At 36.5% G+C, this 459,570-nt stretch overlaps 8 protein-coding genes across 24 annotated transcripts; 4 read left to right on the top strand and 4 right to left on the bottom strand.

Moving 5' to 3' along the window:
• The first annotated feature begins 1,700 nt into the window (after positions 1-1,700).
• Positions 1,701-14,943, top strand: LOC117406096 (uncharacterized). Its single transcript, XM_034009892.3, has 9 exons — positions 1,701-1,860; positions 2,087-2,275; positions 8,853-8,951; positions 9,500-9,736; positions 10,197-10,448; positions 11,859-12,077; positions 12,457-12,723; positions 13,422-13,658; positions 13,999-14,943. Exons 1-9 carry the CDS (start codon positions 1,755-1,757, stop codon positions 14,208-14,210), a joined length of 1,818 nt encoding a protein of 605 aa, XP_033865783.3. The 5' UTR covers positions 1,701-1,754; the 3' UTR covers positions 14,211-14,943.
• A 152-nt stretch (positions 14,944-15,095) lies between these two features.
• On the bottom strand, positions 15,096-49,901 carry LOC117406089 (calcitonin gene-related peptide type 1 receptor-like). Of its 4 annotated transcripts, none has more exons than XM_034009866.3 (16): positions 48,214-49,901; positions 37,645-37,724; positions 37,192-37,261; positions 34,774-34,873; positions 31,849-31,999; positions 29,142-29,186; positions 28,637-28,747; positions 26,332-26,444; positions 25,646-25,737; positions 25,191-25,317; positions 22,479-22,632; positions 21,916-21,976; positions 21,601-21,667; positions 20,705-20,923; positions 20,127-20,168; positions 15,096-18,110 (listed from the first exon to the last, which is right to left on the bottom strand). In XM_034009866.3, exons 4-16 carry the CDS (start codon positions 34,828-34,830, stop codon positions 17,889-17,891), a joined length of 1,461 nt encoding a protein of 486 aa, XP_033865757.1. In that variant the 5' UTR covers positions 34,831-34,873; positions 37,192-37,261; positions 37,645-37,724; positions 48,214-49,901; the 3' UTR covers positions 15,096-17,888. The 4 variants fall into 4 exon arrangements, with proteins under 4 accessions (XP_033865757.1, XP_058888167.1, XP_033865746.1 ...); XM_059032184.1 differs by having other exon boundaries at positions 37,505-37,724; XM_034009855.3 differs by lacking the exons at positions 37,192-37,261; positions 37,645-37,724.
• Positions 49,902-50,040: 139 nt separating this feature from the next.
• On the bottom strand, positions 50,041-79,973 carry LOC117403550 (tissue factor pathway inhibitor-like). 2 transcript variants are annotated; one of them, XM_034005746.3, is made up of 6 exons: positions 79,739-79,972; positions 61,315-61,515; positions 57,980-58,156; positions 56,984-57,070; positions 53,296-53,475; positions 50,041-51,288 (listed from the first exon to the last, which is right to left on the bottom strand). In XM_034005746.3, exons 1-6 carry the CDS (start codon positions 79,839-79,841, stop codon positions 51,209-51,211), a joined length of 828 nt encoding a protein of 275 aa, XP_033861637.2. In that variant the 5' UTR covers positions 79,842-79,972; the 3' UTR covers positions 50,041-51,208. The 2 variants fall into 2 exon arrangements, with proteins under 2 accessions (XP_033861637.2, XP_033861627.1); XM_034005736.3 differs by lacking the exon at positions 50,041-51,288 and adding an exon at positions 51,311-52,891 and having other exon boundaries at positions 79,739-79,973.
• A 44,952-nt stretch (positions 79,974-124,925) lies between these two features.
• Positions 124,926-250,760, top strand: gulp1a (GULP PTB domain containing engulfment adaptor 1a). Of its 8 annotated transcripts, none has more exons than XM_059032187.1 (14): positions 124,926-125,054; positions 180,433-180,507; positions 201,446-201,527; positions 209,099-209,160; positions 211,915-211,986; positions 222,554-222,652; positions 234,605-234,742; positions 238,322-238,438; positions 239,810-239,896; positions 243,601-243,822; positions 244,542-244,680; positions 245,142-245,236; positions 246,602-246,612; positions 250,174-250,760. In XM_059032187.1, exons 3-14 carry the CDS (start codon positions 201,500-201,502, stop codon positions 250,193-250,195), a joined length of 1,092 nt encoding a protein of 363 aa, XP_058888170.1. In that variant the 5' UTR covers positions 124,926-125,054; positions 180,433-180,507; positions 201,446-201,499; the 3' UTR covers positions 250,196-250,760. The 8 variants fall into 8 exon arrangements, with proteins under 8 accessions (XP_058888170.1, XP_033858976.3, XP_058888169.1 ...); XM_059032186.1 differs by lacking the exon at positions 246,602-246,612 and adding an exon at positions 129,093-129,180 and having other exon boundaries at positions 124,929-125,054; XM_034003050.3 differs by lacking the exon at positions 246,602-246,612 and having other exon boundaries at positions 124,929-125,054.
• Positions 250,761-285,158: 34,398 nt separating this feature from the next.
• LOC117403677 (collagen alpha-1(III) chain-like) lies at positions 285,159-329,190 on the top strand. 2 transcript variants are annotated; one of them, XM_034005969.3, is made up of 51 exons: positions 285,159-285,370; positions 298,974-299,185; positions 300,253-300,300; positions 300,823-300,930; positions 301,018-301,095; positions 301,190-301,234; positions 302,128-302,181; positions 302,457-302,510; positions 302,950-303,003; positions 304,079-304,132; positions 304,292-304,345; positions 305,076-305,120; positions 305,435-305,488; positions 305,876-305,920; positions 306,364-306,417; positions 306,600-306,698; positions 306,781-306,825; positions 307,865-307,963; positions 308,294-308,347; positions 308,456-308,563; positions 310,816-310,869; positions 311,019-311,117; positions 311,257-311,310; positions 311,509-311,607; positions 312,087-312,140; positions 312,229-312,282; positions 312,839-312,892; positions 313,280-313,333; positions 313,885-313,929; positions 314,251-314,349; positions 317,625-317,732; positions 318,073-318,126; positions 318,547-318,600; positions 318,821-318,874; positions 319,339-319,392; positions 320,166-320,273; positions 320,522-320,575; positions 320,848-320,901; positions 321,163-321,324; positions 321,583-321,690; positions 321,958-322,065; positions 323,275-323,328; positions 323,486-323,593; positions 323,937-323,990; positions 324,090-324,197; positions 326,228-326,281; positions 326,658-326,765; positions 326,911-327,196; positions 327,500-327,687; positions 327,914-328,156; positions 328,248-329,190. In XM_034005969.3, the coding sequence occupies exons 1-51, from the start codon at positions 285,289-285,291 to the stop codon at positions 328,392-328,394; spliced, it is 4,380 nt and encodes a 1,459-aa protein (XP_033861860.3). In that variant the 5' UTR covers positions 285,159-285,288; the 3' UTR covers positions 328,395-329,190. The 2 variants fall into 2 exon arrangements, with proteins under 2 accessions (XP_033861860.3, XP_058888173.1); XM_059032190.1 differs by lacking the exons at positions 301,018-301,095; positions 301,190-301,234; positions 302,128-302,181; ... (5 more) ...; positions 305,435-305,488; positions 305,876-305,920 and having other exon boundaries at positions 285,160-285,370; positions 300,823-300,885.
• A 3,148-nt stretch (positions 329,191-332,338) lies between these two features.
• On the bottom strand, positions 332,339-385,656 carry LOC117403673 (collagen alpha-2(V) chain). Its single transcript, XM_034005955.3, has 54 exons — positions 385,424-385,656; positions 367,749-367,991; positions 366,122-366,135; positions 365,362-365,394; positions 364,690-364,722; positions 363,391-363,444; positions 360,676-360,771; positions 358,376-358,459; positions 358,220-358,264; positions 357,862-357,915; positions 357,480-357,533; positions 356,044-356,097; positions 355,801-355,854; positions 355,426-355,479; positions 355,260-355,304; positions 354,606-354,659; positions 353,674-353,718; positions 352,264-352,317; positions 350,121-350,219; positions 349,972-350,016; positions 349,625-349,723; positions 349,071-349,124; positions 348,746-348,853; positions 348,442-348,495; positions 348,108-348,206; positions 347,736-347,789; positions 347,517-347,615; positions 347,264-347,317; positions 347,127-347,180; positions 346,755-346,808; positions 346,053-346,106; positions 345,908-345,952; positions 345,654-345,752; positions 345,408-345,515; positions 345,252-345,305; positions 344,721-344,774; positions 344,585-344,638; positions 343,447-343,500; positions 343,112-343,219; positions 342,965-343,018; positions 342,600-342,653; positions 342,094-342,255; positions 341,603-341,710; positions 341,092-341,199; positions 340,824-340,877; positions 340,624-340,731; positions 340,463-340,516; positions 339,433-339,540; positions 339,278-339,331; positions 339,013-339,120; positions 338,390-338,696; positions 337,733-337,923; positions 334,702-334,944; positions 332,339-334,376 (listed from the first exon to the last, which is right to left on the bottom strand). The coding sequence occupies exons 1-54, from the start codon at positions 385,506-385,508 to the stop codon at positions 334,230-334,232; spliced, it is 4,518 nt and encodes a 1,505-aa protein (XP_033861846.1). The 5' UTR covers positions 385,509-385,656; the 3' UTR covers positions 332,339-334,229.
• Positions 385,657-437,252: 51,596 nt separating this feature from the next.
• fkbp7 (FKBP prolyl isomerase 7) lies at positions 437,253-443,151 on the bottom strand. Of its 2 annotated transcripts, XR_004544634.3 has the most exons (5): positions 442,884-443,151; positions 442,165-442,316; positions 440,512-440,639; positions 437,868-437,985; positions 437,554-437,679 (listed from the first exon to the last, which is right to left on the bottom strand). XR_004544634.3 is itself a non-coding variant. In XM_034006990.3 (4 exons), the coding sequence occupies exons 1-4, from the start codon at positions 443,087-443,089 to the stop codon at positions 437,518-437,520; spliced, it is 648 nt and encodes a 215-aa protein (XP_033862881.2). In that variant the 5' UTR covers positions 443,090-443,150; the 3' UTR covers positions 437,253-437,517. The 2 variants fall into 2 exon arrangements, 1 of the variants encoding a protein (XP_033862881.2); XM_034006990.3 differs by lacking the exon at positions 437,868-437,985 and having other exon boundaries at positions 437,253-437,679; positions 442,884-443,150.
• A 457-nt stretch (positions 443,152-443,608) lies between these two features.
• On the top strand, positions 443,609-452,174 carry LOC117403998 (pleckstrin homology domain-containing family A member 3-like). 4 transcript variants are annotated; one of them, XM_034006601.3, is made up of 8 exons: positions 443,610-443,962; positions 444,593-444,709; positions 445,031-445,186; positions 446,753-446,889; positions 448,102-448,266; positions 448,963-449,006; positions 449,224-449,330; positions 450,556-452,174. In XM_034006601.3, exons 1-8 carry the CDS (start codon positions 443,923-443,925, stop codon positions 450,675-450,677), a joined length of 888 nt encoding a protein of 295 aa, XP_033862492.3. In that variant the 5' UTR covers positions 443,610-443,922; the 3' UTR covers positions 450,678-452,174. The 4 variants fall into 4 exon arrangements, with proteins under 4 accessions (XP_033862501.3, XP_033862492.3, XP_033862481.3 ...); XM_034006590.3 differs by having other exon boundaries at positions 443,611-443,962; positions 448,102-448,272; XM_034006610.3 differs by lacking the exon at positions 445,031-445,186 and having other exon boundaries at positions 443,609-443,962; positions 448,102-448,272.
• Positions 452,175-459,570: the final 7,396 nt, after the last annotated feature.

Below are 459,570 nucleotides of genomic sequence, written 5' to 3' on the forward strand. Positions count from 1 at the left end.
GTCAAATGTTGATATGTTTGAGAAAAGCTGTGTAAACAGATATCAATACTTTAAAAAAAAAAAAACAGCTAGTCTGTCTATATTTTTAGCCCCTGGTGTAACAGATATTTTTTAAACAATAACTGCAGGGTGCATTGTGAAGAGTGCATGATGATAGAGGCTGCTGTCACTAATGACCCAGGCATTCATTTATCCAAACTGTACCATGTTGGGTTATAGCAGGATAACAGGATTTAGAATCCTAATGGAAGTAAATGGCAGGGAGATTACACTTCATGTAGTTACTGGATTGCGAGAAGCCTGAGGACAGTGAATGGAGGAAAAAACTATTTAGGGAAACCTCTGGGGATCCTAGACCACGGCTGTGTCCCATCCTGGCATTTTAAATCCTGTTTTTATTTCATGCATGTCCAGCAGCTGGAATCCTCTTATCAATTGATCTTCAGATCCTGAAAAGCTAAACATGGCTCGGGTGCAATTAGGCCGTTCTCACTTCTATGATACAATTACTGTCTTTTTTAAATACATTTCCATTCTAACAAATAATAATAATAATAATACTACATGTAAACTGTGTTGAAAAGTTCATCCATAACTAACACACACTCAATAGTGCTGAATTAAGAAATACTAAAAGGAACTACAATTTAATGACTTCTAGTCAAAACTTTTGTAGTTGCATTTGAGTTTCATTTAGTATTACTATGTTGAAAAGTTACAAAGTTTCGGCTTACGCCATCTTCATGTAGCATAGATGAAAAAAAAAATATATATATTTTAGTATGTACTGTACATTTATAAAATATCTTTGCATTACCTCCATAGTGTCCACTTCATACACCCTAAGTATCTTTAGACCACTGACCTGTGCTGACCAGAGCTCATGGATTTTTTTTGCCATTTGAGAATTTAAACAAAACGGTCTTTGATGCTAGGGAGATGTTCAAATCAATAGGGAACTGACAGGGAGAGAAGGAATTAGCTGCAAATCTACCTCCCGACCAGGAAGGGCGCTAGGTAAAGTTAGTGGTACACCTTCACAGGGACGGGCCGCCTCGATGGTAGGACGGAACCGGAAGTCGGCCATCTTGGTGAAAGGGCGCAACTGTAGGACTGCTAAACAACTCCATGGTAATCAGCTGTGGTGTGAACGGCGACTGGAGAGAGCGGGTGCCATGCTGATCACGGGGAGGAGTTTGGCAGTACAAAGGGGACGCAGGTACGTTTTTGTATTGCAGGCGTGTAGAAACCTGGGAGCTGCAGCCACAGAGCCAGCACAAGAACCCGGAGCACCACTACCGTGCACAGCACTTTCACCCAAATAATTTTTTTCGTACACTGCGGATTATTGAACTGTTGTTTATTATTTTGAAAACCTTTTGTTTGGGACTGGAAACCCGTTATTTTAACCCTCTTACCATTGCTGTGTTTTAATAACCATTTTATTGTAACTATACCTCTTGCTTGGACCTGCACTCATTCCCACACCACTCACATCCTGACAGGAACTCAAGTACAAATATCAGTTATTGACTTCAAAACACTTACATTTCAAGGGAGCTATAGATCATTGGCCCCTTGCGTTCTATATGATCATTAACATGTGTGTCTACAGATCTATCAGACTGGCCTTGGTATTGTTCAATAGTTTTGTTTGCCAATAGTTAAACATTTAACTTGCATGTGCGCAAAAAGACCTATTCTTCTGTATAGGGGATCTCTGCTGCTATTGAAACCTCATTTTGTTACAGTGGATGTTTTTTGAAGCCGTCCAAACCATGAGATTCATATTTGTTACTGCAGCCTTTCTTTTGCAGACAGCTTTCTCCCTTCCAGCTCCATGGCAGGTGCTCACTTCAGGTATTTACATTTTATGGAATGTATTTTTTATGGTGGCATATGTTTGAAAGCTTCTCTGAGACCTGTGAATAGATATTCATTTAGTTGGCTCACTGGGAGTGGGATATGCCCCCATTTCAAGGCATGTTTATAAATCAGAGTGTATGTCACTGTTTACCTGTTACTATGTTAACAATCATTGAATGTTTCCAATAACATTGCATTTCTGCATTTCTTCTCTTTCCAGATTGTGTTAAGTTCCCTAGCCCAACCAATGGACTTGCATATTGCCGTACTGACTATTGTGTTGTTCGTTGCAATGATGGTTTTCAGTTTGAAAAGCTGCCTGCAGATGGATATTTCTGTCACCCCCATGGTGTCTGGTCTTCTGTTCCCCCTGGAAAAAGTGTCCCTTGGCCCAACTGTACTCAGAAAGGTAAATTTGGGTCTGTTTTTCAGAGTGCGTGAGTAAATAATGCTTCTGTTAAAAGTTCTCACCCCCAGATAGAAAGATGATGACTTTTTGTTTTTTTCTTTTCTACAAAATAGATATATCTTATCATAAAATAATAGCACCCCAATATAGTTTAAATTAACTGAAAATAAACAACACACACAAAGTATTCAGTTTTTTTTTTAATATGCACTGTTAACCCATCTACAGTCTCTGTGAATCACTTTCATTATTACTGAATACATCGGATTTTAGAAATGTTCATGATACAAATTGTATTTTGAATGCATTAAAGATAAGTTCAAATATGTTTCTTATATCTTCTGGAGAAAGCACCCCAGTAAAGTTTTATTACTATAGATTATGATAAATATGGAATTGGGAGAAAACACGATAGAAACTGACTGAATCAATTGACCTAATATTTAAATAATTGTCACTGAAAACAATTATACTAAGCCAAGCACAAATATACGGTTAGATGACTGTGTTTGAAAAATAATTCACAAGAAAGAGAAGATTTCTATGCAGCTATTACAGAAAGTTTTAAACTCTTTGAAATAGGATATCATAAATAAGTTATCCTGAGAGTGACAGAAAATTGATTGAACTAGTGACACTAGTTTGATGTACCAGTTCTGCTATTTTAGAGTCATTTGCTGTTTGACTCAAACACTCCTCCCAGACACAGACGTTGCAACACATTCTCTCCAAGATCCTAGTTACACACAAGAGACCAAAGGTTACTCTGAATCAATGGTACTGTACATACATTCACCCAAAAAAGTTCATTCCAACAAACCATCCCTGTACAGCATTTTTCCCTACTCTGGTAGTGCTGGACTGATTAACAAAACATCAAGCTGTTCTTTTACATTGCTTTAACTTGCTGTAATCTCTGTAATTGAGTAAAAACATACATACATATATATATATATATATATATATATATATATATATACATTAAAACTACATTTGTTGTGTATGGTGAAATAATCTACTGCAACAGAGCATTCTGATTGGCTAGACATTGTGACATGTAAAGTAAATACAGTAAATCATATATCACATAGGAGAAATTAATCACTGTTACCGGATTTGACAAAATTACAGTACATACGTCTTGTGTAAAGTTGGCATCCTGTGTATAGAACATATGGCATAGTTATAGGTGAAAAAAGAAACACTTTCTTATGCTTAGTAGTACAGTAGTTCCTCAGTACAATCATACTTTTTGTTCTTTAAAATAAGTTAATACATTGTGTGTAGGATATCTCTTTATATAACAGAAGGCATTCCACATCTCTTACACAATAAGACACCCTACACATCACATATTAACTTACAGTATATTTTAGATACAGCGTATTCTGATGTGCAATGCCAGTTAAACAAATTATGGCTCTAGTTATCATATCTCATCTAATCTGTTTTAAGATTTTGAGACACTAGGAAAAAAAAATGCTTCTACAAAAATTGAAAACTTTCTTAGGAGCATTTGTTTCATCTTAAAAGTTGGCTTCTCTCCTAAAGCTACTTGACAACTATCTACCAGTCTTTGTAATTGTTTTGAATATCCAGAGACCCTCCCTGTCTCTCATTTCCTTTGGTATCACAGACTGAGGCAATTAGATAGGAAAGCGTACAAGTTGGCGCCATACCATCCTGTGTGTTTCTCTGGCTCAGTTTTCAGAACTCTGGGTCATACTCTCAGTAAACATACTTTGACCCTTTCTCATTACACTCTTTTCTGTTACTGGCTGTTGCTTAGGTTGTGTAGCTGCTAATGATGTCTACAGCATTTGCAGTTTCTGTGTTTTGTAAATAAACATTTTAGCTCACCCATCAAGTATACATCTGGTTAGTAAACTTCTGGGACAATTCTAAGTGGGGTTGTCAAATACTGTTTTTCAGTGGACATGAGTCATTTGGGGTCTGCCTGTGTATGTCTGCTTTCTGTATGTGACACCTATAAACGTCAAGTAATTCACCGTATCACAACATCACCGCGAGTCCATGACCGTGCAGACATCACCGCGCCGGCCATCACAGCGACTGCCCATAACAGCGCTACGACATCACCGCGACGGACATTACAGCGCCAACCATTACAATGACTGCCCATAACAGAGCTACGATATCACCGCGATGGACATTACATTGACTGCCCATAACAGCGCTACGACATCACCGCGACGGACATTACAGCGCCAACCATTACAATGACTGCCCATAACAGAGCTACGACATCACCACGACGGACATTACAGCGACTGCCCATAACAGCGCTACAACATCACCGCGACTGCCCATTACAGCTACTGCCCATAACAGCGCTACGATATCACCGCGACGGACATTACAGTGACTGCCCATAACAGCGCTACGACATCACTGCGACGGACATTACAGTGACTGCCCATAACAGCGCTACGACATCACTGCAATGGACATTACAGCGACTGCCCATAACAGCGCTACGACATCACAGCAACTGACTTTACAGCGACTGCCCATAACAGCGCTACGACATCACTGTGGTGGACATTACAGCGACTGCCCATAACAGCGCTACGACATCACTGCGACGGACATTACAGTGACTGCCCATAACAGCACTACTATTTTGGCACCAAAACTGCCTTTGGTGTGGTTCTTTTGTCTGCCACCGCCACAATATGTAGAAAAGTTAATTTGCCCGTTTGGCAGGGCAGCTATAAATGTAATCCTGTAAGCTGCTAGAGAATACATTTATACAGTATGTGTGTGATTATACAGTGGTCGTCCAAAGTTTACAAACCCTAATTTAAGTGTAACACCCGAAAATGAATGTTGAATAAATTTATATAGTACATTCCTATAAACACCCCTATTTATTTATGGTAAATATAGATGGTACATTCCTAAGATCCCCCTATTCTTCTGTTTTCTAATATACAAAAAAAGTTCCAAAACAAAACAAAAGAAACTGTCAGTTCATTGAATTTGTGTTTCCTTCCACATTATTTTATACTGTGATTTACTGAATGTCTACTCACACTAAATGTTCCTAATGCATTTCCATCTTGTGAAATGGCACTAATAGGCTCCTATCTATTTGCCTCAAGGCATTATTCATTTTAAAAGTATATTTTTATTACAGACAGTCCCGTTACAAGAAAATTATTTAAATCAATGTACTTCATTTTTTTACAAATAAGTACATCAGAATACGGATAAACTGGAAGACAGATAATTTCCTATATTATAATACCATGATTTTTACAAAAGGAAACAGATTGTTCGTACAATATTAAATGGCATATACTTGTATTTAGTGCTATTTATCACACACTCTCAATGCTGAATCTTTTGTCCATACAGTATGTCACTCTTGTCGGTTTTAGCCTAACATAGACACGTTCTTATCTGTAGAGCTAGGAAGATAGATCTGCTGCTTTCACAGTAGCGTAGGTGCTAACTGTTACAAGACCCAGTTGTTTAAATGAAAGGGTTAACTACATGGCACAAAGTTGTTGCAGCAGATGTTGATATTGGTATTGCTTGTTTGTTGTGTTTTGTGCAGTTGTTTTTAGTTATTCCAAAAATATTTCAAAATAAAATTACATTTTTGCAGCAGAACAGTACAGGTGAAAAAAGAAGCCCAGAATGATTAATAACAGATCTATTTTGTTCATAAAAAGCATAGAACTAGTAAGGATTAACAACCATTCACTGAGCATTTTTGCTTTGTCTATTTTTGTTCCCAGTTTCTGTTTTACTCTGCCTTAGGCATAGAGAATGAACTATTATTGCAGAGCTTGCTGCAATGACATCAATGGGCCTATGATTAGTCTTCATCTCACACAGTCATCTAAAGCACTGGTGTAGCATAACATGTCAACTGGTATTAAATCATCTCACCTACCAAGGCCTGTTTTTACAGTTATTGTATCTTACTTTTATTTTCTTGGATGATGTCATCCAAGTTGACAGACACCCAGGGGTGAAAGGTTAACAACGCCTCTGTATTGCCTTGCTTTGGTGTCTAAAACATTTACATTTTTCACTTTTTATATATTATTTTGTAGATAACAAACACTTTAATTAAATAGCAAGAGTTGTCCTGGCTGAACCCTTGTGACGTCTAACTTAAAAAAAAAAAAAAAAAACATTCAGCAAGATTTGAAAAAGGGCAGTGACAGGCCTTTTCAAAATGACTGCTGCAGCAATTTCTGCTTTGCCTTTTATAATCAGCGCTCACATCTTTTTTTGTGTTTTATCAGTTCTTTTCGGTTTAAAGCTGGTTGGCTTTAACTTTAGTAAGATTTCTGAACATGTTTTGTTCTGAGCTGTAAATCATGAAACAAAGGAAAACATTAACATGCAATTTAAAAATGGAAGAGGAAAACGGAATAGATAGACAGCTAGATTAGAACTCTGGGGACAGTATAACAACGGAGAAAGGAATATTGCAGGATATGTACAATATAACTGGTTGTAACCTTAGGAGGGTTGAGCAGGATGGACAATAATAATATAAATCTTCTACCTGACAGATGTATTAGGTGCTGTTAGTGCAAACGTTGGTAGGCTGAATTAGTCATTTGCCACTGGCAAATGGAGCGGAAGTCTAAAGTCGCAATATTATTAGTATAAACAGAAGATACAGCAGTGGAGTAAAAAAAAATGTGGGTTGCCATGGCAAAGTAAAGCATTTGGAAATGGCTTTGATATTCCACTCCATGATCATAAAAAAAACACTTGAAAATATGGAGTTGCTACACAGCCTTTATATCAGGCTTTTGTTTATGCAAATGTGTACTAAGTATGAGGAAGTAACAATAATATTTTTGTTTCCGTTTTATAGTGTGTATAATTTCACACTGTATTATGTTTTCATACATTAACATATAATTTAAGTAAATTGTGAATATGTATGAATTACTGATACTATGTGTTATCCAATAGATGCATATGATTTTTGCATCTTGCTCACCAGGGCCAGAAACATTAAGATTAAGCAAAATAAGACCCCCAGTGTCTGCTAGTTTTTAAACAGTTGCAGTTCAAGTTACTTATCAAATGCTATAGCTAACTTGAAATATGCAACTGTTCAAGAGCTGAAAACAAGTAAAAAGGTCTAATTAAGCAAATTATCAGTTCAATTAAGGGTTTAGTTAAGTTGGAATGAAAACCAGCAGCCACAGGGGGTCCCCAGGACTGAGTTTGAGAAGCCCTGCTGTAGTAGATTAATTTGTGAAAAGGATGGCTAAAGCAATTAGTGGGTATAAAGGAAATGCTCCTTTATCTGTTCTGTGTATGGAGCTAAAAGTTTCCATTGTTTTGCAGATAGGCTGATAATAGCAGTATTTTAAATGGTAACTGAAAAACACAGCCACCGGTTATTTGTTTTCCTGAGCATTCAAGTGAAGTGAATACTGTAACCAGTTGTACTTAGGGTTTGTAATGTGTTCGTCCCCACCCCCCACACATTACAAATGGGCTATGACTCTCTCTCCATTGTCATGAGAATGTGACATTGAACGTACATATCATGTGACATTGAACGCACATATCATGCACATTCCTCATGCTAGAAGAAATGCGCAACCAAAAGGCTACAACTTAAAAGGGTGGGTAAATCACCTTCTCACGTTAAAAAGCAGTGCACATTGACCAAAAACCTGTAAGCTGTACCTTATGTTCAGGAGACTATGTTGTTTGTATGTAGTACAGTCGGCGCGGCTTTATCGGGACGCCTTGGGAGAAGTAAAAATATCTCAAAGTAGCTGTCACACTGTTTTTGTTTCTAAATGAAAGGAAAAATAATGAAATCACATTATGATTAAATGTTACATACATAATGTAAAATACGAGTCATTTTTTTATTTTTTATTCCTAAACAAAATGAATCGCTGTTTTTTTTTTATTTCTACATGAAATGAAAAGGAATGGAATCTTATCACAAGTCGAGGCACCTACAATGTTGACAAGCCAACTTTCTTTGTAACAGCAGCCTGAGAAACCACAGGAGACTCCTCCTTCTTCAAGAGTTCAACGTGATTTACTCACTGCACTGTGCTATGCAAACCGTCTCCCAGAGTTGTATCCCATTTAAGCATAAATCCCGATTATCAGTATCCCAATCAGGCAGCGCCAACTGTACTGATATTATTGTGTTCATATCTTGGCAAGCGTAAAGAGACCAGAACTGTTTTGGGGTCAAAATAATCACATTTGTGTGACTGTCAATTGTCTGTGGGTTTCATATACAGGTGATTTTGTTTTAAATTGACACTGTGGTGCCCAGTATGTTAACTTGCACTGTGAATGTGTTCAGTTCAAACATTCTGAAGTACAGTTCAGTGCAGTATATTGATACACCATAAAAAAATAAAAAAAACATAAATATTTAGCTCCAATGTACTTATCAGACACCTACATACACTTTTTTGTTAATACCAGAAACAGATTTGGAAAAAGGTTAAGGTGAAATATTCTGAATGAAGGGAAAATAATTTATTTTCAATAATTTGTTTTCAAGATTTATTTATTTGTAACCTCTTTGTGCCTTCAGATGATGGCAAACAAATGTCTGACGTATACACTGCTCACGCTGTTGGACCTGGGACTGGTAAAGTAAAACTCAAACAGTCAAGGAAACCCAAACTGCCAGGTTATTTGATTATGATTCTTTTTTTTCCAATAATCAACATTATGTAACATTTTATGGAAATACGTGACCTTTTTAAAAGTCTCTTCTTGATTTATTTTAATTCCTCAGTTGTACAGTATGTAATGTGATACTATAGCCTAGGAAAAGCTGCTCTCATTATGATAATGGAGCAGAAAGTTAGATACATCATGTATTACTGCACTATATCAGATAATTGGTCTTACACTACAAATGTAGATCCTCTATCTTTTTCAGAATGCTTGTCCTATTCCGCTGTTATGTGGAAGCAAGACTGGTATTTGAAAATAGTAATATTCTGCAGATTGAGTACGATTGCCAGCAATCAACGAGATGAGTTTTCAGAGATGATCTGCTTCCTATTTTTATAACTTTTTTTGATACTGTCTGTAGATCTTGATTTTAATATGTCACCACTTTAAATGAAATCCCTTTTAAAAAGCAACTGTTTGTAAATTGTAATTTGAATTCAATGCTTGCAATACAATTTGTGACATGCCATTTTAACTGTACTCAGTTGAACTCCACAGATACTGTACCTCCTTCTATTAAAAACTGCCCTCAGGATATCAGCAAAATAAGTGACACAGATCCTGTCCAGGCCACCTGGGATGAGCCAGATATCAGTGACAACAGTGGCGTGTTTATTTCCATTGCTTCTATATCTAGCGGCTCTCTTTTCCGCTATGGGACTCATAATGTCCAGTATACAGCAAATGATGAGGCAGGAAATGAAGCATCCTGTCAATTTAAAGTTATCATTCAAAGTAAGTACTAGTGCAGAAGTTGAATAATACAATACTGTTCTTCACATTTTTAATACCATCATTAAGGTTAGAAAGTATAATGAAATCTTAGTGCTGTCACAATATACACAATCCGTTCAATATCACATTTTAAACATCCCTGTGAGGGAGGCTAATATGAATTTCCAGTTCTGCCAAACTGTCCTTTATCCATAATGTTGTGCTTGGATTTCATCTGCTGGATCCACATGATAATGAGATCCATTTTTCAAAAGTATGTCATAAGAAAATAACTATTTCATTAATACAAAGTAATTGATAAAAAAAACTGCATTGAAAGATGCAACATTTCAGCTTCTGTTGTCTTCAAGAAGCTTAGATGGAATTAAGTTTATAGTAGGTATGCAAACTCCTAAATGCTCTTGTGTTGGTATCAGAATTTTTTAAAGAGGAATGTTGTTTTGTTCTCAATTATTTGCAGAACCAGATCCTTTGTGTACAGTTGCACCACCATCAGATGGGGCCTTGGCATGTGGTACATTGCATTACCCAGATACTGGAAACAAAGAGAAGACTTGGCAATTTTGTATACCACTTTGCATAAAGGGCACTGATTTCCATAGAAGACCAGGGCTGATATCGTTCTGCAGGTCCTCACAATCCACAAGCAGTTGGTTTCATCTTGATCAGTCCTGGCAAACAGTAAATTCTCAAATGCCACAAAGCTGCATTGGTGAGTAAGGCTGCCATGTTTTACATTTTGCTGTGAATGTGTAAACTATCTGCTGTCAACTAAACTGCAATGTTTAAACGATGGCTGGGGCCTTTAATAAAAAGTAAATATTGTTAGATCAATTAAAAAATAAAATTACAAAGAAGTACGCTCTTCCAGTAAGATGAAAAATAAGTTATTTGCACACTCATGACTAATAAAACTCATGACTAAAAAGAATAATTCTACAAAACTACTGGTAATTTACTTCAACAAACTTACAATAAAAATGACTGCACACACAACCCAGAGATAAATGAAACAGACTTATCAAATGTTATTGTAAGTATCAATCAACCAGGAGGCTGTGTTGTCTAGTGGTTAAAGAAAAGGGCTTGTAACCAAGAGGTCCCAGGTTCAAATCCCACCTCAGCCACTGACTCATTGTGTGACTCTGAGTAAGTCACTTAACCTCCTTGTGCTCTGTCTTTCGGGTGAGACGTAGTAGTAAGTGACTCTGCAGCTGATGCATAGTTCACACACCCTAGTCTCTGTAAGTCGCCTTGGATAAAGGATTCTGCTAAATAAACAAATAATAATAATTTGTTGTTAATAATTATTTCTGCATGTTCCAGATATGGTCTATATAGACAACTCTGGGTCTGGCAGGGCAAAGCAGTTTCCAGAATTTCTGCTTTCCACTTTGGGCTTGTTACCCCCAGCTGGCGATGCATACTCCCAGAATTAATATGCAGACTATAGTGACGGAGTAATCGTGTAGTTTAGTTTTTTAACACAGTTTGCATTGTTTAGTGCCAAATCTTATTATTACAATCTCTTATTCAGTAAAGTTGCCCTCTCTATGCTTTTGAACACTTTGAGCCATTGTCTCATCTCGGAAATACACCGGCATCAGTTGGGTATAGTCTGAGTTGTGATTAATTTCCTGTTTAGATTCATTTAAATATATTAATTTCCGTAGCCTTGTGATATTAGTAATTTCCCTGCATCTCTTTTGAATTTCACAGATTTGCAAATATATGCAAGATATTCACAGTGCAAGCAGAGTTGCATAAAAGTTGCATAAATTCGCAAAAATCTTTCAGTATTTGGCCGATAGTTACTTGGGTTAATGATTTCAAAGATCCACGGTTGTTCGCATTGGAACAAAAATCTGTTTTTAACTTTGATAAAGCTCTGTTGGTTCCCTCAAAGTACAAGTAACATAGCTATAACATAGGGGACAGTGAGAACATGTACATGGATAAACAGTGTTACAGTCACCAGTATTATCATTCCAAAGCCATTTATAGTCACTAAAGTAATGATTAAATGTATAACACATCCTGTAATTGTGTGTGATTAAGCTGTGTTTATATGTAGTTGGTTGAACACATTTTAATAACAGATCCTCTAATTCTCTCTTGTTAGTCAGACGGCGTGCAGGATCCAGACGAGGGGACGACCTTCAGTTCTACGAAGGGGACTGCAATGAGATGCCTGTGCACAGCCAAATCTTGTTCCGCATGGGGCAGATGTTGGCAAAAGATCCATTTGTTCTTTCCCAGTGTGCACTAAAGCCAGAGACGTGTGAGAAGTATTGGGTATCAGATTCCACTGTCCACTGTGGGCCAGGAGACAACCAAAAAGGTACTTCAGATAGCTTAGCTTAAATATTGCTGCATTTGTAACGATTCTGCTAGTCCATGTATGATTTTACAAGTGTCACCCTAATGAGCAGGTTAGATATTGAGCCAGTATTCCTGTAATTGACATGTGCCAGCTGAGTCCGATTACAGTTATTGTGTACTGCCAACATAAACTGAATAAAAGGATAAATTTAGACTAGTGAAAACAGGTGGTGTTATGATCAACACAGGTGGATTCTGAGTAAAACTGGTTCAGTTTTCATCTGATCCATGCCTACAGTACAGCAAGTATATTGCTTAGCAATGTCAACCCTTCTATTTGTGTTTTCTCATTCAATCTAGTTGTGAAGATGAAATCTTATTCTATATTTTTGTTTTAGACACAGAGCCTCCAGTAGTCATATCCTGCCCTCAGAACATAGAACTTGAAACCCAGAGAGGAAACCCATACTGGAACAACCTACCTGAGGTGTCCTGGAAAGAGCCTGTCTTTGAAGACAATTCCAGGGAACCACTTAAGATCACAAAGGAGGGATCTTCTGTGAACAGTGGAGATAAACTGGCATATGGTCAGTACTCGGTGGTGTACACTGCCACAGATTCTTCAGGAAACACAGCAAAATGCTCCTTCCAAATCACAGTAAAACGTGAGTCATTATAATGTGATATTGTACCACATTTTACATTTTGTGCTACTCCTACACTTTTGGACTCTACCTACGTTGTCAGAGCATCACTTGTTATTATATGCAATTTTTTTTTTTAATGTTTGCACGTGCATTACTGTACCTGTATCAACAAAGTTGTAATTTTGTTAAGGAACTGTCATTATCCCCTTTAAAGAATCAGGAAGATTAATTCTGTCACAGAACAGTACCATATGGCTTCCTGGATTAAGAAGAAGCTGGTTTTATTAGACAGGGAAGCCAATGAAAAGTCCTTGAAGATCCCTTGACATCCTGATTGTGCAGCAAGAGCAAGGGAAAGGTCTTTCCTCCCTGACTTAGTATTGGGTCACAGCACAGACCAAGAATAGAGTGAAGAAACGTACTTGAAAATGGTTTGGAGCTTGGCTTTGGGCACACCTTGCTATGAATGTATAAAATAATACTTATGGACTGTAAGTGTCCTATTATTAATGTCAACCAGGTTCTCTCCCTAGCTAGCCTTTCGAAGCATGCGTTTTATACAGTACTGTACATATATTTAACACGGCATATTGACACATGGCTTTTTTCCCAAAAATATCAATAGATTTGGTTCAGACTTTATACGGTCTTCTTTGGCGTGACAACCTTGGCATTACGACAGCAACACTAACACAATTTCACTTAATTTTTTTTAGCAATGGCTTGTACAATGGAACTGCCAGAGTATGGAGCAATTGTGTGTGGCTACCCGACAGTAGAAGGAATGGATCTTCTAACTATTGACTGTATTGTATTGTGCAGAAGTAAACATCAGTTTAACAGGAACCCTTACCCAATCTATGCATGTTCAGAGGAGGGGTTGTGGTGGACGTTAACTAGTACCTTTGATCCAATTGGTCCGCACTTACCAAGCTTGAACTACACTTGCAGAGGTAAGATAAAAAATATAGAACAATAATCATGATATATTTTTTTTTATTTCAATCAAAAAGGGGAATTCACTGCATTACACTGATAAAACCTTAGTGTTCAGTATTAATGAAGCCTTATTTGGCCTTGTTATTTAGGTAAATATTGAAATTTTGTGTAAACATTTATTGGATTTCATGTTATCTGAAAACAATGCATATAAAATGAGTGGGCCTGGAGGATGTCTTTTAATATCTGTCTTTTAGGAGTTAAATGCAGTCATAATTCAATGTTATTCATAGTGTTTTGTTTCTTTAACATCAAAATAGTAATACGTTAAACACCCTCTTTGAATAATTTCAGAGTCAGATGTACATACAAAACCGAAACCTGCTGATGAGAATTTTTACTTTGACGGGGATTGTCATGACAGAGAAGTCCAAGAAGTTCTCATGGGCCATCTAGAGTATTTTCAAAGAAGGACCTCTGCATATCAATACTGTCAACTCAACCGAGACAGTTGTAGAAAATGGAAAGGCTACCGCAATGTGACAGTGTTTTGTGGAGGCCATTAAAACTGCTGTAAATCACTGCACTGTACGTTAGTTCACAGAATATCAAAAATCCTTTGTTTCCTACAAAAAAAGTGTGTGCTTACTGCTCAAGAATATATATATAATGAATCTTTCCAGTCTGCAGCAAAACTGAATTTTAATAGAGAAACATTACTTTAAGTTTTTTTTTTGTTTTTTGGGGGGGATGTAACTGAGCATGGCCTTCCCTGACTGATTAAAGCACAGATCTAGAAAATAAGACAATGTATTGTGTCATTTCTCAATTCAAATGTTAATAATGTAGATGTCTTATAAAGGTCTATTACTTTGAGTGTAACAATACTATTTTTTGGCACACTCAATAAAGAGTTGGAACGTGATGCGTTGTTGCTTGTTAGGGCTCTTACAGTTATGCAATGTATTATTACGATAGAGGCACAGTAAACGTTGTACTGTATGTTAGAACACAAGCCTGAGATCTTGTTGATTAAAGTTGAAGTTTTGTCAATGCATGATAAAGCATTTTATAAACTAATGAAATATATTATATGGTTATGTTTTTAGAGGTACATGATGCAATCTCTTTGGATGCTTTTCTTGATCATTTTATTTTTCTATTTAATTGGCCATCTATTTTCTTTGCTCAGACACTTTTTGGTTTGCTCATTCTTGCTGGTTTTCTGATTCTTTTATCATTGCATAACCATCAACAGCAGAGGCATGGTAAATCTCTGTTTCTATACATTAACTGGCTTCTGTAATCATTATCCAACTGCAACCATTTTCTAACTCTTGAATGACAGGGTTCCTAAAATGTTTCAGACACACATATGCATATCATGCATATTGGTATGGTACAGTGTAAAAACAAGTAACAACCAAATAAAACATTCTTCATCAAATCAGTAATGTGCTTTCACCAGTAATACTTTATCACTATAGCTTCACTTGTTATACATTGAGACACCATTAGATAAATATGCTTCTGTATATAACACTCCACAATAGCTAGATAATACTCACGAATAATGGCAGCAAAGCCCACATTAGTAAAAAACTAATTGAACTACAGGTATATGTTGACATCTGGAGAAAAGACACACAAATTACATTCATACATTAGATAACAGCCCTAAAGAGTCAGGATCCTTCTAATGTTGCACATTTAACTTCATTACCATAAACCTCATTAGGTTCTTACCACAAATGCTATAAAATTAAGATTTAGGTTTTATTTGGGTTTCATAATTAAAAAATGTATGGCTTTTCATTTCATAGCTTTCCGAGTCAATATGATCTCATTATTTTCATTGAACACCATCATACTTTATCAGCCTGGTTGTGGATACTGTCTCAACAGGTCATTTAATGCATCTTGGCCAAAAGAAGAATCCTTTCTCATAAACACAGTTAAATTAAAACACAACAGGAAAGTATCAGTTCTCCATTCTTACTATCATAAATACAATGCTAATACATTTACCAGTTTATATGTGTGTGTGTGTGTGTGACACTGTATATTCCAGCATTAGGACATGATAGAACATGAATGCTTCAACGAAGACATATATATTTTTAAATGAATTAAAAAAAAACAACTATATATATATATATGCCTGACAAATTAAACAACTAAAACACAGTTAGGGTATATTCCTAACCCCTGAGGAAATGTAAGAAGATCATTCTCCTACACAACATAATTTAACTTTAAAGCAGTGATACAGTGAAATGGAAAATTGAGTATTATATACATGTTGAGTGTCAAGTTACTTGCTTTGTAGACTGTAGTGGCCAATTTGTCAAAGATCTGAGTGCCCACGGAAATGAACCAATCATTCCTGACTACATAACTGTTAAGCCAGTAAATACCTTGAAACTACTATCTATTATAAGACCACAGGAATATGTAACTCAGCTCAGATGCCCATACAATTTGCTTTGGCTTTTTTTCAGACACCTAATAACTCTTGTTATTGTTTGTTATTAAAGGATCCATACTCATTTTTTGCTGAGAAGCAATGCTTCATCCCTGTGTATCTATAATGAAATGAAAATCATCTGTGTTAAACTTTGTGGTGGAACAGACACACTAATTCTACTTTATAAAATGTAATATTCTTCTTATAAGGAAATCAAGTTTGAAGTACTGTGCTTTACAGCATGTGATATTAATTTGTGGCATACTTCCATTATGCCAATCATTCAAGTCTAAAGTAAGTACAAGTTGATTTGACAGTTTAAACATTAAACCAGATAAGGGTCTTTTCTTCTTAGTTTTTTTTGCGGTAATCATTATATTTCTTATGGTAACTACAATGCTGTTGTGTACAGCAATATTTCAAATAACAGCATAATAAATTTAAACTAGAAGGGTTAGTAGAAAGACAATCCAACCCTATTTTGAGGGGCAAAGGAAAATTTTCTAAAATTAATAAAACAAATGTGATTGTATAATACCAACAAGAAACAACAATAGTTGCAGGTCGGAACAATAAATATATTTTCTTAGTAGTTCCTTGCTAGTTTTAGTTTAGTTTGATATGGTTACAATACAAATTTGTCTTTGCATTTTGCAATCAAGAGTGTATCTGTTATTGTGCATGTATGGCAATGCATTTTCGAATGCCACATAATCTGATGTCAGATAAGTTATCAGCAGTAAATTACTAGATCTTTCCTCAGTAGGTAGTTTATATATTAGCCTAATAGGTTGCATAACCTTCCCATTTTGAATACTGACAATTGATTATATGAATAAGCATATCTCAGTGACCTTCACCACGTATCTAATATATTGAATCAAACTAAGAATTTTACAATAGTTATTATTTTTTTGGTTGTTTTTAGTTTTATACATAATATATATCGATATACAACACAACTATTTTCAAAAATATATATAAAGATTGTTATTACAAATGAGAAGAACATTATCTATTCTTGGAAAGCCCTTGCTGCCAATAAAATCTTGTCTTAAGAAAATTCCAAGATAAACCATGATAACGGACAGTTGCCATGGCATCCGTTTGAAAAAAAATAAAAAATACACATCAAATAATAATAATAAAAATAATACTGGTACTGATGACATCTTGGGCTGTTTAAGTGCACAAGCACAGATTCAATCTGACTACAGGTAGTTTCATGGAATGGTTCTGCAGTCATTCCTTGTCATTTTCTTCACTATGCCATTGTGGAGTTCATTACATACAACTCTTCTTTTTGTCATTTCAAGGTCAAAACTCATGACAACCAAAGTAATATTTTGGCACAAAGCACTTCACATAGGCTTACTCAAGATTTTGGCACACAATTAATGCTCTTAAATATCAACAGACTATTTAAATTAGGAATGACTGTCTGTAAAACACTTCACCCACCTCAATGCCTTGTAAGATGAGAGGCACATTTTGCATTAAGACAGAACAACATTTACACGTCCTTGCACTCTATATTCTATATATAAATCATTGTGCCAGTTCATCAGGGACCTGTCCAACAGTCCCTTTAAAATACTAAGGGCCAATCTTATCTACACGGTAGAAAGTAATGGGACATATTGAGTTATAAATATAAATATAATCAGGTATAAAGGGAGGAGTCCCAGGTTGTTTCCTGGGTCATCTAGGGGACCAACGACTCTGAACTCCAGTCTCCAACAATTGTAACTGCGATAGTCAATGGCTGCCTCCCGGCTCAGGCGTAGGTATTTTCCGATTTTAAAGCGATGGTATCGATGTCATGGGATCCTTTTCCGTTCAGGTGCTCTGAATGGCAGTCATTGCTGTACATGCTGCCATGGACATCAGTGATCGAGGACACTGTATAGGAGGCAGACCGCAGGGTGTCTGTGTGGGAGAAGCTGTTTCCAAACTGGATGCGGTACTGATTCCAGTGTCTCCTCAGTACAGCTTGCACCTAAAAACAATGAGCACCAGCATGTCAGCATGACTTAGTTAGGTAATAGAACATTAGAGGACATTGCTGTCTGGTGGTTGACCTTGTCAGGATGGTAAGAGACTGTGCTATAGATGAAGGCGCTATCGTTCAGACAAGGTCAACTACCATGGTGATACCTGATAATTTAGGTTTTATAACTGGCAAACAGTGCCTTTTTATTATTATTTTAAACATTTGAAATTCACAATTTTATTTATCTTTTCAATGTGTTGCTTTCTATCCATTTATTTAAAGCTAGGCATTCTATCTGAAAGCTGTGTGGTATTGCCCTGCAATGGGAGGATAATAGTTTTCAGATATTTAATAGTTTTGGTTTTGTACATACATGCTACACATTTTCATATTGTTAAGTAAGTTTGTATCTACTACATACGTTTGTATCTACTACACAAGTAGTGTTCCGCGTTCCCGGTTTATTCCGAATTTTACCGAAAAATTACAGGATTTTATTTTAACTGGACATCGGTTTTTACTGATTTATACATGATTTTTGTCTACTATTCAATATTTTCCCTTTACTATTTTCTAGGAAATACACAGTATTTTGACTAAAATGCTGTTTTATTTTGACTCTGACATTGTAATAAGCAGCCTGAAGTAAGGATTATAAGCTTAACAAACTAACGTGTGTATATAGACATTACACCAGCTGCAGCCACCAGATAACAGAGCCAAGTACAGAAACTTCCAGAAAGTTCGTTTTAGACAGCCCCTGCGGCAGAAGCAGCACCAATCACTAAGTGACAAATGGACTCACACACCTATGCAGCAAACTTTAACCAATAAGCGGTACTATTTGTGCAATCATAATGAAGTATAAGTAATGTTGCAAACTGTTGTTCTGAGAGCTTGCCTTGTGAAATTCCACTTGTGTAATCTCCTGGGCTCGTGATTAAAGCCTTTCCTTACTACAAAGACAACGGACTGGTGTGAATTTATTTCCCCTACATCACAGCCCTACACTGAATCCTGGGATACAGCAGACGTTTAGACGTCAGAGGATCAAATAACGTTCAAACGTGGTTCTCTGACACTTCACAAACACATTATCACCTGATTATGTTAGCCAATCAAAGTCTGATTATTGTGGCAATTGCTGGGCGTAGTAACTACTAGCTTGATCAAAAACTAAATTGAAATACTTACACAAAAATATAATCTTTTTAGTGTATGAGGAATGGAGAGAAAACGTAAATCACTTTATGAATATTCAAAAGAAAAATGTCCAGTGTGATTTTTGACGCGTATCATTTTTCTTTTCTTTTAATGATTCCAAGGTAAATAAACCTGGCTTGTTTCGTGCTGATGTCACGTTCATACCTTCTGTAGGTACTGTTTCCGTAAGCACAGCGATTGCCTAAACGTTTGCAAAGTACCACTTAACTTGGGAAAATGTGGCCTCGACTTGCACATATTTTGCTTCACCATACATGCCACGGACATTAAACTTAATCAGAAACCAGAACTGCTACACATCATATTCCATATGTAAAGTGTGTATACAATTTTTACCCCGATTTTTACCGATGTTTCAATTAAAAACTTTTTTATTTTTTATTTTATTTTTACCGATTTTATCCCTATTTTAATATATGTAAAATAAACTCTGAAAAATTCCCTGATTTTTTTTTTTAAAGATAAAAACCGAAAATGCGGAACACTATACATAAGTAAGTAGTAACTCACTGCATGATTGTCACCATACCAGTATCCTAATATGCAATTTGTGCAAGAATTCTTTTTTTTCCGACTTTCCATTATGTTGCTATTGCTGATAAGGGTTTCTTTTTCTAATACGCTGATTGTAGAATGGTATCCCAATGGTATTTTTTGTTTTTAACTTTACTGCACAATCTACATGGGGACAGTCATATTTATGTTAATCTGTGAACTAAATTGAATTGTTCCTACTCATTACAATGCATAGAGTTTGCAGAATATTAAAAGTCATCTGATAAAGGTGGTTAATCTTACCTCGCCATTAAAAAAGCAGAAAATTGTAGCCACTAGCAGGCCCTAAAAAAATGAAAGAACGTAATTAATTGTCAGATAAGATGAGACATTGATGATAACAGTTTGTCCTTAAAAATTATAAAAGTTTCAGATCTAAAACCTTATTTCCACACACCTACAGTAGCTCTGCCACTTTTGGCCTACAAACTGTTTTGTGCTGATTCAACTCTAGTTCTGGGTGGCAAGCTCTCTGGTGCAGATTCAGTTTCAGTTCCGTGCTACACGATCTCTTGTGTTGATTTCATTCCAATTCCTGTCACCTACAGCGGAAATTCTGACACAGCTTTTTTATACTCTTGTCCGTATAACTCTTTACATTCTGTATGCAGATGAAAGAGACATTTAAAAAAAACTGGTGCTCTATAACTATTATCTCTAGAAAACTAAAGGTACACATGCTTATACTCAGCCATTTTTACAGTTCCAAGTGTTGCTGAGCAACAATTCATCTGCTTTACAATATGCTTAGTTTACAAATTAGATAATTAAGCATATTAAAAGACCATTCACTATTCACTCCGCAATATTTCATGCTTTACCTGATAATGCATAAGGATATTCATCACATAATCATACAACTCTTCTGCAACGCGACCCTGTGGTTTCCATGGAAACAAAACAAACTGAATCCCGAGCAGCGGCACAAGAATAAGAGTGGCTCTCACAGCCTTCATATAGAGACTGGATTCAGCCTGATGTGTGACTTTCAACTTGGTGATAAGAACACGAACAATGTTGAGCAGGAAAAACAGATTCACCTGAAATAAAAAAATAAAATAAAATGAAATAACATTCTGATGACCAGATAGGGTGGACACTGCTGGCTAGTGCCTTTGTCATTGCACTGACTTTATTCAAGCCTTTTGTTTCCTTAATATATCTCATGTCTTAAACAATTCTTACATATTGACTGTGCTAATGTAGTTTCCAACAATGCACCACAGTATCGACAGTACCTAAATTGGCCATCTTGCAAAAAGCAGATAAATATGTGTAACAAACTAGGATGAACAAAAAACTAGGATGGTACAAAAATCAAGTAATTAGTCATTTATATGAGAACAAGATACTGACATTAAAGACACCTTTAATGAGATCAAATACCCAAAATACCAGATAGTTTCTTACCTACTGGCACCTGATGTTGCTATAAATGTACAATTTGTATCTAATTATGATTTATGGGCTGGGTCTACTGTATCTTTCATTAATGTTGCAAAGGAATGTAAATAACTATTTTTTTTCTGTGACAATAGTACTGAATAATGGTTAATAATTTAATATAACAATACAGCATATTAACCTGGACTTGGCTTCTAATTAACAAAGTGGGGTTGTCCCAGTAAAAAGCCAACCATGCTGTTACTTACAACTTCAGCAGTGCATGGTGTTACTGTTAGTGTAAGTATTCCTCACACGCTAATTAGGAGCTTACCAGTAGAGCAGTACAGATGGGCCCATGGATAATGTACAGCAGATGTGTTTCAGAACTGATCCAGCAACTGCAGTTTTAAAAAAATATATTTCTTTCAGGAAACACTCATGACATTTCCCAATATTTTATCTGGGGATGATTTGGTGAGTGGGTACAGTATTTATTTCAATGAATGCTTCAGACAATGACAGTTAGACACTTTAAGAAGTAAGAAATTGCATGTAGAGTAGAAATATTCTGCTGATATAGAACATGCCATTCTATAGCCCCTTTTTCAGCAGATTAAAGATTAGTAATGGTAATTAATCAACTTACTTATCGTTATAATATAAACTGCGGGCTATTGCATGAATAGAGGCAGGTATCAGTGGAAAGCCTGAAAATTAAGAAATTTATTTCAATTACACAAAATGAATGGGTGGTCCTAAAAGTATATGCTATAACATTGGCTTATAATTGCATTTAAATGTATACACTTTAAAGATAGTTTGAAACATCAGTAGCTCAAAGGCACAATACTGTACGTTGCTTTGTTTAAAGTATGTATTCAATCTAGAAAATAAATTGTTCATCTTTTTTGTGCACGTGCTAGGATTTTATAGTAATACTAATCAAAACTTAGAACTTACCATGGCCAACCAACACATTTAATATGATACATTTTCAAGTACAGTATGCAAATATTTATTGACCAAATGTAACACTATTCAACTGAAGGGGAGAACATCTCTATGTGTGTGTGAGTCTCTAAAAGTAAGAAAACAGGTTTAGTCCTAATTCAGTATTTAAAAGGTGGTGGTATTCAGATCTTCAGAACGGTTTATCTATTGAATAGCACACCCTTTCTCAAGTGTGTGCATTGAATCAGTGTATCTTACCCCATCCAAGGAGATAATACCACATCAAGTGCTGTTTCTCTGCAAACACTGCCACTACAATGAGTGTATGGAGATATATCCCTTCACAAAGCATCCAAAAGTAGTTGCAGCCCATCAAGTAGAGGTGAATAAATTGGGATACTTTACAGCTGACCTTAATAGAAAACAACATTTCAAAGTGATCTTAGCAGCTACTGTAATTGAGTTGACTGATTAATGATGTTGGTAAGAAGCTTGAAAGTTACAGTCCTAGTCGGATTATGTTACACCTTGTTTAATTATCCCTAAACAACAGACAAACAAACAAACAAACAAACAAACAAACAACAACAACAAAAATGTATAAAAGATGTAGCTATATAGAAAATACAAAATAAAATTCTGTACTAATATTCATTTATGTAATTCAATTTGAAATGATGGTCCCAAATATATTGTATTCGAGATTAATAAAATAATGTTACCAGTAGAAAACTAAGAACTTCATATTTTGTTGCTGGGCGGAGCAGTTCAATTGTTATTTTTGTAATACTTTTTTATCTGCAAAAAACTACTTAATACCTCTTTGAAAATTTGCCATTGCCTTTGCTTCAAAATGGAGTCAATAGGCCCACTGGTGCCCGCAGCCGTACGTACTTTACTCACGGTGTGTACCTTTGGTTTGCAAAATGTTGTCTTCATAAGTGTGGACATGTATCTTGTGGGATCAGTTGAAGTGAAACAGACATTTTAAGCTGTTCAGAATCGAACTGTTTATTTAGTGGTAGTAATGAGCAAATGGAAGCAGCTTGAAAAACAGCAAAAATCTCTCTTCTTGATGATCCAGAATGTCAGAGGGGGAAAAAATCAGTAAAAGCACCGAACCGTCTGTTTCTGAGAAATACGTTGGCGGCATCGAATGTTAGTACAGTACTACTGCATGATCTGAATTCTGCTGCTCTTCCAGGATTGAGCATGGGAAGTGCACATTTAAAGTTTAATTTGTATTTGAATTTTTATCAGTGTCTTAAATTCAAATTAATAATACATTTTCCTAATCATTAACACATAATTATTATATATTATTATAAGTGGTAGCCGTTTACAGCCCTAAATTATATTATAGTCTTATGTACAGCTGTAAGATTATAAGGTTTATTATGTACAGGTAATGTGGGCATCTTAACTGACTTCTCCATAGCACACAAACTGTCAGTTTAATGAAAATGACGACCAAATTTCAAAATGAAAGTTCAATTTACTATGGTAACCAAACAGACTTCACAAAAACCAAAGAAAGTTTAGTGGCAAAACAAAAGCATTAAAAAAAACAAGGGAAGGGAAACGGTCATATGTGCTACTTGTTCAAGCTATTGTAAATGGCTATTGTAACTAATTTTAACAAATAAAGTACACCAAAATGTGCAATAAAATCAACTCTACAGTCATGACTGTGTGACGTTGCCATGCGAACACAGCGTGAAACAGCAAAAGAACGTCCTTTGGTCAGCGCGACTTTAAGGGCAGGGTCAATCGCTTTCTCACGATAAAAATAGCTGTAAAAACCCATGTAAACCGGAGCAGGAATCATGCTTCTGTCTCTCACGAAATTTCAGCAGTCAAGATCCCATTTAACTGGCGGAATCTCATGTTATTCCTCAGTAAAGCTGCACCAAAACAACCAACACACACACACACACACACACACACACACACACACACACACACACACACACACACACAGACAAGAAGGAACACAACGCAAAAGATGCTGCAAATGTAAACCTCTTGTATAGCCTATTATTAATGTTTGTATAAATGCATGTTGTTAAGCACAACTAACCAAACATTTAGCCTTATTATTATTATTATTATTATTATTATTATTAGTAGTAGTAGTAGTAGTAGTAGTAATAATAGTAGTCATATTTTCTTTCTATAATTCTTTTAAGATGTCCCAGGAAAAACAGAGCTCCACCTCTTCTTCCACCGCACAGAACTGGAATGAATTGTTAGCATCAATTGACATATTGTGCAATAAGTAATGGATATAGTTAACAAACATAAATGTACCGTATCGCTTTAGATAAAGACTTTTGTTTGAATGTTTATAATATTACAAGACAGCCACGTTTCATTATAATATGTGTGTGTTAAGCGGATTCTGCGCCTAGCACTTCTACCGCAGCTGCAGACCAGCAGTCACTGGCTTCTCGGAGCAGAGGCAGGGTATAGGGACCGGCAGACGTGTACAGGAACATTAGGATGCTCAGCCTGGTACTCCGCCTATAGAACTGCCAGTGCATGAAGCTGCTCAGGAGCCTCGTATGTATTTTTACATATCCCCCTGTTCTCAATCTTATATTCATATAGGCCTAAAGATCATACCGTTTTTTATTGTATTGTAGTGTAACCTCCTGTGTTGCCACATTTTGCACATACATGTATAGACTACATTAATTAAATACAACTTTTAGATGTTACTCATATCTATTTTTTAAGTAGTAAAGATATATTGGCTGAAACGCTTTCCAGCATGGTGATGCAGTCGTTATGGGCATGAGAAGGCATGTTGGTGTGGTTCAGTTGTGCGTACCATATAAAAGATTTCTGGGGGCGCTCTTGCATAGGCTAACCTGAAAGTTTTTATGTTTATATTTAATTTTAGCAAGCTTGAGTCTAGTTAGATGAATGAAAGCCAAAAAAAAGCATTTCAGTCTCAGGCTTACTTACTGGATTTCTTGCAACCAGCGGCTGGTTGTTTGCCACTGCTGTCAACCAAATGATGGTGATGATGGAATTCGAAACAAATGAGAAGAACAGATTTTTATGCAGAGTTATCCTTTGGCAACTCAAACTCCTATTAACACAAAAGAACGGAAATTAGGTTAGTAATTTTAAATATGTTATCCACCAACCTTGAAAAAGAACAAGCTGTTGAAATGTGTATCCAACTTTTTAGATGGCCAGTTTAGATCTTACATTTTCAAAACAGACACAAGCTCTGCAGTTACAGTTTGTTAGATTGTCTGTGACAGGGGAAGCCGTGTCTCCCTTTAATTTAAGGTCTGATATGGTAACTTTTTGTTTGTTTATTGTTGGCCAACAATACAATTGTGCAGAAACACTGGAACGCATCTTTGAGACAATTTCAGCATTTGAAATGTCATTATTATTATTACACTTACTTAAAATAAAAGAATATCCCCAGAGAAATAAGTAACGAGGCTATTGATAATCCATGTCCAATTATTGTCAGGTAATATTGATTCAGCGCCGTCTGCAACAGAATAATAACACAGAAATAAGCATATCATAAACAAGTTAAGAAAAATAGTCAGTATCTGTATTAACCTGTTAGCAAAAAAGTGTAAGAACATAACAAATATTGAGAATTAAAAGACATGTTTGCTAGCACATTATTTCTCTAAGGAATGTCCCATAGGGCAGCAGTGTGGAATAGTGGTTAGGGCTCTGGACTCTTGACCGGAAGGTCGTGGGTTCAATCCCTGGTAGGGGACACTGCTGCTGCACCCTTGAGCAAGGTACTTTACCTAGATTGTTCCAGTAAAAACCCAACTGTATAAATGGGTAATTGTATGTAAAAATAATGTGATATCTTGTAACAATTGTAAGTTGCCCTGGATAAGGGCGTCTGCTAAGAAATAAATAATAATAATAATAGTTTTACTGCAGGGTTGGGTTATTGCCCCCATTTTAACATAACTAAATACAATTTAAAAAAAACAGTTGAAAGAGCTGCACCATAGAGTAGGTTTACTTGTGAGTGGCAGTATTAAGATCCACCACAAAATACCAAAAGGCCTGGTTCTTTATCCAGCTTAAATGATCTCTTAAAAACTGACAGACAAACCTTCACTTTCTGGGGTGTGTGGGCAGTACATCTTGTGTAGTTTGTCCATGTCCTATTGCTCTCTGGATGTGAAAACCAGTTTCCATTTTCATCACAGATCTTTGTTACTTTTTCTAAAATTGAAAAGAAATATTCAATTTATTTATATGAGTATGACTACTAGGTTAATAACCGTGTTCCTGCAGACATCTAAATATAGACTCAATAACTGACAACAGCAACTGTGGTGCTATTAGGAGTGCAGGGTTCCTTGAACAGTATCCTTATACCACACAGTGTATAAGTGTCAGTGACATACATATGTACACCAAGGATATTGATTACACATTACAGGTGTTACAATACTAGCATAAACAAGTGTACTGTGTACAACACCATCGTATAATTAATGCACAGTTTCATCAAAGTCAGACAACTTGCATAAAAAAATAGATCACTGTGAATTCACAATCTGATTTCTTGAAAGGACTTCCTGTAATATCCCTACACATTTTAATTAGGGCAAGAAATACCTATGATGTCAATAGCTCAGCCAATCGGACATCAGTTCCGTGAAACCGATTACCTAAACTGTAATATCTTCTGTTTAAATAGTTCCCGAACCTAATCTTATGAATTAAGAAAATATTTATAATACACATAATAGTAAAAGATGACAGCACCTTCTAACCCAAACGTGAACCCTGTTTTTGTGTCATGTAACAATGAATGAAAAGGCAACCCAACCATAAAAGCCTTTATTTGTAGATATACTCCTGGTGTGGCAAGTGTTCCCTGAGTCTTTTTCAATGGACAAAACCATAACCTGCGTCTGTCATTGGAGATATTCCTGGTATATGCTAGTATTTAATGTAGTTTTTAGTTCTCTATCATGATTTACAGTAATCGCTTGGAGGTACTATATTGTAGGTGTCTTAAAAACACATCATAAAAGATATTTAAATTCTCCATTGAAATTTACAGTAGGCAACTCATATCATAGCTTTACATTAAATGAGTTACTGGGATGCCTGAATTGAATCAGAAGAGCAACTGAATAATTGCCCTGAACTAAGAACCTTCAGCATTATAAGCACATTAATATTAACTTCACTATTAGACCTACGATTAAGATTATTGACAAAACCTAGATACATAAGTCATTAAGTATGGTTATCCAATGTTTAATTTGCATCAGTTTATATCAGTAAGACAGTATGGCAAATACAGTATACTATAGTAATGTAGCTTTATTTTTAGAAATTAATATTAGGCCTGGTCCTTATTTTATTTGAGATTTAAAGCATGTATTTGATACAGTGTGTTGTATTAGTGAACTGAGGAACATACAAGTGTGCATTTATGATTGAACATGGCTTTGAAAGGTCAGTACATTAACCCACTGTGCCCTCCACCATCAAACTATTAGTCTGTGCATTTAAATACTTGTTAAACTCTCTTTGACCATTCTGCCATTCTAGACTGCCAGATTAAGTGCTCATTCTTTTTTCTGTAAATAATTCTCAAGCTACATCTTAAACCCCCTCAGTCTGTTTCAGTTCCTGAAGCAACTAATGTTTTTTGTTTTCTTATAATATAATTTATTTAATGCTTGACAAGAACTGTCCCAAAGGCATTAGCTCTGCCTCTACTGATATCAAAATGTACACTGCCTGTGTCATGAAGTAACAGGAACAAATATTATGGATTGATGGTATGGCATTGTGGCAATGCGCTGTGTGCATGTGTGTGTTATGTGTTGTATGTTGCGTGTGTTAATGTTGGTGTATAGAGATTGGTACACGGGATATAAACGGGTCTGTGTTTCACGTGTGATTTAAATTGTATATTTGTATTTAGGCACGGGATTGCACATCACTGCACGTGCATTTAAAGTATAGTATGTGAGCACGGGGTTGCACAGAATTAATTCACGTGCTGGGATTCAAGTGAATAATTAATTAGTAATTGAATCCCAGCACAACTTTATATATAGATGCACATTTCTTTCACTCGGGGTTGGGTGTTCGAGAGTGGAGAATGGGAGAGAGAAAGAGGAGTTAAAATAAATAAGAACGTAAATATAAGTGTTGTACTCACCGTGTTTGTTTGTCTCTCCGTGCACCGTTTGTTAAGTGTTAGTGCGTTTTGTTTGTCTGTTTTATTTTGGTGTAAAGTGCCGTGTCCTGTTTTGAGTTCTGTTTAAACCTTTACTTTGTTAATAAACGCTGAGTGCTACCATTTGCACTCAGCTTCTCATCACCACCGTCTGTCAGTGTATTCCTTTCTGGTCTGACGCCACCCATAAACCATTAAACTAAAGTACCTGAAGGGTCAAAGTCTTGGAAATAGTCAGGACAACGCTGTACTGATGTCATTCCTGCTGGAGTGTCATCCCAGCAAAGCCATCCATCCCACGTCCTGTTACACAAAGGACCTGTAGGGGGTGCAGGAAAAAAATTATGAATTGGAAAAATGAATTACATTTGGCCTTCGACACTGTTACCTATCTAGTAGTCTATGGTCAAACTCATGTTAAACACAACCTTCATATAAAGACCACTCTAATGAATTATCTTAACACAAAGACCCAATTTTATATGATGGTTTATAAGCAGCCTCTGGTGGCTCTTGACAATAATTAAGACTAAAAATAGACAAGTTCACGGACTGGTCACGGCTAAGATTTGAACTTATAAAAAAGAGATTTATTGATATAATATATTGTAATATTTAACATGTGTTCTAAATAAGTATCTAATTAATGTATTTAACATGTTTTTCTTTTTTAACAGTACCTTTTCAAACAACCATAACAGGAATATGCTCACCTTTTAATTTTAAGAGATATTCCTTGTCCGATGTAATAAAATAATCTGAAATTACATTTTTATAATAAATGTTCTGTTTATAAATTGAGAATTTTACAACAATATCCTTTTTCGTTAATGTCTATTTAAAACAGTTGTGATTTTTGTATTACAAGATGTATGTTACAAGTTCACTTTTGATGCGACATCTGTCATCCCTGATCACACTGTTAAATAATTAGGATCGTTCGGCATCTACACTGTTGACAGGTACTGTTAAGCACCGCAGGTCAATGACCGCAAGAGCTGCAAATCAGGGTTATCATGCTTCTCCAAAACTGTAAATCGTCCTTCCTTTCCTTTTTGCATTATCAAGGGTATGAAGAGGTATATTTTCTGCACAAAAGGCTTTGGTTAATTTGAAAAGTTTGTTTCTCCTTTAAAGCTCCCCCCGCTTTTGTGAAATTGTTTGGGATATTGCTCTGCTAGTTGCATTGAACTTAATTTCACCACTTTACTTTTTATAGTTCTGTGTAAGTATTCACCTTTATTTGACGTTTGCTAACTGCTTTAACTTTGCACTGAAACCAATACAAAATATGTACTGCTCACTTCCTATTCCATGCTGACTGGAAACAAATGGCAAAATTCAGGGGTTCCCTGGACCATCGTGATATCATCGTATGATTCGTATCCTTAACAATAATACAGCTGCTAAGAACCGCACATTCAAAATCATAACACATGTAACATACTGATGTTACAATTTTACAATCACATATTCCACATCATATACAAAGTAGTAGAGTGTGCAGAAAAATAAACTAAAAGCAACTACTGGACACAAAAAAAGAAAGGAAAATATGTCAGCAATTTCAGAGACATCACTTCTCCAGCTACAGACCCGTACAACTTTGCCCGGGCTAGAAAATGTTGGTCGCTTTAAATCAGCTCTCAAGACCCACCTGTTCTCTCTTGCTTTCCATGCTCTTTAAGCCTGATATCTGCTATTAGCTGCAGTGTTGCTGCTACTATTTCATGTATTATGCTACTATCATGCATTATGCACTTTTCACTGTATTTAATGTATTCTGCATTTTTTTTTGCTGTATAGCATGTATTATGCATTTCTCTGTATTTAAAGTATTATGGATTTTCTTGTTACTGCATCTTGTAAAGCGCTTTGTGATGGTGGTCCACTATGAAAGACGCTATATAAAATAAAGATTGATTGATTGATTGATTGATTATGTATTACTGAAAACACTAAATTCTCACACAGCATGCATTTGAGATTTAATAAATAGTATGATTTTTAACTTTCATAACGTGGAGGCCCAGCAGTGTCAAAAAGGATAGCCTACAGAGCTTAATTCCTGTTCTTTCCTGTTGAGCAACATTTTAAAGCTGTTATTTGCAGCTGTTTCTAAGGGTGGGTGGGAGGAGGGCTTGGATACAAATAAAAGAAAATCCTTTTGATACAAATTATGTCAAAAAGGGAGGATCACAGGATATTACCACTGAATTTAAACACTGAATGTCAGTCTCCATCAGATATAATCATGTTTAGCATTTGAAGCATAATACATATTTTAATGTAAATGAATAGTTCTGTGACTTAATGAATTCAACATTATTAGAACCTCAAGATTTGTAATTGAGCATCATGTAAGTTTGGCTCTGTTAAAAGTCTTTTTTGGCATAGGGCAGCAGTGTGGAGTAGTGGTTAGGGCTCTGGCCTCGTGACCTGAGGGTTGTGGGTTCAATTCCAGGTGGGGGACACTGCTGCTGTACCCTTAAGCAAGGTACTTTACCTAGATTGCTCCAGTAAATGTGATATCTTATAACAATTGTAAGTTGCCCTGGATAAGGGCATCTGCTAAGAAATTAATAAGACTAAACAAATATTTGACAATTTCCCAAGATTTTAAATAACAATGTTTTGATTGCATATGCACAATACATACAAACTACAGAAGCAATGGGGTGCTCTAATAAATTTGCACACGACTGTATTTTCAGCAGTATCACAGTTTCTGTCCATGTTTTGTTTTATAGTTCTACTACATCACCTATTTTACTTCATTAGTATTCTTGCAGGTTTGAAAATAGTAGAGTGGACAGAAAGCCAAACATGTGATTTACCACCTGACACAAAAGGCAAAGTGTGTACAGTATACATATTCTAAGCTAGTAAGCAGTCTTATGATATAATTATACTTTGAAAAGGCAATAAATGAGAAAATAAATTGCCATATAGGCAGAGTTAAGCCAGAAATGGTGAAAACAACAATAAATTGCATCTTTAAATAATAATGACTTTGCAATTCTGTCAATGAAATTATTAATTTAAAGTGTCAAGTGAAAAAAAATACACTCATAGACAAGTACAGGGATTGTGGGAAAAACAACCCTTGCCATATTTATAAATGGGCTGTCATATCCCTAATTATTTTTTGGGGAAATATTTCTTGTTCTGTAATATATCCTTTTGCTACCATACAGTGGGTACCAATGTGAACGCTATATTATTATGCAATACAAAAGGTGCAGCGGTAAAACCAGTGCAGTATTCGACTTCTATATTACATGATAAAGAGTGTTTCATAGTTATGAATTAGGGCTCTCCAACAAGCTACACAACATACAGCTATACATTATTCCATACATACATACACTAAATACATACTTTCATGTACACATAGATAGTATAACAATATGAAATTACCTTTTTTGTTATAATCTGTGTCTTTCATAATTTTCTGGTAACATTCAAACTGCGCTGTCACTATTTTATTTCTGGTGACCCCAAGCTCACTGTAGACATGCTGCGGGGAATGTTGAGTTTCGTTAGCATCAGGGTGGGCGAAAACAAATAGCTGGAAATAAAAAAAAAAAGATGGAATTATTACTTTGAGAAAAAAATACTATAAATATGCAATGTAATGCAGGGTGAGTCGGGCTGGGGACCCACAGGAAGTGCTGCATTGGTTCAGGGTAAGGGAGGAATACTAGTTCTATACTAGTAGTGATACTAGTTCAACTCTTCACCAGACCTGTCAACTCTCCCTTATTTGCCAGGACTCTAATATGTTTTTTGACATGGCTCCTGGACAACTCCCAGGGACAGATTTTCTCATTTTACCAAAAACTCTACTGTTAAACCCCTTCATCAGGAAACCCTTATTTTCTGCAAAAGTCATGTACGGTCTGTGGTTACTGCAATCCCAGTCTGTACCTAGCAGGGTTTAGGACCCTGGGGACCCCTGTGGCAGGCATGCATTCAGAAGTTGACCACCTATGATGGCTGCACATGCGATAAGCCCTCCTCATCCAGTAAAAAATCCTAAAATATTGATCCAAATTTGAAGCTTCTTAGACCACAACATATTCTCACATAATCCTAAGCAACATAGGAAAAAGGCATACTTTCTGTAAACTTCTGTAAACCAAAAGTGATCTTTCGTTGCCAAAGGAAAAACAGAGAGTAAGAATGTTACATATGCAGAGACCTTTACATGTTGTGACTAGTTCAGCAAATCTGCAGTAGACATGTTCCCTGACTCACACATAGCAAAGTATTCTGCAGGAAAGTCTAAAAGTCACACAAATAGTGAAAGATAAGCGTTTCTATTACAATTGGATATCAACATTGCTTTAGAAATTCAGATTGATTGATAATATGTGTTTATATACAGCAATAGTGTGTTCATTTAAAGTAGAAAATAGTTGACAATGAAATGTTACTGACACTGGTATTATTGATCCACCACATAAGTGCAGTGTAACAATGTTACAACACCAAGTTGTGTATTTATTTATTTTCTTATTTTTTTATGACAGACTTATTGAATTTTTTTTCTTGTTATAAAGTAGGTGCCATAGCTCGTCCTTTGATGATGAGGTCAATGTGCAGTACCAGACTCAGCCTTTAGGTTTGTTGTGTGATTTGAAAGTAACAACGGCAACTGTGTATGCTTTACTGTTGTGCAAAATCAACTACAATACACCTGTTCACTGTATTGGCTGCTGCCAAATCAGCCACCTACAAGTACAGTACAATAAGAACCACAGGGGCCAAGAGGGATTTTGATTGTGAAGCATGTCACGGTTGTTTTTCTGTTTAATATTGTTCTTTTTTTAAAAGCAATTAGAAGGAAGTAATAAAGTGGAATAGCTGTATGCCTTTGTCTTATGTATGTATTTACTTCAATTTAGGCCACTAAAATTTAAGTTTACAAAAGCTCCCTTATTTTAAAAACTCAGTGTTGACAGGTATGCATCACACTTCACTGACCCCTACTGGTCAGGTGCCCGAAGAGCCCGTGAATTGCCTCCAAGGCCCAGTCACTTAAAAAAAGGCAATTGGCTTGACAGCAGCATCTGAGATCGCCTGCTGAGCGATAAGTGATTTGCATTAAAGAGGTGACATTCGAACTGGGTAGAAAAATCATGTGTAAAACCTATAAAACAAAGAATATATATATATATATATATATATATATATATACATATATATATATATATATATATTATATATATATATATATATATATATATATATATATATATATATATATATATATATATATATATATATATATATATGGGCTCTTGAGTGGTTGCAAATGCATTTTTTGACTGTGACAGTATGCTACATAGAAATCTACCCGCTTGGTATTTTTTTTGATTTGACAAGAAAAGAGATATGTATCTTAGTCAATATAATATGTGAACAAATACAAAAACAAAAGTCATCCAATGTTCAGTCAACCAGATGTCAGTCACTCATAAATAACAATAAAAAAGAAAAGCATAGAACATTGGCTGTAAATCATTATGAATAAACTTTGGCAGATTTACATTACCTCAGACACTGAAATATTCCCCAACGCAGCTTGAACAGTTCATTAGAAAACAGAAGAGATTACTATCTGGAAACTGGTAGGCATATCGAATTAGCTTATCTAAATATCTCTAAATGCTGGATTGAGTTCTGATGAATTCGGCGAGAGCTTGCAATTTACTTTCCATATGTTTAGTTCCGCATTCATTTAAATACATTTTCAATGTTGGCACAAACTAATGACATCGATTTTAAACTAAGAAGCATTCACTAAGGGGCTATATCCGAACATTGAAAGCAGTTTCTTCTTAACAGTCCATAAAGGGAAACCCTTAAGAGAAATGTTGCATTCCGAACAAAAATGCTGATTTCCTTTTTAAATTTGTTCTTTTGCTTTGGTGCTGATAAGATCTTATTTATTTATTTTGTTTATCAACTCAATTCATAGCCAATTGATTAACTATTCAGATCATTTTCCTGCATTTACATAGATCCTCCTCTGCATTTTATGAAGCCATGACATTAAATAATTCCACAGTTATCCTAGTTTTTTTTTTATTTATTTATTTTTTGGTACTTTTTATAAACAGCTAAAACATTCCAGAACCATAATTATAATGTACTCCTAGAATTAGTTGTACTTGATCTAGTACACATTGAAAAAATAATTGCACACAGATGTCACCTGCATGGTCAATGTCAAACAACTGTGAAATATATAATGCTGTACATGTAGTGGTGCATTCTGTAATAGATAACAGTTCCAGACACACAGATAAATATATTGAAATTCAGTGAAAATCTTACCTTAGCAACAGAACTAAGTAACAAAAGAGAAGGCACCCAGTGTTTCTCCATCTTCATAATTGACACAGGACTGAAGCAGCAATGCAGAACTCTTATCAGACTGAAACAACAAAAGTATACAAAACAGGTATGAATTTCTCTGGAATTTTGAATTTCACATTCAAAAAACATTTTTTCATGGCACTGTTTCAAACATCATCCCACAGTGCTATAGTCTATAGTCTGGATATCAGGTTGAGCCACATAATGAAAATGTGTTAGGTAAATATGCTTTCATAATGCCACGGAAATGAACACAAACTAGGAGGCTTGTGTGTGAAATATCCGGCAGCTTCTTATAGTGCTGATTAATGTTTCTACAGTACTGTAGCTGTGAGCATTAAAAAATGCACGCGCAAACCAAGTAATCAACCTTGAGCATCAACACAACACAGAAACAATGATTTACTTGATTTATTTTTTTATTTTTTTACAAATTAAAAAATGTAATAACCCATACAGAAATATATTTTTTATATATATAATAAGAAATGTATGATACTTATATTTTACCAATATCATTCTTGTATTAAATAGTATATATTAAAAGTAGATTATCAAGATATTTTATCCATTTTTCATACACCAAAATTGGCCCCTTTTCTAGATACAAAAAATATATATGGTAAATGTATGTTTTGTGTATTTAAAATATATAATTGTGTATATATGTTAAATATATCATTAATGCTTTTAAAATATAAAAGTATATATTATATATATATATATATATATATGAGAAAATATATTGGTGGATATTCTGTATCCACCGATTTCATTTTTTTTGTATCGGGTGTTTTATTGGGTTTTATCGGTTAAAACCGAAAATCAGAAGCCCTATCTATATGACAAATATAGAACTAGTTAATTTTAGTGATTATTAACTATATATATATATATATATATATATATATATATATATATATATATATATATATATATATATATTATAACAATATATTGTAAAATATATTTTAGTCAGTTAAAATACATTAGTAATGTATAAAAAATATATTTAAAATATCTGGTGCATTTGGAATATATTTTAAATATAATTCAATCTATGAGCCATATATTTATTATTTTATATGTTGAAAAATATGGTAAGGTTATAAATATATTATTCATATATTTAACATGTTTGCCATTCATAATAAATATATATAAAATATATTTTCTTTCCGTATGGGAATAAATATATATTTTTGTTAGAATTGGTCGGCTATGCATATGAATGTTAAAATCAAATCTGGAGAAAAAAAAATACATAAAAATGAACAGTGCCCCAACTGCAGCAAGGTATCAAAATGTGTGCTGCTTTTTTTGTTACATTTGTTAAAGTGGAGAGGTCTTCTACGGCCACACATCCCAACAGGCAAAGTATGAATAATTAATCTAGGAACATTAACCTCAGCAAACATGAAAAATAATTTCCTTGCTTGTCTACAGCAGACTTAACAAAGAGTGAGCATTACTACAGACTATATAAAGTCACTCATTTAAATTACGGGATCACAGCCCCTCACCCACTCCAAACAAAGACAAAAAACAAACAAACAACTATTTAATAAAGCCAGAGGCTATTACTGATGCCCAAAGCTGATTAATGCATTTTGTAAATATGGAAATATTTGGATGAGCTAACATTATAATATGTTGCCAGTCGACAGATTTAAAAACAGAATAATATTTGTTGGGGAGGTATGGACAATTAGTTTTTCTTTAGTATTACTTAGTTTTTATTTATTTATTAGGAGACATTTAAACAGGGTAGATCCACTGAGATTCAACTTGTTTTCCAGGGCTGTCCTGCCCCTGTTTATAGCATATTGGGGATTAAGCAATGCTTTTGAGAATCAACTAGTAAATACAAATACAGAAATAATAATTTTGTGTTTTAATGTATGAGTTTAGCTACAATTAAAATCCAAATTAGAAGTGCAATAGACAGAAGAACTGAGAAACACAAGCTCCTCAAGGTTGCGTATTAACCACTGCTGCTACAGATTGTGATCCCTGTAGGTAATATGAGGGTACAGCTTTAAAACTGCTTGTGTGAATGAGCCTGGTATGTTTGAACAGTGGAACAGCACACTCCCTTTGGGCTGTGCAATGTCTTTGTTTTTTTTTTGTTTTTTTGTCAAGCTACCTCTTTTACATTACAAGTAATTACAAGTATAAAGACCACGTATAACAAATATACACAATTTACTATAAAATATTAAGTTATTAATTTGCTGATCATGACAGAGACACATTTAAACCTAGCCTATTTACACCTGTGTTATAGTTTTGCATATAATTCTACACGGTAGGACTGTTCAGCCTATGTTCACTGAACTTGTAGGTAAGAAGTGGTGATTTCATAACTTTACTTACAGGTGTCCTTTTTTCTAAATGTTAGGTAAAGTCCGTGCTCCTCAGCTGTTATTTCCCCAGCAGTCATTACCTGGAATAGTTATTCATGACATTGAATAAATAATTGTGCAGCTGGCTGTGTTCTCATTACCTACTGTACACTTGCTATTTGAAACATGACTCTTGAACCATCTATTTATAGTTTAACAGGTATTCCCAGCATAAGAAATATTTCTTTTTTTTTTTTAGGAAGAAAAAACACTGATTGCAACTGTCTGTTGTGTGCTGAAAAGAATATCTCAGCGAAGCAACACAGGGTATTCAGGCTACATACCATAATTGTGCTCACAGTATCCACTCAGCTCTCTGCCTCTTGGAAAACTGTAACCCCAGTCTGGATTTCTTTGAATAGTTTATTGGTGCTCAAGCTGATTTAAAGCACTCAAAAGGGTTAATGTTCAGTAACTCTCTCACCATTGAGGCCCGCAGGGTGTGCTCTGGAGAGATATACAGTGTTGGTAATCACTTTTTTAAGTTGGGGGAGCTGCCCAGAACTAGGGGGGAATATAAACAAAACGGTTGTCAACAGACTGCATTCCAAGATGACCACCCCACAAAGTTTAAATCACAAACACACCACAGATTAATAATAAATGCATGTGCAGCATGCCATTGTTCATTAACATTTTCAGCATGTTACAAAAAACAAAAATATTCTGTATTTGGGGACTTAGATATGGAATGTGTGCTATAGCTGTGTGTGCATGATATCAATATTGTGCTAGCTTACCAAGTCTATTGTCTTTGCAGTGTGCATTGTAAACATCCTACGAGAGTCACAGGATGTTTGCTTTCTGCTCTTTTATTGTTCCCTTGCGGAACATTTTTTGGTGTAATATTTTGGATCTTTAAAAAATCTGTATAGGAATGCAATCTGCGTCAGTTAGCACATTTGATTAAATGATCAATAACTGTTTGAGTCACAGGAAGTAAGTTTGTTTCTGAAGCATATAGCAAAGATATTCAGTAAAGGATATTTAATCTGTAATTAAAAATAATGAGAACAAATTACAAGAGCTATTGTGAAGGTGTAGTTGGTGTAAACAATATTTATTTGACATTACATAGAGAAAGTGTGTTTAGTGTAAAATAACAGGGGGGGGGGAGGCAAAGTTGTGTCAACATTTAACATTGTCCCAGATAGCGTCATGAATGAGAAAAAACAGGCAGTAATTGGGCCAGTTTACAACGAGATAGTGTGCTGCGCTTTGTCAACATTGTTCTTATTCTTAAAATAAATTATACAGCAATGCAAGTATTTTTAAAGCACGGCACTGGATTATAACAAACTCGAAAAAAGTAATGTATTGCATTGATTTTTATGTATAACATTGCCTACCAGAATGTATCTAATACTGTAGTGTACCACCTTAAAATTATTTTCTGACGATCCACTGTGAAAAAGACAACGATGAGTTTATACAGCAGCTATGCAAACCCGAAAACACACAGCCCAGCCCTACACATGGGCCTAAATCTGAAAACGCACAGCACAGCCCTACACATGAGCCTAAACCTGAAAACACAAAGCACAGCCCAACCTGAAAATGCTCAGCACAGCCCTACACAAGAGCTTAAATCTGAAACCACACAGCCCAGCCCTACACATGAGCCTAAATCTGAAAACGCACAGCAACAGCCCAACCTGAAAATGCATAGCACAGCCCTACACAAGAGCTTAACAAGCTGTGACAAACATATCTGACATTTCCCTGTGACTCATCATGATGTCAATAATATCACATTATTACAGAAATAATAGAATTCAGTGTCATTCTGTGTTGTCAATCTAATCACTAGACAACGATGAACTATCAATCAAAAACCAAGGTCTGTGGGGGAGGGGCAACTGCCCCCCTGCCCTATAGCAAATTACCCTCCTGTGTATGACTAATCCAAAAGCACCGAAATGCTAAAAAAAAAAAAAAAAAAAAAAAAAGAAATACTACTACTGATAAAAAAGACTGAGAAACAAAGTCTTTTATTTTTATGGCTGTGCTCAAAGGTTCGAAGATTCATTCGCTAGCCAGGAATTCAAAGGTAGTTTAACCCTTTGAAGATTCGTCAGGCGGCATTTACGCACTATATATTTTTTTCTTTTTTTAATTTTTAATTTGTATAATGCATATTACTAAAACAAAAAATGTATTAAAATCCACTAAAATACAAGAACTCTATATGGCGCCACTGCCATACATTAGAGCAGGGTATATTATGCCAAAGCACTTCAGTGCTTTGGCATAATAGTATTATTATTATTTGTTTTATGAGTAGTAGTAGTATTAAAATAGTAAAATGTCACTGTGTCTAATAACCTGCCTAAATCAGCTGCAGTTCTTTTAGTTGGCTGCAGTAAGGTGCTACCGCAATGCAACCTTACTGTATATATCACAAGCAGCATCAGTTACATGTACATAAACAATGTGCATTTTTATTTTTATTTAAATTATAAAAACCTGATTACTGTTCTATATAATGTATTGTTAAGCTACATGTGGATGTTCTATTCTATTTATATGGATTACCTGTAAAATAATAGGATTTTCAATCAAATATAAACTAGTAGCTATGGTGACATCACCAGTAAATTATGCAAATTTGTGCCATCGATGGTTTGAAACTTCCTTCGGTAATGTGTTCTAAACTCTTGAAGGTCAAAATGTACCCTTCGTTACAGCCCTATTTTACTCTTAAAAACAAAACATTTTCCAGTACATATTGGGCAGCAGTGTGGAGTAGTGGTTAGGGCTCTGGACTCTTGACTGGTGGGTCATGGGTTCAATCCCAGGTGGGGGGACACTGCTGCTGTACCCTTGAGCAAGGTACTTTACCTAGATTGCTCCAGTAAAAGCTCAACTGTATAAATGGGTAACTGTATGTAAAAATAATGTGATATTTTGTAACAATTGTAAGTTGCCCTGGATAAGGGCGTCTGCTAAGAAATAAATAATAATAATAACATATTCCCTTGCTGCAGCTACAGCTGTAAAGGAAAATGAATGCTATTGGCTTCATAAAATAGTACATCAACATGATGTATAGCCAGCCACATGTGCGACTGAACCCAGCTGGGAGATTTTTCTTTGGTTCATAAAACCTGTGTGGACAAGACCAGATTGGATGATTAGTTTAATCAAGTTTAACACCACTTTCACGAAATCTCACCAAGATAGCACAATTCAGGCAAAAATTCAGGCAAAATACTCAATGAGACTCCCCTGAGTAAAGGGGCAGTCTTCTATTCAGAGGATGAATACAATCTATCATTTTAATTAATGGAATATTATTACCAATGAAAATAAAAATCAGAGACACTTTTTTAATGAATAGTTTTACGTAAATGGTTGGAACATTGATTCAAGGTGGCTGAAGCATTGATACAGAAATTAAAGCAAGAAAAACTCCAACTAAGCAATTCAAATACATTATAAAGCATTTTTGGGATAGGGAGATCAATATTTATTGACTGATACAGTATTCAAAGTACAGAGTATAGTCATGTGTTTCATGTCTCTAACTTATGTTACAGTACCAAAAGTTGCAACCAGTTGTCTTTAACATGTCCACCATTCTGGTTGCTTTACACGGAGTACTTAATGTCCAGCTTATGTATCTTTCAGTCCCTCTTTGTATCCATGACCTCCGGATATAACACAGTAACCTTGTTTGTAAGTTAAGGATTTTTTTGCTCAATAAGAGGTTAACAACAGCTTGTATTCTGTCTGGATTGATATTGGCGCTATCAGCATGGATGTAGATTAAACTTCCGGTGCTTGTTTAAGGCCCTTGTGCGTAGCTGAGAGACACTGTAAGATTAAAACCAAGGATTTTATGTAATCCTGAAAAGCATACTGAAACCCAGGCCACCTACCTCAAACCAGTACGGTCAAGGGAAAACTATGACAGGTGGAAGCACTAAGCTTTAGTGAACAGATGTTATCACTGGACTCATGTGCTTGTTTTTTCCTGTTGTAAAAGAATGGTTTCAAATCAGGGCCAGTATTCACTCAAAATAAAGCCTTCTTATCTCACAATTTGCAGGCGTTTTTCTTTTTTGTGTCTATTTCTACTATTATTTTGGTATCTTTTAGCAGCTAAATACAAGAAAAAATCACCCTTTCACACAGGCAAAGGGATCATGACAGTCAACAGATCATTCTCATGGCTACAGAAACTTCACTTCAACAATTTTTATTTTCTTCTTTTGACACCCTGCAACGCAAATGCATTGTACTGCATACTGCATATAATTTAAAACAACTATGAAGGTTTTGATAGGGGCACCTTTAATATTTTAAACAACCTTATTTAATTTACAAATATGTATTAATTATTAGTTAAACCATCTCAATTACTGTACATCATAAATATCTGACGATGATAAAATGTCACTACAGAATTGTACACACAACTTATTTCAGAAAACAGATACCTTCTGCCTGGAGACGCATTCTTTTTAAGATTAGCAAATGACAAAAATGCAGAATTAGCAAGAACCACTGAGCTCTATGGAACGTGGGTAGTACTAGCAACATTTTTTATAGTTCCATGGAGATTCTAGTAGTATGATCTTCTGCTATATCTGTCTCTATCATATTGTGTGGTTGTGTTTTAACTACTAACATCCTATTAAACAATTATTGAAAAATTAAACAAATTATACAAAACAAAAGCAGTCATCACTAGTGACTACTGGGCTGATTTTTTCTGTCATCACTTGTGACTACTGGGCTGATTTTTTCTTTGTCACTGTCAAAAAACATTTGTAATTGGCAAGAGTGATGAGTGACGGCAAAAACACTAACCGCATTACAATAGAATATAGAATTTATTTTTAATATAGCCCTTCATAAACAAATTAACCACACAAGAGACATCAAATTTTTTTCCCCATAAGGCATGTGTTTAAATGAAATATGTATATACGCTATATTATTGATGTATGCATTCTTGGTATAAACAAGATATCTCATTAAAGGCCATGACATACAGCATTTTCTAAGTTATTGCCATATCTGCACATGACAGAAATACTGTGTGTCATGGCTTTTCATGACTTATCTCACACAAGCACACCTTTTTATAGCTGCGTCACATCATTTAAGCCAAGTCCTAAGTGACGCAAAGTTAAGTATGTGCAAGTAATGGAGCGATCATTCTGCACAGGCACATCTGGTCTGCATATGTAATCAGGAGCATCTCAGAGGTCAATGAGATGCTTGCCCTTACCAGTTTGCACATGCGCATTTTTCGAGATGCACTGCCTGTTTATAGGACAGAACTACCGCAGAGTCAGAGTGACAGTAAATAAAACAGTATATTACAATCATTTTAAAAATAAGGGTCTCTTTGCTGTGCTCAGAATTCACATTGTTATGAATAACTGCTGTCACAAATTATTCTTGAAATTCAGGCGACCTGTGTGTTAACCTAACCCATCACAAGGCAGAACTAGATGGGCAATACAGGGGACTGGTCATCATTACCTCAATTCTGAAACTCATGAGCTAGTGCTATTGAACCACTGGATGATCCATCTACTAGATATACATAACTAAATACATGTATATTAGTTGGATATGCAGGGTGATAACATTACCAATGCATAACAGGCTTTGACCTAAAATGTAAAGGCTTGACTATGATCAGACATGACACACATACACTGGCCTCATTGGGTGTTGACTATAATATTTCCAAGTCTGCCTTTTTATTAAATGTCCAAACAACCTCTGACTGTCACATGTAATATGCTTTGAGCATTCTACACAATTCCATACAATTCTTTTTGTTGAGTCTTGTGGAACTTTGAATGTTGCTCATTTACAGTGCTAATCTGTAGAATTCTACTAGACACTTGGTGTCAGCCTGGTCTTTTCTGCTTTTTGTTTTCATACACACATGTATATAGTCATACTCCTTTTAGTCAAAGGGTGAGACTTATTTATAAGGAGTTTAAACAAACATTCTCATCTTGTCTGGTATCGACTGCAATGAAAATGTTGTTTCCCATGAGATACTATGATAAAATGTGTACTTCACTGAAGAAGGCAGAAAGCCAAACTCATAAGGCAAAGAAAAAAAAAGAAGGTGGCAAATTGTGAAATAAGTTACTATGGTTAGCTGCATTTACATCTGTGAATACCAACACTATTAGTCCAGATTTTGAAGGGTGATATTTTTCACAAATGCATGAATATTATGTGAAGGACAGAGTCAGTTCAAATGTACCTTGACCACCTGACACCAATTGCAATTGGCTAAACAACAGCAAAAATACTAGGAGCTTGTGTTTAATGGCAAAGAGAGTGTAATTAAAACCTTTAGTTTATACTATTAAATTGACTTAAATTACTTCCACTTGCTACGTATATGACACTGTTAGGTTAAATTACATATATTGCAGTTAACAGCATAATAGGTCAATATGTTGCATATCATTCAGGAGACTGTCCTGAACAGATCTGTGTGGAATTTTGGTTTTATTTACCTTAAAATATTTATTAGTGCTGAAAAGCAATTGATTTGTGTTTGGGTAAAGATGACATCATCAGACCAGCAGTTTAGTGATCAAATATCTCAGGCTACTGATAGCTTATGCTATCTTTGAAAACCAGGAAATATGAAAATCATATACCTGCCAAATCCCATGAACCTTGAGATGAAAATGATCATATTTGCTGTAATTATTATATATTATCTGCTTTATTTCTTGGAAATGGTTCAATGGTGATGATTTTATATGATTCAATCAAGTCTGTGAGATGCAAAAACAATTGCTTTGGTGGAAATAAATGATCAGCTCATATAAAACTTTATGGGAACTAAAAGAGAAACCTTAGCAGTACTGGATGAGATCCCTTTTTGGTTTAATAGATACATTGCAATACAACCTAGATTCAAAATAAGACTCCAGCCTAGTTTTTGTGTGGTTCTACTGGGGTCTTTTCTTCAATTGATTCTTGCTAATGGCGTTTTCTAAAAATGTTAAGAACCAAAATTAATGAGAAAATGTTTGAAGCATTAAGTCATGAGTAAAAGAATACAGGCATAACAAGACTGTGATTATTACATTATGCTCTGACCTTACTTAATGAGAGTCCTAACACCATTTGGTTGATTGAAAATACTACTGTTCACATTTTTAAATGTGTTAAAGATGTTATGTGTCTTTTATATCCATCCTGCCCATCTTGTACAAGAACACAAACATGATAACTTTCTTGCCAGCCGTGGGTGTGGTTAGAGAGATGTATACAATCCTAGCGACCTCTACTCCCAAAATACCACGACACACGATTCTCAACACTCTTTGTCAGGAAACAACTGTCTGCCAGTGACAGTATGTTTTAAACACATCAGGCTGCAACTTCCTATGTACAGGGATACACCCCTTGGCTCTCTCTTTATAAAGCACGAAAGCAGTTATAAGGGAGTAGGACTATTGCTTCCTCAAAGTGCCATGTACAGCATGCACTTAAAGAAGAACACATATTGCAGGTTCCATAAACTGTGCCACCTGACTGCATTTTTAAAATGAGGAAACACTACACTGCAATTAGAAAAAAACACTTTTAAACTGTAAACTCTAAACTTGTTCACATCCTATTTATCAACTGATTAAAACCGAGATAAGCAGCGACCAAGAACCAAGATAAACGCATCAGCGTGTGTAGGCAGACCGTGTATTGAGAGTGTTTGAAAACAGACACAGTATTTTTGTGTCTGGACTGGATAAACATGCCTTATGGGAATAAAGCAGCTGATAGCCAGGAGCACATTAGATGACAATGAGGGGGTGGTGAGTGTGTGTGGTTCTCTATGTCAATAACATGGTTTCAACGAATTTAAATAAGAACTTCTGCAATTAAAGTAAGTTAGTTTTATTCAGCTACCTGTTATGAATTTAACGTAACTGGTCTCAACAAATACAGTTGTGGTCAACATCTGATTTCTAAATCTAAATGGTCTCATATGACAACAAATTTGCCTGCAATTTGCACACAGTCAAGCTAATTGTCTTACAACAAAACTAAGATTAGTTTATATTTACAGCTGTAAAGCTCACCAATAGTGTTTTTGTGTATTAGCAGAGTAGTGGTCAGGGCTCTGGATTCTTGACCAGAGGGTTGTGGGTTCAAGCCCAGGTGGGGGACACTGCTGCTGTACCATTCAGCAAGGTACTTTACCTAGATTGCTCCAGTAAAAAAAAAAAAACTGTATAAATGGGTAATTGTATGTAAAAATAATGTGATAAATTGTAAGTCGCCCTGGATAAGGGCGTCTGCTAAGAAATAAATATTAATTACATCATTTGCCCGAGGGTCTCACTGACAAGACAACAGCAGTGCTTCTGATCGCACACCGAGATACACAGCCATTTACTGTAATCACTCAAAGGCCAAGCTTGAATATATTTTGACTTAGAGGGCAGATGGAAGATGACAGTGAGGCAGAAGGTTCTAAATTGTAATAATAAAGTTATGTATTAATACTACTACTACTACTACTACTAATAATAATAATAATAATAATAATAATAATAATAATAAATGACAAACATTTTGACTATTCTTTTGAAATGTCTTCAATGTCATGAAAAAAGAAAAAAAAAAAAAACAGCATACGCTAATTTGTCTTAATAGGACCATGAAGAGATTTGTACACCGAACCAGGACCGGACCACAACACTGACGGCATTGAGAAAGACTAATAGTCAAAACATTGTCATTGAATTTTACAGTTTTCTTTTAGTATCACTACTAAGGGTTTTATAGTTGTGGATTCAATATTTACGAAGTTGCCAAACAACAGCTAGCCCTTTATTTTGTGTTTTCTATTTCAAACATTTTCAATAAGGGCTCGTAACCTATGGTCTAAGACCAAATCCAGGTGCTCCCTGAAAAATGACCGATACTCAACACATAACACAACACATCAACAGACAAGTAAATGCAACAAGTACCAGTACTGCTGTAGTGTATAGTACAAACATGTATACACAGCTGGGGGGAAATCATTCAACACATCGAAAAAGGTTTGAGAACCAATGGCTTTTTAAGTAACAGCTTTATTACAAAACCCAAAATAGGATAACATCCAAGTTTCAATAAATTGCACTGTTAAAAAACAAAGGTCTGTGTCCTTTTGATGTTAATGATTTTATTTTATTTTATATTTATACATTTTCATTTTCTAAAACCACTATGTGGCTTTGGTGGTATTGTTTTTATTATTTCAGCTGGTTCTCCTAAATTAAATTGCAAATTAAGCTAATGCATAGCTAACGATTTGAAATTATTCTCAATCGTGTTAAAAGAGAAAGAAATGACAGGCCTTTCCTTGAAAACATAATTCTGTTTTGGTAACATGACATGATTACTGTTATCTTATTAAGGTTTTTTTTTTTTTTTTTTTTTTTAAGTTGCTGGCAAGCATCACATCCTGCAGAAATAGCAGCTTGCATCCTTTCCATTGTGTTTCTCCAAGAAGGCAATATTTCATAGAACATAATACATTAAGATGAGCAGAATGTTATTTACACCTTTAGGAAACATTGACTTCATCATTTTGAAAAGAAAATCTATACAAAACAATGGCTGATATATATATATATATATATATATATATATATATATATATATATATATATATATATATATATATATATATATATATATTAGATAGATAGATATATTGAATAATACTATAAAATCATTAGTGCAGTTATTACAATATATAAAATACAACCTTCCCAGGACACTGTTTTCTTCACTAATTTCAATTAGCCTACATTTCCTCGCTGTTTTATTTACAATATGCACATTCCAAATTTTCCTGAATAAATCAATTTTGGCAAAATATGGCTATTTGGTTTGGAGAAAAAAAATGCTAGATATTACATCTATGTATAGATATTCCCTTATTGTCAACAGCATATTTTTTTTCTTTACCACAACAGAAGTACCGTACATTTTCCAGGAGGTAATCATTCATACTGTTAAATGATTAGCTTTCTTGACCTGAATGCTGTATTTCTTCCTTGCTATTGGGTTTAGTGTCTTTATGGTTAATATTCAGCTTTCTTAATTAGAAAACCCCACGCACTGTATTGAACAATAATTGGACTTTCGTTGACCCTGTGATCCCAAAGCAATAATAAAGACAATTCAAATAAAAACATACAATATTTTCAAACCACACACTGAGATAATGCATATTTTCTTCACTTTGCATAAATCGTGGACGTTCTAGTAAATACACAACTTAAGAATAATAACTGGTTTGCTGTGGCTTTATGAATAAATGTTTTATTTTTTTATATATATTTTTTTTACTTGGAGTAGGCGAAGTCAAGTTACGTGTGGACATGATACAAATGACGGCAATGCCTTCTGAAGGGTTTCTTATCGCTCTTTAAAATAGATTGAAGGTTGCGTGTTTTGGGAATCTATAAATACCGGTAACAAGTTTTACATATAGAACACTAGGTTTCTATAGAGATCATTATTTTTCTTTTTACGTTAAAATGTAAACTTTTTTTTTTTTTTAATCTATATTAAAATTAAAACGACATGCCCAATAATACATACTTACTGCTTAATATCCAAGTAGCTAATGTATCTGTAGTTACAAAATGTCAACATAATTATAAACTGATTTGCTATTATACATTCCCTAGGCTATAATAACATCGTGTCCACACAATAAGCTCTAAACCACTCATCTGCACCTATTGAATCTGCCCATATGCGCGATACAACATCACAACTTTTTAGATACAGAAAAGTATGTGAATCTGATCGCAATAGAATAGGAAAAAAAAAAAAGTTTACGCAAACCTGAGACCTCTGTTATTTTTATGCCGTGGTCTAATTGTGCTGGCTCACAATACTTCATGCGGAGCATTGTGCTGCATATGCATCTCCTCATTTTCACAAAGGTTGTAAAAAGTAGTAAAAAAACAAGTAGACTACTACTTACCAGAAAGGTGTTAGAAAGAATCCAAGTAGCAATGTTTGCTGACTTTAATTGTCTGAAGTTCAATTCAATCTCCCTTTTCCCAATGGGTTGGTTGTTTTGCTGTATAAGAAATGCAAGCTGATCCTCGTCTCTGGGAGTAATCCAGTCTTTGGAGTGCTGATATTACAATCTTGCGAATGCAAGCCGACTGGTTTGAAATGTGAGTTGATTTGGAACTGCTGTCAGGCTGTAAGCGACAGTGGCTTCCTGTTACATCACACGTTACCCCGCCTGCACTTGACGATAAATTATAGCCTACCTACCTAGTTTAATAAGTAAACAAACTGTGTAATAATTAAGCTTGGGAATTAAATTTGGATGACACATCAGTGAGCATATTGCCTACTTTGCTATCCACGCATCTATATCGCTGATGGTATTTTAATCTTCACAGCTAAATTCTGCCGTGCGAAATCACTGGAAAAAATACATCAGTAGCTTCAAAGTAATTGTAGAATAAAAAGACACAATATTTTCATTGCAAATTCTGGGGACTCACAAGCACAGTAAATGTTTGACAGATACATTCCCCAACCAGTATGCTACAGTATTTAGCACGCCAAATCATTTTAGAATAGCTTTATTGTAAAGGGCATATTAATGTGAACTTCAAACATTTGCTTGTGTAAAGGCAGAATCTACAGTATTGTATTTTATAATGTCTATAGAAAAATGCTGACTATTGTACCAGAATCTACAGAGGTATTTTAGAAAGCATTTGAATGCAGCACAGTGCAGTGCTTAGGGCTGCAGAACTTGTGATAGATCACAGGTAGACTTGCTCTGCCAGGGGTTATGCAAGGTTTACGTATAAAGAAGTCCTTTGATGAAAACTTCACAGAAAGCAAACTCAGACTGCGCCTCTGAATTTCTTTCTACTCAAAAACAATATTTAATGAAATGCTGCCCTCTTGTGCCATTGCAGGAAAATGCAACACAAGGAGCTGTACTGTCCTTCATGTTGACCTTGTGCACCCCATTCACAATTAATCTTTAGGTCATGTACTATTTAAAGAATGCTTTACAGTTTGTATTTTATTCATAAGTTACATCTTTGTTAACATAACCCAGTGTCCCTTAACAGTTAAATAATTAGAAAGTTGTTATTTTGAGGCACGTGTTAAATCAGCACACTGCACTTTCTTGCGCATGCCTAAACAAATTGTGCAAAGATAGCAGGGAAATGACCATTTTTTAATGTCATTTAATCATATTTTTCCACCATTAAAAATAGTATGCAAATATTTATCATATGCAATACATTGGGTCTTGTAAATTTGTATACTTGTGCAACTTTGCAGTGACTTCTCATTTTGTCTTGTTCGTCGTGAATTGTTTTTCTTTCAAATGAAATTGATTGTCTGTTTTCAGTTAAAGTTTCCAAAAAATAAATGTATAATTAACTTTAGCATTCGCTTAAAATGTTCCTACAAACCTTATGACTATAGCAATTGATTGCACCTGTACCACAATCTGACAGCGTACCACTTTCTGACATTACACAGGTCAACTTTTGGTATGCATACCACATTCTGGCACTGTTATGTATTTATTGCAAGCCCTCCATAAAGTAATGCTAATATCCACTTAAGCCAAGACTTTCTAATATTTCAATTAATCATCTTTAAATTATTATAATATAGTACATCATTATTCTCCAGCAAAAGACCAATCAGTCATCCTGTCCTTTTCATAACTTTATGGCTAATGTTCTAGGATATATTGGTAATGAGCTACAAAATACGTACAATTAGACCGCTATTAACAATTGGCAACACTGACAACTAATGCGGTTAAATCAACTTTTATTTTTATTTTTATTACTGTTAAAAAATAAAATAAAAATAAGTCAAATAAAAAAAGGTCAATTCACAGCCCCTATTACTGGATTTCTGTCCAAGGTGCACGTATTCAGTACAGGCTTTGTACCACAGTAAGAAACCCTCAACACAAGAATGACCTAATTATCAGATTTGATATTCAAAATCCATTGTGGTAAATTGTGTGTTATTTATTATGCAAGTGCATAGTTATCTGTGGTATATCCCCAAATCAATGTAGATCTCCCCAACAAGTTGGTGTTGAGAATGGTTAAAAAAAAAAAAACTCCTTCCATTGCCATTTATGCTAAACATAACACAGCAGATACTTTGCAGACTGTGCCCTACCAATCCCAAGACCCGGACTTCCAAGGCCAATAGAGAGCTTCACCCCCGGCTCCGAGAGCCACTCCCGAGGAGTAGAGGCAGCGTGGTTGGGCTACGAGCCTGGGAACAAACTGCTCTCTAGACTGGGAGGAGACTGGCACAGGTGAAAAAAAAATAGTGAGCAGAGGAAATGAGAACCTGAGAGAGTTACGGATATTTTGGCTGGAGGTCCCCTAGCGGTAGAACCTTTCTTCAGAGAGGGCGAGGCTGGCATGGCCAGGCCTCTAAAGGGTTCGAAGTGAGCTTCCATTTCCCCCAGAGGGAGACCGCTGCAGAGGTGGAGCAGCACAGTGGAGGAGGAAGGGAGGATGGAGGAAACGAAAAAGCAAGACTGAGAATATGGGCTTAACATGGGGTTTAAATGTGGAGACCGACATATTTTGGCGTGACGGAACAGTGGGGGAGGAGCCCTCGCTCCTGCCCATTAAACCACACATAAAGGTTATAATAATAACCAGCACAGATTTAAGATGTACATAAAAAAAAATGTCATGCTTAGAACAAAACAGTAGGTCTGTCAGAGTTCAACATATAAATCATCTAATTACACAATATATAAAAAATGAACGACAGAGGCTCATAGAATAAAAATTAAAAAAAACACAAATCTACAATCCTGTTGGTGTCTGGTTAATCAAGGTATGCTAAATGGTATAACAACCTCAAAAGACAACAGGTAGTGTAAATTAAACAAGTGGAAAAATGATTCAGAGCAATGATTCTGTTTAAGTACAGTAGATACCAAATGATTAGGAAGCTTTGATTAAGATTCCTCTGTTTTTCTTCTTTATTCCACGTTTCTTTGGCTTTGTTGATTCCTTCTTATCACCTAAAAGAGAAATATGCAATGCATTAGCAACATCCTGGGGTAGTTTAAATTGTTATACTAGGTTGTTTCCTGGCATTTCACATACAGACAAATATAGAAATATACTGTACGGTAGACTGTCACGACAGCACAATCTTCTCTATAGTCATGTGATGTAAAGTTACTTAAAATACTGCTAACCAGGGTTATAAAATAAATGCTATTAGCACTAGAAATAATGACTGGTTTCCCTTCAAGATCTTTTGTCTCTCTGTTTTTGTAATTCAATTCCTAATATTTCACAGACAATGTTTGTTTTTGCTTCCTGCTACCTAATCACTTCATGCTTTGCAGTTGAAGGTAATTCACATGGTCAAGGGTCAAATTGTTTTAACAGAAACATTCAATCTTAATATAAATGTGCTCCTTGATGTATATCGAAACTGTAGATGGTTCCAAAATGGAATTGTAGGTGAATCTATAAACCTCAGTTACTAAATAATATTTGTTTTGTTTAGTTTTTGTTAGCTGTAAAGCACCCAATCACAATTGTAGGAATTTTCAAGTGCATACTATTGACAGCAACAGTCACGTGTGGCCCCCTACAGTCAATCATACTGGTGCTTATGTCACTGCAAACAACACAAGCAGACAGAATACAAAGGTAACAGTGGCAGCCGTATTTCCTTGTGGTGTGTAGGGTTACAATTCACAGCTTTCAGTTATATCAATAGTTATCAGGAATTAGGGAGCATTTTTCACCAAGACTATTGACATGAAACATCAGAGTAATACCCCTTCTCCAGTGGCACATCCGACCCGTGAGGGCTCGGTATGGTACGGGTACGGGTGGTTCTCCACTGGCTATTTGTCGAGTTGATCGAGAACCATACTGTGAAGCTCTGGCCTCACAAGACATCTGAATCCAGCTGCGAGCCGAGCCGAGCCGAGCCATTGGCGGGGTTAAGGATTTTCATCATTACGTTGCATCAGTCAGTAACTCCAGATAGAAAAACAACAAACATGGCGGGCAGCGAGTGTAATGAGAGAAATGTATGCCTTGGGACGCTGAGGAAGTGCAGGCTCTAGTTTCTTTGTGGGCAGATAGAAGTCTTCAGGAAGATCTGGAGTCGTGTGTCAGAAATGAGAAGGTTTATGCCCGCATTTCTGACAATTTGAAGCAAATGGACATAAACCGCAGGTACGGTACACTTAACTCACACACGTAAACACAAAATTCTACCAAATTTCTCACCCTTGACCTTTATTATATTAATATAAAAGAAAAAAAAAATGCGGAAAATAAAATAATTCTAAAAAAATAGTCATATGCATTTACAAAATATAGCGATACAAGATACAGCTGTACCGTTGGTCTATTAATTTTTAACACCATTTGTTTGCGCATCTTTTGGCAAGCTGAGTTAATAACAATAATTAATAACATCTGTCTTTCGTTACATGTGACATCAGTAGCACGGCTCGGCTCTGCAGTGGAAAAACAACCCAGACTCCCCTTAACCGCAGCGCGAGGGCTTGGTACATCCTTGGCGCCGCTCGGTTGTACGGTGGAAAAGAGGCATAAGACTGTTCACAGTGACGCTGGACTGGAATACCAGCAGAGCTGCAGATTAAAGTGGCAACATTATTGATGCAGTCACCGCCAGAAACACAAACAGGCAACTTCCACAACATCAAGTGATCGGTTTGTAAACCTGACTCCCATCAGTGTTGGTCCATCTGCCACTGGGACTTACGCATTTTGAAAATCGCCCCATTTGGAGATGAATGATATTAAAGCAGTTTGAACCGTGACTGACACTGAGTGGCTATCATTTTATTCTGGGGTATGTCTAAGATATATATGTTTTCATCCTATGATGAATTTAATATAGGGAAATGGCAAAAGTAATATTAGGGTGTATAGAGAACAATAGTTTATTTGCAATAGCTAAATCAGGTAAATCAGCTAAAAACAAATTGTATACATTGAGCATTTTCTATTAAGATAAACACTTTTCTTCACACCTTTCATGCATGTTCTTCTGCAGTCTTTCTTGGAGATAAAGTTGTTGTTATTGCCACCACATCCACTGTAGACAAACTGCTGACATTTCTCCTGGGTAGAATTATAGAAGTATCTCTTCACAGAAGCCGCACACGAACCTTCCTCTGCAGGAGTCAGGCAGAAGTCTGGCACGTTTAGAGCTGCAAATCACAAATGAGTAGTTAACTTCAAAAAAGTGTTATATAAATTATAATATCAGTCAAGTACAGTTAAATTTATTAACACATGAACGCTTTTGAACAAAGTTAAATGGGCTGTTTTATTACTTAAAGACTGCATGCCAGATAATGTTGGGGGGGGGGGGGGGGGGGGGGGGGAATGTGTTCTTCACAGTGATCAACCACAGATCAACTTGTTGGTCAACCAATGAAGCAAAGGCCAGACTCCAACCCTCCACAGTCGCTGAAAATGTCATGCTTAACCTTGCTGCACTCTGCTCCAGTGCAACTGCTGTACGTCTCTCTAGTTAATGAGCCAAGAACGAACCAACAATACAGTGGGTGCCCCCCAAAGTCACACAATGTTTTTTTTTTTTTTTAGCTCCAGTGAGGTTTCCAGCAAACGCCTGAGTTGCATTAGTAGACTGAAGCCATAATCTTTCCACTAAAGGACGAGTATACAGTAAGTACAGCCTTTTTTGGCATGAGGCTAGCTTAAAAACTAAATATATTGAAAAACTCTTAACATGGCCTGCATATAAACAAAATAATGTTATCCTTGTTTATAGCTCTTTTATGTAGCATTGTAATTGAAAGTTGACTAGAATACCTGGCTTTAACATTAGTTATTTGGGGGAAACAGCATAACTTCTCCTCCGATCCATGAACAGATGACAAAAATGTCTGTTCAAACAGTACAATGTTTTTCCCCCCCCCATACATGTTAAATTTCAGGTTGCCTAGCTATTTTTCAAGTACAGTGCAACAGAAAAAAAGAACAGAAACTTTAAGCTAGTCATAGGCCGCCATAAAAAAAAGCCTCATTGGCACTCATTTATATTCTGCTCCACCTCAATTAACCAGACAGGTTTATCCATTGTAGCCTATTTCAAGTCTGCTGGATGAGTTATTCATACATATATCATCATTACATTTTTGCCCCTCAAACAAACATATTACATTACAAGACCACAAGGTGGCAATAGAGCCTCATGTAACAGCTGTGTCAAAAAAATAAACTCTTTGCAATTTAATACAAAAGATGTCAGCTTAATATATACAGTTTTACAACCATGCTGTAATACATTGAAGGGAATAAATATTTTATTAGACTCCACTTTTATTAAATGATGTCAGAGGTATACTGCACACATATCTTAATGAAGGAAGACTTCTGTCAAGAACCTCCTTGAAATTGATACAGTACAACGTAGCATATCCAACCCCTTGCGGACTGGGGTATAAGCGGATATGTGAAAAATTCAGACTTGCGAACATCTATAAAAAAATATATATATATTTACACATCCATAAATAGGTTAGTGAACAAAAACAACACTCAAACTGCTTTAAACACAGAAATTATTTGCTTTAAAAGTAAGCAAATGTAAACGAGATTAATTAGGCTACAATACACAGTGTTGCTATGCGGCTATAAGCCATCTCCAAGCAAAGCTTTTTTGTTTAAAAAAAAAAAAAAAAATACAAAACAGTAAATGTACAGTAACCTGCAACTGATGGCTTCTTTCTTAACTCTAGAAGTCCCTGCCTCCCTGGTTCTGCTTTCTTAATAGCTCTGTCAAGGTACTTTGCACTCTTTCTTGATATTGCCAACAGCTGATAAGCAGCTTGGTTTGAATATGGCTTCGGCTATTTTAAACAAACGGCTGGTAAGCATTGCGTTCCTGAAGCTTGCTTTATTTAATTAAAATGCATTTGAAACTCTACAACACACTGCCAATACCTGCAAGCGTGCGCTCCATCATATAAACACACTGCACAAAAAAAAAGCTTTATCGACTGGTGTATTGAAACGTCACTGTTACACACAGCTGGCTGACACACGCACACAGCCCGCCTCTCAAAGAGGAACGCACCAAAAGGCTGATTGCTATAATGCTTTCTTTCTGTTTCCATCACATTTATTGCCAATACCATTACTCTTGTATCCTACTTGTAATATTTATTTATTTATTTATTTATTTATTTATTTAGCGAGGCGGTTAATTGATCAGGGCGGTTGGATATGCAACGTTGAACTGTACACTATCTATTTTGTTAATATGTTTGCATTTCATTCTCTCGCATTATATATATATATTTATTTATATATATACAGTGCCTGCAAAAGTATTCAGACCCCTGACCAATTCTCTCATATTACTGAATTACAAATGGTACATTGAAATTTCGTTCTGTTTGATATTTTATTTTAAAACACTGAAACTCAAAATCAATTATTGTAAGGTGACATTGGTTTTATGTTGGGAAATATTTTTAAGAAAAATAAAAAACTGAAATATCTTGCTTGCATAAGTATTCAACCCCTGTGCTGTGGAAGGCATTCCGTTGTGTCACCTCTAGTAGAATTGACTATGTATATGCCTTAACAAATGGAAGCACAAATCATTCCACAATAATGACCAGTATTTGGCCTAACAAAGGATGAATACCATGCGCTTCTAGATCTATACAGTGGAAAGAAGATGGCTTACAAAAAAACATTTCTGCTGAAATGTACCACATTGGATGAGTAACGTTATTCACAGAGTAAAACACAGTGAGTGGGATAAATGCAGTGTCAAGGGACCGAGGGAAATGTTATTGTGTTTGTCATTTATTCATTTTATGTAAGCATGTTTCTTAGGGAATACAAACAATAAATAGAATCCCAGCCAATCATACTAAGCCCAACAGGGCACTGGTTAAATGTATACATAAATGATCTTTCATGGAACAAAGGAAAAGAATTTGAATCTATACTAGAAAATAAAAATGAATTTTCAAACTGAAGGAAACAGCAACCTTGACTACCCTATTCATTTGCTTATCCAGCTTATTTGATTTAGTTCCGATTCCCAAATTGGTATTTCGCAATCTTGTATTGAGTCATATCCTGGTGAAATAACCTGTTAATAAATACATTCTATTTGAGTAGCTTTTACTAATCATTTATACAACGCAATGCCTCAACACCATACTTGGTGTAATTGTAAAAGATTCTGCAAAGCTCAATTCAATTTAATTTGCTGTAGATCTTGCTATTTCCCAATTTTAATACATACTGTGTGTGAGACAAGAGCTGAAATGCATGTATACTAAATCCTAACATCTCTTGCTTCATTTCAACTCCCGCTGCCACCAGCAGCCTCCGGGGAAAGCAACTGCTTGACATATCATCCCAGCCTGGTTGTATGTATAGTTATTGTCAGACCTCTGTATTTGACCTGATAAGCTCTGGACTCATCCAGTCAACCCTGATATCTATGAACTATCCTTGGTATTCATTAATTTGTGGCAGTCAGTTTACCATTTTTCTGCCTTAACTAATCAATGTTCAGAGAGAGGAACTAAACCTTCTGATCTTAATCTCTGCTAATCATCCTGGTCCCAAATGTGATTCTGCAGCCAAATACCTTGAGGATGTAGTATTCAGATGCAGTTTTATAAATGGCTGGAAAGAGGTCAATAGAATATATAGCAGACTTACTACTAGTCTGAGGCACCTTTGGCTTTTCACCATCTTGAAGTTCCATGACATTGTTTTTTTTAGTAGGTTCAGCTTGTACCCCGATGGCTGGAAAAGAATAGGGAATATTTTCTCTTAGAGACACATTTTAAAACATGTTTAACAAAAACAACATTATACTTATATTCCGCCTTTACAAATTTACAATCTTAAGGCAATGTCTTTTTAAAGCACTAATTAAAAAACAAAAAAAACAAAACAAAAAAAAACTTGAGACAGGGCCATCCACAAAATGAATCAAGTTTTTTCCCCTGCAATTGGCCATGGAAGCACAGTATTCTCCTCCTGTTCCTCCCCCCCCCCCCCCAAAAAAAAGAGTGAGGAAAATTAGGAAGAAAAAAATAAATAAATCATCCCCAGGGGCATAATGTAAGGGGAATGGCATGTCATATTGAATGGTTTGTAAACACGTGAATAGGTATGAACTGTAAAGATCTCAAAGTGTATGATCTATATCATTCACATGGCAAGATATGTCTAATTTTCACTGACTACCTGATAGAATCTAATAAAACAGCAATAAAGACATGTTATTAACATGCATCATTGTTATGGCACTGAAATGGTTCATTCTTACAGGACAACACCAGTAAAAGAACAAAAAAAAAACAGAACAATAAGGTCTCAAACCCAAGACAAAGTCAGCTGATCTGAAAATAGTACCAATATTAGGTAAGAGGTCAATGTTAGGGCCACCAACATGTTTTGCATGCATGGTTTATATAACCCTGCAAACATTACTACCTCAAACTGTTTCTGAAATATGAAGTTTGGACCCTGTGGCCTTGCAAAATGACTCTTGAATGATACCCACATTCAAACCTGATCTAGAGAATCCACAAATAGTGTTGTGTACTCAGTAGAGAGTCAACAGATGATGTCTTTTTTAAGGTTTAAACAAACATTCATTATCATCTGCTTTTGTATACTGGAAATGTATAATAAACAAAGCTTTACATTTATGGTGGCAGATATCCTGACACTGTTTTAATGTCAGGAAGTTATTGGCATTTCCAAGGCATCCACCATACATGAACGGCTCACACTTCTGAGAAATGGTACTGAAGAAATACCGGATGATTATTGACCGACATGGGCCTGGGTCCTCCTCCAATTGGCATGGGTCTTTACCACCTGGAAAAAGAAGAAGTGTGAAAATGAGTGGTATCCTCGTGATATACAGTACTACAGAGTGAATATTGTTCTTTCTGGAATATTTATGGTTGAAACTTCAATGTTAAAGGCTAGTTTGGTGCAGGGCCACACAGCAGTGCATTTACTGAGGCAACTCTTCCTGGGCAAATGTAGCTATTTAGGCCTGCAGCTGATATCATCCCTGCCACTCCCTGCACTCCGGTGATAAAACCTGCATCACAACAATAGATACAAAAGATTAAAAATCAGGCTTTCTACATATCCACAGATGTTTGATTCCAACAATCTGTCTATGTGGACACACAAAACAAATCAACGCTTAAAAGATTCCTACATCAAAAGTTTCCAGTCTTGTGGGTTATGTATTTTCTCTCAGGTGTACTCTAACCCTTTGCGGTCGTATGTTGGACCATGTCCAACATTGCAAAATTCCCTTTCCGGCAATGTCCAACATCTTCAAAAAGGCATCATTCACAAGTCCGATGTAGTGTTTTTTGTGAAAAAAGCTGAGAGAAGCTTCTAATGGCCGAGAGAAGCCAGGAAAAAAAACTGGAGGCGGATCTGAGCAATACGCATAGTACCTTCACCAAAGACATAAAACAACCAAGAAGGCTCCTTCCGCATCCAGCACTCAAAGAAAATTGCAGACATTTGCCAAGCTTTTTGAGATGTTATAGGAATAATGACTTGGAGTGAGCAGGAGGTGAATTGATCAGTATTTACATCTCAGAAGAGGTATGTGATAAATACAGCAAACAAGGGATGGGGCAGGGCTGGAGATGCGGTGCTGAGTGTCATGTTGATATGCAGTGCCTTTTAAACCTGTTTTACTGTGAATAAAATGTCATTATTCAATTTAAACAGTGCATGCTGTGTAATGTTATTTTGTATATAAAATAAATTGGACCCGATGAGTCTGACACTGCAAAATAAATGGACCGCAAGGGTTAATCCACCTTTGCTTACCCTACGTGGCTGACGCAAGCCAAACACACTTTTAACCAGCAGTAACTCATTTATAGCAGGAGGTCCTGATTCAGTAACAGCAAGGGAAACAGTCTCATGATCTTGGTGCTCTACATAAAAACCTATTGTAATAAAATGACAGGACTGTTATTGTATGGGAAGAGAAAAAAAAAAAGACGTCAGGGCAAACATCATTTGAGGCAAACAGCTAAAAAAGAAAATAATGCTTTAGGACGGAAGACAAAATCTGATATACAGTATGTCACACATTATTATTATTATTATTATTTATTATTATTATGGCTGTTAGTTTAATCCTATTATATGCCTGATTCAATGTATTTTATATATCATTTTCCATAAATAACATTTACTGTAAACGTTTAAGATTGTTACACTGCAAAATACCTGTGTTTTTTGCTATGCATCTAGAGTAACTATGAAATGCAAGAGCTCTTCAGGGAAACAACAGTAAACACAAGAGGGTTTTGTGCCAATACAATACTGACAGATAATGCTTAAACCAGATGGCAAGATTGATTCTTAAGCAACATGTACAGTACAGGGCTTAATGCACTCCCAGGATGCGGACAGTGTGCCAACAAACCTAATGTCCTGCCATATCTTCACTCAGTGACACAGAAAAACTTATTTATGGATCCGATTTATTAAAATATTGTGTGTTAAGTGCTGGATCCATCATCAAGGCAGGCCCTTCGAAAATGCTTCCTCAACCAATGTGTATCTCTTAAGAATAAAAAGATGCCCATGAAAATGACCTCAATCAAGAAACAATGTGATGATTTTTGTGAAGCAGTGATTTTCAAGTATTCTTTTACTCCTCAATTCTACCCAAAATGAGTAAATACAGCAGATTCCCTGTCATCTATAATCTACAGTACAGTATAAAAGCTGTTGCAAGATCTGACAGACTATGACAGATTTGCAAATGATGTTTCACAAGGATGTTTCATAAGTCAGAAAAGTCAAATCAGTGCTGTCCTGAATACATATGGTGCCCCTAAACTCAATTGTTAAGCTTCAAATTGTATGTCCTATCATTGCATCACAAAGCAGTACACTGTACATGTGTATTTATACATTTGCTTTTACCTAAATTAAAATCTCTGACATCAAAGTGGCAAAATGCCAGAAACAAAGTGCTCTCAAGAGCAAGTTCAGTGACCCCCTTTTCTCCGTTTTATGTGCTTTGACCTCAACCTCTCTAACTCTACAATTGCTACACTTCACACATTCTCAAGTTTGTGTCTTGTTTCTTGGTTGAGATTTTGGCAACTGGTGCCAGTTTCTGCCGAGTACTGCAGTAATCCTTTAATGAGACCCAACTCAGAAATTGACCTGTTTTATACAGATGACCAACTTCAAAAGGATATCGAGACATTTATTCTGAAAAATAATTAGACGAGAAGCCCCCACTGAAACGAAAGATGCTTCGACAGTATGTGTAATTTCACCGAGAGTGGTCTCTTGTGCAGATAAACAAGTACCAGGGTAATTTTACTCTGGAAATATTTCTGCAAATGTATGTAATTGGTATAATGCCTGGCCACTATTAGATCTTAGAACATGTATACCTGGTTGAATGTTCTCCTGATATACCCTTGGGTAATCGATTACTCTGGAAGGTCAAACAAAAGCCATAGTTTACTAAAGCATTGTTGCAGATCAAGACAAATCGTCAATGCTGCACTTGCACCCATTCACCGTTGTGTGCAAATGGTTTGAGGCTCATGGACGAAGACTTCAGGGATCTTCCGATCCCGATCTCAATCCAATGGTCATGTTTGGGATGTTTACGTCTCTGCACTTATTGCTTAAAATATTAATGACTAAATGCATTAAAATCCCTCACCACATTGCTGAGTCTTTGTTATATCATGTCAAGGCTGTGATAAAGGCAAAACCTGATATCTGGTTATTTTAAAAGTGGCCTGGCAATGTACTGTATGTAACAGTCAAACTGTTAGACTGGATTAAAAAGGAAAAATGACTAGCACTGGTCATACATTATAACATTTGTAGTCATTTGGCCAAGACCCTGAAGTTTGGTTAAATACCTGGCTTGAGAGTGACTGTAACTTTTGACAAAATATTTAAATGCGAAAAAAATCAACCTTTTCCCAACCCAAATAAATACAAATTCCACTTACGTTCTACTAAACACATTTCTTCACAATCAGCCAAAGTATTAAACTTGTTTTCATTGCCCTGACACCCTCCGTAATCAAAAGGCTCACACTTCTGAGTGTCAATGTCAAAGTAAAACCTGGGTTGGATTGATTTGCATGGACCTTCATCCATCTTCAGTGCACAGAAATGATGGTGAATTCTCAGTGCAGGCAGCACTCCATCTGTATGGGGAAAAAGCCAGAAGTTACAATTGTACTGTGCAGGGAATTCATAAAATTTCATTTTTTTAAATGTAATTTAAGTTTTAAGCGGAAGCTCACTGGGAGGAATAAGCTCTTTTTTCAAAAACACTTGAACTCTCAAACCTCCAGACTACATACCTCTTTACAGAAGTTCTCAGGACATGATTGCCTGAGATGGGCTGCCAACACAGATAGGGCACAGAAAACAAATTGCATCCTGCCATATTATTATTATTATTATTATTTATTTTTTAGCAGACGCCCTTATCCAGGGCGACTTACAATTGTTACAAGTTATCACATTATTTTTTACATACAAGTACCCATTTATACAGTTGGGTTTTTACTGGAGCAATCTAGGTAAAGTACCTTGCTCAAGGGTACAGCAGCAGTGTCCCTCAGCTGGGATTGAACCCACGACCCTTCCGGTCAAGAGTCCAGAGCCCTAACCACTACTCCACACTGCTGCCCTACAAATATCTGCCATATCACTGATAAACATCTCTTCTTCATGCACACTCAACATGAGTTTTCAATAATCTACAGCTAGCTGACACTAGATGTAAAGCAAAACTACAGGTCTTCAACTGCAAAAGATTTCTCTCCTGCTCCGAGGTGCATTTACCATGTAGACTGTCTACCTTAACCACTTCAACTCCAGATGTAAAAATGAAACCACTTCCCAGGTACCAGATTTTGAAAATAATAATAATAATAATAATAACAATGTTTTCAAACCTGTAATTGCTATAACATATGACCTAAACTGTGTTTTTCATTAACCCGTTATACTACTGCTGTGTACTACATACCCATATTCAAGAGAGATTTCTTTTTTTGAACAATGAAAACAAAAACGCTGCTAATAAAAATAATAATCAGTAAACAGAAATTATCAAATAAAAATCAAACATCAAAACGTGTGCCATTATCGACTTGCTCTGTGCCATTTTTTTAAATGTTCAATACAACAGAACCTGGGGTTGCCTTAGCAACCACTGCACATTTTTCTTGTGTCTTTTGTTTTAATTTTTGTAGCAGACCCTGCAGCTTTGTTGCAGTCTCTGCTTCCCTTGTGTTGGAGGGATAGTTACAGATGCGTGTACACAGCTACTTTGCGCAAGCATTGTGATGGATCTGGCTGCCGCATTGTCTGTACCCAGTGCTTTGTTTTGATAGTATTTCATCACAGCACTGCCATTTCAAACCAAACAGCTTCCCATTTGCAGCTGACTTATCTATAAAGTAGCTGACATCCTCGTTTGATACAAATGTCACCTGACCCTCCCCTGACTTTCATTGCACATTCCACAGTACTACCACTGCCTTAAGAGAATGAAACCTGAAACGCTAGACTGAGAAACCGATCATACAATTGAATGGGAATCTTGACGTACGCAGGTATGGCATGGTACTGTAAGTGGGTTTTCATTTGACGTACGTGCGTACGTCATGGTGTTGAAGTGGTTAAGTGATGTATGCACGGAGGGAATGGTTATGATACTGCTAAAGCCGGCTTTGACTGTTTTTACCATGACTGTAAATCAGTGTACAACATTCCATCAGGTTTCTAATTCTTAGTATAGAAAATCCAAACAAGTAACGAAAAAGTCAACATTAAGGATCCACCTCTGTTGTTGTACAATACAGTATCAACTTGGGAAGCTATGAGAAATCTCAACAGGAAATTCAATATGAACATTAACACAAAACAGAGTGATGCAACTTAAGGTGTGCGGTTTCCTCATTGAGAAAGGCGCTGTGTTTGAAGAAAAAGGTGCAGCACAAACAAGATATCATACAAAGCCTCCTACCGTAAAATTTGCTTATGAATATTACATCGTGAATAGTATCTTACTCATCAGGATTAGTCAGAATTTGGAGGGACAAAGCAACAACTTTGACTCATGGCCTGAGGGGGCCCAAAATCATGATTGCGACAGAAAGTACCTTTTACTTTTACTGACTCAGTCATTTGAAAAGGGTATAAAGCAAGCCTAAATTAATGCTGCCGGATTCAATTGGTTCCTATTGGAACATCTATATTGATATACTGCAAGAAGCACTGAACACTATTGTTACAACATTTTACAATGTGATACAATAGCTAATCACAGCAGCACCATTCTGTAGAACATGTATTTTTGTTGGAGAGCTCCAATTATAATTGATGTGGTCTCTGGAGGTAGGTACCAGTTACTTCTAATTTTAAAATAACCTCCAAATACAGTTCTCTCAAGTATGATACAAGAGCTTTAAGGAGGCACATCGGTCTCATTTTGTGGTGCTGAGCGCTTATGTTACCGTTTCCTGTATGTCAGGACTGCCCAGTCCCTGACCACATTCCGGCGCCTCCTTAAGACTCACCTCTTCAAACAGCACCTGTAGAACTCCTCTGTTTTAATCCTGTACTTCAGAAAACTGTAATCTGCCAAGTGTTTAACCTGTAGTATTTTGTATTTAATCATATCCTTATGTAACTATCACTATTTAATCATATCCTGATGTAACTATCACTATTATCTGCTGTATTATTGAATTGTAGTTTGTCACACTTGAACAAAAGTTATTGTATTTCTTGCTCTTATTGTATTGCTTGTACTGTAACACTTGAAATGTATTTGCTTACGATTGTAAGTCGCCCTGGATAAGGGCGTCTGCTAATAAATAAATAATAATAATAATAATAATAATAATAATAATAATAATAATAATAATAATGTCTATGTTTTCAATTTAAATTATATACTGCGTGTTACTGTAGATACATGTACATATATTTTACAGCTCTAGTTCAACATTCTTGTCTAGTTATGAGAAGAACATTGATTGTATTTTGAAAATGAATGTTTGTGAGCTGGCATCCCCAAGGACTGCCTAAATAATGGCTTTGTAAGTTTGCAGGTCATTTGGTACCAGCCACTAGTATGAAAATTCCCAAATAAAATTACAAAACATTGTTATCCAGTACACAGTTCAAAGTGGAGTCATTCCTCGCCCCTTGGCGAGTCAAGGGAGACCATCACCTAAGGTCTGACTTTTCCCAGTTCTAGCGATAGGAAAACCACTGTATTTCCTGACTGAGTTCAGTTTAAAGTACAGTAATCCGTCGCGTATCCGCCCGTCACATATCCGCCATGATCAATCGCTTCAGCAACATTAGTTTATTATTGAACAGAGAAGATTAGTTCAGAGATTGTAGATCCACCAGAGTTTTTGTACACTGTGTTGTATGTGCTCCGTGCGCAACCATTGCTGGAAGTGTCACGTGAGCTGTTCAGTGTGTTGACTTGATATGTAAATAAATCCTGTTCTCCCGTGGGGGGCGTATCAACTTCAACTTCCGTCTCGCTCTCCTGCCTGTCACCCAGCAGCGAGCGCACGCATCCACACGGCAGACGGCTACTCTGTCACAAGCATTAATACCCTGCATCTTTCTAAACAAGGGATTTAGGGGAGTTCCCTTATAAAAGCGAAGTCTCAAAATAATAATTGTGTGAATATAATGTACCGCCATCCCTTTTCTTTGAAGCGCCAGCAATAAAGTCACTGACAAGGTGAGTGTTTTTTATTTATTAACCACAAACAACTTTAGCTGGCTTCCAATCTCACACTGTAGGCAGGTACTGTTTCTCACTCAAAAAACTGTCACACACTTTAACGGCTCCTCCTCCACCATTCACACACATAGCCGTGCAATCTGACTAACCCCATTCACTCCCGGCTGCGCACACACACTCGCATGCATACCAGTTTAACAATACACACAACGCGTACAACACATAACCACAGCAGCGGGTCTTCTGAGCCCCCAGTTGTCCGGGTTGCTACAATAATAATTGTTACAGCTGTGTATAATGGTATTTAAAACAGGATTCATTTATCCGCCTTTTTACATATCCGCCCTTACTCTGGTCCCACAGCAGGAGGATATGCAACGGATTACTGTATTATAGAAGCCCCTGCAATGTTTACAAGAAACTCATTACTTTGCCTTTGCTGTATCCCATGATGTCTATATTGCAGCAAGTTGTGTTTTTCAACATATCCCTGACAGATTATGTTTTTTTTATTCACACATCATAGGTAAATAAGCTAGGGAATAACTTGTGTTCAGATCCAATAGATATAATAGAGGTCTATTAACTATGATGGTAATTCACATGCATAAAAAAGTATTGGGATACTGGAGTGACACATGTAGATCTGTAGAACACACTGTGCATCTCTGGCTGTTGCATAAATTACATAGGAACAAAGAAGGTAATGGACCAAGTTATGGAGTGGATACAACATCCCATTTTTCATCACAGTTTTACAAAACAAAACTATAATTGAATTGCTCCCACCTCTAACTGAGTTGCTCATTGTCTTTGTGTATTTTATGTGCTTTGCATAGCAATGATGTAGGAACCTGGATTGAACAACTGACTTCTTGAACTTTAACCTGCCATTGGAAAGTAATGCATTTCACCACCGAGTCTGACAACTGAAAACGCATCCTAATACTTTTCTGTTAAATCTCTCAACTCCAGGCGGTCTTGGTGATGTCTGATTGTGTAGCTTATATTAAATCCTGGATGAGCCGCACCATTGCTAACTCAATGTTAACCAGACTGCAGAAATCCTCACAAGGCCAGGGCTCAATCTCACATGACCACACTGCTATGCTACTGCTCTCAGCGGCTGCACAATTTCTCTAATGCCAGTCATGAAGAATCTCAGGGTCCTACTGGACTGAATAATGCAGAGCAGGCTTGTTCAATTTCGACAGCAACATATCACTTACATATCCTCTACTACCAGCAACATATCACTTACTTATCTGAATTTGATTACATTAATGATTTTTTCTATAATGCCTTGCTGGCTGGCCACCTGTCGACTGGGCTGCAGTTCTGAGGCATCACCAAATATTAACAAACTGCTTGACGCTATATAGATATACATTATATTGTATGTGAGGCATGTACGCTTGTTCTATTATAGAGGGTTGAAAAAAAAAAAAAAAAAAAAACACACTTCTGCATTGAGCCATCATATCAGAGGTTTAACTTTATGAGGGGAGCCTATTTTGGCAAGTTACCAACAATATCATTACAAACTCATAAATTTAGCGCTGTAGCAAAGGGCACATTTTGACCTTCGAAGGTTCGGAACACATTACCGAAGGAAGGTTCGAACCTTGAATAGTACTCATTTGTTTAATTTACTGGTGACATCAACATAGCGACTAGTTTATATTGGATTGAAAATCCTATTGCTTTAAAAGATAATCCAGATTAACATGTTGTATAAAAATACCTTATATAGATCAGTAATCATTTTTTTATAATTTAAATATACACGTTGTTTATGTACACAACATAATGGATGCTGCTTGCGATACTTATACATATACAGTAGTGTTGGACGATAATTGATAACAGAAAATTGTATTATCGGCTGCAAATTATCACAATGATCATGAATATCGGCTGAATAAATAAAACACAACATTTCCTACAACGTGTCTTGTTATTGCCAACTTGTTTACAAAATAAAAAAAATAATTTCAAAAAATGCTTTCCAGTTCTCAGCTGTGTAGAAGTTTCACAAACACAGATGGTATGTTACTGTAACCCCCGGTTGGGATCTTCATATACAGCTCTTGCTCATTTATTTTTGAACCCAAAAACTAGGGTTGCAACCTTTATAAAATAATGATTAATTAATACTTTATTAGCAACTTTTTTTTGCAAAATGCAGGGTACCCCGATATATCTCTATAACACTTATTCCCCTGGTCCCACCCTAGTCTGTTGAAAATAAATGCAAATTTTCTCCAAACGTAACATAGCTCGTCAAAATACTTCAAACATCTTTTTGCAAACTGTAGAAAACGAGGTTTATCTGTTTTTTGTCTTTTTTCTGAAACCCGTTTCTTGGACATATTTAATGTTTCATAGTTATTCTACCATAACACTTCTCTTACGTCTTGTACACTAGGTATTCAGTACATATTTTATTGAAGCAATGTTGCCGCTATAGGTACTCAGTGCTTTGGTATTATCCCTTGCTCCAGTGCACGGTGGCGGTGTCACTGACAAAGAGGTGCTACGTATAACAATCTGGTAGTGGATTTTAATACAATTTAAGTAATAGGCATTATACAAATCAAGAGATCACATTTTGCAGTGACATTTAATGTGTGATTTAGTATTCACACGCTGTCAAACGGTTTCTTGACGAACCTTCGAGGGTTCAGAACTACCTTCAAATTCCTGGCAAGCAAACAGACCTTCAAAACTTTGAACACAGCCCTACTTACATTATCCTCGAACCTAATTATTACCCTAAATGTATAATTATGTACCAAGCCTTGCAATTTACCACATGGTGGTTGAGGAGGATTTCTAACGAGGAAAATGCTAAACATCAACTTCAAAACAGCCCATTAAACCAGTGGTTAAAGATATTTCATTGTTTTCAAATATTTACCCACTGAAGTAAAATATTCAAATATTTCAATTAGTTGATGAAATTAAATCTAATTGAAATAGAGCCGTTTCCAAAAGATGAGCTTTAGAATGCAGGATAATTAGGCTGCTGTATGTTACAGTTACATATTTATGAAGTATTACTTCAATGTATTTCAACTACTGTACTCACATTTAAATTTTTCAAAAAATAATTGCTTTCCACAAAGCATATTTAAATATTTGCAACTAGTTACTTTCTGCAATCTGTATTTAATTATTTTCAATTTGTATTTAATTATTTTCAAATAGTTACTTTCTACAATATGTATGTAATTACTTTCAAATAATAGTTAGTTTTCACAAACCATATTTATAATTATATTTATCCCAGGTCTGATTTTATATATATATATATATATATATATATATATATATATATATATATATATATATATATATATATTATATATATATTATATATATATATATATATATATATATATATATATATATATATATATATATATATATATATATATATATATATATATTGAGTCACAATTTTAAATCAACTGTCCCACCAACCAAATTCATATGCTGCCTACAGACTATAATCTGTCAGGTATCAATTTAGAGCATGTAACATAAAACTATCTTCTTTCTCTTCCAGTGGATTCACACAAACTGGATTTACCGGAGGAAAATGTTGTATTTGCTATTTCTGCTAATAACTACCCTCACTGTCCTGGTTGTAAACACTCATATGATCCAATAAAAAAAAGGTTTAATGCCATCATATGATCCAATAAAAAAAATGTTTAATGCCATCAGAAGGGAACCAATTCTCTGCCTGGGTTATACTACAAAAAGTGGTATTGTAGTTCAACAATGATCTTTCTTGTACTCACAGGCTTTAGTATGGCTGGCCAATAGTAGGTTATGTGAAGGGGAGAAATCACAGAGCAAGCCTAAAGCTTGACAACAGCAAAGAAGTTGACTGAACAACACAGCCGTTTCTGTTACCAACACCAGTAAACGATGGATTGACTGGGTATTTATCTCTCTTTTTTTTTTTTTTTTTTAAACATATACAATTTCAAATGTAAAGGTTTCCTGTTTTTAACTGCTGGCTTGCTTCTTCACATTTTCGCTGGTGCTCTACAGGGAAAAAAAGATGATGGTTGTCAAACTTACCCCATATTGTAATTCACTGGGAAAGTATCACACCCCAAGTAATGCAAGCAGTTTATTAAGTAAACATAATGCACCAAATAGCTCTTTTGAGCAACAAGAAACATACAATGCTGTACATTTCCCTGTATATTGTGATGTGAATAACTTGATATCTCCCTGGGAATGGAGCACCTCATTTCCTCTGGGTGAACGGAACTGAAACTATGCAGCACATTGTTTCTGTATTTCATGTCTGATTTACCTTCTCTTTCTAAATTGTACTCCCTTTGCTTCGGGGCACGACAGCCAAACACAAATTAAGCTGAAATATGCCTTATAGTGTTTTATCCATTACCTTTTTGCAAGCTTAATTTGTCAAAATATGTGACATAAGGACCGTCTCATGCTTTCAACACATTTATCTAGAAGAAAAAGCATCTAAAATGAGTCTATTAAAATCTAGATTGTAATGGAATAAAAGAGTGTAACCTGTTTGAATAAATACAACAACAACACTGTTTAAAAGCATAGATTCTGTGGTGAACTAAATGCGTACTAGGAAACTAACCACTAACTGTTTGCAATAGGTTACATCCACTTTAGCCATATGTATCGTAGCCACTGAATTTATTCAGACACTGTTTGTGGGTGTCTTCATCTTTCATACAGGTTAGCATTTATAAGCCCCTGCTGGAAGGGAATAAAATGATCAAATAATGTCAGCCCTGAAACCTACTGCTTTATTTAGTTAACTTCTAAAGAGGCATTCACACCGGACACGGTGCAGGAGTGCCGCGCCGCAATAGCAATTGTTTACAATGAAGGAAGTCACGCACAGCGCAGAGGGAAGCAGTGCCGCAGAGTGACACGCAGAACATAAAATATTTTACACTACCAGCAGCCAATCAGGGGAAAGTAGGAGGCTCCTTTGCGAGGAAGAAATAAAAAATAAGTAAAAAAATAAAATGAAGGAAAAGCAGGGGTTTCTGATTTCTGATTTTCCAGAGTTGTATAATACAACATTAAGTAGGTTTGAAATCTGCCTTCATCAAACCGGAGCTCCTTTATCAGCCGATGATATTCACCGTACCTTTTTTCTTTTCTTGAGGATGTCATGGACCCACAGCGATCTTACATTTTTTCTCTTTCTCCAGTAGAGCAGGGCGATTGCAATTCTCTTTTTTTTTTGTTTGCTGTTCATTGATCCAGGTATTGTGTTGTCAGATGCACAGTACCACTGATTGTTGCTGCTTTTACAGTTCCCCCCCAAAGGTTTGATATGATGGCATGGCATGTGATTTAATCATGTGTGTATACGATAATGCTCAATAATATCAGTGTATAATGATGCCTTTGAAACTCACACTCTTTGCCTATACCCAGCAAACCAGACAAAACTCACAAAGAAAGAAATGAAATTTCTCAATTTTTAAAAGCAACATGTTTTTATTTTATTTTAAACAACACAATTGCCTGACATTTGGGGTAATTGTGGAAGGATTATGATGGTGTGTGGAGGGGTGGTTAAAATTAGGTTTTATAAAAACAATTATAATGTTTCGCTCCTCATTACTTTTTAATAAGCTTTGTGTCTTCGGTATAAAAAGTTTTCCCTTCCTGCTGACATTTACTGTTTGTTGCTTGGCAACCAAAAGTTACTGTACATGCAGCCGTGACATAACCACAGACAGCCCACTGACTTTCCCCTACCGCGTTCGGTGTGAACAGTGGTCTGCGACGACTGCAGAGCTGTGAGCAAGGAGGCGGCACGCGCGCCGCGTCTGGTGTAAACGCCCCTTTACTCAATTCATATGTAATACAAATGCTGTTCAGAAAAGTATTTCTAGTCAGCTTATGGATGCAGAGAAATTCTGTTTAACAGCCATTTGGAGGTTGGAAAAAAACATTTGATGGTATTGAAATTGACAGTAACACTGTTAAGCTTTACATATATACAGTCATACAGATAAAGTCATTTCCGGCATGGAAAGACTTCCTTTGCAGAGTGTACAGTAGTTTACTAAACAATTAAACATCCTGCTAAATGAAAATGCACAAACCCAGAAAGTGTCATTTACCTAACAGTCAGCAGTGATTTACAATGCGGACTCTGAATAAAATGTATGCAAAACAAACAATTGGGAGCACTTAAAGAATTGGTATTAGCAAGTTGAACATTTTTAGGACAACACCTTTAATCATCAAGATCTAGCACGAAATATTTTTCAGAAAGCTCAATAAAACAGTGAGGCTGTAAAAATAAGTGTTATTTTTAGAACAGTAACCTTTCTGATGATTGATTTTGTTCTTCGCTACTACGTACACCTATTCCACTTCATCACATGCAATTTCTTAATCTAACAGGCATAGTCCTGATCTAGTTTACATATAGATTTGTTTTTAGTAAGTCAGGGCTGGACTGTATGTTATTGCAAAAGATCCGGCAGTTCATGCCATTTGATATCGACAGGTATAAACAGTATACCTCGGAGTGACCCAGAATAACTTGTGTTTACAAGGAGGGTTAAACAGTTAAAGTAGTTGACTCTGACAGTTCTGTAAAACATATTCAGTACTAATAAGCACCCTGAATGAAATTGGCAGAAGACGATAATCGTTTTGGGAATGCGACGTGAACAGAACGAAGGCTTGTTCTTGGCCAGTTTTATAAGATTATTTTTTTATTTGAGGATTAAAATGAAAGAGCAGTTAGCTGTGTCTGAATTGTGAGAGGATTATACATTAAAAAGATTAATTAATTTTTAGGAAGACTTTCAGTAAATGCTATTAAACTGTAAAGGTAACTAAGCAACATTCTGTTTTTAAATGCTTTTCCTGTTTAAATTGACATTCTGAAATGTAACTGCGGTGAATTAACTAAAAAACAGATCAATCAAATCATTCTGTTTCAAATGTGATATTCAGTAGTACAACTGAATCGTACTGAAATCCGGATAATCAAGAATGTTCTGTTAATAAAATAAATCAAGGGTGACTCTTGTTCTTGCCTTGGTATTTCTCCATGTGGCTTTGTAATGGTTTACTTCAATAAACTGTGGTGAAAGCACAGCAAAAAGTGTTAAGTGCAGAATGCAAGATAAAACTGTATAGTGTACTGTAAAAAAAAAAACCCAAAAAAACACAAGTCAACTATGGTCAAGCAACATGCAGAGTACTCAATAAGCAGGGTACTGTATATTTAGAAGGGTAAAAATGGGATGGCCAGCCCCATTTTAATGATCTAAAATGACAGATCTAAATTAGTGAACCAAAGTAGTGAATGAATAAGATCACAGTGACTGAATAGTCACTGAATAGTCTCTTGTATTTTGTATGTCACAGGTCATGCATTTCCCTATATTATAAACTTCAGTGATAAAAACACACTTTATCCCAGTGTTGTACCCATTGATCAAAGGCATTTAAAAACAAATCTTCAGTTGGTGCTGTGAACAGTATGTTTAAAGCTGGTAAAGTGATGCATGTGAACAATAGGTGTACCAGTGTAGTGATTACTGTAACATGGATTATATGGAAGTGTAATAGGGGTTCTGGTTTGGGGGTTTTATTGTGTACACTTTCCAGGGAAAAATAAAATCAAGTTAAACATTTATTTGTTCACATTCACACAGAGAATATTAGAATGTAGTTTTATTGTATCATACTCTTTTTAAAAAAAAACACACATTAGAAATCTGAATTGTACTTTTATTAATTGTATACTACTTTATACACTTAATTAAATGGAAATGGCATGAGTTGCTATAATTATGAGCATCTATCTGACTTATGGTTAAAAAAACATTTCTGAAAAGACCTGTGATTAATAACTCCATTTGACAAAAAAAATAAAATAAAAAATACTCAGTTTACATCCATGTTTCAGTCCACTATACATTATCATCCCAGGTACCTATTTTATGCTCATGCCCCCCCCTCTTCCTCCCCCACCGCTGATCTCTCTATCTCTATACGAGTTGAATCCACCATCGTCTCTCCCTCCTCATCCACCAAGAACCTCGGTATCACCCTTGACCCCTCCCTCGCCTACTCTCAGCACATCTCTACTCTGGCACGGCACTGTTGCATCTTCCTCAGCAACATACGCAGAATTTGCCCCTTCCTTACCGACTACTCCAGTCAGCTCCTAGTTCAGGCCCTGGAAATGTCCTTGACTACTGCAACTCCCTCCTGGCCGGCCTTCCTGCCTCTGCCAAAACTCATCGAAAAACTCTGCTGCTTTGCTGTATTATGATATTTTGTGATAACTTGTAATGTGATATTTTATGACGCGATACTTTTTAATGCGATATTCTGTAACAATTGTAAGGGCGCCCTGGATAAGGGCGTCTGCTAAGAAATAAATAATAGTAATAAGTCAAATCCCTTGTTCTTGCCATGAACTCTCATTTACTGTACATTACAGTTTTTCAAATATCAACTAGTATACAGCTATGGCCAAAAGCCAAAATTCGACTTTATGAAGCAAAAATATTTAATTCTATAGGGTGATGCAAAACTTTTGGTCATAGCTGTACAATTAACCTATTCTTGTCATAGCCACTTCTCAAGTTTAAAAGTACATATCCCTATCGGTCATATTTTTTTAATTGTGGGAAGTAGCCCAACACAAGCCACAGCCAAAACATCAGGCGAACGAAGTCTACGCTTATGAGGAAACGCAAGTGTTTTCTGAAATCCAGTGTCATGGTTTACAAACTTTCATACTCTGCTCTTGAATATAGCCTAGTCCATTTTTGACCCCCCTCCTGTATAAAGTGAAAGTTGATGAAAATGTATTTTTGACATATTACTCTACTCAAATTCAATACACTACACTACTCACAGAAATGATTCAATTTTCTGACACACTAAGCCATATCTGTAGAGTTCTAGTTAGGAGCATCGCTTGTCCTCTTTGCAGACTTCCTCTCCTGATTCAGCTGTCACTGTAAGTGCCAGTAACTAGTCCAGAACTACATTCCTAATTAACTACAACCAATATAGAAGGCACAGTGAGTATAATCCATTATATCAAGGAAAAAGCACATTCTAGGATGTTCTGCCTGTGAGTAAAAATCCAGTGATAAATTGTGTGTTTATATGCTACACAATGATTGCCTACAAGATACATTAATACCATGAACAAACTTGTTCAGCAAGGAATCTCAGTTATACCAGCAAAAAGAGTGGAAAAAAAAGAGTTGTGCCCTGAAACCAACCAAAGTAAATGTACAGTACATACAATTATCATAATTGACTTGTTTGAACCATCAAGTAGTTCTACATTTCTTTTGTATAATTCAACATTGCCTTTTTCATAATTCCCACCCTCGGGTTTCAATGACAGCCTTGCATAACATACAAGAGACATGAAAGAAACCTCAAGAATGTACTGTGGTTAGATAGAGTTCCATATACTATGTTCGTAATGGTCCTTATCACCTTGAAACATATAGCTTTGCCACGATATAAGCTTCAAATATCTGCAGGTAATTATAATGGCATCTACAAAAACAAGGCGGCCTGTCTATCGGAAATCGGCAAGAGAAAACATTTTTGTGCTATACAGTATACAATGCACTAGGGCTGTGTTCGAAGGTTTGTTAGATAGCCAGAAATTCAAAGGTAGTTTTAAACCTTTGAAGTTTCGTTGGGTGGCACTCGCACTGTGTGCACTTTTTTTTTTTCTCTGTTAACAGAAACCGTTTGACAATGTGTGAATACCAGAAATCACACATTAAATGTCACTCACATGCAAAAAACTTTGGATTTGTATAATCCACATTAGATAAATAAAAGTGGTTGTATTAAAATCCACTACCAAATCGTGTATGGAGCAAGGTATAGTATCCAAAGAACTGGGAGGGTACCTATAGTGATTCAGTAAAATATGTACTGAATACCTAGTGTACAAGACAGTGTAAGAGAAGTGCTATGGTAGAATATGTTTGAAACATACAAAATATATGACAACACTAATAATTTCAATCTTGCAGAGGCAGGAAGCAAGGAAAGTGTAGCTGTCTGTCACCACTGCACATTCTTCTGCCCTCTCACCAACTGAGTTGATATTGTCTAAACATGAGGAGAAATTACTATTGGCAGTTGGTCCCAAAAAAGACAACTGCATTTTCATTTTGTAAAATTATCAATAGTTCCAACATTGGCTTATCAGTTTTATAAATGCCATTCATACTTTGACCTTTTTCCTGGAAAGAATGTGTGTGGTTTTTTTAAATGTTAAATGTCAGTTTAAAGTTCACTTAAAAATAGTTTTGGAAAATGCCCAGACTCATTACTCCTGTCCAGTTCTCACTTAAATGGAAGATTAAAAGAATACATTTTATTTTTGTTTTGTCAATACAATGGTACATTTTACTTTCCAGATCAGCTGACTACCCTTTATACATGTCATAGGGCTACTTCTGAGTGCTACCTTTGTATGGCATTTAGTACCAGTAATTGTATGATATTTGTGCACAAGATAACACTTTTAACTGATATGCAAGTGAAGTTACTAAGTATTTAAAATACATCTGTAATGCATTTAGACAATCAACTGAATGTAGTAATGGAAAATATCAGTTATTTTAGATACTTATTTATTGGTGGTTTGTCGGTTTTCCGGTTTAAAAAGGTATCTTACTACATACAAAATATTCACCTTAATAAAGATAGGAGTTCCATAGAAGATCCCAGCCTTAGAGCCGCTGCATTTCCATTATGTCTACACACCTTCAATTTAACATGATTTTACTAGTAGTCAAGTGTTTGACCATGTATGTCAAAAAGGATGTCACAGATGTCAAATGGGGTACAGATGGGTCAGGACCCAAGTCTTGAAGGGGTTCAGATTAACTTGAGGTCTATATGCCGGTGAACTCTAAACAACATGTGAAATGTTACCAGTTTTCCATTGCATGTGCAAGATCATCCAGGATGGGAGTAATCCACAGCTGTACAACCAAGTTTAGCAAAAGTGCTGGAAACCTTCTGCATGTTGTCACACTGTACTGACAAGTATGTAACACAATGAATCGAAGCATGTCATTTCCTAGCACAATCTTGTAAGTGACCCGCACCGAATGACTAATAATGTGCATCTGGCATATTCCATTGGCAACCAGCAAGGGAAACAAGCCAAACTGATGGTATTGGACTGTTAAAAAAAAAAATGCATCGCATAAGTGCTGATCACATTAATTAGGAATGCCATCAGGATTTCTTGCTTTTACAATCTATTCCTGATGTTTTTCTCCTTCTTTCGTTAAGATAGACTGCCAACCAACCCAGTTACTATGAATTACACTATGTAACAATTTTTGTTCCTGGGTAGTAAGTGTTATTTCCTAATTGCTTATGCTTCAAAAGTATAGGAAATGGCTATTATTCCCCACAAACTTTGCTTTTGTGACTAGGACAGTGATATTTTGAAATTTACCTATTTCCAATGAGAAAACGGGCGAATTTGTGTCTTTTCGTTCACATAAAGTCAGAAAAACAACAACATATGAATCCAAATTAACATGTATTTATACTAAAGTAATACAAAAATGACTACAAAAGATTTAGAAGCGAGTAGTTTTTCGAGATTTACGATTATACTGTAAATCACTTTCACGAATCAGCCCCCAAATGTAGTCTCCCATCATGTTCTCGTTATACTGTCTTTGGTAGCGGCGTTCAAAGTCCAGTATATCCTGGTGGAAGCGCTCGCCTTGCTCCTCCGAGTACGCTCCCATGTTCTCCTTGAATTTATCAAGATGAGCATCAAGGATATGGACTTTGAGGGACATCCTACAGCCCATTGTGCCGTAGTTCTTCACCAGAGTCTCAACCAGCTCCACATAGTTTTCGGCCTTGTGATTGCCCAGGAGCCCCGAACCACTGCGACAAAGCTGTTCCAAGCCGCTTTCTCCTTACTAGTGAGCTTCTTGGGGAATTCATTGCACTCCAGGATCTTCTTTATCTGTGGTCCGACGAAGACACCGGCTTTGACCTTTGCCTCAGACAGCTTAGGGAAGAAGTCTTGAAGGTACTTGAAGGCTGCCGACTCCTTATCTAGAGCTCTGACAAATTGTTTCATAAGGCCCAATTTGATGTGCAGTGGTGGCATCAGCACCTTCCGGGGGTCCACCAGTGGCTCCCACTTGACGTTGTTCCTCCCCACAGAGAACAGTCCCGCCTGTGGTAGTGCGCCTTGGTGTCTCTGCTGTCCCAAAGGCAAAGATAGCAGGGAAACTTGGTAAAACCGCCTTGGAGACCCATCAGGAATGCCACCATTTTGAAGTCTCCTATGACCTTGATGCCATCTCAGAAAAATGCAGATATGTATCCACTTAGGCAGCTGGAACTAAACTGAACTGGTGGGCTTAAGGACCCTGTATTTATACTACTATTTATATTACTGGAAAGTTCTAGAAAGTTCTAGAAGTTACTCCAAGTTTACTCAGCACTGAATCTATCTGGAATGTTCTGGAAAATAGGTAAATTTCAAAATATCACTGCCCTGGTCACAAAAGCTAAGTTTGTGGGGAATAATAGCCATTTTCTATACTTTTGAGGCATAAGCAATTAGGAAATAACACTTACTACCCAGGAAACAAAAAAAAAAAAAAATTGTTACACGGTGTTACCATTTCAGCTGCACAAAAGAGCTAAAATCTGCATTGAACAGGATTAAATTCAATGACTCCATGTTCTAAATAACAGTAGCTGTCACAAAGGCAATGCAATCACAAAAAAACACATTTAAACTTGGGTATTATACAGATTCCAACTACAATCCCTGTACAGCCAACATGCACTGCCAAGGTTCCATTCTTTAAATATTTAAATAAATAGGTCAGTTGTTACAAACACCTTTCTAATTTAAAAGACCTTTACTTAAAAAAAAGAACTACAAAGTCTCAGTGTCTCATATAACTTATCTTGTATCCACAGTTGCCTCTTGGTAAGCAGGGAACAGGAGTAGAGCAGAATTTACTGCAGGCTGTAGCTACTTACATTAATTAGTTTCAAAAATTAAACTGGTAGCAAGTTTCGCTGTGGAAATGATCATTTCAAATCTAAGAACTGAATTTCAGCAGATAAATTGTTCTCTGGCACACATGGGTGTCTTGAACTGAGATTCTCCATCACTCTAATAAACTTATTAAATCCTGATTGAGCCAGACTGATGGCAAGCTGAGAAGTTTGAATGTAGAACACCAATATGAATATATTAAAACAGTATTTACTTGAGGTATTTATTCTTGTTTTATTATTTTTTGGTCTATTATTTGGTCTTCCTATTCATAGAGTAGGCCTTCTGGAAATATTTTGGAAGAACCTTCCAAGCACACCAGAAAATATATTTCAGTCTTAAAATCAATACTTGGTTTTACACAAACATATCTGTGAGCTCAAACTGAGTTCAAATGGTACAATTTTTTAAAAATAGTTTAAACTAGGGATTAAGATCAGAGAGTTAACTTAAATATTCTTCTGGTCAAAGCCAGTATATTATGCAGCGTGTTACTATATGTTACAAAAATGTGTTTGAAATTATGCCCAACAACCCGATATTAAAATACACCTGTTGTAATTCTAGTTACTGTAATAGAAGTGGATCATAGCCATATTATAGTGCACACCTATTTGGCCAGTTAATAAGGACGTCATGGCATGTCCATATGGAACGGTGTTGGGATGCCACCTAGATGACTACTGGCAACAATGGTTACCTTTAGAGTTTAAAAAAATAAAAATACTGATACTGTAAGTGTAGCTTACAAATACAAAAATACAATTATACGCGTTTCTACTAGTCTAAACGTTTGTGATTTAACTTAATTTTTGTATTTCTTAATTCAGGATATTGAATGTTTATGAATGAAAGTGTAGCTTCTACGTGAATAGTGGCAGTGGTATAGTTGACTGTTTCCACGCCACGTGTAATTCATGTTTCTAGAATTAATTTACATTTTCCGCTATTATTATTATTTATTTATTTATTTATTTATTTATTTATTTATTTCTTAACAGACGCCCTTATCCAGGGCGATTTACAGTCGTAAACAAAAATACATTTCAAGAATCACAGTACAACTAATAATACAAGTAAGAGCAAGGTAAATACAATGACTTTGGTTCTACCAAGTACAAGTATGACAAAATACGATTCAATAACGGAGCAGATAACAGTGTCAGTGATAGTTACATCAGGATATAATTAAATACAAAATACTACAGATTAAATAACACTTGACAGATTACAGTACTCTAAAGTACAGGATTAAATGCAGTAAAATAGGGGGCAGATAAGAGCAAGTGAACCGCATTTAAGGAAGAGTGATAAGTGTCCAGGGGGATTTTTGTTTTATTATTGAAACGTATCTTTTTACTCAATAATCCCTCCAGTGATGGCTCAAGTTATGCATATATTCCACTGGTTTCAGTTAAGTGTATTTAACCACTATAATAAAGGTAGAAACGGGCAAAAATACATCTGTAAATCATCAATCTTGTCAGAAAAAGTTTCTATACATTTTTTTTTCATGAAAAAAAAATGATAGATTTCTTACCTGTTATAAACAGTTCAGCATCGGAGTCACACGTACATTTATACGAAATACAAAGTAAAACCAGTATTTCCCACAAAAGAAACACGACCGTCCTGGATCCCATTGTGACCTAATAGTATAAAAAAACACTCAACTGCCAGACGAAGGCTTAAAACTTTCTGGTAAGTAATTTAGCTTTTTCATCCCTTCTGTGGAAAAAGCTCCACGCACTTCCGGCTGATTAGAACGTATTGACATACTCCCACTCATGTGAGCCAGCGCTTAAAAAAAAAAACACATTTTAAAACAGTAAACTAAATCTTAGCTACAGTATATTTTGTGAAACGCGTCCTAGTATTATCAACAATAACATTCCCTATTAAACCCTTATACCCCACAGTGATTGTTTTAAACAGAAAAATAATGTCATGTCATGTCATGTCCTGTTTGACACGAAGATGACCAGTGTTTCCATGAAAATGTATAAGGTATTCTATTTAATAATGTTGTTATAAAAGTATTCAAATACCTTATTGACAAACAACAAACAAAAACATCAGCAACAAAAAAAAGAAGACAGCTAGACAGTAAAACCTTTTTTTAAAATGTATTAATTAATTATAACCCATTAATGTAAGAATATCCACTATTTTCAGGATTTTTGTAGTGCTCTTTATCGATGATTATATCATCATTCTTTCTCATACTGCATTGCCCCCCAAAAGAAACTACTTTTCTGGAGTTTTCATGATTTGAAGTATCCCAATAGCAATCTCAATGATATACAACTAAATACATCAAACTGCAACAAGAGGGGTAAGTATGCACAGAATACTTGTAGTATTTGGTGTTTTTAAGGGCTGGTTTATCCATGTTGATTGGTTAAAACCTAAAACCAGAAACTTTTCCAAATCAGTCACTTAACTATGTTACACTGGCCATGCACCGCATCACCTTGAACAACATCTTTACATGTGTTTATTAACGCTTCCTTAAACTTAGACAAAAAGGGCTTGAGAAAATGTACCGCATTTCTCAAAACATATGTTGTTAATTACATCTCTCACTAAGTGCAGTGCTATCTATGTTTATGCTAGCAGGGATGATAAGCATTATGATGACAAGGTTCATTTTCCGTGACTGATTTAATTAAGTGTGTTTACTAATAGCAAGTGTCTGTTACCAACATGATACTCCTGCAAACAAAATGCATCTCAGCGGGCTATTTTTTATCCAGTATAAATATTTCTAACAAAAATCTATGGAAAGTTCTGTTTTGCATTACCCATTTCACAAGTATATGGAAATGCATTTTGTGAGGTCTATTAAGGATCAGCAGTTCTTTTCTTCAGATTCAGTCCATGCTCTTGACCTGCATTAGGCATGTCATTTGAAGAGCAACCAGTCTGAGTATAAACTTATGCTTATGCAGCAATACCAGCATAGCACTTTACACAAAAGGTAACAAAAAATGTAATTGTATTTTTAATCTGCTTTTTTTTATATATATCAGGTTTAAATCTCAGGCTACTATTACATTTAATGTTAATCAAAATGACCCAGACTAAAATGTGGTGCTTGCATGAGAAATTCATTATTTATTTTTATTGTTGTTTCTTACTAGTTTTTTCTTACTAGTTTTATACCATTAAATTAATCGTATTCCTTTCCAAAAATGTGGGCAAAAAACAGCAGTGTGGAGTAGTGGTTAAGGCTCTGGACTCTTGACCGGAGGGTCGTGGGTTCAATCCCAGGTAGGGGACACTGCTGCTGTACCCTTCAGCAAGGTACTTTATCAAGATTGCTCCAATAAAAAAACCCAACTATATAAATGGGTAATTGTATGTAAAAAATAATGTCTAAAAAATAATGTAATTGTAGGTAAAAATAATGTGATATCTTGTAACAATTGTAAGTCACCCTGGATAAGGGCATCTGCTAAGAAATAGATAATAATAATATGGGGGTTGAGAATATTCTTGTAAAATTACTGAAATTACCGACATAAAAAGCAATACAATGTTCCTACCAAATGGTCAGGACAAATTAGTGTCCTCACAACAACATATTCATGGCATGAGGATTATAAATTATCTTGCTCTCACATATTCTTGGAGTTTACAGATAATTAAAAACTAGTAATTTTCAAATGTTGTTACAGAAAATATTTATGAAACATCATTAAGGTTGTTATCCTTTTTTTTTTTATCTTTCAAGGTTTATAAAAACCTCATACTTTTTATTATGTGTTTGGTTGTGGATTACAGAAGATATTAAATTTGTTTGTGTTGTGCAAAAAGTTAAATACTAACTCATAAATACTTTAGGAGCTTTCAAATTACAGAGTAGCCAACATAGCCAAGCCAAGCACATAGTGTCAAAACTCAACCCTAGTGACTTTCTGAATGTTTCATGCTGGCAGGCAAATACATACCCCAAACTTAGTCTACGTTGGTGAATAATTAAAGCAATGAAAGCACACATTAGTAGCTGTGATATGGTGTTACAAATCAAATGAGTGAGGTTTAATGGGAACTGACTATCATACTTTTGCAAGTTTGATTGCCAGAGGCATTTGGGGTCCTAGCCATCAGTTAGGTCTGAATATTTTAAATTACTATGAAGCATTTCTGCGTAGCCTATGCAAAATATAATCTCAAATGTGTAGACTCATACATGCCAACAGTCCCTATATGGTCAGGACAGTCCCGATATCCTAGCAAATGTCCCGAGTCCCGATGCATAGGAAGAAAGTCCTGATATTTACCCATAGAAAAAAAATATATATATATTCTGCACAGTAAAGTTAGTGAAAACCACATGCTGTGCTCTTCGTGCGGCTGACACACCTGCTCATAACAAACTCATACAAAGGTAAGAACGCTTCATTGTGTCTATTTTTACTGTCCTGATGGTCGTGTCGTGTTGAGTCGGGGGGGATGCGTCTATATTATATGATAACAAGTGTTTTTTACGTGTGCCCCCCTCCCGCTAAAAAGTTTCCAAATGTTGGCAAGTATGTAGACTGTTTGAAGAAGATACATGCATTGATGGTGATAATACTAATAAAAACATCTTTTCACTTCTTTATCTTCAGGGCAGTGGTGAAGGGATCACAGATAAAATACTTATAGTGGCAAGTCACAGCTGCCAGAATCCATCAGCTGATATAAAATATTCAGAATTCAAATAATATCCTCCAGAATACAGTGCAACTTTTAACAAGGAAATCTAATTTACAGCAAGTTCTTGGTACTATACTTAGTTTGTAGCTTGTTTCCTACAAGCAGTGTTTTAATACTGTACTGTATAGTGTGCCTGTGTGCATTCTGTACATTGTGAACCATATTGCTTATGAAGGCAGGTGTGCTATGTCCTTCCTTAGCAACAGATTTACAGTATAGCAATAAGAAGACTTGGAGTCCTCTTGTTTTTGTTGTTCTAATGTTATACTATGCAGTCTGAAATCTTTATCATCAGGTTATTTATTTACTTATTAATCTTTTTGTAGATAAGTCAATTGCAGTAGAACTGCATGAATGAAATGCAGTTGTTTATTTCACACCTCCTAATGCTGTGGGTGTTCTTTATTCAGTTATAGGTATTTCATTGTTTTCATTTTTGTGCCTTACTGTATGAAAAATTAAGTCATTTACCTCCTACCAGTGTTAATGTTTTTGAGTTGACTTTTAGTATTGTATTTGGAACATCAGGAAGATAGTGTGTGCTTATTTAATTGTTTACCTGATAATACCACCAGAGGAATGAGCAAAGTAAGGGAACATTCTTTTTTTTCTCTACAACAGTACACATGATATTATAGAAACATATCAAATAGGCCAGTATTGTAATTCAATAAATTACTCATTATAGAATCTTTTTTGCTTAGTGCTGTTGGAAATATTTTTTTCAATTTGTTCAACAACACCATGACCATACAGGAGATGCCAGTTGACGATGTTAATGTTAAACAATTTGTGTGAAACAGATAAAAGATTTATGAACTGCAATACAATAATAAGATCTTCGTTTTAAATAGACATTCCATAAAAACTCTTAGGAGTAAGTCTTTATTACATTTGTAGAAACTGAAATTGACTTAAACTTCACCAGGGAATACAATCATCTCTGCTTTTAAGATTACATGCTTTTACCTGCCTAGAGATTACTTGGCATGTTGCCATTTATTGACACTTCAAAAAGCAGATGGGGGCACAAGCCTATTAGCAGGAATACACAAATAAACCTTTCCCAAAGAAAGAAAAACTAAATCAATCTGTAAGTGAAAGATTTAAATGTTTAAAAGAACAATAATGGCACTGTTTATGGGTTTATAATTTTTAAAAGTATGAAGTATTTTACATAAGCAAAGTAATGGCAACTAGGTCAATACAGAACAATGGTTTTCCGATATAGACTGGGATTTATCCACCAGGAGGTTTGCCTCCAAACAATACAGACATGATGTGTGCCAAGTATGTGATAAAAAAACAGCCACTAGACAGGGAGGATCTTGAGCTGTTAAAACGGCTGGGTTGTTTCCTTACACTTCCAGGAATGATAAAGAGTGAATCATAGTAAAAGTAGGTTACTGATAAGTGTACTGTATATCTACATAGTGTGATTCAGTGTACTCCACAGTTTAATTGATAGAATTGATATGATGGAAACCTCGAACTGTGTGACTAAGGTACTCATTAACAGCTGAGTTCATTAGAGTGCAGGGAGACAGTAAGTAAATCCAGTATTGCAACACTTATACTAAACAGGTATCTTGGTAAAGCAATTTATTGGATGCACAGCACTGAGCTGATCTGCATTGTTTACAAATTATTAAACACATCTCTCTCCTCTCATCTGACATTCTAGCATATATTAAAACACACTGCTGGTTTTCAGTAGACAGAGAATTTGGTTTAGAGAACATTTATTTACCTCAATATCCAAGACTGCTCTGCCACCCAATATGCTAATCTGCCTACCTTTATCTGTGAGAACCATATTATTATTATTATTATTTATTTCTTAGCAGACGCCCTTATCCAGGGCGACTTACAATCGTAAGCAAAAACATTTCAAGCGTTACAATACAAGTAATACAATAAGAGCAAGAAATACAATAAAACAAGTAAAGTACAAGTTTGACAAACCACAATTCAATATGCCCCAGAAACCGATAAAGGGACTTCAAACAACATATTGTTTTACTTTGACTGCTCCTTGCCCCTTAGAGAATATCTGTCATTATGCCTGTTCATTTTACAAAATGACTCCTACTCCTGTTATGTCCCAGTGAGGGGGCTTGTAGCAGTGAATCCTGGCTTTGCCTATCGTTTTTATCTCCAGGTGCTCTGTGTTCCTTATCTACTCTGTGGTGAAATCAGGCATGAAAGTTTTATATTGCTTAATGTTTTTTTTTTGTTTGTTTGTTTTTTAAACCACTATTTCTTTAGAAGTTTTAAAGTACAAGTAGCACTGGTAAAGATTTTTTTTCATAGTTAGTTACTTGCTCATTGTGAGGTCATCTGTTAGTAGAAAGTGCAATGAGTCACATGATCATGGGGGAGCATATCTGAAGAAGAACTTCCATGGACCCCTGTCCATATGCTCATCATCAAAAGAGCTGCTAGGCTTCCTTCATGGAGGAATCTCTAATCTTGTGCTACAGTCACATTACCCACATTATTATGGTTGGAAATTCTTGGCTTGTGTCAGCTTTTGCATTTGAGAGGGAGAACATGGACAGATTTATCAAATTAGCTAGCACATTCATTGGTGAAACTTGAAAAACTGTGTTTCAAGAATTAAGATTCAGAGACATTTTTAATATACTCACAACACTTGCTTATAATGCTGTTAATGATTATTAATAATACGATATTTGAAAGCTGTCATTTATGTCACTTTCATTAAATGTCAAAGTCTTTATTACATTTATCAGGTAGCTGTTTGTTTGATTGTTTCTATACTTAAACAAGGTGTATTTGAGATCAGTTCAACTATTTTTAAAAATGTTTTTTGATATTTTTTTTTCTTCAGCATGTTTTTTGTTAAGATATTATTAATCCATACATTTGTCAAACATAAAAATGACCTTGAAATTATTAGTTGTGCTTTTATCGTTATTCCTTCTTCAAGAGATCACATGACAGAACACAGAGACATTGAACCTGTGATTCTTAATAACTTCTGGGAGCTAACATAGCTCCCAAGGAGATTCATATTATAAAAAACTAAATTAACAACAATATGAATTGATTTGCCTTTTGCAAGAACTCTAACACCAAGAAGCCATTGTAAACTGCTGGCTTGCTTATGCTAGCTTTCTCATTAACAAATCACATAACTAAGCTTCAGTACTGTAAACAAAAAAACTAAACAAAACCAAAAAACTGTATGTTTTGGGAAAGCACATGTTTGATACATTTACAGTATTTATTTTCTGATGGTAAATGTGATTTACATCATTTATCCAATTTATATGCATATACTGTTGTCAAGGTGAAAGAGGAGAATAGTACAATAGACCATTACTTCATCTCCCACTTACATTATCAACTGAAAAATATAGCTTTTGACATAATGCAATTTTCATCTTGAAAGGAAATTCTAAGAGGAAATTCATAAGAGAACTTAGACAAGTGAATGGGCTGGTACTGTTATTGCCAATAAGTCTTCTTCTCACACATACGATTTAATCTGTAAATATGTTAATATTTTGGTACTGTATTTTAAGGAAGTACTGTATATCATTCATGATTGTTCCCAGTGTTTCGTAACCTGTACTTGTTAATGTATTCACTGTGGTGCTTGCTTAACAATTCTAAATTAAACATAGCTATTGGCAGCTGTTCATTTCAGTACAGTTTGATAAGACTAATCTTATCTCTTAAGGTATCAAATACCTTTCATCTGTTACAGGTAATTCCAATGTGTAATTGAATAACTGGTCCTATCTTTCTACACCTACTGAGTGAGCACTTCTCTAAGTCCTGGCTGCACATTAATTGCTGTGTAGAAAAGGTAACCAGACCATGATTAATATTCAATTAAAACAAATAATTTTACTAATGAGTGGTCCCCTTGTATCAATTCCAAATGCATTAATTATTGTTTATAATTGGACTTCCAAGTGTTGTGACTATACCAAGTGAAGAGTGTTGTACTATGATTACAAATATTATGCATGCTGGAAAGGGATTCCCAGATGGGAAGTAAAGTGTGTCAGTAGTGCACAGTAACTGAATGCTATAATTTTACAGACAGCCATCCATGTAGCAACAGTACAAATCCAACCCAAAACATGTACATGTAGCCTCAGCCACGCAGTTATACTGCTGCAGTAAATAGGGGATTATACTATTAATATAACATATATAATGGATCCCTAACTGGACTGTTTTATAATCAAATGTATTATGATTTATACTTTGAATACCACACAGCCATGAGAAGTGTCCTGTATAAGATAAATATGTCAATATTCTTAATGTATTTTTCTTATCTTGTTAAACAAATAAGTTATAGGTAATAAAAAAATGCCTGCAGGGTACAACAATATAGGGCAACTGTTTTTCAGCAGTGTGATAGTTGTCTTACATCATCTTGTGGGCAACTCTTACAGCCAAATTTGCATAACCTAAATGTAGGAATAAAGCATACTTCAGCTAAATGTGTGATAAATACTGGAAATTGTATTGCTTGAGTGCAGGAATTGGAAGTCATGTTTCAAGACAGCAGGTAGAAAATGGTATTTATCAACATCACTTGAACTGTGGGGATAAAAGATTATTTGCTAAAAATGTTTCTGGACAATTTTCATTTGATCAGCTATTATCTGTTAGCTTTGCTGTTTGGCAGGATGGTAAATGCTTCTAAGGTTTGCCTCAAATGGACATCAAGTAAAGAAGTTATATGCAACAACCAACTTCACCTAAGCACACAATGCATGTTTCCATCCTTCAAGTAGTCCTGTCCACATCATCTTTCAGCTTATGAACCATGAACAGAAATGTCTCTGTATTGATTCCTAATGTCCTCTGAAGCTGTTCAACTGTGAAGCCAGATAAACTGAAGCAGGTTATTAAAGGAGGAGAAGGCCATCTGTCTCTTTGTACAGGTCTGTTGTTGCAGATCTCTCTGCACTGAATTATTTTGCCTCCAAAAAATAGCTAATGCCAGGTGTTACATTAACGGGTGTACTGCAACTGTAAAGTGATCCCTCAAGGTCATATCTGTGAAATACAGAACAGCAAATCCCCCTCAATAAATCGCAAAAACAGCTGAAAGTAATGTGGCTGTTAATGCAACTTATGTGTGTTATATACTGTGCAGGTTTCCTATCCACTTAGACACTAAAATCAACCAATCTCAGTAATGGATATGTCTAGTGTGACATGCAGATGTACGCACTAAGTTTCATGACAGTTGGATATGTTGTATATGGAGATATCTGTGACGTGTGACATACAGTACCTACATATGGCCGCCTCCATTAAATCCCTAGAGAGCTACTACATCAATACACTTTGTGGAAGGTACTGGAGTTTACTCAATTCATGTAAATGGTTGCAGGTCTAAATACCACCATTGTTTAAATCATTAAAGAAGGAGGCTTTGAGAAAACTAACATCTTTAACTGTGTGGAGGTCTCCTAAGTGTATTTTTGAAAGGTTATGCAAGTCCTAACCTAATATATAAACAATTGCTACTTTTAGAGCAACGAAATAGGCCATGCTATCGTTAATGTTAGTAACATACATCTCGTGTCAGTATGAAAAAATATTCCATCACCATGATATTACTGAACACAGTATGCATAATAGAATCTCATAACAAATCTCAATGCTAGGTTAAAGATGAAACTCTTATTAATAGAACTATACATCATTTTAGATTTTACTTTGATCTTTATTAGTTACACCTAATCCCCAAGTCTCTAGAATATGACTAATTTAGCTGAGGTGTGACTAATTAAGCTGATAGTAAAGTGGCTTACACTACTATGCAATAGAAGTCTTTTCTTTTACCCTGCACAAACATGTTATGAGATGCTAGTCATCAATATTGAAAATATGGAGTAACATTTTATAAGGGGTGGTGGGGAGGGTGGTCATACAAGAACATACTGCACAAGAGGGGATGTATTATTATTTGTTTATTTAGCAGACACCTTTATCCAAGGCGACTTACAGAGACTCGGGTTTGTGAACTATGCATCAGCTGCAGAGTCCCTTACAATTACGTCTCACCCGAAAGACGGAGCACAAGGAGGTTAAGTGACTTGCTCAGGGTCACACAATGAGTCAGTGGCTGAGCCGGGATTTGAACCGGGGACCTTCTGGTTACAAGTCCTTTTCATTAACCAATGGACCACACAGCCTCCTATCTAGTACCCTGGTTTATTTATTCAAAACAATACACCAACCAGTATTTTATGGGTTCTTTTTTTATGATAGTCCTCTCACACAATTTCTTTCTGATACCAAATGAAGATATAACAACATTTCCCCTTAGAAGTTTTCTGCTTATTGAGCACTGGTTTAATCCAGGTGGACCGTTCTAGATAAAACAGAAATAAATTGAAATGTGGAAACATACATAATTCTTGCTTGTGGTAAAGACATTACATTCAAACATATTTGACTGTGTGGGCTCTGGCTGTGAATGTTATTATTTTTCCCTGAGGTTTATAGACAGTTATTTGGGTATTCATTTGGTGACATTTTTGACACAAAGTATTGCTTAATCTTCTGCAACATGTTGTTCTGAGATAGAAATTAACACTGATTTTTTTAGAGGGAAGTAGTAAATACAAAAGGACTGAGTTTTCTTGAATGTTTCTTCTGTATTTGTTTATAACTGTTTCAGTAAAATTGATTTTAATGCAAGTGTTCACCAATCCAGCCATAATGGAAATTTTATTTCTGTATTTATAAGTTGAAGTCAAAGGTATCTATGCAGGGGCGGAGCTAGCTTTTCATGTCAGGGGGGGCCAGTCTTACTCTAGGGGCCCATTGTTCAAGTAGTTGTCTTATAGTTTACTGGTTTCGTGATTGTATATCGAAGCAGATGTAACAGAAGTGCTGAATTACTGTATAGCGGAATGCTGATGTGCATAAAGTAGACTTTTAAGACCTTAAAAGCGCTAAAATAAAAGTCAATAAACTTTCAAAAGCTGTAAAGAATACCATTTATGTAAACAGTGAAGGGTTTATTGATGAAAAATACAAGGGCACTGAAAAGAAATTGGTTTTCCTTACATTTCAGATAGACTTTACATTCCAACTCCCCTGCTGGGACAATTAAAATACGGTATTCAAACTGTCTTTGACTTTATGTCAGACACCCTGCAATGCACACATTTTCATGAACATGAGAGGAAAAGGAACACATTAATGGCAATATTATATCAGAAGGCTCTCTGTACAAACATATTTTTAATTTTAGTGAAATAATATATATATATATATATATATATATATATATATATATATATATATATATATATATATATATAATAAAATGCTGTTATCGAACAATAACAATAATACTACAAATATATAGTATATATACTAATATCAGGGTTTATGTAGTTGTAAAAATACAAATTAAGAATGTACTGTTTTAGTAGCAGAAGTTTATTTATTTATTTATTTATTTATTTGCATTGTACTGCTAATATTATTTTTGTTTTTAGGGATGGAGTAGCTGCCTTGAGATTTATTTTATTTGTAATACATTATAAAATGACACTTTAAAAAAGAAAAGCTAGCCAAAGAGAAATGGTGGCTTTTAAAACGATCAAAATACTGTTATTGTTATGAAATAATAATAATAATAATAATAATAATAATAATAATAATAATAATAATAATATTCTAGCTAGATAACGGTATTAACTGCTTTAAAAAAGAAAAAAGCTTTTGTTGCTTTCATGACAAATAAAAAAAAATCAGGTTGACAGGGCTGGTATTATTTAGGAGTTAATGATATATTTGAAATAATACATTATAAAACTAAAGTAAGGTTTAACCTCAACCACCGTGTTGTTTCCTTGTGCTGAGGGGTGAAGGGGTAACGGATTTGCGAGGTGTGTTAGATGGGTTACAATCGCTTAATTGTTGCATAGTATAGAACCCTATGGCAGCTGGGGGATATACAGTATTACTATATTACTATTACTATGTGTCGTCAGGAGCAAGTGGTGTAGTGAATAAAAGGAATGTCCAGGCAGTACTTCTCCCAATAATAATCTGTGTTTTAATTAAAACAACACAAAAAGAATCCGCCCCTCTACCAGCAATGGTATTGGGGGGTACACGGCGGGCTTGCAAAACCAAAATAAAGCAATAATAATGGACTCTGTCCGTCCCACGAAAGTGTGCGTTCTCGGGTCCTGGGAATCGTGGAGCCAGTGAATGTGGTGCTGTGCAGGGACGTGCTCTCGTAACTGCTGGTTCTGTGGCAACAGCTCCGCGGTGCTCACTCCTTCTCTGCAACACAAAACACACACAAACCAAAAGCAATAATAAACAGTACAGGCTCTGGCCATCTGTTTGTACACGTCAGCACAAGGCGGAGTACTGACTTAGCTGCTTCCCCTTTGTACCCACAAACTCCTCCCAGCAATCAACCCGTCGCCATGGTTTCTCCAATAGAGGGCTGTCCTGCAGCTGATTGTAATAGAGTCTTTCCAGGTACATGCAACTACGCACTCCCTCTAATATGGTCACCTTCCGGTTTCCATCTACCATCAAGGTGGTCCATCTAGAGAGCAGCATACCACCGTCCTTACACAGCGTCCTTTCTGGTCGGGAGGGAGATTTACAACATTGATCCTTTCTCTCTATCACACTATGTATATATTTTCCTATACTTCCCCACACTTTAGGGAAATACAAACTGAAATCATTGACTGCCTCTTGACTTTAATTAGAGATCAGTTATCATAGTTTAACCTTTATAGTGTTGCACATGCAGTCTTTTTCAATTATAAACAATTTTAGCTTAACTGAAACATGTTTTCATGTTTTGCCGTTTTCTTGTTTCCCAATTCCGAGAAACCTGCCTCCTGCTGGGTTTCAAAAGTGGTACTTAAAAATAATACTGAAAAAGTACTGAAAGTTATTTCAAGATAGGAAACAGCACACAGGGCCGGACAAGGAACCAGAAAAGACCCCCCCCCCCCCCCCGAGTGACTGACCCCGGTTATTCAAATAACCACTCCATTGTTTTAACGTCAATATCAAACCTGCAATACATTTATGAAACAATTAGCTATAATGACTAGGCATTACACAGCGCCATCTGGTGACTTAAACACACAACTTTTAATACCTGTATTAAAATGTTACTGTACTTAAAGTTTCCTAACCACCTCTGTTCTAAGTAAACCTTACATCGCAGAGTAATTAGATCAGACTTACCTTAAATTAATCTTCAAGATTTCATCTGTTCAAAGTCTCTAATAATGTCAGTAAAATCCAGTTTTGATGGCAAGGCTGTTTAGGCGATCCTGGTTCATGGTGGCTCTCAGTTCATTCTTAATGAGTCCCATGCGCGAGAATGATCTTTCTCCAGAACAGTTAGTGCACATTAAGGAAAGGTAAATGCGCTGAGCAGGGGTGACATTTCGAAACGTGGAAATCACTTGAGAATTCAGGATAAGTTGAAGGTGGTCAAACGTTGTTCTCTTGTCCTTGCCAAAAACAAATTTAGTAAACTGGAGCATTTCTGATGGGAAATATTCGTCTAGGTTTGTATGAGTGTAGCAGCTTTGTTTTTGATGATATGATCACAGATATCATCCAGAAATGTTTTCAGATTCAAGTAACTCAACTACCACTGACAGTTTGATGTTGTGTGCTTGAATGGATTTACTAGTTTTGTTGAATTTCTCCAGAATGTTATTCCACAAGTCTGTGGGTTAAAGCAAAAGGCAGACTGAAGTTACCTTGATCGTTAATTGGCGATGTGGGCAGACTGGGTCCGACTGCTTGTTCTGTACTACTTTCTAATTCTTCAGGCTCATTATTTGGAACAGTAGCGCCGCCAAAACTCTCGTTGACCAGTTGTTCAGGTTCATTTGTTGTTGTCGTTACTTCATTTTTATAGGATTTAAAACCGAAATTTGATAGTCTGGGAATGTTTTCCAGCAGGCATTTTTCACTAGCTTACCTTTTGTTTGTTTTTTTCGTTTCGCTGCACTGTTAAGTTTTTCAATTTTTTCTGTATTAGTGTCTCTCTCACACTCTCTCTCTCTCCTTCCTCCAGCTTGCGCATGACCAGTAAGAGACGCAAGTGTTTAGCTAGCGCGATCACAGGGCAAGTGGATTAGATTTTAAGCTGTAAAATAGCAATTTTTATTTATGTATTTATTTTAACCAGGGCCGTGGGCCCCCTCGGCAGCTCAGGGCCCTGGACAAATATCCCAGTTGCCCCCCCCTTAAATCCGGCCATGACAGCACAGCAATCCAATATATTTTAAAGGTATTGCTATCACTATCATATTGGCTCTTGAACCACATGTAATCTTCTGCCTACCAAGGATTTTTAACTCAACCTGCTATGGCTCTGTGATACAGTACGCAATTGTGTAAATAGAGCCGTTGCTCTTGACCTAGTCATCACATTATGTATGGTAAATGCAAAACAGTTTAAGGCTGTGTGGTCCAGTGGTTAAAGAAAAGGGCTTGTAACCTGGAGGTCCCTGGTTCAAATCCTGGTTCACTCACTGACTCACTGTGTGACCTTGAGCAAGTCACTTAACCTCCTTGTGCTCCGTCTTTCGGATGAGACGTTGTTGCAAGTGACTCTGCAGCTGATGCATAGTTCACACACCCTAAGTCGCCTTGGATAAAGGCCTCTGCTAAATAAACAAATAATAATAATTCACAATCAAATTGTTAAGGTTACAGAATGATGACTCCATGAGCCTTTCTGGAGACTCACACTGTAAATTTCTTGATGACATTAGAGGGAGGTAATCATGAAGGAACAGCTACGCATGCATCATTTTTATGACATTGTTTTTTTAGTTTTTTTTTTTTTGTCATCCCCTATACTGTATTTCTATCTGTTTTAACTTGTTGACCACTTTAGGAAACTTTGACCACATGAATTACTGTGTGATTCATCCCACAGGTCAAGAAAACCGATTTAGATTCGCCCCTGTCAGTACAAACTAAATAAAATACAGCCGTCTCGATGCAAGTCCCAAGGTCCTCTTTTTTGGAAATAGTGATTTCATGCCAGCAGTTGGATCAAAGATTAGACAAAATAATAATTCATGTTGCAAAACCCTGTTCCTTTTCCACGGTGCATGGAAATAATAGGAACAAAAACAACATCACTGTGTAAAAAGACATTTTTGAAGCTGATGGTTGGGTGAGATTGTATCATTCATGTTTGTACAGTCTTGCTACAAGCATGTTTACAGCTTTGCACACATATACTTTATCATTAATTCTAATGCTTATCTATAAAAGCCCCATCATCCTTATGAAGTAATTTTGACTTTCCAGGAGTCAGGTTTGCCCTCTTCAGAACATGAGAATGTATAATAGATAAAAATCTCAGAGATTAATTTGCTTTCATGACCATTTTTCATTATGTCATTATTTCTATATTACCTTTAATTATGCCCTTTACTAAGTACCAGTATAAAAATTAGTTTTTCCATAGTTAATTCATCTTTCTAATTGTCCACCTGTTCTTTTGTAATTTTTAAATATTATAATTTCATTCAAACTTAACCCCATTTTTGTTCAATTTGAAAGTAACCATAAATGTAACTGGATAACCAAACAATGTTTTGAATACATAAAGACGATATTGGTTCAGGTAGCCTTTTATTTTCCTGATAATAAATCATCATGTCAAATCAACCAATAACCATTAAGGGTATGTAAGACTCCAGTACATTTTATCCAGTGTACAGATGTCACCTTATGTACAGAACTTAGGAAGTAAAAAAAAAAAAAAAACACTTTTTATGTTTAATAGTAATTCCTGGCTACAATATCAGTTTATTTGATTTATAATAAGTTAATATGTTGGGTGCAAGGTGTCTATTAATATAAGTGACATCACACAGTTTGAGTAGAACCCACACCCTCCCAAACTGCACAAGATGACTGACATCTGTTAAAAGAGATACAGCTTTTTGGTGTCTGACCCATAAAAAGGAGCGTCAATCGCTCTTTAAAAGTTTGATTGATATGCAGACTTGATTCAGTCAGTGTCTGGGGATTATAGCTCAAGGCTAAAAAAAAAGCCCAATTTTCACTGGCGCCAAAGCACAGGAAAATAGAAAAAATAATGCAGCATTTATTAATCCTATAACGTGGCAGATGTTTAGTTCCCCCAAATATTTTGGATTTCAAGATTTATAACATTTTAGCAAAGTTGTACAAGGCAATTTAGATTTGTTGAATGCATAATAAGTTAAATTACTCATCGGTGGAGGATTTTAACGTTGAATGTCGCCTGAGCGTTTAATTATTAAGAATACTCTGTTCCTTATCCACCAGCTCTAGCAGCTTCTTAACATTTTCTGCCAGTTAGTTGTTTCAGGATTATGAGTCCTATGATGAGGGCAGGAATATTTTACCCATCATATTATCAAAGGGCATCATGGTTTGGAAAACAGAGATTGGTATAGTACATGTATATAGCTAATATAGTTGATCCTGAATCCGAATCTCCCTGTTATGAATACATGTGAAATGCCTAACTTTTTTGCTTCCCACAACCTCTTTGTCTCTGTTCAGATATAATAAGTGATGGCTGTCTAGGAGGCAAAAATAATTTAAAAATTAAATATAATTTAAGTTGCCACACAAATCACCCAGCCACATTAATTCTAAGCTGCCTCTTCAACATTTATATTAATATTCTGTGAGCTCACAGTTACACTGTATCTCAAGATCAGCATTACTGATCGAAACAACCACCTCCATTCCTGCCAACCATCCACGAAGCTGAATAAGATGAACTAGTGCCTGTATTCATGTATATTCTAATTGCTGATATGTCAGTCTTAAACAAGATTGTCTAGTAAATACTAGATTAGTTCAACAAAAGTAAAATCCACAGTTCTGGAGCTCTTGTTTCTTCCTACTTTGAAAGTCATTATGGACACATATGATTTATCATCATCAGACAGGCAGTCCTTGCAATAACAGCTGGCACTAGAAGTTCAAACATACAACGAAAAATAAAAGAACGAACAGTCAAAACAAACTCAAATCCTGAAAACATTTCATTGTGACCTTGTTTTACTGTTTTCCCTATGATGTTTATAACACTGCTACTGTATATTGTGACCTTTATCAAAAGAATAACATATAATCAAATTATCTGTGTAAGAAGTTGACAAAATCATGTATACTTTTTGTAAATTGGTTAATTACCATACAGGGAAGGAGGACAGGACAGACATACAGACATGTGGATGGATAGATGGATGCGATCAATGAATAAGGATCCCAAATATTCTCATAGTGGTTTAGCCTTTAAATATAATGTAATGTATTAATCTACTGAGACAGTGAGACCTTGGGATCCTGGGTACATTTCTTCTTTTCTATTAATATCACATATTGTGCCTCAATGTACAAATGATTGCCTACTGCATTTGAAAGCTAAACCTCTTCCAATTGTGGGATTTTATCAAAGCCATTGCATAACACAATAATTGCCTTGGAGGCATTAATGGTGAAATTGCTTGAAATTATGATTCTCAGAAGGTTTCACCTAACATGTGTATTAACTTATACAATTATATATGCATGAGAGAAGAGACTAGTATGCTGATTTTGGCCGATATAAAGAAACATGTTTTCCAAAATATGTTTATTTAATTATTATTTTAAAACTTTCACTCTCACGATTAACTAGAGAAATGCTGTTTTTTCATATTCAATAGGATCCCTGAGGACAACCAGCATTTCACCAGTGACAAATATATACATATATCCATACCACAACAAAACAAAAACAATATAAAAATACAAAGAATGTATGACCCTGACTTAATTTTGCATATTTAAGTCAACTGTGTGACTTTAACAAGCACAAAAATTGCACAACCTTTGAAAATGCAAAGTGAGTATTTGGGTTCACCAATGGGCGCTGTACTTGACAAAGTAATAGAAAGCCATGTCTGTCTGCTTTGCAATTGGAGCCTGACTCTTTTGACATACCAGACAGCACATTCACCTCTGACCTTAGAGTCTCTCAATCATAATCTTTTCCACTTTTCTTTTACAGTGCTTTGTAAGAATAGGTGGTAAAGTAGTTTGGTGATGAAATAAATATACAGATGCCAGATGGGATGCATATTTAAAATGTAAAGTATAGAAGGGGGAGGATCTATTTTCTTATGATGGATGAGGAAATTACATTCCAGAATACATCTGAATAGATGCAAGTATGAAACAGCATGTCTGTGCAGAGCCAGAGATCTGCCAAAGTCATTTGGTACACCTGATCCCCATAGCCAATAACTGGCAACAGCAGCAGATTTACAAATTGCTGTCTAAGGTATAAGGCAGGCTGTGTTCCTGTATGGTATAGAATACCTAATTTAGAATTTACTTTGGCAATAACATCATCAATATGAATAAGCTTAAGCTCTGAGTCAAGCAAAACACTTAAGTACTGTACTTAACCAGCACAATGTAATGTTATTGTATGTCTGTCACAGATGATCATTATGCACTAATCTTTTCCTGTAGATCAGGATACTTTTTTTTAGTGGATGGGACAAACAAGGGCAAAGATTACTTTTTCAAATGGCCACTATTCATAGATATATTGATAATAGTATTACACTTGCATTTAGGGAAACTTTAAAAGTAAAACAATTGAAAATTAAATGTTATCCAATTTGATATCTTATTCTGTTTGATAGTGTTAACTTGTTCACTTTTTAAAAAAAATTATAAAACAAAATGGAGGTTTGCTTCAAAGGATTTATTTTTAATGGCCATGCTTTGGTTTCTGCAACTTATCAATATTGTATTGTTTTCTTATTCTTGAGCATTTCTGCTATGAAGAAGGCTGCTAAGTGAACGATTGATTGAATGAATTCGAGATCTTGTCTGCCTCCTCACAGTTTCCTGTCAATAGAGATGTTAAATTCTTATTGGATAACAATTGTTTTACCTAAGTTAAATTCCCTGAACTGAACATTGCTTTAAATATACTGAAGATAAACTTTCTTCGGTTCTAAACTGTATGTTAAGATGTGAAAACAAGATGGGTTTCCTTGGTAACATTTATGCAGGTATTGATATATATATATATATATATATATATATATATATATATATATATATATATATATATATATATTTTAAACTATGTCATTCATCTTTAACTGCAACCTATTTAATAACCTGCAATTTACAAAAAAAAAAAAAAGAAAATGTGACGGCTATAGTGTATGAAATTAAGAAGTAATAGTCAATTTCTTACTTTTGTTTTTATACAGGATTGTACAGAGAAGATTCCACATATAGTAATAGCATGTGTTATTTATTCTGCCAGTTGCAATTAAATATGTAAAGATCTTTTTTGATGTCTGTTGCAGTAGCAAGCGAGCCCTCCAGGGTTCCGATACATTTCGAACTAATTTGTATTCATATCTTCTGTGTGTGTTTGCATATCATTATTTTTTTATAGGGTTGTTCCCTTCAGTCTTTTTACTAAGTAAACTCAGAACAGTGTCACATTTGTCCAGTTCACTAGGATTCTCCCAGCCTATGTTTAGTTGGATTTACTGGCTCCCCATTAAAAGCTGCAGCTATTCATGTGTATAATACTACTGTATGCCTTGCTGAAGCTCACAGGGAAGTATATACAATTTCCCACACCGAGGACAGGTTTACAGGACGTGAAAGTGGGCTTCTATTAGGTTGCTGGCTTCTCCAATGTGATGGGTGCTATTGATTTACACTCACGCACTGTCACCCCGATCCATATAGCCTGCTCTCCAGGGTGACAATGCTGACAAGGAAGAGAATTGAGAATTTAAATATCAATCAATATTTCTCGAAAAGGCAAAACATGAATTTGATTGTATATGCATTAAAGGAAAACGGAATAAGGTATAAGGTAAATGCAGTTTCACTTCATGTTGCCTCTGCCTGTTCCCTGCTGAGTGCTGTGTCTGTTGATCGCTCATTTTCGGCCAAGGTAAGCCACCTCCCCCTTTCACAATAAGCTGCTGGGGCTTTTTATATGAAAGTGGTCACGTGTAGTCTCGGACATTATCGTGCGCATTCAATTATCGCTCACACTAAATTTAATGCGCGTGCTATGGCATGTAATTGAGCCAAATAGTGTGCGCATAAATGAATGTGGTCTCAGTTAGTAAATGGGGCAGTACATTTAGATTTATCGCAAACGTTAGGCTCACTACTTTACGTGTGCGCTAACTCTAAATTTAGTGCCCTTTAGTAAATGAGGCCCAATAGATAATATAAGGTATTTGCCGCAATGGGGTAGTTGGCCATTACAGCCACTAGAGGGAACCTTAGATCTCTGAACCCTTATTACATAAAAATGGAGGAGATTGTAGTAGTGCATTGGTAAAGCTTTGTAGTAAACCACGATCAATTAAAAGTCTAAGCATGGCAGAAGAATTATAAACTGTTAAATTACTGTGCGATTTTTTGCTCTGTTCATAAAGTAATATTGAAAGAAAGGAAACTACAATCTCAAATTATGTATTTTTAATTTTTTTTTTTTTTTTTTACTAATGTCTGTACGTTACTTGTAAAATGTGAAAATGCACTTCACACATTTATTTTTAAAATTGGTTCAGCTAAACTGGGACAAACTACATTGAAAAAGTCATATCAGTGAAATACTGGTCTACGTCATTAGAATGTTTTTTTTTGGTTTGTTTTTTTAGATTTAAAGATTTAGTATGGTATTTCATGTTTTGGCTTAACCAGTGCTGTATAATTTCTATTATAGGTCACGTAGGTCCACCTGGCTTAGCTTTATGCTATCCAGGATCATTTAATACTGGGATGCTATAGGGTCTAGTAATTACAGAAAAGAACTAAAGGGGATGCTGGTATTGATTCCCTTATGAGTAACTGACTCCCAGTGTGACGTTGAGCAGGAATAGGCTGCTTCACTGTATGCCGATCGTAGCAAGGCTATCAGGAAATACTTTCTGTTTTGTTCTATTGGTTTTTCTAATCCTGGTATGATTGTAATGGGACGACTTCTTCTGGTCTCCTGTATTTATTCAGTTTATTCACATTGCATGGCGAGCGAGCAATTTAATTTAATTATACAACCGGGGAATTGACTGCCTCTTACCCCTACATGGATGCCAAGTTGGTATATCCTACCTACTCTGTACAAAATTGGTATACTGTATACTGTGTTAAAAGTCATAAAGGCTTTACTTTTTTTTAACCTCAGCACAGCTCAGCCTCCACTGAATGAAACTTACACTCAACCTGTAAGTCCTTTTAAAGGGCCTATCTATCATTGCGATGAAATTGACACGGAATAGTACTTTGAAAATAGCTGTGTACATTTCTAAATAATGATAATACCTGATCATATCCAGAAAACCCATCTCCCTTGCTGCTAAAAACAACCCTCAATAATGTCACTGGGGTTTATTTCCTCATATACTTAACCGAGACACTGACTCTTCTCATGTTTAAAGCATGTCTATTGTGATGGTGAATTAAGGACAGAATGCTGCAGCTAAATGTACTGCTACCGTTACAAAGTTAATGGCACCAAGTTATTCAAATATTTTATATCCCATATGTTGTAATTGCTTCTTGATTTAAACCTAGTACCTAAATGGCATTTGTGAATCATTACAACTTAAGACATGTTTGACTCAATCCAAAACACTGAATGACTTTAATTAATCCCAGTTATTGATTTCCAATATCCAAGTTATTTTATTCACCCAGAGGGACAGTAAATCAAAGACCGTTGGAACCACTGCAGTGGATGCTGATATACCCTTTGTTGAAACGGTTTCCATTTATGTGACAGGCAATACAAAATGTGCTTTATAAAAATGGAAATACGTTTACACCAGTCATGATTTGTAAGAAAATGTTTAGCACAATGCCAAACATTAAAACAGAGGAATGCCCTGTGGGCTTCAAAAGAAATTATCCAGTATTTATTAAAACAAAATATATGGATGCAGAAAAATTTCTTGCAGCTAAATTGTGATAATACTGAGGTGATATTAATTGGCTTCTCAAAACAGCTTTGCAAAGCCAATAGTGTCAGTTTATCCATTGATGGTGTGGAAATAAATGCTACTGCTATAGCAAAAAATCTTGGTATAATTTCGACTCTGCATTAAAAACATCACAAACATTTCATTCTTCCATTTGTGTAATATTGCATGTTTAAGACCGTCTCTGGCCATCTCAGATTCAGAGAAGCTGGTTCACATTTTTATTTCCACACGCATTGATTATTGTAATGGTCTGTTGGCTGGGGTGTCTGAAGGGGTCCTTCAGAGACTCCAGCTGGTACAGAATTCAGCAGCTCAGGTTTTAACTAGAACTGCTGGATCTGAGCATATAACCCCAGTCCTGGCCTCCCTCTATTGGCTGCCAGTGAGGTTCTGGTCGATTTTAAGATTTTACTTCTTACCTACATGACACTTAATGATTTGGCTCCCAAAAATCTAAAAGACCATATGTTTAGGTCCCCTCTCGCGCCCTGCGATCAGCTGATCTAAAGCTGATCTTCTCGTCGTTCCTAAAGCTAGGCTGCGGTCAACGTGTGACCGGGCTTTCTCTTGTTATGCCCCGGGCCTATGGAACTCACTGCCACTCAGTGTAAGGGAGGCCCCTTCTCTTGATGTTTTTAAATTTAAATCTCGCCTGAAGAAGTACTTTTATACTAAAGCTTTTTAATTTTTTTTTTTTTTATTGTATTGGTGTTGATTTTATTTTTGTTTTCCTGGGTTTGTTGTATTTTTATTGTTGTACAGTGCCTTGAGATCTCTTGAAAGGCACTTCATAAATTCAATACATTATTATTATTATTATTATTATTATTATTATTATTATTATTATTATAATAATTTAGGAAACAACCAGTATAAAGTACATGGTACCTAGAAATATGGACTGGAGCTATTCAACTTGAAAGATGAATGTCTTCTATTGAACATACTGAAAAAGATAATGGCACACTAAGAAAAACAACTACATGCAACCGTGTAGTTTATAGATGTGGTTGGATTTACAGTGTTAATGTTTGTCTAAAGTACTGTTTGTGCCTTTATTTTCTTGTTAGCAAATTTTGTAAATTGACATTAATGAAAACTATACCCCAGTTTTAGTGTCATGCGGGTGTTATCTCGATTTCCTAGTCATGAAAGTTCAATGCATTATAATTGCAACATTAATACAACAGACTACACCACATCAATCAATCAATCAATCTTTATTTTATATAGCACCTTTCATAGTGGACCACCATCACAAAGTGCTTTACAAGATGCAGTAACAACAAGAAAATCCATAATACTTTAAATACAGAGAAATGCATAATACATGATATACACACACACAAAAAAGGCATAATATATTAAATACATGGAGGTGCACCTTGTGAAAATCGAATTCAGCCCTAATGAAACATATGTTTCACGACTTAATCTCTTTTTCTTTTAATTAGCTATTATATCAGTTAAAGTAGCAGAGTGTTCAACTGGATGATCAACTTACATACCTAAACTACTGCTGGTAATAACAGTTTTTATACACACAACCCACCTGAATAAACCAACTATAGTGCAAATAATACAATTCATTGAACATACTGTATTTCCATAAGATGTAAAGTACATCATACTTAATTGTGATCTTATAGTTCTTTGGGGAGCTATAAACTTCAGTGGTTGCAGATCAATGAATGGAACGCTCGTGAAAATGTCGCAAAAAACGGTCTCAGTATTTTACCGTGAAAGTCTCAATAGTCCAGTTTACATGTGTGATTATTTCACGTGAATGGACAATACACGTGAAACTTGGCAGGGAAAGCTTGTGAAAGTATCCCAAAAAACGGTCTCAGTATTTTACCGTGAAAGTCTCCATTTCTTGTGAGATTCCAGGAAAAGCATGTGAAATTAACGCCCACTTACACAGGTAAACACGAGTTTCTTGTGAAAATGTTAATTAGCTCGTTCAAGTCGTTTCCTAAAATAAAAGTCACATGGGAGTGCATAAGTTACCATGGTCCAAAGATGGCAGCAGGGAAGTTAACGTTTTGTTTATTATTATTATTATTTATTAGCAGACGCTCTTATCCAGGGCGACTTACAATTGTTACAAGATATCACATTATTTTTACATACAATTACCCATTTATACAGTTGGGTTTTAACTGGAGCAATCTTGGTAAAGTACCTTGCTCAAGGGTACAGCAGCAGCAGTGTCCCCCACCTGGGATTGAACCCACAACCCTCCTGTCAAGAGTCCAGAGCCCTAACCACTACTCCACACTGCTGCCCGTTTGCAATATTTCCTTTATCAGATTGATGTTGCAGATAGCCCCACTTTTTTCTCTGTCTTCCCTAGAACTGCATAATGCTAATCATACATGGATCTAAATGTGTTTGTAAAGTATCATACAGATTGTATTTACCAAGTTTCTGTTTAAAACTATTACTAAAAATGTTTGATAAACTGCATCATGGGTTTGTGAATTCAGGTGGTTACAGCTGCTGTACAGTACTTCAAAATACACTTTCCAAACATCTGTCAAAATGACTTTATTGTAAAGTACTACTAAGTACTATGTTAAAATGTGTATAAGTATACTCCCATGCAATTTCTCTTAGTTATGACAGTCTGATCAAAACTCGTGTCCACCCTCCACTTACGTTTGTTGGAGCGATGAAGAGACTTGGGTGTTAATATCCATAAGGGAAGAGGATATGATGAGGCAGCTTGATACAATGCACAACACGAACATTGTTTAACCCACTCCCAAAATAAAATATGGTGTGGAATTTTCGCGTCTTATTTCTTGCTAATCAACAATAGTCAATATTCCAATTCTTTATTTAGCAGAAGCAGTCATACAAGTACATTGCAAATGAGGATTCTATATTTGGTATAAAGAGATACAAAATAAGCCAATGAAACAAAAATGTGATACAAAATAAAAGTACACTGTTGGGTTACAAAAATAAAGATAGCTGTGCATCTCTAATAGCAGGACCCTCTTCATATCGCTGTTGTGCAATTCTTGCTGGAGGCTGAGGTAGCTGTTCCTCTGCTTGGCTGAGCACCTCCTTACGGTCCTGGCACAGATTGTGCAGGATACAGCAGGCAGTAATAATTTGGGGAACAAACTTGTGGTTGACAGTACACTTCAGTAGTATCCGCCACCTCCCTTTCAATAGCCCAAGCGCCTATAAAACCAGCTCTCGGATTTGGGGCAGTTTATTATTAATAAAGATATAACCCCCCCCCCCCCCACACACACACACACACACACACGATGACACGTGGATCCTTCATTTGCATATCGTTCTGGGAAAAGTAGGCGTTCCAAAGGAAATGAGAGGCTTTACATGGAAACAGAAAAAGGCACCATGTACACATTTATTTCACGAGACACAAAACGCGACCTAATGTTATGGAGAAACGAAGACATGTAGATAAAGGAAAAAAAAAATCATTTTTTTTTTAATTAAGAAACATAGCAGAAGAAATATGGATTATAAGTAGAAATCATTAATAATTAATATCCCCTGAAATCTTTGTAGGCATGACATTTTTAATAATAAACCTCTGACAAGAATACTCTGTCTACCGTTCTGCACATCTTATCACATGACTTATGAGATGCATAATAATTATTGATTTAGACTGCTATGAGATGTAATACTCCCCTTGGGGAATGTACTGTACTTAATTCTTAAATATGCCAACATGATTCACTTTACAATTATGAGAGCGCCAGTAAAGGGCATGACCCTAAACAATGTATGTTAGTCCAGCCTTTCCTTGTGTTGTGTATCAGGACTCATTACTACTTCGAATTAATGCAGCCAAGTTCCAACGTATTTTCCATGTAGCACATAATTCATTCAGGACATGATGAATACAATCAGGTCCATTGTAAAGGCTATATAACTGTATTTATAGCTTCGTCTACGCACGCACGCACGCACCCCCCTGACACTCCCAGCTATATATATATATATATATATATATATATATATATATATATATATATAAAAAAAACCTAGACACATATACTGTAGTGTGTACTGTAATTCTTGATATCTTGATATGTATTTTTTGTATACAATTGTAAGTTGCCCTGGGTAAGGGCGTCTGCTAAGAAATAAATAATAATAATAATAATAATAATAATGTGAGCACATTACATTTCCTGACTGAGCTTTAAATGGATTCTATTTCAATTCAGTAAATACATTACAAACAAAGCTATGCAAATGTGAAATGTTTGCAATGTATCTTGTCAGGTATTGATTTTATATAAAGCTATAGTTGACAGAGTTCAAGATTTATCCCAGGGGCAATATAAACATAATTTATCTATGCATAATATTTCTGCATTATGTTTGTAATTATGAAGTCCAGCATACATTGGCTGTGTACGTTACATTATGCTGGTTTAACCTATTAATATTGTAATGCAGAACTTATTTATTTATTTTTTTTAAAGCAGCGGACACAGGCAATCTTCCATTTTGTTCTAAAGCATTATTGTTTGTTAACATTAATTACATTATCATTGGTTTAAAGACAGTGTAAAAAAGTAGCCACCAGATCAAGTTCATTGTAATTTCTCCCACAGCAAAATACAGTGAATAATATAATGCATTTTTGCTACTGTGCATCTGACAGAGATTGGGACAGAGAGTTCTGGTAGTCCATAAAACACAGAGACAAGAATTGTCCTGGTTGTAAACCTGTAAGCATAGGCCACCTAGGTTTCTGCAGCTTCCAGGAAATACAAGGACAATGTTTTATTTAAATAATTTGATAACATGTATCTAAGATTGCTGTGTCTGTATTTATTTAAAAGGAATGTTGAGTACTCTCACTGAGTTTTGTGCTTCGCCATTTTGCGTGTTTCTGTTTGGAGCTGTCACAAACCTTATTTAGCAAAGCTAATTAGTGCTATCCCAAAAGCAAGAGTGTGAACCAGTTGAAAATCTGATTAACAATTTATTTCTTTCTTTCTTTTTAATTAATTAGTTTGATTCATTTGAACATATCAATGCTGGAAGGTGTTTTTGTTTTTCATTTTTTTTAAACTCATCCCTGGTGTTCTGAAAGCAATTATAATTCTTAAATGCACCAGTTACACAGGTTTAATTAATTCAAAGTTTTAATACAGCCTTTTTAGTTTTTTGGCTGATACTCATTGGTTACCATGTGGCTTGCTTAGTAAAAGCACTGCTGGATGATAATGGGTAATGATACCATTCATTATAGGGCCAACCAACACTGAACCAAGCACTGGTTTGGAGGAGGATCTGGTTAATTGAAAGTGGAGGCTGAGCCAAGCTTTTTCACTCTTCATAATCTTTATCATGTTGGAATATTCAATAGTCTTTTTAAAATGTAATTTATAACTTAAATTAAATAATGACTTCAAAGCTGGATGAGAGATTGCCGGCTCATTTAGATTTCAATGTATATTTTATCAAAACTCCATTAAGAAACTGAAACATTTATAAATACTGGATGTACTTTACATGTATAATATATAACACCGTGTAACAATTTTTTATTTTTTTTGGTTCCTGGGTAGTAAGTGTTATTTCCTAATTGCTTATGCCTCAAAAGTATAGAAAATGGCTATTATTCCCCACAAACTTTGCTTTTGTGACCAGGGCAGTGATATTTTGAAATTTACCTATTTCCAATGAGAAAACGGGCGAATTTGTCTTTTCGTTCACATAAAGTCAGAAATTAACATGTATTTATACTAAAGTAATACAAAAATGACTACAAAAGATTTAGAAGTGAGTAGTTTTTCGAGATTTACGATTATACTGTAAATCACTTTTACGAATCAGCCCCCAAATGTAGCCTCCCATCATGTTCTCGTTATACTGTCCTTCATTGACAGCTCATCCAGGAGCCTCAAAGCTGTACTGCTCCATAATGGTAACAAGTACCCGTCTCTTCCCCTGGCACACTCGGTGCACCTCAAAAAGGATTACAACAGCATCAAGACCTTGCTGGACGCCTTGAAGTATGATGAGTACGGCTGGGACCCCCGGAAGGTGCTAATGCCACCACTGCACAACAAATTGGGCCTTATGAAACAATTTGTCAGAGCTCTAGATAAGGAGTCGGCAGCCTTCAAGTACCTTCAAGACTTCTTCCCTAAGCTGTCTGAGGCAAAGGTCAAAGCCGGTGTCTTTGTCGGACCACAGATAAAGAAGATCCTGGAGTGCAATGAATTCCCCAACTAGTAAGGAGAAAGCGGCTTGGAACAGCTTTGTCGCAGTGGTTCGGGGCTTCCTGGGCAATCACAAGGCCGAAAACTATGTGGAGCTGGTTGAGACTCTGGTGAAGAACTACGGCACAATGGGCTGTAGGATGTCCCTCAAAGTCCATATCCTTGATGCTCATCTTGATAAATTCAAGGAGAACATGGGAGCGTACTTGGAGGAGCAAGGCGAGCGCTTCCACCAGGATATACTGGACTTTGAATGCCGCTACCAAGGACAGTATAACGAGAACATGATGGGAGACTACATTTGGGGGCTGATTCGTGAAAGTGATTTACAGTATAATCGTAAATCTCGAAAAACTACTCACTTCTAAATCTTTTGTAGTCAATTTTGTATTACTTTAGTATAAATACATGTTAATCTGGATTCATATGTTGTTTTTTTCTGACTTTATGTGAACGAAAAGACACAAATTCACCTGTTTTCTCATTGGAAATAGGTAAATTTCAAAATATCACTGTCCTGGTCACAAAAGCAAAGTTTGTGGGGAATAATAGCCATTTTCTATACTTTTGAGGCATAAGCAATTAGGAAATAACACTTACTACCCAGGAACAAAAATTGTGTTTCATAGTGTAATCATTAAAGTGCACTAGTACCTTTTACAGTATGTATGATTGTGTAAGTTATATAGTATATTCAGTTAAACCGAGGTGTTATTTAGATCTGTTGCTGTTTAGTTCAATTTAGTCAAATTTCTCTTAGTTGCAGGAGTCACATTCACATGAATTGATCCCAAGCATTTTCCATAATTACTCCCCCAGCTTCCATCATAACGTTCAGATGTACCAGTTTATGAGAATTTAATACATAAATATTGTGGTTGTAATAAAAACTGTGGATTATTGAATTAGCTGAGGGGCATATCAGTTTGCCAGCCAATGGGTTGCACCTTATCCCGATTTTTCTTGCACAGCAGGTGGTTCCTGTACACATGTTTTATGAGTGTCCAGCACTAAAAGCTAGATTCTGGACCAAGGTTATTTTTTTGTATCCATTGCTTTAGGTTTGTGCTTCTTAAAAAAATAAAATAAAATAAAACATATGCTGTACTTATACATTATATTGTGTCATACAACACTGCCTCTTACATGACCATGTCTGACACAACTCTGGAACTCTAACACGCCTCTCAGATGATTTAGTCTTGGCCTTTTATTTCCTGACTGTGGGGCACTTCACTTTTGGTTTTGGTAAGGAATTCTGAAGTTAGGTTATTTGGGCATGTTCACATGTTCTGTGGCATAATTTCAGAGTTTTTACTCCAGTCTTTAATAAACTCATTTTAGGATTGTAGTTAATCACTTGGTAATTAACTATAATTTAACGATTTAGTCATTCAAGTCATTTGTTTCTCATTAAATAACAACAGAATTGCATTTTCTCCTTAATTAATTAGAAATATTGGAAATATTTTCCTTTTTTCATTAACTAACCCCCATCCAACAAAAATGTTCACGCTTTATTGGTTTTCAATTTGTTAATGAGCAGCTTAGCCTGCAACTTGGATTAGATGCACGTTGTTGCAACTGCACACCAGATTCAGTAACATTGTATGTGGTATTTAATTGATGTGCAATTTTCCATTTAGTGAAATTCAGTTGCATGTTAATAGACAGTGTGTGTATTCACCATAAGATTTCCAATGCAATTTTGTGCTCATACTACCTATGTATGTTTAGTATGTTTATGAAGACTTACATTGGTAGTTTCACACTCAAACAGATAATAACTTTTGAAATAATACTGCTATCTTGTCATTTTCATATGGTTACATTTCCCTAATGCGTATCTAAAGTCATTGTATTTTATCTTGCTCTTAATTGTATTAATACTTGTACTGTGATTCTTCAAATGTATTTTTGTTTACGAGTGTAAGTCGCCCTGGATAAGGACGTCTGCTAAGAAATAAATAATAATAATAATAATATTGACGGTTCATTATGTAACTGAACTCCAGTAAATGGCTAATGGCATATCAATTAAATACTTATATATCAGTTATCCTGCATACTCTCCTCTCTTATAAAGTACACCATTTTCTTACCCTTTTTCTTATTTATTTATTTGAATAATGTTTAACCAGAATAATGAATCCCTAACCCTGCACGTCTCATTTTGTGGCTGATCCCAGAACCTGGTGTTCTGGTGTGCCTTTGCTGTTGTGTTTGCTCAGTGCAGTGGGATTCCTAAACCAAACATAAGGAGCATGTGAATTCAATACACCCTGAATGAATGATGTGAAACCATCAAAAATGCAAAGAATTTATATTCCTGAAAAGAAGCTACTTGTGCATTCGTGGCAACAACATTGCTGAATATGATTTTGTGGCATAATTAAAAGAGCATGTCAAGTTGTATTAAATAAGTAAGGTTTCTGGTTTGTGACTTGTCATAGACAAATGTCATTACACCACTGTTCAAATATTTAATAGGTAAGCTGAGCTTGCCAGTTTAATTTTAAAGGTTCACCAGTGATTTTTGTGGATCCATAAAGATGACACCAACTTTTAAAATGGTTTAGGTGCAACATATAATTTAATAAAATGTTTCACTTAAAAGAGTGACAATTGACAGTTTGAAATCAATTATCTTGCATTAGCTACATCATCATTATTATGTTATGCTGAAGATCGATTAATATATACATAAAAAAACAAAGCTAAACAAAACAAATCTGACTACATTATAGGAAGGGATTACCGGTACTTTACAAATGGACATTTCCTGAAAGGATTTCATACCACTGTTTTGGGGAAAAAATATATATGTATCAAACTGCACTTAGTATAGGAGTATTAAAACTTGACAATTCTACCCTGCAGCATTATCAATTGGGCTCACATGTCATACCATTTGTTCATTTGGTCTCATTGTAACAATTTTCTAAAGTATAAACAGATTTTTTGTAGAAACATTTTTCAACACTCATTGCTTTTGAAATGATCATATTTTAAATTATTTTTTTTATAAAGGGACCTGTGAAGCAGTGGAACAGTACTATATATTATTAGTCAGCCTGTACTTATCTCTTGACACACACATGATTGGATTATGCTGAGAATTACTTTTATCTGCCTCTCTGGAAAACACTGTCTAAGAACAGTATCTTTCTTCACCAGCTAAGATAATGTATATTTATATTCATGTCTGTAATGTATCTATAGCCAAGTTGTCTAAACCAAGAGTAAGACATTAGGGGTACTTTCCTTATAACACAGAACATTGTCTCTTTTCAGCAAATACATTTAGTAATTACAAGCACATACTCACATTATTCTTAATACCAGTTGCATTTTGCAAGCAAGTTTGTACTGCTGACTCATCTTGCAACTGCTTTTTGTAAAGGGGATTCACTTGTGATTCGTGACAATGCTGCAGCTTTTATTTGGATGGCAGCCCTATGTATTTCTAAAATGAATGCATTTTAAAAATATCTTCTATCCTGCCAACATTCATTCCATGCATCTGTGCATATGCTGAGCAATTCTAGTTTCCCTCCTAATAGCATCAGGGCTGAATTCTTGTGATGCACATATACAAATAGAGACACAGCTGTTTAAATACTATAACATATACCTGCTCCAGAGCCTTTTGTCGCTAAGAAAAAAATTCCATAAATCTTACCTGTTTTGCACTGCCATAATCTACAAAAATACTTTTCTCTTCTTTACAGTTCCTGGGATCCTTACCTGAATAAAATTTTACATTGAGCTGGACAATACTGATGAAACTCTCACAGATCAAAAATAAGCCACAGTAATTAGCATAATTAAAATACACTAAGCTTATGAAACAAATGGAGTGTATTCAGATGTTATTGCTTCATTATGTTACAGACTTCAGAGATACATATAATTATTCAAATAAAATTATTGAATGCTTCAAATAAAAGCAGATTAAACAAATACTGTTCAGTGGCTATTTTAATTCAATCAGAGCTGAGAGACCAAAGATCAGCAAAATAATTGTACTTTAACCTAATGCTACAATAAATAAAATTTAAAAAATTATTGAAAAGGTTGCTCTGTGCACATTTTAATCAATAAAAAGATACTGTAAAGAGTATCTCTACAAAATGAACATATAAAGGTATGTACCATGTTCTTTGTGCTTTATGTATGTTTCCACAATGCTTCAACTGAACCTTGCAATGCTTTTTCATTGGTATGCCGCAGTATACATTTATAAAAGTCACATTTGGTCAATATGTTCAGAGTACAAGGCTAATGTTGCTCACTCTGCAGCTATTAGTAATGTAATTCCTCATTCTATCCCAGTCACCTGCAACAAGTCTTCGGGTGGTTGCTGAAGGAGCAACTTTAGTCTCTAAAGAGATTGTAGTACCAGCCCCTTGAGTATTGGTCTCAGACAGCCGCCAGGACAAGTATAGGACCCAGGAGATCCTGGAGCAGCATTGTCTTCCGCTGAGACACTAAAGACAGCCTGGTCAGAGGATACCGTCATTGAAACTGATGAAGTATATGTTGAAGGAAGTGGTTTGCTGACCATTATTTGTATGAATTGCACGTCATCTTGAAGTACTGTATTCATATTATAAAATAGCTAGTGTACTTGTATACAGAGGGTCCTTGTTATCCTGTAATATTCGCACAGTGCCTGCAAGGTTGCAAATATTTATATAAAATAAAAGGTTTTAACTGATTAAAGCCAAATTCAATTACTGCTCCACTGCACCAGACTCATTTGGTGAGCTCAGGGACTGGTTTAGTTTTCCTGACAGTAAAAAACACACTTGCTTCTTAGAATATCACTGAAACACCATTCCAGTTTATCACCCTGAAGAAACTAAAAAAATGGTTTGATCGTCAGCACTGTCATTGAAAGAAAAAAAAAAACATATGCATTCAAACCAAACAATAATAATAATAGTTTTGTATGGTTAAATAGTATTATACAGCATATATAATTGGTACATTTTAAAAGTTGTTACTGAATAACATTATAATAATTCGATTTTAATCCTAGGGTAAATTATAAGAATTGGAAACACTGTTTGTTTTTATGCATAAACCAAAAATTGCTCCGATAATCCAAAAAAAAAAAAAAAAGAAAATGCATTATATTCGTTTTGTTATTGATATAATTCTTACAATTTTTCATACTATTCCCATTCCCATTTGCTACCATTGCCTTGTAGCCATTTCATTGCCACTGAAGATCATTAAATTGGTACTTGTGGCAGGGCTGAGGCCTACCCCTGTAAATAGTGTGTATTGGTGATGTGACAGCACTCAAAACTCTGGAAAAGTTCAACATTTTCCTTCTGACGTTTAGGGACAGTAAAACTTTGCAGTGCTATGGAAACAACCAGTATGTCTGATCTTTGAAAGTTTAAACACAATTTGAAGATGTGCCTCTTGGCATGTTTGGGGGAATATCACTCATACAGTATCACAGTGTCATCTTTTGCTAATACAGGCTCTAAAAGTATTTCTGTGTTTAGATTTGAAACCAGAACAATTGTATTATCCCTGGCAATAGTCAACTTCATTCACAATGATGCGTCTACAGATGTAGCCTTCTACTGTATTCCGCACAAGTAGATTATGTATTTTAGCTCTAACCCCTTCCAAATGGTAGTTTTTGTTTTGGGCCTGCTTTTGTTGAACCTATACAACTAAATGTCAAGGATGGAACATGGATGGCTGCATATTTTTGGTGACTTTTTAAAGGTAAAATAACCAATGTTTTTGTGTGGTGTTCTGGTGCAGATTGGTGCATTGAATATGTTTTGGCTTCTCCTCTTCACAACAGATTGTCTCTTGGCAACTGCCAGAATCCTCTGAGGGGATTACTCTCCCACAGAAAATAACTAATTTAGGATTTTGGTTTGCTGCTCAACTTGAAGGGAACTTAAGTTCAGAAGCACTTTCTTCTGGTGGAGCATGTTTGTAGTTGTTGGGTGGAAATTACTTCAGAAAATATTATGAGACATACCTCTGAGGGGGTCTTATATTGTAGACATATGGACATAAATTATATAATGTTCATATTCAATATAATTCAATGTAAATATATCTGCAAATGGGAAACTTACACAAGTCAATTGAAATTAAAACAATGGCTAAATTTACAACTGAAATAGAGGTAGCATGCACTATTATTCCTGGGGGGAAAAAATCCATTGACCAATCATTTTTTATTCTGACAAAGGTTTACAACAAACATCTAAGTGCCGCGGCAGTGGGTGTCATTTTATTGTAATTAAGGAGGGACCACGCTAATGTTTCAGATATTAGCATGAACCTGAGTTGACAGTATTCAGAGTTGTATGTTTTGAAATTTCTGAGAATGTACTTTTGAAAATCGTGAAGAAGCACTAATATAGCTCTGTGCCCTGTGCCTGGTTGGCTATTTTTTTTCTTTTGATACCGAGTTTCATTGGCCCTTGCTTTATTTGTTTTGATGTAGTGCGATGTTTTGATGCATTTCTTATCTGCAATTGTCTCAGTAAGATGACGATTCTTAAAATTTGTCCCTTGAATTTGACGCATTTTGACCAATGGAACAATGTTAATCGTATCAAACTGGCACTGACCTACCCCCTCCTGGCATTCCACATGTGGAATCGAGCATTTCCAAAATCTAAAAACTATAGTATGATGATGGTATGATAACATCAAAATTCAAGAAAAATAACGTTCCATCGTGGGTCGTTGTAAACAGAGGCAATGCGTCTATCTAACATACAATGCTCATTATATACTAAATTGTGTGTTAATAATAATTTTATCCAACATACTCAGACTTTTGCTTTAAAGATGAACATATTCTATCATGCAACTGTAAGTCTTTGTCTTCATAACTTATCAACGGCCAGGACAACAAACTGCGATGTGCAGCACCACAATTGGATTGCTGCTGACATGTTCCAGTCAAACAGCATCAGTGTTTCTTCTGAGATGCAATGAAAAACACTATTACAGAGATTTATATAGGTGAATCGAGGTCTTGTTACATTACTGTACATCAAATCATTTCTACAAAATGTTATGAGAAAATTGAATACATTCTCAGAATCAGCAGATGATTTAATTGGTACATGTCAGTACAATGTGAATGTGTGCTACATGGCAGGTCTATTTACACTAGATCTTTTCCAATTACCTTTATCTTGTTTCAGATGCACAAGAAGTAAGTGATATATGTAGATATTGGAATTAATATTATTCAACACCAGATGTAAAGTTTGCTTAAGACATGACCTTCAGGTTGAACATAGCCATGCTAAAACCTTATATATTGGAGTGAGACTTAATTACGACAGTGTGATTTAGTAACATGAAGCTGCAGCTATTTCAATTTCTGTAGTGTTTTTATATATTATATCTGCATATTCCAAATGGAAGTTAAGAAGGGGTAGCACTGATAATACTGCTAATAAGATTTTGAAGCCTTGCTTAGCATTCATTTCATCCTGTGTGTAGGTGTGTAAGCTATTGCTGAGTTACATAAAATAGTTTTCTTCTAGAAAAGGTTTAATAAGGTTTCTAACAGAGTACCAACAGACATCTGGTTCTGTTACCAGGTAATTGGATCACTCTGTAGAGCCTGGCTGCCCCCATCTATGTTTAACAAAGCAGAGCGGGGTTTTGAAACAAGAATGTGTTTGACTTTATCTTTACATTTAAACACATGCACCGGGAGGGTTTCTGTATGTTGCTAATCATATGGGCGCATACAATATGACAGGTGTGCGGAACACACACACAGGAGAAAATGCTGTATAAGAGTGGATAACAATACATAGGAATTGAGGGGGGAGGGGAGGGGGGGTGAACTTAAAATAGACACAGTTGAATTGTATGTTGAATTGTCTGGAATCTAATAACCACTATTTATTTGTATTTTCTTTAAATGTTTCACACATTAAAAATGCCTTTTCTCCACTGTTAGTGAAAACAAAAAAGGACACTTTGGACATACATTATGGAGTCAATGAGCAATGTATTGAACCAATTATTAAGGCATTGGTAATGATGTTGTTTATTATGGTAAACAACTTTAGCAATCATGACATTTTGGAACCATTTTAAATAATACCTTGTTTTTTTTGGTAAGTCAAATGAAGAACCCCACACTCAAGATTATTTCTCCATTATTATTTTTTTGCTAACATATTGGCAGTGTATACAAATGGCGGATACAAACAAGAATTGTAAGTCACAACAAACCACTGTCAGCTTCCAAACAGACCTCAACAACTAAGGACTATAATGGTTGGCCTGGATGACAGAACTATACAACTACGTATGGTGTGGGCTATAAAACATTATTGGTTAAGTCACAAACCCACAAGTAATGCTAATTCTGAGGCAAACAGGCTTGTCCTAATGCAGCCCTAAGCATACCCTATGGAGTTCTAACTCTCAGGAGCTTGAGGGTGAAACGTTGTAAACTTGAGAGCTGGAGAGAGTTCTATTGTATCATCAGCTATTTTTATTCAGCAAGGTTCTTTTCTTCTTTTCCTAGTCAACCATTAAGACCAATAATTACTGTTCAGAAAAAAAACTGTAAATGTGTTTAAAATAACTTAATTATAATTATTTATTTCTTAGCCGACGCCCTTATCCAGGGTGACTTATAATTGTTACAAGATATCACATTATTTTTACATACAATTACCTATTTATACAGTTGGGTTTTTACTGAGCAATCTAGGTAAAGTACCTTGCTCAAAGGTACAGTAGCAGTGTCCCCACCTGGGATTGAACCCACGACCCTCTGGTCATGAGTCTAGAGCCCTAACCACTACTCCACACTGCTGCCCTGTACAAGACGGTACAAAACATATAAAAAATAATTAATAAAAAATAGCCATTTTAAGTCAGTGCCCCATCCAGACTGCACCTACTTTCTCAACTAGAACTTTTCCACTTTGCAGTTTTCCCCTTTAATTATTGCAGGAAGCAAAATTCAGTTCAAATACATTATTTGAAATTGCGAGCAAAGACTGCTAAATTACTAGGTTACATGTACGTTGCTCAGTGGTATCTAAGAAGTTGTAGACTAAGGTTCTGAATTTTTTAGCAGCAATTTGTTACTTGTATGTAGGTTTAAGTTAGAATGCTCCATAAAATGTATGCTAATAAGAGATTATCAAACAGGAGGAGGTATTTTGCCTAGTGTTATGATAGCAGTGCGAAAAAGTTCAGAAAGGCATCCTCTGAAAGTGACAAATATACCTGCGTGACTGGATAGGATATTTTACTTAAGTTATCAAGCAAATACTTATTTAGCTGGAGCCGGTAAAGCTTGGTTTAATAAAATAATTAAAAACAAAAGCGTCACTGAGTTTACGATGAGTGCTGCAAGCAGTATAAACTCATTAAAACACAGTAAGCAGATTTATTCTAGGCCATTGCTGAATGACAGAAAAATAATTATAAAAATCAAGCAATATGCCAATAGTTATTATACTGTTAATTTTAAGTACATGCACTGCAGAATTATAATGGTGTTCATTAGAATCAAGCCATTTACATGTTTGAATGATTTGTTATATTGGGGCAGTGTGGATAAATATTAGAAATAAGACACTGCCTTTTAATAAGACATAAATACATCCATATTATAGTTTCAATTTGGTATTAAGAGAATTGCATATTATAAAATCTAATATTTAATTGCATAAGATTATACTGCAAATGCATGTATGCACACCCCCAGAGTCAGACGGTCAATTCTGCCTAAATACATACTCTATAGTTCAGGTAGTAGTTTCCGGCTGGATCGCAAGGTTACCCATGGCCAGTTGGGGGTGTTTCTACAATTATGGAGGAGCTAAATTAATACCAGTCGTTTGTGGGAGGGTGTAATCCCACTGATTGTCAAGAAGTGTCTAAACTAGCAAAATGCATTTCAAACCTGTTTAGTAACACCGTGTAACAAATTTTTTAATTTTTTTTGGTTCCTGGGTAGTAAGTGTTATTTCCTAATTGCTTATGCCTCAAAAGTATAGAAAATGGCTATTATTCCCCACAAACTTTGCTTTTGTGACCAGGACAGTGATATTTTGAAATTTACCTATTTCCAATGAGAAAACGGGCGAATTTGTGTCTTTTCGTTCACATAAAGTCCGAAAAAAACAACATATGAATCCAAATTAACATGTATTTATACTAAAGTAATACAAAAATGACTACAAAAGATTTAGAAGTGAGTAGTTTTTCGAGATTTACGATTATACTGTAAATCACTTTCACGAATCAGCCCCCAAACGTAGTCTCCCATCATGTTCTCGTTATACTGTTTTTCATTGACAGCTCATCCAGGAGCCTCAAAGCCGTGCTGCTCCATAATGGTAACAAGTACCCGTCTCTTCCCCTGGCTCACTCGGTGCACCTCAAAGAGGATTACAACAGCATCAAGACCTTGCTGGACGCCTTGAAGTATGATGAGTACGGCTGGGACCCCCGGAAGGTGCTGATGCCACCACTGCACATCAAATTGGGCCTTATGAAACAGTTTGTCAGAGCTCTAGATAAGGAGTCGGCAGCCTTCAAGTACCTTCAAGACTTCTTCCCTAAGCTGTCTGAGGCAAAGGTCAAAGCCGGTGTCTTCGTCGGACCACAGATAAAGAAGATCCTGGAGTGCAATGAATTCCCCAAGAAGCTCACTAGTAAGGAGAAAGCGGCTTGAAACAGCTTTGTCGCAGTGGTTCGGGGCTTCCTGGGCAATCACAAGGCCAAAAACTATGTGGAGCTGGTTGAGACTCTTGTGAAGAACTACGGCACAATGGGCTGTAGGATGTCCCTCAAAGTCCATATCCTTGATGCTCATCTTGATAAATTCAAGGAGAACATGGGAGCGTACTCGGAGGAGCAAGGCGAGCGCTTCCACCAGGATATACTGGACTTTGAACGCCGCTACCAAGGACAGTATAACGAGAACATGATGGGAGACTACATTTGGGGGCTGATTCGTGAAAGTGATTTACAGTATAATCGTAAATCTCGAAAAACTACTCACTTCTAAATCTTTTGTAGTCATTTTTGTATTACTTTAGTATAAATACATGTTAATCTGGATTCATATGTTGTTTTTTTCTGACTTTATGTGAACAAAAAGACACAAATTCGCCCGTTTTCTCATTGGAAATAGGTAAATTTCAAAATATCACTGTCCTGGTCACAAAAGCAAAGTTTGTGGGGAATAATAGCCATTTTCTATACTTTTGAGACATAAGCAATTAGGAAATAACACTTACTACCCAGGAACAAAAATTGTGTTACATAATCAATTATTTTTTGAACATCATTTTTTCTATTTCGCATGTGCACATTGTTTGATCTCCTTAGGTACTTATAAGATACATGATACTCCCAAAATGTCACCACCGAGCTGTGCATTGCAAACACTGTAATGTACTTGCAGGCCAGCTCAAACAGTGGGGAAATGATCACCTCAAACTTCAGTTTAGCTTTGTATCACAGACATTACAGGAACAACTATCCAGAGAAATAGTACATTCTCATGACCATAAAATGGAGTCCACTGTCAAAGAAATAATACTACAGGTCTGTTTCTCCTGATGAGCTAGATGACCCAATCCACAGAGACATCAGTTACACTAACATTGCTTCTTTAGAAAATACGTATTTCTTGATACTGCGGCTCATACAAATGGCATGATAAATAAACATGTCCATTGCTGTTTCTGTGAAATAGACAGTTAGTGTTTGTTTCATTTATACTTGAATTAATTTATATACCATACGTTGCACTTATATCATTATCGGCTGGCTTTAGGTGAGTCCTAGGGGTAATCAGGGAAATTACTTATAATCAATTACTCATATGGCCTATAGGGGCATGATGGGGAAAAGTCATCACTAGTAGACAGGCTCATTATATAAATATTATACAGGCTGCTGTCATTTTCAGACCATTATCCATACAGTATGATCATAATATATATATATATATATATATATATATATATATATATATATATATATATATATATATATATACACAATAATATTAGCTGCCTATTTGTTTCATAGAGAGACTGTGATGATATTATTATGCAGGTCTTTACTGTAGATGAAATATATCTAATCTGCTCCTAGTTCCTTATTTATGAGCATAAAAACAGTGCCTTTGAAAGTAATGCATCACATTTATATCAAGGGTTGAGAGCAATGTGAGATTTAGCATCTTTTGCAGAATTTGCAGCATGAAATCAAAGGTTGAGCTCTGTTCATACTAGTGGCCTATTGTCATCTTGCGAGATGTGCTCTATGAAGCATATCTGACTACAGAAAGATGATGAAAGGATAATACCCTTGTGGTAGCATTCTTAACTTAGTAAGCAACAATACAAGTTGATGGTCTCCTAATACAACATCAACAACAACAACAAAAAATAAATAAAAAAGAAAAACTCAAGCCAAAAAGGGGAGTAAACCTCTGTATTTATTTATGTTATTATTAAACATCACCAAATGTAATAATAATACAAAATAATAATAAAATGAAAAGGGACAGTGATTTGTTAGGTTTAGAATGACAGATACTGTCAAAATAGACACTTTCAACTGTTGGATCAACTTGCTTCTATATAAAATATCATACAGTAGGTGAGGCCAACAGAAGGGAAAGGTTATATGGTTTGTTTCTGGGATCAGGAGCTGGGAACTCAAACACAGGTAGAGACGTTTATAGCTAGAACAACATAATAGTGAGTGCAAACAAACAAAATGCAAAGCAAAGGCAAATAAAACGCAATTACAATTAGGGAAGAGTGAACTTTATTTCAACAAAACAAAATGTTCCCAGCAAAATAATATGTATTTGTTTAAACAACAGAGCATTTTGGTAATGATTATCAACCAATCAATTAATCAATCAATCAATCAATCAATCTCAGCGTGTAGGCTTTGATGAGTCTGGCCTCACCCACACCCAACTGTATGTCATTGCCACGTCCTTTAAAGCAAAAATCATGTGTGTCATGTATTGCTTGTCAGACATCCTTGAAAAGGGTCGTTGTCTCAGTTACTGATAGTTATGTTTCATGTATTGGTTGTCAGACATCCTTGAAAAGGGTTGTTGTCTCAGTTACTGATAGTCATGGTTTCATCACACAAGAAAATATTGTAAAAAATATGAGGATATTTAGTAAATAGTCTCTCTCTCTCTCTCTCTCTCTCTCTCTCTCTCTCTCTCTCTCTATATATATATATATATATATATATATATATATATATATATATATACTGTATATATAGCACTGAATTGGTTCCATGTCTCTTTTCGTATCGTTTACTGTTTTTCATTAAGCTATGCAACTAACAAAAATACCCTGTTTTAATGAACTATTGATAGGCATCCTTGGGAAAGTAAATAGCTTAAAATTACCTAACTATGTGTTATGTCCCTCTGTATACAGTATATATTTGCCATTGTTCTGAGCAGTTACAGTATGTGTAACTTTATGATGTTCCTAAAATGCTTTGTATTGGCAGAACTAGTGACTGAAGTTTTACCTATTGGGAGGACTTTAGTCCCAGTATATAAATCAAGAACACAAACCTGTCAGCTAATGATTTATTTAAAATAATGTTGATTGTAATTACAATGCTTAAGGCATTTGAAGCAGAAACATTTATTTGCTTGGCTTCTTCTAGTTTTCCTTACAAATTGTAATCTAAGTTATTGAATAACTCGTTCTTTACCCACTAACAATCTTGTCTTTGAGAAATACATCTTCAAATGAAGAATGGGAACAGCTGTTGCTAAACAAACTCCTACTGTGGGGTTTCCTCAGCCTGAGGTATCAGATGTACAATATAAATATTAACATTCCCTTTTCAAAGACGCAGTTACCAAGATAGAGCAAATGTTATAAAGTCAACAAACCTCTTTATACTGGTAAATGGGTTTTCTATCAATCTGCTGTATGTATGAAAATTTTTTTTGTTTGCACGCCAGTTTTTCCACAATGAAGTCCAATTGCTTTCAGGGATTTTATGCCTTCATATGCTGTTGAAGGATTTTCTACAGGCAAAACCTTATGGTTGATAAACAGTCATTAGGCTTTGAGTCCACCACGTTAACCAGGATGCTGAGCACTAGAATAAGCTTGTATAATGTTGAAGGAGAAAGTGGAATATGATTCAGATGGCTATAAGATCGATAGCCCTGGAGGGACTAACTCAAGGGGTTTGATTTTCCAGAGTGGGCATATTACCCACATCTTTATTTTACTGTAGAGTGGGCAACTTGACAGTCCAGTGTTTCAGTTCTAGTTTAAGGTATCCAGCAGTACATACATTTTTAAAACAATCTAAATATATTACAACGGAGGTGCAAAAATGTATCTCTAGCATAGAAACAAAATCAACTACTAGGTGGGATGCAAGTGAGACAAATGTGAAACCTGTCCTATCGTTTACATTCTGGTTAACTCCAATAACAATATTAATAACAGGCATGGAACTGCTGGAACATGATACTTGTCACTGGTGAACTAGATGAACTGTCCCATTGGAGCAGTACTGCAAAGGGATTCAACAGTCATTAATCACAGAGCAGAACATCATTTATCAGCACTCTAGTGCTACACCTTCTGAGCTTTATGAGACCCTGATACTGAATGATGTTGAACACTAAGACCCTTTATCAGAGTGATACTATCTGTGTGTGTGTGTGTGTGTGTGTGTGTGTGTGTGTGTGCGTGGGTGCGTGTTTGTTTAGTGTTTTTTTTTACTTTATTGTTTTGTTGTAAATTATTTAAAAAAAAAAAATGTTTTAAATGTTTGTTATGAACGCATAAATCAGGCCATCATAAAAATAATCTGTTTGAAGTTTTTGACCATTTCTAATTGTAATAAGAGTACAGAATAATGTCAAAGGAGTGTTTTTATTTAATTTTTTAGTAAAAACAGTCAACATTGGTGGAGTTTCCATGTGTGTTTTGTTTTAGCTTGAAACATTTCTCGAGAAAAATGTCTTGTGTAAAATGCTTTTTTGGGTTCCCTTTCAATTCGAAGATGACCACCAACACCATACTTTCGGGATATGCCTGCTTGTCAGATATTCACTGAGCATTTTATATCAAAGCTGCCGGTAGCCCCCTCCGTGGAGTGATGTCCTTGGTCCCGCCTCACCGAGGAAATAAATAGTCACTGCGCAGAGACAGCATCTTCTTTTGCCTTCTCATGACCAGGTAGGTAAGAAGTATAACCTTTTTTCCAGTTTGACTCTTTAAGAGCTCTCTCTCTCTCTCTCTCTCTCTCTCTCTCTCTCTCTCTCTCTCTCTCTCTCTCTCTCTCTCTCTCTCTCATTCTTCTGCAGTTCCCTTGCAATTTTATTGCTGGAAGTCGGCTTGCCACTTCCCTGGAATCAGAAACTCAGCAACTGAAGACTGACTTTAACGTTACACAGCTGCGTTTTGTTTAAAAATAATAATAAATAAATAAATATAATTTCAACAGCCTACATCATCTGGTGAGTGTAGTCTGCTTTTACTAACCTTGCAGCTTGCTGCATGTATTTCTATCTTTTCCTCTGCTTTTTGCAGCTGTTTGAAAGTAAATATTAAGGGAAGGGAAAAGTTATCCTCCAGCGAGACCCAGCTCTGCTGCTTGCTACTGTTGAACCGAGGACTCTGGGCTACCTCGGCATGCCCACTCGCTGTGCGTGGCCTAGTGCCCCTACAGGTTTAATGTTGAGCAGATTCGAACCACTCACCCAAAAAGTGGTGTGTAGGTCCAAAAATATATAATAATATAATAAAAAGAAAAAATAGTCTCTCTCTCTCTTCTGTCTTTTTTTCTCCCATCTGTAAGCTGTGCCACCCCGCTGCAAGCGATGCGCTACACCGGTTGTGTGAGTGCATGCAATCGAGACGATATCTGGGACTGCTTCACCCCTCTGTAAGCTATGTGCTGCACCGGTTGTGTATTGCACGTGATACAGACGACATCAGGGAGTGCTCCACTCCACTGTAAGCTTCGCGCTGCACTGGTTGTGTGACTGCACTGCAACTGTCCGTAGGCTACGTTCCACATCGTTGCAAGCTACACGCTGTTCCTCGTTGTGTGACTGCAAGCAGCCCAGACAAAGACACACAGCTCAGTACCTTGGTGCTTAAGCCCTCAGTAACTGGTGCTCTGTGCTTCGGCGCCCCAGTGTTTTTTTGTCAATTACACGAATAAATGAGATTTACCCTATCCCTCTCTTTGGCTGTTTTTTTTCAGCCACAAACCTAATCTACATGAGTAATTCTCCCAAACGTGCACGCGCATTGCCATTTCACTTGTAAATTGCCCCGCATGGAAACCCCATGATTGTAGATTGGTCTGTTAGACATGACAGGTTTACACTCCATTGTCGATAGATGGTCCATATGAGAAAAATGGACAGATATGAGAAAAACAAACAGACAAACAAACTGTATGTTTTTTGTTCTGTTTGGAATCTCTAATCCCAGATTTAAATGGTGGAAACCAAACCTGTTTTTGTAACTAGCTGGTCTCACTCCATATATACCCTTGCGCTTAATTTAAACCTCTTCTCAAGTACTACAAATCAGGTGCGTACCTCACAGGAACTAATAAACTGTTAGCATTTTGAATGTCGGCACTCATGACAACTTATTTTTGATTCGTAATTCATTGATTACTGAGGTTAAAAGTAAAAACGAACATGTTTGTTTTTACTTTCAACCTCCATAATCAGCTGGTTGAAATGGGATATCAATACCATATGTGAGTTGTTTAGCTTTTGTTCATGAAATCAGGCCAGTGCTGAATCTAATGTCTGAAAAGTACTTGAATGCTTGTGTGCAAGTAACCTCTCACTAATGGTTGCCTGTTCTCTTCCAGCCGGAAAATCAGTTTAAGGCTAAATGAGTCTGTGATGTTTATGTAGTTGAAAAACTCTGGTGGTGAATCAATTCAGTTCAAAGTAGATCAAGAAGAGCCTGATTACTCATTATTTGGCATCTGGTTTTTAGTATTGCGTACCTCTATCTACACTGGCTGCAGAACACGTGGATTTTCCACCAGTGGATGCACAGATTGCATACTTCACAAAGGTGTAAAAAGGGTAGCCTTATGTTCCTAATTTGCACATGCTTGTGGGGTTCCATTAAGGTACTACAGTAGCTGGAGCTGTCACTTTCTTTTAAAGTGCTCCCTAGCCAAGATCACCCCAGGCAACTCACTGTGAACAGGATTCATGACCTCCAAGGGGAGATGCTTTCAATAGGTGAGATACAGGGGACCAAGTTGGAGCTGTTTAATTAATGCATTTATTTATTTATTTTCATTTCAGTATGCAAAACTCAAACAACATTGTGAACAAAAAATGAACAGGACATTTATTCTTCATTTTACACCAAATGCGGGTACCGTATCTTAACAAAAATAATACATTTAAGTAAATTAAGTAACTGGTTATCACCCTTCTCCTGCCTACTAACTCTATTAAGTAACAGGTTGCATAGGAATAAGATGCATATATATATATATATATATATATATATATATATATATATATATATATATATATATATATATATATATATATACCATCTTCATCATATTCCAATTTGGATATATATTTTCTCGATCAAGTTAACTTGTCGTACTGTGTCTTTAAGTCAGCAGCTGTCTGGCAATTCCTGTGGAATAGCGGCGCCTGACCTGTGCAGGGTGACGTCATTAAACTTTTCCAGCATCTGTGGTGATGGGGGGAGGATTGTGAGCGCGCTTCGAAACGAGAGCGAGCAGCGTTAGGAAGAAACAGGCAACTGCTGCATTCCTTCTGGTAAGTGTGCGGTTTATTCCCTGTGTATTTCTTGCTTGCAAAGTAAATCAGAAGAACGACGATGGCTGCAAGGAACAGTCGCATGGCACTAGTTTAGTTTAGTTTAGTTTTTGCACATCTGAATTGGAAAACTACAAAACAAATACAGTATTTATTTACAGTTTTAGAAAAAAAAGTTTCGTCTGCTGCTGGTTTTTAATGTGAAGTGTGTATCAGAGCCCTTGCTGTGTTATTTAGTTGACTGCAGTGTCGTGTGAGTACAAATAATCCTTTCTTGCAGACGAGATCCGTTCAACCCTTGTTTGCCCTATTTAGTGACAGTTTATTGTAGAGGTGTATTGGTAAAACGGTGGCACCTCCTGCCAGCACTTTACATGGGAATTGATGGAATTCGAAAGCGAGCAGTGTAGCGTACAGAGAAAGTTCGAGGAATCGACGTGAACTCGTCAGAAACACTCAAACCACTATACCAGGGTTTTGATGACCGATGATTTAACATTTGAAGTTAAATCATCTCGTGCAAGTCCTTCAAGCACGTCTCTTGATTTTTATAACTGAAAAAAGAACAGTAACACATTGTAAATGAGGAAACTATTGTATTTTTCGACATTGTCTGTTTGAGTTAGTTTAATGCTTTATTGTCACCGTTTTAGTTGTGCTTTTAAAAGTATAACGTTCACAGCATCATACATAATAATATAAATCTGCTTTAATGAGACAATTGCAGCTGCATTCTCGTCATTCAAATACTATTTGCATTACCAAAATAGTACTGGACTCGTGCTGTGGCATTACATTTGCAATGTGTATCGCCTACTGCAACAATGCATTTATGATGCCTTTATGTTGTGACAACGTCTGCGTGCTAAACAAATAAATCCCAATGTAGCAAATTCTGCTTTTCCTAATTCATTGTCTTTTTGCGCATTCCGAATAAAAACAACATGCAATTATTTGACACAATTAGTTTATTGTTTTTCTTTTAAACTTTGTTAGCTTAACATATTTAGCAAAGAAACTGCATGCTGGTAATGCAAATTAAATCAATAATTTGATCAATATTGTTTGTTTGCTTTGTACAACTGTAGCAAGACCCTAATTATAATAATTTAGTCTACATTAGCTGAATACTACCTTAATTGCTGCCATTAGATTCAGCATTAGAGGGTGTCTGTGACAATGTCAAGCAGTGGTGTTCCATTTACAAGAGAATGGGATAATATTTACTATACTTTACTGTACAATTTACACACTTTTCATAGGTGTTCCTATTTTCAAATCACAAATATAATTTTGAAATAATTGATGTCACCCTCTCATGAATACCCTTTGCTTTTGTTTGGGTTTCCTTGTCAATAAAGCATCCCTGTGAGGGGTGTTTGCTTTAGTGAAGTCGCTAATCTCTCATAAACCATTTCAGATACTAACTTAATTCTGTGATTTCCTCGGTCAAGTTTGATAACTTATTGTACAAGAAAAAATAACCTTTACATGTCGGTAATTTAATAAAGCTGCCACCGCTGCAGTATCAAAATCTCAGTGTCAGACACCATCATATTTAAATATGCTGCTGACCTTGACATTGACCTCTTACCTGTTATGGCTGACATAGTTAGGTCATACATAGAGATTTGGCTCACACTAATTTGGGCAAAGTGTAATACACTGCCCGATGTGAATATCGCATCAGGCATTGTCTGTTAACTGGTCTATTAATTACAGCTGACGAATTTTAGTCTGCTTTTATATTTGTTGCCCTTGGATATAATGAGATCCTTATAGGATTAGATTGTGTAAATTACAGACTATTATAGAGTAGTCTTAAGGAAGACATGGACATACAACAGACAAAAATTACTTAACCAATGTATGCTGAATTATTTCTTCTGCTTCTTCTTCACAGATATTCCTGCTACTAATAGTCAGGAAGCTCAACATGTAAGTCTGTTGTAAATAGTGATGCAATCGATACCCTAATTTCGTATTCGATTATCGTATAGACATTTATCAATGACAATCGATGCATTGATGTTTTATTTTTCAAAATAAAGAACAGGCATTAGTTTTTTTAACAGAAGATCCAAAAACTAAAAACACTGTTGTGCATAATAGTTAAACAAAAAGGCACAACTTGTATTCAGATTAGAACATTTCCGATTATAAAAAAAGAAATACAAAGGACTTGAGTTTAACAACTTAAAAGAATATGTGTACGTCCGCATCACATCTCCCTGTAACTTTGTAGTAATAATACAAAATACTATATTTTAACACAAGTAATTTCTATCTGAATGATGGGTGTTCATTACTGTTAGCATTTTATGATCAAAAGCAAAACATTTGAATTAATCTCACAAATCCTGACTAATTTAATTATCTTACTAAATTCAGCTTCTTTTTATATAATTTTGCCATATAATCCAAACATAACATGATTTGAAACAAAAGAAGGCAAAGGATTTAGTAGATTTAAAAAACTAAACAAAAACAAACGTGTTGTCTTCATTTTTAAGTCAAGAAAACATGAATACAATAGGCCTACTTCTGATTTGGCTTGTCCAGCACGAATGTAGATGCTTAAAGAGTGTATCCGTACTAGCACTAAAAGATGCGCACTCTCACACACTCAAGGTTTTGATGCTAACCGGCAACAAGAAACTTCAAACTGGGTTGCATTGATTAATTGTTGCACCCCTAGTTGTAAACCATACGTTCTTGGTTTTAAATACAGTGATAAAGCATTAAAATTTAAAGGTGAACTTTGAGGCCAGTTTGCACGCTGTGTTGTTATGAATCATAAACAGAAAACTGTCCGATAACTCGTTTATTGGTCTTTGTTGAAATATTAACCTTCCTGAAAAATATTACATTTAATGCGGCCTGAGGACGTACTAAAACTGGGTCATTCAGGGCTTAACTTGATATAGAAATTATATAAATGGAAACATGGTGGGTGTATAGCCCTTGGCTTACTATTACTAATTTTATGAGCAATTTGCATCACAGGTGTTTCTGCTGTAGACTGTTACAGAATTACAGCTTGCAGGGATGCCCAGTTTAGTACTGTACTGCTCTGTTGATTGCACAGACCATGCATTTCAGCACAAAACACAGTATATAACATTGTCACTACTTCAATAAAAACAGGTTGTTTTAGACCACAGAAATGAACGGGACAGGATGAAACCATATGGTGACCATATGGCACCGTGTTCAGACAGTTCAGGCTTTTCAGCTCACAACCCAATTAATTCTGGCATGTTTTACCAGTCTCCGGTACCATTCTTTCCTTTAAGAGAAGCAGACTACGCATACCACGCTTGCACGGTCTATTTTTTATTTTTTTTAGATTCTAAGGTGAAACACCATCTTTTGACAAACTGTTGCCAAAAAGTGTTTCTTTTTATAAACCTTCATAAATAACCATCTTACAAAAAGAGACCACCATTCTGACTGAATTCAATTGGTTAGTCCATTGATTTAATCTTCATTTATACAGCAACTTGTAACATTATCTTATGCCCAAAGAGCAGACTAGACTTGGAAACACATTTTTAAGAATGTGCCTCAAGCTGGGCTTTCCACAGATATTTGAACAAAACCGTTAATCATGCTTTAAAAAGAGATAATACAGTCGAAGCCCAATTCAAATGTAGCCTCTGGTTCAGTAACATAACAAAATAACTTGGGCATTTGGTACAATCGCAAATGGGTAAAACTGACAATTTCTGACATCAATTTATGACATCAATGTATGGAGTATCAGTAATTTGTTGGGGTTGCTACATGATTCTCTGCAAGTCAAGTCTTCAAATCAGTTGTATTTTGATCAAGGAATTGAAGTTTACATTGCACAATTAAAATGTAGCTTCAAACAGTAAAGGAAATACTATTTGAGTATAGCAGAAAGACTTCCAATATTAACTCCAGCTGTGGCAGACAGTAGTGCCACAGTATAGCAAAAATTACTGGGTCTCAAGCAACTATCAAACAAAGAAAGAAGTTGTCAATTACACATCCCTCTGATATTCTTTCCAGTGTTTCAAGTTGACGTGGTTTGAGTTTCTTGATGACAGATTGAGTTCCATTGCCTGTGTATCCTGTCTGCTTGTGGTGTTTGAATGAGGTGAGCACCAATATGATTCAGCCTAATGTATGCACTTGGACGGTGAGTTCCTCTCAACAGAACTAGATGTTCATATTATACCTTGTTTCTGTAGAGTGTACAAAACTGTACCCTGCTTCAACCTAGAATTAATATCCTGTCACATGACAGACTAGCGGCTACAATAAGGTTGTGGTGTGAATAGCCTGGTCTTTTATGTTTAATAAAATGTGGTTTATATTATGCAAATAATGTAATGGGGGATGATTGGTCTAGTAAAAAAAACTTAGCTGGAGTTTTATCTTGTAATCATTGAGGAATCTCTCCAGATTTAGTTAGACATTGCAGACAGTGTTATGGCAGGTGTTTTCATCCACACACACAGCCATAATCCATTATGAAGCAGCAGCTACCATCAGTATGACTTTGATTTTTAAATACATGTAGAAGGACAAGAGACAATGCCTCTTGTCAATGCCTTTAGGTACAGACATTATTTAGTGTGACTGAGTTTATAACTGTTGGGAATCATCTAGTTCCTGAAGGCATTATGTTCATCAGTTTTAATGGCCTGTGAAACACTGCTAAACATCAAAAAAGTTGCTAAATTTCCTATTAAAAAAGAAGTCGCTGGATTGTTCAGTTGGCTGATAATGTAGTGATTCTGAAAGCAGATATACAGTACAAAACCATATTCAAAGTAATAGTATAAAATTATATGGCTATACTGTTAAGGTCACATATATCAAAACAAAATGCCTCAAAACATCAAACCTGCACATCCCAGTGGTACTTCAATCAAAATGAAACATAAGTCAAAAATGAAACCTGTCTCTGTTTTCTGGTGAGTAATTCCAGGTTCGGAGACACATTTTTCGATTTTATATGGCACCAGACCAATCATTTATGAGTTTTAATTACATTATTTATTTATTTATTTATTTATTTATTTGGTCTATTTTCACAGCATGTGCTCATTGTACCTTGCTTTTTTAAAATCATTTTTGTGTTTCAAATGAGGATTTCTGTATAATCACATTTCACAATTGAACTCAAACATTGTGCTTGCAATATTTGAAATATTAATTATTCCCTGAGGAATTCTCTCTGAGGCATTATAATAAGTATGCAGTTATTTAATACATTGTTTTATTGTTGTTTTTTACTTCCTATTTTTTATTCAAATTATTCCTTAGTTTGCCAAATCAGGTGAAACCCATGGACACAATTATGGGATTAAGAATGTATTCTATGTGGTGTGAATGATGGATAATGCACGGGTTTCAGAGAAGAACATTAGACTAATTGCAGGTCTCAAGTTATGACAATAGGTTAAGGTGTTAAGGATGTGCTTTTGGTACATTTTTATGAACGTTTAAATGCTATGCAGGTGTCAGCATTTAAATCATATCTACATACACACACACACTCTTTATATTACATTCTGATGTGAACTGACGGCCCTGGTTAGTATTTTCTAAGCAAAGAAACCCTAAATAAGCAAATAATGTTTTAACATCGCAAAGACTTAACTACAAAGTAAAAAAAAAAAAAAAAAATGAAAGAAAACACATACACACCAAAGTAGATACTGAAATTAGGGCTGTCACTCAATTCAAATTTTTGATAGGTTAATTTATGGGCATTAGTTGATTAACCAGTATATTTATCTGTGCACATTTTTAATAAAGGTAACAATCTTATAGCGGCTGTCCTGCATGTAATACTAAAAAATCAATAGAATCTAAAAAAAAAAAAAAAAAGGCGCAATGGGTATTTGATCATTTTAATTCTCAAAATTAACTAGTATATGTATTCACAGGGATGTAAGGGCTAAATAAATGTCAATCGCCATCTAGAGTGTTCTGTTATGGATGTTTTCTTTTTACTGCCATTAGGTACTACATCCACAGTCATTTCTGAACGTTTTCATTTCAAATGGCGAAGCATTGAACTTCTGTTTTTGTGGTATGGCAATTTTGTTTGGAATAATTATTTACATTCCACGTTTTATTGTCCAGTTCTTCAAAAAAACTTTACAGTTGTCCAGTTCTTCAAAAAAACCTCTGCCCACTCCACTGAAACCGCCCTCCTGTCTGTCACCAACTCACTTAAGTGTGCCCGAGCTGCCTCTCTCTCCTCTGTCCTAATTCTCCTCGACCTCTCTGCTGCCTTTGACACTGTTGATCATTCTATTCTACTATCATCTCTTGCTGACCTGGGGATCTCTGGCACTGCTCTGGCCTGGTTCTCCTCCTACCTCTCCAACCGCACTTACCAGGTAACCTGGCGTGGAGCAACCTCCACACCTCACCCTCTCTTAACTGGGGTCCCCCAAGGCAGTCTTGGGTCCTCTCCTGTTCTCTCTCTACACCCGCTCCCTGGGCCCCCTCATCGCATCCTATGGTTTCTCATACCATTTCTATGCTGATGATGCTCAGATTTTCCTCTCCTTCCCCACCTCTGACTCCACCATCTCCTCCCGTATCTCTACCTGTCTGTCTGCTATTTCCTCCTGGATGCACTCGCATCACCTCAAACTCAACCTCTCTAAATCTGTCCTCCTTTTCTTTCCCTCCTCCTCCCCCTCCTCTGATCTCTCTATCTCTGTTCCTCTGGAATCTACCACACTCTCTCCCTCTTCCTCAGCTAAGAACCTTGGAGTCACCCTGGACCCCTGCCTCTCTTATTCCCAGCACATCTCCACTCTGATTCTTCCTGAGCAACATCCGAAGAATCCGACCCTTCCTCACCAACTATGCTACCCAGCTCCTGGTCCAGGCCCTGGTACTCTCCCGCCTAGACTACTGCAATTCCCTCCTGGCTGGCCTCCCTGCGTCCGCCACCCGTCCGCTCCAGCTCATCTAGAACTCTGCTGCCCGCCTGGCATTCTCTCTGCCTCGCTTCGCCCACGCTACTCCACTACTCCGCTCGCTCCACTGGCTCCCGATCACCGCTCGCATCCAGTTCAAGACTCTTGTACTAGCCTACAGATGCCTTGACCAGACTGCACCCAGCTACCTCCTGACCCTCATCTCCCCCTACACCCCCACTCGACCTCTCCGCTCTGCCTGCACTAGGAGACTAGCTCTACCTCCGCTACGCTCCCCTGCCTCCAGAGCCCGCTCCTCCACCCTTGCTCCGCAGTGGTGGAATGACCTTCCTACAGATGTCAGGACTGCCCAGTCCCTGACCACATTCCGGCGCCTCCTTAAGACTCACCTCTTCAAAGAGCACCTGTAGAACTCCTCTGTTTGTATCCTGGGACACTATCACCCTTCATTTAAATGTGCTTTATTTTGCTCTTATCTGCCCCCTATTTTACTGCATTTAATCCTGTACTTCAGAATACTGTAATCTGCCAAGTGTTTAACCTGTAGTACTTTGTATTTAATCATATCCTGATGTAACTATCACTATTTAATCATATCCTGATGTCACTATCACTATTATCTGCTGTATTATTGAATTGTGGTTTGTCACACTTGTACTTTGCTTGAACAAAAGTTATTGTATTTCTTGCTCTTATTGTATTACTTGTATTGTAACACTTGAAATGTATTTGCTTACGATTGTAAGTCGCCCTGGATAAGGGCGTCTGCTAAGAAATAAATAATAATAAATAATAATAATAATAAATGTGTCTTTGCCTCGTTCCTTTGTTTAGAGATGCCATTTTATTAAAAATATATAACAAACGTCAGAAAAAACGCTTGGCATTAACTTTCATACCCCCGTGGACTGGATAGAGCCTACTAGAGCATGAACACAGAGTTCACCAATGAAGAGCTAGATCGACTGAGAATAAAACCCGCCCCAGTGTCAATCTTTCTGTTGCACCAATTAGAAAAACTACTTGGAGGCAATTGCCAAACCCCTTCTTTTTTATAATATCCGCCCTTACTGTGGCACCACAGCAGTCGGATAAGCGACAGACTACTATATATGATGATAAATTACTAACATGAATACATTATAAAATATGCATTTGGTGAAATTTGTCATGTGACCGGTAATACGTCTAGCATATTATTCAACGTTTAACCACTTCTGTAGAGTTTAAACGTTTTAAAATTCCCATCCCTATAAGGTATCCACACCTATTTAGCCTATAAGATAGAATGGTTTGAGCAAATGTGAAACTTTTTTTCAATCCTAAAATTAGTCAACAAAGACATACTTTTTAGGGAACTGGACCAGAGTATATATTGGATGCTGAGTGAAGACAGATTCAGACAGATCACAGAAAGCACATTTTATGTAATGGGTTGCCAAGTCTTGTATACTGGTGATTTTATTGGGATCATCTAAGAGTTGTCTAGATTCTTGTCTGGGATCTATTAGCTATTAGAAACCATACCTTGTTTTTCAGTTTCAGTGTTACAGGTTAAATATGTTCTGTATTGCCCTTTTGTTTAGTCAGTTATGAATGTAAACTCCATTTTAAGTAAAACTTTGTCATTCATTTCCCTGTTGCCATAAATATTAACCATTCTGCAGGTACTGTATATCAATCATTTTGTAAACATTTTGTTGTGGTTTTATTTCAGTTTGTAAAATATTAGTTGGAAATATGTTTATCATAATCAAAAATCATTTGTTGAAAAATGTTTTTAGTTGCTCGTTGTGGTCATTGGGTCAACATGGGCCAGATTTACTAAGCTTTTGCTCCAATAGGAATTATTTTCACCATTTAAGAAATACATTGGGTTTTTCTGAAGGATACTGTAGACTTCAAATGTTGAATTGGAAGTCAAATATCAATTCCTAATTCATTAATGTTATACTTTTAACTGTGGGCTGCTTTTGTACAGACCAGTAATATCTCGATAGTTGTCGTCTACTCACATTTTATCTTGAATACAAATACTGTAATCCTGATTTTTTGCACCTGGTAAATTTCTATGACATTCTATTAGGTTGATACGTTGCAAGGGGTTAATCAAATCTGGTACTTTTTGCATATTGCTTTACCCCCAGATAGCAACAATAAGATTCAAACCTGGGATGTGCATCAACAAAAGTATTCTAACATTGAACTGTAGCTTCATTATTCCTGATCTTCTGCAGTGATATTGTGCATTTCTATCTGTCTTTTTGATTAGATTGACTTCCACACAGCGAGCATAATTAAATCAGTCTCAAAAGTTGCTTGATGCTCTTCTACAGAAGAGCAATCTTTTGTCTTCTACATATGATATTTTAATATGAATGTGATACCAGTGATTGATTCTAGTCCGGCTTCCCAAAATTGGAAATAGTTTGTCTACATTGGTTGCATACTTAAGCTATATTTTATATTTTTTGCCAGTAGTGTTTTCTGTTCTTATTTCATCCTTTTAATATTCACTGGTTCAACCCAGTACCACAAGGGCAGGGTAATCCTGTAGTGCTCAGCAGTATAAAGGTTATTACCTGTTGATGATAAAACAAGGGGATTTAGGCCAAGCACAAGGAGTATTAACTTAGGGAAAGCAGACATCAGCAGTAGTTTCATTAACCTGGGGTTATTTAACAAGTGCTTTAGAAAAACAAAGCCAACCTTGAATTATGTTTTTCCTGATGAATATGAATGTAATACTACGATTTTCGCAACATTTATTTAACATAAATAACTGGCAGGGTTAATAAATTAATTTTCATATGAAGACAAAAATTTGTATTCATTCTACTCTATTTCTTAAAGACCTTGGTAGCCAAAGAACTTGATGGGCATAAATTGAGGTCTGGCTGTAATTCAATGAAACTGCAACTGATTTACGTGACACCTCCTGGATATAAACAAACCTGGGATTCATTATTTTTTTTTTATATATATAGACAATGTCACAGAATCGTTTTTGCCGAATCTTGAGATGTTTGCATTTTGATTTGAGAGAAATTAGAAGCATTTGTTCTGGCAATGAGGGCAACAGGGTTTGCCCACAACAATGTAGGTGCTGCTGTTTCCCATAGAAGCACTATGCTGCAGGGTCACTCAATAGAAAAGGTAACGTTATTATTATTATTATTATTATTATTATTATTATTATTATTATTATGCTCCTCCATAGCATTCATGCTGCTGCCAGTCATCGCAATCAGTAAATATAGGCTTTTACTATAAATTGTATATCGGTTAATATGTTTGCTCGTGTATTAGTCGACATCCTCCCAACTTCAGGATTGTGTTTTGGGTTTTAAATTTCTTGACTTATACTCGAGAAAATACTTTAGTTTAGTTTGGTAATTAGGCCATTGTGTGTTTTTTAAAACCACCATGTGGAACTTGTAATTTTTACAGGTTGTTACAATTATAGTTTGATATACACCTGGAAAGCACAGGTGTGTTTCAAAATTGCAGTTTAGAAAACATTTTTATTATTATTATTATTTGTTTATTTACCAGACGCCTTTATCCAAGGCGACTTACAGAGACTAGGGTGTGTGAACTATGCATCAGCTGCAGAGTCACTTACAATTATGTCTCACCCGAAAGACAGAGCACAAGGAGGTTAAGTGACTTGCTCAGGGTCACACAATGAGTCAGTGGCTGAGGTGGGATTTGAACCAGGTACCAAACAAACCACTGGACCACACAGCCTCCTTTTTAGGGACAGTTGGTGCATATGGTATAGTTGTTTAAAGGTTAATGGAACTCCTAAAAATGCTGTGGTGTGAGTCTTCTCCTGAAAGATAAAGTGGGCATAAATAAATAAATAATGTCCTGTTATAAATATTTTGTCAGTCTGTCAGTTGTGTTAATAAGTGATAGAAAAGCTACCTCTCAATCTAAAAGGCTTAAGTTGTGTATTATCTGTCCTATAAGAAAATAAATCAAATCATCTAAAAGACGATAAAAAAATGGTTTATTCAGGTTAACGTGTACTGTAAATCTGAAAAATGTTATTGAAGCTGGTAATGTATTTATCTATATCTGTTTATGTATCTGTCTTGAATTTGCTTTAAGATATTGATCGAGCTTCAGAATTGAAGATGATATTGTTGAAACACTTTCTTGTCAGCATCTTTAATTTGTATTCTGGAGCAAACATCACGTAAAAGAAAAGGCCTCTATAAATTGTAATGAAATTCAAAATGAAAGTGATAATGAAAACCCCATAATCTCGGAAAAAGATACAGTCTAGCAAGCGGATATAAGTCTAAATCAACATGGACTCTTTCTGACCTAACTTTATGGGCTATACTGCTATTTGATAAATCCATGCTTTCTGATAATATGTTAATTTAATATCCAAGAGATAAATCTGTTTGTCTATTTGGAATGTGTGTTATTAGTGACCTCCACAAAACACAAAAATTGGCTTCATTCTTGAATATAATTACTTTTAGGGCCCTTTTAAAACAGCAAGGAACCAAATGTACTTGCTCTACCAGGGAGTTCAGATTAAAGTCACTGCCTTTTAGGATATGCCTAATTAGGCTGTTAAACAGATTATTACAGTTGTAGTAGTATAAAGTATAGGTAACAAAAAAATGAATGTGTGAGACTGACAGGTTGGATCAATTTGGTGGGGATGTACTGTACATGCACGTGCAATTTTACTATCATGTATGTGGATTCATTTTTTAGTTAATATTTCTCCGTAAAAATAGACTGGACCTGGCACAAGACTACAGTACTACTGCAATGTCAAAAGTACTGGGGAACGTATTCAGTGGCAGGGGACTGATGACTGGTGCATTGTTAATTGATCTCTACAAGACTCATGACACCATTGACCTTGGTATTCCATGTGTTAGGCTGAGAGCATTGGGCCTTAGGGACAGAGTACAACTCTGTGTCTGAAAACACTGCATATTTTAAAGGTAGCAGCTCCCCTTTTCCCTGGGCTTGATTCTTATAAATTTAGCTCCCAAGCTTCTATTTTTGACCCCTTACTGCACCTCTCCTCTTGATCTATCAAAGTTCTTGTATCTGTGTTAAACTGAAAAAAATAAGATTTACCTATAACCTGAAAATAGCTAAAAAAAAAATAAAATAAAATAAATGTACCGGAAAAATGAATTTTCTAACATTTAAATAATTGACGACTAACCTTTTGTTTGTCTATAACCATAACTGCTTGCCCAAATTTGATGAAAGTTTGCATGGATATTTTGTTTCAAGATTTAATTATTTTTTTTTTTTTTGTATATGTAGATACTGTTTTCATGGTTCAGGTATAGAAGGTTTAGAAGTCTGGGTTTTGGTGCAAACACACATTTATTAGTATCTGTTCTACTTGCTGTGGATGTGGTTCATGGTGTCCTACTTTTGCATAGTGGTAAGTGCCTCATCATGTGATTTTATATCCTTTGAGGGGGATTTGCATGTTACTAACATACCTTGTTTTTCAAAATAATGCAGATGTATTACACATGAGCTCTGGTAATAACGAGAAGGATAATGATGCTGGTTCTATTCCTTTAATGTTTGAATTAATTTGAAATGTGAACTGTCAGTAGGTTTATTATGATGTTTGGTAGTTGGTATACACGTTTTCTAATGGGTATGGCTGTAATATTTAACTTATGTTCCCCTGTCATCTAGAATGAATTATGGGGGTTTGTATCGATTTGAGAGCAATATTAAACACATAATGAACTGCTAATTTGTTAAAACCCCAGAGGATTATTTCTTTGCTTGTGTCAGTAACTTTGTGTTTCAGAGATGAAAGATGCCTTGCAATACAAAAAGAATAACAAATAATTTTACAGGCAAAGAATAATACCTTATACATTTCACTATTTTAGCAAAAGTATAAAGCTGACTGCATTAGGCCTACAGTATGTGTTGCGTTTTTTTTTTTTTTTTTTTAAATTAATATTTTAAACAAATTTATTTTATACTCCACTGAGACGGGGCATCACAGCTTGTCAACTAACTGCACACAAACAGAAAAATACACTACACCTTGATCTACATGAAGTCTAGAAGAATTGCAGATTGTAAAACAACTATTTGAAAGATATTTTTATAACCAGAATTTTAAATCATCTTGGTGTGTATTTAATGATCTTAACAGTGCCAGACGGTCTAACCCTGCTCTTTAGTTTAACCCTATATTGATGCTGTTGGTGTTTCCTCCTACAGTATAGGCTACCTGATACATTGCCACTTAATACATTAATACATGTAATACAAATACAGTAAAATAAAGTTGGCAAAAAGCAGGTTTAGTAATTTTAGAGCAGCAGTATTTAGATGCTTAAATAGTGTGATAGAAATAATGTAATATATGGTTACATTTTTAATTACATTAAGGTTCAAGTACTTGGAATATGCAGTGGATTGGGGGGAATGCTGTTGGACAGAAATGTTGATGAAATGTCCTGTCCATTACCTTACAGTATCCTCATCTGACAGCCACTACACAAAATAAAACGTTAAATAAAATGGTGCCATGTTATGTGATTTCAGCACTGCTCTAATTTGTACAGAAGCCTTCAAACTGTGCTTTATACTTTTTATTAGCACTCTAAACAGAGTGTGGGGGAGTTTTATTAAAAAGAAATGCAACTTTCATTAAAAGCACAGACAAAAAGGATTTTCAATTAGCATGCATAACCTGGGATTGCATTTTATGACACATTTACAAAACTTTATTCATTCACTGTAATAACCATCCCCTAATCAAACATGGTAGAGCCTGACAGTAGATCACAGCATGTGCGTATAAGATTCATATGGTAAATGTTTCAGCTAGATTGGCTACAAATAATATGTTGACACATAAATAATCCAACATGCTTTACAGTGAATGACTGATGTACAGTACTTTTTCTTTAAGCAGACCAAGTGGCTGTTTGCTGATTGCATGGAGTCACTAGGGCTCAGACTGGAACATTGACCAAGTAATGTAGCATTCACAGGAGCTGTGCGAAAGAATGATAACGCATCACCTGGGAATGCTGCATCCATTTACACCGTGCTTAGTGTTTCTTATAAACTGAGCAAACAGGTCTTGTCAATTTTTAAGGATTTATCTCATGTTTACATTCATTGTCATCAGATTAGCAAGCATTTGTTACTGAAGAACATTGATAGCTATTCATCTGCCTGCAATATGTGACATGTGTGTAAAGCAGCTCAAAATTTGTTTGGGTAAAGAACAGTGTAATTTTACTATTAATAGGTTTTTAGCTCAAGCTCTGTGTTGATACAGAATGGGAAATTACAGCTAAAAACACTGCTGTGAGCTGGCAGATGCTCCTCTTCCCTACTGTCGGACAGATTTTAAGCAGCAGGGAACAGATTGAAAATAAGCTAAGCGTGCAAAACTACTCTATGTACTGGAACTGTATATTGCAGTTGTTTAAGGTGGTGGTCAGTATTTCGTTTTGAAAAACAAATACTTGTACCTGCGCTGATTTGAGATATATTGGGATTCCAAATCTGTTCTCCTGCAATAACCGGACACTGGATATTTTGATAAAAAAAACAAAACACAGATGTTACAAAGACAAACTGTGATGTCAAAAACACAACATACAACATGTCTATAGACCAGGGGTGGCCAACTGTGGTCCTGGAGAGCTGCAGGGTCTTCTGGTTTGCATTCCACCCGAATTCTCAATTACTTAATTGAGCCAATTGTTTTCTTAATGTTTCTAGGTTCTTATCCGTTGATGATTTAAAGATACCCAGAAAACATGCAGAATTGTGGCTCTTCAGGACCAGGGTTGGCCACCCCTGCTACAGACACAAGAAAAATGAAAGCTTTCAGAGACAAAATCCAATACTGTAATTGGTTCGTTGTCAATGTAAAAGGTATTTTTAACCTTGGATTTTAAGTCACTGTTATCACCTGCTGGCATGTAACAGTGTTTAATAAAGATAATTGCTAAAAGACGACCTGCATAATTGCAAGCTTTGATTTATAGAACCAAAACTTTGCCAGAAACAGCAGGGACGATGTGTTTTTAAGGAGTAGCTTCAAATATTACTTATGTGCTTTAAAAAAAAAAAATCATAACTATTTTATGGCGTTTGCAATCTTTTTCAGTGTTTCTGTATCCTGTTTCAAAATTAAGTTATATTTTTTCTCTACCTTATATATGAAGTCCAACTTCCACTGCCTCAAAGTGGCAGGAGGGTGACAATGGGTTCTCAAGACGAAGTGTAGCGGGATCCCCTGACTCTGGCAGGTTCAACCATGCTGTGAAAGCTTGAAATCTTTACAGTTTTTTTATTTTCATATCCTACTGTATTTTGTTGATCTTTTGAAGTGATTACACAGTCAGTACTGGTATGTCACTGTCAAAGCCACTTTGATTAAACAAAATATGCACCTTAAAAAAAGAGTGACATTTTCAAATGTCTTTTAGGATATTTGAGCACCATGATGGTCTCCGTAAGAGAGATGCTTTTGTTTGGCTCTCCATTGAGCTGTTATTTCTTTGTTTTGAAGTGTATATAACACAGTAGATGAATGAATTGGCTGAAATAGATTCTTAGTCCAAGTTCAAAAGCAACTAGAGCTGTTGTTATATTTTGATGGTAGTTGAAAGGCCCCATTTAATTAAGTGACAGTTAAACTTTTAAACCAAAAAACCTAACTCACTGTCTGAACTGCTATCATACAAATATATTCACATCTGTATAGAATAACTCCATCAGATGCTTGTTTTCCAAAAAGCTGTTGATTAATGGTTTAGAAAACAATGGCAAGGTAAGGTTTCATGGCACCACTGTTCATCTACAGTAATTAGATCAAAGCCCTTGTGTAGTATTGCCTAAACATCTCCTGAAGCAAATTTACAGTAACTTTCTGGGTGAGAATAGTGGCAGAAGCTTTGCATTACAGAAGTGTTTAAAACAGCCGCAGGTTTTGTTGGTTGCATTTGTTTGAGGATATTTCTGCATTGGTAATGTACCTGTCTCTGTTGGTCTTCTTATCCTGATGTGAGTGATGCAGAAGTCTTACATTATTTAGTCAGAATTTTGTTCCATTCCATTCACTATTCTTTGATATCCTTACTATATAGCCTTCATCCGTCAGACCCTTCATACTGTCATTGTAAATAGATCTTGAGTGATTTCCAATCCTTTCTGTACCCATGGCCTGCGGTCATCTGCTCTCATCCTCGTCTAACCCACAAATAATTATAATAACTAGATATGTCTTGCTGCTTTCACTCACAAGACCTCGTAAGATTTTATTTTTTTGTTTTATCCTGTGCTGGACTATCAGCAGGGATACTGACAGTGAAGATCCCATAGGTGGTTTCAATGGATACAATTATCTAGCCTAATTTCCAAGAATTAAGACAGACACAATGCTTCATTAGATTATAAATGTAACAGTTGTCTCAAGACTTGTTAGACATTCCTAATATTACACAGTAAAATCCAGCCTTTGCTGTACCTCCTATGTTCGTGTGTTATTTTTTAAAATGTTGGTGTATTGTCTACATTACTGCTGACAGTCTGGTGGGAAGCCAGCACTGATGCTGCTTCACCTCCTGGAATGCTTAATCTAGTTTATGCCGTAAGCAGATACAAATTGGATTTGACATGTGCATCAGTACTGAAGCACCGAGCTGACTTTTTGGAAACGTTTTAGTAAGTATAAATTCTTTCTCAGATTCTTAAACAACTTTTCTATGTCCGTGTACATCAATGACATGGCAGTCTTCTCCGTCCAGAGGGATAAAATTTGAACTGTTTCATAACAAATCAATTGCTCAGCTGTATTTAAGGTGAACTGTTCAGTTAGCCAGTGCAGAAAACTATACTTCATATTCTTTTTTTTTTATATTGATTACAAGGACTGGTTAGCTTAAACAGCAGAACTATAGTGATCATAATCGTGTATCATAGTCATCATGTCCACAGCTAAAGTAAAAAGTTCTTACAGGATCTTCTAAATAAAATGAATTATTCCTACTTGCATGTTTAGCAGTAATACATTTGAACTAATTTGTTTCTTTTGAGATTTACATCTGGAGCTATGCTTTTTGGCAACTGATTTCCATGACAAATGCAGATGAGCATGATCATTTTCTTTAACTTCATCATGTTCATAATCTGTGTGCTCTTTCAGATTCCTGCCAAGCTGTTGTCATCCAGTTCAGCTTTCTGAATCCCAGTGATGCCACAGGGGCAAGCAGCATTAGTGAAGTGTCTACAAACAGCATCAGAAACATTCCCATTGCAGGGAATTCTCCAATCAAATCTATTAAAGTAATGAAATGAAAAATTAAGCAGTTGGCTCATGATATGAGAAGAACCAGAAAGATAACGGATAATTAAATGCCATTGCCCAAAGCTTTTTTTTACATTTTTTTTTTACATTTTTTTAATAAGTGAAACAAGGCAATTTTAAAACTCAACAGATAAATACTCCTTTCATGTCTTATTGAGTAAATATATTTACATTGTTTAAAAACACAGGTTGTTTTTGGCCTTCCTTATTTCCTTGTTCCTTTATGAGTTCACCTTAAATTTGTGATATTTTGCTCTCTGATTTTGTAGTCACATCACCATCTGATCAGTTAATAGGTGAATAACTACGCGGTGATCTGATTCAAGCATTCAAAATCCTAAAAGGTATAGACAGTGCCGACCCAGGGGACTTTTTCTACCTGAAAAAAGAAAAAAGGACCACGGGTCACAAATGGAGATTAGATAAAGGGGCATTCAGAACAGAAAACTGAATTTTTTACACAGAGAATTGTGAGGGTCTGGAACCAACTCCCCAGTAATGTTGTTGAAGCTGACACCCTGGGATCCTTCAAGAAGCTGCTTGATGAGATTCTGGGATCAATAAGCTACTAACAACCAAACGAGCAAGATGGGCCGAATGGCCTCCTCTCGTTTGTAAACTTTCTTATGTAATAATACAATATTACTTTTACTTTGTGAGGTAATCCACGAGGGGTGATCTACTGTGAGTAAGCATTCATTTTACTGAACATACAGTAAATGGGAATATTACGTTGTCGTCTTCATACTTCGTCTTTTTTATACCCATTATTATTATTTTTGCACAAACCTGTTTTCTGCATAACGTAGCTTATACAAGCACTTTTGTTTTGGTCTTAATTTTTAAATAATTAAACACCTCTTTTTTTAAATGTATATCTAATGCTTTGTTAGTCACATTTACCTTCTAGCACAAAAAAAGATTGGCTAAGCTCTTTTGGTAGGACAAGGGAGGACATATTGAAAGGTCAACCGTATGTTAATTACGGGCGGTCTTGCAATTAATCCTACTTTCTGAAGCTGTTGCGCCTTGCTGTGTGCCTAATTCTCTCATTTTGGATGGTTAATTATAAAAATATTAACACTTATTACCAAATAATATGCTATTTGCCAGCACTAATTGTCTTGTTACCAACAATAATTCATAAGGACAGTCGTTTTTGGGAGATGTTTTTTCCTTACCACTACCTTCTGAAATTATCACTGCAAAAGAAAAAAAATTGAGAGAAATACTAATTCCAAAACTCAGTTGTGAAGATTGATGTCATTGCTGGAAGGCACAAATGTGTCTTAAATTGCTTGCATAAAAAAAAGGCATCTGAGATGTAGTTATTACATTAGAGATGCTCAATTGAAGTAAAAGTGATTCATGCAGCTTCACTGTGTTAAACACAGTAGTGTTTTATTACAGAACTGAGTCATTACTGGCTGAGTTGGGCAAAACTGACCCTAAAAAGTCTGCTGGATTTGATGGTATTGATCCATCTTTTTTTACATTTGCCGCTCATCTGATAGTATCACCTTTGACTCATTTATTTAATCTTTCCTTCATAACAGCGGAAATTCCTGTAGGCTGGAAGTCCACCCTTGTCGCGCCTCTCTTTTAAAGGTGGTGATTTGACAGACCCTAACTGTTATAGGCCTATGTCGGTTTTACCATGTATTTCTAAGGTCATGGAAATACTTGTGAATGAGCACTTAAGTCTTTTTTTAGATAGCAATAATATTCTATCCGATATTCAGTCTGGTTTTTGTTCTGGGCATGGTTGTGTTACAGCAGTTTTAAAAGTTTTAGATGATATCATAATGGGTCTTGATAAAAAATTATAGCTGTGCAGCTATTTTTATTGATTTATCTAAGGCTTTTGATACTGTAGATCACTCATGTCTCTTGAATAAATTGTGTGATATTGGTTTTGATATTAATTCGCTTGCATGGTTTCAAAATTATTTTCAAAGTAAAGCTTGGTGTGTAAAATCTGATAGATTTGTTTCACAATTCCGCACAGTTACTAAAGGTGTTCCTCAAGGTTCTATATTGGGCCTTACCCTTTTTTTCAATTTATATTAATAATGTTGCTTAGGTAATAGGCAAATCTCATATTCATCTATATGCAGATGACACAATTTTGTATTCAGTTGGTCCTACGCTGCCATTAGTAATATTTGATTTGCAACTTAGCTTTGATAAAATTCAACAGGCCTTCTATGACTTGCGTGTGAACATTGATAAAACTAAACTTATGCATTTTAATAGAAAATATACGACAGGTTCTCTTAATAGTGTTTGCAAAATTTTTACTTCTGGTAAGATTGAATTAGAGCAAGTAGCAGTTTATAAATATTTAGGTATTTGGCTGGGCTGTGCTTTGTCTTTTAAAACCCATATTGTTAAAGTTAAATCTAGAATTGTTTTTCTCTTTCACAATAAATTATGTTTTACATGTTCTGCTAGGTCTACTCTAGTCCAGATGTCTGTTCTTCCAGTACTGGATTATGGTGATGTCTATAAAATGGCCTCGAAAGCTGCTTTGGGGAAGCTTGATGCTTTATACCATTCTGCTATAAGATTTATAACTGCTGCTTCTTTATCTTGCTCATCTCTGTAATCTTTGTTATGGTTGAATGGCCTTCATTGCACACTAAGCGAATGGCTCATTCGCTTGGCTTAGTTTATAGAACCCTGATTGGGAAAACCCCACTACATCTGCACAACCTATTACAGTTCTCTACTTCAGTTTACAATTTAAGATCAGATGCATTTATTAGACTGGTTCTTCCCAGAGTGTCCATTGTTTTTGGGTGTAATTAATTTCAGTTTGTGGCTGCTTATGACTGGAATTAATTTAAAATCAAAGGATGTTTTTAATCTGAATCTGAATTTGCTATTGTCTGATGCATGTGTATGTACTTGTTAATGTGTTATTTATTTATTTTTTCTATGGTGTATTTGTTTGTTTTGTGCTGCTGTGATGTTTGCCTCTTGACCAGATTGTCGTTGTAAATGAGAATTTGTTCTCAATCTTCTTATCTGGTAAAATAAAGGTTAAATTAAATGAAGTGTTTTCAGCAGACTGTATTTGATTACTGGTGTTAAACCTTCCTCCTAGCTTGAATGTGTGAAATCTGCCCATGTACAAGTTTGATAACATCACATCTAATATGGCTATTTGTGTTCAGGTACACACAATAAACCAGGGTTAGGGCTAGGGGTTAGGGTTAGGGTTAAAAATGAAATGGGATATAGCCCTCCTCCAACCACTACAAGTGAAGATGGATTTTTGAAACTGGGTGGTTTACCTGATCTGAGATCATTCATGTGACTCCATTTTTCAGAATGCTATATCCCATTTCATTTTTTTTTTTTCAAAATAATTTCTCTATTGTTTAAGACAAACAGTAAACCTTAGTACATGGCAGAAACATATTCTGACATGTGTAATGATCACATTTTTACACTCTGGTTCACTGCTGCCATACTTGCCATTCCAGTCTTATTTCAAGAGCCTGTCATTATAGTGTAGAACACTGTGACTGTGTTCAAAACTCCATGGCCACCTGGCATGTCATTATCTACAGTTCTCCAAGTGAAAAATGAATTCTATATGTTGCATGCAAAAGTAACGCAGAAGGAATAGGGTATAATTCAGTCATGGTATTGTTATGGTATGCGATTTTCATCCAATGCCTTGAATACAAAAAAGCTAATATATTCCATTGAACACATTATAGTAGAGTCTTGCTAATCTGAACTAGATGGTACCATGCCCTTTACGAATTAGTGACTTGGAGTCCTGGTCATAATAGCTAATAAACCTTTGAAGGGGGGGAAAGCATACAGACACATATAAACAGTGCTGTAAATGTTTTATTTAATACATTTTTTTAACGTTACTTTCAAATGACGACCTGTACTAATACATAGTATTTCAAATCAGTTTCTACAGCTGCAGCCTTCTTGCATTTCATTATGACGGCATGGTTCAGGATATGGACCAGTTCAGGCTATCAGGGTTCGGATCAACAGAAGTCTACTGTATTGGAGTGTCACAGGATGGCTTGGGTGGTGACGTCAGACACGGAACAAACACACACAGCACTGCGAGTGAAATGAAAGAAAGCGCTGACAAATAAAAGGTTTGAACAAAAACTGACACAAAATGGCGCGGTGGCCAAAACAGACAGACAAACACAGTGGATGAACACTATTATTATTTATTTCTTAGCAGAAGCCCTTATCCAGGGCGACTTACAATTGTTACAAGATATCACATTATACATTATTTTATAGATATCACATTATTTTTACATACAATTACCCATTTATACAGTTGGGTTTTTACTGGAGCAATCTAGGTAAAGTACCTTGCTCAAGGGTACAACAGCAGTGTCCCCCACTGGGGATTGAACCCACAACCCTCTGGTCAAGAGTCCAGAGCCCTAACCACTACTCCACACTGCTGCCCATGTAACACTAAACAAGGACTCGCACGAGTAGCATTTGTTATTGTTTTTATCTTATTTTCTCTCGTCTCTCTCCCGTTCTCCGGTCACGAACACACAACCCCGAGTGAGTGAGTCAACTATTTATACGGCTGTGCTGGGATTCAATTACTAATTAATTATTCACTTGAAACCCAGCACGTGAGCTCATTTGTGCATTCTCTGTGCTCACATATTAATACACATTTTATCTGCACGTGAAGTGATTGTGCAATCCTCGTGCCTAAATACAAATATATTTTAACAACACTTGTGCTAAATATCCCACATTATATCCCATGCACCAATATACAGACGTGCTCAAATTTGTTGGTACCCCTCCACAAAAAATGAAGAATGCACAATTTTCTCTGAAATAACTTGAAACTGACAAAAGTAATTGGCATCCACCATTGTTTATTCCATATTTAATAGAAATCAGACTTTGCTTTTGATTTTTTATTCAACATAATATTGTAAATAATAAAACAAATGAAAATGGCATGGACAAAAATGATGGGACCGCTAACCTAATATTTTGTTGCACAACCTTTAGAGGCAATCACTGCAATCAAACGTTTTCTGTAGCTCTCAGTGAGACTTCTGCACCTGTTAACAGGTAGTTTGGCCCACTCTTCCTGAGCAAACTGCTCTAGCTGTCTCAGGTTTGATGGGTGCCTTCTCCAGACTGCAAGTTTCAGCTCTTTCCATAGATGTTCGATAGGATTCAGATCAGGACTCATAGAAGGCCACTTCAGAATAGTCCAATCTTTTGTTCTTATCCATTCTTGGGTGCTTTTAGCTGTGTGTTTTGGGTCATTATCCTGTTGGAGGACCCATGACCTGCGACTGAGACAGAGCTTTCTGACGCTGGGCAGTACATTTCGCTCCAGAATGCCTAGATAGTCTTGATTTCATTGTGCCCTGCACAGATTCAAGGCACCCTGTGCCAGGCGCAGCAAAGCAGCCCCAAAACATAACCGAGCCTCCTCCATGTTTCACTGTAGGTATGGTGTTCTTTTCTTTGAAAGCTTCATTTTTTCGTCTGTGAACATAGAGCTGATGTGACTTGCCAAAAAGCTCCAGTTTTGACTCATCTGTCCAAAGGACATTCTCCCAGAAGGATTGTGGCTTGTCAATATGCATTTTAGCAAATTCCAGTCTGGCTTTTTTATGTTTTTCTGTCAAAAGTGGAGTCCTCCTGGGTCTTCTTCCATGGAGCCCACTTTCGCTCAAAAAGCGACGGATGGTGCGATCAGAAACTGACGTACCTTCACCTTGGAGTTCAGCTTGTATCTCTTTGGCAGTTATCCTTGGTTCTTTTTCTACCATTCGCACTATCCTTCTGTTCACTCTGGGGTTGATTTTCCTCTTGCGGCCGCGCCCAGGGAGGTTGGCTACAGTTCCATGGACCTTAAACTTCTTAATAATATTTGCAACTGTTGTCACAGGAACATCAAGCTGCTTGGAGATGGTCTTGTAGCCTTTACCTTCCATGCGTGTCTATTATTTTCTTTGTGATCTCCTCAGACAACTCTCTCCTTTGCTTTCTCTGGTCCATGTTCAGTGTGGTGCACACAATGATACCAAACAGCACAGTGACTACTTTTCTCCATTTAAATAGGCTGAATGACTGATTACAAGATTGGAGACATGTGTGATACTAATTAAAGAAACTAATTAGTTTGAAATATCACTATAATCCTATTATTTATGATCTTTTCTAAGGGGTACCAACAAATGTGTCCAGGCCATTTTAGAATATCTTTGTAGAATAAGCAATAATTCATCTCTTTTCACAGCTTCTTTGCTTTATTCTATGACATACCAAAGGCATGCAAGTATACATGATAAAATAGCTTTTAATTTCATCACTTTTCAGGAGGAATGAAGCATTATTTCAATGAGCTGTAAGGGTACCAACAAATTTGAGCATGCCTGTATATACACCAACATTAACATCACACGCAACAGATAACACATGATACACACATGGGCAGGACACACTGCCACATGGAGATATCAAGAATTGAAATGGGCTTGTAAATCCCAAAACTAAGCAAACATTCCACAGATGCAATGATAGTTAGGTTGGAAGAGACACAAATGAGCGAAGTGTAAGATGTGAAAGGTGGTCATATTTAACTAGGATTTTGTAGCTGTGGAATTTGAGGAGAGGGAACATGATTTTAAAATTTCCTTTAGACTTTTCAAGGGTTTATTTTTTCTCGTGTGTACAGTAGTCAAGACAGAAGTAATAGAGGCAGAGTTATATGCCCTATTACCTCGATCAATAAGGAAAAATGGGAAGTAGAAAAAAATGATTAATGGAATGTTTTGCCAAACAAGAATTGTGACTTTTAGATGGGCCTATTTATTTATGCACAAGTCCAGACTGTAACAAATGTACTAGTTGAAATGCAGTCCATTGATCTCCATTGGATTGTATAAAATTGCTGTATAGTATTTTGCTGGAGGCTAACAGTATTCCAGTTTGCTTGCTTGACTAATTTCAGCCTATACAATCTATTTTCTTTGTTTAACACCTTGTCTTGTCGATTTCAGTAAATGCTTCACAAAAAAAACACACCAAGAAGAAACTTCATCAGCTGCTAATGGCTAACATTCTGAAACCTGTCATCTCATACATAAGTAAATTGACAGTAGGTGTGTTAAGTAAGTGAGCAACTCAGAGCAGCTCAGTGAAAGAGCCCACTTGACAGCATGCTCAGTTCCACTCCTCCTGAGCAGCTTGGAGCCCTGCAGAGCAGGTTTCATCAGTGACCTGAGAGAGGGGTAAAATTCTTACTTTCAATACCCACAATCTTGTGTGTGTGTGTGTCTCTTTTGTTTTGATTTTAATCCTAGTCCTTGTCATTTTTATATGACAATTGCTTAGTATGAGACAGTCCATTGTTGTCCACACAGAGAACATGTGCTATATATCAGTTTCACTAGATTGAGCCTTATAAATGTATTTTAATATCTTCATATTCCAATCTGAAGTATAAAATATAAGCTTCAAGAGATGAAAACCAGTGACAATATTACTAGCTCTAATACGTGGCATGAAAAGGTTTTGGTTATCACTTCTTGAGGTTTATGTCCATGCATCTTTTATGAGCTCAGTCTAATCTCAACTGGTCATAATGGTCCAGCATGGTTTTTGGACGAAGGAATCTGTAACTGCTCCTGTAGCTAATGTGGGTGTTAAACCTCTGAAATAATAGACCAGTTATTTAATCTAAGGTTTAGTTAGGCATCCTTGTTACTGATTGGACAAAGACTCAGGCAGCACAATCAAGAGTCATGTTAAAGTGCTTCAGATGAGTTAAGGTTGTTTAAATCCATTATTTTTCTGGGAATAAAAGTGGTAATTGCTTACCCTAGGCAGTGTATGAAGATGAATTAAAAAAAAAAAAAAAAAAAATGAGAAAGTGTTTTTTGGAGAATAGGGACCTCTTTTTGGAACACTAGCAAATAATTGCATTCCACAGATTTAGATACCAAGGCAATTGAACCCTAAATTACATAGTCATTATAAACTTTTGCTAAAATAATATCTTGAAAAAAGCTGACAATTTAGGTCATGAACAACACACTGTGTAACTGCTTACTAATTAAACATAAGAAATAACTTTAATCCGATGTTATAGTGCCAACAAGGGTATTATGTAATTACAAAAATCTTGTCTCATCCATATTAAGGATATACTTGGTTTAGCTAAAACATTCTGATATCAATGGTCAAAGGACAGTTACATTCATTTTTATGGCCTGAATGTTTGTGGTATTCAAGGTTAAATGGCTGTTGACAGAGGGCATTGCAAGAAGTGAAATTAAAGCTTTTAATACCCCCCAAACAAATTAATTAAAGTGCGATTTGTTACCTGCTTATTGCCAGCAAAACACCAATTCATTGTTTTCTGTTGCCGCTAGTTTTTAGAGTAGGAGGTATTTTTAAAGCATGTCATGTGAAAAAATCCAAGACTAGCAAGTAATGGCAGTGCATTTCCCTTGCATATGTCAGTGGTTAAATGCATCTTTAATTGTCTAGAAAATGCTTTTGTAATACTGTTTCTATATTGTATACAGTCCCTATATGCAACTATACCTTAATTGAGCTTACTTACATTATATTGCCTTGGAAACCTCCAAGGGAAACCGTGTGCTAGAAGTTTGATGTTGGTGCTCCTTAAAGGAGTGTTAATCAGGGTTTTAAATTCACTTTCTTACCTTTTTTTTTCACTTGCAGCATTATCAACAGCCGCCCTTTTTTATGCTGAAGATCTTTTTTATTTTCTTGTTTTATATACTTCATTTTGGGATATATCTCCTTGGCAAAAGGTCAATGAAAATCCATACTACAACTTAAAGGTCTAAATAGTCCCTTCTGGTACTTTATCGACATTCCTGACTTTAAATACAGGCTTCCTCCAAGGCATTTGCTCAATTTCTATAGTAGCCGTCTGTTAGCTATAACTTATATTCTGCCAATAAATGGGTCACAAGCTGTGCTGCAATTAATTTGAGCTAAGTTTATTTATACTCGGCAACAAAAAAAAAAAAAAGACTAATTGAAAAAAAGTATGTAAAGCAATTCCTACCATGCCCCCTCCATTATTACACTGTTAAGCTTTTGTGTTTGTGAAATAGGTTTCTCTGGTCTTCTACTGTAAATCAGTTTTGCATTTTGTAACCTGTCTCTTGACAGAAGATACACATCTTTCAATATATGTAATATATAGAGAATAATGCATGGGGTAGTGTGTAATATGATAATGTAATGCCCACCCCGAGGAGGGACATTCAAATTCTCAGTTATCACACAATAACCGATGCAGTATTTGTATAATTTTTTTCCCGGCTGAGAAGTGAGCGAGAGATGAATGCAACTACGGTTGGAATTCCTTTCAGTTTGACAGCTCGCGCTGGGGTCGTGCGCTGTTGCTGGTGTTAATGAGCGCGTGTTTCTCGTATCAACCAGCTGTGCAATACGGGAACTATCAACTGGATGAGCCCATTGAAAAAATGATATGCCATGGCCTAGCTAAAAATATTGTTTATTTTGTTTTTTTTATTCCTTATTTCTTGAGTTTAAATTGAGGACTATGTTGTGTCCTTCCTCAGTCTGCAGTGATCCATTGTCAGTGTCTTACTATTGGTTGTGTGACCGAAGGAACTTTCATTTAATTGGTTCATTGTTTCCTGGAGGTAGGGACTGTCTATGGGTAAGGTGTCTATTTGAAGCTCCGTTGCATAAATACATGCATTTTCTTGGTCTAGTTGCTCCTCCTCCCTGCGATTTGTTCCGTGTGCTGTCTGCTTTCGGAGCTGTATTATTTGCTTCCTGTTTCTTGTTCATTGGTTTGGTGTTATTCTCAAATTGACTCTGTTACGGACTTAAAATGTTTGAAGTGATTGATAAATCTTTGTAAACGTTTCACTTTTCATGCGGTGGCATTTTATTCTCACACATATTGTGTGTATAAGTGTGTTTATATATATATATATATATATATACAGTGCCTTGCAAAAGTATTCGACCCCTGACCAATTCTCTCATATTACTGAATTACAAATGGTACATTGAAATTTCGTTTTGTTTGATATTTTATTTTAAAACACTGAAACTCAAAATCAATTATTGTAAGGTGACATTGGTTTTATGTTGGGAAATATTTTTAAGAAAAATAAAAAACTGAAATATCTTGCTTGCATAAGTATTCAACACCCACACATTAATATTTGGTAGAGCCACCTTGCGCTGCAATACCAGCTTTAAGTCTTTTGGGGTAAGCATGTACCAGCTTTGCACACAGTGTCGGAGTGATGGCCCATTCTTCTTGGCAGATTTGCTCCAGGTTGTTCAGGTTGGTTGGACGACGCTTGTGGACCGCAATTTTCAAATAGTGCCACAGATTCTCAGTGGGATTGAGATCAGGACTTTGACTGGGCCACTGTAGGACATTCACCTTTTTGTTCTTGAGCCACTCCAATGTTGCTTTGGCCTTGTGCTTGGGATCATTGTCCTGCTGAAAGGTGAATTTCCTCCCAAGCTTCAGTTTTTTAGCAGACTGAAGCAGGTTCTCTTGCAGTATTTCCCTGTATTTTGCTCCATCCATTCTTCCTTCAATTTTAACAAGATGCCCAGTCCCTGCTGATGAGAAGCATCCCCACAGCATGATGCTGCCACCACCATACTTCACTGTAGGGATGGTGTGTCTTGAGGCATGGGCAGTGTTAGGTTTGCGCCACACATAGCGCTTTGAGTATTGGCCAAAAAGCTCTATCTTGGTCTCATCTGACCACAAAACCTTTTCCCACATCGCAGCTGGGTCACTCTCATGCTTTCTGGCAAACTCCAGACGTGCTTTCAGATGGTACTTTTTGAGTAACGGCTTCTTTCTTGCCACCCTCCCATACAGGCCAGTGTTATGCAGAGCTCTTGATATGGTTGACTGGTGCACCATTACTCCACTCCCAGCCACTGAACTCTGTAGCTCCTTCAAAGTGATTGTTGGCCTCTCTGTGGCTTCTCTCACAAGTCTCCTTCTTGTTTGACCGCTGAGTTTTGAGGGACGGCCTTTTCTTGGCAGTGCCTGGGTGGTGTGATGCAGCTTCCACTTCCTGATTATTGATCCAACTGTGCTCACTGGGATATCCAAACACTTGGATATTATTTTGTACCCTTTCCCTAATCTATGCATTTGTATTACTTTATCTCTAACTTCTGTAGAATGCTCTTTGGTCTTCATTTTCCTTCAGATTCACAGCCTGACCAATGATCCTTCAACAGTGGGGTTTTTATCCAGAAAATGTGACAGCAACTTTAATGGTTCACAGGTGGAGGCCAATGGTAAGGTAATTGTTTCCTCGTTAGGGCAATTTCTTTCATCAGTGTAAATTGGGGGCTTCCACAGCACAGGGGTTGAATACTTATGCAAGCAAGATATTTCAGTTTTTTTATTTTTCTTAAAAATATTTCCCAACATAAAACCAATGTCACCTTACAATAATTGATTTTGAGTTTCAGTGTTTTAAAATAAAATATCAAAGAGAATGAAATTTCAATGTACCATTTGTAATTCAGTAATATGAGAGAATTGGTCAGGGGTCGAATACTTTTGCAAGGCACTGTGTGTGTATATATATATATATATATATATATATATATATATATATATATATATATATATATATAAAGAAAGAAATCTTGAGAGTTGGAGGTCGGGAACTTTGGATGTTAGATTTTTTTTTTAAGGTCTGTTGCTTAAATTATTTTAGTTCCCATTATGTCCAAACAGATCAATCAATAATATGAATATGCTTTAGCTGTTACCAGGCATCTCTGGTGTCCTAATTTCATAATAATTGTGGTGCTTGGTGCCATTGAAAATAACTTGAACAGTAACACATACTAAATATATTGTCCATTTACATAAAAACAAATAATAATAATAATAATAATAATTGGTTTATACGGGGAAAAATGTGCATTCTTATAGGAGGCTATCATGCATTTGCATCGTCAATGTCTCCCCATATAAAGACTAGAAGAGTTTGTTTTAACGCGTCCCCATATGAGGTTGCCATTCATGACTTTAAGCTATAATTAATATTTCACAATTTCCCCCTGTAATGTGGTTCGAGTTTGTAGTGAGCACAGTCAAGGCTCTTGAATACATTCAATTTAAAAAAAAGTACTTTTATTGAGTTAATGGGCTCATGATTTGCCTAAGTTGGATTTCTAGACATACACGATTCTTGTCATTTTGCATTCCTTTATTTTTTTAATGTGGCTCAAGTGTAGGTTCTGCCTGCGAATGACGGTTAAATCACTGGCTTTGACCAAGGAGTACAGAATAAACCTTCTCATATTTCATCATTATGTTCAAGAGTATGATTTAGAATATTTATTTATTTTTATTTAAACATACAGTACCTGCAATTGTAGCCCACATGGATTAGCTTTGCAGCTTGATATAGAATACATCTTAATTTAAACATTTTAGATACCATTTTGTAGGCTGCTTTCTACAGTGGCAGTGCTCATTTTTTGAGACATGTAGTCAAACTGATCAGGTGTGATACATGCATTATTTGCTTACACATGGATAATCTGGTTGTTTGGTCATGTCCTGTTATCCTACAGAATGCTAAACCTCCGCTAGTTAATGGTAATAATATACCTACAGGAGGTTAAAGGTTCCAATTATTGCCTAACAGAAAAGGTACATCTGTATTCAGTAGGACATCAAACCCCATTAGTGGTGTTTGTAATTGAGCTTGTGTCCTATACATTCCATTATTGCTTCTGACAGTTGTCAGTGGTCCATGTCTTCAGCTTCTTACCGTACAGTTTTGTCTGAAATTAGTGCATGCCACAGACTTAGACCACAGAGCATGACCATTGCAAATTTATGTTCGAAGACCTTTGATTTTTTCAGTCAGCTGACATGTTTCTGTGACAAGAATTGGGGTTTTGTTTTTAGATCCTGTGTAGTTTGCACATGTTGTATAATTCTAGGTTCTGGATACTGCATAAAGACCTTTAGTAAGTCGGTGGCAGTGATAGATGGGTTAGGAAAATGTGTGATTTTCTGACCTTTAGTAACATTATTCCGTAGAACACATTTAAGTCTGAAGAATGTTAATGTGTCAGAAAGCTATTGAAAAATGATCTACAATGTTCGATCTTTTGCCAAACAAACCAAAACAATCTTAAATAAAACTTCAGACCTTTTAGAAACATGTTATACGTAGCTTTTTTTCCACCCTACTCATTATTAATGAGGTCAGTGTTTGTGCATTATGTCAACACATGTTACATGCTGGCACAGGCTCAGCAAGAGGAGCACTTTGGTGTACACGTGTAAGGGGAAATATCCAGGTAGGATACCCTTTTATGCTGCTGAATTTTTTCCAGTTGTACAATTCTAGCTCAGTTCTTGTTGTTGGTATTTATTTAGAAAATAGCCTTCATTTTGTGATAGTGTCTATGTGTGCAAAATCAGCATGATATCAGATATCTTTGTTTTTTAATATAGTACAAGCTTTAAAAGGTTAACATGTTTACCTTTCTGCATGAAAGCTCTTTTCTTACTAATTCGTATTGCTTTTTTGTTTGTCACATTATTAACCTGAATCTGTAGGTCAGTTTCCTGTGCTGCAATCATTTTGTGTGAGAGTGTGAACGTGTGGGTGGCATTGCGTAGGTGTAGGGGTGATGCAGGTGCTCCAGACAACGACATACACAAAGTTCATGGTTCAAGTTCTTTTTATTTCTTTCGTGGTCAGCTTGACCGTTTTTAAATAATAATGCTGGCTCTACCCAACTATGGGCATTGCCATTTGCCAGCATATAAACCAAGGGGTTGCAGTCCCAAAATAATAACACCGTGTAACAAATTTTTTTTTTTTTTTTGGTTCCTGGGTAGTAAGTGTTATTTCCTAATTGCTTATGCCTCAAAAGTATAGAAAATGGCTATTATTCCCCACAAACTTTGCTTTTGTGACCAGGACAGTGATATTTTGAAATTTACCTATTTCCAATGAGAAAACGGGTGAATTTGTGTCTTTTCGTTCACACAAAGTCAGAAAAAAACAACATATGAATCCAAATTAACATGTATTTATACTAAAGTAATACAAAAATGACTACAAAAGATTTAGAAGTGAGTAGTTTTTCGAGATTTACGATTATACTGTAAATCACTTTCACGAATCAGCCCCCAAATGTAGTCTCCCATCATGTTCTCGTTATACTGTCTTTGGTGCGGCGTTCAAAGTCCAGTATATCCTGGTGGAAGCGCTCGCCTTGCTCCTCCGAGTACGCTCCCATGTTCTCCTTGAATTTATCAAGATGAGCATCAAGGATATGGACTTTGAGGGACATCCTACAGCCCATTGTGCCGTAGTTCTTCACCAGAGTCTCAACCAGCTCCACATAGTTTTCGGCCTTGTGATTGCCGAGGAAGCCCCGAACCACTGCGACAAAGCTGTTCCAAGCCGCTTTCTCCTTACTAGTGAGCTTCTTGGGGAATTCATTGCACTCCAGGATCTTCTTTATCTGTGGTCCGACGAAGACACCGGCTTTGACCTTTGCCTCAGACAGCTTAGGGAAGAAGTCTTGAAGGTACTTGAAGGCTGCCGACTCCTTATCTAGAGCTCTGACAAATTGTTTCATAAGGCCCAATTTGATGTGCAGTGGTGGCATCAGCACCTTCCGGGGGTCCACCAGTGGCTCCCACTTGACGTTGTTCCTCCCCACAGAGAACTCGGTCCGCTGTGGCCAGTCCTGCCTGTGGTAGTGCGCCTTGGTGTCCCTGCTGTCCCAAAGGCAAAGATAGCAGGGAAACTTGGTAAAACCGCCTTGGAGACCCATCAGGAATGCCACCATTTTGAAGTCTCCTATGACCTTGATGCCATCTCAGAAAAATGCAGATATGTATCCACTTAGGCAGCTGGAACTAAACTGAACTGGTGGGCTTAAGGCCCCTGTATTTATACTACTATTTATATTACTGGAAAGTTCTAGAAAGTTCTAGAAGTTACTCCAAGTTTACTCAGCACTGAATCTATCTGGAATGTTCTGGAAAATAGGTAAATTTCAAAATATCACTGTCCTGGTCACAAAAGCAAAGTTTGTGGGGAATAATAGCCATTTTCTATACTTTTGAGGCATAAGCAATTAGGAAATAACACTTACTACCCAGGAACAAAAATTGTGTTACATAGTGTAATACAAAACACAGACACACAACACAGATACAGACACGTCTCAGGACAGTGAGTGCTCTGGGTGCAGGTGCAGTGATTTAGACAGTGGTGCTTGTTTGTACACAGGTGCAGTGATTTAGACAGTGGTGCTTGTTTGTACACAGGTGCAGTGATTTAGACAGTGGTGCTTGTTTGTACACAGGTGCAGTGATTTAGACAGTGGTGCTTGTTTGTACACAGGTGCTGTGCAGTCCGGGTTTATTGCTGGCTTGAAGCGGCAGCTCAAGGATTCGTATTAGCCTTCTGGCAAAGACAAATATTCACAGTTACAAAATCCTTCCCTCACGATTCACAAATTGATCACTTCCTTTCTCAGTCCTAGTGGTAACCACATCAAAAGGAACAGATTGCTGGGGCCACTTCCCCTAAATACCCTCTGTCATGCCCTCTTTCGGTGGCGCAGCCAATCACGTCTTCCGCATTAAGGCAATGACTTACGGGGCGCTCTGCTCCGATTTATACACTGCCCTCACAGATAGGGAGGGAGATTGTTGATTAGGATTCATTCGCTCTCTGTCACCAGAGAGCTTTAAGAGTTTGGGTCGTCATAGGAAGCTGCTTTTATAGTTGATCACTGTAGCAGTTAGGAGCTTGGAATGCATGTTTGTGTGCAGGTGTTCTGGAGTAAATTCCAAATCCTTTAATTGATTTTCTGGTTTAGAGACCCCCCAATGAAGACACCTGTCCTGTTTCAGTACTTGCAGTATTATGCCATGTTGGTATACTGTATGATCTTGCCATCAAGCAGATGATGTGTTAATTTGAGCAAATGACTGCAGGTTTGAGCCGTTATTCAATATTTACTAGACATTGTGAACCATTCAATCCATTAAAGCTGACCAGTCTTTAGATGTTCACATTCATTATTCAGATGGGGTTGCTGAAATAAAAGAAAAAAGAATACGTGGATTTAAGAATTAATCTTCACAATACCAGCATTAAGGTATTCACAGGATATTTGTTATTAAATGTGGGTAAGCAGTTAAAAGCTTGATGTCCAATCATTTCTTTATGCCCATTAATCTATTTTATTCCAGTTTTTGGAAAATATGTGCTATGCAATTAACTCCTTTTAGCACTGTAAAAGTTTATTTGGTAAATAGTTCTTAGCATTTACCATAAGTATTCCTAAAATAATTATGTAAATGAGTCTCCATGTTCTAATCACATTCCTCCTCTGTGTCTCAGTCGGAAGAGACAGGATGCTTGTTGCTCTTGCTGTGACAGCCCTTGGTGCTCCTGCAGCTGTGTGCCTCTGTGCAAACCTTCTGTTTTCCTTGTAGCTGAAACATTTGCAACCCTGAGGATGTAGTTTATTGGCTCGTCTGTAGACGTTCCATCTGGCCAACCAGTCATCTTCATGTTATTACCATCTGGTTGTGGTAACTGTTGCATTGGTGCTCTCCTCCAACAGCATTCTTGATAATTGCCCCTCTGGACACACAGTGATGGACAGTAATCATTACAATACATCACAAAAATACTCTTACAGTATAAAGCACTATAATGCTGAGGCAATCCAGGCCTCTTCACAATAGAATAGTGAGACACTTCAGAGCTGATGATTATAATTGATTCAAGTGTGTGGGCATTCCTCATATTCATTGGAATTGAGGATTAGAGCTGAAAGAAACTTTCCCCAGTGGTGTCTAGTAATTGTTGTGTTTTTGATGTGCCTTGTTTGGCAGTTTTTTTGCTTTCATCAGTTTTACACAGTTATAATGATACTTGACTTTTCATGCACTTGAAAAGGTAGACTACCCAGTCACAAATATGCCACTCTGGCTTTGGTCATACTGGACACAAACCTTGCAGTACATTTTCTTATTTTCTGATGTTTTTATTTTTTCCTCAAATTAAGGGTGGGAAATGTGGGCTGTGTCTTAAATTCAAAGGAATACGGTATTTTGAGCATGGTGCAGTTTGTTTTAAACAGGTATTGTATCTTGTGTATTAATCTGTATATCCTTTTGTCACACTACAGTTTCACATACATACTAACATTTTTACATGTGCATACGTTGGATGTAGGTCATGTTGAGATTACCTTGTCGTGGTAGCTCATTTTTTTTATTGACAGTCGTGGCGAGGATATACATTATGTTACTGACGGTGTCTAGAATAGTTGATGAAATGCAGCATTTCTACAGTGGTGGTGACAAATCCCGTAAATATAATAATAATAATAATAATAATAATAATAATAATAATAATAATAATAATAATAATAATAATAAAATATGGTCTAGTGGTTAAAGAAAAGGGCTTGAAACCAGGAGGTCCCCTGTTCAAATCCCACCTCAGCCACTGACTCATTGTGTGACCCTGAGCAAGTCACTTAATCTCCTTGTGCTCCGTCTTTTAGATGAGACGTAATCTTAGACAGGTCTTCCATTGATACTGTACCTAAGTTACAAACAATAAGTGCTTTAATGCATAGCTACAGGCTGGTAACAAAAATGAAAAGGATTATTTTATACCATTGATCTTAAAAAGCTATCCAAGAAAATGATCTGTGAGTTGAACAAAGGCGTCTTCTTATTCTACACTGCAGGCTATTGATGGAAGTGAACATGAATGTATTTCACATTTTAATGTGATAGAATTAATAGAATTTTCAAATAAAAAGGTATTACTTTAAATCTATCAACCTATAAATGGCCAACCTATAAATCTACTGAAAAGTAGCCTATAACAAAACAAACATACTGCAGTGCATATATATCTCTGATACAAAAACACATTGGAAATGTGAAAAAAACAGCAAGTTATCAAAAGTGCCTGAAAAACACAGGTAAAGTTAGAAGAAACAATTGGGGCAACCTTGGTCCGCATCGGTTTTACAGTTCTGCCTATTTGCTTTGTGCTGGGCAAGGTGGCCCCAATGGTTTCTTGAAACTTGGCTTGTGTTTTTGATATCTCCACTTTAAATGGCTGGACACAATAAGTGTGTTCCCTAGTATATTTCCATGTTGACAAAACAAGTTAATTGTCATTAAAATCGGATGTCCTGTAATATACATATGCGTGGATTAAAACTCTGTGCGATGCTTGCGATTGCGTGAAAATATCAATAAACCGTTCAATATAAATGATACAGACGTCAAAATAAATGCGTTCCCTAGTATATTTCCATGTTGACAAAACAAGTTAAATGACACCAGAGTTTAATGACCTATGAAGGACATTTTTACCTTACTTTGGCAACTATTTCTCTTACTGTATGACAGGTATTGACTTGTTTTTTTACATTTCACCTAAGAGTGTTGGGAACTACAAATTAAAAGTGAAATGGTGCTTTTGGCTGATTTACTTTTGCTGCGCCAATACCCTGAAAAAACATAAACTATTCTTGCTGTATAGAGAGTCTGGCAGTTCTTGCGCTTCGCTGATAACTACCGTTCCTCTCAATATATTGTGATCCAGCGCACAGTCCTGCTGACAGGGCGTGCTCATGGTGGGCTGAAACCAGGCATGCAAGACCCGAGAGATACCACTGGGGAAACTGCTGGCAGCTCTGGAGCCAGTTTGCCATGAGCAGGGGGAGATAATTGAACAATGGGCTACAGGTGCTGATAGGCAGGATTGGTTAACTGAAAAACATTACTTAACTGGTTGCCTAAATTGGCCAGCACGTGTGGCACATGTAGCTAGCAATTATCTCCTCCAGCTGCACCCCATAAAAGTGCTAGGCAGGCCAGACTTGGAAACCGGATTCTTTTGTGTTGTAATTTTGTAGTTGCTGGAGTGCAACGCTGTTTTGGATTACGGCTTTGGGGAACAGGATTTTTGTGAAAATATGTGGTGTGTTTTTTTTTTTTTTTTAATCTGTGGTGCAAGCCGATTTTTAAAAATAAAATTAATAAATAAGAAAAGAAAACCCCATTTAAACTGAACTGTTCTCAACTGCAATTGTCTGTGCCTACCTTCGACTAGCTTACAATTTATTTTTTATATATGTTTGTTTTGTTATAGGCTATTTTTTATTTTTATTTTTTTTATTTTTTTTATCAAGCTAGAAAATGATACCTTATTTCAGGACGTGAGTCATTGGTCTGAAATATCAAGGCCAGTTTCATAATGATTCCAGCATATACTGTACATTTCTTTTTAAGAATGTTCATTGTACAGGATTTGAACTACAGTATGACAACCATTCTACTCTCTTGTACTAATAGTACATGTTATTTTTTTGTGGGATAAATTTTTTTCAAAGGATAATCGTTGACTTTTTAAGCAGTGATCAAGGTTGTGGTGATTTCTTCTCTGGCCAATGCCTACAAATTAAGTACAGAGAATTGTTTGCAGCAGAAAGCCGATGTTTTTTATTTTGACATACTGGATATACCGGTATTTGCCTGTGAGAATATTATGCTTCCCTTCTGGAGTATAAAGCTTCTTAGATTGCTTCAGGTAAAAAAAAAAAAAAAAGAGAAAGTGAATTCTGTAAAGCATGTTTAATGTGATGTGGATAACCCAGGATTTTTTCTCTCTCCTTTTTAAATAGAGTTATATGCCGCATCTTTTTTAAAGGGCAAAAGACTAATGGAAGTCTAGCGTCTGGTGGTTGAGTGAGTGTGCTGCAATGCGGGATCGTGGCCATTCGTTTTCAAAACTTAGGAAAGGCCTAATCTTGACATTTTGTTATCTTCTCCTGAACCTGGAGATTATATGCAGCTTTTGGGTTAGAAGTGAAATAACACGATTACAAGTTACTACTATCTTATCTGAACAGGAGTTGGCGGGATTATCCAGGTATACTTATATAAAGCAAGAATCTTTTGCTCCTTTTACACAGTTTATATAACAAGTACCATTTAAATAACAAAGTGTGTGTGTGTGTGTGTGTGTGTGTGTGTGTGTGTATGTGTGTGTGTATATATATATATATATATATATATATATATATATATATATATATATATATATATCTATATATATATCTAGATATCTATAGGTGGATAGATAGATAGATAGATAGATAGATGCAGGTCTTTATCCATTATTTTTCTATTGAGAGTTTCCTGTGACAAACTGTGTGATTTCACTGCCCTTGAAGTTGCCAAAAATATAAAAACGCATACAGTTCCCTTAAGTACTGACATCACGTATTAATTGCTGATTTATAGCAGAGTTTTACCAGTGTTAATTAAATGTTATCAGCAGATGCTTATATTGTGTACATCCAGTTTGAGATATGATCCGAGTAGGACCAGTACATGGAATTAAAAAGTGTGTGTTGGTCTCGTGGGTATCTGCGTACTATCAAGTAAGATGAATTGAACAGAGAGTGGCATAGCTACACAGCTGCAATCTCTTCTTTTGATTAGATAAATTCCAATCAGATCTGTGGCCCTTGCACAGCATGGAGACTGCTTATAAAAGATATTCTAGTCAGTAGTGATGCTGGCTGTCTTTCTTTGTTAATCTTATTGGATATTACAGCAACATTTGACAGCTTAGATAATGTAATCTTTTTTGGCTGGCGCTTTTGGGTTACATCCTGGCATCTCTTCATGTCAGTTCAGGGTACCTCAGGGTTTTGATCTATATGCTGCCCTTGGATGTCATTCTTCAGCATAAAGTTGGGTTTTCATATGAATTCAGATGACACAAAACTGTTTTTCATTTAAACCCACTGATCCTCCGGCTCTGCTGAACTGTCCAGATGTTGGATGTTTAGTAATTTTATACAATTAAATGTTGGAAAGACGGAGGGTATTTTGATGTGTTACTCAAGGTGTGTTGACAGCAGACACTGAGTAATGGTGTTAAGAGACTCAGCGTCTTTATTAATGCAGAACTTAGTTTTGATCCACATATTCATTTTGTTTGTAATACTGCATATTCTACCTTTTGTAATATTGCCTGGCTGCTCCCTCATTAGTATTCTGCTGGAGCAGAAACCCTTGTGCATGCATGTATCACTTAAAGAATTGACTATTGCAATTCTTTATTTACCAGTCTACTGAAAAAAGGCACATTTACAGATTTGTGTTATTTCACACCCTAAAAAGCAACAACACAACCATGGCTTCACTAGAATTGCACTGGTTCCCTGTGTCACCAGAGAATATAGATAGTGAGTAGAAGATCTTACCTCTTCCCCCCCTTTTTTTTAATTTTTTTAAAAAAGATTGCACAAAACTTTTAGCGACTTTTGTAGGCTGAAGGAGACTCTGCTAAATGTGTAACTTGTTTTCCTAATCCTAAAAAAAAAATTTCAACTGGCTTGTAGAACTGAACATTTTACTGCTAAATACCTTATCATGAATAAAACAGCCATGAAGATTATGTAACATTTATAAAGTAGTTTTAAGCCTCAGTTAGATGCTTGAAATCATGCAATATGACTTTAAAAGCCATTTTCCATATTCACAAGTACTTTGTCTTGTTAACGTATAATTCCAGTGTTTGTAAAAAAAAAAAAAAAGTACCCCCCCCCCCCCCCCCCAATTTGACATAATGTATACAGCAAAATAACAATTTTTAAGTAGCCTCACTTACTAGGTTTCTTGGGCATGTATTATTTACACTTGTGGCTGTCCTTGAATTGAATCATTTGTTTATCTACACAGTAAGCACTCATAAATTGGTATGGTATGGTCTGAGAAGAATGGAATCATATTTCAGCCTCAATTTCTGCCCCACAGTCGCCTGAACGCAAAAATGTTTGAATTTGTTATAAATATACAGTACAGAGAGAATTTGTACTTGCCACAAATGTATACAGATATTTTTGTTGCATGGAAGGACCAATTTCTTCTTGAAAAATGTTGTTGAACACCAGCAAAAATCAACATGTTCCATTACAGAAACTACAGCCTCCATTGCCAAACACAGTAGTCTCTAACTAAGAAAGGGGCCTCTGATTTGCTAGCTGCCATGTTGCTTGTGGGTCTCGGCTATAGTGGCAAGATTTTTCAATAGCGTGTTACAGAAAGGAAAAAAAATGTAATGTTTCCTGAAAACAACACTTGGCAATATAGAGTTAAGAGCCTGAAGATTCTGCATATGTCACATTTAAGTTTTTAATTCACATACAAAAAACACAGTGGTTAATCTGGTGTTAAAAATAATAAGAATAATAATAAGAAAACCTGCCTATTTTATGAAAAGCATACAAAGAAGGAAGGCAATGTGCCAGAGAACAAATGGAAAAGGACTGTCTGATTTGATGAAGCACTACTATGTGTTGCCATCCGCATCAAAAGGGCTGACGCTGTAACTGTGAAACTCAACAAATTGTTTTGTTAACTGTTTTTTGTTTGTTCCTACTTTAACACAGAAGTCACTAATCAATGCAAGCCAATGTTTGTTAAAAGAGCGAATAGTCCGAGGCATTACATTTGTTATATTTCTGGCTTATTGCATGCTGTTTAGGATCCTCCAACTTGTGGTTGCTATAAAGCTAAATACGCATTTTAGTGTTTTTATTTTACTTTGTAACCCTTAAACGCATTCTAACACAGGAGTTTGAAAACAAATGGTAAATAGACTTTGCTGTTCCATGGAAATTAGGAGTAGTGATCGCAATTTGTGGACTACTTTTTCAGCATGCATTTCATCATGATAGCTTGATTTAAGATTGTAGGTTAGTTAGACCTACTGGGGTTTGGATTAGCAAGTCTGATGTAAATAATTATGGTAGTCCAAACATTGTTTTATAAATGATGCATGAACGTAATTGTGACCTTTACTCTCTTCTGTTTCTGCAGAAGCTCAACCTTGTTAAAAGTTCATGTTGTATCTCCAGTTGATTTAACATTTTACAATTTTAAGAGCAAGAACAAAAATACATACTTTTTGCAAATATGTTGAGTGGTTCTGGGTTCTGTTAGTCCTGTTTTTTCTCTATCTAACTTTAGCTGCTTGCTCTTTAAAAAAGCTGTAATTGTTTCAGAACAAATACCGTTTACAGTGTATAAAGTACAACACCACCTAAGTTTGTTCACATTCAGATAGTACAAGTGGTGACTGCCAACAACTGGATTTTGTGCACTTCTGGCAGAAGCGACAAAACTAAAGAAGGCACCTGTGAATGTCACTGAACTGTTGCATATTTAGCTAGCCATGATCATGATTCAATTTGTTACCTAAAATCATTACACATTAATTGTATCAGTCTGGGTTGAGAGTGAATTCTTAAAATAAAAAATAAATCTCTGCCAACATATCGGCCACCCCATCTGTGAAGACAAACGGGTTCATTTTCATCTGTTCATCGGACCATTTTGTTTTTTGCAACTACCATTTTAATAGGGTACTTTGTATCTTTTTATTTTTTTTTCTAGATGCACTCTGCGGTGACTCACTTACCACCTTGTTTTACTGAAACTGATAAAGACAATGTAAAGTAAAAATTGACAGACTCTCCGAGCTGTTTTTGTATCTTTCTCGTAAATGAAGTGGATCTTGGATTAGCTGTCATTTGCTGCTGGTCATCCAGTCACCTGGTACACACTGCTAAAAAACAAAACAAAAAGGTGCACTACTTTGATCAGGTTACAGTGCCTTGGTCCACAAAACAGCAGACTCAAAACAAGAATGTTGACTTATGAAGTTACAGGAAGATTTTTTGAATTGGAGGAAAACATTTTATTGATGTGCTTACTTGTGTGCCATGGAGGCCTGGTTTACTAAAACAAATGTCTCTGTTGGCTTTTATGTAGTTCAGAGTTAGTGTAATTTTATACTGCTGGCATATCAGCAGTACAGGTAGAGACACCAGTAAAATTACCTTGTAAGTGAGACAGAGTGGTGTACATGTAGGCATGCTGATGTGGTTGATTTAAACAAAATCCAGTATCTTAATGAATAATGTAGCAAGATTTAGTTTGCTCCTTCACAACATCTTTAGCTTAGTTACTTACAACATACAAAGTAGCAAAATAATGGTGTGTGTGTGGTGTTTTTTTTTTTATTATTATTTTTTAAAACATGTTTACCTTGTACATTTTTAACTGGAAATAAATTGTGTTCTTAACAGTTTATAAACACAAATTGTCGTTTTTATGCAGTTGGTAATGATACAGAACATTTCACAGGGTATTCTTTAAAAATAATAATACAAACAGATTTGTAAGTGTAAGGTCAGTCTTTAAATTTCATTCATATAGTGCCTTAAGAATAATAATCCAAAATTCAAATACTGTAAGTGTTAGCATAGAAATAAACACATTTAAGCATACATCATACAGATTGCAATTAAAGTCATGTTGCAGTGCAGTAGAAATCAGGAAGGCTCTGGCAGAGGAAACCATGTGCTGGGATTATTATTATTTAGTGTGGACACTTGAACTGTGACCAAACCAGACTTTAAAATAAAATGTAGTTCCCTTCTCATGAATCTAGCTGGTGTCAAGCCCCTAACTGCAACTATGTGGAGATCAAATGTTTTTTGAACGGTCATTATACCCTGGGGCGATCGGCTATTTTCAAACCAGCTCCTTTGAACTTGTTTAGCACAGCTTTCTAGATGTTGTCTGGTGGTTTTGCTGTGGTTTGGGGTTACGAATGTATAATGCATGTTTTAAAAGGTCATTTTCCAGTAGGATTCTTGGAAGATGAAACAAACAGCTATTCATGGCAGCTACCCAGATCTCATTACCTATGTTTACACAAACTGAAAACATGAGGGGGAGGTACCATAAATAAAAAAGGCATAGGGGGACAAGGGAAGCATAATTCAGGTAAGGTGAATGCAAATTCCCCTTTTAAGATGAATAAAACTGTAACAAACTAGGCTGGGTAGATTGCCTGTATTTTAATTGTGTGAGCAGTTTACATGACCATGAGTTTTGTGCTTTGTCGGCTGTTGCTTTCCAGGGAGCAGGCTGCTAAGCTGTCACACCTGTAATGAGCACTCCATCTTTATTAAGAGATCTGCCACTATTTTTCCAGCTGTTGCTGCTTTTTTCCTGAACATTTTGCACCCATGTCTTCCTAAATTATCTAGCGGGAATCATTTTGGTGATTTTACAGTGATTATCTAACTGTATATTATTCAAATGGAAATACCAGACTTGGTGCATTATAGTGTTGCTTTTCCTTTTTTTATTTATTTATTTAGTCCTTGGTATTAAATTGACATGTAATTTAGTATGTGTTTTAATATTTATTAGTATTATTATTATTTATTTCTTAGCAGACGCCCTTATCCAGGGCGACTTACAATTGTTACAAGATATCACATTATTTTTACATACAATTACATTATTTTTTACACATTATTTTTACATACAATTACCCATGTATGCAGTTGGGTTTTTACTGGAGCAATCTAGGTAAAGTACCTTGCTCAAGGGTACAGCAGCAGTGTCCCCACTTGGGATTGAACCCACGACCCTCCGGTCCAGAGTCCAGAGCCCTAACCACTACTCCACACTGCTAATATGTATTGCTTGTGATAATTTCTACTATTTGGACAATTTATAAACCTTTTGCATTTCACCGCAATATTGTATTGCCTAAGAACATACAATTTAGTGAACATTGAGTGTTGTTCTAAGCTGAATGGCCTGTTTTGGGTTTTTTAGTCCGATAGTGGTTTTCTCTTCTATATTGATTTACTTGGTTGCCGATCCACCTATTGTGTATGACATGTAGCCTTTTGAAATCTTAATTTTACTTGTTTAAGTGCAACAAGGTAGATGTTCACAATTCATACTGTAAATCTTGAGGAGGGAAAAAAATGGACATTCAAAGCATAATCTGGTTGCATTTTAAATAAATAAACCTATTCTGTAAATAGTGAATATTTTGAACTTTAAATGAGTACCCTGGGGGACTGATTCTTTCAATGCTATTCTATAAGAAATCATTTAACCTCACAATCTGGTAATCCATGACTTTCACCTCTTTGACCTAAGTTTAAATGCAGCCAAAGGCAATTTCACGGTGTAATTTGTTGACACCCTAGTGGTAGCTGAAGCTTAATTCGATGGTCTGTGATGCAAAAACATCAAACTGTTGGCTGTTTTCTCTACCTATGATGCTGACGCTGTAGTGAAGATGCCCTGCAGAGATTTAGTAGCTATTCTAGCTATAATGGTGGATTTCCCACCTCCTGGTATCGTTCACCATTCCATAAATGTGCTGTCTTGTTGGGCAGTAAGCCTTGGGCTTTGTTTCAGCTTCATGATAATATCCTTGTGCCCACATGTACCCTAAGGGCAATATATAGCATGACTCCTGGGTTTAGTTTGGAAGGAAATTCAATCTACACGCTTGTGAAGGACACTGAACTCGGACTTCAGTGCAATAATCTCCAAATCAGAATACATACAAATGTATGATTTGGAGTTCTCGGGAAGTTGATTTTCCAGGTGCTTTTCTAAGCTACACATAATTGCTGCATCTCCTAGTGAATTCTCCCCCGATTCATACAGGCAACAGGAAGCCTTTTGGATATGACATTTTGTTGGCCTTGCAATATAAATTATGAGTTTACTATCTGAGCACACCCTGTCGATTTCATACTACATGAGTAATACCAATTAATGTGTGTTCTGTTCTGTTTTATAATGTTTCATCAATCACAATTTTGCAAACTTTCTCAGTGATGTAACTTCACGCTGGGCAAAATAGCCTTATCTGCTACCCACGTTCTCTGTAGATGATAGTTAATTTGATGTGCTGTATTTGATCATCTTTCATCGCCTACTGCTAAATGCCTGCAATTATGTGCACTCATTACTGATTTTATATATATATATATATATATATATATATATATATAATTTTTTTTTTAATTCTGAATAACACAAAACTTCCAAAATACTGCACTGCTCCTTCAATGTTGGAATACAATTGAATACATACTGCATATTATTCATGTAGAAAATATATACTGTTAACTGTACACATTCTCAAAGATACTGCATTAATACCTATTTCGTATTTGAAATAATTTGTCTGAAAAGGAAAAGCATACTATGTCCTCATATGTATCCTCGTATATGTACATTTTACTGTTTATCCAGTTGTGATGAAACTTAATTAGGACATTCCTTTTCACAAGTTATTGTAAGTTTCAAAATCTGCAGGTTTTTTTTTTTTTTTTTTAAAGCCTGCATATATCACACTAATTTTTCTAAGTATTTTTATATACAGTATCAGGGTTCTCCCTGGAATTCTCCCAGGGTTCTCCCGGGAATTCTGTACAGCCGGGCAGCAGAACATTATAGCCGGTAGCCCTTTTAACAGAAAAATAAACTTGCCTTACCTTAAATATATAATACGACAAAGAATTTGAATAATGTGTTGTCTTTCGTTGACTATATCTGGTTGCTCTTTTTGATGTTCTACATTTTTTATTACTGTTTTTTATTATGGTAAATTACCATGCTTATTTAGGCACTGCGATTTGACTGAGGAAAGATACAATAGGTTTATTGGAGTTCACACACACACACAAAAAAAAAAACATTTTCACTTCCTTTTTAGCGTAATTATTGAGTTTATTGCTTCATTTAAATTGTTTTCTTTATGTTAAGTTTTCAGGGCACTTTGTTAATGCACGTCTATTTTTGTTTTTCGCTGTTCTACATTTTATTAATGTGAAGTTCATTTTAACCTTTTTTTTATTATTATTATTATTTATTTCTTAGCAGACGCCCTTATCCAGGGCGACTTACAATCGTAAGCAAAAACATTTCAAGCGTTACAATACAAGTAATACAATAAGAGCAAGAAATACAATAACTTTTGTTCAAGTAAAGTACAAGTTTGACAAACCACAATTCAATTATACAGCAGGTAATAGTGATAGTTACATCAGGATATGATTAAATAGTGATAGTTACATCAGGATGTGATTAAATACAAAGTTCTACAGGTTAAAAACTTGGCAGATTACAGTATTCTGAAGTACAGGATTAAATGCAGTAAAATAGGGGCTGATAAGAGCAAAATAAAGCACATTTACATGAAGGGTGATAGTGTCCCAGGATACAAACAGAGGAGTTCTACAGGTGCTCTTTGAAGAGGTGAGTCTTAAGGAGGCGCCGGAATGTGGTCAGGGACTGGGCAGTCCTGACATCTGTAGGAAGGTCATTCCACCACTGCGGAGCAAGGGTGGAGAAGGAGCGGGCTTTGGAGGCAGGGGAGCGTAGCGGTGGTAGAGCCAGTCTTCTAGTGCAGGCGGAGCGGAGAGGTCGAGTGGGGGTGTAGGGAGAGATGAGGGTCTGGAGGTAGCTGGGTGCAGACTGGTCAAGGCATCTGTAGGCTAGTACAAGAGTCTTGAACTGGATGCGAGCGGTGATCGGGAGCCAGTGGAGCGAGCGGAGTAGTGGAGTAGCGTGGGCGAAGCGAGGCAGAGAGAACACCAGGCGGGCAGCAGAGTTCTGGATGAGCTGGAGCGGACGGGTGGCGGATGCAGGGAGGCCAGCCAGGAGGGAGTTGCAGTAGTCTAGGCGGGAGAGCACCAGGGCCTGGACCAGGAGCTGGGTAGCATAGTTGGTGAGGAAGGGTCGGATTCTTCGGATGTTGCTCAGGAAGAATCGGCAAGTGCGTGCCAGAGTGGTGCTGGGAATAAGAGAGGCTCACACACGTTTGGTCACCATCATAACTGTTGCATGAAACCGTAGTGTAATAATCCAGCACCAATGCACACAGCATTTGTATATCAGCTGACAAGTGTTCAGCTCATGTCGCATACAGCCTGTATACATGAACCCTCAATATCTCGCACAATCACCTGGGTACATATTTTTACGATATCACAACAAAAGGTATATGTTTTTTTTTGGTGCATATGTATAACTATTATGTACTATATATCACCTTACAGTACAATAATACCACAAAAAATGGACTGAATGATAATACCCGAAAATAATCTCAATATTTTTAATAGACGGCGCAAATATAGTATTAGGTGGTGGATTGTGCCGATCGCCGGTATAGTTTGAAAATTCTGCATTCATTGTCACTAATTTTGTTTTGAAAATATATATTTTTTTAGCAGTCATTTTAATGTTTTAGCCTCTCGAAGTGCTTAACACACAAAACCCGCCCCTTCAACTCTCTGGTTGGTTAAATGTTGTGTCAAGACGTAACACAGCTGTCATGTGGTTCCAAGATTTTTTTTTTCACCCTGCAACGCACAACTGATCTAGTCTGCTAGAAGCACAATCAATCCTTACTGTTAAAGGCACAGTAGCATCTGCAAGTCGGGCGGATCAGGTTTTTTCAGCCGGGCGGCGTCAGCCACTTTGCCGGGCGGTCTGCCTGGCTGAAAAGGCCTGGGGAGAACCCTGCAGTATACACAAGTTCTTGAGAACAGGAGATATATGGAGTAACCTGTCTGTCTGTGCATATTTTGCTCAACATCTGTCTGTGGTAAATCAGAAGTGTTTTGAAATTATTTTGGAATCACAGCGAATGAAAATAATAAACATGTGACTGGATCCGTTGCTTGTGAATGACAGCCAGAAAATTGGTACATCATCTCTGCGAAAGCACAGGTGTAGCTCCCTTTCAACTGGTGGCACAATAGGATTAGACAGGTATTTTATAGTAAAATAAGTATATATAGTTAATATGTTACAATGTTAAAATATATCCAGACCACTAGAGAAAGCTACCAGGCTGTATAGCCTATTGTGTAAACTCAATCTGTGGAGAATGGTAGAGATATCTGTGTGTTAATGCGAGTATGAGAGTCAGTTGATACAGGCAGTAGGTAAAGGACAAACACTTGCGGGTTTGGGTCGGGTTGCGGGTAAGAAGTCTGTGCTGCAGCAGGTTGCGGGTTCGGAAAGGGTCTTGTAGTAGTGGGTCCGGGTTGGAAGAGGGTCGTAAAAATTGGACCTGCGCAGGATCTCTGCAGTCAGGTAACCACTGACCAGCAGCCACAGTGGAGGTGGAAAGGAGGGACAGTTGCAGATCCTGCCAGACTGTGTGCCAAATCGCATACGACATGGTAGTCTCATGACTTTTACTTATTCTTTTTAGTTTTCCAAAAGCATTATTTTAGATTATTTTATTTGAACTGACTGTTTAAGCTAAGGAATAATCTTACATTTTTTTATGAATTCCTCTGTCATTAAGGTGCTTGGTTTCTGGCAATACATCACAGACCATAACAGATGGTACAGTATGTAGACCAGCCAGAAATATTCAGTTCTTTTAAGTTAAATGTTGCAGGATGGCTGAAACATTTTTCTATTTTTTTTTTATTTATTTTTTTAGGGCAGGTAAAACTGTTCATGTTCCATGGCCTAATTATTTGATCTGTCTGTTTCAACAACCACATTGCTCAACTCCTCTTCAGCCAGTTTAGTACAATAAGTATGCAATAATGCCTGACAGGCCGTCCATATACGTCAAACATACGGACGCCTCCGGGCATTGTGAGGCACGAGACGAAGTCCGTATATTCAATCCGTAACTGTAAAAGCAAGATGGCTACCGTCCAATACGTTTAAATTCTGTGAGGCAGCGCAGTGATTTAGAATATGTGACAAGGCTCCAACTGTCCTTATCCATCCAATATATAGACAGCTGGAACCTTGCTTGTAGGGATGGGAAGTTTAAATGTATAAACTCTAAAGAAGTGGTAAAACGTTTAATAATATGCTAGACGTATAACCGCTCACGTGACAAATGTCACCAAACGCATTTATTTTCATGTATTAATTTTAGTAATTTATTCTCAGTACTCTGTCGTGTATCAGACTGCTCTAGTGCCACAGGATATTATAAAAAAGGAAGGGGTTTGGCAATTGCCTCCAAGTAGCTTTTCTGATTGGTGCAACAGAAAGATTGACACTGGGACAGGTTTTATTCTCGGTTGATCTGGCGCTTCATTGGTGCACTGTGTGTGTTTTATGCCTTTAGTAGGCGTGTGACAAGTGTTTTTTCTGAGTTTGTTCTATATTTAAAATCTCTAAACAAAGGAAGCCACGTTTGGAAGTATTTTGAAGAACCGGACAAGAATTTCCAACTTTTTTTCAATTGTAAGCACAACTCGCTTTCGCTTTCCTGTAGCCATTTTGCAATAGCGCTGTATGGTGGGTGATGTTCATGTCCTTTTTAATTTTTTTTTTTTTGGGGCAAAGTTACTTCTATTAAAAAAAATACAAAATATGTTATTTGCTTATTTAGGGTTTCTTTGCTTAGAAAATACTAACCAGGGCTGTCAGTATCAGAATGTAATATAAAGTGTGTGTGTGTGTGTGTGTGTGTGTGTGTGTGTGTGTGTGTGTGTGGATGGATATGGTTTAAACCCTGGCATTGCAAAGTGTTTAAACATTCATAAAAAATTTACCAAAAGCACATCCCTACTTGCTTGACCAATCACATTGCTTGTTTCACATTCCATTGCCAGCCCTGGATTATAAGATTTTATATATTTTTTTCAATTATTATTTATTTCTTAGCAGACGCCCTTATCCAGGGCGACTTACAATTGTTACAAGATATCACATTATACATTATTTCACATTATTTTAATTTTTTTTTTACATACAACTACCCATTTATACAATTGTTTTTTTTTTTACTGGAGCAATCTAGGTAAAGTACCTTGCTCAAGGGTACAACAGCAGTGTCCCCCACTGGGGATTGAACCCACAACCCTCTGGTCAAGAGTCCAGAGCCCTAACCACTACTCCACACTGTAATTATATGGTTACACACAAGGAGGGGTGTAGGATGTCAAAGAAATTAAATATTGAGAATCTGAGGACATGTTTACTGCAAAAAAAAAGGTTTGCCTGGATGAAAGTAATGATACAGCAGATGCTTTTGATACTGTATTTGGAACAGTTGTTTGGAGTGCAGTTCCCCAGCATTTCATTTGGTTTACACAATGTGAAGTGCTCGGAGCATCTGGATTATAAAGATTACAAAAATATTCAAAAGCAATTGGATACCGGGAACATTGAATTACTCAAATCTTCCAAGAAGGATAACCACATGACCTGACTATGAATACATTTATTTTGGATGCACTGCATACAGATAAATGCATTTTCCTCAGCTTGACCAAACCAGTATTTTTTTTTTTATTTTGGGTTTGTAAGCTCCTGACCTTGTTTTTCAGCATAGATATGTCAAACATGAGAGGATTAGAGAACAGCATTGTGTACATTTTATTTATTAAGTGACTAAAAACATGTGAAACTCAACACCTGCTCATAAAGGTTGCTTGCTTCACTTTGCATAATGCTGAAACCACACTCTCTGTGTTAGCTCAGTTAGGAGTAAGCAATGTCTTCCTTTTCATGTTCATGAGGTCTTTGTCTTGTGGCAGTTCATTGACCATAGAACATTAGTATTTGTATTAGTAATTTGTGTTATTAGGAAGAAAACCACACAAATAAACTGGTGCTTACCATACACAAGTCCTGGTCTGGTGTTTGCCATTTTTGAAAGATCAAAGTTGTGGAAAAATTCAAGAGAATGCTTGAAGATGAGCAAACCCACAGGATATGTAAATTTTTGGCTGTAAAAGAAGGGAAATGAATCAATCTGCATTCCTTAAGGAGGATAATGTGCTTTTTTTTCTACACTGTATATTTTTAGCTTATGTATCTGCATGGTTTTGCAGAGATATTATTATTATTTGTTTATTTAGCAGACGCCTTTATCCTTACAGAGACTAAGGTGTGTGAACTATGCATCAGCTGCAGAGTCACTTACAATTACGTCTCACCCGAAAGACGGAGCACCAGGAGGTTAAGTGACTTACTCAGGGTCACACAATGAGTCAGTGGCTGAAGTGGGATTTGAACCAGGGATCTTCTGGTTACAAGCCCTTTTCTTTAACCACTGGACCACACAGCCTCCTAATAACAACAACATAATTCAATTGAGATGAATAACGGTTGATGAAGTGGTAGAGTTTTAAATCCTGTTTGTATTCACCATAGCCAAGTGAAAGTACACTTTGAAATATGTAGAAAAACACCCATTAAGAGGTTAGGGTAAAATGTGCTTTTTCCTTCATAAATGACCTTCAGTATCATGAGTGTGCAGAATTGTTAGAATGCTTGGCAGATTAGTGGACTGATTCAGAGTTATTATTTTTATATAAAAATAAAAAAATAAAAAAAATTCTAAATATTCAATCATGAAAAAGTTTTAAAATGAATGCAGCATTTTATACAAGGGTACTGCAGCAAGTATGAATTTTAATAATGTAATTCGATGGGTTGGTATAAATTTGAATATTTTCAAATGTAATTTTCTCTGAAGAAAAAAAAATAACATTCTGCATTTTTAGGTGATTTGGTGTAACAGGTACATTTCATGACCTGAGTAATTTTATAACCACATCTCTTTGCCTCTGATTTTTAGCATAATAAAAATGTCACTAAAGAGAATGGATTTCAAATCTTAAGTGCTATACTGCTGTGTTCATTGAATATTGTGACAAAAATAGAAAGACAATAGGCCACATGACTAAGCTTTTGCTCCTGACACAAGCTTGTTAAATAAGTAGAGCATGGCGAAAGTGTATTTTTAACTCAACTAGGAGTACAGTTTATAATGTTGCTAAGTGATGCTGAGCACCGTAGGTTAAATTATTATTTTATAATTACCATATGTGTTGCAGTACCCTGCAGTGTTTGCAAGATATTAATTATATTACTGTATCAGTGCAATGTTTTCTTTTAAACATGATCCCTATTGTTTTGGTATTTTATTCACACATCATAAATCACAATGGGGATTCTTTGCTCAATGTTTATCTGGAGAAAGAAAAGAAAGTGTAGTGTATCCTAATACAATGCAAGAATGTTAATTTTTTGTTTCCCAGAACACCCTACTCATTTGAATTAGAGCACCAGCTTTGGTGTTGATCTGGATACACTACCTTTCTTAGAGAAATTCTCTTTCTCCTGGCAAATGCTGGCAGTAATTAATCAGTAGGCTACCTTCAGGTGGATCTTGAACCTGTTCTCTCTCTCCCTTACTGAGGTCTCTGACTGCTACTGCTGCTTTCTAGGAGTCTATGACTGAATATTTCAAGGTTGAGAGATTACATATCAGATGTGTGATGAACATCCATAAGTAGAGCAAACGTTTCATTTCCTGTTATGAAGCACACAGCCATTTGATAACCTCCTCATATGTGATCTGAACCTCTTTTTCAATGTTCAGAAGCATAAGAGCCTCAAGATGGTCATCCCTCAACACAGAGCACAGTATGGTTTTAATCAATTTTGGAATGAAGAAGCTGTGTTTACAAGAAACGTGGGTGAATGATAAAGTTAAAAGAAGTTTCAGTGCACAGACTAAAGATCCATAACTTGCAGAATGGGTTGCAAACGAGTGTGCAGCAACATATGTACATGAAATGCATTTTCCACATTGCCTTTCTGATGTTAATTAAGTTGAGACTTTGAAGTAGTAGTGACAGGCAAAAACCTAAGCAATCGTTCCTTCACAGCAGTGTCCTTTACATATCGAACACACATTGATAGCTGATCAGTAACTCCAACATCCTGTGATGAATCTACCATTAGGCTGTCGTAACCAGCTTTTATTTCTCCAGCAATTGACCCCTGAATAATCTGACAGATAATATTCAGTTTATTGTTAAATGTGGTCTTGGACAGGAATGTCACAAGTGATCCTCGACCTGATCCAACTTTTCCATGCATGGATTTCTTGCGGTTTTTGCTGGCAGCTGCTTATCTAGCAATGGGTCAAATGTTGACCATGAAAGAAGCAGTCCAAGAAATTACCATGGTTTGTTTCTGAATCTTCAAGTGTGTAAGCCTCTTCTCCACGATGGGCTCTGTACCCTATAACTTGTCTTCCAATGTACAAAATTGCTTCAATGATTCTGCTCAGAAAAAGTCTTCTTTCTTTTACTTGCCATTGATGTAGGTCTGCTAATTTTTTTATTAATTTTACTTTCTATGTTTTTCTCATTTTTAGCAGCCAGATATCCAGCAACAGCTCTTGAATGGCAACCTGAAATTTCATGCTTTTCTAAAACGTGAAACGTGAAACGGAAAAATGTCAATTTTTCCACAATTGAAGCATACTTCTGGGGTGGAACAAACAGACGTGATAGAAAATAACTACTTTTTGCTTCTCTGGCTTCACTGACCATGTCAATTTCAGTATCGCTGTCAATTGCAACACATGACCTGAGCTTTCTCTTCCCTTTCGAATTGTACATCACACGCGTCAGGAGCAGACTCAACAGCTACTGCATCTGTGCAGCTTGTATCTAGCATGGTTTGCACTAGAGTGATCTCATAAATGATCTCATCAGTGGAAGCACTGTTTAGGTCAGGAGTGTAAGCAGGGTTATTACCTACAAGCTGGCAGCAGAGACCTATTTTATTAGGAGGAGAAAGTGAGGAAGATGGCAAATCCTAAATATGTTGAAGATTGAGTAAGATTACAAAAAGAAAGCTTCCTTTGTTTAGTATCTTCCCCTGACTTCAGCATTTTTTTCTTTGTGCATCACTTAGTTTAAATAGTCTACATTTGCTAGATTGCACCAAATAAATTAATGGAGAGGGGGTGAAAGATTTCTTATCTTAAATTTTTTTTAAAATTTTAGTCTAAAAGGTGCATGGAGCTGGCATGCTATGGTTGTGACAATGAACAAAATAAGTTTGGTTCATTTCAAGAAAAAATAATACTTAAGGCAATGTGCTGTCTTGTTTAATAGAAAGATCACATGAAGTGAAGAAAGGACCCTTGGGACAGCTGTCTTTATTTATGCCAAATTTGAACAATTTTTAAAAAATGATCTGACAGACATGGATACTGGGACAAAGATTAGAGGTCATTTTTATTACATTGCAAACAATTATTTTGAAAAACTGAAGCGATACTAATGAATGATTGCTGTTTTACTTTAAGTAAATATACATGTCTTCCTTTTTTTAAAATAATAAACATTTTTTAACACTCTGAAATTTTTGTTTTTTGCTCCAGACAAAGGGTTTTCTAGTATAAGGAAAACTCTTAAGTTAAAATTAAAAGAGAAAAAACATCTGTACTATGCTTAGCACACTTAAATTTATAATTAAAACACAATGTTCAGCAGAAAGAATGATTTTTATAAAAATAATTGATACTTAAAGTTGCAAGAGCTGTTTTGTCCCAATTCTCAAGAATCCGTGATATATAAAATAATAATTATAAATAAAAACTCCAGTACAGCCTTCAATACATTCTAACTGATTTCATGATGTTTATAATTAAGCCTCACCTCCGTTTTCATAATGTAAAACATCGATAAGCCTATACTAAAAGAATGTATCGATAAGCCTATACTAAAAAGACCTTAAAGAAACAACTTTGCAGCAAAACTATTTAATCCTTATTCAACTTAAACAGGCCTATGAAACAAATAATAATAATAGTAATAATTCCAGTACGACCTTCAATATATTCTCAATTATTTAATGTTTATAATTAAACCTTAGAACTATAACCACAAAGTATATAACGCTAGGGGCAGTTTTCAGTTTCACTAGAGCAATACAGAAGATTTAAAATTGGTTATTAAACCTTACATTATAATTTTGACTACTGGCATTAATTGTTAGTGTAAAAATGAACTTTAATTACATTTAGCAACAGCACTGGTGTTCCCCCACTTTGCAACTCAGTAAACTAGCGTCGCCATTTTTCTCTAAACCTCACACGTACGGCACTCAGTCAAGCCGCGTGAGGAGCGTGCATATTTTCTATGCGTTACGGGAGTGTTCATCATAATTATGGATACAATTTTGTCGCAGTGAATTTTAGTACTTTTCACAGGCGAATTGCGGAAAAAAGCCAAGAATTCACGGAAAGGCCATCAAATAATGTAGGTTTAGCACACATGACCCAGCAAAAAGTCCACGTTAGGCCAGCAATGGCCCAACACAGGCTGAAAGATTAGCCCATAACTGGCCAATATTTCAGCCCGTGGGGCCATATACTAAGATGTCAATCATGATGGTTGTCTGTTATGATTGGTGGAGTGGCCAGGAAAAGGCGGGTAACAAAAATAGCTTACAAAAATAATTGTGAAAAATATCTGTAACGCAATTATATAGTACTGGGCAAAAGTTTTAGGCAGGTGTGAAAAAATGCTGTAAAGTAAGAATGCTTTCAAAAATAGACCTGTTAATAGTTTATATTTATCAATTAACAAAATGCAAAGTGAGTGAACAGAAATAAAATCTACATCAAATCCATATTTGGTGTGACCACCCTTTGCCATCAAAACAGCATCAAAATAGAATGCTTTCCTTGAACTTCTAGTTAAACAAAATAATGAAGAAAATATAAACATACAAACTAACTTAAAACAGAATTCAGGATGATTGCTGAGCATTGAATTATGTTGCTGGGTAACACAGTATGGTGAAAGAGCCCTTTGGTGGGCACAAACCAAATGCTTCCATGAATGTTTCTTTGTTAGACAGAGCACTCTGATTATGTTAACAGGATTAGGATGGGGTTGTGTGGGTGAGGGACTCCCTGATAATAATAAAAAAAAGTAATTCATACATTTTTGAATAATTCATTTTTTTTATTAAGCTAATCATCTTCCCTATTTTCAGGGATCCAGGTAAAACATTGTTGAAGCTTTTATTTATTTATTTATTTATTTTTATATAAATGATATGCTCAACTATTCAATGTAGGGCAGACCCTAAACCAGATCTCCCTGTGCCTTGCAAATTGCTGGAATACGTTGCAGTCTTGGAAGAAGGGGGGAGTAGCGGGAGGGACTGATGTGCAAATTTATTTAAAATAAAAATAGAAAATAGCTTGCTAGTACTCTATTTTGGCTTTGTAATAATCCTTAGATGCGAATAACATAATGTTCATCATCTTGTCCACAGATGCCGTGGTTTTAAAATTATTTGGTGGAAGACACCTGGAGTCCTTCCACTGACCAGAATTCCACTTGCACCCAGGTAGGTAGAAATTCCTGCCTGATTTAGTAGTTTAAGTGAAAGAAAATGATACAGTTCCTAACGAAGTCAGTTTTTTGAGTAAATGGCATTAAAATAAGGTAGTGTAATTTTTGACTTATTAATGGTGAGGTTGAATATTGATGTATTTCAGGTATTGTTCCTCTTCTGCTTTTTGGGTGATTCCCATTAAACCCATGCAGTCTAATGTCAGCATCCTGGTTACCCACCTGGCCAAGATGGCAAGCCCTATGAGATGTCTTGGTTGTGTGAAATAAAATTTCGATCTTCCACAAAACTGAATCACTTGATTGTCAGAGAAGGGCTCAACCTCCATTGGCCTAGCTCTTTCTCTCAATAATTTTCTATGTCCACAGAGAGCTCGCTCCATACATCAAAACAAATGGAGAAACTTAGCATACATAGTTCTTACAAGAAGCCAAATTGCATAACCTCATGCTATCAGAGTATACGTTGTTTAATTATAATCAGTTATAAATGTAGCAAGAACTTTCAGCCACACCCTAACTTATTTTGAACTTTTATACCTCTCACTCTGACAGCAATCTTTTCAGAGGATCATTATTATTGCCGCTTCTGTCTTCACAACGATAATACTCTTAACCGACATGTGCAACCTGATAATGTGTCTTTTTTGCATATCTAGGCTGAAACCGAAAGTAAAATGTCAAAGTCAAAACTTGAGCAAAAAAAAAACAACATATTTGTTACACCAGCTTTGTTCAGTATAGCTACCCCATCAGCTAAACAAACCCCAAAACAAAACACTTCCATATAGAAGAATGGCTCAAGAGTTAGGGGCTTCATTTTGCCTAAATTACAGCAGAGAAGGGGTTTCATGGGACTTATTGGCCCCTGGTAACAGTGCATTGGCGTGAAGGAGTGTGGTATTACAAAATAAATGCATATGAAACATTAACATTCTTCTAAGGTTAATTACATCACCATGTAATAAAACAGTGCTTTATAAAAGGTCATTGCAGATAGTGTAATTGCGTGAACCATCAATTGATTGATTGCTTTTAAGAATTCTTAAATGTTATGTTTTGCAGCGCATAACAAATATATATCTTAATTGCATGCAGGCTTTCCCCTAAACTGGCTTGTTTACTTGATAATCATACTAGTTTAACTGAGATCTACACATCATTTCATAGCTAGTGTACTATTAGTTTATATAAAAGCCTCATTTTAAGGGTACATTTTCCTAATTGCATATTGCATAAGTGCTAAATCTTGATCTTTACCATGGGACTAGCAACTTTATAGAATCAAGCAATGGACGCAGTGTTGCAAAATACTGACCAGTCATTATGTAGCCTACACAATGAAACCTCCATAATATAATGATTCCATAAATATTCCCTTTTTGTGCACTAGAATTCCAGTTCTAGAATTTGATAGAAATATATACAGACGTGCTCAAATTTGTTGGTACCCCTCCACAAAAAACGAAGAATGCACAATTTTCTCTGAAATAACTTGAAACTGACAAAAGTAATTGGCATCCACCATTGTTTATTCCATATTTAATAGAAATCAGACTTTGCTTTTGATTTTTTATTCAACATAATATTGTAAATAATAAAACAAATGAAAATGGCATGGACAAAAATGATGGGACCGCTAACCTAATATTTTGTTGCACAACCTTTAGAGGCAATCACTGCAATCAAACGTTTTCTGTCAAAAGTGGAGTCCTCCTGGGTCTTCTTCCATGGAGCCCACTTTCGCTCAAAAAGTGACGGATGGTGCGCTCAGAAACTGACGTACCTTCACCTTGGATTTCAGCTTGTATCTCTTTGGCAGTTATCCTTGGTTCTTTTTCTACCATTCGCACTATCCTTCTGTTCAATCTGGGGTCGATTTTCCTCTTGCGGCCGCGCCCAGGGAGGTTGGCTACAGTTCCATGGACCTTAAACTTCTTAATAATATTTGCAACTGTTGTCACAGGAACATCAGGCTGCTTGGAGATGGTCTTGTAGCCTTTACCTTTACCATGCTTGTTTATTATTTTCTTTCTAATCTCCTCAGACAACTCTCTCCTTTGCTTTCTCTGGTCCATGTTCAGTATGGTGCACACAATGATACCAAACAGCACAGTGACTACTTTTCTCCATTTAAATAGGCTGAATGACTGATTACAAGATTGGAGACATGTGTGATACTAATTAAAGAAACTAATTAGTTTGAAATATCACTATAATCCAATTATTTATGATCTTTTCTAAGGGGTACCAACAAATGTGTCCAGGCCATTTTAGAATATCTTTGTAGAATAAGCAATAATTCATCTCTTTTCACAGCTTCTTTGCTTTATTCTGTGACATACCAAAGGCATGCAAGTATACATGATAAAATAACTTTTAATTTCATCACTTTTCAGGAGGAATGAAGCATTATTTCAATGAGTTGTAAGGGTACCAACAAATTTGAGCACGTCTGTATATCATGGCAAATGGCATAGCATGTGATAGCCACATGAGGAATAATGTTTCAGTCCTTTCCATTACTGCCTGTTGGAAGTTTTTACTACCTAGGTTCATTCAGTTGCATCATAAATGTGTCTGGGTTCAAACAGGATTGGTCACTCTGAATGACTGAAGGCCTTTGAGTCTTCTGACATTTTCTTCCCTGTTTTATTAAGTATGTTATTGATTTGATTACAAACTAGTTACTGAGGCACTTTGCCAGTAGCAGGGCGGCTATGTTATGTTTTGACCTCCAGAGCACATTTCCCAACAGACATAGGCGTTCACACATTTTTCCTTTACTAGCATGTATATATATATATATATATATATATATATATATATATATATATATATATATATATATATATATTATACCGTCACATTAATTAACCAATATATCATACATAATGTTGTGTAACACCAAAACAGAATGAAATAAGTTAGGCAGCATGATGAGAGTTCCATTTGCCACTTTTAAAATTATTAGCATATATATTTTATTGTACAGTCAGCATTCACATATGCAACCCTATAAAATGTTGACTTCAGTGACGGTTGAACGAGTGTGACACATCTGATTATTTCATCTGATTTGACGTGTACGTAGGTGAGCACGTTGTAACCTGCCCCCTCCCACCCAAACAACCCCCTACCACACACACACACACGCACACACACACACACACACACACACACACACATATATTTCGTATGGAAAGAAAAAATTTGACTTGAGTTTGAGGAACTGTCCAGGGATACGTTGATTCTTCCACTGAAATTTGTTAGTGCATGATTTTGAGGACTAACACGGCAGTAAAAGACAAAAACTTGTCAGTTTTTTCAGGGAACACAAAAAAGATACAATGTCAAAAATACATCGCTGAAAGGGCTGTGTTTTAAAATAAGTAGGCCTCCATGTAGATGTACTGTAGTTGGTTTTGTTGGAACAGTACTATATTTTCAAGAAGTAGTATTTTAATTCAGAAAGATAGGATTCTGAAAATTATCACTTGCCAAAAGAGGCGACACGTGGACTGTAATACAGCACATACTTTTAAATCCGCTATGTATTGTAGCAGTATGTAAAATTCACCGTTAATGACCCAACAGCACAATTAAATCAAAATGTTGCCCATGCACAGAACTGCTTAAAACGTAAAATGCAATTTAGCAAAAGATTAAAAAAAAAAAAAAAAAAAAAAAACACGTTTCCAGAATTAATAATATCCAAAGTCAGTATTCAAAATTGCGTAATGTAGTGCTCGATAAGGCCCTAATGTCACAGTTCATAAAAAAAAAAAAAAAATAAGAAAAAAAAAAAATCACAGTATCTAAAACTGTTTAATGATGAACCTTTACATTACCGTGCCTTGTCTCATTCGTTTTGTTTTTGGAAGAAGCGCTGTGTAACAGAGAAAAGAGAAAAATGCAGGCTGTGACGGTTAAGCAAGTCAATTGCAACACTGAAGAGATAGGCTTTGTAACAGAAAACTGGTGACAGTCAGAGATCGTGTGTGACGGGAAAGTGCATTCATTTCTTTTATATGTGTGTATATATATATATATATATATATATATATATATAAAATGGGGGTTGATTTTATTCTTAATACAAGGACGGTAAAACGCGACTGACATGTATCTGGGTAACGGATATCCGAGTGCTGACTGTACTTTAGTGTACATTATGACATTTCTCTTGCAATGACTTGAACCCCAAGTATTCATATAGCAGTTACTTTGCTGAGCATTGAATTATGTTGCTGGGTAACAAAGTATTGGTAAAGGCCTTGTTACAGCAGCAACTCAGACCCCTGTGCTGTATAATAGTTAGCCCTGGGCCACTATGGACAGTGTTTTATAAACATTTTTAATGTGAATGATCTTGAAAGTGTGATTTTTATAGTGATTTGATTTTTGAATATGTGACTCACCTTAGATTTGAGAACTATTTTTAATTCCCTGGATAGTGAAGGAACATTTTGGACCTTTTCATATAACTAGGTAATATTATTAGTTACATAAAAACTGGAACTTTAAGAAATTAAAGTATTTTACCATACTTGGCGCCTCTCTGAGTACATTTCTTAGAGGACTGTATTTACTATGCCCTGCTTGCAGCACTAGCAGATTGTACAAAAGTACTGTTTCACTTGATTTGGTGATTATCAGATAATCCCTGTGTATTTGTATTCAGGAGTGTGAATGGTATTCATCTATATGTGTAACTTGAAACACTTCAGATTCATTGATGATGTAATTTAAACATGACCTTTTTCATTTCACAAATACTGTGTTGCAGATGTCACACAGTTTTATGGCATCTATATTATAAATGACAGTGCAGTTTTTATCTCGGTTAATATCCAAACTGGTCCATTTGTAATTCAAAAGCAGGCAGTTTGTTTTTTTGCTAACGTTACTTCCTTCTCTTATCATCAGTAATCTGCTGCCAGTGAAATCGTTTTTTTTCTGAAGATGGAATTAGTACTTGCCCCCATTCTTTGCAGCCTTATTGATCGCAATCAAAATAATTGTGTATTTCCTGTTGTGATTTGGAAACCTGAACCAATGAAACTGAAGCCATTCAATAATTTTATCATCTTTTTTTTTTTTTTAAACTGGACTGAAATATTTTTGTTCTTGTACCTATTTGAATTCCTATTGAACTATGGCATTGATTTATTTGAAACTTATTTCAAAAACACATATAAAAGCAAACTCAGTGTAAGGTGATAATTATAATACAACAAGAAACACCTTCATAAGCAAAAGAGAAACTGTGGATGACGTTTTAAGTAGTGCTGAAAATGCTGACTGGTTGTTTATAGCTTTCCTGCAGATCTATGGAGTGATGTTATGTTTATCAAGTAATTCTTTTTTAAATAGGCAAACTTGAACTGCGTTGAGCTCCATGTGGCTGGATCATTCTGTTCTGCCAGTGAACTGTTATGTAATCTGTTGTTAATGCTCAATCGTGTGTTGAGTAAATGGCTTCAAAGCCTGACAGTTTAAAAAAAGAAATTCCAAATACATTTTTTGATTTTGCAGGCTACATCAGAGGATACTGCAAAAAAGGCTCGACCAACTATGTAATTCTCCTAACATGTAAAACATATACAAAAAAGCTGTTTGAGATTTTCCAGTTGAGCAGTAATGTTTTGTTTCTAACCCTTTAAATTGGTTCTTCTGTAGGTTTTTTCACTGAAATGTTTTTCTTTTTTCCCCTAAATAATGTGTTTATATGTTTGATTTGAAATAGTCTGTCACTGTTCAGTAAATAGTATGCTATGTGAAGTATTTTAGTCAGTTTGTAAACGTGTAGTACATTTTATGATTTACAGGATAAACGTTTGGTACTACTTTTGGTGCTATGAAGCTCATTTTAAAAAGTTCTGAAACTTTGATTCTGTATAAATCGCATGTTTGCTGCAGCACAAACATTTGCGGACCAAGTCCTAGTTCTTAACAGTTTAAGGTTTAGTTTGAAGCACGGCTGTTCATTTTCTCCAAGGGGCTCTTCAAGTTACCTGATGTGAATGACTGTATAGAGAAAGAATTTGATTGCCGATGCTCTATTATTGCCAAACAAAACAAGAAAGCCCTGTAAAAACATCTAAATAATAACGATTGCCAATTCCCCAACTCGGATCATGCCTGGCAAGATGAACTAAAATCTGTCGGAACCAGTAAAGCACAAAACAACAAGCTTCTCCACTTTTAAAATCTATACCAACATTTAACTGTACTGTTCCTGATACAATCCTCACTATTGCCGACTGTGCAGGCAATTCATTCTAATATTTTAAGTCCAATCAGTAAGTTATCTCTAAATTCCTTTCTGTTCATGTTTGATGTTTCTGAAGTGCCTTTATTTTTACGATTTAGTTAGAAGGCTAACAGAGCTGTCATAATGTCCATATATAAAAAAAGTAGAACTAACAAAAAACTCTTTCCCACAATTACTCCTTTAGGTTATTATTTAGGTTAATATGAGTTGATGGTAGTATTATTATTATTATTATTATTATTATTATTATTATTATTATTATTATTATTATTTATTTATTTATTTATTTATTTATTTATTTCTTTATTTATTTCTTAGCAGACGCCCTTATCCAGGGCGACTTACAATCGTAAGCAAATACATTTCAAGTGTTACAGTACAAGTAATACAATAAGAGCAAGATAAATACAATGACTTGGTTCAAGTAAGTACAAGTGTGACAAAATACAATTCAATAATACAGCAGATAACAGTGACAGTGATAGTTACATCAAGATATGATTAAATTACATCAAGATATGATTAAATAAATGGTATGTAATGCCCTTTTGAATGTGGGAAGAGATTTTGATGTTCGGGACTCATACTGGTATCACTTTTGGGGTTAAAACAAATGCTTACTAGATACACTGCAGATGCATACAAAGGTTCACAATTTTATAAAACAATCTGTTGTCTATACAACAATCTGTTCATTTAGGATTTTACTTTAGAGGAATTTTTTTTTTTAATTTAACTTATTTCCTTAACCAGCCTGACATCAATATGTCTCTAAAGCATGTTGAAAAACTGCTCACAACAACCCTGACCTGTGCTGCTGGCCATTGCTTTCAAAAGGGCATGCCGAGAGGAAAAATACAGTTTGTAGACTATAATCATTGCCTAAAACATCTGTCTACTTGATTTGGTTTCTTGTTTTACCTCGGTCTTACACTCTGCAGTGTGTTATCAGGACAGAATAGCACTGTGCATTGCAATTAATAGATAGCACCGTGCCCCTGTATGCCAGCTGATAAAGAGAACATTTTTACATAGGTAGAAGTGCAATCATTTTAGATTACTGTGACTTCATGTATATCAGCACTGAACAGTCAATGAGAAGCTCAATGGAAGGGGTAGATAACAAATGTTCTGGTTTAATTGGTGGTTTGAAATGGTACATTGCATTAAAAGCCACTTCTTGACCTATTGAATTACTTGGCTTTTTCTACCAGTAAATGCATCCCCAGCATCATACTTTAAGACAACTTTTTTGCTTGCATGGCCTTAGTGTTTTGCTTTAGAAATATTAATGAGGTAGATTAACGATTTATTTTCTTTCTTTTATTTTTTATTATAATTGCTAATTGTGATTTTCATTTTTTAGCAGTTGTTTTACTAGTTGTTTTTTCTCCTTTTTAGGCTAAGAATATTTGAGGCTATCTTGTAATGGTAAGAATGTGTGCCTCACTAGTGCTGAAATACTAAAATTCAATGACAACTATTTTTCAATGTCTTCCAAACGATTTTAATAATGTTTCATTGGCATAATGCATTTTAAAGTAATGTGTTGCTTGTACTACCATTATGTGATGTTGTGATGGACAGTGTCTAACTGCACTGCAGACATCTGTGGCTCTCATGTGTGCACTTGCTCTTGTGTAAAGTTCCTGCTGGCTGGAAATGGCTGCTTTTAGATCAACATTTAATTAGTTGGTGATATGGAACAGCTGGAGTATAATAAAGTTGGATACATTTACCCAGATAAATTGGTTACAAATTTGACATTATAGGGATGGTGATCATATAGTGGTCAGAAATTAGGGGATTTAAAAAAAAAAAAAGCAAAACATAGCATTCTGTCTTTCAAAACCAGATATCCCCTTTTTGATGCTGATTTGCAAATCCAGGGTACAGTGCAGCACAGTATTTACTTAGCCATTGCCGGTCTGACCTTTTAGTCTACATAGCCGGCATCGTGATGGAACTGTAAAAATCTCTGGAGTCTTTCACATGGAAGAGAACAAGATAGCATGATAAGAAACCTAGAGATTATGTTCTCAGTGAGATTAGAAAATTCAGCAAAAAAATTCTACTCTGGTGATTTAGTCGAACAAAGCCTACTTTAACTTTCCTTTGATACTTGCAGGTGAAGTGTGGGCCTTAAATAGACCTATGGAGCTTCAAAAATATAAATAAATGGGTTTGTGAACTGTACTCAGAGGAGTTAGCAAACCACTATTGTGAGATGTACTTTATACGATTGATACAACAGACTTGGGGAACTTAACATTTGATTCAAGAAGTGTGGATACACTGTCTCTAAACTGCCAAAAAATAAAATCAATTTGGAGTTTGATCACGAAAATGCACAGATGAAATGTTTTTAGTCATATAAAGTAGAGTATAACACTATGACTGAAGTAGCCAGTAGCCTTGAAAACAATTTCTATTTAAAGTTTATATATATATATATATATATATATATATATATATATATATATATATATATATATATATAAGGCCACTACCCCCAGGTAGAGCAGCTGAGAGAGGACTCAGTCAACCAGGTCTCGACCACTGGCAAGTGAGATTTACAGTAGTGAATTCAGTAGACAGTTTTGCCCAGAACGTATATGCTATAAGCTGTGACAAATAACTGTCAGTTGTATAGGGTACAACACAGTGCAATAATTGTGGTATCTTAACTGAATGAATGTGGAAAGTATGTCTGAGAGCTCATTGAAAAGTTTGTAGGGTTGCTTTCTTAGTGCTCAGTTGGAAGGGGAGGGGGGAGTACAGTATATAGAAACCAAGAAGCAGAGAAGATTATGCAGGAAGCACTGTGAAAATTACTGTACCACCTAGTCCCAAAGGTCTTAATTGCATGAAAAAGATGAACCACATGTTGGAAAGCATTGAAAAGAGCATCTGTTTATACTGTAACATTTTGTTTCTAAATAATATAGATAGTTTCTTACAGTTTTTCCCTAAATTCCTATCAAAATGTAACACGTAGTCCTTCGTAAGGTCTTTGCAGCAATAGAAGAGGCCCAGAACAGTGCCGGGTTACAGAAGTACATAATACCACAGGACTGCCAGTATCCACTGTTTGAAATGTAAGCAGTTAATCAGATGTAAAAAATGCAAAATAGCAAGAATTACAGTATTCTGAATAATGTACGAGTTACTCTTCAATCTTAATTTAAATTCCCTTTTATTGCAATTCATATTAAATACATTTTATAATTCTAATTTTTGGTGGAAAATAAATGGAACAGCGTATTACATGTTTTCCATACTTTCTGCTTTTTTCTGTAATGTTAGACTTTGCAATGATACAAAAATTAATCAATTTTTCTTAATACACACAAATGTACTTAAATACTTCCATTGATAAAGAATTTACAGACCCAGACGGGGATAGGTGTAGGATTACTGAACAGTTCCTAAGGAGCTAGCAAGCCCATGATGCATTTTACCACAATACTGTATATATCCCCATCTGTCCCACAGCTGAAAACTATTAGGCACAGCAACAACTTCCTCTCCTCACAATTCCATTCTATTTGAAAGCAAGTAAGTAGGTTTCCACTATTTTCTCTTTGTGTCTGTCTTTCTCTCGTTAACTAAAACGGTCATTGCTTATTTTTCTGAAAGTTGTTAATGAATGTAATGAACTTTAAAAAAAAAAAAAAAAAAAGTTCTAATGAATGCTGTCTGTTTGGATTAGCATTGTTTGACAGATTGAAAGTATGTGCTTGTTTTAACAGAACAGTCTGATCCTGCTAAGGAATGCTATGCGGCTTGCTAATAAACATGTTGTTGTTTTGTGATGTCTCCCAACGTGCAGAACTTTTTACACAACATACCAAAAGATTTTAGAGAAATAAAACACTGTTTCAGCAACAAAGAAGCATTGTACCGTATGCACCGTTCGGTTCAGACTGCGGTGTATTTTTGTAGAATGTCAAATACGCAATATCTTGGCACATATGGTTTGAATTAGTGAACACAGGAGAGGTTTTTAAAAAGTGTGATGTTTTCTTTCAAATTCTTAACTGCGAAAGAACTGACTTTTCATAATATTTGGGAGGACTGAAGCATCTGGTTAACTGGATACTTGCTGAAGATACAAAGGGAGTTTTCTGTTTTCAATCTCTGGTTATAAGGTAGAGGTTCTTTCTCATTCTTGATTGCAAAATATATAATTTGGGCTGTTAAATGTATCTGTCTGTCTGCCTGTCTATCTATCTGTATAACTAAGTACAGGTTATGTTAATATAAGAAACTATAATTTATGGATGACTGGTTGCATATTCACTGACAAAAACAAAACAAAAACTTAAATAGGAGATTACTGCAATAAATATGTCACAGGTACTAATATTAAAGGGATTGACTGTACTCGGAAGCTATTCTAGCCAGTAACTTACTTACTTATCTGCATCTTTGGGAGAAGGCAATACTATTCAGCATTTATGTGAAGCAATTGACTTCCATTGGGAATCCATAGGCAATGATTAAAAAATTCTGTCCCCATCTTAATTTTATATATAGTTAACACAAAGCACAGTGGAGCAAACAAACAAATACCGTGCTCCCATGTTATTTCACATTTGATATACTAAGAATTTGGTTATGTTTAGGACATACCGAGAATAAGCTGCACATGTACTGTACTGTACTGTACTATACCTTATTGGGTAACGCTATGAGATAGTATGTATGTATGTATGTATGTATGTATGTATGTATGTAACGTGTATTTAATTTTGTGGACTTTCTTTTTGCTATTATTCTCATGTCATGCTGCGCTTGCTCAGCATCGGGTCGGGTGATTCGGGTCCCAGTATCCTGCTCTCTGTAGTCTTGTCACAGCCGCGTTCTTGTGGTCCAGCCCCAGCCTCATGCTGCTTTTGCTCTGCATGACTCGTCTATCACTTTGGAGTGACATCACAGCAACCCGCAAATTATACAGCCCAAGTCATGCTGCGTGAGAATAGCATGCCAGCCTAAGCATGCGTACTGGTTTGACGTTAACAACCTTGACGTTGCACGTTTTTTAATTTTTTTATAGATTGGCCGGTGGCTGTGTCATTACAGGAAACGGAATGCATTATCGGAGAGCTGTTAATTCACCCGAAGAGATTTCCAAGAGAAAAGTTAAATTATTAGGCATGGATGGCCAACTCCAGCACTGCCTGGCCTGAGTAAAAATTACATCCGGCATTTTCAGGAGAGTTCGTATATGAAGACAACATGGCTGACAGGATGTGGGAAGCAAAATAAGTTGTTTTGTTGGCCATGCATCTTATTTGGAAGTGATAATGTGTGGAATTCAAAAGGTTACAGTGATTTGAATAATTTGCATACAAGTCTACAGAAGTGAGAGCTCTCAGAAGCACATTAGGTGCTGGCTCAATTTGAAAGGCTTTGGTAACACTTGTATTGAACAGCAACTTTACGAGCAAAGGCGTACAGCTATTTTACAGTAGAATGAAAGGGTCAGAAATAGGGATGTACTGCACAGACTTATTGATATAGTAATATACTTGGGAAGCCAAGAACTACCATTTCGGCACACCAAGGGAATTATGTTGCGTTGGCCATCTGCTTAGCAAGTACGATGACAGATTAGCAAGCCACATAGAAAATTCTACAGTTTTCTCGGGCATGTCAAACAGAATTCAAAATGACCTGATTGATGCAGTTAGTAATGTAATATTGGCTGGAATTAAGAAGGAATTGAATGAAGCCAAGTTTGTTGCAGTGCTCCTGGATGAAACCACAGACATATCCAATGCATCCTAACTGTCAACAGTGTGGAGATATGTGACATCAGATGATATGGTAGAGGAGCGATTTATCGGCTTCACGGATGTCAGTGCAGATCGTTCGGCAACTGTGCTGTCAGAACACGTCTTTGCTTGTGTCGAGGAGATGGACTGTGCAAACAAATTAGTGGCACAGACATGCGACGGTGCAGCGGTGGTGGCTGGTGAGCTGCACGGTTTGCAGGCCAAAGTTAAAGCTAAAGCTTAATTTTCATGCGCCATTTTCATTCATTGCTGTGCACATATCTTAGTCCTTAGTCTAGTCCTTTCGCAAGCTTGCTCAAGTATCAAAGATTGTAAAATATTATTTTCGACATTGAATGATCTTGCGTCTTTCTTCTCCGTATCATCTAAGCAAAGGCACTGGATGATGTTGTACAGAAACGATTTCCCAGGGCTGCTCCAACCCGATTGAACTATACATCACGTCTTGTGAACACTGCTAACCAGTGCCACTATTCACTGACTGAACTATTTGAACAGATAATTGAAAACCCCTTAGACTTGGATCAGAATGCAATTCTATCAGCCAGAGGCTTCCAGCACAGCTTTGATGACCCTAAATTCCAGTTTCTGCTTGATGTTTTTGGTGATATATTCGCACATACAGATGTGTTGTTTAATATCCTGCAATCAAAGGCTCTAGACATTGGATACTGCGTAAATGAAATGAAGAAAGCAACTGAGCTATTACAGAATAAAAGAGGAGACAAGGAGAAATACTATTAAATGATTGAGGAATCCACTGTAATCCCTGCCAAGAGAAGTAGACAAAACTGCAGTAAAAAGAGGAGTATAAAAGATCATATGTTCAGGTGTTGGACACAATAGTATTGCAAACGCAGTGTAGATTTTCATCACTGGAAAAACGTAAGTTCCTGGAGCTACTAAACTTCAGTAAATTTGACCAGTACAGAAATGCCTTTCCAGAAGAAGCGTTAACTTTCCTAAAATAAACATACCGTACGCCTGCATAATGAGCTTGCTGTGATGTATTCATCGCAAGATTTCATAAAGAAAAGTGTTGCAGAGCTACTAGTATACATGCTGCGGAGGTGGCATCCTATGCGTACAGACCTAGATGTTGACAGTGTGTGTTTATATGATCTTTTTTGTTTTTTTTATTTGGGGTCCAAGGGCCAGGTTTGTTATAGCTGAAGGTTTGTTTATAATGAAGGGCGTTGTAGCGAGGGTGTACTGTATTTCAAGCTTTTTTTCATGTACAAGTCAGATCCAAAATAATGACTTTTAGGCCAAAAAAAAGAGATCCCCAGGGCACACCAATGTTATCACCTCCAACAGACCAGATCATTACTTCCAGCGTCTAGACGTTTAAAGCCTGTTGGTGGATTCTTAGATTGACTTTTGTTTGAGCAGCTGTGACAAAACAAATAGTTTCCATTCAGAGAACTATGAAGCCTAGGTTTGAAAGCAACATTGACCCATTTGACTCCCTGAGACCATCACTTTCAAATCAAAAACAAAATGTCTCATTTTTTCAGTCACTCGACAACACAATACAAAAATGTTCATTAATGATCAACAAAATAAGAATACGTTATCTCAGAGAAACTGGAGAGGAACGGGGCATTAAAACAAGGTAAAGGCAATCATCCAAATAAAGTTCAACTAACGGATAACGACAGCAATGAAACACTACGATTTAAAAAAAAAAAAAAACTGGGCGGGCGTGAACCCGGGACCTCTCGCACTAAAGCATAGCGCCGATACCGCTGTACAAAAGAGCCGGCTCCTTTGCAAGGAGCGTATATCAGGCTCATGTCCCTGTGTGTGATTATGTGATTGTCACCTACCAGCCCTGCTGCTGCCTACCTCCATGCACGCTACAATATATATATATATATATATATATATATATATATATATATATATATATATATAATATATATATATATATATATATAATTTGACCTAGCGTTCGTGGTGTCCGGTTTTTATTCACCACAGGAGGATGTCCCAGTAAATCACAAGCCCCAACAATCACAAGCCCCGACCATATACCACCAACGATCATTCAGTTTTCTGTTTATACCACAAGTATATATTTCAAATAAGTAGCTGTAAAATGTGGACATTTCTTTATGAAATCAATTAATTCAGGGATTATTTTACCTGGCAGACCTTTGCTTTCATTGTCAACAGACTATGCTTTGACACTGATTAATTTTGAACCCTGTCTATGGCCTCTTCGCAATCGTCCTTAGATAGAACCTTGAGCAGTGTGTGTGTGTGTATATATATATATATATATATATATATATATATATATACACAGTGTATATATATATAGTTAAGGGCAAAGTCCAAAGTCGGCCAATTATGTCAATGACCGGGCACTGTTGTCGGGACCCAAAAACAACGACGAATGACAGCATTGGCCGATTTTGTCGGTCAATGTAGTCATAAAGATCTAAATAACAACATTGACTGGCCAATGACGACATTGCCCGGTACTAGGTGGTCAATGTTGAAACAATTGTAAACACAACTACTAAAATATACTGGATGTAAAAAAAAAACCAAAAACGTGTATATCTTAGAATACTTTGTTGCTTTATTCAGTCTTTAAAATAACCAACTATACAGATTTAAATTAACAACAATGCATATGCCATTTTTAGAAACTATTGACTATCAAGTTATAATAAACAGCTCTATAAATCAAATACATTCACAACTATTATTTCTAAGTAAGAGAAGAACAGAGATACAATATACACCTCACTGAAAATAGAACTGCTTAATAGCAAATATGAAACGAGAAAGGTATATCAACCTCGAAAGATTTACTTACACAATATTTGCAAATGTTCTAATGAAAAGAACAAGAAAAGTAACAAAAACATGTATGTGCTTTGAAACACAAAACCAGTAAAACGGTAATAGACTACTAGGAGATAAGTCAATTGGGGAAATTATTATTATTATTATTATTATTATTATTATTATTATTATTATTATTATTATTATTATTATTATTTAATGAGTCCTTCAGCGGGATGGAAAAAGCAGTGCTGTAAACAAGGTGTAATAAACAAGTTGTCTTTCAAGAAAAGTTCTGGAGGGTGATGACAGAATTGAATGTTAATTCCAAGATGTTCCAAAGTGCCTAATTTGAAAATGAATTTGCGTTATTTTTGCTTCCTGGCTGCATTTGTCCTATAGCAGTGATTTATCCTACAAATTGTGATGTCTTCTGTAGTGTGGTCATTTGTGTTAATGTCTGGTGGATTTAAATAATGAGATATGAATTAGGTTAACATTACTCTTCTCTTCTAATGTAATAAAGTCATTATACATGCTCTAGAGTCTAGATCAAGTATATATATATATTTTTAAACACTATGATAATTTAATTCCTAGTCACAAGACATTGAAGGGACAGTAATGATTTAAAGCTGTCAGAATAAATATAAAACACCAAATGAAAAAAATGTACAATGTCAATGTCAACATTGGACCAAAGGGAAGAAATCAAAACAGTTTCATTAGTGACACGATGATAGGCATTTCAGCTGGGATTTAAGAGGTTATCACAGATACTTATGCCTGTATTCCTAGGGTGCTGAACCAAAAAAATATATGGCGATGGTAATGAGTTTTCACTGATTTGAATAGGGAGGTAAGAATTTGATCAGATGTTTTTTATTATAGTTTGTAAATTCAGTCTTCAATTTTAGCACCTTCAAAATACTTCATTTCTAGTGAACGTGAAAACATTTGTGGTAGTGAAATTGCTCTGCTCCGCAAGTATTTGTTCAGTTTCAATCTAAGCAATATGCAGAGTGGCAGCCTGGGCCTCTATAAAATAGAAACAATGACTGCTGTCACTGTTGATTTAGGTTTGCATATCTCTTTTGCAAGCAGACTATACAAAATTTATGTAGACGTCAGACAAAAAAAAAACCTTGGAGAGCTTCCCTGCGCTCTCTAAATTTGGGAAGGTGTATGTCATACTTCTTTAAAGGTTACCCACGCACCTTTTGTAAATTTTAAATATTTGTTTCAGAGGTTTTACTATTTTGGTGAAATAAAATCTGTTATGAGAAATGTGAGGAAATTGTCACATGAAGTATGAAACATGAAGCATTATCATCATCCAGTGTTTTATTTTATTTTATTTTATTTTATTTTATTTTATTTTGGGGGGGTGGAGGTGTATTGTGGTTATTAATATTCAGAATACTGTGAAACTTGCATATTTGATTTGCTGGAATCATTATTTTTCCTTAAATGGCATACAATACTTAATTTAATGTTGCACTGTTGTCATCCAAGGATGCATACAGCTCCTTCCTGGAATTATGTGTATTGCTTGTTTCAGGGCTCTATGGGCCTCATTTACAAAAGAGCTCTAAACTTTATGGTGCACGATAATTACAATTACTGTGCACGTTAATGATTTCCATATTTACTATTGCAATTTTATTAATTACCATGCAAAATAGTGGGGCATATTATGGTGCACACTAATTTTATTGTGCCATACTATGGTAATTAGAATGGTAATGCATGATAATGTATTTAAATGATGTACCCCACTCTGAATAATGAGATGAGCTTTATTCACACCGTATTTGCTAAAGGGCGATAATTGTATTGTGCTCATTAAAGCTGGCAATAATTAATTTGTTTGGACACCAGGCTTTAACCACTGATAGTAGCGTTATTTAAATCTCATTTTCTGGCCTGAAAACTAGTGATGTGCAGTTTGATTCTTTTTACTGACTCGGATTTGTTTGATGCATTCAGTATATTCATATATATATATATATATATATATATATATATATATATATATATATATATATATATATATATATATATATGTAGTATATAATTGAATGTAGGCCAATATACTACATGACACAAAACTAGAAGCAGCTTTCCTAGAACACTGACAAAGCTCAATCATAAATGTAATATATATAGGACATCTCAAACAGTAAAAAAATTTTTAAAAAATCAGTATATAATGCTAAGTCTCAGTATTTAATTTATATTTGAAAATATAACATTTTTAACTGCACTGAAAAATAAAAGATACTGCAAGCTTCGAAAATGCGAAATAGGAAACAGTACCACTTTTTAAATGTACCTTTTAATAACTTCTGTCAGGACACTTAATAACAATGCTCATTACGTGTTCTAGTTCTGCAACTTTTCCACATAATGCCTATTGATGCAGAATCCAGTATAAGAAAATGGGTACTTCTGCATTTCTTTCTTTAATTTTTTCCAGCACTCTGCTAACCAATCCACTCTTTGCTCAGTCATGGTGCACCCTCTGTTGTAATCCCACCAGTTAGTTTCTTCCAAGGTAATTCTGCACTTTCCATGGCTTCTTGAAGTTAAAGTCCTTTCCTTTCGTTGAGAGTCCATAGCTTCTTCATTTCCAGTAAACTCAAAATACGTTGCTTTGTGCAGCGTGTCATAGTGATGTTGTATGGTGTAATCTTTCATAACTGCAACCGTTGCACTGCAAATCAGACATGTTGCCTTGCCATCAAAGTTATACAGTGAAAAAATAATCATCTGGTTAATGATTTTGGAATCTTCTGTGTTCCGCTTCCACCTTTTCTCTTCCGTGACATCTCCAATTAATTTTTTGCTGCTGATTTAAAATTTGACACAAAGTTAAATAAATAGTTTAAACAAGCCTTTTTTTTGCTATCCTAATCAAAATTGTGGGTGTGTGGAAACGAATCCTGTGTGCTATTTGATTGGCTAGTTTACTACCTCTGTGAGCTGTGATTGGCTTAATGGGAATGTCACTCATACAATGCAGACTGCACATGTTGAATATGCATGTTATATTAAAGAGGCGGGTTGTTTTAAAAAAGAATTCCAAAACGATAAGCACATCAATGCAATTTTATAAACTAATAGGCGGGCCGCCAAGTATTGCCCCGCAAGACATATGTTTGACACCCCTGCTTTTAGAGTTAACTATTTATTTTAAGCTATGTCATTCAGCTTTAACTGCAACCTATTTCATAAACTGCAATTTACACACACAAAAAAGCCCTGCTAAAGCTCATGTGGAATTATATTAAATTGCCCACACAGAGGACAGGTTTGCTCTGCGGGGTGACAATGCCGACAAGGAAGAAAATTGAGGCTCATCAATCAATATTTCTTGAGTAAGCAGAACAAAAAGAAATACGCCATTGCACAACATTATTTTTATTGTATATGCATTAAAGGAGAAAGCAAGTGTTTTTTTTTCACATCACACAAGGAATACATTTTAAAACTAAAAGGTAAGCAGTGCAGTTTCACTTTACTTTTGTCTCTGCCTGTCCCCTGCTGAGTGCTGTGTCTGTTTTGGTCGCTCATTTTCTGTCGGTGTAAGCCACCTTCACATAAAGCTACTGACTAAAAGATATGCCTGGACTGCAGGGTGTTTGATATCATGGTGGTCACTGGTAAGTCTCTGACATTATCGTGCACATTAAATTATCGCTCACAATACATGTAGAGTGCATGGTATGATATGTAAATTAGCCAAACACTGCACGTAAGATAATGCATTCTCTGTTAGTAAATAGGGCACTAAATTTAGATTTATCGTGCATGTTAGGCTAACTACTTTACGTGTGTGCTAACTCCAAATTTAGTGCCCTTTCATAAATGAGGCCCTATATCTAATAGTTAGTTAAATATGCTGTTCAAGCCAAATATTGTTCTTTTAAAAAAATAAATATATCAAACATAGCAAAAGTCTGTGCTCACCCATTAGGGTTCTATATAACACTAATCTTTTGTTTATTGGTTACCTCCTTTGTGGAAGATGTACTGCCAAAACTGTTGAAGTGGATACAGTACTATTGCTTTTGTGTTTTTGTCCTGAACTTCAGTAAGCTGGTTTATACTTAATAATATCTTAGCTGAAGCCCTTTGTTAGCCAAAAGAAAAATAAAATGCAAGTTTACTTATATTGATTCTGTGGAGTCTTTACTGTGCAGTGTGCACTGTATTCATAATAAGAATGCTGTGAAGCAACCCATACTTGAAATCAGTATTGATTTCCCTGGGCTCTTCAGAGTCCAGAGATGCTCATTTGACCAGCGTTTCTTAGCGATACCATCATTTCCAGTGATATTTACCTTCCATCAACCCTTTTATGCATGACTTTTTTTTTGTTTTTGATTATTCTTTTTGTATAAGACCTCCATTCGATGAGTTAAGAAGCAAGCAACAAGATATTTTTTGAAAAATAACTCTCCCTTTCCCAGAAATCCCATTGTAAAGCTCCGTCCCATGTATGGGACGCTATGCACTAGCTCCAAGCATGGTTTTCTTCATAGAAACCTGCAATTTCTAATAGAAAGCAGTTCATTTGATTTTGCTTTAAAAAGTACTGTAACGTTTCTGGTGCAAGGACAAATCAGTGAACTGTTATGTTTAATGTTTTTTTAGGTCAAGGATTCCAAACGTGGTGTAATTTGTTTTACTTCTGACAGTCACATGACCTGAAAATGGACCGTTTTTACCTGACATCAATTCATTGCGGTGGAATATGTATGGTGGTAGTCTAGATTAATCCATAGCTACCTTTTAGAATTTGATACAGTGGTCACATGACCTAGAAGTGATCCTAAATGTGTGTAAAACTACTTGAAATAAGTACAAAAAGCACACACTGATGAGATAGTAATTAGTTTATTCAAATCATGCTGTGAAACCATTAACTACTTCAAGAGGATTACAATCTCAAATGTAAAAAAACCATCATCATAGTAAGATAAAACCTACATTTTAAAAGTACTATAACATTTCAGTTATTGGTCAATGGGCCATTGGTTAAGTTGTTCCTGAATTTCTGAACTATTTGGAACATTCTGAGCTTCCAGGATCATAAAGTCCAAGTATTTATCTGTGTGTCCCTCTCATCAACAAGATAATTCTGGCCATCATCTCTTATGCTGTTTTGATTCTTTTTTGCAATACTTTGAGAGGATTCAAATCTGAAATGTCAAACATTTTACAAACATTATAAAATAAAAAATTCATTTTAAAAGTACTGAAAAATATCTGGTATTGGTCAATGGGCATTGCTTAAATTGTTCTGATTTTCTGAACTATTTGGAACATTCCGAGCTTCCAGGATCCTAATGTTCACGTATTTATCTACTCAAAGTGGAAAACACTGAAGCAACTTTTGGGATGCAACCCAACATCGCATTTCATGCAAATTAACTTGGTTTTCAGTCCACACAAGAGGTCCACCAATTACAAGGAAAAACTCAAGCAGACAAAGTGGCTGTTCCTAGCCTGTACATTGCCATGCACTGAACTGCAACATCTAGCAGGAAAGCAAACCGTGGCCCCCACCACTTATTTGATCTGATGATGTTCCAGTAGTTGTCGATGTTTTGATCCATTCTGTCTGTTCCTCCCATAGCGTGGTTGTACTGTGAGATAAGCTGAGGTTGTTTTTTGTCACATGTTGCTTTTTTGCTGCTGACCATCTCCAAACTTGCTTCAGAGGCTTAACACCATAAGCTGTGCTGGCACGGGTCATTCCATCGCACAACAGACTTGTGATCTTGTGTGACCCCACGATGTCTCTTATGACAGAGAATGCCTACTTTTAGTAAAATTAAATAAATAATGTCATAAATAACTTAATAGCATTTTTTTGTGCAGGCATTGTTTTCAAACTATTTCATAACCTTTTTGGAGCTGGATTAATTATGCAGAATATAGATGAAAAGCACCTTGGAACATGGAGTATTATGAAATGTTTCAGTTTTTTTTTTTGCAATGGCAAAGTTTAAAATTCTTTAAGCCCATGATTTATTTTCATACTTTAGGTGGAACTACTGCAGATCAAAGAAGCTTGCAACACAGACATACACTTTTCCAACATGAATCGTGCTTTTAGCTGGAAAAAAGGTAAGCATTTAGCTGCTCATTTTTTGTTCTCTGACAAATCAATAGATCTTTTGAGGCATACCAAAACTATCAAGACTTTAACTCATTAGTCAATAATGTATTCTGATCAGATTCTTGCTTGGCTGATTTTTCTATACTGTTTCCCCACAGCATGACACACTTCTACCACCTGTCTCCCATTAAGCTTCTATATAAATGAATACACTCCTGATGCTATAAGCAGAGAAGTCTTAGGGGAGCTTTGAAGGCACTAATGGAAAGCACTACTAATAGTTATGTTGACTTCCCTGTTTTGCTCTTGGCTGTCTTTCTGAACTTATAGATGGTAATTACCTAAGGCAGGGCTGTTTTGTGTGCAAGGTATAATATTAGTCACACTTTAAGCAATGACTTGCTATTTTGCTTGTATGAGCAGAACATGGTTTAAAGTTTTCACCATGGATTGATAATTTTAGTATTCTAATAAATAGATGCACTTATTTTTTATTGTAAAGAACAGTACACAGAAAATAAACAAGCATGCATTTTTTAAATATATATTTTTTTATTTGGGAGAACACATGCTTACCATCTCCCCTATAAAGAATCATCTCTGGGCCTCTCTACAATATGTGCTCTGATAATGCTTTAAACTTCAGTTCAGTTTAGGACTGTTGGCTTTAGTAGCAGAGTTAAATAGTTGTATACTGTATCTGTTATACCTATGATCTCTGTATCTGTGTCTTGTAATGTTAAACAGTGGCTTCATAATAATGGTCGTTCTTCTGCATGGAATTATCATTGCCTAATTCTAAAGCTATTGCTTGCACAAGCAAATGTATACACACAACTGGCTGTTTTGTCCAACATTAACTGCATCAAAGCTTTTGTGGTGACACTGAGCTATCCTCTAATAATAGCATTAAACACTTTCATTGATGAACAAAGGTCCTGCAAACCCACAAACAGAGAATATAGAAGCTTAGAGACCAGCCGTTATATTATGTTCTAATTTGAATGTGATTAATGAAGGTAATGTTAATAAACTCACATGCAGCTGGGAGATAATGCAAAGTAGTAGCCCTGCAGATTAATTATATCTGCAAAGCCCCAAAGGAAGACCATTGTGGCTGCTTTTCAGAAGTTATTCTGCTGCAATTTTACTGTAGCAAAAACAACAGCAAACATGTAGTATTTTGGAAATGTCACATTAAACCACACAGTGCCCAAGAAAAAGGTGGATTTGTATATTCTGTTCCGTTTTAAAATTAGGACTTGAAAGCAAATGTAAATTATATTTAATTGCTGTAGTTGAATACAAGATTTTTGGTCTTTATTATTTGTAGAAGAAACTCCTGTAAAAAGTGTGTTCAATCAGTTCCATTCTAGTCAAAGAAAGTGCAGTTACCTGTATAAATCTTCCCATACTATTGGACTATATGGGTAGAAAAAAAAAAAAAGTATTTTCCTCTATTTTTCTTGATTTAAGAAACAGTTGCCTTGTTCCTTAGATTTGTTTTGCTTTTCTGTCTGAAAGCATAGGTCATTGAGAGTATCATATATTCTGGGTATATATGGAACTACCTGTCTGTATGTTTCATCATACTAGCTGTAGTTTACATTTTCAGCAGTGGCAGGGGATGTATGTCACTGATACTACTTGTTGTCACTCTTTAACAAACATTTCAGTGATATATTTTTGAAAGACAAGATTTATAATTGCCTCTGGATGTCGAGCATCAGTTGGAATTACTGTTTTGATTCATGTAGAAGTGGTTATCTGTATTGAAGAATGCATGAATAGGTAGAACATGTCTTGCCAGGTGAGGCTCCATGCACATGCTGAAAAGCCCAAGGCATACAGTAGCAAGAGAAGAGGGCTTTTCTGACTTAATGTAACACATGACTGTTAAAGAAAAGACTAAGATCGTTACCATGAGGCCTTCAGACTAGGCTTTGGATTATAGTATGTTATCAGTGGGCACCGACATTGATGTTGTACGAGTATCCGAAGCCTGTTGGCTAAACTGATTTGATCCCAGCGTAGGTGCTATCAAAATGAATGTTCAACAATAGGGAGTTTACTTTTCCACTATTTTTGTTATCTAATCTTTTGACTTAAGTATTTCACATTGCCGGTAAAAATAAAAATAAATAATTACTTGTGATGTCCTAAAATAATACTTTGGGTCTTTGGCTATGTCCATATGTGAGTGCAACAAGATTGAACTCAAATAAGTAATTGTATTACTGTGGAAAATGCAGGTAACTTGATGTTTTTTTATTATTATTATTTTATTTTTTTATTGCCTGACCTAAAGGTTATTAGAGTTCATATCTCCTGTCATTTGATGTTTTGTTTCTTCGCTTCTCAGGGCCAACTTCATCGTCATCTTTATACACAGCTTTCTTGTATACCTCTGTGGCAATGAGGAATTGCTTGCAACTCCACTCATACAGCTTCACTTAACAACACATTTCTTCAGCTTCCAAACCATTTAATGAACAAACACATAAGCAAACACTGCTGACAGCATCCACTTTACATCTATATGAAACCCTATTTAGAAAGTTTTGTATACAGCCCCCAGGTGGTCTTTTTAAATGTCTTACTTGTACAAACAGGCAGAACATATTCTCAGGGAAGTGTTTGTATACTGTAATGGGCAATGAAGCTTTAATAGTCTTGGCTAGTTTCGCAAACCCTGACTAAACTTGGTCTGCCTTACCAATGTAGTACTAACGAGATAGAGAATATGATACTAGCTGTTTTAAGGATCATCAGAGTGGGCTATATGTGCATACAAACTTATTAAAATCCAGATTTATTTACTTGCTTTTGCTTCTGAAAATGAAATGTAATTTATCATATTTGATCGTTTCCCTGGCTGAAATGTGTAGCGATATTACTGATATATATTCTGGACACATTCATTTGTAGGAACTGACTGTCTGCATTGCTTGAAATTAAATATGCCAGGTTTTATTTATTATTATTATTTATTTTCTTTCTTTATGAAGCAGATAATATTCTTCCTTAATGTTGATATATGATTAGGTTGCACATTTATTATACTGCTGTACACGGGAACATCATCGGCATATCATTGCCAACATTTGCATGTATAAGAAACATGTTTAATTAAAATGATGTGTTTTACAAATTGTCTACAGCAGCGTTCTTCAATTGGCGGCCCGTGGGCCAAATCCGGCCCGCGAGAGCCTTCAGTCTGGCCTGTTGGATGTCAGCTGCAGTGCTGCCAACTGGGCGATTTTTCCACAAAATCTGGCTGTTTTTAATTACGTTTTATGGGAAAATCACTTTTATTTATGGGGTGTTAATGTGAAACAGCTAAATAGGCTTTTGTCTGTACTTTTTTTTTTAAACACAGAATGTAGAATGCTAAAACGAGAGCACAACATTTTAACATTTTAATAAATGTTAATACAATTACGAATAGTGTTTGTAATAAAGTATGTCCTTCATTTATTCTTTTTTAAATTAGATGAATTGCTTATTAAAATGTTGCACCCTTGTTAGCATACAGTTTCTTCATTCTGCATGCACCAAAACACAAACATTAAACCAATTGTACTAGTAAATGGCTAGCAGGGATCAATCGAATTATTATAGGGGATGAAAAACTGATTGATGTGCTTTCATTACTTAACTTACATTCTTGTTGCGCAGTCAATGAACTTAGATGTCCATTTTAAATTGCTACAGTGATAGACACAAAAAGAACCCATGACATCTTTACTTGTACTTCCAAAAAGCCTTTGACAAAGTGCCACATGAGAGACTAATCCTTAAATTGCAATCCATGGGAATTCAAAGAAGTACATGCAAGTGGATTCCTAACCTGGTTAAAACATAGGAAGCAGAGAGTACAGTACTTGTAAGAGAGGAAACCTCTACTTATATCAGAGGATAATTAGCAAGCTTATCAGATTTGCAGATGACGAAGCTTGGGGAAGCGGGCGACATGCTTTCACCCCCCAGGAAATCCCAAAATATTTGGACTACATACAGAACTGGGCAGAAAGGTGGCAAATTTTATATTGAATATGTCAACACATGTAAAGTGTCACATGCCAGTCACAACAATATATGATCCAGTTAACCAAATGGTGTTGTAATAGACTCATCACTGTCAGCAACCAGCCAGTGCTGGGAAGCAATCCAGTTTATGATGAGGTTGTTTTCTGGATGGGTAAGACTGCATTTAGAATACTGCCCAGTTCTGGTCACCACTGTCCAATGAAGAGCAGCTAGACTTATCCCAAGTCTTAAAGGAATGAACTGTGAAGATAGGCTGAAAGAACCAAATCTATTTAACCTAGAACATGAAGAATTAGGGAGGACATAATCGAAGGCTTTAAAATGTTAAAAGGAGTTCACATAGTTAGCCCTAACCAATACTTAAGTGCAATACAGAAACCAGGACCACAGGACAGAGTCGGAAATTAAGTGAAGATACAGAGGTCTTCTTCACACAGAGAGTGGTGAGCGTATGGAATGGGTTGCCTAGTCATGTTGTTGAGGCAGAATCACTTGGATCCTTTAAGACCCAATTTGAAGTTTTCACATCAGTCAGCTACAAGTAACTGGACAAACTTTAATGGGCCAATGGCCTCCTCTTTGTACATTTTCTCATGTTCTTATGGTCTACAGGGTAAAGATTCAAGATGTTCCAGCAGTGTTGGAGCAAATAGCAGCCCAGGCATCAGGGTCTCTTAAACTGACATGATTCTATTTTTTTATTTATTATTATTATTATTATTATTTGAAAAATGGCCCTGTTTGGAGATACGACATGGAAAATAAATTTGAATTACAGTGATGTAAGCACTAATATAATTTGCTTTATGTGGGAGCACATGACAAATGCTGCCTTTTGTATGTACCTATTGTGACTCGTGAATCACACCCCATCAAACGACTCAGCAGAACTTTCAAAGGTTTGATTATATTAAACCTTGGATTGTTTAAATAGATTAAGATTATAGAATCCAATAGAAGAGAATAATCCTTGGATAACCACTGCATATAACCAATATTAATTATGTACTGTTCCAACAGACACATTGCACATTCCTTAACAAATATAACATGTGGTATTATATTGGAATGGTAACTAATTTACAATCAATCACTGAATATAATAAACAGAGAAGAGGGTGGGGGTGGGGTGGGTGTTAATTGATGAATTAGTATTCTGTAAGAATATGACCTTTTTGATACTACATTCATCATGATGAATACCACTTTATTATACTGGTATTAGCGTTTTTTCAAATGTCACCATAGTTTTCTGTAGTCCTGGCCTGCAAGTGAAAATTGAACTGCGTCTATAAATCAGCATCCTGCACTGATACAAAGACAAACTCATGCAGTCCTCCAGAGACAGTAGCACATGTTGTGCATTCATCGAAGCATTGACAGCTTTTTGAATGTTTTCCGAAGATTAATAGAGTGCAGATCTTTTTTTTCATATTACATCTTGTTCCCTAATTATTCCAAGCTGTTTAGGTATGCTAGTTTATTTGTATCTGTACTGAAACAGATTAATCATTGCAGAACAACTAGAGGTGGGGTATTTATCGTCCACTTAAAGTACCTCGTTCTGACCTCACTAAAATCTATGAATTTAAATTGATAACAGTCCCATTTTCAAATAGATTCAAAATACTTTTAAAAAGCAATCCATCAGGTACAGAGATGGCCCACCAATTACATTTTAAACCTAATGCAGAATGACTTGTTGGGTCAGTTGTTCTTCATTTTATACCAGAGAGCAGGTTTATCTAATGGTGAGGTTTTTGGCTTGGAACCACTTGTAAAATATGCATATGCATTTATATTAGATGCTGTGCTACATGCTGTGAACCTACTTTTTCATTCCAGCGTTATACAAATGGAGATTCGATAAAGGGGCATTCAGAACAGAAAATAGGAGGCACTTTTTTACACAGAGAATTGTGAGGGTCTGGAACCAACTCCCCAGTAATGTTGCTGAAGCTGACACCCTGGGATCCTTCAAGAAGCTGCTTGATGAGATTCTGGGATCAATAAGCAACTAACAGCCAAACAAGCAAGATGGGCCGAATGGCCTCCTCTTGTTTGTAAACTTTCTTATGTTCTTATGAAACATGTAAATTTTTTCCCCTACCCCAGCTCAAATAAATGCAGCACATAATAAAGAAACACATACAAAACAGTTACTTGAATAAACAAAAAATAATTTAATAAACTTGATAAAATGTATTTAAAAGAACACAATTGCATGCTGGAGCGTACTGGTATTTTACTGTAAACTTTATGGAACCCAAACAAAAAAAGAATACCGTAGGTACACAGCATATATATATATATATTATATATGAATTGGCAAGAAAAGTGATGCATTTTAGTTCTAATGCAGGAGCTGTACGATTAAGTTTCTTAAATGCATTTCTGTTTTGGTTGTATGCATGGTATTTGGCTAATAAGAGGTGCTGCAGAATCCTGACACAGACAGGAAGTTCGGAGAGTGGGGGGTGTGGTGTTTTGAAGTGTCAATGGGGAGCATAAGCTAGTGTAGCTCTCGCTGTAGCGTTGCTGCTTAGGGGATAGCCACAGGATCCTCATCTTCCTCACTGAAGCCCTGTCTGGACCAGGAGACCGTGATTAGTTGTCTTGCTGTTTGAAGAGAAGGAAACAGACCGTATATTAGAGTTCAGCCCTGCGACTCTTAGAAACTGCTGTAAGAAAAGAAAGGGAAAATAAACCTACCTCCTCGGTGTTGAATTGACATTTCTCTCTTGTTGTTTCCCTCTCCATGCTACACTGGTATGTGGCCTCACCTAGTCAAACAGATCTGATCTGCGAGATCAACAGCTTTCAGTTTAAAGTTGTAGGACTTCTTCGCAATCCTGATCAAGTTGTATCTGCAGAAATAAACTTCAATATACGCCTCCCTCAAATAGGCCTATCGTAAAAAAAAAAAAAAAGCGCCTTTTGAAAACCATAGTACTTCTAATTACCTCCACCCTTGAATAAACGCTGCAGCTGTTTTTAGCAGTTTATATATAGAACAACAATACGTTTTGCTGAAGTGTCAAGTTTCTTAGATTTATCAGTGCCAAAATATTTGTTCACTGTTATAAACTCAATAGAGTTGAACACCTGTTTCTTATGGAGAACTGTTCACCATTCTACACACATACATTCTATAGTATTTATCTCCCTGAAGGGACAGCAATCCGACAATTGCATCTGCATTTTCTGAATCTAAACAGTAGTATGTTGTAAGCAAGAAGACAAGTGTTAGGTATACTTCACATGAAATAAGCTGATCATAAACTGGGACATGTTTTCTGAAATCCTTTTCTTCTGAACTTAAGGTGGAGGTTCCTGAAACTGGCCAGAAATAGAAATAACTTGTTGGGATGAAGTTCTTTTGGTTCTTCAATTGTTTTGTTCAGGGTGATGTTTGATCAAAAGAGCTAAGGAAATAAATTAATAATAATGTTTTGTTTTTTTTTCCTGTGGAATTTATAAATAAGGTCTAAAAATATATTAAATCTAAGCAAACATTTATTTATTCCAGATAAAACGTGGATGCATACTCCCGAAGCTTTGGCAAAACTCTATATATCCTACAATGCAAAGGTATGTATTATCAAGCAACACCACAGCCAGGTCAGGACACACGTCACATCCTGAGCTGGACATTTGACCACCAAGATACTTTAGAATGTCTTCTGCCTGCTTCCCAGTGGACGATGTTCACCCTTCAGGAAATAGTGACGCATCCTTGTTGCCGTCCAGACCTAGTTCACAGGATTTTAGACCTACGTTATGTATGCTGCTGTAATTGGTGGTCAAGTATTCAATACCTGGCTGAGGGGGGATCCGAACCATTTCAAGCTGCAGGCTTCCAGGCTCTTGCACACTAATGGGAGAGCGACCATTGTATATTCATACATACTGTATGTATTCTATTTTCAGGCATAACACATTTTTCCATCAATCATTTTAAAACCTGTCCCATTTATTGGTTTGTTTGGTGTCAAATTGCTTCTTTTTATTGATCACAGCTGGACTGTAGGAAGAATAGCATTGACGAAAGCATTTGAAATATGACTGTATTGTTTGTTTGTTTGTTTTTACTTTTAACTATTTTAGTCTCCTGTCAACTCTGTGTTATGCTTGGTTTGTTCCAGTGTTGTCTTGTCTTGTTTGTAGTTGCTCCAATGCTTAATTACCAGCCATTTGTTTAGTTGGCAACAGGGAATTTACAATAGCCAACTCTTGAGGACCACGGCCAATCCACCAAGCAAAAAATAAGATCCCACTGTTCCTTGTACCTTAATCATAATGCATCCTGCAACATCAGGAGGGAGCAGACTAGCATACAGTAGCATTACAGTACATTTGAATTGTTCTACCATCTGCAGCTGCCGTTATGCACATTTGCTAGTTTCTGAAGTGGTGGCAGAGTTATATTCAAGAATTGTTAAAATTGTGGCGTTCCAGTAATTCGAAAGCATCAGTCTGGTATGCTGCAGAATAATACACAGAGTAGAAAAAAGTAGCCACCTCTATTCTGTTGCAAAAAATGATTGGCGGCTTACTACTTTACTCTCATTTTTTAAATGTAGATTAATAACACTTTTTTTTACATCTGTTTTGACCATCTTAGAATGCCCTAATTGACTTCCTGCTATGACATTTCAGTTCTTTACTTCTATGATATATGGTTACTTTTTGTTATCGATTTATATAACACTCCACTCTGTTGCATTGCATAGACCCACTAAAGAAATTTAAAAGAAGAGCAACGCATGTCAAAAATTCAGCAAAACATTATAGTGAAGGTGTTGTGAAGAGGCACTTTCAGTTTTAAAAATGTTCTAGAGGTTCAGTGGATCAGAAGACAGTGGCTTATTACTGTCAAACTGAGTTCAAGTAGGCCAGAAATATGTCTTGTCAAAGTTTCTTTTTATGATGTTGACATCCCCAGTCTCAATGTGCATCAAATCCACATGCACATGGAAAGTAATTGGTGAATTACTTTTGGAATTTGATGCATAGTTGTAGACCTCTTCCCAACCCTAACCACAATACTGTGAATGCAGTCACACGCTCCCACCAATAGGTCGGATGGTTATATGAACATCTTTATTTGGTGAATCCTTTTGGCATCCTCGATTTACTCTTAAATGATAACTAGCAAAACTGCATGTATACCCAAAGGAGTAAATGTTCTCAATGTATTGAATTCTCTGGTCTCTTACCATTTTTTTTTTTTTTTTCAAAGGAGATGCCTGATTAAGTAGAGGAATGGCACTTCAGCTGTAGGGACAGTATTGCAGTCATTTGCCATCTGTCTTTGTTTTTTTACTGACATTTTTTTAGAGGAAGTAAGTTTGTTGTGATAATTATTTTCTGTCACTTTCCCTCTGCAGTTGCTGTTTTGAAAACACTCTGCTAATGATGGCAAGGTTTTGGGTGACTGCATCCTTCTGCTGCAGTGGAATAGTCAAATCCTGCAATCCTTTTATTCTGCTAAAGTATATATTGATAACACTATTTTGGATACTTTGCAATCAAATCTTTTTGGTTTGAAAGAAATTAACTCCTCTAGATGCAACAAACACATAGACAGATTAGTGTTTGAAGAATACTTATATACTGTACACAGTAACACAACGGTGATGACGTTCAATAATTAATGCAGCTTTATTATGATGAAACTAAAAAATAAACATTAGGTATCACTCTTAGCAACACGGACTATGTAGCAGACTTTCACTTCCTTGTTTTCTGCAGCTAGTGTCTTAAGTGACTGGGAGATTTCCTGTGACAGACTGTGCACAAAAGATAGATGTTTTGAAGGCTTTCTGGTTAACATATGAAACAAGAAGCAGGTTAATGATGCCATCTGTTGGATATTTGTTGTAACGTAAATGTCTGCTGTGATCATTTTTGCTCAGAGTTCATAACATTTTCATGCTAAACAGTTCTGGAGAAGTTATATTGTGTGCACCTTTTAGCTGATTTCTGATATCATTTTCAGCTTTATTGTTTTGTTTGTAAATCCTTCATTATATTATAATTTTTCTGATAAATACAATATGTAATAACATTGTTTTTCCCCGGTGAGGATGAAATCTACTGAGAAGGGGATATTGTGGAGTATGTACTGCTATATGTCACACATCACACACATCAATTTTTTTTCCATATATCTGGAGAACCACTTCTCCAATTGTCATGAACTCTCGTATTACCATGGTTTATTGTTTACTGAAAATATCAGATTCTGGAGATATATGGGGTGTCTGTCTGTCCTTACATCATTTGCATCTGTATGCTTATATCTGGAGATAATAAATTGTTATCTTTTAAATGTCTTTGCAGTTTCTTGGAAATGTAGAAGTTGACCAACCAAAAGGTACAGAAATCGTGAGGGATGCTGTTCGAAAATTAAAGGTACATTTTATTTTTATCTGTAATTTGATTTAAATCCAGGACTCAGGCACCATTTAAGGGAGCAAAGATGGTGCTCTTTGCGTAGAACAGTTCACAAAAGAACTACTGTGTACTGTAAGGAAGGGCCTCCTTAAAACACAATTTAAATGAACCATCTGTATATGAAAGTTGTTGTAGATAGAGCTAACAAAATAATTCCAGTAAAGCTTAAATCATTTTATTGCCAACTTTTCTTAAGTCCATTTTTCAATGGCAAAGACGCATCCATTTATTTACTATTGGTAACTTCCTACATTTACCTCATAGAATAGGTAAATGTGGGAATACTGAAATAAACCATTTTTCTGTTCACTAACAATTACAAAAAAATTCCTATCAAATACAAGTTTAGCATAATGTGTTCATCTTTCATATAGGACTGCTGCCAAGGCTGCCCTAAGAAACAGACAAAACACATTTCAAAACGTTGACTCTACCCATCTTCTGGATCAAATATCCAGAAAAAATAACAAATATTAGGACCATTCTGTTTGATGCATAGCTTTGCTTGTAAAAAGCAAACAGCCCTGCACTGTGAAGAACCTAAAACACTGACTTAGAATACCCAGTCAGTGACCTTTTGTAAGCATTGGTTGTGTGTTACTGTGCGTAATATAGTTAGAACCAAATAATCATGTCTAGAATGTCAAACAGTTACAAAAAAATCTGGCTGGATACTTCACAGGAAACCAGAAACCATTCATTGCCAGAAACAGCAATGTTAGATTTCATTTTGTAGGAAAATATTTTCCATGTGGTCCTAGTGTAAGATCCCAGATGTATATTTTCTATTTCTAGAATTCACCTTACAGGACATAGCAGAGGACGGCCGTCACAAGGAAAGCAGATGTTTTATTTAAAAAAAACAAAAAACTGTTGAACGATGGTAATACAAAAAGTGTGTAATTCAATACTTTTCCCTTTATGTTAGTGCACATTTTGTCAGTAGATGGTGCTAAAACCTCTTAAATCCATAGCATTTGTATTTTGTATACTTATTCTTCTGCATTTCATGGCAGGTGCAGCAATACAATCAGTACATTATCAGGTATATGTATTTAAAACACATACTATTTGCCGGTAAAATGGGAAACAAAAAAGGAATGTTCAGAACATTTAACAGCTGATATCTGCAATTTTAACCATCTTTCTGAGGTATAGTGAAGGTACACATTTTATTATTGCCTAATATCAGTTCCACAGAAGTATTCTATTGTTTTTTCACATATACATTTTACTTCTTACATGTTACAAAATATTCCATCAGAAATGCCATTTCCCTTACATTATACCCTCGGGATGTTTTGTTTTTTGTTCATAAAAAAAATATCTATTTGTAGATTGGTGAGGGAAATGCAAAACTTAGTAAAATTAAAGGGCAGTCAAAACATCAAATATGTTTTACTGTATTCAGTCAAAGTAAGTGTTAACTCAGACATGCCAGTTATAAATAAAATGTAGCATAAATTACTTTGCTAGTACTGTATACTAATAGTAGTAATATTATTATTATTATTATTATTATTATTATTATTATTATTATTATTATTATTATTATTATTTTTTGTTAGGATTATTATTTTTTTTTTCTGCCAAAACATGCTCAAAAACTCACGAAATTTGGTACACTGGTAGATGCCTATGGATGATAGTTGGTGATATTCAGCAAATTTGCACAAGTTGCATGGTTCGGCAGCCATATTGGATTTTGAGGAATTTGTTAAAACACCTATGTATCGGAAACCGCTTTCTGCAGAGTTCTGAAAATTGCTATACATGTTGAGAGATAGTCCATGATTAACTGTTGTTAATATGAAGCTGATTGGTTATGTGGTTTGGCAACCACATTGATTAATGACATAAAATTACCATAAAAATATAAAATCATCAAAATTCAAACATCTTCTCTGAAACCGCTTATCCGATTGAAACAAAAATTGGAATAAAACATCTCAGTATGGTCATCTGTTACGCTTGTTCAAGGGAAGTTGCTACTGTGAAAATCATGACGTCCACGCTGCATGACATCATCAATATACGCAACTGGCAATAAAACAGCGTATAACTTCTTATCGGCTGCACCAAAACGCACAAAATTTGACACGTGAATGGGTATATTGTACTGATACGGCATCTGTTTTTTTTTTAAATTTTATTTCATCACTACATTCATAGATATATTTAAGACTAAACTGATAAAACCACAATCGCAAATCCTCAATAGGTGGCAACGAATCAGCCAGTGTATTTAAAAGATGTATGGTTTTTTTTTTGGTTTTTTTTTTCACTTATCACAATATACATGATTAACCAAGGTGTGCAATATAACTAGCTTATGTGTAATATACATGATTTAGTGTGTAATATAACTGGGCTACTATTGATGTGCAATAATTACTATTTATGTGCAAACTATAATGAGTTTATCAAGTGTGCAATATGATGTTTTTGATTCAGCCGGATATTATGTTTGTTGGGCCAGATGGTTAACTATTGAGTGCTATAATATAACTTTGGATGTGATTTATTATGAAATAATTTGTTCTGTATTTGAGCCAATTCTCCAAAAGGTCTATTACCTGCAGAGCACAATAAATGCTCAATTTGTACTGTCTCTCTGGGTTCTGTTCCAGCTTCTTCTCTCCTCTGTCCTGTTTATAATTCCTCTGCATAGGATTCGAGTGGTGTTACTCATGAATCGTGCACATGTTATGTCCTAGTAGCGGTTTGCTGACAATTACATATGGTGAATTGTGTATTTGCCAGGCACCCCTGATAGCCAATTGTTACACTATTAACACTTTCTATTGCTTTAAAAAGAATGCATATTAAATGATAGTGGCATTAAAATATACAAAAAACAATACATTTTATATTGCAAAATTAAGAATAGGGCACCACACGCTCTCACACACACACACACGCACACAAACTCAAACAAAGAGCGATCTAGAATTTAGAACAATGTTAGCCTCTTATATGCATTATTTTAAAAGTCTATATGACTGCATACTATTTAGAATTGTGTGTGCATCCAAATAAAATTTAAATTGCCTACCAACCAATAATTCCAATATGTGTGCCAAAATTGACAGTTAGCACAGTTGTGATAACTCTTCATTTATTATAACCAATGTGCTTAAATTTCACGATAACTGCTTGGAAGCCGTAAAGTTGCTCGCAACTCTAGTTATTATTATTATTATTATTATTATTATTATTATTATTATTATTATTATTATTAATAATATTATACTGGGTTCATAGGAACTTCTTACAATTCTACAGATCAGTTTTACTTTTTGTTTTTTGTTTTTATGAGTACAGTAATTCCTGCTGGTCATGCTTCAATTCATTTAACATTTCAGTTGCACACAGTAATGACTCAGGGTGTGGGCTTGACTCTGCAGTGTGGGAACGTCTGTGGTAAATTGTTGGAAAAGGGTGAATAACCGCAGATGTACTAAATGTTTGTGGATTTACAGTAAGCTAGGGAAGACATCCAGCTGGCTGTTATTAGGCAATTTGGCATCTCTGTTGCGTCAGCTAAGAAATTATTAATAATAATAATAATAATAATAATAATAATAATAATATAATTTACTGTAAATGTGGCAAGTGATTTTACCTAGTGTCTTAGTGTCTCGTGAGTAGGTTTGTATTAATGGTTTGTACTAATATTTATTAGTGAAGACTGCGTGATGGAACTGAAACTCTCCTCCAAATACTGGGCTAGCAAGAGTACCATCTGATATTGAGGCTGGAATACATTTCCAAGCACAGCCATACCACAAATGTAATAGGCATTTTAAAAGATAAAAAGCTAACGTATTACCTAGCTCAAATATGTTATTATGGAGGCTAGCAAATCCTAATTTATTGCAAATTCCTAACAGAACTACAGTACACAGGATGAAGTATGTTTGTTAAGGGACTAAATACCAAACAAATGAAACCTTTCACTGGTCTGTTCCCATAACATGTGAGGCTTGAGCAGATGTTTAATGTTGGGTCAAATTCTGGACAGCATGTATGCTAATCAGATGTTTTTATTCAGACAATGTTGAAGTGTGTGTGTGGTTTTCTGATGTATTTATTTCTTTTTTATGTTTGTTTGTTTAACTGGATGCCCCTGAAGCACAATAATGTGGGTTAACTAATTTGCATTTGAAAATAATAATAAAAGAAAATGCTTATATTCTTCCAGAGATGAAGGTTATCGCTGCCTGTAGAGCAATGCAGTTCTTGGTCATGTGCACACAGAAATGCAAGGAAGTAGCAAAGTTTATTAAAGCTCATTTATAATTGAGAACTGGATTATAAACACTGGCAAGATATGAAGTGTTTATGTGGAACAGCTTTTTGATGATGTGTTTGTCATAACTTTGAGCAGTCTATTTGGATTAGTTACAGAATGCTGATATTTAGCCAGAACCCTTTTAAACCTCCCTTATATGGCTGAAACAGAGATGTTTCTGTTGGAAAGTTTCAGTAGTATGTTTCGAAGCTTATGATTTATATTCTTAAAACACCATTAGGTAATGTCTTCTATTCAGCAGATTTTTTTTTTCATTTTATATATATATATATATATATATATATATATATATATATATACAGACGTGCTCAAATTTGTTGGTACCCCTCCACAAAAAACGAAGAATGCACAATTTTCTCTGAAATAACTTGAAACTGACAAAAATAATTGGCATCCACTATTGTTTATTCCATATTTAATAGAAATCAGACTTTGCTTTTGATTTTTTATTCAACATAATATTGTAAATAAGAAAACAAATGAAAATGGCATGGACAAAAATGATGGAACCGCTAACCTAATATTTTGTTGCACAACCTTTAGAGGCAATCACTGCAATCAGACGTTTTCTGTAGCTCTCAATGAGACTTCTGCACCTGGTAACAGGTAGTTTGGCCCACTCTTCCTGAGCAAACTGCTCCAGCTGTCTCAGGTTTGATGGGTGCCTTCTCCAGACTGCAAGTTTCAGCTCTTTCCATAGATGTTCGATAGGATTCAGATCAGGACTCATAGAAGGCCACTTCAGAATAGTCCAATGTTTTGTTCTTATCCATTCTTGGGTGCTTTTAGCTGTGTGTTTTGGGTCATTATCCTGTTGGAGGACCCATGACCTGCGACTGAGACAGAGCTTTCTGACACTGGGCAGTACGTTTCGCTCCAGAATGCCTTGATAGTCTTGAGATTTCATTGTGCCCTGCACAGACTCAAGGCACCCTGTGCCAGGCGCAGCAAAGCAGCCCCAAAACATAACCGAGCCTCCTCCATGTTTCACTGTAGGTATGGTGTTCTTTTCTTTGAAAGCTTAATTTTTTCATCTGTGAACATAGAGCTGATGTGACTTGCCAAAAAGCTCCAGTTTTGACTCATCTGTCCAAAGGACATTCTCCCAGAAGGATTGTGGCTTTTCAATATGCATTTTAGCAAATTCCAGTCTGGCTTTTTTATGTTTTTCTGTCAAAAGTGGAGTCCTCCTGGGACTTCTTCCATGGAGCCCACTTTCGCTCAAAAAGCGACGGATGGTGCGATCAGAAACTGACGTACCTTCACCTTGGATTTCAGCTTGTATCTCTTTGGCAGTTTATCCTTGGTTCTTTTTCTACCATTTGCACTATCCTTCTGTTCACTCTGGGGTCGATTTTCCTCTTGCGGCCGCGCCCAGGGAGGTTGGCTACAGTTCCATGGACCTTAAACTTCTTAATAATATTTGCAGCTGTTGTCACAGGAACATCAAGCTGCTTGGAGATGGTCTTGTAGCCTTTACCTTTACCATGCTCGTCTATTATTTTCTTTCTGATCTCCTCAGACAACTCTCTCCTTTGCTTTCTCTGGTCCATGTTCAGTGTGGTGCACACAATGGTACCAAACAGCACAGTGACTACTTTTCTCCATTTAAATAGGCTGAATGACTGATTACAAGATTGGAGACATGTGTGATACTAATTAAAGAAACTAATTAGTTTGAAATATCGCTATAATCCAATTCTTTATTATCATTTCTAAGGGGTACCAACAAATGTGTCCAGGCCATTTTAGAATATATTTGTAGAATAAGCAATAATTCATCTCTTTTCACAGCTTCTTTGCTTTATTCTGTGACATACCAAAGGCATGCAAGTATACATGATAAAATAGCTTTTAATTTCATCACTTTTCAGGAGGAATGAAGCATTATTTCAATGAGCTGTAAGGGTACCAACAAATTTGAGCACGTCTGTATATATGTGTGTGTGTGTGTGTGTATATATGTGTATATATAACTGTATTATTTTATTTTTTAAATAACCGTAATGCTGACTAAAATGGCCTTTATATCATTAGAAGGTATGCTGGCCTCACTTTCACTTTAAATAGAGTTCATATTTGCACACTTTCTATTATTTACATTGTAAATCATAGATTCCAGACAGGGTTAAGGCTGATCTACATCCTTGGATTGCTTCTCTGTGTTATTTCAGACACTAGAATCGACTATTAACTTGTTTCCTGATCCTCTCATACTTTCACCCAATAAAGTTACAAAACTGTAAATAGGTAACTAAGACTTTTAATTCTGAGGCTTGAATTAAGTATTACTTTTTTTTTCAGGTTTTTTTTTTGTTTTTTTTTCATTTTGATATGTTTATTTGGTGTTCCGAAAACAAATTGCACTAATGGCAATTTTTTTTTGTTTTAACAATTTCAAATTCATGAAATCATCATACATTCAAAATGAAATATTAATGAAATGTTGTAAAACATGATTGTATTGAATACCATTGTAACTGACCCGTTGTAAATGTATTTATAGTGTTTTATTAGTCCATTTATAAAAATTGTCTGCATCCTGATTGGCTAGTTAAAAGACTAAAACCGGTGGTTCAGATCGCATTTCATTCCAATCAGGAAAATCAGTTTCAAAGTAAAAATGAGACATTTTATAAACTCAGTAACACAGAAGGCGTGGGTACTATTGATGAAACCCATGTACCTGAGGCATATGTAGAGATGTGGCGAGTATGAAAATGCAGATTGCATATTTCAAAATGTAATAGTCGTGATTGACAGAGATGCCAACTGCTACGATTTGGCCGTAGCAGCTATTATTTTGGAGGTTCTGCTATGGCGCTACGTTGAAGAGGTATAATCCTACGATTTTCATTAAATAAATAAATGACGGATACTCCCTGAACGTTTACGAAATATTATTTCAGTACCGTGTGTGTTTCATTTTTTTAATGAATTAATGGTTCTTAAATAATACTGTAGTTCACTGACGGTTTTTATTGTGGTATTTTAACTGACATACTAAAAGTTCTGAGCCAGGTTGCTTAGTAACCAGTTTAGGAGTCCTTCAGAAACAGCTGCCAAATGTCGCCATGCTATAATTTTTTCAATGCCTGTCAGGTCTTTGACCCAAATCAAGGAAAGTATGTCAGCATAACGGAGAGGTGTGTTTGAGGCCAGTCTGCTGTTTGAATACAACTGTGTAGCACAGTGTGAATATCGTGCTTGCTATGAAATTGTCAGTGAAATGAAATGCAACGTTTACCAGTTCTGGAAAAACATGGAAACAAGTATTATTATTATTATTATTATTATTATTATTAGTTTATTTAGCAGATGCCTTTATCCAAGGTGACTTACAGAGACTAGGGTGTGTGAACTATGCATCAGCTGCAGAGTCACTTACAATTACGTCTCACCCGAAAGACGGAACACAAGGATGTTAAGTGACTTGCTCAGGGTTACACAATGAGTCAGTGGCTGAGGTGGGATTTGAACCGGGGACCTCCTAGTTACAAGCCCTTTTCTTTAACCACTGGACCACACAGTCTCCGAAATGCCAAAGCTTGCTGTAAAATCATTTTCTACATACAACAGTTTACTTCGGAATGACCGGTGTTATTCTGTTCCCCCATGGAAATCAGTTTCCCCTGCCAGTAATTTACTGTGTTTAGTTGGAGGGGGGGGGGATTGTCTTATAATCAGGCGAATATAGACTAACCCTCACCCTTAACCTTAGAAAAAAGTGTTCACCTCAGGATTCGGCCAAAGCAAACCTTGGCGAGTGCGGAACACAAATCGCCAAACCACCTGCTTACATGTAGTACAATAAGCAGAGGAAACTGATTTCCACGGGGCACTGAATTCAACGTAACACCGGTGCTCCAGAAAGGCATCAAATGTACAATGTGTTGTATCAAAATAATATGTAAACAAACAAACCAAAACATAAAATAACTGCAAACTGTACCACAGCAGAAGCAACAGATGCACACAGAGGCAACTTCAAACGTTATTTTTTAAAGGTATGTAAAACCTACAGTTTTTTTTTGTTTGCTGTCCTGAAGAAACCCCACCAAAACGAACATTTTTGTTTTATAGTTATATATGCTGAGAAATGTCAAGTACAAATTCAACCGGTCTACAAAAATATATAAAAAAATAATAATTTACTTTACCTTATGCCGGTAGATATTGCATCCGTTATGATCAGCTGCTGCATCGTAGCCAAAAAATTGCCAAACATCACTTTTTTGCTGACCTGTCGCAATTCTGCCACCACGACGCCACTGCTTCTCTGCTGGTGCACCTTCATCATCATCATCATCTTGGCCTTCCTCCTCCTCCCCAACAACAGTCTTGTTCCAAGTTTCTTCAGTATTTTCTCCCATTGCTATTCAATCATTTACTTTGTCTGATCTCTAGTGTGTTTTATAATTGTTGATGTACAGTACTACAGTAATTACTAGTTCTCAGCAATCTAGCTCGTATCCGGTGCCGCTACATGTCATTTTCTTATTGGCTCTTTAGATCTCGTTTATTATTACCTCTGCTACTAATTTTGTCAGATTTATCTTTTGATTTTTCACTCTATTCTGTCTGTGTATTCTGGTTGCTCAATACAACTTTTTGTCCAAAACACAGATACGCAAGCTATGAGCAATGAAAAAATATTGTGTATTTGTATGGAATTTTGGAAAAACAATGCATATGTAATTGTGCGTATGCGTATACTGACCACATCTATCTATGAGGAGTAGGTGGTATCCTTGAAAGCCACGCCTTCTCATGTGTTAATGCTTATCAAAAATGATTAATGTCTTATTTTTAGGGTAACCCCTGTGACATACATGGACTATTAAGTAAATATGCCATTAATGTTAATATTAAGGCAAAACAACACCATTATGTTATACCACATCAGAGAAAGACTTAATGCACAATTAAAATAAAACATTTAAATGAGGAATGCAACGGTTATGATTTTCCAAAACCGAAACCAATATTTGCATAAAATTCCAAACCGAGCGATACAGACAAAAGAGAAAACCAAACCAAAACCACATTTTTTGTCCAGTGGAAATGCATGAGCCATTTCAGCACTAAGCTGCCGGCATTTTCAGAAGTCCATTGTAAACATAGACATGGTTCAGATTAACATACTTTAGTAATTTTAATATGATAACATAAATCAAATGTTATGACAAGACTTCATGCTTTGTCTCTGTGTTCAGATGTCTAGTGCTGTTTTCATGTGCACCCATCATGTGTACCCTAACTTAAACCTTTTGTTAAATAATGCATCCTTAGAAGTGAAAGCTGAAGCTTGAAGTTTGAGTTTTAAAAATATATATATATTAAAAAGTTAAGTCTGTCACTTCTGTTAAATTACTCTGTTTAGACCTAATAAAAATGATACTAAACTGACCAAAACAGCCAAATGCTAATGTATTAAAAGAAAAGAAAATGTTAGTTGAGTTCCCAAACCATTGTGAAACTGGAATGAACAGTGAACCAGGCAAAACGAAAGGGATGCTTAGAACAAACATCTGGAAGCTGCTTTAAGTGAAATGCTTCTGTGAGCAGGTCAGTTTATTTTTTTATAAAGGTAGCTTCATTTCCTGGGCATGTATTGAAATGTGTTTAGTTTGTCTGATTTCTTTTGCTGCATTCTATCAGCGTATTGATTTATTTCAAGTGTAGGGACCTTACCAATAGTCATATGTATGTACAGTATATCACATGAGCTGCATTTCTACTCAGATGTGATTTGCCACTAACAACCAACCAGGAAAATAATAAATACAAAAATGTAATGTCTATTAATATTGTATTCTTTCTACATTGAGTCTAATGGTTTAATACTGTCGTGCATTTGCTTTAGCTATCATTTAACTGAGGCGAGGGTGAAATACATCCACACAACAACAGAGTACTTGCAATGATGAACCGATGTTTATTATTAGACAGGATGGCAAAATGACAGTACCTTACAGCAGGCAGGAACGTCTTGCTCTAGCTCTGGTGCAGAACGGGTGCGTGTCCATGTCCGAACCGTAAGCCTAGAAGCAATCAACTAACTGTAACTAACATCAGCATTCTCTGTTCTACTATCATACTGTTTCCGGTCAATAACTAAACCTGCGATTGGATAACAGGCAGGAAGGACTGATACCAGTTCCAACACAATTTATTTATTTATTTATTTATTTATTTATTTTGTTCTAGTTTGCAAGACATATAAAGAAATCTGAAGGACAGAAAACGCCTAAAGTGGAATTACAAATCTCGATCTATGGTGTGAAAATTCTAGATCCCAAAACGAAAGTAAGTAGAATTTCAATGTAAGTATTTCTTGTAATGTATGATAATTACCTGCAAGTTTGAATTGTATCTTTTAAATGTAGCTTCCCTTGGCGTTTCAGGGATAAGAGAATATGCTTACACTGCAGTGTATGATTCCCATAGTTGTTTTGTTAGATGTTGTGTCACCTGTTAGCACGTGGAGCAGTATTTTAACAATAAACCTTTTTAATTATTTTTTTTTTTTGATTGAATGTCTAAGGCGGCAAATGTAGCTGTCATCAGGAAATCCGGTAGGTGAAATCACTGCAAAGTAATTTATGCAGAAGAAGCAACATGTTTGCTATAATTTGCAGTAGGTTTGAGATGCAAATACCATACACTAAAACAGCAACCATGGTATATGTAAAAAGAAACAGAAAACATTACATTCTTCACAGGTAGCTTGGAAGAAAGCATGTCACCCACAGTGCTTAATTGAAATATGTGCAAACCACTATAATTAATAATCACACTCTGCCTTACTTCCTTTAGGGAAATAACCATTAATACCAACCTGGCAGCCTTCACAAGTAAATTATTAGGCAGAGTTTCAACATCTTGTATTTGATTAGTGACCATCTGTTCTAGTAAGATGTAGTCAGTTGAAACCTTGTCATACAGAACATTACTAGAACCATAGTAAATCACCTTTTGAATAGCACATACAAATCTGTGATCTGTATTGTTATTGTCAATAAAAAAATATATAAAATAAACTATGGAGCAATTTGTTTAATCTTAATTTTAGTGCAATGCACTAAAATACATTTCTAAGATTTCTGTCATGGCTCATAAGAGATTAGACTCTCCTGTCATATGCCTCATTAGAGGTTCAATAAAGCAAGTGCAGCCACTGTCCAGCAGGGGGAGCCAATTAACAGTTTACAAGAAACACGTTGCGTTATCTTTGTGGTATCCATTGTTGTCCACATCGTAGCAATTTTTTTTCAACATATTTCCAGTAGATTGTATTTTTTTATTTACATATTAGGCAATTAAAATATTTTTTTCAACGTTTATTATTTCAGCATTCACCGGGAGAAAGATATTTTTCTTCTAAATATCCCAGTGTATCCATTTCATGCTCCCTCCTGCAACAATGCTGGTGCTCTGGTTGATGAGGTTGTTGCAGGAGGGAGCATGATCTGGATACACTGCGATCCTGAGAAGACATTTTTTTTTTCTCCTGGCAAACGCTCCCGGGTAAATCTTGAGAAATGTATTGTCCGATTTGATTTTTGACTGATGATGGGTGAATGTACATTGTACATTTTGCAGGGTGTTCTGTAACACCTTTAAGACCTAATTGTACTTATATTTTTGTAAAAAAAATTCTGCTCAAATTCATTGTCCGTAGTTGTTTTTATGGCAGTATTCTATTTGTATGATTTTGTATTTTAATTTTACCAAAAGCAGGTCACATGATAAGTAGTGGCAGAATCAAGCAGGGTTTTCCACACCCATTATGTTCAATATGGCCACATTTGTCGCAAGGAGGGCTTCCATCCTTTATATATTTGTATTTATTGAGTTTGACTAACAGTCGTCCCAGAGGACACAGGAAATACACACAAATCACAAACATACAGTATATCCATTTCAATCCATTTAAATTGTCATAAGAGTTCATTACAAGTACAAGGTTGCTGTACTGTAATATGTATTTCAGTTGGTTTCTGAAATCATTTAAGACTCTTTTGCATCTTTAACATTGGTGAGCAATCTGTTCCAATTACACATTATGCCCTTCTGTATCGCAATGCCCTTTATTTCTTCTGCGTGCATAGCCACTTTCAACAGAAAAAGCTGAAAAGTATGTTGGTAATTTGCATCGGTCAGACATTTATACTTGGGATAGTAAAAACCAACTTTTCATGACATCTACTTTATCTGTTGTATATGCTGGTTTCATCTGGAAACTTTTTTTGATCTGCTGCTTTATTCTGTATACTGTTAGTGTTTCTTTAAACACATTACAAACATATTCATAAAGATGTATTCTGAGATAGCACTTTAATGTATGGTCTCTGAATGTACTTTTAAGAGACTTACTGATTCTTGTTCTATTAAATATATCTTTACCAGACATCCCAATCATTTTGTTTGAATATTGAAGCTTGACACAACATGACAGGGCCCAACATTTGTGTTCACAGGTTCAAGGGGTGTATTTCTATCGCCCCCCCAAAAAAGACTTATGTAAACACACGGCTTAAAACATTTCTTTTGACTAAGCCTTCCATGATTTGTTTGAATATTGCTACTCAATGCAGCTGTACTTGCTGTTACATTGCCAGGTACCAGAGCCCATTCACTATTTCCCACCCTGTGCTGCAAATTTTCTCTTGATAAGAGTTGAATGATTAAAGATTGAGAATGCTATCTTTATCTTGGCAGCTTTTTGCTTTTGGGTCTGTCTGTACCATTGACCGAAAGAGTTGGATTCAAGTTCACAATAATCTCGAATACCTTATAGTAGTGAGTGCCTTTGTTGGTGCCTTCAAAAACAACAAAGCTTATGTGATACATTTTTGCAAATGACCAGTGCTTAGAAAGTGTTATTGGTAATGTTAAAGCTGAACTAAGTAAAGGGAGCAGTGACAGTTTAATTGTATAGCACTCTCTTGTAAATTTCTCTTGTCTAGCCTCGCGCATATATGGAATATCAAGCATTTCCTGCAATTCCAGATGTTCCCCCCCAATAGAATCCTTAAAATAGATTCTGAAATGCCAATCTCATGGTTTTATAAAATCTTATAGTCTTGGTTTGTCCTTTGACAAAGGAGATAAGGGAATATTTAGATAAAAGAAAAAAAAAAACACTTGTTAATGGTACTGCACATTCGAGAATACACATGAATACACATGTAGAATACAGGGAGCTTTAAAAAGCCTAAACGGCTTGAACAATGTGATTACTGGTCAAGAAAGCAACATCGGATCTGTGTTTATTAAGTTGCCCTTCATGAATGATCTCCCGGTGTGAAAACTATCAACCATCTTCATCCAGATACTTCTTTGATGTTTTTTATGCAAGGTAGACACTTATAGTAGTACAATTTGCTTTTCTAAGAGCTTGGATATATTTGATATATTTACTGATATAGTCTAGGTGGGTTGACGAGTTATTAGGGAATCAGAATCTGGGGGTATATGGAGGCACCCTGTTTGTCTGCCTGTCTCTCTATCGATTACACTAAGGTTTTGCATACCTAGAGAAGCACTTATTCAATTGAGATGGAACTTGGTCTGGACATACATCAGAATGTATGTGTCCAGCTCACTGTACAGTATGTGAAACTTACAGTGGATATAGGTCCTGCTTATCTACTTTTTCATAGTACCGATAGCTCCCATGCCTGGAGATAAATGTTGCTTAGGTCATTCAGGAATTGTGCTATGGGGTTGTGGTGGGGTGCCCCGCTCTTGTGCGTATGTTTGTGTTTTATGTTGTATGTGGTGTGTTATTGTTTACATATGGTGTCAGAGAAGTGGGAAACAGCACCTTTAATACGCAGGCCAGGAACAGTACTGTGTGTGTTTTTGGGAGGAAGAAAGGAGAAAATGGGGAGAAGGAGCCGAAGGGGAAAGCAGAGGAACGGCCAGTCCCAAAGCCTGAAGGAGGAAGCGCAGTTTTGGTGCCTAGCCTGTACCAAACCCAGGCACACCACCATGCGCTGCCCCTTCCATGCGCCCCTTCAGGCACCCACTCAAAAGAGGGATAGGGGAAGCAGGGAGGTGAACCCTTGGACCCGGCCGTGGGACCCCATCCAGTGGGTACTAGAGGAGTACTCCACTGCGGAGTGGAAGAATGAGGAGTGGTGCACCTACTGCTGTCTCTATGGGCATGAGGAGGAAAGCTGCCCAGAGGTTGACGGGGACACAAACGAGGAAGGGGATGAGCCCAAAGGCCCGTTGGGTCCAACCTCCAGTGCCACCTGTGCTACACCCCGCAATACCCCGCACCCCTGCCAACTATATAGCAGAAGAGCCACAGGGAAGCCTACCTCAGAGTAATCAAAATCTCGAGTTGGTGCCCTGCCTGCAGAGAGTGTAGGCACTTCCCGATCAACTGCCCCCTCCAGGAGGAGGGAGGAGGAGGAACTACAACCAAAGTGCCCCGCACTGAGGTCAGTATTGCCACTGCCTCCACCACCAGGGGGAAACTACCCATTGCTCCCACCTCCACCGCCAGAGGGAGAAGAGCTGCTCCCACCTCCACAGGGAGTAGGCACATCTACGCCAGAACCCAGGAGAGTTCTGCTCGCTATCGCCCGAGGAGGCCTGTTTGCTGTCGCCTGGGGGTTGTTTGCTGCTGACCCCCAGGGATTTGCTGTGGCCTTTGGTGGAATATGCCACACCACTGTCAGCATTGCTGCTGACAGCATGGCCACTGTTAGCATTGCCATTCTCAGCATTGCCAAGAGCAGCATTTCTGCCACCAGGATTTCCCTGAATGCACTGACAGCATTGCCACTGGCAATATTGCTGCCCGGGGACCCTTTAATACCTACGTTTCTGACCCAGGAAGATTATTATTATTATTATTATTATTTATTTCTTAGCAGACGCCCTTATCCAGGGCGACTTACAATCGTAAGCAAAAACATTTCAAGCGTTACAATACAAGTAATACAATAAGAGCAAGAAATACAATAACTTTTGTTCAAGTAAAGTACAAGTTTGACAAACCACAATTCAATAATACAGCAGGTAATAGTGATAGTTACATCAGGATATGATTAAATACAAAGTACTACAGGTTAAAAACTTGGCAGATTACAGTATTCTGAAGTACAGGATTAAATGCAGTAAAATAGGGGCTGATAAGAGCAAAATAAAGCACATTTACATGAAGGGTGATAGTGTCCCAGGATACAAACAGAGGAGTTCTACAGGTGCTCTTTGAAGAGGTGAGTCTTAAGGAGGCGCCGGAATGTGGTCAGGGACTGGGCAGTCCTGACATCTGTAGGAAGGTCATTCCACCACTGCGGAGCAAGGGTGGAGAAGGAGCGGGCTTTGGAGGCAGGGGAGCGTAGCGGTGGTAGAGCTAGTCTTCTAGTGCAGGCGGAGCGGAGAGGTCGAGTGGGGGTGTAGGGAGAGATGAGGGTCTGGAGGTAGCTGGGTGCAGACTGGTCAAGGCATCTGTAGGCTAGTACAAGAGTCTTGAACTGGATGCGAGCGGTGATCGGGAGCCAGTGGAGCGAGTGGAGTAGTGGAGTAGCGTGGGCGAAGCGAGGCAGAGAGAACACCAGGCGGGCAGCAGAGTTCTGGATGAGCTGGAGCGGACGGGTGGCGGACGCAGGGAGGCCAGCCAGGAGGGAGTTGCAGTAGTCTAGGCGGGAGAGTACCAGGGCCTGGACCAGGAGCTGGGTAGCATAGTTGGTGAGGAAGGGTCGGATTCTTCGGATGTTGCTCAGGAAGAATCGGCAAGTGCGTGCCAGAGTGGAGATGTGCTGGGAATAAGAGAGGCAGGGGTCCAGGGTGACTCCAAGGTTCTTAGCTGAGGAAGAGGGAGAGAGTGTGGTAGATTCCAGAGGAACAGAGATAGAGAGATCAGAGGAGGGGGAGGAGGAGGGAAAGAAAAGGAGGTCAGATTTAGAGAGGTTGAGTTTGAGGTGATGCGAGTGCATCCAGGAGGAAATAGCAGACAGACAGGTAGAGATACGGGAGGAGATGGTGGAGTCAGAGGTGGGGAAGGAGAGGAAAATCTGAGCATCATCAGCATAGAACTGGTATGAGAAACCATAGGATGCGATGAGGGGGCCCAGGGAGCGGGTGTAGAGAGAGAACAGGAGAGGACCCAAGACTGACCCTTGGGGGACTCCAGTTAAGAGAGGGTGAGGTGTGGAGGTTGCTCCACGCCAGGTTACCTGGTAAGTGCGGTTGGAGAGGTAGGAGGAGAACCAGGCCAGAGCAGTGCCAGAGATCCCCAGGTCAGCAAGAGATGATAGTAGAATAGAGTGATCAACAGTGTCAAAGGCAGCAGAGAGGTCGAGGAGAATTAGGACAGAGGAGAGAGAGGCAGCTCGGGCACATTTAAGTGAGTTGGTGACAGACAGGAGGGCGGTTTCAGTGGAGTGAGCAGAGCGGAAGCCAGATTGGAGAGGGTCAAGCAGAGAGTGGTTGGACAGGAAAGCAGAGAGCTGGCGGTGTACAGTCCGCTCGAGGGTTTTGGAGAGGAAGGGTAGGAGGGAGACAGGACGGTAGCTCTGGAGGGAGGTGGGGTCGAGGGTAGGTTTTTTGAGGAGGGGAGTGATCGAGGCTTTTTTGAAGGCAGAGGGGAAGATACCAGAAAGTAGAGAGGTGTTGAGGAGGGAGGAGATGAAGGGGAGTAGAGCAGGAGCAGCAGCTTGAAAGAGGTGAGTGGGGAGGGGGTCCAAGGCACACGTGGTGGGTTTGTGACCCTGGAGTAGGGAGGAGAGGTCAGAGTCTGAGAGGGGCAAGAAGGTGAAGAAGGAGGGTGAGTTAGTAGGGGTTGCAGTGGGTGTAGGAGTTGGAGCGGGAGGGGGTGCGGGGGAGGGAGAGGTGTTAAAGAGTTTGCGGATATCTGAAATTTTAGAAGAGAAGAAGGAGGCAAAGTCATCAGGGGAGATAGAGGAGGGAGGAGGAGGGGGGAAGGGTTTAGGAGGGAGGAGAAGGTAGAGAATAGTTTACGTGGGTTGTTAGTGGAGGCTTGGATTACAGATTGGAAATAAGCACAGTTAGCAGAGGAGAGAGTAGAGGAGAAGGAGGAGAGGAGAGTGCGGTAAAGGTCTAGGGCAGCAGGGAGTTTGGTTCTCTTCCATTTCTTTTCAGCAGATCGCAGTGTGATTCTTGCCGAGCGGAGCGCAGAGGAGAGCCAGGGATGGGGAGGGGAGGGGCGAGCAGGACGAGAGGTGAGGGGACAGAGGGAGTCGAGGGAGGAGGTGAGTGAGGAGAAGAGGGTGGAGGTAGCAGAGTCTACGGAGAGTTGTGAGAAGGAGTCGATAGGAGGGAGGTGAGAGAGAGCAGTGGAGGCAAGGACAGAGGGGGAGAGAGAGCGGAGGTTACGGCGAGAGGTGACAGTGGGGGTAGGAGGAGCAGGGAGAGGGGGGAGAGACAGAGAAAAAGAGATGAAATAGTGATCAGAGAGGTCCAGGGGGGTGACAGAGAGGGTGGAGGGGCAGCAGGCCCTGGAGAAGGTGAGGTCCAGTTGACGGCCAGCTTTGTGGGTAGGAGGGGACGGAGAGAGACAGAAGTCGAAGGAGTGCAGGAGAGGGAGGAATCCAGCAGAGTGGCTGGGGTTGGAGAGATGGATGTTGAAGTCACCCAAAAGGACAGTCGGGGTAGACAGGGAGGGGAGGGAGGAGAGTAGATAGTCGAGTTCATCCAGAAAGTGAGTGAGAGGCCCAGGGGGGCGGTAAAGAACAATGAGCAGGAGTTGACAGGGAAAGGTTAGTTGGACTGCATGAAATTCAAAGGTACTGACAGAGAGTGAGATGAGATCGGAGGGGACAGAAAAGAGTAAGGAGGGAGAGAGGAGAAGACCCGTCCCACCTCCCCGTCCAGTGAGGCGCGGGGTATGGGACAGGACGTAGAGAGAGGACAGGGCAGCAGGAGTAACAGTGTTATCAGGGGACAGCCAGGTTTCAGTGAGAGCAAGGAAATCCAGCGAGAGGTGGGAGGCAAAGGCAGATATGAAATCAGCTTTGTTAGCAGAAGAGTGACAGTTCCAGAGTGCACCAGAGAGTGTGCGGGAGGGGGGGAGAGGCAGAGAAATGAGGTTAGAGGGGTTGGAGGAGCAGCAGCGGAGGGAGGGCAGAGGACGAGGACGGGAGGACAGAACAGGGATGTGAGAGACAGTCATAGCAGGACAAAAGGCACAGTAGGAGCAGTAGGGTGGAGGGTACAGACCTGACTAGTAGATAGCTTCTTCTAGAGCCCCGGTAGGTTTGGATCTATTGGAACAGCGTCTCAGCGCAGGCCTCCCCTCGCTAGACTCCCACAGCTAGACTCCCGGCTCTTTTGTTGAGGCTCTTCTGTTGGCTGGCGCTTCTGGCTGGCGCTAAAATAGGCTGCTTAATATATAAAAAACAACTGCGTGGAAACCAATCAGATAGCAAAACAACTTCTATTCAATTAAACCACTCACCTGGTACTAATCACACACCAACTCAGCTAATTCAAACACCACCTTACAGAGTTACCAAATGTAGTGAATTAAAGATTACTTGAAGCAGGAGCTAGCCTATCTGCCTCAGTCCCTGGTTCCTGTAGACTGACCACTATTATATGCACACCCTTAAATGGGTTCCACCTCACTTTGCAAGGGGACTGGCACAACTGCTAACTGCTCTATTGACAATACTTTTACACACTTCAAAGGGGATCACACCACTACAGGAGGCTGTGTGGAGACCAATCCAAATGCAAACCACCCTCCCTGAGAAATTACAAATTGCAAATCACCTTAATATTCAAATAACCACACTACCTGGTTTAAAATCACATACACACACTCCTCCCTAAATTGAAACACCAACTAATAAAAATAATACTTAAATAGTTAATTAAAAAATTAGTAGGAGCAGGACCAATTACCTATCTTGCCTCAGACTCTGGTTACCTGTAGACTCCCACAGCTAGACTCCCGGCTCTTTTGTTGAGGCTCTTCTGTTGGCTGGCGCTAAAATAGGCTGCTTAATATATAAAAAACAACTGCGTGGAAACCAATCAGATAGCAAAACAACTTCTATTCAATTAAACCACTCACCTGGTACTAATCACACACCAACTCAGCTACTCAGCAACTCAAGACTTTGGGGATTTTAAGGGGGGAGGTGGCCTTTAAGGCCATATGTAATCGAGTAGTGGTTAGGGCTCTGGACTCTTGACCTGAGGGTTGTGGGTTCAATCCCAGGTGCGGACACTGCTTCTGTACCCTTGAGCAAGGTACTTTACCTAGATTGCTTCAGTAAAAACCCAACTGTATAAATGGGTAATTGTATGTAAAAATAATGTGATCAATTGTAAGTCGCCCTGGATAAGGGCGTCTGCTAAGAAATAAATAATAATATGTGCTGTGCATAAGGGGGGGAGATATGTGGCGGGGTGCCCCCCCCCCCGTGCGTATTTTTGTGTTTTATATTGTATGTGGTGTGTTATTGTTGGTGTGTGTGTATATGTATGGGTGCATGGGATATAATGTGGGATATGTATCACGAGTGATGTAAACTGTATTTGTATTTAGGCATGGGGATTGTACAATCACGTCACATACAGATGAGCATGGGGATGGCACAAATTAGTTCACATGCTGGGATTCAAGTGAATGATTAATTAGCAATTGAATTCCGGCACAATACAGTTGCACTAATCACTCACTCGGGGTTAGGTGTTAAGAGTGAACGTGAGAGAGGAGGGGAAAGAAGAAAAACAACAATTGCTACTTGTGCTAAACAGTTCATCATGATGCTTGTTTTGAGGATTGTCCACTGTTTTAGTCTGTCTGTTTATTTTGGCCAACATGCCGTTTTGTTTGTTCTCTGTTTTGTTTTGTGTTTTAAATCGTTTTATTTATAATAAACCGGCACAACATCTCAGTTCACTCAACACTATGTGTCCTGTCTAGTTCCTGGCCTGACGTCACCACCAGCCAGCCTTTTCACAGCGGTTTTGAAACCAGCCTCTAATAACAAGTCTGTAAACTCAGTAAGTGGCGAGATCGGAATTCTACTTGTAAAGAAGAAAGCACTAGTTCACGAAAACCCCGGTGATGTTTGGTACAGCATGGCAATTAAAGAAAACATATTTGATCAAAGTCTGTTCTCTTTTTCGTAGTCAGTAAAGATGTAGAACACAATTGACCTTCATGAGTTACAGTCTGTGTTACTGCAATTCCTTTTGAAAGCAGAAAGTGTTCTGCAGCTTGTGGTTAAACTGAACAGTGACCAGCTCTGATGCAATTTCCTTTGGCCGCAAATTCTATTTCTCTCAAACTCTACCAAAATGCTGGTAATGCTGAAAAAAAAACCCCAACAATGCCGAAGTTTTGGAAAATAAACATTGGCTATGTTTTCATTTAAATAAGCTCATTTGACCTCACCAACACAAATTTAAACATTGTTGTTGCATGTATTATGTTTTCTGTAATACAATACGTTCAACAAAAAAAATATTGTATCTGATGGTAAAATGTTTTTTTTTTTTTTTTTTTTTATTATAAATGTGTCATAGCAAGTATAATAATATAGATCTGTATCAGAGATACTCCCTTTTCTTAAGCAGTATTGTTCTGTATGTTGTGAATTGTTCCTGCAGCTTAAAATGTTTTTGCATAGCACTGAAGACCATTGTAACAGTTGGCCATTTTAAAAACAGATAATGATACAGATGCATTCCCAGTCCTTTAGAGGTGGGGTTTTACACCCCAGAATGATCATTTCGTCTTGTATGGTGGGAGAGACTTTCTCAACAGACCAAATTTAAAAATACCCCTTGAGAGGGTGTTATCTTACAATTGATGCTTATGGAGAAGTTCAGCACCACATGGTGCAGTACCTGGTTCATTATGGAGAACAGGATGCGTGCAAATGTTTTTGAGATGAGGTCTTACATACTGATAACGGAGTCCAAGTGTACCTTCTTACTATAGCTATCCCTGTTCCTCAGGAAGTCATATTGATGCCTGCTTCATGGGGACTTGTGGTTATATGCAAGAGCATCCATGTTCTTGCCAAGTTCTTGATCGTTTTCCACTAGTGTCTCTGATTGTAGCTTGCCAAGAGCAAAGACATGGCATGAATTTAATAGCATGCAAACACTGCTTCTAATCTGTGAGTTACTGTTGTTGTGGCTTCATTACTAGCAGGCTTTCTAATGCAGTGCCCCGGACACACAAACAAGCCACTTCATTAAGGGGTAATGAAATGTCCACCAAGCACGAAGATCCTTCCTCCATGGTAGCTGAACGTGTAATCCAGTTTATTTTTTCGAAACAATCCCACTTTACTGTCTGCAATTGAGCTCAAGGCTTTGGAGATCAGAACATTTTCGTTTTATTGAGTGCCCCCCCCCCAAAATAAATAAATAAATAAATAAATAAATGTAGATAGTTAGCTAGCTAATCCTTTGCTATAGCCTTAAAAACACGGGCATTCTCCAAGCACTAAATATTATTATTATTATTATTTATTTCTTAGCAGACGCCCTTATCCAGGGCGACTTACAATCGTAAGCAAATACATTTCATAAGCAAATTATGAGCAAACGTAAGCAAATACATTAAATATCAATGTTGCCAACAGAGGCAATAAAAAGTGTTCCATAGTCTACACCTCTACAGCAATATCTCCAAAGCCTTTTCCATACTTCAGGAGCTACGCAACTGAATAAAGAACAACATCCCAAAACAAATCCGTAAAGTACTGTTAACTGCAGTAAGTTTAGTCTGATAGTGTAAGCTTATGTCTCCAGGTGGACAAGTTTTAAAGGGAATAACAGAAGACTTGCAAACCCCACCTGGCTATTCAGAACCAGGATGAGCTGACAGTGTCCCCGAGAGTGCTACATTGTTAAATAAATCTCAAGACACAAATCCGTAATATATATACAAATTATATATTATAATTACCTCATAGTAGCACATGTTTTAAATAAAATTAGTGTTGTCTGACATCCCCAGGCTATTAAATTGAATAAACTTTCATTACCACACACTATGTATTCAAGTAATTGTATTCTTTGAATTATTAAAATGCATGTCTAAAATTGTATTCCTTTTACTCTCTAGTGAAGGTCTCAAGGGAGTTGTCTTCTGTCTAGACTAAATTAAAACTATGCATTACTCTCTTGGGGAATTCTTGATGCCAGGCATAACTTTTAATAAGCTAGAGAGCCTTTGCCAGTATCCTGTATTAGTATGTTTATATAAATGAACTTCTTTTATATATATATATATTTTTATTTCCCCAGGAAGTGCAGCACAATTGCCAGTTGCATCGGATATCATTCTGTGCAGATGATAAGACGGACAAGAGAATATTCACATTTATTTGCAAAGATGCAGAATCTAATAAACATCTATGTTTTGTATTCGACAGTGAAAAATGTGTAAGTACTTATTTGTTTAAAAAAGGCTGAATATTTTTCAAATTATAACATCATTACTTCTTTATCCTTTTTAAATCCTTCGACAAATTCCACTGATCGACCCAGAATCCATTTCAACATTATTATTATTATTATTATTATTATTATTATTATTATTAGTTGGTCATTTAGTAGATGTTTTTATCTAAAGCGACCTTACAGAGACTAGGGAGTAAACCTATGATTCAACAGCTGCTGCAGAGCAATATCATGAGGTTTCCATGCTTGTTGTTTTTTTTTTTTGTTGTTTTTTTTTTAGGTCGAGACATTTGCTCGAGAAATGTCTTGTATAAAATGCTTTTTTGGGTTTTTGTCGCTCAGTTTATTTTACTCTAGTAAACCAGGCTTTTCACCTGACGTCATGCAAATGAATGGGAAAGGTGGGAGTTGATATATAAATTAACTATGCGTAAAGTACTCGTGCTGTTTTTGAAGATTACTAGTGAAATTTTATGAAAATGTGGTTTCCAAGCGCAGAAAACTGGTACACGAGTGAATCTAAGGTGCTGTAATAAAGCGAAATGCCTCGTGCCTGGTTGGTTAATAATGTGTTTTACTGTCATGTCGTTAGTAGTGTATACTGTTTATCTTATGACTCATTAATTAAAAACTCGGAAGTATAAAATGAAACTGACCCAACAGGTGTTGCAGATCACCATGGCTGAAAACCGGCAGAGACATTATATATATATATATATATATATATATATATATATATATATATATATATATATATATATATATATATATATATATATATATTTCCCTTTCATTCAGGCAATACAGCATATAGGGGATAAGATGATGCTGCATATACTACCCTGGCTTAGAAACCCTACCTGTCTGGACAACTGACAGCTGCTGAGGAAGCATTCAACACCACGCTTGGGCAAATACGGGTAGTGGGCACTTGAAAGGGAGGTGGCGGACACTGATGAAACGGACTGAAGTGCAGCATTAGTTCGTTCCTAAAATTGCCGCTGCTTGCTGTATCCTGCACAAACTCTTGTCAACAATAAAATGAGGTGTTCAGGAATCAGTGGCTGCCTGTGAGACAGATGGTGAAGGTTACCAGTGTTGTCAAGTCTCACAAGAAAAAAAGCATCACTGCCTTTCAAAACAAGCCCAAAACAAGCAAACCCATGTTAGAGTATGGGTGTTTATGCAAATTCCAACCCGTGACTCTCAAAAAACAAGCCCAATCCCGCATTGGGTGTGAGACACACATTAGCATGCTATCTCACACTTACATGCATGCAGTACAAAGATTTAAAATATTTTACTCAGGTGCTGCAAGAGACAACAATACAGATCTGGGGTCTCAAGCACGGGGCTTAGCGCTTGGAAAGCTGCTTTCCAAGCTTGTGTACTGTAGTAATCATGGAGACTACATGCCCGAGAGAGGAGCAACTGTTCAGCCAATTGTATTGCCGTGTAGGTGCTGGCATTTAGCGTTTTAACCAATTGACACTAAGCAATACTGTGCAAGGGTGGGCGTTCATGTTTTCAACCTATCAGTGATCGTATATGCACCAAGCACTGCGAGAGACGGTGTTTACTGTACTTGATGCTTTCGCTAACTGTGATGCCATATGGCAAACTTTTAAAAGTAAATCTCTAACTTATAGAACGCCACATTTAAAACAATAGCACATGTGCATAAACTCTAGGTCGGACTACGCAGCATAAACTCCGGGTGAGATTTTGTGCAAACAGCTGATTTGCAGAAAACAGTTACAACACTAATTTGAAGAAAGTATAATAATGCATTTTTCATTTATTCCACACCTCATTAATGCAGTGGTTTCATTTGCATGGTAGTTTCTATACTGTCATTTATAAATTCTGTGACGTGAATAGAAAATACATTTTAAATGAAGCTGCGTATTTGTCCCAGTGCTAAACAAAACAATTGCGTTGCATGTTCGGTTTTGCCAAGATCGTAATATTGCTACTGCATCATAAAGAATATACAGCTGCATAAGGTAAGGATTATACCTTTCTACCACAGAATATGTTCTTAAAAATCGCGTGAAGGAAGTGGCTTATGAACAGTAAGTACACAAGTTTCTTGTGTATATTGAAGTTAAAGCTGCCAATTGTCCTGAAAAAATATAAGTCAAATTCTGTTTTCACGTATCATGAGCCTGCAAACTGTACCGTATTACTGAGAGTTAAATATTAATTAATTTAGCCGATTTGAAATGTGTCATATGCAATATTAAGCAGTGTACATTTTAAAACAAACTGTTACGTGCTGGTTGGATTGAAAAACGTAGACTATTGGATGTCACCAAGGACCAAAGATGAGATTCCCTGTCTTAAGCAATGACCTATCACACTGCCTGGAAAGTCTCACTCACTTGCCTTGAATCTCACTCTTTGGAACTGTAAATCTCACTGTTTAGGACAGCTAACCCTTGGCATCTCTGGCGTTGTCTTTGGACATAGCTGGGATCAAATAAAGGACAGGAATTAATTCAGTTAGACATTTAAGCAGCTCACTTGCTCTTCATGTTTAACTTTAGCATAGTTTTTACAGCAAGGGTATTCTCAAACAGCTGCTTTAATACTATAACAAGGGCATAACGCAGCTCATGGTAAGTGGTTTTATACAGAACTGTAAACCCACAAGAGATATAAAACATGACAGACCAGACACAGCAAAAAACAATAATAAAAAAGCTGCCTGCATTATCATTAAGGTGAACTACACCACTGCTAACCATAAAATCGCCCCTCAGCCACTACTTTCTGCTGTCTTGGAATCCACAGTAACAACTGACCTGCTCCCTTGCAATATTTACAGTTAAGGATAAATAGGCTCATTAACATTTACACGTGAAGTGCGTGTTTCCATGTGAAACTTGGCGTGGATTTTCCCATGTGTTTTGTCATTTTACATGAGTAAATGAGATTTATCTTATCCCTCTGTTTGGCCACAAACCCTGATTTACACGAGTAATTCTCCCAAACTTGCACGCGCATCGCCATTTCACGTGTAAATTGACCCGCATGGAAACCCCATATATGATACCAGTGTTGTTGTTGTGTTTCTCCTGATTTTATTTACAAGGAATTCTGAAACTTTGTTTTAGTTATAGTTTTTACTTGCAACCGATACATTTTGAAGTCTGGCCCCTAATGCATGCAATTCATTTAGGAATGTAACACATCCACCTTATCACTGTAATACTGGATATATGTATGAAAAAAAAAAGATTTCAGAATCAGATTAATTTATAATTAATTCGATAATTTGATTGATTATATTGAAAACCATTATTTTCTTTTTTACTAATCTAAAGATCACTTAAAGAATTAAAAATGCATATTGCTACCATTTACAGACAAACGTTTGTTAGAAATAGTACAGACAATAATGTATTTCATTTAGAAATTTTGGCTTTTAAGGATAGATGGTAAACCCAATATGCTACTGTACAAATTAAAATATTCCAATCTTTAGTAGTTAAATGTACACAATGTGTAAGCAGTACCCCAGAAATGTGATTTACATGGTTCTTTTCTCTGTATAAGGCTGAAGAGATTACTCTAACGATTGGCCAAGCATTTGACTTGGCTTACAAGAAGTTTCTGGAATCTGGAGGAAAAGATGTGGAAACAAGAAAACAAATAGGAAGCCTTCAGAAAAGAGTAAGCTATATACGTAAGGTAGAACAATACCAGTACGTGTTTTGAAATTGCATTTAATATTTCTGCAGAGTATATCAGACCAGTATAATTTTTTGTGTGTTTTAATCCTGGAAGAAAAAAACTTATTCCTCCTCAGGTGGTCTTAGAAGGCAATGCTGCACTTTGCTGAAGATGTTGTCTACCTTGAATTAGTTTATTTAAGTGTAACTTAAGTACAGTACAACATTGCATATCCGACCCCCTGTGGACTGGGGCGTAGGCGGATATGTGAAAAAGTCGGATTTGAGAAAATCTATAGAATATGACATTTACACATCCATAAATAGGTTAGTGAACAAAAACAACATGCAAACTGCTTTAAATACAGGGAAATTATTTGCTTTAAAAGTAAGCAAACGTAATTGAGATTAATTAGGCTACAATACGCAGTGTTGCTATGCAGTTTACTATAAGCCATCTCCACGCAAAGCTTTAAAAAAATAAATAAAAATACAAAACAAACAGTAAATGTACAGTAACCTGCAACTGATGGCTTCTTTCTTAACTCTAGAAGTCCTTGCCTCCCTGGTTCTGCTTTCTTAATACTTCTGTCACGGTACTTTGCACTCTTTCTTGATATTGCCAACAGCCGATAAGAAGCTTGGTTTAAATATTACTTCGGCTATTTTAAACTAATGGCTGGGAAGCTTGCTTTGTTTAATTCAAATGCATTTAAAAGCTACAACAACACGCTGCCTATATCTGCAAATGTGTGCTCCATCAGATAAATACATTGCACATAGAGTAAAACAAAGATTTCTCAACTGGTGTATTGAAACATCACTGCTACATACAGCTGACTGACACACGCACACAGCCCAAAGGGGAACGCACCAAAAGGCTGATTGCTATAAAGCTTTCTTTCTGTTTCCATCACGGACGCTACACTTGCTGTTAATTACTCTCGTAGCCTAATTGTAATATTAATTAATTAATTAATTAAGTTATTTATTTATTTATTTAGCGAGGCGGTTAATTGATCCGGGTGGTTATGTGACGGTCTGATCCAGATTTGTAGTTATATATGCAAATCAAGAGAAAACTGATCCACAATAAAATTGATGACATTAAAACCCAATTAAAAACGAATTCTAGTTTGTCTTAATTTGAAAAGTAATCTTCCTTGCAAATTTTAGCTGTTACCACATTTACATTATTATGTATTTGGAACTGATACAGCCTTAATATTTCTGTATGCTTTAATAAGCTCTGTTTCTTTACTTCAGTGTTAAGTATGCGTTATATGAAAGTTGAAGGACTACCAATATACTAATTTTAAAGCGCTATCTCACAGTTTTCAACTGGCAGTAAACATATTTAATTTCTCCACAGATTCAAGAATTGGAAACTGAAAATACAGAGCTAAAAAAGCAAGTGCAAGATATGCAGGAACAATTAATGCTCACTCAAGTATGCCCGGTAAGTTTTAAAAAAATAAAAAGAACAGAGAAAATGCATTCAAATGAGTTCTACTGGCTTTAGATTTATCAATTATTTGTACATGTGGTAAGCATAAAATATGCTTTCAATGGTTATTCACCGTTTGTGTTATCTTCTTGCTTTACATTTATCGACATTCAGTCATCCAATATTTGATTTCAGAGGTTGATTAAATATTTCATTTGCATTTTGCATTTAACTTTTTGTCTGTTCAAAAATGTAACTTAGCAACAATATTCTCCCCAAATATTGTATTGATTTTATATGAATTATCAAGATTGGAAGTTAAAATAACATGTTAAAATGCACAAACAAAGGTTCAAGAGCTGTAATACAAAGATTTCCCAAATGCATGAAGGAGAAGATATAAATAAATGAGGAGTTAATCATGTCTGCAACCAACAATGAAAAATAAAAAAGATAAATAAAAAAGATGAATCCAACAGTACTCCTACAGTCTGCAAATGAATTATTGGACAAATACAAGAAGCCAACCATGGCAAACCAAGCATAAAGCCTAAATATATTCACTTACAAGCTGATGGCTTCTGTACTATAGTGTACATCAGCAGTGTATTCCACTGTGTTTCTTGCAATATAATCTTTACAGGTGGTCTGAATAGAATGTGTGGAACATCGTTAATGATTTACATTCAACTCCTATTCTTTGACCGCTGATTCAATGTCTGGTGTGTGTATATATATATATATATATATATATATATATATATATATATATATATATATATATATATATATATATATATATATATATATATATATATATAAATAAAACATGTATACATTGTCTTTCAATTGCTATTGATTCAGCTATGGGAGCCTTGTGGCTTTTGACCATTAATCTAATTTACTAGCTGGTGATCGTTCACTTTGTTGCACTGGTTAAAAGCTTGACAAGTCTACACTGGGCCTTGCCACCAGAGTTGTAGCTTGGAAACACTGTAAACGAAAAACAAACCTGTTGGACAAGAATAGCAATTTTTTTTTTAATTGTTAACCACTTCAACTCCAGATGTAAAAATGAAACCCCTTCCCAGGTATCAGATTTTGAAAATAATAATAATAATGTTTTCAAACCTGTATTTGCTATAAAATGTTAACATATGATGAATAAAACACAAATAAATGACCTAAACTGTGTTTTTCATTAACCCTTCACGATAATAACAATAATAATCGGTAAACAGTAATTATCAAATAAAAATTAAAATCAAAACTTGTTCCATTATCAACTTGCTGTGTGCCATTTATTGAAATTCCTCTTCATCATCGGTGAGTTGGTAAGTCAGCATCGCTGTCGCTGGTATCGAAATCCTCCGAACCAACTTCACTCCCATTGCTCATTATAGAAAGACCACGTACGTTGCCATGTTCATCTTTCACTAAAAACTATATAAACTACAACTAAACAAGTAAAACTAATAATAAAACAAAAAATAATTATTTCAAACTATATATAGCTTCCCGCAAAATATATCAGTGTCTTCTAAACGCCCACAGCTAGATTGGAATCGCTACATGACACGCAATTGGATACAAATGTCACCTGACCCTCTCCCGACTTTCATTGCACATTCCACAGTACTAGCACTGCCTTAGAGAATGAAACCTGAAACGCTAGACTGAGAAACCGATCACAGAATAGAATGGGAAACTTGACGTACGCAGGTACGGCATGGTACTGTAAGAGGGTTTTCATTTGACGTACGTGTGTACGTCATGGTGTTGAAGTATGGAAAATAAATATGGAAGTCCATGGCTTAAGTAGAATATAGGATGACACCCACATCTGTATCACAGTGGTTTTAGGTTCTTAAGCAGCAATGTCAATAGTAAGTGAAGAAATAATATTTAATAGCAGTTTGAAAGCTGAATAGAAGTAGTTTTGGTTCTTAAAGCATTACGACATACGTGATTGGAAGACATCCAGGAGGCTGTGTGGTCCAGTGGTTAAAGAAAAGGGCTTGTAACCAGGAGGTCCCCGGTTCAAATCCCTCCTCAGCCACTGACTCGTGTGACAAAGCAGCTGATCCATAGTTCACACACCCTAGTCTCTGTAAGTCGCCTTGGATAAAGGCGTCTGCTAAATAAACAAATAATAATAATAACATCCAGGCCTGGATTTCTAGAGGAGAAGATGGCCTAAGACCACACCTTGTCAAACTCGGGAATCAGAAAAAAAAGGGTTTGGCATTTAGAAAATGAACCAAACAAAAAAACAAACTCAAAGGCAACAAGGTTACGTAAATGAATGTTATGTTATGTTGTGACTGTGATGTTATGTGATGACATGTTAGTGTACAATGTTGCGAGTCTGCTATTGGAAGAAGAACATTAGTAATACTGGTTCTGTGAGTCTAACTTGAAAATTTTGTACATTTTATGGTACAATGCATCTCATATTCCAGAGGTACTGTATGAATTTGTTTTAAAAATCTGCAGATATAGAACACTATATGTGGCTCTCCCATATGACTTGCTATTAAAATCAGTGTGCTATTTGAGTACGTTTTTGGGAGTGTATTTATATTATTTGTTTTATAACTGGATTAGGGTCCTAAAAAAGGGTTGGTCTATTGCTGCAACAAACAAAACCTTTAGATAGCTGTATGATATATCTGAGCAGTTTTGGTCGCTTATATTTTTTTAAAAATTAAAATGTGGGTTTCTGCTTAGAATAGTGCTACAGGCTTAGCTACACAGAAAGCTAGTAAAGTGATATGTTTAAATGCAAGTGAACACATCCATACTTTTAAAAGCATCGTTTGGAGAGGTTAATTGCAATGAGTGACTGGGGTTGAATTTTTGACTAAGCGACAAAGGATGTCAAGTATGTTTGGAGCCATGGCGATGGACACAATTTTTGTTGCTTCAGATATTTTTCTCAAATAAATGTGACGTTTCATTTTTCAAAGATGCCTCCCCCCCACACACACACACATTTTGACAAAAGAAATGCATGCACAGCAGGAAAAAAACGCTTGTATAGCACACACTGTTTAGCTGCGGTTGTACTCTGCGTATACTTTTACTTCATGAGATGTTTGTACGAAACAAAAGTGCATTCCTGAAAACCATTGCCACCCATCCTCCCGGCTACACACTCACCCCCCGGACCTTGGCCCCTGCACTTTTAGAAAGGCAACAGCGCCGGTAAGGAAGAGGTAACTAAGTTGTGGTTGCTTTATTTTGGTTACCAAATAGCATCCTTTTCAACACCAGTTATATTAATTCAGATGTTCATTTTGTTGACGCTAACCATATGGAAAAGTCCCAGGGGAAATAAATAAAACAATAGAGACAAGAGGGCAAAGTTATTATTTTGTAGTTTTCTGGTATTATTGAAGTACTGCTGACAAGAAGAAAACCACTAAACTGAATATAACAGTTGTGGTCATTTCAAACCTATTAAGTTTTATGTTTAAAATGAAAACTACTTTGTGGATATTTTTGTGGATTTAATTTTTCCAAATGCCAAATTTTGAATATGATAATTTTAGGAGACACTATTAATATTTTTCCTATCAATAAATAGAAATCACCGAATACCTGGAATGAATTACTTGTTAAAATGATGTACTTCCTTTTCAGAAATGTGTATACAGTATCTGTTTGTTTGTTTTAACACCTCAGAATTTCCTCTTTCTGTGGTTTCTTCACAGTTGCTGCATATACATTCTGCTAACCAACAACATGTGCTTGAAAGACCTTCGTCTCTCTTCTGGTGTCATAATATGATGTCCGCTTCTTATTTAGAAAATTCCATTACACTTACTCCAATGAGCTCTCCTGAATCCAACTTATCCACTGGGCTACTAACTCCACCTCCCTCTAAAAGCACTCTACTAAAAGCTGTCAATGGATACAGTATTCCGAGGCCTCGTGTAATCCTGCAGTCCAGTAACTCTTGTCTGTGCTATTTGTCTGCCATACGCACAGTTATTATGCACTTGTGTATCCAGCACCCATTTGGCACAAAAACTTTGAAACTGAGGATGTCAGCTTGTGTCATCCAACCTATATTAATAAATTGATGCTGCCACATGCAATGCAAATGGTATAAATGTGTATGTCAGAGTTGGGGTCCGTTCCATTTTTCCAATTGCATTTCCAATCCCAGTTCCCTTTTATAAAATTCCAATTCCTATTCTGTTTTACGGCATAGTCTTTACTGAGGTTTATGCCGTAGGCTTTATCAGGTTACCTGACAAGTACATTAAGTTGTATACCGCATTTGTTTGCTCAACAAAGCCTTTGTTGTAAAATGATTGGAATAGGAATTTGAATTGATTAAAAGGGAATTGGGATTAGAAATGGAATTGGAATTGAAAAAAATGGAATTGACCCCAACTCTGCTGTTTATCTACAATTTTGTATGTGCTTCTTGATAAAGATATACAAATATAAAAATTAAACATAATGGTGGATAATAATTGTGTGGCTTGTTTGTTATCTTGCTCTGCCTGCTTTTGGTTTACTTGCATGTCTATTCATGAGTTTGTGAAGGCATGTGCTTATTGTTTGTTGTGGGCATTTAAAACCTACATGTTTCTTAGTTCAAGTAATCTAATTTTACATCTATGAAACAAATGTCTGATTGCAGGCAGGCAGCGTGACCATTCAGTCTCCATCTACAGACATCTTTGACATGGTTCCATTTTCACCAGCCTCGCCTGTATCACCAGTACCAGCGAGTAATGGTACGCAGCCACCTGCTCTCCCTAGAAGATCTAATGAAACCAGTAAGTTCTGTGGTGCTTACTGTCATTTGGTTATTTACACTAATGATCATACATGATTAACATTCACTTAATGTACCTGTTGAAAAAATGTGCAAGTAAAATAATAATTACTTGTCAGCAGGAAACTGATAAATTATGTTTGACTTTCCTGGAGGTTGGGCACAATTTTATTTTTTCATTTTCACCATGGAGTTGATTTGACCACAAGTGCACCCTGCAGGGCTACATCTGTTTTTTTTACAGCACTGGGAATCATCTGGATAACACCAACCACTTATCCGTAGTTATCCCAAGGACTACATCTTAAGTAGCTGCTTCATGAAATCCAGCTGTGGCGTCTCCCGGCAGGTTATAATGCAAGTTGATCAAATCGATTCTTGAGTGGATCTCATAGTCTCAAAAAAAAAACGAATTGTAAAATAGCTTTAATCACCCTTTTTATTATTTCTGTTGTCTTTTAGAAAAAGATCTTTTTGGCGCTGAACCGTTTGACCCCTTTATCTGTGGGGAAGCAGACTTTCCACCAGACATCCAGTCCAAGCTGGATGAAATGCAGGTGACTACTTGTTTGTCTGTAATATAAACTGTTTCCATTCATATATAAATGCTTGTCTTACCAGCAGCAGACAGAGTCCAAATCTTTAAAGAAATGAAACACATGCTAAGACAGGCCTATTTTTCCTCTATCTACTGTAAGAAAATAGGAAAGACTAACGACCATATTGCATTCCTCTGGTAATATATCTTGTTTTAATAATGTTTTACAAGACACTCGGAGAAGGGTTTTTATTCTACTTACCATTGGTCTACTGAATATGATTATGGTGCTTTCAATGCTGGAAAACAGAATGAGTTTATGAAAGATATTGAGACTGACAGTTTGTCAAAAATCCCATTTCAGCAAGCAATTAATTGCTGTCAGTTCTGCTGGCTATGAAAGTGCCATCCTTCCGTAACAGTCAGAATAGCACACTGAATCAGAACTGTTACCTTAGGCGCCTTTTATTCAGGGCTTGAGAGTATTTTAAATGCCCCAAATACTGTAATAAGTATTTGTTTTGAGACGATGTGGATTTATCATTGAAACAATGTACCCTGTTAATTCTTCATTCAGGTTAAAAGACTTTTCCACTTTTAATTTGCTCTTTGCGTCTGATCATTAAACCCTGCCTGATTGAGTGGGCAGAGGTAAGCAAAGCTAAGGGTACAGCAGCAGTGTCCCGCACATGGGATTGAACCCACGACACTCCGGTCAAGAGTCCAGAGCCCTAACCACCAGTGTTTAGTGATCCAAGCCCCCAACCACTAGTGGTTAGTGATTCAGAAAAACTTACAGGGCTAAATCACTACAGGTTTTACAAATTCACAATAACTGGGTCTTTACAGTATTGTGGGCATTAAAATAATACACCAATAAATGTAAACCCTATCTACATTGTGTAAGAAAATATATAGTTGAACTACCAAATGGAGAGGGATGATGAGCAGCATATACTGTACTGGTACTGGTTGGTTGAATTGCTTTAAGTCTTTTCTGTATTATCCAGGTTTCACCACATCTTGGTTAAAGCTACACTATGTTAATATTTTATGTGAAGTGAGATTCACACTGCCCACAAAGCCATTTTAAGTTGGAGGGCACGGTATAATTAAGTTGTTAAGGGTGATCCAGATGAATTGTGTTGGCACATAAACAAGGCTTTTTGAAATAGTTTATTGGGAATGGAAATGTTTCAAAACATTTTTATATTTGCTTTTACATTGAATACTGTTCAGCCACATTTACAGAGTGTTGCATTTATAGAAGCAGTGTGTGTTTTAAAAAAAAATGGAGTTTTAGGAAACATTTTGCTTCTTGCATCATTCCTACATGCCTGTTTCTAATCATTCTTTCATCTTTTTTTCCTTCTTTGCCTGGCAGCGTCAAAGATGGTTTGTACATTATTTACGTTGGTTAGAACAATTCATTTAGAAAAATATCTAAGCTTTTTCTCATTTATAATGAATATAACTTTTTTTCTTTTCTTCTGGCACTGTTTCAGTGCATGGATGTGTTTTGTTTGTTTGCACGTAATAACCTGCATCTAAAGCATAGATTCTCATCTCATGAATTGTGGTTCAGTAAATGTAAATATTAACCAATAAGTCCCCCTTATATTGACGTCACTTTTACAAGAGAGACCAGTATAAATTCATAAAACACAATCATTTGCACCGCAACAGATTTGTTTGTACATGTCTTTTTGTTCCTTTAGTACAATTACACTGCTACAGTATATTACCTGTGAAATCTTCAGTGTTTAATGATTAAGTATTCAGAGACAATACAGAATTTACCTTGTTAGTCTTATACAAGGCATATCCATTTTTTCTTTCTCCAGCGTTTCATTGTTTGACTTGAGCTTCAAAGCCTTAAATCTTTGTGTCCAATGACACAATTTGCAGCCAGGTAGTTTGTCTCAACAGCCAACCAACTTTGTTGGGGAGGGGGGAGGGGGCCGGCGGGGCACTTTTTGTGTAGTAAAAAACAATCTAAAGTATAGGAAAACGTCAAACTGGTGGAAAAGAATTGCTCGGTCGTCATGTCTCTTGACAATTTATGCTGACCTAATGTGAAGGAAACACCCATTCAGGAGGTAACTGCCCCTAGGGGTTGGAGAACATTATCCTAAAGCCAAAGGCATATAAGACCTGGGAATTTATACTGTACCAATTTCAGTCTTGTCAAGGAATGTTTGCTTTAAACATCATTATTACACACTTTATTAATTTTAAATTATATTATTCTCCCTCTGGTGTACATTGTTTAGAAATGAGAAATTACATACACAAAATACAGGAATACAGAAGACAATTACGTTTACTGTGTCAGCATTTAGGACTTTACTGACCTAGGGGATTTTATTGAACGTACCAGTTAAATATGTATACATTTTTAAAAAATGTATGTGCAAAAACATCTTGTGAAAGGGATTTAAATGGCAAATGTCAAAATATACTGACCACAAATGTTTTTTTTTTTTGTTTTTTTTTTAGCATTTTAGAGCACTGGGGAATAACACTGAATTGCTCCAACACCTAGTCTTGGTTATCCCAGTAAAAATAAGAGGTTGATGGAATCCAGGTGAATCCCCTGGTACTGTAATAACACATAAAAAAATCCACCTGTGGCTTATCTCAGCTGGGTATATGTTGGTCAGATCAACCCCTTAGTCTATGTAAAGTTACAGTTTTTACTATGTGCCATAATAGTTTAAGAGTAACTGTAGCAGGGCTGAGATCTGTGCTGACTCTGCTGGCGTGTTCACAGTGCTGCAGGAAGAGGGCAGCAGTCGTCCAACAACCGCCTGTCAGTCATGGCCGTGACACGGGGAGGTGGGAGAGGGGGTGTGTGGACTTTCCCTCTCTCTGAATGGCTGGGAGGCGGGTCTTGGGGTGATTGTTGGCCCTATAAGATAATGCTCTACTGTTTCCTCAGGTCTGCCAGATCAGACCCTACGGACGGACAGAGCGGGGCTGGAAGAGAGCCACGCGCGACTTAAAAAAAAGAAAAGACAACGCCGAAAGAAAGAATAAGTGTAGCGGGGAAAATAAATGGGCAGACCCCAGAATTGTATAGGGTATTGAGGGAACAGGGTGAGTGTAGGACGGAGTCCCGGGCCATGCGGCTAGCGACGGTTGGGGTTTGTTTTGGCTGCTGAGTGCAGTACCTTTATTTTGTAGCTTTTTGGTATTTGTTTTTGTTTTCTTTTTGCCTTCTGTTTTCATATGATTTATTGCAATGGCGTGTGCGCTATAGGTGAGCACTGAGACACCTTTACCATCGTTGGTAGCAACGGTGTCTCAGTGCCACCTTGTGGCGAGAAATAAATAGTGCACCCAAGGGGTGTTTAGAAACCCAGCTTTCTGTCTCCGGTGTCAGTGATTTCCCCCACCCTTCCACAGTAACAAATACAGAGTTTTTAATGTGTGTGTGGGTGTTTTTGTTTTTAATTGTAGGATTTTAACTTTTGTTACTACAAGCTTCACAGTATGACATTGCCGATTACTGATGCATGATGCATTACTGATTTCTTAGAATCTGGCTTTTTTACTTTAAGGATTGTGCAAAATATATCAGGCTTACGAGTTTGAGTAAAAGCAGACATGTGGAATGTTTACAGCTGTCAGCTGTGACTAATGCTACAATGTCTATGATTCTTTAGCATGCATTACCACAGAGGGGTCATTTTAAAGTTTGCCCATGTTCTGCAAGTATACAAGAAATGTTTATGATACACCAAGACATTTTCTAGTAGACTTATTTCAATGAAGTTATAGTTTAAGAAAGGACTGAAAGGCCAAGTGTAATAAATTTACTGGAATACAATCAGGGCATAGGCAATTGGGAAAAAAAACACTGTATACAAGCTCAGAATATTACCACATGGAAGATGCTATGAATACATGATGGAGAATACCCGCAAATGAAGCGACCAGACAATCTGGAAAGCCGGTGTCACAGGATATGCTAAGGTCTGATGAGAGGCCAGAAGAAAGTAAATCTTCTGATTGAAAAGAAATAAAGTTTTGATACATGAGAGTTAAAGTTATGAGGCAAGAAGCAGCATGCGATAAAATATTACTGTAGCTGAAATGAACAGTGTTTTACATGTTGTGTATTCGCATCTTAAACATCCGTACAAATTAAACACATGCTACAGCCCATAATTCTATTTGATTCCTGAGGTATACAGTATGCCCCCCTCGCCATTCATTTATTTTTTAAATTTTTTTAATAATTTAGTCGTTGCCAATTATTTTTTATTGTTTTCTCCCCAATTTGACATGGCCAATTATTTTTAGGCTCAGCTCACCGCTACCACCCCTGCGCTGACTCGGGAGGGCGAAACGAACACACGCTGTCCTCCGAAGCGTGTGCCGTCAGCCGACCGCTTTTTTTCACACTGCAGACTCACCATGCAGCCACCCAAGAGCTACAGCGTCGGAGGACAACACAGCTCTCGGGCAGCTTACAGGCAAGCCCGCAGGCGCCCGGCCTAGACTACAGGGGTCGCTGGTGTACGGTGAGCCGAGGACACTCTGGCTGACCTAACCCTCCCTCCACCCAGGCGGCGCACGGCCAATTGAGCGCCGCCCCCTAGAAGCTCCTGTCCTCGGACGGCAAAGGAATAGCCTGGACTCGAACTTGCGACGTCCAGACTATAGGGCACATCCTGCACTCCACGTGGAGCGCCTTTACTGGATGCGCCACTCTGGAGCCCCTCGCCATTCATTTATTGTAACAGTAATACATGACAATTGTTAAATGCTCACAGGTTTCCCCACCCTGAGAGAACCATTTATTGTTTCAACCTACAGAGCAACGTTTTGGCTCAAAACTCTTTCCCCTGGCAGCATCATTAAAACATTTGGCAGTTGTGCAGATTGAGAAATTAACCAGGTGTTTTTTTTTTAAAATTTATGTTAACTTATTTCTTCCTTGTTTTGCAGGAGGGGTTCAAAATGGGACTAACACTAGAAGGCACTGTGTTTTCTCTTGACCCCCTAGACAGTCGCTGCTGATGCCAAGTAGACATTTTTGTTATATTCATCTTTCAAAATGTTTTATTTTTTTGTAAGTGCCAAATTTGATCTAGAGTTTAGATGCAAGGATGTGCATCTTTAAATAAAATAATCTGTGTCAAACACTACACCTTCAAATGTGTACTGTAACAGTATCTCACAAAATGTTTTATTGTAATCACTGCTTTCAAGGATTGAGCAAGCTGTACATTTGTTGCTCACAGTATAGGTCATCTCTGTAATTAATTTAATAGGGAGGATATGCTGGTTTCTTACTCAGACTGTACAGTCATTGTGAGTATTGTTCCACCATAAACAGGACTAGTCTGACCAAACTCCGCTTTAATTATGTATAGTACATGCCTTATGATAACAAAAGGAACTTGGCAGTCAACAGGTTACTTTACTTACTTTACCTGTACTATCTTTCTGTTGCCATATGTTCAGCTTGCTCCTAATCATCATATTTACAAAACCTTAAGGATTTTTTTTTTTAAGGAATGTTTTTTTTTTGGGGGGGGGGGGGGGGGGTGATTTTTTGAGTTTATTTACATTCTCCTAGATTAAATGGTAGTATGAATGATGAGAATAAACTTCAAATTGTTTTGCAGTGAATTGCAAACTCAATTAGATTAATCATAAAATAATCTTTAAATCTTTTGTTTCTGTAAGGATGTAGGTTGGTTTGATTGTATGTTGGCGGGGGGCTGGGGGGGCGTTGTATTACTGAAGGTTTTCCACATTAAGGTTTTGATGAACTGTAAATGTCTGTTTGCTTTTTTACTTTTCATATTACATTTGGTCTGAGTACCTTCTCACACCATCTGGTGTGAGAAATATCTTATGCATACAAAAAGTGCGCTCATCCTTTTGTAGAATATTGTGCCAAAGTCAGAACAAGAATCCTTAATTGTCATCACTCCATAGTATAGTTTGGTATATACTGCTGTATAAAAAGCAGTTTTCAATTTTATTTTCAAATAGCATTTTTCGAACTTGTCAACTGCTCAATATCCAAAAGAAAAAAGAAAAAAAAAGTACTTTCAAATAATTTAAAAAAAACAGTTGTCACTGCAACCCATAGTGGTACCCTAAAGAAAACCAGATCAGGTTTTATATGACTATACACTTTGACTTGGGTACTGATCATGTTTAATTCTAAACTCATTCTTTGGCCTTGCATGAACTGGAATTCAGTTTAATATTTGTGCATTTACAGTAAAGACTTGGTGCACTAATTTGTATTTCTTTAATACCACCATTGTTAACTAGGCATTATTTTAGGAATTCTGACTGGATTGAGGTAATCTGAATGTTTCTGTCTAAAGTAATGATAATTTCTGCCTATAAAAGCAAAATTGATATATGATGGCAGTATCAGACCATATGTTAATGGAAAAGAGGAACTGAATAGTGCACTTGGATAAAACTACACTAATCTGGACCTTAGACCCAGACTCAAATACAAGGTTTGTGCTGACCACAGTCAAGTTCTTAAGAATCCCAAATAGTATGTGACCTCTAATATTGCCACCAGAAAGCTTAGTTAAATGCTCAATAGAAACCGGAGGCAATTACAACATTTTAGCATCTGTTATTGAATGTACCTTATGTTACCAGTATGTATTTTTAACACTGAATTGGCACAAATCCAGGCTTTATTCACATCACGAAAATTAATTGGCAAAACTATTAGTTGACCAGGCCAGAAATGCTTATAAAATAGATTTACTAAAACCCAGTTAAATAACAATTGTTAAAGTAATCCAAACATGATGTTTCTTGATGGACATGCAGTTAAAATAAATGAAATAAAAAAAACAACATTGACTATTCAGTTTTTACCATTATAATTCTGTTCAACATCTGAACATACAGTACAACGTGTCAATTTGTCTTAAAGGGTTTGTGCACTTGTAGTCAAATGCTTGTATGCTTTTGTAGTATTAATGTTTTTAAGCATATATGTAAGTTCAGTATTACAGTCTTCCGTTATTGTATTTTACAAAACACGCTTACTTTAATATAATTTACAAATTATCACAGTTTATGTAGAACTGTGTATGTAGTTAAAAAAAAAACAAATCATAGTTATCCACAATTTGTTTTATCTTTTATAACAAAGGCTGTTTTAGTGGCCAAAAAGAAGTTGATTTTCTAAAAAGAAGCTCTGTATTTTTTATTGTATTTTGCAAATTCATTCAAATTGAAAGGAACAATCTGATCACAAATGAACTCACCGATGTGCTGAAATTAAGTATGGTTAACTGCACAGTTTTCTTAAAACATTAAACGTTACCAATTATTTTTATATGTCAATGGATTTGTGAATTGTAATGCTATTGCTATGAACAGAACACACACTTTGAAAAGTTGATGTAAGTCCATGTGAGCTCCAGAGTGGCAAGCACACAGTTCAATATATGTATTCCTTTGTAATAATCTGAAGTGTGTGAATTACATTTTGCCTATATTAAATCATTTTGTGAAAAAAAATGCAATGGCTTGAAAATGTTCTTTTTTTTAGTATGCAATGTCTGGGTGAGTACATAGACATTTCTGGTATTTAGGGGTCAATTTGATTAACCTATGCTCCGTCTGGTAAGCAACAACAGCATCGTACAACACTTGGGGATCCCTGGATTTCCTCAACCTCTTATCTATGGTTCCCTTTCAAGTACGAAATGTTACCATTCCCAAATGAGCATTTACCTCCTAAAGACACAAAACCTGAATAAGATATAACAAAGCTGCTCAGCCAACCCTGTGATGCAGTCATGCCCGCCCCCGAGGGTACAAAATACTGTGCGGACAGATCTCAGCGCCATTTTTTATTCCCTATTTGTTACTTATTCTGCTATAAACAATCAGTAATGGTTACATTTCTATTTCAGGGTTATGATAATAACCTAATGTTATCCTAATTTACCCCTAAACATTGATGGAATCCAGGGGGACACTACAGTGCTGTAAAATGGTGTGTGTGTATATATATATATATATATATATATATATATATATACTGATTCACAAAAGAAATGGAACACACTCAGGTCTAATGGATTTAATCAAATATTTTAAACATAGATATCAAACAAAATCACAGAAAATGTGAACAAAAATATCAAAGAATCATGATACGTTTTCAGTATGAAACGTGACACATTGTCAAAACGAAAATATTACAAAGTTATTATTGGGTATGACCTCCCTGAGCATTAACACAATCCTGGCAGCGTTGACGCATAGACCCGATCAGACTCTGGATAGACTGCTGTGGGATGTTCCGCCACTTTTCCTGTGCAGCCAGCTGGTGAAGGTTGGCTGGTCACGGTTGTCTCCAGTGGATGGCACTGGCAATTTGGTCCCACAGATGTTCTATTGGACTCAGGTCAGGAGAAAAAGCTGACCATGGCAAGACCTCAACATTGTTTTCTTGAAGTCGTGCAATTGTAATCCTAGCACTCTGTGGTCTTGCATTGTCCTGCTGGAAAATCGACACTTCTGGATTGGCTTGCAGGAAAGGAAAAACTGTTGCTTTAAGAACTTTGTCAATGTATCGCTGAGCAGTAAGGTTGCCCTCAATCTGCACCAAAGGTGTTCTTGTGTTAAAGGAGATTCCTCCTGACATCACACTTCCACTGCTCCACCGGTTGGCTTGAACAACACAACAGTCAGCATAACACTCACTACGACGCCTCCACACACGTTGTCTTCCGTCAGGTCTGTCAAGGGCAAAACGGCATTCATCGATGAATAAAACACTCCACCACTCTCTGCCGCCACATCAGGTGTTCTCTGGCCTACAGAAGAGGGCAATTTTGTCTCTCAGCTGTCAACATGTCACCCCTGAATGGTCTCTGAGCATGCAAATCATTTTTATGCAGACGGCGAGCTACAGTCATTCTGCTGATGCGCGGGTTATTTCTTCCTGGAATTTCTCGTGCTGTAGCCACAGCAGTCTGAAAACGATTAAGCAGATGGATCAGTCGGATGTGACGGCCCTGGGCTGGTGTGGTGACCCTCTGCATTCCATGACGTGGCCTGTCCCTTACAGAGCCGGTTTCCTGGTTTCTCTGGACTAGTCTGCTGATTGCTGAAGCAGAATATCTCATTCTCCGGGCAACTGCTCTCACAGACAGGCCGCCTTCAAATCAGGCCGATAGCAACCAGGCGATCTTCATTACTCAAGCGGGGCATGGTCCTATCTTTAGCTGTTCTTGCATTAACTAAAATCATGTCTTTTTGAATAGCTATTTGTACAGATTCTTAATCAACTCATTTTGGCAATTTTAACTCAACTCAAATACCAAACACTGACAAACACTGAGCACCTGGCGTTTTTATGAAATCACATGACTTGAGCGCAGCATTTTGTTATCCCAAGGAACAGTACTACTCAAACAATCAACAAACTTATATACTCACTATTTAAAATGCAAATAACATTATGTATGTGCCCAATGAGCTATTGATGTAAAAATTTAGAAACTGTTGTGTTTTCATTGTGCATCATATATATATATACACACATATACATACAGTGCCTTGCAAAAGTATTCAGACCCCTGACCAATTCTCTCATATTACTGAATTACAAATGGTACATTGAAATTTTGTTCTGTTTGATATTTTATTTTAAAACACTGAAACTCAAAATCAATTATTGTAAGGTGACATTGGTTTTATGTTGGGAAATATTTAAGAAAAATAAAAAACTGAAATATCTTGCTTGCATAAGTATTCAACCCCTGTGCTGTGGAAGCCCCCAATTTACACTGATGAAAGACATTGCCCTAACGAGGACACAATTACCTTACCATTGGCCTCCACCTGTGAACCATTAAAGTTGCTGTCACATTTTCTGGATAAAAACCCCACTGTTGAAGGATCATTGGTCAGGCTGTGAATCTGAAGGAAAATGAAGACCAAAGAGCATTCTACAGAAGTTGGAGATAAAGTAATACAAATGCATAGATTAAGGAAAGGGTACAAAATAATCCATAGTAACAAGTGTTTGGATATCCCAGTGAGCACAGTTGGATCAATAATCAGGAAGTGGAAGCTGCATCACACCACCCAGGCACTGCCAAGAAAAGGCCGTCCCTCAAAACCCAGCGCTCAAACAAGAAGGAGACTTGTGAGAGAAACCACAGAGAGGCCAACAATCACTTTGAAGGAGCTACAGAGTTCAGTGGCTGGGAGTGGAGTAATGGTGCACCAGTCAACCATATCAAGAGCTTTGCATAACACTGGCCTGTATGGGAGGGTGGCAAGAAAGAAGCTGTTACTCAAAAAGTACCATCTGAAAGCACGTCTGGAGTTTGACAGAAAGCATGAGAGTGTCCCAGCTGCGATATGGGAAAAGGTTTTGAGGTCAGATGAGACCAAGATAGAGCTTTTGGCCAAAACTCAAAAGCGCTATGTGTGGCGCAAACCTAACGCTGCCCATGCCTCAAGACACACCATCCCTACAGTGAAGTATGGTGGTGGCAGCATCATGCTGTGGGGATGCTTCTCATCAGCAGAGACTGGGCATCTTGTTAAAATTGAAGGAAGAATGGATGGAGCAAAATACAGGGAAATACTGCAAGAGAACCTGCTTCAGTCTGCTAAAAAACTGAAGCTTTGGAGGAAATTCACCTTTCAGCAAGACAATGATCCCAAGCACAAGGCCAAAGCAACATTGGAGTGGCTCAAGAACAAAAAGGTGAATGTCCTACAGTGGCCCAGTCAAAGTCCTGATCTCAATCCCATTGAGAATCTGTGGCACTATTTGAAAACTGCGGTCCACAAGCGTCGTCCAACCAACCTGAACAACCTGGAGCAAATCTGCCAAGAAGAATGGGCCAAAATCACTACGACACTGTGTGCAAAGCTGGTACATACTTACCCCAAAAGACTTAAAGCTGTTATTGCAGCGAAATACACACACACACAGTTGTAGTCAAAAGTTTACATACCGCAATGGAAATGTATAAATGTGTACAGTATACATAGTAGTGTTGTTCAACATAGTGCTATTTTTTTTAACACTTTTTTATTTTCCATTTCAATACAGTTGCAGGCCCTAGTCGAAACAATGTAATTACTGTACATACTGTTTTCTTTTTACTTGACTTATTTGCTCTGTGTCTTAAATACGTAAGGGCCATTTATTTTTGGCGTTTATTTTGAGGAATTCAAAAAAATACCATAATAAATCACTCTCATGTATTAATTTTTTCCCCATTGAAACAACAGCTGAAACACAGCTGTTGGTTTGGGTGGGAGGAAAAATGAAGACTAGATTTCAGTAATATCTAACATTGATGATATCTGTATCAAAGTGCATTCAGTATTCTCATAAAACCAATTAAAATATAATGCTGATTAAAATGACATGATCAAAACTGAAAACATTTCTCTTTCAGAGGAGACCTTCCAACATTTAAATCTAAGTCTAAATCTTGTTTAAAGTTACAGATTGCAGCTACAAAGTTACAACGTTTGTCACCCATTAGTAAACGTGTTATTATTGTGAATAACTTGTTATTGATGTTGTATTTCTTAGTACTTTGTTTATAGTTAAACTTGTTCAGACTGTAAAGGCTGTGTATGTCTATAGATAAGTGTCAACCAAGCACTACCATATTGTCAGAGTATAACACACACCATTGTATATATTTTAGGAGCATGTATGTGTGTTATGTAAATTTGCTCATAATGCATGAACTGTGCAATATATTAGTTATAGTATTTGCCATTGTATTTTGTTAGGGTAGCATACAACATGTCCATGGTACATATGTCTGTGCATTATACACAGGATGCACATTATATTTAGAATATTATCGTAGATAGGTATTTTGCACTGTAGCACCAATTTCTCAGCAATTGTGTATATGTTACTGAATCTGATTTGATACGAATTCAAAAGTACTAACAAACTAATACCTTGGCAACACTTCAAATCAAGCATGAGCCGGTCCACTTGAAATGAAACAACCGTGGCAACCATTTCAAATTTAGCATAAATCTACACATATTTACTAGTGTCAACATCTATCAACCCTTACATTAAACTTAATGTAGTGTGGATACAAATTTAATTTCTCAGCATGAAACAGAAATGGGAAAGTGTCAAAAAGCCAGGGTCAAGGAAGAAAAAATAAGATTTACAACACTTACATAGCACTGTCTAGAGTACTGACTTTGCAGAAAGAAAAATTGCTACAGTATGTTTTGCCAAATATGTTAATCCAAACTGAAATAATTCCTAATGCAGTAATCTAACAATTCTAAAATATAAAGACCACTTTTCTGCTACACGTGTAGCAAAACTAAACAAAACCTGTATACCTAACAAAAAACAGCAACAGTGCACACCACCTATTATATTTGCATTTGCAATCATAGCATGTCAAAAATAAAAACCTGCTGTAATGAAAGGTATTATTCCGACCATATGAAGTGAAATCAAAGAAAATAAATTCAGATTTGATGTAGAACATCCAAGCATTATCCAGCCTGGTGGACCTAAATAAAATGTGTTGAAAATGAATGCATTTTGGAAGCAAGCAGTCTGTTGAGTGCACTTATTATTCAGTGGTGTGCAGTAAAATCTACAAATGTAGAGGGAATTTAAATTCATTCCAGAACAAAAAAGTGGGAAGCATGGAAACTTGAATGAGATTGCACTCAGCCTTATTCAAGTGCCACTTGTTTAATTGGCTAGAATATGAATAAAGATGCAAAAGTATACTGGATGAGAATAAAGCATAAAACTGAGAGTTTTGTACCATAATAGAGTGTTTTGTTTGGAGAGGCAGATTTGCCTATACTGGCTACAGTTCAGTGTGCTTAAAGTACATAGAGTAACTTTATTTTTTACAGTCTACAGAGAAATATTAGTTGTAAAAGCAAACCTGGTTTTAAAAGAAACCTGGCACTTGTCTACTGTTGATAATGTACTTAATACTGGGTAGAAAGATTGGGTGCATTCTCACAAGGGCCAGTGCTATGGGCTTGCTCCTCCCTGCTGGAATGTAATCATTTATAGTAGGCTTGTTAAACCTTAGCGAACAACAAAAGACTAATAACACCATGTTGGGAGGATTGCTTCTCATATCCTTAACTCTTTGATCATCCTAATCCCTTCATGTTTAATAAGTATACCACAGTACTGGACAAGAACTGAACACCACTTTAAAGGTGAGGTTTATTATCATATAATTAGGCTTGCTACTTTTCGATTTTAATCGGTAAAGCTTGTTAAACATCGAATTCCCCAAAAATATGAGTTTGACTAAAATAAATTTATATAGGATCAACGTCTGTAAAACCACTCGCTATTTTATTCTTACCAAAAATAATAATTTAGAAATGATCTCTAGTCTGTGTAGTTTTTATACTTGCTGTCTGTCCCATCTCTTCCGCTCTGAATGGCTAGGGGTGGTCAACTCAGTGGTCCATTAATAGGCTAGTGTAGTTTCACAGTCAGTCATTTCATCCTGTTCTGACAGAGCTTGTTGTATGCTATAAAAGTCTGTGTACATGTAATACATTTTATTAATATTAAACAAAAATATAAAAATTGAATAGTAGCAAGCCTACATATAATAATGTACAACATACTGTTCAATACATGTAGACAATTGACCACAGCAACAGTAACATGCATAAGTCCAAGGTCAGTTATACACCACTAACGCAAAGAATTGTATGCTATTATAAACAAACAAAACATATTGTGTGCAGTATGATGACTTTTTAATTTTAATTGGTTAATTTAATTCTAAAGTCATGTTAGATTTAGAGGGCATTTACCATGGGATGATGCTATTAGAAACTGGTAAATGGTGGCCTTACTTTTATTTTAAACATATACATCTGTAATTTGCAGGTTTATTTACCATTTTTAATGTTTTGCTTTCTGTCCATTTTGTTTTTTTAAAGCAAGATGTTCTATCAGAAGGTGCCATCTTCCACCACTGCGTGTTGGCGCCTTGCAATGTAGCTACGTGATTGGTGCATGAAAATCACGAGGTTCCTTTTTTTTCATTTGGAATGACAAAAATCATGTTAGTGTTGTACATAAAGAAGTGTCAGTATTTTTGCAACTTTCTAACATTGTCATGACTACTTTGAATGAGTATTTTGTGTACTGTATTTTGAGAAGTGTTTTTATATTGCTTCTCAACAACCAATCTAAATCTACCCAAAAAGGGTTTGGAGAGCCACCAGTTCTGCGCTGACGTCACGGTGAGGTAGGAAAGACCACACCGGCCTTGTTTCTTGGAATTGACTGTTACAGGATGTCTTAAAAGGTGACCTGCAGACAAGTAATATGTGATGGCCTTAAAAAGTAGTGGGGGTTCAGAAAAATATAGCATTAAATGCCCCCACATGCTGCTACAACTGTTCAAATAACATACCTGTAATTATTGTTTTCATTATTAACATCCTGACAACTTTCTACACTTAAGTTTAAAGTCTGTTTCAAGGCTCTTTTCAAAATGGCCACTCTAGTGCACTGGTAGTGTAAGGATTATTGCCCACATTGTCAAACAATTAACACACAGCACTAATGACCAGTGAAGTGGAACAGAAAAGCCAGAGCACTTGATATGTTGGATTTTGTTTGTAATCGCTCTTCCTGCAGTGAAGAAGAGGACATCTCAAAAGCCCAGTGCACTAGAGCAGCCATTTTGAAAACACTTTAAGCAGATATTTTCATTATTCATTTGAGAAACATTTTGGTGGTTTGGGAAAAAAGGAAGTAACCTGTTCACTTTTGAGGAAATGGGTATTAGAGCAATTCGGATTGCTATGATTAGGGTGACCAGTGGCCGACTTTATCACAAAGCCCAGCATGTATTGGGTTTTTCTTACAATTAATTATTCAATCCAGAGTTTTACTCATCAGATTACAAGGATCCAATATCATATATTTGGCTACAAGAATACAAATAACAATGAATACAGGAGGTTCACAGCAAGAGTGAGGCCAATATTTTCTTATCTAACTAATCATACACATAATTAATCAAAGCTTTTGTATATATTTCTGGACTTAAGAGTTGAATTTAAGTTTTACTAGTATAAACAATGCATTGAAAAGGGACATTTAGTTAGGATATGGGATCCAGATGCTATGTCTGGACTGTTTGTTAAATTGCTAGTAAATGTAGGTCATGCTATCTCCCTTTCTAAAATCATATCCTTAATTTGGTTGATAATGCTGGTGTATAGTCATTGGTACACGGGATATAAACGGGTCTGTGTTTCACGTGTGAGTTAAAATTGTATATTTGTATTTAGGCATGGGGATGGCACATCACATCACGTGCAAGTAAAAAGTAATAATATGTGAGCACGGGGTTGCACGTAATGAATTCACGTGCTGGGATTCAAGTGAATAATTAATTAGTAATTGAATCCCAGCACAACAGTATATATAGAGACACGTAGCTCTCACTCAGGGTTGGATGTTCGAGAGTGGAGAACGGGAGAGAGAAAGAAGGAGAAAGAAAAACGTAAACGTAAAGTGTTTGTTCTCACCGTGTTTGTTTGTCTCCGTGCACCGTTTGTTAAGTGTTAGTTCATTTTGTTCGTCTATTTATTTTGGCCTCAAGTGCCGTGTCATGTTTTTGTGTTTAAAACCTTTTATTTTCTGTTCTGTTTATTAAATGCTGAGCGAAAGCATTCGCTCAGCTCCACCAAACTCCAAGTCTCTGTCTGTTTATTTCCTGCTTCTGGTCTGACGCCACCCACTCCGGCCGTCTTTGTGACATGCCTATTTACCTATTTACCAACGCAATTGCTTCAGAATACACAAGTCTTTCAGGTTCCTAAAATGTCAAATGACTAACTCACTATATTATGGCTCTCTGTAATTTACTTTGAGAAATCAAAGAGAAAATAAAACAGTCGCACCATTCCTGATTTTTAAACCACATAAATAAAAGGAACCACAAAAATAAACAGGTCACAAAAGGAACCACAACAATAAAACAATTGGGTATTTATATTTTAATCTTGTACTAAAACAAACAGGATTGTATGTTTAGTGAAGATTGTCTTATCAACATCATATAGATAGATATACACTGCTGTGTAAAAGTCTTAGACATGTTGCATTTTTCTACTCTGATGGATAATGAGCATCAACAATTTACTCAAAGCATCCATTAGTGTTTTCTACTATTATACAACCTTGACTTACATAAAGCTGAAAAAACATGAGTGAAATAGCTCACATCACTCGATTTTCAAGGTGTGGTATCCAAAGCATAATCAACAAGTACAGAGAAACATCATCTGTAATTGACAAACCCAGGACTGGAAGACCCAAAAAGCTGTCTCTACAAGGATGAGCAGTACTTGAAGATAATATCCTTAAGGAATAGAAAAAAGACAAGCCAGCAGTCCATCTGAAAAAAATAAAATAAGTGCATGTCACAGATGGCTTGAGTGGTGTGTGTGGGTGGTGATGTCAGGTGCAGTAAGCAGCAGTAAAACACAGATACAGGGTGAAACTGAGGTGCTATGGCTGAAAACAGCACACAGCACTTGAGGCCAAAATAGACAAACAAAATGGACTAACACTAAAGAAACAGCGAGTAAAAAACAAACCAGTATTGTACTAGTCCTTCGAGCACGAAATTGCAATTGTTATTAATTATTTTTTTAAATTTACTTCTCTCTCCCATTCTCTACTCACCGAACACCAAACCCCGAATGAGTGCTTTGTGTCTCTATATATACAGTTGTGCCGGGATTCAATTATTAATTAATTATTCACTTGAATCCCAGCACGTAAACTAATTTGTGCAATCCCTGTGCTCACATACTATTACATACTTTATCTGCACGTGAAGTGATTGTGCAATCCCTGTGCCTAAATACAACTATATATTTTAAATCAATTGTGCTACACAGACCCATTTATATCCCGTGCACCAATACATATACACCAACATGTGTATGTATGCCGCTTATTAGCAAACTCTCGGTTCCCAGCAAAAAGTTATTAACCAAACATTGCTATTAAGTGAAAAGCCACACTCAAGTGTATGCACTGTAAAACAAGAACATTTCGCAAGCAAGAAATGTTTGCTAATTTTGCGTTTATTAAAAATACGCAAAATTAATGTGCCGTGAAATATATTATTCATACATGTGCCGTACATGAAAAGAAAAACAAGCCCAAACATTTATTGCAGCAAAAATGTACCTTGAAGGCCATTAGCGAAATTAAGTTGCCGCAAAAAATCCTGTTTTACAGTATATTGAAAAACTATGTATCTAGTTCTTAAAAAAAACAAACACGAAAAACACCAAATATCAGAACTGTTTAATACTAAACGGATGTGTAAAACAAAAAAGTATGCACAGTACTGTATTGTACACATAGTACTACAACGTACTATCAATATCCTTAAAAACAGTAAAACTTGATATACAGGACTTGCATTTAATACAGAAGCATAATTTTAAAAGAAGTAGTTGTCCAATGTTGTTTGTTTTTTATGATTTGCCACCTCCAGCTGTAAATCTCTCAATTTTGTGTGCAGCTTCAAAGCCAATTTCAAAGCCATGATTCTGGCATACCCTGTGGAAAGTGTCCACAGCACACAACTGTTCTTGAAGTGAAGGTTCTTCAGGTTCGCTGTCTGATACAGTATTCTCTTCTGGTTCTTCCACCTGGCGGTGCTTGTCAGCTCTGACCTCCTCCAAAAGTTCCTCATCAGTGAGCTCACCTGCCATCTCCTCTTGACTGTCAAACTCTACTATGGTGTCAGCATATATATATATATATATATATATATATATATATATATATATATATATATATATATATATATAGGGTAATTATAAAGTAAGTTTATCACATCAATTATATAGTGTGTTGATGTGGTAAACTTACTTTCTAATCACCGTGTATATAGGCAATTTCCCTTAGGATTACTTTTAATTTTATTTCGTACTGCATGATTGTTGTACATTGTAACAAAGAGATGTCTGATTCAACTCTGGAAAGGGCCGAATTCAGACAAATTGAGCGTTTCAAAATAACATCATGAGCTGCTGTGCTTCAGAGCCTCCCCCACTCGCATGCCAGGGAATAAGAGACAACCAGTCTGGGTGTGGAGGCAAAAACAGGATGAAATCCATCTCTCAGGTCAGATGGTATCTTCTTGAGTGAATATACATAAGAGATAGCAAACTGGCTCTAACTCAGCCAAGAGGAACAAAGAGCACTGTTTGATCTCACAGAGAATGGAGAGAATGGGAACCTGTTAACTCAAAGCTCTTCTGAAAATATGATTTTTATATATAGGAAATCTGTGGGAATTGCAGGGTTCAGCATTCAAGCTAGAACACAGATGTATGAGAGGGACATGGACTGCTGAAGGATAGAGCTGATGCATGAATGAATGTTATGAATGAAGTTACAAGGTTTGATTAGAATGGCTGCATTCAGGTGGCGCTGACAGAACTACAAAGTTTTAGATTCAGAGTACAGCCTTGCTGTACAGTTTAAAAAAAAAAAAAAACAACTTCTCATTGTTTTTTTCGACAATGAGAAGGAATACCACAGATAACAATGGTCCTTTTATATAGGATTCTGAAAGAATACATTTTTAGAAAACAATGTGATATTAGGCCTACCTGGAACATTGTGTTTTATAAGTTTGTATGTCACTCATGCTTAATGGCAAATTGTTTTAAGGTAAATACAAATCAATACATTAATTTGTTTACCATTGAAAAAACTTTTCTATTTAGGCATAATATGCTTTCACTCATCGAGCTGTTAACATTTTTTATTGTGCTCCTATTACATTGAGCTGATTAATCTCTTCTGAGCAGGAAAGAAAGAGCAGCCTAGTCTTGTATTATAAGTACTGTAATTGTTTCCTGTATCAAACTACAAGTCAATTTGGCATTTTGCCTCTCCAGGCCATACAAAAACCTTAAAGGTGTTTCCTGAGAAAAGCAATGGAGGCTTATTTTCTTGGCAAGAAGAGGGAAACATTTCACCAAAAATCACATTGGGATCATGTGACAGAGAGAGAATGAATTCAAACTGTAAATCTCCCTCCCGACCAAAAAAGGCGCTGGGTAAGGTTGATCGTATGCTTCCTCCTAGATGGACTGCCTTGACGGTAGGTGGAAACCGGAAGGTGACCATATTAGGGGGAGCGCGTAGTTGCATGTACCTGGAAGGATTTCATTGCAATCAGCTGCGGGGCGGGCCCCTATTGGAGAAACCATGGCAACGGGTTGTTTGCAAGGAGGAGGTTCTGGGTACAAAGGGGAAGCAGCTACGTTAGTACGGCCCCCTTGCGCTGATGACGGTCCCCAGCCGGAGCCTGTGTCTCTGTTATTGTTTTGTTTTGTCTCTGACAGAGGAGGAGTCGGGAGCTGCAGCCGCGGAGCCAGCACTAAAGACCCGGAGCACGTCCATCACAGCACAACACAGCACAGCACAGCACCAGCACTCTCCATGACCCCGGAGAAAGAGCACAGTTTCGTGCACGGAGGATTGTGGTCACAGGAGTGTTATTATTATTTGTTTCAGGACTGTAAACCTGCCGTGTTCCCCCCGATGCCATTGCTGGCAGAGGGGTGGTTTATTATTATTATTATTATTATTATTATTATTATTATTATTATTTGTGTTTTTCTAAAATAAACACAGACTTTTTGAGAGAACTCTGGTCTGGACTTTCACTTGTGTTTTACACCACTCACATCCTGTTCACAGATCATTAATCCCAAGTGCTCACTCTCCAAATTTGGATTAACCAGAAACGCCCACATGATAATTTCATGTTGAATGTGTGTCAGGGAATACCCGATGGAATCATTAAGAGTATGGGGAGGGGGCAATACTTGTCTAAACTATATTCATTGGTTCTCCATTCTCTCATTATTGGTAGATAAAGAATTCTAATTTTCTAAGCTATTTCCTAAAACTAAAATCACTATCAGTAACTTGCATGTCTTTACTGATATAATACGGCTATCAAAACATTATTAAATACAGGTCATCCAACTCAGCCAGTTACAGTTTATTAAAGTTATTGATTATGATCTTTTTAACATTCCTAACAGAACAACTACCCCTACCAACACCAATAGAAAAGAATAAAACACACAAATCAAGTACAAATTGTTTTTGGCCCTGCCGGTTCTGATATTTGGTTTAAAATAATGCACTAGACATACAACAAAACCTTGCGAGAGGGAACCAAAAATGCTATATGCTTCCACTGCAATATACACATCAACAGATCTTCCACGTACAAATGGTAATCGAACAAACAGATTTGCACTACAACCGTATGTATATTCCTCTAAAAACACCAGATATTTGAAGCGATATGCAATCCCCTCGCAAAATGCGTGCCTTGCAAAAATTAGTGCTTTTGCACAAAAAAATGTTATTTTCCAACACGGCACAAAACAGTTGCACGAAGTTGGAAATTAGCAGGTTTTTTTTTTTTTTAACTTTTTTTTTCTTTTTAAAAAAAAAAAAAAAAAATGTAGTCGTTGCCAATTAGTTTTTATTATTTTCTCCCCAATTTGAAATGCCCAATTATTTTTAGGCTCAGCTCACCGCTACCACCCCTGCGCTGACTCGGGAGGGGCGAAGATGAACACACGCTGTCCTCCGAAGCATGTGCCATCAGCTGCCCGCTTCTTTACACTCTGCAGACTCACCGTGCAGCCGCCTCAGAGCTACAGCGTCGGAGGACAACGCAGCTCTGGGCAGCTTACAGGCAAGCCCGCAGGCGCCCGGCCAGACTACAGGGGTCGCTAGTGCGCGGTGAGCCGAGGACACCCTGGCAGACCTAACCCTCCCTCCCCCCGGATGACGCTCAGCCAATTAAGCGCTGCCCCCTGGGAGCTCCCATCCACGGTCGGCTGTGGAATAGCCTGGACTCGAACCGGCGAAGTCTACACTGAAATGTAACCTGCACATGGAATGCAGAATCAAAGCTCAACACACAATCGGTAGCATTGGCACCCCCGAAGTTGCATGCCCGCCCCCACAAATATATAAATAAGCTACTAAATGGAGAAATGAAACAAAGGACCACAGGATAGTGTAGGCTATTAAACATAACAAAAAAATATATTGTAGCAACTTGCTAACTGGATAAGTGTCAACATGGAGACAAAATCTATGTAGCATCAAACTCCACTCTTTGTTTTACAGAAACGCACCTGTCAGCTGGTGTTCTGAGTAGCTTTACAGGAAGTGTGGGCTGTAAAACAAACCCACAATGCTGAAAACACCACTCTATTCGGAAGCCCTGAAGACGGGAATCTCAGCATGGAGCCAGCCAAGAACGCTGCCTGTGGATGCAGCCTGCACACGTCCCTTACTCATACTCCTACTGAAAGCTCCATCCAACTGCCCCCCACTCACCACACCTGTATAGGATAGTCAATAGCATGGAATGCAGATCGCGGGTGTCAAAGTATGCTTCTGATATCAATGAGAAATAAATAATACTTAAAAAAAAAAAAAAAAGTAAGCTGTGTCCTTATATCTGAGTGTGGAATTACCGTGTGAGTGGCATGAAAAAGAAAGGGAGCCTTTGGAGAATGCAACTACATGGATATTTTATGGATTGAGCCTTTGGGCACTGCTGGCCTTTGTCAGCAGCATGTTTCTGATGATAGGGCACTTAGCTAAACGCATGTAATGGAAACATTCCGTGCATTGCATGCCTGTCACAAAACATTTTCATTCAAATTTGGCCATCAGAGCAAGCTTAAGCATATGAAATTTGCTCACATGCATACATTTGTATCTAATGTGTATCATTATGTCACAAAGACGGCCAGAATGGGTGGCGTCAGACCAGAAACAGGAACACAAACGACAGAGAGATGGGGTTTTGGTGAGGCTGAACGCGTGATCGCGTTCAGCATTTAATAAACAGAACAGAAAATAAAAGGTTGGAACAGACAAAAACACTGGACACGGCACTATATGCCAAAATAAAAGGACAAACAAAACGAACTAAACAGTGCACAGACACAAACACGGTGAGTGAAAACACTATTTACTTTATATTTACGTTCTTCCGTTCTTATTATTTAGTTTCTCCTTCTCCACACTCGTTCTCCACTCACCGAACACCTAACCCTGACTGCCTAAAAATGTGCCTATTTATACTATTGTGCTGGGATTCAATTACTAATTAATTATTCACTTGAATCCCAGCACGTGAATTAATTCTGTGCAACCCCGTGCTCACATATTACATTTAACCAGCACGTGAAGTGATTTGTGCTCTCCTCGTGCCTAAATACAAATCTACACTTTTTAAATATACGTGAAACACAGACCCGTTTATATCCCGTGTACCAATGACTATACACCAACATTAACACACGCACGCAACATACAAATGCACACAGGGACGGGGCACATTGCCACATATACCCCCCCTTGTGCGCAGCACACATGGCCTCAACGGCCACCTCCCCCCTTAAAAATCCAGCAGTCCAGGACAAAGTCTCGGGCTGGGAAGGGAGGCTTCAGTGGGCCCATGGCTGGAAATGCTGTCAGCTCCCCTGCCGGTAGTGGCACGGCTGACAGCATGCTGGTCCCGTCCTGCAGCGAAAAAGCTGCGGGGGCAGGTGGTCCCCCGACCTCCCCCTTCTTCGTAGCCGGCAGCTCCCTCCTGTGGGGCTCCGGCCACAAGAACTCCTGCAGCGAAACTGCTGCTGGGGAAAGTGGTCTCCAGACCTCGTCCCCCTTCTTCGTGGCCGGCAGCTCCCCTTTCTGGGGCTCCGGCCACCGTACTCCCTGTGGAGGTACGGGCAGCAGAGGCAGCTCCTGCTCCTCTGCTCCGGGCGGTGGCGGAAGCAGAGGCAGCTCCAGCTCCTCTGCTCCTGGCGGTGGTGGAGGCAGAGGCAGCTCCAGCTCCTCTGCTCCTGGCGGTGGTGGAGGCAGAGGCAGCTCCAGCTCCTCTGCTCCTGGTGGTGGTGGAGGCAGAGGCAGCTCCAGCTCCTCTGCTCCTTGCGGTGGTGGTGGCGGAGGCAGAGGCAGCTCCTGCTCCTCTGCTCCTGGAGGTGGTGGAGGCAGAGGCAGCTCCTGCTCCTCTGCTCCTGGAGGTGGTGGAGGTAGAGGCAGCTCCAGCTCCTCTGCTCCTGGCGGTGCTGGCTCCCTCTGCTGTGGCGGCTGGGCATGTGCACGCCGTGCTGCCTTCAGCAGCATAGCGAGAGGCTGCTGGGGGACACCAGCATCCTGCCCTTCTCCCCCCCAAAAATTTTCAGGGGGTTGAGCCTGTAACTCCTCCCCTTCTGGCTCTTGGGGCTGAACCAGCAGGCATTTTCCCTCTGCTGGTGGCTTGGGTCCCAGGGCTGTGGAAGCCCCGACTTGCCTCCCTTTGGGCTGTGGACGCACCGACTCCTCCCTTTTGGGCGGTGGACGCCCCGACTCCTCCCTGTTGGGCTGTGGACGCCCCGACTCCTCCCTGTTGGGCTGTGGACGCCCCGACTCCTCCCTGTTGGGCTGTGGACGCCCCGACTCCTCCCTGTTGGGCTGTGGACGTTCGGGCTCCCCCCACTCAGGCGTAGGACGTTCGGGCTCCTCCCACTCAGGCGTAGGACGTTCGGGCTCCTCCCACTTAGGCGTAGGACGTTCGGGCTCCTCCCACTCAGGCGTAGGACGTTCGGGCTCCTCCCACTCAGGCGTAGGACGTTCGGGCTCCTTCCGCTTGGGCTCCTCCCATTTGGGCTGTGGATGCTCAAGCTCCTCCCATTTGGGCTGTGGAGGCAAAACCAGCAGGCATTCACCCTCTGCTGGTGGAGATGGGGACAGCAGGTACTCACCCTCTGCTGGTGGAGATGGGGACAGCAGGTACTCACCCTCTGCTGGTGGAGATGGGGACAGCAGGTACTCACCCTCGGCTGGTGGAGATGGGGACAGCAGGTACTCCTCTGCTGGTGGTCCTGCTACCTGGGCTGCTGTTCCATTTATGGTTGCCTCCAGGTAGCTGAGGACAAACTCCACACCTTCCTCCAAGGTGTTTGGGGTGTGTTCCTCCTGATAGGCCTCCCATCTCTCACTGTCCATCATCCACAGGGCCTGGACGACTATGGGCAGAGACTGGGCCTCCAGCCCAGCATTCTCCAGCATCCAGTCCCGCACTTTAATTGTAATTTGGCAATAATTGTAAACTAACCATTATTATTATTATTTAGCAGACGCCTTTATCCAAGGCGACTTACAGAGACTAGGGTGTGTGAACTATGCATCAGCTGCAGAGTCACTTACAACTACATCTCACCCGAAAGACGGAGCACAAGAAGGTTAAGTGACTTGCTCACGGTCACACAATGAGTCAATGAGTGAGCCGGGATTTGAACCGGAGACCTTCCTTGTCACAAGCCCTTTTCTTTAACCACTGGACCACACAGCCTCAGCCTCCTATATCATCTTAGCTCTATTGAGTTAATGTGTGCAGACAAACTTTGGAATTTCACCATGTTAGTCTCAATACCGGCATTGTGTGTTATATATATATATATATATATATATATATATATACTACTAAAACGCATTTAATAATGAACCCTTTCTTCAGGGCAGAACTATTTTTTCTTTGCAATAATAATATTAGTAAAACCACATGTTTTTGTTTTCTTATGATTCCAGGTAATTAGCTTAGTTATAATGTTATACATTCCTTAATATAAAATAGAATACAGAGCACTAATGATCACATATGATAATTAACATATTGGTCCTAAGTGCCAACAGCTTTACATCTATCCCAATAAAATCAGCAGGAAACGCATTGCTTGTGCCAGTGTACCTCATTATAAAGTAGTTGCAAAGTAAGTGGTGGTTATCAGCCAAATAAACAGCTCAGATAGTAGATGCATAACACAAACACATAGAATGTTTTTTTTTTGTTTGTTTGTTTTTTAATAATTTAGTCGTTGCCAATTATTTTTATTATTTTCTCCCAATTTGGAATGGCCAATTATTTTAAGTTCAGCTCACCGCTACCACCCCTGCGCTGACTCAGGAGGGTGAAGACGAACACACGCTGTCCTCCGGAAGCATGTGCCGTCAGCCGACCGCTTTTTTTCACACTGCGGACTCACCATGCAGCCACCCAGAGTTACAGCATCGGAGGACAACGCAGCCCTGGGCAGCTTACAGGCAAGCCCGCAAGCACCTAGCCAGACAACAGGGGTCGCTGGTGCGCGGTGAGCCGAGGACACCCTGGCAACCTAACCCTCCCTACCCCCGGCCATTATTTTCCTCATGCCAGATTAAGATGAAGATCAAACCAGACCTTGTGTACCAATCCTGCTACAAATCTAGGTTGGTAATGCTGGGGTTGTGCTTGGCCTTGTCTTTACCAGCTTTTCTGAAAGTTTTCACGACTGACAGGAAGACATTATTGTTGGTCTTAGCCTGCTGTCAGAGATGTTACAACTTTTACTGTTAGAAATCTATTTATTCCAGCTCTCAGTGTTAAAAAAATTGGAGGCTGAAATATACTGGTTGCCATTTGAACTTCTTGCACTGGCAAGTTTTTCTGGACTTATTACACTGAAATGAATGTCCATATTTTTTTTTCTTTAAGTACATTATCAATATGTGTTGTTTTTTGTGTTTTTCATCTTTGTTTTCTTCTGCTGTATTTAAATTTAGCTGTGCCTCATTTAATCTTATGTATGTCTACTGTTGACAGTTGCTGTAGCATTTTTTTCAGGTGCACTGTCTTCACTGGGAAAGTTGGTGCTGTACCAGTTTCCTGGAGTTTCCTCTCCAAATGTATTAGAAAATGGGCGGAATGTCACTCATTATGGGAAGTGGTTTTATAACTAATAAATAAAATGGCAATTTCTGATAGAATTTATAATGTGGTGCGTATTAGTATGAGAGCTGTGCGTATACGCTATTGTTCCAGCACAGTCATTTGATGCTGTTCAACCAATCAGATGTTGCTGTTTCCCCAAGTCATTTATATATATATATATATATATATATATATATATATATATATATATATATATATATATATATATTGTAGCACAACAGCAGGGGTGGGTTTACAAATCCTCCCTGCCAAACACATGCAAACGTGTATGTTAATTGTTTTATTATTTGTTAATTGTTTTCAGCTGGCAATTATTGTAAATTGAAGTTAGCTGACCGATATAAAAAAGGCAGAAGTCAGTCTACTCAAGGCTGCTGAGTAAAAGGACACAGGAAGTTGTACACTGTGTCCGCACAGTCCATGTGTGAGTACTGTGTTTGTACTATTGCTATTGTTGAATACTTTTTGTTTTTGTTACTGTGCTTGTTTAAGCTGGACACACTATCAAGCGGTCTCTCCACACAGCTGCTTCCTTTAAATACCCTGCACCTGGCTCTAATTTACAATGATCACCTGGTGCAGGTGATAATTAATAATAAAACAATTAACAAATATAATTAAACAATAAAACAAAACAATTAAACAAACCAATGTGCATTTACACTTTTTTTTTTTTTTTTAACACCCTCTCTGCTGTGTTATAATATATATATATATATATAGACTCCCTAACCCAGCTTCCTCATTAAAATGTCATTTTTTAATATGTAAGTATTGGATACTAATCTGTGTATGTTTTAATCAAGTATGTAAAAATTGAAAACTTGTAAAAAGATTTTCTAGGTGAAATAGCAATGTTTTTGTGAGCCGCCAGAAAAGAACATGAACTTCAGCAGATAATTAAAGTTAAGACCTGTTAGAACGAGGGCATGGGAACATTATAACATTAGAGACTTTTCTGTGTTTAGTTTAGTTTAGAAAAAACAGTAAATAAGATGGTCTGCTAGAAATACAAAAATAATAGAGAGAAGTGTAATATTTGAGATGTTTAAGATGTACTTTAACAGAGAGTAAAGGTATTCCATGATAGTGCTGTTCTAAGAATGTGGAATCTGCTATCAGCAACAACCTTTTGTAAAATACCTGTTGCATTTATTTAGTTTTAAATAAAATATTTTTCAAGAAATTACTGAACCTTCCTTTGCATCATTACATTAAGCTGCATTCTTGTATGATAACATTATTCTAGTACATAGCATATTTATTGTTTTCATGCGATGAAAGTGAAAGAAAAGAAATGTGTTAAGCCTAACGTTTTTATTTTATTAAGAACAGTGTGTCATCTGCTTCTTATGCTTTGGGCCTGGATTTAAAAATGTGTAGATAATTTTATTTGACATGTAAGGCAGGACATTGCCAATAACAAAGTAGTAGTCAAAACTGTCTGTGATGGAATTAACTATAAAGAACATCTTTGAAAGTCAGGATGGATGACATAAACACTGGCCACTCTTCATGTTTATTATCTTGAGTATTTTTTAGAAAAATAAATATGCTCTTATCTTTATTGTTAAATGTGGTGTGTTGCCAAGTAAGTGTTCAGTAGGATACTGTTAGTGTTAACAATAAACATTTGTCAGGATGAAATGAATTAACAAACTGTTTGTGTTGAGGTTTTTTTTTCTGTTTAACAATTCCACTGGTTACAGATGGTAAACAGCTCTATAGCACAGCAGCACCAGTCCAATTTACCTAACACTTTATCACATGTCCAAAGTAACTATCAACTGACATCTATTGATAACATTTGGTTGTTCTTTTGGATATTCTTTTGTGATGTCAGTGAATAAACTTTGTGTTGGACAAAACTTCTAGTGCAAAAGAGGTGTCAACACATTTCTGTTTCACACAGGCTTGATCCCAGCAACTGGACAAGGGTGTCTAGCCTGGACTATGTGCAGTCACACAACCAGGGCAGGGCATAGCCTACAGCGGAGTCAAGCACCTTCTACAGGCAGAGTGCATTAAGGCACTGCGTGCACCTAGTGTAGTGAGGGCGCTATGTGCACCAGGTTAGTAGACACCGAGTGCACCGAGCATCGTGTGCACATATGCCTATGTAGTAATGGCTTTCTGCATGAGATATTAATTATGTTATTCATTATACGTTTTGCATTATGTGTATGTGTGTCTTTTATAGTTAAGTTGTTTTTAATCATTATGTTTAAATTGTGTGTGAATGTGTTTTTATAGTTGTTTTAATGTGCTTACTAATTCAATTGCTTTAACATGCTTTTATATTAAGTTTCTATACAGTATCGTGTAAGTTTCAAGTTCTTTAATTTCCCATTGGAAAAACCAGCTACGTGCAGTTTTGCAACGACTAACACGACTCAAAGTCACAGATGGGGGAAGGTACATTAAAAGACAAAATGGATGCGCCCTGCTCAATGTAGCACATGGTGGACCATAAGGGCAGAGAGCACCGCTCCCTTTCCCACAGAGGAAGTATAAGGTGGTAGGCTCTCTGCATGTGATGAGAGAGAGACTACCTCAATTATTGGACAGAAACCATTGAAGGGAAGTCAACAATTGTTTACAAAGGTATAAATATCAAACATTGTAAAGTTGTGTCAGTCTTTTCATCTCTTTTGAATTGACTCCATGGATATCCATGCTTTCCGATACAAACATATGCACTGAGCTGTACTGAGGCCTTGTCCAAAGTCAGTTTGAATCTCGTTCCTATATGATTGTATTGGAGGTATACTTTTCTTCTGTATAAAATGTTTTTGAATCAAAAACCATTTGTCAGCTTAATTTTTTCACTACACCTAAAAAAAAAAGTTAGCCCTGCCTACGCCAGGTTTCAAGATGAAAAATGCTAGTTTCTGTTTTATAACTACCTATGCTTAATATTAAAATGCTTTGATTGTGAATTTGTTACGTTTTTGTTGTTGTGGTTTTGTTTTATTATTGCTATCTTACGTATTGGGCACTATTATATTAAATCCCGCTAATAATTGTTGGTCATAGCTTACTGTGGATCACAGAGCCCTGAAATCCACCAAAATGGATTGCAGTGTTTGGTGCATTGGCCACCACTGTTTTAAAAGGATATCTAAGAACAACAGTTGATTTCATCAGACAAAAAACTCTTATGTTTTTTTTTGTCATAAAAATAAAGTTAAACTTTACTTTTGCAAGAGATTTCTGACTAAAGTGTCTAAATGTATTGTATATGTATACTTTTTTATTATTAAACATAAATGGTCTGCAAATAATCATACAAACTAGTAAGTTACCAGTATATTATATTAACTTTTATTAAGTTTTTTTTTTTATATGTTTTAAGCATTTACAAACAAAACTGTGAATGTATCTTAATAGTGATCATGTTTGAGGAGTGTAGATTGACACCTACAGTGCTACAACCTTGAAGCTTTGGTATATACAGTGCTGCTGAGCCATTTTATTCTAACGCACAGGCATTATTACTTAAACAAATTAAGGCTGTATCTCTTTGAGCTATTGTGATAGGGCAGCTGATGGAAAGGCAAATCCGGGAAACACAGGAAGGAGAGAAGCAAGTCAATTGTTTTGTACATGAATTGTTTGCTAACACAAAATTTAAAACAGATTTGCGCTCTACAAATATTTAAGTGGGAGATGCAGCTTCCTCTGAAACAAGTACAGGTGTAGGTACAGCAATGGTATAGGGGAAGCACAACCCGACAGGTTGCAGTCCCAAATAATAATAAACAAGGAGGCTGTGTGGTCCAGTGGTTAAAGAAAAGGGCTTGTAACCAGGAGGTCCCCGGTTCAAATCCCACCTCAGCCACTGACTCATTGTGTGACCCTGAGCAAGTCACTTAACCTCTTTGTGCTCTGTCTTTTGGGTGAGACGTAATTGTAAGTGACTCTGCAGCTGATGCATAGTTCACACAGCCTAGTCTCTGTAAGTCGCCTTGGATAAAGGCGTCTGCTAAATAAACAAATAATACTCCTGTACTACAATCTTCTGTGCACGAAACTGTGCTGTTGTTGTCTGTGTCCTTTTTCGTGGGTGGTGCTTGGCTGTGCTGTTCTGTGCTGTGCAGTGGAAATGGTGAGTCAGGGTTAGTGCTGCCTCCATGGCTGCAGCTCCGTTCTCCATCCTACTCCTCTGCAACCGGCTGCTTAGTGACGAACACTCAGCATAAGTGGGCCGTACCTGCGTAGGTGCATCCCCTTTGTACTACCCTAGGGCTATATAAAGGATAGGACAGTCAATCCCATGATGCAGTTTGGTACTCAATTACAGGCGCCATTTGTGGAGCCCACTCAGTACTGAATACATTGCGGCGATGCTGTGTTGCAGCGCCAGGATATACTGGTATTTTTTTAATAACAATACAAAATATTGTTCATATAAAGTGACTTAATATTATTTATGTGGATTAATGCTTGATTACGTCAAGAAACATTTTGCCAGGGCAAGCGCAAATACGTTAAACGCATTGCAAGTGCACTGTTAAAGTGCTCTATGGGCTCCACTGTTTACTAACTCTGCCCACTTGTAACATCATTTTCCTACCCTTCTTTATATAGTCCTAGGTACTACCCAACTGCTCCCTGCAATCAGTTCGGCGCCTCGGTGTAACCAATTGCTGCTTGGCCCGCAGCTGATAGCATGTGAGTTGTTTTGCGTACTGACAGCAACGCACGTTTTGGGATGCCAGAGAGAAGTGCATTACAGTCATCAATTCTTTAAGAAACAAAGGCTTGTGTTAGTCTCTCGGCATCAGATAAGGAGATAATAAGTCCCAGTTTGGCTATGTTTCTCAAGTAATAGAAGGGTACTTTAGAAACTTCCCTAATATGAGACTCAAATAATAAATCAGGATCAAAGATAACCCCCAAATTTTGTATTTCATTTTTAGGATTTGATAAGACTGCTAGGGTCAAACTCATGCAATCCTACATTTTTTAGTTGCTCATGGGAGCCTACAAACATAACCTCTGTTTTATCTGAATTCAACATTAGGAAGTTTTGAGACATCCAGCACTTGATATCAGCAAAGCAAGCAGCAAGTAACACCCTGACAGAAGTATCACCAGGTTTTAAAGACAAATACAGCTGGGTGTCATCCGCATAGCAGTGGAAGTTCACACCATGTTTTCTAACGATATCACCCAGTGGTAAAATATATAATGAAATAGCAATGGATCCACAATAAAGCCTTGTGGAACACCGCAATCAACTTCGGGCAATGCTGATTTTTCCTCCCCAATAGAGACAAATTGATACCTATCAGACCAGGATAAGACAAGGCCAGACAGTCCCACTAAGTATTTGAGCCGATTTAATAAGATGGAGTGATCTACTGTGTCAAAAGCAGCACTTAGATCAAGAAGAATTAGAACTGATGGAAAGCCCGAGTCAGAGCTTATTAGTAGGTGATTTATAACTTTGACAAGGGCTGTCTCTGTACTATGTGCAGCACGAAATCCAGACTGAAATTTCTCAGATACACCATTAAGTTAAAAAACTTTGTACTTGAAATGCAACAACCCTCTTTAAAACCTTGTCTAAGAATGGAAGATTGGAGATGTGCATTTAATTATTAATGAGTTTAGGATCCAAGTTTTGTTTCTTGAGCATTGGCTTTACCATAGCTACCTTAAGTGCTGAGGGAACAATACCAGAAGAAAGATAACTATTTATAATTTTTTTAATGTGGGTAATAATAACTCCAAGAGTTTTTTTAAATAATTTTGTAGGAATGGGGTCAAGAGAACATGTAGTAGTTATCATGTGCTGAATCAGAGCTGTCAGCTCTTGAAGGGTAATCAAAGAAAAGACCTCCATAGTAGCCTTAGAGGCACTGATAGGTAATACTGTTCAACAAGCCTCCTTAATAGAATATGTTTGTGCAATCCGATTTCTAATGTGTAGTATTTTATTTTAAAAGTGATTTAAGAAGTCATTACAGCTAGGAATAAAACCAGTATCAAGGATGGAACTATTTGGAGGATTAATTAATGTATCAATTGTAGCAAAAATAAATCTAGGATTATTTTTTATTAGTTTCAATTATGTTAGAGTAATAAGTTGATCTTAAATTATGTTACTTACAACAATCTTAAATGCTGTATCTGAACCAATGTAGAATCTGTCTGCCCAGACTTTATTATTATTATTATTATTATTATTATTATTATTATGTATTTCTTAGCAGACACCCTTATCCAGGGCGACTTACAGTTGTTTCAAGATATCATGTTATTTTTACATACAATTACCCATTTATACTGTTGGGTTTTTACTGGAGCAATCTAGGTAAAGTACCTTGCTCAAGGGTACAGCAGCAGTGTCCCCAACCTGGGATTGAACCCACAACCCTCCGGTCAAGTGTCCAAAGCTCTAACCGCTACTCCACACTGCTGCCCTGAAACAATCTTATGGAAATGTTGTTTTCAGAGACCTTTTTCCCAGCAGGTTGGACTGAGGTGGATATGAGGCTTGGTCTAGAAATCAGGACAACTTGGCATCAGTCTCTGTGACCATGATTAAAAAAAAAACAAAAAAAAAAAAAAAAAAAACTGACAGGTTCCTGTAAACTGTACTTTCATATATGTATTCCTATATATTGCACATTGAAATAATAATAAGAAAAAATGATATGTCACATCTTGTTTCTCGCAGAATTCTGTGATTAATAGTTTGGACTGACTTGGAAACAACAAGGCAGTTTGTATTCACTCAGACTCATGAACTTCAGTAATGTGCTTCAAAAATGCCTCCCAACTTCCTTTATTTACAACATCACTTTTGGCATAAAATATTACTTGATAAGAAGCAAGTACAATAATTGCCTTCCCATAGGATTTATGTTCCTCTAAATGGAATGTTACTGTTCTTGCTGGAATTAAACTACTTCTGCAATAAGTAAATCTGTCTTCAAATAAATGATCTTGTCAACATACTTGCTTTCCAACAGTTAGTGTAAGTTTGTACATTTCTTAAAATGTCATGATGCTATTAAGCCTTTTTTTTTAGTGATAATAGTCCCTTTTACCTTGATCATAATCTGCCAGATAAAAGGTATAATCTACTCCAGATCATCCATAAAATATTCCAGACCTTGTCTTGACACCCTTGGTTTTACATTCCCGCCCACTTTATCCCAATTCCATCACTGATTTCACCACGTTTAATGATCTTAACAGGAATAGCGCTGCCCTAAAACCCACTACTGGGAACCTCTTTCCACCATGTTCATATTTGGTTCCCAGAGAGAAACACCTACACAATTATTGTAATATGATTTATTTTCTTTCATTCCAAGAATTTATTTGCTTTTAATTTTTTTTGTAATAGTTGCTTTACGCAACTCTCCACACGTTGTATGATAACACTCTCAGTCAAGCACAGTGGAGTTTTTTTGGGAACCCATCAAATGTGATAAGATGATTAAAATTGCAAGGGGGGAAAAAGCAAGACTGCCAACCAGGTTATTCAATTCTGAATTAATCTCCAGCAGGGTGTATTAAAAAAACAATGGATTGGACCGCAAGAATCAACACTGCCTAACCCTGGTTTAGCAAGAACCTGTAGAAAAATGTACATTAGTTGTTTGGCATTAGATTAATTGATATAAAGCAATTATACTTGATATACCAATACACCTTTTGAAGGAGTGGAACTTGTCATGCTTTATCTAGATGTTTCAAACTTTGGAGTGGTAACTGTATCTATTTTATTATTTATCATTTTTGTTTATTTAGCAGACACCTTTATCCAAGGCGACTTACAGAGACTAGGGTGGGTGAACTATGCATCAGCTGCAGAGTCACTTACAATTACGTCTCACCCAAAAGACGGAGCACAAGGAGGTTAAGTGACTTGCTCAGATTCACACAATGAGTGAGTGGCGGAGGTGGGATTTGAACCAGGGACCTCCTGGCTACAAGCCCTTTTCTTTAACCACTGGACCACACACATTACTGCTTTCCAGAGTTCATGAAGTTAAATGCAAAACCCAACTGTAGGAAACTAAGAAGTAGACAACCCTTCCAGCTAGTGTCGCCTTCAGTGAACCACAAGCTTAAACTTAAGCACATTGGCGTGTTCGATACAATTATTGGATTTGAAAATATAAATACATCCGATCCTCTACTGGCTGAGATAAGGGGTTTGTGCTGTGTTAGTTGTGTGAACAGTTTCTCAAGTCATAAGACATTTATTCTTGTATAACTTACTATCACAGAGATTTTAAATATATGATATAAAAAATAAATAAATACAAATTAGAATCAACCTAGACATTCTCAACATTCCATGATATTTTTGTGATGTTTCAGTATTTTAGTACCACGCTAAAACTGACAAACTGAATTCCAATATTCCCCAGCTGTTGTTTGTGGTTCATATGTACTTCCAGCTGCTAGAAAGATTGATTTAACTTGGGTTCTGTCACTCTATCTAAGAACATTTACTTATGGATATCTTTTTCTAGGTAACATTTTAACACAGGTCTGATTGTAACCCTCTCCGTTTCTCTGATTTAGCAAAGGAAATTAGGTCATTTGAAGATGAATATGTGTGTTAATTTTTCTAGCATAAACTGGTATTTAGAACTAAAACTTAACAGTAACTTAGGTCATCAGAAAAATTGCCTCTTTCCTGAAATTGTTATTCTTGCAGTTCTGCAATGGTGAGTGGTACTTAAACAACAACAAATTACAGTGAATCCAGAAATAACATACAACAATATTCCTCTGTAAATCATGGATGTAAAAAATAAAATAATAAAGCAGGTTATGGATTTGTTCACCAAGAAAGCTACAGGAACATGTGCAGCTCCAGGAGTATCTGAGTAACTGAACACATCTACCACACTTCTGTGCAGGAACTGATTTTCCATTTAGGTAAATTAGTTACAACAATTGCTCAAGATGCTCCAGTAGTATCTTTTGTTTAAATGTTTCCTTAACCTAATCATATGAATTGTTAATTTAACTACCTGTTTCTCTTCTCTAAATTTAAAGTGCATGATTAGTCGTGAGGGGAAATGATTTATAGCGGCTCAAAGAGCACCATTTACTTTGAAGGGGGAAAGAATGATAGGAAAGCAAGTCTCAGTCTCTCAGTCGGGAACCTTGGTGAATGAAGGCTGGTCTTGATGACCCCCGAGACCTGGAAAACATAAAATGTTAGTCCCCTACTCACTGGAGAGCCGCGGCGGGGACTTGGGTGTGGATGCAAACCCAAAGGGGGAAAAGGATAGATGACAATCTCAGCAGGGCAGAATGGACTCGCAATTGTGCCCTTCAAAAAGAACAGATATAGAGAGAGACCCCAACGTTTAGGTTGGCATTAGCTTTAGGGGTACCCTGAATAGGAAATATATATGGTTAGTATACAGTTATATAAAATAAGACAGGTAACGATAGATTGAATAAAAGCATTATAGAGCATGAGCTGCTACAGGACAGAATTACTTATGGCCGGGGGTCCCACTGGCTAGAGAGCCTGGAGCTGATAATGGCGGATGCCACAGGAGGCTAGAAGAAGTGTGATCACTACCCTCCCTCCCCCCAAAAGTTGGCCCCCCAGCCCCCCGCTAGAATGCCTGCACCCTGACGACATTCTAGGATGAAACACAAACAAGACATAGCAGAATAACTTTAAACAACCTAAAGGAAAGCCATCCACACAGTGGGGAGGAAAAAACACCTTTCTTTTTTCTTTCTTTAGGTGGAAACCTCTGGTGCCCCCACTCCGGGCAAGGGATTGTTGGGCAGCGACAATGTCTGAGGGAACTGTTCGAATATATGATTCGACTGCTGACGATGTCCAGCGACCTAGAGATTTTAAAGTATGCTGGTTAACGCCTGCTCTTGCAGCGGAAGTTGCCGCTCCGATTTTGAAGGAGTATGGAGTGAAGAATTGCTGTGGCAGGCCTTTAGCTGGGAGGAGAACCAATTTCTTGTAATGATGGTCTTTGCACAGTCAGAGAACAGAGGGTCAGATTGACTGGGGTTCTTGAGTGCTAGGAGTTTTGCTAGAGAGCTGTAGGGACTAAAGGAGAGTTAATCTGAAACAGTTGAATACAGTGACCAGAGCAATGTTGATCTGTTTTTTGATGATCTCAGGAATAGCATGAAGTGTTGATCGTGCACTAGAGGTCCTCTAGCTCGAACTCTTGATGATGGGAAGTTGAAGGGGGACGATACCGTCAATTCATCGCATTTTAGGAATCCGAAGAATGCTGTTATGCAGATAACTTCCATCACTATGTCGTCCGAAAGATTACAGCATCCTCGTCAAAGGATGGAGACCACTTTGAAAAGTATGTCCGTCGTGATTGGCAACCTGTTGGGAGATACAGGAGGGAGGGATTTCTCCATTCCTCGGAGGTTCAGACGGACAGTAGGCAAGGAGAGGAGGGTGGGCACTGGGATGCACTGAAGATGGTAGTGGTGCTGAATTCCAGACAGATAGGAATGAATAGAGGAAGGAGAAAGTTGATTATTGTCTCGGAGGTGAACAATCAATGTCAGGATCCCAGTGTGGTTGAACTGCATCGAGATTTGCTATTGAGCACAGAATTGAAAGTACGCATTCCATGCAGTACGATATGATGAATTGGTAGCAGGAGCCAGGGCTGTAGACATATAATCCTGGGTGGATTGTAGCAGTCTAGAAAGAGATTAATTGGTAGAACAGAGGAGGTTGCAGCTGGTGAGGGGCTGTGGCTAGCATGAGATGGTGGAATTTGGAGACCCTCAATGATTTGACGTCTGAGTTGGGGTGATACGGAGTGGCGTCTGATGGCTGTAGTGGGCTGAGCTGCAGCGGAAGCTGAGGCTAGATTGTACTGAGGAGCCTCAGCCTCAGCTGGCTGGAGAAAGCTTGAAGTGCTGGGGACAGGAGGGGCTTCCGCTGCAACGGGCTGCATCTCTAGAGCATCAAGCCTGGCGTTGATGGTAGACAGTTAATCCACCAGAGGCTGTAGGAAGCCCTTGATGTCGGCAAATATCTCTTCATGAATACTGGCGGCCCTGGTGGATGCAGCCACTGATACTGGTGAAATGTTGCCACGGGTCTCTGTAGCAGACTGCTGGTCTGGATCCTGACTTGCAGAAGTTGCTGCTCCACTTGGACGCCTAGATGAGTGGGACCAGGCAGCTGGAGGAGGGGTGGGGGAAGACCGGTTCGGCAAACATGACTTCGCAGAACATGAGGAACATCGCGCTGCTGTCTGATCTAGCTGGAATTGCCATCCCTGTTGTTCAGAGATTTGGGTTTCACAACTCCAGTCATTCTCCTAATAGTGGAACTCCTTAACTCATAATTAAGACAGATTTCCAGGCTTGTTCCAGTCTCGTCTCTCACCATGCATTAATGCTGTAGTATTTGAGAGTGGACATATGAATAAATTGCTGAGGAATTTAAGCGCCCCATATTTTGATTAAATGGGGATTAGCGTTAGCCTTGACTGCAGAAATGCTGCCACGATCTGCGTGTTGGAGGAAAGCTGGAGCATTGCAAGCTCTGGAGGAGTGTAGTTGCAGATTTAAACAGCAAACTAAAGCAGCTTTTGTATGCTGCAATAGTGAGCAAATCTGAAGAGGGAGCCAAGATCTGCTGTAGTGAGGAGCGATTAACAGTAGAGGGTGGGATCTGCTGAACAGTGTAGAGATCTGAGGAAGTAAATGATGGAGTGCTGTCAATAGTGTGTAGTGGCCTGCTGTAGAGAGCAGAGATCTGTAATAGTGAACGGTGGACTGCCATTGGTAGTGTGCAGTGGTCTGCTGTAGAGAGCAGAGATCTGCTGAATGCGGTGGATATTGATCTTTGAGTGTTAAGGTAGTTCAGATGGAGCCAGAGATGGGGCTGCCTTTGGGCAGAGATGAAGAATGCATAGATCTGAGGCCGCTGCAGAACCTGAGAGGATGAAGAATGCATTGCTCTGAGGCTGCAGTCTATGAGTGTATTGTCTATTGCAGAGTAGGATGACACTGAAACATTGATAATCGTAGGACATGGTTTCCGTATCTGACTGGTGACTCATGTTGATGAAATGATGACTTTGAAAGTTGAATAAAGTGCCTTGATGAAGTTGGTTGGTTTGGAGCAGCTGAGCCAGATGAGGGGACAGGAAGAGGTTGCAGGATTGGATGCCTGATTCAGAGAAGCTGGAAGTTAATGTGACGGTAGATTCTGAGCATCTCATTACCAGGTCCTCGAAGGGGATTTATCCTTTTATACTTCAAACAAATATGTTACAAAGTTGCAAAAACTGGGCGAACTGTATTTGAAAGTGTATCCATTAATATATTCATATTTATAAATATTTACAGTTGCAGGCTAGCTGCTTTATACATTTTTAATGTAACAACAAGCTTGCTCCTAATTAGTCGGTTAAAGATAACTAAAACCTAGTCAACCAGAGCCTTGCAGCAGCAACCTTTCTATTATTATTATCAGCTATGTTGATTCACCAAACTGTTATTAAATTCCCCGCACCAATGAGCACCAAGTGATGTCACTTTTGACTCAGTGATGCAGAGCACCGATGAATTTAACAACGCACCCAGAATGAATTGAAAAGAATGTCAGTTGATATAGGTAGGCAAAAGATTGAGGCAGGAGGGGAACTCCTAAGAATCCCTCAGAGTGACAACAAACTGCAGGAATGGATAGAAAAGTTTGGAGTGTGCGAGCTCGCAACGATAGGAAACCAGCTTAATATATATATATGGAACTTTGGTGTTATACTGCCATCTAGAGGCTGTGATTGGAATTAAAACCATTAACTTGAGTGAACCAGGGTAGAATATATTTGGTTATTGTGATTAAAATCCTTGTCTATGTATAACAATATTTGCAAATAGAGAAGCTGAATGATGAGATGAATCACCGGAGCAGGTAGGAAAATAATTCATAATATCTTGGCAGCGCTGTACAGAGAAGTGACCTGCAATGAAAGAAGCGAGGCAACAAAGTTTAGATATTAGCGAAGACGTTAAAACTGAAGCACGAATGTCGGCATCTGAGCGTTTACTACAGCGAAAACAAGACTGTCGGCCAGTCCTTGTAATACAAGCTCTCTGCTGTCAGCAGGCAGGGAGCAGCTCTCTTCCCACAACGGGGCTGGAACGCAGTCTTCCAAATCGGAGAGGAGATCTGCGATCGGCGATTCCATTTCCAGGCAAACAACAAAAAGGGGGTAATCTGAAAGAATGGTCCTGAATCCGTTAGCAAGGGAGATCTGAAGAGAGAGAGACGTCAGCCAGAAACAGGTAAGAATAATCCGAGAAGGTGTAGTTGATAAACAAAATGGTCAAACCAGGTACGAAAATAGTACAAGCCAACTCAAAAGACAACGTCTAGATAAAATGGGCGTGTTTTATAGTAAGTAGGCAGTAGGTTACGTGAAAGGTCAATGAGATCGGGTTACAGTGGTCTGGTTACGGTGCTGCATGGGAACATGTCATGTGCTGATAGAGATTACAGATTACAGTGAAACTCACAAATGTACCCCGAAATTCAACCACGCTAAAAATGGAGGGCCCAGGACGCTATCCCCTCTGTGCCATTTGTAAGCTTACAGTAAGAATGAAACAGCTACCTAAAGCTTAAAGGCATGACTCCGACAGCTTAGTGACATTCACTTTGCAATGGATAATTTACATGATTGCACTTCAAAATTAAGTTCATTTTACCCTTTTTGGAACAATTATTGCATCTTATGTGAAAGAGTGATGGCTGATTAAAAAAAAAAAAATCAGTATTTTGTAAGTTTTATTCCTCAAATAAATGTGATAGCTTCAACCCTTTTACTGGGTGGGCGTGCAGCTGTGATAATTAAGACATATTTTTGTTCATTGACACTTCACAGCAATACGGGACCCAGATGCAGCATGTAAACATTTTAGAAAGATGTTGTCCTTGCCCTTTAAACTTAATTTATATTAATCATTGTGCTTGCCTGTGAGTGCAACTCTTGGATTTCAGTAAGGGGGCTGGATAACGGGATATGCCAAACTTTTTTCCCCCCCTATTTAAGGCTGCAGGAAGGGAAAAGGGGGCTGCTGTGTTTTGTGTTTGGCTTGGTACTGATAGAGGGACCTCTTGATGGTGTTACAATAAACCAAACCTTTACCTGAGCACACAGAGTCTTGTGTCTAACTTGTAGACATGATGAGCTGTGTGCAACTTGTGATCTTGTCCATCCTTGTAACTCTGCAAACGCCACTGGTACTGGCACAACAACAGAAGGGTAAGTAAATCCAAATTTTACTAATTGAAATATGAACAGTCAGAGTAGTTAATAATAAACATTATTTCTTCAGCTTTGAAAAGGAATACCTTTGAATTCAAGTCAGCACATTTATATAAAAGTGTAAAAGTACTTGTAAAAGGGCTTGAAATAAACATTGTTTTTACCTTGCTACATTTTTTTCCACCTTGCAAGATGTTTTGTGTGTTGGAGCACCAACATGTAACTGTCTTTATCTACACTGTACATAAAGCAACAGACAGATGATACTGGCAGCAGTGTGGAGTAGTGTCCAGTAAAACCCCAACTGTATAAATGGGTAATTGTATGTAAAAATAATGTGTAAAAAATAATGTAATTGTATGTAAAAATAATGTGATATCTTCTAACAATTGTAAGTCGGCCCTGGATAGGGGCGTCTGCTAAGAAATAAATAATAATTCTTCTCTCAAATCCCATTATGTGAGGAATATGATGTCAAATTACTACCATCTCTATAAAGAGACTTGTAACTCTAAAATTGATTTTGCAGTACTGATACCATATAGCATGAAAATAATATATTAAACTTGTTATGTTTTACTTTGTTTTTAGATGTTCCCTCTTTTTGTTGTATAGATAAATGTTTAATTAACAGTATTAATTAACTGAATCAATAATAATGAAACACATCAGTCTTTACTAAAGGTGCTTTTTGTGAGCAGCAGGAGATTTATAATGAAGTTTTTATGATGCAGTTTATACATCTTTACATTTATTTATGTATGTATTTATTATAAGGACCATTACTAGTCTTGTGTAGTCCCTTATTTACTCCATAACACCCTCTGTTGTTGAAGCAGCCCCAAAGGAGTAGGCACAGGATTTTTTAAATTTTATTGACACAATACTTTGAAAATGGACGCCAGTTTTTATGCTTCGAATATGTTTTTTTTTTTTTTTTTTAAATAATAATAATAAGATTCAATTACCAGTTAATGTCAATCAGGTCACACATTAAACTTGATACATTGAAAAATGAATATCATGTTGAGTGTACAAATGTGAAGTTTTATTTCTGTTTCCCCCAAACCTCTCCTCCTTTTTCGTGTACATCTACTGCCCATCTACTGGCAACTGTGAGTTAGTAAATGAGCGCACTCGATGCAAAATCACAGAAATAATAGCTGCACACCCCTAGTTTTTACTGTATGTTAAGCTGAGTTGTCCATCATCACAAAAATATGTTTTTAATTTCTTTAAAAAAGAAGCTACAATTCAAAGGGGTTTTCAACAGTTAATGTTGTCTGATAATGAATGTCCTGTGAAGGCACTAGGCAATCTTTTTGTTAGCAGAATTCTGCTTTCATCCTCTGTAACCCAAAAGCTGCCACTAGCGTGTTAAAAAGTGTTCCAAAATTGTAATAATTGTTACAGTTTAATATTATTATTTGTTTATTTAGCAGACGCTTTTATCCAAGGCGACTTACAGAGACTCGGGTGTGTGAACTATGCATCAGCTGCAGAGTCACTTACAATTACGTCTCACCCGAAAGACGGAGCACAAGGAGGTTAAGTGACTTGCTCAGGGTCACACAATGAGTCAGTGGCTGAACTGGGATTTTAACCGGGGACCTTCTGGTTACAAGCCCTTTTCTGGACCACACAGCCTCCAATATGGTATATTTTTCCATAGTCCATCCGATCGTGCTGATTGTCCAGATTGTTTGTCATGGCTGGATGCCAAACTGGTCTGCTAAAAACAAATCAAGATTTCATTGTCATTACATGTGCAAGTTAAAAATGTGAAATGTATAGATTTGACTTGACAGAGCACCATACTGTGCAGTTTTCAAAAAATAACCGGTACATGCAAATGGAGTAAACTGAAATGTTGATCGCTAATGCTTTCTAAGATAATATAATGCATACATTCTCTAACTAAATGAAAGAATGATAGCTCAGACAGGTAACTTTAAAGTCTGTTGCAAAGGTCTTTTCAAAATGGCCGCTCTAGTGCACTGATAGTGTAAGGATTGTTGCCCACATTGTCAAACAGGTAACACAGCAATAACGATCCATGATGTGGCAGGGAAAAAAGAAGCCAGAGAACTTGTGTTTTTTTTTTCTTCGCAATGTCACCAGCTTTTTTAAATTATAATATGACCAGCTTAACAAGCCTGAGTTCTTACCTGTAGATGTGTGTGAATGATTAGTTCTATTTGAAGCACGGAATCACTTGCAATCTGGAGGTCCTCAAAAACACGCTTGGCTCAATGTGTCTCAGGGAGGTTAGCAGCCCTCTGGCTCATTGATGGAATAATTACTGGTACACAACAAAGATTCAGGACATAACCTCTATATATGGTAAAATCTATCCCAAGATTAATTTTACATACAGTACACCTGTAACACGTTACAAATACTTTCAAATTGGGGTTCATTTGTCTACACAATCATTGTAACTGTACAAAGTGCTAACTACCAGTAACAACATAATGTGTATTTTTAATCTACTCGTTCAACAATTTCTCATAAATATATAATATTTTGGAACACTGACCAAGACTGATAAAATGAATTTAATCTCATAAAACTTTTTTTTTTAATGTTGTCAGTGTGTTTCTTATTAGAAGGTTGCAATTTGCCCTAAAGCATTTAGGAAATACCACTAAAAACCACATATGTATTGTATTTTGGCTAATGAAACTGGCTAAATATATACACTACCGGTCAAAAGTTTTAGAACACCTCCATTTTTCCAGTTTTTATTGAAATTCAGGCAGTTTAATGTCTCAATGTACTCTGAAATTAAAGCATAGAACAAATAAACAATTGGAGATAAAAAAGAAATCATGGAATCATTTTGTTTAACAAAATTTAATCTAAATTTTTGACTCATCAAAGTAGCCACCTTTTGCAGATATAACAGCCGAACACACTCGTGGCATTCTTTCTACAATGGAAATCAAATATTGTTCGGAAAGTTCTTCCCAACACTGTTGCAGAAGTTCCCACAAATGTGTTGCACTTGTAGGTTGCTTTGCTTTCACCCTTCTGTCCAGTTCATCCCAAACCAGCTCGATGGGGTTTAAGTCTGGAGACTGTGCTGGCCATTCCATGATTTGAAGCCTACCGTCTTGTTCTTTTCTTCTAAGGTAGTTCTGACATAGCCTGGAGGTATGTTTTGGGTCATTATCTTGCTGTAGGATGAACCCCTGACCAACTAGGTGTATACCAGAGGGTATTGCATGGCGCTACAAAATGCTGTGGTAGCAGTTTTGGTTCAGGGTGCCACTCACTCTGTGCAAGTCGCCGACTCTGGATCCAGCAAAAGAGCCCCAGACCATCACGCTTCCTCCTCCATGTTTGACAGTTGGTGTCACACACCGAGGAACCATCCTTTCGCCTACTCGACGGCGTACAAAAACCCTGCGTGATGAACCGAAGATTTCAAATTTTGATTCATCGGTCCATAAGACCTTCTTCCAGTCTTCAGTGGTCCACTGGCAGTGCTTCATGGCCCAGGCAAGCCTCTTTTTCTTATTTTGCCATCTTAGCAATGGCTTTCTTACTGCCACTCGACCTGTCAAACCTGCAGCTCGAAGTCTTCTCTTCACAGTTGAAACTGAGACTTGCTTACTTCGACCAGTGTTAAGCTGTGCTTGAAGCTGTTGTCCTGTGAGCCGCCTATCATGCAAGCTGTTGACTCTCAGAAACTTGTCTTCTGATTCTGTTGTGGCTTTGGGTCTGCCAGACCTCTTCCTGTCAGAGTTTCCTCCAGTTTCCAAGTGCCTTTTGATGGTGTAGGAAACTGTACTCACTTTCTTTGCAATTTCTCTAAAGGAAAGACCTACACTTTTAAGGGTTATAATGGTCTGTCTGTCTTCCTTTGTTAATTGCCTTTTTCTCGCCATTATGAGAGCAATATACTACTTCCTGCAGTACAATACTGTCCAAATAATGCTTAAGAGGGTGTAGTAACACAGTCTGTTCCAACACTGCTTTTATACAGACAGAGGGTTTGTAAGTAATCAACAAAAGTTGGGACACCTGTAGGAATTGTTAGCATCAACTTTCAAGGCTTAATTTACTTCCATTGCTGCAGAAAAGCTGTAAGTTGTTAACCCATTACTTGTTCCCTGAAAAAGGCCTTTTTGTATAACTCTGAAATGTACATTATTTTTCAGTTTTTGGTAACATAAACTTTTTTTTTTTAACCTCTGGCAGTTTACCGCTTACCTTTGTACAATTTCAGGTTATTCACTGGACTTGAACTGCTTAAATTTCAATAAAAACTGGAAAAATGGGGGTGTTCTAAAACTTTTGACCGGTAGTATATATATATATATATATATATATATATATATATATATATATATATATATATATAGAGAGAGAGAGAGAGAGAGAGAGAGAGAGAGAGAGAGAGAGAGAGAGAGAGAAAGAATATATATATATATATATATATATATATATATATATATATATATATATATAACAGAAGTATTTTCTGAAAATTAATCTTGTCTTTATTGGTCAGCTATTAAAATAATTAACCAAAGAAAACAAAACTGCTTTTAACAAGAACCACTAACTAATGAAAAAAAAAAAAAGTTGGTGGGAATTCTAAACAAGGCTATTTTTCTCCACATTTTTTCATAAATAGATGAGTAATTCTGTGGAAAATGAAACAGCTTTCTCTATTACAGTATGATGTGTGAATAAACATGCAGTTACTTCACGTAATAATAATCCACGTGTCTCTCTGGGCATGTAATGGTGGACACTCTGCATATTCCATGTCAGAGTTGCTATGGAAAACTTTATATAAGCACTCAGCAAACAGTTTATTATCCACACATTAAGGAAACCCTTTCAGACATTCAGCCTTTCTGACATCACTGCAAGGAGGACCGTATGTGGGGGAAGCTTTGATTTATTGCCAAGGAGTGAACTACAAACATTCAAATGGTTTCCATAAAGTAGAGTGGGGAATTCCTGTGAACTGAGATACAGGAGCAAATGTAAATTTTAGAGGAAACGTTTAACACTAAAAAAAAAAAAATATATATATATATATATATATATATATATATATATATATATATATATATTAGTAAGAACCTACTTTTCACATGCTTGTCTTCTTCATTTGCATAGCTCCTGGGTAAATGTTTTATTCATAAATGAAAGAATGATAGCTCAGACAGGTAACCAATTTAAACTCGTAATAACTTCCTATGACACAGACACACTATTTCTTCTTGACCACAACACTGATAGTAAATTAGCAGTCAAAAGAACATTGTTAATATTTGAGTCTACAATTTATTAGATAAACTCTGAAATAGAAATACCACTGATGAAGATCCATCTTTATACTGTGTTTTCGATTATAATATCAAATATCACTGTAGCTGTAACATCTGGTTATATGTTCTTGTTTATACAAAGTTGCCAACCATTTAAATGCCCATGGAATTTTTTCTATTGTACTTGTTGGCCTCCTTGAAAAAAAAAAAAGAAAAAGAAAAATAAGGACTTTTGTTGTCACTGAGACACAGATGTAACCCACCCATTCTCAATGAGAAGAGCTAGACTTCCTGAATGTTTTGACTTTGGCTGGGAATGCAGGACATCCCACAGCTGTTCTGATCAGGTGTCCACCTCATAGTTACTGACTCAACCTTAGAGACCAGGGCATGATTTCACATGGAATGAATAAACATCAAGCAGAGTGGGTGAATAGGGTTATTGCCACCTCTAAATGTTTAAATTAAGGCAAAAACAACTCAAAATACCAAAACTAGCATTGTTTGTAACATATCTGTTACTAATAGAGCACTAATGTTACCTTAGCTAAAGCAGGCCAAGATTAGAATGAACCAGGGTCTATGATACCTGACGATTATCTTACAAACAATCCAAATCCTAATGGGATGCTATAACTCCCAATAGCCAGTAGTTGCAGTTATTATTATTATTATTATTTGTTTATTTAGCAGACGCCTTTATCCAAGGCGACTTACAGAGACTAGGGTGTGTGAACTATGCATCAGCTGCAGAGTCACTTACAACTACATCTCACCCCAAAGACGGAGCACAGGGAGGTGAAGTGACTTGCTCAGGATCACACAATGAGTCAGTGGCTGAGGTGGGATTTGAACCAGGGACCTCCTGGTTACAAGCCCCTTTCTTTCACTGGACCACACAGTAGTAATGAAGTAATGTACTTAGTTACCTAAGTACATTACTTCAGGGCTGCCCAACTAATGGCTCCAGAACTATATATGGCTCATTGAATCTGTCTTGATTAAAAAGTGAAGTTTTCCATTAAGGCTTTTTATGGGTTCAAAAAGAATACATGGACAACTAGTTGTCTTTGGTAGAAGGTACAGAACCAGCAATACTGACATATTCATTAAACTGAAGCAATGTTCAGTTTCTTTGCTACAATTTAGTTGATTAAACCTATTCATAGTTAGTCTGAAATGTTTCCATTTTATTCAATTTGTGTTTGTAAGCCCAAAGGTCGTCATCATGCATATTTTAACCAGAAAGGTTGGGCAGCTCTGCCTAACAAAATGGTATCGAAATCATTGGCTTTGTTTTACCCACAACCTTTTTTATTATTGTATTGCAATTTGATATATGTCCATTTGTTTACAACAGGGTTTTCAAAATAAGCCAACGACCAGCGCGATCCACCGCCTAAAATGATATTTGTGCTGACTACTTTTATTAAAAAATATTAAGATTATGTTTGGGTAATATCATTCAGTTTTGTTTGTCCTATTAATAATAGCTATACATGTGCACCAAAAAAAGAGTATTCCTTTTATTATGATATCGTAAAAACATGTACCTGTACGTTGTCGTAATGGGGGTTCAAGTATAGAGGCTGTACGCATCTTCTTTAGCAACCACAACTATCCCAGATTAAATGGATTAATTTTCATTGTTTACCGTCAAGAGTTTAAGGATGATTTAATTGCACAGAAGATTCCCTTATTTGATGATGAGCTGATAATATCTCTTCAGCCAAAGAAGCAGGGAGTCAGCTATTACAGCAAAAAATATGTTTATTTCTCAATCTGACCATTTTCAGGTGACAGCAGAATGCATAAAAATAATTGGGACTGTTATTTGGAAGTGTACTGCTGAAAAAAATAAACATTTAGAGAATTAAAAATGAAATGTACTGCAGCTTACTTTATTGCAGTAAAAGTTCTTGCTGTGGTGTATTTAATGCCATAAATAGCAGAGCGAACTCGCTGCAATTTAAACTTTTTACAGAAAAATAAACGGTAAGATGTAATCATAAGAGCTATCTGTTTCATGCTGTCAGATCAGGACTTGACTAACGCTGAGTATGGGAGCTGCAGCATGCTATTTCTCATATTACAACTGTACACAATTAAAGGTGCGGTCACCAATTCCATACACATTTTCTTTTATTGCAAGGGCTTTGATGCTCCAAACGTCAATTTATCTTGCTGATCTTGCCTTGCTGTGAGCAGTGCTGAAATAACGCTCTGTCATTGCACTATAAGCAGACCACTACTAGACTTTAGCACATGCTAAAACCATGCAAAAATGCGCCAGAATACACCATTGGAAGGGGGGCCATTCCCCTCCCATACTCTCCCCCCTCTGCGCTATGTGCCTTAATTAGATCAATGCCCCAACTACCTTGTAAGTTCCACGTACGCGTTGATGCTGGGTTTCCTTGCAGTGAAAGGAAATTATTTCATTATGTCTGGATACTACAGCTGGCTGGACTTTATTCATGGAAAACAGATCCTATCTATACCTAAAATTAGCCAGGAAGATCTGACCATTTTAAAAACCTAAAAGATCAAAAATGTATTGTGACAAAAACTAATTTACATCTAGTTCTAATCTGAGTAACTGAATGTGCCATGTCAATTCCCTGATACAAATGAAGTTTTAGTTTGATATGTATTACATGCACAACGGAGCATTAGGACTATTAACAGCAGTTGTTTGGCCTCAAATTCTCTTTGCATCAGTTAATCTGAGTGCTCTTCTGACGCTCCCAAGCATGGCTGTAAATAGCTATAAGGACACTGAGGTTGTGTCCACGGTTATTTTTATGCATCATAAATGCTGATGTTCATGTAAAAATTCTGGTAAAGTACAAGACTCCTTCATTTTCTTTGTTGGTCTGCCATGTAACATAGATTTGAAGATTGAATAGTTAATCCAAGCAGTTATATAAATACTGCCAGCTATAGCTTGAAACTTAAGTTTGATCTTGGTAGAATGTCAGCTCTGGTTATGGTCTTGCTCTCTTGGCATATAGCCAACGATATGCTTCCAGAGTAGAAAAACCAAGCTTGGTGCCTGAGAAGTGATGTTCTTCCTCTGTGAAGTGGTAAAAATTACTAACTAGAGCACAGTAATCTGTCAGTTATACCTCAACCCACCTAACACATATAAGACAGCTAATCAGTTTGAGCGCACATTATGTCAATGTCGTTTTAAATAAAATACAACATGTTTAACAGTGTTTTAAATAAATAAAACATGTTTAATGAAGTCGATTTAAAAAGAGACTTCTATGCAACATAGTTGTCTTTGTGGTATGCATTTCTTATCACATAACTTTATATGGCCCTTATTACAATTTATGTTCAAGATTTTTTTTTTTGTAGGTTGCATGTTTTACCAGGAATGTTGATGAAGTGCTGCCAGTAAAAATAAATACATAAAAACAAAATAAATCAGCAGTTTATAAATCAGATGAAGGGCTTGAAGAATTGCTGACCTCATACATGAACATAATTTGGCAAGGTAGTTGAGTTTTCCTTTATATAGTATGATCTGAAAACACAAGGTCTGAATATTTCTAATTCAAATAGGGAGGTAATAAATAGGTGTGTGGGGTGGGTGGATTACAGGAATGATGCTATATCCATTTAAACCAAAGTGTCTTGGATGGATACAGTACCATTTTCATAGCACAAATGCCAGTCGGATGATACAAATTTGAGATCTCACAAGCATGGCCATAACTAGCTATGAGGACACCGAGGTGTTGTTTTTTTGTGTCATCAATGCTGATGCTCATGTACAAATTCTGGTAAAGTACAAAAGTCTCCTTCCTTTTCTCTGTTGGTCTGCCATGTAACGTAGATTTGGAGATTGAATAGTAAATACCAAGCAGTCATATAAATACTGCCAGTTATAGCTTGAAACCTAAGTTTGACCTCGGTAGAATGCCAGCACTGGTTAGGACACTGCTCTCTGCAAGATTCTAGTTTTAAGAATTTTGTAAGGTAATAGTGCCCTCTTCTGGTATACGAGCCAAATTGCATGCAACACTTCAAATGGCTGTTTGATTGTATGAATAAGGTTTGGAATACTTGAGAGGTTTATTATGGATTCATTATAGGAAACACTTTAAAAAAGCAGATTAGCTGTACCTCCCCTCTGCTCCCCCGCTTCCAGAGCCCGCTCCTTCTCCACCCTTGCACCTCAGTGGTGGAACGACCTACCCACGGATATCAGGACCGTTCATTCCCTGACCTCCTTCTGGTGCCTCCTCAAGACACACCTCACAACTCGACTATACTGGACTATATGGCACCCAATTGTACCAGTACTTGCATCAGCTTGTACTTGCACTGATCTCCTCCATACACTGTCGTATTCCACTACTGCTCTTAATTATAACTACTTCCTCTATCTTGTATTTGATTTTACTCTTATAGGTATCTGTATTCACTTTTTTTGTAATTGCTCTTTGAAAACATTCTCATCCATTTATCGTACTTACTACATGTTCTTACTGGACTTGACTTGTATAAGCAAAGTTAACTGCTCTTAGTTGAACTCGCTCTTAAATGTAATTATTTACTATATTCTTTATTTTGCTCTTATTTTAATGTGATCTTATTTGCTACTGATTTTTATTGTACTTTATAACTGCTCTAATCTGTAATATGATATTCTGTAATGTGATAGTTGTAAGTCACCCTGGATAAGGGCATCTGCTAAGAAAATAATAATAATAATAATAATAATAATAATAATAATAATAATAATAATAATAATAATAATAATAATAATCAAGAGATTTTACATGGTAAAATACATTTAAAAAATATAAGTTACAAGACATTTCAACATTTAAAATTGAAACATTCTCTCTTTACTTATTTATCATTAAACTACAATTTTAGAGAATTATTTATAACCCGTTTGCACTACGCACTACATGACTTTGTCTATGCCAGACAGAATGAGCCTTATTGGCTGGGTTTTTTATTGTTGTACTCAAAGGCATAGTCTGCCCTATTGTGTTCAACTGAAAAAATGAAAGTTGGCATCATCAGCATTATTCTATTTGTTTACATAATGTATAAGAAGAGAAATAATAAAAGCAAAAAGGAGATATGGAGCAATCAACCACGAGTTGAAAAGAACTGGGACTAACCTGGATATACCCAAATACAAAGAAAGGGTCATACTTCCAGCAAGCATATTGGCAAAGAAAATCATTTTGTGACCCTGGAAAGTGGCAAAAACTCTCTGTTGCAGAATGGTGGAATCATCTGACAGAAGTGAGATGATTACAAAAATAGGATATGGTAGCAGTGACAAATCTAGTCTTTTTACAGAAACAATGGAGTATATAAACATCGATTACCCATTATTAGATTTATGATTTAGCCATATGAACTCCCAGGGGTTGATACACAGGGCCCTATTTATCAAATATGTGCGCATCTGCAATCGCTAGGCAAATATGACAGCGTTAGCAAACCGCAGCGATAGCGTACGAAAACGTGATTTAGAAGTCGGGTTTCACGTGTGGGCTAACACACATCAAATTGCGAATCGTGCGCCCAATGGGAGGAGTAAGGTTACAACCAATATGGATTCAACATTCCCTTTAAGAGCACCTCTGCGACAGCTAACGGAGGTTATTTTGTAGTGGTGGGCAGTTCGATTCTTATTAGTGACTCGATTCATTTGACTCAGTTCAGTTTGGTGAATCGATTCATTTCGTCCATTTGATTCACTGATTCAATGACACAAAACCAATCAATGTAGACGACATTAAGATTGTTTACGTAGGTTTATTTGAACCAGAAAGAACGAGTCGTTCACGAACTGCACATCACAAAAACTAGGGAGAATCTATATTTGTTTGACTGGGTTCATAAATATTAAATTAAAAATAGTTTGACAAAAAAATAATAATATACATTTAGAATCCTGGAGATAACATAACAGTTTGAACCATTAGCATTGTTTAGCCATCAGTATTAATCTAATTTAATTTAATCTTTAAAATAATAATAATAATAATAATAATAATAATAATAATAATAATAATAATAATAATAATAATAATAATAATAATAATAATGATGATGATGATAATAATAATAGTCAATTGCATTTCTTACGTGTGTTTTTTTTTCTATACATTTGGAATCACCCATTGTTTTTTACAACAACAAAGAGAGGCTTGAACGAGTGGTATTTTTGGAACTAATCCGTGGTATTTATTCAGCACATAGCAAAACGCTGTTTGCCCAATTTGATTGACAGATCAATCACTCCTTACCATACACCGTCTGGATCATGGCTATATAGCTATGGTCTGGAGGATGTAACTGACGCCATTTTGGCTCACACCGAGTTCTTATGCAGTAAGTAAGCAGGAATTTGGATCCAACATGGCACATACGGTCTTCAGTTTCATAACACTCAACGAGCTGAGAGACAACCCGGTTTCTTTGTTACAACAAACAAATCAGCCAGACTCGAGAGGTAAGGAATCATTTCATGAGTTTTGATAGGCTGTTGACTCGACTCCTGTGCGCCACGCAGCTTGTTCATAGGGTGAATCAAAGGAACCGATTCAATGGGGACTCTGATCCGATTCCCATCGTTCACCTAAGTGAGTCGTTCAAAAAGAACGATTCGTTCGCGAACTGCACATCACTAGTATTTTGAAACCAAAAGTAAGAAGGAAGACAAAAGCGCAAACATTTGTAAAATATCCAGCAGCCCAAGTGAAGAGGATGACCAAGATCCTCAAGCAAGGCTACACATTTGTTTTAGCAACCTGGAGTGGGAGAGTGAATACGAAATTAAAAAAGTGATCTATAAGCAAAATTAAGTTACAAATGTACTAACGGTACGCATTTGCATCTTAAACAACAACTTTTGTTTTTTATTGGTCCACATGTGTACGTGCGTACCAGTTATGTGAACCCCTATCTAAAAGGCATTGTCTGACATGCCTGGCACTTGCTGCATCAGCAACCTCCAACACTGGGGCTTCAAGTTCAGCATTTGCTTCCCTCAAACCCTGTAATCTTTCATCTGTAAGTTCAACATCCATTACGGAGAGCTGTGTTATTAAAACACAAGAAGCCAGGATGATATTGCTAACCTGAGCAGTGTACTGTAGTGTTCTCCCAGAGACATCCAAACATCGGAATCACATTTTGAGGATTCCAAATGTTCACAGAATTATAGTACGAGCACATTTAAAGATACGGTTATACCTCTGTTCGACGGGTCGTGGGGTTGAGCAGAGGTATCAGTAGCCACCGCTTCAGTGGATACCCATTGTCTCCAATTAACTAGCCTTTGAGACTGGCATCCCATTGAAACACAGCTGCCATCTGCAAATTAGCGTGGATAAACAAGTCATGTGTGGAGCAACGATAGTTTGCATACACATGTGTGATGTAGTTGTTGGCATCACAGATGACACACTACTTGCACGTTGACAGAATGGGTCCCCTTACGATTTACGTAGAGGTGCCTATTCTGTGTTGGTGAGCATACCTTAGTGCCTACAGACAAACAGTGTGCTCTCCGCATGTCTCCTTCCAGGTCAGCCTGAAGCAGTTGGCAGATGTCAGTGATTGTTTGACTGTTGAGGTGAAATTGTTGCATACATTGTGTGTCAGACAGGCTTAGAAAAGACAGATGACTTCTAAATATTTGGGGACGTCTCCTCCTCCTCTTTTTGTCTGGCCATGTAGAAAGTATTATTATTATTATTATTATTATTATTATTATTATTATTATTATTATTATTATTATTTATTTCTTAGCAGACGATCTTATCCAGGGAGACAGGGAGACAATTGTTACAAAATCACAGCGATATATATATATATATATATATATATATATATATATATATATATATATATATATATATATATATATATATATACAGTATGTATCTGTATATACTGTATATATCTCTAAATGCTGTGTACATGACGCTCATAAATGAATTTATGATGACAGACCCTTATTGTGGCCACTAGGTGGTGATACAGTAACCATTATTCTAGAAAATTAATGACTGCACTTGTGAGAACTTTCTCATCAAAACATTTTGCTTATTTTTAACAAGTAGACAATCATACATTCAGTGATAAAATGCTAAATAAGGGGTTGATAAAGAACCAATTGATTTTATGATTTATCAAATTCTACCCTGGCTATCACATCTTTTAAATGTACCTTTTTATTTATCTCCGGCCAGTGCTTTTACTGAACAAGTCAAGCCCTCGCAGAAATCGAATGCTCTACATGTGTCTGTTTGCATCCACAGTTGTTTTGGGTACATGTACATATGACGGGCAGGAGTATGCTGACCGAGATGTCTGGAAACCTGAAGTCTGCCAGATTTGTGTGTGTGACTCTGGGTCAGTCCTGTGTGATGATATAGTATGTGATGAAGAAATGGGCGATTGTCTAAACCCTGAAATCCCCTTTGGAGAATGCTGTCCAATTTGTCCTACACCCCCAAGCCCAACTGAAGCGGTAAGTAAATTGAACTTGCATGGGTTTAATCACGCCCTGGGTAAAATTCAATTCATCAGAATGTCCCATATAGACACCATGACTTTTGCAACTGTTTCTCGTGAAACTTTTGTGTATTTTGTGTAGTATTGTATAAGAAAAAAAATGTTACATTTGCTGCCGTGACCATTGTGACAAAAATGTGCTTACAACAAGGACATGCAGCTTTAAGATTTTATGTTCCAAATATGTCATATACAGTATGACGTGAAAGTGTTTTTTAAATCTCACCATTGTTTAGAGAACAATACAGTAATAGTAATGGAACAGCCAGCACTCCAGATTCGTTGCATAAAGGGTGTTTTATGCATTGACAATAATATGAATTGTGGCTGCATAACGAATACGTATAGCAATTTTGCTGTACAGCTTGACTTTGCGTGTTATCAAGCTTCTTGTACCTGTACTTCGCTGGTTCCCGGCGTCTTAATGGACACTTGTGAATATACTGCTTGCGATAGCTAGAGAAATGATGGGGCAGCTTGTAGCCTGTCTCGGAATTGCCAGAAACACATTGCTGTTAAAATGTAAGACTGTAGTTAATGCATACAACATACATTAGCATTAACATGTGTACAGTATTTATTTAAAGTACCCATGACTTTAAGGCAATGTTGCATTTTACTGACCCAAAATACATTTTACTAACAGACAGCATGATTTTCAAAAGGTGCAAAGTTAGAACTTGGTGGTAAAATTATATTTAAAGCCTGATTAATGGAACCACATCACTTGATTTATATTTTTATTCAACAAGTGAATACATGACTCATTTAATCTAAACCCTTTGAAAGCCATATACTATGTAGTGACCCAAATCAGATTTTAGAAATCACTTTGCTACCTAGTTCTTATTTTGCCCCTTTTGAAAATCATGCTGATAGTGTCTAAATTGGAGAGTGAGTTACTCAGTGACCCAAAACCTTATGTGGAGTGCTGACAACAGCTACATATATAACAGTACTTGTAATTTTGAAATGCTTATGTATAATAATAATTTGAAATACTTTTCTATTTTCTTTTAAAAGCTGCCACCAAATGGTGGGATTGTTAAAAAGGGAGAAAAGGGAGACCGGGTAAGGAATATATATTTACAACTGTTATATATAAAACAAACCCCTTTCCCAGCGGTTGATGTGGGTGTTAAATACAGGATGACTCCAACTTTTATTAAAGTGTATGAAGTGAACTACATTATGAAGATGAATCAATCATGCTTTATTAACACACAATTCAGACCAGCACAATAAACAAGATCCCGTTTGCAACAAAAGAAACAGGAACCACCAAACACATAAACATTCAAGACCACACAGGTCTCTAAATCAGAACTACAGTAAGTAACTGTTTTCTTGTCATATTTTGATAAATAAAACTCAGATATTCAGGGACCTTTAAATTATGGAATACAAAATACTTTAGAAAAAGAGACTGGAAATCTAAATTCATCCATCTCTAAATTAATGGGTGATTTGTTGTCTACTTGTGTAGTTCTTCTATGGGAGACAGCCAGTAGTCTAAAACATTCCTACTGAGAATCTGTGTTTGGGGATTCTAAGACAATATGATTACGCACTTCATTGTTGTTTTTTGTATAGGGTTTACCTGGCATTCCTGGAAAGAATGGTCAGCCAGGACTTCCTGGTCCTCCTGGATCACCTGGATTTTGTCCAGATTGCAGGGATCCCAACACCATTGGGGGGGGGGTGAGTATTGTTATTATTACTTTTATGGCTTCCAATCAGTTGAATAGGTATATATAATGTTTTTGTTTTTTTTATTTATTTTTCTAGCACACCCTCCGTCCAGTGTATGATGTTAAATCTGATGGAAAGTCTGTTGTCGGTATTCATGGCCTACCGGGACCACGTGTAAGATATGTCTTGTTACATACAAGAAAATAATTGATTTTATTTTCCTTTTTCATTTTTTATTTCATGATTTCAAATTTCTTGTCAATTCTAGGGTCCTCCGGGTCCAGCTGGCCAAAATGGTAAACCTGGTGCCCCTGTAAGTACTGGATACAATATCTCTATAGTTGTCCTTTACACTTACTCCATAAGTAAGTAAGCAAGCTTCATAACACACATTCAAATCATAGAAGTCATCAGCACTTAGGAAAGCAACAGGAATCCGTAGAGTAAATTGGATTCCATTGAAGCGTATCTCTTTCAGGGATTGAAGCGTATCTCTTTCAGGGATTGAAGTGTATCTTTCAGGGACTGAAGCGTATCTCTTTCAGGGACTGAAGCGTATCTCTTTCAGGGATTGAAGTGTATCTTTCAGGGACTGAAGCGTATCTCTTTCAAGGATTGAAGTGTATCTTTCAGGGACTGAAGCGTATCTCTTTCAGGGATTGAAGTGTATCTTTCAGGGACTGAAGCGTATCTCTTTCAAGGATTGAAGTGTATCTTTCAGGGATTGAAGTGTATCTTTCAGGGATTGAAGCATATCTCTTTCAGGCGTTGAAGCATATCTCTTTCAGGCGTTGAAGCATATCTCTTTCAGGCGTTGAAGCATATCTCTTTCAGGCGTTGAAGCGTATCTCTTTCAAGGATTAAAGCACATCTCTTTCAGGGATTGAAGCGTATGCCTTTCAGGGATTGAAGCATATATCTTTCAGGGATTGAAGTGTATCTCTTTCAAGGATTGAATAATTAGTATGCTAATGACTTTAGTTCACCAAATTGCATAGCAGCAATTAACATCCCTGTTGAAACCTCAAAGATACACAAAAACAATAAAACATTGACAAATGGAGCAACATCTGGGGTGAATCGGAAACAAATGTCCCCAGAAAATAGGGACCAAGGGTGGCTATTATAAACTGGTATCAAGCCAAGCTTCTGTGTTAGAAAAAAAAACATCTTGTAGATTAACTTTCCTTTCTTGTGCCAATACAGGGTTCACATGGGTATCCAGGACCTCCTGGTGAGGCTGGACAGCAAGGAGCGAGTGTAAGTACTTGTGTTTATCGGTTTGTGTTTCATACACACCACAGAAGTGTAATTGCCATTTTTTCTAGATTTAGTAATGTCTGTCTGTTCCTAGTGTTACAAATTGTTTGATGTAAATACATTTAATCAAATGGTGTTTGTAATTTTGGCAGCGGGCTAAACAGTATTGTCCTTTAACACAGGCCTGAATTAAATCGAAGTGTATGGGACTTTGTGTGTAATTAAGTGATTTTAAAAATGTAAAATGTATTGTTGTAAATGTATTGTTTTTGTAGGGACCACCTGGTCCTCCAGGACCCGTAGGCTCAATGGGCCCTTCTGGAAAAGATGTAAGTACACAAACTTGTTACTCATGAAAAAAAGAAACCGTAATATAAAAATACACACTCTTATCTAGATTCAGGCATCACTTAAACTATAACAGTGTGTTAGTGCTGTTAGAACTTCTCTGTACTGGATGAGACATAATAATTCATAGCATGTTTAAGTTCTAAAAGCAGTTGTAGAATAATTTAACCCCATAAACAGAGTGACATGCAGACACATATCTTGTATACATATCTGAACAGCAGAGCCTGTACATTAAGTAACAACAATAATACCAGCTGTTAATGATCTGATAGACGACACTCAATAGTGCTGACTGTAATTATAACTTTCGTCTAATTTTATTTTTATTTTGTGTGCTCTCTTATTTGTGGGTATTTAGCACTCCTTACTGAAACTATCATACATTAAACTACTGTATTGCCTTTATCTTCTCATTAGGGTGAACCCGGCAGGCCTGGCAGACATGGTGATCGGGGACCCGCAGGATTGCCGGTAATATGACTGTGAAAAACATGACTTCTGAACTCAGGTTATACATTCTAACCTGTCTAAATGACTAAAAGGGTCGGTTTGATCAACCTATACTTTATGAACAGCGGCGGGATAATCCACAGCTGGATCTTGTAAGATCGCATCAACCTCCTGTGTTAGAGGGTTACCCATGGCCACGGATTGGTGGTTGATCCAATCTAGGGAGATATGTCAGTGCTTTAACAGTGATAAAGACCAGTATGCACAATTCTATATAAATCCATGCTGCTTGTAGTATTCTACAAAACCTGTTTCTTCGTGTTTGTTTAGTTGTAACAGAATATTATAACAAGCACAGGTGCACAACAATGTACTGTATCATAACCAGGGATCCTAGTTTTCCTGCAATAAAAAATTCTCAGATAAAAAAATCAATTAAAAAAATCTGCGTTATTTCGCAATTTTATAAAAAAAAAAAAAAGACTATAATTGAGTATCCCCCCCGTCACATTATAAGATACGCAAACAGCACTATTGAATAACAGTTAACACAGTAAGTATGTATTGGTACACTTTTAAATTCTAAGGAAGTTACAAGCTCACCAGAGTGCCATCAATCAATAATATAAACAAACTTACCATTTTACTTTAAAGATTACAAATACTTCTGTGTAGTAATAGTAAAAATAAAAAAATAGTATTCATATTAGTTTAGCTCCAAGTTAGTCTTTGTCATCTGGTTCACAATTACCAAACTCATTAATCCAATCTTTATGGGTGATTTCTATAGTTTTCGGCACTGGATACTGAAGTAAACTGCAGCTACGTTTCAGCATGAATGTGACAGTGTGCCTTGTTCAACCTTGATCTCTGTACACCAGAACCAGTTTTATGAAGAGCAAGTATGTTTGCCAGAATTTAAAGAAAAATTGTCTGTGTTGATGATTATATTTATATATGATAAGTGTATTGATTTGGTTATCAAACAAACAAAAAAGACCTTGGATGATGGGACTCTAACTTGGAATTCACTATTGGATCAACAGGTGTTGTGGCATATAAATACTGTAACATCAAGCTGTTTTTGTTTTTCTAGGGTATGATGGGACCTACTGGATTGCCTGGCATCCCTGGCATGAAGGGTCACAGAGTAAGTAAAATGTCTTTGTTTATTATATACTTAGGACTACTGAATTGATCTTACACAGTGCCAGATCATGATTTCAATCTTTTGAATTAGGACCTTGTTTGGATATTTACAAATCTTACAGTAACATCTGAGTAACATTATCTGTGTTGCTTCTTCTAGGGTTTTGATGGACGTGATGGGAGTAAAGGTGATTCTGGTGCTGCTGGAGCAAAGGTATATTGAGTGTATTGATTGGCCTTAACACTCATTCTGCTAATGTTTTCTCTCTTAGTGCTGCTAAAAAGGAACTTTGAACATCTGTCAATTTGTTTTCACATCAACACAACACTGTTTATATACAGTGCACACACTGTATACTGTGCTCAGAAGTATCTACACTATAGGTCCAAACTGAAAACAAGGATTCTTTGGTGGCCAAAGTGAAAACAGCACAGGTGGATGAGTTGGTTTAGTGACATAAAAGCATCATTTGGTCACTTTTGGTTCACCCTATTTCCCTTACTCACTTTCTCTCCTGGTACTCCCTTCCCCCTAGTCTTTATAGCTGTCCCTTATCACAAAAAAAGGTCATTTTTGTATTGGTTTTCAGAATGATACAACTATTCAAAAGCTGCTGACATAAGGTACTTGCATCCTATTCACACTAAGTAATGTGTGATCATTAGGTTTTGAAAATGCGATTATGAATGAAGGGTGTGAATCACGTGGTTTCAATGCAAGCTCATAGCACATTATTTAGGTAGTGTGAATTGGGTATGATGAAGGATTTAACAAATAATTGCTAAGTGAAATTAAGTGATAATTGGCAAAGCAGTGCTAATGAGTATTCTTCTTGAATGTAGTTTTAATAATGTTAAGGAAACACACAGGACAAATGTGTATATTTATGATTAATATGATACCAATAGTATCACATGACAATGTCCTTCTTTAATATTTAAAGGGGGAAGCTGGCATCCCAGGGGATAATGGGCAACCAGGACCAGCGGTAAGTGTTAAATTAAGTTATTTATCTTTACTTTTACCTGGATATAACATTTTTTAAGCACTCAGAGAGTTTGTTACTCACACTTGATACTATGTATATGTTGAAACAATATACCAGTAAGTCGATTATTATAAGCTGTTGACGAAAATGGATGGTATACATTATTGTACAGTACATATTATATTATCACAGTACTATTGTACTACCGCTATACATAAGCAGCCCTTGGTATGAATACTTTACTGCTAGGATGATGTGGTTAATATTATCTATATTGTGTTTTTTAATTGTATTCTAAAACTCTTTGTCTATAGGGTCATCGAGGATCTCCTGGAGAGAGGGGACGCAATGGACTGCAAGGACCTGCAGTAAGTAATATATTAGCCATCTTTTCAACAGCAAGTAACTATATTGCTGAAGAAAACAAATAATAATACTATTAATATTAATACAATAATGAACTCGTTTTAAAGTGTTATTTATAAACATATTTAACAGTATATGGGTTTACCAAAGACCTGTTTACTCTCGTAAACATTGTCTTTCCTAGGCTGTGATGTGATAATGGCCTGTCGTTTTTACAGGAATGCTTCTTCCTAAACCTCTTCATAGCACGGCATTGTTGAAAAAGTTAAAACCTTTGTTAAAGTGACATTAATTATATAAAGAAAACAAGTTTAATTTACACTGTGGGATGTTTTTGAGCAACAAGAACTTCTGGTATTGAAAGAGCTTTCATTCATGTTTGTTTATAGGGTTCTCGTGGAAATGATGGAGCTCCTGGATCTCCTGGATCACCAGTAAATATGTTAATTAAACTCGAAGACTCTGTGTTTACTGTCTTGTAAAAACAAAATATTGTGTACATGTGGATAGTTTAAGGAGAATGTCATAGTCTCACAGAATATGATCTCTGGGAATGTATTAATACCTTTAACAGTATAAATGCAGTGTAATGTCCAAAACAATGTCATTTTTACCAATACATTATACTAGATCATATAGATAGAATATAAAAAATGCAGCACATAAATACTACACTATAAAACAGAAGAAACCTTTTTACATAATTTTGTATCATTTGATCATGTCCTAGATTTCCAAGCATTGAAAATACAGTAGCAATCAAAAATGACATTGAATAAAGTGCCTATGGCTTTCATTTATATGGGGCGTAACCCTAATTAATTTTATTTAGTTTTTTATGTCGTATAACATATACTTTTTATTTGACTTTATTTAGGGTGCCCCTGGTCCCCCTGGTACCGCTGGATTCCCTGGTGGGCCAGGTCCTAAGGTATGTAAATGCAAGACCCCTTCATATTTGTATTACACTAGAGACACATATTTGTGTTTACATATTCTAACAATGATAAACAATGTGGGATAATGGCAATAGATCACTCGTGTGTTAATACTGGTAAGTGCAGTGAGTTTTTCTATCTATTATTTTGCTTTTTCTTATAACTTGCCCTGCAGGGTGAAAGTGGCTCCCCTGGTACTCGTGGCAATGACGGTACCCCTGGAGCAAGAGGCGAGCCTGGGCCACAAGGCCATTCTGGTGCTGCAGGGTCTCCTGTAAGTAAATGGCTCTGTTATTACAATGTATATAAAACAGGAATTGGCGCTGTGTTATTAACTCTCCAATTCTGTTTACCAGGGGAGTCCTGGCAAGGATGGCTCAGCTGGTCCAAAAGGCGGAATTGTAAGTATCTTTTTTTTTACTTTGAAATGTGACCTAAGTATCCTTTTTTGACACTTATTTTAAATACTAAATATAAATGTAGAATAATGTATTATGAATGGTTAAGGGCCTCTTTTATATCATATTACTTTACTTCATCTTTGTGAAGATGATATAGAAGGTAATGTAAAAAATATTCATACACTTTGAGAGGTTTAAATAAAATTCCATCAAGGTTCTTGCATGACGAGTTTAAAAAAACATAGTTTCTTACAGCAAGGGTAGGCAACCCTGGTACTGGAGTGCCACAATCCTGCAGGTTTTGTAGGTATCTCTTAACCGTCAATTGCTAAATACCTGGAACACATGGAAATTCTAACCAATTAAGCCAATCATTAAATCAATTAATTTATTAAGGGGCTTGGGTAAAACAAAAAACAGTCTTACAGTATAGAGTGCTTCCCATTCTTATTCTCTCCGCTTCTGCATCAAAGTGCTGCATTGCTGCTTGAAATGTAAACTTTATATGTTTTTATTCCAGCAAATTGCACTAGAAGTTGCACTAAAGCTAATGGGGGGAGATATTTCATTGGGAAAAATGAGAATTTCATTTTCATGAAGACAGTAAAACTGACTATTTTAAGGGATGTTAAATAATCTATTTTAATGAGTTACCTGATTCTGTTTAGCCAGCTATATAGCTTGGTTCCACAAAATGGTTACCATTGGCTTAGAGCCACAGGAGGTGTAAAACAGTAGGCCTACAGTAGCGTTTCACTGACTTGTTATAATGGGGTTGTGGATAAACAATATTTGACCGTTTTTATTTGAATTATGTAAACAATGTTAAAACTGTTTTTTTTTGTTTAAAAAAAAAAAAAAAGATAAACCAAGTATTATGGAAAACATTGGCAAAACATATTTTTAAGGTTAAAATTGTTTAATTTTAATTAATGTAAAATACATTTCTGTATCCCACGACAGTACTGAGGAAGTTGGGGATGAAATCCATTGTATATTAAGAAAATTATATTATTTGTTTTTCTTGAAATCATTTTAGGGTCCAGCTGGTATGCCTGGAGCTCCTGGGATGCCCGGAGGATCTGGCCAACCTGGTCCACCTGGCTCAAACGGCGCACCTGGACTAAAAGGACCCGCGGTACGACTATGTTCCTTGTGTTAAACTTCACTGTAGTTCTTTAGGAAGTGTTACCTGTGATCTGGTACCCAGTCTGTTTTTTAGCATGACCACATGTACTTCAACTCTAGTGGCATCATACATTGTAGTCTTCTACCTATAACTGGTACTGAGAAAATTGTACTAAATACAATGTTTTACATGAATGTGAGAGTTTCCCATGCTATTGTCATGGCATTTTTTAGTGCTAAATTTCAACCTGAGAAACTGAATTTTCATGCAATATGTAAACCTCACCAATGTGTTCCACAAATGTCCTAATCATGTCATATTTATTTATTATTTGTATAGGGTGAACCCGGCAAAGCTGGTGGAAAAGGAGAAACAGGTCCTAGGGGAGAAGCAGTATGTTTCTAAACATTTTTTAAATATATTTTTTGAAAAGGTGTGCATCCATCCTTTTAACCATTTGTTGAGCTGAGACCCATATAACAGACATATTCTTTTTCCTAGGGTATCGCTGGTGCTCCAGGTCCTGCTGGACCACCTGGATTAGATGGCTCGAAAGGTCAACCTGGTGAGCCAGGTGCAAATGGCCTTCCTGGTTCTCCTGGAGAGAGAGTAAGATGCCTCACTTTGTTTATTTAATTTACATAAAAACAAACGCAACTGTATTGTTTCGTAAAACTATGCAGTATTTAGACTAGAAACAATGTTTGTTTGTTTTTTTGGCTGGAGCTAATGCTTTGTTTCCATCCACAAACTCGAACCAGTTTTCATTAAACTAGTGGTAGTAGTGGGGAACAGTTTATGTAACGGATGTTGTCTGATATCCCTCAGGAAAATGCACAAATAATTTTTCTAGCTAGATTATTCTATTCGCATGCCTTTTTCAACTTTTTGCCACTATCTTCTTTTCTTTTGGAATTGGAATTGGAATACTGTGTGAATGTACCTGACGTTTATACATAAGCTTCAAGTTCAAGTTTGTGGACGTTGTTTATCACTTTGATAGAAGCTGTGATCTGGACTACAGAACCGGTGTAGTGTTAGAAAGTGGTACATCATCAATGTTTAGGGCTGTATTAGAAGGTTCAAAGGTTCGTTCGCTAGCCAGGAATTCAAAGATTGTTTTAAACCTTCGAAGGTTCGTCAGACGCCATTCACGCACTGTGTTGTTTTTTTTTTCTGTTAACAAAACGTTTGACAATGTGTGAATACTATAAATCATACATTAAATGTCACTCAAATGCAAAATTCGATATTTTAATTTGTATAATGCATATTACTTTAACAAAAGTTGCTGTATTAAAATCCAACCAAATCATAGCAACTCTATATGGCGCCGCTGCCGTGTATGGAGCAGGGTATATGCCAAACCACTGGGAAGTACCTATAGCAGTTGTAGTGTTTCAGTAAAATATGCACTGAATACCTAGTGTACAAGACAAGTGCTATGGTAGAATATACGCTAACACTAATAATTCTGGGGATTTTTTTTGTTAAATGCCCAGGCGACCAAAAAGTTGAATGCAAACTGTGCAAGCGACTGTTGATGTATCATGTATCATGTAAATAAACAACATGTATTTTTATTTTTATTTAAATTATAAAAAAACATGATTACTGTTCTATATAATGTATTTTGAAACTACATATGAATGTTTTATTAATAGGATTTTCAATCAAATATAAACCGGCTCTTTTGTACAGCGGTATCAGTGCTATGCTTTAGTGCGGGTTCCGGGTTCGTGCCCGCCTTCCGTCTGTGTGTGGATTGCCTCGCCCTGTGTGATGCGCCTGCCTGCGTTAACCGAGATCGCTACATTGGTGTCAGTAGTGGGGTGCAGGTACCCTGGCACACACTTGTTGGACTGTAGCCTGGTGAGCAAGTCCGAGGCGGCAGGGGAGAGTATAACGTGCATGGGGGAAAGCAGTAGCAGGGCTGGTAGGTGACGTAATCACTCACAAAGACATAAGCCCGATATACGCTTCTTGCAAAGGAGCTGGCTCTTTTGTACAGCGGTATCGGTGCTATGCTTTAGTGCGAGAGGTTTCGCGCCCGCCCTCCATCTGTGTGTGGATTGCCTCGCCCTGTGTGATGCGCCTGCCTGCGTTAACCGAGATCGCTACAATACATTACACACAGGTCCCTAACAAGAAGCTTTAAAAGGGTGATTATAATTTATATGATTTTCATTCATTTTTCTTTTCAGTAAACTCAAAATTATGTTCTATTGTTTTCAGTGCACACAAATAAATTATATTCCAGAGATACAGGGAGCTCAGCAAAATCAAATTTACGTATTTTTCAAGAATGGAGTTTTAGAAATTTATTTCTACAGTGCTTAAAAAACTTAGAACATAGTTTATAGTAGTAAAGATAAAGGCTTCTTAAAAGCCAAATAATTGCTTACTTGTTCACCATGCTGACATTATTTATTCCTTATAAAAATGAATGCAAAAGAAAAAAAAAAAAACTTGGTCTGCGATGGTTGCAGTTGGATTTGTGTGGGGGTGTCTTTACGCTACAACCTATCTTGCTTCTAAATTTCTTGTTCTTACTATGATTGGCTGCAAAGACAACAATGATAACCAGTGATTGGAAAATGTTTTGTTGGGTGGGATTTTATTGTGCAGTGTCTTAGTACCTGTAATATTACATGCGTAATAGAAAATATCCGAGTCACGGAGCCTGGATGTTCGAGTCTAGTCCAAGTCTTTTGCAGTCGTGACTCGAGTCTGATTTAAACAAAAAAAAGTTTCCTCTGATAGTTTAGTCCATCATCTTATCTCTGTTTACTTGTTTATATATTTATTTAATCATTTAATAATTGGATCATGTATTTATTTATGTATTTTCCTGTTGCTAGGGTAATCCTGGTTTCCATGGTCCAGCTGGAGCCAATGGTCTTCCAGGTGATAAGGTAAATTATAACTTTATTTATTTATGCTTTTTTTTTTTTTTTGCAAGTCGCCAGGTTCTAGATAAGGAATTTGTCTTATACATTATTAATTATTAACAAATGCCAAGCTGGCAACAGAACATCTAATAATGTATTCCTTCATTGCTCAGGGTCCTGTAGGAGAGCGTGGTCCAGCAGGGCCTGCTGGCCAGAGGGGAAGCCCTGGTGAACCTGGAAGTAATGGCACCCCTGGCCCTTCCGGAATGAGAGTATGTATGGATTCAAATTCAAGTTACATTAGATGCGGATAGTACAGCCAAACCTATATTCAAATCAAATGCAAATACAAAATATGTCTTTGTTATCACTTTGTCATTATTCATAAATACATGATGTCTTTTTTGTTAGGGGTTGACAGGAAGTCCTGGTAGTCCTGGTTCTAATGGCAGTCCTGGACCACAAGTAAGCTGACACCAACCATTTTATACACCAACCCTTTTTTTCTGTTATTGTGAAATGTACACATTCTCTTATGAAAAGGGTTTTGCCCTTTAACTGATTCTAAAAGAACTGAATTGCTACTGTAATTATCCGTCCCCTGTAATGCTGTTTTCTAAATGCTCTCTTCACTCTAAACTGACCACTGTGTTTTAATGACAGGGTCCTCCTGGCGAATCTGGGCAAAGCGGTCCCCCTGGCAACACAGGACCTAGAGGTTCACCTGGTGTGATGGGTTTCCCTGGTCCTAAGGGTAATGAAGTGAGTACATTGTATATGTTATTTGTTTTGCACATTTACTGAGTGTTATTTTTAGTAGATTATCCTGATAAGACAAAAATCCCTAGATTGTTTAAGTCTGAGAAAGAGTTTTAATTTTCCAATATAAACAGAAGAAGAAATATGTAATCTGAAAAATAATCAGTATTTAAAAGCTGGCAATTCCCTGTATTATTTTCACAAGTAAAATGTACTCTTAGATATCTGGACTCTTTATATCTGTTTATATGCATAGACTTTTAGTGTTACCATTTCTAATCACAATTTGTAACTGTTAATGGTATAATTAATAACATAATGTTATATGACAACTTATAATAAACAAAAGTGCTAGGTGTTATTTGTGAAAACTCTAGAAGTATGAAGTGTAATTTAATTTTCAGAGATTATTTATGTGTCGGGTTTGCTGTTTTGTCTATTTTGTAATGATGTGAAACGTCCAATGTGTGTTTCGTTGTCAGGGTGCTTCTGGTAAGAATGGTGACACAGGCCCCCCAGGTGGACGTGGACCAGCAGTGAGTACATCTCTTACTGGGTGTAATAACTTCTATTTGTGTGTGTGTTTTTAAACTTAGTATACATTCTACTTGTGTCGTCTAAAAGGGTGAAAATGGAAAAAATGGTGAACGTGGTCCCCAAGGTCCACCTGGCAGTGCTGTAAGTGTAAATTCAAACTATTTACATTTTAAAATAATTCTTTAATAACCCACTCAATCCTTTGTGGTGTTTTATGTGATTTGTGTAAAATGTTTTAATAAATACAAGTACATTTTGATTAATAGATGAAGTTACTATTTAATTTCACTACTCAATATATTTTTGGAGTATATAGCTATGTTGTTTTTTTATCACAGTGTACTTATGCATTGTAAAATTTAGTGTACATAATAGAATCTACTTTTGAGGAGGGCAGAACTTAGTTCAATATGTACCTGTTAACAGCAAATGTAGTCATATGTACATCTAAACTTTTTAATACCCTTATCCAAACAAATACACTTACGTGGGAATGTGCTATCAAGAATTCATGCTTTATAAAACAGCATGGATATAAGTAGTTACACTGTAGTTTGTATGTCACTAACTGTGTAATTACAATCAAATGTCAATATAATTACTATATATTTCTATTTTCCTAATACCATGAATCCTGATAGTTATTAAGTGAAATGAGGATCACCACTAAACATTACTGAATTTTGATTCTGTTCAGGGACCCCCTGGTGAAAGAGGAGCACAAGGGCCTTCAGGCCCTCCTGGCTTCCAGGTATGATAATACTGTGTATTTACTGTATACTATATATTGTATCTTGTCATGATTATGAAAAAAAAAAAAGGTTTTATATAAATTATATTAAATTATAAATTAGTGTTTGGGCAAACATTAAGAGTAAGTAGCGGGGTAATATAAGTAAATCTCTGTAATATAACTTAAATGTTTCAGGATTGATACAGTATAAAAAGTTACCAGCTGCATTATATTCCTTCAGTAAGACAAAGCATCAATTCTTTCAAATGAATATAATAATTAACTTGTTGCCTGTATTGTTTTTAAAACATGTTAATAATTAATGTACTGTAGCATTGTATATCTGTGGAGTGGAACAAGTGTTAATTTTAATATCCCCCCCCCCCCACCCCCCCCAATCATTAGGGTCTTTCTGGTGCCCCTGGCCCACCAGGAGAGAATGGCAAACCTGGTGAAGCGGTAAGTTTATCTTGATCAAAAAACAGCCCTCATACAGTATGTTATGTATACAGATACTTGTTTTTAAAAGACACCTTCATTGAGCCAGTCTATTAGAGAAAACCTTGACCTTAATTGACCACAATTCACAGTAATAACTCATCAGTTCTGGAAAGAAGGAATACCAATGTGATTCATGAATTCAGAAGAAACTTATATTGCCTCAATATATATCATACAAATAAAATGTTGGAAAAGAAAAAAAGATTGTTCGGCCCATGCAACAACAATCAACATCTGCCCGGAAAAAAGTACTGCATTATTTCACATACCGGTACAGTAAGTTTGTATTACTGAATGCCGCATTCACATACCATGTATCTGTTATAGCAGTACAGTATATATATATATATATATATATATATATATATATATATATATATATATATATAATGTAAGGGTTTGTGTGTCATTCATTTGGAATGTTATTATAAGATGTGCATTCCACTGGACACGAGTACCGTGCATTATGCCTGATAGTAATATGGTTGTGTGTGTGTGTGTAATTGTAGGGACCCAGTGGTGAAAATGGTGTTCCTGGGGGCCCGGGTGCAAAGGTAAGATTGTAACTGTTTTTTATTTTGTATGGAAGAATACAGATGAGCATTCATTCATGATACAAGTACAGTATAAACACTGAGGTCCAATGTCGTTTGTAACAATTTGTATATCTAACCTAATTTACAGTAATGCTCTGACATGGGTAATTATTTTGTTGAATTAAACTGTCAGCTGTTTACCCAAAATGTATGTTTGTGTGTCTGTGTGTATTTATTTATTTATTTATTTATTTATTTATTTATTTATGTTATTCTTGCTTAATACTGCATTCATATAAAACTTGTCTCTATACTGTCAATCATGCTTTGTCATTTTAGGGGGAAACTGGTGTTCCAGGACAGCGTGGTGCACCAGGCTTGCCAGGTCCACAGGGAGCAAGAGGCAACCCAGGCCCAGCTGGTCAAGATGGAGGCAAGGTGTGTGAACCGTATTAGCATTACCTGTTGAAAGTCTCAATATTTTTGGAAGCAGGTGTTTGGATCTGTGGCCATCCTTTAGAGATATATTCATTGTAATTTAAAAACATGATACAAAAAGAGAGGAGAATTTTCTAAAGCATCTAATATTTGCACCTTGTGCACTTAAGCCTAGGACACACATGAGTGACGCGGCACCGCTTGTGGGGCAATACCGCTTTGCTTGGTGGACACACATCAACGTTTTTGAAGCGGCGATAAAAAAAAGAGACAGCCCACCACCTCCCAGCACTGTACAACAACCCCAAAAATGTATCTCATTCTTGAACTTTTACTGCTTGAACCCAGAGTGAACGACCCTGTCCATCTCCAGAAATTTTTATCAAGATGTCAGAATGTTATAAGTTCCCATATCGGAATGCTACTCAGAAATATTTCCCTTTTATTTACCTAAGGATATGTATGTAAAATATGATATTTATTTTGGGATACAATGTGAAAGCCTTTTCTACAAAGAAACAGCTATTATATATCCAGCATTGCACTTAACAAGACTAGACTGTGGTACTCCTATACAATGTAGTTATACATTGTATAGGAGGTGCTATTATTAACATACTTGCCAACATTTGGAAACTGTTTAGCTGGACACCCGCCCCCTGGGGGGAGGGGGGTGGGTGGGTGGGGGTTGCCGCTCCCCACTAGCGGTGCCGTGCTGCACATGTGTATCCTAGGCTTTAGGCGTCTGTTGGCTTCTATTTGTTTTAATGTATGGAGGGGAAGGGTAGACCTCATTAACATTTTTACATGTGTATGTACATGTCTAAAATTAGCAGTTTAGATGTCAAAAGTTACTCCTGCTTCAAGTCAGTGTAACTAACACCCAATTCAATAAAACACGAATAGTTGCCTCCAACTCCCCCAAGTAGGCATAATTGTAAATTTATTACTAGAAGTGGTTGCCATATGAGCTGCTCGAAGAAGAGCTAGAAGTAGAAGAGCTAGGTCTTATAGTGAAAGGATCTACCATCACCGGCTGATATTTCTGAGTTTACCAGAAGATGAAATCGTCAGACGTTTTCGTCTCAATAAGCAAGCAATTTCAGAGGATGATCGGGTTCATCTGTGACATAAGTCAGTCTTCCATCTCCAAAATAGTGACCAAGGTCACTGATGCCTTAGTCAGGAGACAGGTAAATATATCCGTTTTCCTGCAATACCACAGCAACTACACAAAATGAAGCAACGATTTTATGACATGCACAATTTCCAAACATCGTGGGTAGTGTAGATTGCATACATATTGCATTATGTGCCCCAACCAAACGGTAATGCTTATATAAATCGTAAACATTTCCATTTAATTAATGTTCAGGAGGTGTGTGATGCAAATCTACAGATCACAGACATCGTTGCAAAATATCCAGGATCATGCCCCTTTTTTTTTTTTTTTATAAATATTATATCAATGCGTCAATTGACTTAGGATTTCATTCAGAATGTGTGGTGATGATATTGTTTACATTGGAGAACAATAGATTAAAGTTATGGATTAAAAACAATTATATTTGTGTTGGTAAATAAACTCCTATCCTTTTAATACCAATATCCCTCCAAATTAGCAATAATATTATACTATACTGATAAAAAAGTTGAGATATTTAAAACGAAAAAGTCTTATTTTTTGTTATTAAAGTCTAAATAAAATATATAAATGGTGTATAGCAGACCTTCTAGTCTCAGTAACTCATAGCCTACACATTCAGCCTAGGTTCAGGCCATTTTCATTCACTAGAAATAAAACCTGACAGAACCAGAAAGTCGCGCAAGTCTAAATAATGTATTGACACATCAGCAAGGTTCAATCATCATTCAAGTTACAATTGTAGTGGTCATGTAATGCTTAGTATGTATGAGACTCCAAATACACAGTTCCTATCACACATAAAACTGAACCTAGCTGTATAGTGTTGCAATCCTATCAGGCGATAACATAGAAACCCTGGCCAGCATAGCGGAGCCTTAGCTACAGGTTTGATTTATTTCATTGTCCAGCAACTAAGCAATTCTAACCCTGATCTTTATATGCTCTTTGCAATGTAAACAAACTGGACCATATATTGCGGTTTCCCCTTTCATGTGTAGCAGGAGGGGAGATCTCGCTTTGATATTTAAAATGTCTCTCTGCCTGGGTCCTCTCCCCACCCAATGACTTATGTTGTTTTGTCTAAACTCGATTTTAGTTTGCCCTTTTGTTATGTCTGAGGTGAAGGCTTCTATCTTTAGTACTAAGAGAGGCGCACTCATAAAACAGGGATATCACAATTGCCCTGCAGAGACACCTCAAGTTTGTAACAGCAGTTAGCTGTATATGATTTAATATTCATTTGAGCAAATGTGTGTTTTATAACGTGTATGCAACTTAAATTTATCAATGTATAGCGCAAATGCAACTTATAAATTACACTCACGGCACGATCTTTCTGTCAATGTGGGGTTTTTGACTTTTTGATGGTTTCTTTATATATCCCTGTGTTCTAAAATCGGTAACAGGTGCATATGTCTAGACATCTATATTTAGACAAATGCATCACTTCCTGTCCATTTGCATATGTTATAATACTCTGGAGTCTAAATCCAATTGTAACCTTATGGAGGGTTTTAGACATGTGTGTACTCAAGTAGCACACTTGCACATCCAGAAACATCAACTTACAATAGTCACTGTTGAACATCGTGACTCTAATAAGCCTGTTTAAGAAAACGTGTAATTCTAGATGTCTGACAAATTTAGTCACCTTTGAAAATATACCACATTAAGATGGGTATTATAAACTTTTGCCTTTTTTTTGTTTATAATCAGTTATAACGGATATAGTCTGTCTGCAAGTCTGTTTGGCTTTCTATGTCTGTCAGTCTGTCTGTCTTTTATATGTCTGTCTTACCATGTGTATGGGGCTGCTTTGCTTTTGTGATACAGTTATTATACACTTGCGATTTTTTTATTTTTTTTTGCTATTGTTTATAATCACTTACCTAAGCTTAAGTGTTACTACAATTTTGTGTCATGTAAAAATGCTTCTTATAAAGCATTAGTTAAAAGTTTTATAAGCCTGTATTGCTGTAGTTGTGTTATCATTAATAATAGGTTGTTGTTGTTTTTAACAATCTTTATCACACAGTCATAAATGTAAAACAATTGATTATAACAAATCCTTAAGCTAGTGTTGAGTAGAATCAGTAGATTACATTTTCAATGTTTTCTTTCTTTTTAGGGTCCTGCAGGCCCCCCTGGCCTTCCTGGCGGTGTTGGCCCTAGTGGTTTACAAGGAATGCCCGGTGAGAGAGGCGGTACAGGAAACCCTGGACCCAAAGGTGAAAAGGTATGCAGTGGTTCATTTATTCAAGGGATACATTTTTAAAAAGAGATGTCCTTTACCTGGACCCTGTTTTTCTAGTAAGTGGACCCCTTCTAAATATTACCCAAAGTATGTTTCTGTAAGACATAGGAACAGTAACACATTTTTACTTCTATCCTATTACTATTTTAAGACCAGGGGTGAAATTCCAATAAAGCCTGGACAAATGTAATTCTCAATTAAGTCAATAGCCTTAAAACATGTAGTCAAATTATTTTTTGCCTGTATATATTTAAACTCTATAGGTACAGTATATTGTGTTTGTTTGTCCTCTCTTCTCATTTGTATATCATCCAAATAACAGGGAGAACCTGGAAAACTGGGCCCCGATGGTATCCCTGGAAAGGATGGGTCGAGAGTAAGTGTTAAACTTTTTTATTTTAAAACATCCATGAGTAAAACACCCATGCTGGTTCAATTAGCCGAGTGTAACAAGTTTACTTTCCACAAATGTACCTGATGGATTCTATAGATAGATCATTTTTAAACTTGAATACACTGTGAATGCACCTGTATGCATAGAGAACAGATAAGAAGTGAAGTGGTCATGTATTGTTGGAGTATTGAAGGTTTTTATAGTGGAATAAGTGAGCTGATCCAATAGCAGTTAAAATCTTAAAATTGACTAACCCAATGTTATGTTTTTAAGAATACACCATGTACTGCAAATGTGTGAAATTAATGAAAAATACATTTGTTCAAGGTAGAATAGCAATACATGCAGTACATGCAATACCATATATTGTTTAATATGCTTCTTTTGTTATGTTTGTAACAGGGTCCAATTGGTGCTATTGGCCCTCCTGGTCCAACTGGTGCTGGGGGTGACAAGGTAGGAATAACAATGAGATATGCCATGTAAGAAAAAAGATACAAAGTTATTAACCTTAAAACTGTTAATAACAGATATCATTTTGGAAACCTATAGAAAACAAATTGTAGTCAACTTTCCGTTAGTAACTCTTTTTTTTCATTTAAGCATTTTTTTTCAGACAACAAGCCTAGAGTCCATTGATTTCATGTACGATGTGTGTTTGTTTTTTTAATCACAGGGTGAAGCTGGCCCTGCTGGTGGTCCTGGCCGTGTTGGTGCTCGTGGTAGTCCTGTAAGTCGTAAACCCATTTCACTTTAAGGTCAAAGAGCAGTACTACTGTCATAACTCCTCAGGGAACTGTCTAAAAAAGGGTCAGTAGAGACAGGTTTATATCAAGATTATTTAACATGTAAATATATTGCATGTATATACACTATGTATAACATGCGTGACTAAGCAGTCTTGGGTTATGTCCCTGGTGTAATGTGCAACTTTTGTATAACACAGGCGCCTGTATGCTACCCTACTGTATCAATCACCATAATATGCATATAGGATTGTGGCATGTAGTAGGCTATAAGGTAATAATGGAACTCCCTATTCAATAAACCCTGAGACCAGATGTCAAGGACATTATTTAAAAAAGGACAGGTTAGCAATGGGACAGGTTCTGATCAAATACGGTACACGGGTGTAATGGACACCTTGTATAGAACCATTGTTCATTTTGTATTGATCTATTTATTTTTCTGTAGGGAGAGCGAGGAGAAACAGGTCCACATGGTCCTGCCGGTTTCCCAGGAGCACCTGTAAGTGCACATTTTATTAAGTTAATTTCATTGTAACAGTGTTAAATCATTTCGATAAAGGGATTCCCTTACTATTTGACTTTCAGAATGCAGCTGAATGTCCTACTTAGTTATTTATTGAAAGGCACTATTATATACATAGCAATATTTTGGGTAACAATAACATATAGAGCAATCCAAACTAAAAGATTGGGTTTCTGATAATGATTTGGTTACTTAAGCAATCATATTGGAAGTGGAAGAGATTTCGGTAAGCTTCTTTTTAAATTGCAGTACAGGTAATTACATTGTAGGGACTAAGTAAGTTATATGTATTACTATTGTACTAACATGTAATAGTTTTTAAGTAACACAACATGATATATACGTATGTAGTACTTAATGTGCATTAGTATATGACCTAGAACTAATTTCATCAATGTTACTGTAATACATTTTGTTGTTTACATAGTTATTTGTGTGTAATGTGTAATTTATGTTACTTAAAATTAAGCATTACCACAAATTCTGTTTAAAATAGGCCACTCCCCTTCCTGAAATTGTGATTAATAATACATGTTTTAGTTCCACTAATAACAATTGATTTACAAATGAACTACCACAGAACTTCCCACAATCTTCTGTCAATACTGTACATGTTGAATTCAAATGAAGGAAAATTTAATTCATGATCTCTAATACTGTAGTACATCCAACTCTAAGTACATCCAATGTTTTTGGATTAATCATGATAGTTTTGCCCTTGTCCATAAACTGATCTTCTTTCAAAACAGGGTCAGCTTGGTGAACCTGGTAGCAAAGGAGAGAGAGGCCCAAGAGGTGAAAGGGGAGAGCATGGTGCCCCGGGAGGGTCAGGTCCACCTGGTGCCCCTGGCCCAGTGGTAAGCTGATGCATGTGTTTGGTTTTTCTCAGTTATTTCTACATAAATTACTCTGAAATCCTACATGTCTCTTCTGTAGCTGGACATACTATTTCTAGTACACATATGATTTTTACTGTTGTAGCTATTCTTTAAATTACTGCATATGGTACATTAAACATGTTAGCATCGAGGCAATAATAACCAGTTTTAGTTTGACATGAAAATACCCTGCTGTAGTGTCATGACTATGTTTTTGACCTTTTTAGGGTCTGCCTGGTCCTTCTGGAGAAAAAGGAGGCAGTGGTCCGCCTGGTCCACCTGTGAGTATTTTCAAGTTGTTTGCATGGTCTGCTTTTAAAGACTTTAATGTCCATTAAGTCAGTGAGACCAGCAGATACAATTAGTAAGCGTGCCTTCTCCAAATTTAGTTCTGTTAAATCTTATGCATTTCTAGTTTAAAGGATAACAAACTATGAATTTGATTGGTGTTTCATATGTTCATTATATATATATATATATATATATATATATATATATATATATATATATATAAAGTGATTTGTACAATTAAAGAATAATCTTTCCTTCATAGGGAGCATCTGGTTTCCCTGGTGAACGTGGTCAACCTGGTCCCCCTGGGGTAAATGTAAGTAATACATAAACAGTTGAATTGTATATTGTAACATGGTATTACTATTTCCTTAAATGAAGTGGTAGTACTTATCTTAATTACACTGTTATTACACAGATTGATGTGTATGTTACTACAGGCATTCACTATGTAGTTAGTAATTAGATGCATTTATGTCAAGTGTGGTGAGGTTGGATTTAAATAAAGTTTCATGACAGAGGAAATGACGACAATACCAACCCATACTCTTTTATAAATGTATTGTTTTATTTGCAGGGTAATTCAGGCCCCACTGGCCCACCAGGTGCTGTTGGTAAAACTGGTCCCCCTGGTGCTCCTGGTAACAGTGGCCCCTCTGGCAGTCCTGGTAGCCCTGGACCTAAAGGTGAAGCCGGCCCTCCTGGAGAGAGAGGTGCCCAGGGAATGGAAGGAAAGCAAGTAAGCAACAGCATCTTCCTTTATCAGTTTTCTTGAAGTCCAGGTCACACTTTGAAAATATACTGTATACAGTACATATAAGTAGGATATGTCATCTCTGGTATATCTTAACACACATGTTCTTCAAACTAAACTTGAGGTGTTTTTTTTTTTTTATTTGGTCATCAATCTTTACATGGGGTGAATGTGTTCTACATACATTATGGTATTTATTTCTGAAGGATCATGAGATAACATATTTTCTTCTTTTCCTCACAGGGTGGTCCGGGTCCAGTTGGAGTATCTGGTTCAAATGGTCAGAGAGGTTTGGTGGGATTGCCTGGTACAATGGGAAGGCCAGGTGCTGTAGGAGTTCGAGGCCCTCCAGTAAGTGCTCTTCATTAAAAAGACAACTGAGAAACTGTTGAGAAACCTGTTGAACAGGTATGATGGAGAGATGGGTGGATACTGTAGATTTCCTGCTCCGTATCAGTTACTGTAGTCTACCATTTTATTGCACTCCATGCTTACCCTTTGGATGAAAATACCATATGCAGTATTATCATGGAGGTATTTGTGTATTTTTCATTCACAATTTTTATGGATATTTTGTTTGTTCTTGAAAAAGACTAAAGCGATGTGTTTTTGTTACAGGGAGAGGAAGGAAAACCTGGCCCTGCTGGGAATCCTGGTGAGCGAGGTCCACCCGGGCCACCAGGTCCTTCAGGTATGAGTGGCCTTCCAGGAGAATCTGGTAAAGATGTAAGTATTATTATTTAAAGCACTGATCCAGAAGTGGATTATTCATTGTATAATCATGTAAAGTTAAATGTGTCAGCATTCCAAAATGTTCCTTAAAAATCATTTTTGCATTAAAATCTCATCGCAAACAAACAAACAAACAAACAAGCAAACAAAAAAACCAACAATGGCGCTGAGTTATTCCTGTTTTAATGTCTTAATCAAATTAAAACCATTACATAGAACCATCTGTGGGTTTAGCTTCACTACAGCAGGTTTATTAGCAAAGCAATTTGTGACAAAAAGAAAAAAATATCATAAACTCAAAACTTTCTTTACCTATGTAAATATCACTTATCTTCTGTGAATACCACGTTAACACATAGAATATTATGGGTAATGTGGCAATGTGTCCCGCCCCTGTGTGCATTTCTGTGTTATATGTTGCGTGTGGTGTGTTAATGTTGGTGTTTAGAGATGGCTGCACAGGATTTTAATGGGTGTGTGCAGCACGAGTTATTTAAAATGTATAATTGTATTTAGGCACGAGGATTGCACATCACTTCACATGCATTTAAAATATTTAATATGTGAGCACGAGGTTGCACATAATTAATTCACGTGCTGGGATTCAAGTGAATAATTAATTAGTAATTGAATCCCGGCACAACAGTATATATAGATGCACGTTTCATTCACTCGGGGTTGGGTGTTCGGTGAGTAGTGAACGGGAGAGAGAGGAGGAGAAATATAAAAGATTAACAATTGCTATCGCGTGCTGGAAGGACCAGCACGATACTTGTTTGTTTATTTTTACTGACCGTGTTTTAATAAACCCTGTGTCTGTGTGTCTTGTGTGTCTATCCGTCCACCGTTTGTTAAGTGTTAGTACGTTTTGTTTGTCTATTTATTTTGGCATAAAGTGCCGTGTCCTGTCTTCTGTTTTTTCTGTTCAAAACCTTTTGTTTGTTTATTAAACGCACTGAGCACAACCATTGCGTCTCAGTTACACACAGTACATCTGTCTCTGTGATTCTTTCTGGTCTGAAGTCCTCCCTGCAGATAGCCTGTCACAGTAATTAAAAAAAAAAAAAACTATAAGGCTTAAAGGATCATTTATATGCTATCTATTCTTTTTTAGCATTGCAAGATATTTTTGAACTTATACTGTAAGTAGTGAGCTTCTTTTGTTCAATGATCTTAACATATTTCTTTGTTGTCCATATGTAGGGCAGCCCTGGTGCAGATGGCTCACCCGGGCGAGATGGCATTCCAGGTCCTAAGGTAACACAGCTACTGTATTATCAACCATGTTAACAGCTACCATTATCATTGCCTTTAAGGTTTAAGCTTTTGTTTTCTACTCATTGCATTATATGGGTATGCATGGGTATGGTTTAAACTGGACAAGTGGAAACAAATACAAACCTTATTTTCACAGGGAGATCGAGGTGCAGATGGTAATTCAGGAACTAATGGTGCTCCAGGACATCCAGGGCCTCCAGGCCAACCTGGCCAGGCTGGGAAGAACGGTGAACGAGGAGAAATGGTCTGTGGACTCTTATAGATAAGACTATATAAGGCTTCAGTGTGACTGCTTAGAAAATTCTAATACATAATAATGATAACAAGCTATACAGTGGTCATGTGAATTTTACCAAAAGCAAATAAATATTTGTTTTAAAACCAATATTAGCAATATAAAGAAACAACCTCAAGAGTTAGCACCATCTGATCAGATTGTTTTTGCTTTGCAATACACCATTGTGCACCAGATATGATAAAGGGTAAAGGGTAAAGGGTACAGGTAAATAGGGTGTGCAACATGACATCATGGCTTTCTTATCTTTTCCTTGGCTCTATAATAATGAATATCTATTATCTTCTTGTAGGGAGCAACTGGTCCAGCTGGACCATCTGGTCCTGCGGGACCTGCTGGCCGTCCAGTAAGTTATCCAAGACACACCTTATGAGAATGCAGAAATTACTTTTGTGAAGGGCTTGTGAACCCTTGTCTTATTGTGCATCATCCTATCTATTATCAGGGCACACCGGGTTCTCGTGGAGACAAGGGTGAGGCTGGCTCAGCTGGTGAGAGAGGCATCAAAGGTCATCGGGGGTTCCCTGGTTCTCCAGGAATGCCAGGGCCATCTGTAAGTATTTCATCCTTAACTTTAAGACTTTAAAACACTTTATTATAGTTTTGTTTTTAGTACCTCCAATAAGTCTGCACAGTTAATAAAGCTACAGAGCAGTCTTAAACAGCAACATATTTTCTATCTCTGACTGTCAGAATTGTCACTGTTGCACATTAATGAAATGCTCTATTCTATTGGGTCGTCTTTTTTTTTTTCAAGAGGCAAAATTACAACTTGATCAGAAGCTGACATTTTAATCATGGAGCTAACAATTGCTTTTCTGCAATGATAAAACAAATAGAAGCATATATGGAAGATATAAAAAAATTCTGGTGGTTCAAAAAGGGGTGTGCCGATTCATCAATTCACGCGGTGAACCGTGATTTAAATAAAGTAATTTTGTCATAAACATAAACACAAGCATACATTAATTCGTGGCTACACCGATAATTTTAGATTATTTATTAGCATGTACTCTAGCAGCCTCACCTACCAATCACTGTGTTCAGGGTGTTTTTGTCAAGTCCGTCGTCAGTGGAGCGAAACTGAAGCTGTGTGGAGAAGGTTATTAATGTTGATAATCTCATCAGGGCGAAGGCGAAATTTGACCTGCTCTGCCCGGTTTAAAATCCAGTGTGGACTCGCCTCATGTTCTTGATAGGAGTCACGCTGTGTGTAAAATGTGTAAGGCTTGAATTTGCAGAGCTCCAAACTGGGACTAAAATGGTTGCAAATGCGACGCACTGGCTAGACGCACTGGCACCTGTAACACAAAAATGCTGCATCTCTCTTAAAAGCATGTGTCAATATTTATGAATGCGCTATGATTTTGGTCTGTATGATGGGAAATAAACTGTTTTAATAAACTGTGTGGGAAGGACGGTAAGAAATACACTAATAATAATAATAATAACAATTTCATTGAATACAAATGCTTGTAAGCGCAGATAGATGCTGGATTAACACCAGCAGAATACAGTAACCCCAGTTCAACAGTTGCGACGGTGACCAAATGTGTTCGAGTTTTGTGTAAACATTTAGTATTTAATATCGTAAATAGCAGAACCAACTCAGTGCAATTGAAACTTATTTTTACTGAAAAATAAACTGAAACATGTAATCATAAGAGCTGTCTGTGTTACATGCTGTCAGATCAGGACTTCACTGACACTGCGCATGGGAGCTGCAGCATGCTACAACTGTACACAATTAGAGGTGCCGTCATCAATTCTAGACACAGCACTTGCAAAATATTTAAAATATAAACATGCTGAGATTAACCACTCAGCAGAATGTGGCAACAAACAAGTGAGTACAGGCATTAAGTTTCTGTTTTAGTATCACTTTAGTGTCTTAACAAGTTGTTGTATTTTAAGCAGTTGAATATGGTAGCAAATAACTTGTTCCTGGTGGCACCCAGCAATTGAATTTGGCAGCCAATTTTATTTTTTGGCCTGGAGCCATTGGCTGCTAAGGCAAAAACTTTGTCTGGAGCCCTGATTTGTAATTTTGTTTTAAAGAAATGTATTTGAAAGAATAAACAGGTAAAAAAAGCAAAACAGGCCGTGAAGCTTATTTGACCAAAAGTGCTTTACCAGTGTTATTGCAAACACATGCATAAGCAAATGAGACAATAGTGTGATTTTAATGTTTCATACTTAATTTACTGTATCATGATAGGTAGTGTATAATGACCCTCATATCATGTATCATATCGTGAAGACACTGCCAATACCCAGCCCTAGTAGTTAAAGTACTGCAGCAGATAATGAAGTACTGTAGGACTCCAAAACCAGGGAGGCAGCACTTCACACCAAATCTGGAATAGGGTTGAGAGACAGGGTCTGGATAGATAAAGTGATCACTTGGTGATGAAATAAGGCATTCCTTTTTGTCCACACATGTCATAATCATTTGTACAAACTGGTGTTCTAAAAGACACACACATATTGTTAAGGTGCATTGAGAGTTGCTGTTTAGGCCATTTCGATTCAGGTATTTTTAAAGGTACATGAATAATGATCTTGTTCCATCTTTTTTCCCAGGGTAATAACGGAGAGCCTGGTTCTCCTGGAAGCCCTGGTTCTATCGGTTCAATTGTAAGTACAAATTCAATTACATTAAAAAGTGTTATTTCTTTAACACAAGTTTTGAATGTTTATTTACACGTGATATCTCTGTTAAGATAATCTAAAAAGATACAGCAGTTGTTTAGCATTTGCACAGCAATTTCCTTTAACAACCCAAAAGCTAATTCTGCTCTTTTCACCACACACATCTCTTAAAGGAGCATATCGTACCCTCCATCCAGGTTCCTGTTTCTCTCCAGTTGGGTCACTCACAATTATGTCACTGACATAAAATAAATCCAAGAAATGTTTTAGTATCTGTCATTAAATCTTGTCAATTAGTTCCTACTGTGTTTTTTCCTTATGAAATGCAGCATACTTACACATGATTTGTTATCACCTTTAGGGGCCTTCTGGTCCTCCTGGTCCTCCTGGGAAAGATGGTAAAAGTGGCTACCCTGGACACATTGGCCCACCTGGTCCACGTGGCCAAAGAGGAGAAAGTGGTGCTGAGGTAAGAGATTAGTTGCAAGTACTGCTTCATTGCCTCTTAGTATGGGACCATTGTATTGCCATTACACTTAAGGTCATTTGATGAGGGCAGTAAGGTGAAGAAGAAGAGTATTTCTCATTGTCCAGTTTTTTTTTTTTAATAACAGGGATCATCTGGTCCTAGTGGGCCTCATGGTCTCCCTGGCCTTCCTGGTCCCCCCGGTCCTTGCTGTGGTGGGCCTGAAAGACCAAGTCCGGAAAAAGGGCAAATTTGGAACCCATATTTTGTTGGAGATCAGGCTGCTGAAGGAATTGGTAGTGCAGCTGAGATTGTCGCCACACTGAAATCGATCAACATCCAGATTGAGAACATCCTGACTCCAGATGGATCAAAGAAGAACCCTGCTTATAGCTGCAGAGATCTGAAATTCTGCCACCCTGAATTTAAGAGTGGTATGAATTAGATATTAAATAATGAATTTATTGTTTGATATTGAGATGTGTTTATATTCTCATAATCATGTGATCATATTAGTTAAGATATGGGTTTACATGATTTATTTATGATCCCCTCCATTCCCAGAGAAAAGTATTCAATATTTGGGGTCATTGTTTGTTTGTTTATTTTTTCTTTCTTTTTATTATTTGTAAAATCTGAAACTAATCTCAATGGCAGTAAAGTTAAAACCGATTTAAACCTGTGTAAAAGAGTATGCATGTTTTTTTTAATCCCACTTTGTTTTTCTGTCTCTACAGGAGAATACTGGATTGATCCTAACCAAGGTTGCAAGGTGGATGCTATCAAAGTATATTGTAATATGGAAACTGGCGAGACCTGTGTAAATGCTAACCCTAGCGAAGTCCCACGCAAAAATTGGTGGACCAGCAGTGTACAATCGAAGAAGCATGTTTGGTTTGGAGATTCCATGAATGGTGGATTTCAGGTAATTGCATAGAAATATAAAAAGAAATACAGTATAATGGATGTGTGGAAGTATTTCAAACAGTTTTGATCAGCATATGTTATATTTTCAAAGTTAAATATACATGGCTAATATTGAAATTTTTTTAGATGTTTTGGAATATTAGTAATGCTATAGCATTACTAATATTTCAAACTAATGTTAGATAAACTTACAGGGTTTACTTTATTTTGTTTTTGCTTGGCAGTTCAGCTATGGTGGTTCTGACCTCCCAGAAGGCATTGCTGAGGTTCAGATGGCATTCCTTCGCATTCTCTCCACCTCAGCCACCCAAGAAATTACTTACCATTGTAAGAACAGCATTGCATATATGGATGCCGAGTCTGCTAATGTAAAGAAGGCTCTGAAGCTTTTAAGTTTTGCTGATGCTGAAATAAAAGCAGAAGGCAGCAGGAGTACTACATACAGCGTCTTGGAAGATGGTTGCAGTGTGAGTATAGGAAGCTTTTTGATTTACCAGTATTTTCTTTATTTACTTTTTACCATTATGTTTTTTTTTGTTTTTTTTTGTTTTTTTTTAGAGACACACTGGTGAATGGAGCAAGACTGTCTTCAAGTACAAATCACGCAAAACAATTCATCTTCCTATCGTGGATATTGCACCTATGGATATTGGCAGCCCAGATCAAGAATTTGGAGTAGATATTGGTCCTGTTTGCTTCTTGTAAATTCATTATGAAACTTTCACCAGAACATTAAAACACCATCAGTTCTATTTTAACTCGTTGTTGACATCCAGTCCAGTGCGCATATTAGCAACTGCTATTTATTTTGTAATTTGCAACAAAAAAAATAACATGGATGTGTGATGTGAAAGGCCTGTCACTTTTATCAAAATACATATACTTCAGCTACATTAAATATGGAGAACATCTCTGTGGTGCTTTGTCAATATGTAATGACAAAGGAGTGTCATATCATCAGATCTATCAAGTTTTATAAAGCACTGATTAACTACAGCATCAAACTTAGCCAAGTTTTCTTACCAAGATGAAGTTCATAGGCATAACAAGAACATTCCCTTCTACAACTACCTCGTCATGGATAGAAACTGGGAAAAGCCTGATGATCTGAAACTAAACCATGTCACAATAACATGTGTAATTACATCTCTTATATACTTTCCTTCTCTGTTTATAAACAGTGCTTCCATAAGATGTTCCTTCCACAGCTGGTTAAGACCACTAAAATGGGGCAGTGTAAAAATGTGATGGTGCTAAAATATTTTCACGTTTGAGTCTGCATGACAATTATGAGCTAAAAGTAAAATAAGACAACATTGTCTTTGTGTAATTGACCTGCACTGGGAGTCATCATCATATTTCTATGCTTTTGCATTTCACACTGTAAGATTTATGATATTATTATGTTATTTGATAGCTTTAATGTTTTTCTACGCAAGGCTATTGGCATTTTCTATCAGATTCCCACACATAATAATAATAATAAAAAAAAACAGAAATATCTTTTGTGTCCTCAAGTTTGTGCAACAAAAGTATGAAAGCATTGATTTTGTAATTATGGTCCTTCTGTGACAATACAATACAATACAATAACTTTTTTTTTTTTTTTACCCCTATGCATTATTTATATAAAATCATTAAAACATGTACTATTAAGAACACTTTACAAATGCTTTACAAATGTCAACAGCACTATGAACTGCAAAAAAGTATCTTAGGGAATCATTATTTTAGTTGATATAGTGAACCATGCTGTAGATCTTACTGTATTCCAACCAATTGGCACATGCACCAAATCTGTTTGCCAGGTTATAGGGCTCCCATTTCGTGGTTGTGGATCTTCAGCAGACACTGTTTTAGTCCTGTTTACCCAAGCAGATGCGGAAATGTTTTCATGAAGTAAAAAAAAAAAAAAATAGATTATCTCACTACAAAGCAATTTCAGTCTCTCATGGGCCTAAAATAATCCTACTTCCTTACTTTTCCCCTGAATCTAAAGTCCCACCCCTTTGATCATGCCCATGCCAGCTTGGGAAACCACCATTCCTAAATAACCCTCAAATGTGTTCCTCATGATTACCCCCCCCCCCCCCCCCCCCACCTCTCTAATTACATGCAGATATATGGTATACCTCTTATATAATCTTTTATATAAATATTATTAACCATCATTGTTGGTAGAACAGCATTAATTAGATTTGCCACTGTTTAGAATAGACCCCATTTGGTTTTCTGTTCTTTCTCCTTGTTATTTTGTTCCCTAGCACTTGTTACTTTAACATTTAAATTTCTTATTGTTGAAAAGGCAAAAAAGAAATGTTGATATTATTGTATTGTATTATTTTATTTATGGATGTACTAGATTATTTAGAAAAACAGACACATTACCAAATACAGTCTTGGAATTAACTTTGACTACAGTATGTGAAGAAAAATGAATACTAATGGATACTGCAGGATGGATAATGCTATAGTCACTTTTAGGAACACCATCTACATTTATTTAGTCAGATTACTTTCTTGGCACAACTGGTTTCTTCTTGTGTTGTACAGTTGTAATACTTTTTTTCATAACTGAAACATCAAGGTCAAAATGTAAATATATATATTTTTTATTATTTGTTTATTTTTTTAAATTTAGTCGTCGCCAATGGTTTCTTTACCCTAGTTTTCTCCCCAATTTGCAATGCCCAATTGTTATTTGTATCCCGTTTCATCGCTGCAACCCCCTGGCGACTCGGGGAAACGGAGGCTGGAACATGCGTCCTCCGAAACGTGTTCCTGCAAATCCATCATTTTTCGCACTGGACTATAGGCCACTAGACCTATAGTGCCAGAGCACAATACAGATCTGATGGCTCCGCTGCAGAACCGCAGACGCCCTATCGGCCACAGGGGTCGCTGGTGCATGGTGAACCATGGATTCCCCTGCCAACCTAAGCCCTCCCTTCCCGGGTGGCGCTTGGCCAATTGTGTGCTGCCCCTTAGGAACCCCCGGTCACTGTCGGCAGTGACATAGCCTGGATTCAAACCTGCGATCTCCAGGCTATAGGGCGCATCCTGCATGCCACACAGAGCACCTTTACTGGATGCGCAACTCGGGAGCCCCAAGGTCAAAATGTATTTATAACAGCCATTTTGGTGTGCCATTTAAACTTAGACATCAATAATGAAATAACTGTTTTAAATATAAAACTGTCGTATTTAAAACTGTCGTATATCTGTGTGTTTAAACGCTGCATATAACAACCTGTAACACATGTTACTATATACTAGTAGTCTCTCTAACACTATTCACACTACATTTTTACTGTGTGATCAACACTTTTTTGGAAATTGTGTTGGGAAGTGTGTGGATAATGTATAACTCCTCACTTAGGCTTCAACTTTTTATATTCCCATCTCAATCATTGCAAATTAAAGTAAAGACATAACAGATTTTATTTTAAAGCCTTGGTTTTAAATCAGTATGAACCACTGATTTCATCAAGCATATCAAACCCAATCCCTGTTCATGCTGACAATGACTACCTGTGAAAGATTCAAAGACTGAACTCAACTGCAGGAGCAGCACAATTACTTTTGGAGGGTTGAAACACATATTTCCCTTTGTTCTGTAAGTCTTCAAAGGCAGTTTGTTTTTTCAATTTTGTCACACCATTTCGTACCCTCACAGATAATTTGAGGCCTGTGTCCTTAGTGTTGTTTTGTTACACCCAGAATAGTTACAGGTCGCATCAACAACTCAATTAAAGTTGAAAGTATAAGCTCCATACTGATGTGGTTTGTTTTCCTCATGTAATTACCAAACATGTAGACAAGTTCTGAGCCTAATATGTTAACTGTAATGCACCAATGTTGTACATACATCATGTAAATACCTATGTCTGGTTGATTTTATATTTTAGGCTATGATGTTCCTGCAATAATTTGTCTTTTTATACATTTTGCAAATTCAAATCTGACTGGCATTTTGGTGGTGTCAAAACAGCACTTCTAATGGAAGAAAATGTATTTTGTAGTTTTTATTTTAGGTCCACTTAAGACATCTGAAAGGGTTGCTTGCAAAAAGTCACAAGAGATGTAATATTCTGACATAAGCTGGCAGACTAAAAGGGTGACGCTATTTTCACCTTTAGAAAAGAAAACATGTGCTGTATGTAATAAGTCATAATAGTAACTGGAATGTATTGGTGTGCATATTCTGCTCTCCGTTGAAGCCTTGTATATACAGTATACTGTATATAAACCTGCAGATGTTGGTTTCTGTGGTTGATTCCCTGGAGCCAGTATCACAGCCGTTGTGTGTGCTGATGCGCTGGGGAGGCAAAATACGCTGATCCCTGGAGCCAGCATTAGATCTACATCATCAGATGGAAAGAAAAGCAAATGGATGGAGATGCAGATGGATCATTTAAGTTTACTGTAAAGCTACGTCTTAGTTGGTGCTTACCTAGGCAAGAGCATGAAGTTTTAACATCTACTCTCATGTAATGGAAATTATAGATAGATAGATAGATAGATATAACCTGGTAAGTATTATATATAAATGGCATTCACGTACTAAAGAGGATCAGCCATAATTCAGCAATTGGTATACAGAGAACATTGTTACTAAAACAAGTAAGGTAAGTACATTAAAATAAGTATTGAAGGAAAGCCAGCAGTTTAATTTCATTTCTAAACAGTTCCAAATATAAGCATGATAGCATTCACTCACTGTTTAAAGAAATTGATAAAATAATACACAAATATCTGCACATTTATAACAGGTACCATTAAAAGCTTGAGAGACAAGAACATACTGTACAGTGACAGATAATACATGACACTGCAGAAGCACTGGGAACATGCAGAAACTGGACAGTTTATTTGCGTTCAAAGGGATGACATTTTTTTTTCTGTCAAGTAAACCTTGGTTTAGTTTTATTTAAAACTCCATTGATAACAATATAATTACATAGAACATGTGAACTAATGTTGGACTACCTAATGCTAACTGGGATCTGTAAAGCTGTGAATTAAAATAGATTTTTGCTTTGACAAAGAAGTGACAGTAAACATTATGAAGCCCACATCCTCATCAGCTTAAAATGTGCTGTTTTAAGAAAATATAAATTACATTTACTTAAGTATCCAATTTCTGTAAAAAAAAAAATATATATATATATATATATATATATATATATATATATATATATATATATATATATACTTTTTTTTTTTTTTTTACAGAAATTGGATACTTAAGTAAATATATATATATATATATAGTCAAGTGTCTGCATGAGTTTGACAATAAAGAAATCACTGACATTAGAAAGCATTGTTTAAATGCAAAGCTTAGCAAAATACACGAACAAGACAATGTTCTTGGCTTTCCTTTTGGAATCGCCCAGATTTTATTGGAAAAAAGGAAGTAAAGCCAAAATATTGGAAAGACTTTTCTACCCATCACTGTCAGAAAAAGAATAATAAAAAACAACTGGTAGCCTTTTGATTTGCTACTTCATCAGCAGCTGAAAGAACAAATATGTATTAGCACCATCAAACTCTGCCTTTTTTCAATGCTGAGATAGCTACACTCAGATGCCTTTCAAAATGCAGCACCAAAATGTTTAAAAAGAGACAACAATGCATCCCAGTTTTTCGAGATGAGGTAGCTTACACTAAGGAATTACTTGTTCAAACTATTCATTATCTTTGAACTAAAGTGATAGCAAGTCAGTATGGAACAGGTCATATTTGGCTACAGATTTAAGCTTCATAAACTCTGGTTCACTACGCAGCACCACTGATCTGAAAGGAATATTAAGAAGTTCTTGTTATTGTAGCCTTTGTTAAATGTTGATACTAAAAATATTCAGAACTTGAAAGGCAGTTTAATAAGCTAGTTGGTTTTAAGTGAAAGTACAGTATGATAGTAACTCATTTCTTCCTTAGAGTGGTTATTAAGGGGGAGGCTGACGCAGGTATCAGCACTTCATAAGAACACAAATGATTCTGTGTTTATATATATATATATATATATATATATATATATATATATATATATATATATATATATATATATATATACATATTAGCTGTTTCACAAGTTTTTATTTGAATATAAAGTTTTGTGAAAGTGCCATTATGTGATAGCATTCTGGCTTACCATAATTATTTTCAAACACCCTGACAGAAACTTTTTAACTTTTAATTTACTAAATTGTTAGAAAATCCTAGAAATTACAAGTTTGCAGTTCTATCATGCTTCAACATGTTCCTTTTATATGCATCCACAAAACCTCATTCACAACAATAATTGGCTTTATAGTTTACCAATGGAATAATGAGCCATTGAAACACCAAGACCTCTATTGTATGCTACACTAAAAATCTACTTAGAAATCTTGTAACACAAAAAGGTTCAAAAGGCACAATAAATATTTAGTAAGGAGACCAGAATGTTCCACGGTACTGTATGTACAGTGCTGATCAAATCAGCCATTAGTTCAAGAGTCTCAGGAATAACTTCAATGTATCCATGTCCTTTTTTTACAAGAAGCAAACTGGCCCAATGTCGATACCAAATTCTTGATTCGCTCCACCAATGTCCACTGGAGCAATATCTGCAATGGGAAGACGAGCTGTTTTCTGTGTTCTGTATTCGAAGACTGTCTTACCCCAGTTGCCATTGGCTTTCTGGAAAAGAAAAATAAACAAATATTAACCAGTTAACAAGATTTTAACAGAAACCAAAATACTTTGCATTTTGTACTTTTAAACCACCACCTTTGCTCTTTGACATTTATGACATACTGTAATGTGTGTGTGTATATATATATATATATATATATATATATATATATATATATATATATATATTCCCAGAACAATCAGTATTCAGATTAAACATTCCACTCATGTATGCATATTTGGAATTTAACAGTATTTTAAACTTTTCTGAATGGGAAACTCCACTACTATTATTCACAGTATTTATGATCACAAAAGTCATTAAACTTACGGTGCAGCTATCCTCAAGGACATTGTATCTGAACCGACTGTTTCCTTCTGCTTTAAGATCAAGGTCGTTGGCACCTTTAAGGACAATAGCTTTCTTCAGATTGCCATTTTTTTCATCCATGTAACCCACACTGTTTTTGCAATGGTATGTGATATTCTGTGAGGCTTCCTTTGACAGCAGACGCAAAAACGTCATTTGGACAGTGACAGTGTTTGACGACTGGTCGTTGCTGCTGTAGCTGAACTGAAAGAACATATTAAACACAACATTATAATCTTGCAGAATAAAGTGCATTACATTTCACTTTCATTCATAACTATTAAACACTCAATAGTGCTACATTTGGAATCGTTTGAAATTCATTTCATTATTTCAATATTTCACTTTCACATGGTGTGCACTAAATCAAGCATTAAGGACTGTCAATGGATGTGGAATAATAGGGTTAAATGGTTTAAAGGCTGCACGTTAAGTATTTTCCAATATGGGCGACATGCAAGGAAATGACCTACTCTATATCAAATGTATTATAATTAGGGCTTCTGATTTTCGATTTTAAGCGCTAAAAACCGATAAAACACAAACAAAAATGAAATCGGTGTATAGCCAATAAACACCGGAAAACACTAAAAAACACTGGAAATGGTTACTCGAGTCATGCTGACTTCAGCCCTTTCCCATTTAAAAAAAAAACCTGCTACTACTACTATTACTACTACAAAAAACGGCGTTTCCCAGTGCAGCTAGGCAATGTCCCTCCTTCCTGACTTGTATCTATCACACTAAGCGTCAAAGCATCAGCGTACAGCGTCACATTGTTTCTTTAGAATACTGTACGGAGGCTTTCACAGAGGCCACTTAACGTAAAACAGACAGCGTCTGAAATAGACTGTTCCTATTACCCTGTGCTCGTCTACTGTAAATGTACTTATTTAACCTATATATATATATATATATATATATATATATATATATATATATATATATATATATATATACAGTGCCTTGCGAAAGTATTCGGCCCCCTTGAACTTTGCGACCTTTTGCCACATTTCAGGCTTCAAACATAAAGATATGAAACTGTAATTTTTTGTGAAGAATCAACAACAAGTGGGACACAATCATGAAGTGGAACGAAATTTACTGGATATTTCAAACTTTTTTAACAAATAAAAAACTGAAAAATTGGGCGTGCAAAATTATTCAGCCCCTTTACTTTCAGTGCAGCAAACTCTCTCCAGAAGTTCAGTGAGGATCTCTGAATGATCCAATGTTGACCTAAATGACTAATGATGATAAATAGAATCCACCTGTGTGTAATCAAGTCTCCGTATAAATGCACCTGCACTGTGATAGTCTCAGAGGTCCGTTTAAAGCGCAGAGAGCATCATGAAGAACAAGGAACACACCAGGCAGGTCCGAGATACTGTTGTGGAGAAGTTTAAAGCCGGATTTGGATACAAAAAGATTTCCCAAGCTTTAAACATCCCAAGGTGCACTGTGCAAGCGATAATATTGAAATGGAAGGAGTATCAGACCACTGCAAATCTACCAAGACCTGGCCGTCCCTCTAAACTTTCAGCTCATACAAGGAGAAGACTGATCAGAGATGCAGCCAAGAGGCCCATGATCACTCTGGATGAACTGCAGAGATCTACAGCTGAGGTGGGAGACTCTGTCCATAGGACAACAATCAGTCGTATACTGCACAAATCTGGCCTTTATGGAAGAGTGGCAAGAAGAAAGCCATTTCTTAAAGATATCCATAAAAAGTGTCGTTTACAGTTTGCCACAAGCCACCTGGGAGACACACCAAACATGTGGAAGAAGGTGCTCTGGTCAGATGAAACCAAAATCGAACTTTTTGGCAACAATGCAAAACGTTATGTTTGGCGTAAAAGCAACACAGCTCATCACCCTGAACACACCATCCCCACTGTCAAACATGGTGGTGGCAGCATCATGGTTTGGGCCTGCTTTTCTTCAGCAGGGACATGGAAGATGGTTAAAATTGATGGGAAGATGGATGGAGCCAAATACAGGACCATTCTGGAAGAAAACCTGATGGAGTCTGCAAAAGACCTGAGACTGGGACGGAGATTTGTCTTCCAACAAGACAATGATCCAAAACATAAAGCAAAATCTACAATGGAATGGTTCACAAATAAACATATCCAGGTGTTAGAATGGCCAAGTCAAAGTCCAGACCTGAATCCAATCGAGAATCTGTGGAAAGAACTGAAAACTGCTGTTCACAAATGCTCTCCATCCAACCTCACTGAGCTCGAGCTGTTTTGCAAGGAGGAATGGGCAAAAATTTCAGTCTCTCGATGTGCAAAACTGATAGAGACATACCCCAAGTGACTTACAGCTGTAATCGCAGCAAAAGGTGGCGCTACAAAGTATTAACTTAAGGGGGCTGAATAATTTTGCACGCCCAATTTTTCAGTTTTTTATTTGTTAAAAAAGTTTGAAATATCCAATAAATTTCGTTCCACTTCATGATTGTGTCCCACTTGTTGTTGATTCTTCACAAAAAATTACAGTTTCATATCTTTATGTTTGAAGCCTGAAATGTGGCAAAAGGTCGCAAAGTTCAAGGGGGCCGAATACTTTCGCAAGGCACTGTATATATATAGCTTTTTTGCATTTTAGCTGTCTCTGATTTACCTCATTCGCTGACATACATAGCTACATGTAAATGCTGCATGCATACACAACCAAACAATTTACAGATACTCGAAGATTTGTATTTTCAGTGCATGACATACTGCTTTTTTAAAGGAAATAAAGAAAGCGCCTAATCGAAAGTGTTTTTACATCCATTTCTAAGACTTTTTTCAAATTCACGATTTTCACGATTGCAGTGACCACCGTGACAAAATCGTAGCCTTAATTATAATGTATTAAAAGTTTTATTTTCCCCTCATTAAGAAAAAACACACAAATATAATGAATAACACACCAATATAATTAAAATGCTTTATAATATTCAAGTAAGTGCTGGTATAGTTGTTCATATTTTACTTACAAGTGTCCCGCCGTTCATGTCTGCCCCAAACCATTTTGGCTTGAAGTTAGTGGGATTCCTTGTACTCCACCATGTTTTACGTGGGATGCTGGATGGGTTTGCAGAAATACAAGTCTCTCCAGTTTCCATATTGCAATACACTTTCACTGCATCTTCAGCACAACCCTGGTTGGGATCAATCCAGTATTCACCTGTAAGAGAATTGCACTTCAAAATGACACGCTAATTTAAGTAAGTAGCGGGGTTCCGGAAAATATACTATGATACACGTGTTGATCCAACTGTTTAAATAATGTACCTGTATTTTTTCTTTTCATTGTTAACATCGTGACAACTTTTTACACTTATACCTTTAAAGTCTGTTTCAAAACTTTTTTCAAAATGGCTGCTCTAGGGCACTGATAGTGTAAGGATTATTGCCAACATTATCAAACAGGTAACACAGCAATAACGATCCATAATGTGGTAAGGAAAAGAAAAGAAACCACACTTGTTATGTTTTTTTTTTTAAATCACTCTTCCTGCATTGATTTAGAGGACAGCTCTGAAACCCCAATGCACTAGAGCACCCATTTTGAAAAGTAGGTGGGCTGTTTCTATAATTGATCTCAAGCAGTATTTAATTTGTGTTTCCTAATCACATACCACTGTACATACCACTTTTTTTTAATGGGTAGCACGATTTCAGATCATCACATGTCCTGGCTGGGTGTTTTTTGGTTCCATCAGGGCTGCGTATGTTTTCTATCTGGCTACCAAGTGCTTTCAGGGTAGCTTGGACACCTGGGTCAGCAGTTAGAATATCTGATTTATTGCTGTTTGGAACTGCTTCATCTTCATTGAATTCTGGAGGTGGTGGTGGGCCAACGTCATAATCTTGGTGACCATAGAAATCATCCACAGCAGCAGTTGGAGGACCAGGAGCACCAGGAGGACCAGGGGGGCCAGGTTCTCCATTAGGACCCTTTTAATAAGGCATATAAGCATTATTACATACTATTTGAACCATTGGCACTAAAAATCAATGCAATGGAACTGTCAATGTTGTAAATATTTTAGTTATTTATTCTTTGAATAAAGCATAAAATTACTTCACCAAGTAAGCCTGCATTGAGGCATGAGGTAGTAACTTGGCAACATATTTTTTACAGCTACTTTTTTTGTTGGCACCCCGAATCTTTTAATAAAACCATTTTCATGTCTAATTAGCATAACTGTGGTGGACACCATAGGCTATTAATTAGGCTAATCCATCCACAATTTCATGACAATGAATTTACTTCAGGTCCGACTTCACCAGAGAGTCCTCGTGTGCCTGGAGGTCCCATTGGACCAGGCTGTCCGATATATCCTTCTTTGCCTTGAGGGCCCACTGGTCCTGGTGAACCCTGAAATAATTATCATCATGTTAGAGGTACCTCCAATTCACATACATATTTACAACATAAAAATATATTCCACATATATAGATAGATAGATAGATAGATAAATAAATAAATAAATAAATAAATAAATAAATGCTTAAATAAGCCAATGAATACTTACTCTCTGACCATAGGGTCCAACAATACCAACGCTTCCTTGCTCACCAGTAGTACCCTAAACACAAAAAAGTCAACATTAGTATAATGTAAGTGACATTAGTATTATGTAAGTGACTGTGGCAGCCAGTCAGAATGCAGGAAAGTATTTCTACTTACGGGAGGACCAGGCAAGCCTTGTAATCCTGTAAAGCCTCTGTGACCCTTCTGGCCTCTTTCTCCTTGATCTCCATGGTCTCCTTTGTCACCCCTGGGGCCTTGAGGACCCTTTAAGGAAATACATAAATAAGAGTATTTTACATGGTTCATTATAGTGCCATTGTCCTAAAATGGATTATCAATGCTCCTTTTGGCAAGTTGCAGTTAAAATACATTTATATTCCCGCTATAGGCACAGTGAGTTGTTTTGGGTTATGTTCAAAGAATAACATTGGCTGTTGATGGATATACAATATTCTATAAAGAACCACTCATGAAAAGCAAAGCATTTAACTGCTCTGGTGTGTTTATCCTAGGCTTTCAGACATTTTTGTTGGCGGTGTGCAAGCCTCAAAAAGTACTTCTTTGCAGGGGCTCCCTAGTGGTACATCCGGTAAAGGCACTCCACGTGGAGTGCAGGATGCGCCCTATAGCCTGGAGGCTGCTGGTTCGAGTCCAGGCCATTCCACTGCTGACCATGGATGAGAGTTCCCAGGGGGCGGTGCACAATTGGACGAGAGCCACCCCGGCCGGCTAGGTCGGACAGGGTGTCCTCGGCTCACCACGCACCAGCGACCCCTGTAGGCCTGCCTGTAAGTTTCCCAGAGCTGCGTCGCCCTCTGACACTGTAGCTCTTAGGTGGCTGCATGGTGGGCCTGCACAGTGAAAAGAAGTGGACGGCTGATGGCACACTTTTTGGAGGACGCATGTGTCCATCTTTGTCCCTCCTGAGTCAGCGCAGGGGTGGCAGCGGTGAGCCGGGTTGAAATAAAAACAATAATTGGGCTTATCAAATTAGGCAAAAAATAAGAAAAAATAATTGCCGATTCCAAATTTAAAAAAAAATAAATAATAATTCTATTTTGCGAACTTTGAACTTCAAACCAGGAAAAGTTTGCCAAAGTTGTAACAGATGCGACCCAGTTTGACCCTACTATTATTAATTCAATGTAACATTATGTACTTGTAAAAAAAGAAGACATTAACTTACAGGTAATCCTCGTTTTCCAGCTAGACCAGAAGGACCCAGTGGCCCACGTGAGCCCTGAATAAAACACACAAACACAAGGACTTAGGACTGGAGCAAAGCATGTGCAATGTAATAAACTAGATGCATCATAACAGTTAAAAAATAATTGAAGAGACACTCACAGGGTCACCTCTTCTTCCTGGCTCACCAGTAGGGCCAACAGGTCCTAGGGAACCAGGAGCCCCTGAAGCACCTGGCAGACCTGCAGGACCTAACTCCCCACGATCCCCCTGTAGGGGGAAAAACACCTCAGTCTCATCAAAGGGGTGTCAATACTATTATAAAAGGAGACATATATTGTTAGAAAGGATTCATAGCTTACCCTTTCACCTAGGACGCCATCACGACCTGGAGGGCCATCTGATCCAGCATGTCCCTGTAAATATAGCAAACAGTGAATGACATTTATTATTACACTTATTGAGCAATGTTGGCTTACTAGTGCATTTAACCTTATATTGTATTGGGTTGCAAAATCAATGTATATGTGTACATGTGTGTGAAGTGGCAGGTAAACAAGAATCATAAATAATTTGCTTAATATGAACATGAATATACTGTAGACTAGGTGTGGTAAACTGATAGCTTACATCTGGACCTGGATCTCCAACAGGACCTTTGGAACCTGGTTGGCCGACAGGACCCGGGGGACCTTTGTCACCTGAGGTACCAGATGTACCTTGTTTTCCTGGAGTACCCTTTGAGAGAAGAAAATATATCAAACAGATAAATGTATAGTAAAATGAAAAAAAATATACAAAAATTAAAAAAGCTATCCATTATTGCACTGTAGCTTCAGGGATAGCAATACGAATCCAATCGAGATAGATACAGTTCAGAAGCTCTACTAGTGTGTCTACTGAAGTTCCAAGTACATTCTGGAATCATTCTGCTGTGCACATTGTGGACTTCTGGAGTTTTCCCAATACCTTTAAGTTCAATCGTTATATTTAAAATTGAAGTTTCTATGGTGGACTGACACAGCAGGTAATACCTTTTACAAGTTTGCCACAGCGATGAGTGTGATACCATTTTAAAAGTGAGCAAGATAATGTATTGGTATTTTAAAAAAAAAGACAAAATAGATTAAATTGTACATACAGGTGCCCCTGGAAGACCAGGCATTCCTCTTTCACCTCGCTGACCTGGCAAACCAACAATCCCTCTTTGTCCCGTTGTTCCTGAAGGACCTGGAGGGCCATCAGGACCCTAGTGATGAATAAAGAAACAACACTGGTATGTTCTGGTATGTTGCAAATACAAACTTATCTAGACACCTTTTGGTTTATCAGGACACATTATGCAAAGTAGTTGTTTAATTTTGTGTTTCTCTACATTTAATTACATTCTTTGTGGCCAGTAGTGGACTCTCTCTTTGTCTTTATTTTGGTGTGCCTTTTATTCTTCTATTTAATATCTTCTATATGTTGAAAGGGCTCAGTACTAAATCAATATTAATGATGATGTTAATCATTTGAACACAATTCAGGCCTATGTAATAACAACAATAATAACAATATCAATAATAGATACAGCTGTGGTTCACAGCACAGATAGATGCTGAATCATAGATAAACAAAATGATTGCTTACAGTTGGGCCATCTTCTCCAGAGTCCCCTTTGTCTCCTGGACTTCCAGAAGGGCCTGCAGCCCCACGCTCTCCTTGGCGTCCAGGTGGACCAGTATCACCTCTCAGACCTGCAGGACCTTCCTTTCCAGGAGAACCGAGAGGTCCAGGCTGACCGACAGGACCCTGTACAGGTGATTCAAATGACAATTGAGTCAATTTGCTTTATATAAGCTTTCTTTTAATATAACTCAATGTACTAGTGTCTTGTAATTCACTTCTTAACCGCATATCCCCCCATTTTGTCCCCTAACGAAGATCCATCGCCATTTCATGTCAATCTTTTGAGAAAATAAGAAACATGTTATACTGTGCATGCATCTAACTTGCAAACAACTTTCATTTTTTCAAACAAATTAAAATGCCATTCTTCATGATGAAAGCTTTTGTTTTTGAATAATTCTATCAACAGAAGTTGTTATTTTGAGTAGTTACTAACACACTTAACTTTGTAATGTTGAATCACTTACAGTTAAACCAGGTGGGCCAACTCTGCCAGCCGATCCAGGGAAACCAGTTGCACCCTGTATATGACAAAACACACAATGCTGTATCATAGATGTGACAGTACTAATTCCAATAAGGAGAAACACTGTATACACTGTAAACACTGGTAAATAACATTACAAATCAATAGGGCAGGTTTTGTCACACTACCCCCACAAACACATTTGAGTTCTGATTGTTATTCAGACCTTGTAGAAAACGGTTTGGTAAGACAAAGTAATCTCTGTGGTTTAACCATTAGCAAAGTAACATCAAAATACACCCTCATGTATTTGCCCTGAACATTTAAAGTACTGTTTTTTTTTTTAAATTATAGCACTGTACTTACCGGTGGGCCTTGAGTACCACGACCACCCTTTAGTCCAGCCACCCCAGGAGGACCCTACAAAGAAACATTGATTAATAATATAGGAATAGTATTATGTGATCTTCTAATCTTTTTCTTACTGTATTTGCTATTGTCCATGATACTTACCCCTGGTCCATGGGATCCAGACAATCCTTGGGGGCCTGGAGATCCAGCATCGCCCTTTTGTCCAGGCTCACCAGGTTCACCTTTAACACCAGGCTGACCATCAGGACCCTGAAATACATCAACAAGAGGAAGTGTGGGTTATTTTATTATAACCCAATAGTTTCAAAGGTAGTGAATAATAGGCCTTTACCATTTGTAAGTCATGAAGTGTCAATAGTATTTTTACCACTTATTACCACTGCAACACTACTTTTACTATTGAAAATACTTATTTTTTAGGATTCAATGGTTATAGCTAAAATTAATTTAAAAAATAATAATAATTAAAAACTTACAGGTGGACCAGCAAATCCAACAGGGCCACTAGGACCAGGTTCACCACGAGCTCCCTAGAAAATGAAAACTGAATTAAACATTTGGCCTGTATATTTATTTATAGATGACATGACAATTCACATACATAACTATTCACGTACTGTCCACAGGTAAAATAAGGAAAACTAAGATGCTGAAATAGGTAAAGCAAATCAGTAAAATACAACGTGTAAAACTGATTTTTACATACTTTTTGTGAAATATATCCTTCCAAAATTGTCACCAATAAGATAAATATATATATATACTGTATATATATATATATACGACTATATATATATGACTGACTGAGGCAGTTCACTGGTATTTAGAAAGGATTACGACAACTGTAACACATTTTTATTATGGCAGCCTTATATGTTTATTTTGCCCATATTTCAGTCTTTAGAAATTGTAGCTCATATTAAGGCTGATGTTTGGCAACCTGCAAAAGCTACAATGAACACAGATACCATTAACATAATAAAATATTCAGAATTCATGACAGGATTTAATGAAACTGTTAAGGTGATAATAATACATTAACAGTGTGTTATGCCCACCATTAATTATCAACAATTCACACACTGAAGTGCAAAAGAACTGTAAATTAACTTTAATGATGAACTGATATAGAATTGTGATGAACAATCATGATCCATTAACATTCATCATATTTAATCTTGCATGGGTGATAAAATACTAGTTAAAAATGTCAAATTGTAAAACACATGTTGGCATTTTGGCATTCCTTGGCTAAAAATTATTTAAACGTGCATGTTAATGGACATGAATTATAATTTCTAAGAGATTAATTTGTATGAGTTGCATTCATCTGAATGGGCAGTTTTTCACAAGTAAAAAAGCACTGTTTGATAACTATTTATAATAACAATGACAGTAATATTGTCCTTGTTAGTGATTAAGTCATGTTAGGTTTGGCTTTAAATTGAAATGAAAGCATTATCATTGGGTTATTCTCTAGACTAATTAAATGAATGAATGATTGATTGAATGAATATGGAATAACCAGGGTAACCGACTGTACAGATCCCAAAGTGTTGCTTACATATGCATAAGTCTTTGGTTGCCCTTACACAATAATACAGATTTACTTACGGGACTTGCTCGGGCTCCATCAGGACCAGGTGGACCACGAGGGCCAGGTTCACCCTAAGACAACATAAATTTTTCCATTAGATAAATTGACTTTTTATGGTTTAAAATCTTTGGCCACAAAAAGTAACCTACTCACTTTCTCACCAGAGGGACCATTTGATCCAGGTGGCCCAATTGGACCTGGAAGACCCTGTAAGAACATCATAACATGTAATCAAACATTACACAATTATTAAAAGGTTATACTGCAAGTTGGCATGCTTCAAGCGAAGGCCCTTGTATGTGCTACTTGGACAAAACCTTTCTAGACTCTATAAGACTATATGCTGTTTTAGTGTGATTATGAATTTTATAGGATAGCTGTGTGGTGGATATGCAACATATCTCTGTTAGGTGATATTTTTAAAAAGTGATGTGTACCACAAGTGATTCTGTACCATACAGAAGGTGTGTGTGAGTCAAAGTGTTATAACACAGAGGTGTCCATGACTATAGCATCATCTTAGCCACATGTATCAGTCATTCATGTTTTCATGCATGAAGTCAATTGGACCTTTGCTGTTGTTGTGGACATTGCTTTACTAAAGAAACGGACGTTCAGTGGGCTATGTCTTGTTCTCTGTATTATCACCAACTGGTGAACAGATATTTACTTTCAGATACTTACTCTAGCACCATCGTTACCAGGAGTACCTTCTGATCCCTTTTCACCTAGAGAACCCTTAAGACATACAGGCAAATGTTAAAAACTGCATGAGAGAGCCATTTCAAAATGTGTATATAGATTTTTTTTTAATGAACTAGGTAATGCACTTATACATACTCTTTCACCCTTTGGGCCATTAGGGCCTGAGATGCCCCTCTCTCCTGGCATTCCTTGCAGACCTGGTGGTCCAAGATCACCAACAGCTCCAGTAGGCCCTGGGTTACCCTAGGTAACACAAATAAAGTATATATTGTAATTGGTCAAATTAATTCTGTTTTAACTCCTGCAAGATCTATTGTTATAAGATCTATTTTGCTGTGGCATGAAATGGCCTGCTCTATGGGAATGGGATACTTTGGTTACCTTTGGACCATCAGGACCTGGAGCTCCTGGAATACCTTTAGGACCCTGAAGACCATGAGCTCCCAATTCACCTCGTTCACCTGGAGTTCCACGCTCTCCCTGTGGAAAGTATAAATATAAAGCAAACCTGTTAATGTAATGCAAGTTTACCATAATCACTGCATACTGTGCTCTCCCCTCTAAGCCAGAGAAGTGGATAACGCAGTAGATATTCTTCACTTCAACATGAAGACATAATGAATGGAATGACTCACCCTTGGGCCTATTTGACCGAAAGCACCAGCCTCTCCAGGAATACCCTATAAATCAGAAATGGAAATAGAAGTGAATACATACTATTTAAAAGTACTTAAAAGTTAAATTATTTCCAAACCACCGTTCCAAGACAGCTCCACATACCAGATCACCTGGCTTTCCGGACTCCCCAGGTGGACCTGGTGGACCAGGTAAACCCTGTAAAAAATAAACACAATTCAATAGCAGTTAACTTGCAATAAATGTTCATACTTAAGACCCATAAATTACCGTCAATAATCAAATTATGTTATCAAATGCTATGGTGGCTAACAAGGGAAAACAAGGGATTACATTTTTTAAGTAATTAAAAGATTGTTTATGATACATGTATTAATAAATAATTATAATATATCCTTAAACTACCTAATACTGTAAAGTACAAATAACATTTTATAATGGCTAGGGAGAAATGAATTTGCTATTAATCTGTAGAAAAAATATTTTAACTTTGCACAGGACTTTAAACAGCACAGCTGGTTTCTTTACAAACTCTACATGTGTGACAGGGAACCAGTTTTAACTTTAAAGTATAGTAGTATTAGAGAGAGAGACATTTAAAAAATCAAAAGGTTTTCCCTTGGATGTACACAAAAGGTTTAAATGATTAAGAAATAATGCATTTAGGGATGTTTCGGACAGAAGCCCTTTTTCAGCTGTGTAGAAGGTTAAGAATGAAAAGTAAACAATATGCAGTAAACTTGTTTTTAAAAGAACACGTTTACTGCACTGCGTTTACTTCTCTTTCTACAAAGCTGAAGAAGGACAGCTTGATACATTTCTTTGTTTGATTTGTTGTTTTTTTACCTGAAAACCTGTTAGACCAGGAGGTCCTTGCTCTCCTCTGTCTCCTGCTACCCCCTTTGCAAATACAGAGAAAAAACATAATTAGAAAATACAGTTGAACTGCCTTTAAATGTAGCTCAAACTGTAGTTCTCAGTACATATATTCACTTTACATATACATGGTCACTGTAATGATAATTGCTGACTGAAAGAGTGATACTAGAAACAAAGCAATTCTGTCTTGCCAAGTGCAGTATTTGCACATTGTATTTCTTTTTTTTAACATGTCAATGCTATAAAACTAGCATCAAAACAGTAAAGAACAGGAGTGCAAAAGAATATTACTATCAACACATGTTACATGTTTAAACTGTAAAAATTAAATATGCTTACATGTGGACCTGCTGGACCTGCAGGGCCAACTTCACCGTCTTTGCCAGGTGGACCCTAAAATACACAGGCATTATTAAAAGACCACTCCTCGTGTGCAGCATTTAGAATATTTTTTAAGATCTGTTGTTAATACTTACCCTTTGTCCTGGTGCACCCGGAGAACCCAGCTCACCAGTCTTTCCTGGGTCACCCTATCAACAATGGTAAAGTATTAGTCATCATTATAAAATGGATTATACACTATTATGGAGTCTCTGTGACATTCTTTTTTTTTTTTTTTAAAAGATGTGAAGTGAATGCTGGTCTTTTTCTTGTAACAAATAATCAATATCCAGTAAAGTCAAGTTGCTTTCCAAATACAAATACAAATAAATCTAAATTAGTTCTTACATTAAAACCCTTTGGGCCTGGTAATCCCATGACACCTGGAAGGCCTCTTGTACCCAATGATCCTGCTTGTCCTGGTCTCCCATCTTCTCCAGATGCACCCTGAAAAAAAAAAAGATTGTGATGATTTCAAATATACAGTATATTTCTACACACAAGTTCATTTTAAAATAAACCTGTGCTATTTATTATCAACAAATGAAAATCAATGCCTCTGCTTACCACTGGCCCAGGCTTTCCTTCAGCACCCTGAACTCCAGGAGTTCCAGTAAGTCCCTGAAATAGGCCAACAGGTTATATATGTTAAGAATTCAAAAAGAATAGACAAGTGGGCTTGCAACCAGAATTCTAGAATGGCATGACAACTGCAATATAAGGGTTTAAATTAAGATGTATTAAGATTAGATTAAGATGTGCTTAAGATATTTTAATGCTTTATCTCGAAATTTGATTAATGAATGGGGTTGATCAAAAATGACCTTTCAGAGATTGAGTTTGATCTTGAATTGGTTTAAGATTAGAATTACAATGTGCGACCATTCCTAGTACTGTTTCAGACTCATGGCATTTGACATAGGGCTAAAACCAGCTTACCGTTGCCCCAGGAAGCCCAGGTTCACCTGTGCGGCCAGGATCTCCTACAGAGCCTTTAGGACCAGAGGTACCTGTTATGCCACGATCTCCTTGTGCACCCTAGAATAAAAAAGAAGTTGAAATACTAAAGATATTGACAGATTCAATACTGTATACTGAAACTGTATATATTTTCCAAATACCAGACTGCCACATAACATGGTCAATTCAAAGATATTCCCACTGATTCAATTAACTGAATGAAACCACAGACCAGAAGAACGACTGTGAAATGATAAGTTCATTCATAGACATGTGTCAGTCTCAGCCTGAGGTTGCTATCTAGCAGTTTTACCTTCGGACCAGGTAATCCATCAGCACCAGGGAAACCTCTATTACCTGGAGCACCCTGCAAAGAAGAAAAACTGCATTACAAATTAAAAGCAGATTTTAAACAAGACTATTTTTATGCTGTATAATACTACATGCTGTCTGCTTACAACATCCCCTTACATAAAACCCCCAAGTTCTACGGATTGAATCTAAGGAACAGATATTGTAATATGCTTAGTGTGGACTTTGGGGATCTCACAACCTCCACTAAAGTTATATTTTGTAATCTGTTGCATTTAAGATGTTAAAGAGCACACTTTACTTACTCTTTCACCAGCTGGACCTTGAGGGCCAACAGATCCTGAGTCTCCACGGAGCCCTCTCTTTCCTTCTTCACCTTGGGGACCAATTACACCTTGAGCCCCAGGTGGACCCTATTTTGATATAATTTTGGAAATGGTTAAATAACAATACCATAATCCAGTTGACAAAGCATGCAACAGAATGTTTGAGTTTAACAATAAATAAGAAATGACATTAGACCTGAAACGTTATATAGTTTTGAACTTGAAGGCCAGTGTACACTAACCAAGAAAAAATATCAATTGTAGCTTGCTGCTGATATATAGACGTGTGTTTTGAGATAGTTACCGGTTCCCCTTTAGGCCCTGCTTCTCCTTTGAATCCTGGTACTCCAATGTCTCCCTAACATTAAGAAAAGAACATTGATAAAGTACAGTACATGGCTTTTATGAAGTACAAAGTGAAAAACGTAAACTCAAAATGACAAATTAGTTTTTTGAATGAACATTATCAATTAGTTTGGCTGTCCTCAGCAAGCTTGACATCAAACTGACCTGAATCTTTTAATATTTGCCCAGTTCAATTACAACAGTACAAAAAATATGTTATGACTATGACTAATTGCTTATTTGGGTACTCAAAAACAAGTAAAACCTTTTTAAATTGTGGTTAGGTACATACTGTGAAAAGCACAAAGTGCATTTTGTTAAGTAAAGTTCACATTAAGGTAAGATAGATGTCATTGAAAAATGCAAATGTGACTTTTTTTATAAAACAACATGGATCAGTCCTATGCACCATGGCATCCAGAGCAATATACCTAGTATACTGCATACTATGTATTTCAATACTGAATATGTACATTTATAACAAACAGAAAGAGGGAAAATAAGAATACATACTGGTTGACCTTTGATGCCCGGTGGTCCGCTACTCCCCTCAGGTCCAGGTGATCCTAGGGGACCAGGAGGGCCATGTGGACCTGAGACACCCACGCTCCCCTAGATCAGTAATAAAATACATTAATAATAATAATTCCCCCTATCTACCAGAAAAAACAACATGTATAACCTATTTATATTCACTTTCCAGTGAACTGTGGCTGTGTTTTATTTTCTGTGTGCGTACATTAAACCAATCTACCACACTTTCATTAGCATTATACTGCTATAAAGATGGACTAATGAACCCTTTATACATTAATACCTCACATATTTTTTAATACATATTTGCTTGTTTCTTTTCTTACCACTGGACCTTTAGTACCAGGGCCAGCATCTGTCCCAGCAGGACCCTAAAAGTAGAGCAAAAGTATTTTGTAAATACAAAAGGTAGCCAAAATTAAATGAGAAATTAAAGCAGTTTTCATGAAAAAAAAAAAAAAACATAAACACATACTGGTAGACCAGTAGTTCCAACGTTGCCTTGACGTCCTGTTTCACCCCGCTGGCCTTGAGGCCCTACAGGTCCACGGACTCCAGTAGCCCCAGCTTCACCCTATAGAAAAATGGGACACAAATATTGTCAAGCTTTCAAACAGATAACATTCTAATAAAATAGTTACCACATAGTCTGTATTCCATCAGGAAGTGCTGGCGTTAAAAAAATGTTAAAATTGTGTTTTGGTTGTCACAGTTTTAACCGAAAAGCTCATCAAATCTAGAGACACTGGCCTGGATTTATGCAGTTTCTTTATTAAATGGTGTTTAAAAAGCAATGTATTTATGTTTAAAATGAAATGTCACGTAGTAGTAAAAACTTTAAATATGAAACAGGTGTACTGCAAAAAGTGAGGTTCTAGCATCATTTTTTTGCCTTACTAAATTAAGTTAGGCCTTCCTATTGAGCACAGTGTAAAATAGGGCTTGATGAAACTGAAACTGGATCTACAAAAGTGTTCTTGTTCCCCTAGATATTTATGAATGAAAACATATCCTGTATAGCAGAGGATTTCCATTCAACTTAGCATACAGTTGGGATGTGGAATGAACTATGGAATGCATTATTTGAGCTCTGCATACAATGTTTTCTTTTTATCCATTACTTTTTCTATTTCCCTGTTGGTAATGCTTTAAACACACACAAAAAACTGTATTATATGTTTAGAATAAATAATACCCATAATTAGATGGAAACTATGTTAGCTGTAACTCACTGCTTTGCAATGTAGCCATTGACCAAAGTGCAAAACCAACCTTTGTTAATCTTTTTGATGGCTCCGTTTGATTGCCAATTACATAAGAACATAAGAACATAAGAAAGTTTACAAACGAGAGGAGGCCATTCAGCCCATCTTGCTCGTTTGGTTGTTAGTAGCTTATTGATCCCAGAATCTCATCAAGCAGCTTCTTGAAGGATCCCAGGGTGTCAGCTTCAACAACACTACTGGGGAGTTGGTTCCAGACCCTCACAATTCTCTGTGTAAAAAAGTGCCTCCTATTTTCTGTTCTGAATGCCCCTTTATCTAATCTCCATTTGTGACCCCTGGTCCTTGTTTCTTTTTTCAGGTCAAAAAAGTCCCCTGGGTCGACATTGTCTATACCTTTTAGGATTTTGAATGTTTGAATCAGATCGCCGCGTAGTCTTCTTTGTTCAAGACTGAATAGATTCAATTATTTTAGCCTGTCTGCATATGACATGCCTTTTAAACCCGGGATAATTCTGGTTGCTCTTCTTTGCACTCTTTCTAGAGCAGCAATATCCTTTTTGTAACGAGGTGACCAGAACTGAACACAATATTCTAGGTGAGGTCTTACTAATGCATTGTAAAGTTTTAACATTAGTTCCCTTGATTTAAATTCAACACTTCTCACAATATATCCGAGCATCTTGTTGGCCTTTTTTTATAGCTTCCCCACATTGTCTAGATGAAGACATTTCTGAGTCAACATAAACTCCTAGGTCTTTTTCATAGTTCCCTTCTTCAATTTCACTATCTCCCATATGATATTTATAATGCACATTTTTTTTGCCTGCATGCAATACTTTACACTTTTCTCTATTAAATGTCATTTGCCATATGTCTGCCCAGTTCTGAATGCTGTCTAGATCATTTTGAATGACCTTTGCTGCTGTAACAGTGTTTGCCACTCCTCCTATTTTTGTGTCGTCTGCAAATTTAACAAGTTTGCTTACTATACCAGAATCTAAATCATTAATGTAGATTAGGAATAGCAGAGGACCTAATACTGATCCCTGTGGTACACCACTGGTTACCTCGCTCCATTTTGAGGTTTTTCCTCTAATCAGTACTTTCTGTTTTCTACATTGTTGTATCTAAATTGTGTTCCTTCACAGAGCATTGCGGCGGCAGGGTACAGAGGGACCTAAAACAGGACAAACACTTCCTAATGTGTTCTTTTACTAACAACACAGTATTTTTTTATTTTGTTTATTTATTTTGTCATCAGATCAGCATCTATGACTAATACATACAATCAGGAAGTGGCAGTAAGAGCATATTATGTTTCAAACAAAGACAACCAAGCCTAGCAAAAATGACCAATGTATAATAATTAGTATAGGGAAGATGTTTTTTTACCTTTGTTCCTGGAGGACCTGGGAAACCTGGGGGGCCACTTATACCAATAGACCCCTGAAAGGACAGGCATGTTGTCAGAACATTTAGCAATGCCTACATGTTTGAACTAGAAATCAACATTGTATGCACACACCTAAAAGAGGTGCTTGTTTACCAGAATTATGCAGAAAACAAAGTGCAGTAGTATATATTTATCACTCAGGATATAAAAAGCAAAAACCTTTCTGCACTCACAAATACCAGAGTATATTTAAATAATATAAACATGTTCTTTCCATATATCATCCAGAACTCCGCTGCCTCATCCAGAACTCCGCTGCCCGCCTGGTGTTCTCTCTGCCTCGCTTCTCCCATGCAACTCCACTACTCCGCTCACTCCACTGGCTCCCGATCACCGCTCGCATCCAGTTCAAGACTCTTGTACTAGCCTACAGATGCCTTGACCAGACTGCACCCAGCTACCTCCAGACCCTCATCTCTCCCTACACCCCCACTCGACCTCTCCGCTCCGCCTGCACTAGAAGACTGGCTCTACCTCCTCTATGCTCCCCTGCCTCCAGAGCCCACTCCTTCTCCACCCTCGCTCCACAGTGGTGGAATGACCTTCCTACAGATGTCAGGACTGACCAGTCCCTCTTCAGACAGCACCTGTAGAACTCCTATGTTTTTCCCCTGGGACACTTATCACCCTTCCTTAAATGTGCTTTACTTGCTCTTATCTGCCCCCTATTTTAATGCATTTAATCCTGTACTTCAGAGTACTGTAATCTGCCAAGTGTTTAATCTGTAGTATTTTGTATTTAATTATATCCTGATGTAACTATCACTGACACTGTTATCTGCTGTATTATTGAATAGTATTTTGTCACACTTGTACTTGCTTGAACCAAAGTCATTGTATTTATCTTGCTGTTAATTGTATTATTACTTGTACTGTGATACTTGAAATGTATTTGCTTACGATTGTAAGTCGCCCTGGATAAGGGCGTCTGCTAAGAAATAAATAAATAAATAAATAAATAAATAAATAAATTAATTAATAATAATAATAATAATAATAATAATAATAATAATAATAATAATAATAATAATAATAATAATAATAATATAAGGCTTTAGTTTAAAACACTTTTCTCACAATTTCAATTCAATTCAATCCAAACCTTTATTTAACCAGGTAAAGACATTGAGAACAAGTTCTCATTTAAAACAACAACAAACATGTTAGACTTGTAATACTAATTATAGATTATAAATATATTCTTACACAAGCAAAATGCTAAATCAAAATTAATGACCATAAAAGATGTTCTTTCAGAGAGAAAGTCCTGTCACCCCCTTCCCCTTCAGACTTCTTCGGTGGATTAAGTCTCTATATATTTTAAAAGATCAAAATATAAGTGTTCTTACCATGGGACCTGTTTTACCAACGTTTCCTTGAGAACCACGTCTACCCTGAACAAAAGATAAATACATTAATAAAAATAACTACTTGCTTTTTAAAAAATATATATAAACCCATGTTTTGAACGTAATACAATATTTTATATTTGTACAGTCCTACTATCAAAATAGTTCTGGTCATTGTATGCTTAGACCTACCTTTGTTACTTGTATTACATGTTTAAAATCACACTATGTTTGTAGTAGAATCTTTATAATTACACTGAATAACACCAGCAGTTACAAACACAAACATTTATGTGTATATAGTACGATAACTACATTGCAAATACACCTAATGTAGTACAATGAATATATAAACGCATCTTCGGCTGCGTATATGCGCTTTGTTATGTAGGCCACATCCCCACGTGTTTTTGCAGGGAGGAATTTAAGCCCCCCCCCCCCCCCCCCCCTACACACACACACCCACACCCACACCCATTCACTGGCAGGGCTTACACCCTGCCACCCTGCCACGGTCCGAAATGAGACAATTACATTTTCCTATTACAGTAATCCCATAGGCAATTTTTGTAATTTTGTTAACATACAGCACAGGTGCAGTTAAAGGTAATTGAGATGTTGTGTTCAGACTTATTCACTCGTTATGTTTACAGTGAGTATTTAGCAGGTAAAGCACTGGGTTTCAGTATAGAACAATACAATCAGAACTGTATCACAGAAACTCTCAAGAGACCAAATAAGAACTAAAAGTCCAAATAAGAACTAATATCTAAGATGGTCGATCTTGACAATGGCCTCAATTGTGTACCACAGAACAGTCACAGATTCAGGCATGTCCATAGCTTTCAACTGCTATAAATGCTTGAAGAATTGTAAAATTGATTATATGGATTTTATCAGTTTTTAAGGCAAAAAAGAAACCGCATTCTTACTGTGGCTCCTGATGGTCCAAACCGTCCTCTCTCTCCTGGAATTCCTCTTGGACCCTAAACAGTATAAAATAATAAGAAATCCAGCTTGAGAATGATCTGACATACAACTGTATCAAATCAAAAGAGCAAACATTTGTTTTCCATGTAACACTGTGTACAAAATGTACACATTTTACATAAATAATACGATTTTATTGCAATGCAAATAAGATTTTATTGCAAATTTAAAATCAACAATAAAAACAGTTTGAATGAGTAGAATATGAAAATGAATGTGGTCATGCTTTATGTGGGCAGGGTCGGTTGGAAGTGGACATGGTCACATGGAAAGCACACTGGGCCAAAACAAGAGATCATTTAAAACGTGTACTATTGGTCAGAAACACATTTTTTGTCCCTGCCCACTTTCAATGAGACCAAGTCCGCTAATGATTTGACATGCCTATTTTTGATTTGGCCTTGTTTTTGAATCCACCACACCCTTAAAAATAGTATTACTACAGTACAATGACATTTATGAGTTCATTTAATTTCTTTCTTTCCTTCATTTTTTACACTACTGCTGCCTATGCCAAAAACAACGAGTTAAAGTAATATGACTAAGGTGTGGCATATATAGTACCATTTCTGTAATATTGTAAATTGTATACATACCTCTGGACCTACTGGACCCATTTGACCAGTTGGACCAGATTCACCCTAAACAATAAGAAAAATATGGTTTAAGCCTGGACAATGCATTTGGGTATAGTGATTGCATATCTTATCTTAAAATGCAGTTCTAAATATAAAATGATGTCAAGTGAAATGAAAACAGTACCTTTGACCCAACAGCTCCACGCTCCCCTTTTGGGCCAATTCCCCCAGGATGTCCCTGTAAAATACAAAACATTGCGTGATTAGTTGTATGTAAATCATTTTTACAGGCATGTTAGAACAACACTTGTGAACAAAATCATATAGTAAATTATATTATATGTATATGATCTGATTACAGAGGACAGGGAGAAGTATTGATACATAATCTAAATAAACCAGTCACCTATTAAAAGATATCCAAAACACGTTCTTAACTTTGCTTGGATAGGGATATGCTGTATATGTTCGAGTGCAGTAAAATTATGTTAGTAGCATTCAGGTTGCTTGGTTTATACAAAGTTCAGATCTATATTGATTGGAAAATATTGATACTTACCCTGTGCCCCTTTATACCTGCAAGACCAGGTGCCCCGGGGAAACCTCTTCCACCCTAAAACAGAAATGTTGCATGAATATAAAGTGGTCTGTTGGGCATGTATCTACAGTACAATTGTAATATTACAAGTAGATAAGCTCTTTTATTATGTTGATGCACTCGTGAACATATGTTACACATGTTATAGTAAGTTAACCAAAAATAAAAGAACAGCAGCAACAATAGGGCTTAATTCAACTTTACCGCAGATCCAGGAAACCCAGTTTCTCCTGGCTGACCAGACTTCCCAGGTTCACCCTGAAATACAGATGACATCATGGAAATTATGCATTATGAGAACTCCTTGGCAAGATTTGTTTTTGAAATCAAATACGTTGTTAATAACAATGGAAATACTTTTATAGATTGTTTGCAGCTTAAGTTGGACACATCACTGTATCACATCACATAACGGGTACATAATGACTGTTACTGTTTAGGAGAGCATATTGGCAGATAACAATGTACAATTACATGTAATATATATATATATACACACACAGTAGTCCGTCACGTATCGGACTTCAGGGGGACCAGAGTAGGATGACCACCCATCCCTAATTGGACTGGACGAAATTTGTCCCGGATTCCTAGACACAGTGCAATCTTACAGTTTAGTGCCACAGTCAAACCAGGGGAAACAATTAAAAAGGTGGTCATCCTAGACCAGAGTAAGGGTGGATATGTAAAAGGTTGGATAAACGGATCATGTTTTAAATACCATTCACAGATGTAACATTTACTATATTGACACAATTATTGATTTGAGATTCAATTTTTAGTAGGACCTCCCTAAATATCTTGTTTAATAAAATACAGGGTATTAATGCTTGTGACATAGTAGCCATTTGCCGTGTGGGTGTGTGCATTCGGTGCTGAGTGACAGGCAGGAGATTGAGACAGAGGTTGAAGTTGGTACGCCCCCGCTGGTGAACAGGATCTCACTTAACAGCTTAACAGCTCATGTGACCAGCAATGGTAGCGCACGTAGCGCATACAACACAGCATACAAAAACCTTAGTAGGATCTCTGAACTAATCTTCTCTGTTCAATAATAAGGTTCTTGATCGTGACGGATAAACGGTTAGGGCTGATATGTGACAGACGGATACACGATGGATACTATATATATATATGATTTTGCTTTATATGAATATAAAGACATACTAAATGATAAGCAGAACACTGCAATGACTGAGAAAAGTGAACTTAAACTTTAGCGACTTATACTGTATATGCTGTCTGCTGTAGTACACATACGTATTTGCCTTTTATTCTTTATTTTGTGTATTCGAATACACGAAAAAGTTGACGCCTGTGTATTCGAATAGGAAACTATTTGAAATTCCCATCCCTAATATATATATATATATATATATATATATATATATATATATATATATATATATATATATATATATATATTAAACATTATAACCACTTTATAATATTAACTTTTATTCCATGTTTATTACTGTAAAATATATTATAACAAATGTATACATGGTTTATAATCCGACCTCTGATAGATTATAAACGCTCTATAAACGTGTTATAACACATTTTTTGTACAAGTAACTGCCGCCTCCCCACATCAACATGCTGCACTTCTATCTGGCCTGGTTCCACCATCTACTTACATCTTCACCTGGTTTTCCAGGTGGACCCTCAGGACCCCTTAGACCAACTGGACCCTAAAGCATAAAAAAGGTTACATGAAATGATGTCTAGCTTATCTTCAAAATAAAAATCTGAATTAGGTTTTCAATGTAGTTGTATGATGATTATTTAAACATGTAACTAGTATTTGTCAGGTACAGTATCCTCATTTTAAAATACATCTCCTGGAAGTAAAATTAAGCTTCATTGCATTTTCTTTTAGTACTTCAGTTGTCAGTGAGACCTAGTTTCAAAGATTATCTTTAAATTTGTTCTCAGTTTCACAAAAAATAACATTAATTGAAACTAGAGTAAAACTTATTAACAGAGACATTCATTAAAAACCAAAAATATAAAAAATACCATTGATCCTGGATCTCCAATTTCTCCTGGTGCACCCTGTAGACCTGGAGGACCCTAAAAAGGCAAGAGAAATATCACATTACCTGCAAATGCTTTGTAACAAAAAAAAATATTGAACTCCATAATGAACAAAAAGTTGCATATAGACAACAATAATATAAACGCCAAATTAAAGGTATCAGTACCTTGAACAAAGTAGGTTACTCTGTCCTATATTCACTGCACAAACATAGTGAAACAAACAAATGAAAACCGTCCTTGTGATTTCCAAAATATACCATTGATTCACTCAGCTAATTATAGATGGCCCACCTGAATGTTTCACATTTTAAATTTAGTAGAATAATGTAACACTTACGGGTTGGCCTGTAACCCCTGGAGGCCCCCTTGCTCCTGCTGGACCCTAAAACAAAGAGGAACGTACATTTTTATCTATGATGGTATATGAATGATGAGTATAAGCAATAACATACTGAAAAATAAACTAATAATGTTGTTTCTTTGTTCTTATTACCATTGATCCAGGTACCATTCCGAGCTGGCCACTGACTCCTGATTTCTCATCGGCTCCTCCCATCATTTGAGGTGAAAATTGGTTCTAAACAATAAATTACATTAATGTAACATACATTTTTGTTTCAATAAAATCAAATAAAAATGTAAAAATAAAAAAGCATTTGAAATGTAAATAGTCATACAGAGAATTCCATGGTTGATGACATTGGGGAGTTTCCATGTGTGGTTATTTGTGTGCACATTTGGGGGAACAATTTGAGAGGATCAGGTTTGTGGCCAAAAATAACAGCCACAGAGAGGGATAAGGTAAATTTCTTAACTTGTGAGCATGACGTAAACAAAAGGAAATCCACACCCATTTTCATATGGAAACCCGCATTTCACGTGAAAACGTCCACTGCTCCAAATCCAGACAGCCTTGGGAACACACTTGGAAGGTGTCTGGCACAGATCCCTATAATCCTACGTTTCTACTGGTTTTCAGCCATGGTGGTCTGCAATAACTGGGTTGGACAGTTTCATTATACCTCCGGGTTAATTATTTTCTTTTTTCTTTAATTAATAAGCCGTGTGATAAATTAGTTGAAATATTATTCACAACTAACAATATGCCACCCCACCAATGGACATTTGAAAAACTATTTGGACAAGAGCAGTAAAACACATTATTAAACAACCAGGCATGAGGCATTTACAAATCACAGCTTTATTACATGAGCTTAATACTGTGCTTTAGAGTTTCACTCAAACAAGATGTCATCTGACAACCATGGATTTCCAGGTGAGATTCTCTCGTGTACCTGTTCTCTGTGCCTGGAAACCACATTTTCCCAAGCTGTCTGCAAAAACAGCATGAGAACTCTATGCATGGCTAATCTACATATCGACCTCCTCCTTTCACCTTCATTTACATGACATCAGGTGAAAAGAGGGTCTTCTTGACTAAAATAAACTGAGCCAATGGAAACCCAAAATGTGTAGTGTCAGGAAAGTCAGTTTTCTAACGTGTCCTTATGAGGGTTAAATGTACCTAGTTTGTAAAATTGTAGATTTATGAAAGCAGAAGTCATTTGGCCGTGACATTTTAAGAGTTTGCATACACAGTACTGCTTTGGGATGCACATTATTGGACATGCCTGATTTCACTTAAAGAGTAAGTAGCTTCCACATTCCATTATTGTGACAATGACTATGTTTACAACAAAAATAGAGGTACAGTAGCACGCTATGATGGTACCAATATCAATCCTGAAAAAAAAACACTTGAAATGAGTGTAAAACAAACTTGGGCATCATTTTATAGTCATTTAGGAGGAGCTGCGCTAACATTTTGCATAGCACACATTATAAGAACAGTACAATTAAATAAACCTGCACTGCTTTAAAAATGTGTTTACAACAACTTCATAGAACTTTAAAATTAGATTATAGAAACTTTCCTTTTTTACTTATTGTGTGCAATCATGGTGATCTGGGTTTACAACTGATGTACCTGAAGCATTCTACTAGTCACTTTTACTTTTTGTCTGTCCTTTTGAGGATGGTTAAATGTATTTGTTAAACTTTTCCCATAAGGTAGCACAAAACAGAACTTAACCAAAACAAAACAAAACAAAACAAAACAAAACAAAACAAGACAAAAATGTTTAGAGAAAGCTTATCACTACTATAACTCTTTTTTTTAATTAAAATATTTTCCAACTGTCGGATTTAATACTATAATATTAGAGACTGTAGTAAAAGGTTTATTGATTAAGCTACACAGAGTGATCTGCTTGCTAAAGGGATTTCAGTCTTTTTATCAGCGACAGTCTGGAGGTGTGTATATGTTGACTATACATATTGTATTTATAATGTAGTTTTATAAATAAATATATCACTGTACACAGGGAAAACTGTTCTGAAATGGCAGCTTTTTAAAAACATTTTGAAAATAGATTTCCAGCTCATTTCAGAAAATCAGGAAAGATGATGATTCTTCGATTTGTGCCAGGAAAAGTATGCATTTTGACCTAAAGTACAATGTTAATGGAGCCACAGTAACACTGGCCTACCACCCAGATGTACCATGGTGCAAATGTACATTTCCAAAATATTACTGTACACATGGTAAAATGATTGTTTGAGGACACAAATCGATGTAACCATAGCCAGTTTGACCGTTTTCTTCTTTTACACTATGATTTGGATATTTTAGATGTCAAAAATAGTACAAATTGTTCCATGGACTGTAACACACATACCTGCTTCAGTTTAAGTCATTATATTAGGATAACATGAAGCACAGCAGATACGTACCCCGCCATGGTGTGTGGGGTGGCCAGGGGGGCCAGGTTCTCCAGGCTGCCCAGGAACACCAGGCTCACCATCATAGCCAGGGGTACCTCGAGGACCCTAAAGAAGTCATTTTAATTTGAAATGATATTACTGAGAGTAAAGTAACAGGTTCAATAACTGATAATTTTTTTAAGTAATGAAGCCAAACCAATAGAATCACTGCCAAAAGTGTCAATAATGTTTACTGCTGTGTGTATTGTACTGTCTATCTAATTACCATAAGCCATTAAGTAAGAACTAATCCTATAAAGGGTTATGTTTTCTTATTGGTTTAGAATTGTCTTGTATCATGTAATGCATGGTATAATGGGGTTTTCATAATAGTTTATGTATAAAAAAGAAAGTATTCTCAATTATTTTTTTACTTGGCTATATTTTGTAACTTCTTATTTTGGTTACCAGTTAACATGTTATGGTATGTGATGGTGGGGGCTGTCGGAAAAAATAAAGTGCAATAAAAAAAGGACAAAACAGCCTGTGGTAGACAAACATATTGTAGACCTAGAGGCACTATTGTATCAATGGGTATTAACTGCTCAGATAGTATACAAATGGTACAATGCAGCATGTTCCACAGGGCCACTCAACACCCCTAGAGGGATGGAATTCTTCAGTTCACCTGTGACGTTTTTTTTCCACAGAACTCAACCAAGACTTTATAGACTCATTTAATAAGACCACCATCATGAAACGTAACACATATCTATTCAAGCATATGTTTTTTATTAATAGATCAGGAGCCCCCCACGCTGAGGGTAAATGTTGGTTTAGCCATTATCTAGCCATTGAATATCATCATATTTAATGAATGATTTTGAAACAATCTGAGGATATCCATTATAAGGTCCATTAGATGAGCAGTTGTCAAATTGTTGGCATTAATACAGTTACATGTAAATATTACCCAAAGTATAATGAAGTCCTTAGTTTACTAGCACTGCATTACTCTGTAAGTCCTTAGTTTACTAGCACTGCATTACTTTGTAATGTGTTTCTTTCTACAACATATTTGTGTGGTTACATGTCTGTATTTGATTTGCATTTACACATATTTAATGTATCTGATTGGAAACTTTTCTTCGAATAACTTTATTATCTTTTTGCACTTTTAATCGTTCAGCCAACACGGTTCCATGACAACTTGTGTTTATAATGCCACTGTTGATCACTCTATTCTACTATCATCTCTTGCTGACCTGGGGATCTCTGGCACTGCTCTGGCCTGGTTCTCCTCCTACCTCTCCAACCGCACTTACCAGGTAACCTGGCGTGGAGCAACCTCCACACCTCACCCTCTCTTGACTGGAGTCCCCCAAGGGTCAGTCTTGGGTCCTCTCCTGTTCTCTCTCTACACCCGCTCCCTGGGCCCCCTCATCGCATCCTATGGTTTCTCATACCATTTCTATGCTGATGATGCTCAGATTTTCCTCTCTTTCCCCACCTCTGACTCCACCATCTCCTCCCGTATCTCTACCTGTCTGTCTGCTATTTCCTCCTGGATGCACTCGCATCACCTCAAACTCAACCTCTCTAAATCTGACCTCCTTTTCTTTCCCTCCTCCTCCCCCTCCTCTGATCTCTCTATCTCTGTTCCTCTGGAATCTACCACACTCTCTCCCTCTTCCTCAGCTAAAAACCTTGGAGTCACCCTGGACCCCTGCCTCTCTTATTCCCAGCACATCTCCACTCTGGCACGCACTTGCAGATTCTTCCTGAGCAACATCCGAAGAATCCGACCCTTCCTCACCAACTATGCTACCCAGCTCCTGGTCCAGGCCCTGGTACTCTCCCGCCTAGACTACTGCAACTCCCTCCTGGCTGGCCTCCCTGCGTCTGCCACCCGTCCGCTCCAGCTCATCCAGAACTCTGCTGCTCGCCTGGTGTTCTCTCTACCTCGCTTCGCCCACGCTACTCCACTACTCCGCTCGCTCCACTGGCTCCCGATCACCGCTCGCATCCAGTTCAAGACTCTTGTACTAGCCTACAGATGCCTTGATCAGACTGCACCCAGCTACCTCCAGACCCTCATCTCTCCCTACACCCCCACTCGACCTCTCCGCTCCGCCTGCACTAGAAGACTGGCTCTACCTCCGCTACGCTCCCCTGCCTCCCGAGCCCGCTCCTTCTCCACCCTTGCTCCGCAGTGGTGGAACGACCTTCCTACAGATGTCAGGACTGCCCAGTCCCTGACCACATTCCGGCGCCTCCTTAAGACTCACCTCTTCAAACAGCACCTGTAGAACTCCTCTGTTGTATCCTGGGACACTATCACCCTTCATTTAAATATGCTTTATTTTGCTCTTATCTGCCCCCTATTTTACTGCATTTAATCCTGTACCTCAGAATATTGTAATCTCCCAAGTGTTTAATCTGTAGTATTTTGTACTTAATCATATCCTGATGTAACTATCACTACTTAATCATATCCTGATGTAACTTTCACTATTATCTGCTGTATTATTGAATTGTGGTTTGTCACACTTGAGAATTATTGTATTTCTTGTTCTTATTGTATGACTTATATTGTAACACTTGAATGTATTTGTATTTGCTTGCGATTGTAAGTCGCCCTGGATAAGGGCGTCTGCTAAGAAATAAATAATAAGAAATAAATAATAAAAGGATAAGCTGTACTGTGGCCTAAGAAATAAATCAATGTGACACTCTGAAGCATACCGGCCTTCCTTTGTATCCTCGTTCACCTCGCGGTCCCTGTGAACCCGGTGGGCCCTAAGAGAAAAAATGAATACATTGATGTAAAAAATAATATTACAATTCAATATATTTTAAACAATACATGGTACTACTATGACTACGACTACTACTACTACGACTACTAATCCAACTGTGCATAACAAAGCTGTAATTCTATCAGGGGTTTCTCGTGATTTATACAGGCGTATATTATTTGTTATAATACATGCTGACATAACAGGCAGTGTTTATTTTTAACAACTGAAGGATAAGTGTTGAGAGTAACATTGCATTTTGGCTGAGGTCATTTCTTACAAAATTTATGTTGCTTCTTGTTTTTCTGGTGGTACAGTTTGTTTACAAATTAGGTTAGCTATTTTATCATCAATTATCCATCCATTATCAATAACCGCTTCATCCTATAGAGGGTCACGGTGAGCCAGAGCCTAACCTGGCAGACACAGGGCACAAGGCCAACACACACAGCAATTTAGAGAGACCAATCAACCTAACCAGGATGTCTTTGGACAGTGGGAGGAAACTGGAGTGCCCAGTGAAAACAGAGAGAACATGCAAACTCCACACAGACAGACCCCCGAGCCAGGAATCGAACCCAGGACTCTGGAGCTGTGAGGCAGCAGCGCTAAGCACCGCGCCACCGTGCCACCTATACCAATTATTATTATTCACATCCCCTCATATTAAACTGTATGGTTTTCTGTTGACAAGTGAAATCGCTTCAATTGTGATATTGGATTTGAATGAAAGAGTTTATGGCCCATATTTGATTTGGTTTTATTGTTTATATGTTTAAAGTTAGCCCCTGGTTAGAGTTACCAAAAAAATAATGGATGTGATACTTCTTTAGAGAGAAAGGGACTGTAGTTATATATCTGGCCACCAGGTGGCATGTGTTCACTTGTCATCTTTTTTTAAACAAGAAACTAAACTCAAAGCATTTGGCAAATAGGTGGCGTTGTGGACTAATTTACAATCACATCAAGCGTAAACGAGAAGGAGAATTATCTTATTTTGACTTTCCTATTACAGTGTACATCATTGTTTTCTTATCAGCTGCTATCAGTGGAGACTAGGATTAATATTATTAATTCGTAAGCCTCCATTTTGTATTACAGAACTATTAGATTTGCTTTATCTTTTAGCCAGTTAAAAAGAAGTTCAAATCACTATACAGTACTGTATATAGGTTCATGCCTGTATTAAACAATTATTCAGATTACTACAAATTCCATACAGAATATACTGTAAAATAATGCTTACCATTGGGCCTGGGCGACCTCTTATACCTGTTACCTGTGTGTGAAATAAAATATCAAAACATAAATAACGTATACAATATTCTAATATTTGTGTGTTCAAATCTATTACCCCAAAATACATTTATTTGTCCTTACACTTCCATGCCAATTAATTCTACACTGTATACATTTACAGAGGAAAGTTTAAACATATACATGCTTTAGTTAAGTTTACTTCTACTAATGGCTGGTTTCCTAAACCCCATTTAGCACTAATCTTGGACTAGCTTACCTGAGACAACATTAGGGAGTCAAAGAGAGAGTATTCAATAGTTAACTCTGAGATATTTGAACACTAAACTAATTCAGTGCTTTATTCCTCTCTTTACTGAATAATGTACTGCTTTCTTATTGTGGGCTGTTGTTTTACAAATGCAGTTTAACTGCACACGTTCAACATTCATTTGATCAGAGCAGGAGTTTAAATACCAGGAGCCACCTTCTCCTTACCTTCACACACTTTTTTTTGTTGTTTTTTTTTTTACTATCATGAGTCTAGCCTGGGGGCGCTCTCTCCCTTACCATATTAAAGCCTTGTGTTAAAACAACATTACTGTATGCGTTTAAACATATTTCTAAACAAGGAAGCTCAACCATTAAACAAGCCTAAACTGTTATTTAACAATATACTTACATAAGGGACTTGTCCAGGTTCTCCTTTCTGGCCCTGGACAGGAAAAAAAAAATATATATATATACAATCTCATCTTTTTCATCACCAGTAATTAGAGATTATAGATGGTATTCACTTCATTTTAATAATTTTGCTATGAACAGGAACCATTTTTTAAAATTCATTAACTGAAAAAAAAAAACCATTCCAGAAATGTGATGAGTTCTGCTTTTAGTCCCACTTTTTCCCCCTGAAACTGCTTTTACAGAACTTTGTTTTACTGGTAAGGACACTGCATGAGAGCCTCCATTTTATTTCCCCATACTGGAAAGTAGAGTATGGTGTGTGTATGCCCTTCTGGGCAGTTATGCAGATGGTGTGTAAATAGATGAGTGGAGACTTCGTAAAACTAGAGCATATAAATGTACTGTAGATTAAATGCAGGTCATTATGCTGTTGCTGCAACTAATACAAATTCCGCAGAATCGATATATACAGAAATGCTAATGAAAATGTGTCAAGGGAATGAGCAAAGGCACATTTTCTGAAAAAAAGTTATCTTTTTTGACAGGTAGGAAGTAGCTGCCCAGACCAACGATTTACCTGTCAGAGCTGCAAAGACAGAAGTTGTTTTTTGCTAGTTTTATACTTTTGAAATAGTTTTATTCTTTTCAAAAATTGGACTCATTGCTCAATAGCTTAATTTTTTTTAAATTTATTTGTATTTATTTACAGAATAATATGCACCCCCATATTATAATGTCCATGAGTATATGCTTACCTTATATCCTCTACCTATGGAACAAAAGACAAAAAAAGTTGAATCAGATAAGTTATGGAATTCTATTTTATAACAGTGAAAGTAATACCAGTAGAAGCAGAACAGACCTCACAAACCTGGAATACGCAGGTGGTAAAAGGGTAAAAGGCATTTAGATGAGTTACTGTAATATCAGTAGAAATGGAAAAGACCCAGACTATATTTTCTTTGTTTTTTGTGGATTATCATTGCTTAACAAAAACTTTGTGGCATCTATATCATCTTTGAGAATAGCACATCCTCAGCCGTGGTTTGTGTTTTGCAATACCCCAGGTTGGTTACTGTGCTGTTCCCCTGTTTTATTTTCCTTTACTCTTAATTTTTATGAGCTTGATTTCCAAACATGTATGGTCCTGTCAATGAAATACATATAGAAATTGACAGGGAGACATGAAAAACGTGTTGCACATTTAAGAAAGAAGCAACAGAACGAACCCTGATTGACCACAATGAGACAGTAAGACCCTTGGCCTTAAATCTAAACTACCTCAGCCATTCTTTTTTTAGAACTGTATTTTGATTTTGTTCAACAAGTCAGTTAACTTGCAGTTTTAGCCTTAACATTTGTTCAGCTGCTGTGCTGTTTGGCCTCTTTATCAAAAGATTTGCGCACCACAAAATAACAGAGTCAAAATTCAGAAATATGAAAGACCTTAGAAATATGAAAGACCTATCATTTTAAAATGGAAATTTTAAGTAAAATCAACAAAATATTATTTCCTTCGCTGTCATCAAACACACAATATTATACAAAAAAAGAAAAAGGAAAGAAACCACAGACACCAGCTGTCTGGCATTTACTTTAGAAAGTAATATTAGAATGATTCAAACTCAGTAGCATTGGTGTATATTCCCAATCTCGCTATTGATCAGTTAGAACCTGGATTTACAAGCAAAATAAGCAACTAAGGAATCTGAATTTCAGATCGCTCACATAATGCCATTATAAAATACTTGTTCATGAAAGCAATATGCAGAAAAGACAAATGTCTGAAATGTGAGCCTATGTACAGTAAAATCCCCACATGAAGCATGCATTATCATGACACACAGCAAACACTCTCCAGAAATCACATTCCAAATAGTGTTGGAGATGGCAGTCCCACCATAGTACCGTAATGCATTCTTCATAATGACAGATCTCTTTCCTGTGCTGGCAATGTGCTTATAGTTAGTGGAATGGGCAGTGGAATCATTCTAATAGCAGATATCATGAGGAGCTTCTTCATACATAATCACATAGCTAACACAGGTAAATAACGAATACTTTATACTAATAACATTATTACTGGGAAATAATAAATTACAGTGCATATACCGATATTAGTGTTGACTTCCTTGAAGTAATATAGAGTAAATATAAAAATTTAAACAAGATCAAGTTTTGTTTTAGGCTGTTTTAAAGACACAAAAAACATTGAGTGAGTATCAGTATTTTTCCAGCATTATTCCAAACATACATTTTTTTGATAAAATTAGCAAGGTATTGCAGGGACTACCAGCAACAATAAGCTCATGTTTAGCACCACGGCACTTTCTTATTTAAAAGATACACTGAAAGAATGAAGGTTTGGAAGAGTATATTTACCAGCGCTGCCTTCGTTGCCACCACGGCCATCACCACGGCCATCACCACCCTCTCCATCTTGACATACTGGACAACATTCTCCAAAAGGTATTACCGGTTTTTCACAGTTCAGTATCTCCTCACATTGAATCTCATCACAGAGAATTGTTCCACTGTCACAAACACAGATTTGGCATGGCTGTGGTTTCCATATATCTCTATTTGTGTAGGTCTGACCATCCTGTGAACAACCCACTTCATCTCCTGTAAAACAAACAGAAAAAAGGAGGTTATGATGAGAATTGCTGTTGCTCTTGAAGACACCTTGGCACAGTTATTTATTGTAATAAAGACATGTAAATATATACATAGTATAGCAAATGTCATTCAAACTACACAATATACACAATGGATTCACAGTACGTGACATTACATTAATTTGCATATTACTAAACTTAACTTAAATGTCACTCATTTTCATTGTGTTTAAATAGTATAATTGTTAATATAGTCCTCAGGATTATGAAACAACATTTAACATGACTATTACAGACTAATCCAACATAAATTACAGTATAAATTTATAAAACAGCAGTTGTCTTACACAGTTTTATATCAATACCAAGACAGAAGGTTAAGTAAGGCCTGCAGTACTAAAATATACATTTAAATTAAATTCAATTTATGAAATAACTGCATATTTACTTGGAGCATAACATAACAAAAAGTACATTTTCTTCAATCAAATTCTTACTGAAAAAAGTAGGATCATGTATGTTAAACCAAATCGTTTAAGTTTATTTTGTTTTCCTAACATGGCTTGCATAAGTGTAGCAATATTTTATTTCAGTATTTTTTCACTAATACTGTATAGAATTCCCTTCCCTTAAAAGACAACTGCCTACAGTCCCTTTCAATTATTGTTCATTTTCTCTGTTTAGTTCAAGGTGGCAGCACGGCCCCTATTGGGTTAATTTATGATACATTCCACATATTTGTATTAAATACTACACATTAATTAATTACAAACTGGTATGATGATTTGGAGTAATACTATGCTGAACCAGTAGAGGACACGATTAATAGCCATACAAATGTCCACCAGATGTTTCCCTTTGTAGGAGCTTTGCACTATAAAACATATTTAAGCTCTTTCAGACAGTCTAACAAGTAAACACACTTGAAAAACTTCCGCTTTAGTCAAACATTCAGTGTTGTATGTGCAACATAGTTCTTTAATTTGTTTTTCTTTAATTTAAGGAACAAAACATACTGGTATTGATTTGTTTTAACACAAAACAATTTAACAAGCCTGCTGGCAGAGGCTTAGTTAACTTCTGGCCAACTGTTACTCTGCTCCAAAGCCATCTAAAAAAGGAAAAGGAATGTAATATGAATCATTATTTTTCAGCTAATGAAAATTATAGACATGAAGACCTCTGGGAACATGATAAAATGGCATTGTACCATGATTCGTTCATTCAGCCATTTCGCCAGTGCAGTACTAAACTGCCAATACTTGTTAAGGCCAAAAATTGTCACCTGGAAAATAAATTTTATTTTTCAAACTTAATAGAAAACCAATAAAACATTTTAAAGCAGTTAAAGTCCAGAAACAATACACATAATAATTTGGATCTGAAACTAACATTAAACCCTGTTTTATTCTATGGATATTGTAAGTTAACAGCTAGAAACTATGTGTAGCACAACACAATATAATTATTAGACATTTATAATAGAAATAGAAATAGAAAAAAAAGGCCTAGTGACATCTGCACAAGAGACCTAAGCAGTCATCTTCTATGAAGATCCGAGTACTGTGGGTTTATATTAGAGTTATCAGGAAAATCAGGGCACGCTACTCTCAGATCCCAATTCCTCTACAGTGCACGGCATGATAAACTTGTTATTCAAGTCAAGTCTTGTTTTCAGTCTGAACTTGTTTTGTTCGTGATTTTGTTGTTTCAGTATTTTGGGATGTACTGGAAATTATAAGATGATGATGGGATGATCTAATTATTAGAAAAATATGATAGCCCCTGGTGATATTGTGTTTTAATATGTTGCATGAAAATGATAAAATAGAAAGCAGTCTTGTCCATACAAGTTATATGAAGAATAAATTACAGCAACCTGCGTCTAAGGAATAATAAAGTTCAGCCCTTACAGGTTAAGATGGAATGATTTAAAATAGGTGTTTTAATTGATTAACGATTAACACCGTGTAACAATTTTTTTTTTTTTTTTTTTGGTTCCTGGGTAGTAAGTGTTATTTCTTAATTGCTTATGCCTCAAAAGTATAGAAAATGGCTATTATTCCCCACAAACTTTGTTTTTGTGACCAGGACAGTGATATTTTGAAATGTACCTATTTCCAATGAGAAAACGGGCGAATTTGTGTCTTTTCGTTCACATAAAGTCAGAAAAAAACAACATATGAATCCAAATTAACATGTATTTATACTAAAGTAATACAAAAATGACTACAAAAGATTTAGAAGTGAGTAGTTTTTCGAGATTTGCGATTATACTGTAAATCACTTTCACAAATCAGCCCCCAAATGTAGTCTCCCATCATGTTCTCGTTATACTGTCCTTGGTAGCGGTGTTCAAAGTCCAGTATATCCTGGATGAAAGTGTGCAAGTCGCAGATCAGAGGAAGCGTCACCAACCTTTTTCCAGCTTATTCACCCATCAAGATGGGCTCTGCTTCTGCCACAATGTGACCAGTCTGTTCGAGGCAATCGGAATCGCCTGTAACCAGAATGAGTGGCGCCTCTTCATTGACAGCTCATCCAGGAGCCTCAAAGCCGTGCTGCTCCATAATGGTAACAAGTACCCGTCTCTTCCCCTGGCTCACTCGGTGCACCTCAAAGAGGATTACAACAGCATCAAGACCTTGCTGGACGCCTTGAAGTATGATGAGTACGGCTGGGAGGTCATAGGAGACTTCAAAATGGTGGCATTCCTGATGGGTCTCCAAGGTGGTTTTACCAAGTTTCCCTGCTATCTTTGCCTTTGGGACAGCAGGGACACCAAGGCGCACTACCACAGGCGGGACTAGCCACAGCGGACCGAGTTCTCTGTGGGGAGGAACAACGTCAAGTGGGAGCCACTGGTGGACCCCCGGAAGGTGCTGATGCCACCACTGCACATCAAATTGGGCCTTATGAAACAATCTGTCAGAGCTCTAGATAAGGAGTCGGCAGCCTTCAAGTACCTTCAAGACTTCTTCCCTAAGCTGTCTGAGGCAAAGGTCAAAGCCGGTGTCTTCGTCGGACCACAGATAAAGAAGATCCTAGAGTGCAATGAATTCCCCAAGAAGCTCACTAGTAAGGAGAAAGCGGCTTGGAACAGCTTTGTCGCAGTGGTTCGGGGCTTCCTGGGCAATCACAAGGCCGAAAACTATGTGGAGCTGGTTGAGACTCTTGTGAAGAACTACAGAACAATGGGCTGTAGGATGTCCCTCAAAGTCCATATCCTTGATGCTCATCTTGATAAATTCAAGGAGAACATGGGAGCATACTCGGAGGAGCAAGGCGAGCGCTTCTACCAGGATATACTGGACTTTGAACGCCGCTACCAAGGACAGTATAATGAGAACATGATGGGAGACTACATTTGGGGGCTGATTCGTGAAAGTGATTTACAGTATAATCGTAAAGCTCGAAAAACTACTCACTTCTAAATCTTTTGTAGTCATGTTTGTATTACTTTAGTATAAATACATGTTAATTTGGATTCATATGTTGTTTTTTTTCTGACTTTATGTGAATGAAAAGACACAAATTCACCTGTTTTCTCATTGGAAATAGGTCAATTTCAAAATATCACTGTCCTGGTCACAAAAGCAAAGTTTGTGGGGAATAATAGCCATTTTCTATACTTTTGAGGCATAAGCAATTAGGAAATAACACTTACTACCCAAGAACAAAAATTGTGTTACATAGTGTAATCGATTAATCACACCTGTGGACTTTGATCGATTACAAAATAATTGGTCAATTAATCTTGTCTACCTGAAAGACTTGTGATTGTCTTTCAATACAATTTCATATCACTAGCAAACAGCACAGTTTTGGACGTCACTGGAAAAAAAGTAACTTATTACTTGCTACTCATTTCATGAAAAAAAAACGTATATAATGTCCTTACTTACTACTGAATAAAAACTAAGCCTCTTCTCCATCTTGTCCTATTAAACTTCAAAATATGCGGTGGTAGACACGTGCCCTGTGTTTTTGAAGTGTATCATCAAAGTTTGCATGTAGGGATACACATTTTTTTGTTCCTAGTGCCTAGCCTTATTCAAATACAACTCTCAGAAAGACTGATTTGAATGCCCCGAATAGAGATCGCGTCATCGGTTCTGAGACACCGACATTACAGCAGTCGGGGTTAAAAAAGAAAAGACCACTAATGTAGGTGTACAACAGAGAAAAGGTAACGAGACTAACTTGTTTCTTTTTAGTGGAAAGTAACTGTAACATTATTATTCCGATTAAAAAGCGAATGTGTTATATGAACTCGTTATTGACAAAAGTAATATTTTTACAGTAACGCGTTACTTAAGATGTGATCGGATCGTAGATCAGATAATTAATCCATCAATAGAAAATGTCACGATTAAAACTCTAATTTAAACCCGAAAACTGAATGATTTTTTCAGCTTTTTTGTGTTGTTGTTTTTTTAGCCTAGTTTATCCTTAATAACACACTGAAAAATAGAAGCAAAGTGTAATTTATTTTATCGGTTGTTATAAAAGCCAGCCTGGAAACACAGTGTTAATATTTCTTTGCTCATTTTTACATTACATAAATGCAGCTATTGTTTATCACATTGTGATAGCTGTACCGGGATATAAAATATAGTACCTCAGTTTAATGCCACACAACTTGCAAGTGTTCTCTTTCCAAATACAGATATCAAGGGCGGGCATCTGAACCCTTGCTGTCTGGGTTTATAGCCAATTGGTTCCAGCCAGTTTCAGCAGTAATATATAAAGTATTCATATATAAATTTCAAAATGTATAAATCAGTGTAATAATATGCACTAGGGTAGTTATATTTTGATTGACTGCAGTGTAAAACAAGTCCTGTGTTCAGAAAACCCTTTGGTCTTGGCTTTAAAACTGTGCTAACTTCTGAATCCAAAAAACAGTTGGATAACTAAACTTGATTAAATTTGAAAATCTTTAAAGGAAGAATATGGTATTTGTAATCCCAGATTTACCAAAAAAAAGTAATCCATAAATTACAAAGAGATCAATATGAGAACTTAAATGGTATTAAAAGCCCAGTGAATTTGTTTGACTTGGCTAGCTTATGAAATTATGGCAAATGGAAGGTGAGGGACAATGACACTGTTGCAATTAGGTGCCGTGCCAGCAGGCGGTGTAAGTGCTTCTTCTTTGGTTCTGTGAGCCCACCTGAATCCTGAATTGAAAAACCTCAATCCCTAATATTTTGTTCTGGGCCTCTGTAAAGCAGAATTGTGGTGGTTTGTGGACTAATGCACAGTGGGGGTTGAAGCTGAGACCAGCAAACTCATTACACTGAACCAAATTATATGCAGGTTTTAAATTTGCTAGCTGCTGTGAAAGTTTTTGCATTACAAAAACACGTGCCCTAAGAAAAGAAAAAAAAAGGTACTGTGTGTGCACGTGGCAATTCTCTTAGCCAACACCCATATAAACAGACATTACACTTGAAACATTCACTGCTTAACATATTCTCTTGATAGACATCATGTTTTCATTTATTTTACCATTTGGAATAATTTCCACAAAACAGCTGTGTAGATATATTGGCTTCTAAAACCAGCAGACAAGAATAATGGACATATCAAGTGCCAGCTCACCAATTGGGTCTTTTTTTCCTGCCCATGCAAAACTAAAAAGGAAATTAAAATGTAAACTCGCATAATAACTGTACCAAATAAATTGGTTTAAAAATAATCACATATACAACAGCGAGGACGCACTCTTAGTTCTATACATTACATTTTGGGCAGTGGATTTATTCCATGTAATGGAAGATTGGGCTCCTATGCTGCCATTCTGATGCTGATTTCACTAGATTTTACCTGAGAGTTATGAACTTCCTCTCTCGGGATAATGTAAGCATGTGCTGAATTACCTAACACAATAACAGCATGTGCAGCACTTCAAAAACCATTTCCTGGACCAGACCAAATATATATTATAGTTTATATATATATATATATATATATATATATATATATATATATATATATATATATATATATATATATATATACGGTATACAAGAGAATAAAAAAATGTTTTCCTTTTTAAACTCACTGGTACAGTACAGAAACAATTGAAAATAGTGTGTGAGATAAAGCATGAAAAAGTGTTAAGTGAACATCTTCAAACATCCATACTGAAATGTATAAATTCATAATGTATATAGAAATACTAAAACAAACTTAAATAATTTTGGTATTTATAAATTCAACACTATTTAGTGTTTACTAGTTCTGGATAACAATGTATTGCTGCTAGTCCTCTTTAAGCAGCCAGGCCAATCTCAGTGCAAGAATCCCTATACAATTTAAAGATTGTCTGACCTTTGACACACTCAGCCATTAATCACCAATGAAGAGCTGTACTGTAGGCATGCATATACTAATGGCAGTTACTATGACCCCTGGAGTAAAAGGGGATATGTGAGGTCTTGAAGTTGAACAACACAGTGTCCTTGTATGAATTTCAAAGTTAAGTTGGGAAGCCTGTGATTAGTCCTGGCCTTTTTCTTTTACAGAATCAAGTGCTGCTTCGATATTACCTACTTCACATTTTAGCCAATATACAGTATATTCTTCAAAAGCCAAGGCACTTTTATCAGCTGAGAAGCTTACTGGTTTTGGGTGGGGAAGGAAGTCTGGAAAGTTAAATGCATAACTAACTGATTACATGTTCTGGTTACATTCTCTGTTTCCATGGTGACTTACTGTGGATTGTACAAACTCTTCACAGTTATAGAATATTGTAGAGTCATTTTAAAATGTTAAATAAAATAAACAAGTGTCATCACTAATCTGCACCTAATGAGAGGAAGTACATATCTGTATAAACATGACAGTATAGTAGTTTTACTTAAAAAAAAACAAAAAAAAAAAAAACACACTTTGTAATACATATTTTTTATGTAGATTGTTTTGTATAGTTGACAATCCTGAGACAGTATTTCAAACTAAACAGTAAGGTTATGTCCTACAGTAATTTGGGCACATTTTTTGCATGGATTTCAAAATAGTATTCACAATACAATACACATTGCAAGTGGATTCATTGTGATCCCACAGAAAATATAAACAGCTGACCTAGTCCCCAGAAAGTCATTTTTAAAGAGAATGTAGCTATTGCTCACTTCATTCATGTGTGGGAAATGAGGTAGTAGAATGCAGCAGGCTCTGTTTCATGTTGTCTTTTAAAATTACATTAATGGCCACAAGAGGGCTCACTCATGAGAACACAGATCGCAGAACACTGCATACAATGCACAGTATGTTTTAGGAGACTAGATACCATTCAGGGTTACTAGAAAGCTTCTATGAACATATATTTTTTAAATCCCATTTAATCCCATTTTCTTAACTAGTTTTTGTAGTTTTTTCATTGACAATTAATCACTGCAGAGCATGTTACCAAATCTTCTTTTTCTGCGTGGGAATGTCGTCTGTATACATTACAACAGCTATGTTTATACATGTGTACAATGTTTAGAACACAACATGAGCTATGAGGAGAGAAAGAATGCCACATAGTCCCTACGGAAAAGAGGAACAAAAACACACTATGTTGACCCAAGCAGACAACCCACATTAATTGAAAGCACCTCGCAAAAAGTCTTTCGTCAATCACAAAGAAACGGTCAAAGGTCCCCAGACTGCAATTACCAAAGAGCATATCCTATGGGTTGGCCTGACAGTGAGTGGTTGTGGGTTCACATACGACAACCCAGCATGATATACAAATATGGGATGACCTTGAGATCATATTTCAAAAGGCTTTGGAGTAGTGTCGAGCAGACACACATTTCTGGGAATTTTTTATAAACTACATGTGGCTGGTTTTTTTTTTTGTAATATAGCTCTACTAATATATAGCTGGCAGCTGGCTCTTAGAGCTAGAATATATATATATATATATATATATATATATATATATATATATATATATATAATTTGAAGTGTATGCTTTAGTATTCCAAATACAAACTGAGTAAAATAAAAAGGTTTCCTAATACAGACATAAACAGAGAAACAAGCAGGGTTTCAGTAACACTTACAGGACATTTTCAAAGGGTTCCTGCTTGATATAGATTCCTCAAAGCAATTGCAAGCAAATGTTGTAGCTGCCTGCTGAAAGGAAAAGGTAACAGATAAAAGACAGCAGCATCCGCTTTCCCCAAGATAACTTAGATAACAAGGATGAACCACAACATCCACTCAGACTAAATACTTTGACTAACGTGTCAAGTGTTTCATATGCATTTGTTTCTTTAAAAAAAGACCACATTCCTGCTTCCTCCCTTGACAATTTGATCCCTGTGAGCTCCTGTGCCATACACCAGCAATATACAGTACATACGCTTTTTATCAGGTCTTTTATTCCATAGTTTAGATATCATTCGTTTGTTTTTTTTAAACCTGTCACCTGAGGAGCTTCAGTCTGTTTACAGTTCAATCATGGGACATACCTTTAAAAGGGTCTGTTGCTACAGTTTAGTTCAATGAAGCATTTTTTTAAGGTGCTATGTTTAGCTGAGTGGTTTTCAGAAGTATAAGATTTGTCCAGTCCATTTAAACTGTCAGTTAGTTTTCTGAAGAGAACAAAAAAAGTTGTCGAAGCTTGCAACTTATTTCTCTAAAAGAGCAATGAAAAGTAAGTGTTCTTTAGTGCACAGGAAACTAAAAGGAAAAGTAACAAATTAGGTATTTAAGTATTTAGTTTTTTTTAAACCATTTCAAAAGAGAGAATGCAGTTCCTTCAAGTTTTTAATGATCAATGACTGTGATCTGAACTTTTCCATTTACTTTTGAGAAGATATTTGCCGTTTCACATTGGTTTTGACTAAGCCTTAGTTGGTTTTTAGTTGAAATTTAAAACATACATCCGAATTTAAAGTGATAGATAAACTCTAATTGAGGTTAGAGGCAGGAAACAGTCGTAAATTACAAAAGCATAGAATGTTTACGAGGGATTTGCCACCAATCTTCTCTGTCTGGTGTCTGCAGGCACCCAAAAGGCATGTTGTATTGTATTAATTTTGTAATGTATTGTTTAATCTGTAGTATTTTGTATTTAATCATATCCTGGTGTAACTATCACTGACACTGTTATCTGCTGTATTATTGAATTGTATTTTGTCACACTTGTACTTGCTTGAACCAAAGTCATTGTATTTATCTTGCTCTTAATTGTATTATTACTTGTACTGTGATACTTGAAATGTATTTGCTTATGACTGTATGTCGCCCTGGATGTCTTATCTACACCCTTGGCACAGAGTTGAGTTATTCATCTTTGATGAGCTCTTACTTCCATACGAGACCTGAAGGTCATGAGTTCAGATTGGTACCTCATCTTGTTTATTGCAATGAGGGACTACAATGAGGGCAATGAGGAGGTTATACGATGCTCCCCTGCCTCATATTTTTTGTTCACCAGGATGAACACATTGCATAGATTTTTTATTGTATTCTTTGTATTTTAGCAGGTGGCACCGGGATGCTCCGTAGGATGAGGCTGTGCTAGTAGCTCAGTTTCTAAATGCACAAATTGCAACACCAAAAAAAGGTCCCTTGGTGTTGTATTGCCATGACTTGCCAATTTGCAAAGGAAGAAAACAGTTAAATGTTTCCCTTCCAAAACCACTGCTGGGGAATGGACTAAAGAAAAAGTATACTTCAAAAAATAAATACTAATCTTTTTGTTTAGACTTGGATCATACAGGGCCACTTAGCAAATTCAGAATGTATGTTCAGTCACCCCACTAAGCTCTACCCCAAGGCCTTAGTCTATAAACTATGAAAACGGCTTTGATAAAAGTATTTTCAAGAAATGTGTCTCACTTATTTAGTTAATCTACACAAAAACAAAACTTTTTACAAATGAACCTCTAGAAAAAAAATAAAAATAAATGAAGAGTGGCTTCTGAAAGCCAATAAGAGAGTTTTTGTATCTTTCTTTACAAAACCTGATACCTGAAACAATGCTAAACTTCCAAAGAGGTACTCAATGTGCACATGCTTTTCTCTGTGAAGGTCCCGCTTGTTAACCATACCACTCCTTTTGGTGTTTGTTCAAACAAATGTTGGCACCAATGGAATTTATTTTGACAGATTTGTCAACTCGGCATGTAGACACCTAGGTATTTAGTTCCAACGTGAGAAACGAGTGTCAGGTCCCACAGGAATCAACGGACAAAACACTACTTAAAATCCAGCAGAGAACACTAATAGTTTCAAGATTTTCACCACTGAGGTTTACTTTGGAAAAGCAAAAACCCTTTACCCCCATAGTTTTTGATACAAGTTCAAACCAAAAAATTGAAAACCTTAAATAGTATTGATAAAGAGTTGCTTTTGTTAAAGCTTAAAGTTGTATACAAATCACAAACACGTATATGTTTCTTAAGCCTTATTAACATATTTGACTCTGTAAATACAGAAATATTAGAGAACAAATACTAAACACAGTGTGGATTTTGTCTCTTAGTTCCATTGAATATGTTCCATTGAACATGTATCCCCTAATTAGCTTTTTCAGCTAAAACAGAGTTTGAAAAAAAAACAAAACACTGTTACTGAACTTTTTACAATTATTTGCTAAAACTGCTTTTAATATTAAATTCAATTTTATTTTCCTTTATATCAAAAATAAAGGCAGTATCATATTTGCAAAATGTAAATTATAGAAATATTTCCTATAATTACATCTTAAATACTAAGTTTAATTCAGACTTTGCACAGTACATTTTTTCTGTATAATTGCAACTCAAGGCTGACAAATTATAGGGCTAAACAGTTTGAGGCCCTGTTCCCTAGCAATAAAAATGCAAAGCACTGCTAAACGTTGTGCTTCAACTCATAACTCAAGGGACTTTCAGTAAAATACAAAGTAATTATAGAATACAGTTGGCTTAAATGACTCATGGAGAAATTGTCTGTGTTTCCAAAGTTTCAGTTTGGAGGTGAAGGGGGATGGGGGAGAAGGACATTGCTCAGTAGCTGGCAGTGATTAACAACAGAACGTTTTCATAGCTGTAGGATACGTTGCCAAATTAGTTCTGCAATCCAATGAGGCTGCCCAATATGGGCCCAATTGCACTAGCGCAAATTTGGGTTCTGCCACAATTATTACTGCATTTGATCCGCTAATCTGTATTTCTTAATAAAGCAATGTAATGATGTCTGCAGAATTAGGCCCTGCATATGTTTAATAAAACAATTAACAGTGAAGCCTGAACAGCAGCAGCCATGTTTGTACCCAGGATACATTAAACACACATTGTGTCTTTCCCCTTTGTTCTTAGACATAAAATAAACCCAGAGCATCTACCAAGGTTTGGCAGACCTCGTTCCCCTTTAATAAATGTAAATGTATGTAAAATAAGCTTAACCTTTAAAATACAGTTTTAAAATACAGATGAGCAGGGTATCAGCATTGATTTCACAACCATCTACTTAAGGAAATCCATAGGACAGTAACAACCCTTATATATGTATAAAACACATTAGAAATCACCTTTCTTCCATGTGTACTGTTTAGATTTGACAGAGCTATTTCTTGTTTTATCAATGTTCTCAAATATAAATGGAAATAATTTATAAACCATACTTAATGGCTGCATTCTATTACCAATTAACATTGCCAACGGCTGAAACAAGAACAATTCCCTGATCTGAATGCTGATTGAGAGGATAGAGGAATAACCAGTGCAGTTCTTAAAGTGGAGGTCGGAATCCCTGTAGCTCCCAAAACATCCACATTGGACACATTCTTTCTTTTTAAATACCAGCTCAGTTAATTGCAGCGAAACTCGTTGTGCTGCGAAAGTTGATCGAATTAAGAATAATAACAACATGGAATCATGGATTTCCTGTTTATACTGTACAAATCTACATATACAGTAGATGTATTTTTACTATACATTTGTTATGACTTTTTGGACAGGGTGGTCATGGCTGACCTGAGTCACTTCAAAGGTGGTCCCAACAAGAAAGGGTTTGATAACCGCTGATGTTAAAGCATGTAGACTTTTACTACAATTGCAGTTCTTGAACATTACAGATAGAATAAGCAGAGTGTACAAAATTCAAGAATTGTCACACCAACGTATCATCCATGTTATTTGGTTTCCAGTATTCTAGTGCTCCTCTTTTTCATTAAATCTATGAAACTTATTTTTGTTGAGCTGAGCGTGGTTAATAGCAATATGGCCTCTACGAAAGACCATTAAGGCATGCTTCCTCATAGGGGTTTGACGTAATCAACGTGAAACTAAAGGTAAGAAATTGAGACATTTGAGTATCAGTTTCACGTTCTAAACCTGTGCAAGCTTCCCTGCTAACAATAGTGTTAAATGTATTCTACCTTTAAAGATCAATTTTATTAACCATGTATTAAAAACCGACCAGTCATATTTGTAAGAAATTCTGTTAAGATATCTTTCGCCCAAACTACACAAAATATACAATAAGAGACACAATATGCACAATGTATTACCTTAGTGTAGATCAAGAATAAAAAATAAAGGGTAAGAAGAAGTAATAAACAGTGAAATATTTATGAGATTTGTAAACAAAAACTGATTGGGACAAAATACACAACATGATTTTCGATGTGGTCACATGGTACAAGATAGCACTCGCTGCTACAGTATGGTTGCAAATGTGTTATAATTATGTATGAGATCCTCATTACCTCAAAATTGGTGGATCATATTAATTTAAATAGGTGTTGCTAAACTTAAAAGTGGAGGTGTTCAGAACACAGGGACATAAAAAACAGCAACATAATTTGACCATTTTGCTTGATGCTTAAATGAATGTGCATACTGGTATGTTATATCAGTTAAAAGACTAAACAGAGTGCTTATCACTGCCTCTGCAGTAGCCCCTTCCAGAGGTCAGTGGCCTCTTTGGAGGTTTAGCTAAAGCTTGATCAGCACTTTTACAAGTTTGAAGCTTGAGCAAAATCCATCCAAGTAATGTCCCCAACCATATTCATTCTTCTAGAATCAGGTCTCAAAACACCAAATACTTATTTTCCAATATTAACTATGGCATACAATACTATTAATAAATAGATCTGTTCTTTCTCGTGCATAGTTTTATCCAGGAGGTATCAACAAATCATATACAGTATATGGCCATTTATCTTCACATTTGGTCAGGAACTTGTACAGTATAACCCTCCAAATCAATAACGCTTCACTATAAAATATGATATTCAAAATCCTGCTCCTTTGACCATGAGTTATCATTTTCCATGTTCTTTGTGCTGGCCATACTTGCACACGATATCTCTAACATCAGCCATATACTTCCTCACTTCTCAGTTTGCCAAAATGTGTTTTCATATTTTACAACTGCTGCCAAAACAACTATTTAAACATCTGGAACTCATCCCCCTCCACATATGCTGACTGCAATAATTTGCATTAAAGTAGTTCCCATGGAGAGCCTTAAGATGTGTATGTATGTCTTAGAAACCGATCAACAGAAAATGTACTTCACAATCACAATCCATCACATACATAGTCAGTTTCTGATGTAAAGTACTACAAGCTCATATGCTGTAAACCCCAGAAGGATCTTATTTATTCTGATGATTCTTAACATATGACAAAATCTTGTCTGCTCTGAGCTGGTTTTTTACAATCTTGTATTTTCTTCTTAATTGGTAAAAAGAACACATATGTTTTCAGGAAGGAATGCTGCTCACAGATCTATATTTTCAGCAGATGTGGTTGATTCTTCTCTTTTATTAAAGGGGCAAGTCGCTGTTAAATAGAACATTTCATTTTAAACAGGTAACAATTACTGCAGTTATTGCAAACTGCAGTTAACTATAAACAATTGGTCTTGCTTGGAAACTTTGGAAATCAACTTTTCAAATAACTTTTGTCCTCAGAATCTCTAAAATGATCTGAAAGGAAATTTTGTCTGGTCTGTATCACCACTGCCTGATCATTCTTTTCCCAATAGTGCATCTGTTCAATTTAAAAAAGAAAACTGAAATTGTTTTCTTTTTAATGTATCTTGAATATGATCTTACCACCAGAGTAGCCAAACAGGACCAGCATTTGTTTCTTTTTGTGAGAAGTTACCATTATACAGTTATCGTGCATGTTTCACTTTATTTGCCACCACATATTTCTATTGTTTAGAGCTTTTAAAAGTATTGTAGCACTATGGTAAGAATATAACAAAGTGTAGTAAAACCTAGATCAGCATGGCAAAGTATTCTTGTAAATGCACAGTATATTTCTGGTGAAAGCATATGGTGAAACATTCTTGTGAAAATGGATGATATTCGATAAGAAACTGTAAGAGTTATTTTTATTTATTCTATGTTTTAAAAACAAAAAACATAGTTATTCATTGGTTAATTTAATTGAATACATTTCTAAACTTGGACTGAATTGTCTGCGCTGCATCCAAGACAAAAACTAAATGGAGGCCTTTAAGCTTTTGCAACACCCATCATTAAAGTTATAAAAGTGATTTGCGTGGGACCATGTCAAGCGGGCATGTGCACATATGACTTGAATTTAACTTGATATAAATGATGTAGCGCCTAACAATTGCTTAAAATATGTTCCTCATCATCAAATGAGTTCTACTGCGACAGAAACATTCCCAATTACTTATGTACCTTAAAATGTCTATAACATTTCAAAAAGCATTTACTGCATCTTAATAGCATCCATTTACATATTACGTTTCTGTTAAAGAAAACAGTAATCAGCATTGAACAAAGTAACAGAAATGACTGCTGTTTGCAATTATTCATTGTATAAATCTTCTAAAGTAACAGCAATAAAACTATGTATGTGTTTTCCAAATAAGAATCAAAATCTAATTAGCTTTCCAACTAGCTCAAGCTGCACTAAAAAAAAAAGACCCCAGAGTAAGTTAGGTAGTGCAACTCAAGCAACAAATGTTAGCCCCTTGTGTCTGGTAAAATCTTGAAACATTTTTTTTTTTTTTAGTCATGGGTGTGTCTGGATTTCCTCCTGGCAATGCTTTTGCCAAATCAGCAACTTGTTTATTTCACCACAAACCCCAAGCTTTTTATATATCTTAAAAAACTAGAAACTACGCATTCTCCCCTGCCAAAAGGAGCTAAGTACTAAAAACAATCGGACAAGGTGAAGACAGAGACAACATGTGGTCACATTGAAACAGAACAATACAATTATTTGTCCAATAAGTATGACTTATTACCATGGAAAACCACAACAACAATTCAGTAGTGTAACAAGTTGCTCCACAAGCACATTACCAATAGGTTATATTATAAATGGTTTAAAATAGCTTAACTTTTGGGATGTGGCTTTTCCTTTTAATACTTTAAAAGTATTTTAGAAAAAATATAAAATTCCTAACACACAATTTCTAACATTGAAATGTGTTCCTGCATATGTCACTCTTACAGAAGTGACTATTTAGATTTTTTTAATGGTCTTAAAATGGACATCCCTTCCCCTCACCATCAAGATGGCTGCACATTCAGAGTAAAGATCAAAAAATCTTTGCCACTTAGCTCTGTCAGTATACATTGATGTGTTTGACAAATATTTGTCATTTGCAGTATGTTATTCATTTTTTAAACACTGGTTATGTACTGTAGCGCCAATGGCTTTATAAACGTGGTCATATATACCAATAACCAGATAAAGAGATGTTTCCTCATTCCACTGAAAGTAGAGTGAACTTCAAAACTGCTGGGAATTACAAAACAAAATACCTTCAAGCATATAAAACACATGCTTTAAAAACAGACGACTCTTGAATATGTTCCAGTCTTGGTTCACAGACCTTACACGTCCAATAGAGAATGCATACAAACTAATCAGTAATGACATTCCTTTGTGCTGTTTTTTTCCCTTGTAGCTATCTGCCCCTCTTGGCTTCAGATATATACGATTTTACTGTTTGGCACCTTAAGTGGTTCTACCAATGCAGAAGTAGTAGGTTGGACTCCATATACAACTTTGTCTGTATTCCTTTATAAATAATACACTCTGTATTATAATGTAAGGACTTTCTTAAATTTGAATCCATATTAAATCTATTGTGTTGTCTATTGTGTTGCAGTGTACAGTCCTACAATGTAACACAAAAAAAAGCAGTTATTTAACCACTAGAGGGCTTTTTCTTGCCTGAGTCTCAGAGAACCACACCACAAACCACAAAAAAATCTTTCATTCAGTACCTTAGGATCCAATAAGTGAGACACATAACAACATTGAAATGTTATCTCTTAACTGTTTCAAGTCACTATATATATATATATATATATATATATATATATATATATATATATATATATATATATATATATACATACATTCTGACTTGCTGCTCGGCGCTTCCTTATAGTTTCCCGATGAAATTATGACTTATCATATTAGGAGGCCAACATCACAGGTTAATGTATGACATCATTGCACTATTTGTAAAGTATTCCGTCATGTGCATTTTCCTATGCTTGCTAAATGTTTCCAGCTCACTTCAGTTTTTTTTTTAACCGCCACATATATTTTTTCTTCCGTACCTCCCCACATCTGCATAACATTAATGTATTAGCTGTCTATCAAGGCCACGTTAGGTCCTGTACTGTCCTGTACAGGGTGTACAGCTGTTCCCTTTGAATAAACCAGAATAACAAAATAGAAGGGTGAATTACATGAGATGACCAAAGAAAAGAACATCTTTTTAGGAGTAAAGCTGTAGTAGTCCACAATGTTTTACTTGAAGTTATCAGAAATGCCATATCCAAATACAATTGAAAAATAAAATAAATGTATATTTCCTGGCTGACAACATCTTTTACTAACAGTGCCAGGATCAAGGGCTTTAAAAATATATAAATAAAATAGCATTCCTGTCCATCTCTGAGGTCAGCCATTGTAACCTTTTGTAAACTAAGAAGAGCTCACAATTGAAGAACGATTGAACAGCAGTCCTCAGGTGCTAGAAAACTTTGACCAAACAGTATTCAGAACTGTTCAAGCTACAACAAACATTACATGTTACATTAGTCCTGTCATCATAAAGTACATTACATCTGTTAGGCATACTTTGAAACAAGACCAAACAAAGGGGGGGGGGGCGGGGGGGGGGGGGGGGGGGGGACGACTGCTCCCATGTTGCATGTTTTACTCCCCAAACAATCTTTAAATGTTATTTACAAATTGTTCTCATTAAAATGGCATTTAGGAAGCAATGGTGAAGCAGTCATTAACAATGCAAAACCATACAGTGTGTACATTTGTTTTTTTTATTATTATTATAGCCAACTTAAAAGCATCCAAAATATAAGATACATTAAAGTCATGCAAACATGTCTAAGTTAAAAAAAGCCTATACATTGATGCTGAAAATATCATTATAATAAATGATAAAAAAAAAAAAAAAGATTCAACTTACCACTTCCTTGACATTTCACAACTAAAACGTGAACCACAAAAACAGCAAAAAATAGAAAAGTCCTGGATTTCATAAAGTTCACCATGTCTACATTTAAGACATGAAATTGTCAGTGTGCAGTTGAGAAAAAAAAAGAAGACAAAATGAAGGTTATTACAGCACCATCAAGTCAGTGTGTGTGTTCCCTTTCCTTCAGCACCAGCCCCAGCACAAACTCTGCAAGCACGTTTTTAGGAGTTACAGCTTTAAATAAGAAGAATGCTGACAGCCCTAATTTTCCTCCCCCTTTGTGCAACCAGAGGCTCATAATCATCCACTCACAGGCCAGTGTGTGTAACCATGTAAACAAGAGACTCCATTTTAGTTACTTTACATGCATTACCTTTAAAACAAATTCAACATTAAAGCAAACATTTTCAAAAATTGTTTAGAGTGAGTTACTGGAGTGTTTAGAGTGTTGTTGCTTTGTTTGTATGGGAGTGACACTGGTGTTCCAGGACCAAGTCTTAAAACCTAAAAAGGTCTATAAAAACAGATTTACGAGTCACCTAAGAATGATCAAATCTAAGAAGGACTGGAAAGAAACTGGGTTTGTCTCATATATCTAAAGAGGTGTACTATATACACCCCTTTTATTACTTTCCAAAGAATTTGTATAAATGTGGCATCTTTACAGTTCCTAGGCTATGTTCCCCCAGAAATGTGGAGCTGTGGATAACAAAGCAAAAAGGAAACCAACAGATTGTGTTCCGTTCACTGAGACTATTATACCATGTCTTTGCACTAACCCGACTGGCCCGGTTTCCCACATGAGCAGTGCTTCCAGTCAGAGAGAGCTGTGACTTTGCTCCGTAATTCCGCTCATTAATTCTTGTTACTGTTATCTAAACATCTTTGTGGTTTTTGAATTTTTGTATTTTGCACTGCAGTAGGATTACATATTTTTTTATTGTGCTCCTTGAGAAATTAGTACATTCAGACCTCATCTGACACGGCAAAGAATATAAACACATATGGCTAATGGTATCTCTACAGAAGAATTCAGAAGTGTGAGTTCAATACAATACACAAACACACTAATATTAGTGTACAAATTAAAACAGAAGGAACCTCATTATATGATACTACAGGCTGCAGTACTACCAGCTATGTGCATGAAGCTGAAATCCAGAGCTAACCCAATAACCTGAACCAAACCAAAAGTCATGCAAATGTACATTTAAAAACTTTAATTCCTCTCTGTTACCTGTGTACAGATATTTTATTAAACTGAATGTGTCATCTGAAGCCATAATGCATATAGAAAATACCTACCTATATTCCAGGAATCATGGTTTAAGGGTAGAATTTGCTCAAATTACAGTTCATGGCCTGGGCAGGATAATGTGAACAGATGATAGCAATTTCACTTCTAGATCACATACCACTTGCATTATGACACAGTATGATACTGCTTTCTGTTTCTGTCTGTGTATTTATTATGTGGTAGTACGTAGATGGAGATCAGCTCCATTTAATACATTATAAATCAATATAAATCGTGTTTCTGTGCACACAAGATATTGCTTGCTCATCTACTAAAGGAGGTCCCAGCATTATTACAGTACATTTATATATTTTTTTTAGTGTAGCTTTTGTGAAAACCATCCCACTGCCAATTAAGTGTTCTACATTAGCTGTGAAAATAGGTTTTGAATAAAATACACTATTCTAACATGGAAATATATCTTGTTTGTAATGTACACAATTAGCAGGACAGCAGCCCCAGTATCTGTAGAATTGATATACCAGTATATTATACAACTACATCACAGACTCCGAATTTATACCAGCTCTCATTCAACATCTGCATAATTTAATGAGAACATAAAACAGTCAAACAGGACCTCTATGTCAAATTCAACATTTTTAAGATGGTTAATAGATCAGTAGATGACATGCTCTAGTCTAAATACCGTTTTTGGCGCTTGCATAATAAGAATTAGCACCAACAACACATATACTTTGACTATAACATTGCAATTGCTTTATGAAGAACAATAGATTAACAATGGAGTTAATATGTGTTTACTTTCCATCAGTTTGTTAGGGAACACTGGAAGCTGGCTAGAGAAAAGAAAATTTGCAGTGATGTGTAATTAATCAGAGCTGAACATTATATGGCCATTGTAACAGGACGTGTCTTTCCTTGACTTTCAGCAAGGTAACCTTTGACCTTTGTCATGTTTACATGAGTGAGCTCTCTGTGACCCCTTAAACTGTTGATCAGTTTACTGTGCAGTTAATGTACAGAAAAAGTCTGTACCAAAAAGCTTTCATGGAGAAGATCCATTTACAGGAAGAGTCTATACATGATGGGTTGAGTCAGCCACATGTGGATGGAATAGAGTACAACAAAACTCTTCACAGCCTTAAATTCCACAAATGTACAATATACTGGCCCATGGTAGAGAGCATGGAGAATAGCATTCTTTTTTTAGTGACAGAGAGGATCATTTTCCTTAATAGGGGGTAATGGATAAGAGGTATAGAAGTCTATGTTATAAACAGTGGAAATATTTATGAAAAAATAAGGACTTTTTTAAATCATGTTTTGTTCATCCACGAACATACTTTTTTGCAATACTGGTTTCAGTTTAGATAATCAAAACTGGCCCACACAGTAACAATAGATGTATTAAACATAAAATAATTAAATACAAATGTTAATTACAACCACCACGGATTCATGAAAAACCCAACAGCAATACAAAGTCACGCTTTATGATGTTGTGACACATGGTTTTCTCAACACATGATTTGCCAGGTGGCCAGTGAAATTGGAGCCCCTCTATAAAACTGAAGCCCTAGATAACCAGTTTTAACTTTTGCCATTTGGCTTATTTTTATCTCCATTCTTCAAGGCTAAGGCTGCTAGAATAGACTGAAGCTAGTTTTACTACATGATGTTCGTAAAACATAAATTAAATGTAAATGGATGTCTTCAAAACCAACGTAACACATACTACATCCAGACTAGCTTTGTAGTCATTCATGTACAGTTATCAGTATCCATTCTGTACTGCTTTTCAACACAGTATTTTTTGCTTTTCAGTAAATATGGGGGATTTACTATCCAAATAGTCTGACATTGGGTAACACCCTGTAATAAGCCGGTTTACCAGTCAAGGATCTAATGTAATTTCCCTACAAAACCCTGATAAGGTATCGGATTTGGCTCAAGACATCCAGGACTTTAGTTTAGATTACGGAGAAAGTCTGCAAATGTTTCTCAGTCTCGTTCATAGATCAAACACATATGGGAAGAGAATAATTCTAAATTTGAAAGACAGGCAAGGGATCAATAAGAAAGGTTATTAGATAGAATGAAAATAGTACACGACTCCTTTCCCAGCTTGTCTTGTTAAATCTTATGTACGTATTTCTTCCCTGAACACCTCCGGGAATGTTACTTATCTGCTTTCGGAATTCCTTTTAATCAGCCTAACAATTTAAGAAAAAACAAATTCTGTGCTGTGTCTAACAGTATTATTTACCAATCAGGAAACAGACGTACTGCATGTTCAAAAGCTTAATAAAAGAAAAGTATTTTGTATAATCTAATCTTGGAAGCTTTCAGATAGATATGTTCCAGTCTGTTGTTCAAGTGTATACTGGAGATCCAGATTACACACTAAAGAGGGTGTTTTCAACATAAATACGCTGTATATCAGTTCTATATGTTAGGGATACATTTTAAATTTTAAAAAAAATATGCGCAATAGTCAAATGGAAGATTTTTAATATACAGTAACTGGCAACTACAATGCTTAACTGTTTGATTCTACAACATTCTTTGGTGATATTAGAGTAAGGGAAATAACATTTCATTAAAGAACTGTTTAGTAAGCTAAAAGTAAAATTAGTAAGAAATAATGGTTGGGAGACCCAAGAATGTTGCTTACATATCCATAGGAGCTGCCTTTTACCACACTGGCTTGGCTCCAGCTGGTTTCTAACCATCTCTTATCTCCTTTATTTAATGTATTTATTTATCTATTCTTTGGGATTTGAGCTATTTGCTGGTGGGCATTTATGGACAGATTTGTCCTCATGGCTTTTCATGAAACAGTTCAGCAAAAGGTTGTTGAATTGTATCCCCTGAAGAGACGGATATGTTTACCCTGCTTTCATTTAATCCTGTTAGACTAGTAAGGCCTGAAGCCACATTTATCCTGGGTCTGTGAGTTTACCACAGGAAAGCTAAAATTAAACCTCCTCACTACAATTATCTCGATACTTCAAGGAGTGGCACTGGTTTTGAATCTCCCTAAGGTTTTATGTGATCTGTAATCATACAGGTAAAAGAACAACATACATAAATTATGTTACATATGGTTCATACATTAGATTCAATAATGGACTTTATTCCCCAAACTTTGAGGAATGTTTTAAGTAATGTTTTGTTGGTAAAAGTCTATTTTGATTAATTGTATAAAGTCAGTGTAACAGGGTACACCCCGCTCCTGTGTGTATTTTATTTATTTTGTATTATTTAGTATTATTATTATTTAAAATGTATTGTTTAGTGCGTAAAAACACATTGTTTTATTGTTAATTATTTGACAGCATAGATGGGGTTAAAATTCCCCATCCATGCTAAACCTGTACAGAATGTGACCATCTCCAGATTGCTTAATGTATTACTAATCTGGAGACGGTCACATGTATAAAACCCGGCAGCTTTGGCTCAGTGGCGGAACAACAGACGAGAGACATGAGTCGTGAGTGAAAGGAAATACTATTGAAAACAATTGTTTAACCGTTTTGTTTAATAAATCTACGCACCAGTGCTTCATACCCTGTAGAACTGTCTGTGTCAATCTCCTGCTGGTCTGACGTCACCCACATGCCATCCGGGTGACAGTTAGCAAGTGATAAAACCTTATTTAGTTTGTTTAGAGACGGTTTTGAGTGTATCCTCAGTACTGTTTAATCTTTAAAAACAGTCCTTAAAAACACTCCTTGAAGATTCCTTAAAGTTTTGTGAATAGGGTCCAAACTATGGAATAATATTAATGAGATCAATATTTCCATGCAAAGTTATAAATACACTGGCAAAATCAGCTGTGATTTAGTAAGTAAAATTTTAAAAAAAGCAAAACCGTCTTCTGTCATTTATGTTGTTTATAAAGTAATTGCAGTAAAACATGGCATTAAAGTTGCTATTTATTTGTTAAGGTTCATTACGACGGTAGGCACCATAAAGTGTGACAGAATGGGACTTTACGACAGGATGTAGAACAAAAAATGTTTATGTAAGCTAGCAGGCACGTGTAATGGAGTCTTACTAAATAAACAGTTAAGCTCATCTGGACAAACGTACCTGAGTTTATTTCAGTTATTTGGACTTATTGACAAACACAACAAAAATATCACTTAATGTTACTGTATATTGTAGAAAAAATAAGCGTTCATAGAACACAGCAAAATATATATATTGACAGACAAAAAGCAAGAAAACAACCTTGTTTGAGATATCTAATAATGTAAAATCATGTTCATTTGACTTGGTAATGAAAGAAAACAGCTGTGCCCAATGTTCCTAAGCTGCAAAAAGGATCAGGTGATTTACTTTCCAACATGCTGGGTGTACAGATCCAGTGGGATCGAAAATGCAGATGTCTTCTTGAAGCCCTCCCTGCAAATGACGTGGCCTCAAGCCAATCAAAACCATAATCGCCAGTTTTATTTCAGCTCATGGGAGGGAAACTGAAGAACTTTACATCCCTGGTTCTAGGGCCTGCCAAGGATTTGTTCATTGGAGATAGTGGCCAGATGCAAGCTACTAGCAGTCAGTTCAAACCAGTGTTATTGTATCGAACTCGTGGTATAGTAACGAGAGCTTTAGTAGCAAGTGAATTTCAAATGAAATGTGTTAATTAAATCAATCCGTTAATGCTTTGAAATTGAGTCGATGAGGTTGTTAATGAACGCATTTCTCGTTAAAAATATAGATTGTCGCAGGTAATCTACATCACTTCCTGTCTCAACAACTAGATAAGGGGAACTTGTTAATCTAAATGCATGTTAACGAGATCAAGAGAAAATAATGGAAGCATAATTTGCTGTTATGGAAACTACTAGCGTACAGGGATGCGGCTCTCCCACCAGTGAGCAGCAGCCAATATGGGAATATCTATGTTGTGTATAATTTGTAAACTTCATTTAAAATTTTGTATTTTGTCATGCAGAATGTACATTTATTTAGATCACGTCACATATAAAACTTAAGATTATCTGGCGTGTGGGTAAAAATTGAATGGAGCGGATAAAAAAAATGTATATATACATAAAAATGAAACCCCACTAGTCATTTACCCTCTTTCGGTGGGATATTTGTAAATCAACATAATTTCAGAAATCACATTAGGATGATTATGTAATAACGAAATAGGCATAACTACCGCTTGAAAATGCCAAAATCAATGCTACATGCCGATTTCTTGATTAACACTGGCGTTATCATTTACGACCTTTTGGAAATCCTGCCCAATGACTCGTCTCTGAATCACCTCCCATTCTCAGCTAACCAACATTTTGCTATTTAAGTGAGAAGCAAAAGTGAATGATTTATTTGTGTTGGATACTAGACTATTCTAGACCATAACATTTATTGAAAATAATCAAAACAAACATATATGTAGGTATACATATATGTATATAGGAGGCTGTGTGGCCCAGTGGTTAAAGAAAAGGGCTTAAAACCAGGAGATCCCCGTTTCAAATCCCACCTCAGCCACTGACTCATAGTGTGACCCTGAGCAAGTCCTCTTGTGCTTCGTCTTTTGGGTGAGACGTAGTTGTAAGTGACTCTGCAGCTGATGCATAGTTCACACACCCTAGTCTCTGTAAGTCACCTTGGATAAAGGCATCTGCTAAATAAACAAATAATAATATATATGGACATGTTTTTATTTACAGGGAGCTTTTTTATTTTTTTATTTTATTTTGACAGTGGCCTAATACTGTTGGTAGTGATATATTGCTAATATAAAGTTACCAATAGCATCTACGGCTTGTAAAATATGACACCTCAAATGAACCATACAGGCAATGTTTCAGAAATATGCTTAATTTGATTACTGTGCTTGGCTAGGCACATTTCTTATAGCAGAATTGTAAACAGTGGTTAAATGGGAATTACAGAGTGTGTTTAAAAAAAGAGGGATAGAGGTAAGGAATTTTCTACCTGGAACTTTGCCGGTGACTTTTCAAGTAGGAACTAGCTCTCTAACACACCCATGGAAGGGATGAAATGTAGATGGTAAAAAGTGGGTAGATAGTGTTGTTTGTTTATTGAGAACAGTGGAGGTAAAACAGTAATTCATTTGGTCTTATCATATATTATAATTGTTTAGTATACAGTAACTTTGTAAATGAAGAGAACAAAACTCATTTGAATCAATAGTGTGTTTAATTAGGATCACATTATTAGAGGGCTGAGAAATGATAGGGTTTGGTTGCAATTTTTGATTCAGTTAAAATGGTATCAATCCTGAAGCAAAAAATGTAATAAAAATACAATTTTTTAATATTGAACTTTGAGTTAAATTGCGGGATCGGCATCCTTCATGTTTCTTCGACGACTCCATGGTAACCTACAATTTGACATTATCTCATGGACAGTGATTATTCTCATCTGTACCACAAATAGCCACTGTTCAATGCAAAGAGTTCATGCAGGTCACGTCATGCTCATGTCAACTTTCTCTTGATATGATATTGATTGGGTACAATTCTCATGAAGCAAGCAGCATGCATGATATTTTCTGCTGACATTCCTAAGGCTTGATTTATAAAGAGCCTGTGTTACACAATGGGACAGCCCTCCCGCCCACCTCTTAAGTTACAATAGGGGTGAATGTAGCCAGACACAATACATGCAGTATACAGGTTTGCAGCCTGAACAATGTGCACTAGAAATAAAAGCTTTATTTTTGTTCAGTTGAAGAAAAAAAACATTGTAGAAATAATTTTGCATTTAGAAACTTCAACATACTGTGTGGTTTATGTCAAACACATTGGACTGCACAAAAACATTGATAAGTGTTCATTGAAAGAGTGACATACAATATGCACATTAAATTGAATTGTAATTCAACATAGTTGGGGTAACTCGCTACTTAAGTAACACGTTACTGTAATAATATTATTTTGGTCAATAACGAGGTGATATAACGAGTTTGATTTTTAATGGAAGTAATAATATTACAGTTACTTTCTGCAAGAGGAAACTAGTTAGTCTCGTTCTCTGTTGTACACCTACATTAGTGGTCTTTTCTTTTTTAACCCCGATACGCCAGACTGCTCTAATGTCGGTGTCTCAGCACCGATGACGCAATCTCTCTTCCGGGAATTTTTCAGTGGATTTAGACAAACTCTTTCCAGCAACTGAATCTTCCACTTTTTGCAATGAATAAAGAGTCACCAGAACTAATACACACTTACAACTGTAGTATGGCTTTGTGAACAGAGGTCGCTCATTGATCTCCAGACCTCTAATGTTGCCCTGATGTCTCTAATGTTGCCCTGAGACATCAGGGCAACATTAATCTGAATAAGTCTTTCTTCACAGTTTTTTTTCTGGTATGGACATTTTCACACAAGATGCAAGCCCAGAAATAGATGGGCAGATATTCAAACAGTACTGTACCTAAAACACCATTGGCTGGTTTCACAGACCCAGATTACAGTAACACTGGTCTACCTAAAGTTATTTCAGGTGTGGTAATCCAATATTAGTACTAATCAAGAACTGTAAAACCAGACGTTAATCAAAGAGTATGTTTAGTGCCACTTGATCGTATTTAAGGATTATTAGCACAGTAAAAAAAAAACAGTTGCTTGCAATAAATTATTTTCCGTTTGACATCTTCTGGCTTGCCTGTGAAATAAGAGTTGCAGCAAAAGGGACAAAAGGAAAATTGCTGTTGCAGCCATTCTTAACATATAAGATATGCATTCATGAATGCAATGCTGTGTTAATACACAATGCAAGTCAATGGGAAATTTGTTTCGCCCTCAGTAGAGGCACTTTTATAAATGTTGTCTCGAAAGGCACAATATACAGTACCTTGGATCACATGAAAAATATATCTAGATAATACCTTAAAACTGCTGCAGCAAAGCAAGGTCAATGTTAACCCTGAACTACATAACAAATGGAAATTATTCACTTACAAAGCCTAGATCTCCAAGGGAACGGCTGCCAAATACTGCTATAACAGTGCTGCAAGCCAGGAATCACACAACTAAGAGAAAGTTATGCTGTAAGATTGCTCCATGACCATTTTCTAACCAATCACATTTGGCACTTGGAGCTCTATTAAACTATTTGAATCCAAATAGGTGAATACATTTTATATTAATCTTTATTTTCAGATTCACACATGTATCAGTTTAATCCTTGAAAACCACACCAATATGTTCTTTTTTTCCCCTTTCAGCCAAACCCCTTTCCAAACAGATATTGCTTGCCATGAAGTATCAGAAAAAATGTTAAATTAAGTTTAGATTACAGTGGAGGATCTTGATAACCCTCCAAAATGATCAGTCTTAATGTGAAAGTATGTCATTTTGTACTAGCAGGTAACTTACAGGAGGCTGGATCAGGGACCAAGTTTATCACAACCAAAGTACATTTGAGAAATATCAGACAAACAGAAGATTAAAGTTTTAAACTGTATGTCAGTGACTACACTAAATTCTTTTCAAGTGAGATGAATGCATTTCAACTTAAGTTTCAAGAAGTAAAATGCTATATATACGATTAATGTTCCACACATTTTCCACAAATTTGTTTTCTTGTTAAAGAGCAAAATGGTATGGGTTTAACTAAAGTATTCCTTTTGTTACAGCATTCTTGCAACCACCAAAATTTGCATCAGCAACAGTCACAAAAATGAAGTATGAACCAGCCTAACATATTTGGAGTTTAGACATGACTCTGAGAGCATGGGACTATTATATGCAGCTGAGATCTAAGCATTGCATACTCATGGTGTTCACATTTAGTTATGTGCCACCTGTGGCATCTGTTACACCATGGGAGTTACTAGATTGTTAAAATCAGTTTGGGCTTCTCCTTGTGCTAACTTGACACATGGTTGATGTAGTTCCTCTATAATTGTTGCACTATTCATACTTTTTAATGATGCTGTTAAAATCCTAAGTTTCAATTTGAAGAAGCCTGCTGAGAAATGTATTGGGCATAACAATTGCATACATTATAATCAAATGAAAGAACATTTTTTATTTTGTCTAAATAGTGAAGGATTTTTCTGGATTACTACGAATATATTGTGTAAAATAATTATATATACCCTATTTTTTCTTTACATGCTTATACTTTCTCTGTTTAAAAGACAACCAGGATGTGGATCTGTTTCCAGTTATTGATTTAGGATAGTTGGTTAAACTACTCCTAAACTCTCAAAGGGATTGTAATAAACTCAGCTATTTCCATGTGTCTTACAAAATCCCATCCATCTCTCTGCCACTTTGCCTCTGAACCTCAACAAAACTCCCTCCCACCAAGTGCAGTTTATTTCCCAGTTCTACATACATTTTCCAAACCCTGTCTCCCACAGAAGTGAATGATGTTTCCTCTTGTGAAAGACATCAAAGGTGTCTATATTTTAAGAAACTGTACATCTGACACAGTGAAAACATAATTTTAGGTAGCTTTAATTCAACAAGGAAGGAGTGGAGATCTGAGGCTTAGGGATTGGACAGCACTGGTAGTTTGTTGACTAGTTTATTTACTAATGGAGCTGAATAAAAATATGCAGTTTGATACTTTGACTGTTTTCCCCCTTAGCACTCTGGAATAATACAAATACAATCAGCTTTTAATACAATTCTGTTGCTGTTTTTGTTTTAAATTCATAAACAGGAATATATACTGATGCACAAAAGAAATGCAACACTCAGGTCTAATGGATTTAATCAAATATTTTAAACATAGATATCAAACAAAATCTCAGAAAATGTGAACAAAAATACAGATCAAAGAATCATGATAAGTTTTCAAAATGAAAACATTACAAAGCTAATATCGGGTATGAGCATTAACACAGCATTGATGCATAGACCTGATCAGCCTCTGCATAGACTGCTGTGGGATGTTCTGCCACTCTTTTTGTGCAGCTGCAGCCAGCTGGCAAAGGTTGGCTGGTCACGGTTGTTTCCTGTGGATGGCACTTGCAATTTGGCCCCACAGATGTTCTATTGGACTCAGGTCAGGAGAAAAAGCAGGCCACGGCAAGACCTCGACATTTTTTTCTTGATGTCGTGCAATTGTAATCCTAGCACTGTGTGGTCTTGCATTGTCCTGCTGGAAAATCGACACTTCTGGATTGGCTTGCAGGAAAGGAAAAACTGTTGCCTCAAGGACTTAGTCAATGTATTGCTGAGAAGTAAGGTTGCCCTCAACTGCATCAAAGGCGTTCTTCCTCCCCACATCATCACACTTCCACTGCCCCGCCGGTTGGCTTGAACAACGCAACAGTTAGCATAACACTCACCACGACATCTCCACAAACGTTGTCTTCCGTCAGGTCTTTGAAGGGCAAAACGGCATTTATCGGTGAATAAAACACTCCACCACTCTCTCTGCTGCCACCTCAGATGTTTTCTGGCCCACAGAAGACAGTGATGTTGTCTCTCAGCTGTCAACATCTTACCCCTGAATGGCCTCCGAGCATGCAAATCATTTTCATGCAGCTACATTCATTCTGCTGCTGAGCGGGTTATTTCTTCCTGGAATTTCTCGTGCTGTAGCCACTGCAGTCTGAAAACGATTACGCAGATGGATCAGTCGGATGTGATGGTCCTGGGCTGGTGTGGTGACCCTCTGCCTTTCAGGACGTGGCGTGTCCCTCACAGAGCTGAGGGACAACTCCGGGCAACTTCTCTCACAGACAGGCTGCCTTCAATCATGCCGATAGCAACCAGGTGATCTTCATTACTCAAGTGGGGCATGGTCGCATCTTTCGCTCTTGTTGCGTTAATTAAAATCATGTCTTTTCGAATGGCTATTTATACAGATTCTTAATCAACTCATTTTGGCAATTTCAACTCAACTCAAATACCAAACACTGAGCACCTGGTGTTTTTATGAAATCACATGTCTTGAGCTCAGTATTTTGTTATCCCAAGGAACAATACTACTCAAACAAAAATCTGCTCACTATTTATAATGTAAATAACATTATGTGCTTAATGAGCTATTGATGTAAAACTTAGACTGTTGCGTTTTCATTGTGCATCAGTATATGCAACCCCCCCCCCCCCAAAAAAAAAAAGAAAATACTAAACACGCAGGTAGACTGAACTGGGCTTGAAACCTGAAAGCATATGTAGAAGACAATAAACCTAGTTATTATTCCTCATCACCATTATGCCACAGGTCAGATTATGGTGATAATAAAGATGGTGATGTTGTTGTGGTAATAATCACTTGTATGAAAAATGTACCTTTTCTGCTTTGCTGTATCTCCAATGTTACAACTTTCCAGATTACACAATACTTTCACAATGAAAAGTGACAGATGATGAAATATTACTGCCAGATTTTATGACCCTGGGGTAGGCATTTCCATGTTGGAAATGTAAGAGCCATGTTATTTTAAAGCTATGAAACAGCCCACAAGGAAAAGGTAAAGAACATACTGTTATCAATGAATTATTTGAAATACTGTCGTTTCTGTCATTTTAACTTCCACTCATTGTCCAGTGAAAGCCTGTATAGATTGTGCATGATAACTTATCCAATTACTGGCACCCTAAGGATTAACACTAACCTGGGCAGGCCCACATAACAATTCAATGGAGAGCAATAGATCAGTTGAAAAAGTATATATGATAATATATTGATAACTATTAATAACTTCAGTAACTTCAGATATTTTAGGGAAACACTTGATTTGAAAGGTAAGAAGGACCAGGGCCTAACAAGAAGATAGTCCTTCATTCCTGCACAAGGCAGACAGACGACAATATTTATAATGGATATTAATCAAAGACCAAAGGAATCATTTTAAAGATAATACTTTTTATTCTGTGAACTCCAAACTGGCAAAATGTCTATGAAGGTTTTGAATTTCCTTTAAAGTATTATCTACAGGTGTTACACATAGATCCAGGAAAGGGAGATGGACTCACTCCAAAAAAAAAAAATAATAATAATAATTAAATCCTCAACTTTTATGGCAAAAATAATGTGTCTTTTGAATTACTGTACTTGTTTTATTCCTTTTGAGATTTGTAATAGTTTCCAAGGCTTGTATATACCGATATATACTGAGCATTAAAAGAAACTTATCAGTTATATTTGAGCATCAAAAGAAACATTTCACTTATATTTGAGCATCAAAAGAAACATCACTTGTATTTGGATACAATTCACTAGATGCGATAGAAAAATGACAAACTCTGTCTTATAGCAGGTGCAGTGACTTTTTATTGTACTGATTAACAATTTACATCACGAAGATGCTGCAAAATGATTTGTCGATCTTGGGCAGGTGTTGTGACTCTTGGTCTCCCAGTTCGTGGCCTGTCATTGACAGAGTGTGTCTGGTTATACCGTCTCGCCAGGTTTGAAATTGCTGGCTGTGAGCACCCAAGACGGCGAGCCACAGTACACTGCCCTAGTCCAGCCTCCAACATGCCAATTGCACGAAGCCGCTGCTCTCGACAGACGTGGCATATTGTTTTTTTTTTCTGTGATTTTCTTTATTACTTTTATTCAAGCTTGCAATTCAACAGCTGAAATCACTCCATATCCAGTGTCCAATCTACTTTCTCGCTAATTAGGTGATTAAGTGCATATGCTTCAGTCATAGTCACTCAAGCGTGTCATGGTCAAGGATGAATGATCAAGTGATTAAAAAGAAACCAAAAATATTTTGTCAATGTCCATCATTTATATATGCAGTATATAATTGTTTTTTTTCGAAAATAAATGCGTTATAATAGTGATAAGTTTCTTTTGATATATATATATATATATATATATATATATATATATATATAAAAAATAAATAATAGTGAAGAGGGGCAGAGTCCAACATGGACTTCATAAACAGAAGCAAAACACCTTAAGTATTTCCAGAACTGGTTCATGTCTAGCCTAACTCATTAAAGGTTTGCTGTATTTCTATTCTTTCTCATCAGACATATGTCTATAGAACAGGAAACTACTAGACTAATCATCAGGGAAAAACTTAAGTAAATATAACCACCAAGTAGGAGGGGACAAATAGTTGTGGCATTACACTACTTTTTCAAATACAGCATTTCAAATTGGTTTTACATGGCTAAGGGGAAAAAATTTACACCAGTGGAAACTGTTAGGAAAGACTGGATCAGTAAGCTCTGTGACTCATTGCAGAGCTATCTGGAGGGGGGATGGAGGTCTCCTTATTTAATGCTGGAAGGAGAGATTTGTTTACTTTCCAGCCATTTCACAGCAGAGGCTCAGCAGAGGGGAGGCAATAAGGAACATAGTTTATGTCATCTCCAGCAACAGATATGTTGCTGGAGATGACACACATATGCACTTTAACCCTGCACTTAACCCAATCTGTAGTATCTTGTATTTCACCTGTACTCGTATCGAACCCTGATGTAACTATCAACACTGTTATCTGCTCTTGAACTGCCCCGATATCAAATCGTACTGTGTTTTGTATTTGCTTTTATTAGGACTGAAGTCATTGTATTTTGTATCTTGCTCTTAATTGTACTGTAATTCTTGATATATATATATATATATATATATATATATATATATATATATATATATTGTATACAACTGTAAGTCACCCTGGGTAAGGACATCTGCTAAGAAATAAATAATAATAATAATATGTATAAGCACATTTGACAAAAAGAAAGCAGCAAAAAGAAAACAGTGATAAAGAAGAAAAAGAAAATGGTACAGTGCAAATAACACAGTGCTTTTCATCACATTAAGCCTTGTATGTGACCCTGATCATTGCATATCTCATTTATTTTTTGGCTTTCTACCAGTTTGATCTATATCAGTTGTTTAAAATGTAGTCAATGTTCATTCTAAGAAGGAAGAGAAACCTATGTTTTTTAATGGGCAATAAAGTTTACATTTTTAAAGTTATGTACATTGTAAAATGCTCAAGAACATATATCAATCATATGACAAGTTAGTGTTTGGCCTCTATGAATGCTGTCAGAGGCATGTCCTATCAGGCTGTGCCCCCATCCGTCGAACAGATTTCCTAAATTATTACATCCTCTCCATACAGTCGCAAGAAGAAAAGCAAACTCTGCTGTAGCAAGGCAAAAGCCCAGGTTTGAACAGCTTGTCTCCGTTAGTCTTGTGTAATCAAGACCCCTTACTAGAGTCAATGATCTTTGCCATTTTCATAGGATCACTAAATACAAATGCTTTTTGAATACTTATTGATAACAGTACTTTACATTCAACATTATGTTAGTTTGTTCTCCTTTCCTAGTGTTAATCTTAATGATCACACAATGTGGATGTCTTTATTGTCCCTGTAGATGGGAGCTGACAGTGAATAACCATAGAAAACAGTGCAAATTAGGAAACTGTGACTATTGCTTTGGTTAAGGAATAAAACCAAATCTTAACACAGACGTCTGACTCGTTCACCACAAGAGCTTACAGGAATGTATTAGACTACATGGAGTAGCTCAAAATATTTCTGTGATTTCAGATGCTGCTGGTCGTTTCATGTTTTATTAAAAATATGTTATTCAGATACAATGTTCCACACAGTATATACTGTACATTAAACATATATCTATACATTCATGAGGACACATTTTGCATACAGTATAATTTATTAATTTACATTTGCATGTAAATTACATTTACATTTGCATGCATTTTGGATAGACATGTACAGCTATGGTCAAACGTTTTGCATCAGCTAGAATTTTAGGATTGAGACATAATTTAAAAGAAAAAAATTATAAAAAAAATTAATTTAGATTTCGAAATTTCACATTTTTTAATTTTTGTCAGTTTTTCATTAAGTATATAGAAAACTACAAAGTGGTATGTAATCCAATATGCTAATGTAACATTACTCAACAGGTTTAATTTGACTTTATGAAGCAAAATTAGTTAATTATATGGGTTTTAAAAGTGATGCAAATGGATTAGGTAACATGTTAAGACTCCTGGTTATACCAGTGTACCATCTGTTAAAATGTATTATACACCCTGTAATAAAGTATAGTGAAAAAGAACTTACATGTATTCACAGTACGTGTGATGATACTGGAATTGTACCCACCACAGGACCTACATCAAGATGACCCAGACAAACAACTCAGAACAAACATTGTTATTTGTTGTTTGTTTTATACTGCTGCAATTCTTTTAAATCCTTGCAAACATTTTGCTTAATTCTTGTATGTATTTATTTATTTAACCAGGAGATTTACCCAATGAGACCAATGCCTCATGTATGGGGGTTCTGGAAAACAATAAGAAAGTACAAACAACACAATAAAAACGAGTAAAGCTTGCAGAGAAGTGAGGGCTGGCTGTAGAGAAGCCATGGGCAGGGGGCAGGATAGCTGCCCTCCCCCATTAGACGAAGCAAAAAAAAAAACAGGTGGATGCTAGGGAGGAGGAGGCAAACTCTGGCACACAGCGGGGATGTAGTGGATTAAGGTAAAATATGAACCCTTTCCTTGCTGATCATTGGACGTATTGTTTATCGAGGGACAAATAAGAAAGTAGCTGTATACAGTACACATACGTGAATTGATCTAAGGTTATAAAGTGAGTTCCCTGTCAGAACCATCTTTTTGTTTAATTACCAGTACAAATTGTTTTCTGACACCAAGCAAGTCAGATCCAATCAATGTTAAAAAAAGCAACCATTTAAAATCTTCTGATGCAAGACTAATTTACAAATCCAACAAGAATAACTTTGAATAACTTTGTGTTTCTTATGGGAGTACAACATACTATTTTTATTTTAATTTTTTTTTTTTATTAAAAAAAAAAAAAAAAAAAAACTTCAACAGAAATAACTGTCAGCATTCCAAGTGGCTTCCTCCTCATCCACTGCCCTGCTATGTGCCATAATTCAAGCTCATAAGCCCATGGAACTGAATTTGTGTGCCATTCATCATGCCAGGGAGCTAAAACCTGACTTTAGTACTCTTTGATTTTGTCTGGATTCCTGAATTGACCTGTGGCAAAGTGGTTTGCAGTGACAGGTGTAGGGGTGATGCAGTGCTCAACAATGACAAACAACAGAGTTCACGGTCCAAACAGCTTTTATTTCGCTGGGTTGCTTGTTTGCAACGCTAAATAATAATAACTGGCACTACACAACAATGGCCGTTTCTGGATGGACGACTTCCAACTTTCCCTGGAATGAAATGCCAACCTATCCAGTCCGGGGCACACTGTTCCTGTAATACCACTCCCTCACAGGTCAAGAGGGAGATTTATGACTTGGATACACTCGCTGTCTGTCACATAACCATATGTACTTTTGGAGACCAAGGTAATTTCACTTCTTTGTTGTAAAAAACATTCAAGATGCTTGTTGTTAAATATTAAATATCCAGCTGTCATATTAAAAGCTTAAGGGATAGAAGTTCAATAAATCCACTGTTTAATTGCATTATGTAATGTTAAGCTGTTTTTGTGTGTGTGTGTGTGTGTGTGTGTGTGTTTAATCAAGTTGGAATTAACTAATTTATTACATTTTCTTATAAAAAGGGAAATCTTTGAAAATAAACCCCAATTTGTCAAATGATCGCCTGCATTCCATTCCTCCAAGTTTAAAAATTCTTCACAGTGTTACTTACACAGGATTTAGAATGTAGGAGTCTAGCAAGTACATCGGGTGCTTAATGCTACTTTCTGTAAAGCAATATTTTGAAGGGTACAGATGCTCCAGTTTATTTTGGTAAGTTGGTTATTCAAGTAAGTTGGTAGAGATCCAAACATTTTTTTTGTAATAATTAATTACCAAATGTGATAAAACTTCACAAAAGACATTTGATATTTGGTTTTCATTGATGTCATTCATGCTTCCCATAGTCAACCTAACTCAGGGGCACTGGTAGGTGTGTCCAACGTGTATGAAGGTTTATTGCGAACTACAGCTGTTTTGCCCTTACCCGATAAAGACACACTTTGGTTGGCCAATCCCAGGGTGATATTAACAATACTCTTCAGATCGGCCCCTCCCACTATGCTAAATAACAGCAGAAGGGGATTAAGTGACCCACCCCCCTCAACCTAAACATCTAGGTATCGGAATACGCTTTGAGTATGGTATAACTTTAATGTTTCAGTGAAGGTTCATTTTAAAATGTAAGCATTACATTAAAATAGGAATTATAAGCAATCTGTTGCTGGACTTAAAGTAAGACATTGTTTTTGATTAAGTCCCTGCTGCTTTTTCAAAGTCTATCCTCACTCAAAGGTAATATTTTTTTCTCTTTGGGGAAAACTGTGCTGCCAAAAAAATACTACATTGGCAAAGCAAGATCTTCTTTTTCCATCCTAATTACATGGCAGCGTTTCAAGATGTTGAAGCTGTTATCCTGTACTGAATGTAATGCACAGCTGATGTGAAGAACATGTTTTCAGCCTGAAATAAGATCATGTTTTTACAGTAGAAAAAGACTGAGTAACCACAGACTGGGATCAAGTTCCACAGAAAGAACCATACATTGTTCAGCAGGTTAGATAGTGTTTAGTCTGAGTAAACGTTATAGTTTTGTTTCCAGGTTTCTTCATTTAAATTCATAACCTTACACTGAATAAGCGCATTCCTTATAAAGGTAAACACATCTCAAAGTCCAAGCCACATTCTCTATCTAGTGCAAATCTAGTTTTAGCTTTGCAGTAAAAAAAAAAAAAGGTTAGTTATACATAACAAAAATGTAAAGTTATCTTAATACATGCCGAGTCTTGCAGTTCTACTGAATTTGGTAATGTACTGTATATAGTGTTGTTTAAAATATGTACATTGTTGCCAGTAAAGTCTGGCTGGCTTCACTTGTATTCTGCCTAAGATGCATGCTAGAAGGCTAATGTCAAAAATACATCTTTTATTGTTAACATTTGTTTATTCTAGGGTGACCAGATAGCAAGAGTGAAAAATCAGGACACTTTCAGTTGGTGAGTAGAGGAAAGAAACCTTGTGAACTACTGCACAATGCAAGCGATGCAAACTACGTATTTTTCTTCTGTAGATAGGCTTTTTTTATTCCTTTGCCTTCCTTTGTGCATTGCAGTTAGGCAAATAAAAAAAAAAAAAACAACTTAGGGAAATATAATTAAAAAAAAAAAAAAAACGAAAGAGGTTAACTTTCTTGTTTACTGTTCAGATGACGATGTTTTAATCAGCCTATCAGTGCGTCTGTACTGGCTTTTCTGTGACCTGCTGCACTGTACGTAGCAGGTGGGACAAAGTCAGTGCTGCATTGTTTTGATTTAGATTGCTAAAATCTAGTTTTCAGCATTAGACGTAAAATACCAAAAATGAATGACAAAGCAAAACAAGCAAAGTATATTTCGGCTGAGGATCGTGTCAAGACATTTCCCAAATAAACTGTACATGCAGATGGAGGTAATTGTTTTGCACATCTTGTAATTTGACTTAAAGAAAATACGATCGATCTCTATAACTTCAGAATCACACATTAAACAAAGGCTACTACAGAGGCTGATGAACAGAGTGTAAAACAAACAACAGCTTTCAGAAAACAAACTGGAAAGTCAGCGCAGACAAAAAAGTATTCCTGTGTTGGTTGTACCCAAGTTAAATCAGCACTACAGGTACAATCAAGCACAGCTACCTCGGTTCAAACAACCTGCTGTTTACTCTTTAAACGCAGTTAGAATTATAGACCCGAATAGGCACGTTTTCTTTGTTTTGACTTGGTACTGATAAAATAAATTCCTGGATGGGACAAATAACATGACAACGAATGTGCTGCATATATGGACTTTATTAAAGAATGCTATGCATGCTCTGCCTCATCTGGCCCACATCTGCTATTTGGCTTTTTGTTTTCTTTTGAATATTAATAAACTGATTTACATTTTCTCCACATTCCTCATCCATTCAAAATATTATATTTTTGTGTAAGTATTTCAATTTAGTTTTTGATCAAGCTAGTTACTACGCCCAGCACTTGCCACAATAATCAGACTTTGACTGGCCAACAGAATCAGGTGATACTGTGTTTGTGAACAGAGAACCAGTGTGCGACATTTGAACATTATTTGATCCTCTGACATCTAAACATACCTGCACTACACTAGGATGCAATGTAAGGCTACTTATTACAATGTTGGAGGTATGCACTGGAACAGGATGTGTGATTTATGCATCACTACTAAAGTCAGAATTGTAGAGTTTATGTCTTCTAGGAAAATTCATGTGCCCTAAAATGTGTTGGTGCAGTGTACACCATACATACAGTATACTGATATTTTTTCATAAGGTTTTCACATTTTTCCTATTCTTTCCCAGAGTAATTTTAACTCAAATCAAGCAGCATTGTATGCCACTGTGGGAAATAATGTAGGGCATCAACAGACCAGTTTAAGACACACATCTTAGCCTAAGGCCTGTTATCTTACAAATATCCAATGGTTTAGGGTTCCAGTCATATTATTTAGACAATCCTGTGGTGATCATTCATGGAAGCCATCTAGTGTAATGTTAATACTTAGGTTACACTGGCAAAAAACTATTTGAGGCCATTTGTCTATTATGGTTTTGAGAGATTCACGATAGTCCTTTTCTGCCATCTGAAGAATAAGAGCTTAAAAACAGCTCTGTCGTTGTGGTTGTACTTAACTCTTACTCGTATATTGTAGTGCGACATAAGAAGACTTATTTGAGCAATAAACTGTGTTTTCATCATTTTATGTCATAGGCAATAAAAAATATTTGGAAAGAAGCATGTGTTTCTTATCTGGTACTATATTAAATATCTTGGCACTCCAGCATTTAAAGGCTTTAATCCAAAAGGTTTATGTGAAATGCTAATTTTCTTTTTTTAACCTAGCATTTACGGTGTTTTGTTTACATTTACAATCTATGCATAACTGTATTTGCAGACAAGGCCATCTTTATTATAACAGAAACCAAACTTAAACAGTTGTCTGCTTTATACATATACATATTTTCTCCCTTTGGAAAATTAATAAAAAACACATGGATTTGCTAGTGGGAGCAGCATTGTATTGGAAACTGCGTCATTGACAAAAGTCAAGTAGCCTTAGTTCTGATTTGTATTATGCTTTTATAAAGGTGCTACAGACATACTGTATAAATGATCTAAACATGACCAGTTAGAATGTCCCAGCTGAAGTTATACCTCTTCAATATTTCTGGGGCCCATTAAGTCTGTGTCATTAATCAAAGATGCCATCCACTGATTAGATTTAGCTCTCTAATTGCTATTGTTTTTCATTAGTGATGGTGCAGATCAGTGATTAACATGTGCAGGAGTACAATGTAATACAGATGCTGAAGTCCATGAGTGGGATAAACAGACCAGTGATGGATGCAGGCTAGTGGCCTTGGCAGCAAAATCTGTTCACCATATCGGCCTAAGTGCTTATGAAAATGAAACTGTTTGCTAGCAAGACTATTCTTTCCGCTTCGTTAACAGCAAGCAGTGGTGATTATTCAATTCATTGTCATTTACAGGAGGGGATATTAAAATGTCCGTGTTTGCTTACTAAGTAGGAAAAGAACGACTCGAATGAATATCGTGGGGAGAGCTTCATGCGTTGCCATGAAGATAAAAACATTTAACAAGAGAAATGAATTCACGTGTTGTCGTGCACATTCTGAATTACACCGCGCATTAGCTACTTGTTTGTCTGGTTACCTTTCCAATACACACACACAAAATTATATAAAATTATATAAAATTTTATATAATTTCTACTAAGTACAAGTTTTACTACTTAGAATTTATATTTGTGTGTGTGTGTGTGTGTGTGGAACATCTAAAATTTACATTTCATTAACACTAGAACCGCCTTTTACAATACATGTTTTTATTTTGAATATAACCTACAATATTACACACATATATATATATATATATATATATATATATATATATATATATATATATATATATATATATATATATACAAGCCTGTTGTTATCTCTACTGGACCTAGCAACCATCAATTCCTTCGTTTTGTACAAGAAATGTACCAGAGAAAATATCAGTAGGAGAGATTTCATCTTGAAGCTAGCCAAAGCACTTCAGCAGAAACATTTCGATGAGAAAACTGCAAAGCTGCAGGCTGCAGTGTTGCCAAGTCTCATGAGAAAAAAGCAGCACTGCCTTTCAAAACAAACATATGTGGTAAGTTAGAAAATAAACCCTTTTATGTTTATTTGTTCATTTAAATACAGCGTTTCAGCTGTGCAGATGTTTGATATGATGTGCTTGAATAAAACTTTTGAGTTGTATCCAATAGTTTGTCTTTCATTTTAATATTGATGAACTTTAAAATGTACCGTGATAATGACTGACGTCGGCGGTTGTAGGTATGCAGTAGCGGCTGGTGGCCCCAAAAATTGGGGAGGCATAAAATATTGGCAGCGGATCCGTCCTTTTCGCTACTGGTTTTACATCTGAAACGATGCTATTCAATGCAAATGCTTAAACACTTCTGTTTGTTTAGTATATGATACACCAACAAAGCAAAACGTTAATAACTGAATATGCAATCGTGAAACCAGACAATAATACCAACATCATATAATAATAATAATAATAATAATAATAATAATAATAATAATAATAAGCAGACATTACTACGCCTATTATAAAAAAATCCCTAAGAGGACGATTATGATAAAAAAAATATCAGTCTAATTCACTGCCAACCAACAAGCTTACTCGTCATAAACAGCACCATGGCATTATCAGACTTTACATTAAGAGACAGAAATATACTAATAGCAGCAGTGATTACAGCTCCTGTGCCTTTGCCTATGTAAACCCAAATATTAATAAAGAATTAGAAATAACATGAAATGCAGTTTAACACAGTTGATCAATATCACAATATTATTGCTGGTAACTGAACAATAACAACGGCAACAACAACAAAAATAATAAGTACCCTTACCTCGATTACTTGGATAAGAATTCCATTCATCGATCTTTCATCCTCGCAAAACTGTCAATCACTCTGTCATGGAAATAGCCTTTGCTTTTGAGGTCCTGAAGTAAGTTTGATTCCATTGAAATCCAGGCCAATGCAGACAGTCTGCTTTGTCCCATTGTATTCAGCAGGTAGGTTTTCATTCTCTTCAAGCAAGAAAATGAACGTTCTGCTGACACGCTAGTCACTGGAATGGTTAGCATTAACTTCAGCAGCTTACACACTTGGTACAGTTTCTGTATGGTTTCTCCGTGATTACAAGTTGCTCTTAATTGTATTAATACTTGTACTGTGATTCTTGAAATGTATTTTTGTTTACGACTGTAAGTCGCCCTGGATAAGGGTGTCTGCTAAGAAATAAATAATAATAATGAATTGCAATAGCTCTCCTGGTGGTTTATGGAAAGTTGCATTCTCGTAGATATCTTGCAGTTCATTCTCCAACCTTTGTTCATCAAAAAATGGATATGTCTGAAACAGCATCTTTGTCTCATCAACAGGGACCCCTTTGCTTTTGAGAAGTCTTTACAGAGTCCAAGATCTAGAATCTAGAAGTAGTCAAGCCTCATGTCTGTAAACCTCTCTGATAGCTGAACAATTATTCCATCCAGAACTTCAAAATACAGGCGCTTGAATCTCTCCAAAGTGTTTGGGTCGGTGTCATCATCATTACTGCTGCTGAGCCCTTCTTCATAATCATCCCAGCCACGGTGGTGTCTTTTTCATTTGCCTTCCTCTTCATGACCTAGGAGATGTACAGTTTCTTCATAAAATCCCTCAAACTTGGCATCTTTCCTGAGTTGTTTCAGTGCATGTAGGGTACTGTCAATTCGTTCAAATGATTTTCTGAGATCAAGAGACTTGAGAGTTTGGAAGAGTATCTCTGTGTGCACGAAAGACGGCAAGTAAAAAAACAAACTTGAAATTGTGCAGGGTTTGTTTTAGAGCAATGCTCTGTGCAATTGATTCACTGTCCCATCCAGGTTCATTTATCACCCTGTTGAACACTACCTCAAGTGATCTCCATCCTTCGTGCACTGCTTGTACAGCACGACTTTTAAAGTTCTACCTGGTAGCTCAAACTGCTTGGAACTGCCTCAGTTATCTGCCTCTTCCAGTAAAGCTGTTCATTTTGCCAAACGTGCAAAAAAGTTTTGAAAACTGTCAAGAGATGCAAAAAACAGTTTAGCGTCCTGGATAGCTCTTGTTCCCTGCGACAGCACAAGATTTAATTTGTGAGCGTAGCAATTTATGAAAAGTGCATATGGGCAAACGGAATTCACATGGGCTCTGACTCCAGTGTTATGACCAGTCATACAACTAGCACCATCATATGTTTGCGAGACCAGTGTAACTGCAAGGTTGTATTTATCAAGCCTTCTCAAGGCAATTGTTGTCAGAGTCTCAGAAGTTCTGTCTTGGCTCACATCAAAGAATCTCAAGAATGTCTGGCGAATCTCCCCTTTCTTAATTACGTACCGAACGATGATGGTTAAATGACACTTGCATGAAATATCTGTAGTATCATTCACTTGAACCCCCATAAAGGGAGCAGAAGCGATTTCACTGTCAATTTCATTGTTGATTACATGAGCAACACTTTCTATTATATCATTCTGTATTGTTTTAGACAAACCCTGGAATACTGTAGAGCATTTTAAATGCTCTGCAAGTACACTGTCATATTCTGTCAAAAGCTGTACTAGTTCGATGAAATTTCTTTTATTGTGACTGGTTTTTGACTCATCATGTCCCCGAAATGAAAGCTCTTGTTTTCCAAGAAACACAGCTGCATTGATGAGTCTACACAGGATTTCTCTGTTTTTCGAGACTCGTTCATTGTGTTTTTTTTATACTGATTGCAGCAGCCTGATTCAAAGCATTGTTCTCACTTGACCAAACAGTTTTAGTTTTAAGCTGGCTGTTACATGTGGTTTTGACTTTCTGTGTCTCCCAATGGCCCGTGACATGTTTTTTTAAATCAGCAAAGCCTTTCTTGGTCCAGGGATTGTTAGTGCTGTCCTTTTCAAATAACAAACAAGGCCAACAAAATAATTTATTTTGCGTCACTGATCCTGTCAGCCACTCGGTTTTACTGTATGCCTCTTCAGAAAAGGACCATTTAACATCTTTTCTTGGACATGCAACATGTATGATGTTGAGCTCTGGGGCAGACTGACCCTCACTTGTTATTTTTAACTGGAGCTCAAAAGGCAATTTACAAAAGCCGTGTTGCAGTAAAAAATCTAATTCACCATGTAATTACATGGTTTTTGTTTTTTTTAAATTATTACAAAATAAGAGTTACCCATATCGTCGTTCACCACTTCACGTTCTCTCTCTACTGCCACCTTCCACACAATCAACACACGTCAGAGTTCAGGCAGGATTAGACCAATGATTGGCAGATACAGCGGAAGGCGACCCGCCTCCTGCCTCCTCGGCTTTTTTTTTTTTAACATGTGTGACGTTGCAAGATGAAAGTAGGAGGAATATGATTGGGTAATCACTCAGCAGGAGTAGGCAGAATCTCCCTTATCCTCCGCTCCTCCAGCGACTGTATGGGAAGCTGTACAGCACAGAGAAGTGAGATTTTCCACCAACTGATACTGCTCTCAACTGCGTTCATGGAGCATCTTGCGTGCACAACAAGTAATATTTATGCAAATAAAAGTAAATGTATGTGATCACTCAGTGATTTTTTATGTATTTTTTGCTTAAATTTTCGAGGAAGCAGTGCCTCCCTTGCCTATACCAAGGAGCCACTCAGTATCAGTTGGATAGTCTGAATTGTGATTCATTTCCTGTTGAGATTCATTTTGGCATTTTTTTTTTAAATGTTAAAATCAGGACCCTGTGTCATGCACTTGCTTATGGCATGAAGATGCACTGTGTAATGCAAATGTGTTGAAATCAACAAGAAATAAAGGACCTGGACACCATGTTGCATCTGCGCCCATTCGCCAAAAACATATTTATGAAATATAATCCAAAAGCTACTGTCTACCCAGACAACAAGCTTGTATAACACACAATGGTTTCTTTCAGAATGCCGTGTCAATAAATGTAGAAGTACATACATGCTCAGCACTCCGGTCTACAATCTCAGTGCATTACACTTTTAGATTAACAGTTAAAGTTCAGTTCTGAGTGTGCATGACAAGATAATAGCATACAAGCTAGTGTGATCATTTTGGTAACATGTTACTGGTACAGTAGCAGTCATTTTTGCTTTGTGATATGTTGAGTGAATGTCTATCCTAAATCCTGGAGAAAAATAAAACTTTGAACCATTCTCTCTTTAGCAAAGGAAGTGATATGCCAACCTTACAATTAAAATCATTGTCTGGCATTTAAGCAGAAATATACCTTACTGTCTGCAACATAATAATAATAATAATAATAATAATAATAATAATAATAATAATAATAATAATAATAATAATACAGGGTGGTCCCTCCCAGACAAGTTCATTTTGCCTCTGCTTGTGCTAACATGGCTGTGTGGATACATCTATATGACTTAATTCTTCAGTGTTGTGCATACTGTACAATAAGTTAAATACAGTGCTCCCTCTTTAAATGCAATCATTTATAGATAATGGTTATAGTGTTCCAATTTCCCCAAATTGCTACTGAATTTGCATTCTCATTATAAAATATAATGTTACTGACTGTAACATTATAATGAGGGAGCACTGTAGAAAGAAAAAAAAAGTACTAAGCTGGTTTTGGCTGATCAAGGAAGTGATATGGCCACTGTCAGACCCTACCTACATTATTATTATTAATTTCTTAGCAGATGCCCTTATCCAGGGCAACTTACAATTGTTACAAGACATCACATGATTTTTACATATAATTACATTATTTTTTAACACATTATTTTTACTAAAGCAATCTATGTAAAGTACCTTGCTCAAGGGTACAGCAGCAGTGTCCCCAACCTGGGATTGAACCCACAACCCTCCGGTCAAGAGTCCAGAGCCCTAACCACTACTCCACACTGCTGACCTCTTAGACAAAGCTGGAGTCAGCTAGGGGTAGGCATCTGGTGTGAGGCCCCTGAGCTAGTCTAATCACTGAACTGCACAGGGTCGTCTGGTTTAGGCAATGATATCAAATTTCAAATGTTCAAAAGCTAACCCTCAGTATGAGCTCATCGTTTTCTTTCCATTCAAAATGTCTGGTTAAGACGAATGGCCCTGTTCTGTTCTTTAAACACTGTTTCCAGGAACTTTGGAATCAACTGAACTTTCTACCTTGAAATGTGTTCATCGAGAAAAGAAAAAAATAATAATTTAAAAGTTGATAGAATATTTAGCAGAACTATAACTTAAGCACTTTGAAAGAGCATACTGTACACACTGATTCTCATTCTGTTGGTAAAGATGGTTATAGGAAATGGTCTAAAGCTGATGAAAAACAATGATTATACACTGCTGGTGTTACTGAGCTTTCCAACCCTAATTCACACTGAGTGCAGTAAGGACAGGGCCTCCAGTAGAGAACATGAACGCTGCAGTTCAGAGAGATTTTAGATACGAAAATCCAGCAGATATGATGTTCATCGTGATGTGATCTTTCAGACCTTTTTGTTTCCCTGTGTATTAAAGCCACTTTAAAAGAAGCTCTATCCTTTTATGTCTAGACAACACAAAGAATTCTGTTATTTGTCATGAGATCCCAGACCCTAAACATTTTTTACTCAACATTAGTTTTCATTTTCTGCATAATTCATCACTGCTGACATGTGGTTATGCTTAATTGTAGGATTGAGTTGTTTTGTTGTTGCTATTCTGTATACATTCTTAGTCCAGCTGTGGGTGATGTTATAATCAATATTTAGTGTATTTGATAGAGAGACAATTTGAAGCTGTTACCTTCGCATATTAACATCTGCAGTCATATATGCCATTTCCTTCTTAATGTCATGCTATCTTTTTTGTTGTATATTATTATATTTACATTTCAAATAAAAAGTCACTTTTGGTCTGTACACCTCAAAGGAGTCAAACTGCACCATCAAATAACATGTTACCAACAATGGATTATTGCTTAAAAAAAATGTTTAATAAACTTTCTGTGAAAGATGTATTATCAGTTAACAGTGTACACTGTAATTGATTTAATTATATATGATTTTCAGTCAGACTTTCTAACTTTATTTGTTTATTTATGTATTTGTTGATCATGTTTGCAAAATGAACGATACAGCATTGTAAACCAGCTGTGAAACAAACAACTTGCTTGAGTTCTGTTTAAGAATAATTTTTTGTGTGTTCTTTGTCTGCGCTGGCTGAAGTAGACTTTGACACAGGTGTTCAGTCTGTAAAAAAAACACAAACTAGTTCCTTCTCTTGGAAATATGTCACACACTTCCTCCAGACACAACAGGGAGAAACAATTTCTAGTTTGACCCTTACAAAGGCCATGTATCTTTACAAAAGTTGGGGTTGAATATTGCACACGAAGCAATACCACATGAAACAATTCTGCCCTTAAAAAAAAAAGTGTGGTGTGGAAACTAATATCAAAATCTAGGTCCTATGAGAAACAGCCTCATGCCCTCTGGTGTAACAGGGCTGGAAACGCAATAGATTAGTTTATATGTGAAGTAAAAGTGACTGGGAAATAATATATAGCATGTAATCCTGTTAGATACCGTACTGCAGCATTAGTGGAAAAATAATGAAACCTTGATGTAGTTGTGCTTAGGTATGTATTTTTTTATAGATATAAACTGAAGTCATTGTTCATGTTGTGTTCAGAAAAAAAGGTAAAATAAGCTTGGTTTCAAATCTACACAAAATGTATCCAAAATCCTTGGTAGAACCTATAAACATTATGATGTAGGTGTACTAAAGTGTTGCACATGCCGCAATAGTCACAAACCAGTTGCAAGCGAGTCGGAAGTCTTGGGTTAAATGTAGTAAACAAGCACAATGCTATTTGTGACTTTTTAAGGAATGCTTTGCCGCAGTAGTTCCCTTTCAATTCAAAGATGACCACTAACCAACACTTTTAGGATATGCCTGCCACAGGTCAGGTATTTACTGAGCATTTTATGTCAGAGCTGCTGATAGGCCCCTTCGGGGAGTGACGTCTTTGGTCCCGCCTACCAAGGGACTAAGTAGTCATAACGTGGAGTTCATTTCCTCTTTTGCTTCTCACATCAGGTAAGTGAAGGTAGGTATAACTAACCTGTCCAGTTGCTGTGATTGAGTCTGTTAAACACCTCTCACTCGAGTTTTTTATTGCGCGCAATTATTGATGGAAGTCGGCTTGCCACTTCCCCGGAATCAGTAACTTGGCTAAACTGAGCTAAACACAGCCACGTTTTATTTCTTATTTCTTTTTTCGACAGCTACACCGCCTGTGATTGTAGTCTGCTAACCTTACAGCGCTTGCTGTTTTGTGTTTTTTTCCTCTGCTATTTGTAGCTTAAAAAAAAAATAGACGTGTGATTCCTCCACCTGGCCCTGGCTCTGCCGCACTCGCTGTTGAGTCGATTCCGCAGGATTGTCTCGCCCTGCCCACCCGGTGCGTCAGCCAAAAAAAATCTGATTTCTAGATAGCCGACTTCCACCTTTCCCTGGAATGAATTGCCAGACCATCCAGTCCAGGTCACACTGTTCCCTTTACACAGCGCCCTCACAGGTCGGGAGGGAGATTTGTAACCAAGATTCGTTCTTTCTCTGTCACAGGTATATATTGTCAACTTTGTGCGACAGTACTGTACATCAGCTAAACTGCCTAACGGCGACAATCTTAATCATAAATATTTGACAGAAAATGATGATTCTGTAGTTGGTACTTGGTAAACTTATGTCCAGTGTGATTTTTGACACGTCTCCCGATGCCTTGGGGAGAACATCTAGTTCTGTCAATTTTCTTTTCTTTTTATGATTTCAAGGCAAATATACCTGTCTTGTTTTGTGCTGTCACGTTCATACCGTTTGCAGATACTAGCTCTGTCAGCACAGCGATTGCCCAAACGTTCGCAAAGTACCAGGTAACTTGGGAAAATGTGGCCTCGATTTGCACAGATTCTGCTTCATCATTAAACTTGATTAGAAACCAGAACTGGACACATCATATTCCACATGTAAAGTGTGTACACTGACATTTTTTTCCCCAATTTTACCAATGTTTCAATAAAAAAATGTTTTTACCGATTTTATCCATATTTTAATATATGTAAAATAAACTCAGAGAAATTCCCTGGCAAAATGTGTTAGATAAAAACCGAAAATGCTGAACACTATGTACACTGTATAAGCGTATTGTACAGATGTATATTTTTATATTACAAGTTACCATATTTATATATTTATATATAACAGTATTAAAATAGGTAAAATGAAGACGGAACAGATGACATTTGCATTCAACAAAAACAATGTTATTTTGATTCTTGCACCCTTGCATGTATATTTAAATTAGTATATTGCGGTTCTTTTCATTAACATATTTTGTCTTCGTAAATACGACAAAATGTACACTTTGCCAATTGTCGCCAATGAAAATGCAAATTGCGGGATGTTTGCGCTGCGACTGGCCCATCTTAGTACACCTACCCTATATGTAACAGTCTTCACAGTTTGCTTTGACCAGTTACAAATGCTGTGTCAAAATATAATTCACAGTGGATGTTCTCCTAAGATACATTTCCTACACAATTCAATAATCTTGTCTTCAAGCGCAGGATTCTCATAGTAAAATCACCAAATGGGTTTTGTTTTGTGCTATTCATATAGTATCTTAAATCTCCTTGACAGTCTTCAGCTTTCAATCAGTTTTTACAGCTCCCAACATACATGCGGTAATGCTTAAAGTATGAATCACTTTTTTAGTAATAGCTCTAACAGATATCGCATCTATTGGACTGGAAAATACATTAAAATAATAATTATGTAAAGAATATTCATGCATTTAGATGTATTTTGTCAACCAAGGAAGATAATTATCCCTAGATCCCAGACTATGAAAAATTGTTTAAGATTTACTGTACATATTTGTTCAATTAAAGGGTAAACACAATTCTTTACATCATCACCTCACAATATAAAATGTAATTTTAAATTTGAATGTATGTAATACAACTTAAGATTAAAATTAAAATACATTCCAATATTTGCATTCCACACAAAAGAAGTGTTCATTGTATTTAGATTGGGGTGGATTATGTGTTTTAAAAATGTGTCTGGTCACAATGTAGCTCCAGAGCAACCTCTGCTGAGATGCACAAGCCCCCAAAAAGTATGGAAAATTTTAAAATTATCCAGAGATATCTTATTAGACACTGCATAGAGAATATCAATGCCTACCAAAGAAGTGGGGGAGGCAATATTCTACCATCCATTAATAAAATATGGCTCATTGCCTTTTCCATTGCAGTCAATAATTGAGGCATCTTGTGGAATATAGTTGCTATGCATGCTATGCAGGGATGTTTTTTCACGCTTCTACAAGTCTGAAATCTCATGTTCAGCAACGCAGCTTTTCTAGACTTGGGGGTTCATGGTTTTCAAGTACCAGATGTTCTCTGTTGAGTTAATGTTGTAGAAATTGCTTTTCTTAGCCTCTCTTTCCACTGACTGTGCAATGTCTACTGGAGCACTTCTGGCTGAGACAATCCCTGTAGTTTATAATAATTCTTTCATTTTTTTAGCTTATTACCTGTTAGGCTATTTCATATCCCCAATATACTTGGATCATAGAGACTATTTTAATTGAGCTAGTTAAAGACGGCATCTTACAAAAAAAATCTCTAGCCTTGAAATTTAGATTTACCGCTAAAATGACAGGTTTATGTTCATGGAAATTTCCAGCCTCCAGTTATCTCCTGAGAGAGAATGGTAGGAAAGGACTTTTCTTGCTGTGTTTTCCATGAGTTAGGACCTGGGGTGCACTGATTATGCAATAATTAACTCTGTATGTCTGCCTGCCTTGAATATTTTTTTTACTCTTCTAGATTTCTCCAGTTTCAAGGCTAATATCTCCATAGTGAACTAGTCTATTCTTACATATGTTAAGTAAACCCTACTTGTGACAGGGGATGTTACATTTTAATTAAAAAGAGAAAAATACCCATCCACCTTTTTATACTCCGCTTACAAACAAGTATATGCCATGGGAACTATAGTTGTATTGTGCTGTAATGAGAGGATGAAGAATTAGCTCATTAAAAAGGATTCTTCGAGACGACTATAATCTTTTAAGAAAGTATTCGTAAGGGAAGAATACCAGGTGTTAGAAATGAGCCATTGTCTGAGGAACTAAGCATAGATTGTACACCATGGTTAAAGAGAGTAATTGGGAACACATGAAACATTTTAAGACCCGAAGCCTATTATATACAATCTTAAAAGTACTGTAGAAATGATAAGGTGTAGTATACATGTAAGTGCCTTATCTGATCGCAATTGAGATGTAAAGAAAACTGTGAGACATTTTGAGGAAGTCCTATGAGGATTTTAATTATCCATCTAAAGAGTACAGGAAAGTGCACTTCATAACATGTCTCAACAGAGGTTTAGCCTAAATGCTATTTTCACTGAAGCATATCATGCTTTCTCTGAAAGCAGTTGGGTAGAAAAAAAATCTTTCAACCGCTGGGGAAACTGCGATTTGAACTCTATTAGGAATACTTAATACAGTGTTCTAAACGCTGTATCATTCATGGTTGTTCAAATCACTACAGGAGTGATTTATGATTGTCTATTGCAAATCATAGAGCATTCCCAAATCAGGAATACAGCAGTTTAAAGCTCACCACACTTCTTTGCTTTAACCACAATCTGTCACTTTTGCAAAAAAAGAGAAAAGGGAAAAATAATGACCCAATAAAACCTTGATCATCAGTCATTGCACTGGTAGTTGAACTTATCTTTTGAGTAAATACCCTTGTCCTACCCTGGCCAACACCAAGGAGAAAATGAAAGTTTGGTCAAGAACATCCCTGTGCCAAAGCACTAGTTCATTTAAAAGAGAACTAGATGTCAGTGTTAACATATTACACTATGCAAGGCTAAACAAGAATTGTAGGATATGCTTACAGCAAAGAAACAACACATTAAAAAAAATATCTATATATAATTATAATTAAAGGTTTTATCCATTATCTATTGTCTAAGCTCATCTTTATTTTTTCTCCAAATTCTAGAACAACTCCATCTATAAAGGTGCTGTATCATTAACAATACAGTACTATAAAATGTTGACTACATAAGAAGTCAGAACGTCACTTCCCTTGGGATCTACCGTACTTTAAAGACAGCTGCAGCAGCAAAACGCATTAAACAGTAAGATCAAGGAGCGTCAGTCTGGGGGGCATAAAGAGAGCATATCTGTAACTTGTATCAACCCAACATTTATTTTAAAACCGTTTTTACAACTCAGTTTAAGGTACAATGTACAAGAAAAGGTGTGTTCTGTGCTGACAAATGAGACAAAAGTTTAAGGGTCAGATCTTAAACATATCCACACACGATTCATCGAGTAATACAGCACATAGTGTTGTTACATTCTTTCTGTAACCTTGTTTCCCACATGTTCTTTCTGCCTAACACAGTGTCTTATTTATTTATTTACTTATTTATGCATGGCACAGTTAAGGGTTATATTCATGTGTACATGATTAGAGGAAAGTGAAGTGCAATGAGCCACAATAAAATCCAGCTTGCAGCTACTGTCAGGTAGAGCTCTGTTAGGCTATTACAATAGTAACTCAATCAGTACTATAGCTAATACCACCAAAGCAAGTCTTGCTGCAGACTATATATTGTATAGTCTGTTAAAAAAAATGACTTTGGATCTAAGGAGGCATGCATATGACTCATTTATTTTCAAGACTGAACTGCATAGTTATCAAATGTGCATTGAGCTTCAGTTCATTCTGTGTAGTCTTAGTAATCTGTAGTTTAGGCTCCAATAGCAGTAATCAGAATTTCCTATTAAATATAATACCGATATTAAACTAAGTTAACACAATATGGATTTCAATATTCTGAGGGAACTTACGCAATGTTGTCCCCTTTCTCCCCTTAAATCAATAAGCAACCCACATTGATACATTCTAAAAGAACATTCATTTGTACTCTACATTTTAGGACTGATTTAAAGTTTTTATTTCATTTGCTAAAAACTCCCCTCATTTAGGGGTAGGTTTACTAAGATGGGCCAGTCGCATTGCAAACGTACCGCAATTTGCAATTTCATTGCGACACTTAACAAAGTAAACATTTTGTCGTATGTACTAAGAGAAAATATGTTAATGAAGAGAGCAATATACTCATTTTTAATATTTGTTGCGTCTTCTTAGCGAGCTCTCTAGCATTATACATTGCTAGGGATCTTGTTCAAATAAATAGCAGGAGTTGAGTTGTGGTTTGCTGCAGCAGAGGGTGCCTGAAGGATAATGTCTATACATGCAAGGATGCAAGAATCAAAATAACATTGTTTTTGTTAAATGTAAACATTATCTGTACAATGCATTCTGTTTCGTCTTCATTTTACCGATTTTCATAACCATACAGTAGCCCCTCACTAAACCGGATATGTTTGGCCGAAGAGGTGTTGGGTTTAAAAAAATACAATAAAATCACACACACACACATTTATAGTGCTCAATGTATTTTAAATGTATAAATCATTGCGCTGAAATAACACTAATGTGTTTTGGCTAGGCTACACATTACATTATGAAAAATATATATAAATCTGTACAATATGCCTATACAGTATACAATACAGTAGTAAAATCAAATGAACAACACCTAGCGCACTTTCTTTTTACTTTAGACTGTACGCTAACGGTATGGTAACACCAAAGAAATCATGCTGCTGCATTGTTCACATTGAAGTACAATGCATATAAAAGATTATTATAAATTGAACAAATTATGTTAGTGTTTTTTATGTATTATTATTATTATTATTATTATTATTATTATTATTATTATTATTATTTGGCAGCCTAGACAATTACCACAAAATAGATCATGGTGCCGCATTGACAAGTTATGATACTTACTGGAGGACAGTCAATTCTTGTTAATACGAAATTTAAGGGTCCAGCAACAAATGTTGCATAATACCACTAATTCGTATTATCATGAGTAGCCTATAAGCCAAATGTACTGTCTGCTTTTATTTAAGTTAGTCAGTGGTGCAGTGCTAAAGATGCTCAGAATGAGCTGGGGGTGTTAGTGGCACATGTGTGCAGTCTATTGCTTCCAAGACGTTGGGGAAACCAGAAATGTCATAGAAATTTGTTTTCAAGACTTGTAAGTACAACCTGCTTTTAGGGAAAAATAGGTATTTGGCTGTTTGCCTCAAAAATGCATTGAACACAACTGGCAATGCACGATAAAAGATGGACTAGGAAATGACAGCAAAAGTTGCGACTGTTTAAAACATGGCTTCAAAAGTTCTTAAAAAATTGATGCAATTGTAAGTGTCGCAATTGTCTGCAGCTTTTGTACATCTCATTATAATATTTGAGAACCCTGATGTGCACTGTCTCCACCCGGTATTTGCAAATTTATGCAAGAATGTCCATAACTACATATTCATCTACGCTTGAATAGCAAACAGAAACTGCAGCCACAAAGCATTCTCTAAAAATTGCAAATAGCATTGTGCCAGTCTAGTACATTTCACCCAAGACTTCCGTCTGGTTTGCAACTATTGCAACAGGCACAACACTTTAGTAAACCTAACCCTTAGTCTTCTACTAGCTTTAAAACAAACAAACAAACAAACAAACATTACTGGTACATGTAGTTAAAAAACACTTTTACAATTATTTACAAGACATACATTTTCCAAATACTGGTTATTTACTACTAAAACTACATGTTGCTCTTAATAGTAGCATAGCCTTTAGCTGTGCATTTACTCTTTTACAAGTTGATTAATGATATGCTGTGGCATTTATTGGTTGGCCAGACATCACTGTGGAATCCTGGCTTACCCTTGAAACAGAATGTCCTAGTAAGATAGATAAATGCGATGTTGACTTATACTGTAAATCATTCTTACCTTCATAGAAGCAGTGTTAGGTAATTTAAGGACAAAATCCTATCAGTATCATTTAAAGAAAAACACTGCTTTCCAAACCTTATTAGTTATCTTAACTAATATTAACTCAATTTTAATTTGATGATTATATGCAGCTAATTAGCTAATTATCTTAATCATTGATGCTTCTTATGCACACATCCTGCTGCCAGTTTACTGGCAACACTCTTATTAGACTTGTGAGATCTGGCTGTATTTCAATACAGGGTTGTTTGTGTGTGGATGTTCTTTAAGTATCCATAGTAGTAGTTTAATAGTACTTAAATCAGTGGTGGGACTCGGGAGAATGCTGGATAATGTAGTTTTTTGTTTCCATTATACAGAAGTTAGGATTAATTGCACAAAAGCACAGGTAACGCATTGGGAAATGCCTTCCCAATGAAAGGTCGGTCTCCTTTCCTTTTAAACAAATTGAGTTTTAGTATTCCAAGTCGTCTCTTTCCCTGCTGTGAACAGACAGACAAAATAAGCAACACCATATTTCTGTTGAATGATGATAGCTGTTATATTTGTACAGCTCAGCTGGGTCCTTCTCTCATATTTATACAAGGGCCAGAGCCTTTTTTTCAAAGTATAAACATGTCTGGACTCATGCAGGACTCAGTTACTTCCAACCCCCTTCTCACTAAACATTGGCCCTCAGGCAGCAGTAGAACAGGCTGTTTGTTACATTGCGTTGTACGTTCATTCGTTCATAGAGAATAGCATTTCTTTAACCATATACTAGCTTTGGATTATTGATTAAATGTTATCTGTGGAAAACGTAAGAAGAGAATAAAAAAAAAAACATTAGTCAAAAATGTTTGTTCACAAAATGTCTTAAAGTATTACCTGCGATATATAGATAAATACAAATTAGGTTAAACGTTAAAGAGGTTTCTTACACACCTTTCTGAATTCCTTTTAAAAGTTTTTGAAAGCTTTATCATACTTAATTAGCATTTTTCATTCGCCTATTAAAGGAAGCTTTAAGGCTAAAAATGTAAATATGAAATAAGCCTTGGGATGCAGGAAATTCAGATTGGGTGGTCCTTGTTTTGAGGGGCACCTGGCCAGAAACAAAATCATGGAAATTCTGCGGCTGTACATAAAAAAGATAATGCAGGATCACAGAAGCCTAGTAAGATTTACACCAGTGTATTTTATTTCTGTTGTGCACAATGAGCAAAAATGGAAATATAATAGCAAGACTACCTGTATATAATTGCATTACGTATAGTGGGCCTCTTCCATTGTTCAGAGACTGGGTTGAGCCACAGCTGGATTCTTATTGGAGTATTTTAACAACACACTGGTGAATCCTTTTTGGATATTATAATAAAATCCAGGGATCAAATCAACCCATTAGGTTCTACAGTGTAAAAAATGTCACCTTACAATAAGGTAGCTTTGTATGTATGGTATGTTGAATTAAAAAAAAAAAAAAAAACTTATTCAATTTTTTTTTTTTTTCTAGACCCACAATGTATTAACATGAAAATATGAGAGAAATATACAGTATAACATGTTTATGTCAAACACTTATTATTTAACTCCAATTAGCAAACAAAATAAAAAGTTTGATCTAATATTTTGGATATGCTGCACTATATACCAAATTTAAATGCATAGCAACACATACAAATTACAGTAATAAATCAGTCTAATTTATTAAACTTGTCAAACATGTCATTGCCTAATGGGAAATGTATGCATACAAGGTCCTTATTAATAACAACGCAGTGCAAGCTAAGGATATATGCTGTAGATCTAGGATTGGGAAGTGCCACGCAAAACAGAGAAGCAGCTGGTCAATAGAAATTCTACATTATTGTGGCATTTCAAAACAATTCATGAAGGGTTTGTAAACTTACATGCATTTGTGGTCTTAGGAATTTTAAAAAGAAACATTTTAAGGGTTCTGTTTGAGTTCTCCCAGGGGAAAAAAGTTAAAAAGCAAAATTAATTATAGTCATGAAATGAATGGGGGAGGGATCACAAGTCAACATATTATTCGTGTTTTAGTCTAACAACACTGGACTTCTGTCAAGTATTTCATTACTGGATGAACACATAGACTGGCTAGTACAGGGATCTTTGTTTTGCCATCAATTAGATGTCCCATCCCCTACAATTTTGAAGGATACAGATGAACTGCAAACCAACTATCAGCAACCTGGTTGAAGCTTGTATTTTTGAATAATGGGGCTCTGCCTGAATTTTGTACAGGTGTTAAGAAGTCATCTTCCAGGTGTCCTAAATGTAACCTTTAGAGGCAAGACAGTGCATTTTAGGGTTTGAAAATCAAATGTAATCTCATGCCCATCTGCACAGTGGATGTAGAGGGGAAGAAACTATTTAGAAGACATGTGTGTGAATCAACTGCAAATTACCTGTGAAACAATTGCAGTCAAAATACAACTACATCACAATTACAGTCATATTGCGTTTTGTTTTTTTTGTCAATTAATTGAGGGAGATGTCGGAATTTATAAATGGCAGTTGTACTAAAATGTGATATATACAATACAGGTGTTCTTTGACCATTGTAATGTTTGTCTACAGAGGGGATTGTGGATTGTATTTTGATCGAAATGTTTCTGCTGAAGCACTGTGGCTAGCTTCAAGATGAAATCTCTCCTACCTTGTACACAATTAAGGAATGGATAGCTGCCAGGTCCAGTAGAGATAACAACAGGCTTGTGTATATGTAATTGAATATTATAGGTTATATTCAAAATAAAAACATGTATTGTAAATGGCGGTTCTAGTGTTAATGAAATGTAAATTTTAGATGTACCACAAACACACACACACACACACACGCACACAAATATACATTCTAAGTAGTAAAACTTGTAGAAATTATATTTTATATAATTTTGTGTGTGTGTGTGTGTGTTGGAAGCGCACCGTCGGGTCTGTGAGGGGAAATAACTTTTGCGTGGGGGTGGGGGTGGGGGGAGGGGTCGGCTCTGGTTGGCTGAGGGCCAATAACAATGTATCTGTTGGTGTTTATCTGTTCAATCTATCTGTTCAACTCCAACAAACAGGGGCGTTTACCACTTTTTTATTTACTATTACACCACTGGTTCAAACATGTTGGAAAATAAACTTTACATTTTAACATGTTACCTACAGACCCCCCAAAGAAGATATGCAGTGAAGCGAACGTGGTCTGAATTAATCTGGTGTCATTTGATGTGCTTGCTTGGGAGGGAAGACTATCTATGTAGTTTAAGGTTCTCCTTCATGGTAAATATATTGTGCATTTCATCCACAAAGGGTAACCATTCAAGTGCAAACACCTTTGTACCAGCACACTACACAACAGTTTTAACCTTTTTTCTGCCCCAAATTATTATGTATGGTAATTACATTTTTTTTTTTTTTTGGAAAGTGTATGGAAATATATCTGTATCAACAGGACGTAAACTGAGACATCAGATCTAATTTCACCTACTCTAGGTGCTCCAGTAATGTGCACTGCAATGAGCAATGTTCTTGGCTTCCATGTTTGTTGGTTTTTCAAAGCTCAGCCAAGCTGTCTACTTTCACAGGGCATTTTAACTTTGCTATGACAACCTGAGATTTAACTTGACAATGACAAAAAGAAAGACTCCTGCCTACAACTTCAGCACTATAGGGAACCTAGGCCTTTGAACCGTTATTTTCAAGAAACAAAACACAACCCAGGAGCACAGGCATCAAAATCAAATAAAGCTTAAACTGTTGGTTTGGTTGGTTATGTTTCTATATCAGGGTATCCAGCATCAACAGTACAACAAAGGGGACACAGGGATCCAGAGAAGTACAATAGTTTGACTTGGACTGAGGCTGGACTATTTGTGCAGTATAGTTATAGGAAAGGACATTTTGAGAACATATTTGTATGTAATGAATATACAACAATGTTCTGTCATTTTTTAATGAAAAGGTATTTTTATGGCATTCTGGATATTCTGGTGTCACATTTGAGATGGAGCTGAGCCATACTCAGAATGGCAAAATTCACATCATGAATTAGAGGTGTGTGGTGCCCACTGTGTAAGACACTGATTCAGTTGCCAAAACATAACATAATACAATTTCAATTCAACAGTTTAACAAGTGTCTGTAAGCTACACTGATAATTTAAACAATGCAACAATTGTAGAGCCTAATGTTTCAGTTAATTACACTGTAGGATTTTTTTTTGGAAAACAGTTTGGGAAAAGACACAATAAATAAGTGTCAGTTTCTCTTTAAAAAAAATGAAAAACAGATTCACTTACTGAAGCCACTTTCATACTTTGAGGACAACCCATAAAAGAGTTTCTTAACTAGGTGAGCACACTTACCCCTGGGGATCACTTTATATATTGCAATAACGGATTTAACATTTGCATGTCATTTTGGTAGAATTATAAGGTCTGGATTATTCATTACACATTTGTGAGTATGATGCTAGTCAAGACATGAAAAAAAGGAACCACTACTGGAATAGCTTAACCATACTCCCCACAGTTTTAAGGAAAGCCTGCTTAGTACTTAAAAATTAAATCAACAGATGAATTACATGATTTTAAAGTTTTCCATTTTTTAACATTTACAATTTGCAGAAGTGCACATTTAAATAGAATCTATACTCAAATCTCTACTGCATGTGCCATAAACCACTTTGTCAGGTTAAAGTTTAAAACCTTTAGGCTTACGATATATATATTTTTCCTCATGCAACTCCTATGCCATTTCATTTGGATTCTGTTATCGTTAGCACTTCATCATCCAAGACTGCTATCTCACAGGTGTTAACAATAATACTGGTCTCGCCCACAGGTGACGTGCTGTTTTATCTGATCTATTGCTTCAACTCATTCTTTCTTCAACATGTGCCTCCAAATGACATCAATCCATTCATTCTACCACTCAACACCACAGTTTCTTTCTTTCACTGATTGTGTGGATGCGTTTCAAAAATTGGATAACTCGCCTGGAATGATCAGTCCCCCCCACCCCTGCTCCCCTGCACCAGCCAAGTGCATCACTTCTGCTGTTCATGTTGCACCCACCCTATGGCCAAGCTGCCAATCTTCACCCTGCTTCCAGATCTGCCTCCTCCTCTGCTGGCAATCTCTCTTCACTGCTATTTCAGACACTGGTTCCTTTGTTCATTTGTTCACCTGCCTATTCCCCAGTTCAGTGATCTGTTATTCAATTAAATTCATCCCTGCGCAATCTCCTCGCTTCCACCCAAGACTACATGGCTGCTGCCCTTGCTACTTCCACCCTCTCTTCTGTGACCGGCTGGTCCGCCTTGACCACCTTCAACCAGACCCCCCTTCAACAAGTACTGCATTCTGCATTACTTTCTTTTATTCATTTTTTTTTTAATAATTTAGAATCTCCAATTATTTTACCCTCGATTTTCTCCCAATTTGGAATGCGCAATTATTATTATTATTATTATTTCTCCTTCGCGGCGGCGACTCCCCACACAGCTCATGACCTGAGGTTCAGTGGGTGTCCTCCGATCCCACTTACAAATCGGCGTCTTTTTGCACCAAGGAACTCGAGAGCGGTAGTCCGCAGGCTACTGGCTTTTGGAGGACAAATACCAGCCCTGAAAATCTCCACCCCCAAGCTCAGTCGTGGCCTGTAGAGGTCGCCACAGAACGGTGAAGAGAAACAGTCTAAGCGAGATCCCCCCTCCACAACCCCGGGAGGGCCAAAGCCACTGCAGCGCCCCCACGAAATCCCCAGCAAAGACCGGCTGCATCGCACAACCAAGATTCGAACTTGTGATCTCTGGTTGTATGACTCACCTTGCACGCCGTGAGCAAGTGCTTTTACAAGGTGAGCTATTCGGGGACCCCTGTTCTGCATTACTTGTCCATGAAAACAAAATATATTCCTTCTGTATAGGTGCAGCAACCTCAGCAGTCAAAGTCAGTGTCAACAAGCACCTCATAAAAGGTGCAGTCTTATATTTGTTCCTCGCTACATGATATTTCTTTTGCCCAACAGAGTTTTGTTAGTAAGCCCAGAGTAGGGCCCATCTCTCTGCCAGGACCACCAGAGATTTCCTCCCACAAGAGGATTTATTCTTTCTACTGAACAGTGAAATTAGACTTTAATTCCCTATCAGAGTAATGTAAATATTTAACCTCTATTTATTTTCTATTTATTTTGCTTTGTATTGGTGGCACAGTTGTGGGGAGCCAGGGGGTCCTCTTTTGGGGGCAAGTGAAGCTCACTTCCCAACCTTAAAGGCCCAGCCACGCCAGTCTCTTCTTCTGCGAGGAAAGGTCTCCATGAAAAGGGAATACAGACCAGGGAAGCATAATGGAACCTTAATACAATGTGCCCCATACTATAAAACAACAACAAGGATACTTATTCTCCTTGTTACATATTCTACTAAACCAATCTACTAATAAAGATTAACTATAACTAAAGTCTGCAGTGGGCATTGCTAGGAGCATTTATTTGTGATTAACATGATACAGGCCTGCAATTAGGGTTTGTATTTTAAGGGCAGCAAGAACATTTCTATGGACTTTTTGGAATGTTAAGCATCATTAGTCATAATGTACAGTAGGTAGGATGTCTGTACATATTTTCTGTACCAGATTCTGGTTCATTTATTTATTTATTTTTATTAAACAGTTAACTTTGTTTTAACATTCAGCTTAGTGTGTGCTTCTTTCGTGTGCTAGGATAAATATATTTTGTGGACTGGAAGGTACAGTGTTGCCCCACCCACACACCCCCAGCCTTACAATGGTGTGATATAGTAATATTTTATTAACACTTAATATACGGGCAGCAGTGTGAAGTACTGGTTAGGGCTCTGGACTCTTGACTGGTGGGTTGTTGGTTCAATCCCAGGTGTGGGACACTGCTGCTGTACTCTTGAGCAAGGTACTTTACCTAGATTGCTCCAATAAAAAAACCCAACTGTATAAATGGGTAATTGTATGTAAAATAATGTGATATCTTGTAACAATTGTAAGTCACCCTGTATAAGGGCATCTGCTAAGAAATAAATAATAATGATACGCTTAATAGATTGTATAAAGAGTAATACAGGTATAAATCTTTATTTATAGTTTATACATACCTAAGTAATCATATTTTAATATCTGCTTCAAAATGGGTCTGTGCGATTAAGATGTTAATTTTTCAAGGTGTGTTTATATTAGTATTAGTTAGCTTTAATATAATAAACTATTGGTCTGAAGCTAATCATTTCAAACCATTATATAAGCTCAAGCTCCAGAAAACCCCCACGCCAAGAGGAATGTCACTCAGCATCAGATGCAGTCAGAATGCAGCCTCTCTTTGGCAAGCTTAAACAAGTATTTTTCCTTTTACATCCAGCTTCAAAGATTAATGACTAGCTTCTCTGCAGTTTCTCTGCAGTGTAATGTTGTTTTAAACTTTAGATAAACCTGCACAATCATGGTTAATGTACATAATAATATTTTTTAAAAAGTCTTGTGAAGTTCATCATGGGAAAAAAGTGTGTTGCTAACAATAACTGTGTGAAATAATGCGCATGAAAAGAGTGTCTGAATGAGTTAATTAATATAGAACAAATTGCACAGCAGTAGGTTAATTTAATTTTAAGACTTGGTAGCATGTCTGTAGCATAAACCAGTCCCTTTGTTTCAGTCTGTTTCCAAATATAATGCACATTGTAAGTGTTTTTATCTGGCACCATTCATCTCTGGCTCTGTGCCACCATTATTTTATTTCGTCCCCTCTTCTTCCAAATCATCAAAACACAATTAGTGCTTTCAGATAGGCTTTTTTTTCTCTCATATGAAACACTAGATTCTCTTTTAACCAACTTTTACTGAAGGCTCAGTATTCAGAACACACAACGACTGCATTGATCAAAAGATAGCAGAGCCTTCAGCTGAATTCCTGCTCTCATCATAAAAAACTGCCATCAGCCCTCCATTCATGAGACAATTTCTAGTAGTTTATATAAAAATATAGTACAGAATCATCTAGATTGAACTGAATTCAAAGAAGAGCAAAAAGCCCTCAAATTATTTGAAACTACATCCGTTTTAAACTGTTTTTCAATACCCAAGCTAGTAAGCTCCCAGCTCTCCAGTGAACTAGCCAGTGCTATTTATAGATAACTAAGTCCTATCCATAAGACAGCTGAAGAAAGGCAGACGTCATTCCATTCCCTGAGTAAACCCATGAAGTATGGGGATGTCCCTCCCACTTTTCTGGGCAGAGGAACATTATATTGATAAAACCTTAAATAAGTCATGTGCCCGAAACATAATGCTATCATTAGTTACTGGGTACAAGATTTTACAGATGAGGATGCCTGAATGGCTCACCTCGTTAAGGCATGACTTTGTGGGGTGCAGGGTGAGTCATGCTGACAAGGGAGCCTGTGACACTCTGGCTGTTCCAGGTTTCTTGTCTTGTACTGCCACTTCCGCAGGTTGGGAGGCAGAAATTGGCAGGAACTGTTTCAACTTACTTCCCTACACAGGCCCATACAGGCCAGGCACCCAGTGAGCTCAAACCAGCACAAAAAAAAAATAACGTTGTAGATATAATTAACTATGGTTGAACAGCACACTTTCTGTTTGCCTCCATCTAACCTGGATTTGTGGCTTCTGCGATAATGTCACTTTAACTGGGATTGTGTTAGTCTAATTACATCAGCACACATACAGAAATGAAAAGTTAGCAGCTATGTTTCAGCTGATGTGTGTAGGTGATTTGATTAAATGCCTAATTTGAAAATGCTGTAACAGCACTCCTTGTTTGTTTTGGAGTAGCCAAAATAATACATTTATCAAATTGCCTTAGTAAGGCTTAAACTTAGGGTTTTTGTGTAGTTAAATAAATAAACCAATGACCTTTGCGAATATGATACTAGTCATATCCTCAAGTCACCATGATTGATAAAAACACAATGACATTTTGCTGCATAACCCAAAGTAGCTAAAAGGGTGGTCTGATATCATTTCTGAATAACCAGTGGGAAGAACCAGTGCTTTAAATTGAAAACATATGCAGGTGATTGCATTTACTCCAGTTTTTTATTTCAAATATAAGCTTTATTACTTGTGAAAACCGACATTTTATAGATAAACAAAAGCCATTTCACACACTGCACTCCTGCATTATTTCCTTAGAAGAAAATGGTAACTGAGTACAGTAAAACTTTGAACTCTAAAATTAAACTTGCCTAAATGCTGGGTGGGAGGGAAGACACATAGGAAGTCAGTGGCTAAAGAGGGATTTGGACTGAACCATGTTTTTAACTGAAGTAAACTAAGGAAACTAAACATGAACAAACAGTAAACATTTACAACAAGGAACACGCCAAAAGGAAACCTTGTCGTACTTTTGTATTCAGATTGTGTGTGTAATTAAGATTTTGTTAATGGTTTGTTACTGAAAAGGTTCATGACATCTTCATGGGGCTTTAGAAAGTATTGCAATGAGAGTGAGAGTTGATTTTTTTTTTTTTGTATTTTTCCTTTTGAAGTACACGCTTCACAGAATGCAAGGTCTGTGTAATGTTTCTGAAAATCCAATGCATTTCTTTTGTGCTGCTGCTTTTGGTTAAGAAATCCAGAACAAGTCACAGATGGTTTGTATCAAAGGAAAGGTCACTGAATTTACTTCTAAAATGCATGGGCAGGGTTGAGAAAGCCTGACAAACCAAATAAGGAATGCTTTCATCTCGCTGCATGACTGCAAAAGTGTCACAGCTGAATTGAAGACATGTGCTTGCTGCAGTCTGGAACCATATAAGACAAACTGGATACATTCCCCATTCTGTATATGCTGTTTGTAGCATTTTATTGTCCAGCAGCAGGAAATCATTTTTATCTGGAAAAAAAAAAAAAAAGTTTTTTGACCCCTACCGTAACCAACTGGTTTAACACAAAGAGGTTTCTAGTTAAGAGTTTCCATTCATACGGTTGGGATTAGTCATCTTGTTTGGGCTGAGAGAGGTTGCACCTTGTGCCCAGATGTCAAAATGTTTAGTTATATTAGCCTAGGTAATAAAAGCTGAAGTATTCTATCAATGTAAACTATTACCTTACCCAGCCTTAGGTCTGATTACATATTTAATATACCTAAGTTCAGAACATTTTTAATGACACAGTGATCTTCTGAAATAGTAAAACCTGGACTAATGGTGAGTGATTGAAGTTTTTTTTTTAACACATTTCTATTACATTTTTTCAGAGAATACAAAAAAGCAACATGATTAAATACAAGGTGGTCTAAACAAAAAACAAAACAAAAAAAACCACACACAAATTAAGCACAAGAATGAGTTTGAAGTTGAATTCAGATTTTAACAGAGTGACAGATCTGGGAATCAACCATAAAGTTTTACATTGGAATATTGTGTAAAATGGAGCTGTAATGCTGGTATTATAACTGCCAAACTACTGAGCAGAGTATCTGTACAGCCTAAATTGAATTCAGGCAAAAACATTATGTGTGTCAGTTCTAAAAAAGAAAAAAAAAATGGTACATTATGGGCCTCATTTACAAAAGGGCACTAAACAATATAGTGCACCATAATTGCAATTAGTGTGCATGCTCATGATTTTCGTATTTACTTTTGCAATTGTATTAATTATTAATTATAGTGGGCATATTATGGCGCACACTGATTTTATTGTGCCACACTATGGTAATCAGAATGAATATGTGATTTGTTTGGTAATGCATGTTAATGTATTTAAATGAGGAACCCCACTCTGAATAATAAGATTAGCTTTATTCACACCATATTTAATAATTGTAGTGTGCACTTTAAAGTGAGCGATAATTAGTTAGTTCGGAAACCAGTCTTTAATCACTGATAGGCGCACTATTTAAACCTATTTTGCTGGGCTGAAATCTATCTGGCATCATGGAGGCATTACTTGCATTAATGTTTTCATATAGAGCAGTGAAAATGACCTGTAAATAACAGGTTATATTAAGCGTGAATAAGCATGAATGTTATAATTTCTTAGATTTTATTTTATAGTTCATTACATTGGTACACATAATAGAGTGGTTCAATAAAACACTGGACTAAACAAGGTATTATCATTTAAAACAACATCCACCACTAGAATGTCTAACGCCTCTGCATGCAATTTTAGTTTGTGTTGCATCTGTTGATCACTCATTTTCGGTCAATGTAAGCCACTGACCAAAAGATACGCCTGGACTGCTGGGGCTTTTAATATCACGGTGGTCACAGGTAAGTCTTGGACATTATTGTGCACATTAAATTATCGCTCACATTGCATGTGGTGTGCACGCTATGGTATGCAAATTAGCCAAATAGTGTGCATGTACATTAATGTGTTCTCTTTTAGTGTTTGGGACAGTAAACTTCGATTTACAGTGTAGGTTAGGCTCACTACTTAATGTGCACGTTACAGCTACATTTAATGCCCTTTCGTAAATGAGGCTCTTACTATCAAATAGGAACAGGAAAGGAAGGAAATATAAAAACCCACAAATGATAAAACCACTGGATGAGGCATGCATTAGATACTAAAAAAAAGTATTATTCAATGAGAAGTCCAATACTGCCCTCTATCGTTTAATTATAGACATCACTTCAAATTAAAGCCTTGCTTTGTTAACAAAACCAGGCTGGTTATCATTTAGTTTAATATTTATTAAACATCTATGAATGTATTATTAAAGATTTTTGATGATTATTAATAAGGGAAAACAGGTAACTACAATTACATGTCATGATACATTACTAGTCTAACGCATTAAAGCATTAAAGCATTGCCAATGTTGTTATGTACCTCCCTTAGTAAAATGTGCTTATAACACTACAGTATATTATCATTAATAACTCTCTGTATTGATTATGACATATGTTATAACACATTCATAGATGCAGTATTTACTGTTTATGATGGATTTGATAGCAATTGATAAATGTACACTTATAGTGCACTCTTCATATGCAAGAAAAGTGGAGGGACCTTAATACTGTACAGTGCGACCCGTTATAGCGCGGAATCGGTTAGGTCATGGCTCCCATTTCACCCATAATGCAATTTGACTGTAACAGGGGATGTGTTACGTGTGTGGATAGTCACTGGAAAATACAGAAACAGAGCATTGGTGTTGATACGCCACCCTGGCGTTCAGATTTAATTTCAACACTGTGCTGACACTAGGGTACCAGCAATGGTAACCCTAGTGTCACATTTAATAAAGAAACCAAACAAAACAAAGCTAAAAAATAAAAGGTTACCACACAAAATGGCGAGCGCTAGTCCCACTACAAAGAATGTCCCTCTCCAGGAACCTACTACTCTACGGTAACCCTCTCTATACTGTTTTGTAATTATCTCCCCTAAACTGACCTACTTCTGTTCTGTTGCTCCCGAAATCCCGTCCTCCCAGCAACTCCGGGCCGTCTGATCCTTCATGTCAACAAACACACAACACCTTTCTGTGTGTCAATGGCATTGCAATTGTCCCGAGCTGTCGTGCAGCCGCTTTTTGAGCTCTGCACAGGGGTCCAGGCATGCCCCCCAGCCAATCCGGACCTCCCGATCCGCACAGGTCTGGGCGAGCCTACCGTTCAGCTGGTCACTTAGCAACGTGTCTGGTGCTGCGCGTCGCAGCTGATTTCTCCAAGGCACACACACTTGCACAGGAACCAGCGACCCTCCTCCCTGTCACAGACTCACAAACGTTGGGTTTTATTGTTGTTTTACATTACCGTATTTAAACCTATTTAAGTTGAAACTGGGACATAGTACTTCTAAAGCTCCCGTGCTTGCACTGTATTATTTTTTCTGTTTGTTAGTTACAAAACAAGTATGAAACAATACAAGTGTGTATAAATGTCCTTGGATTCTGTTTTTTTTTAGTTTACATTTATTATAAAAATATACAATTTATTCTTGTTTATTCTTTACTGACTTGGGCAGTAGTGTGGAGTAATGGTTAGGGCTCTGGACTCTTGACCGGAGGGTCGTGGGTTCAATCCCAGGTGGAGGGGGGGCACTGCTGCTGTACCGTTGAGCAAGGTACTTTACCTAGATTGTTCCAGTAAAAACCCAACTGTATAAATGGGTAATTGTATGTAAAAAAGAATGTGATATATTGTAACTATTGTAAGTCGCCCTGGATAAGGGCGTCTGCTAAGAAATAAATAATAATAAATAAGAGTGGTGTAAATTTTAAACTAATGGAATAGCAGTTTCTATTATACTGTATATATTGTAATGGACTTGAAAAAGAACAAATCAGAGAGTAGTTTGGAGGGTTCCTGGGACGATTTTCAGTGGGCAGACTAGAAGATTTTTGTCTGGAATTATTTATAGAAACCCTTTCAGAGCAGATCGGTTTGATTAATTATATAAATATAGCAATACATTTTGCATTCAACAATAAATTAAAAGTCACTCACCTACTGTACACATTAAAACATGCTGATTTAAATATTCTTGGTATGCAAATTGACCCAATTGAATTGTCCCATTACTGGAAATATTTGTTGCTGTCACTGCGTAGATAAACATTTGTTGTAATCAAGATTATCCCATAAAATGAAGCTTATTGTAGTAGCCTTATAAACGTTGTGAATGTTTTCATTAAATTACGACAAAGTCAATCTTTTATTCAAATTCATATTTCTATTATCTGTTTCTATTTAGATTACAGAACATTTGATGAAATTACAAATTCTGACATATTTATGGAGGATCTGGCTGCAGGCTATTATGAAAAGGCAGCAAGCATGACTGATGTTTAACCTGCTTAATAACAATATACCGAAAAGACCTTGTGATCTTGGGACATTTAAGAAGTGAAAATGTGTATGGATGCCTTGAGTGTTCTTTCAATGGACATAAATATGTAAGGCTTCACATTGTGCCTTGCTTTGACCTCTGGCATAAAAGACTAAGGTAAAAACAAATGCACATGTGCCTAACTAACAAGCTTACAGTGTGGTGCCACATTATTCCGAAACAAGATCAGCATGGTCATTGAAAAAAAAAAGGTTCAATGCACTTGTATGCAGATTAGATGTGTTTATACAATAACTGCAGTTTCTAAATAGTTATCTTAATGTGTTGGTCAATCAGTCTGTAATATATTTATTGGGACCAATTCACAAAGCTGTAAAGACGATTTGAAGGACTTGTATTTAATTAAGGACTGTTCTTTAAAAGCTCATTATTATTAATTCAATCTATTTTGCAATTCACTAAACATTGTTTAACTGTTTTAAAGAAGGTAAGACGTGTATTTGCGTTAAAAAAAAATAAATAAACTGCTTAACCTAAGAAATGGTTTATAAATATTAAACAAAAAAGTGAATCAGCTCCACTATAAAACACAAGGTAGGTTTTACTGTGTGTACCATGAGAAGGTTTTACTAAATTGTAATACCTATTTTGCGATGCTTTTTTTAAACTGAACACCATTGAGTTAAATAGCCTGACTATCAAGAAGAGAATAACATGAGAATAATTAATAATTCAGATGAAGAATTAAAAAGAGATTATCAGATTGAAGGTGCATGAAGAATTAGCAGTCTATGGTTTCACATGCATGTGAGCAGTGTGGGCTATGTAAGAAAGAACTGTAATTTGATTATTATGTGCACAAATTCACTTACATAAAAATATCAATTGATAAGCAATATTTTTTATTTGCTAGTGGTTTGGTGCTAGAATACTGTTTGTTTGTTTTGTTTTATGACTTTCCATAAGATATTAAATGTAAGATGTATCTGTATTGTCTCTGTGTCCTTTTTAAATAATAGATTAAACCCAATAAGGACCACATTAGAAATGACTGAATTAATAATACAATTGCTTTAAATACATATAGTATGGAGTTGAACTACAACATACAGCTAGAACATTTCTGCTCAAATTGTAAATGGAGTTTAAGACTATTTTTAGCCTATGGAAAGTAACAAGGAATAATTGAACGTAAATTTAATCAATTGCATATCTATTAAAAATCTATTTAACATTAATTTAATATGCAAATGTATATATATATATATATATATATATATATATATATATATATATATTTAATATTCATTTAACATTAACTTAATATGCAATTGCATATCTATTAAATATTAATGTGTGCCACGCAATATAAAGCATTACCAAAAAATGAACACACACATGTGCAACGTCTATGTGCAAATGGTGGTGTCTACATGCAAAGGAGAAGCTTACAATTGTAGGCTCACATGTGTATGCGTATGCAGACCTTTAAATGGGTCAGGTTTGGAAATGTGGAAATTCCAATATAGGGACAAAATATCTGGCTGAAATCTGCTGGAACAGCGGTGCCTAAACTAAATAAAGAAGTGGCCAACAAAGATCTAGTATACACTTGCTCGGTTGTTCAGTCTACATTGATCCAGCATCACAAATGTAAACGTTTGCAGGCTAATATATAAAGCTTGTACACTAACATTAAATTTCTATAAAAAAGCTTTTCTCTGTAAATGATGCAGACAAATTCCAGTCACCTATTTCCAAGTGGTATTTATTTGACAAATTACTGTCCGGCACTGATAATGACCCAATACTTGACCATATCAAATATGTTCTTATAAAAAAAATCCATTCATTTTACTTGTAAAACAAGTGCAGGCAGATTAGTTGAAAGTAGTGTAGTTAAAGCAAATATTTATAGGTATGGAAGTTTAACAAAACAGATCTTACCTTTGTTTGGTTTAACATTCTTATTACTTCCATACCTATAAATATTCACTTTAAACTGGAGTGTTTCACTATAGCTCATCGTGTTCATAGACATTGTATTCTTTTGCAGATATGAAGCCATCTCCGTTATGGTCATTCTTCCGAAAAACATCTGCTATAATGGCATCATAAAAGGATTGGTCACGTTTATTACCACCCTTCTCAAACTCCTTCTTCATATATTCTGTGATCTAGGGATAAATCAAACAGAAAAAATATTGTTAGAATTGAAACAAATATAAATAATGAAAAAGGAGAACTAAATCCTCAAAAAAATTTAATAATAATAATAATAATAATAATAATAATAATTTCAGCAGAGTAAAGCATTTGCTAATAACAATTTCTTAAACATTGATATTAGCATGTAATAACATACTGTTATCGATACTGATGGCATTCATGGTTTTCCTTGCATTAATCATTCAGAATATGTTGGAGAAATTGTGTCAAGCAGTGGGAAAGGCCACTAAAGGAACAGGTAATGCTGAGAGACACTGAAAGACAAAGATGCAAATAGAGAAAAATAACACACACACAGAAGACTGAATATAAAAACAAAGTTGGAATAAATTCAATGCTCTACAAGAAGACATCAGCATCACAAACTAGTGAGGCAAGGTCTACCATATAGGCTGTTTATTTCATACCTATCTGGTACAAATGTTGTTACTGATTGTTTTACTTTAAAAGTACTGGTGACTGGATTACAGTGTATTCACTGTCTTCTATAAGAAAATATAGTTGTTTCCCCTAACCCAGTGGTTCCCAACCTTTTTAAGTGTGCGGACCCCTTCTGAACCGCCAAAAATGTTGCAGACTACCATGTACTACTACCATAGTGACACACAGTTGCTATACAAGGAAATTCAATTAATTTTGCTTTACACTATAGTGCGGCAGTTGATAGCGATGCCATATGGGAAACTGATTAACTTACCTAATGATTGCTGGTGCTGTTTCAGCGATGTCACAGCCTGAATGTCAGGATGGAGTCGCGACAGTTTTAGCTTTAAATCTGGTTCCACCGTCAGCCTACTCTGGTACTTTGAATTCAACGCAACAAGCGCAGTAAATCCACTTTCACAAGAGTATGTGGTGGCGAACGTGTAACCAGATGCCAGTCAGATTAGTTGCGTGAAGACTAACTTTAAAAGAGCTGTCACATGAAAGCTCTGCTAGGCCGTCCTACTCCTTTGATGTCAAGTTCATGTGCATTTCACTGTCAGCGTTCACAAATGGGTTTCTAATCCACTTGTTTTTGGAGTCGTTTCTAAGTGGCACCGAAAATTTGCTAGCTTCAAAGTTTCATTCGACAACACATCGTAACATACAACACGCAGCGGTCGCGGCTCCTCTTCACTACCGGTCCAAGTAAATCCCCTTTCCCAGTATGTATCGCTGTACTTCTGCATGTTTCACTTGATACTCCACCAGAGGTGACTTGTGACTTTGACAGGTGAGGCACACATCACTAAACACTTATTACCACCCCCCTCATTGAATGGCTAACACACTAAAAGTAAATGTACTTTGTTCTGTTGATTTCATAGATGCCTGTGCTGAGAGCATTTTAATGCATTCAAATAATAGACTGCAGTCGCTGTGTAAAATATACTCACCCATCAATTAAAAAAAACAACATTATCACTGTAAACAACACACAACTTACAGAATTGCGGATACAAGTGTTTATAATCAATTTGCAAATGAGAAACTTAAAACTACGTATTATTTAATTCTACAAGTCATTAAGTGACACCAGTTTGGAACATTCACTATTAAGACACAAATACAATATCACAAAATCATGAATTCAAAACCGTCTTTCTTCAAAATCTCCAGTGCTAGTGTTATTCTGCCATTCTTAACAATTGAACGTCTCTCTCTTTTGGGGATTTTACTGTAAAACGTATTTTCCTCAGGTAGCATATAATATCAGATTCAACTAAAGCCATTATTGAAAACTCGCACAAATCCTAACTACTCCAAATCAAGTAGGTGCCGCCTCACCAAGCTGTGGTTACCATAGCAACGCCTTCATAAATTGACCCCACCATGGTTAGTTGCCTTGGTAACAAGCAGCTGTGTGAGGCACTCAAGGTTTTTGAGTCACGCAGCGGTGAAGCAGCACTGCACTGTTTCAGATTTCTGGCGCTGCACTTTCACTACTGGTGAAAGCGAGTTATGACTTTTAAATAAGTCACTACCGCTTCTGTGGACTTCAATGTATTTAATATATACATGCTTAACTGTGATTAAATGTGTTTCTCAATTAAATGAAAAGAATATACAAAATGTTTTTTTAGCCTTTGGGAATTATTGGCGAGGCCATGCCTCACTGGCCTCGACTGACGAGGCACCTCTGTATTCCACTGCCACTTGCTTCATTTTCACTCGCTTTCCTTTTCAAAGACCCTGTTTTTATCCAGTGACCCACAGCGGGACGAACAACATGGGGTTGCTCCTAACGTGCGGTGAGTTGCAGCGTGTGACGTGATTCAGTCACCAGGCTAAACGTGTCATACGCTGCAACTAGTGTAATACAGCGGAAGGCGCTACGTTGTACCAAAGATGATTTGCCTTGTAAAATTGGGCTTGCCGGTGCAAGGAGGCAATTTTTATTTTGTTTTCCCACAAACCACAGGTTGGGAACCACTGCCCTAACCCCACCATTTCACATATTAAAGTGACCCCCCACAAGCAACTGTGGAAGAAAAAATAACACATTTTGAAAGGATTACAATCTGTAAATGTACTCACAATCTGGGTCCTGTCGTTCCAATATTGAGTTATGTTGTTTTCTCTAAATCACACTTTACTGGGCTTTGGTCTGCTTTCAGATTGAGCTAGAGATCCTAAATGGCAGTGCTGAACAGCTTCCCTCCTTCCATTCAAATCATATGACTACATTTATATAGAGAGTAGGTGGGGCTCGAGCTGAAAAGCCACACTGTCACATTGAAAGGTCTAATGGACCTGCAATTTAACAATACAAAATATAGATTTTAAAAAGTGTTTACCTCATCCCGAGAAAGTGATCTGTCTTTGTTTAGGTCAATTTCTTGAAAGGACTCTGCACTGCGAGGTCCTCTTGCTATGGTGTACAACTCAATTTCAAAGATCAGTGTAGAATCAGGTGGCACCTTGTCTGTTGTAAGGGAACAAAGAAAACTAACAATCAGAACTTGCTTTTCTTCCTAAAAGCAATAATCTAACCTAATGGAGTGCTGGAATCATTAATATCTTTTTTATATCTATTTGAATCCATACAGGCAAGTATTATCTTTTATTTTTCTATTTGGGGTTATGAATTATAAACTTTTTTTAACTTTGATAACTTACTTCTCTAATTAAGACAATTTGAATGGTATGTTCATGCACAGAAAACAAATAATAATTTGCACACAACCAGACAACCCATTGAATGTACCAGTGAATGCCATTTCAAACCAATAATTTAACAGTATTTGGTCTGGAAGATTAGTGTAAACAATAATGAATTAGAGGGAGACAATTGTAGGTTAGTAATTGTAGGTTAGTAAATAGCACACATTCATTTTTACACACACACTCAGTATATATAGTTTAGAAAGATCTATAATGATGTATGGTTTCTAGAAAAATACCTACCACATATTAAATGTAGGGGAGGTTAAATGAGCATGCATTTAGAATTTAAGAATTGATACAACGTTCCCCAACATGCAGTGATGCCAAGGTATAGCTGTTTATAAAAAGGAAGGGTTTTCTTGAGGAACTGTATAAAAAACAAAAACATGTCAACGATTTAGATAACCAGTGTTAAATAAATGCATGGAATATTAGTAAACATAAAAGAGCATCCATCTGTAGAGAGAAGAATTATTAAAAGAAACTTAATAACATTTCAAAGTTACAGAATGACAGTAGCTAAAAAAAGGCTGACTTTAGAAATAAGTGGTTGTAATGGTCAAATCAACACAACAGCCCTGTTACACCTGTAAGTTGACTTGGATAAAGGCATCTGCCAAATAAATAAATAAATAACTTTGTTTTTTGAGTATTTTAATTGATTGTCAGAACCTATATTCAACAGATATAATTATAACAACTTATCAGGGAAATACATGTCTATACTTCAGCAACAATGAGCTTTTCACCAAGTTGTTTATTGTTTTTCACTGTTTCGGCCAATCCTATTTTCAGGACAAGCCACCAGGTGGGTTTGCAGGAGAGTTGGTGATCAAAAAAAAAAAAAACAACTGAAGTAGCTGTTTTACAAAAAAAGGGAATTTTGAATTCTGTTGAAGAAATACACATTAGCGTAGAACAGTTTGTGTGGAAAAAGAAACCCCAAACATTCTTTAATAAAGGTATGTTATTAGGGTCAACTACAAAAATGTAAAGTAATCAATATTATTTTAAATGAGTGTAAAAAGAAATCATAATTCTCTCACCCCACTGGCAGGTATTTTTGTGTAGAAATGCATTTGTTTTTCATGTATCTTTTTTTGTTTATTAGAAGAAACGTTTATTTGCCTATGGAGCAAGATATGAAGATAATACTTTTAGTTGTACCCCAGCTGAAGTAGGTGTAGTTTAAAGAAAAGCCATCTTGAAGAATGGCTGGAGGTTATGAGACAATAGTGTTGTTGCACAAAACCCTTTACCACCACCCATCTCCCCTAAAATACCTTTCCCTAGTTTTCCAAATCCTAGTGAAGGAGGAATGGTGACTTTTCTTTTTTCTCCAGGACACATGCCCATCATTCCTATGTCCAGTCCTTTTATTACTTGGCCTACACCAAGTACAAACCACTTAGGGTGTCCTTTATTGTCTGATCGGCTGCAAGAACAGAAAAAAAAAATTCTCAATTACATACCATTAATTAAAGCTTTTCATTTACACAATGTCTAAAGTTTCTTGAGAACAATGTTTAAATGATAATGAGAGAGAGAGAGAGAGAGAGAGAGAGAGAGAGAGAGAGAGAGAGAGAGAGAGAGAGAGAGTAAATACACATTTTAAATAATTTAAATCAGAATTGATGTGTCTATAAAAAGAAAGTAGTCTATGCAAAGAAAGTAGTCTATGGAGGTACTTAGGTAAGGCTAGGCCAGCCCTGATGTATTCAGTACAAAGTTCTAGTGTTGATAGACTTCATTCACGAATGTATTGGATTCGACCCATTTACAGAACACATTAAATAAAGCAAAAAAGTATCGTTTTATGCACTGTGGAGACAATGTAGCGACCAGTAATGCAAAATCAATTCAGCTACTGTACTGTAAAACAGAGTACCATTCTAAACTGTACTTAAAATAGCGTCAAACTGTACAGGTCGTGTACAGGCTACATAGTTATTGCCACAATTTACCCACACCTAACGTTAACAATAACAAAGCACATCTTTACCTGCAGTAAATCTTTGAACCATCTGTTGCTAGAAAGCCATCATAATGCGCATTCAGCATATCCCCTTTTTTGCTCTTTTTCGTACATTCTTCTGGCATGTGCACAACTTCAATTTTGACTTCTTCTTCTTCTTCTTGTGCAACTGAGAAATCTACAAAAAGACTGTATGCCTGCAAATACAAAAGAAAGATGGCAATAAACGCCATTGTGCCCGATAACAGACCACTGTGTACTTCTTCACAAATTCAAGTGAATGCGTGGCAATGTTTGACAGACTGATGACTCCGCCAGCCACGCCCACGCCTCTTCCAATTACACATACAGACGAATGTGAAAATCTTCTGAACTGGCAGTGTGAGGAATCTGTTGTGTGTTAGAACTTTAGAATAAATATGTTGCTTAGTTTACAGTTTTTGTTACTGAAACTGTGATTGACTGTACACTCTGACTACCTCAGATATAAGGATGCCCGGCTACAGTCAAACCGACATTTTTCAACATATTCGCAATATCACATTGATACACCAGAAAAACTGTATTTCCATAGGGTACACACAGGTTTCAGTTCGTTTTTTTGTTTGTTTGTTTGTTTGTTTGTTTGTTTGTTTTTCAAATCAGCAGCCCAAAGGTAATGCAGCTGAATTTAAAGGCAATGTACAGTATAACACTGTCCCTTTAAACAGAAGGACCCACCTTTCTTTTTTTTTGGCCAGTTTGCTGTCAATCACAAAATTTCCGTTAGGTTTAATCCAGGAAGTAAACCGAATGTCAGGGTAAATCTGGGAGAAAAAAAAAAAAAAAAAAGGAACATGATGATGGTGTTATCTGAATATGTTCATGATGTAGTTCAGCAACATACGAGATAAGAAAATGAATGATACGTTACTCCTATACGTTATCATATACATCTTGCCTGGCAGCCTTTATTCAGAATACCAGAACCATCTGGCTTTAGATTTATTGATTGCGATCTGAAAATTCTAAGCATCTGAGGAAGGGGGGTCAAACCTTTTTTTGCAAACAGCATTTCTAATGAATTATGGAAGGAGTATTGTACAAGTGGACAAACTACATCACCGGTAAATATTATTATTATTATTATTATTATTATTATTATTATTATTATTATTATTATTATACGAACGTGCATTATTTAGTACAGTAAATGTTTTCCAACTAAGAGAGTAACATAAAAAAAAATAGCATTCCAATCACAAACTAATATAATACATATGTACTGACAAGATTGTGGAAACCTTGGCCACATTTGATATACAAATGACATTTTTATTTTAGTAGTCATGAATATTCATTGTTATTGTTATTAAATTAAATTAATCTTTTAGTGGGTCAGCAGTGTGGAGTAGTGGTTAGGGCTCTGGACTCTTGCCCAGAGGGTCGTGGGTTCAATCCCAGGTGGGGGACACAGCTGCTATACCCTTGAGCAAGGTACTTTACCTAGATTGCTCCAATAAAAACCCAACTGTATAAATGGGTAATTGTATGTAAAAAATAATGTGATATTTTGTAACAATTGTAAGTCGCCCTGGATAAGGGTGTCTGCTAATAAATAAATAAATAATAATAATTAATAGGGTTTAATACTTTCTCAGTTGGGGGTGTGAAATGCAAAGAAACTTTTTGTGAAGTGATTTTGATGACTGACTTGACTCTGGTGTTTACATGATGAGCTTTTGATCTCTTTCCAGGTTGGCAGCCACGCTGGTTTGCATTGGATAATGGAATACTTTCGTATTATGATTCTGAAGATGATGTTTGCAAAGGCAGTAAAGGGAGTATCAAGATGTCTGTGTGTGAAATTAAAGGTGAAGTACTTTTTGTACAGTATGTGTCAGCTTGTGACTTCAGTATGATCAGGTGGGAAACATTTGGATACCAATCTCTACTTAGATGCAGCAGAACAGGGTCCTTCCGTGCCAGATTGACCAAAATTAAGAAAATGAATTACTTTGTGTTTTTAAAAAATATTTGTGGTTCATCAGAAATTGATAAATACAGTTTCACATGTGAGGTGGCAGGGTCTTGAAAATCAGAGTTCTTGTAGAATGCCATTCCATTTGTCTCTCAGTGAAATAACACATCAAATAAAAACACAAATAAACTTTTCTTTGGTGTCTTTAAATTAGTTCACCCAGCAGAAAAATCCAGAATGGAGCTGATTATTCCTGGGGAACAGCACTTCTATGTGAAAGCGGTCAATGCTGCTGAAAGACAGAGGTGGCTTGTGGCCCTAGGAAGTTCAAAAGCATGTTTGACTGACACCAGAACAAAAAAAGAAAAAGGTTTGTGTAAGAATGGTTTTATAGTTTAGAAATTAAACAAACCCTACTGATGTACAAACTAGTAAGGCTATATATAGGAATGTTGTGACCTGCTACCAATTAAAGGCCATGCTGCATAGTGGAACAGTGTTTTAATGGAAACAGTTGTGTCTTGTCCAGGTTTCTGTGATTTAGACCACAGGTAGAACACCTTGCACACATCTTCAGACTGGATCTATCATGGATCCATTCACTTGTGACTAATGGTGTTGGACAGCCTTTGTGTTGAGAGACAAACTGGTTGCAGGGACACCCAATATCCTTCTATTTTCACACGATTGTTTCTGAGTAGTTGCACAGGTCTAGTCAGTGGATCACATGAGACATCAAGTGACCACATTAGTGTGCATACATTGCAGACTAGGGAACTGTCTAATTTGACTGCATTCTCAAGTTTGTTGGCTAGACAGTGTATAATGCAGTCTGAAGTCAGTAACGCCGAGCCAAAAGTTTAGTATAATAATTTCATCCCTCTCGGTTGCTATATCAATATGGTGTTGTTAATGCCGCAGTAACTATATATATATATATATATATATATATATATATATATATATATATATATATATATATATATAATATACTAACTTCACTTTAACGAACCCCCATGGGACCTGGAGAAATGTTTGTTATATCAGGGTGTTCACTATAATACGGTTTGGCATTTTTGTGTATCAGAATAATGACAAAACTGCAAATTTGAATTGAACATCACTATATAGTACTTTTCTGAAGATTCCTTCACATTGAGCAACATTTAAACGGTATTGTGACAAGGTACTCGTGTCACATGTGTGGGTAACCGCATTGCTAGACAGAGAGACATGGGAGTTGGAATTGAAACACAAAGTAGAAAGTAAACAAGCGGGTCATGTGACGCTATCAACGATAGTAACGCACAGAAGACATGCAGGCAGCAAGTCTCAATTGAGTGCCCGTCTGTAAACCATCTTTTGATCAAACATAACAACTACAAAAAGCACACAAAACAAACCCGTTTCCACATATAAATTACACCAACACTAATTCCCCCCTGTGCAGGGCAATCGTCCTGCTACAGGTATGTTTAAAAGAAAACAGTAAAAAAATGAAATAGGAAAGAATGTACACTTACATGTTGAATACAGTAATTACATGCCCTTTCTCTTGAAATAACTATCCAGCGTAGATTGCTCCTCTCACCCGTTGCCTGGTTGCAGTTTGTGTGAAGATGACGGACAGGCAACGATTGCATTCGTCATGGATGAGTCGTACTACAATAGGTCATCTTTGAATTAGCATTATCTTTGAATTAGTCAACCATTATCTTTGTTTTCACTGCGTGCCAGTCAGTACTGAGATCGTTGTATCCAGGTGGATCCTGTACGTGACCAATAGGGCTAATTTGCATTGAAAAAATTGGTTCTTGCTGTTGGGATCGTTAAAAACGGGTGTTTGTTATAGTGAAGTTAGCCTGTACATGTGTGTGTACTGTATGTATTCTTCAATAACTAGGTATTCATTTGTGGGTTTTTTTTGTCTTTTAAGAAATTAAGGAAAGCACCGAGTCTCTGAAAACGAAGATGTCTGAACTGCGATTATACTGTGATTTATTGATGCAGCAGGTCCACACAATACAGGAATCAGTAAATCAGGAGGCAAACCACACATCACCCAGCACTGAGGTTTGGTTCAGTCTTAATGTGATACTTATAATGCAATGTATTTCAGTAGTTTGGTGCCCACAAATATATAAAGCCATAAAGCACTGTTTGGAACATATATAGTTCACACAAAAAAGGTTAAATATTAGAGTCTAGTATTTGTATGTTTTTTTATGTATTGACATGTGACAAGTGTATGGGATATGTGGGCTAAGTTTTGATTAATTGTTTTAAGAAGCATGCAGGGTTATGTACAATTCAGTGCAAAATATATTGTATTCATTTTTACATGAACAACAAAAGAAAACATGGTTATGTAGATTAGTGAGGTTGGCAGCAAGGGGTTTATGGGGGTAAATAAAACACACTTGCATTTCAAATGAAGACATTTAGCCTTTTCCATTGAGTTAAGCTATGTAATGTATTCCCAGGGCTAAGAAGCCCATTAAAAAAAAATATCCCTTGTGAAAGTATTATTAGTCAGATGTTGTGTGTTACTTTGATCAAGGTTCTTTGACCCGATTGTTGTCAAAGATAGAGTTTTTTTTTTTTTATATACTGTAAGAGATTATTGTTTTCAGTTACTTCCCAAAATTTTGGGCCATTTTTTTCTGGCACAATATGTATCGTAACTTGATAGTACTTCCTTGCACACTAGTAACTCTTTCCTTTGCTGTCTTACACAACAAAATGGCCACAGGCATATTCTTCTGAGGGATTTTGTGTGTCTAGGTATTTTTTAAAATGTCACCACAATTTGTAATTCTGTTTTATATCCCATTAGCTTTTACAATCCTCCCTATCTAACTTTAATATAGCAATGAGTCCTGCTAGGAAGAATAATTCTCTGTCTCTAATTTTAATCTCGTTTTAAATCTCACAAGCTTGTACAGTCCTCCCTGTCGGTGGAGTCGCCATAGAAATATAGGAATTTGCTGCCACTCAGTAGTTGGGGTGGGTTTAAAGTACTGAGAACGAATCAATGCTAGATACAAGTCAGGAAGAGGCGGGACATTGCAGTAACTGCACTGGGAAAGGGGTGAAGTCAACGTGAATTGAGTAATCATATCCAGTGTTTTTCCTGTGTTTATTGGCTATATACAGATTTTTTTTTTTTTTTTTGTGTTATAGCGTTGTTTATCGGTTAAAACCGAAAATCAGAAGCCCTATCTACATCAGATGAGATTTTAGTTTCTAAAGCATTTTTCTTCCATATTTTGTACTTTTCTGTAGAACATGAATGAAGCCTCCTCTCTACTGAGTGCCACATGCAGTACTTTTATTACAACACTTGAAGAATGCATGAAGATAGCAAATGCCAAGTTCAAGCCAGAAATGTTCAAGTTATCTCATCCTGATTCTGTTGTCTTTCCAGTTTCACCATCCCCTGTACAAATGGTTCGGGTACAACGCAACTCTTGTAGTATATATTTTTTTTAACAAGGTTACAGTAGGATTGGAACTAATTTGTATATGAGTACATGGCAATTTGATAGGCCCGCACACACACTCTTACACACAGATATTAGCTAGCTTCACATAATTAACTATCATTTGACACTGTAGACCAGGGGTGTCAAACTCCAGTCCTCGAGGGCTGCAGGGTCTTCTGGTTTTCATTCCAACTTAGGATTGACTTAATTGATCTAATTATTTGTTCAATTGGACATATATATATTTTTTTCTTTCAAGGTCTTTACAGTTGATGGTTTAAAAACTGCACTTGATGGAAGGCACACTAACTATAAAACATTTTGAGGTCTGGAGAGAAGTGTTAAATGTGTCCAGTTAATCACATAATTAGACCACTTAAGTAATTGAGAGCTCGGTTGGAACGAAAGCCAGAAGACATAGCGGCCCTCCAGGAACTGAGTTTGACACCCCTGTGTAGACAAATTGCCAATTTTTGATAATTGTACAGTTTCTGATAAATGGAAAATATATGTACACGTCTAAGAATTATTTAGGAAAGTAAAATGAATGTAACTTTTGAAACTGGGCAATATAAATGATGTATTTGTGCATGTTTATCTTTTTGTCTTTTAAAAACATTTAAATGCAAGTCTTACATTGTTTATTTCTTTTATTTTCTAGAAGAAACACTCTGTGAGCCATCCTCGTAGCTACAGCTTTGAAAGGTAAATTATAAATTATACATTTTCAGGGACCGGAAATATCTACGTCATTCAATAGTGGCCACTTTTATTCCAGCTAATTATATATATTATAAATGAATTAATTACTTTGTAAATACATTTTTTTTAAAACAAGGTTTTACTTGAGAAAAAAAAGCTGTAGTGTATTAATTAGTTGCTTCAGTTTTGTTCTGTGATCTCTTCCTTCTTTTGTAAGCAGGATAAGCCACTCACCAAAAACTTCACTCCAGCAATTATCGCAGAGACCAAACAGGACTTATTCTGACACGGAATCACACAGTGATAGCTGCACTGAAGATGCGGACAGTATTATTATTATTATTATTTATTTCTTAGCAGACGCCCTTATCCAGGGCGACTTACAATTGTTACAAGATATCACATTTATTTTTACATACAATTACCCATTTATACAGTAGGGTTTTTTACTGGAGCAATCTAGGTAAAGTACCAGGGTACAGCAGCAGTGTCCCCCACTGGGGATTGAACCCACAACCCTCCGGTTAAGAGTCCAGAGCCCTAACCACTACTCCACACTGCTATGTTAACCTTACCCTCAGAATGGGTTTTATTGTCATTTGTAATAGTACATATTGCTGTGGGTGTGGAGGGCTTTCTCCTTCTGTGTTATAGTGATAACCAAAAAAAAAATGAAATTCTCAGATAAAAAAAAAAAAATTAAAATAAAAGGCTAAAATTGAGTCCCCTGTCACATAATATGTGATATACACAGTAAGTATTTATTGGTACACTTTTAAATTCTAAGGAAGTTGCAAGCTCACCAGTGCCATCAATCCATAATAAACAAACTTACAATTTTACTTTAAGCATTATATTATAAATACTTCTGTGTAGTAATAATAAAAAACTAATCAAACAAATAAAAAAAGCCTTTAGGATCCCTGGTGATAACACATTGATAGAATGTACAGTAAGTCGTGTTAGAGGGTACGCTATTGATGTTCTGGAGTGGAAATGTATTCTCCTTGATCAAGCATCAACCCTCTTTAGTATGTCTGATAGGGTTACATTTACTGTTTAAAGACACATTATATACGGTTACTTGATATTTGAAAATATTGTGAATGGTTCTAATCTTTTTTTGTTAAGGTGCTTTCACTGGAGTTCACAAGTTGGTCTTCAGTTCTAGTACCCTTCCAGATGCAGTTTATGGAATCTAGGCTAGGTCAGCCAAAGTGTGCAAACAAACGTCCTTTAGTTTTGCTGGCAATACGTGGATGTGCACTAAATGGTGCTGGTGCTCACTAATATATAAACACATTAGCTGATCTAGCCTACATTACATATGTCTATGGCAGACAAATGGAATGGGAGAACAGCTCCTGAACTCAGTCAAAGCACCTTAATAGACACAATATTAGAGTAATAGCAATAAGAGCCACTAAGAAAATAATTATTATTTTTTTAAGCTTACTCTTTAAGAGAAAAATCAACCAAAATAAAATTTAAAATTTAAGAGAAAAATCAAAAATACAAATTTACAAATGCCTTTTTTCTCTGTTTTTTAAAGGGACTGCGCAGTGTTCAAATACCTTTGTCAATGGGGATTTTGCACCAGTGACTATCCCAGAGGAAACCAGTACTGCTCCAAGGAAAATATCAGACACTCCTGTTCTAGTGCTATCATCCTGAAACTAATGGGAGCCTTTCATCAACCTTTTACAAACAAACTGCTATGCAATCTCAGCTGGCATTGCAGTACTTCATAATGGAAAGTACTGTATTATTTCACTTAGAAGAATTTCTTTGCACTTTAAAGAATAATGTAAAAGCGTAAACTTGTTTTTTAGAGAATCACCCAATTAACACGAGGGAATATCAATGTGAGTTTCTAATAGTGGTATTACGTATTCAGTCAAGAGGACACACATGTACAGCTCTTGATGACTTAAAAGGTTTGATAAATGTGCCAAGAACCAATAAATAATAACACGATAAGGCTATTTTATTTGGTTGTTATGTTTTATTTTATTTTTTATTATTTTTTGTGCTCTATATATTAGAATGACCTTATCAAGTGAGGCCTTACAGCATTCTTATTAAGAAAAGGTTATTTATTTATTGATTTATTGATTTATTTATTTTAAAGTTCCAGTGCAATAATGTTGTTACTGTGTTCATCACCATAATTCACGAAAAAATATTTAACATTTAAAAATTGTAATGTGTCACTACTGTCAACCAGCTGGAAAGTACAGAACGTTTTGTTAGTACCATAAACTACTGTGCTTTCGTATTGGAATGCAGCATGGTACACTAGTTTGGTAATGCATTTTCGTACGCATCCAAAGGAAGCAACTTTCCATTGTTAAGAAAATAAATATACTACATTGTAATACTGTACATTAGATTTCAATTTTAATCATTCACTAAAACTTTTATTTAACAGGGTTGTACAGTATTTTCTCTACATTTCTGACTGGATATCCCATACTAAAGTAGACACAAACAATAGAACAGTGTTTACTGAAATTTGAGAAATGTCAACACTATTGGTTATTGTAAATTGTGCAACAACCCAACAACAAATAAACTCCCTGTTTTATTTTGCCGTAATGCAAGTGTAACAGAACAAAAGGAATCCAAATCAAGCTTAGATGCAAAAAGGTGCTAAACTAGCTTTTTTATTTTTAATTGCGCAAATTTTGAAAGAAAAAAAAAACCTTACTATGTACACGTTATTTGGAAAAAAAAGTCTGTCAAATGAAAAGGAGCCGTTAGCAAATTTTTTTTAGAGTACTAGGAACATGTTTACGGTATTTCAATTATTTCACATTTTATGTGTATCAATTATATACTGAACATGTAACCTTTTTTTAAAAAAAAACAACATATTTTATAAGCCATTCAGGTTTCTCATGACTGAAAAACTTGTGAATCTGTATGCAATTAAGTCATGCTTAAAATGTGTTTTGATAATGATTATTTTAGCTGAATATGTTGATGAAGTACTTCTTGAGTGTTTGTATATAAACAGTATACTTACAATCGTTTTTGTTTTTATCTACCAAAGTTTATAGATAGTATATTTAAATATACAGTAAGAGTAATGCTCAGCTTTCATTTGGATTTGTAGAAAAAGAACACCAACGTCCAGTTATATTGAATTGGTAATTGTTGGTTGAAACATTGTATATAAAAATACACTGACTTTCATACTTGTAATTATGTTGAAATGTTTTATTTGAGGCATTATTCCCTTTTTGCTCCAAGGTTGATGAAGGCTAATCAGTATATTTAGTCAGCAACGTCTGTGAAAGCAAAACCACACGTTGTTAATTTTTTTTAACCAAAAAAAAAAAAGACCCCCCAAAAAAATTCAGACCCTCCAATTATTTTTATGGAAACACAATCTTAGATAATTTTACAATATGTGGACTATCTGGTCATGTTTTATAAGAAAAGTATAAGTGTTTGCTTCTGATTCTAGTTGTGGTTAACTTGTTACAAGCTGAGACACTTATTTCCAGTTCTGAAATAAACAGTAATAAAAAACACAGATCCTAAAAGAATGGAGATCAGGATTGACTATTATTATTATTATTATTATTATTATTATTATTATTATTATTATTATTATTATTATTATTATAAGCTTAAACTGTAGTATTTACATACCTGCACCACTATCCATCCTGTGTTATTATCAGAATGCAAGTACCCCTTCACAAAACCGTCACATTTTCATTTTTCAGCTGGGAAAGCTCCTCATTGTTTACAATAAAAATCTAAGAAAATGTAATGTCAGAAGAATACAAGCTGATAACTTAATTATAAAATTCACACACACCCTAAAAATATTTTTGAAGGTGGTCTTTCTGTGTCAGGACATAAATCATAAATCTTTTAAGTTTTTTATTAGAAATGTATTTCTCCGAACATACTGTGACAAGCCAGGGGTCAGACAACAGATGGCAGCATTGGCACTCCTATTACAGTCTGCACTCTGTGGTTCTAGTGTGGATTAGCATTGGTTGTCATTAGTGTCCTGAACTATAAAGTAATAAACTTCAACATTTTTAATCCAATATACTTGCTATCAATATACTTTCCCATCAAAAAATGACATACCACATACAATGTACTGGTAAACACCTTAAGTTTATCAGTTTAGTTTGCACTTTTGTTTGCTCTCTAAATTACCCTGTATTACTAATACTATTGGTTGAACATAAAATACAACAGTTGTGCAGCAAAGGTTACCAGTAACACCTTAAAGTACAAGAACAGAATTATTGTACATTCCTAGACTGAAAGTATTTTGTATAATTGGATCCATAAAAAATATTAGGAAAAATCATTTTAATTAAAAGAAAATGAGAAATTAGAATTTTAGGAAGGTCATTTTAAAATGAGGGTAAAGAAAATATCAAGGTTTTGTCCTTGGATGCATATTTAATGGACACATATATTTCATCTGTTTACCTTCCAACCAACAGGTCCTGGAAATCCTATGGAACCCTATAAATTAACAAAATGTCATATTATACAGCATTTCTGAATAAATGTTTAAAAATATCAATTACTGCACAAGGGTTAATTTACCTTTTCTCCTTTTTCACCCTTTAAAATTGGTCTTATTCTGTTACTTTTCTTAGTCATGGAATAGAGAGAACCAATAAGCAACGCAAAACAATGAAATAATAAAATTTGGTTCAAAACTTACATTACTGCCCTTAAGTCCGCATTGACCCTGCTGTACAAAACATATATGTCCAGCTGTCATTTTTGGACTACTATATTACAAATGTACTGTATATTCAAATAACAGATTATCAGACCCACCTTCAGTCCAGGCTGTCCTCTTGTACCTGGTAAACCCACCCATCCTCTTTCAACTTGTTTACTTAAATGGTAATAAAGTTATATTAACACATTATAGTAAGTTTATGAGGGAGTTTGTTACGGTCATTGGTAATTTATTCTTTATAAAATTCTTAAACCACATAGCACATCAAAATTTCATATGGGGATATCAAAGTCAATTTATGCAACATGCAATGTAGAGTATACATATAGATCCACTGCTAGATTCAAAGACTTGTTGGTATTGATTGCGTAAATGCATTACATAAATATTAAATAATACCAAAATGAGTAAAATCAGAGGTATGCTAAAAGAATTATTCCCCTGTTTCCCTGGAAACCAAGCATATTTATATTATTACATTATGTTGGTTTTATATTTCACATATCGTACCAGCAGTAAATTGTAGGAGCAAAAGTATTGATACCTTTTCACCTTTCGGTACAGGAATTCCATGAGATACTGGATCGACCTGGAAAGATAAGTGCACCTAAAATATAATAGTTTAATATCATACCCATAAACTCCTACATACAAATAACTACAAGTAAATATGCCAGTTGGGTTCTGGTATTGTATTTAATAGAGAAAATTACACCAAAATATCATACTTTCTAATTCTAAGTACTATATTTATTCCAAACTTAGAAAACTAGTAATAAAGCAGAGTACAAGCCCTCTCAAATGAAGGTATACCCAGGCACACTGGAACTAGGGGTGCTGGGGGTGTGGTAGCACCCCCTGGATTGAAGTGCTGTACACCTGCTTCCATCATATACAGGGGTTACAGTTTTGTTCAATGGCTTTCAGCACCCCCACTATAAAAATTGTTTCAGCGCCTCTGGGTATACCTGGCAAAGAGGGCTAATGTTTTCCCCAAGGGGGACCTATAAACATGGTATCAACAACTGTACAGGGTCCATTAAAGAAAAATATCTAGTTAGGTAGATGTTATCCCTAAAAAACAATGGAGACACCTGTTGATAACAGTGGTTACTGCAGCAGAGTTCAAATCTCCTTCTCCATAATCAAATAAGTAGCCATGATGCATTTTAATACTGTATTTAAGTATATAAATATATATATATATATATATATATAAGGACACATAAGAAATGTATGAATATAAAAGCCAATTTAAATGTCTGGTAATGATACTGTTACCACATTTTTAGGGGATATTTCCTATGCTGGCATGAAGGCTAAACTTAATAAATACCTATCCATTCAGAGAACCTGGTAGTAGCCGAGACACAGCCAATCGCTTTGCAAATGAATTGAATTAATTGCTGCTCAGCAGTAGACTATGGCATTACAGATTTTATAATACCAAGTTAAAAGATGCATTTCTTACTCCAACAAATAAAACGAATATGGTAAACAACTATATATAATGCCAGAAAATAGAACAAAGCTACAGTAATCATTACCATCATTATCCACGCCAGTTTCACAGGAGGAAAATGTGTGTGGTGAGGTGGAAGAACCCACATGTTGTAATATGACATCACATATGACATGACATTTACATTCCCTACATCAAAAGGAGATGCTGTATACAAATAATCAGCATATTATTAGGATTAAATGTGAACTCTTAATAAAAATGGATAAGGGGTTGACTTCAGCTTATTCTTCTTCTTCTTCTTCTTCTTCTTCTTCTTCTTCTTCTTCTTCTTCTTCTTCTTCTTCTTATTAAAATACAGAAACTAATAGCTAATGTTGCTTAATGTAAGTTAGCACCCTTCAGGTATATTCTATAAACATTACTGTATAAAACATATACAATCTAAAATATGTTTATAAAATATTGCACATGTATGTTTGATTCGTAAACACTTGATTGGCACTGTACTATAACATTCAGCTAATAAAATGACAATACATTAACAATAACCTTATATTGTACATTGCTCCGTTGTATTTGTTAAATCTTTATGCAAGAGAAAACTTGCATCCACAGACACAAACTAAATATATTGCAAATCAGTCAAGATATAACAACATACCCTACCCGATGTCAGGGAAAAGGTTGCTCTAAGTTATATTTGAGTATATCAGGGTACAGCTCAGGAACAGCTGAAATATTACTGTTAAAAATCCTTATTCCTACAAACAGATGGGTGGAATTTTCCCACAGGTCTGAATGGAAACAAATGACGAAACCAATTATTTGTTGTGCAGTACTGTACTTGTAACGTCTTTCAGCATTTCAATAATTCATAAAAAACAAACTTTTTAAATTAAAATGTAGCAATTTTCATAACTCGGTTTCCTGGTAGGCAATGCTGTTCAACTGATCATAATGCTGAAATCATCTATTTATTTATGTGTATTATTTATTTGTTTTAATTGATTAAAATATATATATATATACTTAATTTCGCTCTCATTTATAGACATACCTGTTGTAGCTTGTAGCTTCTTTGGCGATGCTCTTATACTGGAACTCAGAACTGCAGGCTTGCAGGGAAGGAGGTATCCACTCATATTAGTCATATTAGAGAGTGTGCAGCACAAACATTCTGTAGCAAAATACAGCATGTGCAAATACACCTGTTCATCTGTTATACTCTGTAGACAGTTTAAACTGTTATTGTTAATCCTTGGCAGATGTGCCGACCAAAAATGCTTAATGATTCTCATCTACAACTAACATTTACCAAAGCATCAGAGTCAGATTCTATGCATCACCATAAATAATAATCCTCATCACGGCATTCTGAAAATATGTTGATGCTCTATAACAAATTAAATGCAATTTCTGTACCGTTAACTATGGAATGATAATTGCACTAACAACGGTGGAAATTATAGCAATGACCCGCGCTAGCACTGTGGTGTGTGTACAGTAAGAGCGAGTGGATTTAAACCGGCTGTAAAAACAAGTCTTATTAAAAACCAATTTAGTAATTGTGTCTAGTCTAAACATTGATTCGTCAGTTTATAAGGCGGTGTATTCTTTGAACAGTAGATGGCGCTGCTGTATAAGATTACGTGCTGTGTGTGTAAGAAGTGATGAGACTAAAGCCCCTTTCACGCTGGCACTCCTACCGAGGTCCGGACGTAGTGTGAAACCACGTACCTGGGGCGGAGTGCACCAAGCAGGCGTAATGGGCGCAATTTTTTGGCAGACTTATTCAGGTCCAAAGGGGTCGTAACTGTATGCCTATGCCTGCTAGAGTGTAGGTGTAAGGCTGGCGTAGACAGGCAAATAATAGGGGATAGAGGCAGAAAGTTAAATTTAAAAGCAAATCAGCTTTGAATATTGTAAAATAAAATTTAGTTGATCAAAAGCCAAAGATGGGTGGAATAGTACATTGGTTTGATAATTTAAAGCAGGGGTTTTCAACCCTGGGGGTACTTCTAAGGGTCATAGGGGGTACGCAGGACAACTCAGAAATGCACAAATAAAAATGAAAGTAAGAGAAAATAGTGATCTTGAATTTTTTAACGGTATTGTATATTCTCTAAACCACGATGTATACTTATTTAATCTTTGTTTAGCAGCTCAAACTTAATCGCATGCATGATTTTGATTGCTTGAATTTACACTCTGATATATAGGTGGGGGGTTAGGGTCTTATTCACAGTGGATCCTTAATTTTGTTAATCTGGTCTTCTATAATCAATTAGAATAATTAAAAGATGTTACAAGATCAGGGGCTGTCGACCGAAAAAAATTAAAGGTGACATGGGTTATACAGCCAATTATGAGCAAGTTTTCTGAAAACTAAATCAGATTTTTTGAAAAATGTTTGTTTGCACAGAACAGTTAATTAAATAATAGTATTGAAATATGTTTTTTGTAAACTGTATTTATATCAGTTTTCTGAATTACAGGAAAAAAACTACCAATGATTATCACATCTAATTAAAAAGTTATTGTCTTAAATATTGGTACACAGCTGTAGTTTTTGCATTTCTTAGTTCTATTATCTGTCCAGTAAAATGTACCATTTTCACTGACACATTGTTATAATCTCCAGCCATGTCAATTATACAGACCCCTTGCTTTTCAGCTGATGCACTGCTGTATTCTATGATTCTCTCATTACATTTCCGTTACAGAAGGTGTTCAGAAGAAATGAAACATTTCACTGACACATAGTCACATAAAAACAATACAGATCTTTCTCACATATCCATTTTAGTTCAGTCTTGAATAATGAATCCCCTGCCAGTTTAGGGGTTGATGTAAGTATAAGCACAAAGTGATTTGTGGGTGCAAACCCCCCATAATGCTGCCGTAAATCGTGTTTAGCCGCCATAAAGTCTGATTTTACCAGCTGCTAAAAATGCGATGTATATAAAGAATGAGGTTCACCTGGCATTCAGCACCTGCTATCGAATTTGCCATCATTAATCCATTACAGTTATTGAAATGCATTCAAATGAAGAAAAGAGCATGGAATTAGGTGGGATCTGGATACTAAGCAGGTGCAAACATTATACTGTAGGACTTAGGCAATTGCTGACCCTCCAAAAACTTTACACCTCTTCTTACAAGGTGCAAACCATTGTAGAAGCGAGTAACTAAGAGCTGTATAAAAGCACACACCTGCAGAAATCTGTCATTGGCTTCAGGACAGGATGGCTGCTGTAGTACACTTCCTGATGCGGCGACGCTTGGCTCTTGTTAAAGAAAGGCAGGTTCGGAGGAGAAGGGCAATACAAAGAAAACCCTGCATATTCAACCCCAGGGTCACTTTGTTTGAGATACTGGAGGATGTGGGGCTAAAGCGTTATTGTCTCACTCCACAGGTCATCCTTGACCTAATAGCTGAATTGACCCCAGAATCAATCTAGGGACCTCTATCCCTGCACATGTGAAAGAGTTGAGTTATCTGCACTATTTAGCCTTTGATTCCTTTCAAACCACAGTTGGAATGTCTGGAGGCATAGTCCAATCCACTTTTTCCAGAGAGACAGAGTTGTGGATGTCATGCTAAAAAGGGCAGGCCAATACATGTAATTTCCTAAGGATACTAGTATAACTGATGTTGGCTGAGGCTCTTCCAAACAACTCAGTTTCATGCTGAGTGACCTCAGCCGTAAGGACTCTCATCTCCTTCTCAGAAAACTTTTATTTTTTGAGTGCCAAGAGTACTTTGCTGCCCTTCATTTGACATACTATTTTTTGGTTTGTATTTTTGTGCTTCACAAATGTCATACAGCGCCCACTGCTTTCTGTACTCCTAACTCATTCACCTCTGGACTGCAAGTGCAGCCACTAAATAGACAGATGTGTTCATTGAGACCTTCATTATCATATTTGCTGATTATTATTTGTGTGTGTTGAGTAATTTGCATTGTTCTTAAGTTTACATAGGGTGCAGTGCAAAACAATTACCTGACCGCAGTGCAATTAGAATTTCGCATTCGCAATTATTTGCACTGTGCGTATACTTTCATCTACCCCTTAGCATCTACTACAGTTTTTTTTTTCTATAAGATAAATTATGACAAAATCTGATTAGCGACTGCAGCACAAGTCAAGGATGGCATTTGTATAATTCATTAATTAGACACGTGAAGTACAGTCCTTTTGCAGTAAGTGTGTGGCAGAGATGCAATGTCTTTTATTGTACTGTACATATAGCATTATGTCTCTGGAGGCTGAGATATGGTACATACAAAACCTATGCTGTAAAATATAACAATATTTGAGGAATCACAACTATCTGTTATAACGGATAATGGTCTCATCATATTTGG

This window comes from Acipenser ruthenus, chromosome 10, assembly GCF_902713425.1.
Source record: "Acipenser ruthenus chromosome 10, fAciRut3.2 maternal haplotype, whole genome shotgun sequence".
NCBI lineage: Eukaryota > Metazoa > Chordata > Actinopteri > Acipenseriformes > Acipenseridae > Acipenser > Acipenser ruthenus.

Excerpts from the sequence above, each read along its gene's own strand:
- LOC117406096 (XM_034009892.3), top strand. The coding sequence starts at position 1,755 with ATGTTTTTTGAAGCCGTCCAAACCATGAGATTCATATTTGTTACTGCA. Across the intron at positions 10,449-11,858 it reads AATGCCACAAAGCTGCATTG|TCAGACGGCGTGCAGGATCC; the intron begins GTGAGTAAGGCT and ends CTCTCTTGTTAG. Across the intron at positions 12,078-12,456 it reads GCCAGGAGACAACCAAAAAG|ACACAGAGCCTCCAGTAGTC; the intron begins GTACTTCAGATA and ends TTTTTGTTTTAG.
- LOC117406089 (XM_034009855.3), bottom strand. The coding sequence starts at position 34,830 with ATGAAGATGGAGAAACACTGGGTGCCTTCTCTTTTGTTACTTAGTTCT. Across the intron at positions 32,000-34,773 it reads TACTTAGTTCTGTTGCTAAG|CTATTTGTTTTCGCCCACCC; the intron begins GTAAGATTTTCA and ends TTTTATTTCCAG. Across the intron at positions 25,738-26,331 it reads ACACACCCCAGAAAGTGAAG|ACGGCGCTGAATCAATATTA; the intron begins GTTTGTCTGTCA and ends ATTCTGTTGCAG.
- LOC117403550 (XM_034005736.3), bottom strand. The coding sequence starts at position 79,841 with ATGGGATCCAGGACGGTCGTGTTTCTTTTGTGGGAAATACTGGTTTTA. Across the intron at positions 61,516-79,738 it reads TGCTGAACTGTTTATAACAG|ATGGAGTGCTGCCTGCACTG; the intron begins GTAAGAAATCTA and ends TTCCCCATACAG. Across the intron at positions 58,157-61,314 it reads AGAAATGTGTTTAGTAGAAC|GTGGTAAAGACCCATGCCAA; the intron begins GTAAGTGGAATT and ends TTCTTTTTCCAG.
- gulp1a (XM_059032186.1), top strand. The coding sequence starts at position 201,500 with ATGAATCGTGCTTTTAGCTGGAAAAAAG. Across the intron at positions 222,653-234,604 it reads TTCTAGATCCCAAAACGAAA|GAAGTGCAGCACAATTGCCA; the intron begins GTAAGTAGAATT and ends TTATTTCCCCAG. Across the intron at positions 244,681-245,141 it reads TAGAAGATCTAATGAAACCA|AAAAAGATCTTTTTGGCGCT; the intron begins GTAAGTTCTGTG and ends GTTGTCTTTTAG.
- LOC117403677 (XM_034005969.3), top strand. The coding sequence starts at position 285,289 with ATGATGAGCTGTGTGCAACTTGTGATCTTGTCCATCCTTGTAACTCTG. Across the intron at positions 305,489-305,875 it reads ATGGACTGCAAGGACCTGCA|GGTTCTCGTGGAAATGATGG; the intron begins GTAAGTAATATA and ends GTTTGTTTATAG. Across the intron at positions 322,066-323,274 it reads CAGGAGAATCTGGTAAAGAT|GGCAGCCCTGGTGCAGATGG; the intron begins GTAAGTATTATT and ends GTCCATATGTAG.
- LOC117403673 (XM_034005955.3), bottom strand. The coding sequence starts at position 385,508 with ATGGTGAACTTTATGAAATCCAGGACTTTTCTATTTTTTGCTGTTTTT. Across the intron at positions 350,220-352,263 it reads CAGGTCCTCCAGGAACAAAG|GGTGAAGCTGGGGCTACTGG; the intron begins GTAAAAAAACAT and ends ATTTTTCTATAG. Across the intron at positions 337,924-338,389 it reads CTACCCATTAAAAAAAAGTG|GTGAATACTGGATTGATCCC; the intron begins GTATGTACAGTG and ends ATTCTCTTACAG.
- fkbp7 (XM_034006990.3), bottom strand. The coding sequence starts at position 443,089 with ATGGCGTTTATTGCCATCTTTCTTTTGTATTTGCAGGCATACAGTCTT. Across the intron at positions 440,640-442,164 it reads ATTTGGAAAACTAGGGAAAG|ACAAGGTGCCACCTGATTCT; the intron begins GTATTTTAGGGG and ends CCCTTACAACAG. Across the intron at positions 437,680-440,511 it reads GATCACTTTCTCGGGATGAG|ATCACAGAATATATGAAGAA; the intron begins GTAAACACTTTT and ends ATTTATCCCTAG.
- LOC117403998 (XM_034006590.3), top strand. The coding sequence starts at position 443,923 with ATGGAAGGAGTATTGTACAAGTGGACAAACTACATCACCG. Across the intron at positions 443,963-444,592 it reads GTGGACAAACTACATCACCG|GTTGGCAGCCACGCTGGTTT; the intron begins GTAAATATTATT and ends ATCTCTTTCCAG. Across the intron at positions 449,331-450,555 it reads CTGCACTGAAGATGCGGACA|GGACTGCGCAGTGTTCAAAT; the intron begins GTATTATTATTA and ends TGTTTTTTAAAG.